This window comes from Diceros bicornis, chromosome 2, assembly GCF_020826845.1.
Source record: "Diceros bicornis minor isolate mBicDic1 chromosome 2, mDicBic1.mat.cur, whole genome shotgun sequence".
In the NCBI taxonomy this organism is placed as follows: Eukaryota; Metazoa; Chordata; class Mammalia; order Perissodactyla; family Rhinocerotidae; genus Diceros; species Diceros bicornis.
In genome coordinates, this window is record NC_080741.1 from 65,224,456 (window position 1) to 65,801,171 (window position 576,716).

The following is a 576,716-nucleotide window of genomic DNA, read 5'->3' on the forward strand; positions in this document are numbered from 1 at the left end:
TGTGAGGTAATAAAAATTCATTGTTGTTCTAAGTTTTGGGGTAGTTTGTTACTCAGCAATAGATAACCAATACAGATTTTGCTACCTGGAAATGGGGGACTGCTATAACAAACACCTAAACTGCAGGAGTGGCTTTGGCACCAGGTAGAAAATGAAAGACACAAGGACTTTGAGGGAGTCTTAGTGAAAGCCTACTGATAGAACCTTGGTGGCCTTTGAGGAGGCTGCCAGCAAGAGCTTATAGGAAACAGTGGTTGGCAGAATTCTAAGATGACTCTCAAGATTCCTGCCCCCTAATGTATATGTTTTGCATAATTGCTTGTCTTGGGTGTGAGTAGAACCTGTCAGTATGATGAGATATTACTGCCACAATTATGTTGCATTATACGGCAAAAGGGATTTTGCAGATGTAAAGTCCTAATCATTTGACTCATAGTTAACCAAAAGTTGAGATTATCCTGGGTGGGTGTGACCTAGTCATACAAGCCCTTAAAAGAGACAAACAACAGCGTAAGAGACTCTCCTGCTGGTCTCGAGGAAGTGAACTAGTATGTTTTGAGATGACCTGTGGAGGGTGCCACACGGCAAACAGGACCAATATTCTGCAGGCAGCATAGGGAAAGGTATTCTTGTAGAGGGAACAACATGGGTAAAATGAGGAGGCTTGAAAGTGTATAGTCTGTCTGTCTGAGATTAGTCCAGTCAGAGAGAAGAGTGACAGGAGACACCAGCTCAGAGGTGAGTACCGTGCTAAGGAGCTGGACTGTTTCACATTGCAGCAAAAGGGTGTCATTTAAAGTAGGGAAATGACATTATCATCATCTTTAGAAAGCATAGAGCCAGGAACTAAGTTAAGAACATGCATGCCCTATCTCACTTAATCTGTAATAGTACCAGATGAAGGAGTTACTATCATTATCCCCACTTTACAAGGGAGGAAACTCAATCTTAGACAAGTTATGCCCAAACCTAGTAGGTGATGGCTCAGAATTTGAAACCCTAAAGGTATTCTTCTAATCATCTCTAGGTCATGTCATCTAGAAGAGAATAAAGATTCTAGCAGTGGTATGAAAGATGGATTGAAGAAAGGCTATGCAAGGAGCCTGCTAAGGCTGTTGCAAGGGTTTTGAGGAAAGATGATACGGGCGCTGAGTAAAATTTCAAGCCTGGCTCTGCTAGCTTTCTGTAGCTTTGGGTTGGCTACTGAACCTCTAGGAGCATCGGGATCCTCTGTAAAATGATGGTAATGTACTTATCTCACAAGGTTGCTGTGAGGATTAAATTAGAAAATCTCTCTCAATCATCTAGCACCACGTCGTAGATGTAGTTGGCTCTCGACATATGGAAATTTAGAAGGCATTTGTTTAATAAATGTAAAGGCAGGTCTACGCCAAGAAACTTTTAAGTACTTATTAAAGTCGACTTCGAAGTGTGCACACTGATACTACAGCGAACAAGCCAAGCAAGTAAATAATTGAACACATAAATAATTTTAAGTGCAATAACTGCCAGTACGGAGAAGTGGAGGATGCTAATTTTTAGCTCGAGTAAGGAAACTCTTCAAGTGTTTTTCTATCTTTATTTAATAATTTTCTGATAATGAATCTGTTTTATAGAAATCCAGACAAAATTCGTACAGATAAAACCAAGAAATAAATCAAAAGGAAAAAACTGATAGGAAACCACAAGCCTCGCCCCCTGAAGCTAGCCCTGCCCCTCCACGGCCGCTCCCTCCACTAAAGTCACGCCTCCTTGGGCCTAACGGTTCTAGCTTCACCCAGCCCTCACTGCGGGGCTCCCTGCGCCTCGATCTCTGCAGAGGCTCATTTGCTCGCGAGAGTTCCTCCACATAGCCGAATCACAAGGCTGCTGCAGGAAACGGAGGCTGAGAAGAGTCGCGAGACTTCGCTCGACCACGCCCCCAGGCCCCGTCCATCTTTCCCGGCGCTTCTCCTGGCCCTGCTTCCCCGGTTGCACGTGTAGTTGTTGTGGTTCGACCGCAAGCGGCCGCGGAAGTGCAGGCACCACAAGACCCGCCTCCAAGATGGCGGCGCCCACGGCATGGGGCCGAGGTCTTTGTCTGCTCGGCCTCTAATTGTAGCCTTGACGCGGTCGGCCGGGCCATGGACCGGCTTGGGTTCACGGCCTCGCTGGTGGTGAGTGCGGGGTGGTGGGGTGGGCGCTCGGAGTGCCGCAGTCCGGCGCTGGAGCCCCTGGGAATTTCTCTGCACTAGCAGTTTCTTCCGGTTTTGCGCGCTGGATTGTCCTCGGGTCACCGGTCACCAGGTTTGGGAGGGAGCGCGAGCTCCTGAGTCGCCGCCGGGTCTCGTGTCAAGGCCATGTGTTTCCTACTTGGACACCAGAAGGAGTTGGGGTTTTGGAGGAGGGATACTTATTGTCTTCCGCACGATGGTTTACTTGAAGGAAAAAAAGCTTCAATTATTGTATAACCACTCTCTGGAGAACTTGGAAATTAAAGAAATATATGTAACAAAACAAAAAACGCTTGCTCAAATCTCCCAGAAGCCTCCTGTCCAAGACTGTGGTTGTCATTTTGCTGTATGTTTTGTTAGTCTCAGAAAATGACATATCCATTCATTCAGTATATAATGAATCTGCTTATTTTGCTTCCAACCATTTTTCTAGGCTTTGGGTATATTGATGAGCACAAATAGCTGCGCTAAGGAGCCAGTGAGACAGTAGTGCTTAATTCCTTATAAAACTACGAGAATCAACAGGTTTTAACATCAAAAACCAAACCAAACCAAACAAAAACAAAAAATCCTTTAATAAATATTTTGAGACCTCCCTTATGGCAGGTCTGGTACAAGATACTAGATAACAGCAGTGAACAAGACAGAGATTGGCTGCTAAGTTTTCAGTGTGGGAAAGTAGCAGAGGCAGACAATAAGAAAAAACTTTTAAAAAGCCTCTTAGGAGAAATGGAGGCCCAGAGGAATGTCTTCATTTAGTTATCAAATGTTCGTTGTTGCAGGTGTTGGAGATAACATGGTGAACGAGATACACCTGCCCACTTGGGTCAGGTGGTGGAGACAGACTAGTAAAATGACTGTTGAGTTAAATGACTTGAGGGCTAGTTTCAGAGTGTTATGTAAAGATGTGGAAGGCACACTTTGGCCAGACTTGTAGGATGATGGTTTTAAATCTCAATTTGTTGAGATTTGTATAAACTAGGTTTTAGAGAAGCAAATAAATAAGTTTTCACTTTCAAGGAGTTTTCCTGTCCGGCTGGTGAGACAGCAGTAGTAGTTTTGATAGTTAACATTGCTGTATCAGCAACTGGGGTAAGCTCTTTATTTACATCATCTCATTTAATTCTGACAAACAAGTGAAGTTTTATGCTAGTTTTCCAAATGAGGGAACTGAGGTACTGAGAGGTTAGATAACTTGTCCAAAGTCACACAATTGAGATCCATTTCATATGTGTAGCTGTTGGAGCTCAGATTGCAACCCAGGCGGTGTAACATGGGATTCCATGCCTTAACTGCTCCTTGATACTGTCTCTAAGTCAGCAACAGTAGCAGGTGGTAAAAATAGGTGTGTACCAGAGTTAGCAAAAGAACAGTGGTTTTAAAATGTATTCAAGTATGGTACACATGCAGAAAGGTATACTTTTTTTTTTCAATGTAGTTTCAGAGGGTAAAATTAGGATCAACGGGTAGAAGTTTCAAGGAAGTTCGATTTCATTCCCGCTACAGACAAATCATTTTATTAATTCAGCACACAGTTTATCTGCCACGGATTCTGCCTACCGGGCGCTGTGATATCCCTTGGAGATACAGTGGTGAACAAACCAAACCCATATGATAAATACTATGAAAGAAATGAACTGAGGTGGGCTAGAGATAGAATAATATTGGAGAACCTACTTTAGATGGAATGACCAAGGAATGCCCTGAGGAGGTGACATTTAAGCTAAGACCTAAAAGATAGGAAGGGGCAAGACATTTTGTTGAGCAGAGGGGAAAGTTCAGAGGGAGCAGCATGTGAGAAAACCCTCAGGTGGGAAGAGCTTAGAATGTGAAAGTGGTGGCTGAGGCCTAGTGGGTAAGGGTAGTGTGGCAGCAGATGATATGGGAGAGGTAGACAAAGCCGGCTGAGGGGAGTCTTTGTGGGCTGTGGAAAGGAATTTGGATTTTATTTGAAGCATAATGGAAGCCATTAGAAGGTTTTATTTTCAAAGTGGTCCAGAAATGGAGTGGCCATTTTTTGAGGTTGGGAGTGTCTTTGAGGCAGGCTGAGCACTCCTGAGGGAGTCCTGTTTTGCTTACTACTGTGTGACCAGTGCCTGACACTTTACAGGCACTCAACACTGAATGAATGAATGAATGAGAGGTAGGACTAGATGATTGCTGAAGTCTTGAAACTCAGATTCTAAGGATTAAATGAGATGATGTCAGTTATGTGCTATAAAGCCTGGCATGTAGCAGTCATTTAAAAGTTGCCTTGCAGGTGAAAGAACTTTGGAAGTGTGGGTGCTATGCAGTGTAGAAAACAGGCACTCCTCCCTTTGCCTGGTCGTGTGGAACTGTAAAAGTGAATGTGCCAGCAGAAATCATGCAAAGTGCTCTTAATAATTAATGAGAAAAATTGTGATTATTTCATGGCCCTTAAAAATTCTTGTTAAAATGTTAAAAACTCTCTTACTGTCAATTGTAAATGTATAGGGAAGTGAAAAAAAATAGTAAAACTAATATTTATTTAGTACATTGTAATTTAAAACATTAGAAACATTAAGAATTGCTTTGTAAAAAATGTATCAAAAGTAATTTGAACAGTACTACTTGTCTTCTAGTCATATAACTTACAATACAGAACAACTACTGTTTTTATGCCTTGGCAAACTTGCTTTCTAAGTTTGGATCAACTCCAGTTTTATCCTGTGTGCTTTAAATATTGTGTAGTAACTCTGAGAGTTCCATTACTGTGAAGATTTTTGCTGGCATAACTTCCTCCGGGACATCTTCATCCTTTTCGTTACAGTCGCTCTCCTCATTTATGTTGTTAAGTTTGCCTTCACTAATTTCCTCTGGCTGCCTGCCTACAGTCTCTCGAAGACAGCAGTGTCGATATTCCCACAGCCACCTGTTTCTTCTCTGACTCCATTTAGGTTTGATTTGAATTTCACTTTCAGTATTACCACTTTTAATTTATTTGCTGCATTTTCATCTTTATTGGCCAATTCTCTCTTTCAGTTAACCATTTTTGTAAAATGTGACTGTGGTAGCTGAAATTTGAACTGTGGTGTTGAAGGGCTTGTGTTATTTGTGATAGCTGAAATTCGTGTGCGTCAGTACCATTTTTTTCCTTTAGTAAGGTGGTTCTGAAGAAGTGTTTTCATAATACTCAGATTGTGTCTTCTCACTGGCTCTGCCCTTCTTCTGAGAGCCACTGGCAGAAGAGGACTTGAGGGGAATGGTATGGGTTATGCTGCCCGGGCTTTTTAGGTGGGATGAGGAAACAGAAGAAAAGAATGGAATATTGGACATACTTTTAATTTTTTTAATTGTGAATTTTTGTCGTACATTATTGTTTGTCAGTCACCATATAAATGCATCCCTTCACCCCATGTACCCACCCCCCACCCTCCTTGCCCCTGGTAACCACCAAATAGTTCTTTCTGTCCGTGTTGGTTTATCTTCCACATATGAGTGAAATCATGCAGTGTTTGTCTTTCTCTTTCTGGCTTATTTTGCTTAACATAATACCCTCCAGGTCGATCCATGTTGTTGCAAATAGGACGATTTTGTCTTTTTTTATGGCTGAATAGTATTCCGTTGTATATATAGACCACATCTTCTTTATGCAGTCATCAGTCGAGGGATGCTTGGGTTGCTTCCATGTCTTGGCTATAGTGACTAATGCTGCAATGAACTGGACATGCTTTTAAGGGAAGTTTTCAGTGTTCTTTGTCCCATGTCTTTCTTTTCTGGAAGGTAGCCTCATTGTCTTCAATCTGGAGTAAAGGGTAGTTAGTATCTGATGATGAAGCATTATCTCCAAATCTGTAAATAATTGGGAATTATGCTTCACATTCTCAAGGTTGCTTTTTATGACTTGATTCTTTTTCGCGTTTAAGTCAGAGTGGGCAGGTCTTCCTTTTGTGCTTGTTTTTTTGTTGAGCAGACAGTTACCTAGAGACAAGTATCTTCTGAATTTTGATCAGTCAGTGGAGCATGCAGGGCACCCTTGGAGATCACCAATCATCTAGGATCACAATTGAGAACCGTCGCTGTCATGGAGGCATTTCTCTTGCGTCTCAAGTACTGGGAGATGTGCCTACCTTACCTGTCTCATTTTTCTTTCGGTGTGAGAGGGACTCCTGAGAAAGTTTTATTATTTGATAAATTAGTTGTAAATGACTTGTTAGTGTGCTTTTGTTACCGCTTCCACATCAAATGCTATGTGTTCAAATCAAATATAAATTTTAAATATTTTATTTGTGACACAAACAGAATTTGGGTAATGTTAATGAAATGCCAAGTAGAGGAAAGGTAAAAGTTACACCCATAGTTTTTCCACCTCCACAAACCAGGTATCTTTTACCTGTTTAACCAGACATGTTTGTTAGCCTTCGCTTTGCTACTTGGGAAGAGTGCCTCAAAGATATGGTCCCTGCCCTCGTGGGGTTACAGTCAAGTAGGAGACAGACATTTAACAGAAAATAAAAATTAACTACTTAATTGCAAATGGTGATAAAGAGTAACCATTTACTGAGCACTTGAACATAAGCTTATGCAATTTTTTCATAGCTGAAGTCATAGTTACAATTTTGTATTCTGCTTTTTTTTTATATTCTGTTTTAAAAAAATTAACCCATAAATTCAAATCCAAGGGTCATAAAGAAATTTGAACACTAGTGTTTCTCAAGTTTTTGAAGTTGGTGCTGAATTGTTCCTGCCACACATTGCGTGATTTGGTTTTCTGTTGAGTGAGTCCATGGGTGACTTTTCTCCAGGGAGCAGAATTTGAGGAGAGGTTTTAATTCATTATTGCTAATAAAAGACTTGAATTTATAGATTTTACATATGAATTTATTAGTTAAGTGTAATATATGAATGTAACCTTAAGTTGTTGGTAAAGTACTCCTCAGTCCTTTGCTTGGTTTTTAGTATTGGCATGTCAGAAATATGGCACCAGCAAAATTTGAAGGATAGTCATAGTACCATAATACTAAAAATAATAGCTCATATTTATTGATAATTGATTAAGGGCAGGCATTTTGCTAAGCATATAACAGGCTCATTTAATTGTATTTAAATCTTATTTAATCTCACTCATTTCTCAAAAACTATGAAGTATAGGTACTATTATTTTCCCCGTTCATGCATGAAGAAGTATAGGCTTAGAGAGGTTGAATAGCTTTCTTGAAGAGACCTAGTTGAGATTGAAGCCAGATCTGTCTGTCTGATGCCAAACCTATGGTCTTAGGCAGTATTTAATCTGAAAGAATTTCTGGAGAAATGGCAGAATAGTCAAGTCAAATTCTAGAACTATTATTGCATTCTTCAGAATACCTCACTAAACAAAACTGAACCTACACAGTCTTTTCCATCAGGAGGTGATGATAAGCAGAGGATTTCTGGAGAAGTCACCCTGGATATCCCAGAGAACTGTCAGTGTAGCTGTGGAATGCTAAGAAGTATGGCAGCAGACAGATACCACTGGCTGTCAGTTGTCACAAGTGCTGTGGAAGACCACCACAGGGACAAGAACCAAAGAGTGATTTACTGCAGTTTTTCTTCTGAACATTTAATCTTTTTATAAAGTTTTGTTTGTCATCTCACATTTCCATTTGATTTGAACCAGTAAAGAGATGCTACATGTGAGGCACTTGGTTAGGTAGTGAGGAAGGTGAAGGTGACTGACCTCGCTTCTACTCTGGAGGATCTTAGTGTCAGACATGATGGTTTGTACTGAAAGTGAAATAGAAACAGAGTTATATGGAGGTGTCAAGGACGTAGCATTTAATTCTGACTGGGAGATTGGGAAGGGCTTTAAGAGGGATGTGGCATTTGGTCATGGCCTTAACAGTGAACAGGATTTTGGCAGACGTGTGTGTGTGTGTGTGTGTGTGTGTGTGTGTGTGTGTGGTGGCAGGAGGGCAGGTGGTCTGCTGGCTGTAGTAGGCAGGAGACATGCATAGGCAGGGCATTCCATGCTGAGAAAAACCTAAGCAGGAGCACAGAGATGAGAAATTTCAGGATGTGTTTAGGAAACAGAATAGTCAGATTGGATGAGACTCAAGGTCCGTGAGTGTGCGAAATGAAGCTAGCTTAGTTACCCTTTACTAAGTTCCTATTGTATACCAAATACAACCAGTCAATTAGGACTTTTTAGGGGAGGAGAAATATTAATTTTGAATAGCTTTACTTTTTTTTTTTTAATAATTTTATTTATTTATTTATTTTTTCCCCCAAAGCCCCAGTAGATAGTTGTATGTCATAGCTGCACATCCTTCTAGTTGCTGTATGTGGGACGCGGCCTCAGCATGGCCGGAGAAGCGGTGCGTTAGTGTGCGCCCGGGATCCGAACCCAGGCCGCCAGCAGCGGAGTGCGTGCACTTAACCGCTAAGCCACAGGGTCGGCCCAGAATAGCTTTACTTTTATATGTTTGTAATACTCATTACAAAACTTAATCCAAAAATTAACAGGATAGTAAAAATACACCCGGATCTCTTTCCACACAGGTAATAACTTCTAGCAATTTAGTGTATATGCTTCCAGAATTCTAATTATGCATATACAAATAGACACACATTTCTTTGAAGTGTGGGATTATACAGCATATATTGTTCTATAGTTTACTTGATTACTTTAAGAATATAACATATGTTTCTGTGCAAGTGAGTACACATTGACTTCATTCTTTTAAGGCTGTGTGGCAATCCATTATTCCAATACGACTTAATTTATCTAACAAGACCCCTAGGACAGACCTTTAGCTTATTCCAGGTTATTCTCAGGTTTTTTTTACTGTTACAAATAATGCTGTCACGAACATTCTTGTATATTTATGCACTTATTTCTGTGGAAGAAATATTTAGAAATAAAATAGCTGGATCATAGGGTTTTATAATTTAATTATAAATTATATACATAATTTTATAATTTTTGTTTTGCCAAATTGTCCTTCAGTAGATGATAATTTGTTTCCATTATTAGTGCCCATAACTATTCTTCATATTTTTAATCTTTTCTGAATAATTGGGAAAATGTTTTAATTTGATCATTAATGATGGGGAAACGTATTTTCATGTTTTTGTTGGCCTTTTATATTTTTCTTTTGGAAATTGCTTGGTCCTGTCTTTTGCAATTTTTTTTTTTTTGTGAGGAAGATTGGCCCTGAGCTAACATCTGTTGCCAATCTTCCTTTTTTTTCTTGAGGAAGATTCTAACATCTGTGCCAGTCTTCTTCCACTCTGTATATGGGACGCCACCACAGCATGGCTTGAGGAGCGGTGTGTAGGTCCGTGCCCAGGACCCGAACCCGTGAACCCCGGGCCACTGAAGCAGAACGGGCAAATTTAACCATTAAGCCACCAGGCCGGCCCCATGTCTTTTGCAATTTTTAAAAATTCCATGTACCTTTTTAAGGTTGATTTGTAGTACTTTCTAAAATATGGAAAGTATTATAGAAGTTATAATCTTCATTTAATCTTTATTATAATATTTATAACCTTTATTATAATCATTAATTCATGCATTCTTCAAATAGTTACTGAGTGTCTGCTTTGTACTGGTGCTGGGAACATATTGGTGAACAAAACAGGCGTGAATCTTACAGTCTAGCGGGACATACAGATATTGAACAAATGGTCAGATGCTCAACTGTAGAATTAAAATTGTGATCAGCATGTGGAAACAAGAGGATCTAAACCTAGACTGGGGTATTAGGGAGCAACCGTACAAAGTCCTAGAAATCAGGAGGATCAGATGAGTTAGAGGACCATAGCAATCAAGGTGTCAAGAAGGTGCTGAGCAAAGGGCAAATGGTGGGAATTGAGGGTGGAGGGTAGATGGGGTCCAAAAATTCCAGAGCTTTGTAGGCTGTACTGGGATTTTGTTTTCATTCTTAGGGCAGTTGGAAAGTTTGGAAGATTTATAGGCTGTAGAATAGCAAGATGAAATTGAAGTTTGCGTTTTACAAAGATGATTCTGCCATTAGTGTAGAGGGGGCAAGGAGTGCTGCAGGGAGAATGAATGGCGCGCACAGGAAGCAGAAACAGCGGTGCTGCAATGAGGGCTTTAAAGTCACTTGTGGCCACTTCCTTGTGGAGGAAACCAAGAATGTCAGGAGGGATGTTCCGTTGCTGAAGCCATGTTAATGTTTTGGCTGGTTCTTCTTGGCTGCTGTTTAGGCCAGTGACCTGTGATGATTTTGCTGAATTAAATTAGACAAGTGGTTTGGTTTTGTCCTGTAGTTGAGCAGCACTGATATTTTTCTGTTGTTGTGACAGCCTCCTTTTGAAAAATAAAAGTTTTATAGCGTGTAATCTTGGCCTTTTTCAACTCCCAGAGTAATTTCAAAGCACTCATTAGACACTTCCTCTCTACAGCCTGCCAGCACTCTGACATTTATTAACTTAAGCTAGAGATGAATGTTTTATCTATATGATTTCAAGGTCTCAGTAGATTATTGTGCTGGAGTAAGACTTGATGATTATCTGGGTTTTGTTCTGTTTCTTCTAATTTTGCCTAGTTTTTAACTTAGGATTTTCAGTGTAAGCTACCATAAATCTTGACAGTGATCATTTGCCTGATAACCTTTTTGATAAATGATCATAAATAAAACAAATTTCTCAGGCTAAAGAATAACAGAATTTGGTAGAATTCCTTAATTCAGCTGCTGTTGGCTTGTGTGTTTTGTGCATAATTATATACAAAACAATATTGATGTAAAATTATAAACATTACGTCGAGTTTTGTTTAAATCTTAAATATGTTCCCCTGTTGCTAAATATGTAAGTATTCTTATTCTTCTTCCTGTTCTCTATTAATTTTTTTTTTCAGTCTCATGAATTTAAAGGACATTTGAGTTATAGAAGTTTGAAATCCACAGAAGCAATCAGTAACTTTTGATTCATGTTTTACTAGATAAGTAGATGGAATCTGGTTGTTTTATTCTCAGAAGATAAGAATACTGATGAAAGAAGGAGTAGAGAATCAGTGCATACAAAGTAGCCGCGTAGATTAAAAGGGTAATTAACTTATTGATTAAAATTTAGCAGTAGATAGCAAGCATCTCTCTGAACTCTCTCCTAAGATTAAAGAGAAAATTAGAATGAAGCGCAGCATGTTTTTTTTTTTTTTTTTTTGTGAGGAGATCAGCCCTGAGCTAACATCCGCCAATCCTCCTCTTTTTTTTTTTTTGCTGAGGAAGACGGCCCTGGGCTAACATCTGTGCCTATCTTCCTCCACTTTATATGGGACGCCGCCACAGCATGGCTTACCAAGCAGTGCGTCTGTGCGCGCCCGGAATCCGAACCAGCGAACCCCGGGCCGCTGCAGCGGAGCGCGCGCACTTAACCGCTTGCGCCACCGGGCCGGCCCCTGCAGCATGTTTTTAAAGAATCCAGTCATATCAGACATTCTCATCAGGATTTTAGTTCTCCTTGTGTTTGAGAAAATGAAGAGGCAGGCAAGATATTTTATTTACATACTGAATTCTATAAAATCCTGTAAAAATAAGTGAGAAGAATGTTGAAAAGGATTGGCTTTTTTTTTACTTTCCTATATTACTTATGAACTTATTCCCGTGACTTAGGAAAGGCCACCTTTATATCTAGAAAGAAATCTCACGTTATTTTTCATTCTTTTACTGCCTCTTGTGATTCTCTACTGGCACGCCTCTGTGTTTCTTTGGTGACATCTTTTTTTGTGTGTGTGGGGAAGATGAGCCCTGAGCTAACATCCGTTACCAATCCTCCTCTTTTGGCTGAGGAAGACTGGCCCTGGGCTAACATCTGTGCCCATGCTCCTCTGTTTTATATGGGATGCTGCCACAGCATGGCCTGAGCAGCGATGTGTCGGTGCGCGCCCAGGATCTGAACCTCTCGAACCCCAGGCCACTGAAGTGGAGCACGTGCATTTAACTGCTGCACCACTGGGCCAGCCCCTGGTGACATCTTTTTAGGTCATTTGCAGAGTAGACCTTCATGGTCTTTGAGGTTCTGTCATGTCTTTCCAGCTGATCATATAGTATAGTGTTATTGCTTATGGTAATGTACCTTTCTAGTGTAAACTAATTTTTAATCATTTACCAATGCTAGTTAATTATTGGATTTCTCATCAGAGTAATTTCATTTTTCCAATGAACTCTTGCACTGGTTTTATGGTAAGTGGTGAGTAGAGAGTGATGGCTGGGTACTAAGCTTTGTACCACCTGAGCATTTTGTACACCCGAAGGATGGAAACAACTGATCATTTTGAACTTTGCCTATATGTTTGAATAATATTGGATCTTCTTTTTGTGTGTCATGGAATATATAGTTTTTTTTTTTTGTGAGGAAGACCAGCCCTGAGCTAACATCCGATGCCAATCCTCCTCTTTTTTGCTGAGGAAGACTGGCCCTGGGCTAACGTCTGTGCCCATCTTCCTCTACTTTATATGGGATGCCGCCACAGCATGGCTTAACAAGCGGTGCGTCACTGCGCGACCGGGATCCGAACCAGCGAACCACAGGCCACCGCAGCGGAGCGCGCGCACTTAACCGTTTGTGCCACCGGGCTGGCCCCAAGGAATATTTAGTTTTTGATGTATATTTTTACCTTTTGAATAAGGAATATATTCACGTAGTTCAAAATTCAAAAGATAGGAAAAGTGAACAATTCAATTTAGAAATTACTATGTAGAAACCAAAATGAGAGTTTCCTCTTTGTAATTTTTTCATCTTCTTATGGTAAACTGGTTTTGATTCACATCTTTAAATGATGCCTTTAGACCTTGCTTATTGATCTTTCTTTGATGCTGTTTTTGAGTTCATATTTTTATGAATTTCTTTTTGCTTTGGTTTAGGTATAACCAGTCTTAAAATATTCTACATATGCTCCACTGTAATCATGAAATGCAAACTTTAAGTGCAGCTTCTCCTAAGCAACATGGTGTCTCGGGATATGATGAGTTTAGGCCAGGTTTTAATGTCCTCTAGGAATTTTGCTCTCCCCCTCCCCCCATTTAGTCACTTAATTTAAAAATTATCACGGAATTTTCAAATATACACAAAGTAGAGAGAATATGATAGGAATCCTTAGGTGTGTGATTCTTAAAATACAGATCTAGATTCACAAGGATCATTACCTGTTTCAAAATGTAAGTCTCCAAAAAAGTAGTCTTACCGTGAATTCACTACTCATCAGTTAAAAAGATAAAAATATGACATCTGGTCTGATATGGAATGATCACCAAGATAAATTAAGTGAAAAAAGTAAGGTGCAGCACAATGCATATTGTTTACACCTTTTATTTTTATAGAGAAAGGAAAATAGAATACATATTTGTATTTGCTTGTATATGCCTAAAGTAACTTTGGAAGGATTCAATAAGAAACCAATAAAAGTCGTTACCTGAGTTATTAGGAGCTGAGAAAGAGACTTTGAACTCTCTACCTTTCTGAGTTTGTTTGCTTGTTTACTCTTTGGACCATGTGAAAGTATTAAAAATGAATTTAAAATTGATATAAAATACATTAAAAAATTTGTTTTAAAAGGGAAAATTTATTAAAAAATTTACAACTTGAAAATATAGCACAATAATGGTTATTTTCCCAGGAAATTCTCTAGATTTAGGTAGAAAGTCTTTTGACTATCCCAAATAGTCTGTAGACTGATAGTACAAGAAATATGCTTTAATGACTACCTTCTTCTTGTCCCTGCCTGCAAATGGCAGAGAGCTTATCTTATTGTAACCTTATTTTCCTTTTCTCCTGTTTTTTCTTTTTTAAAGGCTGGTGGGTTAGCAGGTGTCTCTGTTGACTTGATATTATTTCCTCTGGATACCATTAAAACCAGGCTGCAAAGTCCCCAAGGATTTAAAAAGGCTGGTGGTTTTCGTGGAATATATGCTGGTGTTCCTTCTACTGCTGTTGGATCCTTTCCTAATGGTAAAAATTGTATTGATATTCTCAGTGCTATAAAGCCAAGATAATGGGATTTATTTTCAGAATGATATTGGTGTTACCCCATATAGAATTCCTTATGTGTTGTAGATTATCTTTTTGGATTTGTTTTCTATTTGTTAACCCATTGTTTTTGAATCAGCTAGTGCTGTAGATCCCATTCCACTGTATTTTTAATAGAAAAAATATGAACAATTTTTTAAAAATGGTTTTTGTTGTTAAAATTCCTGGTTAGAATCCTTACAGTGTTATTCTGACATTGATTGTGATGCCTTAGAGCAGTGGTTCTCAACCTTGCCTGCACGCTGGAATCTCTTGGGAAGCTTTAAAAAATACTGATGCCGGTGTCACCTCCCAGAAGTTTAATTGGTCTGGGCTTTGCCTGAGTATCAGGGGGTTTTAGTAGCTTCCTAGGTGATTCCAGTGTGAAGCTGGATTTAGTAACTACTGCCTTGGAGATTCTTCTGGAGCAGATGAACCTAAGAGGCGTTAAGCTTTTCTGTCTTAACTAAATTTCTCTTAGATGATGCAACCAATTCCCGCTAACCTCCTTCTGGGTACTCTCCTTCCAGTGTCTTGCTTTTGTTTTGAGTTTGAAGTCACATTATGTGATTTATGGCCTCCTTATTCTATAATCAATATAATCTGTTTTATTTAATCTGCTTGTTGGTATACTTTTTTCAGATACTTATCTCGTTTTAATTATTTACTGATGCTTTGAGTGGCACTCAAAAGCAAACTAAGCAAACAGAAAACCACGACCACCACCAACACACACACACACGCGCGCGCGCGCACACACACACACACAATTACAGAACCTCTGCTCTAGGAGATTCTTTTTTTTTTTTGTGAGGAAGATCAGCCCTGAGCTAACATCCGTGCTAATCCTCTTTTTTTTTTTTGCTGAGGAAGACCGGCTCTGAGCAAACATCTATTGCCAATCCTCCTCCTTTTTTTTCCCTCCCCAAAGGCCCAGTAGATAGTTGTATGTCATATTTGCACATCCTTCTAGTTGCTGTATGTAGGACGCGGCCTCAGCATGGCTGGAGAAGCGGTGCGTTGGTGTGCGCCCGGGATCCGAACCTGGGCCACCAGCAGCAGAGTGCGTGCACTTAACCGCTAAGCCATGGGGCCGGCCCTCTAGGAGATTCTTAAATTCTTGGGTTTGATTTCTTTTTTCTCAGGATAATTCATGAGAAATTCTTTCATGTTAACTTGATATTTAAATGTCCATCTATGTCCATCCATGAGCACACTATTCACGTCAAGATTTGTAGAGCAAAGAGAAAAAAGAGTGTTTTTGTCTTTTTGTTTCTCTCTCTCCTCTTCCCCCTCTCCCAGCAGTCCTTAGAACAGCAGACTGTTTTGAGGTTATCCTTGAATTTTTGTCTTAATGCTTTTAGTAATTGATTATAGCAAGTTATTATTGAGCACCCACTCCATGCCCAGTATAGCTCTGTAGGTGGCAGAGGGACCGTTGTTTCTAAATTTGACCACATTGCAATTACCTGATAACCTGAAGCAATTAAAAGCGTACTGATGGCTGTGTCCCACTTCCAGAGACTGTGATTTAATGGGAGTGAATTGTGGCATGGGTGCCGGATGTTTAAAAAAAAAATCCCCAGGTGGTTTTAATGGGCAGACAAATTTGGGAACCTCTGAACTAGGGAATTGCAAAGGAATATGTTACTAGGTCCCTCTCTTTTGGTCATCAGTTTTTAGGGTGTCTCCCTCATCGTTCTAAAGATCTTTTTCTCTTACTTATTGCACATAGGAATTATTGTTGGTAGATGTAGTATTAGCGATGGTCTGTAGGGTACATGGTGCTCACAGGACTGTTTTAGGTTCTTGCCAGCAGGTGTTGACATACGGAATGTGGTTTCAGGCTTTTGTGTGTGTGAGAAAGTGGTGTTCTTGCCATGCTTTTCTTTTTTGCCATCCCCGGAACATCAGTGAATGGCAGATGCTGGATAAATAGTCAAAGTGCCAGGGTTTCAGAAATGGCCTTTTCGTTTTTCTACAAATTTTTTTTTTTTTTGAGGGAGAGCAGTCCTGAGCTAACATCCGTGCTAATCCTCCTCTTTTTGCTGAGGAAGACTGGCCCTGAGCTAACATCTATTGCCAATCCTCCTCCTTTTTTTTTTTTTTTTCCTTCCCCAAAGCCCCAGTAGGTAGTTGTATGCCATAGTTGCACATCCTTCTAGTTGCTGTATGTGAGACGCGGCCTCAGCATGGCCGGAGAAGCGATGTGTCGGTGCGTGCCTGGGATCCGAACCCGGGCCGCCAGTAGCGGAGCACGCGCACTTAACCACTAAGCCACCGGGCTGGCCCCTCTACAAATTTTTGATGAATTGAAATTTTCTGTTTTTTGGTGAATTGAAATTTTCTGTGTGGCACCTTATTTTTCTTTTGCTACCCGTTAAGGTTCTAGTCTAAGTACAGTACACCAGTGTAACCTTCAGTGGCTGAGACTTTTTTGAGAACATATTCTGCAGTGGTGAGGAGTTGGGGATGGAGGGGACCGAAGGTCAAAAGAGGAGACAAAAAGACTAGTATTCAGGATCTATTTAGAAGGGAATATAGAAAAACCATAGTTTTTGTTTGTTTTAAAGAGCTGAAAGAGACTGTAGGTATCCAAGTGCCCCACCTCACTTCTTTGTTGTCACTTGCCCAGAGCCTCACTTGGAATCTTATTGTGTCATCATTTCCAGTTAGCAGAGGCTTTCTTGGATGTCACCCAGGAGAGTGTTGGGACTTAACATTTTTAAAAGGCTTTGTCTATCACAAAAGTAGCCATCAAATCTGACCTAGTTGAGGTGGTTAACCGTGAAAACCTAGAAACTTTTAGCAATGTCTTCCTTCTCCCAGGAGGTAGGGGTGGGAGGGTGGAATGTGTAGCAGGCAGAACTTACAGCTGAATGCAGTTGGAGGTGTAGTGTACATTTAGTGAGTGGGCCAAAGTAGGAAAAGCCTAATTAAGAACCACAAGAGGGAATAGGGACCTATGTTAACTGTAAAATGGCTTACTTTGGTCATTACTCATCCAGGGACAATGTGCCTCCTCATTTGGCCTGGTGTTTGTTAGCCACTGAGGAGGGTTTACAAGCTTGTTCACTGTAACTGTGGAGAACTGATTTTCGCTATCAAGCTCTTTCCTGAGTGTTTTAGACTTTACTGTGACATGTTCAAATGTCCTTCAAAAGATGAATTTGCCATTTGTCTGTCTTTCATGCCTTATCTTTTATGTAAGTGATAAACGTCTTTTGATTAACAATACATGGCAAGTCTTAAAGTCCTCTTGTGCAGCAAGGTTAGTTCATGGTCATAGGAGTAGCTTTTTAAAGATTTTGACTTCCAGTCTTAAAAAGTTGGTTGTTTCTTTGATGGAAAGGTAAGTTGATGTAGTAAAAAGTAGCCATGGTTATTTTGAGTAATCAGCAATAAAACATTATGGAATAGACGTTTTATTTAGTTAAGGTGTATAGTTGCAATTTTATGCTGTCTGTAGATCAGTGTAGCTGATTGTTTTATGACTGTGTAAAGATATTTTGGATCACAGAAATTCATATCCTTTTCTAGAAAGCTTACTAAAAAGTGTTAAGTGACTTGTCAGTACAAAATGGTAAATGCTAGGTTAGCTGGTAGGGTTGGGCTCCGTCAGAGCAGAGATCATGTTTTCTGCATTTTTGTAAGTTTGGGCATATAACATGGGCTCAGTAAATTCTGCAAGAGCGAGGGGAGTAAAGAATACGTGTTTATCTATTATCTTTATCTGTTATCTTATGGTTTTATAGAGTCGTTTTTTTTGTGAAACATATTTCTTAACAATTTGAATATATATTTAAACTTTGTGAAAGACTGACTTGTTTTAAATTTCAGCTGCTGCCTTTTTTATCACCTATGAATATGTGAAATGGTTTTTATACACTGATTCATCTTATTTGATGCCTGTGAAGCATATGTTGGCTGCCTCTGCTGGAGAAATGGTAAGTAACAAGTTATGTATATAAAATACTTCAGAAATGCAAATAATGCGTGTATCTTTGGTACAGATATTACTTTATTTCATTTTTAAAAGAATTCTTTTTTAAATTATGAAAGTCATAAATCACAATAAATGTAAATGGATTAAACATAATAGTTGAAAGCTAGGGTCTAGATAGTATGAAAGAAAAATCCAGATATGTGCTATTTACAAAAGATATTCCTAAAACATAATTATACAGACAGAATAAAATTAAAGAGATGGAAGAAAATATCCATGTAAATTGTGATGGCTTTATGTTGTGTCAACATAATTGAGCTGGAACTCCAATTCCTAGAACTCCCTTTCCAGGATGGTTCCAGGTTAGGCTGGCTAGAAGAGAAATTTGCACAAGATTTGTAAGCCGAAAGTGAAGCAGCAGTTTATGCTTAGAAGGTTGGTGTAGGATCAGGCACTGTTGCAATTCATACTCCTCATCACTGATCTCTTGGCTTCAGGCAGCAGCCAGGTCTATAGCTTCTCTAGCTCCCACTGGATCTTCTTTTTCAGCTTCTCTAAATTTTGAGTTAGGTGTGTGGGCTCTGTGGTGAAGGGTGTCAGTTTATACTGCAGGTCACCCATGTCATTGAGATTGGTGAGAGATAGATGTGAGTTCTAGTTTGTCCTTACTCTTCACCATTTTACATCCATCTTTCCTTCCCATCTGCCCGCCCTCTGATTTCTGTCTCAACACTAGAGGGAGAAGCAACAGTTCTATGTAAACTACTTAAGCAGTTCCCTCAATTACTGTTCACATCCCTATAATAACTCCTTATTCTTATTATTCTTAGTGGTTCTACTTCTCTGGTCAACCCTAACTGATACAGAAATACTAACTGAAAGAGAGCTGATAGAGTAATGTTACTATCAAACAAAAAAGATTTAAAGCAAAAAACAAAGAGACCATTGTATAATATAAGTAACAGTTCTCCTGGTAGATGTAATAAATCTGAACCTGGACTAAGTAACATAGTCTCAAAATGTAAAGCAAAAAATTGCCAGAATTATAAGGAGAAATGAATTAAACTATAATCTTCATTGGAGATATTCACATCTATCTGTAAGTCTTAAGACAGGCATGCATAAACTTGTTAAGACCATAGAAGATTTGAACAATGCAGTGGCAACATTGGTCTAATAGATATGCACAGAGTTCCGCACCTAACTGTTAAAGATTATTCCTTTTTTTAAGCATACTTCGAAATGCTTATGTGCCAAAAGTCTACAAAGCAACTTTCAACAAATAGTGTAGAGACAATGTCAAATAGATCATTTGATGTCTGATTATAATGAGGTAAAATTGGAAAACAATGACAAAAAGATAGGCAGTCCATCCCTACCATATGTTTAAAAGATTCTCTCTCTCTTGTGAATAATTCATGAGCCAGAAATGAAATCATAACGGAAGTGATACAATTTTTGTAATTCAAAAATAATACAGGGATTTTTTTCCCCTAAACTAACACAGAGAAGAGTATAATACCAATAAAAGTTTCCCCTACTCTCCTCACCCACTTACCTTTTTCCCACTCCCTCCTACCTAATGCTAAGGGACAACCTCTATTAAAATTATTTTTGTGTATCCATCCAGAAATTGTCTATTCTTTACTATTGTTATTTTCAAGTCACATAGTCTGATACGTATGCAGTCTTAGTACGACCAGAACCTTGTTATGGACAGGGTACATTAACAGGAATGGACAACAAAGGAAGAGAGGGCTCTCAGTTTATAAGCCTTTTATCATTTTATCAAGTAATGTATACTTTTTTCTGTTTAGAAAAATAGTGGTATATATTTATGTTAGGAAATTTGAAAGGTGAATCAGCCTTTAAGAGATTTGCATAAAAAACAATTGTGATATATTGTGGTTTTGTTTTCTGTGCATTATTTTCCTTTAGAAAATTTAGATGAGAATCTGCAAACTGTTTTGTAATCTAATTTTCTTCACTTGAGAATATAGTGAATGGGGGTGATGAAAGGAGAGAGATCCTGACAGAAAAGTAAGAGTGAAAGCGACTTTAATAAGACAAGTAAAAAAAAAATTAACAGCATTATTGAGAAGTAATTCATATACTATAAAATTTACCTGTTTAAAGTGTACAACTCAGTGGTTTTTAGTATATTCACAGAGTTGTGCAACCAGCACCATAGTCAATTTTAGAACATTGTCATCACCTCAGAAAGAAAACCTCGTACCCATTAGCAGTCTCTCCCCACTTTCCCCAACCTTCCCACCCTAGGCAACCACTAGTCTACTTTTTGTCTCTCTAGATTTGCCTATTCTGGACATTTCATATAAATGAAATCCTACAATATATGTAGATGTTTGTGACTGGCTTCTTTTACTTAGCATAATATTTTCAAGGTTTCGTCCATGTTGTACCATGGGTCAGAACTTCATTCCTTTTAATTGTCAAAAAGTATTCTCTTTGTCCACTTATCACTTGATGGACATTTGGTTTGTTTTCACTTTTCGGCTGTTATGCATAAGGCTGCTGTGAACATTTGTGTACAAATTTTTGTGTTGATGTATGTTTTCAGTTCTCATGGAAGTAAACCTAGAAGTGGAATTATTGGTCATATGATCACTTTATGATTGAGCCTTTGAGGAACTGGCCAGACTGTTTCCCAAAGTGGCTGCACCATTTTACATTCCTACCATCAATGTATAAGGGTTCCAATTTCTGCATATCCTTGCCATCTCTTGGTATTATCTATCTTTTTAATTATAGCCAACAAATAGATGTTCAGTGGCATCTTATTGTGATTTTGATTTTTGTTTCCCTGATAACTAGTGATTTTGAGCATCTTTTCTTATGCTTATCAGTTATTTGCATATCTTTGGAGAAATGTCTATTCAGATCCTTTGCTCATTCTTTAATTGGGTTGTCCTTTTGTTATTGAATTGTAGGAGTTCTTTATATATTCTACATACAAGTCCCTTACTGGATGTATGATTTGCAAAATTTTTCCCCATTCATGCATTATCTTTTCACTTTCTCAATGGTTTCCTTTGAAGCATAAGTTTTTAGTTTTGGTGATGTCCAGTTTATCTGTTTTGTTTTACATTGCTTGTGCTTTGGTGTCATATCTAAGAACCTATTGCCTAATCTGAGATCATGAAGATTTATACCTATGTTTTCTTCTAAGAATTTTATAGTTTTAACTCTTAAATTTAGGTCTTTGATCCACTTTGAGTTAACTTTTGTATCTGGTTTGAGGTAGTGGTCTAAATTTATTCTTTACATGTGAATATCCAGTTGACCCAGCACCATTTGTTGAAAAAATTATTTTTTATCCATTGAATGGCCTTGGCACCCTTGTCAAAAACTAATTGACCATAAACATGAAGATTTATTTGTGGACTCTCAATTCTCTTCATTGATCTATATGTCTATCCTTATGCCAGTACCACACAGTCTTGATTACTACAGCTTTGTAGTACATTTTGAAATCAGAAGTACTAGTCTTCCAACTTTATTCTTCTCTGTCGAGATTGTTTTGCTTATTCTGGGTCACTTGCATTTGCATGTGAGTTTCAGAATTAGCTTGTCAATTTCTGGAAGAAACACAACTGAGATTTTGATAGGGATTGCATTGAATCTGCAAGTTAATTTGGAGAGTATTGCCATCTTAACAATATTAAATTTTCCAATTCATAAACATGGGCTAGCTTTCCATTTATTTAGGTCTTCTTTAATTTCATTCAAGAATGTTTTGTAGTTTGAGTATAAGTTTTGCACTTATTTTGTTAAATTTATTCCTAAGTAATTTATTCTTTTTGATGTTATTGTAAATGGAAATTTTTTTCTTAATTTCATTTTCAGTTCCTTGCTACTGTATAGAAATAAATTGATTTTTGTATATTAATCTTGTATCCTGCAACCTTGCCAAACTCATTAATTAATTAGTTCTAAAGTTGTTTAGTGGATTTCTTAGGATTTTCTAAATACAAGATCATATCATCTGCAAATAGAGATAGTATTACTTCTTTCTTTCCAATCTATATGTCTTTTCTTTTCTTGCCTAATTGCCCTGGCTAGAAGCTCTAGTATAATGTTGAATAGGAGTCAGGAGAGTAGACATCCTTATCTTGTTTCTGATCTTAGGAAGAAAGTATTCAGTGTGTCACTATTAAGTATGAAGCTAGCTGTGAGGTTTTCATAGATGTCCCTTTTCAAGTTGAAGAAGTTGCCTTCTATTCCTAGTTTGTTGAATGCATTTTTTTTTTTATGATAAAGGTTTGAATTTTGTCAGTGCTTTTTGTTTATCTATTGAGATAATCACATGGCTTTTGTTCTTTATTGATACAGTGTATTACATTAATTGATTTTCAAATGTTAAACCTTTCATTCGTGGGCTAAATCTCACTTGATCGTGGTATATAATACTATTTTGTTGAGGACTTTTGCTTCTTTATTCATAAGAGATACTGGTCTGCAGTTCACTTTTTTTGTGTCTTTTGCTGGTTTTGGTATCAAGGTAAAAGTGGCCTTGTAGAATCAGTTGGGAAGTGTTAAGATAATTTCTTTAAAAATTATTTTAAAGAAATGTAGTCAAATTAATTATTTCATTTTTGTTGATGAAAACATATCAGATTATAATATATCTGGAAAATCCAGGAGAAAGAGAATTATGGAGGAAATAGTCTCAGGTATAAATAAAAGCAAGTGTCTCTGTCTATCCTGTTCTTGTGATAATTTGAGTTGTTGAGGTTATAATGTTTGATTTGGAAAAAAGATGACCTCTGGTTTTCTTTGGTAATTTTGCATTTTATTTATTTATTTATTAATATATCTGGGATATATAAGTGCTTTTCCATTACTGTAAAATGAATTTCTTGATCTAAGAAATCTGTTATATGGTTCCTTAAAGAGAACGTTGAAAGAAATTAGCCTGAGAGACATTAAATTCACTGAAGTATTTTTTATAAAACTTCCTTTGACATTGTTTTAAAAATGATTTTGCAGAACCCAAGGTAACTCTGGATTTTAAAAAAAAATTGCCTTCATAATTTATGAGTTTATAAAAGTGATGGGCTAACAATATATTAATTTTTGAGTAGCGAAGAACATAAAGTAGTACTTCCTTTTATGAACCATAGAACCCCTTAGGAATATAGTGAAACCTATGGCTGTCTCTCCAGTAAAGTGAACATACAGGTATTTTGCATACAATTTCTGGGGATTTTTATTCTTTCCACCCATGGATTTTCATTCCCCTCCACTCTTACCCGAAGTAAGAACTCCAGTGCTTGAATTCTACGTGAAAATTAGCTTAAACTGCAATTTAAAAGCAATTTATACTTAATTAAAAAAAAATCTTTTAACCTATTATCCTAGGTTTAGATTGTTTTTTGTGATTATGTTCTGACATTAGAACATCATTACATGTACATGTTATTATTGAGTATTTTTGAGTATTATATTTGAGTATATAATATATTGAGTATTATATATTATTTTTGAGTGTATGTACTAAAGAATAACAAATCACGTGTGAGAGTTTCAAGTGTCTCACAGGTTGTGAAAATTCTCCCCTTCTGACAGTTCTTGCCTCTCTTTATTTTAGAATTGCATGTTGCTTTGATTAAATTTAAATATATTCTCATAATTCATTATTTGGTTTACATTTTCTAGTATGTTGCTGAGAGCAAGCGGCAAAAAGAACTTGGTCACTTATTTCATTTCACGTAGGGCCGTCTTGCTAGAAAGCTAGTTTGCCATGTGAAGGACAAGCTTTATTCAATTTATGAACTTTCTGTAGCTTAGACTTACCAAGAATATATAAAGTGATATAATTAAGTATGGCAAATGATAGCTGTTAGATGTGTTAATGATATATCTTTTTATTTGTAGAAAATCCTGCATGTTCTAATACTTTAATATCTGTAACTGACCTTTTAAAAATATTGGAGCCTTTTAAATTTTTTTTTGGTGAGGAAGATTTGCCCTGAGCTAACGTGTGCTAGCCTTCCTCTGTTTTGTATGTGGGTTGCCGCCACAGCCTGGCTGACGAGTGGTGTAGGTCCACGTCCAGGATCCGAACCTTTAAACCCCGGGCTGCCAAAGCAGAGTGTGCTGAACTTAATCGCTATGCCATGGGGTCAGCCCTGTTGGAGCCCTTTTAATGTAATATTCTGTGTGTGAGCTATTGGGCATATGAGGTGGTGTAGGTAGACTTTTAGTTAGGAAACAAGTATCTATGAGACTGGAAATATACATTTCTAGGATGTTCTTATCTTTATTGTGTCTCTTAGGATTGCCATGGTCCCTTAGGCTGTAAGGCATAATGTCAGATGCCTGTTTATAGTTTCTGTGATGCCTGGAGAACTTTAAGAGCACTGATCAGCAGCCAGTACATAGATTGGCTTCGCAGGGGAAACATCTCTTGATGTTGACTTTTAATTGATTTTAAATTCAGTTACAGTTTAATAAGCTCAAAAAATGGTCACATTTATGAAGTTTGTGAAAATGTTGGTTCTGATGCGTCATTTATCTTTGAATTTTCTTAAAAAGCTTCCCAAAGCCATTCAGTATCAGTTTTCTCAATAAATGCTTGAGAAATATACATACCACCTCCTAATTCAGTAACTTGTTTCAGTTTCATAGAGCATAAACTTTTGGTTTCAGATTCATACAGTGAGGTCGCTAAAGGTAAGAGAAAGAAAGGGGTGAATTTAGGAGAAACAAATTTTCATAGGTAAAATAAAAAGGAATAGAAAATAAAAACATTTATAGCTGTCAATGGTCAGAAAGGTATAGAGACCTAGAGAAAATAAGAAATAGTTTAGTGCAGTGATTGTTCTATATTTGCTTTGATAAAAGATTATGTTGCAAACAGATTCCTTAGAAACAATACCATATTTTGTTCCTATTGCATGTGTCCACAATTACTTTGTTGTAGCAACTATAAGTGTATGAAAGAAACCTGGAAACAAAAGAATACTGCCATTATAACCATTCCCTGTAGCAGCAGCTTGATTAAAACTTAATGATGAATCAATAAAACTATAATTACAACCTTCTACCTTACGTTTGTAATTTGGAATACAGTAAAATCGATCAAATAAGATTTAATATGTAACAACAGTAAGATGAGTCCCATTTGTGCCATTTTTATTAGGGAGTTTGCTGTACCAAATCTCTAAATCCCTACCTCAATTATTTTACAGCTCGGTTTTCATCAGACACAGAAAAAGCCCTGTGAGAAGTAGACTCTGTAATTAGATCAGAAGGTTTGGGGCAGGTTTACTTTAATACGACAGATGCTAGTAGTGATTTCTTTTGTTTAGGATTTAAGATTAGACTTTTCCTGGGTCTTACCTTACTTTTGGCCTTAGTTCATGTTGTTTTCAGAAATGAAAGAACATTGAAATTTCTTTGCAGCCAGAAGCAGCCACTGTGAATTTAACGTGTGCATGGGTGACGTGTGGATGTCCTTACACACATAGATGCTGATAGGTTATCCTTCTGCGTCCCATTCTAACTTGAGATTGAGAAAGTTAGGAAATAAGTTGTATCATGTTTTGTAAATGCTTTTCTGACAGCGTCTGACAGTACTTGTGCACACAGCATTGTGGCCCAGGGAGCACCTACTGGAGAATCAATTGCCTCAGCAGCTGGTTACAAATGAAGATTTTTGGAGATGGCACCGGGGACCCTGCATTTTAAATAAGATTCCTAGATGGCTGTGGTGCTCAGTGATATTTAAGCACCACTGATTTAGGATTATCAAAAATTTTAATTGATACCCCAGTAGTAAATATTTTTACTGAATTGACTTGGCAGTCCCATACATAAGAATATTTTAGTAGGTGCAAAACATAAGGAGTGCTTGCTACACGCTGATTAAAAGTGTGGCTGCTTTTGTCTTCCTCAGAATTACCTACTTTTAGACCTACTGAAAATCCTAGTTTAATAAACTGTTTAGTTTGGAGGGTGGCAGCATACTCAGACATATAGATTTGGATTTTGAATTTAGAGTGAGCGTTGCAGTCATCTCTGACGTTTTCTTTAAGGCCGATGTGGTTGAAGAGCCTTGAAAGTGAAGGCAACTTATGCTATGGTTCAGCTACTCCAGCAACTGCCAACGTCAGTGGGTCTACTTGGCACTGCAGTCCCCTCGGGGGTTTGGTAATTATCAGCATACGGGTTAAGCACATTAGTTTTATTCAGCTTCCCCACTGCATTGGCTACTTGGAGGGTTAGATGCGTTGATGCTGTCAGGGGTGTTTATAGGCTACAAAGCACGGTGCACATGTTACTTATCATTGTGTTTTCCCTAGTGGGGATTTAAGTTATTTTTGATTATGCTGTTACTATCATGTTTTAAAATGTATTTATAATGGTTTTCATGATGTTTACTGGCCTTTTCTAAGAAGAACCACTGAGCAAGATAATAGAAGGAAAGTTGACAACTTTTGAAATGTGTTTTATCTCTTGAAGTAATCATGATAGGTTTTGAAATATCCGTAAATGAATCCAGATTAACTCTTGTTTGCATTTGTGGTAGGATTTCACCAAACTCCTATGCAGTTGTATAGTTGAGTCCTGGAAGACAGCTTGAGTAGACAATGAGATGGCTGCCCCAGAAGTGCAGTATAGTTACTAAGTCAGAAGGAGGCTCACAGTAATGCTGCAGGTGAAAATGGCTTGTCTATATAGAGATGAATGGAGGTGGAAGTGTCCAGATATTGCTAGGAAATCTGTTGTACAATTAGAAGCTGAAACCAAACTGTCGGATACCTAACAACATGCAGACAAGCGCTTTTCTTTTTGATGCGTGTAAGCGCATGCCTATGCCAAGGGGGCCTTCTGCCTTGTTCTCCTATCTGCTTATTTTTCAGTGTGCCTGGGAACCTTTTTTCACTTCAGGACGTTAAGTACCTAAGGCAGAGAGACTTTTTAATTCCTTCTTAGGAAGCCTAAACTATAAGAATTACATGAAAAATTATCTCCAGTGTATAAAAAATAACCTGCTTTCCATTGCCATCCTTTAGACCCTTTCCTTTTTCTATCCTTTCCTTGCTGGGACCTCTTTGGTTCTTGTTATATGGGCTGCGTTTGTTCAGCTCCTCTTAGTTTCGTCTGCCGCTTTGGTTGTCGTTAACTGGCAGTGTGGATTTAGATCTTAAGTCTTTAATATGTTCTAGGCATTGAGCATAAAATGACAAGTTAAGATACTGCCTTGAAGAGACTTGCAGTCTAGAGGTGGAGATGGACATGTGAGTGTGTAAGTGCGTTCAAGTATTACAGGTATTTTAAGGAAAGTAAGTACAAGGTACAATGAGAGCCTGAAGGGAAGGAGTGGTCAGTATTGTCTGGATTGGAGCCGGTGGTTGGGTGTTGATTCAGGAAAGGCCTAATGGAATAACTAATCCTTGAGTTGCATTTTAGAATATGATTGTTAGGTGGGTGGGTGCAAGGAGGGCTGCGGAACTTATGAAGAGCCCTTGTTAGACACTTTCGAGTTCCAAATGGAGCCCAAGTGTGACTGGGTCATCATGAAATGAAGCCGGGCTGGAGGGTGCTCGAGGGCCATGCCTGCTGTGGTGAGGAGTTTGGCTGTTATCCTTTGAAGGGCTGAGCAGAAGAGCACCTTTGGTTGGTGTTTTAAGAACATCCTCTGGCAGTTGTGTGGAGGTAGATGTGGTGTGTGAATGGAGGGGATGAGACTGTTAGAGAAATCTCGAGGAGAGAGAGATGATTAGAGCCTCAATTAAGGCAGGGGCAGGGCGATGCAGAGGGAGAAGGTGAGTTCAAGAGAATCGGTGTAAAGATGGTAGTTCTTTTAAAAGCCCTTCCAGGAACATTCCTTCAGTGCATGTTTCATCGTAGATGCCTTTGTTAGTATGTTGTGTCTTTGTCTGTTGCGCACGTGTGTAAATTCTCCAACAGAGTCCACTGAGCTGAGTTCAGTAAGCACACCCTAGCTGTCCTGGCCATCTGATCCTGAGCTAATGTGCAGAAAGGGCAAGAGGAGGGAAAGAGAGGGTCAGGGCTTGGCATGACCCACGTGTGGTGATGATCCTGCTTGTAGTTCTTCATTTAAAGTACAAACATGAACGTGCTCAGAGATTTTCCGGGGAGGCTCTTGTAAAGGAACAGCTTTCTCCATTGTCCCTTCACCTTTTTTTTTTTTTTTTTTGTGATGAAGATTAGCCCTGAGCTAACATCTGATGCCAATCCTCCTCTTTTTGCTGAGGAAGATTAGCCCTGGGCTAACATCCGTGCCCATCTTCCTCTACTTTATATGGGACGCTGTCACAGCATGGCTTGACAAGCGGTGCGTCGGTGCGCACCTGGGATCCGAGCCTGTGAACCCCGGGCTGCCACAGCGGATTGTGCGCACTTAACCACTATGCCACCAGGCCGGCCCCACTCCACTTTCTTGATGACTTCCTGCTGGAACACATTTCAGATTGTTTTCTGTTTTGTGAACTTTTTTTTCTTTCCCTAATGTGGTATACAGCATTTGTTCAGATGGTATTGATTCATGATCTAGGGCAGTGTATTTCATTGATTATCTAATTTAGTTAGTGGGCAATAGGGAAGGAAGGCTCTGTGTTGGCTTTTTACTTAAGAACAGTATCAGTTTATGGAACACAATGAAGTTCAGCTTTTTAGAAACAATGAATACGATTTTCATATAGGATGATGAAGTTGAAGAAACCATTTCAAGCCATAAGAGTGTTATTTGGTCAGTTATTGCCACTACATTGTAAATGGAAAAACTGAATACATCTCTCCAAGGACCAAACTACTGAAGTTAAGATTAGCCACTTATGTGCGAGTCTGCACTTTGTCAGTGACAAACCTTTATGTTTTAAGATATTACTTTGTTAAGATTAGAGTTCTTGATAGTGTAATGAGTTAAATACCGCTGTCACAAATTTGCTTTGATTTGTAGTTTTATACTTTTAGATATTTGAGTGCCTGTTATATAGCTAGCACTGTGATTGGTGCTAAGAAACAGAATAAGAACTTTTGATCTCTGTCTTTGAGCATATAAATAAATTGGAAACGTTTATTAAATAACTGGAGAATATTTTGAGGACCTCTGTAAAGAAGCAGCTTATGGATTATGAGCTGTCAAGTTACACAGATCAGGGTTGGAATTGTGACTTTTCTGTGTATTTGCTCTGTCTGTAGGCCATTTATTTAACCTTACTGAGCTGCTGTTTTCCTTATCTTGAAAAATAGGGTTAATGCTACCCTACTCACAGTCCTTGTAAGGATTAAGTGCTTCAATACTTATAAAGTGCTCAGCCTAGCAGCTGATATATAAAGTGTCCAATAGATGTTGGTTCTAGTACCATGTCACAAAAATTGCTGTATGTAGCACATTTTTAGAATTTTATAGTTTTGGGAATCAGTTCAGAAGATGAAGAAATTCAAAGAAGTTTAGTGACTCACTCAAAGTTTCCCAGCTGCTATGGACAATAAAACACCATTGCAGAATGAATAGTTAGACAAACATTTCTCTGTGTACTTCGAGGAGCACCTTTGTCTTCTACTTTTTATGTAATATTTAAAAAATGGCAGAACTGATGCAGAACTGGAGATAAGAAGTGTTCTTCTTGGGTAGTAATTAAGAACTCAGATCACTCTTGGTTTCTTAAAATAAGAAAAGGTCAGAATTCTAAAATTTTCTGTTGGTTACAATGGTAGGCAAAATAATGGTCCCCAAAGCTGTCCTAGTCCCCGAAACCTGTGAATATGTTACCTAATGCGACAAAAGAGACTTTGCAGATATGATTAAGTTAAGGATTTTGAGATGGGAAGATTTTCTTGCATTATCCATCTGAGCCCAGTGTAATCACAAGGGTCCTTAGAAGAGGGAAGCAGGAGTGTCGGAGATTTTGAGATGCTATGCTGCTGGCTTGAAGATGGAAGAAGGGGCCAAAACCAAGGAATGCAGGTGGCTTCTAGAAACAAGGGAATAGATGCTCCCTTAGAGCCTTCAGAAGAAATGCTGCCTGGCTGACATCTTCGTTTTAGGTCAGTAAGACCCATTTTGGACTTCTGACCTCCAGATGTATAAGAGAATAAATTTGTGTTGTTTTAAACCACTAAGTATGTGGTAATTTGTTATAGCAGCCATAGGAAACGGATACAGTTACCATTACAGTCTCCTCCATTTTCAGATGTTATATTGGTAGAAATCTATAAACCTGTCCATGAGGCTTTTGTCACCAAATGTGAAATCATGGCTCATTTCTGTTTTGGAAAGGTATAAAAATGAAAAATCCATTTGAGGCTTACCTCTTGGGTTGTGTAGAATTCTGGGAACAGCTTTTAGATACAGGACCTAAAAGGTGATATAATTATTTTTGTTGAGAAGACTATTAACTTTCTGTCTAGAGTCTGGATTATCAAGGATATTAGTTTTGTCAAGCAAGAGAAGACTAATACCTACAAAAACTTAAAGATTTTCTTCTTATGCCTGTTGGCTATTTGTAGACATGGAAATAGTCTTATAAGGAAGAAAGGTGTGATGAACTTTTGCCCCAATATCAGTGAATAAAATATAAACCCTAAGGAGGGTACGTTAGGATTTCTAAATTGCTGTTTGGATTATTTTATCAACAGCTGTGATTCCATTTGTAACCAGAAGATGGCAGAATTGACACACAGATGAACTGTTCAGTTATAGGGGTTTGATTTTAAATGGTAGTGTAGAAAGATATGTTAGGTTTTCTTAATTTGGAAACCTTTCTAGAAAGAATTTTGGAAATTACACAGGGAATGTGGAGTGAAATACAAGTAACTAAACTGTGCATTTAAAAAATCTTCAGAGTGCCATGAGGTCTCTCTCTCTTTTACTAATTTGCCACATTGAGTTTACTCTGCAAAGTCTAAAGCAACTTTTGCTTTGAATGTGATTAAACTTTTATTGGCTTTATTCAACTCATTTACGTTTCCATTGAACTTATTATAGATTTGCCTGTTTAAACATCAAGCAGCAGCTAATAATTAAACCTTGAACCTTTAAGTTCGTTAGATGCGTGTAAGTATGATTTACTGTTGATGAAAAATAGTTCTGAAGATGATAATGAAAAGGTTTGGGTTTCACCCTTGCTTCTTAAGCCAATTAGCTCTCTGACCTTCAGTAACTTCTACCATCTCAGACTGATTTGTATATAAAATACTGACATAATTAGCTTCTAATATCAGAGGAATATTTACAGGTTGTTGATTAAGTTTCTTAGAGAAAAGTCTTAAATCAGGTAATTTTTGGTGAACCATGTTGAAATAGTTGGGTAAAAGATACAGTGTTAATGCAAGTTGCTATTGGTGATGCCCAGTGACTTTGAAGAGCATTTCAAGAGTGAAAAGATGGAAGTGAGACAGATGACGTGTGGAGGTATGGAGCTTGGCTGTGGCAACCAAAGAACCGGAGATGCTAAAATGCAGCATCTCTCTTTCTCTCTCTTTCCCTCTTTCTTTCTGCCTTCACTCATTTTACTGAATGTGAGGCCAAAGTTCACTGTAATTTTTTCCCTTTTACACACCTAGTCTTATGACTTGTAGTTTAGCATCTTGGTGTTTAATAAATACTAAAAGGAGACTTTCAGCTCTCCATTGCAAAAATAAGTAAAAAACATAACAGAAAAGTTTTTATTTATGTCAAAGAAAGAAAAATCTTGGTAGTAGCTTCATTATTATAATCCATTTTTAAAGTTCATCAGATTTTTGGTATGTTTAATTCTAATGAGGCCAGTATTGCATTTTAGTGTTGATAAAAGATGGGGACATGTATTTTCTTTATGGAAAACCTTAGTTGTCTTGTCTTTTGATAGAACTTTAACTTATAAAACATTGTTGGGTTTAATGAAAATGCCACCATTCCTGTGTCCTGGATTCATACTGAGCCCCAGATTTATGAGGAAAGAATACTCTAAAGAATGGATTTACCAAGAGACCCACAGATGACATTACCTTTATTTCCTTTCATAGAATCACAATACTGTAATGTGTTTTTGTTCTTGTGCAGTGAAATACTCTGTTGTAGCTCAAATTCAAATCTAAGAAAGATCAGAGTTAATAGAAAACCAAATGGAAGGCAGCGGAGTTACTGGAGGAAACAGACAGAGGCATTGCTTTGTGGCCTCTCTCTCATGCCAGAATTGCCACACCACGGAAGTCAGGAAGCCGTGCTGGGTGCTTTGTACTCCTTCTGTTAGTTAGATTGTTTTTCATCTGAGAACCTTTTCAAAGTTATTCTTCTGCTTCTATATTTTTGAGAAATAAAAACATAATGTAAGAACATGGAAGGTTATGAAGCATGAAGTTCCATAAATATTTATGCCAAGTCACAAAAGTAGACAATTCCTATTTTCTTGACATATTGGGGTCATATTTCACTCTTGACCTCTTGAATTGAAAAATACAAGGAGTTAGTATACCCTTTTCTTTCTTTTCTCTTTCCTTTTTTATTTATTTGTTTTCATTCCTTTAATGAGTTTTAGAATCTAGGAGTTGTCCTGTTAGGTTCATGCAAGTTTCAGTGGACTTTATTTTCTATCCTGGTTTATAAGTATGGGTTTAAAAGTTTACACTTATGAAAAATAACATAATTTATAGCCACTTTTAGGCCTTAGTGGTAAGCTGTTTAATCTGTTTGTGCGTGTATTATTGTTACTAAATTAAAAATAAATTGTTTTTTGTTAAGCTTACTAAGTAAGATTGTATCTAAAAGCATATTTTAAATTAGCCCTTTCATTTTATTTTCTCCCTCACTTAAAATCTTGGGTCCGTAACAAATATTTTTGCCCTTTTAAATTATGTTAAAGAAGCTTACAAAGTAATGTCCATGTTCCTTGTAGAGAATTTAGAAAATGCAGGCAGAGAAGGAGGAGAAACATCACCTGTAATCCCTGTCTATTTGTCCAGTCTTTATCTAACTGTACGTATGGGCAGTCTATTCAGTACAAAGAAAAAATATATGTGTTTAAAAAATTTTGGATAAGTTATTTCTGTGGAAATGATTGATTTTTGTCATTTCCTCTTGGGTAGTTTCATTTGCTTTCTACATAAAACAATACAAAAAAAATATAGTAGATACAATTTTGCTTGTCAGGTATACCTCAGTAAAGCTCAGGAGAAAATACAGGAGAGAGATCTTTCCCCCCAGTTGATTAGTAAGGTTGATGCATATTTTCTTCTTGCCTTCAAGGTGTTTAAGGTTTAGAGAAAGAGAAAATAACATATTTTAAGAACTATGTGTGGAATTTAATAAGTAAAAAAATGTCAGGTACGATAGTTTATTTTGGGAAATAAGAATAAGGAGGAAATAGTTTATTTGGAGAATAAAGAGGGAATCTTTTGAGGTTAAGAAGAGAAAGTATGATTGAGGAAAATTAAGAATTATGGAAATCAAGACATAAACAGATATAAAGATTTCTGGTCCAAGTCAAATAAGAAAAATTAGACCCAGGAAGGCTGAGGGAAAGCCGAGAATTCACTTGCAGAGCTGAGGCCACAGTCTAGGTCTGAAGACCCTCAGCCAAAACACTGCTCATTCCCTCTTGGACTTGAGCCCTGAAGGAAAGATCCAGTTCAGATGCAGGAAGCACCCTCCGCTGAGGGGCAGTATGGGCAAAGGGAGGTAGTCACAACAGTGTAAGCATGTGCTGGCGCTCCTGACTCTACCAGTTTTTGTAGCCTCTGGGATCTTCACATATTATCCCATTTCTATCTTAGATGGTCAACCTCTACCTTGCTGTTACCACTTTCCCTCATCCTGTTTGCAAATATTTACCATCCTAGATAAAACAAGACCAAGAACTATTCCTTGGCCCTATGGCCACCTTTAACTACTAACCCATGGCTCCTACCTTCTTAGCGAGCTTCCTGTGGTAGTAGTCTACACTTGTCCTCTCTATCTCTAAATCACTTTTGAATTCACTGTGGGTCTCCTGCCCCAGCCACTCCATTGCAACAATTCTGATGAACACTGTTAACTCTCATATGTGCACTGCTTGAGACTCTTGACCCTTTTGCTCTGCAAATCTCCATTTGAGACTTCTGACCCCCTTAAATATCAAGTAGGGTTCTTGGTTGCTTGCAGTCAAAATTGATCTTGGCTAACCTATGGGAAAAAAGATTATTTTTTGGCAGGTTGGCAGATATGTTTGGTTGCCTTCCCCTTAGACGATAGAATACTGATTTGGTTTGGGTGGCAGTGTCCCTAGCCCTTTGCTAGATCTGCTTATTCTTAGCCTCCTAACAACGGATGGTTATATCATACAATTCTGGCCAATATGAGCAAGTGGATACCTATGGGGAGGCATCTGAGAAAAAGAAGGAGGCCTGTTTTTCTTGCCTTGAACTCAGTTGTGTGACGAGGTGATGCTGGAGGATATAAGAGCCGTCTTTTACTCATGAGGCAGCAAGCCTAAGGATAAAAAGCCAATATACCAAGGCAAAAGGATAGCAAGAGCCTGGTTTGTGCTCCCTTTGTTGAGGTTCTGCACAAAATATTGAACTGCCTATCACCAAAAAACTTATTAGGTCACCTAATTAAATGTCATTTACTGTGTAAGCCACTAGTTGGTGTTTTGCTCTTTTATCCAAAAAAGCTGTTACTTCTGTAATTGACTCTGGACACTGTTTGATGGCTCTTGGGATACATGGAAGACTGGAGAATGAGGTGTGGGAAATAAATGGGAAGGGAAAGCATGGCAAGAACCACAGCCAGGCCTACACCTTAGGAACAGTGTGGTTAGGATGCCGTTGTCTATATATACCACATTTTCTTTATCCATTCATGTGTCGGTGGACACTGAGGTGGTTTCCATGTCTTGGCTACTGTAAATAATGCTGCATTGAACATGGGGGTGCAGATATCTCTTTGACATAATGATTTCATTTCCTTTGGATATATACCAAGAAGTGGAATTGCTGAATCACATGGTAGTTCTATTTTTAATTTTTTGAGGACCCTCTGTACTGTTTTCCATAGTGGTTGTATCAATTTACATCCCCACCGACAGTGCACAAGGGTTCCCTTTTCTCCACATCCTCACCAACACTTGTTATCTTATCTTTTTGATGAGATGACAGCCATAGTAAGAGATGGGGGGTGATTGACCAATTCTTTATTGTTCCAATTTCTGAAAGTAAGTAGGCTACTGAAGGCAGAGTCCTGGAAGTGTGAGTTTGAGGTGGCATACACCTCACCCTGGCTTATCACCAACGGTGATGTTAAAATCATTTGTTGACTCATCAGGAGTGAGTATGGACCAGTCAGGATCTGTGTCAACTTGAATACTGGAGCAGGGTCTGAGAGTGCCTGGAGTTACTCCTCAGTTGTTGCATGGTGGGAAGGTGTGGGGTTGGGAGCTGGTCGAGGCAGGGGGTGGTGAGATGGAAGGTTGGGGGTAACCAGCTGATGATCAGTCTTGCCTCTATCGATATGTGCATTACTTCCAGGAAAGCAAAGGCCCTTTTGGTTCATTCTTTCATCAAATGTTTGAATTGGTTGTCATGTGAACACCAGATACTGTTCTAGGTGTTGGGAGTTCAAAATGAATAAATGTGCTTCTTGCTGTTGAGGGATTTATACATAGATGTGTTTTGAACAATGTGGCAGGAGGTGGGAGGCTCTATATAGGACAACGAAGGAGAGGTTTTGGGCTGATAAAACAATGTATGTCCATTACGGGTCCAAGTGTTTTAGTTCATACAAAACAAACCTTTTGACATCTTGCACTAAGCCTGTACATTATGCCTTTTTTACTGTAATTTTTGCTTATTAAAAAACTTCAATTTTCATGGCAGTTACTTCTTTTTAGGATGTAATTAAATTTCTGTATTTTAGGTTGCCTGCCTGATTCGAGTTCCTACTGAAGTAGTTAAGCAGAGGGCACAAGTATCTGCTTCGTCAAGAACGTTTCATATTTTCTCTAACATCTTATATGAAGAGGTGAGATGTGTTTTTCAGTTCTCTTTGTTCTTTATTGAGAAAGATTTTATAGTGGCTAATATGAATGCTGTGGGTCTCATATCAGGAGTCTTAGAAGAAACCTTAAAGCTAAATTTAATGTCCAATTATAGGAACTTTTTATGCTAAGATTATCTTTGTCTTTCCTTTGTTTTTGAATTTTTATTTTCATTTTTATTTCTTTTTCAAATTTCTAAAAAATGCATATTAAGTGCCACTACTGTACATGTGTCTTACATTGTAATTGCCCTGTCGTTTTTTGGGAAATAGACGTGGAGTAAAGAGCAGATATGTGAAGTGAATTAAGATATTATATTAAAACATCACTACAGAATTTGAGAGCCTGTGGAAGATAACTGTAGTAATGGACTGATTTTAGTGACCGATGTCATAATGTTGATATCAAGATGTAATTCCTCTTTTCCTGGTCAGTTTTAAGCTGTGGGTCAGAAATCGTTCTTGCTGGCCATGTGATTAGGGACCATTGAGCTGCATTCCTTTACAGTCTTTACAGAAGTCTTTTTTTTTTTTTTTATGGAAGTCATTCACATGGAAATTTCAGTGAGTCTGGATTTTAGAAGAATTATTCTTAATGGTTCCTCTGTCACCTTGGTGAGGAGATAATGAGTATTTAATTGTATGAATGAGATCAATCCTGTAGAGGGTCCCTGTTGAATCATGTCTATGGTTAAATAGATACGGCTTGTCCAGAGGTATTTATCACTACTTGATTGAGAGATTATTAATGAATTTATGATGTCTTCTGATTGAAACTATGAAATATAATTCTGTTTTTATATGAAAGGGTAATCGGCATTCTGTATGCATTTGCTTTTGGAAATATATTGATTTAAAGCATCTGAAGTGTTCTTTTCAGGAGAAGAAATATTGACAGCAACTGAAGTTCTGTGTAGTCAGTTTTATTGTTAGAGATGTTCCCATTTTGAAGGAGCTGACCTGAGCTTTGTATATCTTAGGCCAGTTTAGAATCTTTAACCTCTTACGGAACTGTGGTTATAGTGAGCGTTTTAAACCTCAAACTTTAGCACAGGTGAATCTGTTTTGTTTGGAATGTCATTCAGGAATCGCTGCTGTTTTAACTTGCTGAGCCCTTGCCTTTTGTTTGTTTCAGGGCATCCAAGGATTGTATCGAGGCTACAAAAGCACGGTTTTAAGAGAGGTAACTCACTGAGTTTCCAATAATGAACTACAAAAGAATGATGTGCTTTGTCCAGTAAATTTATTTGGAGAAACTGCATTTAAAAAATTAAAAAGAGAGATTATGATCACTTTTTAAAGCACTCTGTTTAGTCTTGTCTTGGTTCCTGCATCTAGTGAATGGGTAGAATGGTTTTGCTGAAAGACCAATCCAGTGGTCAGAGTGGCCCATCCTATAGCTTCGCTGTTATTCTAGCGTGGCTAACTGTCTGTTATAGCTGAAATATTAAGAAATAACTACTAAGGGTAAGATATTAAGTTAATTACTGTAATACAGAGAATTAATGAAAAATTGGTAATGAAAGCAGCACTCTGAGACAAGTGTCTCAAAAGTCTGTATCATGCAGTTAGCTCTTGACTTTCTGATAACAAAGTATGATGAGCTGGACCGGCGTCCTGGCTCTCCAGGTGACCTGCAGTAAGCCGTTTCACCTCTCAGTGCCTTCTGATTCTAAATTCTGTGAGTCAATATGTGGTAAATTTTTTTTCTTTTTTTTTTTTGGTTGATAAAGCAAAAGTGATTTCAGTATATTACTGCAAGAAACATGTTTTAATCTTTGTCTCACATAGAAGAGGCTATTTTGAACTTCAAATTTGAGTTATAGATATGTGAGATATAAGAGAACTTTTTGATTTGGAACATAATTTTTTTTGAGTTTAAATCTTAAGTTTTTTTTCAACTTTATTGAGGTATAATTGGCAAATAAAATTATAAGGTGTTTAAGTGTAAAATGTGATGATTTGATATATGTATACACTGTAAAAAGGATTGGGACATAATTTTTTATTAAAGAAAATACAAATGATAATCTGCAGATGTCTGCTCCATGGCCCTTTTTTCTATTTGGAGTTCCTTGGATGCTAAAACATTTTCATTTATAAAAATGTTTTTAAATTAAAGAAATATTGTCCTAATTAGCAGAATATTGAAATTCTTTGAAATCCCTAATTTTACTCCCCGGTAGTTTTTAAAATTTATTTTGTTTCTTATTATAGATTACAACCTTTATGAAACACCACTGCTACTTGTTATTTAAAGCTTTGATTTCCGTGAGGTAACAACTTTTAGTGTAGTGTGGTATAGTTGGTATAGATCTTTGAAAAACTTCTTTTAAAGGCAAACGGAATGTTTCAAAATTAGTTATTTGTGTGAAGATGACTTCTGCCTTTCAAAAGTATCACTATATCTTCATTCTGTACCTATTTTCTGATTCACTAAACGTGTTATTTACTCTGATTTCACCTGGGTGCAGGAACAAGGGGGAGGCAATAAACCTTTTTTATTTTTCTGAGAGATACTGAATAAATGAATATATTTACGTGCCAGAGAATACTGGTTTTGCATACAAACAGATAAAATACATGGTTACAACTGCATTCTATTCTTTTAAAAATTTGTTTTGACATATGTCACACTAGTAATTAATTTCTAGGCTGCAATTCTTGCAAATAGTGTGACTCTAGTGAGATGACTTTGTTTACTCAAAATGGCAGTGCTTTGTTGGAAATTTAATTGGGGTCTTCTGCATTATGCGTATTCATAAAAGATCCTTCAGAACTGATTTTAGTTGAAATATTGCTTTTGTAGAGATTCTCTGATAGAATGAGAGACGAATTATTGCTGAGTGAAACATAGCTTCTTTTCAAAATGAGAAAAATTACAAGTGATATATTTGCTTTACACAAAATTTTTGCATTATAAATAGTTTCAATTCTTACATTATTTTGACACCAATATCAAATCTTTTTGCCAAGACCTTGTTTGATTGTTTCAATAAGAAAATACATTGAAGCCTTAGTGAGAATCACCAGGAAACTTATACATTTATTCTGTGTGCAGTTTTTTCTTTAGAAAAAATTCCCTAGCAGTAGCCCATTAGAATGAGATTGAAGTTTGAATCCGTGCATTATAAGATAGATTATGTGTGTTGTTTAGATTTTATGAGTGCTGTCACGTTTTTTTACTGCATTTGATGTTTGTGGAGATTGCATGCTAATCCCTAATGTTCTTCTAAATTATTTTAGTTACTGTGAATTTTAGACTGAGTCTAAGCAAGGTCAACAGATTATACTATTTACTTCATCCTTTCAGTATTCATTTTCTACGTGATTTTGGCCAAATTAGATGTGGCCGAGCATTGTGGTGCAGTGGTGTTATTACAGTAAGATGGAAATGGGGAACAAAATCACAGCTGCTTTCATAGCGTGGCTGATTTCAGAGAGTCCATTGTCCTGAAAGTTCTATGGAGAGCAGCCCCCAATCTTGGATGTGAATTAGGAGGACTTCTATAGAGGAAGAAAGCAGAGAAAGGCAAGTTGTTTCAAAAGAGGTAGGAATAAGTTAAGCTCAGCAAATACGTTTTATCCTCAAATTCTACTCAACCATCATTTTAAGAGTGCCTGCTGTGTGTTGAGTACCATGCAGAACATTTCTGCCCTAAAGGATTCATGTTCTGATGGGGAAACAAATATGGGAGTAGACACTTTACAGTTCAGTGTAATGGTGCTGTAATGATGTGTATATACAAGATGCAGCTGGGATTATAGAAGAAGCAGTGCTTGGGTGGTACTCAATTAGTATTTGTTGCATTAATAAAAATGAGTCTTGACTTAATTCTTGAAGGAGTGGCAATTAGAAGTAGTCAAAGAGAGCAGATGTAACAACATGAGCAAAGGCATAAGGGAGTAAAACGTGTGTACCTTGCTTACCTCAGCAAAATTGGGGTTTTCACGCTCATAGAAGAGGCAAGAGTGATTTCCCTCTACCTCAAGCCAAGTGAGGGCACTTCAGGAAAGCACTCAACCAAGTGGGATGTTTACCTGGATGAGAGATTGACCCTCTCACCCCAGCTGCATGTTTGCCAGGGGACTGGAGTGGAACACATGGGAGAAGCCCTTGGAAGAGCCTGACATGTGTCCCCTGGAGTTTGGAGGATAGATTATTGGCGTTTGACTCTTGTCTACACAAATATGAGGCGAGACACTGGTTGGAGTTGCCTCAATGGTAAGATGTTGCTGTTTTGGTAATGGAATAACTCCTGGCTTCTTTTTGGTAGTTAAGTGTAGCCACTAATGAGATTTGAGATAGGTTAGGATTATCTCCTCCTCTCCCCCCAGTTTTGCTACCAGGCTTCAATGAAAACAAGTCCCTCACCAAATTCTATTACACATGCAGTCAAAGTCAAACAGTCAAGCAGGCCAAAACACATCATTCAACCTGTTCTGTAAGTTCATTGAAGCCTCAATCTGTCCCTTTATTTATTTATTTATTTTTAATTTATTTTATTTTTTCCCCAAAGCCCCAGCAGATAGTTGTATGTCATAGCTGCACATCCTTCTAGTTGCTGTATGTGGGATGCGGCCTCAGCATGGCTGGACAAGCGATGCGTCGGTGCGCACCCGGGAACCGAACCCGGGCCGCCAGCAGCAGAGCGTGCGCACTTAACTGCTAAGCCACAGGGCCAGCCCTCAATCTGTCCCTTTAGGTGCAAAAATCACTACACTGATTGAAAAGTTCACTTGCACGTGGACACGGAAGCTTTCCAAACTTGGTTACCCTTATTGTGTATTTCAGGCAGTGAGAATTCCCCCAATGTAGTGGCTGGAAACAGGAACCTTTAGGAATCAGGCCTTAAGGATCATCCTTCAAAGTCTCTTTCCCAGCTCTGTTGTCTGCCTACTCAGTTCCTTTTGCCCCAAACTCTTCATTTGTATGTTTTTCCAGAGACGCTCTATCCTAGGTGTTCTGCATCTTGTTTTTTTTTTAACCAAAATATTTTAGAGATCATTTTCTATCACTTCATAAAGAGCACCCTCTCTTTTTTATGATTGCATAGTACTCTACGAATGAGCCATTGTTTATTTAACTAGATCCTCATTGGTGGACATTATAAATGTGCTGCAATAAATAATATTGTTCCTATGTCATTTTGTACATGGTTGAGGATGTTTCTAGGTTACATGCCAAAAAGTGGAATTAATTGGTTAGAGATGTATGGACATTTGTGATTTTGATACTTATCACCAAATTGCCCTTCATGGAAGTACCAGTTGACACTTTTGACAATGGTGTAGGAGCTCTCTGTTTTCCCCTGCCTCATGAATGGTGCTAGCAATCTAAGAGGTGATCTCACTGTAGTTTAACTACAGTGGGCCTATTAATGTATATTTGAGAACCATTTTATTCCTTTACTGTGAACTGATTATTTGAATTATGTTAAAATTATTGTGAGAATTAAACGAAGAGATCCATGTGAAATGCTTTCTACAGAGCCTGTCACATAGTATGTGTTCAAGAAATGTTAACTATGATTATTAGTATTCTTGGTAACTGAAAAGATTTTTGACAGGAAATGACATCTAAGGGTGAAATGCAATTCTGCCCCTTACCAGTTGTCTGCCTCTTGGCAAGTTACGTAACCTCTCTGAGCCCCAGTTTGCCCATCTGTGCTAGGAACGTTGCATAGACTGTTCTCCCTGAAATCCCACAGCATTCTTATGAAGGAGGAAGTACAGCATTATGGTCTGCTGGGAAACTCAGAAATGAAGAAATCTGCCTCTAGGTTGTTAGGTTCTCGAACAGGGATGCAACCTTGATCTCAGGTCTGCATTTAAATGTGTGAATGTCGTGTCATGATGATGAGTAACAATAGTTGTATTTGAACTAGAGGGCAGTTAACTGTTATTACTTGTAAAACTTCTCAGCTACAATCTGAGCATGTTTTATCTAAATGTCTTGTGGAGAGGAATTGTTTATTCAGTTAACAAATTGCAACCTGCAACTGATTTTATGTTCACTGGCTACTTCTGTAGGAAAAACAACATATTGGTTATAATAATGTAAAGTTACCCTAATTGATGGTAAGCTGATCAAAATTACTAATGTAAATGGGTTGGAAAATTTTTATGATTATTCTCTTTTGGGTCAGATTGATAATTTACTGGAATTTCCCAAATAAGATTACTCATTTAGAGGAAGGCTTTATTACTGAGCTTACAACACTTGAATGTTTTCCATTGAAAAATGTCTTGAAGTAGCTATCTCTAGAACTTGTATTACTTACTGTCCTTAAGCCTGTCTACTGTTTCCTGCTTTCATGATAGTAAAAAAAGAAAAAAAAAGTTAGTGCTATCTGATAAGAAAGAATATTTTCTCCTTGTATCAATCAGTGCTGCCTGTCTGTCTCTGTGTGTGTTTGTATGAAATTGTTTTCTTTGATTTACCTCTTCCTTTCGCTTTTGGTTTGTCTTTACATTTCATTGCTGTCTAGCTACATATAATTATGTCTTGTCTTCTGAAATAGCATGTAAGTTCCTCTTGAAAACAGCTGTTGGATTTTTACCTTTTCGTAGCATGCACAGGCTTTAGCATAATGCCTTCCACAAAGTCAGCACTCAGTAAATTTTTTTTATTCGTTTAAGTGTGATTATTTTTTGTTCAGATGCTACTAGACACCATGACCATTTCAGAATACTCAGGGAGCTCTAAGGGGACTTGGAATTATGCAGGGTGGTGCCTCAGCCTTTTGATACACTGCATTCTAAGGTCTTTGCATTAGATAGGTGATGAAATACCAATGAGTATCCAGTCACACGCTGAATAACGACGTTTAGGTCAACGATGGACCACATATACGAAGGTGGTTTCGTAAGATTAGTACCATATAGCCTAGATGTGTAGTAGGCTATAGCGTGTAGGTTTGTGTAAGTACACTCTGATGTTCACACAGTGACGAAATTGCTTAACAACGAATTTCTCAGAACTTATCCCTGTCGTTAAGTGATGCATGACTGTATAACTTTCTCAGATTTCAGTCTTCTTAAACCTTGAAAAAAAAAGTTATTGGAAGACTGGCTTAATTAGAAAAATAATAAGCTCTGTAATTAATTCCATTATTTTTCACATCTTAGTAATTCCCCTGAAAGGGAAAAAAGTGATTATAAATTTTTCCAAACTTTTATTGTGAAATTGTTTTTCCATTAAAATCAAATGCAAACATATTGAACCCTATTTTAATCCTCCATAATTCATTTTATTAACTATGACCAAATAGAACATCTGTTAAAATTCCATAATGTTAGCTTCATGGGAAAAGAAAAAAATCCGTTTGCTCTTGGAATTTGTCCATTGTTTTATTGTTCAGGCTTTCAGTAAATGTGTAATGAGACATTCTTATTAATGGGAATATTAAACAAATGAAAATGAAATGTCCCCTTTAATCACAGAGGTTTATGAAATGAGTCACTTAATTGCGTTTACATTATTAAACTTCGCCGTAGAGATGGTCTATGATGAATGAACAATATTCATTTAATTCATTCCTTAATTCAAGAACCTAAATTATTACTCCTCAAATATGGATTTTAGCCTATAGTTTTTCATCATCTCTTAAATAAACAAACATTTTTAGAAAGAATACTTTAGTGGAATTAATGTAGAAAAATTACTTCAGCCCTTTTGTGCATATTTTCTCATGTTTTGTTTACATGAAACCAGCTGCTATTTACTTTTCTCATTCTTTGGACGAATTTCATTTTCACTGTACAGTTTTGAAAAGGCTACATATGTCCATTGTTGCATGCTGGTCTTGTTATCCTGAAGGGACACCAGTTCTTGTGTATATGGTTTACTGGGATGTAAATGCAATAACGTGACTCTTCAGTATAAACACATAAGAAAGCTGTTGGAGAAAGGTGAGAATTGTCTCTTAATTCTTTATTTTAAACATTAACATCATAAACCATAATGTTGAAATAGGCTCTTTGTTATTCCTTTCATCCCATGTGAAATATCCTCTTCCTTTATCTTTGTGTGTCAGTTTTGGTTGCATCTAGGCTGCAAATAACAGAAAATCTGACTACAATGGCTGTACCAAATAAAGTGTTTTTTTTCCCTTCTGTAACAAGAAATCTGGAGATGATCTGTCTAAGGCTGGTGTATTGGTTAAATGAGGGCATCCAGGATCCAAGCTCTTTGTTTCTGCTCGGCTAACGTTAATGTGCTGGCTGTTTTACTCATGGTCACAAAATGGCTGCTGCACTTTTAGGCATCATGGCCATTTTACATATGAAGAAGGGGGAAGGGCAGGAGGCAGTACTAGTCTTATCTGTTACTCTGTTTAACTGGAAAACAAATTTTCTTGAGTCTGGTGTCTTAGTGCCTTCCTGAGTTGCATGGGGATTGAGAAATTGAGTATGTATGTAGCTTTTTAGTGTGGTCAGCGAAGGTGTGCCAGGAGGGACTTGGGACTATTGTTACTGAGTCACCCTACAGTGTTTGCCATAACCTGTCTGTGCAAGTCCTTTTAGCTCAAGTTCCATCCCTTCAGAAAGGAAACCATTACATGCACCTCTAGCTTCAGCCCATACTTGGGTACTCTGTTGTTAACATCCTTGAGCACTTGTCTGGACCACAATTTTTGGACATTTAATTCTACTTTGGAAACGGTAATATCTGTTCTTATTCTTTTTCTTCCACCTTTGTTCTTTTGGGGCACCATTGTGGAAGCTCTTCCTTAAAAATCATTTGGTGGTCTCTCGGTAATTATTATCTTGAAGGCATGAGTTTGCTTTAAAGTTACTTATTTGGGGCTGGCCCCGTGGCTTAGTGGTTAAGTGCGCGCGCTCCGCTGCTGGCGGCCCGGGATTCGGATCCCGGGCGCGCACCGAGGCACTGCTTCTCCGGCCATGCTGAGGCCGCATCCCACATACAGCAACTAGCAGGATGTGCAACTATGACATACGACTATCTACTGGGGCTTTGGGGGAAAAATAAATAAATAAAATTATAAAGTTACTTATTTGTTTATACAGTTTTGATTTTAAAGATCTCAGAATTCCTGTATTGATATATGTAGACACTTTGCTTAAAAAATAAGTAAATCACAATAGAAATAATAGCTAATGTTTACTAAATACTTACAAGGTTCCAGTCACTGTGCTAAGTTCTTTACATGCATTATTTCGTATAATCCTCACAGCAGCCCAAAACAGGATCCCTACTTTATGGAAACTGACGCTTAGTGAGGTTGTGGTTTGCCCAAAGTCTCACATCCAGTAAGGGAAAGAACCAAGGACTCCAGGCCCATGATCTTAACCTCTATGGGGAACTGTATTTTTGCATTTTATGTGCAGATAAATATTTTTTGGGAGGAAAATATATACTTAATAGCCCTTATATCTTTCTTCAGTCTTTAAACTTTTAAGTAGGCATTAGTGCCAGGAGTTTGGGGGAAACAGCAACTGGAAGTCTACATGACTTTAAAAGAAAAGGTAATAAGAAGATATAAACAGACATAGAGAATGTGCTTTGATAGAGATGTTCACGACGAACAGTGGCTTGTAAGTGCACATTATTCCACATATTTGCATGATTTGCTCTTCTCATGCAGATGTTACTTCACATACTCCTTCTCTGAGGGGTCTCCTGTGACCACTCTAGCTAAAATAGACCTGCCCCAACCCCGATGACTTACTTGTTACCCTAGCATGCACCATTATCTGAAATTATCTTAATTTCCTGTTTACAAACTTATTACCTGCCTCTTTTCCCCTACTAGAATATACACATTACTATGAGGTGGCTACTGTTTGTTTTGTTCCCTACTACTAATCCAACACCTAAAAGAATGCTTGACACACAGTGCACTCAGAAAATATCTAATGAACAAACCAATGACTTAATCATAGTTGCTTCCCAGAAGTACACTAGTTTTAAGTACTCCAGCAGATGCTCAGGGTAAGATGATTTGGCAAGAATTATGGAGTCCTCACTTAATTTGCAGGTAAGTTAGTGTTTTTTTTTGCCATTTAAACTTTCTGTACTTCCAATGAAGTTAATTTCTCCCTTGTCTTTTCGTATCATATTTCCTGGTATTCTTGTGCCTTCCACATATAAGCCCTTATTTTAATTTCATCATTTCTAGTTTTAAGGGTTGTTCCTATGAGTATTTTATATATGTAAAACACTTTTTGAAATGACATACGAAGATAATAACTCATTATTGAAGAAAATCCTTCATCAGATATATGCAAGTTATGTACAATGAACACTGTGTGGGTCCAAAGTTACTCTTGAGATTCTCAGTACTGTATACTATCTTATTGGACCATCTCATAAGCACCATCTTCTAAGAAGCGTTAAGAAAGAAACTATAGGGCCGGCCCCGTGGCTTAGCGGTTAAGTGCACGCGCGCTCCGCTACTGGTGGCCCAGGTTCAGATCCCGGGCACGCACCGATGTACCGCTTCTCCGGCCATGCTGAGGCTGCATCCCACATACAGCAACTAGAAGGATGTGCAACTATGACATACAGCTATCTACTGGGGCTTTGGGGGAAAAAAAGGAGGAGGATTGGCAATAGATGTTAGCTCAGAACCGGTCTTCCTCGGCGAAAAGAGGAGGATTAGCATGGATGCTAGCTCAGGGCTGATCTTCCTCACAAAAAAAAAAAAAAGAAAGAAAGAAACTATATGTATTAAAACCAAGTTAGAAGGAAAAATCTAGAATTTTTGTATATAATTCAAGTATTGTGATTGAAGGGAATCATTTAAAGGAACTACTATTGAAAATAATGATCTGAATTTGACTACCTACTTGCAGATTACCTTGGGATCATATAATGATAATAGTTAGAATTTGAATTCTGATCATGTACTTTATATTAATCTTTTTTTACAGCTCAGTAAGCTGAGGCTTGGAAAAGTTAGGTGATACTGGTAGTATGTGGCAGGACTAGAAGTGGAGGCCAAGCCTGTGTGATTCCAAAGCCTGTGCTTCTTGTTAAACCTCGCTTCCTGCTCATGTCTTGCAGATCAATTCACTGCTCATTCCTCTTGGAATTTTTGAGTAAATTTTAGGTAAATAAAATGGTAGCATATCTGTAAGACTTGAAACAAATCTGTTAACTTGAAGTGGAGCACATTTTCTGAGTGTTAGAGAATTCTAAAAGATAGAAATGGAACCATCTATATAGGCAGAACACAATGAGATGCTTCTAAATTAGGCATTAATATTGATTTCAACATCCTCCTTCATCCAGCTTTTGTTATGGTTGCTTAAAAATGCTTTGACTGATTTTAGACTCTGTCCTCTTTCTTCCCTGGGCTGAGAAACAGCACAATAGGTGGGACAAAGTGTATAATCTTTGGCATTGAAATGGTTTTGGTTCTTAGATAGGTGATTAGTATATAAATTATTGACTAGTGGAGAAGCAGAAATTGGTGAGAGAGAAGGATATTTCTTTTCCTTTTTGAAAATGCTCTGCTTTTTGTAATTGAACTTGTGGATGCAAAAAGTTGTGTTATAGAATAACACACTAGAGGGCACACAATGCCTATGTTTTAGATGGTGGTAGAAACTTCAGTATACGTGAACCTGACAGCTCTTGAGTTGATTGCGTGGCACCTTTAAAAATGGTTCAAATTAAAAAATGAAAATCCAAGCATAATAGTGTTTTCCAATCCAATGTTCCTGAATAAACAAATTTGTTTTACCTTTTGATACAAGTATGCACAGAAATTTATTTATTTGGATTCTAATTTTTTAAACTTTATCATAGAAAAATTAAAAAATACACAAAAAGATTAGTAAAATGAATCCCTGTGGGCCCATCAGTCAGCTTCAACAGTGATCAACTCTTGGCCAGTATTGTTTCATCTGTAACCAGACTCATTTTCCCCACAAAATAATATAATTATTTTGAAGCAATTATCAGATATTATCTTATTTCATGCAGAACTACTTCATCCTGCATCTCTGAAAGATAAGAACTGGCAAATAGATTTAACTTATTAAAAATGAATGTCACAGTCTCAAAGTATTTCCCCCAAGCTATTTATTAATTACAAGGAGAAAAATAGTAATTTCACTGTTGGAAACACTGGCAGACACTACCTCATTCAAGTGATCAAGGTTAACATCACTGGTAATAAAATGTATCGACATCGTACTCCCCCAGTATGACGCACCAGGAAGGACACCATATCACTTCTTTGGTCGTCTTGCCAAAAAATGTATAACCTCAATTTGATCGTGAGAAAACATCAGACAAACCCAAATTGAGAGACATTTTATAAAATTGTCAAAGTCATAAAAAATAAAGATGAAAGAACTATCACATATAGGAGGAGACTATGAGGACACAACAAGATAAATGCAGTGTGGGATTCTGAATTGGATGCTAGAACAGAAAAAGGATATTAGGAGGAAAAACTGGTGAAATTCAAATAAGGTCTATAATTTAGCTATTAGTGTTACAGCAATATGTATAGCTGGTTTTGATCATCGTATCTGGTTATTTAAGATGTTAACGTTAGGGAAGCTAGATGTAGGGTGTATGTGAACTCCCTGTACTATTTTAGTGACTTTAAAAAGTCTATAAATTATTAAAAAAATTAAAAGCTGAAAAAAAAAGCCAGATTTGGACATTGTATGAAATACTTATTTTAAAAATGATCTTCTAAAATAATGACAAACTTAAAACATAATTTTTTGTTATTTTCAATTTTTATCAAAGTAATATATACAGTTGGTAACAAGTCAAATAATATAGAAGAACTTAGGATGAAAAGCAGCAGTCTCCTGCCCTGTCCATTCCAGGCCTACTCACTAGAGATAACCTGTTTAACTGTTCCTATTGTTAGTTCTTCTTATTACATCCGTATTTCTGGATAATATATTTAAGCATCTGTTTCTTAATTTGTCAACTGTAGATACAATCTTTTGAGTCTTTGGAATGGAAGATGTGATTTAGTTCACATTGTGCACCTCCCCAGCCTTATTTCATTCTAGCATTCCCGTTATAGAAATTTCATTCCTGTGGTTGTTTTAGAAACTTTGTCATCTATCTGTGTCTTTATTTCTTATCCCACAAACTTGCAGCAGCTTATGACTTTCTCTTTATAAGATGTGGCTGTTGCTTCCTTTTGCCCCCTTACTTTCCTTAACTTTCAAATCCCACTCTCTGGAATGACTTCCTCTCAGCTGCCCTTTCATCCTAGATTGTCAAGATGGCTGAAAGTTTCATCCTGTCCTTCTCCACAATCACTTCTTCCATGATTTTTCTGGATTGACTCTAAAACTTGATTACCAGTGAACTAGTGTTTGTATTATTTGAGACTTCATGAATGATCACCAGGCCAAGTAGTGTGCTAGGGTTATATTTCCTTTTGTATTGGTCATGTGTTACCCTGAAAGAGATGTTTCAACATCAGAATCAAATAGACTGTCTTCTTGCACTCCATCAGTTGCTAAAATTTATCCCATATTTTAATTTGCTGAACTTTTGGGGCATGAACTTTCTTATGTTCTTGTCTTGGAGTTTCTAATTGCCTTTTTTTGGGTGCATTATTTGCCTATTTAAGTGTGACAACCTCAAAATCATATTTTTTTTTTGTACTGAGTTTCTTTTTCCCTTGGGAATCTTGGAATCTTCTGTCCTTTGTTCTAATCTGGAATGATCGTTCACTGTATCTGGACTTCTCACTGCCGTCCTGGGTTGGATTGGCTCTTTCCTGGAGGCCTTGGAGCATAGTGGTTTAGACCACAGTTTTTGCAGCCACACTGCATGGGTTCAACCACAGCTCTGCCTCTGAGGCCTTTGGTGCCTTACTGTCCTCATCTAATGAAGACGTTTTAAGGCATGGTAAGTATAAAGATATAGCTTATTTGTTTGAAGGCCTTTATTTTGTCTTGATTTCTTTGGTTAAGTAATTATCTTTCTCTAGTGCCTAATATAATTTTCAACGGTTCTTACTAACAACACTTGATGATAACCATTCGTAATGATTCTTTGGCCTCAAATGTGTTTCACTGATTTTTTTTTTTTTTTTTTGAAGTAGGAAGGAATTATGTTAATAAGTCTGAGAGAAGCGTTTTGATCTTATCAGTTTAGTGTGCATCCTAATTATATCTGGGAAATACGTGATTAAATTTGACTAGAGGAGTCTTTTAAACTGATACCAAGTTTTCTAATAAAGCTCCCCTATACCTTGATCCGCATGTAAGAGACTTCCCTATTGTTTATCTGTGAATTATTCCATACTTCTGTTTTGGGGAATGGATTGATGACCAAGTTAAAAACCACTTTGGGATGAAGTCTATTATTCTTCATAGAATAACTTAAGTATTTTTTTTGCCTGGTAGAAGATATCAGTAATATCTGTGTTTAGAGGAGACTGTGAACAACCAAGATCTTGTGCAAGTTATACTCTGCTGATTTATCTGTTGGTTCACACAATTGTTTATAGAAGTTCTTTCTTCATCCTTACAGACAGTTGAGTTTGAAAAAATTGGATGTTGTGTAGATAACACATCTCAACCATTAAGTTTTGGACTAGTTTTGATTAAGTGAAAATACCAGACAAAGGGTCTGGCACATAAATAACCTCTTGGTAAAGGGTAAGTTCTCATCACGTTATTTTTCTGTATTTGAAGGAGGAAGTAGATTGAATTTATCCAGCATCTGTTATATGCCAGACTAGGTACTTTTCATGTTTTTCATTTAATTTATACAGTAGTCCTACAAAGAATCATTATTGCCAACTGAGTACCCCCTATATATCTAGTCATGATTCCCAGCCAATCTAGGATGTTTGTCTATCTTGTAAACCATTTTATGAACTAACAGATATTTGCCTATTTAATACCAATGAGAAAACTGACACTCAGTGGTGTAACTTGATCTACATAAAATAACAATTAATAGAGGGCAGAGTTGGGCTCTGCGATCTTTGAACTCTTATGCTCTTTTCATAACAATGTCTGTATTTCCTTCTCTCTGTTGGGGGTATGAGTGAGTAGGTTTTAAAATGAATAGTAGCACCTTTTTATTTTCCCTTTCCAACTTTTTATTTTGAAAACTTACAACTTACAGAAAAGTAAAACATACTTTCTTTTTCCAAGATTTGCTGATTAACATTTTGCCTTATTTGCTTTATCCCTCTTTCTCTCTCTCTATTTTTCCTGAATCATTTTCAGTAGATAGCAGATACCCTGATACTTCATCATATGTCTTCTAAGAATGGAGTCGTGCGTCTCATAACTACAATACCATTATCATATCCTAGAAATTTAACATTGATACATTAAAATCGTATATTATCTAATATATGATCAGTTTTATAATTTTCCCTATTGTCTCAATGATAAAAGCTTAGTAACGTTTTTTTCCTCTCTCCAGTAAAGGATCAGACATTGCATTTGATTGTTAGGTTTCTCCAACCTTTTTTTTTTTTTTTTTATGACATTGACATTCTTGTAGAGTCCAGGGCATTTGTTCATTTGTCCCATCATCCAGATTGTCTGATTTCCTTGTGATTAGATTCAGCTTAAATTTTTTGTGTGTGTGCATGGATACTGCATGGATGATGTTGAGTGCTTCATGTTGCGTTATGCTAGGAGGCACATAATGTCCCATACTTGGTGAAGCAGGATTAATCATTTGATTTAGTAGGTGTTCTCTAGTTTTCTGTATTCCAAAGGTTCACTTGTCCTTTGTTATTAAGAAGTAATCTATGGGGTAATATTTTGAGACCATGTGATTATCCTGTTTCCCAATAATCTTTCACCCAGTAGTTTTAACATCTGTGGATACCTCTTGCCTTAAGCGTTTATGACATTGGTGATTGCAAAATGATGATTTTCCTAATACTGTCATTTTTCTCTAAAGTTATTAGCTGGCATTCTTCGGTAAAGAAGAGTTTTTGCTCCTCTACCACTCCTCCGCTCCAGCTCTTTTTTGTAGTATCCCTATGGACTCATGGATTTTTTTTTTTTTAACAGTTTCATTGAGATATAATTCGTGTACCATATAATTCACTCATTTAAAGTGACAATTCAGTAAGTTTTAGTATATTCACAGATATGTATAACATCCCCGCAGGCATGGATTTTTTTTTGTTCAATAATTATAACCCATTACGATTATTATTCTTTTTGGTGCTCAAAGTGTCCCAAATTTGTCTAGTGGGAGCCTCTTCAAGCTGGCTCCTCATTTCTTAGGACATTTTTCCCATTAGTCTTTGAGAACTTCGTTACTGGCATAACAAGCTGTCTTAGTTTTACTTTATACTTTCCCTGCCTCAGTCCTATAATCAGCCACCTCTCCGGAAGCCCTTGATTCCTGTTAGTGAAGAGTGGTATTTAGAAACCAAGATCTTGATTCTTAGGTGTATTATTAGGCTCTTTTATTGGACAGAAAAGTTTTTTTAAAAAAATTAAATACATTGTTTTTATTCCTCCTTCCCACTTCCCTATATTTATCTCAGATAAGAACAACAAATTACTTTTTATTTTATTTTTTAGGTTATCGTACTATAAAATTGGCTTCTTTTTGTTGTAAATTTTATACTACAAATTTTAACACGTGTAGATTTGTATAATCTACACATCATCACAATCAGAGTACAAAACCTTTACATAATCCTCAAAGCTCCCTTATGCTATCCCTTTGTAGTCAAATCTGTTTTCCTACTTCCAGCTCCTGGCAATGACTCATCTGTTTGTAGTTTTTTCTACAAACAGTAAAACCGTAAAACAAACAGAAGAATGGTAGTTTTTCTACTCATTATTGTAGTTTTCTCTTTTTGAGAGTGTCATTTAAATAGAATCATATATAGTATATAACCTTTTGAGACTAGTTTCTGTCACTCACCATAATGCCTTTGAGATTCATCCCACTGGTTGCATGTATCAGTAGTTTGTTCCTTTTAATTATTCCATTGTTTGGATATATCACAGTTTGTTTATCCATTCCTCAATTGAAGGACATTTGAATTCTTTCTGGTTTGGAGCCATTATGAAGATAATTGTTATAAATATTCACGTACAGGTTTTTGTATGAACATAAGTTTTCATTTCTCTAGAGTAGTCAGGAATGGGATTGCTGGGTCATGTGGTGAGTGTATGGTAACTTTATAGGAAACTGACAAACTCTTTTCTATAGTGGCTGTACAATTTTGTATTTCCACCAGCTCTGAATCCTTGTTAGCATTTGGTTTTGGCGGGATTTTTTATTTTAGCCATTCTGCTAGGTGTGTAATGATGTCCCATAGTGGTTTTTATTTTCATTTCCCTAATGGCTGATGATACTTTTCATGTGCTTATTTGCCATCCTTATGTGTTCTTTAGTGAAGTATCTTTTCAAGTCTTTTGCTCATTTTTTTTTGTGTGTGTGTGAGGAAGATTAGCCCTGAGCTAACATCTGTTGCCGGTCCTGTTTTTTGCTGAGGAAGATCGACCCTGAACTAACATCTGTGCCCATCTTCCTCTACTCTATATGTGGGACGCCTGCCACAGCATGGCTTGATAAGCAGTGCGTAGGTCTGTGCCCAGGATCTGAACCTGTGAACCCTGGGCTGCCGAAGCAGAGCATGTGAACTTAACCACTACGCCACTGCTTTTGCCCATTTTTTAGTTGGATTGTTTCTTTTTTTTTTTTTTGCTGAGGAGGATTCGTTCTGAGCTAACATCCGCTGCCAATCTTCCTCTTTTTTTGCCTGAGGAAGATGAGCCCTGAGCTAACATCTGTACCAATCTTAGTCTCTATTTTGTATGTGGGTCACCACCACAGCATGGCTGACAAGCAGTGTGGGTCCACGCCTGGGATCTGAAGCCACGAGCCCAGGCTGCTGAAGTGGAGTGCGTGGAACTTTAACAGCTGGGCCACGAGGCCCGCCCCCTGATTGTTTGTTTCTTAATGTAGTATTTTGAAAGTTCTTTGTATGTTTGGGATGCTAGTCCTCTGTCACTTATGTCATTTGCAGGTATTTTCTGATAATCTGTAGTTTGTATTTTCATTCTTTGGACAGTATTATTCATAAAATAAAATCTTTAAATTTTGGGAAAGTCCAATTTATCAATTTTTTCTTCTATGAATTGTACTTTGGGTATCATGTCTAAGAACTCTGCCTACCTCCAAGTCATTCAAGTTTTCTCCTACAAGTTTTTTTTTTTTTTTGTGAGGAGGATCAGCCCTGTGCTAACATCTGCCAATCCTCCTCTTTTTTTGCGGAGGAAGACTGACCCTGGGCTAACATCGATGCCCGTCTTCCTCCACTTTATATGGGACGCCGCCACAGCATGGCTTGCCAGGCAGTGCATCAGTGTGCGCCCGGAATCTGAACCGGCGAACCCTGGGCCGCTGCAGCAGAGCACGCACACTTAACCGCTCGCGCCACCGGGCCGGCCCCAAAGTTTTATAGTTTTATGTTTGACATTCACATCTTTGATCCATTTTGTGTTGATATTTTATTTAAGGGGAGAGGTTAGATTGAGGTTTGGTTTTTGCATTGGGATGTCCAGTTGTTCCAACATCATTTGTTGAAAAGACTATCGTTTCTCCATTGAAATGCTTTTGCACCTTTGTAAAAAGTCAGTTCATTTGTGTGGGTCTGGATCTGGAACAAATTTGTATTGGTTCCTTGCTATTTGCCAAGCAGTGTCTTTGTTTTTCTTTTCCTACTCGGGTATTTGTGTTTATGTTTTTGAACATCTCAGTCTTGAAAGATATGTTTTGATTTTCAAAGACATTTCACTTTCTTTCTTTCTTTCTTTTTTTTTTGATGAGGAAGATTGGCTCTGAGCTAACACCTGCTGCCAATCTTCCTCTTTTTGCTTGAGGAACAGTGGCCCTGAGCTAACATCTGTGCTCACTCTCCTCTACATTGTATGTGGGACACCTCCACAGCATGGCTTGGTGAGTGGTGTAGATCTGCCCCTGAGATCTGCACCTGCAAACCTGGGCTGCTGAAGCAGAGCGCGCTGAACTTCACCACCACACCACTTTGCTGGCCCCTGTTTCTTTTTTTTACCTGATAGGAAGTGCTGTCCAAAACAACCTCAAAACTTATGTGTCTTCCATCTTTTTTTTTCCTAAAACATGTTTTAAAAAAAAACCTGATAGGAAGGACTGACCAAAAACATTCCATAACTTATATATCTTTTACCTTTTGTTCCCCTTCCATTTTTCTAAGAATGACTTATTTTCCCTTGAATTACTGTACCTTTAATATGTATACATCAGTGGATTAGAAGCTCAAGCTCAGTTTTTAATCTAACTTTGATTCAGCATATAGTTAGTATTATTTCCTTATGTAGTTTGGGCCACTCATTTTTTAAAATTATTATTGCTATTACATTACCATGTAGTATAAATAATCTTGACATTCACTTACTTGAAGAAGGAAAACAGGCTATGTGTTTTATTCTATCCAAGCATGAGGCATCTTTGTTTTGAGGGTTATCCTCCTCTCAATATCCTATAAAACACAAAACCTGAAATGACTTACCAAGATCACTTGGCTAGTTTGTGGTGAAGATAAACCTAGAAACCAGATTATTTGACTCTTAATCTAGCACTGCCTTCCTAGAATAGAAAGTCTACAAACCACAGAATTAATGAAGCTTTTAATGCAAAAGACAGATTATGGGAAAGTTCTTTGTACTGTACAGCTCAAAAGAAGTTCACTGTGGTTGTGAGAAAAATATTATTACTGAGGTGGTGACCCAGTGGTTTTTAGCTCACCTACAAACATTTATGGAGTGAGTGCAGGGAACAGAGCTAGAGAGTTAGCAGTGTGTGGATAAGATAGAAGAGATCCAAGATCCTACTCTTAGAGAGCTTCTGTTACTTGTGTGTGGAAGGACATGTATATGCATTTGTAAAGCAGTTCATCAGTAGCTGAAAATCATAGTGAAAGTGCTAAAGTGCTGGCAAGTATAGGAATGAGTCATCAGTCAGCGAGTGAATCCTTATCTCTGGAAAAGTTGAATTTTGAGTAATCCTTTTACAAAACTTAGAAAAAAGAAGAAAACAGTAATGAAACTGATCTGTCAATATTGGGGAGCATTCTGAAAAAGTGTGCTAGCTGCTTTTTAAAGAATATTTTTTACGTCATACTTCCAATGGTACTAAAGGATTGAGCTTGGGTGACTTGCCTGTAATCACATGTGCTGAATGAACCCCTTTTGGGGTTGGGACCTTTGTTAATTCCTTTTTTTTTTTTTTAGTGCCTAACTCTTGCATCAAGTTAGAGGGGGAAAATAGAATTGCAAGCCAAGGTGGAATTTGCTTAGAAGGCTCTGTGTAATGTTCTCACGTAAATTACAAGAATGGGTCTTCTTAGTAAGAACATCACCATTATTAAATAGAAGAACTTTTAAAAAATCCATCTGGTACTAGACCAGAAAAAATCATGGTGATATTAGCCAATTAACACTCTCTGTATAATACTTAGTAATCTGTTTACTGTGGGTTTTTCATTGATTACTGCAAGTAAGTGTTAGGAAAATCTTTGTAGCAAATGTGTCCATGAGGCACAAATGTGTGAATAGTAAAGGCCTACACTTTGCTCCTGGCTCCTGTGTGTGGGATTTCACTTAAAAGATCTTGAATGAACTTACTCTTATTGCAATTTAAAAAATAAGGTGTTAACCTATTGCCAGGAACATTTTATTTTGATTCCTTACTTTGAAATAAAGTTAGATGTATGCTGAATCTCGTAAAAAAAAAAAAAAAAATTTGACTAGAATCAGAAAAAAATGTTGAATTCATTTCATGCAAATCAAAACTCAAAAATCATTTACAACCCATTTTATAGCTAGAGGGTATTAAATAAATGTTGCTCATCTTTTGGGGCTTTTTGAGGCATTTTTCAACGTATGTGACTTTGTCAACTTGGACCAGCCTTTGCATTTTCTCAAATTTGCTTGTGTGTGCATTTTTAAAACTATTTTTTTATATTCTGTTTCTTAAAATAAAGAATTGAAGCCATCAAAGTTGGTAAGCGTTAAGCCTGCTAATTAGTTCAACATACTGACCAATTCTCTGAATTATTAGTTCAAAGAAGTATGTGGACAGGGATGAAATTAGATTTGGGTATTTTTCACTCTAGTTGTTTAGGATACTCAGGGTTGCTTTGATCTGTAAATAACAGATGCGTTTTTGTGCATGGTTCAGGGTACATCAAACATGTCTAAAACTTTGTCTCAGATTTAGGACTCATCGTGCCTATCCTCAATTGGATATACACACTTGTTACTGTACAGAAGCTTTAGAAAAAGCTTTTTTGAGTTTGTGTTTGATAATTAAAGCTAGGGTATTTTATTTTTCCTAATATGTATGCACAGACGTGATTATTTTTTATATAAACTGCCGTAGTTACAAGACAATGCATAAAATTTGCTTTATCAATTGCTAAAATATATTCACTTATTCAGGTGTCAGTTTTAAGAGTAAAAAAGCTTCGGCAACTATGAAAGCGTGAAGAGCATGTGTTTTGCATGCACACACATATATAATTGCTTATACATATATATAATCACATACTTTTAGATATGTGGTAAAGATAAACATATTTGCTTTATTTTTATTATATAAATAATCTGTTTAATATTACCTAATAACTAGAATTAAAATCAAATCTAGTAGTCGACACAAAAACATTGTTTTTAATTTAAGCTTCACAATTTACTACCTCTTCTGGCTTTTATGTGGGAAAACTTGAATGTCATTGGGAATAATTTTTGTAAGGAATGGCATCAACTGAGGATGGGGGATAAGAACCGTGAGACCCTTGAATCTCCCTTTTCCACAGTCCCTAATCAGAAGGCTTGATCACAGGCCCTGCTGCAGCCCAGTGTAAGATGTAAGGAGGCCATGTGACAGGAGTCCAGGCAGTGTCCTCTACTGTGTAAGCCTCCTATTTAGCAATAATAGGAATAGTAAATAATAATGTCTTGCATTAATTAGAGAGTATTAAATCTTCTCTTTTGTTTAGTAAAGTCGTTTTTTCTTTTTGGTCATTAAATTACAACACATTCTGTTTTGTGGCTTTTCTTTATTAAAATATTACCGTAACAGTAGCTTCTTTACTACATCAGGCATTAGGATACCAAAGTTCTAGTTGTAATTATGTCACTTACTATCTTGTGCCTTTTGAAGTTGTTTAATCTCCCTGGGTGTTGGTTTTCTCATTTTTAAAATGGTTGATAAACTTGTGGGCCATCACGGACCACCGCCTGTTTTTGTAATACAGTTTTATTGGCACACAGCCACTCTCATTCACGTGTGTCTTGTCTCTGGCTGCCTTCACACTACAATGGCAGAGCTGAGTAGTTGTGACAGAGACTGTGGCCTGCAAAGCCTAAAATATTTATTTTCTGCTTCTTTACAACAAAAGTGTGCTGAATCTTGGGCTAGATCATCTGTAAGGCCTATCGTTTGCCTGTCTTAGATTTCCTTTGTGTCAACTTCTCTTTAATTTTAAAGATCAAAATTCTTTATTCTTCTTAAGGATATAGTATACCATAAACCACGTTTATGTTCATTTTTCCCCATTACCAACTTTGCTAATTATCAAGAGAAAGAAAATATTGACTAGACCATTGGTTCTCAAAGCGTGGTCCCTGGATCAACAGCAACAGCATTACCTGGGAGCTGTTTAGAAATATAAATTCTCAGGCTCTTTCCTGTACCTTCTGATTAGAAACCCTGGGGGTGGGACCCAGAGCCTGTGTTTTACAAGCCCCGCAGGTGAGTCTGATGCACACTGAAGTGTGAGAACCACTGGACTAGATGATACCAAGTTTAGTTAAAAGACTTTCTTGTTCTATTTTGAAATAAAGAAAAAACTTAAATTCTATAGCTGTTTGGTAAATCAGGAGAAAAATGAAGTGTTGGGTATTATCACAGAAACTGGAGAAATTAATATTTTTTCTTCTCTAGTAAAAACTTTTGTCATAAATTGTGTATAATTTTTTCATATGAGAAATTCCTGAAAGATACATCTATGTCACCTTCGGCATAATTTTTTTTCATGGACAAAAAGAAAAGTAAACGTTATGATTGATTTCTTCATGGGATTTTCTTTTTTGGGTGGGAGATTACTTTGTATTATTTTAAAACTAATGATTTGAAATAAACAGTTTTCAGAGTAAAATAATTTCATCAACAGTTACTTTGCTTATAAAGTAAATCCTTCAACAAAAGAGCATTTAGGGGATACAGTAGCCTGTCTGCTATGGCTGCCTTTCTTACACATTTTAAGTGAGATCAGTATTGAATTGACTTTTTCCTCAATGCTAAAAAGCACTAGAATGAGCACCAGTCAGACTACTCATTTCTGTTAGGAAGGATCCCAAACATAGTGCTTTGTATTAAATCTCAGAGAGAGGAGTAGCAAAATTATGCGTGTCAAGAAAGCATTACAGGAGGACATTGTTATTTGGAGAATTGCTTTCATCTTTGCCATATCTCACACCTGCTTCATTTGGCACAGACTGTTTCCATCTCATGAAAAATAGTCTTTCTCTTCCCCAAATCCCAAAGTATGTAGCTACAGCAGGGTAATAAGAGAAAACTTTTAACATATAAATTCACTTAAGGGTGGCCTTTTGAAAATTCAAGGTATATAAACTGAATTAACTAACTTCATTTTGTTGAAAAGGGACCCTTGGTTTTGTGTGTGTGTCTGTGTGTGTGTGTACACATAATACAACATGCACATTTATTATATACACACTTACACATGCAAATATACACTTCATTTAATGTGTGTGTGAATGTGTATAAACACATTTCCGTTTATGTATATATATTGAAAACAATGCATACAACAAACTTTCATATATATAATCCTCTAATACTGTTTTTTAAGGGCTTCTAAAATCTGTGTTAACCCTCAGTCACTAACAAAGTTCTATAGATCAAATTTATTATGCTGGTTGCTTGTACTTTTCTCCTTTTTTAAATGCACCAAAAAAGTAAGGTAATTCAAGGGGGTCATCGTGTGTGTGTGCATGTGTATACAGCCATCCTTTATTATAGAGTAAGAGTTAAATATCTTCAAATAATAATATGATAAATTCTGTAAAGTCTTCTTGAGATAAACAGGTTGGGATTTTTAAGTTATATATGTTTTTTTTTTTGTTTTTGATTAAACATCGTGGTTGTTTGAATGTCATATAACTCCTTGAGAAGCTTCCTCATGCCAGCAGTTTTTGGTAAAGGAAGTATTTATTTGCTGCAGTTTTTCAGGGGGTGGAATCAGACTTCTTTTTCGCATTTTATAGATGACACATTTGGCTATCCCTGGGCAAAATCCAGTTAAAAATAATAGTATTTAATACTTAATAAACTACCAGTCTTTTTGAACCATCTGGAACTTGATTTTCTTTGCACGCAGCGTCTGAGTTTCAGCTGTTAGCATTCCTTCTTTGCTCTGGGAAGGGTCAGTTGCTTTAAAGTCTTTGATGCTTGCTGTGTCAGCCCTTTTCCTATTTTCAAAATGCCCGTGTAAAAGGGCTTTTCATCCATTCACGCTGATAATTCTTTTGAACTTGAGGTTTGAACCAAACTAATCAAATTTAATTATAGCGCAAATCCCGTTACAGTGAACTCCGGTAGACTTCAAGGCTAAGGTATTTTTTTTGTTCGTTATACTGGAATTCAGCCACGACCAATATTGCTTGAAGTGCATGGGCTGTTGACTGCAGTTTGGGAGACCTTTTGTAATGCCCAGATTTTTTTTATATTGACATTGGTAATATGAATTGAACTGTATTCTTTTCTAAAGGCAATATTGAATTAGTCTCAAGTAAAATTTCTCTTTCTTTGCATATATTTCAGGTGATCTTTTCTTATTCATCTTTAATAATTTGTTTAAACAGTTAACATCTAGAAACTACTTTCTTAAAGAATCCTTTGGTTTTGTTGTTGCCAATGCTTGTTTTTTGTCTGTTTGTTTTGAAGATCCAAGACTGGGGATTTATTTATTTATTTATTTATTTAATTTATTTTATTTTTGTGAGGGAGATCAGCCCTGAGCTAACATCCATGCTAATCCTCCTCTTTTTGCTGAGGAAGACTGGCTCTGAGCTAACATCTATTGCCAGTCCTCCTCCTTTTTTTTTTTTTTTTCTTCCCCAAAGCCCCAGTAGATAGTTGTATGTCATAGTTGCACATCCTTCTAGTTGCTGTATGTGGGACACGGCCTCAGCATGGCCGGAGAAGTGGTGCATCGGTGTGCGCCCGGGATCCGAACCCAGGCCGCCTGTAGCGGAGCGTGTGCACTTAACTGCTAAGCCACTGGGCCGGCCCGTGGACTGGGGATTTAAATACATCCTCCTGGGAGTGCCGTCGTGATTTATGCTTATTTGCCTGGGATTCTGAGAGAGATTGTTTTTTTCCTTTTTACTAGATTAAGAAAAAAAGTTTGAACAGTGTTATTTGCTGGAGAGAAAGTAGGAAATATAAATGTTTTAGATTGCAGCATGTGTTAAAGGGAGGTGGACTAGTACTGATATTTTTAGTGCCTTCAAAATGATTGCTAACATGTCTATATTATATTTTAGCATCTTGTGAAATTCACTTGTTAATCTGTATTTATGCTTCTGTATGTGCAAAGTTCTTTTTCCTAACAGTTTAAATTTCTATTTTTAAGTTAGATTTTGTTTAGATTTCTAAGCAGATTTGGGAGTAATAACATTAAGTTCCTTTTCATCTCTAAATAAAGTCTATATATTTTTATAATATTGGACCAGTTTTTGATCTGCAAGAATAAAATGACAGAACTCATTCTTTCCTCGGAGCTTTTGATTCTGAAATGGAAAATAGGGTTCATGAGTTAGAGCAATTAGCAGAGCTCCTATTAAAGGTGAAAATTGATTTTTTGTTTAATTCAACTAAAAACTGCCAGTTTCCCTGAATTTATTATAGCAAGGGCTCTTGTTTTAAAATGAAGTAAAATGTAAGTTAGTTTACACACTAGCTGCTTTGAAGTATAGTTTTGCTTGCTAAGTTGTTATGGATTTCAAGAACATATGTTTAAAGGAATTTTAGTAATGATGATGCCTTGTGTAATGTCTGTGCAATTGCCATGTGTAGGACAAGTTCATGCCATAAATCTTTGGTGGATTTTAGGTTTGCCATAGTTCCTACTCTGGTCAGAGGGAATAGTCAATTGTTGTATGCATTTTGGCTTAGATGCAAGACAGTGTGACATCTACATCTGTTTGTCAGTATTCTTACATAAGCAGAAGCCCAAACTATCGTTAGGAAAGTACAACTTCAATTAACAAGAAGGACTGAATTTTGCTATGCCAACATAATTTCTAGAGAGCAGGAGGTTAACATTTTCATTTAGAAAAGATGTTTCCATTTCCATACATGTTTAGACAGAGTACACTGAGCATTGTTTTAGCTTTTTCTTAAGTGTTGCCATCAAGAACTTAGATTGATGAAATATATTTTATCTATAGGTACGGATGGTGAGAGATATGGGACTTGATACCTACAGACATAAACATGGGAATGATGATAGGTGGAGGTTAGTGTGTGAACTCTGAAGGTAGCCTGTCTGGGTTCAGATCCCAACTCCGGTACTTGCTAGTCCTGTGTCCTTAGGCAAGTTATTTAATCCACTTATCCCATTTTTTTCATCTGTATGATGAGGGTAATAATAATGCCTACTTCATAAGGCTGTTGGGAAGGTTACATATGCTTGTATGTATAAAGTGCCTAGAACAGTGCCTGAAATATAGTCCTATAGAAGTGTTTGTTATGATTTGTTGTTGTTTGAAAGATGTCATCATCATCATTGCTAGAGCCGCCCTGAAACTTAGTGGCCTCATCCAAGGACTTTATCATTTAGCTTCATCCTGAGTGTCCCTAGTTCTCCATCTGATATACTGAGCATACCCTGAATATACCCTGAATTCAGTCTATTTGGAGCCTCTTCCTTTGCCCTTATTATAATTTCCAAACCATAAATTTCAAAGAGGTGGTCCAAAATATTGGACCCATAAAGTGTTTTAAAACTGTAAGCCAACATGTTAAAATTGAGTGGTTTCAAACATAACTCCAGATATCCAAGTTTTCTTGGAAAATCAGAATATCCGGCAGTGTTAAGTCCACATTCCTGCAGGGCAGCAGTTGGCTTGAGCTGAGTGGCTGCTGCATCTTTAGACAGAAGCTGTGCTTTCCAGATCACCATAGTCTCTACCACTTCCCGTTGTTTCTGACACCTTCCTCACTTCAGCCATTTATGTGATTTCCTTGGGCTGTGTAACATTTGTTTGCTGTCAGTGGTTTAGATTAAGCAGTAGTTCTCAGCTGTGTACTATGCATACTCACGTTCCACTGGCCCTTCACTGGTAGGTGCCAAATTTTGATCGATGTATAAAACATACATTTTTAAAGTCAATTATACATAATAGTCTTTGGTTTTGTCTATCAGAAGGAATATTGAGCTGCGCAGATGGGCCTGTGCTATCAGAGCAGGATACAACTTGCTGAAAATAAGAGGTGAAAAATTTAGTCTGTGTTTAAGCTCAAGCCAAAGAAAAAGTGATTAAAGCCCAAGCCACAGAAAATTGGGATATGGAGAGCTTTGCCTTCTGAGTGTGTAAGAGAGCACAGTTGGGGTGAGTCACAGTGCTAGGTGTCACAGTGCTAAGGGGTCAACAAGGCTAAAGATCCCTTAACGCAAGCTTTCTCAACTTCAGCACTTTGAGCCTGACATTTTGAGCCTGATAATTCTGTGTTGTGGGGGCTGTCCTGTGCATTATAGGATGTTTAGCAGCAACCCTGGCGTCTACCCACTAGATGCCAGAAGCACCTACCTTCCTCTCCCAGTGGTGACAACCAATTCTGCCTTGGGAGGCAGAATTGTCCCTGGTTGAGAATCACTGCTTAAAGATATGGAAGCATTATTACAGTATAGTAATTATTATGCTCTAGTTACCATTGACATCTTTAGTGCTGCTTTTAGTCTTTGAATCTTTTTCCAATATCTGCTTTAAAATCTACTTTTCTGAAGCAAGCAGTATTTATTTTGTGGGCATTTTAATGCAGTAGTAAAGAGAGGACATACTCTTTCTCTCTCCCTCTCTACAGTCAAGCTCAACTACTAATATCTTTAAGGAGAGGCCACCTGACAGACTGCCGAGGGGCAGCTCAGTGTGCTGGAGATCTGGGCTTTCGTTGTTTCTTCGTCTGCTCATTAACCCTGTGAGCCTGGGCAAGTCAGCACCCTTTCTGCGCTTGTCTAGAAAATGAGTTGGTTGCATCAGATAATGATCAAGACGCCTTCTAGGTAAAATTGAGGGTGTGAGTCAGAAAATACTGTAAGATTTCTGAAACTTTAACAACTTATATATATAAGCTGTTATATATCTATATATATATCTATAGCTATTATCTATAGATATTATATCTATAGATATTATATCTATATCTATAGATATAATATCTATAGATAATATCTATATCTATAGATATATATATATCTATAGATAATATCTATATCTATAGATATATATATATCTGTAGATATTATATATATATCTATAGATAATATCTATATATAGATATTATAGATAATATCTATATATATTATATATTATTTTGGCTATTCTCTGGTCTGAGGTCAAACATTTAACAGTCAAGGTCATTTAATCATAGTATCCTACATTTTTCACCCTATTAAAATGAATAACCTCAATAAGGTGTCTTGAAATATCAGAATCATTTAGGGGAACATCTAGAGGTGCTTAGATGACTGTGTTAGTTTTCTATAGCTGTATGATGAATTTCTGCAAACTTAGTGGCTTAAAACAGCATATATTTATTATCCCACAGTTCTCTAGACCAGCAGTCTGGGCACAGTGTGGCTAGGTTCTCTGCTCAGGGTTTCACAAGACAGCAGTTGAGGTGTCAGCCAGAGCTGTGATCTCATCTGAGGCTTGGGGCCCTCTGTGAAGCTCACATGGCTGTTGGTGGATTTTTTTCCTTGTGGCTGTATTGATAATATTAGTATCAAGAAGATGATTTATGACATACATTATGATTTTTAGGATCAAAAAGACCTGGTAAACTCACCAACATTTTACTCCATAATGTTAAGAAACTTGAAAGATTTTGTCACCGAAAAGCACATTGTGATTTTTATAACAAAAGTGGTATCAGTTTTGGTAGAATCTTGGGATTTTTTTATTAAGCAACTAACAATTTTCTAGGAGCTAAAATTTTACACTTGCAGCTGTTAAGAACCATGGCTATTTCCTAATGATCTTCATCCCTCAGCCCCCAAATAATTCATAAGCTCATTAAGTTTCTTGGGTTCTCATGCCTTTCTTTGGTCTTCTCATGTATGTGAGAAGTTTGGAGAAGCAACGTCTAGATTTAGAGAATGGAGTTCTTTTCCATTATTAAGTGTATTGCTGTAACTTAAAGACATATGGGGACTTGTCTTTTTTCTCAAGTGGATCTGCATATTTTTCTTCTAAGACAATTCTCTGAGAGTACAGGCGTACCTTGTTTTATTGTGCTTCACTTTATTGCACTTCGCAGATACTGTTTCTTTTTTTACAAATTGAAGGTTTGTGGCAACTCTGTGTCGAGCAAGTCTATGGGCACCATTTTCCCAGCAGCATTTGCTCACTTTGTGTCTCTGTGTCACATTTGGTAATTGTCGCAATGTTTCAAGCTTTTTCTTTATAATTGTTATGGTGATCTGTGATCAGTGATCTTTGATGTTACTATTGTAATTGTTTTGGGGTGCCACAGCCTGCGCCCATATAAGATGATGAAGTTAATCGATGAATGTTGTGTGTATTCTTGACTGCCCCATCTACTGGCTGTTGCCCCATCTCTCCCTCTTGTCGGGCCTCCCTATTCCCTGAGACAACAATATTGAAATTAGACCAATTAATAACCCTACAGTGGCCTCTAAGTGTTTAAGTGAAAGAAAGAGTCACATACATCTCTCACTTTAAATCAAAAGCTAGAAATGATTAAGCTTATTGAGGAACGCATGTTGAAATCTGAGATAGGCTGAAGCTAGGCGCCAAACAGTTTAGCCAAGTTGTGAATGCAAAGGAAAAGTTCTTGAAGGAAATTGAAAGTGCTACTCCAGTGAACGCATGAATGATAAGAAAGCTAAATGGCCTTACTGCTGATATGGAGAAAGTTTTAGTGGTCTCAGTGGAAGATCAAACCAGCCACAACATTCTCTTAAGCCAAAGCCTAACCCAGAGCAAGGCCCTAACTCTCTTCAATTCTGTGAAGGGTGAGAGAGGTGACAAAGCTGCAGAAGAAAAGTTTGAAGCTAGCAGAGGTTGGTTCATGAGGTTTAAGGAAAGAAGCTGTCTCTATAGCATAAAAGTGCAAGGTGAAGTAGCAAGTGCTGATGTAGAACCTGCAGCAAATTATCTAGTAGATCTAGCTAAGATAATTAATGAAGGTGGCTACACTAAACATCAGATTTTGAACGTAGACGAAGCAGCCTTCTATTGAAAGAAGATGCCATCAAGGACTTGCATAGCTAGAGAGGAGAAGTCAATGCCTGGCTTCAAAGCTTCAAAGGACAGGCTGACTCTCTTGTTAGGGGCTAATGCAGCTGGTGATTTTAAGTTGAACCCAGTGCTCATTTACTGTTCTGAAAATCCTAGGACCCTTAAGAATTATGCTAAATCTACTCTGCCTATGCTCTATAAATGGAACAACAAAGCCTGATGACAAGCACATCTGTTTATAACATGGTTCACTGAATATTTTAAGCCCATTGTTGAAACCTACTGCTCAGAAAAAAGATTCCTTTCAAGATATTACTGCTCATTGACAATGCATCTGGTCACCCAAGGGCTTTAATTAAGATGTACAACAAGGGCCAGCCCTGGTGGCCTAATGGTTAAGTTCACACTCTGCTTCAGCAACCCAGGTTCGGTTCCCAGGTATGAATCTACACCACTTCTCTGTGGCTGTGCTGTGGTGGCAGCTCACATACAAAGAGGAAGATTGGCAGTGGATGTTAGCTCAGGGCAAATCTTCCTCAGCAAAAAAAAAGAAATACAGCAAGATGAATGTTGTTTTCTTGCCTGCTAACACAACATCCATTCTGCAGCCCATGGATCGAGGGGTCATTTCAACTTTCAAATCTTGCTGTTTAAGAAATACATTTCATAAGGCTATAGCTGCCATAGATAGTGATTCTTCTGATGGATCTGGGCAAATTAAATTGAAAACCTTCTGGAAAGGATTCACCATTCTAGATGCAATTAAGAACATTTGTGATTCATCAGAAGAGGTCAAAATATCAACATTAATAGGTGTTGGAAGCAGTTGATTCCAACCCTCATAGATGACTTGGAAGGGTTCAAGACTTTAGCAGAGGAAGTAACTGCAGATGTGGTGGAAATAGAATTAGAAGTGAAGTCTGAAGATGTTGAATTGCTGCCACTTAATGATAAAATTTTAATGGATGAGGAGGAGTTTCTTATGCATGAGCAAAGAAAGTGGTTTCTTGAGATGAAGTCTACTCCTGATAAGATGCTGTGAAGGTTATTGAAATGACAACAGAGAATTTAGAATATTACATACACTTAGTTGATAAAGCGGCAGCAGGGTTTGAGAAGATTGATTCCGTTTTTGAAAGAAGTTCTGTGGGTAAAAATGCTATCAAACAGTATTATGCTACAGAGAAATCATTCTCGATAGAAAGAGTGAATTGATGCGGCAAACGTCACTGTTGTCTTATTTTAAGAAATTGACACGGCCACTCTAACCTTCAGCAACCACCACCCTGATCAGTCAGCAGCCAACATTGAGGCAAGACCCTCCACCAGCAAAAAGATTATGACTCAGTGAAGGCTCAGATGATGGTTAGCATTTTTTAGCAATAAAGTATTTTTTAATGAAGGTATTTAGATATACTGTGATTGCACACTTAATAGACTACAGTATAGTGTAAAAATAATTTTTATATGCACTGGAAAACCAAAAGATTCGTGTGACTTGCTTTACTGTGGTATTCACTTTATTGCCGTGGTCTGGAACTGAGCCTGCAATCTCTCTGAGGTATGCCTGTAACATGATTGGATAACTTAATCAGTGGTGTAAAAACTGGAACTTCTGGTTAAAAGTTTTCCTTTTATTCCTTTTTCTTGCCTAATTGCTCTGGCCAAAACCTCCAGTACTATGTTGAACAGGAGTGGTGAGAGTGGGCAGCCCTGCCTCGTTCCTGTTCTCAGAGGAATGGCTTTCAGTCTTTCGCCATTGAGTATGATGTTGGCTGTGGGTTTGTCATAAATAGCCTTTATTATGTTGAGGTACTTTCCTTCTATTCCCATTTTGTTGAGAGTTTTTATCATAAGTGGATGTTGTATCTTGTCAAATGCCTTCTCTGCGTCTATTGAGATGATCATGTGGTTTTTATTCTTTGTTTTGTTGATGTGGTATATCACATTGATTGATTTGCAGATGTTGAACCATCCCTGCGTCCCTGGTATAAATTCCGCTTGATCATGGTGTATGATCTTTTTAATGTATTGTTGTATTCGGTTTGCAAATATTTTGTTGAGGATTTTTGCGTCAATGTTCATCAGCGATATTGGCCTGTAATTTTCTTTCTTTGTATTGTCTTTGTCTGGCTTTGGTATCAGGGTGATGTTGGCCTCGTAGAATGATTTAGGAAGTGTTCCATCTTCCTCTATTTTTTGGAATAGTTTGAGAAGGATGGGTATTAAATCTTCTTTGAATGTTTGGTAAAATTCACTGGAGAAGCCATCTGGTCCTGGACTTTTATGTTTGGGGAGGTTTTTGATTACTATTTCAATCTCTTTACTTGTTATTGGTCTATTCAGATTCTCCATTTCTTCTTGGTTCAGTTTTGGGAGGTTGTATGAGTCTAAGAATTTATCCATTTCTTCTAGATTGTCCAATTTGTTGGCATATAATTTCTCATACTATTCTCTTATAATCCTCTGTATTTCCGTGGTATCCATTGTAATTTCTCTTCTTTCATTTCTAATTTTATTTACTTGAGCCTTTTCTCTTTTTTTCTTAGTAAGCCTGGCTAAGGGTTTGTCGCTTTTGTTTATCTTCTTGAAGAACTAACTCTTTGTTTCATTAATCCTTTCTGCTGTTTTTTTGGTCTCAATTTCATTTATTTCTGCTCTGATTTTTATTTTTTCTCTCCTTCTGCTGGCTTTGGGCTTTGTTTGTTCTTCTTTTTCTAGTTCTGTTAGGTGTAATTTAAGGTTGCCCATTTGGGCTTTTTCTTGTTTGTTAAGGTGGGCTTGTGTCGCTATGAGTTTCCCTCTCAGGACCGCTTTTGCTGCATCCCATATGGTTTGATATGGCATATTATCATTTTCGTTTGTTTCCAGATAGTTTTTGATTTCTCCCTTAATTTCATCAATGATCCATTGGTTGTTCAGTAGCATGTTGTTTAATCTCCACATTTTTGTCACTTTCCCAGTTTTTTTTTCCTGGTTCATTTCCAGTTTCATAGCCTTATGGTCTGAAAAGATGATTGTTATGATTTCAATCTTCTTAAATTTATTGAGGCTTGCTTTGTTTCCCAACATATGGTCTATCCTAGAGAATGTTCCATGCGCGCTTGAGAAGAATGTGTAGTCAGCTGTTTTTGGATGGAGTGCTCTGTATATGTCTACTAAGTCCATCTCGTCCAGTTTTTCATTTAAATCTATTTCTTTATTGACTTTTTGTCTGGATGATCTATCCATTGATGTAAGTGGGGTGTTAAGATCCCCTACTATTATTGTGTTGTTGTTGATGTCTCCTTTTAGGTTTGTTAATATTTGCTTTATGTACATTGGTGCTCCTATGTTGGGTGCATATATATTTATAAGTGATATGTCTTCTTGGTGGAGTGTCCCTTTTATCATTATATATTTCCCTTCTTTGTCTTTCTTAACCTGTTTTATCTTGAAGTCTACTTTGTCTGATATGAGTATGGCAACACCTGCTTTCTTTTGTTTGTCATTAGCTTGGAGTATTGTCTTCTATCTTTTCACTCTGAGCCTGTGCTTGTCTTTAGTGCTAAGATGTGTTTCCTGAAGGCAGCATATTGTTGGGTCTTGCTTTTTAATCCATCCTGCCACTCTGTGTCTTTTGATTGGAGAGTTCAATCCATTTACATTTAGGGTAATTATTGATATATGAGGGCTTAATGTTGCTGTTTTGTCACTTATGTTCTGGTTCTTTTGCATTTCCTTTGTTTCTTGTCCCATTTGTTTCGGACTGCCAATTCAGTTTGGTTGTTCTGTCTTATGACTCTTCTAGTTTTCTCTTTGTTTATCATATGTGGTTTTGTTTTGATTATTTATTTAGTGGTTACCTTGAGGTTTGGGTAAAAAATCTTGTGTATGAGATAGTCCATTATCTGATGGCCTCCTATTTCCTTATACTAAGTCAATTCAATCACTTTCCTCTTCCCCTTCTAAGTTGTTCTTGGTATACCTTATTCTATGTTGTGTTGTGGCTGTGTGTTTACAGTGATGAGGTTAAATTTATTTTTGATGAGTTTCTTCCTTTGATCTTTGAATTTAGTATTTAAGTGGTTGCTAACCTATTCCGGTAAAGATCTACTATTTTTCTGAGTTTATCTACCTATTTTTCTCCTTGCTCCAAGCTTTGTAGTCCCTTTCTCTTCTTTTTTTCAGGCCTGAGGGCCTTCTTGAGTATTTCTTGTAGTGGGGGTCTCGTGGCCGTGAACTCCCTTAGCTTTTGTTTATCTGGGAGAGTTACTATTTCTCCATCATATTTGAAGGATATTTTTGCTGGATAGAGTATTCTTGGCTGAAAGTTTTTGTCTTTCAGTATTTTGAATATATCATTCCAGTCTCTCCTACCCTGTAAAGTTTCTGTTGAGCAATCCGCTGAGAGCCTGATGGGAGTTCCTTTGTATGTTATTTTTTGTTTTTGTCTAGCTGCCCTTAATGTTGTTTCTTTGTCATTGACCCTTGCTAGCCTTACCACTAGGTGTCGTGGAGAGGGCTTTTGTCTGTTAATATATTTTGGTGACCTGTTGGCTTCGCTTACTGGTATTTCCTGCTCCTTCCCCAGATTTGGGAAATTCTCAGCTATTATTTCCTTGAATAGGCTCTCTGTTCCTCTTTCCCTCTCCTCTCCCTCAGGAATACCTATAATTCTTATGTTACATTTTCTAATAGAGTCAGATATTTCTCAGAGTCTTTCTTCATCTCTTGTTAGTCTTAGTTCTCTCTCCTCTTCCATCTGGAGCATATCTGTATTCCTGTCCTCTAAAATGCTAATTCTTTCCTCCGTATTGTCAGCTCTGTTCTTTAAAGATTCCAGATTCTCCTTTATCTCCTCCATTGTGTTCTTCATTTCCATCAGCACTGATAGGTTTTTCTTTATGATTTCAATCTCTTTTGTGAAGAAACTCCTAATCTCGTTGAATTGTGTTGTCTCGTATTTCGTTGAGTGTTTTTATGATAGCTATTTTGAAATCTCTGTCATTTAGATTATGGATTTCTGTGTCTTTGGGGTTGATTTCTGGGTGCTTGTCATTTTGTTTCTGGTCTGGTGATTTCATATATCTTTGCATTGTGGTTCCTGTGTTGGTTTTGTTCTTCCTCATCCTGGAAATCTCTGGTTGCAATTTCCACCCGCCGCCACTGTGTGGTGGTAAAGGGCTGTGTAGTCTAAGCCCCCTGCGCTCTGCCCCGGTTTTTCTGCTGCGATCCGCAGTTTTTTTTTTTTTCGCTGTGATCCGCGGGTGGGGTCCTTTGATCTGGTCTGCCGTGGATCACTTTGTCTGGTCTGTTGTGGATGGCTGGGTCTGGTCTGTTGCGGATCGCTTGGTCTGGTCTGGTCTGGTCGGTTAAGCTGCGGGGTCCTGTTTGGGGGGAGGGGGGAGCTCTCTCTTTTGCCCTCTGGGTCCCTGACGTGGGGGGCTTCTCATTTCCCCCTCTTTATCCGCTCTCTGGGGTGCTCAGATGTTGATGGCAGCCCTGTGGCTCTTCTGAGTCCTCTGTGCGGGAGTTTCCCACTGGCTGAGAGAGCACGAAGAGCTATGGTTTCCTGCCGACGACCGCCCCTCCCCGCTCTCTGGGAGCCGCGGGGACCGGGATCGCTGATCTGATGGGGAGGGAGAGGAGTTCTCCTTACCTCTCCCCACTTCCTCCGGCCCAGCACATTCCACTCTCACATGTGTGGCAGTGTGGATCTTTCCCATCTAGCTTTTCACTGTCTGGGATTCCGTTGTTGGTCTGTGACTGTTCCTTTTGTTGTATCTGGTCGGGGGAAGAGTTCACGGGAAACCTGACTCCGCCATGACGCTGACGTCACTCTGGTTAAAAGTTTTAAGATGGTGTTAACAGACACCAAGTGTGTATGTTAAGAATACAAGGAATTTTAGATTCGTAAATTTGAGTGACCTTTACTCCCTCCCCGTGTGACTTATGCTAAACTTTCACTTAACACTGATATATTTTCTATATGCCAAAGGCTGTGGATACGAGAGTGCAGGCAGTCACAGCGTTACCTTCAAGGAGTGTACAGTTTTGAGGTAGGAAATCAAGTCAGCATCATTTAAAACAGGTTAGAGGTTGTAGAATCAAAGTTAGTGAAGTAGAAAGGTGTATCAGATGCACAGCTTATTACAAATTCCTGTATAGCAGGGGCCTCATTATATAAGTTGAGTGTAATACAATCTTTTTTTTAAAGTACCAATTGTATTGAAAGTTGAAGGGTGCTAGATTCAAGCAAGACCATATACAACTGGAAATTTATATTTTGGCTAAGCAAATAAAAATTATGGGCGAAGATATTCTGATATATGATGCATCCTGCTGATCTGTTTATCAAAACATTTCATGTGCTTTCACTAGGCAGTTTATTTTTCATATGTTTTCAGGAAAATGAAATTAGGTAATTTTTCTTGGAAATAAGACTGCTTATCTAGCATTCTTGTACCTTCTTGGTCTCTGATTAGTGAGCTACTTCTTGTAACTATTTCTGTCTTTAAAAGCTGATTTGAGTAATTTGGTTAAAACTGTTGCCTAGTCTCCCATAAGTGGGTTTTCTTTGTGAGCATACAAATACAGTAGACAAAAACAGGACCAATATGACATGTCTTTATAACTTAAAGGCTCAACTAAACTGAAATCAAAGTACTGATATCAGCAATTTAATCTCCATTGGGCTTTCATAAGAAATAATTAAGATTAAACCATTTCAACTTTTTTTTGATGGTAAAGTATATATAACAAAATTTGCCATTTTAACCATTTTTAAGTCTATAATTCAGTAGCATTAATTACATTCATAGTATTGTGCAGCCATTACCTTTATCTAGTTCCAAAACTTTTTCATCACTCCAAACATAATCTGTGTAACCATTAAGCAGTAACTCCCCATTACCCTCTCACCCCAACCCCGAGTAATCTCTAATCTACTTTCTGTCTCTGTGAATTTTCCTATTCTAGATATTACATATAAGTGAATTATAAAATACTTGTCCTTCTATGTCTGGCTTATTTCTCTTAGTACAATGTTTTCAGGGTTTATTGAACCATGTTGTAGTTTGTATCAGAATTTCATTCCTTTTTATGGCTGAATAATATTCCATTGTATGTATTTATCACATTTTGTTTACCCAGTCATCTATTGATGGGCACTTGGGTTGCTTCCATCTTTTGGCTATTGTGAATAGTGCTGTGTGTCTTAGTCCGTTTGGGTTGCCATAACAAAATACCACAGACTGGGTGGTTTATAAACAGCAGAGATTTAGTGCTCACAGTCTGGAGGCTGGAAATCCAAGATCAGGGTGCCAGCATGGTCACATGAGGGCCCTCTTCTGGGTCTCAGAATTCTCGTTGTATCCTCACCTTGCAGAAGGAGCTAGGGAGCTCTGTGAGGTCTCTTTTATAAGAGAACTAAGCCCAATCATTGGGTGTTAGAATTCCAACATGTGAATTTTGAGGGGACACAAACATTCAAACTAGAGCATGCAGTGAACATTGGTGTACAAGTATCTGTTTGAGTCCCCACTTTTCATTCTTTTGGGTGTATACCTAGGAGTGGAATTGCTGAGTCATATACTAATTCTATGTTTCCCTTTTTGTGTGTGTGTGAGAGGAGGATTAGCCCTGAGCTAACATCTGTTGCCAATCGTCCTCTTTTTGCTCAGGAATATTGGCCCTGAGCTAACATCTGTGCTCTTCTTCCTCTATTTTATGTGGGACGCCTGCCACAGCATGGTTTGATAAGCGTTGTGTAAGTCTGCACCCGGGATCTGAACCTGTGAACCCTGGGCCACCAAAGTGGAGTGCGCAAACTTAACCGCTATGCCACCAGGCCGGCCCCCTATGTTTAGCTTTTTGAGGAACCACCAAACTTTTCCACAGTGGCTGCACCATTTTACATTCCCACCAGCAGCATAAGAGGATTTGAGTTTCTCTCCAATAACTTGTCATTTTTCCTTTTTGATTATAGCCATCCTAGTAGCTGTCAATGGTATAAACCACTTGAATGTTTAAAAGTAAATTTAAGATAATTTGTTTGTGAAAGCTTTAGACTTTGCTTTAAAATGCCCTGAATTAAACAATTTTTAAAAATTGTTGTATTTTAAAATATTTTACATAAAAAAATTTGTTAGACCTTCTAATTATTTTATATGTTAACATTGGTCATTTTTATCCTAGTTGTCATGATCTTTAACGTGTGTATAAAGCCCACCTAAGATAGAAAAAAAAAATAAACTAATGAAATAGAAGCATTATTTGGGGCAAAAAGGAACTTATAAATTAATGCCAACTTGTATTCCAACCATGGGAAACTAATTGGAATTTTCCAAACAGGCCATGCACATCTGCTTATACCAGTGGTTCTCAAAGTGTGGTCCATGGACCAAGATCATCAGCATCACCTGGGAATTGGATTTAAATGCAAATTTTCAAGCCCCACCTAAATTAGAAATATGGAGATAGGGCCCAGAGTCTGTGTTTTACCAAGCCCTCCAGATGATTATGGTACATGCTAAAGTGTATACCATTCTCTCCATGTAGAGTCCTTTCCTTGTCCTTTATAGCATGGTAAGAGTCTGTGCATCTTGGCCCAGCTGCAGTGCTGCCCCTTCTAGGAAGGCTTCCCTCCCCAACCCCAGCCATCTCCCACTCTGGGCTCCCAGAGTGTTCTGCTGTGGAGTGCTCGTAGTTTGTTGGGAATCCCCTCTGGTTTGGGAAGCCCTTCAGGGTAGGGCTTTGCATCTCTTTCATTTCTTTGTCTATCATAATGCTTAACAAATTGTAGAGGTTCTTTAAAGGTTTGTGAATTTTTTTTTGTTTTTTTGGTGAGGAAGATTGGCCCTGAGCTAATATCTGTTGCCAATCTTCCTCTTTTTGGCTGAGGAAGATTGTCATTGAGCTAACATCTGTGGCCATCTTCCTCTATTTTATATATGGGACGCCGCCACAGCATGGCTTGATGAGCAGTGCATTGGTCCGCGCCCGGGATTTGAACCCGCGGACCCCGGGCCACCGAATCAGAGCGTGTGAACTTACCCACTATGCCACTGGGCTGGCCCCAGGTTTGTGAACTTGAATTGATTGCCCAATGGGTAGGGACAGGGCACATAAAGTAATTACAGGGAAGGAGGGAGGAAGCCAATTGGTATTTAACTTGTAGAGTAGCAGAAACCATGGCAAAAGGTGGTTTTAAACTTAAAAAAACTTTTTCTTGTGGGATTTTATTATACTTTCTTATTACTTAGCTTCCTGTCTACTTCATTGCTTTTTGCCTTATTTTAACAGTACTATGCTGTTTAGAATTCAGAATTATCAGAAGGAACTTGCCTTAGAATACTTACAAGTTTGTCTGAAAAGAACTTTGAAGATAGTTGTGTGGGGGGTGGATTCTGAGCTAATTCTATTTTTATCTTTAAGGTATAGCCAAGTGTCTTTCAAGGAAGGAGTCCTTTGTATTAATATAATTTTACTGTTCACCAGTTTGATACATGCTTTAGGCTTTTTAAAAAAAAGGTTGACCTTAAAACAAATAGATAGCCCGTTATTTCTCTAGCAAAAACGGGTTTATTCAAGATCAACAAGGAATTGCCTTGTAGGGTCTGCAACCATGGCAAGCCACGTGCAAGTCCCCAAGTAGCAGTGGAGGAGAAACTCTTATAGAGGAGAAGAGGATGTTGTGAGGCTATCCTAAACAAAGAGTTCGAGGTGTCGTGGCTTTTCATTGGCTGAGTTGTGACAGTCTCTCATTGGCTGAGCTTCTTGCCAGTCAAGAAGAGGAAGTCTTTCTTCTTCTGGTTGGGCTCTGCCATGGGCATAGGACATGAGAGTTCCCCCTTTTGGCTTCCTCGCTCCAATTTAGTGAGATTTCTCTGTATTAATTTCCGCAGATATGACATTTTTACCCTGAAAAATTTAAATATACTAGTTAAGGATATCTTTTAAAGTTTTGGCACACGTTATCTCATTAAACAAGTAATGGGATCCATGTTTTCCAATTTCTGGGATAAAAGTAAAAACTTGGTCTGTGGTTGTTACAGATTCAATCTCATTACAGCTGCAGTGGAGTTTTCTTATTAAGACAAACCTCTTTTCAACCACAGATACACTTTGTAGCTTAGGCTTCATAAAGCCTCATAACTGAGGTTGCGTTGGAGTTGAATATCTTGACTTTAACAGACTCCTAGGGCTCTATTTGTTTCCCACAGTTTTCTGCATGTTTGTCTCGAACCATAAAATGATTCAGTGCCAACATGTGGTTTTAATAACAAATAAGCATGGGCAAATGAATGTGGAATTAGCATTTGAAGTTTTATGCATATACCATGACTTTAACTTCTAAGTCAATTAATAGGTCAGCACTCAGTCAGTGTTAAATAATTTATCAGTTACTATGTGAAATTTTTATTCTATCCATCAGTTATTTGGAGTGTCTGTTGATGATTGAAAAATCACACGTTTGTTGATAAACAATTTCCTGCCAATTTTTCATAGTACATTTATAGTCAGGTTTTTTGATTCAATGGGAACAAATTTCCCCCAGAGCTCTTTTTTACCTTTTTGGGTTTTAGTTATTACGATTTGTATTGCATAAAAGTGACAATTCCAAAATTATTTCGGTATTATAAAACTCACTTCTTTACAAAAGCTCATATTAAATATGAGCCTTTTGAAAAGTAGAAATTTACTCTAGTAGCTGCTCAGAGCATTAGGATTAGGCATAAGTGGAGATTCCTTCACTTCTTTCTTCCCTCTCTGTGGTGGAACAAGCATGAGGCAGTCGTCTGTGTAAATGTATCTCTTCCCTCAGGTGGGTCTTGTGGTGAGGGGAAGGAAGGGGTGATGAGAGAAAGAGAGTTAATAGAGGCCACATGGAATTGAGTGTCTTGCCTTTAACAGGCTTTGACTAATTTAAAATCATGTTTTCCAATCAGCTTTACAACAATAAAAATTATATTCTAGTCTAATAATAAAGAAATAATGTATTATATCTAAAAAGATGTTTTCAGTTGTTCAAGTTCGTTATTAAGTCCAATTTGGTTTCTTTTGCTTTATATTTTGTCTCTTAGCTTTTTCTTTTTTAACTTTTGGAACTAATATTTTGTTTTTATATCATGATTTATCTTCTTCAAAGCACCTGTTCCTTTTAGATCAGTTTTATTGAGGTATAATTTATAATATATCTATTTTAAACATATAGTTCCATATGTTTTGACATATTCACACAACCTTGTGACCCCATCATCCCAAGTAAGATAGAGATAAAGGACAGGTGTCAGCAGACTTTTTGTGTAAAGGGCTAGATACTAAGTATTTTAGACTTTGTGGGCCATAAAATCTCTGTTGCAACTACTCAACTCCACCCTTATAGTGTAAAAGCAGTCATAGATAACACATAAATTAATGGGTCAGGCTGAATCCCAGTAAAACTTTATTTACCCAACAGGCAGCCAGTTTGCAGGCCATAGTTTGCCAATCCCCCATACAGAACATTTTTACCCTCCCCAGAAAAGTTCTTTTGTGTCTTTTGTAGTGAAATCTCCATCTTCAGCCCCAGCCCAACGCAACTGCTAATCTGCTACCTAGCACTTTAGATCTAGTTTGTGTTTTAAAGAACTTAAAATAAATGAAATCATACAGTATATATTCTTTAGTGTCTGGCTTCTTTTACTCAGCATAATGTTTTTTTAGTTCATCCATGTTGTTACATATATCAGTAATTCATTTTTTGTTGTTGTTGAGTGATATTCAGTTGTATAAATATACTACAATTTTTTTTGTCCATTCTCCTGTAGGTAGACATTTAGGCTGTCAGTCTTTGGCTATTATAAATAAAGCAACTGTAAGCATTCTTATGCAAGTCTTTGTGTGGATTTTTATTTTTACCTTCTTTTGGTCAAATATCTACAAGTGGAATAGATGGGCCATATGTGCGTATTTAACTTTTTAAGAAACTCCCAAACTGTTTTCAAAGTGATTGTACCATATTACACCAGCTATGTGAGAGTTCTGCTTGCTCCACATCCTTACCCACACTTGATATTGTCAGTCTTCTTACTTTTTAACTTTCCTGTTGCAATATGAATTTTTTTTTTTTTTCTTGCCTTACTGTACTGGCTAGACCCACCAATAAAATGTTAAATAGGGGCCGGCCCGGTGGCGCAAGTGGTTAAGTGCGCGCGCTCCGCTGCGGCGGCCCGGGGTTCGCTGGTTCAGATCCCGGGCGCGCACCGACGCACTGCTTGGCAAGCCATGCTGTGACGGCGTCCCATATAAAGTGGAGGAAGATAGGCACAGATGTTAGCCCAGGGCCGTCTTCCTCAGCAAAAAAAGAGGAGGATTGGCGGATGTTAGCTCAGGGCTGATCTCCTCACAAAAAAAAAAAACAAAAAACAAAACAAAAAAAATGTTAAATAGAAGTGGCAACAAATCCTTGCCATTTTCCCATTCTCAGGAGGAAAGTATGCAGTCTTTTGCCGATAAGTATGGTGTCAGCTGTATGCTTCTTATAGATGTTCTTTGTCAGATTGGAAAAGTTTCCTGCTATTCCTAGTTTCTTTATTATAATGGGTTTTTAATTTTTTCAAATACTTTTCCTATATCTATTGAGATGATCATATGGCTTTTCTTCTTTAATCTGTTAATGTGGCAAATTATATTGATTTTAGAATAATGAAATAACCTTGTATTCCTGGGATAAACCTCACTTGCTCTTGACGTAGTTATCATTTTTATATATTTCTGGATTCAACTTACTCTAATATTTTGTTAAGGATTTTTACATCTATGTTCATGAGGAATATTGATCTGTAGATTTTTCTTGGAATATCTTTGTTTGGTTTTGGTATCAGGGTAATGCAGGCCTCATAGAGTGTGTTAGGAATTATTCTCTTTCCTTTTATTTTCTAAGAGAGTTTGTATAAGATTAGTATTAATTCTTCCTTATTGTTTGGTAGAATTCAACAGTGAAACCATAAATTTTGATAAATTCAATATATTTGACAGATAAAGGGCTATTAAGATATTCCATTTTATCTTGTGTCAGTTTTGTTTTTGTGTCAGTTTTTCAAGGAATTTGTCCATTTCATTGAAGTTGTTTGCCTGTCTTTTTAATGTGATGTCCCCAATTCAATTCCCAATATTGGTAATTTCTGTCTTCTCTTTTTTCTTCTTGGTCAGTATAGCTAGAGTTTGTGAATTTATTGATCTATTCAAAGAACTAGTTTTTAAAAATTGATTTTATCTATCTTTGGTCTGTTTGCTATTTCACTGATTTCTGCTTTTATCTTGATTTCCTTTTTCCTACTACTTTGCAATTACTTTGCTATTCTCTTTCCAGCTTCTTAAGTTGGAAGCCTAGATCATTGATTTGTAGATTTTCCTTTTTGTTGTTGTTGTTGTTGTTTTTAATTGATGTTTTAGTAGTTTTTAACATTGTGAAATTTTGGGTTGTACATTTTTGTTTGTCCGTCACCATATATATGTCTCCCTTCACCCCCTGTGCCCACCCCCCACCCCCATTGTCCCTGGTAACCACAATATAGTTTTCTCTGTCCATGTGTTGGTTTATATTCTGCATATGAATGAGATCATACAGTGTTTGTCTTTCTCTTTCTGGCTTACTTCACTTAACATAATACCCTCCAGGCCCATCCATGTTGTTGCAAATGGGATGATTTTGTCTTTTTTTATGGCTGAGTAGTATTCCATTGTATATGTATACCACATTTTCTTGATCCAGTCGTCAGTTGAGGGACACTTAGGTTGCTTCCACTTCTTGGCTATAGTGAATAATGCTGCAATGAACATAGGGGTGCATAAGCCTCTTTGGATTGTTGATTTCAAGTTCGTTGGATAGATTCCCAGTAGTGGGATAGCTGGGCATCACTATTTTTAATTCTTTGAGGAATCTCCATACCGTTTTCCATAGAGGCTGCACCAGTTTGCATTCCCACTAGCTGTATATGAGGGTTCCTGTTTCTCCACATCCTCCCCAACATTTGTTGTTTTTTGTCTTGGTGATTATAACCATTCTAACGGGCGTGAGGTGATATCTTAGTGTTGTTTTGATTTGCATTTCCCTGATGATTAGTGATGTTGAACATCTTTTCATGTGCCTATTGACCATCTATATATCTTCTTTGGAGAAGTGTCTGTTCATTTCCTCTGCCCATTTTTGGATCGGGTTGTTTGTTTTTTTGTTGTTCAGTTGTGGGAGTTCTTTATATATTATGGAGATTAACCCCTTGTCAGATATATGTTTTGCAAATATTCTCTCCCAGCTGGTGGGTTGTCTGTTCATCTTGATTCTGATTTCGTTTGTCTTGTAGAAGCTCTTTAATCTGATAAAGTCCCATTTGTTTACTTTTTCTTTAGTTTCCCTAGTCTGGGTAGACATGTCATCTGAAAAGATTCCTTTATGACCACTGTCAAATGGTGTGTTGCCTATATGTTCTTCTATGAGTTTTATAGTTTCAGGTCTCACCTTCAGGTCTTTGATCCATTTTGAGTTAATTTTTGTGAGTTGTGATAGCAGATGGTCTACTTTCATTCTTTTGCATGTGGCTGTCCAGTTTTCCCAGCACCATTTATTGAAGAGACTTTCCTTTCTCCATTGTATGTTCTTAGCTCCTTTGTCGAAAATTAGCTGTCCATATATGTGTGGTTTTATTTCTGGGCTTTCAATTCTGTTCCATTTATCTGTGTGTCTGTTTTTGTACCAGTACCATGCTGTTTTGATTATGCTTGCTTTGTAGTATGTTTTAAAGTCAGGGATTGTGATGCCTCCTGCTTTGTTCTTTTTTCTTAGGATTGCTTTAGCTATTCGGCGTCTTTTGTTGCCCCATATGAATTTTAGTATTCTTTCTTCTATTTCCGTGAAGAATGTCATTGGGATTCTGATTGAGATTGCATTGAATCTGTAGATTGCTTTAGGTAATATAGACATTTTAACTATGTTTATTCTTCCAATCCATGTGCATGGGATGTCTTTCCATTTCTTTATGTCATCATTGATTTCTTTTAATAATGTCTTGTAGTTTTCATTGTATAGGTCTTTCACCTCCTTGGTAAGATTTATTCCTAGATATTTTATTCTTTTTGATGCAATTGTAAATGGTATTATCTTTTTGAGCTCTTTTTCTGTTAGTTTGTTATTAGCATACAGAAATGCAACTGATTTTTGTAGATTGATTTTTTACCCTGCGACTTTGCTGTAGTTGTTGATTATTTCTAATAGTTTTCCAACGGATTCTTTAGGGCTTTCTATATATAAAATCATGTCATCTGCCAATAGTGAGAGTTTCACTTCTTTGTTACCTATTTGGATTCCTTTTATTCCTTTTTCTTGCCTAATTGCTCTGTCCAAAACCTCCAGTACTATGTTGAATAAGAGTGGTGAGAGTGGGCAGCCCTGCCTCGTTCCTGTTCTCAGAGAAATGGCTTTCAGTCTTTACCTGTTGAGTATGATGTTGGCTGTGGGTTTGTCATAAATAGCCTTTATTATGTTGAGGTACTTTCGTTCTATTCCCATTTTGTTGAGAGTTTTTTTTTTTTTTATCATAAATGGATGTTGTATCTTGTCAGATGCCTTCTCTGCATCTATTGAGGTGACCATGTGGTTTTTATTCTTTGTTTTGTTGATGTGGTGTATCACGTTGATTGATTTGCAGATGTTGAACCATCCCTGCGTCCCTGGTATAAATCCCACTTGATCATGGTGTATGATCTTTTTAATGTATTGTTGTATTCAGTTTGCCAATATTTTGTTGAGGATTTTTGCATCTATGTTCATCAGCGATATTGGCCTGTAACTCTTTCCTTCTTTGTATTGTCTTTGTCTGGCTTTGGTATCGGGGTGATGTTGGCCTCATAGAATGATTTAGGAAGTATTCCATATTCCTCTATGTTTTTGAATAGTTTGAGAAGGATAGGTATTAAATCTTTGAATGTTTGGCAGAATTCACTGGAGAAGCCATCTGGTCCTGGACTTTTATTTTTGGGGAGGTTTTTGATTACTATTTCAATCTCTTTACTTGTGATTGCTCTATTCAGATTCTCTATTTCTTCTTGGTTCAGTTTTGGGAGGTTGTATGAGTCTAAGAATTTATCCATTTCTTCTAGATTGTCCAATTTGTTGGCATATAATTTCTCATAGTATTCTCTTATAATCCTCTGTATTTCCATGGTATCCATTGTAATTTCTCCTCTTTCATTTCTCATTTTATTTACTTGAGCCTTTTCTCTTTTTTTCTTAGTAAGCCTGGCTAAGAGTTTGTCAATTTTGTTTATCTCCTCAAAGAACCAACTCTTGTTTCATTAATCCTTTCTACTGTTATTTTTGGTCTCAATTTCATTTATTTCTGCTCTAATTTTTATTATTTCTCTCCTTCTGCTGACTTTGGGCTTTGTTCTTCTTTTTCTAGTTTTGTTAGGTGTAATTTGAGGTTGCTTATTTGGGCTTTTTCTTGTTTGTTAAGGTGGACTCGTATTGCTATGAGTTTCCCTCTCAGGACCGCTCTTGCTGCATCCCGTATGGTTTGGTATGGCATATTTTCATTTTCATTTGGTTCCAGATAGTTTTTTATTTCTCCGTTAATTTCATCAGTGATCCATTGGTTGTTCAGTAGCATGTTGTTTAATCTTTTTGTCACTTTCCCAGTTTTTTTTTCATGATTGATTTCCAGTTTCATAGCATTATGGTCTGAAAAGATGCTTGTTATGATGTCAGTCTTCTTAAATTTATCGAGGCTTGCTTTGTTTCCCAACATGTGGTCTATCCTTGAGAATGTTCCATGCACGCTTGAGAAGAATGTGTAGTCAGCTTTTTTTGGATGGAGTGCTCTGTATATGTCTACTAGGTCCATCTCCTCTAGTTTTTCATTTAAGTCTACTATTTCCTTGTTGACTTTTTGTCTGGATGATCTATCCATTGATGTAAGTGGAGTATTAAGATCCCCTACTATTTCCTCCTATTGGCCTCCCATTTCCTTATACTAAGTCAATTCACTTTCCTCTTTCCCTTCTAAGTCATTCTTGTTATACCTTATTCTATCTTGTGTTGTGGGTGTGTGTTTACAGTGATGAAGTTAAATTTATTTTTGGTGAATTCCTACCTTTGATCTTTGATTTTGGTATTTCAGTGGTTGCTAACCTATTCCAGTAAAGATCTACTATTTTTCTGAGTTTGTCTACCTATTTTTCTACTTGCTCCAAGCTTTGTATTCCCTTTCTCTTCTTTTTTTCCAGGCCTGAGGGCCTTCTCGAGTATTTCTTGTAGTGGGGGTCTCATGGCCATGAACTGCCTTAGCTTTTTTTTATCTGGGAAAGTTACTATTTCTCCATCATATTTGAAGGATATTTTTGCTGGATAGAGTATTCTTGGCTGAAAGTTTTTGTCTTTCAGTATTTTGAATATATCGTTCCAGTCTCTCCTAGCCTGTAAAGTTTCTGTTGAGAAATCCGCTGAGAGCCTGATGGGAGTTGCTTTGTATGTTATTTTTTGTTTTTGTCTAGCTGCCCTTAATATTGTTTCTTTGTCATTGACTTTGGTCAGCCTTACTAGTACATGTCATGGAGTGGACCTTTGCCTGTTGACGTATTTAGGTGATCTGTTGGCTTTGCTTACTGATATTTCCTGCTCGTTCCCCAGATTTGGGAAGTTCTCAGCTATTATTTCCTTGAATAGGCTCTCTGTTCCTCTTTCCCTTTCTGCTCCCTCAGAAATACCTATAATTCTTGTTACATTTCCTAATAGAGTCAGATATTTCTTGGAGACTTTCTTCATTTCTTTTTAGTTTTAGTTCTCTCTCCTCTTCCATCTGGAGCATATCTGTATTCCTATCCTCTATAATACCAATTCTTTCCTCCATATTGTCAGCTCTGTTCTTTAAAGATTCCAGATTCTCCTTTATCTCTTCCATTGTGTTCTTCATCCCCATCAGCACTGATTGGTTTTTCTTTATTATTTCAATCTCTTTTGTGAAGAAACTCCTAATCTCATTGAATTGTTTGTGTTGTCTCATATTTCGTTGAGTTTTTTTTATGATAGCTATTTTGAAATCGCTGTCGTTTAGGTTATGGATTTCTGTGTCTTCAGGGTTGGTTTCTGGGTGCTTGTCATTTTCCTTCTGGTCTGGTGATTTCATGTACCTTTGCATTGGCTTTGTTTTTCCTCATCCTGGAAATATCTGGTTGCAATTTCCACCCGCCGCCACTGTGTGGGGGTAAAGGGCTGTGTAGTTTGAACCTCCTGCGCTCTGCCCCGGCTGTTCGCTGCGATCTGCCGGTCGCTTGGTCTTGTCTGGTCAGCTGAGCTGCAGTGTCTGGCTTGCGGGGAGGGGTGCGGCTCTCTCTTTTGCCTGCTGGGTCCCTAGCGTGGGGGACTTCTTGTTCGCCCCTCGTTATCCGCTCTCCTGGGGTGGTTAGATGTTGATGGTACCCCGTAGCAGTTCTGAGTCCTCTGTGTGGGAGTTTCCCACTGGCTGAGAGAGCCCGAAGAGCTACGGTTTCCCCACAGAGTGCCGTCCCCCTCCACTGGAGGCGCGTGGACCGGGATCGCTGATCTGATGGGGAGGGAGAGGAGTTCTCCTTACCTCTCCCCACTTCCTCTGGGGGCCCAGCACGTTCCTCTCTCAGATGTGCAGCAGTGTGGATCTTTCTGATCTTGCTTTTCACTGTCTAGGATTCTGTTGTTGGTCTGTGACTGTTCTTTTTGTTATGTCTTATCAGGGGAATAATTTATGGGAAAGCTCACTCAGCCATGACGCTGACGTCACTCCTTCCTTTTTTTTTATGTAAGCATAAATTTTCCTCCAAGCACCAAATTAGCTGTATCTCCCAAACTCGAATATATTGTTTTCATTTTCATTCATTTCACAATATTTTCTGAAATACTCTTTCACTTAGAGTGTATAAAAGCCGCAAGGAGAGACAAGTCAGATAATATGTAAAATCATAGTTCTATTTCTTGCTTCATCATAGAGCTGAAATTGCAGAACAGTCAGGCAAACTGAATTACAAAGGGTCACAAACCCGTCCAAGAAGAGACAGGACAGGTGGACTGTTTCTCCTTTGGTAGACAGGAAGAGGTAGCAGAGGTAAGAGTGGATAAGAAGGAAATAACTGAAATCTTAACACATTCTTAAAGGCTCGGTGTCATCTATCCTGAGAGTTTAGAATTCCTGGAAGTCTCAGGCACCAGGAGAATCTGCACCCCTTCACTAGCTCATTTCCATGTTACTCTACCAGGTACTTATAAGAAGGATTTGGGGGCAGGGCAAGAGACCTGAGAGAGTCCCCTTCTGGCACAGAGTTGGAGGGTGGAGCAGGAGTATCCAGAAGAGCCCATGCTCTGGGCCCTGCATGAGTACAAGATGTTGATCTTGTCACTGGGGAACAGAGACAAAACTCACCCCATGCCAGAATCTTCACTGAGAATCAGCAGGAGTCACATGCAGGGGTAGGGGCAGGTAACCTTCTCCCCTCCCCCCAACCTCAGTCCCAAGCAGAGGTTGGCTCCTGCTGGTGGAGGAAGCATAGAAGTCCTACCTCAGTCTTGTAAATATACTAGGAAAATGCCGTCTGCCACTAGGAGAGGACCAGAAAATAAAACCCAAGTATCATACTTCTTCAGCTTGTTACTGGGGAGATGACTGATTCCATGTAGGAGATCTGGTGGACTTCTGGCTGGCTGTGACGCCGGGCCTTGTAGGACGTATTTACTTGGTACACTAACTCTTGCTTGAGAGTACTGTTCAGGGTTCACTTTGAAATGTTAGTGTTTCGAGATTTGCCTCTTGACATCCTTTGTTAATTTTGTGTTTGAGATGTACTTATTCTTGTGTGTACTTAGATTGTGAGGTACGTATTTAGCGTATCAGTATTTTATTGTGTACATTGTAAATATATGCCCAATTATGTCAGTTGCCTTTTACTTTTCTACAAGATTTTTATGTTCTGTACGGAAGTTTTACATTTTTATGTAGACAAATATATTATTTTCCCCTCCATCATTGTTTCTTCCTTTGCTTTTGTGAAAAGGCCTGTACTGATTTTTTCCTGAGGTATAATTTGCGTATTCTAAAGGGCACAGATCTTAAGTGTACAGCTCAGTGCATTGCACTTATGTATATATCCCTGTGACCAGCACCTAGATCAAGATACAAAACGTTTTCATCACCCAGAGGCTCCCTTGAGTCCCTTTCCATTTCATGTTCACAACCCCTCTCCCCCAGAGTTAACCACTATTTTGGCTTTCATCGTCGTAGATGTTTTATCTGTTCCTGGCCTTCATGTAAATAGACTCACACACTATGTGTTCTTTTGTGTCAGCCTTCTTTCACTTTGAGATTCAGCCATGTTGTTGTATGTATAATAGTTCTTTTGTTATTGTTTTCTTTTATAGTATTCCATTGTATCAGTATACCACAATTTGTATATTGGTCCTCATGTTGATGGGTATTTGGATTGTTGTTAGTTTTTGGCTATTATGAATAAAGCTGTTATGAACACTCTCGTAGATGATTTTTTGTGAGTTTAGACACTTGTTTCTCTTGGGCGTATACGTAGGGGTAGAATTGCCATGTCATAGGGAAAGATGTATATTTGGCTTCATAGATACTGCCACGCTTTTATCCAATTGATAACCAATATAAATTGGTTGAACCAGTTTATAACTCACAAAAAAGGCACGTAGTCATTATTCTTCTCTTGTTGGAGAGATCCTTTTCATTTTACATATTTTAAGCAAAAATTCTATTTTTGTTCATCTTCAAACTATAACATCCAGTGTGAGAAATATTATTTTATATAATAGAGTGACAAAACACTGCTCTATGGATTATGAGAGTAGGTCAGGGCTTTAGTAGTCCTACCATATCGCAATATTCTTAAAATGTTATTGTTTAGGGAAAGCAATTATTCTATTTCTAGGTCAGTACATTCCTTTAACAACTTCATTTCAGCTCATGTAAATTCTTTAGGTGGGGTAAAGGATGTTATCAAGTAAAATTTTGTTGTGGTTTCATTTAAGTGTCCTGACATAGAGGGCTTTTCGTGTATCTTATTTAGTTGATTATATTTAAATGAAAAAGAAAAAAGTAGTTTACCCTTTCTTAAAGGATGTGGGAGAGTAGCAGTCTGTTGTCTCTGAGTTCTTCTTTTACATGGAAATCTGGAAATCACATCCTTAATGTATTTGAGACCCTCAAGACTATTTGAGTCTTCTGCTGACCCCCTGTAAAGAAAGTTGTTCTTGTGCTCACATCATTTGTACTTCATAAGTGAAATGGTACGATTGGAGAGAATTGTTTAGACAATGGCATTGCCACAGGGAAAGGTTTTTCTGTTATCACTTGTAGAATAGTTGAAGTGCTTAGAATGTCTTCAAAATCGGATATCATAAATAGCATAGGATTCTCCAAAGATGAGAGCACTGTCTCTGTTAGTTACTAACATGGGGCGTTTTCCACACTGGCTTAGACTCTGTAAATAATTTAGCCCCACCAGGGGATCAATCCCCAGTCTCTCATGTTGTTCGGTGGCTTCTGTGCTTTTACTCCTGTATACGTAAAGACATTCTGTGTGGGAATTTCTCATTTTCCCCTTTCCTGCTCTTCGGCATGCTGGCACTGATTACTTGTCAAGTGAGGTGGCAAGAATAGCAAGAAGGAGCAAACTCTCCTATCACTGCTTCACTGTGCCCTCACATCCCCCTGGCTCGTAACACAGATGCTATGGTATGCCCTTGGTTCCTGACTACTAATGCAAACTTTGCTCTTTCTCTTCTGTTTTTAGTTGCCTTGGTTTCTGGCAAGAAATCCCACTACAATAGAGTAACATTATGTGGTCTTTTAACTTACCCACAGACCTAAAGAGCCTAACCTCGTGTGAAATGGGACTCCACTGGTCGGGTTCCAAAGGCAGGAGAGTCGTGGCTCTTTAGTGGGGCTGCAGGAAGAAGTACAGACTTGGGAAGACAGGAGGCAGTCGACTGTCTTTTCTACAGCTTTCTAAAGAACAGTGTGTATTTGGTTTTGATCTACAAATCATGGGTTTAGGGGCCGGCCCGGTGGCACAGCGGTTAAGTGCCTGCGCTCCACTTTGGCGGCCCGGGGTTCACAGGTTCGTATCCTGGGCGCCCACCCGTGCACTGCTTGTCAAGCCATACTGTGGCAGCGTCCCATATAACGTAGAGGAAGGTGGGCACGCATGTTAGCCCAGGACCAATCTTCCTTGGCACAAAAAGAGGAGGATTGGCATTGGATGTTAGCTCAGGGCTGATCTTCGTCACCAAAAAAAAAAAAAAAAAAATCATAGATTTAAATCCAGCACCACTATGTACCAGGCCCTACGCTAGTACATTCCACACATAGGAACTTGAATTACAGCAAACATATATCTACGAGCATATATTAAGGTTAAAGAGGTTTAATAATAAAACAAAATGAGATAAACCCCACAGGCAAGCAGACCACTTTAGAATACTGTTCCATCTTCCTTTCATCTAAGAATTTGATAGCTTCTTAAAGGCAGAATGGCTTGAATGCTCAAAGATCTGCATACTGCTTTATTCTTTTCTATGCTTTAGCTCAGTGGTTCTCAAACTTTAGTGTGTATAAGTTACTCTGTAGGGTTAGATATACAAAACCAGGTATCCTAAACTTTAAGCGCAAGTTAAGAGAAATTTATGGAAATTTTGGACTGACTTGAGTACTTTGTTTCTTCCTTTGCTGTGTACCACTACTCGACTTAATAGTTTGCTTTCCACCTCATTTTTTGTGCTAGAGGGTTGCCTTAACGCCCTGCTTTATTTTGTTCTCCTTTGGTGTTTCCACAATTCCAGTACAGTATTTCTCTCAGAACACTCACAGTTCTAGTTTGTGGGAGACTTAAGGGATATATTCAACAACAAAAAAAACATAAGCAGAATAAAAGACAAAAATTCTAAGGAAAGGTGAGATGATGTGCACTACCCTGTTTTTATATCAAGTCAAGTCCAGCTATGTGAGGTTTTAGAGATGGAAGGATGGATGGTTAGTTTGTTGATTCATTTACAAATGTACACTCAATCTTCCATGTACAAGGCATTGTGTGTAGGAACATTCATTAACATCCATTAACAAGATAAGTATGATCCCTGCCCTTTGCTCTTGCCTTGTTCACAGTCTGGTAGGTGAAATAGATACTCTTTAATTTGAGTATAACGAGTGTTTCAAAGGAGAAGCATCGGTACTGTGAGAATGTTCGAGTGGGACACTTGATCAATTAGTGGCATTTACCGGGAGGTAATGTTGTTGGGTCTGAGTTCCAAGGTATAAATAATAATTAACTAGGTGAAGAGGGGTCAGGGAAGGCTGAACAGTCAAGGCAGAGGAATCATGTATGAAGGTGACTGTCAGGGGGTAAGGCCAGTGTAGCTTAGAGCATGGAGGATGGTCATGTGGCTTGAAATGAGCCAGTTTATGCAGAGCCTTGAAGACCATGGAATGTTTTACTTTATTCTAAAAGCAATAGAAATTCATTGGAAGCTTTAAAAAGAAGGTGATCACGTTTGTTTTGTTTATTGGTCTGCTTTTTTCATGCTGCCTCTGGCTCTTGTGGAGAATGGATCATGTGGGGGGAATGAAAAGGAGGTTGGACAGAGATGAGTAAGGCAGTTGCAGTTGTTCAGGTGAAAATTAATGGTATCTTGGACTAGGGGTGCAATGGAAAGAAATAGACGGGTTGAAGAGATATTTAGGAGAGCAAATTGACAGCTTATGAAGAGGAAGGAGGTGCCAAGAACAACCCACAGGTCTCTGACACAATCATCTGGTTGTATATTGTCCACGTTCAACGAGATAGGGAACCCAGAAGAAGGATGGGCTTTGGAGGTTGGGGTGTTAGGCTATGAGGTAAATCATGGGGCATACCAAGTTTAAGTGAATTGCCTGTGGTCCAGTCAAGTGGATATACTGAGTGGACAGTTGAACATATGGATCAGGAGCTAGAGGTGCTGTCTGGGCTAGAGAGAGAAATTTCAGATAGATTTTTTTTTTTTTTGTGAGGAAGATCGGCCCTGAGCTAACATCTGCCAATCCTCCTCTTTTTGCTGAGGAAGATCGGCCGTAGGCTAACATCTATGTCCAATTTCCTCCACTTTTATATGGGACGCCGCCACAGCGCGGCTTGACAAGTGGTGTGTCGGTGCGCACCTGGGATCTGAACCGGTGACCCCGGGCCGCCGCAGTGGAGCGTGCGCACTTAACCGCTTGCGCCACCAGGCTGGCCCCTCAGGTAGATTTTTTAAGAAACCATCTGTTTGGGTTGGCCAGCAACTTTGTAAGTCCTATAATTTTTAATGGAATGTCCAATGTTACAGAAATTTGCAAATACCACAGATTATACTAATAAAACCTTTTCTCTCTTTTTTTTAAAATTAAATATATGACAGCAGCAGTGAGGGAAAGTGGAAAGACAAAAACCTTAAAATAAGGTCATCTGTAGAGCCATCTTTAGGGAAGCTACTATTCATTGACTATCTGCTGTCAGCCAGACATCATGCCCAACTCTTTATATCTCTAATCTTCTCAAGTTACTGTCTCTGTTTATGGATTAAATACTGAGGTTTAGGGACATTAAATGACTTACTCAAGGTCATTTGGCAAATCTGGATTCTGACAAGAGTCTCTTTGGCTTCATAGCTTTTGGTCTTTCCACTAACTGTGTTGCAATCCAGACAACAAACTAAAATAATAATCTACAGTCAACTTAAAATCTTTTTTTGAAGGATTTATGGTCTCACAGATACGTGGAATGTCCTCTATTTCAGTGGCACACCTCTTGAGTTCCCTGTCTGTCGTTTGTACCAGAGTTCTCTCAGGCAACAAAACTTAAAACCTTGGAACCTTAGAATGCTAAAACTCGAGTATGGGAAGGGGCTTGAGAAATCTTGGTGTCTAATAGCCTTACTTTGTAGATAAGGAAACAAAGACCTCAAGGTCAGAGATTCTGTTAATGGGAAAGGCAGACTGTAGCTCAAGCATCAAACTCCTAATCCCTCCTTTCACCAGTATATTTCACCAGTAAACAAAAATGTTTCTTATCTTTGACTTCTCTTTCAGGAATCACATTTAATTGCCAAAGCTCCATCAACTTTTCTTCTGCAACTCCTCTCATACCTGTTCCTATCTCCAATTCTTACTCCTTCTAGCCTAGTTCAGTCTCCCATCCCACATTCACTTTCACACTGTTGCAGTAACCTCCCAATTGGTCTTTTCCTACAGCACCGCTGTGCCTACGTCCCTATCCAGCTCACACTGACTGAATTCTCCTTAGAGCCTCCTGTTTTACATCAGAGCTCTTCAGACTGGTATTCATGGTGTCCTACGGTAGGACCCTGGTCTACATATTCCCCTTTGGTGTGCCCCACTAGTCCTCATCCTTCACGTGCTGCCTAACCTACATGAGTTGCTGATCCTCAATGGCTTTTCCTTATCTGTCCTTTTCTTATTTCTATAGTTCTATTTAAGTTATTTTGCAGAGACTGTTACTTCAGTGTTGTATTATCTGTAATTTATTGAAAAGTAGATATACTGTATATCTGAATACAGTATAAATATGTGTATATGTACAAGTTAACTCTCATAACACTGTGGGATGGTTAACTTATGAAATTTCTGACAGTAGTAGTTTGCATTTGAAGGACTCTGATCAAGAGTCCACATTACAGATGTAGTTAAGGCAAGGACTTCAGATATTACTATCTAAACCTGTTCTAGAGGATTCATTAATTGATGTAAAGAACATTTATTCTGTGTCTCACCACTTAAACGAGGATTCTGGTGCCTGAAGGTAGCCATTGGACATTTTTGCATTTGCCTTGGACTGAACTTACCAGACTGCCTAAAACAATGGCTAAGCTTTTAAATTAGGTTTCTTCAACCTTTTTTAAGTCACTGATTGCTAATTAATGTTGTTTGCCAATTCCATCTGAGACGTCTTTTCATTGTAAATATCATCTGATAAGGAGGTTGTTGGGAAAGAGACCTATAGCCTTTACCCCTTGCCTATGTCAGAGGCCTTGTTTTAATCATCCATGTATCCCCAGGATTTACCTTAGCACTGAACGCTTAATGGGCCTGCAGTAAATGTTCATAGTGTTAATGGAGATTAGAATTAAACTAAGACTTTTTTAATTTTCATATTGTGTTTTTCCTAAAAATTTTTTCCCTAAAAAACTTATACTTTTTAAAGGGCTTTTAGTTTTTTTTAGTTTGTTTTGTCATGACTGTCCTTTCTGTTCATTTCTTTCTCATATCATTTAATGATGGAAAGGCATAAAAATCCCAAAGTACAGGGTTTGGGGAACTTCCAGGTTGGTGAGCACATCCACGTACTGGGAGGGTGGTGCACCTCAACTCCTCTGGAACAGAAGCTCAAGACTCTTCCACACCTCGCCCTTGGTATCTCTTCTTCTTCTGGCTGTTCATCTGTGTAAACAAAAGTGTTTTTGAGCTGTTCTAGCAAATGATCAAAACCAAAGAGGGGGTCATGGAAAGCTCTAATTTGTAGCCAAGTTGGACAGAAATTGTAGGTAACCTGGGGACCTACTACTTGCGATTGGTGTTTGAAGTGAGAGGCAGTCTTGTAGGACTGAGCTATTATCCTGTGGGGTCTGCTTTAACTCCAGTTAGTGTCAGAATTGAACTGAATTGTAGGATACCCAGCTGGTGTCATAGAGAATTGCTTGGTGGGGGGAAAAATCCTCCCATATCTGGTGTCAGAAGTGTTGTGAGTGTGTTAGTAGTGTAAGAGTAAAGGAGAAACATAGGAGTGTTTTTCCTATACAGCAGGGAAGAACACTGATGCTCTAATCAGATGGGACAAGATGTCAGCCAGAATTTTTCAAAATTATTTAAATATTATGTATGTTGTTATATATGTGTGTGTATTGTTTTAAATGTTATATGCTATTTGAAATGCATGTGTTTTACATGCATATGCTACTTCTGTAGACAATGTGTCTTATGCTAAATTGTGCCTTGAGATATTAGCTAATGATGATAGTATATTGTATATGTAAGTGTATAAGTGATCCTCTAAATAGCTATACAGTGGATTTGTTATTGTTTTAATCGGCAGAGTACACAATCAAAGCTTGCAGACCACTGGTACATTCACACAAACTTCTACTTACTCAGTAAGTCCAATGAATATCTTGGATGATTCTCTTTATAAGTTTTTTTCAGCAAGCCTATCTCGAATATGAAGCTATCTTCTAAGAAAAACCTTTTGATATTGCAATCACCAAACTCACATGCAAGGAGTCAGATCCAAGATGTAACCACTGACCTATAGCAATTAATCCTTCAAGAATAGAACCCATCAGAAGACCCTCTTGGTCAAATTCTTTCTTGGGTAGATACACAAAACAAGAGAACCTGCTCTATGCCAGATGCTGTTCTAGGGGCTTTGATTCATTAAGACACCTCACCCGCACCCCACCCTTCTCCCAATCTTCCAGTCTGCTCCTGGCTTCAGGAGTTTCCAGTAAGTTGGCCTGGCACATAGGATGTGGTTTGTGAGAGAAAAAGAGTAGTCAAATTTAGTGAGAGAGTTTTTGTGCGAGTGTTTGTATCTCAGTCAATTTTTTAAATCTTAGATTTACTATATAATTTAGATATCGTTTAAATATATGGAATGTTTTAAGAGAAGAGCCTCATTTAAAATGCTTACTAATTATTGTTTCAGTTTTTATATCTGTAGACAATTCGGTGATATTTTATTATTCCATAACTTTAGTCTTATAAAGTTTTTCTTTCTGAGCACTATTATAAAAAGATTTTAAACGTTTAAGATATGTCTCTTTTTTCACTCATTTTATAACTGTGTAGGTTTAGCATATGTCCTAATTTTTAAATAGGAAACTACTTAATTAAAATATTACCATAGTTACAATATGAAATAGAATGATGAGATAATATACTTTCTCATTTTGAGATATTTTCCATGTGGCAATAAAATGATAATTCCCAGGCTTATGGGTTTCAATGTATTTGAAAGGCTTCATCTTTGTTATTTGAGAAGAGAAATATGTATATTTTTTTCTCCATTCGTGGTTGTGCTCCAAAATGCAAATAAAATTGTAGCAGTTCATGTAAACACCTTTCTCCTTTTATACAAGGATATTTTTTGTTAGCTTTATCAAGGGATAATTTATATACCATTATATTCACCTGTTTTAAGTGTACAATTCAATGATTTTTAGTATAATACAGAGTGGGAATTATACAACACAATCTAATTTTCATCACCCCAAAATTGTGCCCATTTATAATTACTCTGTAGGGATATTTTTGTTTTTTTAAAAAAACAACTTGAGTACTTGTTTGTTTTAATAAACTTTATTTTTTAGAACAGTTTTAAATTTACAGAATTATTGTCAAGATAGTGCAGTTACCATATACCCTGCACCCAGTTTCCCCTGTTATCAATATCTTATATCAGTATGATACATTTGTTACAATTAATGAACCAATATTGATACACTGTTATTAACTAAAGTCTATACTTGATTTAGATTTCCTTTGTTTTTACCTAATGTCTTTTCTCTTCTAGGATCCCATCCAGGATATCACATTACATTTTAGTGGTCATGTCTTTCTAGGCTCTTTTTGGTTGTGACAGTTTCTCAGACTTTCTTTGTTTTTGATGACCTTGACAGTTTCGGTCAACTCCTTCAAGGAGCCCTGGTTTTCCCTCCATCCCCTCCCTTCTTTTTCTCATTCTGTAGTATAAAAACATTTTTGGAATGCTTGTAATGTGCTCGCCATTTGTGGTAGGCACTGGGGCTCCAAGGTGACACAGGATAAATTCCATACTATTTTTCTGACATCTCAGGCTTTCTAAAATCCTGTCCTGGTGTATCTTTCTAGTTTTCCCCTTTTATTTTTAAATTTTATAATGTTTCTTTTTTTCACATATTCATATAGATAAATTTTAAATGCTTAAGGGTTATATCATACCTGCTGCGAGTTGGTTTTCTTTTTAATTTTTGCCCCTTTACCTCTTTGCGCAACTTCCCTTCCCCCATCTACCTCTCATAATCCATATTAATAATTTGACGTACATATGTATTTGTATGTGTGTATATCCTTTTATATTTGCTTCCATACTATCATTATCATATCCAAATACAATATTCGTTTTTTGCTTTATAAAGCTTTATGCTTTTGCCTACACTTACCAAGAGTGGGGAGAAAAGTATTAGGCAGGGAAGTTGGAAGATCTGTGGGATAAATTATATTATGATTCTCTGCTCTTTGCCTCTTTCCCTGTAAGAAGATTGATTATACTTCCCTGCCTGTTATTAAATGATTTGCAGTGCCTCCCTGTCCCATAGTCAGGCTTGGCGTTATGACTGTTCTGGTCAGTGCAGTGTATGGTGTATGTGGGAGTGACAGTGTTCTAGTTCTGAACAGAGCTTTAAGAGGTGTAACACGTTTCTATCAGACCTCTTGCTTCTGCCTTTTGCCTTGAAAATGGCATGTCTCAGATATGGTGTGTTCCTTCTGATTGGTTCTTAGAATGAGAAGACACATGGACCAAAAGCCACAGCCTGAGGACAGCCGTAGCCAACCTATAGCTGATATATGACGTGGGTGGGAGAAACAAGTTTGTTGCATGCCACTGAGATTTGAGGGTTGTCTTGGTACTGCAGCAAAGCTGACTGATAAAATCTGGTTTAATTTCTTGTTCCTCCTTTTATTAGCTAATTTTAATTTTTTCCATCATCTTTTAAAATCTGTATCAGACCCTAAAGTCTATTTCCTATTTCTCCTAATTAATCTCTTAATTGGCTGATATGCATAAACTAGTATTGTAATTATGGTCAAACACTAATTACCTGTGGTAGAGTGTTCACAAATTATATAATAGGACCCAACCTATGTAACAGAACTGAGGAAAAGGTAACCAGTAAATTGAGGTTAATGTCTTGTGGTAGTTTATTACACTCATTTATTTAATGCCCTAAACTCTACCCAAAATTATTCTTCTGGAAGCACGGCTTCTCTCTAATTGTTTTTTGTTAGTGTCTGTTGAATCGATTCTGACTCCTAGCAACCCTGTGTACAGCAGAGCGGAACCCTGCCCTGTCTTTTTGCGCCATCCTCTCACCTTCCGGCGCTCTATCAGATGATGCTCCGCTGCAATTCATAGGGTTTTCATGTCCAGTTTTTTCGGAAGTGGGTAGCCAGGTCCTTCTTCCTAGTCTGTCTTAGTCTAGAATCTCCGCCAAAACCTGTCCACCATGAGTGCCCCTGCTGGTGTTTGAAATACTGGTGGCATAGCTTTCAGCATCACAGCAACGTGCAGCCACCATGGTATGACAACCAACGGACCGGTAGTGTGGTTCCCTGACCGGGAAATGAATGGGGGCCACGGCAGTGAGAGCGCCAAATCTTAACCACTAGACCACTAGGGCTGGCTTGTCTAATTGTACAAAGTAGATTATAGTTCTCAACACCTGGGCCTTAATGCTGTTTTCCGTTGTCATAAATAAGAGATTCATTCATTCAAGTAGAGGTAAATAAGAGTTAATTGGAGAAGCATTTCTAGAGTGACTTTCCAAAGCTTCTATTTCCTTCAATATATAGAAGTATATATATACATATGTGTCTGACTTGTTGACTTTAACAAATATAACGAGGGGGATCTATTTTTGTGTTTTATCCCATTTGTATCTAACTGATATTCACTTTTCTTTTTCTTATTGTTCAGCTCTCAGAACATTGTTCTAACAAATATTTGTAAGATCAGTAGTTGATGAGTAGAAAGAGTATTCATTGGACCAAGAGCCAAAAGACCTCGTTTCTACCCTAATTCTGCCACCAGCCTTACTCGCTACTTTCTCTTCTTTCATTCCTTTGCCTTTCCTCCACTCATTCATGTAATAAATAGTTACTGAGCACTCTGTTATGCCAGACACTGGGATGTAATAAGAAGTAAAGCCAGACACTGCTACCTTCCTGCCTTCATCAAGCTTACTGGGGGCTTTTCTTCTGCTACCCCAGCCCTTTCTTCTTTCTTCTGACCATACTATACATTGGTCAGTGGCACATTACTGCTCTGCCTCCTTGGTGTCATTTTATGTCAAAGATATGAATAAAAGCATAAATAAAAATGATTTTACTACTACTAGATTATTTTGGGGTGGTCGGGTTGGTTTATTTTATTTTTATTTTTTAGAGTTTGGGAAACCATCAATTAGAATATCTTTATTACCAAAAAACAAATTGCTTCAGAAATAGGGAAAACCTTGATAAATAGCATGTTCCTTAGTTAACAAGGACAATTGGGAGAATAATCAGTAATCTACTTTCCATTGTAGGAATTCTTAAAGGGTTGGTTACTCATTTTCCCTCACTCCTCTTTTTTGCTTTGAATAAAGAGCTAAATGTGCTGGCTGGAAAGGAAGGAAGGAGTTGTAGGTGGGAAAGGCAACTGAACTATACATGCTCATGCCCTTCTCAGCTGCAGAAAAAACTCTGAAGAACAGCCTGATTATATTTTGTAAGGGATTAAAGTTGCATGCAAATTCCAACTGAAAACATCTGTTTCCTGACCCTGTGCCAGAGTTCTAACATCTTGACAGGAATTCTGGTTTTAAAATTTCTGAGTCTCAAGCACCTCCCTCAACTACTCTCTGGCTATTTTCATAGAAGACTTAAATCAACACTGCTTAACGTATTGGAAATGACTCTGTGAAGAACTGAAAATGAACTTCTTCATGTGCTTCTTATACACAAAAAGAAAATTTCAGGTTTCATTAGCAAGAATCATCCTGTTTGCTGACTGGTTATTATAAGGACTGTGGAGTGATCCACAGTTCATTAAAGAAGCCAGTGAAGATAAATGGATCACGAAGAAATTCATGTACGTGTGTGTGTGTGTGTATATTTATGAAAAAGTATATTTTTTTTAACTTTCCTGAATTAAATGGAAAACTTGAAAAAGTACTTCTAATTTTATTTCTTAAGAATCCCAACTAAGGAAAACAGTTCCTTTTTTTTTTAGGTAGGGCACAACTTGTATCTACCTGTGACCTCTGCTAAGTCAGATGTATGTTGGTAATTCTTGATACCATAATTCCACTGCACAAGTAGTGTTTACAGACCCCTGGAAGCAGAATTAAGTCTTAATGCAAGTATTGAACATTTGCTAGGAGTCAGTTAATGTTGAGTGGTGTGTTAGAATCACTCACTTGATATGGGAACGCCAGTGTGATTTTGTGATTTTCATTTTGATTGATTTGTTAATTAAACTTGATTCCTAAAAGAGAATTTCTTTGTGCTCTAATATTTCTGAATACTAACACTGGGCATTTTTAAGAATGATTATGCTGTGGAAGGGTTAATGTTGGGTCTTAGCCTTCCATGTTATTATTAGGTATGTTCAGAAATTATATATTTACAATCTGTGTGATTTATCTAGAATCTCCTACGTATTAGAAATGATTGATTAAACAATAAGTAATGTTTTATGACGAAAAAATTGGAAATAAACTATCAAGGTCTGAGAGTTAAATATTCTGAAATACTATGCAATGGTCAGAAATGACAGATCTATGTTAATCAACATGGAACTGTCTCTAAGATATTGTTTAGGGGAAAAAATCAAAATTTGGAACTATATACTAATGTTTAATTTAAAAAAACCCTGAAAATAAATATGTTGAGATAAATGATAAGAAATATCCCAAACTATTAATGTCAGTTAACTTTGGTTAGTTGGAGGTAGGGAACTCGCTTTGACCTTTAGTTCTAGGCTTCTGCATATGAATTTTAATAATGAGAATGTAGTCATGTTTTATTTGTACACTTATCTTTTATTAAGGAAAATTTAAAACATACAGAAGGTAAACAGAATAGTATAATGAACCCCAAAATACCCATCACCAAGCTTCAATAGTTATTAATACAGTCATGTCATTTGACGACAGGGATAAGTTCTGAGAAATGTGTCGTTAGGCGATGTCATCATTTTGCGAACATCATAGAGTGTACTTACATAAACCTAGATGGTATAGCCTACTACACACCTAGGCTATATGGGACCACTGTCATATATGCGATCCGTCATTGACCACAATGTCATCATGCGGCACATGACTGTTTTCTGTCATTTTTATTCATCTATATAGCTCTACCCACTCTTCACCCTGATTACTATTGTATTTTTTATGGTATATTTGTAGATAAAATTTGTATTCATTGAAATGCATGAATTAAGGATGTACACTTTTGAAGAATGGATACACTCATGTAATCCATACCCCCAATTCTGATATTGAATATTTCCATATCCCTAGAATTTTCTGTGATATCCCATCCCAGCCAGTCTGCCCACTCGGGTTAGTTGTGCCTTTTCTTGGAACTTTATATGAATAGAATCATACAGTATAAACTCTTTTTGTGTCTGACTTCTTTTGCTTGGCATAATGTTCGTGAGGATCATCAATGTTGTGTATCAGTAGTTCTTTCCATCTTAGTCCTAATATTCCATTGTATGAATATACCACAATTTGCATAGCCTTTCTCTTATTGATGAACATTAACTACTGTGATTCAAGTTGCTATGACATTCGTGTACAAGTCTTATTGTGGACATATATTGTCATTGCTCTTGTGTAAATACCTAGGAGTGGAATTTCTGGATCAGATAAAAATTTAGCCAACCCCTTTTGAAAGCGATTGTCCTAAGTTTCCACCAGAAAAATATAAAAGTTGTGGTTTTTCCACGTTTACCATTATTTGTTTTTTTCAGTCTGTTTTGTTTAAGCCATTTTAGTGGTTGTATAATGGCACCTCAATGTGTGCTTTTTAAAAAATAGCTTTTAGGGGCTGGCCTGGTGGCGCAAGCAGTTAAGTGCTTGCGCTCTGCTGCGGCGGCCCAGGGTTCGCTGGTTCGGATCCCAGGCGTGCACTGACGCACCGCTTGTCAAGCCATGCTGTGCCGGTGTCCCATATAAAAGTAGAGGAAGATGGGCATGGATGTTAGCCCAGGGCCGGTCTTCCTCAGCAAAAAGAAGAGGATTGTCAGATCTTAGCTCAGGGCCAATCTTCCTCACAAAAAAAATAAATAATAAATAAATAAATAAATAAAAGTAGTTTTTAAATTGTGGTTAAATAGATACAACATAAAATTTGCCATTTTAACCAATTTAACTGTACACTTCAGTATCATTCACAATGTAGTGGAACCATCACTATGTCTGCTCCCAAAACTTTTTCATTACCCCAAACAGAGACTCTGTACTCATTAAGCAATAACTCCCTACTCCACTCTCCCCCGATCCCCGGGTAACCTCTAATCTAGTTTCTGTCTCTATGAGTTTGCGTATTCTAGCTATTTCATATAAGATGAGTCATATAATATTGTTCTTTTGTGTCTGGCTTATTTAACCTAGCATGTTTTCAGGGTTGATCCATATTGTAGCCTACCTCAGAACTTTATTTCTTTTTATGGCTGATAATATTCCATTGTATGGGTATACCACATTTTGTTTATCCATTTGTTGATGGACGCTTGGGTTGTTGGGTTATTTTGAATAATACCACAATGAATACTGGTGTGCAAGTATCTGTTTGAGTCCCTGTTTTCAGTTATTTTGGCTATGTATCTAGGAGTGGAATTGCTGGGTTTTATGGTAATTCGATGTTTAACTTCTTGAGGAACCACCAGACTTTGTGTGTTTTAATTAACATTTCTCTGATGACTAACGAAGTTGAATATATTTTCATGTGTTTATATTAGTGATTTGGATATCTTTCTTTGTGAAGTGCTTTTTCAAGTCTTTTGTGGATTTTAAAAATGGGGTTATTATTTTTTCTTTCTTTTTATTATTGAGTTTTAAAAAGTTTATATATTCTGAATAGAAGTCCTTTGTCAGATATGTTTTGCAGATATTTTCTTCCAGTCTGTAGCTTGCCTTTTTATTAACAGTATCTTTTAAAGTTTTTTTAAAAATTTAAAATTGTGGTAAAATACACATAACATTTACTAGCTTAACCCCTTTTAAGTGTACAATTCAGTTGTATTAAGCATTTTCACATTGTTGTGCAACCAGTCTCCAAAACTTTTCTCGTCTTGCAAGACTGAAACTCTATACCCATTAAACAATAACTCCCCATTCCCTTCTTCTCCTGGCCCCCTGGCAGCTACCATTCTACTTTCTGTTTCTATGAAATTTACTACTCTAGATATCTCATGTAAGTGGAATCATACAGTATTTGTCTTTTGTTCTGACTTATTTCACTTGCCTTAATGTACTCAGGATTCATCCATTCTGTAGCATATCAGAATTTCCTTCTTATTAAGGCTGAATAATAATCCACTGTATGTATATACTGCATTTTATGTATCCATTCATCCATCAGTGGGCACTTGGATTGCTTCCACCTTTTGGCTATTGTGAATAATGCTACTATGAACATGAATGTATAAATATCTCTCTGAGATCTTGCTTTTAATTCTTTAGCATATATACCCAGAAGTGGAATTGCTCGATCATATGGTAATTGTATTTTTAATTTTTTGAGGAACCACTGTACTGTTTTGAAGTGGCTACACCATTTTACATTCCCACCACTAGAGTACAAGAATTCCAATTTCTCCACATCCTCGCCTGTACTTGTTATTTTCTGGGGTTTTTTGATAGTAGTTTCCTAATGGGTGATAGCTCATTGTGTTTTCTATTTGCATTTCCTTAATTGTTAGTAATGTTGAGCATCTTTTCATGTGCTTATTGGCTATTTGTCTTTTTTGAAGAAATGTCTGTTCACATCCTTCACTCATTTTAAAAATTGGGTTGCTTTCTTCTTGTTGAGTTGTAGGAGTTCTTTTTTTTTTTTTTTTAACATTATTTAACCCTATATATATATATATTTATTTATTGTAGTAGCATTGTTTTATAACATTGTATAAATTTCAGTTGTACATCATTATACTTCTATTTCTGCATAGATTACATCATGTTCACCACCCAAATACTAATTACAGTCCATCACCACAACATGTGTCTAATCCCTTTCTTGCCCCCACCCCCCGCCCGCCCCTGGCTTCCCAACTCTGGTAACCACCAATCCAATCTCTGTCTCTATGTGTTTGTTTGTTGTTGTTTTTATCTTCTACTTATGAGTGAGATCATACGGTATTTGACCTTCTCCCTCTGACTTATTTCACTTAGCATAATACCCTCAGTGTCCATCCGTGTTGTCACAAATGGCTGGATTTCATCGTTTCTTATGGCTGAGTAGTATTCCATTGTGTGTGTGTATATATATACGTATATGTATATATATACGTATACGTATACACACCACATCTTCTTGATCCAATCATCAGTCGATCCAACTTGGGTTGCTTCCATTTCTTGGCTGTAGTGAATAATGCTGCAATGAACATAGGGGTGCATAGGCCTCTTTGGATTGTTGACTTCAGGTTCATTGGATAGATTCCCAGTAGTGGGATAGCTGGGTCATAGGGTATTTCTAATTCTTTGAGGAATCTCCATACTGTTTTCCATAGAGGGTGCACCAGTTTGCATTGTCACCAGCAGTGATTGAGGGTTCCCATTTCTCCACAACCTCTCCAACATTTGTTATTTTTTGTCTTGGTGATTATAGCCGTTCTAATGGGTGTAACTTAATATACAGTGTAGTTTTCATTTGCATTTCCCTGATGATTAGTGATTGAACATCTTTTCATATACCTATTGGCCATCTTCTTTGGAGAAGTGTCTCTTCATTTCCTCTGCCCATTTTTTGATCAGGTTGTTTTTTTTTGTTGTTTAGATGTGTGAGTTCTTTATATGTTATGGAGATTAACCTCTTGTCGGATATATGATTTGCAAATATTTTCTCCCAGCTGGTGGGTTGTCTATTCCTTTTGATCCTGGTTTCATTTGCCTTGTAGAAGCTCTTTAATCTGATGAAGTCCCACTTGTTTCTTTTTTCTTTAGTTCCCCTTGTCCGAGTAGACATGGTATCCAAAAAGATTCCTTTATGACCAATGTCAAATAGTGTATTGCCTATATTTTCTTCTAGGAGTTTTATAGTTTCAGGTCTCACTTTCAGGTCTTTGATCCATTTTGAGTTAATTTTTGTGAATGGTGAAAGCAGATGGTCTGCTTTCATTCTTTTGCATGTGGCTGTCCAGTTTTCCCAGCACCCTTTATTGAAGAGACTTTCCTTTCTCCCTTGTATGTTCTTAGCTCCTTTGTTGAAGATTAGCTGTCCATAAATGTGTGGTTTTATTTCTGGGCTTTCAATTCTGTTCCATTTATCTGTGTGTCTGTTTTTGTACCAGTACCATGCTGTTTTGATTACTACTGCTTTGTAGTATGTTTTGAAGTCAGGGATTTTGATGCCTCCAGCTTTGTTCTTTTTTCTCAGGATTGCTTAAGCTATTCAGGATCTTTTGTTGCCCCATATGAATTTTAGTATTCTTTGTTCTATTTCTGTGAAGAATGTCCTTGGGATTCTGATTGGGATTGCATTGAATCTTAGATTGCTTTAGGTAATATAGACATTTTAACTATGTTTATTCTTCTAACCCATGTGCATGGGATATCTTTGCATTTCTTTATGTCATCATCGATTTCTTTCAGTAATGTCTTATGGTTTTCATTATATGGTCTTTCACCTCCTTGGTAAGATTTATTCCTAGATATTTTGTTCTTTTTGTTGCGATTGTAAATGGAATTATCTTTTTCAGTTCTCTTTCTGTTAGTTCGTTATTAGCATACAGAAATGTGACTGATTTTTGTAAGTTGGTTTTGTACCCTGCAACTTTGCTGTAGTTGTTGATTATTTCTCATAGTTTTCCAATGGATTCTTTAGGGTTTTCTATATATAAAATCATGTCATCTGCAAATAGTGAGAGTTTCACTTCTTCGTTGGCTGTTTGGATTCCTTTTATTCCTTTTTCTTGCCTTATTCCTCTGGCTGAAACTTCCCGTATTATGTTGAATAAGAGTGGCGAGTATGGGCACCCTTGTCTAGTTCCTGTTCTTGGAGGAATGGCTTTCAGACTTTTTCCATTGAGTGTGATGTTGGCTGTGGGATTGTCATATATGATCTTTATTATGTTGAGGTACTTTCCTTCTATACTCATTTTGTTAAGAGTTTTTATCATAAATGGATGTTGGATCTTGTCAAATGCCTTCTCTGCATCTATTGAGATGATCATATAGTTTTTATTCTTCGTTTTATTAATGTGGCATGTCACGTTGATTGATTTGCGGATGTTGAACCCTTCCTGCATCCCTGGTATAAATCCCACTTGTCATGGTGTATGATCTTTTTATTATATTGCTGTATTTGGTTTGCCAATATTGTGTTGAGGATTTTTGCATCTATGTTCATCAGTGATATTGGCCTGTAGTTTTCCTTCTTTGTATTGTCCTTGTCGGGCTTTGGTATCAGGGTGATGTTGGCCTCAAAGATGTGTTAGGAAGTGTTCCATCTTCCTCTTTTTTTTGGAATAGTTTGAGAAGGATAGCTATTAAATCTTCTTTGAATGTTTGGTAAAATTCTCTGGAGAAGCTGTCTGGTCCTGGACTTTTATTTTTTAGCATGTTTTTTATTATTGTTTCAATCTCTTTACTGGTGATTGGTCCAGTCAGATTCTCTATTTCTTCTTGGTTCAGTTTTGGGAGGTTATGTGAGTCTAAGAATTTATCCATTTCTTCTAGATTGTCCAATTTGTTGGCATATAGTCTTTCATAGTATTCTCTTATAATCCTTTGTATTTCTGTGGTATCTGTTGTAATTTCTGCTCTTTCATTTCTAATTTTATTTATTTGACCCTTTTCTCTTTTTTTCTTAGTGAGTCTGGCTAAGGGTTTGCCAATTTTCTTTATCTTCTCAAAGAACCAACTCTTTGTTTCATTGATCCTTTCTACTGTTTTTTTGGTTTCAATTTCATTTATTTCTGCTCTAATTTTTATTATTTCTCTCCTTCTACTGACTTTTGGCTTTGTTTGTTCTTCTTTTTCTAGCTCTGTTAGGCATACTTTGAGATTGCTTATTTGGGATCTTTCTTCTTTGTTAAGGTGGGCCTGTATTGCTATGAGTTTCCCTCTCAGGACCACTTTTGCTGCATCCCATATGAGTTGGTATGGCGTATTTTCATTTGTCTCCAGATATTTTTTTATTTCTCCTTTAATTTCATCAATGATCCATTGGTTGTTCAGTAGTATGTTGTGTAATCTCCACATCTTTGTCACTTTCCCAGTTATTTTCTTGTAGTTGATTTCTAGTTTCATAGCATTATGGTTGGAAAAGATGCTTCTTATAATTTCAATCTTCTTAAATTTGTAGAGGCTTGCCTTGTTTCCCAGCATATGATCTATCCTTGAGAATGTCCCATGCATACCTGAGAAGAATGTGTAGTCAGCTGCTTTTGGATGGAGTGCTCTGTATATGTCTGTTAAGTCCATCTCGTCTAGTTTTTCATTTAAGTACACCATTTCCTTATTGACTTTCTGTCTGGATGATCTATCCATTGATGTAAGTGGAGTATTAAGATCCCCTACTATTATTGTGTTGTTGTTAATATCTCCTTTTAGGTTTGTTAGTAGTTGCTTTATGTACTTCGGTGCTTCTATGTTGGGTGCATATATATTTATAATTGATATGTCTTCTTGGTGGAGTGTCCCTTTTATCATTATATATTGCCCCTCTTTGTCTCTCATTACCTGTTTTATCTTGAAGTCTACTTTGTCTGATATGAGTATGGCAACACCTACTTTCTTTTGTTTGCCATTATCTTGGAGTATTGTCTTCCATCCTTTCACTCTGAGCCTGTGTTTGTCTTGAGAGCTGAGATGTGTTTCCTGGAGGCAGCATATTGTTGGGTCTTGCTTTTTATTCCACCCTGCCACTCTGTGTCTTTTGATTGGAGAATTCAATCCATTTACACTTAGAGTGATTATTGATATATGAGGGCTTAATGTTGCTATTTTATTGCTTGTTTTCCAGTTCTTTTGCATTTCCTTTGTTTCTCGTCCCGTGTTTTTCAGACTACCAGTTCAGTTTGGTAGTTCTGTATAATGACTCTCTTAGTTTTCTCTTTATTTATCATATGTGATTCTGTTCTGATTATTTGTTTAGTGGTTACCTTGATGTTTGTATAAAAAATCTCGTGGATGAGATAGTCCATTATCTGATGACCTCTTATTTCCTTAGACTAAGTCGATTCGATCCCTTTCCTCTTCCTCTTCTAGGTTATTATTGTCGCAACTTATTCCATCTTGTGTTGTGCATGTGTGTTTAAAGTGATGAGGTTATATTTATTTTTGGTGTTTTCCTTCCTTTGATCTTTGATTTTGGTATTTAAGTGTTTGCTAACCTATTCCCATAGAGAGCTACTATTTTTCTGATTTTGACTACCTATTTTTCTCCTTGCTCGAAGCTTTGTATTCCCTTTCTTTTTTTTTTCGGACATGAGGGTCTTCTCAAGCATTTCTTATAGTGGGTGTCTCGTGGCCATGAACTCCCTTAGCTTTTGTTTATCTGGGAAAGTTATTATTTCTCCATCATATTTGAAGGATATTTTTGCTGTGTAGAGTATTTTTGGCTGAAAGTTTTTGTCTTTCAGAATTTTTAATATATCATTCCAGTCCCTCCTAGCCTGTAAAGTTTCTGTTGAGAAATCTGCTGAGAGCCTGATGGGAGTTCCTTTGTATGTTATTTTTTGTTTTTGTCTAGCTGCCCTTAATATTGTTTCTTTGTCATTGACTTTTGCCAGCTTTACTACTATATGCCTTGGAGAGGGCCTTTTCCTGTTGATATATTTAGGCAATCTATTGGCTTTGTTTACTGGTATTTCCAGCTCCTTCCCCAGATTTGGGAAGTTCTCAGCTATTATTTCCTTGAATAAGCTCTCTTTTCCTTTTTCCCTCTCTTCTCCCTCAGGAATACCTATAATTCTTCTGTTGCGTTTTCTAATTGAGTCAGATATTTCTCAGAGAATTTCTTCATTTCTTTTGAGTCTCAGTTCTCTCTCCTTCATCTGGAGGATATCTGCATTCCTATCCTCAATAATACTAATTCTTTCCTCCATGTTGTCAGCTCTGTTTTTTAAAGATTCCAGATTTTCCTTTATCTCCTCCATTGTGTTATTCATCTCCAACAATACTGATAGGTTTTTCTTTATGGTTTCAATCTCTTTTGTGAAGAAATTCCTGATATTGTTGAATTGTTTATCTGTGTTCTCTTGTAATTCATTGAACTTTTTTATGATAGCTATTTTGAATTCTCTCTCATTTAGGTTATAAATTTCTGTGCCTTCAGGGTTGATTTCTGGGTGCTTGTTATTTTCCTTCTGGTCTGGAGATTTAACATATTTTTGCATCGTGCCTGCTGAAGTTGCCTTCTTTCTCCTCATCCTAACAACATCTGGTTGCAGTTTCCACCTGCCACCACTGGGTGGGAGTCAAAGGCTGTGTATTCTGAGCCCACTGTGATCTGCTAGCGCTCTGGCTGACCGGTTGTGCTTGAGGGCCAGGTGTGTGTGGGGGAGGGGCTCTCTCTTTTGCTTGCCCAATCTGGGGGGCTTCTTGTTCTTCTCTTGCTATCTGCTCTCCTGGGGTGCTCAGATGTTGACTCTTTTACCCATTTTTAAATTGAGTTGTTAGTTTTTTTGTTGTTGAAATGTATGAGTTCTTTATATATTTTGGTGATTAACCCCTCATCAGATATATGATTTGCAACTATCTTCTCCCAGTTGTTAGGTTGTCTTTTCGTTTTGTTGATGGTTTCCTTTGCTGTGCAGAAGCTTTTTAGTTTGATGTAGTCCCATTTGTTTATTTTTTTCTGTTGTTTCTCTTGCCTGGTCAGACATGGTACTTGAAAAAATGTTGCTAAGACTGATGTCAAAGAGTGTGCTTCCTATGTTTTCTTTTAGAACTTTCATGGTTTCAGGTCTTACATTCAAGTCTTTAATCCATTTTGAGTTAATTTTTGTGTGTGGTGTAAGATAATGGTCTACTTTGATTTGTTTTTTTTTTGTTTTTTTTGTTTTTTTTGTTTTGCGTGTGGCTGTCCAGTTTTCCCAGCACCGTTTGTTTTCTCCATTGTACGTTCTTGGCTCCTTTGTGGAAAATTAGCTATCCATAGATGTGTGGGTTTATTTCGGGGCTCTTGATTCTATTCCATTGATCTGTGTGTCTGTTTTTGTGCCAGTACCATGCTGTTTTGGTTACTATAGCTTTGTAGTATATTTTGAAATCAGGGAGTGTGATCCCTCCAGCTTTGTTCTTTTTTCTTAGGATTGCTTTGGCTATTTGGGATCTTTTGTTGTTCCATGTAAATTTTAGGATTCTTTGTTCTATTTCTGTGAAAAATGTTTTTGGGACTTTGATAGGGATTGCATTGAATCTATAGAGTGCTTTAGGAAGTGTGGACATCTTAACTATGTTAATTCTTCCAATCCAAGAGCACGAGATATCTTTCTATTTCTTTGTGTCTTCTTTAATTTCTTTCAGCAATGTTTTATAATTTTCAGTGTACAGATCTTTCGCCTCTTTGGTTAAGTTTATTCCTAGGTATTTGTTATATTTGTTGCAATTGTAAATGGGATTGTATTCGTAATTTCTCTTTCTGCTGCTTCTTCATTAGTGTATAGAAATGCAACTGATTGTTGATTTTTGTATCCTGTGACTTTATCGTATTCATTTATTATTTCTAAAATTTTTTTGGTGGATTCTTTAGGATTTTCTATATATAAAATCATGTCATCTGCAAATAGTGACAGTTTCATTTCTTCCTTTCCAGTTTGGATCCGTTTTATTTCTTTTTCTTGCCTGATTGCTCTGGGTAGGACTTCCAATACTATTTTAAATAGGAGTGGTGAAAGTTGGCATCCTTGTCTGGTTCCTGTTCTTAGAGGGATAGTTTTCAGTTTTTCACCCTTGAGGATGATACTAACTGTGGGTTTATTATATATGGCCTTCATTATGTTGAGGTACTTTCCTTCTATACCCACTTTATTCAGAGTTTTTATCATAAATGGATGCTGTGTCTTCCTTAATTGTTAGTAATGTTGAGCATTGCTTCATATGCTTGTTTGCTATTTGTCTATCTTTTTTGAACAAATGTTATTTGAATCCTTCACTCATTTAAAAAATTGGGTTGTTTTCTTATTGTTGAGTTGTAGGAGTTCTTTATATATTCTGAATATTAACCCCTTATTAGATATGTTATTTGCACATATTTTCTCCTATTCTGTAGGTTGCCTTTTCAATCTCTTGATTTTGTCCTTTGGTGCACAGTTTTAAATTTTGATGTAGTCCCATTTGTCTGGTTTTGCTTTTGTTGCTGTGATTTGGTGTCCTATACGAGAAATCCTTGCCAAATCCAATGTCATGAAGATTTTCCCCTGTTTTATTCTGAGTTTTATGGTTTTAGGTCTTAACATTTAGATCTTCAATGTATTTTGACTTAATTTTTGTATATAGTGTAATGTAAGGTTCGAACTTCATTCCTTTGCATGTGAATATCCAGTTTTCCTAGCACCATTTGTTGAAGAGGTTGTCCTTTCACCGTTGAATGGTCTTGGCACTTTTGTCAAAGACCATTTGACCATATACGCAAGGGTTTATTTCTGGGCTCTTTATTCTGTTCCACTGGTCTATATAACTGTATTGATGCCACTACCACACTGTTTTGCTTACTCTAGCTTTGTAGTGAGTTTTGATACCTTTGAGAGCTAATGGATTTACTTGAGAATCAGACTGCTCACACTCATTTCCTTTTCTACGTTAGATTTTGATACTCTTATGTCCATTTGGTGCTTTCTTTGGAAAGATGCTTTAGGAATTTTAGTGTGTTTTATAAATGTGAGGAGTAATTCACTTCCAGTTTTTCCTACTTTTAGGAAGGTTAAATAAAGGAAATAAAGGAACAAAGGAAAGATTAATTTCTTTTATTAGGTATACAGTCTTTTCTCTATGTACAGTGCACATAAATGGATTGTAGTTGTTAAATTTAAAAATCAGGGGGCTGACCCGGTGGCATAGCAGTTAAGTTCGTGCATTCCACTTCGGCAGCCTGGCTTCGCCTGTGTGGATCCTGGGTGCGGACCTACTCACTGCTCATCAAGCCATGCTGAAGGGGCATCCCACATAGAAGAGCCACGACGCTACAACTATGATATACAACTATGTACTGGGACTTTGGGAAGAAGAAAGAAAAAGAGGAAGATTGGCAACATCTGTTGTGCCAGCGCAGGGCCAATCTTCCTCAAAAAAAAAAAAAAATTAAAAATCAGTACATATTTATAGTTAGAATTCTTTCCTGGCACGTCAAATGCTAGCAGACCAGATTTGAATGGTTCTTTTTTAATTTAAGAACCATAGTCTCTTTGGGGCAAAAGGTTTTTGGGCCTTCAACTTCATTTGTCCTTGGTTACCACTGGGGTGAATGGGAAAAGGCACAGAGTATTTAAGAGGAGAAGTGTCTTTATCTGTGTGACGCTAGAATGGAAAAGCCTAAATCAGGCACAAAATTTGGACACTGTTATGCAACGAGAAGGAGACTTCCCTGTGGGTCTCTTGTAGGATCCCTTGAAAATTGGAATGGGCCAGTCCTTGAACCAACCCCGATATCCACAGCAGGTCTACCAATTCCGTGCTGTTTTTCAAACCCCTTCTGATTTGAGGTCTTAGCAAACAAGTTTCTGTTTTTTTTTTGATCTTATTGCTAGAGAATTGTGGGTTGTTTTTGCCAAATATAAGAGCTTTCACAGCTTTTAAAATGTACTTTCTTATTCCTTAGGCTTCCTGGATCACTCATAGTAGTAATGTGTTCATTGCAGCTTTCAATCAAGTCTTATTTAAAAAAAAGAAAAATGTATTGTTATTCTGAGTTGATCTTTCCATTGAAAAGTAGAAATTTAAAGCTAAATGATACCTTAGAAATCATATCTTCATATTCCCAATATTCCCATGTATTTTAAATCACGTCGTTATTTGTTAAAGGACTATAAGGTTACAGGCATTTATTTTATGATCAGAGGGTTATAAGCATTGATTGGCTTCAAGGATGATTCTAGTCCAATACCTGGTGATAGTTAAAGCGTGCTCCTAATGTAAGTTTGTGCATTCTTTATTTCATTAGTAATGCCCAACACTTTCTTCCCCTGTTTACCACCCCCGTATTTTATTTTATCTACTTCACATGGAATCCTCACATGCACTCTTGTATAGAATTATTGCCATGTTTATTACTAGTGGAATCCATGTTGAATTGTAGCAGATTTTTTCCCCTCTACATCTGCCTCTTTGATGGTAGCTGGGTTTACTGCTGCTCACTTATTAGTGCCCTGGGTCTTAACAACCTTATACAAACAAAACATCTTAAATGGAGGCATTAAGAAGGTCACTACAGTGAGCCATTTTGTAACTTTTGGTGCAATAAAATGGGTATGTTGTGTTTTGGAATATAAGACCTCTGAGTGCAGCTATTCATTTTGTTCATCTATAAAACATTTTAGAATAACAGCTGACATCTGTTTGGGGTTTAAAATTCCACGTTTTGAAGAAACATCACTGTTATGTAACTCCAAACCAGACGTGGGGAGGGAGCTAGCTTTCTGACAGGCGCATGTTCTGTAGAAGTTGGGAGAAGTGTTTTTGTTAGCTCTGGAGCCATGTTTGCTGGCAGTACTTCTTTCACATGTGTTGAACACATTTTCATTGTTGTTTCTTCATGTTGTAAGTGACAAGACGCATTCAATATGATTTTGGCTTGAAGAATATTTGAAAAATTTTGACACATCAGGAATTTATCTTATGAGGGATATTTCACTACCAGAAACCAGAAATAAATTTAATTATTTAAGCATTTACAGCACAGTTAATTACCTTAGACTGTCAATTAATCTTGTTTTAGAAAGTAAAGTTGGGATTTACTGTTGGCTCAGTTTTTAAAATAAATACCCGATGGAATAGTTTGGCCTTTTCAAATGTGTGATTTTTAAATTACTTCTTTAAATTGAAGGAACAGTTTAATGAGTAACTTAATAGAGGAAAATGGGCAGAATGTTCATCTACAGAATTCAAAATCTGATATTATTTACTAAGTACCAAAAAAGTGTCAATAATATACAATTTTCTGCAGTTTTCTGGGTTATTTTAATCAAGAAGTGAAGAATGCTTGCATGGCCCGTTGCAGTAAGTTATGAGGCTTTTTTTTCATTTTATAAATGTGAAATATTTACATTCTTATTAAAATGTGATATATTTACATTTGAGAGGAGAGAGTACAAAGAAGAAAATTAAAAAATCATCTATAATCCCATTGCCTATTAGTCTTTTTGGGTATTTTATTACATATTATAAATTTTAAAAAATTTAGAGAAGCCTTTAGGAAACTTATACAGTCAGTTTTTTGGGTTTTGATAATTAATTTAATTGGAAATACAGCACTGTAGTTTCAGAATGGACAGTGTCAGATGCTTTCAGGTTTTGGTAACAAAAAAACTAAACTAAATTTATTCCTGTTGTGGAACTTTGACGTATGGGGTGGAGTGCTGCTTGTTTATGAAGATGACAGACTTCTCTGAGATTGTAGTTTGTCAGCCTAAACTAGTCTAATGACACTGATTTTTTTTTCTTAGTGCCATTTCCTTCCTGAATGTAAGACAGCTTTTCTTTCTGTGGTCACTGTCAAGCCCAGGGCCATCATTTCTTCCAGCGGAGTAAGACAGATGATGCTAGACTCTTAATTTCTGGTTAAGTACAAGTATTTTAGAAGTAACTTAATGCCCTTAATTCATGGGAAGATAAATACTCATTAATTCCTTCAAAATCATGATCTGTAACACACACACACACATACGTGCTTGCACATTTACACACTTCCATACCCATATGCATTTGTTAATATTCAAAGTCCACATTTACTTTTTTGCTCACACCTGAGCTGAATACATAATAACAAGACTAGGGCCATGGCCTGCTTGTGAGCAGCATCATCCCTAGGCCAGGGGGCAGTGCGTGGATATTACATAGGTTAGTGGGTGGAGTCCGCTGGAGTTCAAGTATTTTTGTTTTAGGAAATATGGAGGTGAGGTTCTATTTTAGAATTTTAGAAAGTTTCATTAAAAGCAGATAGATTATACTGTGGGTGAATTTGTATGCAGATAAATGCACTTAGATGTATTTTAGGTAGAGTAGCGATCAGACAGGGCTCTGGAGTCATATTGTCTCCTTCTTATTTGTCTTCTTATTTGTCTCCTGGGCTTCTTATTTCCTAACAGCATGTCTTTAGGCAAGTTGCACAGCTTCTCTGACCCTCTGTCACCTCATCTATAAAATGGGGGTGGTAATAATACCTGTCTTAAAGGGTTGTTTTGAGGATTCAGTGAAATAAAACAACTAACGGTAAATACTCATTTAAATATGTGTGGGGATTATCTTCACCACTCATACTTCGTTACTACAGATTACTCTACTCCCTGACTGTGCTGGGGAATAAATCAAGCTCTCAGGCCCACTTCTGCCCCTGTCCGCTTACAGCCCTCTACTCCTCCAGCATTGGTAAGGTGTTCCTTCCTTGAGGGCTGCTGATTTCCCACACCCATGCTCTGTCCCTCGGCTCCTGTTTCTCTGCTTACTCTTGTAAGTGGCTCTGTCTGTCTCTTCTCTCTCTCCTACCCTCGCTTTCCCTCCACCTGCCTTGCCCTCTCTACCCCTTCCATTCTTTCTCTCTCCCTTCCTTTCTCCTCCCCTTCTCTCCTCCTTCCTCTCTCTGTCCAGCCCCCTTCTTTGTCCTTTTTTTACCCCTCCTCTTTCCGCTCTCCCCTTTCTTCTTTCCTTCCCTTCCCTTCCTTTTCTCTCCCCTTTCCTGCTCCTTTCCCCTCCCTACTGTCTCTGCCTCCCTTACTCCTCCTTCTCCCTCTCTCTTCCCCTCCATCTTCTCTCTCCTCATCTCTATTTCTCTTCTAAACCCTAACACTTGGCCTGCTAAGGAGTAGACAGCGCTGGCTCTTAAGACGAAAATTGTCAAGTCTTTATTACCTGCGATGGGAAATATTTATTTTGTCCTTTCAGTAGCCAGAGCCTCTCCATATTGTGCTTCTCTTTCCATTTCAAAAAGGCTTCACAGCATCATTTTATGTCCCTTGGGCTTAAAAAGTTAGTAGAACTCTTGAGGCAGTTACAGTTTAACTCATTTTCTATAAACTATGTATACCATACCTATACATTGTTTAATGTTAGCTTTGTCTTATACATAAAGTTAAAATGAAATAATGTTTCTAAATAATTATAGGTTCATATGGTAATACTAGGCGAACTGATTTTTCCTGCATAATTTATTTAAATTTTTTTTTTTTCTCTTTTCAGATTCCTTTCTCATTGGTCCAGTTTCCATTATGGGAGTCCTTAAAAGTAAGTTTTCCAATCTTCACATAAAATTTCTCTCTAATTATCATAAATACCCAGTAGTTTCAATGTGGAATAGTAGAATATAATATTGACTAGCAGTTTAAAAACTCAAAATTATTAACAGTTGAAAATATTTTTTGCCTGTGGTTTATATGCCAATTCAGTCTTTTAAATGTGTTCGGGTGTCTGTGGTACTGGGAAATAAGCACAGCAGGCGGACCTGAAATCTTCAGAAGTCAAGGAGAAAACCTGCTTTGCTTTCTTCTGTATTGCAACTCTTTTTCCACTCAGTTGAATTTTATTTCACGTCACTCTGTGTGTGTGTGTGTGTATAGAGGTGAAGGAATTGTGTGTGTGTGTGTGTGTGTGTGTGTAGAGGTGAAGGAATAGCAATCAAGGTAAATGGAAAAGGAAAGAAAGCAAGGTCCTGAATATTTGTAGGCTTAGAAGACGGAGGTCTCCCCCACCGGTATCTAATGGTGGGCAGGACAGGAGAGAGGCATGGGGCGTGGGGCTCTGACTGTCCCTTCCATCTTTGCTGCTCACCTCAACTAGGCCCAGGAACCCCCAATGAGAAGGGGCAGAGTGTGGTGAGTTGTAAGTCAGCTTCGGGGAAGGTAACTCATATGTTTAGCAACAGTTAAACGAATTTTTAAAAACCTGTGTTGAAAACATGCAGAGACGGTTGTATTTGTTTTTATTTTCTAGTGCAATGATTTTGAAAATTGTGGGTCATGAAATGAATTGTGTGGGTGTTTGCCAGCATTTTAAAGACTATAATAAAATAGAAAATAGAGAACATCTTATGTGTTAAGCATGTCTTATTTTGTAAAACTGCAGTGTTGAGTGTACACACATATCTCTGTATTGGGTCGCGATGTAAGATGTTTTTCTCAGTGTAGATAATGATCGAAAGAATTTGAAAGCCCTTGTTCAGGTGAAAATGGTTTATGAATAACCAAACTGTAAAATGGCAAAATATTTAGGTAGACATTTGATAATACAAAAAATAAAAGAATTACTCCCATGATTGTATGGAAGTAGTAATCATAGAGTGCTCGTACAAAATGTTACTTGAAGAATAACAAAAATTATTTGGACTCTGAAAAATATTTTCCTGAGGTTATATACTAAGGATAATAAAATGAGACAAAACATTACTCTTAAAAGAAAGAAACTCTGGAATATTAAGTATTGAGAAATAGTTCTTATAAGTGATGTGATTTTAGGGAGTAGTACAGCTTATTTAACAGAGTTTTTTGGGTGTTTCATGGTTGTTGTTTTGTTTGTTTTTGTTTTTACCATTTTCTCTGTGGTGCATGGTGAAAATGGATTTCTCAGGCAGTGTTTCCAGGCATGATGTAACAGCTATCCAATGAGGAGGTCACATTCCATGAGCATAACAGCTCTCCTTTTTGTGTGTGACAAAAGAACAATGAAGCAACAGCTGTCCAGCAAACAAGACTCACTTTATTAGTGTCTCAATAACCAGCATTCACGCAGCTTCTGCATACTCTCTAACATCCTCACGCCTTATCTCTGCATAGGAATGTTTTGAGGCCCAAAGAGGGGAAGAAGCATGGGGTTTGTTTCTTTTCAATGTTAAGGACATTTGTAGTATTCTAGCTAGTTGAGAAATGTCTAGAATTTTTCAGAGTAATCTCAGATAACAATGTTAAGCTTTACCAGTTTTCTTTGAGCAAATGTTAAGATGCTATAGTTTTTTTTTAAAGTCGGCTTGCTTGAGCAATAATTTTCATACTGGGAAATTTACCCTTTATAAGTGTATATTTTTATGAGTTTTGACAAATGTTTATGACTACCACCATAACTAAAATATAGAATATTTGTAGTTTTCCCTTTTCCAGAATATTATGTAAATAGAATCGCACACTATATAGCATTTTAGGCCTGGCTGTTTTCACTTAATATGATGCTTTTGAGATTCATTCCTGTTTTTGTCTGTACCAGTAGTTTGTTTCTTTTTGTCACTGAGTAGTATTTCATTGTATGGATGTACTGCAATTTGTTTATCGATTCACTGGCTGATACATATTTGAGTTTCCAGTTTATGATGATTATGAATAAAGCTGCTATAAATATTTGCATATAGGTATTTGTATGGACATATGTTTTTGTTTTTCTTGGGTAAGTACCTAGGAGTAGGATTGCTGGGTCATAGAGAAGGTATAAGTTTAATTTTGTAAGAAACCGACAAAGTGTTTTCGAAAGTGGCTGTATGATTTTGCAACAATGTATGAGAGTTCCAGTTGCTCTACATCCATGTCATTACTTGTTATTATTAGATTTAAAAAAGAATTTTAGCCATTCTAGTAGTTGTGTACCGGTATCTCATTGTGGTTTCAATTTGCAGTTTTCTCATGGCTAAATAATATTGAGCATCTTTTCACATAATAGTGCTTTTTAATAAAAGTCATCCAAATGTGAAATCACAGTGTTTTGTAGAAACAGACAATTTTTGGCACTTCTGTTTTTGTTATGATTTTAACCATTGAAATTTGCTTTTGCAACCATAGATTGTATTATGTGGAAGGGTTTCTCTATTATGTTTATGTGGAAATACTACTCAGGAAAATTTTTCTTGACAAGGACTTTAGCAGATTACATGCATGTGCTACAAGGAGTGGGAGTCTGGAGGTAGGAGTGGCCACTATCATCTTAAACTTACTCTGCCTAAAATGCAGGGTAGTACCTTTCTCCTAAAATCACTTCCTCCTGCTGTATCCCCCAATTTCTGTTAATCATACAACTATTCTCCTGACCCCTTGGTCTCAAGCCCCAGGTTAAAATCTGATTCTCTCCTTTCTATTTCTCTGTATCACATGACTCACCAAGTTTGGTTGACTCTGACTTTTTGGAACCTGTGTCCTCATTTTTATCAGATTCTTGTTAACTTACGTCTGGACTAAGTTAATAGTTTTTCTACTTTCTCATCCATTCTACACATTGAATTTGTGTGATCTTCCTTAAATATCTCATTGAAGTTCTCAGAAATTAGTTTCTAAAACTCTAAAACATGAAGTTGTTGGCACTCAAGGATTCTGCGTCCTTGACTGGTTTTTCCAGCTCCCCTCCCCTTATACTCTTTTTTTTTAATCCTTTTGCTCCATCCAGAATAGACTCCTTACTGCCCCTGTTCTTTGGCTTCTTTCTGAAATGTGCTTCCACGGGTCCAAATACTATGCATCTTTCAAAGCCAGTTCAGTTTTTTTCTCCTGCTTGAAGTCTTCCAATCTGGGCCCTGAAGATTTATGCTTACTTACCAAACATTTGTCTATATTGTTGATTGGTATTTAGTCATGCACTATATTGTGTTTAAAACATCTTAGAACCAAGCCTTAGAGTATTTGAACAAGGCCTCAACCCCTTGCATTTACTGATAAGTGATGGATGCGGTTAGTACGCATGTATTGCCTGCCTACTCTGAGCTAGACATTGTTCCATTTCACAGCAATGCAAAGATGAATGAGATATGGCTAATGCCCTTGAGGGGCTTATAGTCTGTCAGAGAGCCACATACTCACGGATAACCTCAAGGTCATGTGTCTGTAATTGACGACTACTCAAAGTAAAGTGGGAGACAGTCCCCCTGACTCGACCTGTCTCTACACTACCTCATTTCTTATGTTTTTCTTTTTTGTAGTACATATACTCACAAAAATGATTTTAGATGAAAGAAGACTTGACACCATAAAGAAGAGGGAAAGTAAAAGGAGTAGATTATCATATCCAGAACCTCCAAGAAGATAATTTTCCTTTAAGATTTGAGTTTGGAACTTTTTGGCAGCCCAACAAGAAGAGAAACCTGGTAGATTCTGTGGTTCTTATTATCCAACAAAAGCCCCTTAATATTTCATCTTGTCCCTTAGCTTTGGGCACCATTTTTGTATGGATGACTTGCACATTTATAGTTCTGTAGTGGACCACCTCCTCTGAGTTACAGCCTCATCTAACCAACTTCCTAGTTGACATCCTCACTCAAGGTGTCTCAGATCAGAACAGAACTTTTGGTGTTTACTCCCCTTCTCCCTAACCTGTTCCTTCCCAGTTGTCCCCTTCTCAGTAAATAGCACAAGTATCTATTGCCTGCTAAAGTAGAAAGCTAAGAATTATTCCACAGTTTTTCTTTTCCCTCATCCCTCTTAATCCAGCCCATCGACAAGTCCGCTATTCTAAAGAAGCCTCTATCTTACCTCTTGCTTCAGTTGCCAGTTGGCCTCTCAAATGGTCTTGCTTTTCTAAAAAGCAATGGGTTTTTACTAAAACCCATCAGTGACATCTTTTTTTTTTTCTTTTTTCTCCCCAAAGCCCCCAGTACATAGTTGTATATCGTAGTTGTAGGTCCTTCTAATTCTTCTATGTAGGACGCTGCCTCGGCATGGCCTGATGAGCTGTGAGTAGGTCTGCACCCAGGATCCGAACCGGCGAACCTCGGCCCGCCAAAGCGGAACGCGCGACCTTAAGGAACGCGCGAACTTAACCGCTGTGCCACCGGGCCAGCCCCCCAATGACATCTCTTTGAAAGAAGAATAAAATCCACACCTTAAACTATAGCTGACAGGGCCCTATGTCATCTGGCTCCCTCCTACCTCACTGAACTTACCCCATACCACTCGCCCGCTATATTCCAGCCACACTAGATCCACTCACTGTGCTACAACCCTGCTGGCCCCACCTCTGTTCTTTTTGGACATGCCAAGCTGGTACTTACCCCAGGGTCTTTACATTTGTTGTGCCCTCTGCCAGAAATATTCTTTATTCATTCATTCTGCACATTGTTACTGAGTGCCTACCATGTGCTAGCTTTTTCTAGGGTCTGGGGATATAGTGATGAAGAGGACTGACAAAAATCCCTTCCCTCATCGAGCTTTCATTGTAGCTCTTTCCCTAGGCCTTTCTCACGTCCAACTCTTTCTTGTTCTCCAGGTCTTAGATCAGATGACACCTCAGAGAGGCTTTCCCTGTCCACCCCTCTTTCAAGTAGGGCCTTCCCTTCTTCCCTCCTCAGTAATTACAGCACCTGTTCATTTCCTTCCTTGCATTTTCATAATTGAGTTTATTTAGTTAGGCACTTATTATCGCCTGAATATTTACAAAAGACATCAGTTGTGTGTTGAGCAGATGCTATATGCCAGGCCCTGGGCTAAGCACTGTATATTCATTAGCATCTCATTCACATCACACACAACCCGGGGAGGTAGGCTTATTGTTATCCCCACTGAGACAAGGAGACCAGTGCTCAGAGAGGCTGTCTTTCATCTAGTAACCCAAGTTCTCGGTTTCCTATCCAGCAGGCTTTTACTATGTTAACATTGTTGGTGATAATTACCGGAGTAATAAAATCAATCATAATAACTAACATTTCTTAAAGTTACAGTGGCCAGGCACTATGATAACCACTTTCCATGGATTATCTCCTGTTAATCTTCATGACAATTCTGTGAGATAGGTGCTATTACGGTCTTCATTTTGTGGATGTGGAAACTGAAGAAGAGTTTGAGTGCCTTGCCCAAGGCTGCAGGGATATTAACTATTAAGTGGTACAGCCAGGATTTGAACCCAGGCAGACTGACTCCAGAGTTGATGTTCTTCATCATTTTACACACAACTTTGCACATAGCACACAATATCTTTAATAGTGTTTTTGCTGTTTCATATGCTCAAAAGCTGAGGTCATATTATGTCAAATCAGCTTGTTTAAGGCATTTCTGCGAATTGTGTTGATTCCCTAGCTTGATGACGTAAAGCTTAAGCACCTTGGCTACCATATTTCTTAGACCGACTCTCTCAAACATCCCTGGTTCTGCTGCACTGGGGCGGGGCTTAAACAGTGTTCACTTTAGGGGTCAGCTCTCAGTGACCGACCACAGGGGAGCATAGATAGTTTATGGTCATGAGTGGAGCCAGACCACAGTTTTCCATGTGTTTGTGTTTAACTTCTTACAGGACTTGGCTTATTGGAGAAGGAGATTTGTCTTCCGATTGTTTATGTTTATATTCTTTATAATTCTGCCTTTTACACAGCAGGTGTTTATAACTATTTACTAATTGTTGAAGGTTAGCATTCTTTCTTTTTCAAGTTCAATGCAAAGTTGGATAACTGTATACATTAACTTTTATTTATAATTAGTTTCTTTTAGAAGTATATTCACAGCTATAATATGCAGATTTACTCTTACTGAGCTTTAGGTAAACAATAAGCATATTTTGAAAGGATATGATAAAATTTCCTGTAAGTGTCAGATTTTTTCAGTTGTCTGAACATTCCACATCAGTGTACAGTGCAGTGCAGAGGATTGTCAAGAATGCTGTCAGGTCTAAAGAGTTTTGCTTCTAGTCAAAAGGTGTTACAAAGCTGCAAAGCAGTAACTAGAAGCAATACAGATGCAAAGTTTGAAGCAAAATGAAAATAAAATCAGTTTGGTTATGTATGACTATGACATTATGCTGAAAATTATGCTGATGATTTTCTAAGATGAAATCATAGCCTTGTAATAGAAATCAGGGGCTAGTGGATTATCATTTCAGTTATAGTATAATGTATAAAATAATTACTTAAGATTTTTAACTTACATTTTATAAATATTTTAAATAGCCGGTACTTTATAAAGACTATGTTTTTATTCAAGTTGAAGAGTAATAATAACTTGTTTATTGTTGTTGATTCTTATTTTAATAATAGTTAAAATGTGTATCACCACCCCACCCACAACACAATTCTCCCATACCTTTACTAATGTAAACAAAATAATAGTAATTTAGAGGATGCTCAGGGTCTCCTTGTTGTTAGTGCCATTGAGTTGATTCCAACTCCTAGCGACCCTGTGTACAGCAGAGCGGAACCCTGCCCAGTCTTTTTGAGCCATCCTCTCACCTTCCAGCACTCTATCAGACAATGCTCCACTGCCATTCATAGTGTTTTTCATGGCCAGTTTTTTTGGAAGTGGGTGGGCAGATCCTTCTTCGTAGTCTGTCTTAGTCTGGAAGTTCCACTGAAACCTGTTTACCATGGATGACCCTGCTGGTATTTGAAATCCTGGTGGCATAGCTTTTGGCAACACAATAACACACAGCTGCCACAGTATGAGAACCGACAGATGAGTGGTGTGGTTCCCTGCCTGGGAAATGAACCCTGGGCCATGGCGGAGAGAGCGCTGAATCTTAACTGCTAGATCACCAGGCCTGCCTCAGGTTCTCCCCATACACCATTTCATTAGATTGAGAGAACCTGGTATCTGCACAGACATGTTTGCTCAGAACGTAGATTCCTATAAAGGCATATTAAAGATTGAGAAGGAAATGATAACAGTAAAAATGTGTGTATGATTTTTACCACACTAAACTTGTACCCTAAGTTAAATATGTCTGTATGGAAGAAAACACCTGCACATAAGAGCGAAGTATTCATTGTATGTCCAGATCACCAGTGAAGTCAGGACCTAAGGTGCCAATTAGGATTTTAGCAAAAGCATGTTATAATGAAACAAGCATCTTTTAACAATTCAAAAACTACAAGAACATTTGAATTCTTCATTTGTATCCTGGAAAATATGGGACACTTCATGCAAAAAGAAAAGGATTAGAATTCTACAGTATCCTTTCGCTCAGTTTATAAAAGTAATGGGTAACATTTTCTTGTTTCTAGGGCTACTGAGGGAGAGAGAGAGAGATTCAGAATGTTTAGAAAATGCTTGTATTTTATAATTTGGCCAATTAAGATAAAGACAGATGGTGAAAAAGAGATGAAAAAGAAAACTAAGTAGGGAAGAAGGAGCGTCATGTATAGCAAAGGCCTGAGAGGATGAGGGGGCAGGGTGTGGCTTCTGAGCTCTGGATTCCTCTCCCAGCTCCACATTTAGACCTGGGTACCCAGCTGCCAGGCATCCTGCTGTGCGTGCAGTTCTGAAGCCAAAGTGATCACAACACCTCATCCGTTCCTTGCAGGTTCCATTACTTTGAACTGAAGGTAAGATGGAACCATGCCTCATGAGTCCCACAGCCTCGAGGGTAGTGGGTTGGGGTCTTTTGTCAGAAAACAATAAAAAAGCACACCAGGAGTCCTCTTTTGTCTTCTTTCCTTTGGGCATTTCTCGCCTACTTATGGGAGTTTGTGACTAAAATGAGATAAATATGATCATTCACATAAAAGATTCCTATGATGAATCATATTGAATTTTTTTTGGCTGAGACAAAGTATGAGAAAAGAGGGGAGTTTACCACACTTTAGTTTAATCAGATTATCAAACATAAATGTATATTAAAAAGAACTTTTAAAAAATGCATATAATGATTCCCAGTTCCTTCAGAGATATAAAACCCTGCCAGAATTTGATTTTAAGGGACCCATCTATAGATTTACATGTAACCTCCTTAAAAAATGGGAAAAAAGGAGTTGGCTTTGTTTTTATTTGTTCTTTAGACTTGCTCCCTGGTTATTTGTGAGCATTTTTGGTGTCTGTTTCATATGTTTGGTTTAAGTATGCATCGTGATAGTATTTGTGCTGCTCTTGTCTCGCTCTGTCTCGGCAGACATCACCAGTTGATTATAGCCCTTCTTCCAGCTGAACCTAAACAAAATCTTGGAACTGTCTTAGCACATCTCACCAGAAAGGCTTGTCCAGTTAAGTAAATGTTAATCCTTGAAGTGGAACCTATTGTCATTCTTGATTTATGTGGTTCTCTGCTGAGCCAGGAATGAAAATTTGGGATTATGATGTTGAACCAGTTCATGTTTTCCCCCATTCTTTACACAAGGGTAAAATTAATCGAACACTGCTTACACTGCAAGTATTCATATAGGTATGAAATATTTGCCTGCCGCCTTTGTATAAGGAACTGTGCAAGGCTCTGTGGGAATCCAGAGATGAAGGTAATGAGGTTCCTCTCCTGTAGAATCAAGGGTGAGATGAGAGAGCTTTTGAAGAGTGCTGTTGAGAATAGAGGCTGATCGTTGTATGTTTCCAGATAAATAGAACTTGTCAGTATAAGTCCATCAATTCTTTTATTTTAACCACTTTTGATAAAAATCTTTGTAAAAGATTGTTGCATAGTTAAACACAGCAAGCAAAGTGTGCCCTTGCAAATAGATGTATTAAAAATAATCACACCTTGTTGACTCACAATCATTTGTTTTATTGTAACTGTTACTCGGTGGCATATTTAGATATTGTTAACATGAGTGGGACCTTTTGTCCCTATCCAAAACTAATAAAAGACATTAAACCACAAATCCAGGAAGCTCAGAGAATCCCTAATCAGAATAAATACCCTCCAATAAAACGTAGCCACACATATCCAAAAATATTACTTTCCAAAAATATTACTTTCTAACTATAAAACCTAAATATTACTAAGCAAACTCAACATTTGAGTCCATCTTGCTTTGCTCAAGAATAATAAGCACAATTTCTTTTCCTATAATTACCAGCACAATCAATTGTTAAAGACTTTCTTACAATTTCCTGTTATTTTTACCACCTTACTTATCTGGAAGGCAAGTAAACCAACCAAAACACAGTTAAATCAAAAACAAGGTATGGATTAACCCACACAAGGTTGTTGCTATTCAGACATCTCAGAATAGTTTCAATCCAGCTGTCATTATAACCAAAATAAGCCTGTGTCCTGTAAATGAGCCCTAATTGTCAGTTAGGTGTATCCAATTTTAACTAGGGAAACTAGTTCTGTAGGAGAAATCCATTTTAGCCTTTTAGCCAATTGATTATATTGCTAGAATCACAGTATGCCAGAAGTGAAAGCTTAATTGTGGTTCCCAATTATATTTAATATTCTTTTCAGTTTAAAACTGTGCTTTGGAAATCTCTTTTTGAAGACATGTTAGTATATGAGTACTTCACAGAGAGATGGTTCATTAATTGAATAATAAAATTACAGCTGTTGCTTTGTTTTTTAAAGTATACATGCAAAAGCGACACACCAGCTTAATTAACTACAGTATGGAGAGCATCTGCATGAAATTGTCTGCTGTCTTTACTGTGTTATAAAATTCTGGTGGAAGACTGACAGCAGTGAGACCTACACAGAGGATTGTCTTTTCTGTTGTCTTAAATAAATAATCATCTGATGTTATTAATTTGGAATTGAGTAGATGATTCTGTACATGTACCTCTCCTTGTACCATAAAAAGCATGTGGTAAGAAAGCATGTGGTTTCATAATCTTGCAAAATTGGAAGCCACATAACTACTTTTAAGTACAAGAGCTGAAGAAGTACCAAATTACAAGTTTTCCTGCAGTGAAGCCAAAACATTTATTTTCAATTTGTTATTCATTCATAAGACAATAATGCACATTGGGTGGGTCTTTTGAAGTGAAAAACAAAACCTTGTCTTCATGTTATACTTTAATAGAAGACACCTGACCTAGGCTTGGACTCCTAGCCATTTCATAGTATTGCGCCTGGCAGTGGCTGTCTATCCTGTGAATGAACACTAGGGCTAATGGGGTAGGGCGAGGTAGGGAGCCAAGTTACTTCATATTGTTCCCCCTCTGATAGGCCTTGAGCAATGAGTGAAGAATCACTTGGGAAGATAGAAGAACCTGATTGTTTTTGTAGTGATACTACTAATATTTAGGATTCCTTATAATATGCTAATGATAATAGAAATATCATTAATTGAATAAAAAAGGCAGATGTTTAAAAATTGCACACCTTTCAACAATGTGAATGGTGAAATTCAATGAAGATCTGTATCTTAGTAATATTGTGCCTAATTTAATCCCCTGTTTTGATAATTGTACTATGGTTATATAAGATGTCAAGATGAGGGGAAGCTGGGTGAAGGAGATATGGGAACTCTCCTATTTTTGCAACTTTTCTGTAAGTCTAAAATTATTTCAAAATGAAATTTTCTATATAAGCCTTTGGAAATATTTCCAATTAACCTATGTTAAGGAAACTTTACTGAAGAAAACTGCAGAAGTGAAATTAAGAACATTTCTGACTGCCAGTCTCATTACTTAAACTTGAAATTTCACGTTAACATGAGATATAAACAAATGTACATGGATTCATCTGAAAATTTCATTTTTTATTTGAAAAGAAAAAGGAAATAGGACATTGAATTAGGATAAATAAGCAAACACCAGGGAAAGTATGGCTACCTGCTTTTTTTAATTCATATTTTGGTACACAACCTCTGCCATTTGAGTTGAGACTCTAACACTGTGGTTCTTTACATTTAGGCCCCCTTTCTGCCTCTCACCCCAAACTCCCTAGTCATTCATCTGCCTTTACAGGAATGATCATTACACCTCTGTGGCAATGGAAATACTTATTTAGATTGAGAAATTACGGCAATTTAAAATTTTTTGGTGTTCACACAGGTCCTTGAAACAAATCCTCTATTACAGACCCACATTATTTAAACATTTATTGACATCAAAATGTTTTCTTTAATAATTTGTATGTTATAATGTAGCTCTACTAGAAGTGGAACTGTTTATGGTAGTGAGGCATCTTGTAATGCTGCGTATATACCGTTCTGTCTGCAAGACACGTTCTGTCTACAAGGCTTTGGGGGGGGGCCTCACAACGAGCTTCAGCTGCCCTACATACTCTCTCTGTGACCTCAGGCAAGTTACTTAACATCCCTTAGCACCGCCCCACACCTGTGTTTGTAGATAATAATACATACTTTCAAAATTAAATGAGAAATGTGAAATCTGTAGCATGGAACAGGCTAGGTAGTTAGCAAGGTGGTGACTAATATTGTCAGTCGTAATCGTTCATACTGTTGCCTACACTATATTTTTATTCCGTTTTCCAATCGAATCCTGAATTATTTAAAAGTCATAAACAATAATATTTCCACTTCCTGTGAGTAACCTTTCCTGTCTTTCCAGACAATTTTTTGTTGATCACAGTCCTCTGGTCCCTCCACATACGTGAGCAAATATGTAATTTCAAATTACTTTCATAATTCCTATACAATACTTCTTACCAATCGGGTTCTTGTCATTGTTGTTGTTTAATGAATTTAAAGTTGCTCCCAAATGAATCATTTGTAAATAACACTCATCTTTTTAGCTTGGTCCCAATATTATTTTTCCAGAGTTTCTGTATTCAGACAATTGCTCATTAAAAAAAAATTACAAACTCATGTTATTTAAGCAAGTTGTTTTGGGCACTGATATAGTTTGTTCATTTACTTGGATATTTTAATATCATTCCAGTAAAAATTATGATCTGTATGTGGAAATAAAGTGTCTTATAAATACCATTCTATTTGCTCTCAAGACAACTATAACCTGTGGATCCAAATCCCAGTGTTTTTCTACTCTGTACCAGATCATCTCATTCAGATCCCAGTTCTGCTGCTAACTCTCTGTTTAAGCTTTGGTAAGTTACGTAACGTCTCTGAGCCTCAACTTTCTTGTCTATGAAGTGAGGATTAAATGGCACATGCCTTGGAAGATTGTGGTTAGGATTACATGAGTTAATATATGTAAAGTGTTTAGTGTCTGGTATGTAGTAAGTTCTGTATACATGTGTATTGTGGTTGCTGTTATAATCGTTATTTCTATCATACTCTGCGTTTGCCACTAAAGTTTCTCACTTGATTTTAACACTTTTGGTTCTCGAAATTTTTTTCTTTGTTTTAAGAGATTTATTAATGTCCTTTTCAAATTCAAAATGATTTCTTTATATGTTCTTAGACTAAATTATTCTGGCCAGGTGATAGTGAAAAGTTATGCTTATCTATGGAGATTCTATTTTTAAACTGTCTTCAGCCATCTGAGTCTATTTTGATTGTTTTTTTTTTTTTTTTTTCTCTTGGCAACCATTTTTTTTCCTCCCTAGATTACAGCAGGCACCTCTGTGAAACCTTCTCCATCACCTCCCTTCTCTCTGTTATAACCATCTTCTGCCCCCACTGTATCCTCCTTAAATATTAGACCTAGGGACTGTTGCTTTTTTTCATTGACTCTACAGTGCCTGACAGCTAGTAGATAGTCAGTAAATGTTGAGTTTATGAATTATATAGCATCTTTGATTTTTCCTCCTGTATGATATGCAATTCACATCTTATTCATTCTTTATTATTGCTTATAAACTCAGCATTATTATTTGAAGTCTGTCTGGAATAAACTTCTGCTCTTTGGAACACTTGAAGATATCAGTAGATTAACTGAAGATGACCTTTGGTCATCACCAAAAGTCTAGTTTGTGTTTTGCATTCCTTTTCTAAAAAGTCAGCAAGGTAAGTAATGGTGTTAAAACTGGCATTAGCTTGATACAATACACTTTTTGCCACCTTAAAAGTAAAAAAGATGTTCTACTGTTTTGTTTCTTATCTTGTCTCCAATGCTTATAAGAGCTCTGGAGAAGATAATACTTTCTACAAAAGCACACAGGTATATTTGTAAACATTAGAGCATTTACTGAAAATATACCAAATACTACACTTAATGGCAAGACTATTTTTAAAAACCTTTTTGTAATAAAACTTTTTTTAGCTTATTTACTTCCACAAGTAAGGTTACAAAAATCTGTTGATAGATGCACTCTTAGTCTGGTGAATTTAATAAATACATTTTATTTATTAGTTAGGTGAAGTAACTGTTCTCATTAGTTAGGTGAAAGGAAATATTGGAGTCCTGAGACACCGCACATTGTTATCTCTGTAATTTGTGGGGTAGTTTACGTAGTTATGTGTCTGACTTAAGAAAAGTTGTTAAAGTTGACAAAATAAACAGGGCCATATATGTCTTGATTTGCTGGCATCTTCTCCATTTCTGTAGCAACCCTCTCAATCTTCCAGCTATATTTTCAGTGGGAAAGTATTGAGAGTAGGAAATCAGCACTAACTTTGCTGGTCTTTCAGTTGTGGTGTATTTGATCATCCCTAAAAATATCATGTCACTATCAGTAGGTCATTATACTATTCTAACCATTTTAATTAATATATTCAAGAGACTTGTGTTGTAATATTTGTGGTCATTATTGCAGTGCATACTGTTATGCTAGAGGTCCTACCCAGTGCAGTAAGGCAAGAAAAAGAAGTAAAAGGCGGTAATTCAAATTGTAAAGGAAGAGGTAAAACTATCTTTATTCACAGATGATATAATCATTGATGTAGAAAATCTGATAGAATCTACCAGAGCTAGATAGAATCTACCAGAGCTATTAGAGCTACTAGATTCTCTAGGGCTCATAAATTTAGCAAGGTTGCAGGATACAAGATCAATTGTTATTTCTACATATTAGCAATGAACAATCAGAAACTGAAGTTAAAAAATAAGCAATACCATTTACAATAGCATCAAAACATATGAAATACTTAGGGATAGATCTGACAGTACACGTGCAAGACCTGTATACTGACAACTACAGAACACTGCTGAGAGAAATTAATGGAGGCCTAAGTAAATGGAGAGAGGTACCACAATTATTGGTTAGAAAACTCAATGTTGTTAACCCTCCATTCTCTCCAAAATGATCTACAGATTCAATTCAGATCCAAATCTCAGCAGGCTGTTTTGTGGAAACTGAAAAGCTGATTCTGAAATTCATATGGAAGTGCAAATAACCTAGAATAGTCAGAACAACTTTGAAAAAGAACAAAGTTGGAGAGCTAGCACTACCTGATCTCAAGATTTATTATAAAGCTATAGTAGTCAAGAAAGTATCGAATTGATATCCAGATCTAGAGATTAGAGCAGAATAGAGAGTCCAGAAATAGACCCACACATGTATGGACAGCTGATTTTTCACAAAAGTGAAAAGGCAGTTCATTAGAGAAAGAATACCCTTTTCCAATTGCTAGAACAATTAAATATCCATATGTGAAAACAAAATAAAACAAAAGAACTTCAATCCATACCTTGCAGCATATAAAAAAACTAACTCAAAATGGATGATAGATCTAAAGGTAAAACCTGAAGACATAAAAGTTCTAGGAGAAAACATAGGAGAAAAATCTTTGTGGCCTGAGTTAGGCAAAGATTTCTTAGATATGTCACCAAAAGCAAGATCCATGGACTCCATCAAAATTAAATACTTCTGATCTTTGATAGCCACTGTTAAGAGAATGAAAAGACAAGCCATAGACTAGGAGAAAATATTTGCAAATGACTAGTATCTAGAATATATAAAGAAGTTTCAAAACTCACTAGTTAAGAAAACAGACAACTCAATAAAAATGTGCAAAACATTTGAACATACACTTCACCAAAGAAGATACATGGATGGCAAAGAAGTACATGAAAAGAAGCTAAAAATCATTAGTAATTAGGGAAATACAAATTCAAACCACAATGAAATACTACCGCAAACCTATTAGAATTGTTAAAAATAAAAAATACTGACAATACCAAGTGTTGGGAAGGATGTGGAGAAACTAGAACTGCTGGGAATGTAAAATGGTAGCTACAACCACTTTGGAAAACAGTTCAGTAGTTTTTTAAAAAGTTAAACATATACCTACCCATGTGGTCCAGGTATTTCAATCCTAGGTGTTTTCTCAAGAGAAATGAACACGTGTGTCCATATAAAGACTTTTATAGAAATGTTCATAGCAGTTTTATTTGTAATAGCCAAAAATTGGAAAAATCTCAAATGTCCATCAACAAGTAAATACATAACTTTAATATATCTATACAATGGAATATCACTTACCAGTTAAAAAGTTGTGAACTATTGATATTCACAGTAACGTGGGTAAATCAAAAATTCTGAAGGAAAGAAGCCAAGTTAAAAAAAAAATTAATGTATGATTACATTTATGTAAAATTCTAGAAAAAGCAAAGTTATCTAGAGTGACAGATCAGACTCTTTAGGGGATGGTGAGGAAGGGCAGGAAAGAGGGATGACAGAGGGACACAAGAAACTTTTTGGGATGATGGATATGTTCACTATCTTAATCATGGTGATAAGTTCATGTGTATTTGTGTGTATATCAAAACTTAACAAGTTGCAGACTTTAAATATGTTATTAGATATCGCTTATACCTCAATAAAGCTAAAAAACATGAAGGAGTGCAGGCTGTGCTGTTAGAAAGCCTGGGTAAAAGGTGGATAATAACAGGACCCAGCTCTTAGGGTTGTTGTGAGGACTGTGGGGTTTCATGTACGTTCAGAGATGAGACCAAGGCCTGACTCATAGCACTGTTCACGATTTGATGTGACTGTATCATGTCTTCTACTAGATCATCAACTCTCAGCAAGCAAGGCACAGTGTCTCTGCCATCCTTTTGCTTGGTTTGAAACTCCGCATGAGTATCAGCTTATTACGTGGACAGTACAAAAAGTGTTTTGGCAAATTTTAAATTGATAAGTAACAGAATTAGCATCCTTCAAAAGTGCAACATGGATAAAGGTTGAAAAAAGAACTGAGGAATTGGGCGTATACCGATTTGCTCTGGACTAATTTGTAAATCATAGTATTTATGTTTAGAATTATATGGGAAATATTTAAAATGTTCCATTGCCTTAAAGATATCTTTATCTATCCACATACACACAAATGTGTGTGTGTGTGTGTGTATAGCATACATATTCCCTGAAAATTATTTCCTTTGAGCACTCTAATGTAGCTATCACTCTTCTTTCTTTGACTTATTTTAGAATGCAGTTAAGTCCTTGGGAAAATCACTTATGTCATCAGCGTGGAATGCCACCAAAATAGCTTCTCACTTAAGTTCCCATCCCCAGAGCTAACCCACAGGAGGTTCCGATAAATTCAAATATTTAATAACTTGTATTTTTCTTTCTCCTTAAACACAGGCCCTCTGGTCCTGGAGGCAGGATCGTGTGGTGGATTCTTGGCAGTCAGCAGTCTGTGGAGCTTTTGCAGGTGCAAAGGATTATATTATACTGGGAAAGACCAAAGAGGTGGAGAAAAATGTGAAAATATTAACTATACAAAAACAACATTCTTTAGAAATTCCAGATTGTTTAGATGAAGAGAGTTCCACAAGTTGTTTGAGAAAAGAAAGTGTCTTAGGGGAAAAAAGCCTGTTAAAAAGGTGTCTGCTTGAAAGACAACCAATTTGTTTTTGACAAATTTTTCTTTTTCTTTTTATCTTTATTAAAGCCTTCACTCAGGCCTTTGGATTATCTTAAAGATGATTTATAAAGTCCTCTGTGGGAAGAGACTTGCTGTGGGTGCAGGGCTAACCATGCAGCTGTCTGCCTTGAGCAGTGCTTGGGGGTTTAAGTGATCTCTGCAGCAGGCAATGATTCAGATTCGTGTGACATGTTTGACAGCACTGTAGATTAACTAGTGTCAGGAGAGCAGAGGCTGCTCCACAGCTTACTGAAGGCTGCCCTGCTCTGTGTGGAAAATATGGAGACCTAAACATCTGGGCATTTTCTAGACATTAAACCCAGAGGAAAGTGACACTGTGCGATATGGTGTTATCCATCACTAAGTCATATGAATTTTCCAGTGAGGTTTTGATGAGAACTCGGATGCTTTAAGGAATTTAATAAGTGATAGGTTTAACAGTCTAAGAGAGAAATACATTTTGTTGTTGCAAATAAAGGTAAATTAGAATTACAGTTGAAATAAATTGAAGTGGAGGTTTGCCAGGAAATTGTAAATGGCTAGTTTAGATGTGAAGCCAGTAAGTTGACAGATATGTAGGTTTAGGATGTCAACTTTATTAGAAAATCATTCTTTTCCAATTTGTTTAATGGTTGTTGGATTGGGTTTTTTGTTGTAGTCATTAGGAAAATAGAAAATATACATTTTATAGGATTCTTTATTAATAATTGGACCCATTTGACTAGTAGGATTGATCATCAAAAATAAGAATCTTGCCTCTAGACATGCAGCCTGCTCAGATTGATTATGATGGGTAATTGTTTCCACACGACGCATAGTCATTAGCTGTGTTAAATGAGTAGGTGGTCTTGATTCATTTTCCAGAGGTCAGGAGTCTTTACTCTCCAGTCCCTAAGAGAAATGTGAGTTTTTGTTGTCTCCCTCCTGGGCCCTGGGGACAAAATGAGCATTATGGAAATTTAGTCATCCTGGATAAAGGAGGCCACTTCTTAAAGTTAACAGTACCATAAAACTTCCATGTGTTGAAATAAGAAGCACATATATCTGATCCCATTCCTTAAGTAGCTCATTTAAAGATTTGCTTGCAAATGAATCATTTCTATTAAGGAAATTTGCATTTCCGAATAACGCTTTGTAATAGGCACTAAGCACTTAGATTAGTCAGAAGGGGGAAAGACAGAAACTTTTTATCAGACATCCTGTATGGTAGGATCCTTTGAGTTGAAGAGGCTCGCTTGAGGAGTACAGCAACACAGCACTGTGCTCCAGGGACAGCCGGGGAAGCTGGGATGTGGAGCAAGGAAGGGTTTTGCCCAGAGCCACACATCTAGTACAGGCGGAGCTGTCCGACTTACAAAGCTGTCAGGTCTCTGTTCTGCCCCCAACTAAGGACTGAGGCTTTGGGGCCTTCCTGAGCACCAGTTTCCTTACGTGTCACGTAGAAGCAACCCTCCCTACGCTAAGGGATTACTTCAGCATAGGTGAGATAATGTCTGCATTAGTACTTTGTAATCTATAAAACTGAACAGATGTAAGGAATTATTACTATTTAAATAAAAGCAACCAACACCCAGAAAATGAAAAGCTATTATCATCACAATTCATGTTCTCAATTGCATTGAATCATTTCATATTAATAAAGTTACTATACATAATCATCTCCTCTAATAGAGTATAGATTTAAAAACTCCTCTGATACAATCATCTTATTTTTTCAGCTGAGGTTCTGATAAGTGAAGGAGTTTGTCTAGCATCTGCAAAAAATCCATTGTCAGTAGATCCACGTATTTAGCAAAAGATAAAATAAATACATTTCTTGTTTCTATCCCTTTTGTTTTGAAACTTTGGTTGGTACAAATGTTGATCCTGAGGAACAAGTTTACTATTTTAAAACCTTTCTGAAAGATAAACTTCATTTGAAAATATTCCAATTTGTGAAAAAGTGATATTCTGTAAGAGTTTGTTGCAACATTGTGCATTACACAGTATAGAGAAATGAATAATGACTTGCCATCTTGGGCAGCCCCTTAAAGATCTGCCATGCTTACCCGCTGCACTTTCAGACTCTTGAGCCTTACGTGGCCATAAAGGCAGTGATAAAACTTGCCCTTAAATCAGAAATCAGATTTCTCGTCCCTGTGTGCTTTTCCAAGTTTAAACTGGTTTAAATCACCATAGATGAGCCTCTCTGTGTGCCATCCTCAGCACTCTTCTGCACTCATGCTTGTTTTATAAACTACTTGGCACAAATATCCAAAAATGTCCCTTGAGATTGGAGGTGTTGATGGCTTGTCATGATTAGAAATTCCCTTGGCTTCTGGTCAGGGGTTAAACTAGGAAAAAAAAAGGACTTTGCCAACTTCCTCACTTCAAGTTAACTTCTAAACATAAAACCGTAATTCAGTCTAAGTAATTATGACATTTGCTACTAGAGCGATATTTGCTATTCTAGTGTTCTTTGATCAGTTTCTTGGAACACCTACCACATTCTCTGAGAGAGAAGGAAAGAGACGGAGAGAGCTCTCTCTCTATGGCTTGAAATTCTAAAATAGGGTGAAGGATTATCTGGGTAACAAACGAGAAGGTCTGACACAATCTTGAAAACACATTTGTTGTTCGTTGTTGTGGTGGTTGTTGAAGCCCACCAACTCTGGACACTTGTTTGGAGACCATGAAGATATCTGCTCTTCTTGTTCCCAGGCTAGTCATGGGAGGGGAGAGCATGGAGGTGTAATGAATGACAGCACTGCCCACTGCTGCCCCCACCACATTCACCTCTGCTACTTGGAGATGACAGCTCCAGACCTGTTGTGGGAAAGGGGTCCCTTTGTCTGGAGAGGGTAAAGCATTTGTTCTTTAAGGACATGTGAGATGCAGTTTCATTGTAAAAGTCTAGTTTCCCCTGAATCTGGTCCTTGAAAGCAGTTAGCCTAACATTCAGTAAAAGCCTAACTCTAGTGGAGCCCATAGAAAATTGTTTCACATGTGATTTGAGCACTAAAGCAGCCTACAGCTGCTGTACCAAATAATTATTTCCTGTCTAATATGTTAGCATGTTCCTTGTATTTATTACCAGCGGTTTATAGTTCCCTCAAGTAAAATGTAGAAAATAACTACGTTTTAACTGAAAATACAGGTCCCCTGCCTGTCCCCATTATGACCAGTTATTCTATTACATGATCTTCACAAGTCCTTCCTGCAGCCTCATAAAAACATTGTGAGGTCCGTGAATCAAAGCAGTCTTTGATATTTGAAGACATTCTAATTGATTTATTAATAACTTTCATAACATAGAGTTTCCATCATGGTAGTAAAATTAGGACGTATTTAAGCATATGTGTTTTTGTCTTTAACTTTTCTTTATATTAATTCATGAAACAGAAATCTCTAAGAGAATATTGGCAGGCATCCACAGTAAAGGAATGGTGAACTTTTGCTAATGGCCAAAATAAGTTTGATTTACAGTATCCAAATTTATTAGAAGACAAATACTTTTCAATGTAGGTGAGTCATAAAAAACATGAGTGGTCAGACAGGGGACATATGATGTCCTTGTCAACTCTTAAGTCTTTTTAGTTGGTTTAAGGTGAACATTTTCAAATAGGAAAATAGTGTATGCACTTCTGAGTTTTTTACAATTTGACAAATTTTAATATCATGTATCAAAGTCATTATATATTGAAAGAGCACTACTTTTGGAGCCAAGATACATGTGACTTTGAGTCCCAGCTCCATAGTATCTGTGTGGCCCTGGGGAAGTTGTCTGTAAAATGGAATAGTAATACCTATGCAAATGAGCTAAAATAAAAATGAAAGTACCTAGTACAGTCCCCGAGTGCCAGGTAAAGTAAGTGAAAATATAATTAGCTCCCTTTTAGAGGACAAATTGAAATCTTCAGTTTGTAGAAACAATAGACACTTGTCCAGGGCACTGAGTAAGCATTTTTGAGTGCCTACTGTGTGTGCTGGGCTAGAAACATGAAGAAAATTGCACATTATCTCTGCCTATCCAGAAAAGAGCTAATTACTTTGAGCAGTAATGTGGACCAGGCAGCATTCTAGACGCTTTGCATAGACTCATTTAATTCCTGTGTCATATTGCTATCTGCATTTTACAGGTGAAAAAACAGGCCGCTAGAAGACCTAGCGGCCAAGAGCTCAGGTTCTAGAGTCAGACAGAAAAGTTCATGTCTCAGCTTTACACTAAGTGAAACCTTCTACGAGTTACTTAACCTCTCTGAGCTTGTTTCCCCACCAGTAGCATAGGGTAATAAGAGTATCTGTCTCAGAGGGTACTTTAACTAGAGAACAAGTAATTTACCTAAGGCCAGTCAACTAGTAGAGCAGGGATTTAAGCCTGGGTTTTTTTGATTTTTAAGAAGGGTTTTTTTAGGCCGGGCCCTGAGAACCCTTACAGCCAGTAAGGGAAACAACGCTGACTATAAGATTTGGGGTGGGAAGTTTGGGATAGTATAGGTTCCTTGCCCTTCCTTCCTTAGGATTTTTTTTTTTTTTTTTTAAATGGATGTGAAGCCTTCCTGGACCCCTTTCTATAATTAAAAGTATATTCACTCCTTTAGGGCAGAATATATGGTTAAAAAAAATCAGAAGAATAAAATTTCAGGACTGGGTCCACAAAATTTTAAAATAGGCAAAGTTTAGCAAGTCTCTGAATTTCAGGCAACTTTCAAATCTGGAGGAAAACATTTTGCATATTCATAACTCAAAAGTGTCTAGACCAAGGGACTCTAATGTTCATGTTATTGATACTGTTTAGCCCCAAAGTGTTTGTCATTCATGGGTAACCAAAAATAGAACATAAAAGCAGAAATGGGTACCTCTTTCAAAAAGTCAGCATCATAATAAATGTTACCAAATGGAGGAGGTTCAGTGTAATGATCTTATTTCAGCAACATATTTAGAAAGATATTTGGCAGAGATCAAATGACCTTCTTGTCCACACGCCACAAAACTTAGGGGGAGAGCAGTGCTATTTCTGGAGCATCTTCACGCACATCTGTTCCGTTCAGCCCTTATAAAACTGCCTCTCCTAGCTCATGAAAGCTGAATCTTTAGAAAGCCCTTTTGGGTTTATTTTTACTGTCTCCTTAGGGCCTCTTGGGGTTTAAAATATATCTTTGTATCATATTAACTAAAATATTGACACCATTTACTGTGCTTTCTGTTAAAAAAAAATAGTCCTCCAGTTCCTCTGTCTGTAGATATAGGCCCCTTTAAAATGTGTGGATTTAAAAAAAATCAGTTTGGTAGTCACGGTATTTAAATAAAGAGCACATGAGGGGCCGGCCCCATGGCTTAGCGTTTAAGTGCGCGCGCTCTGCTACTGGCGGCCCGGGTTTGGATCCCGGGCACGCACCGATGCACCGCTTCTCCGGCCATGCTGAGGCTGCGTCCCACATACAGCAGCTAGAAGGATGTGCAACTATGACATACAACTATCTACTGGGGCTTTGGGGAAAAAAAAAAAACGAGGAGGATTGGCAATAGATGTTAGCTCAGAGCCGGTCTTCCTCAGCAAAAAGAGGAGGATTAGCACGGATGTTAGCTCAGGGCTGATCTTCCTCACAAAAAAAAAATAAAGAGCACATGAGAGAGGAGGTAGGAAGCAAGCCGTAAGGAAGAAAGCCTGGTGAATCAAGACTGACTCTAACAAGATGCAGAAGGGAGCTTAGAGGTGCTGTTACTGTAACTGGCCTGTTATCAGAAGCCTGGAAATACAGAAAGCTTTACTCTTAATTTGAAGAATCTAGCCATTTATGCCAAAAGTTCCCCCAGTAATACACGTTTCTGTTTGCCCATTTTGCCTCAGAGCAGAAGTGATAGAAGCAATTTGGAGTCAGTTTAAAGAACGGTGGCCCACAGAAGGCATGGGCCCTCTGAGATTCATTGGGAGCAGTGTTTTTCTCATAGAGAGAGCGGGCATCTGACCATAGACACATAACCACGTACACACACGGGTTTGTTTGCTGCTTCACGAAAGAGCAAGATATATTGTGAGGGCTTGTTTTTTTTCACCTCAGTGTGTAAAGCATTATCTTGTCACCTCTTTTATATGCAGTTAGACATCACTACAAAAGCAGTGGAGCATGTGGATAAAGACTTGGTGTGTGTGTGTCCTGTTCTTGAATCAAGTGGACATGATAAAGAAATGATTTTGGCAGAATTATGAGGAATTATAAAATAGATACTGTAAAATACCATGTGATACAGTAAACAATACCTCACTTGTGTGTTGGGTATTTTTATTTGCACAGGTGGATTTGCAGCTGCAGTCACCACACCTCTGGATGTGGCAAAGACAAGAATCATGTTGGCAAAGGTAAGTGGTGAAATAATGTAATGTAGACACAATAGATGCTCGTATCTATCTATTAGCGCTAGGGCTTACATGTATATAAAGTGAATAAAAGTGGTATAACACTTCTCTGTAATTGCAGTCTTATGCTGCCTATTGAACCACTAATGAAACTGACATTGACCAAACAAAAGCCACAGTCATCACTGTGCCCAATGTCTGTATAGCATTTTACCTTTTCAAAATCATTTTCACCTACATTGTGTAAGCAAGTCGGGCCGGTAGGGCCTCTGCCTGATAATACTATTTTCAGATAATCTGTTTTTTCTGGGGATAGACCTGAGGCTCAGAGAGTTGAGTTGCTTCATGGCATGCAGGAAGTGAGCTAGAGGCTCTGAACTTAAGTCATGCTTAGCCTAAACTGGATGAATTAGGACAGTTGTCAGAATTGTGTAAAAAAATTTTGTTAAAAAGAAAAATTGTTTTAAAAAACACTAGACCAAGACTTCAGGGAATGCCATACATATAATATATCTGGACCAAAACAATAAAAAATAAAACATCATACCCTTGTGGAAAAGTGGAACAAATAAGGGCGGAATTTGATAGGGCCAAACCTAAGTATGTCAGTCATATTTTAAATTGAACATAGTACTCTTTAAGGTGTTTATTAGCAGGCTACCTAGGTAAGTTTCATAATTTATATTGATTATTCCCCATCCTTCTCGGATCAATTAATACTGCTTTTAGTCTTTTTCCTGTTAAATAGTGGTATGTGAATTATCTGGGTGATCTCTGCTCATAGTTTGATAACGAGAGAAATAACCTAGAAAAAACACTTTCTTGGGTGGCGTGGATTTCTGGGCTAGAGAATGGTCCTGATTCCTGAGAAACTCCCCAGTCTATCTGAAACTGTGTCCCAGATGAAGGTAGGAGGGAGCCATGCATCTGAGGATATCTGAGAGCCAGCTAGAGTTGGGGAGTTTCATAAGATAATGGCTTTGTCTTTTGTGTCTTTTCCTGCAGGCTGGTTCCAGCACGGCTAGTGGGAATGTCCTATCTGCCCTGCACGGGGTCTGGCAGACACAGGGGCTGTCAGGGTAAGGACAGGACGGGAATGCTCCACTGCCTCTTCCTCTTTTAGCCTCATGTTGGAAGAACACCTTTCCTTTCTTCTGCTTATGGGGTCTCTTTATTTATAGTGTACAAAACATTTTATTTGATGCTGCTTGTGTGAGATAATATTGCACAATCAAGTTGATGCAATATTCTAGCCAGGTGATTCTTAGCCAGTCCATCTTTTTTTTTTTTTTTTTGAGGAAGATCGCCCCTGAGCTAACATCTGCCAATCTTCCTCTTTTTGCTGAGGAAGACTGGCCCTGGGCTAACATCTGTGCCCATCTTCCTCTACTTTATATGGGACGCCGCCACAGCATGGCTTGACAAGTGGTGCGTCGGTGCGCACCCGGAATCCGAACCAGTGAACCCCCGGCCGCCACAGCGGAGTGCACGCACTTAACCGCTTGCGCCACTGGGTCAGCCCCAACCAGTCCATCTTAATGTTAGGTGACGTGTGTGGCACCTGCCAGATTCTAGGCTACAGCATTGATAAAACAGGCTTCCAGTTATGTAGTGCAGGAATGCAAGTGAGCAAGGGTAATGTTGTTAGAAGAAAGCATTTGTGGTTTGGGGTACTTTTTTTTTTTTTTAAGGAAATCTATTTTTTGTGTGTGTGTGTGAGGAAGATCAGCCCTGAGCTAACATCTGTGCTCATCTTCCTCTTTTTGCTGAGCAAGACCAGCTCTGAGCTAACATCTATTGCCAGTCCTCCTCCTTTTTTTCCCCCAAAGCCCCAGTAGATAGTTGTATGTCATAGTTGCACATCCTTCTAGTTGCTGTATGTGGGACGCGGCCTCAGCATGGCCGGAGAAGCAGTGCATCGGTGCGCGCCTGGGATCCGAACCCGGGCCGCCAGTAGCAGAGCGTGCGCACTCAACCACTAAGCCATGGGGCGGCCCTGCGGCAGGTCTTTATTTCAGCTCGTTGATAGTGTGGGGGACATGAAGCAGGTCGGTCAGGCTCTAGGTGAAGGCTTTTGCAGGAGAACAGCCCCATCGTCTATTCAGTTTCCAACTTTGAAAAGTAGGCAATGTTGGATGGTTTTGTTGAATGTGACAACTCTATGGATTGATGCTGGTTGCCTAAAGGACTAAGGATGTTGAGACAAGGACTAGGTTTAGCAGAAAGGAAGAATTGAGCATGGGAAGGGCAGGGTGGTGGCTTGCATGCCGTGAGTCAGCCCTTTATGGCTAACAGATTGTGAGGAAGTAAGAATCTGGTTGCTCATAGCTGAGGCACATTGATTTTTGAAGCCAGTTCCACATCGAACAAAGAAATGGTGTGAGAAAAAAATGAGCTCTAAAGGAGCTTATTTAGTAGCAGGTAAAAGATTCTTAGTGTTTCAAATAGTGACTGTGCCACACACACATGTTGTGTGCAATCGCCCTTTTAGATCATGAAGTCAAACTGCTGAATTTCACTGTCTTATTTGTTTCCATATAGTTCACATTAGATTCTATGGCAGCTATTGGTCAGACCTCTGCTTTTGACCTGAGCTCTGTGGAGTTGGTGTTGAGCTGGAGCCCGTGAGCCTTTCTTGAGAAAGTGGTGATGCATGGGGATGGCACCATTGGCAAAACCGTGGCCACCGAAAGCTTGTAGTGAAGCAGTTTCCTTGAGGAGGTGACTGAAGCTAAATCTCCCCTGTCCCAGTTGTGGTCTGTGCTTGACGTTACATAACTAGGCAGTGCCAGAATTATAGGCAGAGGAGGGGGTGTCATAAAAACGCCAAGGGCCTCTTTCTGTCCCCACTGTCCGCCCTGAAAAGGTAATTTGGATTTTTGCTTATCTTCTGGAAGCTTCTTAAGTCTTGGGCTCTCATTAGTATGCACACTGTGGTCCTTAGCAGAGTATTCCAGGCAGCCTAGCTTGTCACTTTAGAAATGACAGTGTTCATTAGCTTCCTGTTAATGTGATAAAAGATGACAAATAATTTGACAAAAGAAGTGTAACAAAAAGCAAACATAAAACTCCCTGCAAATGTGGATCCTTGGCATCCTCAGCCCTGAAGGTGCCTCAGTCTCCTTCCTTTGTCCAGTTTCCATGCACAGAGCCCTGCTGGCTCCTTTCGCCACCCCCGAACACACCTGCCCAGCTGCCTGAGTATTCGACTTGCCTAGCAGATAGTCTCCCCACCTTGCAGTGGAATGGTGCTGACCTCTCAGGGTAAATTAAAGTGGACACTTGGGTCTCTCTGTGTTGGTTCACACAGAGGAAGACCACGTTCTGGCACATATTTAGAATATATGCTGTAGGGCAAACTGGTTTCTCTGAAATAAAAATACCTCACGCTCCTTCAGTCCAATACTCAGAAAGCAGATGGGAAGCCTGCTTATCCTGCATTGCTCCTTCCTACTTTCCTTCTGTTAATCACCTGGCCTTGGTTTTTCTTGGCTGTGCCCTGTATGTAGTAACTGCTGCTGTCATGTGCACACTGCACCCCCTTTGTGCCCCCAGCCCTATGCCAAATGCTTTACGTTTATCTCATTTGATCTGTGGTCACTAGAACACAGCCCTGCTCTACTCAAAAGTCTTGGCCTCTGAGTTTGGTTGGGGCCCTCACTGTACAAATTACTCTCCTTTAAGGTTGTGATTATGTTAATAGATTCAATTGTCGTCTAGTGAAACCATAAACTGCTTCCATCTGCCTCTTGCCAGGAGCAGCTGAGCTCATTAGCAGCAAAAGCTGAACAAGACACTGGCTTTAGAAATCAGTCAGTCGGGGAGGGAGAGTTTTGTGGCAAATGTGGTCTTCCACAGCTCAGCTTCTGCTGACCTCCCTTCCAGCACCGTTCCCTTTGTAGGGCAGGGGCAGGGAGATTAATCTGTTTTTTAGGCCAGAAGGACACAGTGGCCTCAAAGCGGTAATTTATGAGTTTCCGTCCTCACCAGCCACCTCATGCAAAAACAATCTGCATGATGCTGAGTTGAACAACTTTTTTTCTTGCAAGTGTATTTTGGTTTTCTATAGAATTTTCATGGCTATTTCTAGACAAGAAAAAGAGGTTCTAATTTTGTGTAGTATTTTACTGAATGATTTAAATCCTTAGTTAGCTAACTGAAATAAGGGCCCCCTAAAACTACTCTGAAGTCTGTTTTCCGCAGAAGTGCTGAGTGCCACGTACATAGAGGCGGCAAGTTGACTTCTCCCAACAGTTACGTAGAAAGGAAGCAGGCAGGGTGCTGTGAATTAGGCTGCAGGCGTTTCCTTCCTGTCCAGTTTCTTGGCGAGCCACCATTTAGCTTGTCATGGAGGTTTTTCCTATACCCTAAAGGATACATACTCTACTGTTGGCATAACCTGACCACTTTCGGTTTTCTTCTCTAGACCTGATCTGAAGTCTTTTCACTAGTAAATCCACTAGTTCTGATTTTGTAATGTTGTTTTTCTGCTTACAAAAGTAATACTCTTGGTAAAAAGGTTCAGTTATTACAGAAGTATAGGCAGAGAATGTCTCCTGTAATCCTACCCTCCAGAGAAAATTTAGGACACATCGCTGCCATGTCTGTCAAACATGCAATCGTATTACACGTATGGCTTTGGGACCTCTCTTTTTTCAGAACCTGTTTTGTGTATGTTCTGTATTGGTACCTGTGGACTATGTCATTCTTATCAGTTGAGAGTCTCCCCCGTCTGGGTACACTGTACCAGAATTTATGGAACCAGAGGGGGATTCTCGGCAGTTTTTCTCTGATCAGCAGTGCCATGATGAACATCTTTGAACAATTACCTGTGCATAGCTGTGGGAGGGTTTTTAAAATATGAATCCCCAATTTCCATCCGCAGTAACATTGTTCCTTTACTTTGCATTTCTTTGATTATTCCATAGTTGCAGTTTTGATGGTGACTGGCCTCCTGTAGTGCTTGGGGATTGAACCCGTGAGGAGGTGCTGCTCCCTTCCCAGCCAGAGTCCATTCACCTTTCTTGTCCTTCATTAGAGGGGAAAGAAAAAAACAGGGAATCCATGGAGATTTGGTTCCTCGTCGTGGCATCACATTTGTGGGTCTCTAAGGACAAAGTGCAGCTGAGTCGTCCAAAAATCTCTAACACCCAGAGGCCACCTTAGACGTCCAGGGGGGCCATGCCCTGCAGCCTTCCCTAGGATTCAGCCCTTTGACTCCTTTATAAAAAGGTCAATTTCATCATCTCTAAAAGACAAAATGGTCTGAAACTCTGAAACAGAACTGTTGTGGGGACAGAGTGACTCCTTCCTGACTAATTACTTGACTTCATTGTAAGTGCGCACAAGTAAGCTGTTTGGTATTTAGGCATGTTAGCCAACAAACAGCTGGGCTTGAACTTCAACAAGTTACTTGGGAATGTAATTTAGTGCCATTCTAAAAGGAAAACACACATGTTTTAAGTGCTCTGTGGGGTTTAATGAGCATGGTGTATTGAGTTGAGCAAGCTGTGGGCGTTGGAATTTAACCTTTTTTACACACAATTTTTAAAAATCTTCCTGTTTTCCCCCCTAGATTGTTTGCAGGTGTTTTCCCTCGAATGGCAGCAATCAGCCTGGGAGGTTTCATCTTTCTTGGTACGTATGACCAAACTCACAGCTTGCTGCTGGAGCTTGGCAGAGAGAGCCCCTGAATCAGAGACGGTGCTGCGTCCACTTCTGTCAAGAAAGGGTACTGCTGTGAGAACTGTCTCCCTTCCGGTGAGCAGCTGTTTGGCCATCTGAACAGCAAAACTCAGTGCTGAAATCCAATTTTGCTAAGATTATGACATTGAGAATGCGTCTCCCATGCTATAGGCTGCTGGAATGACGTTGTCAGCCTCTGCCAGAAGGTTAAGAAACAAAGAGAAAATGACGTCCACAGCAGTCCTTGGAACAGTTTTCTCTAGAACCCCTTAATAAATGAACCCCTTAATAAATGAGTTTGGTAACGCTGAGTCCAGGCCCTGCAGCGCTTTCATTTGATCTGTATGTGATCTTTCATTTCCTGCCACCTGATAGTGGATTTGGCAGAGGCAGAGATGGTTATAATTTTAAAAAAGAAGGGCTAGACTGGGTAAAGGAAGGAGACTTAGGGAAAAAGTTGTGGATGTGGGTTTCTCCCCTGGGTTAATTCCCACTGTGTAAGCTTATAGCGTTGTTTAAAGAGCATGAACTACAGGTGCACAGCAAGCATTCTTGCTGGGTAACCAGGCTGCTGGTCTTAATTACCCTCAGATTTCACCTATAGAAACACACACAATTGTATGATATTAATTATTTTACAGAGAAGTTATTTTACAGAGAAGTGTCCAGCGGCCCTTGTGGCGTGTGAAAGCAAGCAAGCAGTTGCAGCTCAAGTGACTAGGTGGGCCCAGCTGGCCTCGGGGCAAGAGGGCACAGTGGGTCCTCTGAGGAAGCCGAGCCCTATTCCACTTTTCTCCGTTTCAGACCAAAAGGAAGGGCCTGGGCTGGCTTTGGAAAAACTGTTGTTTCATCATTCCTAATCAGTAAGGTCTGTTGCCCGGCGTTTTAAGCTCAACAGTGCAAATAGAAGGGATGAAATGGGACGGTCACCATTTCAGTCAGACCTTGACAAACAAGTTCCAGGTGTTTGTTAGAAAAATTCAGAGAAAAATCTCAGGAATCTAGTGGTGTCATGTCTTCCCTGAAGCAACGGTATATATAATTCTGCTTTGCCTAAAATTTTTTTCCTTTATGGGGGGGAAAAGGTAATTAAAGGCAGAATGACTGCATTTGTAAGGGAATCGAATCTCTGGAATTAAATGGGACAAAGCAATGCTGGTTAATGTCGGTAGGAGAATGACCCCAGCCACACACTGAACATTTTATAAATGAACCTTTATTAAAGACACTTCAATGCCATTTGTTAGACACTGCAATATTTTACATGTTTTTCAATGTACATTGTACCAAAGTTTCTATAAATAAATAACTGTACATAAAAGTAAAGTAATACTTCCTCTTTCACATTGCCTCTCAGAAGCAGCAAATTCACATATTTTGTGGAAGTAATCAGTTAACTGTTGAGAACAAAATTGTAAATGTGCTTACCTTTCAGAACAGTGATGACATCTGACAGTAAAATTTAACATAGGTGACTATTTTGTCAATACTTACCTTCAGCTTTTTGGCTAAAGGAACTTGCTTTCTGAGATTTTTAAGGACCTTGTATGGTTCAATGTAATTTTTCCTGAAATACACATTGGCACTCACAAGATGGTTCGCTACAGGTCTCAAAAGTGCAAGTACACCCAGGTCAAGGGCTAAGTCTTGTACAGTCCAAGCCTGGGTCCCTCTGTGAGGGAAGGACATGGACAGGCCTGCTCTGGATCCTCAGTAGAGATAAGCTAGCCCTGAAAAGTAAGGACTCAATCCTTTTTCTCCCCCAAGGCCAATGTAATAATAATATGGGCAGAACTAAAACATCACTATTGAAAAATCCACAGGTACCAACACCAGCAGCCTCTATCTGATTAGAAAGCCTCACATGACAATCGAATGATACCAACATGACCACATTTGCTCTTATCACAGAAGGAAGAAAGACAGTGCTTAGTTGTTCGGACCAATTGCTTGTGGTGGATTAACAACTGGCATTCTGCTTGTTAAAGAACTTAAACCTGTGAGAAACAAGTCATTCACTGCAAAGATACATGACATCTGCACCTCTAGGCTCCACAGGGAGGTTGGTCGCAAGAGCATCCACACATGAGCCATACTGATGTGAAGTTACTTCCAATGCGAACGACATCTCTGATTGTAAAGATCCTAGGGGGTCTGTCCTAGGAAGTGCAGTACAAATCCAAGGACTTTCCATCCTTCCCACCCACCAAAAACTCCTGGCAACAAATGTGGTTTTCATCGTCTATAAATGCCATCCATGCATTAAGGCACCAGAACTATACCCCCCGTCCAAAATTAAACAGCAACCTGATATGAAAAATAATAATGTCAAAATTGTATGATTTTTTTTGTTAACCATGCACTAAAGATTAAAATAGCCTCTGTAAAAGATATATATATGCAATCTCTGAAAACTCTTATGTACAATGGTATCAAATACTTTTCTGCCTTTTGTACGCAATAGCCTCTTGCATTTCTGTGCTTCAGCTGTAAGTCCTTTAAACTACTGATACTCCACATGGAAGTTAAAACTATGTACAAATCAGTGACGCTTGAACCCAAGCTTCCTCACAGCCTCTCGTACCTCTCCTTCCTGTAGAGATTGACACAAGAGCTGAGGTAGACAAAGCCTAGATTTTCGGTGCAAACAGCAGTGGCACACTCCGTTTCCCAGGGAGCTGTCCTGTCAGTGGTGTGGACTCAGGACTGGAGTCACATGGTTTGGGGAAGTGTCCGTTGGAAAGAAGCAAGTGCTGGCCCTCACGGGGGACGTCAGGAAAGCCCAAGGAGGCTTCTGTGAGCTCAGGACTGCCTGGAGTTAATGTAGAGGAAGGCTGGAGGTCTATGGAGTCTGGCTCACACAACCTTGATAAAGTCCAAGTGGAGGCCCCTATGAGAAAGGAGAGGGCGCGTGAGACCCTCCAGCCTGGCTGTTTATGTGCTCCCTGCACCCCCACCCACTGCTGGTGATTCCTCAGAAGACAGTGACAAGTTACCTTTCCCATCTGGAGGTGCCACTGGCTTTTTCTTCAAGGATGTCAGCATTCTATCATGGTTACTGGGGTAGAGGGCCCCCCTGCAGTTGGTGTGAGACCCATCAACGGTCCCACTGTTCAGATGATGTGGAGAATGTTCTTGGTCATTCCGAGGGAGCTCCTGGCTGCCTAGTGTACCAGGCTGCATACTGTCTCTGGACACAGGCTGAGAATAGAAGGCTTGTTCCTTGGAGTAACTGTCTGTGTCAGTGTTGCAGTCACTGCATACAGCCAGGCCACTGCGCTCTGCGGGATAGAGCCAGAGACGGATTAGAACCATTGCCATCCCCGAATAAGAACAGGCTGCTTAACTCCACTGCTGTAAGGCCAGAGCTTTGCTTACATCAACTCTGTAAAAATTCCCCTCTCCTTTAGGTACGTTCACAGAACAAGGACTGGGCAAACACCAAGCCATTAATCAAGAATGGGTCTTCCCTGTTTAGACGTTTCAGATTAATTTCTTAATCAGAGAATGTAGCCATACTACTGTGATCACAGAAGAAAAATCCCATTCGATCCCACATGAGTGAGGTACCATGCAGCGTCAAGAGTCTTCTGAACAATTAGAAATTTAGCCTCAGAATAGCCCGATGAAGAGGCACTTTTGTTTGGGTTTTATTTAAGTTGCTTATAAATCTAGAAAATTCAGGCTCAGGCTCACCACACCACAGGTTTATTTAAGAGACACCCTATTCTGGAATTAAAAGAGAGCCAGGCCAGAGCTTCCTGTTTATAGATTGAATACCAAATTCTGAGACAGTCTTACACCGATAATATGTCTCCCTCTTTCATTTAATGAGTAGGTCAACCCAAATTTTGATTTCAAGAACAAAATGCTTCTCCTGATGAAAGCATCTCATACCCATCTTCTGTGGACCAGGGATCCCATCAGCTTTCTCCATCACTTTCCACAGCTCCTTATTAGATCCAACGCAGAGCTTTGGCTGCCTGCACGTAATGCCATGAGCGTCCACCTCTGGAAAGAGGCTTCCATCTCTCGGACAGATACCTGCAATAGATTCTCATACAGTTAGAAACGCTGGGCGTAGCATTTTCACAGTAAGCCTTATGAGAAGGGGCAAAGCTACTAGAACAGAGTCATTCTTGAAAATGTCCTTTACCATGGTGGATTATTGGGCTAACCAAGAGGTCCAGCAAGGAACGTTTTCTAGTACTGCCTTCCCCACAGGCAGGGCTTTCAGCATTTGGAGGCATTTTAAGGAACAGTTCTTTGTAAGGGTAAACTTGCCCCAAGCAAGTACTCAGTCTCCCCCACTGAAGTAGCTCACCCTTGGGAGAGCTTTCTAGTATGACAGACTGGAACACAGAGCAGACCTGGGCACTTCCCCTATTCAAGGAATGGATTGGTTTCACAACCTGTCATGTCCTCTGCAGCTCTTATTTTAGGCAATCCTACCTTTTCCCGACTAGGAGACAGGAAGCCCAGTACAGTGTGGGGGATGGGGATTGTAAAACCCTACAGAACTTGCACAGGCTAGGTCCAGAAACACCCAACTGAAGGCCTGAGTCATGCAGCCTTCTACTTTACCAAAACATCCTTGATGTAAGGCCATGCACCTGCCCTGGGACAGGGCTGGAGGCCACCTCCAGCTCATGGGGACACAGTCGCATCAGGCATTGAGGCCTTACCGTTGCTCTCAATGTGCCCATTGGCCTGATGGCCACCCTCAGTCCTGACCACAGTTTCCTGTCGGTCAGAAAGGGTCCCCTGAGAAGAAAGGTAGCTTGGAACATCCGGTGGCACGATGGTTTCATCTGCAAGGAGAGAGGACAGTCAAACACCAGGGGTCCCAATACTTTGTAGTGAAAAGAAATGCAGACATATGTTCATGTCAGGCCCAGACACAGCAGCTGTCAACCGTGCAGAGACTGTGTGGAGTCTGTGCACTGGAGAAGCCCAGAACCTGCTTAGTCTTACTTTACACCCAGGTATAAAAAGTGTGGCAATCAGCTGTCTGAGTCCTGAGTCCACAAAAGATAGAGAACAATAATGGGAAGGGAGACAGAACTAACCAAAGCATGGCACTGTCAGGTCATTGCAGCAGCAAATCCACCATGTGGCCACAAAGCGTGTGCCAAGGATGCCTCAGAAAACTGCAGAGTTCATAATTTACCTATATTTGAGAGTATTCCCATTTAACGGTCAATTCCTACAAGTTAAAATGCTGCCAGTGAGACTACAGCTTCAGGTATCCAGAATGACTCCATATTCCCAAAGAGTCTAGAGTTCTGAATATAATGAAATTCTTTAAAAAGCCTCTGGACCTGGTTTCCTTCACAAATGTCACTGCTTTTCTCCTCCCCTGCAAATAAACTCAACCAACAGTGGCTAACCTGTGTTAGTGACACTGTATTCCTCACTCTTCTTCCTGGTTTGGTAGATGATGCACACCCAGACCAGGGACGTCAGGACAATACTGCATACCACGGCGATGGTGAAGATGCCCACAGTGGTCCCGTCCTTCCTGCAGCCAGGGGTGGGCAAGATGCTCAGCTGGCTGTGAGCTCGCTCTGTGCCCAGGGCGTTGGACATCTCACAAGTGTATCGGCCTGCGTCCTCTGCCACCACGTTCTGAACAACAAGCAGCTGGTTGCCGGGGGTGAAGTGGTGCCGCTCCGTGAGACTCAGAGGGTGGTCGCCCTTGAGCCAGGTGATGCGGGGTGGAGGGCTCCCGGTCGCTTTGCACTGGAGAGCCACCGTTTCTCCCACAGACACCACACGGTCTTCCAAGGGCACCACCAAGGACGGGGTTTCTGCAAGAAATCAATAGAGATCTTACAGTTACTCTGTGGGCCTCAGTTGCTGTGGATCTCCCTTGTCTTCTGGACAAAGGACAAGCCAACACATCAATGAAATGCCTTATGGGATCTTTTATCAGAACGGCAAGCTTTTCAGAAGACCTAACACAATAACTAAATCATTACCATTCTGGGGGGTGGCTTCAACAAGGAGAAGGAACTAACCTCTGGCCACAGAAGCCCCTACTGTTCCCCAAGTATCCTGTGATGGGCCTATGTCTCCATTCTTCACCAAGACCATACGTGTCCTGCCCAAATCAGAGGGCAGTTCTTATCTCGAGTGTTTTATGCCTAAAGAAGTGTTTTATGCCTTTGAAGATACTTTTAATTCACTGGCTTTTGTTTTTTTTTAAAGAGATGGAACCACTTGTTCAAGAAAATCTTAGAAAGCAGCCCAAAATTGTAAACAAAGTAGAAACAGCTCATCACACTCACCCACCCTAGGATCCACAGAATAGCCTCTAGGTAAGTATATTACGTAATATCATACATAACACACACACACACATACACGTATATATACTCAGTGTATCAATAGTCGAACCTAGGACAGTCAGGGTGGCGTTAGCTGAAATGGAGCCGGCCAAGTTCTGGGCAGTACAGCTATAAACTCCCATGTCATCTATTTTCACATCAGTGATGAAAAATACATCGTCATCTGGCATGACATGCATGCGTCGCTCACGAGCAGCGGGGAAATCTGTGCCTCCATCCTTCTGCCAGGCAATCTGGGGGTTAGGGTGGCCGGTGGCAGCACATTCAAGACGGGCCATGGTGCCAGTTCGGATGGCAATGTCGTGGGGCATTTTGGTGAACGATGGTAACACTGCAAAATATATACACATAAGGTCGAGTTTTTGTAAAGCTAGATGCAAAGGCTAGGGAAATCCTCTGACCAACAGACCTCCCCCACCATGTCTAGCTGTCAGTTCACCACCCCATCACCCTTCGTGCCAGTGTCTGCCTAGAACCACTACTGCCACCTTTGAATCAGGAGCAGTAGGCTTCCGAGGGGCGCCGAGCTTCTCCTTGCCACAGGTGGAACATTTCCATCAGTCTCTCTTGTTCTGCAACCCAGGGCTGGCTATAACCCTCTCAAATAAAAGGGTTTTATGAAACATTTCCCCTACTAGCCCTCATATGGTAATCAGTCTATACAGGGATACCCCATAAATGGTAGGGCCTGGTGCTTGCCTGCCTTAATTAACCACCAGGTAGAGCATGGGAAACAAAAATATCTGCTCCAGCAAGATGCAGTTACAGAGGGAAGGACGACATTCCTCCACCCTGGGGAAAGCAATGGGATGGCTCTTCCCTCGTGAAGAAACCTGTTTTGGAGAGGTGGCATGGGGGTCACATTACTGTACACACACAAGCTGAAAGCATTCACCTAGCTTCTTTAATCCTGAATATTCCAGGGAATATTGGTAATACAGTGGTAAGCATTCAGCCACGTGTCAGGCATCATTAAAATTCCCATCAAGGTTACTTTGATGAAGAATCTAACAGTTCACTGAGTTTGTGAGAAACAGTGAGGACTCCTTCAGAATAAGCCAAGAAAACCAGCCAAAGTGTAGTAAAAAATGTGTTTTTCTGTGGTCTGCAGGGGCTTAAAGAGCACAGCTTTTCCAGCACTTCTTAATTTGAAGTTTAATAATCAGAAAAATCTTGTTAGGTTACTGGGGTGGGGTGGTTAACTACTCAAGCTATTTACCTCTCTCCTTCTAAATTCACTACAACAAATAGAAGGCCTGAAGAAAGCCACCTCAAAAGGCTCTCAAGCTTGTTACTGAGTAAAAGATCCTGTCAAACATCCCCAGGACCATTCTGCTATCAGGGCAGCACTCACACCAGCCTTGCACTCCACAGCCTCAGAGAGGCAGGCGCCTGGCTGCCCCATCGCTGACTGACCTGGCCCCAAGGCTGTGCCATCTACTCAGAGGGCAGCAGCTTCCTCTAGGATCAAGATATGCTTGGAATCTGGATACCAGGCATCTTGGTTTATGGAAGATAATAAATGGATAAAAATACAAGGCTTGGGCCCACAATTTCAGTTAACATAATAAGTAGATTAAAAAAATCACCAAAAACAAAGAATCCACTGAGAAGAACCCTTCCATCTACAAAACTTGCTCTGGGGCCAACCCAGGCAGTGGAAGATATAATAAGGTCCCAATGAAGCTTGTGTGTCTCCCGTCTCAATCATAAATAACTATGATTAGTCTACACAGATAACTGAGAATGATCATGAGTGTGGCTTCATAAGAATCTTACGCCAGAATAAACAGATAGCACTTCCATACCATTCACAGTGAGCCTGGCCTTGTGTGAGTAGGTGGAGCCGAAGTGGTTGGTGATGACACATTGGTAGCGGCCCTCGTGCCCGAAAGTGACATGGCGGAGGTGCAGGATAGTGGTGTACTCCATCACCTCCCCGTCCTGTGCACGGACGTGGGCGAAGTTCTCCATGTCAGCGTTGGCCAGGACCTCGTTGTCCTTCTTCCAGGCAAAGGTCATAGGGGAGCTGCTGCTGCTGGCAGCTGAGCACGTGAACCGGATGTCCTTGCCCACCACAGCTATGGTTGTCTCTGGCTGGGTGATGATCTGTGGCTTTGGTAAGTCATCTGGGGAGAAGAGAGCCAAATGTAAGTCACCCAGGCTTTTAGGACAGGGACCAGCTGCTGTTCAAGCTAACAAGAAATCGAGTCAGACACTGAGCAGGGACCAGATCTTTCAGGGTCCCTGTGCATCCTCAGCTCCACCAAATACTATAAGGGGACTCATACCATGGATATCCGGCCTTATCCAATTGTAAGTCCATGAGCACTGATCACACCTCTGATTACACTCCTTAATTACAGAGAAATCCACCAGTACTCAGCAGTTTCCATGAGAAGACTACAATGGGCTTTACTTGCTTACTTTAACACAAAACACACTTAAAAAGTCAGGAAGCACCAGTCATGACTGCCCAGACCTTACCCACAAACTTGACTTCAAAAGAAGTGGGGTGTGTAGCACTTCTGGAATGTCAGAATAAGGACTTCTGAAAATCTGCTCCTCCAGTAAAGCAATGAAAACACTAGCAAAAATGGTCCTAATCAACTTTTTCAGAATTCTGGAAAATAACCAAAGGCTACCACAACCCATGGAGTGTTGATTCAAGAAAATACCTGAATCTCAGGAAGAAAAGTGAGCTTTGTGGCATTTTAACTTACCCTAAGTCCCATCTCTCTCTCTCTTCCCAGCCCTAAGGTATCCTTGAAACCCAACAGCCTAGCAACCACTGAGGGGGCAAAATGGCTTTGGAGTTCCTCCAAAAGCCCCATCCTTAGGGCTTGCATTTATTTGACCTGATAGTTTGCTCAGCAAGGGAAGCCCTCTCCCCAGGGTGTTTGAAAACAATCAGCAGCCACTGCTGAGATAGTAATATCAGTTGGGGCCAACAAAAGGCTGACCAAAACACTAAAAAGAAAAATCAGGTGAATGAAATGTCAAAAGGGGGCTTTGAAAAGGTCCAGTATACTCCTGAGGATCTAGAAGGCCCACATGCATGTGCAGGGCATGTGCGTACCAGGAAAGACCTGAGAGGGTCCTAATTTCATACTTGTGACCCACTCAGATGGAGGATCAGTGCAAACAGGAAGTGATGGCACACCCCAAAGACACAACAGAGACACTGGGCAAAGGATGGGAGACTTACTGGTTGAAGTGATTTAGGGCCTCTCTGTCCAGTCATTAGCTAACCACTAAGCTAACCAGGGAGGGAGTTCAGTGGTTGCATAGAACAGACTTAACAACTTTGTCCAGGGAAGTCACTAAACAAACAAACTGAACAAATAGAACAACAAACCCTGGGGTAAGACAGAGGGAGAATCTGATTTCTAGAGTAGCCATATTATTTTATTTTAAATGTTCAGTTTTCAACAAAAGCTACAAAACATGCAAAGAAAAAGGAAAAAAGCACCGAATAGAAACTGTCCTTGAGGAAGCCCAAATCTTGGACTTACTATTACTAAACACTTTAAATTGGCCTGATAAATATGTTCAAAGAACTAAAGGAAACCATGTTTGAGAAAATTAAAGGAAAGTATGTGAATACTTTCTTACCAAATAATAGCAATAAGGAGACAGAAATTGTAACAATGAACCACACAAATTTTGAAGTTTAAAAGTATAATAACTGAAATGAAAATTTACTAGAGGGGCTCAATAGCTAAACTGAACTGCCAGAAGAAAGAGTTAGTAAACTTGAAACAGGTCAATTGATATTATCCAGTCTAAGAAACATAAAGAAAAAAAAATGAAGAAAAATGAACAGAGCCATAGAGACCCATGGGGTAACATCAAGCATAACAACATGCAAATAATGGGAGTCCAAGAAGGATAAGAAAAAGGAACAGAAAGAGCATTTGAAGAAATAATGACCCCAAACTCCCCAAATTTGGTGAAAAAGATGCATCTACAAATCCAAGAAGCTCAATGAACTCCAAACAGAATAAACTCAAAAGAGCCACACCTAGGTGCATCATAGCCAAGCTGTCAAGGAAGCCAAAGTCGATGAATCTTGAAAGCAGCAAGAGAGCAGCAACTCATCACATACAAGGTATCTCAATAACAGTAACAGCTGTTTTTTCATCAGAAACCATGGAGGTCAGAAGGCAGTAGGAAGACATATTCAAAGTACTGAAAGAAAGAGACTGTCAACTAAGAATTCTATACCCAGCAAAAACTATCCTTTCAAAAATGAAGGAGAGGGGCCAGCCCCATAGCTTGGCGGTTAAGTGCACGTGCTCTGCTACTGGCCGCCCGGGTTCAGATCCCGGGCGCGCACCGACGCACCGCTTCTCTGGCCATGCTGAGGCCCTGTCCCACATACAGCAACTAGAAGGATGTGCAACTATGACGTACAACTATCTACTGGGGGGCTTTGGGGGAAAAAAAGGAGGAGGATTAGCATGGATGTTAGCTTAGGGCTGATCTTCCTCACAGGAAAAAAAAGGAGAAGTTAAAACATGCTCAGATTTAAAAACAAAAACAAAAAACCTGAGGCAATTAATTGCTACTAGACTTGCTTTACAAGAAATAGTAAAGGGAATCCTTCAGGCTACAAAAAAGGACATCATAACTCAAATCCACGCAAAGAAATAAAAAATACCATTAAAGGTAACTACATAGGTAAGTATGTAAACAGTATAAATATATTTTTGTTTGTAATTCTCTTCTACTATTTGATTTAAAAGGCAACTACATAAAGCAATAATTACAAAACTGTGTTGCTAGGCTTATGATGTATAAAGACGTAATTTGTATGGCAATAATAACACAAAAGAGAGAACAGAACTTAACAAAAGCAAAATTTTGCATACTATTGAAGTTAATTTCATTATTAATCTGAACTAGATTGTTTTAAGATGTTAATTATAATCCCCATGGCAACCACTAAGAAAATAACTACAAAAAATAGTAAAAGAAACAAGGGAATTAAAATGCTATACTAGAAGATATCGATTTAATATAAAACTAGTCAGTAATGGAGAAATACAGGAACAAAGATAAAACATAGGATATCAGTAATTACATTAAACATAAATGAATTAAACACTCCAATCAAAAGGCAAGGATTACCACAATGGATAAAAAACCATGACTCAGCTATATGCTGTCTGCAAGAGACACACTTTAGATTCAAAGTCACAAATAGGCAGTCACCAACAGTATTAAGTCTCTACTAATATCAGACAAAATAGACTTTAAGACAGAAGTTGCTACTAAATATAAAGAATAACGTTTTATAATGTTAAACAGTCAATTCATCAGGAAGACATAAAAATTATAAACATGTATGCACTTAACAGAGCTCCACAAAGCAAGAAGCAAAAACTGACAGACTTAAAGGGAGAAATAGAAAATGCAATAATAATCATTTGTAGCATTCAGTACTCCACTTTCAATAATGGATAGAACAGCTAAGCAGAAGATCAACAAGGAATCAGAAGACTTGAACAATACTATAAACCAAACAGACCTAACACATATCTATGGAACATTCCCCCCAACAACAACAGAATAAACATTCTTTTGAAGCGCACATGGATCATTCTCAGGATAGACGATATGTTAGGCCACAAAACAAATCTCAAATTTAAAAAGGACAGAAGTCAAACAAAGTATGTTCAGTGACAATGGAATGATGCTGGAAACCAACAGCAAAAGGAATATTGGGAAACTAATTTGTGGAAATTAAATACTGCACTTCTATAAGTCAAAAAAGAAATTACAAGGAAAATTAGAAAATACTTTGAGATGAATGAAAATGAAAACACAATGTACTTAAACCTAAAAGCTGCAGCTAAAACAGTGCTTATAGAGAGATTTATAGCCATAAATGCCTATAGGTCATTATTAAAGAAGATCTCAAATTAGTAATCCCACCTTCCTCTTCAAGAAATTAGAAGAACAAGCTATACCCAAAGCAAACAGCAGGAAGGAAATAATAAAGATTAGAGCAAAAATAAATGAAAGAAAATAGAAAAATAGCGAAAATCAATAAAAAACAAATGTTGGTTCTTGGAAAATATCAACAAAATTGAAAAACCTGTAGTTAAGACTTGGGCAGGGGGATAGAAGCAGAGAGAAGACGACTCAAAATACTAAAATGTGGAATGAAAGAAGAGACATTACTACCAACTTTACAGCAATAAACAGGAATACAAGGGAACACTATGAATAACTGTATGCCCACAAATTATATAACCTGTCTGAAATGCACAAATTCTGAGGAAAACAAACTACCAAAACTGACTCAAGAAGAAATAGACAATCTGAATAGATGCAACAAGTAAAGAGACTGAATTAATAACTTAAAAACTTCCCCCCAAAAAAGCCTAGGCCAAATTGGCCACTACAGGTGAATTCTACCAAACATTTAAAGAAGAATTATCACTAATTCTTCACAAACTTTTCCAAAAGAATAGATGAGGGAACATTTCCCAACTCCATTCTATGAGGCAAGTATTACCTGATAACAAACCAAAAAACATTACAAAAAAAGAAAACTACAGACCTCTATAAGTATAGATGCAAAAATCCTCAACAAATATACTAGCAAACTGAATCCCACAACATATAAAAAGGAATATACAGCATGAGCAAGTTGGATTTATCCCAGGAATGCCAGGTTGGTTTAACTTCCCAAAATCAGTATATTATACCATATCAATAAAATAAAGGAAAAAACCCCACATGATCACCTAACAGATACAGAGAAAACATTTGATGAAATCCAACACCCTTTCAGGATAAAAACATTCAGCAAATTAGAAATAGAACGGAAACTTCTCAACTTGATAAAGGTCATCTATGAAAAAACCCACAGCTAACATCATACTTAATGGTGAGAGACTGAATGTTTTCCCCCTAAAATCAGGAAAAAGACGCGGATTTCTGCCCTCACCACTTCTTTTCAACATTGTACTGGAGGTTCTAGCCTGCAGTACATATTCCCTAATAGGGAATTAGGCAAGAAAAATAAAAGCATCCAGATCGGAAAGGAAGAAGTAAAACTACCTTTTTACAAATGACATGATAACCATATATAAAGAAAATCCTGAGGAATTCACTGAAAAAGTATTAGAACTAATCAACAGTTTCAACATAGTTGCAGGATACAAAATCAACATATAAAATTCAACTGTATTTCTGTACACTTGCAATGAAAATTTTTAAATGAAAATAAGAACACCATTTAAAATAGCACCAAAAAGAGTAAAAAAATATAATAAATTTAATAAAAACAGTGTAAGATATGTGCACTAAAAACTACAAAACATCATTGAAAGAAATTAAAGAAGAGCTATAAAAAATAGACAATGTTCCATGTTCATGGATTGGGAGGACTTAAGATAGCAATACTCCCCAAATTCATCTAGAGTTGAATGCAATCCCTATTTCAAAATCCCAGTTGTCTTTATTGCAGAGATTGACAAGCTGATCCAAAAGTGTATAGGGAAAGGCAAAGGGAACCATAATAGTCACAACACTCTTCAAAAAGAAGAACAAAATTGGAAAACTATGTAAGAGCTAAAGTCCAAAACTCTTAGTAGAAAACATAGCTGTAAATTTTTGTGACCTTGTCTCAAGCATTAGTTTCTTAGATATGACATCCAAAGTACAAATGATGGGGGGGCCAGCCCAGTGGCATAGAAGTTTGTGCGCACCACTTCGGCAGCCCAGGGTTCACAGGTTTGGATCCCGGGTGCAGACCTACATACTGCTCATCAAGCCATACTGTGGTGGCGTCCCACATACAAAATAGAGAAAGATTGGCACAGATGTTAGCTCAGGGCTAACCAATGGTGAGCTCAGCTCACCAAAAAAAAAGTACAAATGATAAAAGAAAAAATAGAGAAATTGGACTTATCAAAATGTAAAATTTTTGTGCTTCAACTGTCAAAAAAATGAAAACACAACACAGTTTGAATTTTATGGTATATACATTATTTTTCTCTTTTTCAAAACAGCTTTATTGAAATACAATTCACCTACAATACAATTCACCTATTTAAACTGTACAATTCCATGGTTTTTAGTATATTCACAAACACGTACAACCATTATCAATCAATTTCTAAAATATTTTCATCACCTCAAAAAGAAACCCCATTCCTTTTAGCTGTCATCCCTTTTCCCTCCACCCCTCCCCAGCCCTAAGCAACCACTTATCTACTTTCCACATAGGTTTCCCTATTCTGGACATTTCATGTGAATGGAATCATATAATATATGGTCTTTTGTGACCGACTTCTTTCACTTAGCCTAATATTTCAAGGTTCATCTATGTTGTATGACTGATTCCTTTTTATGGCCTAACAACGTTTCACTGTTACGGCTATACCACATTTTGTTATCCATTCATCACTTGATGGGCATTTGGGTTATTTCTACTTTTTAGTTATGATGAGTAATGATGCTATGAATATTCATGTATAGGTTTTTATGTGGACATATATTTTCATTTCCCTTGGGTATATACCTACCAGTGGAACTGCTGGGTCATATCATAAGTCTATGTTTAATTGTCTGAGAGACTTCCAGACTGTTTTCCAAAGCAGCTACACCACTCTACATTCCCACCAGCAGTGTCGGGGAGTTCAGATTTCTCCCCATCATCACCAACACTTGTTACCTGAAGTTTGATTCTAGCTATCCTTTAGTGGGTGTGAAGGGGTTTATTTCACAAGTTTATAAAATGAGTGGGAGACTCCCACAGAGCTTGAACCTTTGAACCTTTGATCTTCTGCCAAGTGTTTTCATGATTTCTATTAACACTTGATGATTGTTTTAGTGGGGAGCCTGAGCTAAAATGTGGAGGTGGGGGTAAGAGATGTGAAATAAACAATTGCTGCAATCCAGAATGAGCCAGGGCCCAAGCCAGAGGCTGGGTGCATGTCAGAAGTCCTGCCTTGGCTCATCCAAAGGAAAAGATTTTATGCCCTATGGCAGGAAGGAGGGAGCAAGGGGCAGAAAACAATTTCAGAGAGCTCTGTAAACAATTTAATGGTCAAGGAGCAGGTACTTGATGAACAATGGATTGCACAGCCATTCTGTCTGGGGGAATGGCAGCTATATGCACCCTTATGTTCTACACAGAAGTTCCCATAAGATTGATCAGTAGGAAGAGCTCATTTGGGAGGGCAGCTACCATATTAATAGTGTTTTTAAGGCTTCTTGCTGGACTGGATCGGGAGAAAGGTAGGCAAGCTTGCTGTCAGTAGTGGTGGTGGGTGGATGTGTGGAAGGAGGGTACTTGTATCTTGACTTCAGCAGGCACACTGGCTATTGCTATGCCCAAAAAGTAGGACAGAGAAGTGGACGACAGAGGCCCCCGTACCCCTAGGGGAGCTCCTGGTTAGGCTCATCACAGCAGGGATCCCAAGGCTCAGGGCAGACGGGGTGGACGAAAGGCAAGAGGGACTCACACCTGCACAGCAGTTCCAGTCAGGCCTGGAAATCCCACCCTCACTCCTGCTTAGAGCATAAGCCAGGAACAACTCAAAACCCATCGCATTCTTTGACCACATCTTACTGACCATGAGGCTGCATGATTCCTATCTAAGCGTGTCCGTGTGCGTGTCTGTGTGTGCGCGTGTGCCTGTGTTCAGCTGTTCAGTATTTTCTGTGCTCTTTGCACCCAAACTTGGATCTCAACCATCCCCGGTCAAAAAGATGGCAAGAGCTACGGTCCAACAATCAGAAGGAAATAAGAATTTAAAGCTACAAGTGCAGATTTCAGTGGTTTGGAAACAGCAAGAGTGCAAGTCAACATCAAGGAATTATTTTTACTACAGCAACTGTTCTCCTGAGACTTGTTCTTCCTGTATTTAACCTTTCATTCTTGGGGTTGGAAAGAAACACACATTAAAACCCCAGCCTCATACACTGAGTAAATTTACAGCTAAACCCAGGCACCAGAGCCCTCTTGAAACACCACAATGATATTCCTGAAACTGATTATTCTGATTTGTAAGTGAACCAACTTGTGCTCCCTTCTGATTAAATGCATGTACTCTGAGAACCACATAATGAGACGACTGTACAGTAAATACTATGTGTGGTTTCAGTGGGAAATAAATTGCATCCAGCAGCTGATTGGTAACCATGGGTTGGGGTTTAACTCGGATCGCAGGAATCACTCCCATAATGAAGAGTTCCCCATGGCCTCTTTGCCCTTCATGAAAAAAAATCACAAGACAGCCTTACCACACACGAAACTCTCTGGCGGTACAGAGAAAATGCTCTGGCCCTTCAGTGACTCGGGGTGGGCACAGGTGGCTGTCACAAAGGTCTGCAGCATCCTGCTCAGTACCCACGGGGGCAGCCACTTCAGCTGGCAGTCGCACAGGAAGCTATCACTGCTGATGTGGCTGAAAGAAAAACAAAAGGAACGTTTGAGGAGGTGTGACCACAAAGAAGGGATATTCCCTCAGAATACAGAGCCATCAGTCACCTCCACTCAGCTTCTAGTGTTCATACCAGCAAGCTGCAATGGGAAATGATTTTTCTCACAGTTCCTCTCCAATGACCCAGAGTAGTACATATAGTTTACCTGGAGATTCTGATAAAACGCAGCTTCTAGCTTAGTAGGTTAGGGGTGGAACTGAAGAGTCTGCATTTCTGACAAGCTCTCAGGTGATGTTGACATCACTGGTCTAAGGACCACACCTGGAGTAGCAACAACATGGAGTTCACACATGTTCTCAGACGGACACTGCTCTCATGTGACCCGGGGACGCCAGTTGAGCTCTTCTGGCCTCTGACCATCCACCAGAGATGAGTAGCACTGTCCCCTTCTGCTTTTTCCCAGTCTCCTGGTAAGCTACTTGGAGCTTCCAAACTCAGTCTGAGACTTTGATCTAAATTCTGAAACAAGTTCTGGGAAGGGCTCTTTTTTTCTCTATGGCAGTTATTTTTTTTTTTTTTATTTGGCAAAGCTGCATGTTTTCTTACTTCCAAATGTTAGACTGGCCAACATGCTTCCCTCTTGTTTGTGTATTTATCTCTACACCAGCGCTGTTCAGGAGGCCAGCAGAATTCAGCCCGCTCCCTAAATAGTGCGTGTTAGTTAATTGCCACTGCCCAGGGAGCATGAGAATGCACAACTTTGGTTTTGTGAGGCTCCAATCAAAACAGAGAATATTTTCTTTTTCATTTCTCAGCAACTGAGGATCTGCTTTTTAAACAGAAATCAGATTCGCCATCTCAGCGGACATTCCTTCCTCAGGAGTCACTCGAAGATAAGTTAACCGAAGACTTTAGCTGCCCTGTTCCTGGAAGACCTCAAGGCCATGAACCAAAGAATGGAGGCCAGCCCTCAACAAGGATGAAGACCGAAAAACACATGAGCTTCCCTGTAATAAACTATCTATGGTACATGGTGACAAAAAGGGGGCGGCAACTATGCTTAGAAATTCCAAAAATGTCAGGTGTGCCAGTATTATAGCAATAGCCCCCTTCTCCAAGCACCATTTTCTTCAGACATCAACCAACCAACCAAAGGGATGGGTTTTTCGTTTTCTTCTATTTCACTCTGGCCTTCTAATGAGCAGAGAAACTGTCAACCTAGTCAACAGCAAGGAAGAATGAAATTGAAGCCAGAGAACCCTAAATGGCTGACTGAATTAAGTGAAATCTACTCCTCCCTACTGTTCCTCATTGTTCCCCAATTAGTCAGTCATATTAACTTATTAAAATCGTTTTGGGAGGTGCTTTCTCAAAGACTGAAATAATTGTCTCAAAGCCATTATAAATGGGATGCTTGTCCGTATTGGACCTTCCAGTCAGCATTCGGTTTTGTATTTTCATCTGATGGGCAGGTAGCTCTGTGCTTAGAGGTATCCAGAGGGCTGTTTTGACGAGGAGTTATTGTAGGTGGCAAAGGGCTCTCATGGCTAACCATGAGAAAATGGCCAATTCCTGCTCAGCATATGGGAAGCTTCCCCAGGCGGGCTGTTTCTGGTGGTTGGATAGGCTGCCACCAGGCGCTGGAAAACTCATCAGCCTAGGTGAAGAGTGGAAAGAACTCCCCCACTGTCAGAAGCACCTACAGCTTCCCTCAAGGGGGTATTGGCATGACTGCCCCTTTCTGTGTAGTCAGCAGAAAAGCCTGGGTACTGCACATGCAGGTCTAGAGGAAGATACTGGGCCATCACTGTGAGACTTTAGGCACTTATGTGGGTAAGAGTGACATATCTTATTTGAGCCACAGGAACAAACGGGGGAAAACAAATTTGACATTTATCCTTGATCAGAAATGTGTGTGGAAAGAGTTAAGCCTCATACCACACATTCAGTGTATTCGTTGGGCCTGCCTCACTTGAGAATCTCCTACCTCCTCCACCAAACAGAGGAGGCTAGACCTCAGAAGACAGTGGGTACTCGAGGTGGAGAGAAGGCTTTCCTAAAGGATGAGCTAGACCAACAGGACAGATGGAGAGGAAATGGAGCCCGACAGTGAGGACACTGACCCACTGACCTCCCCTCCACACACACACACGTTACTTTCAAGACAAAGCCTAGGCTGAAAGACTGGACAGGGGGATTGCCAGCAACTCCAAGGCTCTACAGATTCCCGCTACTCTTCCCTCACCAATTAAAAGTGCAGCCTTGTCAACTGCTAACAGGCATGGCCTTCCACGGCTCCTGCCTCTAGCCGTCGCAACGCTCTGCTGGCTTACATCGTGCATTTTCATGATTCCAACTCAAAGTGTGTTTCTAATCATCACTTGTGGAAATTTACCCAGAGGATGACTAAGTGCACAGTACAACCTGCCTTGATCCGATGGGGAAAGAAAAAGACCAAGTGGAATTAACCGTTTCTCCCATCAGACGACTGGGCCCAGGGCCAGCCACAGCTGGGTACATGCAGCGACTGATGGGAAACCCAGGCAGGGGGCCAAGGCTGAGCCTCCAGAACCAGGCAGAAGCATTTTGGGGAGGTCCAGGCACCTGGAAGGGTCCAGTTAGCCCCAACTAGAAAACTGTCTCAGAAACCTGAATTTTTAGAAGGAAGATTGCCTCTCCCTATCCTTCGCTCTTTCTTTGAAAATACCCTCTTCCCATTTAATCAGATCTCTTTTTACTTCCAACCTTATATTTGAAGTTTCAAAAGCAGAAACGTTGAAAGAAATGCACAGTGAACACTCATGTACTCACCACTTCTAAGAAAGAGCATCTACTTGACAGACTTGAATCTCACAGAAAAGTAAATGTCGTGAGGCAAGTGCCCAGACCGCTTCTCCTCCCTCACTGACCCAGAGGAGAGCCACTGGGGGCCTGCTTCCTGCTCTGGTGGGAAGGGGACTGCCCCTCTCTATTTCCCCATTCCCACCCTCACCCGACTCCATCTAGGGTCCACCAGGAGTGGCCTCAGGAATGAGGATGAGGTCAGGGTGCGGCCATCCTTTGGCATCTGCCATTTTGCCAGCACTTGTAAGAAACAAAAGCCACACCTTTAGGGAACTCATATTATGGCTGGGACTTATTGGCTGCAGAATCGGATCAACGTATAGGAAGAAAAGAAACTTGGGTGTTGCTACCTGAATCCCTAGACTAGCTCCTCCGCCACAAACTAGGACACAGGTAAGCTCTTCTAACCCTTGTCACCCAAGGGCCCACGGTGAAAGTCTACAGTGGCAGCAGCGCCACCTCTGAACTGCTACGGGGGTCTTGGAAACAGATGTGGGCTGGACACAGCTTCATTATCCCGTGGTTACCTCTGACCATCCCATGGACCTCTCTACCCTGCTCACAGACTACGAAGCTTTTTAAAGAAGCCCCTCTCCATATAGGCCCTCATTTTAAGCAAATCCAAAAGCTGAAAACTTGTCCTTGACATAATTAAAGGGATGATTATCCATTTTATGGAAGACAGCTTACTTCATATCATCTAGAACAACGGTTAGTAGACTACAGTCTGCAGGCCACTGCCTGTTTTTGTAAATAAGAATTTACTGGCACACAGCCACACTCGTTCCTTTATGTATTATTTATGGCTGCTTTCTGTTACAAGCGAGTTGAGTTGTCATGACAGAGACATTACGGCCTACCAAGTTGAAAATATTTATTATGTGGCCATTTAAGAAAAAGTGTGCTGACCCTTGATCCTGAATAAGCCCCCACAGGGCATTTGTTTTAAAAGACAACTTACACACAACTAAAAGCAATCATAGCTATTACATAAAGTGAAGCATAATGCAATTAAGGCGTTTCTTACTCTGAAATTCTCTACTCATGTTAATCAGGGCCACAGAATCCCAGGTACTTACAGCTCTTTAAGATTCTTCATCTTCACAAAGGCATCGAACTGGACAGATCTGATTGCGTTCTCTCCAAGGTTCCTGCAAAAGAACATTCTTTACTTATGCAAAGAAACTGCAGGTACCCAACTCAGCCACGTGTTTGAGCCTGGAGGTTCAGGGATTTTTCAGGACAGCCCTCATTTTGCCAATGAACCACAGGTACTAGCCAGACCCCCCTGTCCTGTCCTAATTCCACTGTGAGTGGCTATCATTTCACATCTGTTGACACAAGCACGTGGAATAACTTTGGAACCAAAGCCAGCCCTAAGGGCAGCATCAAAGCTAAGTCGAAGCTCGCTCAGCAAAAGTCAGGTAAACCTTTCCCTGAGAATCAAGGTCAAACTTGATTCAAAGACCAAATAAACTAGGAACCAAGTACTAGAGGAATGCACCCCCGATGGCTCCATCCTCTTCCTCCCAGGCTCTCAGAGGCGACCACAGCAGGAGGAAACCTCCCAGCTAAGCCCAGCATGGCCTCAACACTGTTAAGGTTGAGGTATCAGCCTGGGTCAGGATTAAGCACCTTCGTGGAAGTGACGAGGAGACCAGGGGCCTATGAATGAGCCGGTGCAGTAGCGAGGCAGGGCAGGAGGAGGGAGGAGGGTATTTATCCAAATACCAATTGCATTAACTGGGAGCTCACCAACCGGCCATATGTTCTGTAACTGTTCCTGGCATGGGCAGAATAAAGGCCAAAGTTGAAGCTGACTTATAATGAGAAGGAAGCAGCTGGCGTTTCCAAATAGGCTGTTTCTCGGTTTACAAAGATGCGATTAAATTGCTAGCAGACTTCCCCGGCAGCCGCATTTGGCAGGCCTGCGGGTCAGGGAAGGTCTGGCAAGATACTCACAGGTGCTCCAGGCCTTCCAGCCCCGAGAATGCTCTCTTAGCCACGGACTTGATCTTGTTTCCAAACAGAGTTCTGCAGTTTCCAAACATCCAGAAACAGGAGGGAAAAAAACCCAAAAAAAACAGGAGCAGGGGGAGAGACAAGGGAGGGTTGGGAGAAAGAGAACACACAATTAGGGTGGTGCTATCTGATAAGTCTGTCCGGTGACAGGCAGGGGGAAATCCGACCTGTGCTGAGATTACGGGTCTGTAGTATGCAGGCCTTCCCTCTTCTGAAATGAAATACTTTTATCTTTATTAGAAGTTAACAGTGATGACAGGCTGGAATTGCATGCGCCATCTCACCTAAAAAGGCCCCTTGCAACGTTAAGTGGAAACCACCTTGTCTCGCAGGGGCTGTCTCTCTCCAAGGACCACCCAAGGGTTGCGGGGTGAAGTTTAGTGATGGCCTCATGGGAGAGAGGACTGATCAGTGTTTCAGGGAGAGGGAGGAGTCAGAGAAGGCAACGAAAACCCTGGAACTAAAAACTACCACCCACTTCTGGAAACTGCATTCTGGGGATAAAGGTTCCCAAAGGGGGCAAGAAGAGGGCAGGAAAACAGGCGTCCATCGAGATGGCTCCCCAGCTCTTTGCACCTGAGGCGCACCCTGGCACAAGGATGCAGCCACAGTGCGCTGCACCCCCGCCCACGAGAAGGCTCCTCGGCCTGCAGGGCATGCCACAGTGCTTTGGCCTCTTAAGCAAGAGCCCAGGTTTTAAATGATGCCAATGGGGCCGAAGTTCATTAAGTCCCAGACAGACAGGTCTTCAAAGGTCAACCTCCAAGGCTGTCTAATGCTTGTACCCCTGGTCTGCCTACTCATGAGAAGGGGCTCCTGCTTCCAGGCAACTGCAATCACAACCTTAGCAGTAACTGTTAAGAGTTTTCTCAGCAACCAAAATCTGGCCCCCTGCAATACACATGGGAGAAGGGAATGCGTCTTCCGTGGTCTGTGTAATCCACAGGAAAGTCTGTGGGGGAGGACACCTAGAGCGTGCTAGACATTGGGAATGGAAAGAATCAAGATTCCAGTTTTCCCTCCTCATTATCAGATACTCTGATGAGAGCCCACCAAGGCAGTTCCTCTAACTCTTGTTGGCACAGGAAGCTGCCTGCCAGCAAACACCCATGGGGTAACGCTGACAGACATGTGGGCTCTTCAATTTAGTCCACCCAGGATCATCTATAGGGTTTGTTAAGAACGTGGGCTGCTGGGAGCCAATTCCTGGGAAGTCTCAGAATCGCCAGGTCTGGGTTACCAGGGCAGAAAGCCTTTGGAGAAAGCCAGTCTGCTTCTACCTCTCTCCAGGAGGGGGAATTCCTTGTCTAGGATCCCACCGAGAATCAGGGGAAAGCTCTCCACTACAGGCCAGCTCTACTTCAGACCTGCGTTAAGATCAGGACCCACAAGGGAAAACAGGAAGCAGCAGCCCCTTGCTGACAGGAGGCAGGAAAGGAAATGCGAGCCTTGAAGAAAATCAAAGATGGCAGGGCAGCCTGGGCATCACTCGCCACATGGGCCCTGAGCTTCCACCTAATTGCAAAGCACTCTTGGGGCCACCGAGGCAAGTCCCAGGAGGGGGCCTTCAGGAAGACAGGATCACCACGGAACAGACCAGCCAGCACCAGGAGCCACAGAGCAGGCGCCTTCTCAACCTGCTCCCCGGGCACCGCAAGCCCGAGAGGACACTTTTGGGGGCAACCACACCACAGAGGCTTCCTGGTCCCCCCACTTCATCAGGAACAGACCCCCACCCCTCTCAGGCCCTCATTTCAGCACAGTACCTCTGAGTTCAGCCTTCAGACAAAGCCAGCTCTGTCTCCTGCCCCCGGAGGGGGAAGAGGCACAAAGGCCAAAGACCTCTTTGCTGTCTCTCTCTTGGGGGCAGTCTGCAGGGATGAGAAAACGATCTCATCCTGAAAGAGTTTCCACAACTCTCTCAATCTGAAGCTTTTATTCTAAAACAAGTAAACCAAACACATGGAAACCTGGTGGCCACGTGGACTTGGGCTCCCTCCCACAGACAAGCCGAGCACATAACAGCACGTGGGGCTCTGAGGCCCAAGCAGTCCTCAGAGTGCCGCCAGCTTCCCACTCAGATGCCCCAGGCCGAGTCACCGCGGGCTCCAGGTCCGAGTAAAACGTATTGAACTGTTTAGTGAAATCACCCATAAATGAGATCCAGGAAAAAGCTGTGCTTTACTTCGTCCATGAAATATTAGTCACATTGACCTCTTTTACAATGAGGGCAGGCTGTTATTTCTAATGGTGACAATAGCAATAAAACAAATTCTCAAATTCTCAATTATGCAGGGGCTCATCATTCTGTTGGTGGATTAAAACAGGTTCTGGCATTCTCCCCTTGGACACCTGGGGCTGGGGGCTGGGGCTCAAGCTGCCAGACTGTGACGGTTCTAATGAAGGCTGCTGTGTGGAGAGAGGAGAGATGGACTATGGGCCAGGAGGATGTCGCTCTGTCCACACAACAGTGGGCAGCTCAGACTTGGCTGCACCTGATCCAGGGCTCCCACAGAAGGGACAGCGGGCCTCATCTCCCCAACGCCACCGGCTCGGAGCCGACAGCGACCCCAGGAAGTCATCTCTCAAGTCCTCTCAGCATCTCCTGGGCAGCCCAGCCAAGTGCTCTCGGAAGCCTCTCAGCTCTTGCTGAAACAGCCCTGCAGCCATGGGAGGAGGGCCAAGGGTGTCCTTGGGTGGACGGGAAGTGGCCGTGCATGTGCACCCTCCTCTCCCGTCCCCACCCCTTGACGATGAACAGCCCTCTGTGGGGCCCCTCACTCTGAAGATTTGGGGGGCAATCTTCCCCTGGCTGGAGGGGGCACCTCCCTGGGCCCACTCCACCTTGCAGGAATCGAGAGGCTTGGTCTCATAACCCAATTCTGCATATTGCCTCCCAACCCTCCCCTTCACACATGCACCCCTGTGTAATTCCACACCCCCCCCCCCCAGGAATGCCGTGGAGCGACCTGGAGCCGTGGGGCGGCCACTGCATCACCCGTCATACGCTAGCGACCAGCTGCTCCTCTCTGCCACTCATTTGTGCTCCAGAAACTCTCCCTTCCCTCCTCACGTGCTGTGACACTGTGCGGGTCCCCAGCAGGCGTTCCACACACATTATGAAAGGGGGGCTGTGGGTAGGTGAGTATAATCATCACGGGCAAACTAGCAAGAAAGGAACTCGCTCTGGTCTAGGAACGTTCTCGCCTTGCCAGGAAGCTCCAGTGTGAAGAAGTATCAAAAATGGCTGTGTTCAGCAGCTGGAAAAATTAAGGGCAGGCAACATCCACTCAATCTTCACAGGAGGAAGCCTTTTATGGCTATACTGCTCACTTGTTCCTTGCTCGGAAAACGTTTTAATTTAGGCCTGGCCTCCTGCATGGCGGGAAGGACCCCAGGTTCCTGAGTAACTGAGTGAAGGCCAGAGAGCATCTCCCTTCCCATTCTCAGGTAGATCCCTAACACCATCCCTCAAGGGCTTCAAAGGCAAACCCACACCAGGTCAAAGGGACTCAGGGCACTGACTGCAGCCCCACAGGATGAATGAGTTAATGACACGACATGAGAGCCCTTCTCTATGCCAACATGCTCCCCACTTCTAATGGATCCTAATAGACTTGCCACCAGGCCACACAAATGGGGCAGTGTGGTGTCATGGCCACGTCTCCCAGCCACACCGTGCAAGGGAGCTTCCAGGCAGTGCTCTGAGGAGGCCGAGTGGGGAGAAGATCAGAATAGCACTGGATCCTTCCTTCCTTCCTTCAACAAACCTCTACTCAACACCTTCCACACACAGTGGTTTTTATCCAGAGCTGTGCATCTGGATCCCGGGAGAGTATTTTAATGTGGAAGATTCCACACACCGTCACAGGCAGACAAAAGAGCGTCATGACCCCGAAGTGCCTGGCACACAGCTGCAACCACCATCCATTCGTGGCCATCCAACCTCATCTCCACCTCTACCTGCTTCCCGTTCCCCAGCCTGGCCGGCCGATGGGGGATCCAAATCACAGGCATCGTATCGTTTTCTCTGTTTATCCAAGAAGAAGAGGATTCTTTTTTTTCTTTTGCAATATAACCACGATACCAACCCACCTAAATAACTGCACATATTTAATTAGATTGAGGAATTATTTTATTGTCCCAACCTCCCTCAACTGTGTGCACCTCTCTGTTTTTTTGGAAGCATGTACAGAGCCTCCAGCCCCAGGATTCTGATCAGTGAGGCCGGGTGGGAGGAGGCTGGAAACTCTGTATTTTAACAAGTTCTCTGGAGTCTCAGGACCAGGTCAGTGTGGAGCCCACTGCTTTCAGGGAACCTGAAAGACTCCTTGATGCAAAGAACAACAAAAAATTTGGCTGTTTTCATGTCGGTCATGAATTAAGGGGGAGAGAAGATTCGACAGACCTCCAAACGCCAGGTCTTCAGCCCTAAAGAAACCAACACCCAGGGCAGTGATGAGACCGCTGGCCAGAGAGAAGCTGGGACGTTTCCCGCTCTCTTATTCAGATTTTTCTTCCCAAACAAAAGAAGATAAATGCGAGCCGCCTCTCCTCAGGCTGGGCCCAAAACAAAGGAGGCATGGGGGGAGCTACAGAAGCACCTTCCCGAGCTCGTGCTCCACAGAACTTCAAACGCTGAGATACTCACAGCTTGCTGAGGCTGTCGAGCCCTGTAAAAGCACCACTGGTGTCCTCTATTGTGCCCGAAATCTCGTTATGGTCCAGATCCCTGGGGAGAAGACAGAAAGAAAGCTCACCATCCAGTCTGAGTTCTCAACTCATTCTTCAGCATGAAGTGGGAGAACAGACTGACACCCAATCTGCCACCTTGAAGCTCAAAACATCTCAGTGTATCCTAGATGCCCAGCCACGACGTACAGTTAAGAAAAGCGTGACCACTGAACCACGGGAAGCCCAGTTCTGCACCCCCTGTGGTGTGGCCTTTCTCAGCCTTCTCACAAAGCTGACACATGCCTCAAACAAGCAGCTTCCCTAGCTCCGTTTGCTGCTCGCCAGTAGGCTAAGCCCAAGCCCCGGGGAGGGAGGGGGTGCAGACAGTACCGGGAAAGCCTGGTTTGTATTCTGCCCCCAAAGAGTGGACATCTGGCTGGGGGCACTGAGAATCAGACCAAAAGGTTCCTTAAGGTTCCCGTCTGTGGTCACACCAACCAGAGTCCCTTTCCCGGACTTGACTGAGAAACGAAAGGCATGTGGAGGAAAGGGATGGCGAAGAAAGAGGCTCTGGCACAGGGCCCTTCCAGGGACCACCTCCATGCTGGCAAGTGGGTTTGGAGCCCCGAGCCCCCATCTCCTCACGGGGCCTGCACAGGCGCTGACTCTGAGCCAGGGACGACATCTGGGTGCTGAGTCAGACTTGTGACCCACTTGCCAGGATGGGAGGATGAGGCCAACTTTTCAGGCCAGTCTCCTCCAACAATGCAAATCACAAGGCCGATGACTCAGCTTCCTCCCGCAGCTTCCAAGGGCAGGCCACAGTGCCAGGCGAGACATCCCACCTGGCAACCTGGCCCCCATCTGCCACTCGGTCAGCCCTCTCCAGCTTTCCCCAAGCATCTCGCTTCCTACACCTCCCTCTCCTGAGCCCTTGCAGATGTGGCCAGGAACAGACAAGGATGCTGCGCTTGGCTCCCATGAGGGCCTTCAGAAGGAATCGACATTGCCAGTAGGGAGGGGAGCTCTGACTGCAGAGTGAAATGCTTGCTCTGACCTTTATTTTATAGCAGGAAGCTCAAAGAGCCGAGATTCTGCTGCTGGAAGGGACTTCTCCTTTCAATGTGTTCCTCCCTATTATCTTCATACTGAAGAACTGGGGACCCAGGGCTGCAGCTTTGTGTGCCTGCCTCCCTGCTCCTAGCCCTGGCTGCCAAAGTTTTTCTCCTCCTTCTGGCACACTCAGTCTGAATGTTCCCAGCCTTGTTATTCAGGCCCTGCAACGGCTCCAAGGCTAACCTTGGCTTGAATAGCCTGGTGTCTGGCTCTTTCACACTCGCCAACAATGGCTCAGCATCAAAGCCCCCTTTGCCCTCTCCACAAGGTGCAAGTGCAGAGGCTTCCTCCCCGTGACACTGGGACCGCCCGTCTCTCTGCAGCGGGGCACGCCTGGGAAGGAGGTCTCGAACCCCCTACCACTGCTTGGTGGAAACCACACGCCCCTCTTTGGGGGCTTTATGCCGATAGTTGCCTGGAAGTTCTCTGACGGCAACATGTGAAAAATTTTAAGTTTCAGCAAAGCGTCTTGCAGCAACTTCTCCCAACCCCACCTAACTTAGAGGGAAATGACATTATTACCTCCATTTTGTTAAATGACTCCCACTGAGGCTCCAGCAAGGACAGAGGATTCCCTAATTACCCCTCTCTTGGACACAGGGTGTGCTGATGAAGTTCAATGCTAGCCCTGAGAGATGAGCCTCAGTATTCCTTTGGCTCAGATAAAAAACACTTGGGACTTAACAATGGAAGTCACAGCGGGAAGGCTCAGGATTGGAAAGACTGACCCCTCGGCTGCCGTCCTGGAGGCTGCGCCAGCACTCGGCCCGGGGAAGCTTTTCCCAACAAGTCCGCTAAGCGCACCGTGGGAATTACCACTCCAGTAACAACAACTTTTTTGAGTCATCATCACTCTATAGGCACCATCCTGGGGGGAATGAGAGAGATTTTTCTGCTCAGTCACTTTTTCAGTTGATCATACGAAAGTCTGAGACTCTGCTAAGAGGTCAGCTTTGGATCCAATTCTGACTCGAAGCCAGTGAGAAGGGAATTCAGCAAAGCAGTTGGTTGGCTCTGCTCTCCCAGCTGGGGACCCCTTCATTCTGTCAGCCTCACAGTGAAAGACGTACAAGACGCGCAGGTTTTTGAGTCCCCTGAAGGCGCCTTCCGCGATGTGGCTGATGGAATTGTGGCTGAGGCGCAGGACGCTCAAGCTACTCAGGTCGGCCAGGCTCTCCTCATCCAGCCGAGTGAGGTTGTTGAAGGACAGAATCCTGAGGAAGGGGAGGGGAAACCAACATCACCATCAGGTCACAGGGGGTTGCCCGACTCTCTCCTGAACACTGAGCCACGGTCAGCAGGGCCTCAGCGGGACAGGACACTCACAAAGCCACAAGAATCCCGAGGCCAAAAGTGGTCGTGCAGCTAGAAACCCATCAGGGCCCGACACCCCGAGAGTTTGACTCCTCTGGAATGCTCGTGGAGGTCATGGTGACCAGGAAGTCTATTTAACTGTGAGGACTGCACGAGGTCATACAGCACAAGGACCCTCAGGCTCCAACCTCTTCATGCTGGTGTCCATGGCTGGTCCCGCTTCAGGCTATGAAAGGCCTCTCACAACAGCGGCCTGAGACTCTGGACGGGACCCCAGCAGGTTCTGACAGTGAGCGAGGGAGCCCAGTTAGACTCCCGACATCGGCCAGCAGAGGGCACCACGAGCCACTGCCTGGAACAAGCCTGCCTCCCAGAATGTCACGCCTTACCTGGGCAGTACCCGAGGGCCTGGAGTCTCCGGTCTGGGCTTCCTTGCCCCCACCCAAGCCAGCCTCTTCACATGATCCCCCTACTGTAAGCAGGACAGGGAACATGCCCCCAAATCATACGCCTTCCCTGAGTGTCAGAATCAAACCTTCCTTCCTCCCAGCACGCCTCTGAACCTCTGACACAGCATGGCCCTGGGTTGGTTACTTGGCATATTAGTCATCTATCGTTGAAAAATCGGAAATTTGGGATGGGGCAGGAAGGAGGAAAATAAATTCGGAGAAGACCAATGCGTTTTTAAAGGCAGCAGGGAGTAACATTCTTTCCCTCCTGGAGAAATAAGTCATGGTGTCTGTCAGTCACAGAGACCTGGCAGGAGATCAAAATTACATCCTCACCTGCAATTAAAGAATTGAGCTTAAAGGAGGGGTGGGAAACACACTCTGGAAAGCAATCCTAAACCTGGCTCTGAGGTTATCCGGAGTCGGGCAAACTGCTAGGCTGCTGAAGGCACACTTCTGTGACCTTCTCTGCCCCTTCTAAAGGGCACAGAAGACAGCGCCCCATTGCCCACCTGCCAGAGAGGGGCACAGGAGTGTGCCCTTCACCACCGCCTCCACTCCAGGGGCTCACACCCGCTCCGGCGACTCAGAGGACTGCCCCTCCCCTTAGCAATCACACTGGCTCAGTCCTGGGGAACCAAGAAGACCTCTCTTGCTTCCCCACAGCTCTCAGGCCAGAACCACAGAAAACCATGGGTCCTGGGGGTTTCCTGAGTGGGGTCAGAGCCTGAGCAAAGAGCACGTCAGAAGCCCTCCAATACCAGGAGACAATACTGTGCAAGTGCACTGCCCTGGAGGATCAGGAAGCTAAATCCAAAGGGTTCATACTAACACACACGCACACACAAAACCCAAGGAAAGGGGCAGGACTACTGATTTTTGCATTAGATAAAGATGGATTCACTGAAATATAAACTCTAGGTCAGTGTATGGTGGGGGTCGGGGGAGAGGGGAGGAGAGGGAGAACATGGAAGAACAGATAAAAACACCGGCTGCAAGACTCAACGTTGAGTTTAAACGTCCCCTAAGCGAGCCTGGTGAGGTCAAGAGGGAGACAGGGGGGACAGAGGCTTGGCGCTCTTAACAATCGTTCACTCCAGTGGGTGAATCTTTCCCTACCGTCAAGCCTAGGCAAAAAGAAAACCCACAAAAATTCCTCTGAAAAAAAATAAAGAAACATACTGGACTAAACTAGAATTGAGAAACCTTGAGCATATTAAACAGAAATAACATGGTGAGGATCTACTTTCTTCCTCCAGAACAACCAATCTTCTGGACATGGGATAGAGACAAAGGGTCATGGATATGCCTCCTGAGTCCCTGGCAATGCTTTCATTATCCGTGACCCACCCTGATGTGGCAGGACAGCCCAGACCTAGCCCTTTACCACCCAGGAGAGAGTCTGTCACTACTGGTGTCAGCAACCGTGGGCACCGGCTCAGGAGACCCCAGCCTGGGAGCCCCGTCTGGGGACCTCTTTAAGGGAAGTGTAAGCACACGTCCACATCTGCACAGGAGCCTCACTACCAGGCCCCGGGCATGCACGGCGGGGAAAGAGGAGGAGGCAAACGCCCGGACAACGCGGCCAAGGGAAGGAAGGCGGAAACTACGAGGACATATAAATTCTCCCACTGTCAGTATGTTACCGTCTCTCGGGTTTGCTGTCCTTTCTGTGTTTTGAGCCCAAATAACCCCTTTTACTAAAGAAGTGCATGCTACTTGGTGTAGCCATTAATGTACAGTCGCTCTCAGAAGAGCTGCAAAGAGAACACTTCCACAGGCTGCCCCTCTACAACAGAGCACTCTATCTCGGGAACTTTCTCCAAGCCCAAGAGGGCCCTGGGGTAAAGGCTCCCTGCAGGGACCTAGGGCTACCGCTGCAGCCCCTGCTAATCTGAATGCAGAGAGGAGATCAGGAAGCAGCCAAGCTCAGATCACTGAGGTCTGCTGGGCCGCGGGGTCTGCCTGGCTGGGCTCTGTTTCCCTCCCCACCAGGCCACTGCCTCTGAGCTGTGGAAGGCGCCAGGCCTGCAGCTCCCCGGGCCCTGGAGTATTCACCGACAGGCAGGACACTTACAACTCGTGCAGCTTCTGGCAGAAGCTCCAGCCGTCGCGGGTGATGCGCGAGATGGAGTTGTTGCTGAGGTGGAGCTGGTGCAGGGCCGTGAGGCCGTAGAGCGAGCCGCTGTTCACTTCCACCAGGCTGTTGTACTCCAGGTGCCTGCAATGAGAGCCCACGCACGGTGAGGACGGCCTTTCCCCAACGTGCTCATTCACTCACTGATGGACAGCAGAGGAGCGGCTACTCTGCATCTGACACTGGTCGGCACAGAGGACCTAACAGCAGCGCGCGAGAGAACTGCGGGGTGTGCGTGTGCCCGTGCGTGTGTGCGCCTGTGGAGGAGGGGGGAGAAGACAGGCAAACCCACACGGATGATGTACCAGGCAGAGTGAGAGAGTTCAGAGGACAAGGGGACGCTTCCTAGAAGCGACCTTCTTAGCTGAGTACAAGTGAACCAGGCACATGAATGGGCAGACGAGTTCCAAGCAGAGGGCAAAGCCCATTAAAGGCAGAGAAAGAAGAGAGAGTAGAAGGGAGCTCTCATTATTATTCCCATCTTACAGGCGAGGAAACTGAGGCTGAGAGAAGCTAAGTAACTTGTCTCAGATGCCACAGCTTAGCAAGTATTGAGGGGCCAGAATTCAAAGCCAGGTCTGGCTAACCAAGCCTGGGCTCTGGACCACAGTGCCAAGAGACACGGCCTTAGCCCTGGGGTCAGACTACTTGGATTTAAATCCCAGTTTTGCCACTTTGCTGGTTGAATGAGCCTGAACATCTATAAAATAGAGATATCCAAGAAGGATCGACTCCATAGGGCTGTTGTGAGAAGGAAACAGCGCATGCCAGAACTTCAGCAGTTCTGAGAATTTAGCTCCCACCACGTTCATTAAGCGAGGACGTTATGACCCTGCTTCTCGACCCTGCACACCCTAGCCAAGGACGACTCCACCCCACAGCACTGGCCTCTTGGACAAACGCTGTTCCACGTTCAGTATCCCAAGGGCTTTGGGCAACCAGATTTTGCTTATATCTATCTTTCTGCCTCTGCTCAAAAGGTGAGAATGTAGTTTATAATAATTCCTAAGGCAACTCATAGCCCTCAATTTATAGGAATTCGTTCAACATAAAACCAAATGGTATGTGCTAACTCCATTTTCTTCTGAGAATTCTCTTTTAATCTCAGTCTACCTGGATTTCAAAGTCCAAAATGACAGTTTTAAGGATGTCAAGTAAGTGTTCTTGAACGCGTAAAAACAGAGGTACAGCCATCAAAGGTGGACAGGAGAGCGAGCAGCAGTGTCAGTGGCCTCATTTTACAGTGTGTGGGGGGAAGGGTGGTTATCAAGCGACTTTTTTTTTTTTTAATTTTTATTTATTTATTTTTCCCCCAAAGCCCCAGTAGATAGTTGTATGTCATAGCTGCACATCCTTCTAGTTGCTGTATGTGGGATGCGGCCTCAGCATGGCCGGAGAAGCAGTGTGTCGGTGCGCGCCTGGGATCCAAACCTGGGCCGCCAGCAGTGGAGCGCGCGCACCCAACCGCCAAGCCACGGGGCCGGCCCGAGAGACGCTTTTGATAATGAGAATGGCACAGAGTTGAGGGAACTGGATCTAGGGTTTTTGTTTCAGTTACAAAATAACCAATAAAGGATGTGAACATAGTGACAGAACTTGTAGAGACTGGGAGGGAGCAGGCAGTGGAGGGGGAGGGTGTCTTGAGCAAGTTCAATCCTTGACCATAAGGCAAGAAATCTCAAGTTAACAAACCAACACAGTGGTATAACTGCATTAACTTGGAAGTAACCACCAGCAAAACTAAAAGCAGAAAAAAACAAAGAGAAATGATGAGAAGGGACTGCCCCTTGGGAGTCGAACTGGGGGAAAGAGTGAATGGGGGTGGGGGTGGGGCAATGACTATTTGCTTTACTCTGACTTTACTCAACTATGAGGAATATGTTACTTTTGATTAAAAATAAACAAATTTAAATGTTTCAAAATTGAAGGTCAGTAACTGCCTTGCTGCCCTTTTCTGTAAGCTTTTTGGTGGTTGTTTGACGTTACTCTGGCAGGCGAGCAAGTTCTGCGATTGTGCACATCTGGCTGGAGAGAGTGCTCCCTTGATAAAAGTGGAACATCTGCACCGAGTGGCTTGATTAGCTCACAAAACATAAATAAATTTCTCAGGATGAACTATGCATTTTCAGCCCACCTGCACATCAAGGCAGACAGTCAACCCAAATCGCGGAGAGAGGGAACTTCCTGTAGCGAGTGGGAGAGGGGAGAGGATGTGGGAAGGGAGCCTGCTCCGAGGTCCCACTGTTCACTAAGGAAGTGGGGGTGGGGGTGGAAGGGGAGGAAAGAGAAAGAGAAGCCCGGAAAAATGGCTCCCTCTTCTATCTTCATCCACAAACTCACTTGACCGAATCCACGAAAACTTCCCCCAAGAGATGTTCCTAACCCGAGAGGAAAACACCCTTAGATTTGGCAAAGTCCCCAAAGGCACTGAGTTGGGCCCAGCTGAAGTCTCAAAGGGCAGGGGGCTGGGGCCAGCTGAAGTCCTAACAAGTCTTCAGGGCAGGGGCTGAATGAACAATGCATGTGTGATACAAACAGACCACTGGCGAGTCCTTGGAGCGGAGCAAAGCCAGGGCCCCACCCCGCGCCCAGCCCCAAACTCACAGCACGTGCATCTTGGACAGCCCCCAGAAGGCTCCGTCTGTCAGCTTGCTGATGTTGTTTCGCTGAAGCTTCAGCACCTCCAAACTGTCGAGCCCCTGGAACGTCAGGCCCTCGATCAGCCGAATCCGATTCCGATTGAGATCCCTAAAGAGATGCAGCCAGCGGGTTCAGAGTGTCACCTACGCACGCCCCACCTACAGCCATTCCCACGCAGTCCCAGCTGGGTTTCCGAGCCAGCAGGGAAGATCCCGGGGAAGAGGTCCAGCGAGGCGCGGAAGCACGGTGGAGGCCCACTGCGCGTCTCACGGCCACCCCTGCCCGCCATGCCGGCACCGACACTGACGGGCCACTGCTCATGAACGAGAGGAGGGCTCTGAATGAGTGAGTGCTCCTGCTTCCTCCCCGAATATCCATGACTCTGCGGTGAGGAGGTGGGTATGACTCAGGATGTGAACGTCTTAGGTGAGCTGTCTCTTAGCTCAGCAACAGAAATCCACACCAGATGTCTCAACCCAGGACAGATCTAACCGCTGGCTCTCAAATGGCAATGACACTTCCCACCGGAGGCGTTAACAGGATCTCTATTTCTGGAGAGAAGTTACCGCGTGTGGGGAGGGAGGGATCTAGACACACCACGAAGCACACACATTTGGCTTCTAGCCCCAGCATGATAAACCTCAGTTAACCAAAAGATTTCAGGAATGTGGGTGGGCTGGATCCCTCAGTTACACTGGGGGAAGGAGCAAGGGAGCACAGGGCTAACCAGAAAGCCCTTGGTTTTCCCCAAATACTTCTGCAGTGTCTCATGACCCTGCCCCCATGAAACTTCCTGAGCATCCAGAGACCTGCTCTAGGACTGAAGAAATGTCCTAGAGCGATGTGTGTGCACACGTGTGAACCCAGGCAGTGAGAGCACTGGGGCACACCCCATCCTGCTGCCAAATCTGGCCCTGAACAATTGTTTTGTTCTCTTTAAACCCAATCTCCACTATTGGCTTATTTTCCTGAGATACACTCTTCTGACACAAAGAGGACACAGAAAAACAAAAACCCAGGGAACAAACAACAGTCAGGTTCTGCTAAATAGAGGTTTCTTGAAGCCAAACCCTGTGCCCTTCTAGGATAGCACTCGGCTTTGGTCATCAAAAAACTAAACAGATAAATCCTTTCTTTAAAAAAAAAAAAAATACTAAATCAACTACCTTATAAGATTTAGGAGATGAAGACAATGACCCATCTCCCTCTTACACCTCTGGCTACACTAACTTCCTCTCAAACTGCTCAGGAAGCATTGGACACCATAATGTCCATGGTTCAGATTTTATGGGTACCTTTAAAGAAAACACAGAAGCCTCTAAGATAAATAAGGAACCCAACCCAGACAGCCCTATGCGTTACCCAGGATCAGCTAACCAGCAGGATTCCTCATTTCATTTGGAAAGTGCCAGCAAGGACAAGCATATATATCCTCAGTGGATCTTTTTCGCAGCAACCTGAGGCAGCCCACAGGCACCAGACTCAGCTTCTAATTTGCTTTTATTAGGTGTTGCTATAGGGCCATTAATGATAGTTTATGCAGAGCTTGACTGGGGGGGAGCAAGGAAGGGGTTGCATTTGGTACGAGGTCTGTGGGGAAATTTGGGCTCCATAAAGTTTGGCTAACCTTAATTAAAGTGCAGGTTTCTGTACTCACAGTTGTGTCAGCCTGGGTAACTTGAATGCTTTCACAGGAAGCTGGGTGATCCTGTTTTTGCTCAGGCGAAGCGTTAGCAGCGACCGTGACAGACCATCAAATGCTCCCGACTCCAGGGTGCCGATCCGGTTGCTTGCCAGGTTGCTGGAATGATTCAGGAGAGAAAACATAGCGGTCAGGAGGAGGCCATCCTCATTCTGTGACAGACACCAGACCTGGCCGAGTTGGGAAAATAAGCTAAAACACACCCAGAGGGACAGGTTTCCTTCCAATGAGCTATTTGGCATCCTGAGGCCGTGAAGGCCATCTTCACTCCCAGATGCAGGAGCCAGGGAAACGCCGGTGTCAGGACCGTCCACCTCAGGCCTTGCCAGGGCCTTGTTTCAGCCCAGAGCACACTGTGCTGGTGGCGGTGGGCCACCCCAGGAGGGTGGGAGAGAAAGTCAATTACTCCACCCCCAGCCACTCTCACACACTAGCCCGGCCACATGTCGGGGCCCCCTGTAGGATTCCTTCTTCAACACCCACTACCCAAGGGTCAGGGTTCAAGGTTGGTAAGAAGAGCCCTAAGCAGCAGAAAGTCAACTGCAAGGCTAGGTCAGAGTAGATTTCATAATTTCGGGAAACAGCATTTAATTCGGAAGTGGGTCTCATTGTATGACTTATGTAATAAATATGTAGAAATTGATTCATTTTAATAATTTTAAATGTGTCAAAGAAACACTGTAGTTAAAGAGACAGGCATGGAGTCCCTTCAGAAAACAAGCAATACTTCAATGGGACGTCCACTTTCGGGTTTATGTATGTAAAGGGCACCTCCCCTCAAAATGCACTACAGTAAACAGCTAAAATCTGTGCATTCTGTTGTGTGTAAATTATATCAAGTAATAAAAAGACAAAAAGCAGGGAAAAGTGAGGGACAATATGGTCTTCCTACGAAAAGTTTACCCCCAACACCTCTCCTGCTACCTTTCCCGGACAAATGCTGCTTTTTGTGGCTTAAGCCAAAAGGGAAAAGACCAGAGAGAATTTCCCACCACAGAGAGGGGAAGGGAACGAGGCATTTTGCGTCTCTCCATCAGGCAGTGGCCCAGGACAGGGCACATGAGGATTCTTTGCAAATGGGGCTGGACTGTTTGTTCTTAACACTCCAGATTAAAGAACAGTCTGTGTGATGAAGATATGCCGGCCAGTCTCGGCCAAAATAGCAAGTCCCTCCTGCTTTCATGCAGAGAGAGAAGGTCACTGCAACTCAGCAGTTGGTGGTTTCTTTGTCCCAAGCAAGGAAATGCCAGGTGGCAGCTGGACACCTTTCGAAAGCCCTCACTGGGGCCGATGCTGCGGCACTGGCTTAACAAAGGCCACGCCCTCCCACTTCCAATTCCGGTGCGTTGATGCAGCCTAAGAAAGAAATCACTCCTCTTCTTGGGGGTCTTAGAAAATCCATGTGCCAAGCCTTGGCCTCCCTGAACAGATAGGTCACAAGGACCCTTAAACCAGCCTCACAACCATCTCCAAAATTACTCAGGAACAGTAACAATGCAGGGAATGAAAACTCACATGTCATGTGAAAATGTCTCTTTAGCCTGGTTTTCAGTTTCTTCCCCAAAGCAACATTTTCCTACCAAAAGGCAGTGGGTTAAATGGGTTTTAACTGTTTTTCCTCCCATCTACGATCCATTGGGTATGAGATGAGGCATGAAAACGGGGAAAAAGTGAAAAAGACCTACAAAGAAATCTAGAAGGTTCTGAGAACCCACAGAATGGAGTAACTGTCTCTTCAATTAAACCAAATGACGTGTTTATAAATAGTGCCTGGTGCTAGAAAGATAAGACTGACAGGTGAAACCTCGGCAAAGAGGTCTCACTACCCCCGAATCTTTTCTCTATGCTTTACTGAGAGGCCGCCCAGCACATGGGAAAGCCAGCAGGCTTTGCAGCCGAGAGAGATCTGTACTTGAGGGCTAGAATCTCCTCACAAGTGGTGAATCTGTTAAGTTAATACTTAATCTCTCCCCACCTCAACCTCCTCATCCGTCTGTCAAGTCAGAATAATGCTGCTGGATCTGGAAATGCTCTATAAATGGGCAAATAGAAGACAACAGACGGGGGTCCCCTGCCCTCCGGCCTGCTGAGGGAAGCCAAAGGTGTGGCCCGCCCCCACCAACTCAGCCAGGCCAGAACCGAGAAGAGAAGGAAGCGTCCTCCAAGTGTAGACCTGGGTGCCGACAGCAGAGCCCAGGCACTTACAGCTCCTTTACGTGCAGCCCATGCGGGAAGCAGGCGCTCCGGATCTCTGTGATGTTGTTGGAGCTCAGATCCAGCACTTCCAAGGAGAGGTAAGCCTTCAGCTGACTCCCCTCCACACCGCGAATCTTATTGTGTTGCCTGAAACACAAGAAGGGAAGTGCCTTGAGCATGTCTTTTTGCAAAGAAACTATTATTTTCCCCGTGCTTTTTCTCCTAGCTATTTTGCCCTTTCAGAAAATTACAAATGCAGTGACAATCTTAAAATGACACGTCCCATTCTTCTTTCCATCAAGTTATTACCTGCTGGCTGGGTGCTAGTCAGAATAGTGAATTCTGTTAGCGACAGGTTTGCCCGACCACGTTCTAAGCGTCGGCTGCTCTGCCCAAGGACAACAACACGGGGTGGTATTTCAGACCGTGCAGAGAGCAGCGGGACCAGACCTCAGAACTCACTGATGCTCTTCCCATAAGGATGTGCCCGGTGCAACCAGCCAGCTCCTAACGTGGCTCTCATCTCGAATCTTCAGAACCTCGTCCACCCCATCACTTACAAGACTGCAGGCACCGGAGCCCAGAGTTCAGTTTAATCCAACTTAACGCATCATTACGCACCTCACATTTCACCCACACCTACCACGTACCAGGCATGGAGACAGGCACAAGGGATTTAAAAAAAAAAAAGAAAAAAAAGATGAGGAAGTCCTGACAACCTAACAAGGGAAACGAGAGCTTGGTGCTGAGTCTAACCGATTCTCCTGAGCCTCCTGACTCCATCCCCTTGGCACCTTTGTTCCTCAGTTTCCTCGTCTGGAAGATGGTGCCATGGCCCCTTATTTCACGGATATGGATGATCCAAACTGACACCACACTTAAGCATCTGGCACGCGAATGTAAGTGTTCCGAGTATTCACTCCCACTCCAAAAAAGGCATTTTACCATGAGGATTTATTTGTACCTTTAACCCTCTTTCTGAAAACCCACAGTCTAACCAACCATCCAATATTTATTGATCAGGAGAAAGACAACAAATGTAACCAAGGCTGGGGAACGGGCCGTCCCCTTGTGGGTTTGGTTCTGCCTGGCAGGTTCAAATCCCCACAGCCCTAATCCCAATATTCAGAGATTTGAGAACCTGCTGGGTGGTAGCGCTGGGCCTCTGGGTTCCAGGCACTCACTCGGGCCAGTTTCTGAGTAAACAGTGTCAGGGGCTCTGGCCAATCAAAGCATTCTTGAACACAACACAAGTAAGCCAGGCCTCGCTTACCAAGTGGCATCTCTTTTAAACAAACACTTGACCAAATCAGTTCCAACAGGCATAAACAAGGCCCTCTTTCCCAGAAGCTCTGGGGCTTCTCGCTGACTCCTTTGTTTTTTTTCACAACTCTCCCAGGCCCTGAACCCAAGAATCCATTTACAAGGGCACAACTCCACACGCAGCGAATCTCCCTAGAATGGAAGACCGCTTTTCCCTTCCCGTCCCCTCCCCGCCCCCCAAAGCTACTTCCTTTGAGTTCTTTATTAAGTTCTTAATAAAGATAGTCTCTCCAGTTTTCTGACTCCAAAAGCAAGAAAGGAAAAAAGAAAAGAAAAGAAAATCTTTATTATGTAAAGTATGGGAAAAAAAGAACAAGAAATAAAGGCCTCAGAGCTGAGCCTTCTCCAGGAACTCTGAATGCAGTGCCAGGGAGCCAGGAGAAGAGGGTCTAAAAGAAGAAGGGAGGGGTGCCATGGGCCCAAAGTTGCACAAAGAGGGACCGCGCACATTTGAAGGGGCGACAGGACAGCTGCGAGACCCCCACACTTCTCCCACCGCCCCGCGTCTGTCTCCTCTTGTCTTTCGTCTTGCACTTTTCTTCTTCTTTCTCGTCTGTCCGTTTATTCACTGAATCAAACACGTCTGGGCCCCCGCGCTGTGCCAGGCCCACTCTGTGATGAAGACAGGTTTCTTTCACATGCTGGAAAGAGTTCCCCATTTAGCAGAGGAGGCAGCCATGGAGATAAGCGACAACGGAGCGTGGGAGTGAGGGTTACAGAAGCAGGTTGGATGAAATGTGCGAGGAGCGAGAGGGTGCAGTGTTGAATTCTGCCGTGAAGAGGTCACTGGAGCCAGTTCCAAAGGGCAGGATGCTGATGCTGGGAGGAGACAGGCAGGGCAGAGGCTGGGAGTAGGTCACGGAGCCGGGAGGGCAGGTGGGACCACGTCAGGAAACGCCCCACAGGCCGAGCTCAGAAGTAGGGAGTCTGTGTCCCAGTGGGCCAGGTGAGAGATGGCAGCAATGGACAGACACAAGAATGAGAGAGGGGCCCACAGGATCTGGAGATGACAGCTGGGGGTGCATCGAATGGTGATCCTAAATTTTCTAGCTTGCAAACGTTAAGATAACCAGGTTAGTAGGCTACTGGCTACACCTTCCACCCTTGCCCACTTATGGCCTCTTCCCAACCCAGGAGCCAGAGAAATCCTGTTAAGACATCCCACAGAATGGGAGAAAATATTTGCAAATCATCTATCTGGTAAAGGGTTAATAGCCAGACTATACAAAGAACTCCTACAGCTCAACAACCAAAAACCCCAAACAACCTGATTAAAAAATGGGCAAACAACTTGAACAACTGCTTCTCCAAAGAAGATATACAAATGGCCAATAAACACATGAAAAGATGCTCAACATCACTATTCATTAGGGAAAAGCAATGAGATACCACCTGACCCCCATAGGATGGCCACTATTAAAAAAACCAGAAATAAGAAGTGTGGGTGAGGATGTGGAGAAACTGGAACCCTAGCGCAGCTGCTGAAGAAAATGGAATAAAACAGAATTACCATATGATCCAGCAACCCTACTTCTGGGATATATCCAAAAGAATTGAAAGCAGATCTCAAAGAGATATCTGTATACCCATGTTTATAGCAGCATTATTCACAACAGCCAAAAGGTGAGGCGACCCAAGTGTGCACCGATGGAAGGACGGATAAACACAACGTGGTGTACACGTACAACGGACTATTATTCAGCCTTAAAAAGGAAATTCTGACACATGCCGTAACACAGATGACTCTCGAGTACATTACACTAGGTGAAAAAGGCCAGACACAAAAAAGACAAATACTGTGTGATCCCACTTCCACGAGGTGTCGAGAGCAGTCAGATACATCAACAGCAAGTCGAGTGGTGGTTGCTGGGGCTGGCGGGAGGCAGGAACGGGGAGTTCATCAGTGGGTATGGAATTTTAGTTTTGCAAGATGGAAGCAGCTCTGGAGATGGGTTGCATGACACGAGTATATTGAACACTACTGAACTGTACACTTAAAAAATGATTAAGGGGCCGGCCCAGTGGCACAGAGGTTAAGTTTGCGCACTCTGCTTGGGCGGCCCGGGGTTCATAGGTTCGGGTCGCAGGTGCAGACCTACGCACCACTGGTCAAGCCATGCTGTGGCGGCGTCCCACATAGAAAATAGAGGAAGATGGGCACAGATGTTACTTCAGGGCTAATCTTCCTCAGCAAAAAGAGGAAGATGGGCAAGGGATGTTACTCAGGGCCAATCTTCCTCACACAGACACACACACAAAAAAGATTAAGATGGTAAATTTTATGTTATGTGTATTTTAACAAAATTTAAAAACAAAACAAAGCAAAAAAGTCAGTTCACAGGACTCCTTTGCCTAAAACTCAAACAGTGGCTCTCGTGTCTCACTTAAGACTAAGTCCTCACGGTGGCCTCCAAGGCCCAGGTGCTCTGCTGTACGCCCGCCCTACGGCCTCACTTCCTCCTCCTCCGCCTCGCACGCCCTGCTCAGGCCCTCAGACGTGCCCGCAGACTCCTGCTCAGGACCTGTGCACCCGCCTTTGCCACTGCTCGGAATGCTCTTCCCCCTGAGATCCCTACTTCCTTCCCGTCTTTATTCACATGTCGCCTTCTCAATGAGGCTTCCCTGGTCACACTCCCTAAAACCACAAGCTCCTTCTCTCTCAGACACACACACGCCCACACACACAACACACACACACACTTTCCACTCCCTGGCCTGCTTTATTTTTCTCAATAGCTCTAATTATCATCTAATATACCTAATATTTTGCTTATTTCTAGTTTAACATCTTCTCTCCCACCTGGCTGTGGCTCCATGAAGGCAGAGATGTTTGTCTGTTGTGTCCACTGCTGTGTCTCCAGCCAATGGAGCAGTGTGAGCCACATACAGGTGCTCGATAAATATTTTTGAATGAATCACAAAGAATAAATATAGGCTAAATTCAGAAGAACTGAAGCTGGACACAGATATGGGACTCACTAGCATTTAAGCAGAAGACCATTCAAGCAGATGAGTTCCATGAGGGAATGCAAAGTAAAGATGAGTCTGGCAAGTGCCTCGTGGCAGCACTGCCAGACACAAACGACTGAACCCACAGTGGCTCCAGAGGTCCCTGGAGCTCAAACACTGCTGTTCCCAACTGCTGAAGATGCACATGCCACCTTCTCCCCCAGGGCTGGTCTCTCTGCACTATAGCCCAGAGCCCTGATCAAACTCTTTCTGAACTCCTCGTGCTCAAGGAAGCTGACCACACAGCTCTGCTCTCCTGCAGAACTCCCCTCCCTTTTCTCACAGAGCAAGAATCCCACTGTGTTAGATGTCTCTGTGGAGCCTGGCAACTCCACCCAAGGCCAAGAGTTCTTCCTGGGCTGGAGTGTGGCACAACACTGAAGAAGAACATGCCATGAGCGTCACCCTACCTGAGTTCAAATCCAGGTTACACCACCTACAGGTGTGAACCTCCGAGGAGCCCCATCTGTAAAGTGGGGTGTGAAGTTCCTATGCCCCAGGGGCTGAAGTGACCTGACAGGTAGCACTTACTCAATTAAACGAGTTCCTATTTTTATTAGTCATGTTTGTATCCTCAGAGACAGGCTCAGGATCTAGTTTGTAGGAGATGCTCTGGAAAAAGAATGAATGAATAAAATCAATGACTGACTGTTTCTGTCTGTTCCTCTGCCACATTTCAATGCAAACAGGCATCCCTGACTCCTCTCTCAGGAACAAAGGGCTGACTCAGAGCTCTCACTCTTAGCTTCATGTGTGAAACAAGCCTGCTCCAGCTGGAGAGTGTCAAAGCCAGCCATGGGGAGACTGGGCTGTCTTGGGGAGCTGTGCTTCAAAGCAAATCCCAGACTGAAACTTCTGCAGGACCCAGGGTGGCTAGAGATCTCATGGAGCCACAACCAGCTGGATTACATTCCCCTTCTCACTCCCGCAGCAAGTGGGACTCAGGCCCACGCCCCTGACCCCAGGCCACCACACCCCACCCCGTCTCATCAAGGGTAGCCGGCCTGTCCAAGATAGCCCCTCCAGACGCCCATCCATCAAGGTTAGAGCAAGGAGGCAGTATTCAGGGGAAGCCCTCCTTCCTCCTCCTTGAGAGTAGACAGCTGTGAAGACCTGCGTGCTGCTCTCATTCAATCCAGTGTTCCACTTTCATGAAACTGTCCAAGTTTTGAATGCCACAGGCAACATGGGTGGTCATCACGTGACTCCTTTAACATAACTGCCCAGTTCCCAAGAAGGTCCACCCTCATCTTTCTAACCCCTGAGTCCTTGTCCAAGTTCTTTTTAACAACAGCTGACCAATTACTGAACACCTATACGGAGCAGGCCCTGGGTGAGGTCCCAGTCAAATCTCACAGCAATCTAATGAGGCGGATATGATTATCATCTCTACTTTATAGTTGAAGAAACTGAGGGTCAGAGATCTGCTGGAATTTGCCCGAGGCCACACAGCTGGGAAGTGAGAGGAGCCAGCAGGCAAACCCAGGGGAGCAGGACTATCCAGCCTACCCGAGAGGCTCTCTCAGCAGAACTTTAAGGGCACTACCCCAGATTCAATATGTAACCCTTCAGCAAAGCCTGGCTAGATCTGAATGCTAGCTGGCTATTTCCTGGTCAGCTCAGACTGGTCTGCATAATTGGCCTCCACCAGGCCCCGATTTTGTCCCAGCTTCCCAGAGTCCTGCGTGAGCAGCAAATTTGTAGAGGGCTTTGTGTGGCCCATCTCAGCCAATAAGGCAGATGAAGCTCAAGTTCTTACTCACGGCTATTCTGGATGGAAAGAAGAGAATGGTTCCTTTGAGATCATGTCTTTACAGACCTACATTTGAAGGAGAAACAACTACCTTTATTCTTAGGGAACAGAAAGCCGCAAAGGGTTGCCCTTAAGTTGACAACAGAGTGAGGAAGGGGAACCGGCCTCATCAAAGGAGCACACAGCCTTTATCTGCCACCAAACAAAGTTAGACAGATTCTGCAGTTCCGGGGACTGGGGGAAATGTGTGGCGGCCAGATCACGCGGCATTCGCCTCCATCCAATGTCGGCTTATCCCTCAGGCTGCCCTCTGGGGTGAGGAGAACTTAATACAGCCGAAGTCTATTAAACCAACACCTGTTAAAGGCTTCAAAAATAAAATCAGTCTTCAAAGGCGGAGAGCAGGCAAGATAAGCTCTCTTCACTTGGCTACATTTTCAGGGCTGATGCTAAATCAGACAGTAAAACAGATGGAGGCATTTGAAATCAACATTTAAAACTTATCATAAGTGATTGTTCCACTACGGTTCTGTGAAAGCCTGGTTTATAAGGTATTCCCGTTAGTGGTGGAAAAGATCTCATGTCACAGATAACCACCAGGAAGAAAGGGCGAGGAGATCAAAGGAAGCAGGGTCAAGGCAGGTCAAATGGATTACATCTGGACCCTGAAATTATGCACCTCTTGTCTACACCCTGGGCAGCAAACGTATTCTATAATGGGCCAGACAGTAAATATTTTAGGCTTTGTGAGTCATACTGTCTCTGTCACGGACTACTCAACTCTGATGTTGGAGTGTAAAAGCAGCCATAGACAGCAGGTAAACGAATGAATGTGGCTGTGTTCCAATAAAACTTTATTTACAAAAACAAACTGTGGGCCAGATTTGGCCCACTGCCTGTAGTTTGCTGACCGATGGTCTGTGTTATAGCAACCAGTTTGGGTTTCTACACAGCAGGGACCCAGATTCTAATTCTAGCTCTCATGCAGTTTTGTACCTGTGTGTAAATCACTCTTTGTATGTTTTAACCGGCTGCAAAATGGGGCTAAATGCCTCTCTACTGCAGAGAGAGAACCCTCCCATTCTCCTTCCAGTGCCCATGTTAGACATCACTAATCATAATCTTTCCCACTGACGTCTTTTCTACCTCTTCAGGAAGTGAAATGGAATATAAGTCTACGTCATTATGTTCTCAGAAAAGGATCCAGGTTACTTACTGGAACCAGTGGAGACAGGCGGGCAAACAGGGTAATCTTAGAGAGAACAGACATTCACATTGTATATCCTTACTCTTTTTAGTTCTTCCAATGAGGCAGCAACTCATCGAAGCTGGCCAACGCACCAGTCCTAACATCTAAACAGGCGTGCTCTTCGGCTCTTCCAGACAATTATGGTGACTCAGAAGTCCACACTGTCAACTCTTGGAGTGTTGACTCTCACTAGAAACAGCAAATCTTCCAAAATGTTACCTCAACATCAAACTTTTTAAAATGTGTTACTTAACAAATCAGCAAAATTCAAATTACAGCTCTTGCCTCATCTGAACCTCTGGCTAAGAAATAGTTTCACACAATCTAGCCCTGAAATGGGAAAACAACGTAATACACTTGCCACCACTCCCCACCCCCATTCCTCACAGTGATCCCAGAGGCGCAGCTAATCAAACTCCACACCCTGCAGCCTCTGAGCCCCTGCAGCACTTTGCACCTGGCCTGTCATCGTTCTGCCCAGGAATTCTTACTATGGCTCCGCACCTCAGCACCTGACCCCACTGCCCCACAGAGCAGGCACGCCAACGTCTGATCCAAATGGATGAAGGTGTGCACGCATCCTTAAGTGCCACTTGAGGCTTCAGTGTAATTTTACATCCCATATGTGGAATCCACATAAGGTGAGACTGCCTGTGACCCTGAGATTATTGATTTGGTGTAAATCTCAGCGCAGGGCAGAGTGGCCCTGAGGCCTACCTAAGGCGGTTGACTGTATTACCGCCAATGCCAAAAGTTGTTATTCATTTCGAGAACACAGATAAAGATAATGATTTCTCCTTTCTTGAAAAATACAGCACTACCAAACAGGCCATATGGTCAAATGCTGGCAGACGATCTGTTTGGTTGTAAATGTTTTTACTGAAATATCACGGGCATACTGAGAATTACATAAATTATAAGTTATAGCTCAATGCATTTTTACAAAATGTGTGCACCTGTGTAACCACCGCTCAGATCAAGACATAAAACACTTTCAGCACCCAGAAGTCCCCCCTCCCCTGTCACTTTCCTAGTCGTTATTCTTCTTAAAGGTAACCTCTCATTTCTACCGCCAATGACTGATTTTGCCTACTTTTGTGCTTCATGTACATAGAATCGTTCCGTATATACTCTTCTGTGTCTGGCTACTTTCACTCGACGTTTTGTTTATAACATCCATCCATGTTGTTGCATTACCAGTTCTTTGCTGTATAATATTTCTATCGAGGGAATATACAGCAATTTATTTTTCATTCTACTGTTGATGGACACTGAGTTATTTCCAGTTTGGGTTATTGCAAAAATCACAGCTATAAACACGGACATGTCTTTTGCACATATCTTTTGGTGCATATTTGCATGCATTTCTGGGAAGCGTCAGTGTCTAGGCGTGGCATTGCTACACAGTCATAAAGCATGCATATGACACTTAGCAGACTCTGGTAGTTTTCTTTTAAACCAAATTCCCTAGGGTTAAAATGAATCTGAAAAACCATTTGATCCAAGTGCCATGTTTCATGCTGCTTCATTCAACCACATTCTCAGATGACAACACCCTCATATGCACCCCTCCCCCACAAAAAGCATTAAGAATACAGCCTGGGGCCACAGAGCACGGCCAAGCTCAATCTGATCTCCTTCAGGTGTCACACAGAATTATTTTATTATAAGTGGGGGCCTCAGGAGCACAAAAAAGGAAATAAAAAATAATTCTTGGTCCCAAATTGGCAAGAAATAATGTGAATATACTCGATGCCAGGACCAATAACCATGCACAACTTGAAAATGAAGGAGGTTTTAAAAAGAACAAGTGAGTCCAGAAGAGCTTTCCTAAGCCAACTTGAAGAAAAGTTTCTCTTCTCAGAACAACAGTCGAAAGCATCACCCTCTCACTAGCCTGCTTTACATTCATCTTCTTAGAAATGAAAACCAAAACCATCTGTTTTATTGCATAAATTGATAATTTGCTCTAAGAAATTGGTGCCTAGTAAGAAACAGCTCAGCCTAGGTTATTTGCTGGACAGGAAATGAGAATCAGAATAAGCAGGTCTCTTTCTCTCTCCCTTGCTCACCCCCCCCCCCAGCAACCCCCACTGCTGGTGAATCACCAGTTCCCTGGGGAATTTTGGCAGATTCTCAGCCTGGCTGTAGATGACGTTCCAGATCTGTTTATTCAGGTGGAGCTTGGATAAAAAACAAGAGCAGCCCAGTGGCGGGATGAACAGCCTCTGCCAGGTGGGGTCAACCTCTCCGAAGGCAGGACTGGGCTGTGTCAACCAACCTCCTGACCCCTGCACTTCCTTTAGGCTCACTCTCCCCTTGGGGGCTTCAACGAACTGTTTAACTCCTTGCAAAGGGGACCTCATGTCCCATGCACATGGAGTGCATCACTCCAAGCACCTTAATGCAGCAGATCCTACTTGGTCCTCCCACCCATCGGCGTATACACATCAAGCTGGAAGCTCAAGATGTGGAATGAAGAAACCTAGACACAGCCAAGGGTCAGCTACCATGGTTCTGTGAAGTCTAGGTTGACTCAACCCATGAATGATGGCAAACTATCAGGATCCAATCCAAACTACTAGGGTTCTGCATTCCATTTTAAGATGCACAAACAAAAACAAAAACAAAACCTTCTAAGGAAATGTACACTGTTGAGTGAAAGAAGCTAATCAGAAAAGGCTACCCGCTGTAGGAGTCCAATATGAGATATTCTGGAAAAGGCAAAATTATGGGGACAGTAAAAAAGATCAGTAGTTGCCAGGGGTTTGGGGGGAGACAGGGATGAATACGTGGCACAGAGCACAAGAGATTTTTAGGGCAATGAAATTATTCTGTATGACACTGATGGTGAACACATGTCATTAAACATTTGTGGAAGCCCATAGAACGTACAATACAAAACAGTGAACCCTAAAGTAAACTACAGGTTTAGTTAACAATTATGTATCAATATTGGCCCATCAATTGTAACAAATGTATCACACTAATGCAACATGTTAATAACAGTGGAAACTGGAGGAGGGGGTATATGGGAAGTCTCTGTACTTTCTGCTCAATTTTTCTGTAAATCTAAAACTGCTCTGAAAGTCTATTAATTATAAACAGAACAAAACAAATCCTCCTCAAGTATTAAGCAGTCCTGGGGTCATTACATCATCAGAATGGACGCTGCACAAGGGCTGGGATTTTTCAGCCAATCTTCTTCACTGCTGTCCCCTGAGCACCTGGAGCCATGCTTGGAACATAAGAGGCGCTCCACAATATTTGTTGAATAAACCAGTGAATTACAACTTGAGCTTAGTCTCCTATGTTCACCACCACGAACCGGAACCAAGGAATGTTATTCAGAAGGAAACACGGAGGCAAGACCAACCATCCAATTAAAAAGTTTAAAAAAATAAATTAAAGGTGTAACGTAGAATTAACTTTTTTAGGTAGGAAAGCTGACATGTCTAATAAAAGAAAATGTCTAATAAAATGGATTTTTAGGTTGACTGTGCATTTCCCCTAATTTAACACCAAACACGGACATTCATTGATTAGCCAGGGCTGGCAAGGGTGAGACCCTCTACTTATCATGCAGGGCTAACAATCCCCCCCCACGCCCAGCAGCAGCGAGGGGCAGCTCCGGCCCTAACCGAGTTCTCCATGTTCACACACCCCTCCCGAATTCCCTCTTGGCCACGGCGGAAAAGGATCCTGAGGAATTCAACCACGGGAGTTCCCATCAGACACTGTTGACCCCAGGAAGCCTTACGAGCCACGTCTGGACTGCATGCCCCAGGGAGAAAGGCTGTGCCATTTTCACGCTGGCAGGGACTTCCAAGGGCTAGCCAATGCTTGGGAGTCAGTGACCACGGGGAGGAAACCTGTCCTGGCATCTGGGCAGGGCAGAGTGGCACCAAGTGGGGCCAGGAGATGGAAAGCCAGGAACAACGAGCCACTTCCACTCGAAATTCCCACGCACATATGGGCACCCATGGGTCAGAAAAGCCAAAAGTGTTTCTCTCTTCTGGTCAAGGCCAACACGGCTGTACAGCTCTTCCTCTTGGCGTTCTCTTCCCCCAGAGGAATTGAGACAACCCTGGTTTTCTTCTCCTTTTTTCCCCTTCCTCTGGCAACCTGCTACCCTGCACACAGGCGGTATTCCTCCCCACCACACTGGAGCCCTCAGGGATGAGGGGCCCTGCCTGGGAGTCTGCAGGGCACCAGGCTGTCAGGTTGCATAACATGGAACCACGAACCAGGCACCAGCGCGGGGCCCACGGGCGCTGCGGGGCTGAACTGGACTCACGGATTCTTTTCACTGCAATATTCAAGGTCCGTGTGTCTGTGCCTGTTCGGCTCGGCCCCTCGAGGGGAGCAGGGAGGAAAACCAGCTCGCCTAACAACAAGCTAGTAGCCCAGATTCTCCCAGACTCGAGGGGCTGAGCTACTGTTCCTGGCAAAGAAAGGTGGGCAATATGGGGAGATGGCAGTGATCAGGAACTCTTAAGGCCAGGCTCAACCCCTAGAAATTTTCACCCAGGGGTGTCTACACAGCCCCTCTTGGAGGATGTGAAGAAGCTGCAATGGGGTGTTCTCCTCAAATTGACGGCTCTACACCAAGTGGGTTAGGTGGGAAAGCCCCCTGCCCCCTGTCGTGTGACGTGACAGAGCTACTGTGTTGCACAGAGCAAGTTCTTTATGGAACTCCAAGTTCCATAAAGGCTGGTCAGCAGCTGGGGTGGGGCGACAGGAGGTCACCTAGACATCTAAGACCCACAGGCTTTGTCATCAATTACAGTGGTTTCTGCTCCTTGTAGACCTCACCAACCAGGACTTGAATAAATGGAACCACCAATGAGAAACAACACGGTGACCTTACTCCAAATTTCCAAATGAAATAAAACCTCCTCCTCCTGGCTGCCCTCCCATTTCAGCCTTGAGCACTGAGCGCCCGCAGAACTCACGCGCTCAGGAGACTGTCCACGGCACAACGCTAAAGCACAGGCCGGATGCAGAGGTGACCAGTTCACACGACTGCCGCTCTCTCAAAGGTGTCGGCAGAACAAAGGTAGGAAACACTATCATTCGTTGCTCTCTAACCCAGTATGCTGATGATGGAATTTTTCCCTTCCTCCTTTTTGCATATTATTTTAATGTGCTTATCAATTACATAAAGAAATTAAAATGATATTTCACAAAGCAGTTAAAGCGACCTTAGACACTGAACTTTGGGGCCTGACCCTTGTGTGTGGAAACGCCTGGCCTGCATGACAGTCCCGAGGCAGAGGGCCTTCCAGGGTGAGCACAGCCAAGGGGCCTTTCCTCCAGGGGTGCCAGCAGGGCGGGGCCCCAAAGCCACCACACAGCCCCTGCACTCATTCATCAGGGACCCGTTCATCCAGGCAGGGACGGCACGGGTTCCAGAGTCTTCTCTCGAACCCGTTGAATCCTGACATTCTCACGCACACAGCCTGCTCCAGGTGGCGAAAACTTCCAAGGGCCTTGTAGCTGGAGCCTGGAATGGAGCCCTGGAGGCCCCTGCACCCTCCAGAACTGGTTCCAATGCTAGAGTCGGCTGCCCGGGGTAGCAGAACCTCCCAGGAAGCTCCCCCTTGCCGCTCAGCCACCAAGGAGGCACAGCACACTCCCTTCTCAGCAGAAGCGGAGCAGGAGTAGCAGTAGCCGTAACAGCAGGAACAGTGGTCACAAATCTAACATTGTGCTCGTGCTTACCAGGAGCCAGGCTGGCTGAGCCCACTTAACCCTCACTACAACCCAAGAGGTGGATACTACTACCATCCCCATTTTACAGACGGGGATGCTGAGGCATAGACAGGCTAATGCAGCAGGAAGCAGTGCGGCTGGGGCTGGAGCCCAGACAGGATTTCAGATCCCACAACCCTACTTGGTACATGGAACTGCCTCATAACAGAAGCAGGCAGCAGAAGCCCCGGGGAAAAGAGCTTCTCTTGATGGGACCCTGTGTCTCCCACCTCTTCTTGCCATCCACCAGGGCCACCCCACGAATCTGCGAGCTGAACAGAGGCAGGATCTGACTCTGCAGATGATGCAGAAGGGGCAAATCCCGCCTTGGGCCACTGCACATGACACCGCTCCCCTTCCACATGCACACCTGGGCCTCCCAGGCCCGCAGCCTGCAGCATGTCAGCGCACAGTCGCTGCAGGGCCCAGCCAGACCTCCCCTATTTATATGTAAGATGACTGGTGTGTCCCTAAATAAGTGAGTGAGAGCGGCTCTATTTCCTCAGGTGGTAAGTATGACAGGATGGAAGTGGGCATTCTCCAAGGAGCAGCAACTTGTTCATCCATCGTTCTCCACCATGCTAGAGAAGGCACCTGCTAATCCGATTCAGAGAGGGTAAGGCCCTGGTCTGGGGTCACCCAGCTAAGCAGCACGCAAGCCCAGGTAACTGGTGACTCCAGGCTGTGCTGTTTTCTGGAGGAACAGAGGCACAAGAAGCTTCATCAGACGGCCTGTGGCTCAGAGGACAGAGATGGGACTGTGGGTGCTGGGGTGCCCCTGAAATTCCCTCGAGGGCCACAGAAGGAACTCTCCCCTCTGCCGGCCACTAGCACGTTCCCCGTGCTTCCCATGCCAGCTTCCTGGCAGCTCTGCAGTTCCAGCAGAGGAGGAAGCTGCTTCAGCACTTGGCTGCGGCCTCCAAGACAAGATCCTCCCCCTCTGGGGAGTGATACCACTGATGTGCCTTTAAAAATAAAACCAGGCCTGCTTCCTGTCCCATCTGGAAGACTTTTGATCTCCTGATCATATGCTTTAGGATATCTCTTACCACGCACTTTCCCAAGCCTTCAGAGTGGATCTGCATGCACTTTGGGAGGGGTAAGGATGTGGCTGGGTGGGATTAAGGAGCTGGCCCTTCAACGCAGTCCTTCTCATCCACCCTGAGCATGATAAGACCCGCTGCAACATCAAAGTGGCACCGTCCCCACACCCCTTCTCTCCACCCCAGAACCACAGCATCCCCTAGTCTTGTCTGTTCTGGGTCCCCACAGGAGCCAACACTTGCTCTTTTTCTTTCTGGAAATCACAAGCTTCGATTTTCTTCTTTGCTTCAGGTTTTAAAAAACATATCATCATAGACCTAAATGTAAAACACAACTACAGTCTCAGAAAAAACATAGGAGAAAATCTTCAGGCTCTAAAGCTAGCAAGGTTCTTCGACTTGACACTAAAAGCGCAATCCAAAAATGGGAAAATTAATACATTGGACTTCACCACAATTAAAAACATTTGCCTGGGAAAGAGCCTGTGAAGATGAAAAGATAAGCTACAGACGAGGAGAAAATATTTTCAAACCACACATCCAACAAAGAACTAGTATCTAGAGTATACAAAGAACTCTCAAAACTCAACAGCCAAACACCAAACAATCCCATTAGAAAATGGGCAAAAGACACGAACAGACATTTCTCCAAAAGAATACACAGATGGCTAATACGTACAGGAAAGATGGTCAACCTCAGCAACCATTAGGGAAATACTAATTAAAACCAAAATGAGATATCACTACATACCTATTAAAATGCTTAAAATAAAAAAATACTGACAACACCAGACGCCAGCCAGGATGCAAGAACCAGCTCACTCACACATTGCTGGTGGGGATGTAAGATGGTACAGCCACTCTGGAACAGCATAGCAGTTTCTTTAAAAACTAAACACACAACTACCATACAACGCAGCAATGAGACTACAGGGCATTTATCCCAGAGAAATAAACATTTATGTCTACACAAAAACTTGTGTATGACTGCTCATAGCAGCTTGATTCAGAACAGCCAAAATCTGGAAACACCCCAGATGTCCTTCAGCAGGTGAATGGTTAAATAACATGTGGTATATCCATGCCATGGAATACTATTCTGCAATAAAAAGGAATGAACCACTGATACACACAGCAACCTAGATGAATCTCCAAAGAATTATGCTGACTGAAAAAAACCCAATCCCAAAAGGTTACATGCTATATGACCCCATTTATATAACATTCTTTAAATGAAAAATTATATATATGGAGAACATATTAGAGATTGCCAAGGGTGTGGGAACAGGAAGGGAATGGGTACGGCTATAAAAGGCAACATGAGGGATCCCTGTGGGGATGGAAATGTTCTGCACCCTGACTGAATCAATGTCAATATCCTGGTTATGAAAAGTTTTACAAGATGTTATTAATGGAGAAAAGTGGGTTAAGGGTATATGAGGATCTTTCTACATTATTCTTTACAACTGCCTGTGAATCTACAATTATCTCAAAATAAAAAGTTTAATTAAAACAACAGTAAAACATGTCATGACATTCGTGGTGGAATCAAATAGAGGCCCTGGTGGAATTCATCTGGAATCTGACAGCCAACCTGCTCCCTCACTGGTCTCCAGCTTTTCCTTCAAACCAACAGAAGCTTACCCAGTATGACTCAGTTCTAAGAGTCAAGCACCAAATACTGCTGGCCTCTGGGATTTCTGAAATCTAGGGACAGGCAAGAGGTGTTTAATTACTTCCCACCGTTTAGGAAAGGACAGGGGCTTGGACTCCTGGTGAGAAAGGTGATAAAGATGACAGATGACCACTGGTCCCTGCCTGCCATATCAGGAGTTGTCGTTCGGTTCCGTGTCCTCTAGCTGAGCCCCAGCACAACTTGGCCAAGCTGGCAGCAGACACAGGTCAGGCTTGCACTGCCAGACATGAGATTCCCAAAGCGTCATCCCTGGAGCACTAGCCTCGGGAGGAGTTCCATGAAAAGGGTTCTGGAATGGCTGCATGGATCCTCCACCGGCTCTGGCAGACTTCCAAAGCAGGTCAGCAAAAGAAACGTGTTGATGGGGGCTTGAATCAAGATACCTTCCCATTTTGCTCGATTCTGCATTTGCTAAACTTAGAGGACCACAAGACCCTTTTTTCATGAAGCAATGTTAATATCTCACAGAACAACTGTTCTAGAGGGCTGATTTTATGAGGGAAACGCCACACTTCACCTGCTCATTACTAAAGGCTCTGACACGTCTTGTAGCAAAGGCGGCTGCTTACTTTTAACTGTGGGTTTTCTGAACTTTCCGATTATGGAAAAGTAGACAGGATGGGCTGGACACATGGAGGGATCTATAGTGATTGTCCATCTTCACTTTGGAGAAAGCCTTTCTCCAAACCATCGGCTGCCCCCTCACAGGGGAGCAGAGACCAGGAAAGCCCTTCTCCTGAAACACCTGTGCCAGGGTAAGTGCAATTTCATATCTAAGCCAACCGAGGCTTGGAAAGCTGCTGTTGGGGAGCAGCAGGATGAGGATTCAGACCTGGACAAGGGGACCCCAGGGCTCGCACGCCTCCCCTAGACCACAATGTCTCCCAGGGGGTAGTTTCCACTACGACTCTGTCTCCTGTAACATTTTGCCCAGGTTTTCAATAAATCAAGGAAAGGGGGGTGGTCTTATTTCTTGGCTGAGAAGAGCCACGCTGTCTAGCAACCCTTAACAGACCATTGCTGCTATTACCATTCCAAATCTGTCCCTTTACCTCGACAATAAATGCCTAAAACTATCCAATATCTGCCCTATACTCCAGAATCGCTTATTCTTGGATTGACCCATTCATTTAGTCCTTCATTTATTCATTCATTCAAACATGTATGGGATGCCTATTCCGTGCGGGTGCTGTAAGAAAAAGGTAAATTTGACTGCGGTATGGTGTCCTCCTACCCGGTCCCTCAGTGCCCGAAAAAGTGCATACTCCAGTCAAGGAGAAAGAGAGACACAGATGTGACGGGAGCACTGACAGATGGGGACACAATGCTGCGGGGGACGAGGTCAGGAGAGGGACAGCCATTCCAGACCAAGGTGACAACATGAACAGGCATGGAACCCAGAGACACGGTCTGTGTGGGCTTCCATCATGTGTGGTTTGGAGTACAGTTCCAGGTAGGAAGCAGAGAGGCCAGGAAGAAAGGGAACCAGGGGCTAACTCGGAAGGAGCTGAGACTTGATCTCACAGGTGACGGGGGAAGCCACGAAAGGGTCTTTCTTTTTTTTTTTTTTTTAACTTTTTTTTATTTATTTTTTTTTTCCCCCAAAGCCCCAGTAGATAGTTGCATGTCATAGCTGCACATCCTTCTAGTTGCTATATGTGGGATGCGGCCTCAGCATGGCTGGAGAAGCGGTGCGTCGGTGCGCACCCGGGATCCGAACCCGGGCCGCCAGCAGCAGAGCGCATGCACTTAACCGCTAAGCCACAGGGCTGGCCCGAAAGGGTCTTTCATTCATTTCTTCACCAAATACTGCAGGGCAACCAGGAGGCAGGCACCTCACTGGATGGTAGGTCTCAAGTAGGGAGTGATGAGGTCAGAGCTCTCTGGGGGTCATGTGGGGATGGAACAAGGAGAGGAAGAGAAGGGCCAAGTCTGGACGCCTTTGGAGCCGAGGACGTGAGGACCCTCTTTAGAGATGGGTTGCATGTCTCAGGTTTGGCAGTGGACAGGAGGAGCTGGCTAGGATGCTAACACCTGTACCATCTAAGCAGACTTCTCAACACGGGCACTCAGCAGGCCCACCAGACAGAACTTATAAGCATCTGAGCCTCCCACAGATGGTGGGTCACACAACAGCAGTTCTCAACTTGAGATGGACATCTGTTCCAAAGAACACACACGCCAGGCCCAACCCCAGATCTACAGGAGGGGAAGTAGTCATGTGTTTTCTTGACCCTGGTTAAGTGTGGCTGATATCGAACCAGGCCCCTTCCTTACAGATGAGGGAACAGAAGCCCCAAGAGTAGAGGTGACCTGTGAAAGATCCCATAGTGGGGTCTCTGGCAGAGGCAGAGCTGGAAACTGAGTGGCCAGACACTGGTTCCTCTCTGAACACTACTGACGCTGATGAGGTGGAGGCCTTGTGCACTCCAGGAAGGGATGCTCCCTCCCTGTTCCCAGGGTACCAGCACCCACCTCACGGCAGGCTGACTTGCATTCTGGGGTCAACAGGTAGGATGCACCTTGTTGGGTGATGTCTTGACAAGAGGACGGTGAGGGGAGCTTCTCCTGCCAGCAGAGAAGTCACTCGCACACCTTAAAATCCAGCTGGAGGTGGGCAAAGAATGGGCCAAGGTTCTCTAAAGGGCTAAAATGCCCACAAAGGAGCAGCCATATGAGAGGCAGGTGGGGCCCTCACCAATGTGCCTTCTCTTCCCAGAGAAGAGAAGGCCACCCAGGCAGGGAGAGGAGGAAGCCGGGCCTCACCCAGGAAACTGATCTGATGTCGTCCGCAATACACAGCAGCACGTTGTTCCCTGAACCCACTTCCCTGGACAACTGACTGAGTCTCTCAGGAGCCAGAGCTCTTTTTAGGGGAACGAGGGAAAGTGAAGACAGGCATTCGACTCTTACTTGGAACCACGTACTTGCCAGAGAATCACCCAATCAGGGCTCTTGTTAACACAGCCTAGAGAATGAGGGAAGAGGGTCAGGGGCCAGCCTGGCCCATAAGGAGCCCCAGGCGGTGAAGGGGTTTATCCCAGCAGTGGGCAGGGCCGGGAGACGGGGCGCCCCTGGAACGGCCGGTCCTCAATCCGACACCCAGAACCAAACAACAATTACGAGGCAGAAAAACTTCACTGTGCGCTGTTTTCCCATTTATAAAAAAGAATATACTTAATGTGGAGAAAACGTCACATTCTCAAAAAGTCCAAAGGGATTTGTTTTCCCATTTCCAAATTCTAGTTACTCTTTGTGACTTATCGAAGGGTCTAATTCCAAACACAACCCTCACGAAATCCCATCATGTAATCACCCATCTCAATGTTAGCACCAGAATTTTGCTATATTACAACACAGCTTTTGGGTGGGATCAGGGAGGACCTTCACTTTCTATAGCAGCTATTTACATACCATCCTTTTTTTGTTTTTTAAAGAAGAGCTAATGCTTACTTTTGGAATTTTAAAGAAAAAGGTTTTTAAAGAGCCTAAAGTAAGTTTTACTTATCATTTGACTATGAAGAGGGTTTTTCTTTTTTTCACCATCATAATGGGACTTCTCTGGTTTACAGGTAGAATGCAAGTGCGAGATGGGTGGCCAGCTTTCAGGGGAAAGAAATGACCCAGATTAGGCTGCAAATCCAGTCAAGTTCTGTGATCACCAAATGAGGTGGTGGAGTCTCATCAGGCCCAACAGCCTTCCCCACACACCACAAAGGCAAAAGCAGTTTCTCAGTCATTTTTAAGTGGCTAACTTCACAGTATCCTCCAATTAAATCAGTGCTGAAGGAGGCAGTAACCCTCTAACAAGAACCCGCAGAATCCTAAGTGCTAAACTGAAGGTCAGCCGTAGTATTTATTTCCCCTCTGCCTGGAGAGAAAAAGAAACAGAAAAGGAGGAGCGGAGAGCAAGAGGATAGGGAGCCTGGGTATTTTAGGTGACAGGTATGCGAGGGAAGAGGACAAAATCTCTCACAAGCAATCACCCAGCTTGTGGCTCATGAAAACTTCTGGCTGCACACTGACATGACCTGCAGAGCTTTAGAAAAACCCCAGTGCCTCTGCCCACCGCCCCTCCCCAGCAGCCTTCAGCTGTGGATTTAATTGGCCTGGGATGTGTGTTTTATAAAGCTCCCCAGGTCATTCTACTGTGCAACCAAGGAGGAGAGGAGGCTCTGCTTAACCTCCTCAGGAGGGTTCTGCTGCACCTACCCAGGTAGAGGAGCAGGCAGCGAGAAGAGGGGGCTACCAACCCTACGGCTACTCTCAACAGCCCCGTGACAGGGACCAATATCTGAGGCAGCTAAGGACCCCCCCCCCCACACACACACACAGATGGAGATTATCTACAGACTTCAACTGGCCCACAAGACAGCGAGCCGTAAGGGGTGCCTGCAAGTGAGGTCTGTCTTTAGGGGATGTCAGTAGCCTCTGCTCCACCTCTGGGCCTCTCCGCTCAGCATGGAGAACACCTAACCCCCTCGGAACACAGCAGCAAAGCAAGGCCAGCGGCACCCACACCCGGAGGGTGCTCAATAGAAAGTGGTCAGTGGTAAAGCAGTGTCTATTTACCACCGGGTGCACGTTCACTGGACACCACACACAGTACTGAGGACAGTGTATGTAGTATTTAGTGCAGCCTCACAGCCCGCTGTGTCTGCAAACCTCACTGTGTAAGTGAGCAAACTGAGGCCCAGGAGAACACAGCCCTGTGATGCAGGAACCAATGTCAGGTGAAGAGATCCATGCGCACCCACATTTTTCCTACAGCTACCCGGTCTTCACAAACTCATTTGCCAGCAGCCCTCCCCATATCCCTCCTCAAAGATAAACTATTTCTTAGGCCCCAGAGACTCTACAACCACACCAGCTGAGCAGAGACCAGGGGCCCCTAGAGAGGACCCCCCGAGAATGCCACATGGGTGCATCCTACACCCCTGCCCTCCTCCGAAGCACACATTTTCATCTGGCTGAATGAGCTGGGAAGAAAGCAGCACAAATTGGCACCTTTATCTCAGCTGTTTGGGTTTGAAAGGCATCCAGGAAGTGAGGAAACGGCGGAGGAATCCGCCTTGAAGTGATGTCTTGGAGGGCAGATAGCCGCCATCCGAGAAGCTGCTGGCACAACTGATCCACAAGTCCGGACTCTGCAGAGACCTGACAGCAAGACGGTTTTCCCTCACTGTGCCCTTAAAAGACGGATGACCGTAACCAGCTCAGAACAGCTAACCTGTGGGTGTGATCAGGAGGTGAGGGGAGGGTCAGCTTGATCTTCAGGGCAGAAGCACTTACTGGTCCTCTGTCTCAGTTAATGGAAACCACACCGCGGGCTGCCCAAAGTCAGTTCACCTGAGGGCAACGCTGCAGAGGCACCCACTCCACTGGAAGAGGTGCCTTTGCCTGGGGAAGAGGCTCTCGGCCGCACCCCAGAGCAACACCACAGCCCTTTGGCCACAGTCCCGAAGCTTCCCCTCAACACAATTTGATATGTCAGCACTTGAAATAACAAGACCCTTCCAGGCTCCCAGACTACGTACTTCCACGTACACAGTGAGCACAAACCCCAGAAGTGGAGAGAAATGAGATCACAACCCACCTTTGCCACTTCCTGTGTGACCTCAGGTGTTTCTTGCCCTCTCTGTGCCTCCGGTGCCTCATCTATAAAATGCACTTAACAATAGACCTTTTGTCTCCTGGGACTACAGAGGCGATTCCATGAGATGAGGCCTGAGAAGGTAGGGAGAGCAACGCCAGCCAACATTAGTGTACCCCACACACTGGCCAATGCAATTTTTCATCTCGAAAGCCTGAACCAAACGAGATGGCCAATGTTTTAACCACTTTTGAACTACAAAAAACGGCAACTGTGTATGCCTCAACTCAATACACTGAGTAAACTATTCTATCTTGAAACACCCTCGCCTTTGAACCAGCAGGGTGAATGGAACATTCCCTCCGTATCGCCCAACAATGACAGGCCTTATGAAAGGAAGGCCCGGCATAAATGCAAACACATTTCTTCCACTTGGGCTATAAAAGCTGAAAATGGCTCCCAGGTGTGAGCAGACACAATAGGCCCTGCCTTCCCTGCAAGGTCACCATGCGGGGCAAAGTCGAGCCAGCCATTTTTGGATTAGGTGCACACGCTCATGAGGCTTCCCCAGAGGTAGGTGGATTACAGAGGCCACCTGCAGGAAGTGGGCGAGGGGGAGGGGGAGGAGGAAATGGTCCCAGTTGGAAAGAGACTGTTGATATGGGCAGGGGCCAGCTCCTTTCACACAGGAGATTGTGCAACCGACAGGCTCCACTCCCTGGGCCAGTTCACAGAGCCCTGGAAGGTGTTGTGCACCCACTGCTGGAGCAGGGAGGTGCCTCCCTCCAAGAGCATCCCGGCTTCACCAGCATCCCTATCCCCACTGGTTCTCGGACTACATTTAAGGCTTACATGGTTGGCAGAAAAAATTTGGGTGGGGGGGCACACACACAACAAAAGCCAACTCTCAGCAACAGAACTTACGCTACCGAGTTCCCAAAGAGGGCAGTGACCTCCTTGAACGAGTTCCTATTCCACCGGCTCTCTCCCCTTCCTCAGCTCCCCAGACCCCACAGCTGGTGTTCGCTTCACCTTCTCAGCAAATGACTTACAGATGTGCGGCTCATCTGGCTGCCTCACCACCCCCACTCAGAGAAAGAAAAAAAAAAAAAAGGAAAGAAAGGAGAAGGAAAATGACAAGTCACGACTGTGGGTAATTTGGCAGGCTCGCGGCGGAGGCCACCACAGCGGCTCCTTTCCCAGCGAAGGGCTCATTTAGACTCTGGGCAGGAGGCAGTCTGCACTACAGAACCCCTGCGAAGCTTCCGGCACAGAGAGCTGCTTTCTTTGTAAATTGGGTGTTTAATCCTCTATTCTGAGGCTCGTTGGTGGTATCCCGCATCTGATGAGGCTGCGGTTCTAAGAACCAGGGGTCCCGCTCTGCCTCCCCACAGAAGCTTGCCGGCTCTTCATTCAGCCTGCCCGTTGACAAAGTAAAAACATGGGGAGGGGAGCAAACAGGCCTTAAAATGGAACTAGCCATGTCCTATTAGTACTCCTCCCAGTACCCACTGTGGTGGCCGAGCAGACAGGGTGCTCCATCTGACGCCTGTAACTTACGCTCACTTGTAGGGGGAGAGAAAGGAGGTCCACACAAGGGAAGCCTCAGCTACAATGTCACTTTGCCTGGGAACCTTCCCTGTCTTGCACTCCATCAGTGACAGCTGTGAGAAGCCCCTTAGACACTCCCCAGCCCTGCCTGTATTACACCTGTCTGTTTACCCGTCTTTCTCTGCAGCGAGACTGCCGGTTCCTCGAGGGCAGGAGCTCCGGTCCACGGGGCATGTGTGTTCACACTGGGCTTCACGCGGGGCACACGCCCACACAACTCACAGCGGCCTCAGCAGCCTTGCACATGAACCACTCTGGGCTTCCTCCGCTTTCCTTTCATCTCTTTTGCCCACTGACGGCCAGTGGCAGAAGGCCGGGAAAACAGGAGGTGAGTAACCAGGTCATAAACAACACAGGTGGGGGGCAGGTGTGGGCTCTGAGTTTTAACTCCCCCATTAGGGCACGGGAGGACTGCCCACTTTTCAGACCTTTTAACTTCCACCTGGAACAAAGCGGTACCATTCAAGTCTTAGGCGAGGGCAAAGATTTATCTGATAATAGTGACTGATAATCAGCAGGAAGGTAAGTGGCGCTAAAGTCGACTCCCTGCAGCGTCTCCTCCTGCCCAGGGAGGCAGGGCTGTAAGGAGAGCCGTTAATACCCACACATTGAGATAATAACAGGTCTCCTGCAGGCCTGGCTGTGCACGAAGGCTCCCTGCCTCTGTAGTAACTGGGGAAGGTCTGCTCACCAATAAACAGCAAATTAAGCAGAGACAAATTTATAACAGCTGCGGGCCTCAAACCGGCAGCCACAGCAGATCTGTTCCGCCCATGCTCACTCAGTGCCCACTGCCCCTGGCACTTTTCTCAGAAGTAAATGCCTTATCAGGGCTTTTGAGCCCCACTGTCCTAAACAAATGCCTCCTGCCACACCAGTGACATTGTCTAAACAATTTACTGCCTTCCAAAAGCCAAGCAGCTTGGTAAGGACTCCACACACGAGCACTGGGGCTCCCCCCATCCCTATATAAGCGCAGGCAGTGGTGCCAAAGAGGGGGTCCCCAGACCAGCAGCATCAGCATCACCTGGGAACTCGTGAGCAAAGCAAATCCTTTAGTCTCATCCTAGACCTGCCTGACTAGAAACCGGGGCTGGGGCCCAGCCATCTGGGTCTCAGCAAGCCTTCCAGGTGATTCTGACAGAGGGTCGAGTTGGAGAACCTCATAGGTGAACATCACAGGTGATGGGGAAGCCATGATCTCCCAGGTGAATGGGTGTGGCGTTCTATCCAGAGGAAAGATTCCATTCACACCAACAAAATCTGAGCAAGAACATGAGCACGTCTCTGAAGACGCAGAAGAGGAACTGCAGCCCCCATTTTATGTACATTCTCCTGTGGTGCTGTTTTCTGACTAGGAGCGTAGCTTCCCTTTAGAGTCTGGGAACCCAACTGGCCACTGGCTGCTCCAGGAACAAAGACATTCACTTAAAACTCGACGTAGGGCTTTTTAAACACAGCCTTGTCCACAGTTTCTTCCTGAAGTGTTTCAGTCCCTATTAATTCCACACTCTTGATAACAGTACATAAAAAGACTCAGAGCAAATAAGATACCAACTGCCTGGATAGGGTTTATTTTTACACCGACACCCACGTCAACTGGCCTTCCTTCACCAGCAAGGCTAACCTGGGTTCTGAGGTGGAGGAAGCCTCTCTGTAGCAGAATGGGGAGTCATCTGTCCATTTCCACATTTTCTCCCTATCAAACTTGATTAAGTCCACTCTTAACCTGATGATTCATGGATGTTCTAGCAAATCCCTCCACAGGAAGAACGGATGATCCTTTACCTTGGGGAGAACTGCCATGTCCACCTCACCTTGTATACAGACCTACAGTTGCCACAAGTCCAGCTACGTGTCAATACACGAAGAGCTTCACTGTCTGAGGTTACCATGCAACGTTTTGAGACCAACTCTTATTTCATACGTATGGGGATAAACATCTTGTGTAAAAAAAGATTTGAACATCAATTCTCTATTATGTCTACAAGTGATGACCTTCCTCCAGGTCATGCAATATCAAGAAAGTTTTAAGGCCAGCTAAGTGAGGCGAAAGGCAAGGGGCCACAACCAACTCCTTAGGGGGAGAATAAATCTGCCCTCCACACCCCCCAACACACACAGACACACACATAGGAATGCCAGCCAACTATTTATTACTCAGTGTAATTTCACCTGTGCTTCACACCTGATTATTAACAGCCTTAGCTCAGGTCCCGAGGCCCTGCCTAATTTTCCCAAGGTGAGTTCTGTGTCCCTTTCTCCCTGGTGTTCAGGCTGGGCCCTCTGAGGGACTAATTCCTCTCCCCAGCCCTGAGCAGCAGCAGCCAGATCATCACCGCCTCCCCTCCACACCTGCTCTTGAATAGAGCTTTAATGTGAATTGATCTTCCCATTAACGAGGCTGTAAAGAAGATTGATCTGGCCCCGCTTTTTTCTAGACGGTTTGCTAGGCACACCGAGAGTTAAGTATTGTTATTGATTTTACTTCCCCAGCAGACTCAGCCTGAGAAGAGGCTCCATCCTTCACGGCCTCCCCGGGCTCCCTCAACTCCACCCAGGGCTCCTTCCACTGAACTCGCTCTGACTGGGGTCACAGACAGGACACCAGCTTTCATTCCTTTCAGGTTTTATTCTCCGGAAGTTACGTTAAAGAGATGTTAACTATTCCATCCCGTTTACCTAATCAGTTTTTCTTCAGCTAAGAGGTCACAGCAAAATATATAACCGTGTGGTTAAATTGCGCTTTGATATTTTTATTTAAATTAGTCATAGTCTATGTCTCCAAGGTACACTTGCTAACATGAGAGAAACATTTGTTCCTCAAAAAAAAAATTAGTTTTCAGATTTGTGATTGCCAGGGGGCTAGGGGGAAGGGGATAGGGGATGTGACTGCTTAAGGGGTATGGGATGTTTTTGGGGGTGATGACAATGTTCTGGAATTAGACAGTGGTGATGGTTGCACAACACTGAGAATGTACTAAAAGCCACCGAACTGTACACTTTAAAATTCTTAAGAGTTTTATGTTAATTTTATCTCAATAAAAAAAAGTTTTCAAAAAACTTTTTTTCAAGATTAGAAGTAAAAGGTGTTTCAATGTGTTTTCCAACACAACCTAAACCTAAGAGATTTTAATAGTACTATTACAAAGCCACAAGGAATTGTGTGCAACTCATCTTTGCCCAACCTTCCCATCTGCTCTGGGCCAAAGGCATGGGGAGACTGAATGACAAGGCACGGGGAAGGGAGAGGGTCTAAAACCCTCCGACTGGAAAAGCAGTTATGTGGACAAAGCCAAGGGCCATATGGGAAACATGCTTCAGCCAATAAACAGGAGACTAAGCACTGCCCTCCTTTAAAACTGAAGTCAATTTCACAGCAAGCTTTTTCACTCCCAGGACTGAAAAAAATCCAACCATTTCCACTGTAACCAACCTCCTCAATGACAGAAGTGCAGTAACCCTACAGGAAAAGCGGAAATTTTTCCTCCCCAGAAATGTCACTTACGCATCACCCAAAATTACTGTTGCCGTGGGAATCGTAACTTGAGTTTCCTGGACTTCAAATTAAAAAAAAGAAATCTCAAACGTGAAAATCTATTGGTCGATTTTGCCCCCAATTAACAAAAGTCCGTTGCTTTTTCTGAGAACTATTTTATCAAATTAGCTCCCTCACTCCGACGCAATCCTATTAAAAGCTTTCTTTGAGTTTAATGGTTTCTTGTTATTAACAACAAATGGCTTTGGCATTATCCTCAGAACATTATGCAAATAAATCTGCTTTCTGACAAATACTTTAATTGAATTAGATTCTTTCAATCAGAAAATATTAACCAATTGAAACTTTACTGAATGACTCCAATTCCCAAAACGGTGGAAAACTGTTTTGAAGCCCCGATAGTAAAGCCAGATGTGAAACAGATCTTTTCCCACAAGCCCCTCCCAACTGTGACCCTCAGCAAAGGAGGGCCCTAGTGTCTGAGGGATCCGAGCACTGTCGTGAGAGCAAGGAGCCAGGAAACCAAACAGAGATGAAGAGCCAACTTCCAGAGGCAAAGAAAACCTAGAGGCAAAAGTCCGTAATTACAGGTGTCTGAGCTGAAAACCACAAACCCGCTACTTCTGCTGACAGAATAGAGCAGTAGTGGCTACAGGACAGTGGGGCAAGGACTTCTTTCGTGACAATATTGCCCGTGCTCTCAGTTTCCAGGTCACAGAAGGAATATGAAAGCTGCAAGGGTACTTTTACCATCTGTTTCACCCCTTCATTCGACAAATGAGACAAAGGCGATGTGTCCCAGGTCCCAACAGCATCAGAGACACAGCTGGCTATATGCCTGCTCCACCGTTTTCCGCGAGGCACCTGCCTATGAACTTGTCCTAAGAAAGCTGTCCTGGCTCCTCTAACTCAGAGGGCCTCAGTCATCTATTCCCTTTGCACATACTGATGCTTTTTCTCATCTTCCTCCTGCCCACAAAGGGGAGATGAGATGGGAATAAGAATTTGGAGACTAAGGACTATCAATGTGAACACTTATTGAGCTAACTGACCTACCACATTTTCAGACAACGTGTCAGAGGCTTCCCCCATGTGATGGCAGTGAATCCTCATGAGGTCACTCTGGGACGGCCTCTGGGCTCCAACTGCAGGGGCACAGAAGGCACCTACTAAATGTTCGTTCAACATGTGACACCTTTTAATTTTAAAGTTCTGGAAAGCCACAGACACATCAGCAAAACATGCTCTTCGAAGCCTGAACGATTGGACCACCACGTGGACGGAGATGCTAAGCACTTGGTCTTCGTAGGTCAGAGTGGGAAAGTAATGGTCATCACCGCCCACTCTGTTATCTTCTCCTCGGTCCTTTGCAGGATCCACTTGGGAAATACAGAAAAGCATGAAGGATGATAGCACAATTGTCTATAATCCTGCTATCCAGATGTCATGCTGCTAACCTAACTTTGTAAGCACTAAATTCAGGCAGCCGGTCTAAGATCAGGGAACAAAGGCCCCTCAGAGAAAAGGAAGATAAAGACCCTTCAGTTTCTGTAGTTTCAGAGAAATCATTGACCAAGTCAGATGGAGCCCAGCTTCAGGCCAAAGAAGTGGCTGCCAATGCTAACCTGCATTTTCCAAACTGAATCAAAACTGGGAGGAGTGTTTTTTTTTTTCCCTCTGCTTTACATATTTTAACGCTGTCTAATGGAATAGCAGGAACAAGGCCAACCAGCCCCACTGCTCCGGGCACTCGGGCCAAGGAACAGAAATGTATTTTTAGTCAGTAGAGCAAGGCGAGATTCAAAGTGCCACAGGCCCTCAGGGCAAGCTGGGGGTCCTGCCCGTCTCTGGCACCGAGTGGTTCCGAGTCACCTGCCACACTCCTGCACCCAGTGCGTGGGGGGAGATAAAGGAGCGATGCACAGGCATTTGTGTCCAGTCTCAGTTCCAACTCTCGACTTTGCAACTTACAGGAACTCAGGCAGCCTCGGTTTCCTGTCTCGTAACACAAAGATGTTCTCTGTGGCCCTGGCTACCCAACCAAAAGCAAGGGGAGGGAAAGCAGTGCTTCTCAAATGTGAATGAGCAGGCCAATGGCCAGGAGACCTTGTTAAAGCAGCTTCTGTTCCAGCAGGGCTGGGATGAGGCCTGAGGTTGTGCGTTTCTAACAAGGTCAGCACTGGTATGACACTGCTGGTCCATGAACCGTACTTTAAGTAGCAAGGTGTTCAAAGCATCTTCAAGTGCTTTGCTTTACGAACAGACAAGGGATTATCACATCCCTAATTAGCCTCAGGTAAAGCAAACTCATTTAATTTAGCTAGCAACATTAAACACCTTCCAGATGCTGGACACACAAGCCTGATGGGTACAAAAATCAGACCCTGCCTGTCCATGTTGGGACAAAGGGCCACAACCTCTGTTCAGCACTTCACAGGAACAAGGACTGACTCACAAATCCTGTGGCCCTAAAGGTGAGATCAGGCCAAGGCCCAGGGGGCCATGTGACAACTAGCCACCAGTCAGAAGCAGCAGCCACCATCTGTCAAACACCTCTGTGTCGGTGCATGATGTCAGGAGCTTCATATACATTCCACTTCTCTGGAACCTCAGCCTCACTTTTCCCCACGTGTAAAACAGGTCAAGAACACATTCCGTAAATGAGGAAAATGAGGTTCAGAGAGATGAAGTTGTCTGTCTGGGCCACAGAGCGGGGCCACAATTCTAAAGCCTTGCTCTCCCAACCCCACAACGCCTTCAAAAGGGTTAAGCTGAGACCGTGTTTCGCAAGGACGGAGCACCTCCTGAACACAGGGCCTGTTGCCAGCAAAAACCGGAGACCTGCAAGCTACACCACCAATCAATGGATGGCGCCTTCCCGCCAAGTCCCTCTGCTCAGCCTGCAGAGCCTCAGTGTCAAGAAAAGATACATACAGGTGAGCAAACGAGTTACAACACCAGCAAAATAAAAGTATGCAGCGCTGGAACGGAAACAGGAAATCCAGCATGAAGAGGGAGGTACTCTGCTGAGGAAGTTGCCAATAAAATCTGGTCGAGAAAATTGTTGGACTCACGACTGGTATATCTGGAAAGACCTCTGGGCGAGTTGCACCTCCACCTGACTGCTGAAGAAGTGGGGGTCACTCAGGGTGCTCAACTCTCCCGCAAAGGCTCCTAACAGCTCCAACGTTAACAGCCCCCATGGCTTCCTTCCTCTCTTTTTCATTTAAGTCCCTTTACACCCTTTTTCACTTCCAGTGTACCGTCTAACACTTGACCATGACATCAAATCCCTTACTTTTATGTTGATTTCAGGGGACTAGGGGTATTTTCTTTTTTAAAGCCATAAAAGTGAACTGAGTCACGTTACCAAATTCATTGGCACAAAGATGAGCTTACTGTCTTATAATTCACACACCTTCCTTTAAATCCAGTTTATTCACCCAAATTGCAGCTTAACCTCTAGGAGCAAAAAATTTAAATTTATTTACCTCTAGGCATTAAAAAGACGAACTTCCCCCTCAAATGAGAGATGAGGCAAAACTTCCAGGTTTTGATTCTACAAACCCCAAAAGAGCAAGCAAGGCATCTGTCATGATCATTAGGGCTACGTGAAGAAAGGCTGCTCTTCACCAGCAAGCACGGGAACACGAGTCTTCCTGCCACCCGATGTCAGTAAGATAATACCACGGCCTTACCACACTGCCCAAGATCCCCCAAACGGCACCACTTACAGAAAGAGAGAGACAATGTGAGATGAGGCAGCACCCAGCGATGGTATGGCTGTCAACTCATTGTTATTGAGGTACCTGTAAGAAGAAGAAATTAATCATTTAAATAATTTACATTCGTAGTTTGAAGTCATATACATACAAGGGAAATCAAAAACACAGGGTTGAGTTGGCCATGGTAAGATTATATTGTAATGCTGAATAAAAGATAAAGAATTTACAAGCGAGTTCTTAAAGGGAGAGAAGTCATGGGAGGTCACATAAACTAACCATTTTTCACACCTGTGATTTAGAAACAAACACTCAGGGGGTGTCTCCCATCTAGCCCAGAAATCAAGACTAACAAGGAACAGCGACCAAGGCCAAGATGCACGGTGCCAAACAAAAGCACCCCAAGACTATCAAGGGAGCGCTCTTTGTGGGCTGAAACAGTCAAAAAAGGATTTAGGGAGGAAAGCCCATCCCCTCCTGGTTGTTTTGAAGTGTCTGTGACAAGGTGATCTGTGAACCACAGCTCTGTCCTTGGCAAAGGGCAACTTGTTTGGACCCAGAGCCAGAGACTCATGCAGGCACGTTGAGTTCTGAAGGACCTGGAACACGTGGAGCAATTGTTCCAATGCCTCATCTGTGAAATAACAAGGGAGCTGGACTTGGAGACGCTCATCTATTTGAGATTCCAATTTCTTCGAATTCTGATGAAGCCTCCAGACACGTTTTCCAGGAATACATACATACGGACACACACTTTTGCATGTAGACTATTTTGAAAATCCTCTGCAGACCAGAGATGTTTTCCAAGCTCCCTTCCCGCTCGAACATTCTAAATCTGTATTTCCATAGTTCATCTCTCTTAATGGAAGGGGAAGCCCGCGAACCAAAACACAGCTTGCCTGGTCTGCCCCCAGAGGCTTTGCAATCTGGCCTCCTTACATGGACATGTATTTCCAAATCTGGGAAGAGAATCCAAAATCAGACTTGCGAAGTGAGCCCAACAGTCCTTAAGAAAGCCAAAACACAGTGATCAGGCTTTCTGCTGGGTGATGAGTTGGAAAGAAATTCTGAGATGCAGAATCAAGGGGATAAAGCTGAGTTATCTTATTCTCCTTTTTTTAAGAGTATGTCTTACATAGAGCATCTTGTTACTGTTTGAAGACAAGGCCACTGAAATGACAGCTGTATTCATACAAGTATACAGCTAGCATTTGCTTGAATAGAATAATCTGGTTGTGTGCCATCTTTTATAGAAAATGAATAGTAAAAAAAAGAGGAAAAGGCCTTGAGTTATCCCATTTGCTTTCTTCAGTGCCAAAGCCAGTTAGAGATGAAGCTTGGCAATTACTGGGCCGTGGGACACAGAATGTCTGTTTCAATAGCTTCATGACTGAAGCATCTGGCAGAGAGAAAGCAGATCCGTATCATGCGGCAATCCTCTCTCCACTTAAAGGGCCCTTGTTTGTGTGTTGAAATAGACAACTAATTACTTTAACAGTCTCTTATCTGTCTGCTCCCTAAATCAAATTGTTTCTGCTTCACCTTTTCCCTCTCCAAACCCGCTGTGATCCATTTCTCATGTGGGCACAGAGATACTAAAAACTCTCCATCAGTCTGAATCTCTACTAATAAATTTTCATAGTACCATCAAGGTACTTATTACTAGAAGAGACCTTCAGATCTTATCAGAGCAAGAAAATCTAAGGTCTAAGACCTGTTGCCAATAAGGCAGCTTGCTTAAGAACTCTTCATTTCTTAGAGATTTTTTCTAAAACACGGATGATGGTGGTAATAATAATAATAATAGCAGGAGCTAACTTTGTGAGGGCATACTGTGTGCCAGGCACAGCTCTGAGAGCTTTTCAGTGTATGAAGTCATCTTTAGACTCCTAGGAGGCAAGTCCCATGAACATTTCCCTTGTACCAATGAGAAACTGAATCACTGAGATGTTAAGTGATTTGACCAAGGTCCCCTGCAGTAAGTGGCAGTGGCCCAGAGAGTCTGAGTTCTTACCCATTACCCTCCATTTCTTTATAATACAGCATCAACTCCACATGTGCTATGTAAGTTCATCGTTACAACTCCGACTTAGGTACCAGGAACAACTACTGTTCCCTGCCTTATAGGTAAGCTCTCTAAATCAAGTTCCGGTTTAAGTCACTAGCCTAGGGCCACACAACCAGAGAGCTGCAGAGACCCAGGTAAACCCAAGTACGACTGCGAATCACAGGAGAGCCACAGGTGAAATCAAGGCCAGCGAGCTGGAAAGCTCACAACCCCTTAGGCAACGTGTAGTAGTGTTTCAGCTTGCGTAGGATCTGACTTGATTTTAAACCTGAAACAAATAGTATGGACTTCTCTGCAGGGGAACTTTTGCTGAATGAGCTTGGTCTCAGGCCAGCTCTGCTCCACACACGACAAACTGTACCACCCAATTTCACAGAAATAAATGAACAGGGAAAAGGGGCATCATAATAATATTTCAAATCTTGACAAAACTGCTGAAAGCAGAGTGTACAGGGGCAGTGGACCAGTGTTGAAGATAAACGGGGCATTTTACGCCTGGATCAGCAGCCCCGAGTCAACAGGGTGAGGCAGAAATCGCAGGCTCAGACCTCACAGTGCTGCCTGATTTATGACGAGGACAGTTGGAGCCCAAAGGAGAAGAAATGCATGGCCAGCTTACTTGTCGATCACGTCTACGTAAAAAGAACTGCTAGCTCAACGTAAGCCTGTTAGCTCCACCAGCATCGGCTATCTCTTGTTCACTGTCTCCTGTTGAAGCGAGAATACTGTCCTCAGAAGGCAATGGAGGCTGATCTCGCTGAGACACGACCAACTTGCCAGCCTGAAATAGAGACTGGTCAAAAATAGCACAGCCAGAGCTTGGAGAGAAAGGGCCCTCGGGAAGTTTAGCACAGTCTCCACGAATAAGGCAACTGTAGGAATGCAGGATAGTGTTTGATGAAATCTTCTGAATATCTAGGGTTGTGCAGTCTTCCACCCTTCACACTCCCCCCATACCTACTTCCATCCAAGGCGCTAACAATCCTTCTAAAATGTCTGGCTTCTATAACTGAACCTTTTCCTGGTGATTCAGGACCAAGAAGCGCCCCAGATGCATGAGATCGTGGACTGTGGCCCAAGCCTGGAGCTAAAAGAGGTGTGACTAAGGCAAGTGGGGCTGCATGGCCTGCCTGAGCCCAGGGAAGCACCTGGAGCTGGGCCTTCTGGGCCCTCAGCTCTCTCTCTCCCAAGCTTCCATTTGCTTGGCTTGGTTAAAGGAAGTTTTTACGTTTTGCAAGATGCAAAATGTTAAAAAAGACGTTTCAGAGTACTTTATTATTACTATCACAATCAAATTAGGCTTTAACAATGAAAAACACACCCAAAGAGTAATTTTGGGTTACAGCGCTTTTTTTTTTTTTTTGCTGTATTTATTTATTGAATAGTTGATATAAGTGCACAGCAAAAATTTCAAACCCTGTCAAAATAGAATACCAGGAATATACAGTGAAAAATAAAGCTTCCTTGCACGTCAGCCCTCTGGTCTGCCTCCAAGAGGAAGCTCCTGCTGCCAGCTACTAGCGAGGTACACATATTTTTCTTTAACACAGATGCTTGTGTATTATACAGACTGTTCTGTACCACAGTTTTTCCCTTAGTAATATATCTTGGAGATCTCTGTAATTCTTTTAACCAGCTGCAGAGTACTCCTCTGCTGGCATGAATGGTATGAATGAACCATAATTTATTTAGCCAGTCTGCTATTCGTAGACATTTTGGTTGCTTCCAAGCACGAGGAGAGCTGCAATTAATGATAAAGTTGGGCAGGGGGTTGGAACTTCTGCTGGTTTTGTTTCTTAAAAGGGAGAAAGTCGTCGATAGTAGGTAGGCACAAAGATTTTGGACTCAGAGCCATTTAATCAATAACTGTTATTGGTGTTTACATACTGGAAAATAAGGCATACGAAATAATTACTTTGGCAAGACTCTTTGATATATAGTTTCTATGCCAGATGGCCAGCTACAGTTATTTTACTATAATGATATAGGATATGGTTACTTTAAGTTAACAATGATAAACAATAATTAGGGCAAATGTTTACTATGTGCCAGGCTCTGTGTCAACCCTTTGAGGAAGATACTAAATTATCAACTCCACCTTAAAAGAAGAAACTGAGGCACAGTTACAGAGCAGCAGAGCAGGGATTATTAGGAGGAGATTTTACAGCTGGGGTTTTTAAATCAGAAGCCCTGGGTTCATTCAGCCCCAGTCCTACCCCTTATCCATTGAACGGCCTTCAGCATGTCTCAACCTTACTGTGCCTTAATTTCCTCTTCCAAAAAATGTAAATAGCACAAGTACCCACTTCATAGGGTTTTGGCAGGATCTAGCTGAAATAATTAAACCTAACAGCTTAGGATAGAGCCAGATATATAGTAAATGCTTAACAGGGGGTGGTAATTCACAGCCAAAAATCAGTACCTCAAAACGATCCCCCTTGGTTATTTCTCCCCTCCCTTAAACATACCACACTCGCATCAGGGAGCATAAACCTGATGCACAAAGAGGGTGAGCCATAAATACCCAAAGGCAGGGCACACGCAGGCTTCCTCGCCACCTTCAGGAACATTCTAGGTCAATGGCCCTGGAAAGCACACGGCAGCACCCACATTAAGCTTTCTTGGGCCAGGCAGCAGTAACGTGATCTGAGCGCAGTTTTTAGAGAGGATGGTATAAATAGCCCCTCTTATTAATAGATGAGCCTTGACGTCCAAGACCCCTGGCTGGAGGCCCTCCCTGGTGGGCTTTCCTCAGAGCTGTGGGCAATGAAGATCTTGTGGCTTGGCAGGAGCTGCACAAGTGTCCTCATGTCCTCTAGGGGCCTCCAACAGGCTCGCTTTCTCTCTCCAACCGGCCCACAATGTTCTGTGGTTCTGGGCCTCCAAAATAAAACCACCGCTGAAAAACCACCGCCCACTGCTTTGCCAGCCTGTGGTTCCCCTCTCGCCGAGGTTTCCAGACTCAGATGGTTGTGCAGGGTTGAGGAGAAATGACAGCTCCTGGGAAACCCTCAAGCCCAGTTCATTTAGAAGCAATTGTGTGTCAACTATGATTTTTTTCTTTTCTTCAACATCCTTCCCCATCTCCCCACCCGTCACTCCTGACAGCCTCTTTCTGCCTCCACAATGTATTGGAATCCCCTTAGAGAAAGGCCTGGATCTTTATCAGTGAGAAGTTCCACTGCTCTGGGCACCAGGGAATTTGTCTTGTCCATCCCACAGTGTGACACCAGGGACTGGAGGTGGTCACAGTGGTAAAAGGTTCAACCTATTGGCCCTCAAGGATTTGTTTCTTAATAATGCACCCAGCTTGGGGGGGCTGTGTGGTTCTGAAAGCAGCAGCATAGAGAAATAACCTTCAGTGAGCCCTCCCCGTGTGCAAGGCCCTGGACATTATTATAATACCAATAATATTTTATTATGTCCATGTAACAGAAGAGGGGAAAGAAGCGCTGAGGAGCTAAGTTACTTGTCCAGGGACACAGACCAGTAAGGGGCAGAATGAGAACTCAACTCACATCTGTTTGCTACAAAATGTGCGTTCTTCCCACAACACCATATTGTATCCATAGAATGCAATCTCTGTCTTTAGAACTCCCACACTCAGGAAGGTGGTGTTGCCACAGAGGGCATGGGACAAGAGTCAGTCGGGGGGGGTGGGGTGCAGGCCCAGTTCCACCACTTCCTAGCTGTGCAATTTCAGCCTCGTCTGAGAAAGGTGGAAGTGACAATAAGGAGTACAGTGCTTAGCACAATGGCTAGCTCTGGTCAACCTTCAGAAGTGCATTTGCAGGAGGAAGGAAAGAAGTCACACACAAAACAGAAAGAGCACAAGATGGGGTTAGGAGCCTCAGCCTGCCTATAAATGCAACAGGAGTTCAGAGGAGGGAGACAAGCCAAGCCGTGAGGAGAGAAATAGGGGTAGACTTGGAGGCCAGTGTGGGTTTGGACAAGGGGACTGGAGGAATAGGAGGAAATACTCTGTATCTAGAAAGACAAGACTGGTGCAGGAAGAGTTACGCAAGGAGAAAACACTGGATTTTCTGTCTTTTTAAATCTTCAGTTGGATGTTACAGGTTAAGATGAGGGATGTGGGAATTTAGGGCAGTGCAAATTCAGGGTTAAATGCACTGGTTTTGGAATGAAATGGATTTGAGTTCAACTCTCAGCTTTACCAACCACATAACACTGCACAGGTTTATTTAACCTCTCTGAGCTTCCGTGTCCTCCTCTGTCAAGTGGAGAAAATGATTGTAAAGAAAATAAGTTATATCTGAGAGTTGGCATGAGGATTAAATGAGGCAGTGTTCACCAAAGGTTTGGCACAGTGCTGCTATGATTGCTGTGGCTGTTACATGAGAAATTTAGTTTTAAGACTCATAACCAGTATCCCCAGTGAAGGACTGGCTAGGTCAGATGCTCTCAGTTCTAGATCTGGGTGGGGAATAAGTTCCAAAAAGTACCAAGTAGAAGAGGACTAAAGGCTGGAGGTCAAGAGCAAACCAAATGAAAACTGAAAGCCTGTCTGGGGAAAGAACAAATGGAAAAAGAGAGCAAGACAGAACAACACTGAAAATGCTCACGGGAGCATCTATCATGCCCCCAACTGATGGGGGGTTAATGATGGCCGGAACTATAACCTAACATGGCCCACAGGCCTTACAGGACCCAGGCCCTGGCCATATACCCCACTCCTCACGCACGTCAGGCACAGTGGCCCTCATTCCGTTCCTTCCTCGAGGCCCTGTATTATCTGCAGTCCTTTCTGCCCACATCACTCACATCTGCTCAGCTGTCACCTTCCTGACCACCCAGCTCCCTTATCAACCCTCCAAACTTACAAGAGAAAAAATCCTCCCATTATGCTGTTCTATTCCCCCCTGAACACTCATCACCAGTAAGACTCAGTGGTTTCCTGGTTCAGTGCACATCTTCCCCCAGCTTAATATCAGCTCTGTGAGAGGCGCGGTTTGTCTGCAGGGCTGGGATGGGTGAGGAGGGATTGTAACATTTAAGGGGCCACCAAAAACTCAAGAGCCGGGATGGAGAATAGTTTAACACAATACGTTTAAAATTTCAAAGTGAATGCAAACAAAGTCCATGATGAACAAAATATCCAAGTTTTCACATCAAGACAGGATCGGCAACAGCACCATGACACGCCATAGTGGAGCCCGAGGCAAAAGGGAAAATCAGTAACATTGATCCTGTCTTTACTTAAACTTTTTATATTTTGTTTGTCACGGATTTTTTTTGCATTCATTTTGATTTTTTTTAAATATTAACCTCACTTGCCTCACCCTAGTCCCAGCCCTGTTTGTCTTATTCACTTCTGTACCCCCAGCACCCAGAGCAGGGCCTGGAATGTAGTAGGTACGCAAGTAAACATTAAACAAAAGCTTGAATGATGCCAGAAGAAACACCCCAATTTTGATTTTGTCTAATTCTTAAGGAAATCACTAAGTTCTGAGACTTAACACACAGAAGTTGAATATTCTCATCTCACTATGTGCGTGGATCACTGGGTTAAGAACCCAACTGGGTCCCTGATAGACCCTCCTCTCAAAATTCATATGCTGAAGTCCTAACCCTCAGTTTCTCAGAATGTGACTGTATTTGTAGGTAGGGTACTTAAAGATATAATCAAGGTTAAATGAGGTCATATAGGTGGGGTCTAATCCAATATGACTGGTGTTCTTTTAAGAAGATGATGTCTTGAGACACAAAAGAGACATCGGGATGTGTGCGCAGGGAGGAAAGGCCATGTGGAAAGGCAGCAGGAGGGCAGCCATCTACAAGCCAAAGAGAGAGCCTCAGAGGAAACCAAACCCTGTCGGCACCTTGATCTTGGACTTCCAGCCTCCAGAACTGTGAGACAATAAACTTCTGTTAAGTCGCCCAGTCTATGGTATCTTATTACGGCAGCCCTAGCAAACTTACACAGGCACCCGCTTCAACCTCCCTTGCTCCCACCACTGGCCTGTTTCCTATGGGAGAATGAGGGTCTTAGACAAAGTATTTCCAAGGGTCCCTTCCAACTCTGATGTTCCTTTAACTTGGGAAGGTTAAACTTTTTTTAAGCAGACATGGAAATCATAAACGCCAATTTGGAGAATCTGGAGATGGTGGTAGGGAACACGAGTACTTTGCAAATTGCACCAGCTCATAAAATTAAATTTCCTTTAGATAAATCGTCAACAGTGGAATCAAAGAATAACAAACAAGGATTTTATCAGTTATGTATAGCTAAAATGCATAAAGAGCTTACCTAATAATGTCTAATAAAAATATCTAACAACAGAAGCACTGGGTGAATGAGTTATGGAATATCCATGTGTAGTAGTTTTATATACAAATTAAAATGGGATATTCAAAAATTTTTAATTTACATAATAAAGTATTCAAAAAATGTAAGGATAAGTAGAAAACAGATATAAAACCATAATATCCAGTTTGGTCCCAAAACCATATTTGTACAGGTATGTATTTTTCACTAAATGTTCACAATGGTTATGTCTGGGTGATAATACAGGTGATTTTAATTTGTCCTTACATATTTCTAGCTTCTAAATTTTCTGCACTGGATATGCATGACTTATAATGAAAGTTTCTCTAAAGTCTCTATGGAGCTAAAACTCCTGATAATCCTAACATCCATGTTAAAAGCAGAATTCTTTACATTTAAAAGAAGAAGAAAAGATTGAGGTCTGATTTAAGGGACACTGCAAGAGGCAGTAAGCGTAGAGTTCCAGAGGCAGGAATGCCTAGCTCTGTTTGGAGATGGGAAGGGAAAGGTAAGACTCTATTGTCCATTCTTCTATACCTTCGTTTCCTGGGAAACAGAAGAGGTGGGCTGGCCTCAAATGCCCATGCTGAGCAGGCTGATTTACCTCCCTGGGAATTGTGGGGAAGTACCAGCCCTGTGTGTTAACCCAGCTGGTCCACAAGGCGTCCCACACGGGAGGGGACTCTCCTACACACCACCATGTACCCGTGATTTCCAGTAACTCCATACCTACTGGACTGTAACACACCCATCGCTGACAGCCTAGGAAGAAGACAGCGGCTGCAGTGAAGGAGAGCTAAGTAAGCAGGATATTTGTCACCGCTAGCCAGTACGCAAATGTTCCTTCTGACAAGTTTAGACTGCTGATCCAGGGGAGTGAGCAAGCCTGCAATATGAGAGGGTCTTCCCAAGGAGCTCTCCACCCCCCGAACCCCCAAGATTTGGGGAAAAGCACTCACACTTCCTGTAGATTTGGCAAGTCCTCAAAACCAGCAGGGTCAATCTCAGAAAGTTTGTTGTAACTCAGGTTTCTGGTAAAGGGAGAGAAAAACAAGAAACGATTGAATCAATATCCGGCATTACACCCAAAATTCAGGAATCTTCTACTCCCCCCAAAAAACCCTAGCCCTCTCCCTCATAAATGCCATCTCAAGCATTATTTTAAGTAACCTTACTGATACTAAGATCTACAGATATACCTCCTCCCCACTTGCATCCACAAACAAGTCACTGTGAAAATCTCAAATCACTTAAGTTGGCTAAACCCAAATGGATTTCAATCAATACCATTTTGCCACTTAGCAACCTTGAAAGAAATTCTAAGGTAAGCCAGTCCTCTACCTACATTAGCGTATGCTGGTCCAAATACACTGCACCATATCAAGTCCAAGGCTATTATTATAAATGGCATTTTTTTAAATCAATGTTTTACTATAGCATCAAATAATATCAAGCAGTAGTAAAGGAAAAGAGGGGGCTGACCCTTCGTTGTCCACAAATCAGGGGTTCTCAATCAGGGGTGACATTTGGCAGTGTCTGGAGACATTTTTGGTCATCACAACTGCAGGTAAAGGGGGGGCTGCTACTGGCATCTGGTGGGTGGAGGCCAAGGATGCTGCTAAACATCCTACAATGCACGGACAGCCCTTAACAACAAAGAATGATTCAGTTCAAAAAGTCAATAGTAATATTCAGAGGTTGAGAAACTCTGGTCTAAAAAGAACTTAAGACTAAAAATTGCTCAGATGTATAGTCAAAGCTGAAGGGACTGTTTAAAAAAGTGAACACTGTCAGATCCTAATCATAAGGCTATACATGAACACGGCATTCCTACCGTCGATGAATAAATACTGGCAGTGATCATCACAGGAGAGAGGAGCCACAGTCACAGGAAAGCATGTGGGTGTTAACCAAAGGCGGTGAAAGCCTCACATGCGGGCAGCCTTCTCAGGATGATGGCATGTGTCACAACTATTCAGAATCACATCTCTCTCCCTTCTTCCCCCCAGCTATACCCTTCAAGGCAGGCAAGGAGCAGGCGGGGCAGTGTTTGGTCAGCTGAGCCTCTCAGATCACACCCTCAACCCAGACCAGCTTAATCTTTCAGGAACGGAATCCACAGAGATTGGGGTTCAAATAGGCCCTCACTCTTATTGCACTCTGCACCTTGCTCCCTGCCCCCAAAATACATCTAGTCCTGTGTATGCCGGAGAGGTTAACAATTTTGATCTCAGCTATTAATTCCACTGACGTTACTGTCAATTAATTATACTACAAATCATGAGTTTAAAGTCTGTCTCTTAAGTGGCACATAAGTGGCAACTATCTTTGAAACTTACTCCAGAGACATTCCAATCAATACTAACCTAGGGCCGATAGCCATTTCACTGTCAACTCAAGACATTCATCTAAATTAAAGTCAATCTACACTTGAAATTAATGGTACATCTGTGTTCAAGGCACAGCCTGAATTAAAAGCAATTTGTCCAGAGATTATGTTACTACAAAAACTGAAGGTGGTAATTTTTTAAACCACATATTGAAGTCAAGTGTGGGCTTGTCTGTGCTTGGGCTATTTACGATTGGGTACATCGAAATGAACAGGTTAGACTTGGAAAAGAAAACCCACAAATGGAGAGAATTCCCCCACATCAGAAAAAGGGCAGATGGAAATTGTCGTGTATTTTGAGCATATTACATGATAATGTGGAAAAGGGTGATGGAAATGTTGTTTCTGGGTCTACAGCTACTGTGAGTTTACAGTGACTGTAACATTTATATCCTCATAGGTAATGGGAGTTGTTGAGCTGGAGGAGACATCAGAGAAAGACTCAGAAACCACAAAGGCAAGAGGCTAGAAGGCAAGTACTTAACGTGCACGGTCACCCTGCCAGGTGTGGAATGAGGCCGACAGAGCAGTGCCTGCCCACCCATCCGAAGGTGCATTTGCTCCTGTCTCTACAAACAAGACCAGTGCAGACTAGTCTTCTCAGTTTGCAAGAGAAGCTCAAACTTGGAATTCTTGCATGAAATCTTTTCAATTCTTAAAAAGAAAAGTAACCCTGGATGGGCCAAACGAAACATACCTGCAGGCCACATCTGACCTGAGGACAACCAGTTTTCAACCTGATATCTAGGCCACTGACTCTTGAAGCTATTAGGTTCAAAGTGAATGACTTGTTTCTGGCTTACATATGCGGCTGGGGCGGGGGGGGGGGGGGGGGGGGGGTGCAGCTGGGGCTCACAGGATCCGGGTCTCAGGCAATTAACTGGTTGGTGGCTGCTTTTTGAACTTCTGGAATGAAACCACTTCCCTCTACTCCCACCCCACGAGGGTCCATAATCTTCAGTAACTCAGTATTAGGATGAAACCATTTTAAATCATGACACCCCTTAGTCCATCTTTCCCTTAGAATGTATTTAAATTTCAAAAACGTACAAATTCTGCTTTCTAGATAAGGTTACTTGAGAAAAGGGTCTCCATACGCTAGTTTTATCAAGAAGCCAGACAGTATCAGGACTTAACAGTGAGATTTCAGTAAGTAGCAATGGAGATGAAGATACTTGTAAGTGGAAATCTAAGCTCTTACTCGACCAGCCTGGATGTGGTGACTTTTCGACTGTCAATGAACTAGAAAAGCCATGTCTCAACAAACGAGTGTCAGCAGACCAGCTCTAAAGGGAAATTCTCCTCTCGGAGTGCCTATTAACAACACAGAGAGAAGACAGCAGCTGAAGCTCAGGTCTCTTGGAATGACTTCTACTTTTGGACACAGAGCTGCCTAGCTTTTAAGTCAGAGAAGTGGCTAGTCCTGAAACCTGAGACAAACTGTTGATCATTAATTGCTTTATCAGGAAATGGGGAAAATATTTAGTGTGTTCTCCCTGACAAATATAATCTGAAACAAAATCCTCAGAGACATTTCCTTGCTTGCTCATTTCAAGAAGACAAACTTCCAGCATAATTTTTTTATTGTGGTCAAATATACATAACATAAAATGTGCCATCTTAACCATTTTTAAGTGTACAGTTCAGTGAGATTAAGTATATTCACATTGTTGTACAACCATCACCAGCATCCATCTCTAGAACTTTTTCTTCTTCTGCAGCTGAAACTCTTGACACTCATTCAACACTAACTCCCCATCCTCCCCTCCCCCAATGCCTGGCAACCTCCACTCTACTTTCTGTCTCTATGAATTTGACTACTATAGACACTTCATATAAATGGAACCATACAGTATTTGTCCTTTTGTGTCTGGCTTATTTCACTTAGCATAATGTCCTCAAGGTTTGTCCATGCTGAAGCATGTGTCAGAATTTCCTTTTCCTTCTCATGGCTGAATAATACTCCACTGTACGGATATATATGCCACATTTTGTTTATCCCTTTAACAGATGATGGATATCTGTGTTGTCTCCATCTTTTGGCTATTGTGAATAATGCTGCTATGAACATTGGTTTATTATTTTTTTCCAGCACAATTTTTAAATAAAATTTGTTTTAATCCTTTGATTGCTATGCTTACTGACAACACTCATTTCTTTTTTTTTTTATTTTTTTTTTTAAATTTTATTTATTTATTTTTCCCCCCAAAGCCCCAGTAGATAGTTGTGTGTCATAGCTGCACATCCTTCTAGTTGCTGTATGTGGGACGCGGCCTCAGCATGGCCAGAGAAGCAGCGCGTCGGTGCGAGCCCGGGATCCGAACCCAGGTCGCCAGCAGTGGAGTGCGCTCACTTAACCACTAAGCCATGGGGCCAGCCCAACAACACTCATTTCTCAATGATCAAGGAAATATATTTACTCAGTCCAAGAACTGTGCAGAGAGGGAGGTGAATTCTCATCTCAGGCCCAAAGAACAATCAAAGGGTTAATGAGTGAAGAACCTTTAACGAGGCCTTTCTTTCAGGTGGCAGCTGACATGCACACAAATCTAAAGCATCTCACTTATTTCTACAAACACAATCGCCCCTTACCAGGCCCGACATCTGAATGTGTCTTCAGTTGAAGGTTTCAGATTCTCCTGTCAAAACAATTCATCTGTCAGCAGGACAGATGCTGTCAAAAGCATTTCTGCACCTTTCAGTAGCAAAGAGGAGAGGAAAGAAACCTCAGGGAATTTAGTTACTGCCAATTGCAGCTTTCATTAAACATTTTGTCAGCCATTGTCATAACACAATTTTTCCCTGTTCTTGCACAAAGGGTGCACAGAGCTTCGAACAACTGAGCCAGACCATAGATATTCTTTCAGCTAATCTGCTGAAAGATGACTGTCCAGCCCCCCATTTGCAGAACACACAAGAGGCACCTCTGCAGAGAACAGCTCAAGTTTTATCCAGGTTTTATTCGTGTCTGAAAAGCAAACTGTTGAACAGTGTATGACAACCATCTGCTCGCTGAGCATTTTTCCTGACAAAGCCCCCAACCCCAACCCCACAGAATTAGAAGAGCTAAGTCTTTAAATAGCTGAGAAATCCCCACTATTATGTAAACCTGTGCTGTCCAATTTGGTAGCACTAGCAATATGGCTATTGACATTTATATTTAAACTAATTAAGATTATATAAAACAGTTACTCGGCTGCACCAGCCATATTCCAAGTGTTCAACAGCCGCGTGTGGCTAGAGGCTATTGTACTACACAAAGCAGACGGAGGTCATTTCCATCATCACTGAAATTTCTATTAAACTGCGCTGTTTCTAAATCATGGATAATCAACAAACATTTAATGTGAAACGGCACCTACAGAAAAAACTTGGATTTTAAAAATAAATTTGAATTTCCCAGTAATTCAAGAGCTTTGTTGAAAATGTGGCGCGGTATGGACACCTGTATTAGCCCACATCCTTTTGGCACACAAAGTTCTTAACCATCCCATCAGAGGAAAGGGCCTTTGAAAACTCAGCTTACTAGGAGGACACTCAATAAAAAATGCCCTCTGAGTGTAATTCTATAGGCTTAATCGGTATTTACATAATCTGACCAGCATCTTCCTGGATTACAACCAGAACCACATATTACAAACTTGGCAAAGGCTATTCAAAGCTGGCAAACAATAATTCATTGACTCCTTGGAAGCTGAGGGATAAAAAGTTCCGTTTACTTTTGAGTAAGCTGTGGTGAGGAAATAACCCCACATCGTTAGACAACATAATTAGCACTTCACCCTAAAAACAAGCATTGCTCATAGACCACTGACAATACAGGCAAAACCTCTGGCCGGGAAGAGAGGCACAACGCATGGTCATATTTTTCAACATTAATAGGAATCGTAATTCAAAGTCGAAGGAACTGGTCCTAAATCTGTGACAGGCATCCCCTGGGGAATGAGGTTTTCCTATTCAGTTTGGTTTCTACGCCAGCCTATTTCCCATTACTCAACCGTGTGTGGACTCCTGAATGTCACAGGACTTTGCATATCTTAAGCTTTCAGATGTTTGCTAAACTGAATAATACAGTGGGAAAGAAAAGTGTGAAGCAATGCAATGACCCAACTCTTGAGCACTATTGGGGTGCCCAAGACTAGCCTGGGAACCTCGTGTTTCTCAGGAAACTGCGGACTCCAGCTGCACATCTCTTAACCTCAGAAACCGCACTGTTTGCCACCCATCAAAAAAGGAGTCACTTGCTTAAGACTAACTGGGAAAAAGTGATCCGTCCTTTCAAATTTCAAGGGGTGCGAGTGAGGAAGAACATACAACTTGTTAAAGTTATTTAATCCCTTAAGCTTTTAAGGCTGTTTCTGCTGCATTTTTACCATCGGAGGAATTACGTGTAGTACACATCAAGTTTCAATGAAATCACCACATCATGTTCCCTAGACCCACATTATAAGGTTGTATGAGAATAAATTTCTTTTTATATTTAGAATATCAAGATTTTTTTCTATTGCGATGCTTTCCCCTGATTAATAACCAAAGCCCACAACTGAACAGCCTGATCATACATATGAAAGGCTTATATTAAGGATGCTAAAATTGCATGTTAATCATTCCTCTGACATCTTCACCCAAGAAGGTCCACTCAGGAGAGGTTCTGTACTTGCTGCCATCTTTCTTTAGTAGGCTAAGCAGCCACATATTCCGTACCCTGAGGCTTGGAAAAATAAACTGCAAATAATCAAATGAATGCAAATCACTCGGATATCAATTCGATACATACAGTTCATTTTGTAAGCTTCTCGTCAGGTATATTTAAGAAAGTCAATAATGTGTCATAGTTATTTCAATTTTTGAAAATGTTACATAGATAATTCTCTATGCAAATGAGGCTTACAGCAACTCAAAAGAAGAGATAACACATACTAGCTACATAAGAACCCCAGAGTCACTGCCTTTTTTTACTCCTTAAAATCAGCTGTAGAAATCAGTGTGGGCCTCTGAGTTCTAATGCCTAAGACATCATTGGAGAGGAGTTACCCAGGCCTGCCTCCATAATCCCCTAGGTCTTCTATGTGCTTCTCTACCTTAATAGTTCACACATCTCACTCTGCTTGTGTTAATTTGAACACAGGTCTAAGTCTTTGTCCTCTAGCAGCCAACAGATGTCAAACTTGACAAATATTTATTGAGTGTTTATCTACAACGTCTACTGCACTGTGATAAATTCTGATACAAATTAGGATAAGATCTAGTCCCTGAGCTTAAGGAGTTTACAACCTACTGGTTAGATAAGACTCATGACCAAATAATTACAGCCGAAGGCTCTAACATGACAAGCATCTTGTGAACGGTAGACCAGGAGTTGCAAATTGGTGGTTCCTCGTCCAAAGCTGGGCTGTAGGGAAATTTGTTTCTGACTGAACAGGGTTTGGAGAAACCTAAAGTTTTCATCAAAAAAATAAAAGTTCCAGTTTCTCTTGAAAATAATCACTGGGCCAGCATTCCTGACAGGAGCAATCAGCTCAATGTACTTAGCAAGTACTCTAGTTGACCACAGACCTCACCACTCCTATTGTCTCACCCGGGACCTCTTTGCTCATTTGCAGTAGGCATCTGAGGTTATCATCTCTGACATGGGGACCACTGACTCCAGATGGCATTCAGAGTAGAGAAGGTCAATTGCGATGAGAAAGATTTATTAGAAGTTGCAAGGTCTTAGCTAAACCTGGAAGAAGAGTAGAAGAGCATGGTTTTTGAGGAAGAATACCAGGAATAAGGCCAGAAAGGCAAAAAAAAAAGTCATAGAGGGTAGGGAATTAAAAAAAAAAGAAAAAAGCCAAGAAGTCAGGACCTTCTAGAATGGAGACGGGGAAGACACAAACGGTTTTAGGGCAAAGTCGAGAAGAGTAGCCCTATATTGTCAGATCTGCAACCTACCAGGCAGTTAAGTCAAGGGTTATATAAACCTTAACAAATCCCAGTGCCAGGTCCCTCGTGAACGTTAATCTACAGGGCCATTAAAGTTGATTTCCACAGGAACAGAATATCTCCTTGTTCATCTACTTAAAGTTTTGACCAAACTGGTCAGGAGGCATACCATCACTGAAAGCCATCAGCATTTGTTCTCTCTATCATCCCCTAAAACAGGAGATTCTAGGATCTGTTCTTCCTACCAAAATCCTAGTTTGGCTAAAGAGAGACAAAGTAATTGGGTGTGATGTGGGTTTTTTTATGTAAGTAGTCTCATGCCTGGCTGTGGGGGTAGTACTGGGGGGAAGCCCACAAATTTCCCTTAATAGTCTCTCATTAAATATGGTACATGCATCATTAACTCCAAAAGATTAGTTAATTTAATTAAGAGGAGGCACTGCAGCTGCACCAGCTCTGCAGTTGCTGGGTACTTTACAAACGGAACTCGAGCTGCTGGCCACAGGCTGACCCTGCCACAAACCTGCCACAAAGGGACCACCACCCATGACCACCCCAGCAGGGAAGAGGTGCCTACAGCCACCATTTGGTTTTGCTATTAGAAAAGTGGCTTTGCAGTGACTTAGAAATGGGAAGGGAGGGGAGAGGGATCAGGAGTCTGTCTGGTCACCTATTCTCTACTTTATCATCTCCAAAAGGGGATCACAAATTTGCCCTTTCAGAGAGTCCGTAAGCTCTACAGGACTCTCCCAACTCATCACCTCCACAATTGGACCCTTTCACCCCTGTTGGGCACCATCCAGCACACAGCTTAATCTTTACCTCCTGAAAGCCCAGCCATTCTGTGGAACAGAGGGTGGCTGGTGCCTGAGAGCAGAAGCTCCTGCCCCATCAATCTCTTCTCCATCGTGGCCCTCACGTCCTGAGGCACCAGGCGCTCCAGTGAGAGCAGAAGGTTCATCAGTCATGACCCAGAGGGGGCAGGAAGTGCAGCAAGAACGCACGCTCACCTCTGGAGAGACGCTCAGAGGCTGGAGGTTCTCCCAGTGAAACGATGGAGGAGGATTCTCCTAAATGAAAACCACACTCTACTGAGACAGGACACGGAGACTTTTGCTTCTGTAGCAGCTAAAACAAGTCTGGCAAAAAGGGACAGGAAGTGAGGGACACAATCTAGAGGATAAATCTGGAATCTTCGGTTAGCCACGTGCTTTGTAAAGTCCACCAGTGCCCCTCTGGTCACGGATTACTGTTTTCCTTTCCCAATACCTCCACCTATACCACTCTGCCCTACAAATGTCCACTTTCAGGAGATCAGCTTCCTGTGGAACCACCACTGCAAAATATAGGGTGTTTATTAAAAGCATGATGCAGCTTTAAAATTCATTAACTTTGGGTTTACACATGAACGATGTAAACTAGCAACACCTTATGAACACTTCTTTGATTGAATGTGTCACCCAACAGAATTTATGGGAACGATGGCACAACCACCAACCATATCTGATAATGTGATCAATTTCCTTTTCCAACATTGAAATGATTCTCCACTTGACACAGTGATTTCACATACTCCATGCCCACACCTAAGGGCCCTGAGAGGAACGTCGCTATCGGAGAGGAAAATAACTATTTTAACACAGCCCCATAAAACGTACTCTTGGTCATAAGAACAGGCCAAATTCTAAGCCTGTCTTTCTGGCAGAAGGTACAAGAGAGGATTTCACTGGGATAAAGGGATGAGGAAATTCTATACCAGTGACTCGAGAGTCTTCAGAAATGAAACCTCCAATAACTTATTACTTGCCCTGAGTACAACAGACACTCATTAAAATATTAAAAACAAACAAAAACCCCCTTCCCTCCGACTTATTTTACGCAGTTCTAAACACTCTTATCTAGAGGTTTCCCAGAACTAGGAAAGGATCAAGGCATTTTGTGGCTTTTTATTTTATTTATTTTTTTGTGAGGAAAATCGGCCCTGAGCGAACATCTGCCAATCCTCCTCTTTTTGCTGAGGAAGACTGGCCCTGGGCTAACATCCATGCCCATCTTCCTCCACTTTATATGGGATGCCAGCACAGCATGGCTTGACAAGCGGTGCGTCGTGTGCGCCCGGGATCCGAACCAGTGAACCCCAGGCTGCCGCAGCGGGATGCGCGCACTTAACGGCTTGCGCCACCGGGCCGGCCCCTTTTTTGTGGCTTTTTAAACGCTCATTTCTGACACTTCACTCTCTAACATAATCCAATCAATGAAAATAATAGTATACAAACCTCATGTTACAGAAATGTATGCCAAAAGATAAAAAATAACGCTTGTGGTAACTCACCTCTGGACATATAATGATCAGGGTTTGTGGATGTTGTGAAAGAAAGTATCTACAAGGGCTATTTTAGGCAAATAGATTTTTGGGTTACAAAAGAGCAATATATAGTTAAGCTGCCTACTTGTCCCCCCCTTAAAGGGGAGGAAGAAGGAAATGAAAGTGTTTTTTTTTTTTTTAAGCAAACACATCTGTTCAAACAACAGCTTACCTTAGTGTTATCGGCATGTCTTTCCTCCCCCGCCCACAGACACAAAATTTTAAGGGACAAATGACACAAGTGGGTGTAACTAGCTTCCCAGACTGAAGCCACTCATAAGGAAAATCCTTTCTGGGAAGCCAGAAGTTCCTAGGGGTGCGCACTGGAGTCCCCTATCAGCTTCCACTGGAAATTATGTGCATCTTTTATTTTTCCAAGTGAAATCATACCTACCACTCACTAATGTCTCTGACGTCTCTTTGTGCCTGTGAGAAGCCCAAGCACCCAAAATCTATGAAGCTAATATACAAGCCCAGATTTACGCGTATTTACCATGATACTCTGTATTACAAATGGATGAAGTACAAGGGTCCTTCAAATATCATCAAACATTCTCAATACTATATTCTCTTCTAGGTTTCCAATATCATCTTCTAGGTTTCAAATATTCAAATATTATCTCCTAGATTTATTCTCCTTTCTTTTCCTGGCTACCTCAAAACTTAAAAATGAAGATTGCTCAAATGCAGAGAACAGATCCCTGGTGTGAAGTCAGCCAAATTCAAAAACTGAATTTACCCAAACTTTTCAAGAACACATCCGCTGTATTACAGGAAGGCACGCGAGCCTCTCCAGCTAAGTATTTTTTAAAGAAAACGCACCGTTTTAAAAGGTCAGCCTCCTGGCTAACAGTTAAGTCGCCGACTTTATTAGCTAGCTTATCGACTTGGGATCTTGTACTGTCAATTTTTCCATTGGGCTTTTTAAAGTTAATGTGTGTCATGAAATGTCTAGCTGAAGCCAAAAGGCAATGTTTTTCTGTCTACGATATTAAGACGTCATGAAACACTGTAAACTTAAAAGCCGGTCTACATCGCTTTCCCAGGGCTGTGGCGACTTCTCTGGCTCTGGCTGTTGAAATGGCTGCGAAGATACTAAGTCAAGGCGCAACAAACACACAGTATTTCAACATGCATTTTTTTACAGACTGTTTCTGCTATTAAAATATGGAACTTCCTTTTTACTGAAATTATAAGCACAAAGAATCAGATGATGCACGTGACCTCCATCCTTGAACATATTAAAATTTTATTATGTCAAATGGAAAACTGGCCGTGAAAATGACTGAGCCACAATATACTTTCATTTCTTTTTCTTTTTTTTTTCAATCATTCACCAAAGCCTCTAAAAAAGATGCCTCACTTCTTCCACATAGTCCACCCACGTTCACCAAGGCCCCGTGCATCCTAACACCAAGAGCTCCTCACACACACACACCCGCCTCTTGACAGTTTATAGTTCCAGGTCATTTACTCCTGAAGATGCCAAAGATGTGTCTTAAAGGTTAGATCCAAGCGGTAAATTCCATTTGCTAAACTAGATCTTAACCAAATAATGAATAATGGTACCTACAGAATGTGAGTCCATTTTTAAAATAAATCACCAGCAAAGGTGATTAAAAGCCCTACCAAAAATCAATCATAAGTGACTCCTTTTGGAGTCCCACGTACAGGCTGGAGAAACCTAAGAAACACCATGTGTACTTCTGGATACTCCATATCCCCTCTGTGTGCTAGGGAGAGACAAGAGCCATTCAATTCCCACCTCAGCAGGAAATCGAGGCCCATGGGTCACACCAAACCGAGACACCCATGAGATCAGCTGCATCAAGGCAGCTGCCCTCCGAACAGCTACAACTTCTTTGCTTAACACTTGTTACCTGATGAACACACGACCCCCCAGCTTCCACCATCACTCTTTTTTAAAGAGTATGTAATCAGATCTACGTTTGTTAAAGTCTCTGCTCAGCAGCTTGCGCTAGTCAACCTCTCCATCATGACTTGCCTCCAATGAGCATGCCAACGGGCAGGGGAGGGGAGTGGAATCTAGTGGGTGAGAGTTGACTTGCTCCTGCATACTCCACACAAACAAAATCAGCATCATAAGCCCTCTTCAGTTAGAGGGTAGTTCAGTTCTGCACCTCAAGATATAGAGGAGCAAACGCAGTATGGTTCAGGGTGAGGCATAGTCCGCTCCATAAGGCATTCAGCTGTGAGACCCAGCCTGTCCTCCAGCTAAGACTGGCCAGGCTGGCTTTCCTTTCTCCTCACTCCTCCACACTCAGTCCTGAAATACTGTCAAAGCAAATAAAAGGTGTTCCAATCCCAAGTCCAGTCCACATGGCCACACAAGCATGACTGTGCAAAACTGTCCCGGCCACTACATTTACTTGCAGCAAACTCAACCGTGATCGATAAGCCAAAGCAGGTTTGGATTCGGGAATGTTTAAGCTTGCACAAGCACAAAGAGAAAGCCACCCACTCTCCAACCCAAAGAGCCACTGCAGAAAGCACCTGCACAAACTCGTCAGGGTGGTTTATAAGGTGACAAGCGCCTCAGAAAAGATCTTTTATTCCTAGGGGCATGAAACAAATGGGAGGCCTGTCACACTGCTGGTGTCAATATTTATCTAAGGCCTAGGTATTCACGATGGTCTAAACCAGGCACTTTTTTGATTCACTCATTCACGTAATTTGCCACTACAAAGCCCCCAAACAGAGATTCATTTACAGCTTGAGTTTCTTTTCTTCCATTTCCATATGGGAGGCTGGCTGCAGGGCCCACGGTCTATGTCAGCAATAATCTCAGCAGCTTGAGAATAAAGCATTCAATGTATTTCAGAACTGCCAATATCAAATGGCACTGCACCTGAGGACAATAAAGAGATGGAGAAGGGAAACAAAGTGCCAGCTTTCTCTCTTCTCATGGCATGCATGTTTTCTGCACTGGAAATGAGCAAAGCTTAGACCTCGCAGTAAAGTAACTGAACCCCTAGAACCACACCCAGGCATTTTTAAGTGTGACTTACTCACACTGAAGGATTAATCCAGCAACCAAGACCCAAAGGCATGTGAAGCTCAAAGGAAGCCATGTGCTATGCAATAGCCCTGTTTGGTCAGCTCCAATTCTCCGAGGATCCCTTCTCCTTCACCCTTTTTGGAGTCTTCTTCCCTTAGCCTCCCTCACCCCCTAAATAAAGGCCTATAGATGATTTCCCTTCCCAGGTGAAAGTCAGGAAAGATAACTAGTCTTTCAATATTAGGAGGCCCTTGAGACCTCTGAAAATAGTTGTGCATTGTGGAAACCACGTTCACAAATGGATTCCTCCAAGTCTCTTTCCGTCACTCAAAGTCCTCAAGCCCCCTTTCTGCAATGGATGCTAACCTGCAGCTCCCTGGTCGGCTGTGTTGGCTCCTTCCAAGGAGACTCACTGTGGTGGCCTAGTGGGGTAGGCTGACTTCAGGTTTTCATGCCAAGGAGATGGAGGCACTAGAGAAAGATGGCTCTCTCTCCAGTGACAAATTAAAGAACCTGCCTCAAAGCCCTTTTGCCAAGTTGCTGGGAACTGAGATTAAAAAGATTCTAGCCAGCTTCCTATGATTCACTAAATCTACTTCGCTGATTCCACACACAGAGTTCTTCCCAACTAGATGGGTATACCTCACTAGGATTCTGGATACTCCATGAAGCCTGAGAAGGATCATCAAACTGATATCTGCCAACAAGCTGCAAATCACTTCAGTTGCTTCCTAAGCACAATTGCAATGGCAAGTGATGAGCTATGATATACGGTGCACGTGTGGTCTGTGAGGGGCCAACATTCCTGCCTCTGCTTTAAATATGCCTGTTGGGTGAAAGCAGGCAAGCACTGAGCCCAAAATGGTAGCAGCTGAGGGTGTGGTCGGTTTTATTTTTTCTTGCATAAAAATATACACAACACTTTAAGCGGCCAGTATTTCCTCACGCACACTGAAGTTAATAATTCACAAACCAACTGACATTCATCAAGGATCAGAAAATTTAAAGGTGGTTTGTGCAAACACTCCTGTTCTTGTTCTTATTTAACAGCTGGTTTATTTAACTGATGGCTTCTGTTGCCAGTAGGGGCAGGTAGCACTTCAAAATGTTATTTGTTAAGGCAGATACATACTACCTGGGTCTAAGCTTAGCCTCTGGGTTTCACATTATCCAAACTCGGGCAATTACTTTTCTCTCCGATGGAACAGTTAGACAATTCTAGTAAGGTGAAAATACAGGACAAAATCATGCTGGTTTGCTGATAAGACTTCATTGTAATCATGCTCTCTCATTTCTAATCTGGCCCCTCCAAATGGACAATTCCCAAGACTCCAATGCACAAAGGAGCAGCAGATATGGGTGGAACAGCACTCATCCCAGAGGCAAGCTGCCTGGATCTCAGATCAGACTGTCTCATCCACGTGAGGAAGACACACCTCTCCACTCAGTCGCCCCACAAAAAGGAGGGTCCGATGCCCTCTCCTCTCAGACCTTATTCTCTCCACCTCTCCTTTGATCTCAATTTCACCCTGTCTCTAAAATCATGTGTATGTGTGTCGAGGATGCAGTAAGAGGGAATCTAAGGAAGCCTTTTCTAGCCACTATCTGAGTGTCCCCAACCTGCCGCAGATAGAAGGGTGACCAGTTGGTGGTGGTGGTTGTTTTTTCAACCAAAGGAAATTAACCTTGGCGTATGGGTTATCTGCAAAGCCGTGGACTTACTACCAACACATGATCCACAGCCTGGGTTTATGAATCGGCAAGGCCACATGAATGTCCACAGGCCTTGTTAAAGAGGTTACACATTAACCACACAGGATCTCAAGGAAGATCTATCACCCCCACCACCTCCACACTTTTCATATCCCGCCTTGAAAGGGCTTTCTGGAAGTTGCCACCATGGAGTTTGAAGTAAACAGAGATGGGTCCACTTTTTGGTTTTTGTTTTTCATAAACAACTAATTTCAGTGGGTGCAGTTGCTCCTTCAAATACACTGAGTTAACTCCTTAGGGGCAGAAAATAACAGCAAACCCAAAAGGGCAAATGAGTGGGACAGCCAACCCATGGTTATTTCCACAGGTGTGGGTGGGCTGATGTCTCGGGGCCACGGGGAACGATGCCTGGGATAATACAACACAGCAGAAAAGCCACTGGTCACTCACATTGTTCTGGAAATTAACGAACACACAAATGCTTATGAAGCCCCTGCTATGTGCCAGGAATGGCGCTGGACTCCAGGACCACGCCACAGCAAGGTGGTCTCTACCCTCAAAGAGAGTACAATCAGGAGGGAAAGACAGGCGCTGAGCAAGCAACCAGAGATGTGTTCCAAAGGCCATCCTGGAACAACACAGTGGCCACCCTCGCCTGGGTGTTCTGGGAAAGCCCTCTGAGGAAATCTTTAACCTCAGACCAGAAAGATCGCAGAAGAGGCACAGCGGAGGGAGCACTGGCAATGGCCCTGAGGAAGGAAGAGGCGTGGCCGGCGAAGGAACTACCCAGTCCTGTATGGCGAGCTCAGAAAGCCCCCGGCATTAAGCGACTGCAGAGGAAGGTGGGAGGCAGGGGAACAGGGACTTGGAACCACAAAGACTTGTAGCTGAGCCTACGGGAGCCACTGTCTAGGGCAGTCGGTCTCACACTTAAACCTCCAAAGCAATGTCCCACTCAGAGCTATTTAAAATGCAGATTCTCAGGCCCTAACACCATAAATTCAAGACTCCAAAGTCAATGGAGGATTAGCAAACGCCTATTGGCTGCCTGGAGGTCTAACCAAGAGCCACCATGTAATTACTATTTCACTTGTTTAGAGAGATCAGCCTGCTGACCAGTCTACTTAAATCGGCAGATCGCAGGCCGGCCCCGTGGCTTAGTGGTTAAGTGCGCGCGCTCTGCTACTGGTGGCCCAGGTTCGGATCCCGGGCGCGCACCGACGCACCGCTTCTCCGGCCACGCTGAGGCCGCATCCCACATACAGCAACTAGAAGGATGTGCAACTATGACATACAACTATCTACTGGGGCTTCAGGGGCGGGGAGGGGGGAAGGAGGAGGATTGGCAATAGATGTTAGCTCAGGGCCGGTCTTCCTCAGCAAAAAGAGGAGGATTAGCATGGATGTTAGCTCAGGGCTGATCTTCCTCACACAAAAAAAAACACACACACACAAAAAAACGGCAGATCGCAAAGGTGGGCTGTCACTGTTTTTCCAAAGTGTACCTTTGCAGGCCTTCTCTCAAGCTCCCCACCACCACCTGGAATCCCTGCCTCTCTCTATCCACTAGGTTTATCTAGAATGAGACTAAAGAGTAGCAAATTAAAAGCAAAAAACAGAAGATCTGATCCTCTACACCCAAGCCCAAGGTTCTAAACGCTTGCAGGGTTTCAGTACTAACCCCGGAGTAACTCACGAGCCCCTCTCCCTCTGGTTTCTTGCTGTAAATGAAACCGTCGCAAGACTCTGGCTTCCTTTCCCATTAAAAGCCACCAGGGCCATAGTTTTCAATTAGCTGTGTCAGCCAACCACCCTGAAGCAGCCCAAGTTCAATATGTCCTCCCTCCCCCCAGCTTCCGGTCTCCACCATGCACTTCACACCTCCCTATTGTAAACCTGTCCAGAGCAATTACCCCGCCTGTGTTTGGACAGCCTCAGTACTGCATTTCTGTCTAATTTATAGCTGCAAAGCTCTGTCGGCAGGCGTGCCCTCGAGCAGAGGAAATGCGGAGAAAATGGTCCAACTTGGCTATAAATGCATATGCACAGCGAATTTCCTTAGGTTAGTGGAGGGCAAATGATTCAATTCTCCTAGTGGCGAGCCCCTCTGTGATGAGTTTCCACAAAGTATCTGAAATGTGGACTCACTGCAAGAGAACCATTGTCCTGTTCCGCCACATTTCCTCCTTCACCTGGGATTACAAAGAGTGGGGCAAGTAAACCAAACAAACCAGGCAAGTACTGTCCATTATATTTCTACCTGAAGATCTTAAAAGTCTTAAAAATCTTAAAAATAAAATTCTTCTCAACTAGGAAGATAAGTCAGACTAGCATCCCTTCCTGGGGAATACCCCAAACCGTTCAAAATTGTACAACCTGTCTCTTTTTTAAAATGTGATCTGCTTACAACTCAACAAGGAAAAGACAAATGACCCAATTTAAAAATGGGCAAAGAATCTGAATAGACATTTCTCCAAAGAAGATACACAAATAGTCAATAAGCACATGAAAAGATGCTCAGCATCACTAATTATTAGGGAAATGCAACTGAAAACCACAACGTGCTACCACCTCACACCCACTAGGATGGCCATCATTAAAAAGACAGACAATAACAAGTATTGGTGAGACTGTGGAGAAACGGGAACTTTATAGGCTGGTGGAAGTGCAAAATGGTGCACCCAGCCTCTGGAAAACACTCCAGCAGTTTCTCAAAAAGTTAAACATAGCCTCCATATGACCCAGCAATTCTACTCCTAGGCATCCACCCAAGAGAAACGAAAACATACATTCAACACAAAACTTGTACATCGGGGCCAGCCTGGTGGTGTAGTGGTTAAGTTTGCGCACTCCACTTCGGCAGCCTAGGGTTCGCAGGTTCGGATCCCGGGTGTGGACCTACACACTGCTCATCAAGCCATGCTGTGGCAATGTCCCACATACAACATAGAGGAAGATGGGCACAGATGTTAGCCCAGGGCCAATCTTCCTCAGCAAAAAGAGGAGGATTGGTAACAGATGTTAGCTCAGGGACAATCTTCCTCACCAAAGAAAAAAAAAAAAACTTGTACACCAATGTTCATAGCACAATTATGCATAATAGCTTTTTGAAGTGGAAACAACCCAACGTCCATCAACTGGTGAATGGATAAACAAAATGTGGTATATCCACAAAATGGACTATTAGCCACAAAAACGAAAGAATTGCTGATACATGCTACAACATGGAAGAACTCTGAAAACACTATGCTAAGAGAAGGAAGCCAGACACAAAAGGCCATGTATTCTATGATTCCATTTATATGAAATGTCCAGAACAGGCAAATCCATACAGACAGCAAGTAGATGTTGTCAGGGGATGGGAGGAAGGAAGAGTGGGGAGAGAATGCTAATGGGTACAGGGTTTCGTTCTGGGGTGATGAAAATGTTCTGGAATGAGTAGTGATGGTTCCACAACTCTGTGAATATACTAAAAACTGTGAATCATATCATTTAAAAGGATGACTTTTTGGGGCCGGCCCAGTGGCATAGTGGTTAAGTTCACGCACTCCGCTTCGGTGGCCCAGGGTTCACAGGTTCGGATCCCGGGCGCGGACCAACGCACGGCACCGCTTGTCAAGCCATGCTGCGGCGGCATCCCATATAAAGTAGAGGAAGATGAGCATGGATGTTAGCCCAGGACCAATCTTCCTCAGCAAAAAGAGGAGGATTGGCATCAGATGTTAGCTCAGGGCTAATCTTCCCCACAAAAAAAAAAAAAAGGATGACTTTTATGCTATTTGAATTATAGCTCAATAAAGCCGTTATTAAAAGAAAAAAACGTACTGCCTTAGCAGGCTCTCAAAATTCCAGGCTGAAAATGCCGCCCAGCTACTTCTGTACCACAAAAATGCAGAACTAACCTCTTCCTCTAAGTGCTAGTAGATAAATGAAGTGGGAAGCAAGCAAAATATCCACATTTCGGATGGTACACCCATGATCCCACTTTCAAAAATCCCTCCCACCCAATGAGCTTTCTTGCCACCTAAACGGTACTACACTCCATGCCACAGCTCTGCCCATGAATCCACCAGAAGTAGACAACCTCAGTTGGAGTTTATCCTCCCACAGAAAACAAATTCTCAGGATTTCAAAGGTCATTTTTTTTCTTCTTTTGAGTAATTATTTAATAAGGCTGTGGAAAGCAGGATGCCCAATGGCCAGTCATTCAAAAATTAAGAACAAGCCAGAAGGTAGGAGGAAATGTCACCACAATGGGGAGAAAAATAAATAAATTAGATTAAGATCTAACCCCTTTCTGTGTTCAGGGTGGGCGGATTTTAGAATAATAGCATGCTGGAAATGTCCCTCCAGAGGAAAAGTTGGGAGGGTGGGGTGGAGACTATACATTTCAGTTTTCCATTGAAATTTGCCGAAGCTGACTGAAATCAGATATAAATGGCCAACGCCCCCACCCGACCCCACCTACACACAGGTATGCTGGTGCCCCCTGGCCGAGAGCATGACCCTCTATGCCTCAGGTACCACATCACAGCACTGCCCTCGCCAGCAAAGATGTAGTTAACTGGAAAGTCCGAAAGTCTAATGGGGCCAGGACGCGAACCAACATCAAAGAGATTCCAGTTGCTCCCCTTGTGCAATAAACTTCTTTCACCCAACATCATTCACACTTGCAGAGTGCAAAGTTCACTCTGATATTGGTGGCTTTCTCACTTTGTAGCTTTTTTGGCAAGTGCCCCTTGGCCTAGTTGTTCATTAATATATAATCAGAACATTAAAAGCATTGTTTCGCCTTCTAGGGAGGCTGGGGCCAAGTGAATAAAGCCGACATTGTCCCTAGGGTGGGGGGAACCACCTTGCAACTGGCAGAGAATTCAAAGATGCACAGATCGGCGGGCCCATGTACACACACTCACACACAGAGTTAAGTATTTCACAAGACGTTTTTGATATTCCTACATGGCAAAGAGCTAAGATTAAAATGTTTATCTTACCACAGAAATTGACCTGGCATTTCTTTCCTTTAATCCTTTCAACACCAAATTACTCCCTACCTTTAAAACCTTTACAGGAAGTAGTGATATTTGTGGCAGGAAGGGACATCTTAAGGGCGACCAGATTGTCTATGGGAATGCTGGTTAGGGCACTACTTTTACTTTTCAAATCAGACATGCACAATGACAACTCACTTCGGGACCATGTTTACTTTGCTGGAAGCCACATTCTAAACACGGGCCCATTTGTAGAAGGGAAGCAGCTTACGATCCAACCTTGTTTATGCTCCAAGTAGGTTTGACAGAAAAACCACATCAATTTGTTTTAAAATAATTTCCACTTGCTGGAAGCTGTTCTTGAAGGGTTCTCTGCCACGCTAATCTGCTCTGATTCCTACCAGCTGTAGGTACCAGGCACACCAGCCAGATAGGGTGGCCTAGGCACAGGCGGGCTGGCTCTGCAGGGTTGTAGTGGTCTGGGGCTAACTTCTGGGGATCCGCAAAGCCACTGCAACATTCCCCTCCAGAACGCATAATCAACTTCCGGTTAAGAAGGACATAAAAACATTTCCTAGTTCAGAGTCAAAATTTGCGACACTCCCACACAAAACACAGTTCTCTATGCAATTACACCTTGTCGGGGGGGGGGGTGTCGTACTCTCAGAAACACAGCATCTCTAGCATTAGGGGTATGTATTTGAGTCCAAGCCCAAAGTTCACAGTTGAGGGCACTAAGATCATTTATTTGGCTAAATGAGCATCAGAAAAAGAAGGAAATTAAAAAAAGAAATGTCCGTGAGTAACACATGCAAAGATCTTCAGCCTCACCATCCAAAGAAATGCAGATTAAAATAATCCAATGCAATTTTCATGTATTAAACTGGTGTATGGTTACAGAAAAAAAAAGCATCTAATGTTTGTAAGGGTGTGGGGAAGATGGGCACAATTTCACATGTAAATTGGTGGCCTCTTAGAAGCAGCGGTGCCAAAAGTCCTAAGAATTTGCAAATCTAGAGCAATTTGGATTTACTAACTCACCCTAAGGAAATGAGAAATGTATAAACATATATGTATAAGGATGTTTACCACAGTTTAGAAAAAACCGAAATGCCCAATATCAGGGAAAGTTTAACCAAGACTTAAACTGTATTTTAGAAATGTTTAAAGTTGGAGAAAATATTCATGATGTTCAGTCTTATAAAAAAGCAGACACTATGTTTTACACCTGAAACTAATATAAGGTTATATGTCAATTATAACTCAATTAAAAATTTTTTTTAAAAAAGCAGAATTACCAATGAAGAGGAACCCTAATTTTGTTTAAAAAAACCCCTCAAAATAGCTATTTAACCATACACATTACTTGACATATATACACCAAAGTGATAGATAATATTTATCAATGGATAGAGATCAATTTTTTTTCTTTTGTAGTTTCTTCTTTATTCAATAAACATGTCTACCATGTGTCACCAGAAAATGAAAAGTAATTAAAATAAAGGCATGGTAACTATGTTAACAGGTCAACAGCACAAACCCCTTTAATGTAAAGTCACCCTCTTCAACTAGCACAGCTTACTAGGTACAAAAGGGCCTTCCTACAGACTCAGAGCCCAAGACCTCAATACCATTAAAATAAACGTTTGAGGCAGAGCTCACAGCCAGAAGACAGCTTTCCCACTGCCTCTTGTTAGCATCTCCGGTAGACTACCCACACCTGAGGTTCACGCTAAAAGGAGCCCGATTTAGAACTCTGTCTGCCCAAAGTCTCCTGCCGTGGAAGCTTCTATAAATCTAAGTTGCTAGTCTGGACTGAACCACCAAGGGCATGGTAACCTGCCCTTAGCGTTCTTACAATTCACTCTGGTCAAGGAGAGCAGCCTTTCGCTCATGCCAGCAAAGAGGGAGAAAAGTGACCTTGACTTGGTCCATCCTTTTTGTCAAAGTAGAGGTCTTAGCAAAGTAAGGAAGAGCCAGGCAACCCAAACCAACTGCCTGGCCAGGGCTCAGCATAAACTGAACAGAATAACCACAGGGGAAAGGTGTCTAGACAGCCTCAGTCTATGTAAGAAGCAACCCTCCCCTACCGTGTCAACTCTGAAAAAGCAGCCTCCAAACATCGCTCCACCAAAAGAGCAGATGAGAGACCATGGCGACAGTTGGAAACTGCACTGTGGGCTCCCTCGCCAAATGCAACACGGAGAGCTGGCGGGTCTGGCCCACCAGCCAAGGACAGCCACCCGGGATCCAGGAGGGAAGTGACACCCAGGGACCCCACGTAGGAGACAGGTCACATGCAGTGCTTACACTAAAGAGAGTTTAAGTAACAATACTTGGACACAGGATTTAAAAGCCACCTTCCCACAACAGAGGGACTAGAAAGACAGTCAATTCTTAATGTGGCACGTAAATTGCCTACCTGTCATCTTTCAACTTCCGTTCTACTTGCTGCTTTTTCCTTTTTTTTTTTTTTTTTTGGTGAGGAAGATTCGCCCTGAGCTAACATCTGTGCCAATCTTCCTCTATTTTGTATGTAGGATGCCTCCACAGCATGGCTGATCAGTGGAGGAGGTCTGTGCCCAGGATCCAAACCTGTGAACCCAGGCTGCCAAAGTGGAACGCATGGAACTTTAACCACTCAGCCACGTAGCCAGGCCCCTTCCTTTCCATTTTTCTAAGTTTCTCAACACTAATATTTGGTGGAGCTTGGAGGAAACTATCAAATAGATGAGGTGTATTTAGGAAATGTACAGAGAGATGAGCCTGTGGGAGGCCTAAATTATCCTAAGTGTCTAGGACAGGTATTTCTATAGGACTTACAGGACTACATAGACTGAATACCAATATCTCTACCTACATCAATATCTGGACTGAGCACCTCTTGTGTCCCAGGCTTTGTGCTAGATTCTGGGAATACAAGGCAGATCAGAAACAAAGCCAGGCCCTGCTTTCAGGGAGCTTGCAGACTAACGGGGGAGGGAGAAATTAATCCAATCACGACACGAAACTTCTGTATAAAGTACTGCAGAGTCCTCAAGGCAGGAATGTAACCCAGAGGGAAGGTCAGCAAGTGTTTCCAGGAGAAGAGACTTTGAAGGGGGATGAGTAGGAGTTTGCCAGACAACGAGGGAAGGACACTGCTGCAGACAGAGGGAACAGGATGTAAGGGACATGTGACTCAGGCAGTATTATAAGAGTCCGGAAAAAGTTCCACGTGGTGGCCAGGGTACAAGGAGCCAGGTAGGAAGGAATGATGACAGTGGAGAGGGAGCTAGACAGCCCGAGCTTTAGGCAGTGGGAGTTTAATGTTCCAATTTGCAACTCTGCAAAGACCCCTGTGGCTGGAAGGGGGGCAAAATATGTAAGTAAAAAGCTCTCTGCTCCTCCTCAAGTCCACATAACACAAAGAAACAGTACAGAAGAAAAGGTGAACATAAAATTTATCCTACAAAAAAACAATCACTGATGAATTCCACCGTTCTTCCTTCCATCTCTCTGCTCTGGTCCTTTTTTCAAATGAAGGGTTGGGGCGGTGGGTCAGTGGTGGTCACAGCAGTCTCCCAGAACCACATATAGCTCACAGGGCTGCACAAGGCATGCCAAGGATTTCAGGCGGAGTGTAAACTCCATCGGCAGGCTAAACTGTTTATATGTTCTGGAGTTAAAAATACACCACTCAGGTCAGCGTTAACACCAGGGCCTTATCACCAAGGCTGTTTGTAAGCTGGTTACACAAGGCCAGCCTATGACTCGCCCATCTTTTAAATGTGCCTGGATCTGCAAATCGTCTAACGATACATCAGTGAGATTATAATAAAGCCACCAAATATACATGCATTTGAGAAAAACACTTTCCAAACCCAAGGATACTTTATTGTTTATAAATAGTTTACTTTTTTTGATCCCCGAGCATGTAATATTCGCAGTTGCTCCAGAAACCAAAGAAACATGGAACGGGAACACAAACCACAACCTAACAGAAACAATAAACAACAGATGGCGAGACATATGCGCGTGCGACCACCCCCTTCACCAGAGGGGCACACCCAAAATGGATTCTGACACACAAGCTTACCAATGAAGAAGCAAGGCTCTTCAAGACACCACTTAGGGAGCACCGACTCTATGCCTAGAACTGTGTGCTAGGTGCTCAGGCCACCAAAGAGCTGAAGGACCAATCATTGGCCTTAAGGAAGTCACAGTCTTGAAAGGGAGGCAAGACAAACAGAAGCAAGCAGTCAGTACTAGCCTTACGGTATTCTTTCTAAGTACAATCAGGTAGAATCAGGTCCGAGTTCTAACTCGGGCAATTGCTAGACCCTGGGCAAGTTATTCAACCACTCTGGGCCTCACGCATGAGAGAGAGGTAATCGATTTCATAGTTAAGATGATAATTAAATTAACATGTGTCCTGCTGCACAAATGTCAGCTGCTATAGTTATAATAACAGCTAACCTTCCTCAAGCTCCTGCTACGTGTTAGGCCCTGTTCTAAAAATTACAAATTATTTCAATTTTGTCCCCAACATAAATTTAGTGAGGTGGGCACTACAATTATCCTCATATAACATAAGAGGAAACTGAGTCAGAGGGAAGCTAAGTAAATTGCCCAAGGTCACCCAGACAGCTGGGCTCCAGAGCCACCGCTCTCACCATTGTGCCACCTGACCCAACACAGCCGCTTCATCCCCACACAACCACACTTGTGGAAGGAAGTGAGGCTTTGTAGAGGACAAGGACACTGCATTATCTTCCCCAGCAGACCCTGAAACATCACACTGTTCTGGGCTTTTCACTGGTGAACACAGCTTGAACTTATTTGAAGAGGTCAAGACAAATGCTAAAATAAATTCAGACCCTCAAGTTACATTTGCCTTAACTAGTGATTCTGATTTAGTTGATGTTTATGAAAATTTTTAAAATCTCATCTGTCTCCAAACAAAGGGGAGGGGTACCAATAAATAAGTGTGGCTGTCATATTGCTTTCCATATATGGACATGTCTATTTTAGGTATCACAACCTCGTGTCCAATTATTCTGCCAATTTCACCTCAATGCTCTTTTTTTTTTTTAAACTCTGACTAGAATTTTCCAACTACACTGTAACTTTAAGCTTTTGTGTTTCTTCTACATTTAAAAAGAATGCCATTTCTCAATATATAACTCCCAGATGTAGAATTCACAGATGATTCATCTCGCAGAACAAGTGTTCGGAGACATCAGCTCCAAATAGAGGAAAAACTTGGAATTCCCTTCTCTCTCAAAGTAAGAACTCGTCTAGATCTGCTTTGCTCAACAAAGTTTGTTTTCAATTATATTTCCAAGTTCTTTTAACAATAACTGCATGGCGTCTGGCACCAACACATCTGATTCTTTGAAGTGGTTCTCAAGCAGAACGTAGAAAATAAGGAGAGAGGGGAAAGGAAGAGAGGACAATCCATAATTTTTGTTTTAGGTCAACTATTCTCTATTTGACATATAAAATCAGACAAACCACAAGCTATGACTTCTCACCGAAGGTCCACACTGCAAGGAGTACCACCAGTGATTGAAGAAAACTTCTGAACCTATCCCTTTACCCATCAGCTGGCTCTTGATGGGAAAACAAATCCTCAGCCCAAAAAAATATGGCCTTTTACTTCTCATATCTGAATTCCAAAAACACTTTTGTTAAGTCCTCCACACAGGTCAATTAGGAGTAATCACACTTTGGGAGCAAACCTCAGAACCTCTCTGAGAAACAATCAAAAGCAGGAGTCCTTTCTACCCAGAAAAAAAACGTACCAAGCCCCAAGAAGGAAAGTCCTAGGGTAATAAATAAGTAATTATCAAAGGATTCTTAGGTACATGCTTTCAATTCTAAGTAGAGAAAAAAGACGGATGTGTGAAAACTTATCTAATCAGATAGACTCTGAGAATCCTCTGGGACGAGACCAGATATAAACAAGAAATTCACCAGAACAGGTCAAGTGAGTAACAGAGAGAATATCTGACAGTGACAACAGAGGCTCGTGGAAGGGTGGGAGGATTATCTGGCCTATTTCGATCTCAGAAAGCACATGGAAAAAGGCCATCTTTAGGTCTTAAAGGGAAAATGTTTGGGGAAAAAAAGGTCTAGTTCTTTGGACTATTTCCTTTAGTCCTAAAGTAGTGCCTAATTCCTGTTAAAATTCCTGTTAAGAAGTTCCAAACCACTAATTGTGCCTCCAGCTTCACTGCATTTTAGCTGTATCCCCAAACAAGGTTCCAAATTCCCAAAATTTGTTCTAAAGAAAAAAAGAGAAAAAAACCCCAAAGATTCCATCTTATGAAAATTTATATGACAAAGAATGAGTGTAAGGAAGAGAAAAGCCCAAGAATTTCCACTGAAGACAATAACAAATTTCACGTGGAGCCAAGGTAGATACTCAGAAGACAGAAAATAAAAGCTTCTAGATTCTATATGATAAATAAAGTCTTTTAAGCAGTCCAATTATGACAGGGATCACAATTTTCAAGAACAGTGTTTGACCAAGAGGAACCAATGGAAACCCAGACAGATGGGTAGCTTTGCTATAAACCTGACCAAAAAAAAGAGCGAGAGAGAGACTTCGAAATTGGAGAAAGAAAGCCACTGGGTTGTACATATTAAGCTGTTGAGTTTCCACATTGAAGGGCACACACAAAAGATCTCCCTGGTAGAAGGATTGAAAGTTACTCTGATATCCGCCATGTTCCCTGCATGTAGTCAATGGCAAGCCAGCTCACAAAGGACAGACAAGGTGGTACGTAGCTGCCCTTTCTTTGGCGATTACTACTGAATGTTACAGATGGCCCATCCAGTCATTTAAGGCAGTTTATCAGCATCCCCTACAACTTCACTCACCCCAACTATGCACCGAAGGCCTGCCTGAGAGAGACGCTGCCTGCAGTAGCCCTAAGAAAGGCAGAGATAAGCAACTCTTTGGAAACATAGGCCTTTAATTTATTTGTCCTTTTTGATCTAAGTTCTTAAAAAGCTAAATCGAAGGCCTAAAGTAGGTCTGCACCAGCTTCCTTAGTTTTCTTTGGGCCAGAGGAGAAAAAGAGGCAAAAACACGAGAAAGTAATACTGTGGAGAATTCGCTCCCCTCAATAAAACCTAGAGGCCCACAGCAAGTTCCGTCATTGAGAGTCCCCCATACACCCATTTCCCTTTGCTGCTCAGGGGATCCATCTGAGGATTTCACTCAGAAGCACTGAACATGCAAAGATTACACTTAAGTAAGTATCCTAGACACACAGATCAACTTATTAATTCTTACCATCCAATCAGTAACAAGTTTATTTCCTCTTTGCTTCATTTAGGATAGAATCATAAACCTGAAAACAAGGAGTCTTAGAAGTCACACATTCCTTTACAGACAGGAAATTAAGTGATTAGCCCAAGGTCACCCTGCCAATCACTGGCAGACCTGGCACAAAACCCAAGGTCTCCTGATACCCAGCCATGGGCTATTTTCCCATCTTACCACATTCCTGCCTTTGTAGCTTTAAGAAAATTACTTTTTTCCTTTTAGGTCAATAGTTTTTATCCGTCTTTGGTCAAGAACCCCTTTAAGAAGCTCAGTGAAAATGGGGGCTCCTTTCTGCCCAGAAAGATGTACTGAGCTCCAAGATTTCACATATAATAAAGTTCCTTAGACCAACCCCCCAAATAATATTTGAGGTAAGCCAGTCTTTATTTTAGGACAGTCTGGAATTCAATATCATTTCTAAGTATTGTTTCAAATGAACTTGTGAAAGAATCCTAAAAATCTCCATAGAAGAGTTCCTGATTTTTCTCTTGGGCAAGGCACAGCCCTCGATGAGGCCAAACCACCCATGGCCAGGAGTCCTACACAGACACCAAATCTGAAAAAACATGCAGAGGAATTTGGGATGAGGCAGACCTTAATAGCTACAAAACACTGGAGTTTGCTTTCTGGATCTCCCCTCCTCCGAACTCGGGAAGGAAACCCCAACTCATTCGAGCTGCAGCTTCTGCATCCATCACTTCGTTGCATCAACAACCAACTTCCTGGAAGCAACGAGCTCTTCTGGCTGTTTATAAGTTGTGCAAGCACTGGAAGTTCGTGTGCCAGAAACCGACACCAGCCCAGGTGGAGGGAGGAAATCACAGACTCCAAAAAAAAATTTTTTTAATGAAAAATAAAACAAAAACTAAAATGTAAGCAAGATGCATGGCGCTGGACCAAGGTACCACACTGCTGAAATCAGATGAAAGAATGAAGTTCTCCCAATTTGCAAAACAGAAATTAAATTCATAGCCAGAATTTCTCAATGGTAAGTTTTTTCCCCCATAAATTTTTCTTAAACCCTCTGGCATGTGTTTCTCCTTTTCTAAACAGAGAATAATACACTGTAAGATGGTATCTAATCAAATATCATATATATTTAATTAAGTTAATATGTCCATGAGTTTAACCTGACCATGTTGGACAGTTTTTAAAACAAGTGAACACTCCATAATCTACATGGAATTAGATTTTCACAAATAGAATATGGAAATCATTCCATAAACTGTGATAAACTGAATAGAACTTGAGCTATAGCCAGCATGAAATCTATTCTAAAGGGGTCTCCTATCCAACAAAGTAACAGGCTGTGGAGAAATCAAACTATGGACTTCTACAAAACCAAACCAAACCACTCTGCAGCTAATTGGAGAAAAGCATTTTCAAATCTGTGAGGTTTAAATCGAGCACAGAGGGTTCCAGGAGCCTAGTTCTTTGCTTTCTGAGGATTTTTTTACAGGGTGCCTCTAACTCTATTTAAAGCAGCCTCAAGTAGCCACAGCTGGAGGGTCAGGCCTTACAAAGTAAACAATGGTTAACTCGATTCAGACTCATGACTTAACTACAACCAATGGCTAATTATCCCCCTCTATTAACCAACAATATCTGAAATATCACTTTTTAAATGACCCATTCGTAATCATGTTTGCTCACTAATAGATTCTAATTAACAATTAATAGCACAGTAGAAACCTCCCAATTAAGAGCTACACAGGGAGAGGGGAGAGTTCACCAGAATTGTATAGTTCTGGCAAAGGACTCTCCGACAAAAGAACCTTCTAAGCACCTCCCACAAGAGAAGGAAAAAACTGTATTCTGAGAACATATAAATTAAGCGTGCACACAGTATATGCTCAATAAACATTTTGTAAATATAGAGCTTACCAAAATTCCCTTTGGAAAACACACATAAAATAAATGTTGATTTTTTTCAGAAGTTGTTCAGATTCACATTTCTTAAAACCACTCTATACTGAATTGTATATGTGAATTATATCTCCAGAAAGCTGTTAATAAAACAAAACTATAAATTTACAGATGTAATGATATGCTTGGATTTGCTTCCAAAACCTATGGAAGAGAAGTGCACTGGGGCATAGATCAAACAAGAGGAGCCAGGAGTTGATAACAAAGCTGGGGGGCGGCACATAGAGTTCCTAACATTATTCTGTTCACTTGTGTAGATATTGGCTATCTCCATAATAAAAAAGTATGAAAAAACACTCTACACCAACAGAAGTGAATTACTTGATTTAAAGTACCTGGCTGCATATCTAATGTTCCCTTAATTAAAAAAAAAATTTTTTTTACTCAGACTTTTCAGATCTTCTCACAAGAAAAAGAAGCTGTATCTACGACAGCCTACTTTCCCATTAGTTGTAGCTGTCACTGCCTAGGCAGGGCCCACGCGCCCATTTCTTTTTATCCAGCTCAAAGTGCTTATGCTTGAGACACAGATGCTTTCTAACAAAGAGGGCTCCAACTACAAGATTTGCAACTAAAGCGAGATTCTCTCTCCCCCAGTTCAAAAGTGCTCACTCCTTCTCATTATATCTAACAGGCCATCATCAAGCAGGCAATCCAGCGAGAAAGAATTGATCAGTGCCATGTACGCTCTGACCAAGACAAGCAGCAAATTATTTGAACTGCAAATTACAAATTGGTGGAAGGAGCACAGGACAGGAAGTGGGAGGGGAGGGGACACTTGCTAAATGCTGCGTGAAGGAGTCTTAGAAGATGAAGTCGTGAGATTTTTTTTTTTATCAGCTAAAAAAACCCCTCCATTATTTCCGCTGTGTTTCTCAACGTCTAGGTAATTCTGCTTGCAGGATAGACCCTCACTCCTTTCATTCATTTTCTCCCTAATAGTATGAGACCTTGAGGGAAAAAAATACCTGCAGATCATAAAAGATTAGAGACCCGTGCACCACAAAAGTTTAAAGAATAATCAACGCAAAGTGCTTAAAAAGGGACAGGCCATGCTTTCTTTAAACTCTCTGAACACCACCTTTTGCCAAAACAAACTGAACAAGCAGCGATTGGAACCTGCATCCTGGTTCACAAGGAAACCAAATGTATTAGGACTTGCAGAGATGAACGGATTGGTTGTTCGCACAATGGGCTTTACCGGTTATGCTAGATTAAATAGTAATAAAGACGCAAACAATCGTAGCTGTTCATGTGGGCAAGGCTGTGAATCAGGGCCATTCACTGGAGAAGGGACACAGGTACAGGTGCAGCAGAAGCAACAGCAAACGGCTTTTCAAGTGGCATCCTTGACAGATTCCTCAAATGACCCCGTGCTCACCTCCCGTGTCCCCTACAAAGTTACTGTACTATCGCAAACAAACCAAAACAAAGGAAAAACGTCAGAGCTCTCCAGCTCATTGCATACAACCCAACAATCATCTCCCTCACACCTCCTCCTCCTTCAAATATTTCCAAAGAGAAGTGGGCACAGCGCAGGATTCAGCCGGCCCCACAGTCTGTAACCTAACCCCTGTTTGGAAGAGCGCACCTGCATTTTTCCAAGCTATTGACCGAGAGGCGCTGCTTGCATATTGGCAAGGCTCAGTTTCAATGAAACCCTGGGAAATAACAGGATAAAATGATTAGTTTGAGGGCCTCTCACTTCTCTGCCTCCTTCCCACACCCCACCTCCCAAAAGGATAATACTAAATAGACAGAAGTATTTGCACAACTGGAATACATTTATAAACCACCTCAATAATTTTTGCTAATTGTATAATGTGTATAATTTGTTGCAACTGTTCATAGCTTCCCGCCAGTTCATCTGAAATTCCCAGGGTCACATGAAGTGTCACTTGTTTTCCCTCTACATGTATCACCAAAAACTTGATGGGAGAAGGCTGCTTGGGTTGTGAGCCCCGCCACCTGCCCACTCCAAAAGAGGCTTCATAGGCTTTTCCCAGGAAGGCTTTGTCACCAGGAAATCTGACTTGGAGAGACTGGCCATGAGAGGATGCAAAATTTGAGCTACTGAGGTCTTAACCTGTGCTCCGGAATCATCAGCAAGTTGACTGATCACATTGAAGAACAGGGCTAAACACGTGGGTCATCTAACGTTGTCTTCACAGCAGCTGTAAGAGAGAATGTTATGATCCCTTTTTTAGAAATGAAGGAAAGAGGTTCGCTCCAAATCACACACATAGCTGTAGGGTGGTGGAGCCAGGAATGGACCCTAGAAATAATTTTCAATCTCTTCATCTCTATTCCCTAGTGAAGGGTGTGTGCTGGGGGGGCATCACCACAGAGGAGGCCGTCCGCATATTTAACAGAGTAAAAGTGAAGAGAGCTTCGCCCTCACCCACTCTCTTCCCCATCAATAACCCAACCCAAGACCTGGGGTATAGTTGGGCAGCGAATGTCCATTTAGATGACCAAGACAAGAACTGAAGGCAGGACACAGAAAGTATGAAACCCAAGGAAATAGAGAAACAGCTTCTTAAAACGTGGAGTGACTTTTATAAGCATATTGGGTTTATAGCTTGTGTCTCAGAAGATTATGCATAAAGTACTTGGATAAAAATCACAAATAAAGTATTAAATTATATAAAACATAATAGTATAGAAATACATAAAGCATAAAGCCTCTGGATGAGAAAATTTCATGAGCATCCCCCCTCAAAAAAAAAAAAAAACAGGATACAAACTGGCAACTTCCAATTAGATCACAAACTGAAAAATGAAAAAAGATTTTCATTTTTTTTTTGTACAATCTTGATTTATCTCTTCATTTTTTTTAATGACAACAACAGTCATGTATCAAGTTCTTTAGCAGAAAATTTCTCAGTCCCAGTCACCTAACTGGCCAATTAACTGGTCAGTATATACTGCTATTCTAACCTTTGCAGTTACATAAAAAAATATCTGCAGGTTCCAAAAGGGTAAACTATAGTGAAAATTTTTTTCATACTGGTCTTCCAAGTCCTACTTCTTTGCATGGGGAGATAAGAACAGATCTGAGCTTCTGATTTCCACACTTTAACTTGAAACAAAAGCAGAAGACAATCACATTACCGACACACAACATGAACTGAAGCCATGAGGCAGATGGAACGCACCCCATAGGCTCAATGTCATGCTTAAGTCATGAAAACACCACTAGCGGGCCCTGAATTTCCCACAGGCCAGGGAACATTAGGGATTTTTAGATATGTCCCCTCCTTGGCCTGGGAATTTTTCTCCCACCCCTCCTCCCTCCTGTCTCAAGACAATGCCTTCAGCCTTTGAAACTGCATCCATTGTAAACAGCTCTGAATATTAACACAGCCCCGAGTCCTGTTCGCTTTTAAAAGACCCCCAGGGTTTCAAATTGCAGCCGTTGAGGAGGGGAAAGGTCCCCAGTGAGTAAATGTCACCAAGCTCATTCAAAACGAGTTGAAAATTAGGCTTGCTCATGAAACTTAAAAGTCCTTCAACCTATGGGGTAAGTCAGAGGAATCCCTTTGAGTTTTAAACAAATGAGAAAAAGAAAAAAAAAGACACTGGTACAACCAACATCCTTTATTGCATATAGCAACTTTCAACTCAATGAATCCCTTGTCTAGATTTCTCTCTCCTGCGGATGTCACTTTTAAAATAACCCATAGGCTGTTTTAAACAACCTCCTTTGGCTAACAGACCTTCGGGGCTTGAGCAGGTGCACAAAACTGGGCCAGGTGCATTGTTAAGTCACACAAAACCCTAGTGGCTCTCGGCATTCCTGTCCATCCTGAAAGGGAGGATGCTGAAAAGACTTTGCACCAAGGAGACACCTCTGCAGAATGGGGGAGAGGCCCTTTCATTGTGAGCACAGTGTCTGAGGGAGAGAAAGGTCAGCCAGAGGTCATCCCAACGTGCTCAGGGAAGGCTGTGTGGGGAACGCAAGCAAAGGAATTAACACTGTAGGGAGAAAAACCTTCAGCCCGAGGAACAGAGCTGGAGCCCTCGGCTGGTGGGGCACCATCCACTAGGAACCAGCTCTCATTACACTGCACTGAATCATCTTCATCTTTTTGGAGATAAAGAATTACTCCCGCCAATATATTCAAAAGTCCAAAGTTTGTGAAATCTGGTGACCAAATGTAACTATGGAAAGAGATGAGCACGCTTCTTTTTAAAACGGTCTCTTGAAAAAGGGGGCAAGAACAGCTCTGACATATCCTAAAGGCCAGAAAGACACTGTGTGCCAACACAGTTCATTCATATTGTGCCCTGGTGGTCTCTGGGTACTTCCTAATTGCACAGTACTCAAAAATTAGATTTTATGGCCATAATTTCATTTCAGAGGGGTTTAAATAGTGTGCCTTTCTCTCAAGGCAACCAATTTTATTTGCCAGAGATTTGCCCCTACTCAAAAACGGTGTCAGAGAACTAGTAAGAGACAAGTGTTCCACCATGGAGGGGAAGTGAGGCCAGGCTGCTCACACTTGTTACATAGAAAAGGACTCTGAGTTCAACTCGGAAAGCTCCCTAAACCTTTGAAAGCACTTGCACCTTTCAGATTTTCTGCCTGCCATGACCCCGTGTTTAAGAGGCTCCCTATTCCAACAACCCTTTGCCCAGCCCCACAAATCGGAAGATGTTCAAGGTCTGCTCAATTCTTCTTAAGTGATATAGAGACACAAAGAGGAAAACAGGCAGAAGGGAAGACCCCAGGACAGTCCAGACAATAATCTACCTCAAAAAAAAAAAACCCACAAGAATCGCAGCTTAGGTTCTGGAAAATTTGGTCATCTGCACTTTAAATCTAATTTGCATAAACAGGATGGAAAGTATTTTCCAATCCCTTAATTCACAACACCTTGCACACCTGGGCCTTCCAGCACAGCTGTAAAATTTGAAAGACAAAGGCCTTCTTTGCTTCACAACTACAATGGCAACCAAGGCTTGTGTTTATTTCCTAATGTAATCATAAGCACCACTTACGTGCCCAAATCGACAAGGTTAGTCTTAAGCCACCCAGGGTTTGGTCCTGCATGCACATAAGAAGACATAACCAGAAAGAGACCCAAATCAATACATTCATCTTAATGTGGCTCAGGATAACCACACTTGGTGTCCTTCAGTCAACGTCCTTGCTTCTGAATGCCATGTCCCCCCACACTGAGACGGAAACTCAGGGTTTGTTCTTCCTCCAGGGCCTGCCTTCCTTCCTATCACAATCCCATTAGGCCATCATTTAGCTCCCAGAATGTGTAAACCAGCAACATTCTGTGCTCAACTTTATGCTGCAGATAAGAGTCTAACATAAGTTGTATTTAATAGTTCTTATGCAGCTTCCGAAGCCACGCTCTCAAAAATAATTTCAAAGAAAGCAAACATCTGAGTTCTAAGAAGTTCAACTTCTTCTAAGGTTCTGGGAAGTTGGAATAAGGTTTGGCAGTGCTTGGTGCTATTTATGAATGTGCTGGTTGGACTATGCCAATCTCACCTACGTAATGGGATGGCAGACTCAGTTATGGCGCGACTACTACAACTATAAGTTATTGTGCTGAATAAGTTACCCTCAGGCCCCAGGAATGAACATATTTTCCCCTCTACCAGCACCACTCCATTTCTTCTATTCAAACTGCACTTACATTCACTATTAAAAAGTTCTACCTTCCTTATGCTAGGCCTAGGAGCAACTCCAAAATTAGATGCATTGTTTGCAAAAGCAAAAAAAAAAAAAAAAAAAGTTCCATAAAGCCACAGGTCCCCATCTATCTCAAACCCACAGCCTGAAATTGTTTGAACTAACTGCAGTAAATCTAGTTCATGGGGTTATAAACTAGCTCAAAGCGTTTTCTAGACACAATGGATTGAGAGAGTGTAAACTTGATGAAACTACAAGATATTCTATTATACCATACACAGAGACTTTCTCCCCCAAAGTCTTGCCGAATCACAGCCAGAAATATAAACTGTATAAATATCCTAATGGAAAATTTGGAATAAGACTAATGACTTAAATAGAGAAATCTGAAGTCTAGAAAAAAAACACATTTGCTTGATTTTTCTTTAATCAGAAAAAAATAACTTCACAAATATTTTCCAAAGGATTCCCATTTTGTCCTGAACACCATATTGCCACATACTAAGCAGAAGTCACGCTATTCACATCTTAGAATCTAATCAGTTAACACCCTATAATCAGTAAAATCAAGTCTACTGAAGCTCAGAATACCCAGTTTGGAATTTATTGATCATCAAATGTGAGTAAAACAGAAAAGACTGCAATTTTAAAGGTATTTATGCCACGTGAAATGTCACACAGGCAACAGAAAGCCCAAAAAACGACCAGTAGTTTTGCTCCAAAAATTAAAGGGCAAGGCAAAGTGGATCTTGTGACCATAGGAAAGTGCAAATAAGAGGACACCCTGTCTTCTCCGGGAAGTCACCACTTGTGAACTAAGTGTCTTCCCCACAATGCCACTGACACATGGCATTGGTAGTCACTCTTGCAACAGGTGAACACTTAACGAAGTTATTCTGATACTGCCCACATGATTTTATTTTTTAAAAAACTACCTAAGAGTATGTAAAGGAAAAACCACAATACCCCAGATTGCCTCAAAAAAAAAAAAAAAATACTACCTAATGGCAACATTGGGCTCTATCTCTCACTACTTAACACAGCCACTGCCTGTGTTAAAACCCACACTATGACCACTGGTTTTCACGAAGCCAGTGAATTTCACAGAAGCAGCAGTGTGTTGAAGAGAAAACTGAACCCTAACTAACAGGTCCAGCTTCAGAACTCTGCAGTGCTCGATCACTAAGCAATGTTTAGTGTGGGCCAAGTTAAAGATCTGTGCCCCATTTTCAGAGGTACAGGATCTTCACATAAGAAAAGAATTAACTTCTCTTCTTTCCCCTCAAGGCAGCCAGATAGACACCCAGACCACATTTTCTTAGATCAAGCCACAGGTGTTGGTTAAAACTTGCGTCACCAGTTTTGTTTCTCGTTTTTAAACAGTGAATATCAGGCCTGAGGTTACCACTGTGTCTCTTCGATATTCTAGGAAAGATGTCCAATTACTTTCAACTGAAAAGCAGACTATTCAAGCCAGGCCTTTTCTGGAAGGTACTAACAGTTCTGCAGAGATGCTAATTATTGATAATTGGACAGGATTTTTGATTCACGGACCAGATTTTTTACAAGTAAAAAAAAGGGGAGGCTATTACATTCTACCATGTTTACAGAAATCTAATGTATTTTTTTCCTGCCAAACCTCCTGTAAGAAGTGTCCCACTAAGTCCTGATAGGCCAAACTCCTGACAGCACAGAAAACAGCCTCTTTGCAGTGAAACAAATCCTGCCTAAATCAACCAAGTCTCTGGCACCCGCTCCTGAAGTAACGCTACTCCAAAACTTAACTTGCACCATTTATAGAGGACAAATGCTAGAGGGTGCGCCCCACTCCGCTGGATCATCAAGCCCAAAGGGACTCCTAGGGAAAAGACAGGAAGGGTCTGGAACACAGTTCCCTGGACTGCCAACCAGGTGGAAAACGACAAACTCTCAGCAGTCACAGATCTCCAGGAACTCTCAAAGCCCCCTAACTCAGGGAGCCTCCAGGGAAGGCTGCCTTCTGCCCTGGCCAGAGCCAAGTCGGGCCACCATGGTCCTGGGAGATGAGGAGGCGGCTACACACAAACTCTCACTAATAAATAATGTAAATGGAAGACTGCAGCCAAGAGTCACCTTCATTCATTACCCACTGGAAGGCCAAGGAGCTCAGACACCAAAGAGTTGGGTTACAGAAGGGGAAAAAGAAACACATACCCGCAGACCCCCAGACAGACCTCCTCACACTCTCCCCTCCAGATGTTTCCCTCTCCACCCACACACACGCACAAAGACCCTCACCTCCAGACTCTTCACTCACATTCTCTCACCTCCAGACTCCCACTCACTACCTCCCACATCGCCCTCATGCCCCACGGCTCATTCACCTCCAGATGCGTCTGACCCACGCTCGCTCACCTCCAGAACCCCCCGAGACACACTCTTTTCTCTTCCAGGCCCTCACCACCCACGCTCATTCCCCTCCAGACCCTCACGACCCCCGCTCGCTCCCCTCCGGACCCCCATGAGGCACACTCTTTCCTCCTTCAGACTTCTCACGCCCGCCCTCTCCCCTCCGGACCCCCGTGCGCGATCTCACCACTACGACCCAAGCTAACAGTTTTCCAGCCCATACAACTTCACACACACACAACTCAACCCATACCCCCTTCCTGGGTAAGCACCCCCGCCGCCCCGTCCCCAAGTGACAGCGCCCCGGGCTCAGGGAAAGGGTGGCACTCACAGGGTCCGCGTCCAGGCGGGCAGGTCTCCGGGCAGTGCCGCTAACCCGCGCCCGCCGCAGTCCAGCGAGTCCCCAGCGCAAGCGCAGGCGGCGGAGCAGGGCGATCGCGGGCCGGCCGCGGCCGTCGCCGGCTCCAGCCGAAGCAGCAGCAGCCACAGGAGAAGGCACGGCGAGCGGCGCGGGGCCCCGAGTGCTCCCCGGACCGGCCGCGCCATCTTGTCTGGAGCGCGCTGCGAACTCCCGGCGCGGGGGCTGCGAGGTCCCGGACGACCGCAGGCGCAGGCGGGCCCGCGGGGGCTCCGCTCGGCTCTAGGCTCCGCGCCGGGGCATGGCCACCGGCACAAGTTCTCTCCGCCGCAGCGGCTCCGGCGCTCAGCGGGTCCCCGGTGCCCCGGCCGCTCCGCAGCGCCAGGAGGGGGCCGCGAGCCCCGCGCCCATCCGGGCCGACCCGACCGTGCTCGCTGCGAACCCCACGGATCCGGGCAAGGGGTGCTCAGCGGGCGCTCTCCGTGCTCCCGCCGCGCTCCTGGCCTGCTCCTGAGCCCCAGAGGTCGCCAAGTGCAGCCGCCGCCGCTGCAGGGCAGGCGCTCAGCCTCGCAGCCCGAGCTCTGCGCCCGAAGGCATCCTCCTCTCGGCTCGGAGCGCCCCGCTGCAGACCCCGGGCTGGACGGCGCGGTCGCCCTGCACTGCTCCGAGGGCCCCGTGTGCCTTGCTGTCCCAGAGCCGCAGGCAGAGCGCGCGCGCGCAGTTCCGGGCTCCGCACAGCACCTCCGCGCAGCGAGAGCCCCGCCGACCTCGCGGCCGAACAATCAGCCGCTCGCCGCTCTTCTCCCCGCGGCCCAGCCTGGGCCGGTCCCCGAGGCCCCGCCCCCGGCTGCTCGCCCTCACACACCCCCTGGACTCCGCGCCCCGCGGCCTCCCGCCGGCCCACGTTGGATGATTTGCAACAGCGCCCCGCCACGCCCCACGCCTGCTGCTCATTGGCTGCCGGAGCCCACGGCGGCCAGCCTGGAGGGCCATTGGAGCGCTCGCTGTGATCCCGCCCCTCCCGCCTCGCGGCCGCCCCGCCCGACTCTCTTTTCCCACCCAAGGTGTGAAGGGCGGGGACTGGGAGGAGAGGGAGAGAAGTCCTCCGACTCTTAAAGGGGCCGTGCTGGAGAAGGAGGGTGCGGGCTGGGGAGAGGCGTAAAGATATGCTCCCTGGGTCTAGGGGAGGAGAGAACGTTGCTTAAGAGGGTAACGCCCCCGCTTTGGAGCTGTCTGACCCCAAGATTTCTTCGCTTCTCCTCAGGCTGCAAACAGGGGCGGGGATTTAGAGCAAATCTGCACTCATTTTCCAGGTGCCCTCTGGGACTAAAGACAGATTTAAAAACTTCACGAATTACCTACTGATTGGAGTATCTTTAGTTATTTCATTAGGGGTGGCCGCCTTCCTCTTGGCACAATCTGGACCTGCCTTCTGTTCCTGACTGTTCTTGAACTCTTAAATCCAACAATATGTCCTTGATTACCAAAGTGAATGTGTACTGCAGAAACCACGTCTCAAGGGTGCACACACTCCCACCCCCCAACCCCACCGCCCTAGGTAGTAGAACGGTACTTAAAATGCTCCAGCCTTCGATAAAGGAATTGCTTTGTATGGTTGTTTAAATCAGAGCCGTTTAAAGCCAGTTTTCAAGGAGACATAGAGTACTTTTAAGAGACAGGAGAAAAGTAAAAATAGTTACAAACTTCTAATTTTGGCTCTTACATGTCCGAACATGGTAGCCATGTGTTATGACAGTGCATCTAAACAGTAAGGGCTGCGCGCGGACACACACGCGCGCGCACACACACAGTGAAAAAAGGAAAAGACTAGCACAGCAATATATAGCTGCCCCTCTGGGCGTTTTTGGTTTGCCAGTGTCTCATGTCCCTTCCGAAGAGTATGCAAGTTTCTAACATAACTGCACACATTGTCAGGAAAATTAAGCAAGTCGAGACTGTTGAAAAACATTTGCTCCAGCAAATGAAACTGACTTGTATTTATGGAAACGGAGGAGAGATGTTCCTTAGGAAGAAAAAGCAAAAAAAAAATTTTAAGGTTTTTTTTTTTTTTCCATTTTTGACACCTTCTAAGGGATTTGGTTTAATTGAGATGTTAAACTTTACCTCAGCCATAAGCGCACCCCTTTTCTTTAACCAAACTTGGGGTTGGGACTTGGTAGTCAAGTGGTTGCTGGTTTCCTTTCTTCTTATTCCCTCCTCCCCCTTCTTCTGATTCATTATGCTATCAGATAATGGTGCCTCATTTCTCTCTCTCTCTCCCATGATCCCAGCAGTGATGCCCAAAGCAATGCTCAAATATGTGTATAAATCCATCCAAATATGATCCCCAAGAAAGATTATCAGAAAAATGCTGCACCTGACCCATTCTACCCAGGGCTTTAACCAGCTTTTGTATTTCATTTCTAATCCACATAAACATGCACCTTCCATCTGGACAAGAAGGAATATATCTCTTTGTTGTGATGCCTTTTGGTAAAATAATAATAAGCAGAGAAATGGAATTTAAAGGACCCCAAAATTATGAAGTCCTCTATGTTATGTGTCTTCTATTTTTCAAGACGGAAGAATACAAAACAGTAATTTAATGCAGAATACCCATGAACATTTCCTTAAATGAAACTGTCAGATCCTCCTTGCCCCACCTACTCCCCAAAATAAAACAGCATATGCCTCAAAAAGAAATTGAACTCTTTGAACTTCTTGGGCTGCTGACCTAAAATTGTCTTTCAGGTTTGTTCCATTATTGGTATGGTAAAATGGATATTTATTATCGGAAGTTTTCCAAATGCTTGTGGGTGTACCTGTTCGATGCTCTTTGGGGACACGAGAGTTCTGGAGGATAGGAATTGAGAATCTGCAAGGTAAGGTGTGCCCACACATCTAAAGCATCCCCTGTGGTCTGGTTACCACGCAGCCAGAGAGGAGGATTCCAAAACCAAAGAACACTTGGGGGGACTGGGCGCCTGAGCCTTGGCAATTCCTCTCGTCTACAGCAGAGCATGAAGTCATGTCTGCTCCCCGTACCATGTATGGAAGTTTGCCCATATACTAGCAACCTGCTTGTGATTGAAAGGAGAGTGTGCGCTTGAGAGCAGTGATGTCGAGCTCAGGGGAGAATTCATCTGTGCCCACAGCCTAAGATCAGGGAGACCTGAACACCCACAACGGCAAGTTCCTAAGGGAGTCTATGTCCATGCTTCTAAAAGAGCAAATCCTGGGGCCAGCCCGTGGTGTAGTGGTTAAGTTCGTGTGCTCCGCTGCAGCGGCCCAGGGTCCACAGGCCCAGATCCCAGGTGCAGACCAAGGCACCGCTTGTCAAGCCATGCTGTGACGGTGTCCCATATAAAGTAGAGGAAGATGGGCACAGATGTAAGCCCGGGGCCAATCTTCCTCAGCAAAAAAAAGAGGAGGATTGGCAACAAATGTTAGCTCAGGGCTAATCTTCCTCACAAAAAAAAAGAAAAAGAAAAAAAAAAGAGCAAGTCGTGGTCCATTCAGCACAGAGCAACAGTTGATTTGGGCACCCTGGGTCCTCATTTTCCTCCACTGCCATTTTCACAATTTTAAATAGTTACTTATTCCTCGAAGAGGTCATCCAGGGATTTTAGATTTTTCAGCTCGTTTTAATCTACCAGAGACCAAACTCCAGGGCCAGCATGGAATCAAATCCCCAACGATAATCACTACAGATCTCTTTCAAATACAGAAGCCCTAGCAGCTAATCATCCGAAACACTCTGAAAGAGAGGAACCCCGCATTTAAATAGCCTGAAATCACCAAGTGGGGAGAGAAGCAAATGACAAAATAACAAGAAAGCAGGTTGATCACAGAGATTTCTATTTTTACACAAATTCCAGGGGACTGAATTGGGGCAGTTTGTTACAGTTCTAGGTGGTGATAATTGGTGATTTTATAGAACACTGAGATCCAGAGGTGCTTTCTTACTGCGAGAAGAGATTTCACATTATGTTCAGTACATTAAAAGAGCACCAGGAGAGCCTTCAGAAGACCTGGAGCCTAGCCAGGCCTCATTAGCCAGGAAACCTTTGCCCAGTCATTTATTTTCTTTAAACTTCAGTTTTCTCAAATAGAAAACAAGGATAATGGTACTTCTGACCTGAATGCTAATACGGTTAAAGAAGGATCCATTTTGATATAGGACGCAAGGGGCTTTATAAACTGTTTAGGGCTACATATATCTAAGGCTTATTTTTAAGATGTTATTGAATTTTAACTCTGAAAAAATTGAGAGTCCATATACATACTATAGATGGAAAATCTTTTTTTTTTTTTTTGTGAGGAAGATCAGCCCTGAGCTAACATCCATGCTAATCCTCCTCTTTTTGCTGAGGAAGACCGGCTCTGAGCTGACATCTATTGCCAATCCTCCTCCTTTTTTTTCCCCCAAAGCCCCAGTAGATAGTTGTATGTCATAGTTGCACATCCTTCTAGTTGCTGTATGTGGGACTCGGCCTCAGCATGGCCGGAGAAGCGGTGCGTCGGTGCGCGCCCGGGATCTGAACCCGGGCCGCCAGCAGCGGAACGCACGCACTCAACCGCTAGGCCACCGGGCCGGCCCTAGATGGAAAATCTTAGTAGGTGCTTTCAACATAAAGGGTTTTTTCCAGGAATGCCACAAAGGGTTAATAATTACCTATAAAACCCCTGAAGACTGGCAGGGTGATGACAGCTCTGCTTTGAGCCTGTCTTGTATCTCTCTTCCAAGGAAAATAAAGCCGTGTACTCATTAACTCCTTCCTCACAATAATCTTGTCAAGGAGATGGATTGGTAGAGAAGGTAAGAGAGGAAGCTAATGAGTCCGGGGATGGAATATAAGAAGAGACAATTTTGATATTTCTCTGTCCCCCATTGCAACGTTTCCCTTTGGTGGAGGTGAGACGTGTGCTTCGTTGTGCAATCTCTGACTATCGGAATGCTGGTTAATGCCCAGACAGTGCCAAGCTGTAGCTGCAGCATTTCTGCAGCAAGAATGGCTGTTGCCTGCGGCTCAGCTGCAACCCTGCACAAGTCTCTGCCCTCTTCTACAGAGCAGCATCAAACAGGGGCCAAAAAGCATTCAAGTCTACCTTCTAACACAAACTAGGACCTGCACACTTGTCTTCACCTTGTGAATTTGCAATTTTAACTGGTTCACTGAAGGGATAAAAGAAAATTTTATGTAAGCTAAGAACATTTCAAAACTCTGAGATTCTGGAGTGATGGTCAGTGTACGAGGCAGCCTCTTGGCTGCAGTGATGAAGGGATGGGCTAATTGCATCATCACCAGAGATTGTACCTCTCGCCCCCAATCCACTGCCTTTCCAATTGTTACTTGGAGCAGCATGTGAAAGAGGAGGGGGCGGGAAATCAAAGTTTATGCCTTACTGCCAGCAATTCAGAAGCAACACTTCAGTGTGTATAAAGAACAGCACATTTATCATAACTTATAATAATAATCTTCATGAAGTCATATACCTTCTATTTTTCAAAGCAATGTCTCATCTTAGCAACAGCTATCATTTACTGAGCACTTATTACGTGTCTGTCACTTGGCTGAGTGCTTTGTATACTTTTCTCATTGAGGTAAAGTTGAGAAGAATGCTCAAGGCCACACAAGCTAATCAGTGACAAGGCCAAGATTCCAAGCCGGCTCTGTGGACACCAAAGATCCATTATGACATGTGAGCCTTATAAACTCTGAACATGACAGTTGTTATTGTCCCCACTTTATAGATGCGAAAGCTGAGGTTAAATGATTGTGTCAAGGTCACACAGGGTCAAGAATAAATAAAACCTTAAATCGAAGTTCCATCTCAACCATTGTCACACATGTGACATGTGGCACAATCAGCGTATGTCTTATGAGATGTGTCAAGACTCTTGTTTCTCAAGGATGTTGTGAGAATGGACATAATTTCTTTCCCTTTCCATACTTTCCATACAAAGCTAATAGCTTTCCAGAATTTCCTCTATGATTAATAAGCTAAAAATTTTAATGATAAAGATATTGGCCTTTTTTCCCACCATACACAGCAGCATTGTTATTATAATAATGGTTAATAATTCCTGAGCATTTATGTGCTAGGCATTATTTCATGTTATGACTTAATTCCACTGACATCACACAAGAATTCTGTGAGGTAGGCACTGTAAAGATCATCATTTTATAGATGAAGAAACTGAAACTCTGGTCAACTGACTTACCCAAGCCACATCCTAGTTAGAGGATGAGTCAGGAACCCAAAACCTGTGCCAAAAGTTAACCCACCACAACTGCAGTTATTGCCCCGGCACTCTCTTATCACTCTATTTGAGTTATCTTTTGTGTTTATCTCTCCTTCTAGACTGGCAACTCATTAAGTTCAGCGCCTGAGTCTTAGCCCTATCTTGATATTCCTGTTGTCAAGCACAGTTTCAGGCACATGGTGGGGACAGAGGCAACATTTGCTGCTGAGTCTGCCCACTCTGCAGGGAGGGAAAGCTATCAGGTATCCACCCCCCCCCCATCTTATACAAACTTTCTTTTCAAATCCATGCACCAGCAGCATGAATGTCACCTGACGCTTGTCAGAAATGTGAATCTCAGCCCCCACCCCAGACCCAGTGGATCAGACTCTGCCTTTTAACGAGGTCCCTGGGTGATTCATTTGCACAATTAAAGATTAAGAAGCACCAGGTTACCATATGAACTCCACATACACACCCCTGTGACTGTCTCCCCCATCACTACCAAGAGGACATCACTGCCATGCTCTTTGCCCTGTCTGTATTTTGATGCGCTCGTGTATGTGTGTGTGGGTGTGTGTTTACATTTTCCATATTTCACAAGCCCTTAATAAAATAATTTCAAAAACATAGGCAAGCATGTGGTGGACATTATTGCCCCCTAACTGAAGAGCATTCAAAAGATCTGCTGCCCATAAGATTCTGGTAAAATCCTCTCGTGCCATTCACTGATCTTTTTCTTTGAGATGCCTTCAGACTAATAAGAAGCATTTGAGAATTTTACGGCCTGTTATATTTGTTTCCAAAAGAACAGTTGGGTTTTTGACACATTTTAGATTTATTGTGAACATATAGACAGATACATATTATCTGCTTTTCACTGTCATTCTTATCCATGAGCTACATTCTTTAGATAATCATTTAAATATTTTTATTTCCCTGGGGGAGTTCTGATACTCTTCTCGGATGTAGATGCTATAAATCAGTCTTTGTTTTGTCACCAGACACCTCCAGCCCCACCAAAAAACACTACCCTTTCTTATCTTAGATTGGTGTAGATTAATCGCCTGAAAAGATGGCCACCAATAATTTCTCCCATCAAGAGGTGTCCCCTAGGTCCCCTCCCTTCTTCATGTTTTTTTTTGTGTGTGTGTCTGTGAGGAAGATTAGCCCTGAGCTGACATCCATGCCAATCCTCCTCTTTTTGCTGAGGAAGACTGGCCCTGGGCTAACATCCATGCCCATCTTCCTCTACTTTATATGTGACGCCGCCACAGCACGGCTTGCCAAGCGGTGCGTCGGTGCGCGCCCGGGATCTGAACCTCTGACCTGCAGGCTGCGGCAGCTGAGTGCGCGCACTTAACCGCTGCGCCACCTGACCGGCCCCATGTCCCCTCCCTTCTTGAATCTGGGATGGCCTTGTCACTTGCTTTGACCAAAAGAATGCGGTGGAAGGGACCCCGTGCCAATTCTGAGCCTGGCAACTTTGACTTTCATCTTCTTCCTACCTGAGTGGCCATGTAAAGAAGTCCAGGCTCTCTCCTAGAAACAAAGGCCCTGGAGAATAAGAGACCATGAAGAGAGAGAGAGGCCTCATGAAAGAAAACTGGGCAGCTTAGCCAACAGCCAGTACCGCAACCCCAGAAACGAGAGTGAAGCCACCAGTACTGCAACCCCAGAAACGAGAGTGAAGCCATGTTGGACCTTTTAGCCCAGGGAGCCACCAGCTAAACACAACTGCCTGAATGAACCTCGCCAACACCATGCGAGCAGAGATAAGCCGTCCCCACTGACCTTGCCCAAATGCCTGACTCAAAATAAAAACAGACCTTATTTTAAGCTACTAAATTTGGGGGTGATTTGTTATGCAGTCATAGATAACTGAGACAACAAATGTGGTTAAGTGGACATGCAATAAAACGTGAGTAGAGTTGGGGGGGGAATAAAGTCTAATCAAATAAACCTGTCATTAGAAATGTCAAAAAAAATTAGTGTTATCAGTTGACCTTCCTGACATGTTTGTCATGGCCCTTGATTCAATGCAACATGCCAACTGGCTGATGCGGTTGAACAAAACTTCTTGGGTAATAAATATTCTGGTTCTTTGCAGGCCACAAAACAAGCTCCCTTCCTCCTCTCGTGGAAATAGGTATGAGAGAAATGCAGAGCATCTGCTTATTTAAAAAAAGTAGGTTCACCCATGTAGCTGCAGCAAGATAAAATAACTGATGGAAAGGATGTAATAATTGAAGTCCTATTATATTCTTCCTGAAAATATCAGATAAGGCTTAAAGTGTTTACCCTACTTTTCATAAGAGACAAATAGGTGAATCTCAAAAAATAGAATCCCGGCCATAAAATTGACATTGAGATATGGAGTTGGAGAGTGTGTGTCTGGTAGGGGGTGAGGGTGGTGGGATTGTATGTCTTGTGCACAGACTAGCTCACCTGCCCAGCAGCTGTTTGCCCACCTTTAAGGTCTGCAAGGCTTAGCTTACTGCTTCCTTATGCATCATCTTGTACACTTCTCCAGCTCTCATTTGTTAAGAGCCTTCGCGGTGCATGACGTGAGGGAGGGGCAGGGCAGTGCAGAGTGCAAAGCCAAAGTAGCTGAGTCCCTGCCATCAGATTGTTTACAATCTTATGGTTCTGTTGACTGCTAGATCCCAGCGTCTAGAAGAGTGCCTGACAAATGGCAAGTGTTCAATAAATAGTGCTGGATGAATAAATGATTGAATGAATGAATGGTTTTCTGTACCTGAACCTCATGTTTCTGTAAAAACCATAGGCAGGTCACAGGAAGCATCATAGAATCACAGACTATGAGAAGACAAATGGAGTGTGGTGATCATCTAGCACAGTGGATCAGGTCCCACTCCAAACCTGCTGGATCAGAAACTCTGGGATGGGGCCCAGCATTTCATGTTTTCACAACAGGAGATTTGCATGCATGATGAAGTTTGAGAACCACTCATCTAGTCTAAACTTCTCATTTTACAGATCCAGAGAAGGGATAAGATGGCCTCAAAGTCACACAGCTAGTTAGTAGCTGGAAGTACTACTAGGGTGACCAACCATCTAGATTTGCCCCAAACTGAGGGGTTTCCCAGGTCACACAACTTCCAGAGCTATCACAGGGAAAGTTCTGGGCAAATTGGGATAAGTTGGTCACTCTGATTAGAACCCTAGTTCCAAATTCGCACCTCGAACCCTTTGCCTGCTTACAGCTAATCTGTGTGAGCACCAGTTACGTGCCAGGGAATAACTCGAGTGCTTAAATGAATTAACTCATTTAATCCTCTCAACAGCACTAGGAAGTAGGAACTATTGTCATCTTCATTTTATAAAATAGAACACTGAGGAATGGAAAGGATAAGGAATTTTCCTAAGGTCACACAGCCAGGAAATTAGACTCTAGAACTCAAGCTCTTAACCATCCCTCTCATATACTTTCTTTTCATTAGACTGGATTCCCAGCTCCTCTTCTACTCTTTCTTTTTAAAAAATCTCATCCCTTTATCTTCACAACACTTTTCACACTTTGCAATTATTTTCACAATTTATCAGCTTGTTTTGCGCCTGGCTCTCTTTAATAATAGAAATGGAGCCTGAGGGCAGGGACAGCCACCCTACCTCACACAGCACCTGGTGTGGAGGGGGGCTCAGGACAGATATGTTGAGGCCATGTCATGGGTGTGAAAGTAGTAGGTTGATTGAATGACTAACTGAATGAGGTGGGCTTCCAAAAGAAAGAGAATCTAATATTAACCAAATACCTACTATGATTCAGCCACCATCCAGGTAAAAAGGTGAGCCAAACTTGGCTTTCAGGTGGGATTTATTTTGCCCGCTGTGTTTATTTTAAAAATTTGAATTTGACCCATGTTTAGGAGGTAGGCATTTGTTGACTGTCTTAATTCATAGTTCCTACCTGCCTACCCTGGTAGGCACGTGAGTTTGCGACTATGATCCCAGGCTTTTTCTAACATGAATTCGTTCATTCTTTACAACAAGCCTGTGCAGTAGGCATTCCCATCTACACTTTATAAATAAGAAAACTGAGGCATGGAAAGTATAGGTACCCTGGCCAAGGTTGCAAGCTCATAAGTTGGGGAATAAGACTCAACTCAAAGCTGACCCTTCTGTCTCCCTCCACCCCACCACCTCACCACTCCCTTAGCCACTAGGTTTCTTTAGGCATCATGAGAAGGCCATCTCATCTCAGATGAAGTATCTGTTTTACAAGAGTGAGGCTTCTACAAAGAGGAGTCTCCCCCTACATTCAATAGAATCAATCACAATGCTTTCCAGGGTCTCCTAGACGGTTCTTTCCCATGACTCAGACTCCCCGCCCCCCGAGGAGAACATGCTGTTCTGGGAGCTATGTGGAAGGAATAGTCAACGGTGTGAAGCCTTTTGGAAGGTCAAGGTGAGAACTAAGAACTGACCCTTGGATTTAGCAACATAGATTTCATTTGTGACCTTGACAAGAGCACTTTTGGTGAAGTAAAATAACAAAAGCATGATTAGAGTGTTAAAGAGAGAACTGAAGATAATAATTGGGCACAATGAGAATAGACAGCATTTTGAGGAGTTGTGCTATAAAGGGGAACTGAGAAATGGGGTGGTCACTGGAGAGAGAAATGGAGTCAAAAGAGTCTGTTTTGTTTTGTCTTATTTTGAGATGGGAAAAATAACATGATATTTGTAATGATGGAAATATTCTTGTAGAAAATGAGAAAAACCAATAATGTACTAAGGGAAGGGAAGAAATGTGGAAACAAAATATTGTTGAATAGGTAAGAGGGGATGGAGTCTATTGGCTAAGTGGTGAGGTTGGTCTTAGCTAGAACCACAGAAGCTTAAACAAGCTGGAAGGCAGATTATAGGGCATAGAAGCACGTAGCTATGGTGGTGGGAGTCTGTGGATGTTCTCTTCTCATGGTTTCTTTTTCTTAGTGAAATAGGAGGCAAGATCATTGAGAGAAAGAATAAGGGTGGAGGTGTCGGTGGTTTAAGGAGCCATGACAAGGTATGAAATAATCATCTATGAGAGTGGGAGCGAGGGAGATCCAGTAGGATTACCAGGAGCATAAATGTCCACTCGAGGCTAGACGGCGTGAACGAAAGTGAGAGCAATCAGCACGGCTGTGTGTTTCTCTTCAGTCAAACTCTTCTGCTCAGGTGCAGGTATGGTCAAGTACTGGACATAACAAGGACTGAGCTTTTGCCAGAAGGGCATTATGAAGCAATGAAGGGGTAAGGGTGCTTGAGGAGATATGCTAGGGAGTAATTATAACAAAAGGCCATGGAGTTTAAGGTAGGCAGCAAGGGACATGAAGACAGGAAGGAATGGGGGACAGTGACAAGGTAATGGGATCAACAGAATAGATTTCAGTGGAGTTGGAGAGTCATTGATGTCAGAAAGTTACAGGAAGTGAGCCGAGAGAATAAAGATGTGGTTGTAGAAAGGGAGGCTTGATCAGGGAGAGGCTGCTCCAGTTGGCAAAGACATGAGAGGTCAGGTATGACATGAGAGTGAGCAGCTGAGAGGGAGTGGATGCGGGTGGTCTGGCACTCAATAAATAGTTGAATGTTGAATGAAAGCAAAATCACTGGAGATGATCTGATCCAAGATCTGAGAGGCCAGGAGAGCAGAAAGATCATTTGTATGGTCATGAAAATTACCAACAATTATGAGTGACTGAGCCAGGAGCTAAAATATTCAGGGACCAGTAGATGACTGCCACAAGGATGGGGGCATGGATGGCAGAATCTAAAATCGTGAGATTCAGAGCTGTAGGCATTTGGGGAAGAAAGGAAGGCTAATAGTCTGGAAGTGGCCATGAGGATCAAGAAAAACATCTACTCCACCTCTTGGCCCAGAAATATAAGAGATGTGAGAGAAAAAAACAAAACGAACAGGCACCAGCCATTAACTTTCCCTGGAATTAAGATAAACAGATATTTGGCTAGACAGTCATCAATTTCAGGGGTCAACAAACTCTCAGTAAAGGACCAGATAGTAAATATTTTCATCTTTGTGGGTCATAGCGTTTTCATGGCAACTACTCTACTCTGCCATTGTAGCTCAAAAGTAGCCATAGACAATATGTAAATGAATATGTAACCTCATTCCAATAAAACTTTATTTACAGAAACGGGCTGCAGGCCAGATTAGGTCTACAGGTAGAAATCTGCTAACCCCTGGTCAATACTGCTGAAAAAAGCCCCACTAGGAGAAGGTCTAATAAACAAAAGTAGGACACGTTTATCTGAGGACTAAGGATTTAAAAAAAATTAAAATTTAGGATCCTGATTGCAAGTACAGTAGTCATGTATAGTTGTGCAGGTTGTACATTGCACAACCCCAGGGGGCACTATTCACATAGACTACAATGTCAATGACTACCCTAGAAGCTGTGCAGGGCATAATCTGGTTGGCCATATGTGTCAGTCCTAGATGCAAGAACAGTAACTGCAAGGATTTTGCTATCCATTTTACTATAATGAAGTAGTTGAGAGGCTATCCCTGCTATTTCTAGAAAAACAATAACTACTTTTATTGAGCCTCTGCTATGCATCATGCACAATACTTGGGGATATATAAATATTACCTTATAGAATTCTCCTAGTGACCCTGTAAGGTATATATATTTTCCTCATTTTACTTTGAGATTCAGAAAAGCTAAGCAATTTACCTAAAGTACCCGGCTAGTAAATATCTAAACCAAGGTTTACCTGACTTCCAAGTCTGTATTCCTCCTATTCCCCTCTCCTTTCATACTGGCTACAAGGTTCCTTAATGATGACCTAGTAAAACATGTATTAAGAAAATTTCTTCTGGAGACCTAATTAAAAATAATTACACACCTTAAAAGACACTAAAAATATGGCAGGCATTCCAACAAGGAAGACAGTTCCTATTATATCAATGTCTTTATGGATTTGGATTCTGTTCAGAAAAGCTCGGGCTCAAAAGGTAATTGCTGGCAGCATGCAAAATCCATCAACCCATAATTAACATATGACAATTATTCTAATTGCCTCAAACAACATTTCTATGTTTTTAATTGTAGAGCAATTTGCCAATCGCATCACTAATTGGCAATTCATATTTTAAACATGTAAAAGACAGTGAGTCTTTATTTCCTCTGAGGCAACTGAATGCGTTAATTCAATTTTTAAAATACATTTTCTTCTTTTCTCTGACCACAGGACCCACTTCAGATGGTTCTGATTGCAGTTTCTTCTGGCCAAAGTGTATTTTCTCTGGGTAACTTAATCTTGTTTTAGCACTTTTATACATTTTCCTAACAATTCACTTAGACCAGATCCTCATTTTTCTCTAGACACCCTGAGCAGGGCTCCTGTTGACTTCAAAGGGAAAATAGTGGGTGCAGGGAAAACCAGGAATCTGGTTCCTGGTTCAAAAATCCTCCACACACTATAAAAACTCATTGGTGTCTTCCTGTGTGTTAAGGGCCAATTAATATACGTGAGTGAAGCCTTTGTACAAAACCACCCTGGCAACTCGTGAACTTGCTGGAAAGCCCAGCAGCTAATGCAAAACAAAGTTTAGTGGACCTGGTTCCCACACAGACCCCCCATTTGCTCATAGGGAGGGAGTGAGGAGAATAAGAATTTGCCTCAAAAGGCAGAAAGGCAATAAAGACAGCCATTGACTCCTTCATTCTCTTTCTCTCTCCATTCCTTCAACACGTCTTTATAGCCCAACGTAGGCCAAACACTGGGCTAAGTATCAAAGATGAAAAAAGAATTCATCACTCAAACATAACCCCCCACCCCAACTTCAAGGGTCACTTTCCTCGGGCATGTTTGGGAAAGAGACCGTATGCCTTAACTCTGCAGTGAGGCAGCCTGACACAGCTCCTCTATGTTGCAGAATTTTCCCTCTGGGGCGCTGACTGTCACCTGGAGCTCCCGGGCTCAGGTGGATGCTGCTTCTCTGCGTGGGCATTTGTGACAGGGAGCTGGAGGGGTAAGATGCCTTGACCTTGTCCTTCTTTCCCCCACCAGAACCGTGACCACCACCACCGCCACCTCATCAAGTTCTACTAGGCTATGAGAATTTAGTGATGGCCTGGTGGTAACCGATAGAAATTGGAAGACAAAACTTTTAATAATGTCAAGCTCTTCATAACTGTTTACATGACTGCTCCCTAGGGGGAAGCACACAAACTTAACACCTTGACTTTAAAAGGGGGTTTTTAGTTCGCTGTTGTTTCTCAGACTTCTGGGCACCCTCTTCCTAAGACCATTTCTTTCTCCAAACACACCCCTTTGGTCTTGCCCTTGCACAGTGGGAGTTCAACTCTGACTGCATATTCCCTGAGGGCCTCTGCTTGGACCAATTTAATCCGAACCCCTGGACATGGAGCCTGGGCATCAGTATATAATTTTTGTCACCCCCAGGTGATTTTAATGTACAGCTGAGGTTGAGAACCACTGCCCTAAGATAGATCCTATCCCTTTACCGGGCCACAGGGCAGGGTGGGAGTGGGGGTGCAGGTCCCAAAGCTTGAAATTTTCAGTCTAGACCAGAGTTTGCAAACTGGAGGCCCACCCACAGGCTGGATCCGGCTAGCAGATGTGTTTTGTTTGGCCTGTATGGGGTTTAAAAAAAAATTGAATTACTTGCCAACGTTTATTAATGGGAATATATTGCATAAAAATCTAGATATCTGGTTTCTTTGGAAAATAGGAATATCTAGCCGTTCTCAGTCTGCATGCCTGTGTGACAACAACTGGCTAAAGAGGAGGAACAGCTAGCCCTTTAGGTGTAGCATGTGCTCTCTCGTTTACCACAGTCCTTGCCACTCTCTATTGCCTCACACCAGTCTCGCCTCACTCATTTACCTTCCTGGCCCCTGTGGTTCTGACTAATGGAAGAGGGGAGAAGGAAGAAGGCCTGTCTCGCTTTGTAATATCTTCCCTAGGAGGTGCAATACAAGGACTCTAGCTGTCATCCACAGGATAAAGGTTGTGATAAACACACCGATATTCCTGACTTCACAGAGAAGTAAGGAAGAGAATTCTTTTTCTATACTGTCTACAATGGGAAAGTACTTAATATTATTCTCACAGGGTGGGGTTGATTTGAGGCCCACCCCATCGTCATCTTACCTCCACATCCATTTCTTTGCTAATTTCAGATTTGGGCTTGCAAAGGAAGCCCACCCACGGGCTTTCTGCCTATTCAGTGATACTAGTTACTGTTTATCAGTGCCTTAGGCCAGGTCAGGCTCCCAGGCCAGATGGCCCCACACCTGTCTTCCTGGGGCAGTATTTCTCAACATGCGGGTCACACACCTTGTAGCAGATTCCCGTGCCCCACCCTGGCATTACTGAATCCATATCTCTGGGGGTGGGGCCAGATATTCACATTTGCTAAGTGACATTTTTGCTCAATAATAATAATAGCAACAGCTAATCGCAGCACTTACTTCACGCTTTATGTGTATGATCTCATTTAATCTTCCCACAAATCCTTGAGTTGGGTAGTAGAGGCCCCACTTTACAAACGCGGAAACTGCTGCAGAGAGAAGTTAAGTAGCTTGCTCAAGGTCACACAGTCAGTAAGTAGCAGAGCTGGGATTCTGGTCATCTGTTCTAGTTGGTAAACCACTGCTCTGAGCAAAAAGGAGGCAGGAGGAAGACTCATGAGTTCCCAGGCCCAGCCGGTCAAGGAAAAGCAGGTAGCATTTTGTCCATTACAGTGATAAAACATTGGCCTTGCTTTCAGGACCTTGAAACTCTTTGGGGTAGAGACTAGGCAAAAGCATATTGTCCATAACATACGATTATGATATGATTATGCATATGATTAAATGACAAAAATATCCTGTGTCCATAGGATCTGGTGTCTGCTTGTCTCTCAGATGTCTTCTTTCCCCCTTTGTTCCAGCCTTCCTTCTGTCCTCCTGGTCTTTGTACTGGGCCTTAGCATGTGTTGTTCCCTCTGTCTCAGTGCTCTTCCTTTAGATCAAGGGTCAGCACACTTTCTCCTTAACAGGCTAGGTAGGAAATATTTTAGGCTTTGGGGGCCATAAGATCTCTGTTGCAACTACTCAACTCTCTCATCGTAGCATGAAAGTGGCCACAGACAGTACGTAAGTGAATGGGCATGGCTTTGTTACAATAAACTTTCATGGACCTTGATATTTGAATTTAAAACTATTTTTAATAAGTGTCGCAAAATATTTTCTACTTTAGATTTTTTTTCAATCATTTAAAAATGTAAAACCCATTCTTAGCTGGCAGGCCACACAAAAACTGGTGTCAGGGGGATTTGGCGATGGGCCTCGTTTGCCAACCTCTGTCTTAGATCTTCTCATGGGGAGCTCTTTCTTTTGCCTAAGGCTTGGCTCAGCTCAGCTCCTTGCTTCTCCCAGAGGCCTTTCTGACTCCTCTAGCTAAAGTTGCCCCCTCCCTTCTCCTGCTCATCTCTTTCCCATCACCTTTTAAAATTACTCAATAATGCTTATTTTAAGATTTTCTTGTTTGTACATTAATTTATTTATGTCTTGTGGGTCTTCCTCAGCTCAAATACAAGTTCCGTGAGAGCAGGGAGCTCGTCTGTGTTGTTTTTTGCTGTTCTTCAGTGCCCAAACAGTAGATGGCATGTTGTAGGGGAGCACTTGGATAAATAATCAGGCACAGCTTTCCAGCGGCACAACTCACATTTCCTTAGATGGATCTTTTGCAAACCTTTCATCATGCTAAGCTCAGGGGCTACAGAGATAAAATATTACCCAGCCACTGCCCACAGGAGTTCTAAGTCATAGGAAACAAAAAAAAAACAATAACAACCTAATTTCTCTTATCTAGAATAGAATAAAGTTTCCTAAATACAAAGGACTTGAATGGGGTATGAATTAGGATGGCTACAACGGAATAACGCACATAATTCTCAGAGTTAGGCATACTTATTCAGAGAGGAAAATTTTCATCTTGGGCTAAACTAAGGGTGTCTACATTTCCTTATGAAAAGCTTAGACCATCAAGGCTCATTATTTTCTCTTATGTGAATAAATAAGACGCGAAAGCAGCTCTTAAAGGCTGTGCCTCGTCAGGGTGTGAAGAAAACTGACTCCTGACAAACTGGCACTAGCATCTACATGACAGAACAATCTCAGGCTGTTAAAACTTTTGTGAGCGGTGGCCGCTGGGCCCTGCGATCACAGGAGAAGCTTCTCCTAAGGCCCTCAGGGTCAGCCAAGCGGCACGGGTGAAGCAAACACTGTGACATTCATCTACTTGATGGAAGTTTTCCTTAAGCCACGTTGAAGAAAGCAGCAATCTTTCATCCCCACTGGGGACCTATGCGGAGGGCTTTTGCCCCCCAAGTTGCAGACGGAAGGTTGAATGAGAGCGGATCTCAGCATTTCAGGGTGTGCAGCCCTGAGAAGACTGCACACAGCTGATTCCCTGAATGGTCGCCAGGTCCCATGGGCTATTAGTCCCATGTGGACTTCACCACACCGAATTCTCAGGCTGAAGGGAGTTTTGAAAAAAAAAAAAAAAGTTAGCCACGGTTCTACCCTAGTGACGTGAAGCATGAGGCAGAGTGATGGATGCTGTGTCCTGTGTGAGTCTATTTCAGACAACGAAATCCCAAAGGGTCCTTGGGCACTAGGGCAAAAGCAGCATGTCTAAATGCAGGATTCCAAAGTTAAGATCTGCTGTCTCTCTGACAGAGAGCCCTGCTTTCTTCAAAGCGTTAACTATGTTTCATTCATCACATTCATTATAAGTCATTAAAATGATTCAAGGATCACTTTTTTGTTCCTCAGCTCCTGGAGCTTTAATTAAGCTTCTGTTGAGCACTTACTACAGACAAAGCAAAAGGCTGGTGGACGAAGGGAGTGGGAGGGAGTGGAAGACAAAGACAAGACAGGTGGGTCTCACCATGTTGGAGTTTCCAGTTGGCAAAAGGATGTATTTGTTGGACAACATATTTACATATTTACAAACTTGGAATTGGGGATTTTAAATTTTGAATTCCATCCTCACTGGAAAAGAATCAAGTAAGCTACTCTTACTGGCTACCAATGGCTCTTACTTACTGAGTCCATGATTTGTCTTTATCTCATTTAATTCCCATAGGCAACCACTGAAGTAGGTTGTCTTTTTGCCCCAATTTATAGACGAGGCAACCGAGGATCAGAGATGTTAAAGAAATGCTAGGTCATAGAGCTGGCAAATGGCTAAACTGGGGATGTAACTGGGTTCTGTCTGAAGTCCATATGCCGGACCACTAAGCCTCTTCTGATAGTGCCCTCCTGGGTTGGCCTACCCCCTAGGTAAGGATGAAGGTCTTTACTCACTGTGACTAGAAGGGCCTTCCTTGAAGCATCTTCTTCCCTAACTCTACCCTTCAGTCTTCTGAGAGCTGTGATTTTACCATTAGGGAGTCATTCCTTTGGGGGATATCTAGATCTCTTGGTAAATTGGGAATGCCCTCTCAGAGGAATAATGCATTTCACCTTTATCCTTTATCAACTGCTCATTGTCATATTGATAAAGGGAAGCCTGGAAAGGATGGTCCAGGAGGTAGGCCTAGTTTAAAGAGTGGGCCTCAGAGGACTCCCTCTTGAAGCTTACAGTTTTGGGTTCCTGGTACATCTGGCTGTAAGATAGGGGAGGGGAGTGTGAACTCCCTTCCCTACAAATGAGCTTCAGGCCACCACCAATACGCATTCTCCTCTTCTTCCTGGGCACCCCGCTGTGCTACATTTCCCTGCCTCCCTTAGAATAGGTGTAGTCTCACTGAGTTCAGGCCAGTGAACTGTGAGTAGAAGTGAAATGAGCCTAAGATGGAGAGGTCTGGGTGCCTAAGTAAGTTACTGCCAGGACACTTGCTCCCATCTCCCCATTGAACTATGACATGAGCAAGGAATAAATTTAGTGTATTAAACCACTGAACTCTGGGGACCGTTAGTTACAGCAGATAGCTTACACTACTACATGCCCTTGCTTTCCCTACTGTTTTGCCTCCTCAACCTGCCAAACCTTTGCTACTGTCCTCACAAGTCATATGGAAATAAATGGCTATTTATTTAGAGTTGGCTATAATAAGGTGGACTGGGTTGGATAATGTCCCCCCCAAATTTATGTCCTTCCCAGAACCTCAGAATATGATCTTATTTGGAAACAGGGTCATTGCAGATGTAATTAAGTTAAGATGAGGTCATACTGGAGTCGGGTGGGCCCTTAATCCAATATGTCTGGTGTCTTTATAAGAAGAGGGGAAGAGACACAGACAGAGGCACACAGGGAGAACACCATCTGATGATGGGGACACAGATGGGAGTGATGTACATACAAGCCAAGGAGCGCCAAGGATTACAGCAACATCAGCTAAGAGAAGGTGTGGAACAGATTCTCCCTTGGAGCTTTCAGAGGGAGCAGGCCCTGCCAACACCTCGATTTCAGACTTCTAGTCTCCAGAACTGTGAGAGAATAAATGTCTGTTGTTTTAAGCCACCACGCTTGTGGTAATTTGTTGTGGCAGCCCAATGAAACTAATCCACAAGGGAGTCAGCCACCATCACTTGCATTTGGCAAAGACTCAAAGGTTGTCAGGGGAGTGGGAAGCTTTATAGTGAGAAAAAGGGAAGGCTTCCGCTATGTTCTGATTGGAGGCTATTGGCATAGGGAAGCTGGGGGCTGGTTAACTAGAAGCAGGGCAGTTTGTGTGGTTTGAAAACGCATTTGGCTTTCTCTGGTTAGTCCTGAGCTGGGAGTGGGGTCCTAAAATAGAGACGTTGCCAGTCATTGACTGAGTCTTGACTGTTCTGGGCTGCTGACTGCAGAGGCTGTGGTTTGGCTTTGTAGGGTGGTTGCTGCAGAAGTTGTGGGTCAGAATTCTATTAACATGTATGGTCTTGCCATTGGCCACTTGTGTATTCAGTCTCTCATTTGAAACCCTTTCAGGCCAGCATCCTTTAAGAAGACATCACTGATCCCTACCCGTGCCCCCAGTGCATCTCCACCGATGTCCCTTATCCCTCTTTTCTCTTCCGAATCTTTCATCATTTTATGACTTTCTCTTTCTCCTTTCTCTCCTCCTCTTCCTCCTTTCTCTCCTTCCTCCTCCTTCTTCTTTTCCTTCACGCCTTTATTTTTTCTTTATTCCTGGAATGTAAGTTCTTTTTTTTTTTTTTATGAGGAAGATCAGCCCTGAGCTAACATCCATGCTAATCCTCCTCTTTTTTTTTTTCGCTGAGGAAGACCGGCTCTGAGCTAACATTTATTGCCAGTCCTCCTCCTTTCCCCAACCCCCTGCCAAAGCCCCAGTAGATAGTTGTATGTCACAGTTGCACATCCTTCTAGTTGCTGTATGTGGGACGCGGCCTCAACATGGGTGGAGAAGCGGTGCCTCGGTGCGCACCCGGATCCGAACCCAGGCTGCCAGCAGCGGAGCGTGCGCACCCAACCACTAAGCCACAGGGCCGGCCCCTGGAATGTAAGTCCTTGAGGGACAGTATCCTTACTAAGAAACCATAAAAAAATAATAAAAATGATAATAATAGCTAACATTTACTGAGTACTCACTAGGTGCCAGACATGTACATTGTCCATTGAATCCTTTCAACGACCCCATGAGTTAGACAGTATTAGCTCTGGTTTGTGGATGAGGAGAAACAAGCTCAGAGCGATTAGGCCATTGAAGCGCTCTTTTTCAAGTCCACGCTTTCTTATTCTAATAAATTTTATCTTTATGAAACAATAATTGCCTTACTACTATGATTACATTATTACTATTATTAATTTTTCTTAATTTCTGTAAAACCTTTTCAATGTTCTTCTTATAAAAAAGAAAGTGTTTTTCGCGATACAATAATGGTTAAAATTGGAAGGGATGCTGCTAACTGTATTTCAGAAGGAAAACTGTAAATTTAAACAAAAAGTTTTAATTTCTAAAAGCTAATACTATGTAACCTCGGAGCAGACAGCTGATAAAAACCGATTTAATGGCAAGCACTTTATTTGGTAATTACAGATTTAAATTTTGATTGAGTCAGCAAAACAAACTATAAAGCAGCATTGAAAATCAATGTGAAATAGGCTTCTGTGTGACTTGCCCACTCATAAGCTGGAGTTTGACAGAAAGCAGGTGCTTCATTGGAATCCAATTAGAAAGATCAGTTCAATACAACCCCAAATTGATTACCCATAATTCACATCATAACTACTATACGGTCAGGTCCACGGTCTGCCCTCTAAAGAACGTGGCATCTATTTTAGATGTGTACATTTTCAAAATCTTTTAGGTGGAGTTAAAAAAAGAATTCTAGCCCCCTCTGCCATCTTTTTTCACTCTATAGAATGTAAAATTAAATGGGGTTACCTTTGGCAAGAAGAATCTGCTCAACACATTTATTCATTAATACAACAAAAATTACTGAGTATCTATTATGGACAAAGTACTGTGCTGGGCACCATGGGAGCTATTAAATTAATCACACTCCAAACTCACAGTCTTGGAGGAAAGATCAGGCACATACCTAGGTACCTAGAAACTAATTTGTGTTATTTAAAAGATGTCATCAAATTCTTTGATAGTCTTCCCATAGAATAGTGGGGATCTCCTTCTCCTTCCCTTACATCTGGTCTGTGACTGCTTTGAGTGATAAAGTAAGGCAGAGGTGATGCTAGGCCAGGTCCAGGCCTGCATTTTACGGGACTGGCAGCTTCCATTTTGGTCTATTGGACCATTGCCATGTAAACATTCCCACTACCCCGAGGCCACCATACTGTGAGGAAGCCTAAGCTGCGCATGTGGAGAAAATCTGTGGAGAGTGAGCAAGCGAGATACCTGAGTCAACTGAGCTGAGGCTCCAGAAATCACAGAACAAAGATAAGCCACCTCTGCTGTGCCATGACCAAACATTTTACCCAGAGAATCATGAAATGTAATAATAATAAATCGTAGTTTTAAGCCACTAAGTTTTGGCATAGTTTGTCAGGTAGCAATAGATAACCAGAACACGCTTAGAGTCAGTACAAAGGGATAGATGCGAGCCACGAAAAATTAGAGGAAAAATTTATTTCTAGCCTTGATGGTGGGAGGAAACAGGGAAGGTTTCAAGGAAGTGGTGACATCTGAGTTGAGTTTGGAAGACTTTAGGTTTAGGAAATTCAGAGATGAGGGGATAGGACAGTCCAGGCAGAGAAAATAATGCAGTACAGAGATGAGAAATGGTATGATGTGTGTGGGGAAGACTGAGTGATCCATTTTGGCAGAAGAAAATGGGTTGCAAGAGAGAGTTGTGGTGATATGAATGAAAGAAAGGCTGGAACCAAACACCATCACCAAAGACCTTGAATGCCAGGGTGGGAAGTTAGATTCAAATAAGTGGACAAGGAGGGGCCATCCACTATTTTGAACAGAGAAGTGGTGTGGTTAACTCTGTGCCTTAGAGGAAGTTAATCCAGTGGGATTGTAAGTGGGAGTCAATGGAAGGAAGCAAGCCAGTTATGAACGTTGAACTGTTGCAGAGCTGGAGATTCGTCCTGACATCTCTTTGGGGTAGAAGTGGGGAACTAGAAGGACTGAACTGGCAGGCAGAATAACGGCCTCCAGCAATGCCCACATCCTAATCCCTCGACCCTGTAAATATGCTACCTTACGTGGCAAAAGGGACTTTGCAGAGGTGAATGATGGTAACGATTTTGAGATGGGAAGATTATCCTGCGTTATCCAGATTGGCCCAGTTTCATCACAGGCATCCTTAAAATGAAGAACTTTTCCCAGTCGTGGTCAGAGAGAGAGAGAGATGTGACCATGGAAGAGGGATCAGAGAGATGTGACATGACAATGACTTGACCTGGCACTGCTTTGAAGATAGAGGAAGGGGGCTAAGAGCCAAGAAATGCAGGCATCTTTAGAAGCTGGGGAGGACCCTCAGTTTACAGTCAGCAAAAAATCTGGAACCTTGGTGCCTGAAACTGCCAAGAACTGAATTTTGCTGACAATCTGAAAGAGCAAGGAAACAGATCCACAGCTCTGCTGACACCTTGATTTTAGCCTGGTGAGACTAGTGTCAGACTTCTGACTTCCAGAACTGTAAGATAATAAACTTGTGTTGTTTAACCTGCTAAGTCTGTGTCCGCTTGTCATGGCAATAGTAGAAAATGAGTATAGCTCTCAGTTAGTGAATGGTATTTACCGAGCACCACTGCACAGTGCATTAGAAAGCAGGAGTTGCCAGGCCTCTTGTGAGCGTCGTCTCCATTTAGGCCATGGGTCCTTTCTCATGCTACATGGGAACTTCGGCTTTTTGTCCTGGTATGGTCTCTATCCAGCTGGGTGACCTCGATCAAGTTACCTAACCTCTCTGAGCTTTAGTTTCCTCATCTGTTAAATGAGGGGACTGAGCAAGAACAGTGGCTCCAAATTTAATTTTTTTCGCTATGACATGCTTGATAGAGAATGTTCCCATCTGCCAGGCATCGATGGGAATAATCTCGGTTTGGGGAAATTTCAAGTGTTCTAGAGACAACATTCTTTCCTCTTGCCATCAAGAAATCATCTCAGAATGTAAGTGATGTTTTGTTAGGGATAACCTTATACTTACTCCAGTTTATTGAGCTTAGATGCAACGTTTGAAAATTTATGTATATGTGTCCTAGTATTTTACGAAGGAGGCACAGAATTTCACTAATATAATACATGACAAGAAATATATCACATATTGTAAATATCAGCACTGAATTATTATAATAATGTCACAATACTAATAGTAGTGGGAATGCTGGATTAGATGTTGGTGATGTTCTTCCCAGGATTGAAATTGAACAGTTTTAGGAATTGAAGAGAGGCCTGAATTAGTCGGGAGTGAACCACTTACAGCTGAGAAGGTGGAAAGAAAGTGAAGGGGCAAAAAAAGTTTTCTAAACTTTTAAATTAATCAGTCTCTCCCCTGCCCCACACCTCCTGACCAAACAAGCTGAACAAACGCTAAATATGGTAATATATTATTATATTTGCAATTCCTTCATTAGGAAATAACACACAAAGCTGCGTCCTAACTTGGCAGAGTGAGCAAGGGCCGAGGATCTCCTAGTAATTCTTGATGAGCTTCCTATTGAGTAAGAAAGAGCAAATAAAAGGGACCAAGGAAACGGATCAATATCGACAACAGGCCCGCCTGAGCTGCACTCTATTTAATGACCTGGGAGCTGTTTTGTGTTGAACATCTGTGCCAGGAATAGTTCTAAATCTAGACATTTCGATATTTTCAAGGCAGTTCAGTTCGAGTTAGGCATCCTGACACAAAGCATGTGAATTTCTAGAAAAAGAGACAATATGTTGTTGGGGAAGAGAAGCCTTTATATGGGGCAATGTAATAGTGGGACTAAGGTCGTGGGTCTGGGGTCAGGCACCCCTGTGCATACATCCCAGTTCTGCCACTCACCATGAGTCTGACACTGTGCAGGTTACTCAACCTCTCTCCACTTCAGGAGCCTCAACTGTAAAGTGAGGAGAATCGTAGTGCCTTCTTCACCTCCTGGGGGTTTAGACCAATGCTTGGTGGGGAGTAGGGACTCCTCTCAGCTCTCACTGTTGTTAATATGACCTCAGATACCTCAAGGAAAAACCTGCCAAGTGGACTAGATCCTTTCTTGACATGCATTATAATAATGGAATTCCTTGTCTTCTTCATAAAATATTAGGGCATTTCTCCATAAAATTTCACATCCTGCATCTATGCTCTTCATTACCTTTTTGGAATTCTCTATAGTTTGGTTTTCATGTCATTTTCTTCTTTAAATCCTGATTTTTGGAATGTTTGAAGGGAACCAGACTTTTTGAGGACAGGATTACACTGGGCACTCCTGGCTCAGTTCTCAGAGCACAGGATGTGTTAGTCACTGGAACCCTGAGGGTCCAGGTCGGAACACCTTCCTACCACTCCACAGGGACCTGAGGTAGAGGATGAAGAATACAGATAAATACGCCAAGGGAAGTGCTTTTGTTTTCAGCACATGACACTGGTAGTTCTAAATAGATGATTAGGCCAGGAGGTCCTTAGAATTTAACACAAGGAGTCCCTGGCAGGAGCGACTCAAAGGAGTTGTCTTGCTTTCTGTTGGAACCAGTGAAACTTGAATTGTGCAGAGGAGAAAACGCATTGGGATGGGGGGGTCAAGGGTGATGGGTTCTAACCCTTGCTTTGCCACAAATAGGTATATGACCTTGGGCCAGTCACTTGCCCTTTCTGGGCTTCAAATTTCTGCCTTGCAAAGTGAAGAAGTTGAACTGGATCAGCGCTTCCAATTCCGGCACAAACAAACACTGGTGGTGTGTACGGTTTAGGTAGTTTTGTTATGTATTTACTTGGAAAACATACTAAGCATATCAGACCCACCATTTCATGGATATCGCTGCTTAAAACAAGGCTAAAAATATTTAAGTTTAGAAGGAAGAAGCAAAAATAGATGATAACATTTTATATTAGACGCTGGTCTGATCTCCTAAGGTGTGTATCTCAGCCGGTGACCTTGACCGGTGTATATTAATCATGTTATTTTCTACATCTTATGATGCTTTGACATTTTGGGGCCTCACAAAGCCAGAGAGTGACTGCCCCCACCAGGGTTAGCTAATTCCTAGAGATAGTAAACAACGTGCCTGAGAGCACAGCTTTAACATGCAAACCCACCAAACCTGAGTCCAGACTCCTCCTTCATGTCTTTTTATCAGTCTCTTGCAGTTCCAGACAGTAACCCCTGCCCTAAATCACCCCATGGCCACGTACCGGACAACATAAGGACCACCCCTATAGCGCAGAGCCCACTGAAATTATTCAAACCATCCAATCCTAAACCTGATCAACTTGCCTACCCTGACTTGCCAATTCCTTCCCAAGAAAACTACAATAGAGGCTCTGGCCCATGCTTCCCCCTCACCCTCCGCCTCCTGACCCACCCTGGTGCTTCCCCCTATAGCCCTGCCCTGTGTGGCGTATCCCCTCCCTTTGAGAACTGTGGGGAAAAAACTATCTATTCAATGGCAATTGTCTCCTGATCTGTTGGCCTCGTCACACCTGAATAAAAACAAAATCTCAGCACATTTTAAGACATGGTGAAAGGACACCTTTGGTTTACTCTGACTGGTCTTGGAGAACTTTTACTTCATTGTCCTGCAGGCTAGTTCTCTCTCTGTTTTAAAAATTGTCCTGTTGCAGAAAGATTAGTTGCCAGAGGCTAGGGGCAGGAAAGAATGGAGAGTGACTGCTAGTGGGTACTGGGATTCTTTTTGGGGTGATGAATGTTGGGGAATTTGATAGTAGTGATGGTTGCACAACTTCATAAATATACTAAAAAACACTGAATTGTACACTTTAAAAGGTTGCTTTTATGGTATGTGAATTATAGCTCAATTTTTAAAAATCATCCTCTTGACCACATTTCCTCTTCTTCTAACTCCTATTAGTCCTGCAAGATTCAGTTCAGATGGAGAGTCCTCCCCCTAAATCCTGTGCATGCATTGCCTATAGTTACTATAGTTCTTCCTGCTGTGTTTTAAATACTGGTTTATATGGGGGAGAGGGATTAAGAAAAAGAAACACTCTGGGAGACCCTGCTCTACTGCATGTGGAACTCACCATTTAACACTCTCTCCCCTTCTCCTCCTCCCCCCTTGATCTGAGAAGTTCCTGGGCAGATCCTAGTTTTGACTTCACCAAAAAGAATCCCAAATGTGTGATGTTCTGCTCATGACTTTTCCCACAGTTTTCCCTGGGGCTTCTAAATCAAAAAAAGAAGAGAAGGGACTCTTTGTTTTCCAGTTGAAAGCACTGCTTTTCAAAGATTTGGGGACAGATGAGTTTGGCAGTCAAGTGAGATCCAAATCTTATCTTTTCTATTAATTTATACTGGAAAACATGACTTTTTCTTGTAAGAGTCTGTGACTTTGGGAAGAGCCCTAGTCCACGAATACGCATCTGAAGGGCCAGGCTTCAGGGTTAAGCAGTTTAAGCAGATGTTGACTCTTTAAAAGATTAACTGAGAGCTTTGATAGCTGGTTTCATCAGCTCGTTAATTGGTTCCTGGGGAGGGGAAACCAGCCATACTACTTTTACTTATCTGTCCCTATCTTGTCCACGTTAATTGTTTGTTATCTTTTTCCTTGAGAGAGTAGAGCAAACCCCCTCATGACAGAAACACTGATGAACGGTAATGGTGCCTCTAAGATAAGACAGGACTCGCCCAGCCTCCTTTACTCAGGTAAAGAAAGCAACAGCCAAATCAGTCTCCTTGAAGAGCACTTGTTAAGTGAAGGGAGGATTGTTTAGTAGTCACACGGCAGGTGAAGTTGAAGGAAGTGAAGGAACAGCCAGTGTTTACTTTTTCCCCCAAGCTAGGAAGATTCTAGCGCTTCTCAAACTGTAATGTGCACAGAAATCACCTGGACACCTAGTTAAAATGCACATTCCACTTCTGCAGATCTGGGTGGAGCTTGATAGTCTGCGTTTCTAACAAGCTTCTGGGTGAGGTTGATGCTGCTGGTCCAGGGACCGTACGTAGTGAGTAACAAGGAATATCTCTGATTTCCTAAGTACCTTTAAAGCATAGTTTCAAAGAAGTTTCTGAAAGTTGACATTTTGGGGTTCTTTTTTGCTGGTCCTAGTTAAACACTAACGATAGCAATAATAATTACAATAACAATGATGATGACATTTATGGAGGGCTTAGTATGTGCAGGGCAAGCCTAGCCTAACTATAACTGTTACCATCTTATAAAAGGACCACCTGGGGTTTAGAGACACTAAATAACTTGTCCAAGGTTTCATTGCTAGTAAGTGGCAGAGCAGAAACTCAAACACTATCTGGCTTTATAGGTGGGCTCTTATATATGACACTCTCTCATTTTCCATTGTCTTATTTTAGGTTCAGTGGGGCTGAACATGCCAAGTTTGACCTTTGCTTTCAAAAAGGAGCATTTTCCTTGTGCTACAGAACTAAGCCAATGGCACAAAGTTATCCACGAAATCTGATGGGTGGTACAGGCAGACAATGAGCAAAATCTCAGCTGATAATGACCGAAGACAGGCTGCACTGATAGCAAATGTTCTTCCCACTGACTTGTTTTTTTACTCTGCAAAGCAGACACTAGATGAAGAGGGTGTTATCACCATAACATGAAGATGATTCAAAATGGTGAGGAGGTAAGAAAAATGTATCTGCTACATATTTTTAAATCAAAATCATGTTTTCCTTGAACAAAAATGAAAAAGCTTGGATAGGACGCCAAAAGCACAATTGATAAGAATTGATAAATTGGACTTCATCCAAATGAAAAATTATATGCTTCAAATGGTACCACTAAGAAAGTGAACAGATGAGCCACATGCTGAAAGAAAATATCTGTAAGTCATCTATCTGATAAAGGACTTGTATCATTACAACTCAATAATAACCTAATTAAATAATGATCAAAAGATTTGAACAGACATTTCACCAAAGAAGATATACTGATGACCAACAGACACATGAAAAGATGTTAATATCATTAGGCATTAGGGAAATGCAAATTAAAACCACATAAAAAAGACAATAACAAGTGTTGGCAAGGATGTGGAGAAACTCCCATACATTGCCAGTAGGAATGTAAAATACCTCCATTACTTTGGAAAACAGTTTCAGCCATGCAAAGGATTTTATTTCGTTATTCTAATTTCCTTTTATATTGGAATGCCATTTTTGTGGTTTATTTCACATGCTGTTTCTTTTGATGTAAGAATTTTTTTACATCAAAAAAAATTTAAAAATAATTTTTTTTTAATTTTTAATTTTTTTTTTTGTGAGGAAGATCAGCCCTGAGCTAACATCCATGCCAATCCTCCTCTTTTTGCTGAGGACGACGGGCCCTGGGCTAACATCTGTACCTATCTTCCTTCACTTTATATGGGATGCCACCACAGCATGGCCTGACAAGCGGTGCGTCGGTGCGCGCCCGGGATCTGAACCCTGGCTGCCAGCAGCGGAATGCACGCACTTAACTGCTATGCCATGGCCCTCAAAAATATTTTAAATCCTTTAAAAAGTGAAATAGCTAAACTTAGATCTTTTTTTGTTGTTGCAACTTCTGTTAATCTTATTTATCGCAAGCAGCAGTTCATACCCAAAACTATGGGTAATTAAATTTAAAATTCAGGTTTTCTATGGCTGAGTAGTATTCCATTGTATATATATACCACATCTTCTTTATTGATTCATCCGTTGAGGGGAACTTGGGTTGCTTCTGCATCTTGGCTACTGTGAATAATGCTGCAATGAACACAGGGATGCATAAATCTCTTTGAATTATTGATTTCATGTTCTTTGGATAAATATCCATTAGTGGGATAGCTGGATCATATAGTATTTCTATTTTTAATTTTTTGAGAAATCTTCATAATGTTTTCCATAGTGGCTACACCAGTTGGCATTCCCACCAGCAGTGTATGAGGGTTCCCTTTTCTCCACATCCTCTCCAACATTTGTTATTTCTTGTCTTGTTAATTGTAGCCATTCTGATGGGTGTGAAGTGATATCTCACTGTGGTTTTGATTTGCATTTCCCTAACAATCAGTGATGTGAACTTCTTTTCATGTTCCTGTTAGCCATTTGTATATCTTCCTTGGAAAAATGTCTGTTCATTTCCTCTGCCCATTTTTGGATTGGGTTGTATTTTTTTTTGTAGTTGAGTTGTATGAGTTCTTTATATATGTTGGAACTTAACCCCTTGTCAGATATATGATGTGCAAATATTTTCTTCCAGTTGGTGGGTTGTCTTTTCGTTTCATTCATGGCTTTCTTTGTCTTGCAGAAGCTTTTTAGTCTGATGTAGTCCCATTTTTAAATTTTCTCCTTTGTTTCCCTTACCTGAGTAGACATGATATTTGAAAAGATACTGCTAAGACCGATGTCAAAGAGTGTACTGCCTATATTTTCTTCTAGTTTTATGGTTTCAGGTCTTACATAGAATAGAAGCCACTTTTAAATATCTCAACATTTTATATTTACTTTAATATCCTTTTAAATAAAAATGTATGCATATTTACATATGCTTGTGTTTATTAATATTCCTTACCTTTCTTCTTTCTTTCCTGTACCATTTTTATATAGGATGTGGTATGGTGGTTAACCTTGCAGTTGAGTCCAAAGGTTTCATAATATTGAGATGAGATCCAAAAGAATTAGAGGAATGATCACCATGCAGAAATGCTGGACTTTGAGCTGGATGTAGGAACTGAACAGACTTTGTGTTGCCTTCTCTGGGAAGGGAGTGAATATGTTTGTGGCTCTACGGGATTTGGTTGTATAATGTTAGCTGGAAATTTTTGTTTCAGATATAAGTATAGAAAGGCATGTTGACAGCTAAAGGAGAGAACTATAGCAGACACTGTTATTTGCCCAGCAGCTAACTCCCTTTCTAATTTGCGGGAATCGCCCATTTCGTGTGCTCCATCTGCTACTATGGAAGCCAGAGAGAGATGACAGGTTGTCCCTCTGTCTTCCCTCTGGATACCAGAGTGGGAGCAGGTGAGCCAGGAGCAGCCACTCAGCTCAGGGCTTTGAATCTTGATTGAGTATCACAAGAGGAACATTAATGTTCATTCATGGCAGCAGTCTGTTCCTGTTTTAGGGCTGTAGTCCTAATGCTGTTCCCTCCACCTGGCACGTTTTGCTCCACCTCTCCCCTGGTTCCTCCTTTACTTCTTTCAGGTCTCTTCTCAAATGTCACTTCCCTGACCACCTCATCTAAAATAGTGACCTCATCTGCCTGTCATTCTCCATTCTCTAACTCTATTTTTCTATATGGCACACATCACTGCCTAGAATTATATATTCATTTTTTTTTTTGGTGAGGAAGATCAGCCCCGAGCTAACATCCAATGCCAATCCTCTTTTTTTTTTTTTTGCTGAGGAAGATTGGCCCTGAGCTAACATCCGTGCCCATCTTCCTCTACTTTATATGGGACGCCGCCACAGCATGGCTTGACAAGCGGTGCATTGGCACGTACCCGGGATCTGAACCTGGGAACCCTGGGCCCCTGAAGCAGAGCACGCGCACTCAACCGCTTGTGCCACCGGGCTGGCCCTATATATTCATTTTTAAATGGCTTACTGTTTATACTTTTTTCTACTAAAATGTATTCTCCATGAGGATACAAACATTCTGTCTTGTTCCCCACTTTATCCCCAGGGCTCAGAACAGTGCCTAGCACAAGTAAATGCTCAATACACTTCTGTTAAGTGAATGAATAAATGAAAACTAGTCCAGTGCTTGGCAGGCCAATACAAACCTGTTAAGCTGAGCTGAATTAGTATCAGTTCTCTATCAGACTTACTTGGGGGAAAACTGAGTCTTGAGTGAGCGACACAAAGGTGGGCACGTGATTAGAGCTCACTCCAGGCAGCAGTTCGATTCCTGCGTTAAGTTATGAAGCTATTTATTTATGAAGTTACTATGTTATTATCTTATGAAGCATGAACATTTAGCCATATAGACTTTAATTTAGAACGGCATCTGCCTGCAGGCCCTGACACAGCATCTGTCAGCTTCCACTCAAATACTTATGAAAACCAAGAAAAAGATAGAAACCAGCCCTGATGGATGATCAAATGCATTATACCAGAGGAATTTACACCAACTGTAAGTCAAATGGTGTAGAATTAGGAAAACAACTCGTGGTTCTCATGAAACAGTGCAGCCTGCTTCCTCAAAAGAAAGTACGAAACACTTCCTTCACAATTAATTGACGAAGGTTAAAAGAGCAAAACCGAAATACACGCCTAAAGGAATTAATGAAATGAAAGGATGAGTAAGATTTTCCTAGCATATGCAAACAAAAAGAACACAGAGGTGGCACAGTTATTTTCTGACAATTTGGAATCTGAGAGAAAAGCATCAGTGGGACAAGAGAGGTAATATTATACTGATAAAAGTTAGAATCCATAGCAAAGATAGAACAGTCAATAACCTAAATGCATCATTTATCGCAGATCCAGAAAAGAGAAATGGATAGGAAACAATTGTGGGAGTTTTTAAAACATTCATCATATACTTTTACAAATCTGCTAGTTAAAAAATATAATAGATAGAGGAGAGAATTTGAACAATAAAGTTAATAAGTTTCAATATGTATACTTGTACACAGAAACTCTTAGGCATCCATTAATGTTTATAAAAATTGACTATGTGTTAGCACATTGAGAAAATAGCTTTCCCAATAGAAAATATAGAGGTTGAAAATCCTGAACATAGTGCAATAAAATTAGAAACGAATAACAAAAGTATAAGACAGAAATCTTAGAAATAAGTAAAAATACTTTCCTCCAAATCATTGAGGTAAGGAGAAATAAAAAGTATACATACAGACAATTTGGAAATTAATGAAAAGAGAATATTTTCAGAAAACCACCAAACTCAAACTCTGACCAAAATCATTGGCCTAAATGTTTTCATTGTTAAATAAGAAAGAATAAAAAGAAATGAGGTGAGTGTTCAACACAAAACCTTATCAAAATGACAAAACATACACATTGGAAACAGGAGAAAAAATAATAAATATTAGAGCAAAAAATGAATGGATTTGAAAAAGAATAACCATACAATTGATAAATAATTCTATGAACTTAAAAAAAGTTAAAATGACAAATCTTAGGAAATTTTCACCCAGAAAAGGAAAGAAAACACAATAAATGACATTTCAAATGGAAAAGAACAAGGGAAAAACAGATGCTCTTTTTTTTTTTTTTCCTTTTGTGAGGAAGATCAGCCCTGAGCTAACATCCATGCCAATCCTCCTCTTCTTGCTGAGGAAGACTGGCCCTGGGCTAACATCTGGGCCCATCTTCCTCCACTTTATGTGGGACGCCTCCACAGCATGGCCTGACAAGCGGTGTGTCAGTGTGCACCCGGGATCCGAACCTGGGCCGCCAGCAGCAGAGTGCACGCACTTAACCGCTACGCCCCGGGCTGGCCCCCAGGTGCCCTTTTTCTATTAATATGTTTGAGGATTTCAAAGAAATGAATGATTATCTGAGAGCATATAAAACTACCAATTAATTCTGGAGTAAAACTGAACTATTTATCTAAAAATTATTTCTAAAGTAGCTTCAGGGGCCAAGCAAATGAGGTTTTAAAACCTTCAAAATATAGATAATGCTTATGTTTATTACAGTAACTTTTTCAGAGTAAGATACGCTGGGGCTGCCATAACAAAATACTACAGGCTGGGTGGCTTAAACAATAGAAATTTATTTTCTCACAGTTCTGGAGGCTGGAAGTCCAAGATCAAGGTGTTGCAGGTTTGGTTTCTCTGGAGGCCTCTCTCCTTGGCTTGCAGATGGCTGCCTTCTCATTGTGTTTTCACGTGGCCTTTTCTCTGTGCACCATACTCCTAGTGTCTCTTCTTCTTCTTACGAAAACATCAGTCCTACCAGATTAGGGCCCCACCCTTATGACCTCCTTTAACCTTAGTTACCTCCCTAAAGGCTCTACCTCCAAATAGAGTCAGATTGGGGGTTAGAGTGTCAACCTATGAATTTTGGGGGACACAATTCAGTCTATAACAGACATAATTGTGGATGAAGAGAAACCTGAAATTTACAGTTATGTCTTACAGAGTACATATATATACCGTTATGTCATCAGTAGTAGTAATAATAAATATTCTTTAATACTTTGCAGTTTATAAAATTTGCTCACTTATATTATTTCTCAGATCACTTAAGTGCCACCTCATCATTGAGAACTTCTCTGAATAGCACCCCCATGTATCATGTGCTATATGTATATGTAATAGTACCCCTAGTCGTTCCCTCTAACCTGTTACCTGGCTTTATTTTCCTTTTTGATATCTATCATCATCTGCCATATTTATTTGTTCAGTTTTTTATTGCCTGCCTCCTCCACCAGAAAAGGCTATCTGAGAGCAGACAGTGCATCTGTTTTGTGCACAGCACCTAGAACAATACCTGGCCCCTAGTTGGTGATCAATAAATTGTTACGTGAAAGAGTGAGTTATCATGTGATCATCTCAATTAACCTTGTGTGGGTGCTGTTAATAGATAAGGGATCAGAAGCTCACATGGTCGTGGAGAGGGCTTCGGGTTTCCAGTCCTATGCTCTTTCTGGTATCAGATATCAGTCTTCACAACTCATGCTCTTGTCTTAGACGATTAGATAAACATTTTTTTAGGGGAAAACCTTCACTGAGATATAATTCACATACTATATAATTCTTCCATTTAAAGTGTACAATTCAATGGTTTTTAGTACATTCGCACAGTTGAGCAATCATTACCACAATCAATTTTAGAACATTTTTATCACCCTGAAAAGAAAGCCCATACCCTTTAGGTGGCCCGCCTCAATTCCTCCATCACCCCCAGCCAGCCCCAGGCAAGCATTAATCTATTTAAGTCCATACAGATTTGCCAATTAACGTTTTTTTAAAAAAATAAATATATATAACTTCTAAAATTGCTTGTTGGAATTATTTCTAGATAGTTCATGTTTTTGTTATTTTGAATGGAAATTTATTGTGCTAGAGCTGTGCTGTCCAATAGAGCATCCACTCACCACATGTGGCTTTTGAGGACTTGATATGTGGTTGGTCCTGTTTCTTTTTTCTTTGTTCAAAGTGGCTACTAGAACATTTAAAATTACATATATGATTCTTATTGTATTTCTGTTGGACAATGATGTTCTAGACGAGACAAATTTGTCAGATGAGTTTTAAGTACGTATTTCACTTTGTATTTTGTAGTGAAAATATTAAAAGCTCTTGGGGAGAATTGAGACTGTAAAGGTAAATTACAGTAAATTGGGAATTGTGCTGTAAGGGTAAAATACACACCACATTTTGAAAGGGTAGTACAAAGAATAAAGAACGTAAAATATCCCATTGACAATTTTTAATATTGATTACATATTGAAAAGATACTATATTGGGTCATATATCTGAATAAGATTTAAGGATAAAATATGTTATTAAAATTAACTTCATGTGTCTTTTTACTTTCAAGTGGCTACTAGAACATTTAGAATTACATGTGTGGCTCACATTATATTTTTATCGGACAGTGATGTTTGAGACGGTACATATTTATCCAATGAGTTTAAAATGTATATTTCACTTTGTATTTTGTAGTCAAAATATTAAAATCTCTCAGAAAGAAAAATACTTTGAAAAACAATAAAGGAAGATCCAGGACAGGAAAGGATTGAGGATATATCACAGAAGTCGCGTTTAGCTTGATGTTCAAAGGTATCACAACTATAGCAACTAGGCATCACCTGCCCTTACCTATTCTAGTCCGGACCATCACAATAACCTCCAGGGAGTCTTCCTGCTTCTGTTCTTGCCCTCCCCCAGAGAACAATCTCTACACCAGTCAGAGTGGTATTTCCACATCGAAAGGAAGGTATTTTACATCCCTTCCTTGCTCAGCAGCCATCCATGGCTTCCCAAGGCCTTACATGATATGGGTTTCCCCTTCCCCTGCCCTTATCTCCCTCTACCCTTGGCTTTACTCCCTCGGCTCTGGCCACTCTGTCCCTCCACTGTCCCTCCTTCTTCCTGGGATATTCTCTCGGCCTGGTTTTGTCAGGGCAGGCTCCTTCTTGTCTTCTGTATCTCAGCTTCCTTTGCAGTGGGTTTTCTGCGTGTCTCATGAAGACTGAAAACTGCGAAACCATCCTGCCCAAGTTTAAATCTAAGCTCTGCCACCTGGCAGCTGTGTGACTCTGGGAGAGTTTACTTCTCTGTTTCAGATTGTTCTTCTGTAAAAGGGGACAATAATGGTGTCCTCAGAAGATTAAGTTAGTTATTACGTGAAAAATGCTTAGCACAGTGTCTGGCACAGAGTAAGCACATATTCACTTCATCATCGTCACGACCACCACCATCATCACTGCTATCATTAAATGTTTGGCAACAGGTGTCAGGGAACTTACAAAATGGGTGTCACTATTGATCAAACAATTCACTTTAAGGAATTTATCCTAAGTAAACAATTGGACAAGGACATAAGGATTTGTGTATATCGTGGGGTTAAAACATTTTTTTCTAATTAAGAGTGAAAAATTTGAAATAGCCTACATGTTCAATAAATAGCAGTCACAATACAGCCATTAAAAATGACCTAGATCAGGAATTCTTAACCTTTTCTTGTTCCGTGGACCCCTTTGGCAGTCTGGAGAAACCTAATGGATCCCTTCTCAGGATAATGTTTTGAACTGTATAAAACAGAATACACAGAATTGCAGAGGAAACAGATTGCATGGAAGTAAAGTTATCAGAATATTAAAAAGATGATAATATATTAATAAATGCTATTCTTTATTTTAAAAGCATAAAATAAAAAGATCTAGTAGTAGGTCTAATAGTTATAATTTTGTAGTAGTGGTAAACATAAATACATCAAGATAGCTGTGACAAGCTCGAGACAAATTCACAGGCAGTGCTAACATGACTGTCATTTGTTGCCTATATCAATAATGGGAAGAAACGTTAAGTTTCAGTTACAATTTGGTGAAAATAAAAATGTAATCTTTTTCTCCACTCAAATTCATAAAACCTCAGCTTTAAAACCCATGATCTAGCTCATGGGTCCCCCAACTTGTTCTGTAAAGGGCCAGCTAATAAATATTTTAGGCTTGTGGGCCATAATTTCTTGGTCACAAGTGCTTAGTTCTGCCATTCTAGTGAGAAAGCAGCCGTAGACAAAAAGTAAATAAATGGGTGTGGCTGTGTTCCAATAAAACTTTATTTACTCAACCAGGCAGAAGGCCGGATTTGGTTGGTGGGCCACTGTTTGCTTTCCCAATCTAGCGTACTATTTTCTAACCCAGAAAAATGTTCCTGAACTGCTAAATGAGAAAAAGCAGGTTATAATTAATTATGCAGTGTTTCATTTTGGTGAAAAAGTGTCTCTCTATGTATGTCTCGGTGCATATGTATATAAATACACAAGTCTGGAAGGACCTACTAAAATGTCAACAGTGATTATTTCTGGGTGATGGGAATATGAACAATATATTTTTTCTTTATACTTTTCTATATTCTCTATTTTTCTTTCAATCACTATGCATTAATTTTACAATCAGAAAAACAAGAATTAAAACAAATCAACTGGAAGAGGGTTTAAAGTCCCAAATCATATGGAGCAGAAATTCCCCTTTGGATCCCCCAACCCCTCCTCCTAAGTCTTCAGGGAGAAGGAGCTCACTGGCTTCCTTTTACTCTCCTGAAACAAGTACAGGTACTGATATTCTGTTTTATGCAGTTCAAAACGTTATCCTGAGAAGGGATCCATTAGGCTTCTCCAGACTGCCAAAGGGGTCCACGGAGGAAGAAAAAGTTCATCTGTCTCCTGTAGGGTTCATCCCACTGATGTTGATTATAACCCTCTGGGAGTTAAATGACTCAAGTTTAGTCTCTTCACTGCAGTTCTCTGAGGATTAAAAGCAAAATCCATATAGAGTCCAGCATAGGACTGGCAACTGGAGATCCTCTGTAAATGTTGATTCTATCCTTCTTTCTGTCTCTATAAGCCAATGTTATCAACATTGGTATCAGCTACCCAATCTCTTGTCTGAAATCTTCTCACTTCCAGAATGGGGACCTCTAGCTCTTTTCCCAATTCCTCGCCTATATCAGACCCAAGAGTCACCTTCTCTGCTCCTCCCAAGCCCTCTGCTTTATTCCCTGCTGGCAGAGCCCTAATAGTGTCAGGTGTTCACTTGGTGATGTGTTTTGGGAAGGTGATCCTTCTCCATCTCCAGGGAGGATTGAGTGCTGATTAGTATAAATAGTGGTTTTTCAATTGGGGTCATTTTGCCCTGCAAGGGACATATGGCAATGTCTAAAGACATTTTTGACGATCATGACAAGGGAGGTGCTACTGGCTTCTAGTGGGTAGAGGGTAGGGATTCGTCTAAACTTTATATAATGTGTAAAACAGGTCTCACAACAAAGAATTATCTTGTTCAAAATGTCCAGAGTGCTGTAGTTGAGAAATCTTGGTCTAAATGAATCATGGTAATTCCATTTCCTTTGCCAGGTGGTGAAACTGTGACCAGTGAGTTAAGAGGATGCTTGGGAGAAAATAACTTTTATCCCTGATATAAACAATGCATGAGGAGACATTGCCCTTCCTTTGGGTCTTTGGACGTTCTCAGGGAAAGATGTGATGATTGGAGCTGCAGTAGCTTTGAATCGTTAATACAAAGAGGATGACAGAGACAAGATATGAAAGACACCTAGGTCCTCAGTGACTGCTGAGTCTTGGAAACAACTCTGAAACCTCCTTAATGTTCCTGACTTCTTATTAGTGTGATAATTTTGTTTTAAACCTTACTCAGTTCTTTTTCTGTTCCTGGTAGCCTAATGCACTCTAACGGATATACTCCTCTATATGGCTTGAACCCCATCGCCAGCACTTCCTGGTGGACAATTCTTTGCCCTGAAGAGAAGTCTTAAGATAAGATCATACCACATGCTGGGCAGCGTCTCTCCCTGCCCCTGAGACCAGGACCTGGTGGGAAGAACACTTCAGCAGTGCAGCCCTGGCTCCCTTTCCTGCCAGCCCCAACAGCATTTTCTGCACGCTCTCTTTCCTAGGCCGGATGCTGAGGTGTTATAATTGGCAGCTGTCTCTCTGATCATTTGGTAATGATTTCAGCAAACTGAAACCCAGAACGTAACAGCTAGCTTTCAAAGCCCAGAAACTTTGGTTCGGGGAAGACCTCAGGAACACCTGTACCCCTTCTTTCAAAAGGTCAAGACTGAGCTCTCAGCCCTGTGTTTGGAGACGGTGACTGGGGAGAGAGTCAGTAGGGTGAAGAAAGACTTTCTGACCATAGAATGCCCCTGTATTGTGATCCCTGGTTACCCTTACTCCTGGTGATTTTAGACAAATTTTTCACATGATTGTGACTGAGTATAAAGGTACTTTTGGTTACAATGTCAAACCCACTGAGTGTAGCTTAGGAGTCCTTATTGGGAGTTATTGGGTCCATTACTTGGAAGACAAGGAGAGGAGCTGGCCTCAGGAAGGGGTGTGTCCAGAGCCACGGGTGTTGACATCAGCTGTGTTGATCTGACTGCTCCGTGTTTCTCTCTCTCAGCTCTGCTTCTCTCTGAATGTCACCTCCTTATCTTTTAAAGCAGAAGAGTTTTCTCCTCATGGCACAGAACATGGCCAAAGATCTCTCTGGTTTTACAAAATTTTAGCTTAGTGACCCAAGAGTGTCTATCTGTCTGTCTCTCTCCTGCTTATTTATAAAAATCCTAGGGGAGAACTTTGATTGGTTTAATTGAATTACACCCCCACCTCATGGGCCAATCAGTAGTCAGGGAGGTGATGCATGAATCATGTGCTCACTTCTGTGTTTGGCAGAGATGATGTCTGTCACCCTTGGAAAGAGTGTGGGAAATGTGTACAGGGCAGACACAAGAAATAGAATGTGAATTTGTGAAAATGTGAAATTGTCAGCTGTCCATCATAGACAATAGATTTTTAAACATTAGTGCTAGAGTGGATATGCAGGGTCACCTCCTCTAGTCCTCCATTTTATAGACGTAGAAATGGAGACCTAAAAGAGTTAAGGAGCTTGCTCAAGGGCACACAGCTTTATCAACAGAGCTAAGACTAGAAAGTCAACTGACATGATTGAGCCCCTAATGGGTTCACGATGCTGTGCTGTGTACACTAGCAGGTCCCCCAAAATTAAATACAAGTTAATTCATAGGCTCTTCTGATAAAGATTTTGCACTGGAACAACAGTTATGACAATGAGCTGGGTACCTACTATGTGCCAGCCACTTCATATGTTTATCTTGAACCTTCACAATCACCCTGAGTGGTCGGTATTATTTTTCTCATTTTGCAGACAATGAAAATTGAAACCTGGAGAGGTTCAATGGCTCACCCAAGGCCACGCAGTAAGATGTGTGGAATGAAGCCCACTTCAGACCCTAGAGCTCACACTAATTCCACTACACCACACTGCCTCTCTTCCTAAGCATCCGAATTTACTAGACTAACCACGGGCTAGACCTAAAGTGGGGGCATTGAAGGGAAGATTTTGTCTTAATATTTTTGCCAAATGGATGATGCTTCTTGGTAGTGACTTTAAGAGCAAGTTAAAGAGGAAAGTTGAGGAACATAGCTCAGATAGAACAAAAAACTGCCCCCTGTAGTTGAGAAGGGAGGTTTGGGCAGGTTGAGGGGGGCGTGGCCTAAGGATGGAGATCTTGTTGGCTGCGAGATCAGACCCCCTGGGGAGGCATTCTGTTCTCCCCTCTGGGCTCCTCTCAGAATGCTAACCATCAACATCATGATGGTAAGAGCACATAGCTGTCCTCTCTTGTGTGGTTGCCAGTGTCAGTACTGTGCTCTTCATCCTAATGAGGATGAATAAACTAGAACTAACTTAGCTTACAGAATTTCCTTTAGTCCTCTCAAAACCAAGTGAGGTAGAGAATTTCAATGGGACCCAGACACTCAGCAAGGTGAGGACCTTTGCCCAAGGCAACAAACACCACTGGCAGTGTAAAGAGGCTCTTTTCCCATTATGTCTCTGGCCTCTCTCTGTCCCTCCCCACCTCATCCCTATTTGCCTGTTGTTGACTCTGTCTTTGCTCCAGCTGAGCCCCTGCTCAGAGGGACATCACTCCTTTTCTTCGCAGTCATCTGTCAAAGCTCAGATGAGATCCCGCATCTTTGGGGGAAACATGCCTGTGACCACTTTATTCCACAGAACTCATTTCCTCTGCTGATGTTTTTCTTAAAAAAAAAATTATTTGAATTTTATTATGAATATCTTATTACACATATCTTGATTTAACTTACCACTTAACATAAAAAAGTATATACACCATTCTAACATACTACTCAAAATAGCCCCCTAGGTTAGGAAACAGAAGGCCACCACTTGCCTATTAGGCAACTTTGTTCAATCCCTCTTGGAACCTCAATTTCCTCAGTCCCAAAATGGGCATGATCTTATCAAGCCCTCAATGACTTATAGGGTTCTTGTAACGATTAACTCAAATATTGTATGGGAAACTATTTATTGTAGTTCTCTATAGTAGGGACTGGGAAGCCAAATGCCCACAGGAGTCAGGCAGCTAATGTCAATGAGAGAAGGAGTCCTGAGTGAGGCAATAGGGATTGGTGGGGACTATGGCATCTGGAGACCACATGTCCCATCTAAAAGCGACAATTGTCACTCAGCTCCAGCCAATTGCTACCAAGTAGGAATGAGGAGCCAGTTTTGCCAGAGATTAATTTTCAAAGAGAAATCAGAAATACAGGCTTTTTATGACATAGATTTTCAAAGCATTTTTTATGTCGAACAAAACCCGGAGTCTTTCCTATACAGGTAGCCAATTTGTAGCTCTGCCCTATATATGTGTATATTATTCCAAATTAGAATAGACATCTGGATGGATCCCTGAGTCATTTTCTCTACAATGTTTTCTTCAACATGTGTTTTGTGAGTCTGTTTTGTTTTCTCAATAAGACTGTGGGGTTTTTGAGGGCAGTTCACATCTTCATTATTGAAGTACAATTCAAGCCTGATTAATCATCTTGGTAACTGAAACTTGCTTGTTTATCTATTCATATGGTTCTTAAATTTCAGCATCACCTGAGTTTCTTGTTAAAAATGCTGATTTGCCCCAGCAATTCTACTCTTAGGTATATGTCCAACAGAAATGTGGGCACATGTACTAGATATGTACACAAATGTGCACAGCAGCACTATTCATAATAGCTGCAAACCAAAATCTATTTAAGTGTCCATCATCAGTCTCAGAATAAAATTTTAAAAATTGTGGTATATTCACAATAAACATCTATAGGGCAATGAAAATGAATAAACTGCAACTCCATGCAGCGACATAGATGAATCTCACAAATAATAATGTTGAGCAAAAGAAGCCAGATACCAAAGAATATATAGTATATATAGTATATGTTCCCATTTATACAAATACAGGAATTGGCAAAACCTAATCTATGGGTTATAAGTCAAGATAATAGTAACTGTTGGAGGGAGGTAGTGACAAAGGGGAACATAGGGTACTTCTGGGGTCCTGGCAATATTGCTGGTTACAGGGGTGTGTGAAATTCATTGAGCTGGACACTTATTTGTACTTTTCTGTACGTTAACATCTCAATGAAAAGTTAAAATGCTAAGTCCAGGGCCCGTCCAAGACTGACAGAATCCTTCCCCGGGCACCAGCAATGCAGGCTGTTCGAGGACTCCCCCTTTCAGAGAGATGCCGTGCTTGAACAACCACATATTTCCTCCTCCAAGGGGTCTCTACAAGCACTCTTGGCTAGCCCACCCAGCACCTGCCTTTCCTACTTTCTCTTGTTATATATTCCCACATTTTACTAGAAGAAAAGAGTGACATAAAATTAAGAGACATTATGGCTACAATCAAATAGTGGCACTTAAGGCAATGGAGAGAGACAGCTCTGATAATGTGCCAGCTTATAAAATACGGCTAAATAAAATTAACTGTTTACGGGGTGACTAATACGCCATATCCCCAGGGGAAACAGTCAAGTGTTCACCGTTGCTGAATTTCATCTGGATCCTGGTGTCCCTGGGGAAGGAAAGCGGGGCGGAGGCCAAAAGGATCTGGGCTTCTCCTGGAAGGAACAAGGGGAGATTCTGTGACCCAGGTGGGGACAGGGAAAGACCAGCATTGTAGCCGTTTTGGGAGCTGCACTTCCAAGCCTTGTTTGATCAGTGTGAGAAGGGTGAAGCTGAGAGATTTATTCAGGTTCCATATATTTACATTTTGTGCTCCTGCATTTAAGAATCCAGAAATAAATTGAATGTCAAAGGGAATGAATCCTTTCATCAGCTACAGGAAGCACGAGATTGTATCTATCAGCTTCATCTTTGAATCCCCAGCACTTCCCACCATGCCTGGCACATAAGAATGCTCAATAAATTCATTCATTCATTCAACATCTATTTATTGAGTACCTACTCTAGGGTAGGTACCATTCTAAGTAATTGAGACAAAACAGACAGAAGTCCCTTGCCTCAAGGAGCTTATGTTCTAAGTGGAGGGAGATCAACAAATCAAGCAAATATATCGCATGTTCCGAAGTGATAAGTACTTTCGAGAAAAATAAATCAGAGAGAAAGAATAGGGGGTTGGAGGGTTGAGACGGGTTGCAATTTTACCTGCTTACTAAAAATTTGAGCAAAGACCCAAAGGAGATGAGGGAGTAAACCATGTGGATATGTAAGGGAAAAATCTTTCAGGCAGAGGGAGCAGCAAGTGCAAAGGCCCTGAGGCAGGAGTATGCCTTGTGTGTTTGAGGATGTCAGGGAGGCTGGAGTGGTTGGTAAGGAATGAGTGAGAGGAGGGTAATAAAAAGTGAGATCTGACAGGTGGTGGGCTTGTGGGTCACTCGCTGTGAGGACTTTGGCTTTAACTCTGAACGAGACAGGAGCCATTGGAAGGTTTTAGGTAGGGAAATAACATGATCAGACTAAATATTGATTGAACTATTAGATATGGCAACTTACACACTACAAACTACTTTAATGTACATTATTATACTTGATCTTCATAATCACCTTAAGAAGTAGGGAGAACAGGAATTATTAGCCACATATTCCAAGGATAACATCATAGAAATTAACAGCATAGGCTTTGGAGAAAAACAGATCTGGGTTTGAATCCTGACTCAGCCACATATGAGTCAGGACTTTGTTTGAGAGCCAGTCTCGGTTTCCCCATCTCTGCAACGGAGACAATAACGCTATTGGGAGAAAGATTGGATAAAATTACAAATTTAAGTGCCTCGTTTAGTGTCCAGTACACATTGTGTTCAATGAATGACATTTGTTGCTATTTTTGAGCTGGAAGGGGCTGTAGAGATCATCCAACTCTGAGGATCTCAGAGACAGTCTCCAGAGAGCTGCATCAGCATCTGCTGGGGTAAATATACAGATTCTTGGGCCAATACCAGACCCACTGAATCCCTAATTCTGTTGCTTTGGATTCAGTGATTAACAATTTAAAGTGAATGAATCAACAGAGCAGAAGAATATAGAGGTTAAGGCAGCTCCAAGTTACTTAACCTCTCCAAACCTCACTTTTTTCATCTTAAACAGAGAATAATAATAACATCTACCTCTGAGGGTGGTAGAGACACCGCCTGCAAAGCTCTGCCAGCCGTACCTGGAACGTACTAAACACTGCATCAACGTTAGCTACTAGGAAAGGTTCTTGGAATCCTTCTCAGATGGTTGTGCCAGTTGTTGGCAAGCCTGCCGGCTGATTTCTTGAAACTGCTCCTTATTCTTTAAGATTCCATACTGTCTTCCACAGGAAAGACTCATCATGTATGAACATCTATAACCTCATAACTGGAGGATAAGGTTACCGAAGAGCGTGCTGTAGAAGCCTTTTTATGTTCGCTCCCAGGATCCCATCCTCCCCACCAGCCGGGGATTAGTGACTTTGGCTATGGGAATTGCTGTCACAGCTAGAGCTTTTGACAATGTAGTAGTTGTCTTTGGGATCATACTTGTTTTTCTGGGGGTACTATTTCTGGAGATCTAAACACGTGCACCACATACTCATGCTTCCAGAGATCCTTGGGAGGAGCAAGAGAAGCAGCCGAGAACATTCACCTTATCCGGTATCAAGTTCCACGTCAAGAGCCTGAACTGTTGGCCGGGACCTGGTTATAATCTCATATTTAAGCTGAATAGCTCGAGGCCTCCACCTTTGTTTTACGCACCACTCTCCAACTTGAAATAAAATTCAAAAAAAAGAAGAAAGTTTCTTAAAATTACATCGTTTTGACTTAAACTAACTCACTATAAAAAACAAAATGCATTTGCATTACTTTATTGTTTCACTTAAAAAAATCTAAAATTTAGTTTAAAAGCAACTTCATATCCAAAAGATTATCTATGTACCAACCAAATTCATCCTGCAGGTTCCCCGGTGCCACAGGTACCACTTATTCAGAGAACCGATGGACAGAGGACGCTAGGGATATAAAGGCATAATTTTAGGATCACGTCTCTTGCTGGTGCAAGTATGTCGCCTGTTGCTTGGGGCTGAGAGGGGGTAGATGGAGAAAGGGGCTGGTTCCTTCCAAAAAGGCTGAAAATAGACGTGTTGGTGCCAAGCTCTGGAACATTTACACGAGACAGGAAACCTCATCGTGCATAGGACTACTTTTGCCCAGGGAGACCTGGCAGCCAATTAAAGTGGTTGCCAAGCTGTGGGGGCCTGGAGTCTACAAGAAAGAGCAGATCTGCAGAGTTTAAGATTTATGCTCTAGGACCGTAGGCGCGCCACTCCGAGTACACAATTCACGTGCATTCTTGGCTGGCTCCTCCGGGTCCTCTTGCTTTTCTCTCTGCCTTCTTGGGTTAAAGTATTACTCAGGTATTTATGAAAAGGGAGCATAAAATTTGGCTGATGCCCAGCATAGTTCAGGGCAATCAACTTGCACCAAGCCCTCAAATACACTAGAATACTGATTTCGTTATTAAATAAGTGAACCAAACAGAATTACTACCAGCAGCAACCATTTATCAAGCACCTACCTTATGCCAAGACTGTGCTAGAGACCTTTTACTGTTAGCTTATGCACAGTGACTCTGTAAAATGGGGTCACGTGCAACTTAACCACAGAGCTGGGTTCAAATCCCAGCATGCCTCATGCTGAAGCCCCAGGATGCAGATGTTAAGACGACAGACAGGGTTTTAAAGACAGAGAGGAGGACAGCAAGATTCTGAGGAAGGTTACTCTACCAGTGAGTATGTGGAAACCGAGAATTTAATGGTATCTGTCCTCGTATTGCTTTGACTGAGTCAAGAACGAATGTGAAACAGAACTGTGTGTAGTGCTAGACCAGCCATCTGGGTCCACACCTAACAGAGTGAAGGACTCGTTAATACTGGAAGACAAGGAGGCAGGTTTCTTGGAATTAGCTCCTCTGCCAGCCAGTGACACACCTGCAGTATGAACGTAGTGCTTAATATGTGTCAGATGCTATTCTAAGCATTCTTTTCATGGGATAACTCATTTAACCCCTGAGGACACCACTCTCATCCCCATTTTACAGATAAAGAAGCAGAGAAATAAACTTACCGGGGTCACACATCTACCAGGTGGCAGAGCTTGAATTTAAACTGGGACAGGATGGCTTCACAATTTTCAGTCTTTATGAGTCACTCTGAAGATCCACGATATAGTCATTCGTCATTCTTCAGAGGCGTGAATTGAAATTCACTCGCTATGAGGGGCTTAACACAAGAAGAAAGACACTGAGCTAGCGACTGAGCCCAGCTCATTGAGCAATATCTGAATCTCGGAAAAGTTTTACTGTTTTCTAGTTAACCTAACATGCACCTTTTATGGAAAATTATATGCCACAGTATATGTGATAATTATGATGCTTTTGACTACATGTAACAAAAATACCAACTAACAGTAGTTTTAAAGTAAAGGCAATTAATTTTCTCATATAACAAAACGTCTGGAGACAGGTGGCTCTAGGTTAGTACAGTGCCTCAGAGATCCTTAGCATGTTGGTGATATCTCAAGGGCTGCATCAGTTCCAAGCATCACATCTTCACACCCCAGCATTCCAAAAAGAAAAGAAGGAGGCAGGGGCAAAAAATATTTCCTCTTTGTAAGGAGGAAAATTATTTCCTAGAAGTTCACCCACTTCCTTCCTGTCACATTTCAGTGTCCAGAACTGTGTCACATGTCAACTCCTAGACCAACGTTTCTCAATCTCAGCCTTATCGCCATTTGGAGCCAGATAATTCGCTGTTGTGGGGACTGTCCTGGGCATTGCAGGATGCTTAGCAGCATCCTTGGCCTCTACCCACTAGATACCAGTAACGTATTTCCAGTCATGAGAACCCAAAAATGTCTCCAGAAATTGCCAATGTCCTATGGGTGTGTGTGTGTGTGTGTGTGTGTGTGTGTGGGTGTAAAATCACCCGGGGGTTGAGAACTGTTGTCCTAGATCAATGACTGGCAAAGAGAAATGAGACCAACACAACTGGCTTAGACCAATCATGGATCTCACCCCGAGGCTGTACACTCTGCTGCCTGCAAAGAGTTCAGTTTGAAGGAGGTGTAACAGCTATGTGTTTGGCCATCATTCTCCATGTTGCTTTTTTGTTGTTCAAAAACAGGCTGTTACTGGAAGTCCAGGGGGAGAATTGAGAAGGAGGTTTTCTCTCTTCTCACGTCCAAGAAAGCATTCACAGGGCCTGTCAGGAAGAACCAGGTTACAGAAATGGGAGTCTCAGTGATATCTAATCTGCAGCTTTGGCGGCCACAGGAAAACAATGGGTAGTCAAGACTGCCAGCCCTCGTTTTACTGAGGAAATCTACACTCAGCTCCCTTTCTTTGGGGGCATTCCCTTCTTTTCTCCCCCCTCCCCCCCGCTTTTATTAAAACGAAAAACAAAACGCCTATATTTGTCCAGGGATATTTGGTAAACAAGGACTTCAAGTGGAAAATTCCTGTATTTCTTCCTCAATGACACGCCTCAGACATTAAAAAATACATGCCGGTTAAAGTAGAATTGGCCATTTTATTCCTCATGTGAAAACAGTTATCCCGTTGTAAATATCGTTATTGGAGGGTGCAAGCTTTAAAAAAAAACAGCCAACTTGTATTGAGCATCACCTATGTTCTGGAAGCTCTGATAAATTGCAGGACACGATGAATGCTCTGAAGTAGGTGTCAGGACTCCATATTACAGAGGAAGAGGCACAGAATTCAGCGACTTGCCCAAGTTGCACAGCTAGTAAGAGAAGGGGCTAAGCTCTGGACTCAGAGAGCTTGAATCATCACCCTTTATTATTTTAAAGCCACTTTCAAAAATGAAGATTATGGTTGTATCAAGCCAATGTCAAAAAACCTAGTCTATTTTATGATTACACACACACATAAACACACACTCCCCAAACAAGAATCACCCTGAACTTTTCAGATTATTTGTTTGCAAACCGTTGGTAAATTCTGTCAAGTTGGTCACCCACGGTCATTTCAATCTCATGCTATTTTTAAATTGTCAATCAGTCTTACGTGGAAGGTAAGATTCAGAATTTTCTGCTAGAAAACAATGCTTGGATTTAAAGGGTTACAAGTGTGACCTCTCAGAGTTTTAAAGAACTAGTCTTCAGATCATGGTTTTCATCAAAGTCATTTTCTATGTTTTTGTAAACATGTTTAATAAGAAAAAATTTAAATAGCATAAACAATATGAAAGATTGCTCTAAATATGGAAACATGGGGGCGAATGTTATGTTTTAAAGGCTCTCACTTATGAAAACACTAATTAAAAAGCCTACACTGTGTATCTTAGGGAAGGGAGACACTTCTTTATTGCTTTCTAAAAAAAATTTTTTTTCACTATCCTTTAGCAGTAAGAATGAAAGAATATTGAGAATTCTCAAACGGGAACTCAAATTTTATTGTTAAAGGGAAAACTCAGAGTCAATATGAAATTACTTACATTAAGGGCTACAGACTCGAGTGAAGGCTGAAAACTAATTATAATAAAGAAAATTCTGCTAGTTTAATCCCCCCAAAACTCTGGAGGCATAAAAACTTAAGGAATTGATTAATTTTCTTTTGCTCAGATACTTTATAATGATTTAGCAAAACAAAGTTATAAATACTTCAGCGCTGAATAACATTAAATTGGGAGTAGATTTGAACCTATTCCCCAAAGCCAGCTTGCCTCAGAGAGTCAGCAAATCAGGATATGCTTCAGCGGAAACGTTTATCCTGAATTGATTGGAGCAGAGAAAACAAAATTGGATACATATATTTTTAAACTTCTGCTCCTCATCATGTGTTCAGTGCATTTTCCCCTCTCATTGCAATTTTTAAAAAATCTGATTCAAAATATTTAATTTGGAAACAAAGTTAATCAGATTTTGTAGAACTAAACAAAGAATGACCCTAAGGTGGGTGTACATGCACATACAGTCGATTCTCACTATTTGCGGTGGTTTTGTTCTACGAAGTCACAGTAAACACTGAATTAGGGAATAGTGAATCATTGCCCCGGGGGAAACACAGGGTTAGGTTCCTGCGAGCCTTTGGCCATAAAGTTTTGTTAACTGGTCAACACATAATCTTGTTTCATATGTGTTTCTGTTTAAAGACATCTTATTTAACATATATTGTTGATTCATAAAATTGAACTTGCAGCCAACAGCACTATAACTCATGTCTGAACGAAGCTTATCCAACACACATATTTTCCCTGGAAGGCACATCACAGCCTTTTTAGGCTTAGGAACATCAGCTAGCACTTCAGCACTGCGCTTGGGGGCCACTGTAAACAGCAAAATCACCAATGAAAAGCACAAAAATATGAAAAACATCGTGTTGAATAGACTTTGCAAAGGACACTTGTTTCGAGTGTGAGACCTGAAAGAAGGAGGCGGAGTGTCACTTCCCTTGACCTCAGCTGGAATGTGCACAATGGCAACTGAGTTTTTCACCGCCCTGCACGTGTCCGTGAATGATCGCAAAAATGATGCTAGTATTGAATTTGTGGTTACAGACAAACTGCCTAAGATATAGGGTCGACCTATACCTTAGAAACGACCGCCTTGTCCATGTTTAAGACACTTCTCAGGCTTCCAAGTTAGAGAGCTACTTGCTGGATGTGTGTACTTGGGCAAAGTAGGTCGCTGCTCTGTGTCTCAGTTTTCTCAACTGCAAAATGAAACTAATTTTGGAACACACCTCTTCGAGTTGCTGTGAGGATTAAATGAGATAATCCATGTAATGATTCGAAAGCACAAATCTTTCTTGGGACAACCAGACACGTGATAACTCCCAGTGAGATTTAACATGTGACACACACAACCAAATATGAAGTATTATTGCCAAAAATGGTGAATGCCAATCAAGCCCCAGAGCCAACCAAGGGAGAGAGAGGAACCAGCTCAACAGCTCCAGGCTTTGGAAGCAATTCCATAAATTCAGAAGGCAGGAACTGTTCTAGATTATGAGATGAAGGGGACATAAGAATCAAGTGCAATACAAGGATAAACCAATTGCAAAAAGACACTTTTCAGACAGGGACATTTGAATACTAACTGGATAATAAACGGTATTAAATAATTATTGCTAATTTATTAAGTGTGACAATGATATTGCAGTTTTGTAGGAAATGTCCTTATATTTTAGAGACTCATACAGAATTGTTGAAGGGTGAATGAAATGTCAGGGATTTGCTTTAAAATATTATGGAAAGAAAAAGAAAAAAAGGAAAGATTGGGGAAAAATGCTGCTAAATTGGTTGTTTGACCAAAATTAGTAGTAAATTCCTTCCAAGTGATTGCTGTCTCACGTACTTTTGGAGCAAAGAAGGGAGTTCAGCTCGATTTTTCTATGTTGTTATTACGTAAAGAGCAAACATTTAAGTTTCAGAGAGAGAGGAGGGAGAGAGAGAAAATAATAGCTCAGTCAGCAGAGATCTGAAACCTCTGGGGTCCCTGAGATCTTTGAAGTGATTTGTGAGTTCAAAACTCTTCACAACAATACTAAGGAGCTGACACAGGCTGAGACCTAAAAGCTGAGAAAGAGGGAGTGTCCCAGGCAGAAGGAACAGCATGTGCAAAGGCCCTGTGGAGCACCGAGCATATGGAAGTCTGACTCCAATTGGTTCTGTGTGATGGGAACGTGCAGTTCACAGCATGTACATCGGGAGCAATAGCTAATGGAACAGTTTGTGGGGGAGGATGCCTTTGCCTCACATTTGCTCATCGGCACAGGGTTGAAGCCTTGAGACTGGGCTCCAAAACTCTTGCAAAGAGGTGGGAACCTGTCAAGGTTTGGAAGGCCTGCCTTAAAGGTGTCAGATGCTGTGCCTTTTCTCTCTTGTTTTCCCATTTACCTAAAAATATTGTTCTTAAAGTTACGCATGTTTGGCAAAGTAATAGTAATCATCCCAGTCCACCCTACAAAGCCCTCGAGAGTTTACAAAGCTCTTCCTTACAAGCATTTCTGCATTTCGATCCAACTTACAGAGCAGGAAACTAAAGTTCTGAAACACCAAGTATCTTGACTAGAGTCACCCAGTTAATGAGTGGCCCAGCCAAGACTCGAAGCTCGGTCTCTGGCCACGTCATTAATAAATTAATCAGTTCATTCAAATGCTCCTTGGTTCCGTACGGTTCTGTTGTAGGCGAAGGCTGAGGCTGCAAGGTGAGTAAGACACGGTCCTTACCCTCACATATTCAAGCCCAGTAGTTCTCCACACGCACACAGTGGGAGATTACAGACCCTCGGAGGCCTGTGTTCCTGCACGACCCATCCCGGACTCTGTCTTCACAAATGGTTGCTAGGTTCTGCCAGATGGGTCTGATATTGCATATTAATAGTGAGAACGACTGGGGTGATAAGAAAGAATCGCCTCCTGGGCATCTCATAATAACCCATTCTTAGAATTACATACTTTAAATCACATGTTTCAGGCCTCCTGTCTTGCCCCTTTCTAACCAACATTTCATACAAGTGCACCTCCAGTTAACTAAAAAAGGGCCAGTTTACGCGTTGCCCCTCCACCTCGGAGCTGTCGACGGCTCCCTGCTTTCTAAGGCGGCAGTGGCAACTTGGTGGGTTCACAAGCCAAATCTAGCCCTCAGGTTAAATCATGCTCACTGGCACAGAATTGGGGCCCTTTCCCTTGTTGGTTCTTCACTGTGTTTTAAATTTGAATTAGTCACCAACATTTACAAATAGGGAGAGTGGTACATACGGATCTGGATCTTGGCTTCTCTTGAACAATGGGAAGATCTGGCCATACTAGTCCAGTATTCCCCCATGGTAACAATCAGCTGGAGTATTGACTGGCCTCTTTAGGTGACTTAAGTGCACTCCTATTTGCCACAGTCCCCACCATTCTCTATTGTCCCTGGGCCACTGCATTGATTCACATCACCTCCCTGGTCTTGGCATTTATGTACACAAATTCAGGCCCAAAGGATCAAAGACTGTTTCCTTAGTGCTATATCCATGGCTCTCCATGACCTGGCCTCAACTCACTTCTCCTGCCTCGACTCCATCCCATCTGAACTTTCTGCTCTGGCAATGAGGAGATGATTGGAATTTCCCAGAATACATCATGCTTTTGCTTCCTGGGAATGCCCTGTACCCTTTTCTCAGTTCTGTTAAACCATATTGATCCTCCAAGTCGCAGTTCAGATATCATCTCCTCTGGGAGGCCTTCTCTGATGCTGAAGGTTGGATAAGGATCTCTTTATGCTCCCCTGGCTGCTTGTGCCCCCTCTAACCTATGATATTGAAACGATCTGCCTGTCCAGTGCTCTCCCTGAGAAACTCCCTCACTCGCCCAGCTCCACCTTTGTCCCCCAGCACCTAGTGCAGTGCCACGCACACATAGGGGTGGCTGTCATGAGAAGTCAAAGACCCTGAGCCCAAATGCCTCCAGTGGAGAAGGCCTTGGGGTCTCAGACTGGGGAATTTCTTAAAGTCTAAATCCCCTTCTGCAGGTTTTCCTTCCTTTTCTCTACGTGGCCATTCCAAGAGCCCCTGGAAGAAAAAGATCACTAGTTTGGTTTTATGGGGTGCTTTGGGCTTTAGATAGGAGATCACTTTTAAACAATGGAGTCTTTCTGGCTTCGTGCCTTTGCACACAGGATGAGGTCGAGGTGGGAGTGTAGGTGAGTCATGGGGGTGGTTCTTGGCCCTGCTGCAGTGCAAGGCTGTGGAGCCCACTCCTCAGGAAAGGTGCTCTTGGCGACTTGGGGAGGGAACCAATTCAGAGATGCCAGCCGGAGGCTAGGATGGGTTAAAAATTATAATTGCTTATGGCAGCTATTAATAATCACTCATTATTTAGACATGAAGCAATTAATTCACCACTAGGAAGCAGAGGTACTTAGTGAGGAATTCACTACCTTGCCTAAGGCCATCATTCGAGTGAGGGCAGGGAACATGGTAATCTAATTCAGAGAGGCTCTATTGCGGGCCGACTCTAGGAAGCTCGCCTGGGCGATAGGATCTCACTGAGGATGCTCGCTCTTCATTACACTGCGGAACATCCTCAGAGGGCTCCAGGGAGAAACTGATAGATACCTATGCAGCGGGAAGAGGAGAGTTTTCCCTGGACGATAAGAGTTACATAGCTGATCCCGTTTCCCTTTCTGTGTGAATTGCTGGAAAGCTTAGGCAAATTTATGACCTGCCTGTTAAAGCCTTCATGATATTCATTCTTGGAATAAGCCTCACTCTTAGCTCCCTATTCTTATTTTTCTTTCTTTTGGTCCACCTACTTAAAAAAAATAACCTTCCCACCTTGTCCTTTGATGAAAGTAATATAAGTTCATTTTTAGAAAATGCAGAAAACACAGAAAAACAAACACAAAATTAGTGGCTGTTTCTAAATTTTCCCTTTTATAAAAAGAAATATTTTGATAAACACTGTTATAGCTGAATCTTTACATATATATTGATCTTTATTTCAGTCAAATCCTTAGAAGTTCTCATGGGCTTCTAATTTTCATCTTGCTTTAATGTATCCCGTTGAGCACTCTTACTTTCTGGAACAAGCTGAGATGTAATTAAAGAGAGAAAGTCAGACACGCCTAATCGCTTGTCCTCTTCTCAGCACAACCTTCCATCAGTCAACTGGGATTAACAGCGCCCTGCCTTCACGTTCAGTTTCTCTCTAAGGCCTCAAGATATAAAGAATAGGAGATGTTCTCTGCCCTCAAGGGGTTTAAATTCTGTTAAGGAAACAAATGTGCACAAAGTTACCAAATACAAGGTTGGAGAAAAGTCTCTATCAGCAGTGACAGAAGGTGCTATCTGAAAAGCGCCAAAGACAGCAACTCAAGAAGGCAGGTTCGGCAAATATTTACTGTGCCAATTGCGATGTGCAAACCTGGGGATACAATGGAGATTAAGACACAGTCTTTGCCCTCAAGGAGCTCAAGGTCTGAAGGAGGTGAAAGGGTAAAGGGGGAGGGGTCTCAGAGTAGTTAGGTCATTGCAAAACGACACAGCAAGTGTACTTAGAGACACACACAGAATCTTTTGGAAGCTTGGAGGCCAGGCTCTTAAAGGAGAAGAGGGGGCCAAAACAGGCTTCCAAGAGTTTAGCCTAAAAAATGCAGAGAAGAACAAAAAAAAGAGGGAAGAGTGTCTTAGTCACAGAAGGGCTTTTGCAGAGAGCAGTGGACTCAAACCTTTTGACTTTGACCCACACTTAAGAAATTCACTTAAAATTTTGATCTAGTATAGACACGTTTTTTGTATATGAGTGAAAGAAAAGTTGTGTATCAATTCTTTCTTTAATACAAGCAAAATACTTTTTCTTTTAATTCAGTAAAAAGAGTAGGGTTACAATCCATTAAATTGTTGGTATGACCCACTAGAGTACTTGTGTGCAGATTGACCGTTATGGGACTAACCTGAAGGAGGACTTAGTATTTGAAAGAACAAAAATTAAATGAGGTAGTGGCTCCGTTTTGTGTAAATCGCTCCCAGTCTTTTAGAGAGATCTGCGCTGTTCAGGATGGACCTCTACCAATGGCGGGACAGGGCAATGGAGTTCCTAAAAGCTACCTTGAGGAGATTCATACAAATGATTAGGTTCAACCCAAAGGGGTGACAATTCACAGAGGTGGGCTGGCTTTGGCACAGTGGGTGGTTGATGAACTGAACTCCCCAGCACCCAGCCATCTTGGCACTGTGGGCGTGCTTTGGTGAAAAACGGCTTGCGTGTGAGAGTGTAAATGGAAAAAAGCCGTAACGTTAAAGCCCAAAATGAGACTTCAGGGCACTTCAGTAGGCGCCTGGACCAGTCAGGACAACCCAGTACATAATAAACGCGCCAGCCACAAGCAGTGGTGCAGGACGAGTCTTCAACAGCGCCCCTGTGTGTTCATGAGAAGCAATGGCAGTAGTAAACTGATCGGCGTAGACGTTCCTCCGGCCTGTGGAAAAGGAGCAACCTCCTTCCGGCTAAGGAAGATTCTGGGGTTCTTTGTCTTATGTGGGGAGATGTCTCGAAAGAATGATATAGAATATCCTGCTATTAAGGCAGAGATTAACTAAAAAAAAAAAAAGATATGACCAGATTTGAACCCTGGGTTTGTACAGCAGGTTGCAGCACATGGAATTGCTACATTAGCCTAGGTCCATCTAACTGAGCCCATATTCTTGAGCCCTCCACCAGTGTTCTTTAAGTCTGGTCTCCGGACCAGGAGCATCAGCAACACCTGGGAACTTGTTAAAAATGCAAATTCTCACTCCCTCAAGACCTATGAATCAGAAGCTCTGGGGGTGGGGCAAGCCCTCCAGGGGATCCTGATCCACACTAAGGTCTGACAACTATAGCTTATTGGTTGTCCTGACTCCTCCCCTTTCTCATCTTTAATCATTCTACGCTGTGCCTTGGCTGGCCCCTGAAATTAAAATAATAGTGGAGACAAGTAAGTTCATTAAGAAGCTGGAAAGGAGAGCATTGAAGACTCTGCTGAAGAGCTGGGGCTTAGTTTGGTACCGAAAGCTGGCAGAATTTGACCAGGTAGAGCACAGACAGGAGGATAAGCTAGGTGGCAGAGGAGAGTGGTATTAGCAGAGGCGACAGGCTGGCAGCCAGTGTGGCTGTAGGGAAGGCCAACCTTTCCCTGTAGATGGGCAACAAGGCTGCAGAGGTAAATTAGGGTCAGGCTGAGGTGGGCCTGAATTCTAGAATTAGATGCTAATACTTTATCTAGTAGATAGTAAGGATGCATGGGAGGTTTTGAGCAAGGGAGTCCTAATAATGCGTTATTTTTTTTTTGGAAAAAAGCAACAATGCACATTTGTTAGCTTTCTCTGTCAGTCCCTGTGCTACAGTCTTCCGTGCACGCTCTCATTTCATCCTTCCGACAACCTCACGAGGCACTAGTGTAATCCTCACTTTACAGAAGAAGAAACTGAAGCTTGGAGAAGCTTACACAGCTAGCTAGTGAGACCTGGGCTCAAACTCAGGCAGCCCAGCTCCAGAACCCATGCTCTTAAACACGAGCACAGTGTTTCTCAAACTTTTCTAGACTAAGCCTCAGAGTTAGAAATATAAGTTACATCACGAGCCAGGGCACACATACAAAAGTGCTAGGAAACAATACTTAACTCTCATGGACTCTGATTTTGTTTTTTCTATTTTATTCTATGCTCTTTTATTTTATTCTTTTCAAGTTTTTAGTTATGGCTTGCTAAATTGATTTTCCATCCTACTAATGATTGGGTTACAACCTATAGTTTGGAAAACACTGCATGAGAACGTACTACTTTACAAAGAAAAACCCAACTGATGGGAAATAGCAAGAATGTAAGACAGGATAGATGGCATTTAAACACATAATTGTTGGGAGCAGGTGGAAAGTGTAATGGTCAGGCATTTGGAAGAGAGAGAGAGGTGAGAATGTGATGGTTCTAAACACCCTTAAAGACTTCCAAGGAGAGGAAGAAGACATAGTTCTAAGCCTTGAGAATAAATAGAATTGAGAAAAAAAAATCAGGGACAAACATATTTATGAAATACTCCAACAATCTCCAGGCCCTGAGGGATTGAAGTCAGAACTACTAAATCTCGGTATTATCTGTAAAATGGGGTAATAATTGTTCTTACCTGAAGAGGTTACGCTGAAGCTAGAAGGAAATAATACATGTGTCATGCTTTGCACTTAGTTACTGCTCACTAGACATATAATGAGAACCACAAATAATTTAAAATTTCCTACTAGCCACATTTAAAAAAGTAAAAACAGGTGAAATGAATTTTAATAATATATTTTATCCAACTCAATATATCTAAAATAATGTCAATATGCAATCCATATGAAAATTATTAATGAGATAGTTTACAGTATTTTTTTCACATTATATCTTTGAAATCCAGTGTATATATTTACACTTAGAGCACATCTCAGTTTTGATTAGCCTCATTTCAGGTGTTGAATGGCCACATGTGACTAGTTGCTGCCATAGTGGATGGTGTGGGCCTTACACATCAGAAGTGCTCCATAAGTATTATTATTGTTATAATTATCATCATTGTTATTCAGTGTTGAGTAACGAGATCAAAGATGGTTTTGCAGGAGGGGGTGGTTGTGTGGAGTAGAGCACAGGAACATCCTCTTTTCCCGCCTTCTGAATGCCTGCTTGCTGGGATTTCAGTGCAGCTGAGGCCTCAAGTCAGTTAAGTTTGCAGGTCCCAGAGTGTGGCCAGTCGGGGCCCTTGGCATGATGCACAGACTGTGCGAGTATCAAGGTTTATAATATGGCCATGTTTATACTTTTGTTTCTGGTATGAATTAATAATTTACTTATGATATTTAATAAAAACCAGACATCATCTCATCGGTGTTTAAACAAAAACAGTGCTATTTATCTTATTAATGCTGGTAAGGTCGTCTTCTGCTGTTGGGTTCAGAGGGTGATGGGTGGGGGTGGGCAGGCAGCCTGCAGGTACTTGTGCCAAATGCTTCTTGGGCCTCTGAGTGTTGGCTTTCTGTTCAGGTGGGTCCCTGGTGGGCCACTGTTGAAGGTGGGATAATGGAGTGGGGCTGTGGAATCAGGGCCTTAGCTGGGTGGGAGCAAGAATGCCAGGTGCATGCCCAGGAAAGCTAACACTAGTACACAGCTCGGAGTGAGGGCCTGGTAGGTTCTAAGCACTTTATAAGTAGGATCTCATCTGTTCCTTCCAACTCCACTATAAGGCACCTACTTTACAGAGGAGAAACCCGCAGCTCAAAGAAGTGAGACAACTTGCCCAGCTCCATAATGGTTGAGACTGGCCTGTCCCCAAGGGTGTCTCAGTCCGTGCTCTTGACCACTTTGCTATGCTGGAATGTCCTCTCCAGACCTCGCTCACCAGAGCCACGTTCTCCTTGGTGTGGTTTTCTCCTGATTTGCAAGCTGACTACTAAGTCTGGTCAAACTGTTCTTTGTGAACGAAAACTACTTTCACAAACGAAGTGAACAGGTCTGAGTGGGATAGTGGATCCGGGTTCCCAGCTTTCGGGGAGGAGGGGGTTGGAGATTGGGTTCCAGCCCCTCCTTATTCTGCGAGAGACCAGTGTCATCTCTGTGGGGAGAAGCGTGAGAGCAGGTGCCATTCATCCCATTTTCAGGATGTGGATGTCACATCACCTACCATGTTTCAGCCACGCTCTTCTCCCTTGACTTCTTAAATTTGCCACGCTCTTCCCTGTCTCAGGGGCTTTGAGCCAGCTCTCACTTCCCTGGTCTCAGCTGAGAATGTCCCCTCCTCAGAGTCACCTTTCCTGACCACCCCAGGTAAGAAGCTCCCTACCATGGCGCTCTGGGTGGTTCTGGCCATTTATCACATACCCATTTGTTGGTTTATTTGTGGACTGTCTGACTCCCCATAGAATGGAAACTCTATAAGGGCAGAGAACACGTCTGTTTGGCTTATTCATGAACTCCCTGTTCTTAGCACAGTGATTTTGAGCCCCAATAGCCCCAAATAGGCTCTCAGTAATATTTCTCACACAAATGAACAAATCAAGATGGAAATCCCTCAAAATTCGTGCTCACTGTGTGAACCTGGGCGAATTCCTTCCCTCTCCAGGTCTCAGTGATCTCATCTGCGAAATGGCCTTGAGATGACCCCTAAGCTTCCTCCCAGCCCTGAAATTCCACAGGTCTCTGATCTGACATTGGAAACTGCCGAGCCCCACCCCAGTCAGTTATTTCGCCTTTATCGCCGGAGTACTTCTTTAGAAAAGGGGGTGGAGATGTTCTGGTAGAACCTTAATTCCTTTTTGAGCATTTGGGCAATTTTCCAATTCTTGTAATTGTGTTGGAAACCAGCAAAGTTTTTAACTGAGTTATTGATTCTGGAGTTTCGAGTCTCTGCCGGTGAGACCAAACCCAGGAGCTGGCAGCTTGGTATTCTTTTCTTTTCTTCTTCTTCTTCTTCTTCTTTTTTTTTTTTTTTTTGTAATATTGTGAGATTACAGGCCAGTCCCTGAATCAACAATTCTTTCACTTTATTATAAAGTTGTATTTTTAAATTTTGCTTTTGACTTTAATTGCAGCCAGGCATGAAACAAGAGAATGAGGGTGCCGTTCCAGATGAGCGCACATTCAAAATCATTCAAACTCTGCTTGGAAGAGGAGAGGAATATTAATAATGAGAACAAACAGGCCTTTGGAACCAGGCTGCCCCTCCTCCCTTCTTTGTAAAATGGAATCCTTCTCCTAACAGAGTAAATGGAAAAATCACCAGAGCAAACAAACGGGGGACGTGCTAGCACAATTGGTTCTTTTGGTCTACGCAGACCCAAATAAAGTGACAACTGAACCGTGTACATGATAAAACCAGATAATTCAACATTCATTCATTCATTCTTTCATCCAACAAATGTTTATTAATCACCTATCCTATGCCAGACTTTGGGCTGGGTATGGGGAGAAAACAGTCAATGAGACCGATAAAATTTCTATCCTAACGTGATAATAGTATTCATGATAATAATAATAATTATTATTATTATTTATACTTATTATGTGCTTGGCATAGTATAAAGGCTTTAAATGAATTTTCTTATTTAGTTCTCACAATGTCTTTATGAAGCAGGCATTATTGTGAGTCCTCTTTTAGGGATGGGGAAACTGAGTCACAGAGGAATGAGATGAGTTGTTCAGGATCACCTGGATGGAAAGTGGAGCAGCAGGGATGCCTCCAGAGGCTGAGCTCTTAAGCAATGGTTTTCGAGTCTAGTGGAGCAAGTAGGCGAGTGAATAGGTGATTCTAAAATGGTTTGAGAGTGATAAGATAGGAGACACAGAAAAGGCTGGCTGGGGAGGCTGGGAAGGATTTGTGCAAGACGTGGTGTCTCAGCTGAGATCTGAAGGGTGAGACAGAGCAGCCAGGCAAAGACTGTGGGGCATTTGGGAGAGCCGAAAATATTTCAGATGAGAGAGAAGGGGAGGAGAGGGACAGGAGAGGAATGGGAGATGAGTCTGGCAGGGTGGACAGGATGCTACATCATGAAGGGTCTGGGAGGCCGGGTGGAAGACCTTTGTGTCCTGGCAGTGACGGGAAGGCCCTGACATAGCCCCATCAGATTCATATCTTGGAAAGGTCATGTCTAACTGCTCTGTGCACAGAATGGACCAGAGCGTTGGAGGTAGAGAGACAAATTAGGTCCAAGGAGTGGTGATGGTGCTCTGTCATGAGGCTGGGGACAATGATGCAAAAGAGTAGTGTAGTGGTTTGAGAGCATTAGGATGTAGAAATTACAGGATTTGGGGGTAATTCAAATCTTCACTCTTCAAATCAGGCAGGAGACTTACTTTAACTACTTTGGTTGCCTGTGGTAACTGATAACTCTCCACTCCACTTTGTGCTGTATAGACAGGGTTACACATGAGAAAACTAGGGAACCTTCGGCCCTGTGAGGTCATCTTTTCTCGAAGTCCCAAACAAAGTTGATGTGAAGAATATACCTACACTGTGTTACAAAAGGTCTTTGCCATTGTTCTTTACACTGTTTTCAAAGTCCCTCATATGAATTTCTCTGCCCATTTATAACTAGCATCTCGTGTTTTTCCTTTTAACTCATGGTTGAGAGTGATTTAGATCACCATGTTTTACTTTTACCTTGGCTATCAAGAAGTTTAGGGTGAATTTTTATACTCATCATGAATATATTAGCCTAGGGGCTTGACCTGTATTTTTTCCCTTCTTTAAATTTAATTTCTATCATTTTATACTTGTGTCTTTTTTATAGTCATAAGTGGCCTCCATTGCTGTTTAGAAGAAGTGGTGTATAAAATAATAAGTACGAATTGCCCGTCTGAGAGTGAGGTCACAAGGTCTAGCTTCTAAACCAACCCCCTCCTCCCCTGTCACAGGTCCTGAAATTCCACCTTTGGACCCACTCTTTTGTGTTAGGGCATCACCTTCACAAGACCCTTGAGAAGCACACATATATCGTTTTGGAGGGTAATTTTTTGCACTATTAGTAAGCCAGAGCAATTAGTTTATTGAACGTAATGTCTGCCACTTAGCTGGGTGTAGGACTTGGAAGAGATGGGAAATGGGACAGGGACGTTTTGGTGGAGACTTGGAGGTTAGGGACACTTTGGAGGCTGGAGCTTTGTGAAGAGTTCAGAGTGGGAGGCCATGGGAAGACTGACCAGGTCACCACAAGGGAGGACAAGAGTCATTGGCAGGAGAAGAAGTAGAAAGCCAGAAATCTGGTCTGAGGAAAGTGAGTGAGAGAGTGGTCATCCAAGCCTTGTTTTCTGCCGTTGCATTGACACAGGCCAACCAAGCCACTTTGACTGACTTGAACAGAAAATTTGAAATACCATGATTAGGTGACTGCCCACGTGGAATGATGTTTAGGTTTGGAAAGAGATTCCCGCTTTCTCTTGTCCAAATATCTTTACTGCGTTTCCACTGTTGGTGGTTCATTCATTGTATCAGGTCATTGCTACATGATCTAAATGAACATCCTAAAATGTGAATACCTGTGAGTGGTGTCATACAACAAGGATGAAATCATAGAAACATACGCCTTTGAGTTGGAAGGGATCTTGGAGATAATTGATGGCAATCCTGATGTATGTGATAGCTGGGGCAACTTAACCACAAGGAGGATAAACTAATCAGACCAAAGTCACAAACCCAGACAGTAACAAAACTGTGATTAGAATGCAGATCTCTGCCTCTAATAGAAGCTCTTTCCATATTACGTGATTAGAGGCCAGTTTATATCTGATTCCTTTCTAAAGTAACAGCTGAATAAAAGGGAATGAGATCCAGGGTGAGTAGGTTTTAATACGAAAAGAGATAAGAGAGATGGATGGTAATTATGTGGACTTGCTTATGGAGACCTGAACCATTTTTGGGAACACATGCTGTGTCTGAGAGAATTGTCCTTTATTCACCCCACATGATTCTAGTGGGACCATCAGTCAAAGAGCCTAAAGTCACCTCAACTCCTATACCCATGTGTATAGGAGAGGGCCCATGACTAAGCCTGGCCAATCATAGTTTTCCATGCCAATTTTATAGACACTGGTACAAGCAACGGGTGAGTTCCAGATCCAATCAGAGTCCCTCCATGAAATAGGGTGTATGGAAGTCTCATTTCCTCGGTAAAGACTATTTAGCCTGGAACTATAAGTAGCCATCTTTCTCATGGCATTTGAAAGAGACTGCCTGAGTATGATGCCAAAACAGAAAAAAGCAGAGCCCAAAACAAGAAAAATGAGCAAGAATGAGAAGAAGGTAGGGAGAGGAGGAGAGAAGGAGGGAGAAATAGATTGAGAGAGAGATTTAGAGATTGAGACAGAGAATACAAGCGAAAGCAAGCATCTGGAAGAAATAATTTGAGTAACTGGATCCAGCTACACCTGAAGCCAGCTGCACTCCAGGATTTTTCAGTTTATGGGAGCCAGTAAGTACATTTCTTTTTTCTGTTTAAACTAGTTCAAGTTGAGGTTCTCCTATTTAACTGTGAAGATCCTGTTTACAGTATAAGCTTTTTATATAAATTATCCCACTTGATTTTCTCAACTACCCTGTGAGATGGATATTATTATGATCACCATTTTACGAATGTGAAAATTGAGGCTCAGGGATGTTTAGTGTTTGGCCTAAGGTTATAGAGCTTTATGACAGCAGCCTGTGTTACTCTTTATAAGATCCTTTCTTTGTATCTGCGAAAATCTTGCTGTTTAAGGGTTTAGGCTGAGAGGCCTGGACACCAGCTTTGTCCTTTCGTGGCATGGTGAGGGGCTGGTTGTCTCTTTGCTGACTGTTCTTCCTAACCTGGTGTATTCACGCATCATTAGCTGCTAAGATAACGGTAAGTAGATGAGAAAACTACACTTGGCCACGTGAAGTGGATTATTTGAATGCTGAATCTGGGCACGGTATGCTCGCTCAGCAGTCAGAGGCAGGCTTGTCTCCAGCTCTGTGTGGGTGGACGCTGTGTCAGTCGCCCGGACGGCCACCACCTCCTCCAGTACCACAGCAAGCCTCGATGGGAAGCACGACTGTGAGCCAGTCTCCTTTGAGGTCAGCGTGTGGTGCAGCCGGAAGCCTGTGGTCAGCATGTGGCAACACAAATAATATGCTCCACCAGTGTGAGAAAGCCACAACACAGCACAGAGGAAACAGTTCACCAGAACTTTCTACCTCACGTCAGCTGGGTAAGATGGCCGCCACAGCTGGGATTTGAATTACGCCTCTGACTTCACCAAATACACACTCCCTGGAGAATCGTGTTAAAAGACAGGTGGGCTGTGACAAAGGAGAGCTCCTATAAACACAGGCTTACAGGGCCTGACTCTCCCTGTCTGGTTTATTTCCCCCAGCACCGGGGCTGGATGAGGACACACAGACACATCCTTTTACTTCTGGGGCTTCCATCCGCTCCCTCAGAGAAGACGCCAAGTTCTGCACCTCCCTCATGAAGACACCCAGTCATGTGGGGTGTGACTGGATTGTTTTTTTGGACCGGTTCCTCGGATAACTCGGTGCGTCCGCCTCAGTGTTTCTTCCATGTTCCTGTGGGCCATATGGTCCAGCGCTGCAGGAAGAAAAGTCTGGGAGTTACCGTTCCTCTGACTTGTGAGCACATTTCGCCTCTGATGTCTTTTTCCTGAATGTGTTTCAGCTTGACTCTTCTGATTCTTTCTCTCCCATCTGGTTTCTATCTGACCCAAGCAGCTGTTTTTTCCATTTAAAATAACACACTTACCTCTTTCTTCTTTACATGCCGTGTTTTCAGTTCTGAAGTGCTTTTTCATATGGACTGAAACAGATTGGTTTTTTTTCCTTCTTCTTCTTCAAGAAAAGAAATACCTGTAGTTTGGTTTAGGTATGTGCAAATTCTTTAAGCAGATCTACAGAACAATTGCAACGAATGTCTCTGCTCCTCTGGCTATGATGCCGTGTCACAAATCCACAATCACTGCGCTCTGTGCACAGAAAGACTTGAAGCCATGACTAATAGTAGCAAAGCACCGTCTGTGTAACATGGTCAGTTGTGTATCATAAATATTTATAAAGACCATAGGAACCTCTCTCATACTGCAAAGAGATGTGCCCAACAAGAGTTGAACAGTAAGTGTTGGACGTTTTTGGAAAATGAAGAATAGGTGAGTTTTATTCCAAATGACAAAATGTGGCCCCCCCCGTCCCCTAACCTCCTGAATTTTAAAGATAGCTGGGAAAGCAAAGCCCTGGAATTTTCTCTGCTGATTGAAGAGTGGGGCGGAACACTTTGCCATCAGCGACAGAAGAATTTATTCCCATTTTAAGTAATGTTTACACTATCCGGCCACACCATAGGGAAAGGAATACAGGGAGAATTTGAAAGAGTGAGGTTCAATATTCAGGACAGCGGCCGTTTAAACAAGAGGCAGGGGAGTAAAGTGCTGGGATCAGAGGGAGAATCGAAGCCTGAACTCCCCTATTTGTCAGCTCTGAGACCTCTTGGTGTCCCTAGATTTCCCTTCCTTCTCAGGGTCTTTGCACATGCTGTTCCCTCCATGTGCAACATTCTTCCCTCATTTTGCATGGTGGTTCCCTCAGGTCTCTGCTTCGACGTAACCTCCTCAGAGAGGCCTTCCCTGACCACCCCATCCATGCAGGCCTGGCCATTTGCCTTGTTTGTTTCCTTCATTGCCTGAAGCACCAGCTCTTGTTACGTCTTTGTTTTCTTGTTTGGCATCTGTTGCACTCTCTGTAGGTCTTCATAATGGTAGGAACTGTGGTCCTCCCTTCCCATTAAAAAAAAATTAATAGACTTTATTTTTTTGAGCAACTTTAGGTTTACAGAAAAATTGAGCGCAAAGTACAGAGAGCTCCCATATACTCCATCATGCCCCCTCTCCCCCAAATCTCCTATTATTAACATCTTGCCTTAGTGTGGTGCATTTGTTACAGTTGATGAGCCAAGGTCGATACATTATTAGTAACTAAAGTTCATAGTTTACACGAGGGTTCACTTTTGGTGTTAGACATTCTATGCGTTTGTTAAACGTTTAATGACATGTATCCACCATTGCAGCATCCTACAGAATAGTTTCACTGCCCTAAAAATCCCTGTGCTCCACCTATTCATCCCTTTTTCCCTCGAACACCTGGAAACCTCTGTTCTTTTTACTGTCTCCATAGGCTTGCCTTTTCCAGAATGTCATACGGTTGGAATCATACAGTATGGAGCCTTTTCAGACTGGCTTCTTTCACTTAGCAATTCTTTTCCCGCCTCATTTTTAATCACTGTATTCCAGAGTCCCTGATGTAGGAGGTGCCTAGTGAATGTTTATGAAATGAACAAATGAATGAGGCTAAAGTTGTCCTAATTTATAAAATGGGTCTACTTTATAGAGTTGTGAGGATACGCAAAGGTAACACACGGGAAGGGCTGGCCCAGAGTATGGCCCCTGGGAAGCCCTCCACAGTGGCAGTTGCTATTTTTCATATTCTAAGGACATAATACAGGTCTTGGTGATGCTGGTGTATGGATGGGGAGTTTTTAGGGGCTGATAGCGTGTTTATGAAGCTCAGACTTTTTTCAAAGCTCTAGTAGGTAAAACTACAATCGCTCCATCAGCCTCTCTCTCAGGACAGTCACCCCCTAAAATTACGGGGCCCTGGGAAACTCACAGTGAGCTGCTGAGAAGATGTCTCTGATCATTGTTTTCAGTGCAAAATATTTCCACTATTTGCAATTATTCTGAGAGATGCTTCTCTCAAAATGATTCTGGGGCTCTGTATTTGAAATGTTATTTCTTTTCTCCTACATGATGTTTAGCGACCCCAGCGTTTCTGGAAGAAAATCTTCACACCGTGTTTCCAGTTTCACTACCTTTTGCCGAGGAGTGGAAATTCTGATGGCTTTCCCAGTGGGAACTCGATGAGACTGGCTTGGTTGTCAAGTGTGGCCTGCGTGTGTCAAGTCTCTATATACTCAAGTCTCTATATACTCTTCAGTCTTCTGAAAATTCCAGGTTGCTGAAATAACTTCTGAAATGTGAAACATGAAAAGGATTTCACAAGAGCTCCTGTCCTCGGATTATTTAAAATACTTTTGGGATACGGAACATTTCTGTGGTCCTTTTTGGGCTAAGACAGAAGTTGTGTCTTCAGTTCCTATGTTTTGTCTGTCTAATGCCATACATCTGGATACTTGGCAATGGCCAGGTGATTTTCGCATGAGTGCTCTGGCATTTTCTGGAGTGTTAGAATCATTGTTTTATAAAAATAAAGCGCAACTTTTTAGATTTTTTACATGGCTTGGGCCAGAATTGGTTACAAAAATGCAAAGCCTTTGGCATTTTAATTGGAGAAAAAAAATTCACCTTTTTGCTCTGGAAAGAAGAAAGTGCTACATTCAAATTAACAGAGTGAAAATTTAAAAAAAAATCCTTCATAGAATAATCTTATAATCTTTATAGGCTATTAGTTCTAATAATTTAAAATCCCTGTTGTAGTTTTGCAACTTTAGACATCAATGGGATGTCTTCTTGGGACTTGGCCTGCTTGAAGGTCAGATGAAACTCAAAGGTGAGACCAACTGGCTGTGGGTCAGAGGAGGGGTTGTTAACACTATTGCTTGTAGGGATCATTTGGACACTGGGTACTCATTAAAAACGCAGATACCACCCCCCACCAAGATTGTCACTTAATTGCCTAGGGGATGAGATGAGGTCCAAAAGCCTTCATGCATATGGGACCCAGAAATTTACTGGATTAGTGTTGTTTAAACTAATATTTACAGAGCACTGTTCTAAGAGCTTTGCAGGTATTCACTTATTTAATCCTCACAACAACCCCAGGAGGTGGGTATCTTTATTATCCTCATTTCTTTGGGGAGGAAACTGAGGCAAAGGAGTTATGCAGCTCACCCAAGGTCACATGAACCCAGCTGGCTAGAGAAGAGCTGAGATTCAAACTCTGGCAGTCTGGTGCCCGAGTCCAAGCTTTTAGCCACTTTGTTACACTGCCTCTCATGGGTTATCATTGTTTCCTTACTTTGAATCAGGATGACAGATTTTCTTTTCACTTTTTGTCTGGATGAAAATTTGCATCTATCTGTGCAACTTGTTTGGCCATGTTGAATAGAGCAATCAGTTGATACTATCAAGATGACCAGGCATATAGACATAGGACCATTTAAAAAGAAATGGATATACCCATTAGGATGGCTAATAATAAGTGTAGGTGAGGATGTGGAGAAACTGGAACCCTGGTGCGTTGCTGGTGGGAATGTAGAATGATGTAGCCACTATGGAAAACAGTTTGGGAGTTCCTCAAAAAGTTAAGCATAGAAGTGCCACATGATTCAGCAAGTCCACTCCTAGGTATGTATCGCAAAGAACTGAAAGCAGGGATTTGAAAAGATTCTGGTACACGAATGTTCACAGCAGCATCATTCACAACAGCCAAGAGATGGAACAACCCAAATGTTTACCAATGGATGAATAGATAAACAAAATTTGGTGTATATATCCATGCAATGGAATATTATTCAGCACAAAAAGGAAAAGAAAATTCTGATACCTGCTACAACATGGATGAAACTTGAAAACATATAGTAAGTGATATAAGCTAGATACAAAAGGACAAATATTGTATGATTCCACTTACATAAGGTACCTAGGTAGGCAAATTCATAGAGACAATTTGAGTAGAACAAAGTAGAACAAAGGTTACCAGAAACTTGGTGGGGAATAGGATAAGGTGGAATTATTGTTTAATGGGCACAGAGTTTCTGTATGGGATGATGAAAAAGTTCTGGAAATGTAGATAGTGGTGATGGTTGCACACTTTGTGAATGTACTTAATGTTATTGAACTGTACACTTAAAAAAGATTAAAATGGTAAATTTTATGTTAGGTATATTTTACCACAATAAAAAAAATAAGAAAGAAAGAAATGAAAAAGGGAGACTACCAGCCAAATGAGAAGAGACAGTGAGGCAAAGGGACTTTGGATTTGATTCAGATTCTTATCTCAGTTCTTGGCATTTTATCCAGAAAATTGTCCTCGTTGTTATCCATTTCAGTGTGTACATAGACACAGCTGGGATAACTTTAAAGAGACATCACTGAAATCCATCAAATGTTTATCTTCCCATAAGGAATAAAAGTGTTAATGTTGAAAAACATTAAAACTATTTTAAAACATTAAACTTCTAACAAATCCTAAGCAATATAATACATTAAGATTAAGAAAGTCCCTCTGATTCTTGCAGGGGGGTTTACCACAGCATTGCTATGACTATGGTGGGTGTTGTAATGGCCCATTCACAAATACAGGCACCCCAGTTATTGGCTCATCACAGGCACGTGTTATTGGAAACAGAATATACAACCTTGACCTCCGAAATGATGGATCCTTGCCAACTCAACTGAAAGAGCAACTTGTAGACTGTATCCAGCTAAGGGCTGTGGTTTGAGCAAAGACAAACATTACATAAAGCAGAGTTTGTTGTTCAACCCTGCTGAGGATGAGTAAAGTTCAAAAGAGCTCAGTTCAACATGTGTAATCAGATATAGACACCAAAGAATTAATATGGACCAGGCAACAGAATGTTACTGTGCATGGGGACCGAATTCATTATGAGCCATGATGTTCAGAAGACAGACTTCATGACTCAGGAATGAAGGAGTGGCTTCTGGTTGATAAAGGGAATGATCACACTTGAGAAAGATCAAAATTACATCCTGGTCAGGCTACTGCGAGGGATAATAAAGCTTATGGTGAATTCTAGTAAGTGCTTTCAACCACATGGTAGATAGATAAACTCACAGTGTCTCTATTCTCTTATATAGGGCACTTATAGAGTCTTTTTCAACAATTCCATTGAAGGAGCAATGTGCTAATCTTTGAGTCAGTTTATGACTTCTTAATGCTAGTGTCAACATCTAGACAGCTAGTATCTGCCACATAACTGTGTTGATGAGAACAGCTAATCAGAACAATTTAGGAAACCCTTTCTCCTAAATAAAACTATATAGGTGTGAATTACTTTATTTGCTTAACTAAATGGACAAACCAAAAGTGCTATTTACTTTTGCTCCGTAGTTGTACCTGTGGTCTCTCTGTTCACGATATAGAGAAAGTGGAATAATATTCATTTCTCAAATCTCTCAGACTCGTCATCTCTCTCTAACCATCACCATAATCCAAGCCACCCTCAACTTTCACCTGGGCTACTGCAGTAGCCTCCTAGCTGGTCTCCCCAAGTCCAGGCTGGCTCCCCTCAATCCAGTCTCCAGTCCCCAACCTGAGAGATCTCTTCAAAATGGAGATCTCATCATTTCACTTCCCCGCTTAAAACTATCAAATGGTATCCCATTCATTGTTCTTATAAAGCTTTTTTTTATTGAAGTATAGTTGACAGACAATATTATGTTAGTTTCAGGTGTACATCATAGTGATTCGATATTTATATACATTACAAAATGATCACCATGATAAGTCTAGTAACCATCTGTCACCATATAAAGTTATTACAATATTATTGGCTATATTCCCCATGCTGTACATTACAACCCTGTGATATTTACTTTATGACCGAAAGTTTGTACCTCTTAATCCCCTTTACCTATTTTGCCCAACTCTCCACCCTGCCTCCCCTCTGGCAACCATGTTTGTTCTCTGTATCTATGAATCTGTTTCTATTTTATTTTGTTTGTTCATTTGTTTTGTTTTTTAGATTCACATATAAGTGAAATCATACGGTATTTGTCTTTCTCTGTCTGACTTATTGCACTTAGCATAATGCCCTCTAGGTCTATCCATGTTGTGGCAAATGGAGAGATTTCATTCTTTTTTTATGGCTGAGTAATGTTCCATTGTAGATATATACCACATTTTCTTTATCCATGTTCTTATAAAGCTTTAAAAAATTATTAGGTCCTGCTGGACTTAGTCCGTTCCTAGCATGTGAGGGCCCCTGGTATCGCCCTTGACCCTGTACCTCATCCCACCCCCCATCATGATTGCAACAGTCACGCCAGCTTTCTTTCAGTTCTCTGAACTCACCTAACACTTGCCAGCCTCAGAGCCTTTGCCAATGCTAGTCCCTCTTTCTGGAACACCTTGCCATTAGTTTTGACTTGGCCTCCTCTTACTTCACATCCCTATTGGTTTGTCACTTTCTCAGAGAGGCCTTTTGAGAGCACTCCATCCAAATCAGATCCTCTGTGTTCTCTCTTTCTCTCAGATCCCTTTCCTCTGTAGCACTTATTACAGTTGGTAACTATGTTTTTATCTGAGTGATTTTATACTTAATGTCAGCTGTCTACTGTACATAAGCATAAAAGGGACAATATGTATTTTATTTATTAATGCATCTTCAGAATCTGGCAGGTAGGTAATTTGGTACATAGCGGTTCCTCAATAAATACTTGTTGAATGAGAAATATTTAATCATAACGTGCCCACTGCAGTTAGAAGGAAAATGTAGGTGGAGACGTCTTATAAACAAACCACATGCATTCTTTAGGGCTCTGAGTGAGTTTTATTAGTGTCCAGATACCTTGTTAAATTCTAAAATCACGACAATGAGGAGAAATCTGATTAATCATTTAAGCTTCATTTATATTTAACGTGACTTTCCCAAACAGATGGGGAGCTATGCCAGCCTTGTAAATAGATTTATAAAATTTGCACAATAAAAATGCACACAAAGCAATTCCATCATTTCCCCCCTTTTCTGCTTTTATTCTTCTTCAACTCATCATGACCAAGAATCAGTCCAGTATTTGGCAACAGGAGGTGTGGAAATGAACTGAGGACATGAGCATCCCTCAGAGTTCCCATTAGACCCACATTCTCAGGAAAGCCAATGTAAGAAGTGTATGGAGGAAAGACAGAGGATAATAAATGTCTTTCCTAACCATTGCTTAATGTTTTTTAGATCCACCTTGAGCAGGGCAGCCAGAACTGTTTTAAAAAATGACCCACTTTATTCTTAAAGCTCTCCAAGAGAAAGAAATGCCACAATCTCCATAGGGATGAGGTAAAGATTAAATCAGGTAATCCACGGAAAGGATTTAGCAAAGTGGTCGTCATATAGCAAGTGCTCAATCACACTGTCGGCGAGGATTATTAGCATTCAGCAATGCTGGGAGAGCCTCTTTCAAATCCTCAGTCTTGGAACCTATACTGAGTATCTTAGAACTCTTGTGGCCAAAAAGTTTTTGATAAATCAAACCTAGATTCCCCTCCCTGTCATTCAACAGTCTTTGGTACACTTTAATATTTCCTCTACTTTTCTTAAAATATGAAATTAGAAAGTATTAAGTAACTATTTCATGATGACTATGTCTAAGAGAGTTGCAATGAATTGTAGGATCCTAGCAATTAGCCAAATAGCTCAGCCTAGATTTTCCCCTCCTTTCTATCCTCGCCCTCCTTGTTTGGGTAATTGCATCAATTCTACACTTCATTTTGCATATATCCCCAGAGTCTCAGCTGTGCAAAAAGGGATGTCCTTTAATGATTTCCTTTGAATGGCTTTCCATCGGAGGGAGGAAGAGGGCCCCTCTTGTTCAAATACAAAGGAACCATCCATCCACCAAGACCTTTCTTCTCTGTTAAGCATCTCTTGAATTTCAAAGGAGGACTTGGAATTTCTCAGGCCCAATCTTCAACTGCAGCTCCCAGAACTGCAGTTTATTTTCTTTATCCCTTTAAGACCAGAAAACACTAAAGCAATGAAATAACTGTTCGTATTTTTCTTGGGTTCAAAACAAGACCAGATTCCAACCTGCTAATGCTTACCAGTTCACAGTAACCAGGCAGTTTATGATAATCAGCTCAAGAATACACTTTCCTTCCAAACAAGGATATGGCTACTAGCAGCAACAGCTGTATTTTGCTAGTCAATCCTCATGTTAAAGATTTACAGTTTTAAATTCTGTCACTTGGTTTGCCAACTGTTCCTCTTCCTGGAGCTGCCCAGTTGTTGCTGAGGGGCCTTGAAGTGGTTTCCTAGCTATTTAGACTCCCCCCTGAATGACAATGCATCCTTAGAGTCTGACTGAAGAATGGAATGCCCTGTTTATATCCACAAGACTTCACTCGCTCTCCTTCTTTTAAACATATGCAGAGTCACCGCAGAAACTGGAACCAGATTAAAAGAAAGGCTGGCTTTTAAGGCGAGTTTGAAAAACGTAAAGCTGGGAGCCGGCTTCGCGCTCTCTCCCTCATCCCCTCTCCTCGCTATGTGATTCATTTGTTCTAATCCATCACCGATTCATCATGCTCGTCCGTCAGAACCTTCAAAGCAAACCCCACAGCTGCTTTTGCCATTTTTCAGTGGGAAATAAAAGAGAAAGGGGGGAAAGTAAGGAAAACACATCACTACGTCCTGGGATAATGGGTGTGAAAAAAGGGTGGAGGGTAAGCTTATCTAATGAAACCCAGAGCCTTCCTGGGATGTGAGTTCTTGAACAAAGGATTATAACTGAGAGCAGGACCAGCAGCCAGTCTGCAATAAAGCTGCGGGGATAAAGCCTGACAGAAACAAAAGGTGGAGTGGGAAACTAGAGGAATGCAGACAAAATGATATCCACGCTAGCGGCCTTTAATACCTACAAATATTCGTAGACATTTGTTCTCTGTGACCAGTCTCTCAGCTTTCAGCTGTGCAATATAGGCATTGGGGGTGGGAAGCAAACATTTGACCCCTGTGCCCTTCCTTGCAGGCTGGAAAATGACAGATCTGGTAATTCACAGGTCTCATTTTCATAAGGGGCCTCGCAAGTAGCCTGCCGTTTAAACACGGCCGGTGAGTGTCTCAATCTGGAATATGTGATGCAGCAAGTTTTGCTCTCAGATTTAAGGATCAAAAAGCAAGGGCTCTGACTCAGTGATTTCACTTCTAGGAATTCAGCCTATGTATTTACAATCCATGTGAAATGCTACATGGAGAAGTTAATCTCTTTGTGATAGCAGGAGGTAGAAACAGCCTAAATGTCCATCAGTAGTGGCATGATAGGTACTTAGTAAGAAGAACGAGGAGGGTAAGCAGACTGTGGGAATACTATGGAATGTATTCCACACTGTGGGAATACTCAGCAATAAAAAGGAGCAAACTACTGATATGTGCACTGACATGCGTGAATCTCAAAAACAAGAGAGGACCTACTGTATGATTCCACGGATAGGAAATTCTAGAACTGGCTAAGCTGTTTATGGTAGGAAAAGAACACTAGTTGCCTCTGAGGAGACACCAGTGGCAATTGACTGGTAAAAGGCCTGAGGGAAGTTTCTGGGGTGACGTTAATTTTCTGTATCTTGATAGGGGTTTGAGTTATACAAATGTATTCATTTGTCAAAACTCAGTGAACGTATACCTACGATTTGTGCCTTTGTCAAAACTCAGAATATTTACTTAAAATTTGTGCATTTTATTATATGTATAGTGTACCTAAGAAGAAAAAACTGTGCACAAATATTGAACTCTAGCTAATGATATACCTGCTGAAGTATTTAGGTGAAAGTGTATTGATGTCTTCAATTTACCTTGAAATGCATAAAAAAATATGGTTTGATGGATGGATAGCAGAATGGCAGATGGGTGGATATTAGATGAAGCAAGCACATTAAAATGTTAGTGGTAAAACTTGGCTGGTGAATGCTCACAGGTATTCACAGTAAAACTACTTAAACTGTGTTTTATTTTGAAATTGTTAAGACAGTGTTGGGGGAAAAAAGAATGAGGAAGCTTTTTATGTCCTCATATGGACTTATCTCCAGTTTTATTGTTGAGTGAAAAAAGTAGTAGTATTCGCAGTGTGCTACGAATTGTAGAAAAAAGAATGAATGCATATGGGTGTTTGTTACTATATACTATACTATATACTATATATTTGTGTGTATATAGGGAGACCCTAGAAACAGATTACCATAGTGGTAATCACCCTAGAAACACTTACCCTAGAAGAGGGAGGCAGGGATGAGATGGCATATTTTAAATCGTAAGATAAATCATTTTATACCTTTGGATTTTGTATATGTGAATGGATTAGCTATTCAAAGAAAAAAAAACAAGAACAAAGACATATGTCTGAGTCATCTCAAATATCTACAACTGATTCCCCATAAGTGGCTGACACTTGGAATTTATTTTCTTAACATCCATTCATTCACCTGAGAGTCACTAATCTCTGTGTGCCAGGCATTGTGCCAGACCCTGGGGATAGGATAAGGGACAAAAGCCAGAGGTGGTCCTCATTCTCATGGAACTGACTGACTGGTGGACCTAATTAAAGGCCAGGTACATGTCCTATGGTGACCTAACCTAGTCAGGGGTGGGGCAGGATAGGTTGTGGAGGGCATTCTGGTCAGGAAAAACAGTTTGTGCAAAAGTTCTGCAGTGGGAGGGACCACAGTGGTTCAGGATGCTGAAAGACGGCCAGGATGGAGGATCACAGAGCATACAGAGTGCTGAGGCAGGAGATGAGGCGATACCAGTGGGGACCAAACATTCAGGATATTGATCTTTATCCTGTTATTTAACATCATAACTTACTTTTTGAACATCCTTTGTATGTCAAGATACATGTTTTTTCTCTCTGTATTTGCAATTTTTTTTTTCATAAATTCCAAGAGGACACCGGAGCAGAACTTGTTACAGCTCTTCCCAGGTGAAATGCATCTCACTAAATCTCCTGGCATATCAGATGTTCACATCTCTTTGTCCTTTCCACCTCAGGACACACTGGCCTGACTTCCAAGGGCTAGGGCCTGCGTTTCTTCGCCTGAGGGCTTTCTCTGGTTGCTGAAGTCCTCTTTGCCCCATGAGGCAGGCAGATGGACATCCTTGAGGGTTAATGTCCCCGGAGAGCAGCCCTCAACCAATGACTGGTGAGAGTTGGGATATTCATACCCTACCTTGTCCACTTTGGCTCTCACAGGCCTTTCTCCCTTTCCTCAGTGGGAACTGTGGAGAGTTGGCTTTGACGAGTTCAGTTGCAGAATTTGGACTTGGTTAAGATACTAGGTCTTTTGACCTCCATGCTCGAGTCTCATCAGAGGAGCACCTATTGCTTGTGACATTTTCTTCTCAAGAACACAGCTAGTATTTCTTTGATCTTTCACCTCACTAAATATAATCATAGAAGATACACTCGTTTAAAAATTGTATTGGCCAATGGAATATTAGCCATAAAAAAAGATGAAATCTTGATATTTGCAACAACATGGATGGACCTTGAGGGTATTATGGTAAGTGAAAGACAATTACCTATGATTTCACTCCTATGTGGAAGATAAACAAACAAATACACACATAGATACAGAGAACAGCTTGGTGGTGACCAGATGGGAAGGGGGTAGGGTAAGGGAAAGGGGTAAAGGGGCACATATGTATGGTAATCGATGGAAACTAGACTTTTGGTGGTGAACACAATGCAGTCTATACAGAAGTCGAAATATGATGATGTACACTTGAAATGTATACAACATTATAAACCAATGTGACTTCAATAAAAAAAAATTTTTTAAAAATCTGTAGATAAAAAAACAACAACAAAGGAAAAAAATTGTATTGGCTTCCATTTTCTATCAAGATGTCTGAATAACTCCTAGCATATGGTCACTTTATACTCTCCTAAATGCACCAATACCAGTATTCTTGAGATTATCAAAAACCAAATCAACAGATGCCAAGTAGTCTGGTTGGAACAAAAATATTACTTCATTTGACTAAGTATTTCTGAAAAACTTTTACCTTTAAACCTTTAAACTAATGTACATGATCGGCACAGCTAATTCTCCATATCCTGTCTTTTGCATTCTTCACTTGTTACTTTTGAAAAATTAGTGGAATTTTTTGCAGAGATCAGATGTGAAAAAATCCATGACAAAGTGAAATTTTCTAGCCTGGATGCTGACTTTTTATTAAGGTGTCATTTCCCTTCCTTAAGAAGAATGAGGCTGTTTTAGGGTGGGTCTCTGTGAATAACTCAAACAAAAACCCTTTAGTTTGGGAAGTCCAAGTACCAAGATAATTTTCACGCTGGGATTACTTGTCCAGATGGTCAGAGTGCAGTTTTCTTGGCATGCTTGTAAGAACACAGGAATTTTCAGGGGAAACCAGAGAACGTAGTACGGAGGAGGAGAGGTGAGGGAGCGCGAGCTGTGGCCGAGAAGTCAGAAAAAAGTTTTGGATTCCACAAAATGGCACAGGCTGGCTGAATTGGAATCAGTCCTAGTTACATTTGGCAGTGGTATCTCTCTCCCTTCTCCAAGAGCACAGACTTCCCTCTTCCCAGTGGGAATTACCTGGCTCTCCTAACAGAGAATGGAGGAGGAAAGCACCAGAGGGAAACTCACAGTTCTGATGGAGATGGTAACTTCAGTGCAGCAGAGACCACCACTACCAGGGAATCTGTGATCAACTCCTGTGTGCCCGCCTGGGGCGCTGAGCTAGGTAGGGAAGGAGGCGTGTCAAGGGAGAGGTCATTTCCAAGAGCTGTGTCAGACCTGGAAACACGGCTTGGGCAAGTGACCCTCTTTGATAGCCTCAGCAGCCACTGTTTAAAAACAGGAATAAGACGTGGTCGCAGAACTCTGAGATGGCCCCCCAGATTCTCCTGGTGGACACACACTTCTCCCCGTTCTTCAGTCAACCACTATTCTAGGCAAGGCTGTGAATGAATTTTGCAGACGTAGTTAAGGTCCCAAGTTAGTTGACCTTAACATAGCATGTTGACCCAGGTGGACCTGACCTATTCACATCAGTCCTTTAAAAACAGAGCGGCAGAGATGGAAGTCAGAGGGACGTATTTCTGCTGACCTGGAAGAAAGCAAATGTCCATGTTTGTGAAATGCCTATGGAGGCCAGGTGGCAAGGAGCCGTGGGCGACCTGTAGGAGCTGAGAGTGGTTGCTGGCTGACAGCTAGCAGAAAAATGGGGACCTCAGTCCTACAACTGCAAGGAAATGAATTCTCTGACAACCAATGTGCTTTGAGGAGGACCCAAAGCTCCAGAGGAGAACTGCAGTCCTGGCTGACGTCTTGAGTTCAACCGTGTGAGACCCTGAACAGAGGATCTAGCCATGCCCATCTAGCCGTGCCCAGACATCTCACCCACAGAAATTGTGAGATAATAAATTTGTGTTGTTTTAAGCTGCTACCTTTGTGGTAGTTTGTTACTCGGCCATAGAACAGTGGTACATAAGACAACAGTTAGATTCATAGCCAGAGAGGCAGAGTGGCATGCTGATCAAGAGAACATGCTCGGTCTTCAAACTTTTCTGATTAAAATCCCGGCTCCACCACCTGCTGGCTGTGTGATTTTGAACAGATCACCTAACCTCTCCAAGTCTCAGTCTCCTCATGTGTAAATGAGATGAGAATAATGAATAAGATTAAAAGAATGTTATCAAGATGAAGTGAAATAATGTGTATCAAGTTCTAAACATGAGGCATGGCACTTAATGAATGCTCAAAAAGTACAAGTTATCACCAGCAACCATGCTTTGTGGAACATAGAGCATGTGTTGGGCACTACTGATCTTCACAGAAACCCTGTGAGACTGGAATTATTATACCCATTTTACAGATGGGGAAACTGAGACTCAGAGAGATTCAATAATTTGCCCAAGGTTATGCAACTAGTAAGCGGAGGAGCCAGGATTAAAATTTAGGGCTCTTTGCCCCTAAATCCCCTCTGCTGAACCTCTTAATATTTTAAGCTCTATTCACGGTGAATAGTCATAACTTTTCAGATTCTTCTTTGGAGGAGAACCAAGGTGACAAGTTGGGATTCTGGCCTGCCAAGTCTTTCAAAATGAAGCCAAAATAAGGGGCTGACCCGGTGGCATAGCAGTTAAGTTAGCACACTCCGCTTTGGTGGCCCTGGGATCGCAGGTTCAGATCCTGAGTGCGGACCTACGCACTACTCATCAAGCCACGCTGTGGCATACAAAAACAGAGGAATACATACAAAATAGAGGAAGATTGGCACAGATGTTAGCTCAGGAACAATCTTCCTTAAGCAAAAAGAGGAGGATTGGCAACAGATGTTAGCTCAGGGCCAATCTTCCTCAAAAAAAAAAAAAAAAAGAAGCCAACTGTGGTCTCTGATCCATGGGATGCTCTCCCCTGTGTCTCCCTGCCCCCATGTCTAGGTACCTCCTGCTTCCCTTCAGACCTCAGCTCAAGTATCACTTCCCCAAGAAGGCCTTCCCTGACCCCACAGTCCGGACTAGATCCACCTTGACACATTCTCATAAAGTCCCTCTCCTTTGTAACAGTTCTCACATTTTATCATTATGTGCTAGACCAGTGGTTCTCATCTGGGGGGCAATTTTGCCTCCCAGGGGACATTTGTCTATGTCTGGAGACACTTTTGGTTGTCACAACTGGAGGAGGGTACTTATAGCACGAATAGGTCAGGGATGCTGCCAAACATCCTAGAAGGCATGGGACAGCCCCCACAACAAAAATTATTTGGCCCCAAATGTCAATTGTGCTAAGGTTGAGAAACCCTGTGCTGTATCTACATATATCTTTAAAATAAAAATGAGATCACATTGTACATATACTTTTTGTCACTTGATTTTTGCAAGTTAAAAGTAATTTCTGAACATTTATTTATTCTTTTATCTAATATTACTAGTTTCCTTCTGGTGAGCTGGTACATCCAGGAGAGGAAAAATCATTTCAGGCCATCACATAGCTTTCTACAGCATCATTTTTTCGTGACTGCATGTCATTAACATCAAATGGCTGCACCATAATTCCAACCAATACTCTAGTGTTGGATATTCAGATCGCTTCGTCTCCTCTTTTTTCTTTTTGGCTATCATAAACATCACCATCATGAACACCTTTATGGCTTAACCTTTTCACATGTCTCTGATGACTTCTTGAGAATCAATTTGGCTCTCAGTGCTTTGGAAATAATTTTGTGTCACCGAATTTAACCAAGATCACACAGCCATTTCAAGTGAAAAATGCAAGTCTTTGCTTCCTCCTGATAACACTGATGGGAGAGCCAAGGTTGTAAGAGAAGCGAGGCAGGATAGCCAATTCTCACTCGAGACGTGGTTTTCACATTGTCGAAACCTGCTGGGGCAGGCCAGCCTTTGGCAGGGAGTAACTTTATAATCTCTTCTGCCAGAGGCTTCCAAAAATTCTCAACTTCTTTTTGAGTTCCCAGTGAAGATTCTTGACATTCACTGAGAGTTAAAGAAGAAAAAGACGTGCTCGTGGGCAAATTAAAACAGCAAATGCCAACTGGCTGGAAGTCATCCTTTCTGTGTGTGAAAGGTGGGGAGCTTAGTCAAAGCCCTAAGTAAACAGCTTACGGGAAAAAAGACACGGTGTTTTCTTTTCTGAGCACTGGAAATTCAGGAACAACTTGCGTCAGTTTTTGTAAACTTCACAAGAGTTTGGGTATCATAATATAATGATCTTACTCCCGGAACAGTCTCAGAACCAATTACCAGGTGCTCTTGCCTGAAAGGCAAAGATGGCCATGGAACCAGCCCAAACCAGGGTAGATTTGGGGGACTGGTGGGGAGAAAAATGGGGTTAGAATGAACATGTTGGAGACAACATGGTGTGTTTGTAAAGATACCAAAATCATTCCCACTCTCAACTCTGACAATTGCTTGACTCTGTGTTGACATTTTGAAGTTGCCTTCTCCAGGTGAGCACAAGACAAAGGGAGAAAGGATCTGTTCTGGTCAGACAAGGAACACACCTTGTACCTGTGGGAGGTGACTCCTGGCATCATGTTCTCAGGACATAAGGGGCTGGGATGCAGGAAGAAGCCACCCAGCCCAAAGGCATTTAAAATTGTGTGGTTTTCCTGGGCATAAAGCATAGGAAAGAATGCAGGGGAAGGGAGGAATGTTTTGTTCATAAAATATAAAGCTAAGCAAATAGTGCAGGTTGGAAAGGAATTGTAATGTTTTAATATTGTGCAAAAGAATAGATGATAAATCCATTTAGAATTGACAGGAGCAGCCGTGTGAATAATCCAAAAAGCATTGCTTCAAGTCCTGAGAATGAATAATGTGATGTCTTGCCCCAGCATATTTCTCTTTCTAAACATGTTGCTTATAATTTATTGTTAAAATGAATGAGCATTCCCGGAGTGGCTGGAGAAAGGTGACCTGTATGTTGGGCAGCACGAAGAGACCTCCCTGGGGTCAAAACGTTCCTGCAGATAATTTATAGAGGCATCAAAGAGAAATGACTGTTGTGTTATTGTCTAGGACTTTTTTGAATTAAAAACCCTTGAATCCACTATTGTCCATTAATATTTTTAGTGTGATTATTCCAGTGCCCTGCACCCTTTTAACCCCTCAGATTTCATTCTCTGACTAGAGGACATTCACTGTCTCTTGTCACCTGGTTTCATCATCTTATTTGATTACTACTAGATGAAATTGTCTTATTTAATTTTAATTTTTTTTTTTTTACTTAAACCAGAACATAGGCTGTGAGGTTCAAGAGCTCCTCTGTTCTCTTCATTGTAGTATTCTCTGCACCTAATACAGTACTTAGCACATAGTAGGTGCAGAGTAAATACTGCTGAATAAATCAATACATGTTCTCATCTGATGCACTTTCTAGGGAGCAAGTCAGGGCTCCCTGAAGACTCAACGCCAGCTGAGCTCCCTTGAATGATCTACTCTCACCTCTCCTTCTGTTTTTCCTCTTTAAAAATTAAGGTATAAATTACTAACAGTAAAATCCACTTTTCTTAGTGTACAGTTCTGCAAGTTTTGACAAGAACTACATTTTGTCATGTAACCACCACAATCAAGATATGGAATTGTTCCATCACCACCAAAATTCCCCGTGCTCCTTAATAGTTAACCCCTCCCTGCACCCCCCCATCCCTGGAAACCATTGATCTGATTTCTGCCCCTAGAGTAGCAAGCCTTTCCAATCTGGCTTTTTCACTCAGCATAATACATGTGAGATTCATTGAGTTGTACCATTAATTCATTTCTTTTGATTGCTGAGGAGTGTTCCATTGTGTTGATGGACCACAGTTTGTTTATCCATTCCCCACTTGATGGACATGTCCTCATCTCCTCTTTTTTTTTTTTTTTTTAAGATTTTATTTATTTATTTTTTCCCCCCAAAGCCCCAGTAGATAGTTGTATGTCATAGCTGCACATCCTTCCAGTTGCTGTATGTGGGACTCGGCCTCAGGATGGACGGAGAAGTGGTGCCTCGGTGCGCGCCCGGGATACGAACCCGGGCCGCCAGCATCGGAGCGCGCGCACTTAACCACCAAGCCACGGGGCCGGCCCCTCATCTCCTCTTATATGGAGAAGCTGTGTTCTCACAGTGGCCAAGAGCAGAGACTTTGGGGTCAGCTGGACATGGGATTGAATTCAAGCATTTAAATGACACTTCCTAGCTGTGTGACCTTTGGGCGAGTCAGCAAAGTATTATGACTCAGTTTCCTCAAGAAGAGCAGTGGAGATAATTTACATAAAGTATTCAGCACAAGGGCTGGCAGATAACAAGTGCACAATAAATGGTAGCTCCAATCATTTTGGGCAGCGTGGGAAGAGGTCCTGCTCAAACTTCCCTTCCTCTGATCATCTCACCAATTTTTAGCCATTCAGTCGTTATTTAACTGGTCTAAACTTCAGTTTCTTTAACTGAAAAAGGGGGTAATAATACCAACTTCGTAGAGTTGCTTTGCAGGCTAAGTGGGCTAAGACACACAACTATCTTGCATGGTGGTGCCTGGCCCAGAGGAGGTGCTCAATAAACGGCCAATAGAAAATGAGTGCTGAGAGCGCTTGGTTAACGTGACTCTTATACCATCTTTAGGGCCCGCATGGGTTAGGAGGAAGCAGTGATGTTTAGGCGGGAGAGGGGAACAGGCTCTGGAGTCAGACTGCCTGGGTTCAATTCTCTGCTCTGCCCCTTCCTAGCTGAGTGACAGTGGACAAAGTTACTTGACCTCTCTGTGTCTCAGTTTCCTAATCTGAAGCATGGGGATAATAATACCCACCTCCAGGGATGTTCTGGGGATTACCGGAGATAACGCATGTCAAGTGCTTAGAACAGTGCTAGCTCATAGAGTTTAGTCAGCTGTGAGGATGCTGCCGCTGGTTAGATACTGCATGGGTCCGACTCTCCTTGATCGCCTGATCTTTAGGCATCTCTATCTTATCACTGAATAGCACAGTCCAGGCACAATGTAGGGGTTCAATGCATGTTTGCTGAACTGAATCTGGATAGTGTATCTCCCTTTGGATCACACTGTGATCTCAAATTTTATTATATATACTGAAATGCAATACAAAGCAATTTTTCAAAGGATACATTTTGCCAAACTATCAGCGATGAGATTCAGAAAAGCAGTTGAGGATATACATTACCCTTATAAAAGGCCTTTTATTAGGATGATCATGTAAAATTTTTCATACTGGCAATTCTTTTGGAGAATATCATCCTTGATTCTTCTAAAAAGCTTTTCAACATTTTACATTTAGCGATGGCTTGGTAGCCTTTGGAAATCAGATTTGTCTGTTTTCTGGCTCCAGGACTGGCCTGCTGTGTGACTCCAGATAAAGCTATTGCCTTCTCTGTGCCATAGGTGCTCCATCAGCCACCTTTGTGCATTGTAGAGTTAAATCAACAATTCTTGTAAAGTTGCATGATATCCATAAAGGTTATGGGTGCGTGTTGGGGGTGAGGGAAGGCACTATGAAAGTTGCTATCATTTATTATAAAGAAGTGAGGGGGCTTAGGCATTATTTGGTCAGAAGATAAGCTTGTGTAGACTATACTACTCACGCATGTCGGGTTACTAAGCCCTCATTGAGGTCTATTTATTCATTCATTTATTTTACATTCATCAAGCACCTACTATGTTGCCGAGTTATCAATAAGACAGTGTGTCCCCCAGCAGGGACACATACCCCTGGGTGGGGCATGAGGCAGGTTTCGCATCACATTCTGCTGGCGACTGTGAAAGGTTAGGGGATGCTTAGGATCAAAACTGGTCCAATTGGAGGAACCCTCTAAACTTTGGTGGAAACTGCCAGAAAAGAGGCTCGCTGTTTCCTCCTAGACATGACATCGGAAGCAGCTGCTGGTGGCCATCCTGCCACCCCAGGGGAGACTGTCCAAGAAGGAAACCAATACAGAGGAAGCTGGCTCAGGAACAGAGAGAGAAATGAGGTCCTAGTGACAGAGTCTGAGGCCTAACTCCAAGTGTATCTGAAAGCCCTTTCCATCCATGTGTCTATTAATGACCTTTCCAATTTTGTAAGTCAATCAACCCCCACCACCTTTTTTGGGGGGTGAGGGGCTTATGCTGGTTTGTGTTGGGTTTTCTAGTAAGAGAAAGAGTCCTATTTAATATTATAACCACTTACTGGTTATGAGATCTTGGGGTTACTTAACTCTGAGCTTCAATTTCTCCACCTGTAAAATGGGGATAATAATCTATAATTGTGGTTTTATTGTGAGAATTAGAAATGATCCTGGTATATAGTAATACATGAAGAAACACAGCTTTCTCAAATGTCACTATGACTACTCTGATCCTCCTGTTTGAAATTTCTAGGTCTCAGCACTCTCTGTCTCGCTAAGCCTGCTTTATTTCTGTCACACCTATTTTCTGTCTGTGGCAAAGTGATTTATATAATTGTCCCAACTAACGGCCTCCCTGTATCTGTATCTTTTGCTCTGTGACTTTGTAGTCCCCCACCACTAAGTCAGGGCTCTGTCATGTGAGTTTCTTTGGTCAATGAGATATTAATAACTATGGTGCAAGCAGAGACTTGAAAAATGTGTGTGCCTGTCTGTTTTCCCTCTTGCAGGATTGGGCTGTTCACCTTTGCATGTCTGCCCAGCCATGAGAACACGTCTGGCCAGCCTGCTGGAGGCAGGTGAGAGACAGATGGGCCAGAATGGCCTGGGTTGTGCCAGCTGACCCCAGATGACCAATCCCTCAGCTGCAAGCCTGCCAGATGCCTCTCAATCCTGTGAGTGAGCCCAGCCGAGACCTGAAAAACCACCCAGGCTAAACTGCTGATCTGCAGAATTAGGAGCTAAATAATGGTTAGAGTTTAAAGCCACTGAGATTTGGGGTGGTTTCTTATGCAGCAGAAGCTACCTGATACACTAACATATCATCTAGTTTACTCATTTGCTATATGTACTCTCTCTCTCCCCTAAAATAGACTATGAGCCCCATGAGGGTATGGATTTTTATCTGTTTTGTTCAGGCCTCTGTCCTGCATCTAGAACAGAGCCTGGCAGACAATAGGTACTTGACAAATACTTGTTGAATGTTAAATGAATAATATATAAAGTACCCTGTGAAGTGTCACTTGAGTCGATGTTTAACAAATGATAGCTAGTATAAAACCAAGCCCTGGTGGTTTAGTGGTTAAGATTCTACACTCTCATCACCATGACCCAGGTTCGTTTCCTGGTCAGGGAACCACACCACCCATCTGAGGATTGTCATACTGTGGTGCCTGCGAGTTGCTGTGATGCTGAAAGCTATGTCACTGGTATTTCAAATACCAGCAGGTCACCCATGGTGGACAGGTTTCAGCGGAGCTTCTAGGCTAAGACAGACTAGAAAGAAAGACCTGGCTACCCACTTCCAAAAATATTGGCCGTGAAAACCCTGTGAATAGCAGCAGAGCATTGTCTGATACAGCGCCAGAAGGTGAGAGGATGGCACAAAAAGACCAGGCAGGGTTCTGCTCTGCTGTCCACAGGGTCGCTAGCAGTCAGAATTGACTTGACGGCACTAACAACAACAAACAAAAGAACTGTTATAATGATTATGTTAAATATTTTTATGCCAGAGCCAATATTTTTTATCAGAGTCTTCTGTTATTTTTCCCACTGACATGGTTCAAAAAAGGGAAAGAAGACACGTGACTTCTTTGGGTATACGATGGGGGATGAGGGTTGGCAATGTCAGATAACAAGTTTAATTCTTTTTCTTATCAAATTGACTTGAGACTGTGGGTGTTATGAAGACACAGCCTCAGGCTCTTCATTTGTTAGCTCTGTTTGTGCCACCCTAGCAGCTCCTGTGGGAGCAGCTGGGCTGATGTTCATGTGTGTGGGTGGAGCAAAAAAAAACAGCAACAAAAAAGAGAGTCCTGTTGCCAGGAGTCCAGAAGGTAGACTTCCAGCAGAGACAATTTTCTTTCAAAAAACAATCATCACATTGAAGTAATTAATTTGTTACTGGATTGTCTGTTTAATTTGTCTCTTCTCTACCAGGCTGTGAGCTCCAAGAAGGAAAGGATCACTTCTACTTTACTCATCATTATCCCTCACCATCCACCACAGTGCACGTGTTCAAATCTATTTGTTGAGGGAATGAATCATGACTTTGTTCGTTTTAAGAACACAAGCTCCTAGAACTGAAGGACTACGTCTTTCCACAAATATGGTGTGAACGTGGCACTAGGGTAGCACTTCACAAGTGGGCAATCAGTCTCATTTTGGGGCAAATAATAACAAGTAAATTTTATTGAGCCATTACTATGTGCCAGGCACCATTCCAAGCATGTAATTCATGAATTCACTGTGAAGGGAGGTGCTTTAATAAGCCCCATTTTAGAGATGAAGAATCAGAAACACAGTAAGCCTCCCTCAGAATACTGTGATGTACCTAGGGCAAGTCACACTCCCTCTGAATTTCTGTCTCTCCTTTGTAATTTAAGGGGATTGGTTTAGAGCAAAGTTTCGTCCTATGTGTTCTAAGGAGAACTATAAATCTGAGATGTTCTAGGGGAACAATAAAGACTTTTGTGGTGAGCACACCTGTGTGCCATTCCACTTCCCTTTGGCCTATCTTATTTCAGTACAGCTGTGTGGAAAGTTTCATGCATGTTGCCAGGGTTCCATGTCAAGTGTTTCCCTCAATGTCCCCTTGCTTTTCAGCCTCAGAGCTTTCCCCAAAGCTGTGGAGGGCTGCTCTGCCAGCATGCTGGTGCAATCTGGTAAGTGCAGGGCCCCTAACCCCTCTGGGGCAACTTTCAACCAATGGAGAATGAGCCCTAGTAGCTTTGACCTTTAGTGGGACAATTTTTTTTTTTTTTTTTTTTTTTTGTGAGGAGATCAGCCCTGAGCTAATATCCGCCAATCCTCCTCTTTTTTTTGCTGAGGAAGACGGCCCTGGGCTAACATCGGTGCCCATCTTCCTCCACTTTATATGGGACGCCGCCACAGCATGGCTTACCAAGCAGTGCGTCGGTGCGCGCCCGGGATCCGAACCAGCGAACCCCGGGCCGCCGCAGCGGAGCGCGCGCACTTAACCGCTTGCGCCACGGGGCCGGCCCCAGTGGGACAATTTTGAGGCACATTTTATATGTATGGTTCCTCAGAGGTTCTCCAGGAATATTGAGTTCTGATTGGTCACATCTGTAATCAGCTCACTAATGCACGTTTCCTGCCTTTTGCTCTTTCTCTGTCTCATTCTCCCCACTTCTTCATCTTTTTTTTTTTTTGCTTGAGGAAGATTTGCCCTGAGCTAACATCTGTGCCAATCTTCCTCTATTTTGTATGTGGGTCGCCACCACAGCATGGCTGCCAACGAGTGGTGCAGGTCTGTGCCTGGGAACGAAACCCAGGTTACTGAAGCAGTGTGTGCTGAACTGAACGACTTGGCCACGGGGCCAGCCCCCAACTCCTTCATTTTTAATCACTGGAATCAACTCCCTATACATACATGCATCAGGTGTCAGCTGTACCTGAATCCAAGTCTTTGTCTCTACTTTTGGGAGGATTTAAACTAAGACATATGGTCAATTAATTTGAGAAAATATTGCATGCTATATTCCTCTCTCAAACATTCGAAATGCACATTAACATACAGTCATGTGTCGCATAACAATGTTTCAGTCAACGATGGACTGCCTATAGGACGGTGGTCCTGTAAGATTAGTACCATATGGCCTAGGTATGTAGTAGGCTATACATCCAGGTTTGCGTCAGTATACTCTATGACGTTCACACAACCACGAAATTGCCTAATGATGCATTTCTTAGAATGTATCCTCATTGTTAATGGACGCACGACTGTATTCAAAGCTCTGGGAAGTCTTGCTGCAAAGTAACCCATTCACCTCTTTTTAACTCAGGGTTTCCCAAACTTATTTGCCCACAGAAATTTTTATCCTTAAGATCTTACAAGTTTTCCCGGAATAAGTGTTCCATGGAATGTGCTTTGAGAAATGCTTGTCAGTATAATCTCCAGGATCCTCTTCCTTACTGTATTCTTCAAGTTGGTGGGTGGATCCAGTGGCCTCAGCTGCCACTCCCTGGCAGGGAGCCAACAACCAAATAGAACTCAGTAGATGGGAAATTTTTCTCAGTGCCAGAGAGCAGAGCCTTCAGACAAGGCCTCTCCGGAAACCGTCTCTTCCCCTTTTTCTTATAAATGGGATGGTTAGGCTGCTGGTGGGGCCAGGAATGCTTGGCTGACTGGGCTGGGAATGCAGCTGTGGGCATCCTGAGAAAAGTCTCCACTTGCTGATGATGCAGGAGCCTGGACCAGATGAACAGGAAATGGGTGCCAACCAGCCTTCCCCCCTACACTGTTCTGTTAACAAGCAGCCATGGGAGAATTTAATTGGCATGGGTCCAGAGGGGATAATTATTTCCTACGGTAGTGCACAGAGGGGCACTCAGGAGACCCAGCGATTGTGGGGTCAGGAGGATGTGTGTGGAAGCCTGGAGCCTGGGGTTTGCAGCCTCCGAGTGGGGGCTGGCAGGTGGGAGTGAAGGGGGCTGATCAGCAGCTAATCCATCTTCCTTCGCCCCTCAAAGTCTTGCATTTAAGTAACAGCATTTGTGTTCTTGGATTTTGGGGGTCAAGTTAGATGTATCTGAGAGAACAAATTGAAAATTTTATCATCTTCTTGTTTAATAAAAATGAAACCCATGAAAATAATAACAAAAATAGTAATATCAATTTCTGAATTCTTTGTTGAAGGATGTACACACACAGGCTTTTATCAAATCCATTATATTCAGTGATTAGTCTACATCAGGGTTTCTCAATCTCAGCACTATTGATATTTTGGGCAGGATAATTCTCTCTTGTGGGGGCTGTCCTGTGCACTGTAGGATGTTAAGTAGCATCCCTGGCTTCTACTCACTAGATGCCAGTAGTAAGTTTCTCCTCCCAAATTGTGGCAACCAAAAATATTTCCAGACATTGTCAAATGTTCCTTGGGGGGCAAAATCAGTCACAGATGGGGGCTACTGGTCTATGTAAAAGGGGCAGAAGAATATAATGGCTAAAGCACGGGTTTCCAGCCAGGCTGTCTTTGTCCAAATTCTAGTTCTATCGTTTATTAGCTTTGTGACCTTAGGGACATTATTTAACCTCTCTGTGCCTCAGTTTCCTCTTCTGTATAATGGGGATAATACTACTACCTAACTGATGGGGTTATTGTGAAGATTAAATACGTTAATATATGTATGGAAATAAATACTTATAAAGTGTTTAGCACAGTCTGACACATAGAAATCTCTCAATAAATGTAAACTCTTATTATCATAATCATCATTATTTTGCTTTTTCCTCCTAGATTACACACTCTTTGAGTGCAGAGACCAAGCCTTTTTATTTTTTGGTTCATGATGTCTAGCCCAGGCACACAATAAAGATTAAATTCAGGAAGAAAGAAGGGAAGGTAGGAAGGAAGGAAAGGAGGAGCTTAGCAACGGAACTTCCAGCGTGAAGACATGAGAGAGGAAGATCAAGAACCTTCCCCAGACAGCTGGCCCATGCACCAGAGCCTGGGGCTGGAACTCTTACCGTTTCAGGCCAGACTCTCAGGTGGAAGAGGGGTCAGAGGGAAGATTCCACACAAAACATCAGGGGGTGTGTAAAGGGATCTAAATGCAAAACTTCAAAGTGGGTAAACAGATGCATGGGGACAGGCTTGAAACTTCTTAGGCTGGAGGATGCAAGTGGGCTCTGCATTAAGTAGAAGCGATTGCTATAGCCTGGAAGAAGCAAGAAGCAATGCAGGAATGTATGTTGTCTGCTTGTGCTTCAAGGACTGGAGTATGGCTAACAGCATATTGTTTACTCCTCGATTCACGAAACTCAGGAAGTTCATTCACGGACTTGAAGTAGAACTCCTTATATAGAAGTGTGGAACAATTCAGCAGAAGGGGACAAGGCTTCCACTGGCCACCAGAGCAGTGTCTACCTCTAAGTGCTAGGTCCAGGGGGGGATCTGAAACAGCACTCTCCAATCGAACTTTCTGCAATGACAGAAATGTTTTGTATCTGGGCTGTCCAATATGGTAGCCACTAGCCACATGTGGCCATTTAAATTAAATTTAATTTAAAATTCACTTCCTGGGTCACACTAGCCACACTTCAAGGGCTCCATAGCTACATACTCAAGCTCTCCAAGGACACAGTGAGAGATGGTGGGCTCACTGCTCTCAATGGACAGGAGTGAAGCATAAATCCCTATGCCTCTCTACCCATTTCCACCTGCCAGCTAGGCTAAACACTGTCCCGATCTGGACCATTCCCCTTTTCTGGGCCATGAGGAACCTGGTATGAGGGGAAAGAAAGAGAGACAGAGGCAACAGCAACAATGATGACAATGACTGTGTTCCTATTACTGCTGCAATCATTAACAACATTTATGGAGTACTCAGTAAGTGCCAAGCACTTTCCTAAGAATTTCACATGGACCAGTTCTCATTGGGTAGGTCTACTCGTTACCCCTGTTTCATAGATGCAGAAACTGAGGTACCGAGAGGTTACCCAGAATCAACAAACCAGTGTACCGTGGAGCTGTGTTGTTAAGTGGGTAGAAATGTACACTTTGGAATTCGGCAAACTTCACATGAGACTGACTGAATATTTTTTGGGAAGGGATCCATCAGAAAGTGTTCACATTGGCTACTTTTGTAAAGAAGGCCTGGGGCTGAGGTTGGGGGTGGAGGAGATTTTTTTACTTTCTCTGTATTTATGTCATTCTGTACCATTTAAAAAAAAATTGATCAGTACATGCATAGCTTTCAGTTAAGAAAAAATACATCAGGGCCGGCCCCGTGGCTTAGCGGTTAAGTGTGTGCGCTCTGCTACTGGCTGCCCGGGTTCGGATCCCGGGCGCGCACCGACGCACCGCTTCTCCGGCCATGCTGAGGCCGCGTCCTACCTACAGCAACTAGAAGGATGTGCAACTATGACATACAACTATCTACTGGGGCTTTGGGGGGGAAAAAAAGGAGGAGGATTGGCAATAGATGTTAGCTCAGAGCCGGTCTTCCTCAGCAAAAAGAGGAGGATTAGCACGGATGTTAGCTCAGGGCTGATCTTCCTCACAAAAAAAAGAAAAAAAAGAAAAAATATATCAGCAGGGCTTATCTCGTTGCTGGGGTTGTGGTGGTTTTAATTTTTATTATTTTCTATGTTGAAGCAGTCAACTTATTTAAAGATGGAGAGAGGTCGCTTTCTGCATGGGGGCCGCCGTGGGTAAAGGTCAGCGCTTCTGACTGCTTTGTGGGTTAGCATTTTCCTCTCTCCGATGATGGGACTCAAGGGGAACTCACAGCAGACAATCCCATTCATGCCACAGCAGGTTCTTGGGCTGTTGACCCTGGAAGTATGGTGACTAACTATCCTGGTTTGCGCAAGACCAAGGTGTTTCCTGGGACACGGGACTTTCAGTGCTAACTGGGAAAGTCCCAGGCAAACTGGGGCAAGTTGATGACCCTACTTGGAAGTGGGAAAAAGATGAGCCTTTTTGGGGACTTCAACCTACACAGCTCCTTCCAGGAAAGGACAGCGTCCCAGCAGGCCGCTGTTCAGGTGGATGAGGGAATTGCTAAACGAAGGATATGACTTATCTCCCTGGCATTGCTTGTTTTCTACTCAGAAGTTCAAAGACAGGGCGTCCTGAGGAAACACTACTAGTTCCAGGAGCAGCTACATTATTACTTCCGTGGGCCCGCATCATTTTTGCCTTTGCGGGCCCCTTCCTCCTTAAAAAAATATTAAAAATATTTAAGACTGCATTTGTAAAAAGAAAAATATAATTCAGGCTGGATTCATGACTATACAGCTATTATTACTACATTTGTTTTTCTACTGATTTTAAAGGAAATTAAAATTAAAACATTTTTATGAACCCTTAAAAATATTGTGGACCCCAGGCATTGTATCTACTGTGCCTAATAGGCAAGTTGGCCCTGGTTCCAGGGCTTTAAAGAGAGAATGGGAAAAGAGGAAAGTTTGGCAGCATCTTGATCAGGGGTTCCTAATCTGGATGAACTTGGATGGGAAAAAATGTGTGTTAATTTTCAACCACCTCTAACTGAAATTTAACATTTCCTTCCGTTACAACAGGCAACAAACCATACCCGAATGGCAGTACCCGCTACTCCGCCGCCAGGAGAAGTGACAGGTATTTCCAGATCATATTACAGTTGTGGCGAGTGTATTGAGATAGCGTTTTCCCTCATCACTTCTTCCAAATTAGGGTGGTTATTAGACTGGCTGCTAGATCATGTTGTTTATGTGTTACTAAAGAAGCTCACATATTATTATATCGCAACTTTTAAATTTAAACACTGTATCAATATAATTTTTTCTTTATAATCCAATGTATTTTGTGTTGTGCATTTCAAAACCTCATTCTGAGAAGTGGTCCTCAGGCTTCAGCAGATTGCCCAAATCCACAGCAAAGAAAAGGTGCAGAACCCTACACTGTTCTACAGGTGTTCTGTATGTAGCTCATGAATCTGGTCCTTGGCTTAGTTTCATGCCTCCAGTGGGGAAACTCTTACTCAGCCTTCCCCACCTGACAGAGAGTCCAGGACAGGGTTAAAGCCTGGCTGGTAGAAGATAAAGTCACACCCCAGGTGTGCAGCCTAATAAGGTGTTAATTGGGAACCAGCTGAGCTGGGAGAGGAAACCCAGACAGGTTGCATTCGTTTTTTTTTTCTTGTGGTTTGGTTGTTGATAGAACATCATCAATCCTCCTCCCAGGTGGAAACAGGCTGAATGCCTCCCTCTTCAATGCTTTTTTTGCAGAAAGTTCCAATTCTGTGGTCCTGGGGTAGACCCTGAATTTTAGTTTAATATGTCTCATTTATTTATTTGTTTTAAACCTTCACTGAGCCCTTCCTGTGTCCCATGCAATTTGCTAAGTGCTTTACATGCATTACCTCATTCAGGCCTCACAACAGCTCCATGGGGAAAGCACTCTTATTATTTCTATTTTTACATATGAGGCAATAGAGGGAGGCTCAAAGGACCAAGTGACTTGCCTGAATCCACACAGGCAGCAAGTGGTGGCTGGGATCTGAACTTGGTCTGACTCTTCCCAAAGTCCCTACCTTTTGAACTTTTGGGTTATTTGTTTTTTTGGTTTTACTCGATAGAACTTTCTTAATTTTTTTAAATCTTTTTTTTTTTTTTGTGAGGAAGATCAGCCCTGAGCTAACATCTGTGCTAATCCTCCTCTTTTTGCTGAGGAAGACGGGCTCTGAGCTAACATCTATTGCCAATCCTCTTCCTTTTTGTTTTTCCCCAAAGCCCCAGTATATAGTTGTATGTCATAGTTGCACATTCTTCTAGTTGTTGTACGTGGGACGCGGCCTCAGCATGGCGGGAGAAGCGGTGGTCGGTGCGCGCCCGGGATCTGAACCCGGGCCGCCAGTAGCGGAGCGCGAGCAGTTAACTGCTAAGCCACGGGGCCGGCCCAAGAACTTTCTTAATTTTAAGGATATGGCACACCACAGGCACGTTGGTCAGTAGGCAGTGAGCACAGAAGCAGCTTGTGAATTACAGGCCCAAGATAAGGTAGAAAGTGATGGGTGCCGGAAAGGGTTAAAGGGGCACCTATGTATGGTGACAGATAAAAATTAGACTATTGGTGTTGAGCACCATGCAGTCTATGCAGAAACTGATAAATAATAATGTACACCTGACATTGCACAATGTTATAAGCCATTATGACCTCAATAAAATAATTGCAAAAAAAAAAAAAGATAAAGTGGAATGTGACTACACAAACACAGTGGGGTTGGTCTTAGGATTTCAAGCCCCTTGGAGTGGAGGACGACCTGTGTCACACCCAAACCTTATTGCTCTATGATAATCACAGAGGCTGATACTGGACTGGCATTGTGTGTGTGTGTGTGTGTGTGTGTGTGTGTGCGTGTTATTGGAGTGCTGGGGCTCAGAGAGAAAGCTATTCTCTTATGTTGAGATAAAGATCATACAATTCCTACACACATCCTTGAATTTTTAATTAAAAAGCCAAGAGGAGTCAAAAGGTACAAATTTCCAGTTATAAAATAAATAAGTCCTGGGGATGTAATGTGCAGCATGGCGATTATAGTTAATAATACTGTATTGCATATTTGAAAGTTGCTAAGAGAGCAGATCTTAAAAGTTCTCATCACAAGAAAAAAAATTCTGTAACTCTGTATGGTGATGGATGTTAACTAGACTTACTGTGGTGATCATTTCACAATATGTACCAATACTGAATCTTTATGTTGTACATCTGAAGCTAATATAATGTTGTATGTCAATGATATCTCAATTAAAAAAAGAAAAAGTCAAGGGGGAAAAAGTCACCTGTCTGTTCTCTATAACTGCGTGGCCAAGTTCAAGTCTTCCACGGCTGGAACTTTGAGACGAGTGGCTGGTTTTTCTCTGGGACACTGTAGGCGGGGTGGGTTTGCCATCAGAGTTGCTCTGTCCTGTGTCTGGGGTCAGCTTTGCTCTGTCCTACCTTCAATCACCCAGAAACATCAATGTTCAGATGCAATGACTCTACAAGGCGTCCACCCTTTGTCACCATCTGTTTATATCCCAAAGAAAGATTTGACATTGCAAACCACTGAAATTTAGAATAAGTGGAGCAAGGAACAATCCATTCCTTGTTTTAAATCAAGTTGTCATAATCCAAAGGCAAGCTCCAACTTTAATAACAAACACCCAATGTTATGACATTTTACCTTTTCCAACTATTTATGTAGGCACAAATATTGTGTTTAAATTTTCAACTATACAGTTAACATAAAACAGTCCACTCACTTGAATATAGTGAAAATAAAGCTAGTTATGCCTATTTTGTTTCCCTTTTAGGCCTCACTCATTTAAACAATCATTCATTCAACAAATGTCTGCTGAGTGCTCAGTGTCAGACACCGTGTTTGGCACAGCATATCCTAAAATGAACCAGAAGCACTCCTTGTGCTCTGAGCACCGTAGGGAAGCAGTAAGAAAAAGGAGGGGGCCACTTTTACACTGATCTGTGCTTTTTCATCTCTAGCATCTCAAAAAAGAGATCAGAAATGGTTTGCATTTCCTTTGCATTCTCTACCAAGCCCTGTCCCCCAAATCAAGCTGTGATGGAGTCTAGAGGCTGTACATTTGGAGTATAGTTTTTCAGCAGTTTTACGAATTAAGGCTGTGAAACCCAGAAATGAAAGTGGTGCAAAAAACAGTATTTCACAGTCACCCAAAGAAAGATAAAATGTGTGATGCTCAGGACTTGGCATCCTGATGCTTCATCCCACACTCAGATGGCAAGTGGATTTTAACAAGGAGCGGGGTTTGTGGTTTGGGAAATACGGCATTTTTACTGCCTTGGGTCATATTTGAAATATTTGCAGGCGTTTAAAATAGCGTAATGTTATTTTTTCCCTTGTCTTCAAAACAAACCCAGCAAGCTTTTATAAGTCATAACAACAAGCATAAAATTGGGACATTGGAAAATCCATGGGCAGGGCTTTGGAAAATCCATTCTCCCTCAGGACGGGTGTCTGGATTTGGGTGCAGAGGACCATGAGCTTCTTGGGGGCTGACCTGACCTTGAATGACCTTGGGATCCTGAAGGAAGGGGGAAGGGCTCCAGGGGCAGCACAGCAGGGATCCCCCGCCCAGCCCTTCTTCAGTGCAGAGATAAAAGTATGCACAGAGGCTTTGGGACTTTCCTTCTAGCCAAGATGTTCTGTTTTTCACTCTAGAAATTTCTTTGAAAGAAAAAATAACAATAATCCAGAGACTCATATTTATTTAAGTGACCAATTCCCAAAACCCGTTGCCCTGGAATTCTGTCCCGTGAGCCACGCTGTCTGGAGCCTATTCCTGCCAAAGGGCCTCAGGTGGGGCAAACGTTAAAACAAAGAACTGAACTGGCCTCAGATGCAAGTGTACTTAGCTTTCTGTTTATTAGAACAATGAAGGGTAATCAGTTTTTGACCAGAAGGAAATATGTAAGTTAATACATACATATATATTAATATATAGTAAATGTATGCTTATTTAGTAAACACGTCAGTTAATATTTCTGAGCATCTAGTAGGCCATACCCCAATTAATCCTTATAACAATCCTATGAAATGTGTACTATTCTTATTCAATGTTATTGATGGAGAAAACTGATCAACAGGGAGGTTAAGTAACTTGCCCGAGGTCACACAGCTAGGCGGCAGCAGAGCCAGGATTTGGATCTAGGTAGCTGGCTGCGGGGAAGGAGTCTGAGCCTTATTCTATGTTGCCATTACTCGCCCCATGCTTGTTTGCTAAGCCTAAATTTTAAAAAATTCATATCTCAGGTACCTGAAATTCTGAAAACCTGATGGCAAAGGAAAGTGTTTGATGGCTTTCCTTTTGATTTTTGCTATTAAAAAAAAAAAGACACAAGTACAAGTCTTAGCTTATTTGGAAAACATAAGAAGAGCAAACAAATTGAGAGTGAATTAAACCAGGTTTTCCCTCTGTCAACCCTACCATATCCCCCTCCGAAGTGCAAAAGAAGAAAAGAAGGGAAAAAGCTCTTTAATTGTCCCCACTATTTGAGATCATCTTTTCAAACTTTTAAATTCCTGGTCTTAGGAATGTGAAGAGGAAGAAGAAAAAACAATGCAGAACTGCTTTCAAAGCCTGGTAGGAAGAAGCAGAACTGAGCAAGCTGTGAAGCGCTGGGGCCGCCGCGGGGCTGGAGGCTGTGCTGGCGTGTGGCAGAATCTCTCTGGAAGAAAGACATGGGGATGCTTTCAGCATCCTGGGGTAAAAGACTGGAGAAGAAAGGCGCCTCTCAATGAATGGTGCTCAAAATCGGCTGGAAAATAGGGGAAACGGGCCTTCTCAATGAAAAGCCAAAAAAGTGCCTTTTTTGTTGATTCCCTCACTGTGAAGTGCTGCTCCTCCCTCCCTCCCTGACCCCTTCCCCAGCTCATCTCATTGGGCTCAGAGAAAAGGGTTCTTGTTGTAATCCCATCTGCCGGCGGCTCAGCGACATTCTTTTATCTCTGCCCAGGGCCTGGAAGTTGGGCTGGGGCTTCAGCTGCCAGAAATTTTGGGTTTCACATTGAATATTCCCAAGATGGGCATCTGAGAAATGTCAGTTAACATCAAAATTGCCTTCTGTAACGAAGAGCCAGAAAGTTTTCCTTCCCCAGCAAGGTCGGGAAATAATTCTCTTTTCAAGCTCTTGCCAGTACAAACTCCAGTCCACACTTGGAAGATCTAGCTTAAAGGGACAGGGACCACTTTGGTTTTACACTAAAACAAACAAAGAAACAAAAAAAAGATCTAATTTTAAAATTAAATTAAAGATGGAACATTAGTCGTGTTTTCTTCTTAATAGTGCTTGGTGTAACAATATCGCACTGTAATAAATTCGTAGGAACAGGATTTGCGGCTCTGGTGAGAGAGAGCAATTTGGGGGAAAGTTAAAAAATCACCAACAGAGGACACCTTGTGTGGCTGGCAAGTAAAAAAGGTAATGGGGTGGGGATGGAGGTCAGAGGATAAAGGAGAGAAAGAAGAATCTCTTAGAGAAATGTCACTGATCTTTAGAAAGTTCTGAAACAAAAAGGGCAAAGCATTCCTTGAGGTAGTGGGTTGAGCCCTTAGTATTAGAATGCACAGAAGAAATTGGGAGAAAGTCTGATTTTTAACCCTGCAGGAAATCTCTGCTCAAGATGATAATTTCAAGCATTGGTACATTTATCCCAAAGACTGGATTCTTGCCATTTTGCAGAGGGAAATTCAGGTGCAGGGATGGGCAGAGCTGTCTCCGCTCTGCAGGAAGGGTGTCTGCATCGAACACTGGCGCCTCATTAGTTCCAGGTCTGAATAGGGAGCAAGGCATCCGAAGGCAATAAGGACCCGGCCCCGTCCCCCGGCAAACCCTGTTTGCCGCCCGCCTCCCTCCCCCTGTAGTCCTTTGTTGGATGGATTTTTATCTAGGGGCGCGTATGGGAGGTGGGAGGGCAGGGAGAGGAGGGGGATTACGAGATGGGGGCTGGGAGAGTTGGGGCGCTAGGAGGGTGGGTGCGCCTGTGTGAAGGAAACAAAAGGACGGCTTTGGCTGGTGCGGCCCTGCTAACTGCAAGCTGAGGGTGACCGCCTGGAGTTAAGCACAAAGACTCTGTTAGGTCGAGAAGCCCAGGCAGCCCTCTCTCTACCTCTATTCTCTCCTCCCTTTGTGGAGAATAAGCAGATACCTTCAGGTCAGCTTATTTTCCCTTTCAGCAAGAGCTCTAATTCCTGAAGCTAGTGAGGTCTTTCTAAAATAAAACTGAGGACCTCACACTCTAGCCAAAAATCCTGCTAAGGATGGCCCATCGGCATCGGGATATGATGTGATCCTCACCTCGGCTCAGATGTAGGGGGACTGTTTCAAGGATCATCCAAAGCAGGACGTTTCTGAAAGTGAAACTGAGCTCAGTGAAAATTATGCCAGGGCAACCGACACATGCAGGGGCTGTCCCAGGCCCATCAAGATGTGTAGTCACTAACCCACAGGCCCTGTGCCGTCTGGCCCCTGCCTACCTCCTCAGCCTCTTCTCATCTCCCTCTTCCCTCTGCTCCATCCACGCTGAATTCCTTTGTGTTCCATGTGGCCTGTCCCACTTCGGGGCCTGGTGCACTCTTGTCCATCTCAGCTGTCTAGTGTCTGTCTGTCTTTCCCTCAGATTCCCACTCTGTCCAGGGAAGTTCTCCACACTGAAGTAGGCCTCCTTGTTTTATGGTCTCAAGGACCAGGGGTGATAACCAAAATATATAATCACTGCTGGGTAATAGGAATGAATGAACAAATGGATAAATGAATGAATAATAATCTCCCTTTGTCACAGTCAGCTGGGGCTGCCATAACAAAATAGCTTACTGGGTGGTTTAGGCAATACAAATTTATTCTCTCACAGTTCTGGAGGCTGGAAGTCTGAGATCAGGGTGTCAGCACGGTTGGGCTCTGGTGAGGGCCCTCTTCCTGGCTTGCAGACAGCTGCCTTCTCACCGTGTCCTCATGTGGTGGAGAAAGCAAGAGCAAGCTCTCTGGTCTCTTCTTACGAGGGCACTAATCCCATTGGGGAGGAGCTCCACCCTCATGACCTCATCTAAACCTAATTCCCTCCCAAAGGCCCCATCTCCAAATACCCCACATTGGGGGTTAGGGCTTCAACATGTGAATTTCAAGGGGGACACAGTTCAGTCCATAGCACTCTCAATTCTTTACATAAATTAAACTACATATTGAATAAATCTGCTTAGTGAATGATATATTGCAGTGTAAATTGTTCATCAAATCATTCTAATAATTTCCAAATTACTTTGTTGTACTATTTATTTTGAAATAATTATAGGTTCATGGGAAATTGCAAAAATAACACAGAGAGGACCTGTGTTCCCTTCACCTAGTTTCCTCCAACGGTAACATTTTATGTAACTGTGGTACAATATCAAAACCAGGATGTTGATACTAGTACAATCCACAAATCTTGTTTGGATTTCACCAGTTTTACATGTACTTACATTTGTGTAGTGTGTGTGTAGCTCTATGCAATTATATCACATGTGTAGATTTGTGTAACCACCACCACAATCAGGATACGGCACTGTTCCATCACCACCTTGTGCTACTCTCTTATAGTGAGACTCAACCCGTCTCCTTGCCACCCTCACCCTGTCTCCAGCCCTGCAGGTACTGATATGTTTTCCATCTCTGTAATTTTGTCATTTCGAGACTGCAATATCAATGGAATCATATAGTATGTAATCTGTATTTTAAAATCACACAGCATGTGACCTAAATTTTAAAAATAGTTGGTGTGGTGTCTTCTTTGATGTGGCTGTCACTAGCTCAATGTGTCCCTTCTGGGTAATGATTTGACATAGGAATCTGTGTTGATGTTTTTCAACAACTTCTCCATGAAACCCATAGTTGTGAGTTACGTGGCATGCTTTGTTTAGGCTAGGGGTGCTCCCTAGGTGGAGCGTGTATGTGGATGCTAGAACTTCCCATGTGATTGGAGAACCCCTGCCTCAGGTGTTGACAATGGTGATAGCTCTGAAGTTCCTTGCCTTGCTACCTGCAAGGCATCCCATCCCCAGAGACAGCTGCCCTGAAGCAGCAGGTGAGCCCTCCAGGTCCTGTGCAGGCCCTGCCGATCTCTTGGTGACAGAAAAAACTTATAACGTTTGCCAGTCAGTACAGAAATATTTCAACATTTTAACAGTATGTATTTGTACTGGTATATGTGTATTAAATATCAGCCCTGCATATAATTTTCTTTTAAACACACATCACCTTTTCTTTTTTTTTTTTTTGTGAGGAAGTTCAGCCCTGAGCTAATATCCGATGCCAATCCTCCTCTTTTTGCTGAGGAAGATTGGCCCTGGGCTAACATCCATGCCCATCTTCCTCTACTTTACATGGGACACTGCCACAGCATGGCTAGATAAGCGGTGTGTAGGTGCGCGCCCGGGATCCGAACATCCAAACCCTCAGGCCGCAGCAGCAGAGTGCGAGCACTTAACCAGCCCACAGGTCACCTTTTCAATATCCTGTTCAATGTCTGTCCTCTAATCTCCTTAAAGTCAGGAGCCTTCTTATATTTGTCATCCACCAGCATCTAGCTCTGTGTCAGCACATAGTACGCAAGCAAAGCACTTCTGCTGAATGAATAAGTGGGAATCTGTTTTGTGGAGAGCTTGTTGAATCTAAACTGATTTCTCTTAAGAAGAGACTATTCATTTCTTTCCCAAAAGATGCTCTTCCCTCAAATTCCACTGGAATTCTTTTTTCTTTTTTAAATCAAGAAAGAGGGGAATGTGGCAGCAGCTGCTCGCCTAAATGGCCTAGTTATGATGTTCAAAATGTGTCCTGCCCTCCTGACTGTTTTGAAATAAGCACAGGAAATTACGTAAATTGGCAATAAGAGTCCGACAGTTGGGATCGGGGAGGTACGCATGTTTGCTTTTCCAATTTTCTGCTCCCCTACCAAGCGAACACATGGAGTTTTGACCTTCCATATGTTTTTAATGCGTGTCGGAGATAAGTGTTCCAACAAGTTGGAAGCAACAGGTTGAGTGCTTTCTCCCTTATTCCATCGGGAGCTGCTTCAAGCAGGCTCAAGATCCAAGGGAAAGACAAAACAACCTCCCACAGCACTAGGTCTTCTCAGAAAGTCCTGGACTGCTATCCTTGAGTCATTTGTTCTGGAAATCTTCCCTGACTTGCAGGGCTGGACCAAGTGAACTCCTTGCCCCAAGCACCCTGTGTTGACCTCTCATGGAACCGACCACTGTGCTGGAATTGACCATTTTCTGGTGTGTCACCCACACCAGATTGTAAACCCAAGGGAGACTAGGGCCATATTTGTCCTCTTTTCTACCTTGTCCCCAGTGTCTGGCTAAATATCTGACCCAGGGTAGGGGCTCAGTATGTATTTGTTAGAGGAATGAATGAATGACAAGAAGGGAAATGACTATTAACCAGAGTTTTACGACAGTCAAAAAGTCACCTGGACTTTTGGCACCCGTCGTGTGTTCTGGTTCTTATTGCAAGAATCACCAGAGACCGTTGTCGTTAATCCTATAATTCAGTGGTTCTTAACTTTGAGTGTGCATTAGAATCACCTGGAGGGTTTGTTAAACTACAGACTGATGGGCCCTATTCTCCGAGTTTCTGATTCTGTTTATCAGGGGTAGGCCTCGAGATCTGCATTTCTAACATGTTTCCAGGTGATGCTGATGTTCCTGCTCTGTGACCACAGTTTGAGGACCACTGAGACAATAAAGCGAGGAATTGTGCTGTGATTGCATTTCTTTTAACGTTTAGATTTGCATTGCAGGATTTTAAAAAATGGCAGTGTTACTGCTTATGACGTAAAGTCAGCATTATTAATTAAAGTGTGATTTAAAGAACTTAGGAATTGGTATCTTTGACCTTGTGATAAATAGATGGGCTTTTCATCAACATGGATTCCACATTTGAAAGGCATGTGGAAAAAAGATCACGCGCTTTGGAGCCAGTGAGACCCGACTTTGAATCTCACTTCACTGCTGACTGGCAAGGAGACCTTAGACAGGTTCCTTCCTCTCCTAGGGTCTCAGAATTTTCATCTGTAAGACAGGGATGAAAAAGAAAAGTCTTTTATAGGGATAGTAAAAGACACTTTTCACAGTTTCTAGAAGAAACAATAAAAAACAAAAAGTATCCCTTCCTAGTAAAATATTAATTGGATTATGAGACTAAAAATAGTGAATTTGTGTAGCAAGGGATATAGTGTTTTCTGAAGCTATTTGCTCCTAAATTTTAGGTAGCGAGGATTTTATTGGAAAATTTATCTCAGTTTATTTGGTTACTGAGCTTAGATAGTAAGAGCTTGGATAGAGAGGGTTATTTGCACAAGTAAAGTGACTTTTTACAGAGGCAATGCTCAATAAATGATAGATAGAATAGAAAAACGGAATGCACGAGAATAATGTCTGCATAAGAAAGGTAGATAAATCATATGGGGAAGATCTCGTTACCTGAGTATTTGTTATTAGAGGACCTGCAGGTAGCAAGTTGTGAATGGAGGCAGAGATCATGGTAACATGGAAAATAGTCACCAAGGACATGACTAGTCCAACATTAGCTCCTACTCAAATCCTTCCTTGCTTAGCATATATTTTGCTCATTAGGTCACAGTCTTAGTTGATTCCCCTCTCCTGCTGTCTATTGGATGCCCACCTAGCCAACAGGCAATCACAATGCAAATCTACTTGAAAGAGAACAGCAAATCTTACAAATGGCACGGGATTTCATAAAGTTGATGAAAAGATCTTAGAGAACAATTCCAGTCACATAGAAACAGAGACCTAGCAGAGTTAGATAAATTTACATCTGAAGAAGAGAACGTCTAGAGGATGAGGTTATAACAGTTTCACAAGTTAATTATTTGGCTATCAAAGGATTGTGAGAGACTGAGAAAAGTGATGAAGCCCTCAAATATTTTTGCACAACTGACTCTCTTTTTGATAAAACTGCTGAAGTCCAACAGGAAGGGATGATGTATTGTGTTAGGACACATTTTGTCAGAAATATTATGTTCAAAACCACATGATTCTTGCTTTTCCTAAGAATTAGCATACATTACATTTATGACCCAAATCAAGGGCTGGCCAACTATAGCCTGAGAGCCAAATCTGGCCTGCCACCTGATTTTGTAAATAGATCTCTACTGAAACACAACTATGCTTGTTCGTTTACTTATGGTCCATGGCTGCTTATACACTGCAGTTGAAGACTTGACTAGTTGTAACAGAGATTTCATTGCCCACAAGGCCAAAAATATTTACTCCCTGGCCCTTTACAGAAAAGTTTGCCAACTCTCGACCTAATTTATTTTAAAATAAACTTTTCTTCTTTATTTTTACTTTTATTTTGTGAAGATATAGTTCTAATAATGTTTTTCCCTCCATTATTTACACTGGCATTTTGATTTCCATTTTAAGTTGATTTTCTTCTAGGTGATGCCTGGCCCTCTCCCCCACCCCATATTGTCGTCAGCTGATGAGGCCTCCCTGTAATTCAGGACAAAACGTGACTGTTCATGGAGATGAATTATTGCTGGTTCCCAACGTAAGAGTGCAGGGAACCAGAATGATAGTGTTTGAATGCTGCTACTTCCTGGCTATGAGTATGGCAAACTTCTTAACCTCTCTGGGTCTCAGGTTCCTCCTCTGTCGAGTGGGGATAATGGCATTAACCTTGGCCAGTTAGTGAACTAAAACAAGATAGCGAAGGTCAGGTTCTTAGCCCAGTCGCCGGCGCACAGGACACAGATGCAATGGTAGCCGTTGTAATTTCTATTTGGTTTGGAATGGCAGTTTACATAGCCTGGATTCTGAGCTCTAAGTTCCTTCAGGCACTCCTTGAGTTGCTTGCTGGAAGGCCCTTCTCTAGCACCATGGTTTATAAAGCCCTACTAGGAGTGAAGCAAGTCCTGTACCAAACCAACCAGTCTGGTTTGAAAAAGTAAGAGATGAGTTAAGAATTTATCTTCCCTTTTAAAGGTGCTTCCCTTAGTCAGTTGGTGTCATAAATATCTGCAGCAGCAGCAGCAGTTAGGAAACTTTTCACAACAATTCGACTCCAGCAGGCAGATCCAGCCCAACACAGCTTGTGAATAAATATTCCCAGATGCTCTGACTTCAAGAGGGGCGGCATTTTGTCATCAGGAGATGTGGACAAATATGACAATGGTATGGCAGTGATCATAGTGAGGGTGGTAATCAGCAGGCCAGGGGAGAGCAAGATGATTTCCCGACTAGATCATGGTGAGGAACAATACTGGCTTTATTCCTCCAGACCTTGTCCTAGTTTGTAATATTCACAGGAACAATTCTTGTTAAGCTCCCCTGCTAGGCAGCTTCTAAATTAGCCCCCAACAATCCTGCCTCTTTGTATTCATACCACGTGTAATCCTCTGCCCTTGAATATACACTGGACCTAGTGACTTACTTCTAACCAATAGAAACAGCAAAGGTGATGGGACGTCACTTCTGTGATTAGTTTACAAACCTGTCTGACTTCTGTCTTGCTAACAGACTTACTCTCCACTGCTTTCTCAGCTTGTTCATTTTCATGAAACAAGCTGCCACTGGGAGAGACCTACATGTCAAGGAACTAAGGCTCCATCACCCTCAATGAACTGAATCCTGCCAACAACATGGAAGTGAGTATGGAAGTAGATCCTTCCTCAGTCAAGCCTTCAGATGAAACTCCAGTCCCGAATGACATCTTGATTCGGAGCGGCCCAGAAGCAAAGGACCCAACTAAGGCATGCCCGGATTCCTGACCCACACAAACTGTGAGATAATAAATGTAGGTTGTTTGGGGTTATGTGTTATGCAGCAACAGGTAACTAATACAGATTTCTTCCTTAAAGTTAAAAAGCAGATAAAAGGCCTACATTTCTGCTGAGGGTTGGTGATTAGTTAGATGGTCACTTATTTGGTTTTCTCTCAGCTTTTCTTCATCTAACACTGATCTGTATTTAAGGACAGCACACTGCTGATAGATAATCTACGTAGCACACACCTCTGATATTGCCCCTCCCCTCTTTGGAAACCTTTATTGGCTCCCACTGACTGAAGGAAAGAAGCTCAACTTTTCCATTTGGTGTAGAAGGCTCACTTGGATATCTATCTTTTACCAGCTGCTAGAACAATCTTCCTAAAACACCAATTAGCACATGTCATTCTCATGCTACCAACCAGATTAAATCTGTGTCCCTAATAATTAGTGATGCTGAATATCTTTTCATGTGCCTGTTAGCCATCTATATATCTTCTTTGGAAAAATGTCTATTCAGATCCTCTGCCCATTTTTTTTTTCCCTGAGGAAGATTTGCCCTGAGCTAACATCTGTGCCAATCCTCCTCTATTTTGTATGTGGGTCGCCGCCATAGCATGGCTGCTGATGAGTGGTATACGTCCACGCCCAGGAACCAAACCCAGGCTGCTGAAGTGGAGCACGCCAAACATAGCCACTAGGCCACCTGGCTGGCCCCTCTGCCCATTTTTTAATCGAGTTTGTTTTTTTGTTGTTGAGTTGTCTGAGTTCTTAATCTAGTTTGGATATTAACCCCTTATTGGATATAGGATTTGCAAGTATCTTCTCCCAATTTGTATATTGTCTTTTTGTGCTGTTGATCGTTTCTTTTGCTGTGCAGAAGCTTTTTAATTTGATCTAGTCACATTTGTTTATTTTTTCTTTTGTTTTCCTTGCCTGAGGAAACATATTAAAAAAGATACTACCAAGACTGATGTCAGAGAGCGTAATGCTTTAGAACTTTGATAGGGATTGCATTGAATCTGTAAAATGTACGGACATTTTAACTATGTTAATTCTTTCCATCCATGAGCATGGAATATTGTTGAATTTCTTTATATCTTCTTTGATTTCTTTCAACAGTGTTTTATAGTTTTCAGTGTACAGGTCTTTCACTTCCTTAGTTAAATTTATTCCTAGGTATTTTATTCTTTTTTTTGTGATTATAAATAGGATCGATTTCTTGATTTCTCTTTCTGCTATTTCTTTGTTAGTGATACCAAATCTTGATACTGATACCAAAACCAGACAAGGACAACACAAAAAAAAAGAAAATTACAGGCCAATATTGCTGATGAACATAGATGCAAAAATCTTCAAGAAAATATTAGCAAATCAAATACAACAATACATTAAAAGGATCATACACCATGATCAAGTGGTATTTATTCCAAGGATGCAAGGATGGCTCAACATCTGTAAATCAATCAACATGATACATCACCTTAACAAAATGAAGAATAAAAATCATATGATCATCTCAGTGGATGCAGAGAAAGCATTCGATAAGATTCAGTATCCATTATGATATGAAACTCAGAATAAAATGGATATTGAAGGAAAGTATCTCAATATGATAAAGGCTATATACGACAAACCCACAGCTAACATCAGACTTGATGAAAAGTGGAAAGCTATCTCTCTATAAACAGGAACAAGACAAGGATGCCCATTTTTGCCACCTTTATTCAACATCGTATTGGAAGTCCTAGCCAGAGCAATTAGGCAAGAAAAAGAAATACAAGGGATCAAAACTGGAAAGGAAGATGTAAAACTGTCACTATTTGCAGATGACATAATTCTATATATAGAAAACCCTAAAGAATCTACCAAAAAACTATTAGAAATAATAAACAAATACAGTAAAGTTGCAGGATACAAAATAAACATATAAAAATCAGTTACCTTTGTAATTTTCTAACATAGGAACATATTTACCCATTCAAACACTAAATAAAACAATTGCAATGAAGGAAGAAAAGGTAATATCTCAACTCCCCTTGCTGGGAAGCCTTCCTTGACTCTCTCACACTGAGTGATTGTGCGATGACTTGTCTGTATATCTGTCAACATCTGTAGTCTCTGAGGTCCTAGAAATTAGGAATCATTCCTTACTTACCCCTCATCCCTGTCCCCCACTGACTAGTGCAGTACCTGCTACTTCATAGGCCCTCAATAACTGAGGAATAAAAAAGCTGCACTTCCTCACCACTCCTCAGACTGAAATGGTAACTGCTTCTTCTGTGGGCTCTGGACTTTCCTGCCTGTGGGCTGTGGCCCCTACTGTTCCCTCCACCTGCATTTTCTTCTCCCCCATTATCTCCTTTTTGAAGTCTCCTCATGTTTCAAGACCCAGCTCAGATCTCACCTCAAGAAGTCATCTTTTCCTTCTCTGATTTCTTGTAGTACTTCTGAGGATTTTTATTATTTTTACCTTTATATCAGGGATTGGCAAACTACAGCCTGTGAGCCAAATCTGGCCCATTGCCCCTTTTGGTAAATGAAGATGCCCATTCTTCTACATATTGCTTCTAACTGCTTTCCCTTTACAGTGGCAGAGTTGAGTAATCCCAACAGGCCTAAAGGCCTGCAAAAAGCCCCCATATTTACTATCTAGCCCTTTATAGAATAAGCTTATTGACCTCTGATTTATATCAAAATTATATCCATCAACTATTCTGCTCATTAAGACAAAAACTTGGATAAAAACTCTGTGTAAGATCCAGCCAAACTCATTACCCTGGCAAAAAAGGCTGCCTATCTCTCCTCAGAAACTGCTGAGTACCACCCCAAGGAGCATCCTCCTATTCCCCGCACCCCTCGCATCCTTTTCTGCCTCAGGTTGCAATTTGCTGTTCTCCTCTGCCTGGAACTCTGCTGTCCCCTGGCTGGTTTCTTCTTGTTCTCCTAGTCACACCCGAAGGCGCCTACTTAGAGAGGCTCCCTGACTCCCTAGTCTAGTTAGGTACCACTGCTAGTCGCTGTTGCAACACCGTGTGCTCCTGCGTGGCAAATACTGCAAACTGTAACTATTTTTATTTATTTGTTGAATTGTCTCTCTCTCCTACTAGACTATGAGCTCCTTGAGGGCAGGGACCATAGTTATCTAGTTTCACACTGTATTTGCAGTGTTTCGAATGGCGTCTGTCACACACGGGCTAAGAACTGTAGGAAATACTATTTACTGACTGACTAAACAGATGAGTGAATGAATACATCTTTGTCTCCAACACAGTGACTACCTGAGTGTCTAATAGGCACTCAAAACTATTTGTGGAATGAATGAATAATGTAAGAGAGGACATTTAATCATGATAATACTGATAAATGAAAGTAATTCACTGCATGGTTCTCTCGACCCTTTAATATCATCAGCTCATGGAAAAGAATAGCTTCCTTCAGCTCCACTTAAATTATTCAGGATAAAGGAAAGGAAGTAGGCTCTCAAGGGACATGCTAGAATATCCTTCTCTAATTGTGTGTGTGTGTGAAAGAGAGAGAGAGCTGTATCAGCCTGTGGGTCTAACTCTAGGTCAAGCGGCTGTCCATGGACTGGGGGAACAGGAGAACAGGCTAGCTGTAAGGCATTCTGTGCAAACCTGCTGCCAATGGACCATGAAATGTGTTTTTTCTTCAAAACCAGTAGTTCAGAAGTTGGAATACTTACTTAACATGGTTTTTAAAGCAATACAGTTTTGGGTTATAAAATTGATGCATGCAAAGAATTTAAAAGCTAAAGAAAATGTAAATAAGAAAATAAAACTTACCCTTAATCCCACCATCATGGTTGTCTAGTTTTTTCTTACCTACATGTGTTTTAGAGTTATTCCCCTTCCCCATCCCCCTGCCATCTCTCTTTCTCTCTTTCTTTGTCTTTAACACATTTGGGATCCATTTAGCATTCTTTCTTGAACATTATCTCTTAACATTAAATGTGTTTTGAAAACAACATCTTAAAGAACTATACTCTAGTCCAGTGAATTTACCCCAACCCCTCCATCAATTGTTTTCTGTTTATTGCTACTATCATTCTACAACTAACTGATATACAGTTCTACAATGAACAAATTTGGTAACTTTGCATTTCCTTTAACTAGATTTATAGAAGTAGCATTATTGGCTAAAAAAGTATAGAATTTGAAAATGTTGTTTATAGGTATGGCTATATTAATTGTGTGGGAATGATATAGATCCATGGTCCTAACCCCATTCATATCTATTTTACTGCACCCTCACCATAGACTGTCATCAATATTATCGCATTGTTATCACACAATACTTTTATATTTAATTAGAAAGGATCAATTAAAATATGTTTATCATTTATATCTCTTTTTCTACAAATTTATTCTCCCTCTCCAGGTACTTCTTTTGGAGCTTAAATATTCTAAAATTCAATTAAACTTAAATAACTATTGATATCATCAATTACTTTTTAATAATTATTATTGATATCATCAATCACATTTTATACTTAAAAAGTAATTTTTAATTATAACCTATAGAGTCATTTGATGTAAATAATCACACTGGAATAAACCTCAAAAATAAAAAGGTTGTACATTAACAGCTTACTTACCCTTGGCTGATTTACTGATCCATTTAAACTCCTTGGAATATTGAATACCTGGACAGAAACAAAAGAATGGATTTGAGAGGCTTAAATCAAGATCAAAGATCACACTCTAAGACAGTGATCCTCAAGGTATGGTATAAGGACAAACTGCTACAAAGTCACCCGGTGGGGGCTGTGTTTGGGGTGTTTGGCTTTACCCCACACCCACCAAATCAGACTATCTTGTTGACAAGGTGCAGGGCCTGCATTTTAATAAGGATCTTGCAATTTCAGAATCACTGTTGCTTTTCCTCTCTTTGCTAACTCTGTTGTGCTTTACCCACAATCTAGTGGGCCTGACACCGTGTGCCTATTCTGAGTGAGATAGTCCTCATTCAAACAGAGCTGTGACAAGGGGGATTTGCCACAGGGCAAGTTTTTCCTCTTTAGACGTTGAGATCTTGACTATACTCAAGAGAGGCCATGTGTTCTAGGAATCTAGATATAATAAATACAACACCCAGAGAATGATTTTAATTTGAGACTCTTTGAAGATGATCTGGACTCCTTTTCTGCCAATGGCAAGGCCAATCTTTAACTTGGGGGTGAAGCAACACTGGGGATGGGGGGTAGGAGGAGGGTGTGATGGGTGAGTGGGGCTCATAGAGCAAGGTGGAGACAAATCTTGGACAGGAAGCAAAAGGTTTGCCATAGAAAATGGGAAGTAAAGCCCTAGAGAAATTCTGAGTAATTTATGCAGAGAGAAAGTGTCTCTCTTAGCAATAGTCTTCAAATGTTGTTGCTCATGTGGCCCCTAAAATATTTTTGAAAAATGGTTTATCCCTTATACTTTAAAATTGAGAGCTAAAATATTTCATTCTAAGGGTAAATAGTTGTGTACTTTCTAGCATACTTTAAATGTCGATGTTGTATAATAAAAAGGGTTTTATTCACTCTTTTAAATTCATCCAGGAGAACTAAATACCACATGGATTTGACACATTGCTCCTTTTCCTGTCTCCATTCCACTCCCTGCATGGAATTTACTAGAATGTGATATATTTTAATGCTTGAAAGGCTCTTTATTGATTACTCTCTCTCACTTTTCTGTATCAAGAGTCTGTACAAAGTAGAAATTTAATATCTTTAATATCTTCTGTGAATTTGATGTGCTCAATATTCAACAATTTCTTCTGCATTATCATTACAATTATTTTTATTTCTATTTCATTGGTCAAAAAAACAAATGTATTATAAATTTTGGCACATAATTATAAACTGTAAGAAGTAAAATTTTATTGGAAGTATATATCTTAAATGAGATGGATGGGGCTTTTTCCTCCTATTAACTTCTGAATACTTATTGTCCAAATGAGCTAGGGTTCAGTATGAATTTTATTCCCTTTTTTTCTCTTTTAATGATAATTGCAAGAACTGAAAAACTTTTTTCACATAAGTAGATGGGAAGGGAAAGAGTTTTGTTATAACAACATCGCTCATTTCTTTAAACTCTTCCAAGTTATTTGCCAAAAATCATATGGTGATCTATCATCAAAAATTATTTTTAATGATCTACCACTGACAACTCCATCAGTTCATTCTTCAATTGTGTTGAAAGCAAAGAATTGAAAAGGATTTGTAACCCAATCATTAGAATCATTCACATTCTCAACACTAACAGCTAGATTTTGAATCACTCCTTTGTTTAGAGTCCTGGGTTCTTTTTACTCTGGGGGAATGCACCACAGTAAGATTCAGGGTGGGTGAGAGGTGGGCTTTTCTTTTGTAAAAGGAGAAAAAGGCAGCTGTGAAAGAGGAAGTGGGAGAAGGGACCAGCTGGGGCCTACAGCACTACCCCAGGGGCATGCTTCACTTTGTGTTTATGGAGTCCTGCCAGAGGTGTCCCCTGGAGTTGTGCAGTTTGAGGCCCTGGGAGGAGAACCAGCATGCCACAGGCATGTTCTCAGACAGAGCAGTTTTAAAAGCATCTAGAGAGGAGCTGACAATCTGGAAATCATTCCTTTAAAATCATTCATGCCAAAGTAGCCCTTAAAAATCTTTGTGGCAGCTATCACAGTAATAACAGATATCAGGCAAGAATCATCAGCGGAGGCTAGAACTGACAGGGGGAAGTCTGATGAACAGGACAGTCAGAGTCTCAAAGTATCTCCCCACAAAACATGAATTAATTACTTGTTAATTACTAAATAGAAAATGCTTGTATGTTAACTTTACAGTGGAGAATTGGGCAAACACTATATATGGACAAATGTCAGATGAAACATGCAGAGATATGTGAGTGATTCTCAAAGAAGAGGGTATAGAGACGTTCCTTTGCAGACAGGTAATGAGATTTTTGTGTTTATGCAAAGAGAGAGTGGGTGAAGAAAAGTTGAGAAACACTGTTATAGATATTAGCAGGAAACCCCCAAATCTGAGATAGGCATAAAATAGAGACAAAAGGATAGGCCATGGCATCTGATGTTCATTTTTGGTATTTTTCATTGAGTAAAATGATGATAACTCTTGTTCAGTGTAGCCAAAGGAATAACCTCTGTCCTGGCCAGGATTAGATTCTTCTAGTGTGTCCAACCATAATATGATCTGATCTCATATGGGCTATTGCATGCTGTGATGTGCATTTCTCAATTCTTGGTCCTTACTCTGAAATATTTGTCTTTAAGGCTTTATCAATTGATTTCTGCTATAGGCTTTGCTTCTTTCCCATTGACTTGGCAAATAATGGCTATTGTTTTGCCATGTTGGAGTTCTGTTTCCAACTAGAGCCCCGTTTCTGTCCAGATCCTTGATCTAAATATTTCTGCCACAGCAATTACTTGGAATGGTTACTGTTTAAATAAGAGAAGGCAAATTGGTTTCATCTCACCAACTGATTTGTAATAGGCCTCTTGGAGTCCTCTGCTAGGTAGGGTTTTGAAGATCTTCCTAGGGCTCAGTGGGAAAGAGTCACATAATTGATCAGTAAGGTTGGCTATGGCCTTGGGAAGAAGGATGATAATATACTTGGTATGTGGGGTGAGCAGCCTCTACCATGGCCCTCAATGAACTCCCTCCTGGTATTCATCTCCTTGAGTGTGGGTGGGACCAAGTGACTTGCTTGGAACTGATAGACTACAGAAAAGAAGATGAACTGTCCCTTCTGTGATTAGGTTACAAAAGACTGTGACTTCCATCTTGCTGGCAGATGCTCTTTCTCTCTGTCTTGCTGGCTTTGTTGAAGCAAGCTGCCTTGTTGGAGAGGCTCATGTAACGAGGAACTGAGGGTGGCCTTCAGACAACAGCCAGCAAAGAACTGAGGCTCTCTGTCCATCAGTCCTTGAGGAACAGAGTCCTCCCTCAGATTAGACCCTAGTCCTGGCCAACATCTAGATTGCGTGTACATATATCCAAGACCATGAGGTACAGGATCCAGCTAAGCATGCTGGATTCCTGACTCACAGAAACTGTGTATTGTTTTAAGCTGGCAAGTTTTGAGGTAATTTGTTATGTAGCAATAGATAACTAGTTTACCATGTATTTGCCATTCTTAGTTTAATCACTTTATGCACGTTATTGTGTAAGAAAAATAGTGGGGTGCACCACACACTTGGCAAGCAGGAAGAAACTATAGCTGAATTTAAGGGAGGGGATATGTAAACTACCAAGATCAATCACAAGAACTCAAGACACAGCAACCAGAAGCCATTTAGTGTAAAGGCAAACAGTTCTGGAGAACTCAGTCAATTTGGGCGGAATTCCACCGTTTTGCCACTCAGTTCAGTATACTTTATACTTCTCTTGTTGTAGCACTTATATTAATTCAGCATGATTCCTTAATTATCTCTCTTTTCCACCAGAACATAGGTTTAATAAGGACAGGTTCTTTCTCTCTTTCATTCATTGTTTTATTGCCCACACCTGGCTTAGTGCACAGCACTTATTAGGCTTCGGTAAGTATTTATTGAATGAATAAATGTTTATGTTTCAGTGAATGTCAATAAGTCACAAAGTATTGCCACACATTTCAGAAAAATAAGGACCAGAAATGGTTATAATAAAGATTTTTCAGTGCAGAAAGGGAGCAAGTCTTAGTAACTGGCCAACTGACTCATTTAGGGCATCTAATTCCCTAATACTGTCAGTTAAATGGGACATTACTGTAATAAGTACCATTAATTATTCATTGCTAACACAGCGTTCAAGGTCAAATGGAATCTGATGGAAAATCTCTTCACTGTGGAAAAATCACTTGCTGATTGTTATCACAACTTTCACTGCAGCTGTATAGAGCTTATGTCCTCCCAGCAGGGACTACAGCCACTAAGTCCATTTTATGGGAAATAAGCCAATTTCATTTATCTGATTGCACGTTTCTCTGCTGTTAGGAATTTCCTTATTTTTGCAAAGGGTATTATTTTTGTTTTGAACCATTATAAAGAGAGAGAAGGAAATAAGTTATGGTAAGATAGAGGCAGAATAAATAAAAACTAGATTATCTGTGAAAAAGAAACACAGAAAGCAAGTATCACCAAACTTCTGAGATAAAGCCCTGAACTGCCAAGTATAAGTTAGCCAATATAAAATCCAGAACCTACACAAAGGGGGTGAGTTTAGTATTTACTTGGCTGGCAAAATGGCAAATGGTAGTGATGTTTTTATTCACGGAGAACCAGAAACGGCATTTAGGCTTCTTCTCCTGTTGTTCTGTGTTGAGAAGGATTCTGACGCCCAGTGGGGGAGCAACATAACTGATTAATGATGGCACAGGGTCTAGAGCAGGTGTATTTATCAGTGTATTTACAAGTCCTGGATTTCTCTAATGGGATAAAATTAATCAATTTCAGGGTGAATTGTGATTCAGTGAAATCCAATTATGATTTATTTTCCTTATTGCAATAGTATTACCAGACATGCTTCCAGATTCAAAGGACTTGGTTTTTTTTTTAAATCTCTGCGCTTCTAGCCTAGACTTGGTTTTTACTTACTTTCAACAGGTTATTTCAGGTGAGGGAAGAATTTCAAGCTCTGAAATGTTATCAGGTTTCCCATGAGTGAAAAACACAGCCCATAAAAAAATGAATCATTTTTCAAAGGTGACAGAATCCACTGATGCCTCTGGCTTGCGTGTTTGCATTTCACCATAAAGCAATAACTATGTGTCCACTGGTGATTTGCTTTAATCTTAAGATAAATAAAACCTGTTGGAGCAGAAACCGGGAATAGAATGGTCAAAGTGTAAACAGTATTGCTAGTACTTTGTTCTCACATTGCACACGATTTCCTTGGGATATCTAGCCCTTCAGTAACCTAAATTAGTGCACCAGGCCTTGAAAAAAATGTATATAAGACACAATGAGCTGAAAATACTTTACAACATGGTCATCAAACTCGTAATATGTAGATTGCATAAAGATACTGAATATTTTTAGACAACCTCAGCCTGTAAAACCCTTCTTCCTCACTCCCTTGTGAAACCTGAGGTGGCCTGACACCTTGAGGGTAAGACCACAGGATCCTTCCATTTGGCAACCCTAAGGATGCCTGGACTTAGTTTCCTCAAGTTTCTGCTAAATATGTCAGCTGTGTGCAGCCTCCTACCCCTTCCCCTCAAATATAAGGTGTGGAGTAAATACATTCTCCAAGGCCCTGCCTTTATCACTATGTACTAGTCCCCCAGCTTGCTGAACTTTCATGTATTCAGTCATTCACATATAAATCTAATAAAAATGTATTTAGAGCCTAGGAATGCTAGCTGTTGACGTGTTGAAGATACAATGGTAAAGAAGAGAACAGGGTTGCTACCCTCATGGACAATATACTCTAGTGAGGAAGACAGAAAATAAATAAGTAAACAAATATTGATAAATTGTGTGTTACAAAGGAAATAAATAAGAGACCAAGAAAAGGAAGAGGGAGGGATTTCCGTTTCTGGCCATATGGTGGACTAGATGTTTGCAGAAATCCCTCTCAGTAAAGTACAACTAAAATGCTAAATAAAATACTGAAGACATTAAAAAAAAAAAAATGCATCGCTGACTGGGCAGGAGAGTAGGGGATTTTCCGGAGACCGGAAATGACCAGAAAGCAAGAATCATCAGGGGAGATATAACTCTGGAGTTGGCATTTGCCTGGGGTAAATCTTTTCTCTGGCAGCCTAAATCCTGGGTTTTAATCAGCCACATGTGAGAGACAAGAGGCAGAGCATAAGATTGAGCAGAGGTTGTGTTGATGGACCTCCATGTGAAGCCAGGAGACAAAAGGGCAACAGTCTTAATGAGTGAGTTAAAGTATCAAACCAAACCCTGGCCAGGAAGGAGACACTGAGCATATAGTGCCTGCTTCAACCTTGGCTGTGGGTGAAGAAAAAAGATAACATAATACCTCAAGAATTCCTTATCATAAACTATGGTAAGAGAGATTGCAGTTTGGGGTTAGAATCCATGCAACCAACCAACCAACAACCTCAAACCAAAAAATGTAATTTTGGGTGGTTCTAAGGTGGCTGGCAGAAGGAAAGTCACAAATCGTCTGTGCAGAAACACAACCAGGTTTCAATCCAGCTCTGAAATAATATCTGGAAATAACATTCCCAATCAAAACCACTACAAACATTAGGAAACAAAGCCATCATGAATGTAAGGGAAACAAGACTACATATAAAATTCCCAAATTAGTCAAGAGGAAAAATGGAATTAGGAAAGTCCTGCCCAGTCTGAAATGGAATGCAGTCAACAGAAAGCTTAAAATAAGATTATAGAAATAAATCCAAATCTATGTAGTCACAATCAAATAAGTGAAAATAAACTAAACATTTCCTTTTTTTCTTCTTTTGTGAGGAAGATCAGCCCTGAGCTAACATCTGCCAATCCTCCGCTTTTTGCTTGAGGAAGATTGGCCCTGGGCTAACATCCATGCCCAGCTTCCTCCACTTTATATGGGACACTGCCACAGCATGGCTTGACAAGCGGTGTGTCGGGGCACACTGGGATCAGAACTGGCGAACCCTGGGCCGCTGCAGCGGAGTGTGCAAACTTAACCGCTTGCGCCACCTGGCCTGCGCCAAACTAAACATTTCAATGACAAATCAAAGATTATTATTTAAAAAAAAATCCAGTGATACAGAAAGATTGAAAATAAAAGGATGGACAAAATATAACAGGTATTTAATTTACTAATCTAAAGAAAGAGGGGTCACCTGTATTTCTAGAAACAATGCTCTAGAGATAATGAGGGTCACTATATTTTGATAAAAGTTTCAATTTATCAGAAAGATAGAAGAATTCTAAACTTATGTTTCCAATAATATAATTTCAAAATATCTAAAGCAAGAGTTTTAGGACCACAAAGAAAAATTAGCAAGTCCCCTACTATAGTGAGTAAAAACTTTATCAATAATTGACAAAGATAGATAAAGGAAATAAAAAATATAATAGATAAAGGAAATAAAAAAATAATAAGACTATAGAAGATTTAAACAACAGAATTAGCAGGAATAATCTAGTGGACACATATAGAATACTACTCCTAACAACTAGAATAAACCATTTTTTGTGTATATACATGCAACATATATAAAATTTGGCCATGTACTGTGGCATAAAGCAACTATCAACAAATTTCAAGCAATTAATATCATACTGACAATGGTATGCTGGTAAACTACTTCTGTTGGAAAAGAAAAAGCTCTGATTTGTAATGTTTCCAGATTTCTATGATATAAATATTCCCACTATAGCTGATTTCAAGCTATCAATTTATTAACACCAGGTTTGCTAATTTCCTGAATCTTTAACAATCACATCTTGTAAGTTAGCATAAGTTGGCTGAAGCACTCTCTGTCTACAAAAAATGAAGTCATATATTAAAACAAAGGTATAACTACCCCTCCATTCATTTAGATATTAAAAACTCACTTCTTGGGGGCTGGCCTTGTGGCCTAGTGGTTAAGTTTGGCACGTGCCGCTTCAGCAGCCCAGGTTCAGTTTCCAGGTGTGGACCAACACCACTTGTCAGCGGCCATGCTGTGACGGGGGCCCACATACAAAATAGAGGAAGATTGGCACAGATGTTAGCTCAGAGTGAATCTTCCTCAGCAAAAACACAAAACCCCCCCCCAAAACCCCACACTTCTCAATGGCTCATATGTCAAAGAAGAAATTATAATGGGCATTCAAACTGAGTGGTAATGAAAATACCGTGTTGTAAAACTTGTGGGATGCAACTAAAGTGTTCTTCAAGGGAAATTGTATCCTTAAATAATATTTAAAATATTTAAAATATTTAAAAATAGGAAAAATTGAAATTAAATTAGCTAAGGTGCAACTTTAACAAAACAACACAAACAAACAAACAAAACCAGAAAAAAGCCAAAGAAAGTAGAGTGAGGGACATAATAATGAAAAGGTAGACATTAATGAATGATAACTCAAATACACAATAGATATGGTCTCCACAGACAGATATTGGTTAGTTTATTTAAGTGATATAACTGGCAAATTTCCTACAAGATTAATCAAGTAAAAAGAAAATCCAAACAAAACAGTTAAAAGGCAAAAAAATGAGAGATGTATCAAAAAATGAAAATATGAGACTAGTATGAATAATTTTATGCCAATAAATTTAAAAAATTCAGGTGAAATGGATATAGTCTTAGAAAAGTATAAATTACACAAACAGATAAAAGAAACAGAAAATCTGAATGGTCCTATGTGTTAGTATCTATTGCTGCATAAGAAAACACCCTACCGCTCCGTGACTTAAAACAATAAATATTTATTATTGCTCAGAAGTCCATGAGTCAGCTAGATTGTTCCTCTGGTATTGGTTAGGCTTAATCATACGTCTTTGGTCAGCTGCAGGTTGGAGAGGTATCTGTATTGATTGAGGTTGGACTCTCCCTCACACATGTTTCAAGGGCAGCTGGCTGTGGGCTGGTCTAGTGTGGCCTCAGGTGAGACAACTGGACTGACCTCCACATGGTCTCTCATCCTCCAACAGGCTAGGCTGAGCTTGTTCATGTGGTAGTAGAGGTGTTCTGAGAGAGTGAGCAGAAGTGTGAAAGGCCTCTAGATGTCTGTGGTCAAAACCAGTACAGCGGAAGAACTGTATTCTATTGGCTAAGAAATTTGCAAGGCTAGCCCAGATTCAAAAGGTGAGGAAATAGATACTTTCTCTTTCATGAGAGGGCATATATATAAAGAAGAATGAAGGATTGTAGCCATTTTTGTGAACTATCACAACCTCAAATCATCAAAGATGTTGATTCAGCAGTTAAAAAGTCTTCTCACTAAGAAAACACTAGGCCCAGATGCTTTTATTGGCAAGTTCTACCAGATATTCAAGGGAGAGACAAATTCAATCACAAAGAATCTCTTCAAAAACAGAAAAAGACTACACCACAACTCATTTTTATGAGGCTAGTAAAACCCAGACACCAAAACTAGACAAAAACAGTATGAGAAAAGAAAAATAACACCCCAAATGCACTGAAGATCATAAACACAAAATTCTAGGCAAAATTAAGGAAATAAAATCTGTCATGTATAAAAAAAGAGAATGCATCATAACCAAAAGGATTTATTTCAGGAAAGCAAGGTTGGTTCAATCTTGGAAAATCTATTAATTCACTACATTAACAAAACATAGGGAATAAATTAAATTAACTCCTTCAGATGAAGAAAAAGCATCAAATAAAATTCAACGGGGGCCGGCCCCGTGGCTTAGCGGTTAAGTGCGTGCACTCCACTACTGGCGGCCCGGGTTTGGATCCCGGGCATGCACCGACACACCGCTTCTCCGGCCATGCTGAGGCGGCGTCCCACATACAGCAACTAGAAGGATGTGCAGCTATGACATACAACTATCTACTGGGGCTTTGAGGGGAAAATAAATAAATCTTTAAAAAAAAAAAATTCAACAAATTTTTCTGGTAAAACCTCATGGTAACTATTAAGACTAGAAGGACACTTTCTTAATTAAAAAACCCCAAGAGCATACACATAAACCTTTAACCAAACCTCAGATGCAATGTTGAAATGTTAAAAACATTTCCTTTAAAATCAGAATCAAGAAAAGAATAACCTTTATTTTATTCAACATTGCTCTGCAGGTCCTAGCTTATGCAATAAAACAAGAAAAGTCAATAAATGTATAAATGTTAGAAAGGAAGAAACCAAACTCCCATTATCTGCAGATGACACATCTGTATAAAAAGCAAACATGGAAAATGATCCACAAGTAAATAGATATAATATGAGAAGTTAGCAAGCTTGTGGAATATATCTATATATGATTAATGACATTTCTTTGCACTAGTTATAATCAGAAAATATAAGTAAGATTCTGTTTACAATAGCAAGATTATCTATCTATCTTAGAAACAAATGTAATAAAATATGGATAAGATCTGATAGAGAAAATTATAAATGAGAAGTATGTAATTGAATGACCCAAATAAATGTAGAGTTAATCCTTATTTATGGATAGAAAGATTCAATTGTTTAAAGATGTCAATTCTTCCCAAATTAATATGTAGGTATGATTCCAACAAAAATATCAAAATGGGTTTTTAAAAAAAAATTTTTTTTTTTTTAATTTTATTTATTTATTTATTTTCCCCCCCAAAGCCCCAGTAGATAGTTGTATGTCATAGCTGCACATCCTTCTAGTTGCTGTATGTGGGACACGGCGTCATCATGGCCGGAGAAGCGGTGCGTCAGTGTGCGCCTGGGATCCGAACCCGGGCCGGTGTGCACTTAACTGCTAAGCCACTGGGCCAGCCCAGTTTTTTGGTTTTTTTTTTGGTTTTTAGTTGAACTCGATAGGCTGTTTCAAAAATTTACATAGAAAAGCAAGAATTGGCCAGACACTCCTTAGGAAAAAAATTAGTAAGGGGGCCTTGCCACAACATATATTAAGACTAGACAGAGCAGTGCTGGCCCAGGGATTGGCTAACAGACTACAGAGACAAAAGGTCCATGTGGGACCAGTGGGGGAAAACTGGACAGTTCAATAATTAATGTTAGGACCCCTAGTTATCCGTATGGAAAAAAAAAGAAACTGAATCCCTACTTCACAACTTTCACCAAAGTCAATTCCAGATGTATCAAGGGCTTAAATGTGAAATGCAAAACTTTGAAATTTTTAGGAAGAAATACAAAAGTATGTCTCCATGACCTTGGAGGTAGGGAATGATTTTTTAAACAAGAAATAAAAAGCACAAACTATCAAGCAAAAGATCAATTTGACTCATTAAAATTAAAAATTTTGCTCACTGAATGATCCTATAAAGAAGGTGACAAGATAATACAAAAACTGGGAGAAGATATTTGCAGTACTCGGAATTGAGAAAGGATTAATATGTAATACATAAAGAAAACCAGAGACAACTCACTTTGATAAGTTAATCTCAGAAGCCCCCTGTGAGGCGGTGACATGAAAGCCGAGGTCACAGGATGAGAAGGAAGTGAAGGGAGGAAGGGCATTCCAGTGAGAGGAAAGACAAGTTCAAATGCTGGGAGGTGGAGAAAGGACACTAGTGTGGCTGGAAAATAGAGAAGGAGAGAGAGGAAGGAGAGCAGCTCGGAGAGGCAGGCCATGGCCAGAAGAAGCAGGATGGCATATGGAGGAGCCAACAAAGGGTTTAATGGCACACACTTGGCTGCCGTGTGAAGCGTGGACGAAGGGCTGAGACTACCTGTGGGCAGACCATGGCACCTCCAGAATCCAGGAGAACAGTTTTCATAGAATCTCAGCGATGCAGCCACAGGGTCTTGGTTAAGGGCATGAATTCTGGAGCCAGATTACCTGGTTTCCTAACCTAGCCCTGCTCCTTATAAGCTCTTTGGCCTTGGGTAAATTACTTAGGTTTTCTGTGCCTCAGTCTCCCAGTCTGTGAAAATGGGTAAATAATAGTGCTCACTAGGTATTCTTAATCTTTTCTACGCCTGGAATACTGGGGCAGACTGGTGAAGCCTATGGATCCCTTTTCAGAAAAAATATTTTTAAATGCATAAAATAAAATACATAGGATTCCAAAGGAAACCAAATATATCAAAATACAGTTATCAAAATATTTAAACAGATACAGTCTTATATATATATATATATGTACTTATTAAATAACAAGAGCTATTAAGGGATATAATAGCTACTATAATTTTGAAGTTGTAATGAGTGAAAATAATATTTCAAGACATCTATAACAACTGTAATGTGATACAAAAAACATCAACAATTTCTACAGTTGTAAAGTCACAGGTATGGCCAATTCTACAGTGTGGTTTGTAACCTACATTCATAATTGAAAGAAATGTCAAATTTCAGTTAGAGGTTATTGAAAATAAAGATATATATATTTATAAAATATGCATATTTTATTATATAAAAAGAATATATATATATCTTTTCCTCTCATCCAAGTTGAAGGACTCTGAATTCTAACCACTAACCCCTTGGGTGTCAGTGGGTCCTAGGATAAAAACCCCTTGTCTCAGTCAGCTCAAGTTGCTATAACATATTACCATAGACTGGGGAGCTTATAAACAACAGAAATTTATTTCTCACAGTCCTGGAGATTGAGTAGTCCAAGATCAAGGATGCAGCAGATTTGGCATCTGCTGAGGAACTGCTTCTGGGGTCTCTTTTATAAGGACACTAATCCTATTCACGAGGGCTCCATCCTCACGATCTAATCACCTTCTAGAGGCCCTACCTCCTAATACCATCACACTGGGGATTAGGTTTCAACAGACAAATTTTAGGAGCCACACAAACATTCCATCTATAGTACCCCTGTTCTCAGAAAAAGCATTTCTAATAACACCTGGCACAAAGAAACTTTAGTTTTTGTTGTTGTTCTAGTTATTGCCATTACTTTGAGAGGTGGCATGGGTAATAGTGAAGATTTTCTATCGTACCAGGGCAGACAGCTTTGCCACATACTAGCCCTGCGACCTGGGCAAGGCAGGTCTGAGCCTCATGCACCCATGGTGACTTTCCCGGAAACCTTGATAAGAGAGCTATAGAAGGGAAGGAGGGAAGCATAGGAAACCTCTTCAGGACAGGTCTGCCAGTTACCGCTTCAGCCTAATGATGATCATTATTCATAAACTACAACTGCTCACTCTCTGGATTTTATTGCTTGTTAAGAGCTGAATATAAGTCCTTAATTAGAGTCAGGAGTTGGATGCATAAGAAACAGACATGGAGAACATCTGAAATTTTGAACCTAAAACAAAACTCTTTAAACATTATTTCTGTAAGAATAAAGCTTTATAGACTCATTGGGGAAAAATCTTTTTTTTTTTTTAATTTTGAGCCTGTGAAGTTTGGTCTGAACACGATGGTTCCATCATTCAGTTTTCCTGCTTCCTTGCAAAAAGCAGCCCTCCTGGATTCCTTTCTGGATTCTCCCAGATATATGTATTTATACTCGCAACATTTAAAAATACTTGCATACTTGCTATTTTTACTATCTTGCTTCTTCCCAAAGGGCTTGCAGGGTAGGTACCTTTTGCTTGAGTGAGCCAGACAAGTTTATTTTGCTTGCAATCTACATTTCTCTGCTGCAGGACTTCTCAGAGCCTCTATACACTAATGCACATGGGGAACCCTTGGGACGGGAAAGAGAAGTCAGCATTTCTCAAACATGTGTGACCCACTTTCTATCTGTAGCATTTCTCATAGGGCTAGCGGGGAAATGCCGCCTTAGAGATACACTTTAAAAGAAGAAATGTTTTTGTTAGGGGTGTTTGCGGTCACCATACTTACAAGATACTCAAAGCAAAAGCAGGGCAAGTTGAGGGTGGGACAGGGCTGAATCTATGGTGGGGACAGAGCTGCCTTAGGAAGAACCTATGACTTTAAAAAGATCATTTTATTTGCCTTATTCATCTTGTGATTGTTATAAAGACTGAAATATCATTCCCAGGCAGCTTGCTCTCGCTTGTTCTGGGTTTGGAGCCATTTGCTAGGCCCCGGGTCTTCTCAAATAGCTCAGAACATCTTTCCCTTTTCTGAGGTCTGCTTCTAGGGCGGTACTGAACGGCCAGATATTAGCTCTTTCTTCTTCCTTCCCACATCTCTTCAGCCCTGCTCCGCCCCCCTCCCACAGAGGTGCTGTTTGCTGAGATTGTTTGTCTAAACCAGGTGGTCTCAAGGAAAAACTGGCTGGCCGGCCTTGTGGGACAGGGCATGTGGGTGTTAACGTGAGTCATGTGGAGCTGCAGAGCATCTGGGCTGTCAGCAACCCAAGGCTCTATCTCTGCCCAACATGAAAGGATGCGGCCGCAAAACATTTCCCAGATGGGGAGTTGGCCTGGTGGATTACACAGGAGATTAAAAGAATTATTTTTCGGTTTCCCTGAAGAGTAGGTGTAAACTTGCTTCTCACTTGCTAAAAGTAAAAAGTCAGTCAGTTATTTTTAGAGGCATCTCTTCATCTATATGACCAACGTGAACCAACCATCTAGAGCCGTGGGTCCCAGTCGAGGATGAGTTTGCCCCTCAGGGCACATTTGGCAATGTCTGGAGACATTTATGGTTGTCATGAATAGAGTGGGTGGTGGGTGGGTAATACTACTGGCATCTAGCTGGTGGAGGCCAGGGATGCTGCTGAACATCCTACAATGCACAGGACAGTCTCCTACAACAAAGAACTATCTGGCCCAAAATATTATTGTCAATAGTGCTGAGATTGAGGAACCCTGCTCCAGAGCTTGGTGGTTAATCACAAGGGCGCTCGAGTCAGAAAGACCAGGGTTCAAATCCTGGCTTTATTACCTACTGCCTATGTAGCCTAGGCAGATCACTTCACTTAATTCTTTCTTTTGTAAGAGGAAGCTACTAATACCTACCTCATAAAGTACTTACAGTACAATGCCCTTAATATGATAAGATTTTACTATCATTGCTCTGTAAAGGGTACAGAATTGGCCCCACGAAAGACAAGAAGTTGACAGATGTAGATAGAATTTCATGTGCCAGGAACTACCGCATCTGTAGCAGATGGTGGGGGACAGTCTGTAGAAGAGACAGAGCATAAAGATGTGGCCCTAAGTCTTGTAGCATCTAGAACTGTATTGTTCAATAGAATGTTCTGCAATGATGGAAATGTCCCATATCTGCACTGTCCAATATGATAGTTACTAGCTGCATGTGGCTACTGAGCACTTGAAATGTTGCTACTGCAACCAAAGAACTGAATTTTAAATTTTATTTAATTTTAATTACTTAAAATAAAGATGAGACACATGGCTAGTGCCTCCTGGATTGGACAGAGCAGGTTTAGAAGAGGAGATGAGATGGATGTACGCCAAATATTGACAATCTATGACACAGTGAGGGGAGGGGCAGTTGGGGCACAGGCATTGAGGGGAAGAAGGCGTCGCTTCTGACCAGGCACCTCATGGAAGAGACTCTGGGAAAGGTGAGCTTACAGGGTAGACAGGCTTGTGACAGCAGGAATTGGGGCCACTGAGGGGGAGAAAATTCCAGGCAGGGGAAGCATGTGGCCAAAGACCAAGGCAGAAAGGAGAAGAACTCATCATGTCTGTTCAGAGGAAGGTCAGGTCCCAAGACAAGAATACAGCACCTTCTGAATGCATCAAACGTGACACCCGGGGTCCGGCCCTGTGGCGTAGCGGTTAAGCACGCACACTCCACTGTTGGCGGCCCGGGGTTCAGATCCCGGGCACGCACCCAGGCACCGCTTGTCAGGCCATGCTGTGGCGGAGTCCCATATAAAGTGGAGGAAGGTGGGCATGGATGTTAGCCCAGGGCCAGTCTTCCTTAACAAAAAGAGGAGGATTGGCATGGATGTTAGCTCAGGGCTGATCTTCCTCACACACACACACACACACACAAAAAGTGACACCGGAATGTATAGCACCCCAAATAGGCAACATGAGAGGTAGTTATTTGACAGCACATCTTGCTTTAAGCCCAGGACACTCAAACACAAAATGGAAAGGAGTAACTCGAAAAATAAAGAAACGCCATGTTTTATGGGGCAAGTTCTTACTGAATCTACCAGACGGTGGTGAACGTGGGTGTTGAACTCAGGTCTGGGTGACTTCAAGTACAATGTTTTCCACTCTGCTCCATGGAGGCCCAGGTCTGTGTGGGCACAGAAGTTGTAGAACTAATATGAGAAGCTGAAGGGTGATGAAGACAAACTCTGACAATTTGAGAATTTGCCTCAGGCTGCTCTGGTTTCCAGACTCCAGTTAAGGAGGGGATGACATGGATGGGCAGAGGACAATTGGTACTATGAATCTCCCTGTCTCAATCCAATTTTACTGCAGACACCCAGACATCGCCTAAAGCTTTTCCTAGAAATCTCTCAAGTATCGTGACTCTACCAAGCCGGACTCATTTAGTAGCTGCTGGGGCTGGACGAAGAGCGCCAATTGCTTTGAGGATTTTACCAGCAGGGGAGGGGAAAAGAATCTTTGCATGTGGAACCTGAGGTTTGCAATGGAGTTTGCTGCTGGAGAAAGGAAAATATGCCAAGCTGTAGTGTTCACTAAAAACAAATACAGGACAATCAGTCAGGCAAAAATTTCTCATGACAAGAGGATACTATCTTGTGCAAAACAAAACTGTGTCAGTTTTGGTTACTGGCTAGAACCAAAATTTCTTATATAACTGGAAAACAACTATGGCTCCCCAACCCAGGTAGATTTTTAGAGTTGCATATCTTAAAATATCTGGCTCAATCAACAATGAAAAATTCTGATGAATAAAATGGAAACAAAAATTTCATAGCCTGTGGACTGCTTATTAATCTTGGAAGGAAAAAAACAACAGGAGATGTCTCAAAATAAATATTTGGATGTTAAAAAAAAGAGAGAGAGAGAATGAGATATAAACCTTGAAAATATCTTTGAAAACTGAACACCTTGCTGCTAAGAGCCATCCCATAGAACAGTTAAAATGATGTTAGAAAACCAGAAGCTCGATGGCGTTATCAATTTGTGGATAGCTTAATTCATCTGGTATTAATACAATAATTTCATAATTTAAAGGGAAATTTCAAAATAACTTCTAGATCTCCACTTGTTTAGGAGTTAAGGTTTGTAGAGTTTTACTCCTGCTAGAATCCAGAACGAGAACTCCAGATAACATTTTTCACCTCCCTGGTTCACAAAGCCCCAGTCCCTATGTCTGCTCAGACACTTTGGATTAAGTCAGATGTGTTTTCAAACTACTTGGCCTCTTAATTTTTAAACCCTTGTTTATTTTAAATAAAATTTAATCCATATGTTTCTGATTCATTTACACTTAACTCATCAAAATGCTGTTTAATAAAAAGCTCTTTGATGTTCAAACTGCCTTTGGAGCTATTTTTAATAAGATTTTTTTTTAAGCTTCCTTACTTAGAAACAGAAAGTTTCATTTCATTGCTATTTAACAACTCGGGGTCCAAAGGGTTGGGTTCAGTTCATCATTTAAATGAAATAATGTATGTAAAATGCTTCATAAATTCTAAAGCAATTGATGCCTGTTAGTGATTAGAGATGCTATTGTTGTTATTACGACCACGCAGAGGACATAAGGTTTGAGGTTTCTCCTTCTCACAGTTGGCTGGAGTAGATCATCTCGTGGCTCTCTCCTATTTACAACATTTTCTTATTCCATGACTTTCTCATTCTTAGCAACACATACAATTAACATGTCAAATGACTGGAAAAGTAATAAAGGAGTATGTCTGAGAGAGAGCCACCCACACGCATTGGATCCCTTTGGTCTTGCTTGGTCCCAGTGTGTGTAACACGTTGCTCTGCAGTGGGGTTCAGAGTCTGGTTGGCTTTTGTTGACTTAGGGGTCAGGGAATTCTCAGTGTATTGTTTGCACGAATTGATAGACTTTGATGGAAAAATGATTCACTAAAAAGGAAGTTTTGTAAGCAGGCACCTGGGGGCAGGAGGGAGATAACCAGTGCAAGGTGGGGTCTGTTCCCCAGTCCCGTGGATGCATTCTAAGCTTTGTGGAGCATTCCATGGGAAAGCTGCAGTTGTTTTCAAGGGGGGATCTGAGAGACATGGGCACATACAGTGTTGCTTAGGATCATATGGCAAAATGTGAGGCAGAGCATTCTCCCACTTCTGGGTGGAACATAGTCCTGCCTTGTCCTCATGGGAATCCTTATACATTGATGATAGTGTCTGGTGGGACAGGGGGGACAACGGTGGCTGAGATTCTATTGTCTGGTAAGAGATGGCAGAGAAGTTTTGGCAATACACAGCAGTTGCCTGTAGCAGCCTCTTCCAGTTAAAGTTGGCTTAAGTACATGTGAGCCTTCCCTGGGGTCCCTGGAATCACTTTGAGGGGTGTGTGTCTATCTGTCTCTCCCAGGGGTCTCTATGACCTCATTCCTAGCTAGAGTCTGATGAGGCCTGGGGCCATTCAGGTTACAATGTGAAAATAGCAAAACGGCCATTTTGCTTCTCCTGTCTTGACAATTGCCCAGGAGGTCTCAACCACTCTTAACAAAAGTGAATAGGAAAACTTCGTCTCCTGGAAGTTGACCCCGATCTTGTGTGTGAAGCATATACTTTCAGCTTTCGCATGCTCTCCCTATGGCTTGCCCTGTTGCACACCAGGCTGCCTTTAGGAATTTGGAACCAAACATGAAACTCTTTATCACACAATGGAGGGAACCTTGCTCTGCCCTTTCGCACATCAGTCTTTCCTGGTGAATGGCTCCCTAGCCTTGTGATTCTTGCCGTATGGAACAATTGGCCCCTTCAGTTAACTTGCCAGCAGTAATCAGTTTTTTCTTCTAGCCATAAATTTTAACCATTCTTTTCTGAGGGGGAAGAAATTAAAGTAACAAAGGGAGGTGGCTATAAAGAACAGAACTGTCAGAATAGCAAATGTTTGAGTAATTTGTTGGGTCCTTGGTTTAGGGTTGACTGACTTTAGCGCTAATTTTGGTTTGGAGTATTTCTTGGGACAAAGAAGCTCTATTTGAATCTACATCTCCAGTGAAGATTGTGACTACAAGTGTGGAAAAGCTTATAAGAGAGGTTTTATTATAATTCAATGACTTAACTGATTTCTTTTTTTGAGGAGGAGAACTCAGAGGGCTATCTCTTTTTCATGAAACAAACCAGATTTTTGACAACACCCATGAAACTTAGTCCATTATAGACATTGCCTGAGAAAGCCACCTGGTCCAGCTAAATTGTAATAACTGCTCTGAGCATCTAATTCCACCAGGTCTTGTTTGAAAAAGAGGAAAAAAATTCCCCAAATGACTAATGCTTTTAGGTCAGGCAGCAGTTTTTCATCCTCCTCAAAGCACCTGGTGTAACCTGCTTGCTTTCAGTTCTTCTGAGAGCCTGTGGATTTGAAAAAAAGAAAATAGGATCCCCTAAGTCCACAGGGCAAGGCAATCTGCTTTCATAACGAAAACACCAAGCGTTTCCGAACATGTGGCCGGCTAAGCACCCTCCGTCAGGGTCAGATTTATGTGTTTGCTCTGGAACCAAGATTTTTGTACACCAGGCACAATACCTTGGAGTATTTACAGTGTAAGCTATTTTCCTAAAGCAAACAGCCACACTGCCGGGCTCAGTAACCGCCACCGCCCCCCCCGCCCCGCCCCCAACACAGGAGCCAGAACCTTCTCGAGGAGCAGGTGTGCCTTCAGTAGGAGGAGGCCTTCCTTGGGCCTGAACGTCTGAACATTTCCCCCTTCCAGAGATGCAATCTGATGACTTCTGAGAGCCTTTGAAAAGGCAATTCTTTTCTTATTTTCCCCTTGATAAGAAAAAATAAAGAAGGGTCCAGTTAGTACAATCTAAAGGGAAGGGCTGGTGCCTTCAAGAGGAAGCTGTAGATAAAGTCTGAGCTGTTACAAAGGCACTTTATCTCCTTTTTCTTTTTCTTCTTCTTTTTTTAAAGAAATTATCCTCCCCCTTTTCTGGCAGGGAGGGTGGAGGCCTTGATCAGGAGCAGAAATTTGAAAGGGAAACAAAAGGCAGAACATTGAGCTGCTTTCCCGCCTGGAATCTCAACGGTTCTTTTTGCTTCTGAGAAGCTCCTAGCTGGCTTCTGTCAGTGGAGGTGCAAAATCATCCACATTCCTGCAGACAGGACTTTAAAAAATCGCCTAGAGGTGGAATGAGGGGATGGAGTGATTCATTTACCTATTCATGCCATAAATATCTATGAAGTGTCCACTTGGTATTGGGGCTGAGGTTACTGTTGTAATGGATTTGGACATCACCCTTGCAAGGGATCAAAGATGTCTCTTTCATTAGTCGACCTCAAGACCTTCACAATTTCAACCATTCCTTACCCCTTTTGGAGAACAGACACTGATGGGCAGCTGTTAAGTGGAAATGCTATGTGAGGACAGTTGCTATTTTTCTATTATGTTGAAAAATCTTAGTTTGAATTATGGGATCTAACATAAGCTGGTGTCGCGGGAGAAGCACAATTCAACAGCCAGGAGAGTTGAGTTCTCATTCTGGCTCTGCTAATAACTAACTGTGATGTCATCACATGTCAGACTTTCTTCCTCTGGGCCTCAGTTTCTCCACAGGTACAGTGAGGGGGGAAGGATTTTTCCTGCTTTATGATTCTACAATTTGTTAATAGTTTAAAAGCAGATATCCAGATAAAGCATGATGGATGGGCTGAAGTCTTGGCATGTGGTCTAGTCTAGAAGAGAAACAGGCAGAAAGGAGGGAGTCCTATGCACGTGGGTTAATGATGCCCACTAACGATACATCAGGATAACTGGGGACAATGGAGGGGTGCAGGAAAGGCCAAGGCTATGGAGTCAGGCTGCCTAGGTTTGAATTCTGGCTCTACCACTATGTAGCCAGAGACAAGTTATTTACCTTTTCCAAATCTCAGTGTTATCATCTGTAGAATGGGTTAATATTAGTACCTACCATAGAGAATTGTTGTGAGGATTAAGTCAGACTACCCATCCAGCACAGAGTGCCTGAAACACAGGCAGTTCTCTCATCAGGGATCCTCACAGTGTGACCTGGAGACCTCTGGGGAGTCTATCAGGGGGTGTGTGAGGTCGAAACTGCTTTCATGATCATACTAAGATATTATTTGCCCTTTCACTCTTATTCTCTCATGAGTGTATAGTGGAGTTTTCCAGAGGCTGCAGGACCTGGAATATTGTCACAGATTGAATGCAGAAGCAGTTATGAGAATCCAGCTGTCTTCTGTTAAGCCAGTCATTAAAAAACTGGCAAAATATAAAATAATGCTACTCGTCTCTCATTTTTTTTTTGAAAATACAGTTATTTTTCATAAAAATATGTATTTTTTTGTTAGCATGTAATGACCTTATTATTGCTATTTTAAATACAACAATAATTACTTAACACCTAGTTTGAATTTCTACTATGGCACATAGCAGTAGTTCTAACTCTAATGAACAAAAGCTATTTGGAGTTGTCAATAATTTTTAAGAGTGTGGTGTTAAAAATAAGAAAAATATATTCCTGCATTAGTTTCCTATGGCTACACAATTGCTGTAACAGATACCACAAACTTAGTGGCTTAAAAAACCCAAAAATTTATTATCTTAATGTTTGGAGGTCACAGGCTAAAATAGGTCTCCAGGACTGTGTTCTTTCTGGAGGCTCCAGGGGAAGATCTGCTTCCTTGCCCTTTCCAGCTTCTGAGGCTGCCTACACCCTTTTGATTGTGGCCTCCTTCCTCCATCTTCAAAGCCAGCAGTGCAGCCTTGTCAAATCCTTCCCTCCTTTTGGGGTCACATCGTCTTTTCTCTCTCTAATCTCCTGCCTTCCTCTTATAAGGACCCTTGTGGTTATACTGGGCTCATCCAGATAATCCAGAACAATCTCTCCTTCTCAAAATCCTTAACTTAATCACATCTGCCAAGTCCCTTTTGCAATGTAACATATTCACAGGTTCTGGAGATTAGGACATGGACGTCTTGGGGGCCATTACTCAGCCTGCCACAATTCCATTTTGAATTATCTACAAATTGGATTCTTAACATATAAACCAAACAAAAGTATTAAAATTTATAATAATAGTATATATCAAGTTGAACTCAGATATATCTTTTTTACTCATTTTGTCAACAAATATTCTTGAAGATCTATATGTAAGTCTTTGCCCAATTTTTCATTCATCATCTTAGGATCTCTCTCCTTAATGATGTCTTCTCTATCTCCCTTGGGAGGGTTCCCTTTTCTCAGTATCTACAGAGTTTGGCCAAGAGTAAGAACTTCATAATTGTTAGCTGACATTATTTCAATTACTGTTTCATGTCTCTCCCCTCTGCTAGCCTCTAAGCCACATTCCCTACACCATGTTTCACAAAACACTTGTCCCATAAAATTATACCACATAAAAACAGCTCCATGGTCAAAACATTTCAGGAAACACTACATATTTTATCCTCCTTTTTGGAGATTCATGCCGCACATTAGCATATTAAAGGCTCTGAGAAGTTCTGCAGCATGGAGGGGTGGTGGTGGGGTTAACTTAACACAGCATTTTTCACATTTATTTGCCCAAGGAGTCACTTTTTCCTATAAGATTGATTAATGTCTCATTGTCAGAAACACTGCTCTAAGCTCCTTGGGATAAGGACCAAATTGTGTCCTTGTTGGTATCTTTTTGGGCTGGCCTGCTCCTGGGATACTGTAGGTACTTGATAAATATATGTTGAATGAATGCATTGAACAGGAGGAAAACAAGATTGATAAGACAAGATCTCTTCCCTCTAGTTGCTAAAAATGAATAAGACAGATGCGTAAATAATTATTTTATAGTAGTAGGTAAATGAAAAAGTGATCTAACCCAGGATCGTTAATAAGAAGGAGAAAATCAAATCCAAATGCTGACAACCAACCTAAGAGTTAAACAGAACTGAGGCAGGTAATTCAAGCAGCCCTTTGAACTTTGTGGACTGCCCTGTCTCGAAAAGGACACAAGAAAATTAGATCTGTGCAGCACGGAGCAGAATAGAAAGAAATAGCTGTCTTTAGATAAAGAATGAAAATTATTATAGAAAAGATTAAGCTAGGATGAAAACCCCAAGTCAGATCTCTCTTGCGCCCTGAGTGATGGCTGAGAACCCGGTACTCACATCCAATTGTGCCTGTGAACTGCAGGCAGTCAGTTTGCGGAGTGAACCCGTAGCTCGCTGCCAAAGGCTAGGCATGAATTTTTCAATCCCAACCACCATCATTTATCAGAAATGAAGGTTGTCTTGACACGGGAAGCAGCGGTGGCCCCACTCTGAGATGGCGCCAAAGGCCAGGGCAGTCACTGGTTTGAACCAGCCATTCCAACAGCTGCTCCGCTGCCTTGGGGGGTTCCTCTGTTGGTTGACTCTGAGAGCTAATTCAACCAAGGTCAGGAAGGGGCAACAGGCAGTCCTTCCTATGTGCTCTGCTAAAGTCACTATGGGGGTTGGGGGAACAAAAGCAAGAAGAGAAGGAAGTTGGTATGGCTCAGCAGAAGGGGCAAAGGATCTGGGGGCCACCAGGAGGATTTGGGTTTGAATCTTGGCATCACTGATCATGTGCAAGTTATTTAACCTCTACAAGCTGGTGTCTTTAGTTGAGAAATTTGAATGTAACTTCTGTGTAGGGTTATTGTAAGTCCTAGAAATGTTTTATAAAATGCATGTAGTAGGCCCTCAATAAATAACAGTAAGATAGCATTTATAATAAATAATGTTTATTAATTAACATTATATATTATATATAACAATATATTATATTTTATGGTAATGTAATAAAATATAATACATTAAAATATAAATGATAAAATTATCATAAATAAATCATAAATAATTTATCAATGAACAATGGCAGCATAACATCTGTGAATTACTAATATTTATTCCCCCATCCCTCTCTTAGGATTTCTTTTTATCCCATAACCATGTTCTCCATTTGGGAAGTTGTCCATTCTGGGTTCATTGCCTCAGGGAGTAAATGGGCTAGCAGAAAAGCAGATAATAAAGAGGCTTTTCTGGATTTTGAGTTTCAAATGTCAGAAAACGAAGGAATAGAAAGAAAGATTCATGACATGGACTTGTGCTGCCCAATAGGGTAGCCACTAGGGCCTGAAATGTGGCTAGTTTGTGTGTGCTGTAAGCATACAATATACACTGGATTTCAAAGGCTTAGTACAAAAAAGGAATGTAAAACACTTCATTACTAATTTTAAAAATTGATTACATGTTGAAATGACAATATTTTATTGGATTAAATAAAATATATTATTAAAATTAATTTCACCTATTTTATTTCTTTTTTTAATGTTGCTACTAGAAAATTACATATGTGGCTCACAATCGTGGCTCACATCATATTTCTAATGAACCGCAGTGGCCAAGAAAAAGAAGGAATAGAAAAGATTCATGGTGCAGACAATAGATTCGGGAGAAAATATATTGAGTCAGAGCAAGGTTTTTTGCCCCTGAGACTAAGAAAACATTCCTGGCTGGGGTGAGGAGGGTCAAAGGCATGCCATGAGGGCTACGATGCAGGTTTATTCCTTTGACCTGCATGACCCCTAACTCTCTAGCATGAGACCTGGAGAAGGGATGGCACTGTCCCCATATAAGCTTTTAGGATCAAGAGGCAAGTGTCCCAAACTTGCCCAGGCAGAGTTCTGATGTGGCAGCAAGTTTCCAGAGAAGAGAAGACCATGTGGGTGTCTCAGCCAGCTGGGTCTTAGCAGCCTCATTAGGTTTACCACACTCCCTGAGAAAACTTCCCATGCACCCCAGAGTGTGTCTACAGGCACAGAAAGGCAAATGCTAGATCTGAAGAGGCTTCATGGGTGGGAACAGGGGCTGACACACAGTGAGCTGGATAGACAGCCTGCTGGGTTTGTAGCTTAGCAGAGATTCTCTTACCTGGCTGCTGCTCTCGTCTCCTAGCTGCTGAAGGTGTTTACTGCTGCCACCTCACACTTGCACTCTTCTAAGAGGACTGCCCTTCACTGACTGGAATCACTCCTTCCAGGGAAGCCTGGACGGTCATGGAGCCAGTACCCACAGCTTCTGCCAGAAGGAGAGGTGTCAACAGGGGAGCAGATGAACCTCCTTCCGTTGCCTTGGAACAGTATAATTCTCATCCTTAGACATTAGCAGCAACTCTGGGGAAAGATGCAAGATCCTAAACAGGAAGGGATTAAGTTTCTTCCATCTTTGTTGAAAGGGGACTTGAAATAGTAATTAAGTCAAGGTGTAGAAAAATAAAATTATATTCCTTGCATACCTGAATCATGAGATTCACTCTTTGTTGTAATGATTACTAAGGCACAGCAAACTAATATAAAGGTGGGTGAAGGTGTATGTGAGAGAAAAAAAGTACATCTGGTGACAGATATATATGATTTTCTCGTAAGCAAAAAAAAAACAAAGAATTATGTGATATTAGGTTGGTACGAGCTATTGTTAATGTTGGTGAGAAATATTTACACATTCCAGTGGTTACATGATGCAATTTCCAGGTGGATATTAAATGTCCTGTAACGAATCTGGAACGATGGTAGTGACACCATAAATATCTTGTTAACAGAGCTACAACCTCTAAAAAAAAAAAGCTGTTACTGACTTTATTCATGTGGTCACCATATTTTCTGAAGAATTTTACAAACATTTAGATTTGTTTAATTCAAGGGAAAAACAATCTGGACTAGAGGAAGTTGCCAATAGTTCAGGGGCTTATAATTCTTCATGTGTGTCATTTAATAAGAGTCCATGTAACAGGTTTTTCTGTTTATATTTGTTGGACTGATTAATTAAATCAATTCCAGTTTACATTTTTATCGCATCCTAACTTACGAAGTATCAAATAAGAACTTAAAAAACCCAAATTTAAAAACAAAAAAATGTCAAACTCTCAAGGTTGTATAAAAAATAATCACCATTTTGCCAAGTATTTGCCAGCACAAAATGTGCTCATAAGCTCTTCCTCCCATCCCCACTCCCCCAAACTCTCATGTTCATTCATTAGTTTCCCTTAATTTGACTTAGAACTCTCATGCAGTCTCCACCACGATGTCCTTAAACTTTCTGCATCAGATCCCTTTGGGTCATTCACTCATTCAATTCAAGGAATATTTTCTGAGTACCTGTCACATGCCAGGTGCTGTGTTAGGCACCAAGGATCCAATGGTGAACAAACCACGTCCCGCTTTCATGAAGCTAACCAGGAGCAAACTGTCATCAACTGGGCTGACAGAGGACATCAGGCCTCCATTTTGAACCTGGATTCTTCCTGGTGGCTTTTGTTCTATGTAATACTTGTAGCTAGTCATAGAAACATTGATTAAAGTCTGCTTCCCACTGGGCAGGGTACTTGGAGTTTTAAAACATGCTCATTATTTCAACCTTACAATAACCCAATTATTCCCATTTTACAGAGGAGGACAACTGACTCCAAGGCCACACAGCAGACCAGGATTGATCCTAACTTTTCTGTTTTATTGCTTTCCCCCATGAAATTAGTAAATGGATTCTGTGTATTTGCTGTCTTATTCCTTCTGGTTTTAGAACCCCTCTATCTCACGGTGGTAACTTTCACTCCTGCCCTGACATGCCCTTGCTCTTGACGTCACATTGGAAGGGAACTGATAGGAATCGTGACAGTATCTAATAGAGAGAGTTGGGTCTGCCACTGAAAATCTTTTAGGACTAAAGGTCTGCATCTCCAACAAAGGACTGTCAGGTGCTGCAGCAAAGGTTGCTAGCATTCCAATAGGTAAATCTGCACCTTCTCCTTAAGAATGGAATACTCATTCTTTAGCTGAGACCATGGCCTCGAAAAGAAAGATTACATTCCCAGTCTCCCTTGCAGCTAAGGTGACTATGACATTGAGTTTTGGACAATGGTATGCAAAGAGAGGGGTCTGCTTAACTTCCAGGAAGTGTCCTTAATGGAAAGTGGTCTGATCTTTTATGTCCTTTCTTATTGGCTGGAACACAGACGTGAAGGCTGGGGCTCAAGCAGTCAGGTTGGGTCGTGAAGTAGAAATAGTGTATTGACACTAGCAGAGCAGGAAGCTAGAAGAAGCCTGTGTCTGATGATCCAGGAGCACCTACCAGCCCTGGACAGCTTACCTTTGGACTTTGCTTATATAAAAGAGAATTAAACTTCCGTCTAGGTTTCTGTTTCCTTGGGTTTGTGTCACTAGCAGCTTAATCTAATCCCAAGGAAACAGGCACTATGACAGGCTGGTGGGGAAATGAAAATATACCCCAGTGACTTTCCAGGTATTCTTGAGTCAGGTGGTTACTGATTCTCCCTACTTATGATGTTTGTCCATACACTGTCCTTAAGCCAGAATGAAACTTGACAAGAAAACAGTTTATTAATGATCAGAATGCATTCTGGCAACTGTATTTCAGGTGGCAAAACCCCTGCTCCTGGAAAATCCTGAGAGACTCACCCTCCCCTCAGTCTTTCTACGCTCTTTCTACAGCTTTCCCCCCAGGAAGCAAGCCTATGTTCAGGACAGCAGCCATTGCCTCTATCACCTCAGCCCTTGGAGTCACTTCCTCAGCCCCGAGGACTTACAAACTACACTAATTGCCTCATACTCAAGATGACTTTGTAAAAAGAAGCCCAGAGGACAGAGAACAAAGAACAACAGGATCAAAAGTGAAATTTGGAAATATTGGTATAGAATGGATTGAAGTGGGGAAAATGTCAAAATGGGGGCCAGGAGAAAAATTAGGAAGGCATTGAAATAACCCAGGAGACAAGTGACAAGAGCTGGAGGGCAGTGCCAGCAAGAATGTAAAGGAAGCAACAGCTTAATTATAATTGTTGTGGGTGTGAGATTTTGTAGTGATTATTCATGGAGGAGAAAGAGTGGCCAATCACTAACGAAGTCAGAAGAAGAAGGCAGAAGAATGAGAGCTAGCAAAGGAAATGGAGAAGGTATAACCACAAGGTAGAAGCAAACCGAGGAGAGAGGGGCATCCTCTCCACCCGGGAGAGAAGAAGGTATATTTTTAAAGAGGGGGTGGTAAACAGAGGACTAAAGACACCAAGAAGGACAAGGAAGATAACGTATCTATGGGCTGTGGCAAGATGGCGGTCATTAGAAATTCTCTCCTCAGCAGATCTGGTAGACCGATGGGCATGGAAACCAGATTGCAGCTGACTGAGGAACTAAGCCTTTTCTCCATCCTAGAGTAATGGAAGGCATGAGGTGAAGGGTTGTTTCCATGGGATTACAGAAACTGCTGGGACACAGACATCAGATGAAGGCAATTCTTATAAGAAGCTTGGTTTGATAACATAGAAGACTTCCAGTTCATACTTATGTTGTCTTTGGCTCATGGAAATGGTACAAATACAAAAACTTCAGCATGTGACTGCCCTCAACTGTTTCAGACATCTTGACTACTGCCCAGTCAGTTGGGCCAAAATCAACTAAGAAATTATGTACATGGGCGTAATAACAACATACCAAATGTTTACTGTCCGCACCAAGAGATAGTAATGAAAAGTTCTCTTAATTATGTCCTGTTTATATTTCCACTATCATGGCTAATTACCTGTTTTAGTCAATGATATGCATCACTATTGCACATGTGTCTCAGCGTATCTTAAACATCTTACAATGCTTTCTCTATCTTCTGGGTGTCCTTACAAGCCAAGATTTTTAATAGAAAAGCAATAGATAAATGGAAGATGATGGGCAAATTATAGAAGCCTCTCTCTCCCTCTGCTCTTTCACTGAGAAACATGATCACAGGCTGGTCAAATTTTTGTGTCAGAAGGGATGAAATTATAAATATTATTTAGTGGAAGAGTTCTCATCCCAGGAGTTGGGAGAAGCTTTTTTGGTGGAATATGGGAATTTTTTTCTAGTTACAAGACAAAATTGGATATCACCATCCAATGCATTTCTGTGAAACTACTACAATTTTGTTCCTTAAAACTTTTCATATGTGGCCACTATGACAACAGAATGCCTAGAAAATTGTATTTCTCAGAAAAAAACAGTAGACTTTGGGTTTCTATCATGGTAAGTTCCAGGTTTTTGAAAGAGTGATTGGCGGTTTGTAAAATAATTAGGGAAATACCTGCATTTTACGAATGGGAGAGACTGAAGTCTAGATAGAAAACAAGGGACTGTCACAGAATTGTCAAGTGTGGATACGGCAAAGTTAGAACTGGAATTCCAATCTCCTTCTTCTTCTCACTGACCTCTACCCCATCTGGTCCATCCTGGAAAGGCAGGTGTGATAGTTACTTTTATGTGTCAACTTGACTGGGCTAAGGGATGCCTAAATAGCTGGTATTTATACATAAATTTATAAATAATACATTTCCGGGTGTGTCTGTGAGGGTGTCTTGGGGAGAGATTAGCATTTGAATCCAAAGAAGGAGTAAAGATGGCCCTCACCAATGCAGGTGAGCATCATCCAATCCACTGAGGGCCTGAATAGAACAAAAAGTGGAGGAAGGGTGAATTTGCTCTCTTTTTGCTTGAGCTGGGATGTTCATCTTCTGCCCTTGGACACTGGCACCCCTGGTTCTCAGGCCTTTGAACTCAGACTGAATTATACCACCTGATTTCCTGGTTCTCCATTGCAGGCAGCAGATTGTGGGACTTCTCAGCCTCCATAATTGTGTGAGCCAATACCTATTAAAAATTTCCTCTCATATGTATCTCTACATATTCTATTAGTTCTGTTTCTCTGGAGAACCCTGACTAATGCAGCAGGATAGCTCAGGCTCTGGGGTCACCAAGACATCACTTTGAAGCCTCGATCCACTCTATACCTCATTTGGAGAACGGGATCACAGTAGTTACCAGTGTTCTGGGATTGTTTTCGATGGTTAAATGAGGAAATATATGGGAAGTTCCCACCCAGTGCTTGGCACATGGTGATTACCCAACACACATCAGCTGCCTTTAACAACACAGACCCAGAGCTGTCTGTGGCTTTGCTGGGTTTGTCCCAATACCAGAAAAAGAGCCTAGAATTCCTGTGCACGGAAATGTGATTAGTTTTCACCAGATTGCGATCTGTTTGCTCTTCAGACACTCGATGCTGGTCAGTTTCAACTTAGACCCAATCATAGCCATATTCTAACATCAAAGGCAAGTGGGTAAAAACATACTCCCTTTTTTGTTGTTTTCCACATATGTGTATCTAATTAATCTGAATTAATGGGTTGGCTACTACCATATGGGATCCTGTGACTAACTGAGGCCAAACCTCTGAGGCTGCAGAGCAGAGCAATTGGGAGTACTGTGTTTCTATCCCGTTGTCTGAATATTCTGGGCAAATTACTCAACCTGTCTGTCTCTGTTTCCTCACCCACAAAATGGGGGTAAAAAAGGACCTACCTCTTGGGTTATGAGGATAAAATGAGATGCTGCACATAAAGTGCTTAGCCAAAGAGAGCCCATCGTAAGTCCTCAATGAGTGGGCCGTTAGTATTATTTCTATCTCCCCTGTCATCCCCATCATCTCATCGTGGAGCTTCATTCTAATCAGGAACAGGATATACAAAGGTCACCTGCAAGTTATAGCACTGTAGAGCTGTATCAACAGCATCAGGCAAGTGGAAAGAGGGCCCAGGCTTTCTCCTCTACTGCAGGCTGTGCATCTTGTGGCTAAGCAGGTGGGGGTAGGATGGAAAGAAAAGACCTGCATCTAGGGTTCTCTGGGCCACTGAGTTTATAGCCTTGGCTTTCTTACATAAACCAAGTTTCATGGGATTAGACCTTGAGGGAGACATGGTCTCTCCTGACTGTAATTCCTCAGTCTCTCTGCTCTCAACCTTTCCTTGACTGGTGCTAAGAGATTTCCTGTTGTCTGATGGCTTACGTGTAAAGATCTCCATTCTGATTCCGGGCGCCTATTCTGAAGATGATGAGGATGAGGAAAAGTCATATATGTAAAGCAACTCTTTCAACGTGCACTGTGGACACAGATCACAAGGTGAACTTGTTAAAATGCAGATGGCTAATTCTTACCCCCAAATCTCTGGATTCAGTCAGTCCTGCGCATCAATCTGCACCTTTTCTAAGCACCAACCCAGGTGATACGATGCAGGATCATCCCTGAACCTCATTGTAAGAAACACGGTTCTAACCTGTGCTCACATCAATATTCTGTTGCTTTGAAGCTTGTTGCTTAATTAAGAAAACATTGGCTCTGGTGTGCGGGGACTGCCCGTGTTCAATCCATGTTAGCGTACCACCCATCCTCCCACCGCCAAGCCATTTCCTGAGATAGGCTTCAACATCAAGAAACACTTTAAAGTCCACTTTTAAAAATCACTTTAACTTGTTAAACAAAAGGAGAAATAGAAAAAAACATAGTATTTGAGAAAAAGAGTACCATTTAAATTAAAAAATTTTAAAAATCATCATCTTAAGATGCCAAACTTACTGATTTGGTCAATTGAAGAAAATAAGGTATTCAAAACCCACTGGCCAATTTGGTGAAAATTCAATCTAGAATTGACTTGTACCACGTAAAACAAACTCCTGAAGGACAGAGGTAACCTGGTGTAAGGGAGAGAGCACAGATATTCCCATCAGCAGATTTTGGTTTGAATCCTGGCTCCATCAATCCAGCCATGTGACCTTAACCTCTGAGGCTTGGTTTCCCGGTGAGAATAAGGGTATGGTGAACATTAGCGATAATGTATATAACTTGCTTAGCCCAGTTATTAGTATTATTTATGATCATTGCTATTGTCATTTTTCTTCTCTTATCTTCAATAAAAAAGTTGGGGAACATGATGATATTATCTTATAACTTTGCTATGAGGATTATTAAATTAGATAATTAATAAGCTACACATGTAGTGCCTATGATGTACCAGGTACTGTTCTAAGCACATTACATGCGTTAACTCATTTAATCCTCACAAGAACTCTATGAGGTTCTCCCTATTTTACAGATCAGGAAACTGAGGATCAGAGAGATTAAGTACATTACTCAAAATCACACAGCTATAAGGGGTTAAGCTGGACTGTTGTATGTGAAGAGCTCAGCTCAGTACCTGGCACACAGTAGAGTCTTCATAACGGGCAGTATTCATGGTATTGTGTATAGAAAGGACCTTTCCTAAGGGGTTGCCTTGGGAGAATCAGAGTCACGGCCGGTTGGAAATTCCACACTGGTCAGCGTGTTAGTACTGATGTCATGAAGATGGGTTCAGTGTTGCCCTGGTTGACAAAAAGAAATCTCTCTGAGCTCTGAACTGCAAACAAGAGTGGACGTATATTTATTTAAATAGGAGTTGGGTCAAATTCATCCCATGTGGTCCCCAAATTAATGATACCTGTCTACAAAGAAACTGAATAACTGTTCTACTTAGATATTTTCCCTTTTAGTCCTGAGAGAACAATTATGCTGCAAAGAAGCAGTTCTTAAGATGGGCTGGGAAAGAAAATTCTCTCCGGTAAATTATATTTTGATGGGCCAGCATTAGACACAATAAAGGCAGTGATATTTAAGTTGATCAGGGACAGATGTTTAACATATTTTATGTAAGAACTGTAGACACAGTTAACTGCCAAAACAGATTGTTTCCTGAAATATTGGACAGATGGAACCTAGAAGATGTACTCCTGAGGAGTCTGAACTCCTCAAGAGTGACCCTAATTAAAAAAAATAATTAGTTTTCATCAAAGCACTTCAGTGATTTCCAATTCTTTTGTTTCTGTTCTTTGTTCGCTTTGTCATGGCTACAAAGGTATTTGGGATGTAAAATTTCTCTCCTCTCTCTGTGTGTATGTGTGTGTTACATATGTGTGAGTATTTCTGGTTTCAAAAGCATACTTTGTTTTATTTTCTTTCTATCATTCACTGTGAGAAAATCAAGTGTGCAGTACATATTGTTGGCGGTCTCCCCAGCATCTGGTCCCCTCCCCTCTTCCCAACAGTCCCTGATTTCCATTTGGGGATCTGGGGTTCCAGGGATGTTGAATCCATGCCCAGCTCCATATCTTGTCACTACTCTGCTGGAAAGACGCTGATTGCTCCCTTTCTTATTCAGAGGAAAAACCCAGTCTTTCCATTGGGCTGCATGGCTCAACACATTCTGGCCCTGTTACCCCAACCTCATCTCCTACAGCTTCCCCCACCCCCTCTCTGCTCTGACCCTCTTGCTCTTCCTCCAACATGCCATGCATGCTCCCACCTGTAGGCCTTCTTTAACTTTCTGATGTTAGGGAATATCCCACTGAATAAAACAAGTAAAGACCTTGACTGAGTTGAACAGTTTCCCCTAAACCCTTCATTTCTGCTCACAGAAAAAAAACCCCAATGAAATCAGATTAATTTTAAGCATTCACCATTAAATGTTTCAAGAAGAGTTTGCACCAACATTGTGCCCTGGTAAGAATTTAAGAGGATGTGTATGAAGTCTTTCTTCTTGTGTTCATAAAGAACAATGTGCAATTCAGTTGTGGAGAGAAGGCTTTGTTGAAAGCAATTGAAAGAGTTATTTACTGGGTGGAGTTTGGGTCTTGCTGCGTTTACATAGCATTGGCCATTCTGCTGATAGTCACTTAATGAAACTTAAAAATAAAAACATCTGGAAAGTGTGCCAACCAATGCCTGCTTCACCAGTTCAGCCTTCTGGCTTGCCTCAAGTAATTTTAATAAAGTATGTTAACTCTACTAGGGTCTTGAAAGAATTCGTGTCCTATAATCTGGCGTTCTCCATTGCTACAAGAGTTTTGGAAATAGGCCCATGAATTTAATGAAATACTTAAAATAATACTCCAGGAGACTTACATCTTGATAATTATGCAAGGAGTTGTACTTCAGGTATATTATATGTTTCTAACATGAAGCATTTTGAAGGAGCTATGGTTACCAGGTTCAAATTTAAATAGAGTTTTTAATTCGCAGATGATCCAAAATGAAATGCATGCAACTAACAGTAGGGAGGGATGGTGCTACCACTCTCTTGAGTTTGCCTTATAATAACTCTGTTTAATTTCCTGTTTTAAAGAAAGAACTTGAATGGAATTTCTTCTTAAGGGATTGTTTGGTTTAAACCTGATCCTCTCAAATGCTTTCCTAAATCCCTCCTTTGAGGATTTGGACTCCGGACTCACCTGAAGGTATCATTTCAGTTCTTGGATGAGAGACACACTCTTCATCATTCCAAAGCAATCCGAGAAAGTCCTTCTCTGCCACAAACGACACCAGCAAGTGTACAAAGCCCACTTTGTTCTGTGGGAAATGAAAATGATTTTTAACAGTGCATCCTTGGACTGACATAGGAAGAGCCTCCACCTGGACATTAATGCACGTCAGAATCATTAATGTTCATAACTACAGTCACCATTGCCAGTTACACACTTGGTGTTCAATGTATCTGAGTCTTGCTTCATTTAATAACACAATATCTGCTCTTGCTAGCACCCCTGATCTGAACTTTTTGCTATTCAACTCAGCTAGGAAAATTAGTAGTCAAACCAGGGTCTAACGTCAAGGCCTTCATACTTCTTTTGCCCTGGGTAGTAAATGGAGCAAAAGACCTCCCACCCCATCCACCCAAGCTCTTCCCACTTTCCAGTGGAAAGATAACTCAGCGGTAACAATGAAGAGTCAGTGTCCAAGCAAATTCATTGGGCTTATGTATATGTCGGCTTTAGCAATACAGGTGACAATGACTCATTTTGAACCATAACACAAAAGATATGTGCAAGTCGAGTTATTGGAAAGTTATAGGCTTGACATACTGCTCACATAAATAGGAATTTCTACACACTGTCAAGTTAAGCAGACAACCCCTACAAATTCAATTAATTGTTGTGAGGCTAAACCAAGAGTAATTTAAGATTGAAAAAAAAACACCACCAGGAGAAATTGAAAACTACAATCAAGTAAGAGAGCACGGTACTATGCATTCTACCCCCATAGCTCAGTGATTCTGTTGATCAGACGGTGCCTATGTGCACGGTAAGAGCTTCAGAGCTCTGTGAAAGCCTGCCCATCAAGCAGCTCTCTTAGTAGAATTCAGAATTAAAAGCCAGCAACATCTTCTAGTTCTAATTAATGAATATCAAGTTTTAGGAACTCTGAATAACTCATTTATTAGGTTACAATCAAAAAGCCCTTAATCATACATAAAAATAAAAGTCCATGGAACTACATATCATTCACCTAGAAGCCCAACCCCCTACCAAAACACACACTTAAAATAATTTAACTTTTTATTTTGAGATAATTGCAGATTCACATGATGTTGCAAGAAATAGTACAGAGAGATCCTGTGTACCCTTTACCTAGTTTGCCCCAAAGGTAATATCTTGTAAAACTATAGTACAACATCACAACCACAATATTTACACTGATACAATCAAGATACAGAACATTTGCATCAACACAATGTCCTTTTACAGCCATATCCACTTCTCTCCCACTCCACCCTCTCCTTAACCCTGGGCAACCGGTAATCTGGTCTCCATGTCTATAATTTTCTCTTCCCAAGAATGTTGAATCAATGGAAGGATACAGTATGTAACCTTTTGGAAACTGCCAGATTGTTTTCAAAAGTGACTGTACCATTTTACATTCTCACCAGAAATGTATGAGTGACCCAGGTTCTTCACATCCTCTCCAGCATTTGGTGTTGTCTCTATTTTTAATTTTAGCCACTGTGATAGGTATGTGGTGATATCTTATTGTGGTTTTTTTTTTTTTTTTTTTTTTTTTTTTTTTTGTGAGGAGATCAGCCCTGAGCTAACATCCGCCAATCCTCCTCTTTTTTTTTTTTTGCTGAGGAAGACGGCCCTGGGCTAACATCGGTGCCTATCTTCCTCCACTTTATATGGGACGCCGCCACAGCATGGCTTACCAAGCAGTACTTCGGTGCGCGCCCGGGATCCGAACCAGCGAACCCCGGGCCGCCGCAGCGGAGCGCGCGCACTTAACTGCTTGCGCCACCGGGCCTGCCCCCTTATTGTGGTTTTAATTTGCATTTTCCTAAAGGCTGATGAGGCTGGACATCTTTTCATGTGTTTGCTTGCCAGCAGTATATCCTCGTCAGGGAAAAATCTTTTTATGTCTTCTGCCCATTTTCTAATTGGCTTGTTTTTTTCCCACTGTTGAGTTGGAAAATTCTTTTATAGTCTAGATACTAGTCCTTTGTTGCATATGCGTTTTGCATATATTTTTTCTCAGTCTGTTGCTTGTCTTTTCATCCTCTTACAGGTTATTTTGCAGAGCAAAAGTTTTTAATTTTGATGAAGTCCAATTTTTCATTGTTTTCTTTTATGGATCATACTTTTGAGGTCAAGTTTATAAACTCTTTGTCTAGCCCTAGATCCCAAAGATTTTCTCTTATTTTTTTCATATTGTTTCATAGTTTTCCATTTTGTATTCAATTTTGTGATCCATTTTGAGTCTGTTTTTGTGTAAGGTGTGGGGTTTGGGTTGAGGTTCAGTTTTTTGCCTATGGATGTCCACTTCCTTCAGCACCATTTGTTGAAAAGGTTATCTTTCCTCCACTGAATTGTTTTTACATATTTGTCAAAATCAGTTGGCATATTTATTTTGGGATCTATTTCTGAGTTCTATATTTGGTTCCATTGATCTATGCATCTATTCCTCTGCCAATACCACACAGTCTTCATTACTGTAGTTATATAATAAGTTTTGAAACTGAGTAGACTGATTCCTCCCAACTATTCTTTGTCAAAATTATTTTGATTATTCTAGTTTCTTTGCCTTTCCAGCTAAATTTTTAGAATAATCTTGTCTATATCTACCAACAATGTGCTCAGATCTTGATAGGAATTGCATTAAACCTGTGTAAAATTTGGGGAGAATTGACATCTTTACTTTGTTGAGTCTTCCAGTCCATGAACACAGTATGTCTTTCTATTTATTCAGATCTTCTTTGATTTCTTTCATCAGCAGTTTGTACTTGTCAGCATACAAGTCCTGTACATACATTACACAATATTTTTATTTTTTGAGTGATTTTAAACAGTATTATATTTTTAATTTCAGTGTCTATGTGTTCATTGTTAGTATATAGAAATAAAATTAATTTTTGTATATTTATTTTGTATCCTGTGACCTTGATAAACTCACTTATTAGTTCTAGAAGTTTTTTGGTAGATTCTGAGACTTTCTATGTAGACAATTGTGTCATCTGCAAAGAGAGACAATTGTGTTTCTTCCTTTCTGATCTGTATTCCCTTTCTTTCCTTATCGCACTGGCTAGAACTACCAGCACCATGTGAATAAGAGTGATAAGAATGAGCATTCTTGCTTTGTTCCTGATCTTAGGGAGAATGGATTCAGTCTTTCACTATTAAGAATAATGTCAGCTGTAGGTTTTTTGTAGATGCTCTTTATTGAGTTGAGAAAGTTCCTGTATTCCTATTTCTCTGAGAGATTTTGTCATGATAGGTGTTGAATTTTGTCAATACCTTTCTGCACCAATTGCTATGTTCATGTGATTTTTCTTCTTTAGGCATTAATATTTCAGATTATAGTAATTGACTTTTGAAGACTGAACCAACCTTGCATCCTGGGAATAAACCCCACTTGGTTGTAGCGTATGTTTCTGGAAGTTTTTACATTACAAATCCAATTTCCTTAAATTTTATGGCTATTCAAATGATCTATTTCATATTGAGTGAGTTGTGGTAGTTTGTGCTTCTTGAGGTATTGGTCCATTTCATCGAAGTTGTCATATATGTGTGTGTAGAGTTGTGTGTAGTATTTCCTTATTGTTCTTTTGAGATTTGCAGAGTCTGTAGTAATGTCCCTTGTTTCATTCCTGTTATCGGTAGTTCATGTCAGAGAACTTTCCTTAGCCATTCTTTAAGTGACAAATTCTCTTTGTTTTCCTGAGAGAATTGTCTCATTGTCCTCTTTATTGCTGAATGGATATAGGATTCTGAGTTGACAGTTCTTTTCTTTCAGTACGTGAAAAATGTTGTTCCACTTTCTTCTTGCCTCCATGGCTTCTGATAAGAAACACACTGTCATTCAAACTGGTTTTCCCCCATCCGTGTCATTTCTCTCTCGCTGATTTCATGATTATTTCTTTATGTTTAGTTTTCAGAAGTTTGCCCATGATGTGTCTTGTGGATTTTAGGAGGTTTTTCTTGTTTGGAGTTTGCTTAGGTTCTTGGATCCGTAGGTTTCTTTGTTTTGCAAATTCGGGAAATTTTCAGCCATTAATTCTTCAAGTACTTTTTAACACTGTCCTTTTTCTCCTCTCCTTCTAGGACTTTGATGACACAAATGTTATAATTCCACAGGCTCCTGAGGCTCTGTTCATTTTTCTTTAGTTTATTTTCTCTCCATTGTTCAGATTGGGTAATTTCTATTATTATGTGTTCCAGTTCACTGATTCTTTCCTCTGTCCCCTTCATTCTGCTGTTAAGCCCATTCACTGAGTTTCAAAATTTTGATTAATGTATTTTTCAGTTCTAAAATTTCCATTTGATTCTTCTTTATATTTTTTATTTTTTTTCTGAGACTTTTTATTCTTTAAATTTGTTTTAATTTTGTTCATGATTGCTCATTGAAGCATTTTTATGATGGCTGCTTTAAACTCTTTATCAGATAATTCTAACATCAGGGCCATCTTCATGCTAATGTGTATTGATGGTCTTTTTCCATTGTTTGAGATCTCCTTGGTTCTTGACATGATGAGTGGTTTATGATAAAACATGGATATTTGGGTATTATGAGACTCTGGATTTTATTTAAACCTTCTGTTTTAACTGGCTTCCTCTGACACTATAATACCTCCCCTTCACCTGCCTCAAAGACTTTGAGGTTCATCCATGCTGTTGTGTATATCAATAGTTCATTTCTTTTTTTAATTACTAATATTTGATTATATGTATATACTACGGTTTATTTATCCATTCACTGTTGAAAGACACCTAGGTTGCTTCAAGGTTTTGGTGATTATGAATAGAGCTGCTATAAACATCAATATTCTGTAGTTTTCAGCATACAGATCCTATTCATGTTTTATCGTAAAATATCTATATTTGGAGCTATTGTAAATGGTATTGTTTTTTTAAAAAAATTTAGTTTACAATTTTGCATTGCCAGTACACAGTTTGATTTTCTTATGTTCTTATACCCTGCAACCTTGTCAAACTCACTTATTAGTTCCACAAAGTTTTGTATAGATTCCTTGGGTTTTTCTACATAGACAATTATGTCATCTGCAAATAAGGACAGTTTTATCTTTACCTTTCCAATGTGTATGCCTTTTTCCCTTTTATTGTCTTATTGTACTGGGTCAGACTTTTAGTTTGATGTTGAATAGGAGTGGTAAGAGTGGACATTCTTTTTTTTTAAATATATCATTAATTATTTTTGTACTGATTACATGTTGAAATGACAATATTTTGATATATTGGATTAAATACAATTATTAAAAGTAATTTCACCTGTTTCTTTTTAGTTTCCAATGTAGCTACTAGAAAACTTAAAATTACATAGGTGGTTCACATTATATTTCTATTGGACAGCACTGGTCTCATTGGAGAATGTGTGCTCAGCAGAAATTTATCCAAACCCCAAAAAGTTGGGGTGAAATATGCACACTAATGAAAATCAAACATGGATCTGAATAGATGAATTGTGACTAGATCTGTGTCTATTACCTCACAGAGCCCAAAACTGCAATGGGCTGTCTGTCTGTTAATCCCATCCTGACCCCTTTTCCTTCTGCCTCACTGACATGCGTTGGGGATGATGCTGACTGACTGCGAGGAGCAGGGAGAGTGGACATTCTTAACCTGTTCCTGATCTTAGAGGAAAAATTCAGCCTTTCACCATTAAGTATTATGTTGGCTGTAGGTTTTTTGTAGATGTCTTTATAATATTGAAAAAGTTCCTTTTTATTCCTACTTTTCAGATTGTTTTTATAATGTTGAACATTTTTGTATCAATTAAGACGATCATGTGGTTTTTCTCCTTTAGACTGCTAATATGGTAGATTACAGTGATTGATTTTCAAACATTAAACCAGTGTTGTATTCCTAGGATGACGTCCATTTAGTCATGGCATGTTACCGTTTTATACAGTGTTGGATTCGATTTGATAATAGTTTGTTGAGGATTTTTGCATTTATGTTCTTGATATTGTTCTGTAGTTTTCTATTTTTGGAATTGCCTATTTGGTTTTGGTATCAGGTTAATGCTGGTCTGATTAAATGAGAGAGAAAGAGCATTATTTTTATTTTCTGGAAGAGACTCTGTAGCATTGGTGTTATATCTTCTTCAAATGTTTGGTAGAATTTGCCAGTCAAACCACATGGGCCTGTTTTTTGCAAGCTGTTTTAAATATAAATTCAATCTATTTAATAGTTTTAGGAGTATTCATATAATGTATTTTATCTTGGGTGAGTTTGGTAGTTTGTGGTTTTCAAGGAATTGGTCCATTTCTTCTAAGTTGTTGAATTTACGCGTAGAGTTTTTTTGTAGCAGTCCCTTATTATCTTTTCAGTGTTTGTGGGGTCTGTAATGATATCCCCATCTCATTTCTGATATTGCTCATTTGTTCTCCTCCCTCTTTTTTTCTTTGTCAGTATTGCCAGCAAATTATCAATTTTATTGCCGTTTTGAAAGAACTGGCTTTTGGTTTTATTGATTTTCTTTATTATTTTTGTTTTGTTTCATTGATTACTGCTCTTATCTTTATCATTTCTTTCCTTTTGCTTGGCTTGGATTTGTTTTGCCCTTCTTTTTTCAGTTTCTTGTGGTAGAAACTTAGATAACTGATTTGAGACCTTTCTCCTTTCCTAATATAACTATTTAATCCAACATATTTCCCTCTAAGCACTGCTTTAACTGCATTTTGCAATTTGTTTTTATTTTTTTCAATTTTTTTCAGTTTGAAATATTTTCTGATTTCCCTTGAGACTTCCTTTTTGACCTATGGATTATTTAGACATGAGTTGTTCAACTTCCAAAAGTTTGGAAAATTTTTTTTTGCTATCTTTCTTTTATTGATTTCTAGTTTAATTTTATGGTCTGAGAACATACTTTATATTTCAGTTCTTTTAAATTTGTTAAGTTTTGATTTACAATTCAAGATATAGTCCATCTTGGTGAATGTTTCACGTATAGTTAAAAAAATATGTATTTTGATATAGCTTGTTGGAACATTCTATAAAAATCAATTAGATCCAGTTGGTTAATGGTGTTGTTGAGTTCTACTATATCCTTGCTGATTGTCTGTCTACTAGATCTGTCTGTTACCAAGAGAGATTTGTTGAAGATTTCAACTATAATTGTGAATTTACCTGTTTAGCTTCTAGTTCTGTCAGCGCCTTTTTCAGGAATTTTGAAACTATGTTATTAAGCACAAAACGTTTAAGATTATGTCTTCTTGGTCACTTGATTCTTTTATCAGTATGTAATATCCATCTTTATCCCTGATTTTGTATATGAAGTATATGTTATCTGATATTAATAACACCACTCCAGGTTTCTTTTGATTAATATTTTCATGGTATACCTTCTTCCACTATTTTACTTTTGTTTATTTTTTAAATAATTTTATTTATTTATGTATTTTTTCCCCCAAAGTCCCAGTAGATAGTTGTATGTCATAGCTGCATACCCTTCTAGTTGCTGTATGTGGGACACGGCCTCAGCATGGCCGGAGAAACGGTGCATCGGTGCGCGCCTGGGATCTGAACCCAGGCCGCCAGCAGCGGAGCGCACGCACATAACTGTTAAGCCACGAGGCCGGCTCTTAAGTTTGTTTTTTGTGAGGAAGATCAGCTCTGAGCTAACATCCATGCCAATCCTCCTCTTTTTTTGTTTTTTGTTTTTTTTTCTGAGGAAGAATGGCCCTAGGCTAACATCTGTGCCCATTTTCCTCCACTTTATACGGGACGCCACCACAGCATGGCCTGACAAGCGGTGCATCAGTGCGAGCCCGGGATCGAATCTGGGTCGCCAGCAGCAGAGCATGCGCACTTAACCACTACGCCACAGGGCCGGCCCCTGTTTTACTTTTAATCATTATATTTAAAGTGATTTTTTTGTAGATAACATATAGGGTCGTTTGAAAAAATCTATTGTGACAATCTCCATCTTTTAATTGGTGTTTTTAGACTATTTAAATATAATGTACTAATTGATGTGTTTGTATTTATTACTACAATTTTATTATTTGTTTCCTGTTTTTCTCTGTGTTTTTGTTCCTTCTTTTCCCTTTTTCTACCTTTTTTGGGTGATCGGAACATTTTTAGCATTCCATTTTAATTTCTCTCTTATGATTTTGACCGTCTCTCCTTATATAGATTTTAAGTGATTGCCCTATCAATTAAAGTATATACATACTTAAATGTCAGACAATCTATTTAGAAGTAATATTTTACCACTTTATGTGGAATGTAGAAATCTTACCACCATGTACATCTCATTACATTCTCCCCTTGTTATAGTTATGTTATATATCATATCTACCTACATTAAAAACCCCATGTACAATGTTGCAATTTTTGCTTTCAGTCATCAAATGTAGTCTAAAAAACTCAACTGAGAATTCTTTATATTTACCCAGATATTTACCATTTATTTTGTTTTTCCTTCAATCCTGATGTTCCAATTTTTCCTTCTGGTGAAGAACTTTCTTTGGCAATTCTTTTAGAGCAGATCTGCTGGCAATGGATTCTCTTAGTTTTACTTCACTGAGACTATTTTTATGTTACCTTCATTCCTGAAGGATTTTTTCACTGGGTCTAGAATTCTGGGTTGACAGCTCTTTACTTTTAGCACTTTAAAAATGTTGTGCTACTTTCTTCAGACTGAGAAACCTGCAGCCACTTGACTCATTGTTTGCTTCCAGATAACGTATTGTTTTTCTCTGGCTGCTTTCAAGAAATTTTTTGCTGTCTTTAATGCAGTAATTTTGTTATGTTTGGTCTTGAATTTCTTTGGGTTTATCTTGTTTGAGTCTTGCCAAGCTTCTTGAATTTGTAGATAAATGTCTTTTGCCAAACTTGGGAAGTTTTCAGCCATTGTTTCTTCAAATATTTATTCAGCACTGTACTCCTCCTTCTGTTCTCCTGGGACTCTGATGACATAAATGTTAGACCTTTTGTTAGTGGTCCATATATCCTTGAGGCTTTGTTCATTTTTTAAAAATATTTTTTCTTTCTTGTTCATATTAGATAATTCATATTGATCCATCTTCGAATTCTCTGACTCTTTCCTCTGTCATCTCCAATCTGCTATTTATCCCATACAATGAGTTTTTTATTTTGTTTATTACATGTTTCAGTTCTAAAATTTCTGTTTGGTTCTTCTTTCTATTTCTTTGTTGAGATATCCTATTTTTTTTACTTATTTCAAGTGTGGTTGTGATTGCTTGTTGGAGCATTGATATAATAGCTACTGTAAAGTCTGTCAGATAATTCCAATATCTGTGTCACTGTGGTATTGACATCTGTTGATTGCTTTTCCCACACAGTTTGAAGTTTCTCTCATTCTTTGTATGCCTAGTAATTTGGATTGAATTCTGAACATTTTGAAGACTATATTATAAAACTCTGTGTCTCATTTAAATCTGATGAAAATTCTTGATATTTTTGTTTTAACAGGCAATCAAACTGATTAGATTCAGACCACAAATTCCAACCTATGGGCACTGTTTCCAACATCATTTCAATTTTCAAAGCCTTTTCAGTGTTATTAGGATCTGTCTCACATGTGTGTCACTCACTGGTTAGTTTGGGACGTTGGCTGTGGTCTATCTGTTAGTTCAGTTCTCATAGTCTTTGGTTTGCTGATTAGAATCAGACTCATGCATATGTAGTTCAGGGTGAGGCCATGTATTCACAAATAACTTTATGGAGTTGCTTTCTTGAGTTCTTCTTCTGCAATTCCCCTGGTACTTCTCAGTTCCCTTGGGCTCCTCTTCCTGGTCCTCTGGCCTGATAGTTAGGGCTTTAGTTACCCTTTCTGTCCTGCATATCTGTGACTGCACCCAGGTCTGGACCCTAGCAGTAAAAGGATAGAGAAAGAATCAAATGCAATGAGGGGTTGCCCCACTCCCTTGGGATCACAGGTCGCCCTATTGGAAAGAAAGGTGCTCTTCCCTCAGAGTTTTGGCTCCTGCTAGCTGCAGTTGCTCTCTGTCACTGCCACTACAGGATTACTTGGAGGACAGGGTGGGAGAGAACTAAAAGAAGAAGAAGAAGAAAAAAAGATAAAACAGGGGATTTCTATACTGTTTCTGAGTCTTAGGAGCTCCGTTTACCCTCTTCTCAAGCCAGGACTAGAAGGCTTCTACTGGAGCCATGTCTGCACCCCACTCTTCTCTGTGGGGTTTTAGGCTGCATTGTGTTCAGGGATGCTGGAGGGAAAAAATCAGAAACTTACAACTATTTTGGTGGTACTTCAAATTCTGGTCTTCTTCCCCAATCCATCTGCTACTAATTATTTTTCAAAGTCCTCAAATGCTCTACGCATTGTGTCCATATTTTATAGTTGTGTTCAATGGGAGATACAGGGTGGAGTGTGCTTATTTCATCTTACCTGGAACAAGAACATTAAAATATACATTTTTTAATTCACTTAACACATCATAAAAAGCCTTACACTATACTTTGAGAAGCACCAGTCAAAAGCAAGGTGGCTCCATTTCCCAATTTTTCTAAGAAAAGAAAAAGTACATGTTTATCAGTCTTTGAGCCATGACAAGGTACCATTAATTAAAAACTTGTGACTTAAGGTCTTAAATTCTCTAAGCAATTTAAAAAAACCATCTACCTGGATGATATTACTTTAGCTCTTGGTTGAAATGTACTCAAGACAGTGATTAAAAACAGACTTTGGTTTTTATCCAAAGTTGAGAAAAGAAAAAGTAATCTAAAGTTTGCTTTGTTATCTTTTGCATCTCTACTTGGGAAGACATTGTCCATTTTGTTTAATGTTGTTTAAATAAAACATTCCTTTTTGAATTTCGTATAAAGAAAAGGTTCATCACTTCTTATGAACTTACATGCTTCTTATATGACTTAGGTTTTCTTTTTGTCCTGCCTTTCAGGAATATCAGAACCTCATATATTCTTTGTCCAATTACACTGGCTCTCCTTAGGTAGGTTTCCTGGAACAACTGTTTTTCCTCTATCATGTTACATAGATCTTACTATTTTATACTTATTTTATTGATAGAAACTAAGTCATAAATGAATAAGATGCAATGGTAGAGTTATTAGTTTCCTCTCTTCTTTTTCTTTGTCATTTCTTTTGTGCTTTTTATCACACTCTTTTAAAAAAAATACAGTGTTGAACTTGGGTGATGAGTACATAGGATTTTATAACATAATCATATCTATTTTGTATATTCTTAAATTCTCCATAATAAAAAAAATTAAAAAAAAATACAGAATGTGAATTCTTTTCAAGTTCACACAGAATGTTCACCAAGATAAACTATATTCAGTGACATAAAACAAATCTAAAGAAATTAAAAGAATTAAAATCATACAAACAATATTCTCTGATTGCAACCGAATTAAAAAGTAGAAATCAAATGAAAGATATCTGGCAAAGACTGAAGACACACATACACATGTTTAGGATCTAGCAATATAGTAACTGGTTAATATATCGTGATAATGTTGAGTTTACTCCAGAAATGTAAAATTTGGTTAATTTTAGAAAATCAATGAACATAATTAACTATATCAATTGAAAAGTCATATACTCATCTCAACATAGGCAAAAAAAAAAGTTTAGTAAAAAGAATTGAAAATTATCCTTAAATTAATAATATGTATTTATGAAAAGGTAAAGCAAACTTAATATTGAACAGTGAAATGTTGAAAGCATTTCCATTACAGTCTGTATCAAGCAAGAATGTCTTCTTTTACCTCGTCTACCCAACATTGCACTGGAGTTCCTAGCCAGCCCAATCCAGCAAACATAAAAATAGTATAAAAATTAGAAATGACTAAACAAAACTATTATTCTTGATAATATGATTATGTATGTTAAAAATCCAAATAAATCTGCAGCTAAATTACTGATATTGAAAACAGAGTTTAATAAGGCCAGTAGAAAGAAACATTATTATAAATTCATTAATTGCATTCTTTAAAAAGTTTTTTTTCCCAGTTTTTTTGAGATATGGTTGATATACAGCACTGTATGGGTTTGGGCATTACAGCAGAATGCTTGACTTCTGTACACTGTGACATTAACTGTATTCTAAATATCAGTGTGAAACAGAAAATTTTAAAAAGTTTTAAGCTATCATTTAAAATCACATCAAAACTATCCACGATTGAATAATAAATCTAACAAAAGATATTTGAGAACCCTGTGGCAAAACTAGTAAATGTATAAAAAAAGTTAAAAAGATAAGTGAAATTATTATAACAGTGTGGCATTGGTATAAGGATAAAAAGGTGAACATTGAAATAGAATACGTAGTCCTGAAACAGACCTAGCACTCTGAATTCTGACATCTATGTTGAAGATGTAATCATAAATTAGTGAGGATGATTTTTGACAAATAGATATCTGGCAATGGATTAGTTATTAGTGAAAAGAAAGTTTACTTCTCACTGGATACAAAACCTCAAAATCAATTCTAGGTACACCTAGGAGTTAAAGGGAAAAAAAAATAAACCATGACTATCTAAAAAATAAGTTATTATTGACTCTTTATTTGAGGAAGAACTTTTTAAGGTAAAAACAAAAGACAACAATCCGAAAGGTTAAAGATTTTGTCACATAAACACTTCACACTTTGTCTTTTGAAAATAAAAAAATATAATTAATAATTCAACAACAAACTAGAAATAATATTTGCCACAAATATCACTGGCAAAAGGTAAATATTCTATGTCAATGTTACACTAAATAAATGAATAAAATGAACAGCAAGACTTAAGCAGATAAACAGTCAAATATCTTGATAAGTTACAAAATAAATGGCTAATAAACATGTAAAAGAAATATACTCTTCTTTAATAAGCTATTTAAGAGAAATCAGAACTACTGGATATTATTATTTATCTACTAAATATAATAAACAGTTTTAGAGAGAATGTGGTCGAAGTCTTTTTTAATAATAAAGGTAAACATTTTATCAAATTATTTCATCAGGAGCATCAAAGCTTTAAAATACTGCACATAGGATTCAGTAAATTCACTTCTAGGAGTTTATTTCAAGGATATGATAATATCTAAATAAATTATATAATTATATATTATATACATGAATTATATATGTGAATATACATATGGAATTATGTGATAAAGCCTTTATACCAGCTATTATACAAACACTCCAACAAGCAATTGTAAACACATTTGACACAAATAAAAAATAGAACATCTCAGCATAGAAATAGAAAACATAAAGAAGAACCAAATAGAAACATACAAGCACACAAAGATGTTTGCTGCAGTCTTAGGAAGAAAAATTCTGGAAACAAAATAATTGCGCAAAGTTATAATAATGGTGCAGAAAATAATAGCATATCCATATAAGGAATATTTTATAGTCAATATGAAATGATGTTTAAAAAAGTATTATTTTTCTCCAGGGGCTGGGGGTATGGGAGGAATAGGTATAGAGTTTCTGTTTGGCATGATGAAAAATTTCTGGAAACAGTGGTGATGGTTATACAATATTGTGAATGTATTTATGCCACTGAATTGCACACTCAAAAATGACTAAAATGGTAAATTTTGTGTTATATATGTTTCACCACAATAAAAAAGAATTATTTTAAGATGTAGGAAAACACTTATAATAAAAACAAGATGCTATGTTAAAAAATATGTTTGTATACATATTATAGGGAGTCCATTGCTATTTTTTCTTCCTATTAGAGTGTACTGATTCACAACTGGTGATATATATCAGAATCATCAGAGGAGCTTAAAAAAAATCTAAAGATGCCCAAAGTCTATCAATCTCGTATTTACTGAATCATTATTTCCAAAGGAAGTCTTGTTTTTATTTTATTTTAAAATTATCTTTAAAAATTAATTATTTTAAAATTATTTTTTTTAAATAAAATCTACGAATGATTTTAATGCACGTCCCTGAGTCAGAACTGCTCTTTTAGGTTATAGGTAGTCTTTAATATAGAGACTAAGAGGAAACCATAATTACAGTATAATCCTAATTGTGTCAAAGGAAAAAGAAAATAGGCACGTAAACCAAAAAGTTATCAGCAGAAATCTTTGTAAGATGAGATAAAAGATGACTGATATTTCATTATTTACTTTTTGTGTGTGTTACTTCAAGTTTTCTAGGTAAGTATTAGGTATATAATCAGCAAAAAAATTTTATGAAAATTAGTAAGGAAATCAATGAATTTCTTCTGAGGAGAGGTTTCACATTTTAAAAACTAGAGATCACCCTAAATCCCAACTTCTACTACACTGAGTGTCCTCCTTGTCACTGCAGCCAAATGTGTTCCGTCTGTGTCCAGAGTCAGCTGAAAGTGACAAAGAGTATGTACCTTTGTTGGGGTCATAAATGACAGATGACCAGTTCTCTCCTTCTCCCTTTCCCTCTCTGCCCTTGCCCATTACAACCACTGAATCCCTGGGCTATTTGGGTTGCAATCTCATAATATTTAGGGTCAGGGATGCAGCTATACAGGTCCTCAGGGCTGCTTCTGTGGGCGTAGCTTCTTTCTTTTTATTTAACCCCTTGCTTACCTTAGGGGCTTGAAATAAATCAGGCAGAGCCTCAAAACATCAGGTCCAGAAACAGATGTTTTGGCCAAAACTTCTGCGTATGAAACACATTCTTTCCTCTTGCTCGCCATAAGATAGCATGGCCACCTCCATCAGATTTCCATCACATTAAATCTTTTTTCTTGGTGTAAATCACTTCTTTCAGATGAGTGTTAACCATTTCCCAACCTTCTAATGCAATCCGGTTTTCCATTATAATGTATCTTTGTAACATTTATGTTTACACTTAAAGTGATAAACTTCAAGCTTAATTTTCTCCTTTCCTATTAGGTGATAGAAACCCTAAGGCACAGACTGAGGGTTAACCTATGTGAACTGCCTAGCCCAGTGCCTGGATTATTGTAGGGCTTAGTAAATGTCAGTTCTCTTGTACTGGTTTCTGAAGTCATACACTGAACACAGAGCTGCTATAAGACGCAGGTGGGAAAAATGTCATTCAGGAAGAAAGATTTTTGGAAAGCAAGAAGACTTGGTAAGTTTGTGAGCACGTAGAGTTTATTAAGGTGGAACTTGAAGGGCAACAGGTTGGTCATGCTCTCTTCCAAAACACCTTCCAAATTTAGGAGCTGGAGAGTCAGTCATTTAGGAAAGGTTCCAAAGTCCAAACCAAATGATATTTTTGTGTCAGATATTTTCCATTTGTCTCTCCAGATCCACTCTCTCTACTTCTTTACCAAACTCTGTGCTCCTGTGAAGCTGATCTTCACGGCCTCCATCAATGGGCTCCCTTGTCCTCTGACTTTCTGTTGATTGCAGCCAATCATGGACCATGCCAAGAGATCTGAGAGTGAGATCACAACACTTATTTCCCTTCTTCTTCCCTTGTTTCTTCCTCAACCGTTTGGGTGTGTCTTTGTGCTGAAGGCCACGCCTCCTGTCAGGCAGCCCTCAAGTACAGTTAGAGCTCTCCTCTCCACTTCCAGAGAGGTTCTGATTCTGTCTCCTTGCCCCTTCAAGCTCGGGTTGATACATCCCCTGTGTAGCTAAGCACAGGGTTCTCTACCACCCCTTGGTTTCCCTTAACCCTACCCACATTTTAATGAACAACTCTGCACTTGTATTAAATTCTCCTCAACTGTCCCATGGGAGGGAGCCCTATGTGTCCTGTCAAGACTCCGAGCCATACTTCTCTTGATGTGAAGGAACTTTTTTCTCCATTATGCCTTCACTGAAGACTAAGCACGTGGTCTGCTAGCCAAACGGCAGTGATGGCTTCAAGATGAGGCCTCTTTATGGGATCTTGTGGGATGAGGAATGCTCCACAGAGAAAGAAAAGCATGTGAAGCCAGAGGGACACGTTGAAGTCAATCAACACTCACAAAAGGCAGGATGCCAGTGCTCATCCCCAGCCCTCAGTGATTTTTCTGATGTAAATAAGTGTAGCTTTAAAACTACTGGCCACTGACAGTTTCTATCCAAAGCTTACGCCAATATCCAATCAACTCAACATCCAACTTGAGAGTATAGCAGGCGGTTTGACTTAGGTAACCAGCACAGTGTGTGTGTCGACTATTTGTGGTGTGCCCTGTTACTCAGTCTACAAACCCACCACAGTTAACCTTCCCGACTCCCCACGCAGCAGATATTATTACCACTTTACAGGTGAGAAAAGCAAGCTTTGAGAGATCAGGCAAGTTGCCCAGCATATACAATGAGCAGTAGAACCAGCATCCAGACACAGGCCCAGGCTCTGAAGGTTTAGAGAGCGTCAGGAGAGAAACAGCTTTGGACATAAAAAGCCTTGTAGTTAAGGCCTGGCTTTCCTGTTCTGGTTGGGTGATTTGAGCACCTTACCTAACTTTTCTGAGCCTCACTTTCCTTATCCATAAAGAGGATAAAACAGTGTCTACATTACAGGTTAACTGTGACTATCAAAGAAATAACATGAAGGAAAGAATTTTTAAAACTCTTAAGGGCTGGTAAAAATATGACTCATTCCTTTGGTTGGCTTTTTCTAATTCCCCTCGACCTTGGAGGTAATGAATCTGATTCCGTTTTCCATTTCTATTTCCATGAGCGATTCCAAGACAGACTAGTGAGGTTTGACTTCTCAATAGTAATGGTAACAGTAATAACAGTACCAGTAAAAACAACAATAATTATGCTTCTAATCACAACTCACATTTATTGACCACTTCCCACATGTCAGGCACTTTACTAGGGTCATCTCATTTCATCCTCATACCCACTCTCTGAGTAGACAACATTGTCATTTTCTTGGATGAGAAAACCAAGGTGCAGAGAGTTTAAATCACTTGCCCCAAGTCACACTGTTGAAGTGACCTCTGCCTTTAGAGCTGTGGTCTCTAATATAGCTGTCATTAATCACATGTCACACAGCACTTGAAATGTAGCTGGTCTGAGATGGGACATAAAACGCACACTGGATTTTGAAGACCTCATATGAAAAAAGAATGAAAATATCTCATTAACAATAGTACATTGATTACATATTTTGGACATATTGGTTTCAAACATCTATTATTAAAATGAATTTCAACCGTTTCTTTTTACTTTTGAAAATATGTCTATTAAAAAATTGAGAATCGCTTCTATGGCTTGTGTTATCTGTCCACTGGGCAGCACTGGAGTAGAGGAGGAGCTCCAGGTACCTCACGAGCCTTGGCTGGGCCCATTTCTAAAGCCACGCCACCTACAGCAGTAACAAAGAAAAGCAGACCTTTGCTTTCAATAACATTTCCAGCGAGCAGGGTAGAGGAAGGAACAAAACCCATATTTGTGTGGCTTTGAGAAAGCCACAGCTTTGCAGGTTTATCTTCACCAAGAAATGGATCTGCTTTGTGGGGCTATGGCATGTGCTTCTCTAAATAGTCTGATGGTTGAATCCAGCCTGAAAGCAAACATTTCAAAGCCTCTGGCAGAAGCGGTTTAGAGAGAGGCTTCCAAGCCATCAGGCCAGCAGATGATGTTTACTTCTTGTGACATAATAGTCAAGTCAAATTTTATTTTATAGCAGTTACTTTCATGTCCCAAGAATAGAAAAATCCCTTCAGATGACCAAACACCCCTGCACAACCCAAATCTCATTAAATAAATCTGTGGCTTTGCCTCTTTTGCGGAAAACACTGATTCTTTTTTCCGGTCAAGACAGGTCCTTTAACCTCCCGAGATGCTTCTTGCATTAGCAGGAGGAGAGTGTGTGTGTGTGTGTGTGTGTGTGTGTGTGTGTGTGTGTGTGTTTCTTTAAACAGATTAATTATGGCCAGGTTCAAAGGTATGCCACCAAGTTCAGCAGGGTGATTTGGAGAGCCCAATGCCCTCCTGCAAATGGTTGGCAGGGAACAAAGACTGGTAGAAACAATAAGCAATGTTGCCTTGCACGAAGGGCTTTACTCTTTCCAAAGTCCTTCTGCATCCACGATTTCATGGCGCCACCCTCCCCGCTAATCTCGATGAGGGAGATGAGGAAATTGAGGCCAGGGAGGGTTCTAGCTCAGCAATGGGAGAAAGGATAAAATTTGGAATCAGCAGGCTTGCACTTAAATTTTTGCTCTGCTTTTCTAGCTGTGTGATCCTGGGCAAGCTACTGAACTTCTCTCAGCTTGCTTGACTTATTCGTAAAATGTAGCTAATATAGACTTGAAAGGCTATACACTATGTGATTTCATTTATATGACATTTTAGAAGAGACAAAACTACAGGGACAAAATAAAAGTGGTTTCCAGGGGTTAGGGCTGGGCAGGGGGAGGGTTTGACTACAAAAGTTTAGCACAAGGGAAAGTTTTGAGGTAACAGAACTGTTTTGTATCTTCATTGTGGTGGTTACACGACTTGGTGCATTTATGAAAACTCATAGACCTAACTATACAGGAAAAAGTGAATTTTACTGAATGTAAACTTAAAAATATTTATATGGTAAAAAAAAAAAAATAACTGGGCTAATAAAAATGCCTCTCTCACAGGGTTGTTGTGGCGTTTGAGTTTACCCAGTAAACAGTGGAGCGACAACTGAAACTACTTCTCTCTATTTCTAACGTGATCTTTCTAAGTTTGCAGCTGCTGAACAGAAGTATAAGAAATGGAACCAACTAAATTTCATTTCAACTCTTACAACTGGTAAAAAGGAAATAGGACAAAATCCAGGGCTTTAAATGGAAAGCTGATGTAGTGACAGTTGAAAACAGACAGGAGACGGGCAGCTTATCCATATGCGCTTGTATGCCGTGAATTTACCCACAGGAGAACCGGGAAACCTCTGTCCTGCCTGCTTGCCCATTTTATCTTCCACTGGAGCCCCCCTTCCCAGTCTGACCAACTCTCAACTTTCTCACCAAGTTTCACACAGATCTAGTTGTTTCTTGGTTATTTTGTTTCAGGCGCACTGCCAGCTGGCTTGATCTGCCTACTGCTACAGAAAACAAATCTCTCCTCCATTTCTCATGTGTTACCGGCCTAACAAATAAACTACTGTCTAAGTTTTACACTGATTCCTGCAAATGACCCAGCCCTTTCCACACGGAATACTTTCTGCAGGCTGGGATTTTTAAAAAGAAGAACTGTGATTGGCAGCAGTGCGGTCCTCTGAGTTGGCAAAGGGTATTTTTAGCTATTAGGTTTTTATTAATTACACTGGCTGCTGTTGGCCATTGCTCTCGGTTTCTTCTGTCTTGCTGAGGGGAGCTTGTGGCTTTGAAATATAATTAAATCTGTTTCCAGCTCTGGTTCTCAGAGATTTCATCGTCACGTCTTCATTTTTAGGATGCTCTGAATTTTAGATGTGTTTGTGGCAGGACACAAGGAGAGAAACGGTTTTCCTCCCTCCTCACAGCTTGTGTTCTCTTCTGCCTTTGCCTGGGAGATGTGCTGAAGCTTTGTAGCTTTCCCTCGCATCCCACTTCCTTTTAAGGTGATTATCCATGCACAAAATGTAGAGTTTTAAGGCTCAAGCATCCCTCCTTGTGAACCGGAGTTGGGGCTTTAGACATGTTCTGGTGACCTCAGAGGACAAAACTAGGAACTTAAAGGGAGCTGGGTTGTGGAAGCTTCTAATTAGAAGTGCACTCAAATGCCTTGAAAGGTGGTGATCTCCCTATCAACAAAGGCATTCAAGAGGAGACTGGACAACCACTTGCTGGGGATCCTGAGAGAAGTTTTATGCATCTCAGAGGGGCTGGTGCTTTCAAAGTTCCTCCAAGCCCAAGAGTCGCTGAGTCCAAATGACTGCTTAACTTGAAAAGTAAGATACTGATTCAGGGGGAGTGTGGAATCAATATTTCTAATGAATCAGAAATTAGTTAACATAGTACTGGGCTGGATAACTTCTGTCTGTCCCTCCAGCTCTACTTTTCAACCTTCTAGAGGCTTCTGTGTTCTGGGAGGCTTGACGGATATGAGTTACATCCATAGATGTCTGTGTCCTCTGGCTTCCAGGTGAGTCTAGCCACTAGGGACCGCAGGAAGGTGATGTGAGGGAGGGAGGAGAGTGAGGCTGGGGTTCTCTTCCCCAGCTCTCCTGCTATGGATTTCACACACAGTGGATGTATTCCTTGGACAAAGTTGTCTGTCTGCCTGTCTCTCCGTTCCACTTCCTCCTCCTGTCCTTGCAGGCCTAGTGACAGATCTCCTGTTACTACCCTGAGTTACTGCCCCATCCCCTGCCGTTTCTCTGCACCCTGCCCACCCCTTTGCAGACTGTCCCTCTGTTAGACTCTCCTTGAGTGATCTGTTTGAGTGGGCCATCTCTCTCTTGGCAAGACTGTGACCGACACAAATATTAAACACCTACACTGTGCAGGGGAGAAGATGACATAGTTCTCACCCTCAAGGGCTTTCCAGGGTAGATATGGAGATAAGATGAAGATCTGGGGGGAAAAATGGACACATTGTTGTGGTGGCTGTTGACTACGTGAGTTCTTGTAACCCTAGGAGACGAGAACTGTGCCTAGAGACATGAGCTAACAAGACCAAATTCAGCTAAAAATAAAACAAACCAACTCTACATGAATTCAATCAAACAAATTTTTTTTGGCTTTCTGACCGACCAGATTGACCGAACGTTCCTTCTGGACTAGTTGCTCTGGTGTGGTGTTCAGACATGGCCCCTGACAGCACCGGTGTGATGACAAGGTTAGCCCGGGAGGAACGACACACCAAGGGGACTGGTGGTTTCTGGCAGCCGCAGGGCGACCTGGGAGGGTAGGGATCGGAACACACATGTTGGGGCTGCATCCCAGGATAAGATAAGGATACCGCCCTGCGGGACCCCCACAGCTGCCCGATCACGAAGCGGAACGAGGCCAATCCCTTAAGAGGGAAGCACCTGCAGAACCGTTAATAGGAACAGGGAGTCAATGTCCCTTCAGGGAGGAGAGCAGGGGGAGGAAAACTGTCATCTTCTCACAAAGAGACACGGAAAGCAGCGCGAGAGGCTTCACACCTACACCCCACTTTACAGAATTGGGTCACATGCTTTGTATGTAGTTGGAGCCCACAAACGTGTGTGTGGATAGCTTTGATTTTTCTGTCAAGCTCTCTCAGTTTTCCTTAGGCTAAAACCTAACAAGTCAGGGGTTACGCCCCATTTGTTCACTTTATCTCCAGGCCTTAACGCAGTATCTGACACCTAGAAAGTGTTTAATAAGTAATTGCGGAATGAAGGTGGCATTGATATGCCTTCCTTCACCTATGAGGTCACACTCCTCTTACTAGGCCAACTGCACGATTCTGATGCCCCATTCCTCATTACAGCATTTCTAAGGAGTTCTACCTCTGGGGATAAGTCTGAGAATTCTGTGGGTGTTCATCGGCATAAGGGGTCATTCTTGACGACTCTCCTCTACAGAGAAAACCCTGGAAAATGTCATTAGTCTGCCCAGGAAGCTCATATTGTGCTACTGTGTTTGTCATCATTGCCACATAGTATGGCTTTTGAAAGCAAGAGGTCCAGAAATGTGGAGTAGTCTTGGACCATTAAAGAAAATTTTTTGGCTATCAAGGCACACGCCATTGTTGGCCCAGTAGCAGTCTCACTGGGTCTTAGAAATGGGGAAATGAAGCCTTTCTCTCCCTTAGTTACATCCATCGCATCCTGTTCTATCCAATCTAGAAGAACACCAGCCCCTTCTCTCCTAGTCACTTTCTAGCCCCTAACCTTGCAACCAAACTCAACTTTCTTCACAGCACTTGTGACTACTTGAAATCATATTTATTTATTATTTATTTTCTCTCTTTCTCTGGAAACTAAGCTCCATGAGGGCAGGGACACTGTATCCCAGCACCCAGAATGTGCTGGGCACATGGTAGGTACTCAACAAGCTTTATTGGATGAATGAATGGGTCACTTTATGGTACTATATGGTATTATATTGCGGTATGGGGCCCAGTATGTACAATTCTTTAGTATACAGCTCTTTTAATACACAGGCACTCACCCATTTGGATAAGGAGAGATTTCTAACTTCAGCCATATATTGTTTGGAAAACATGATCCTGGCTTTGAGGTGAATCAACAGCAAGTCTATCCCATCCCTTATGGTAAATTCTCCTTCAGATACCCCAGTCTCCTCTGATCTATCCCAGTCCATCAGAAATACTGTATAAGGTAGAGCCTCAGAAGGTAAGAGGTATCACCACTTTTTTCCTAAGATTCCCCTTGGTCCCTAAGTCAGAGATGACCGCTTGTCTCCCAAACTCATTTAGCTATCTTCCTGGGCACACAGGTGGACTACATATCTCATCCTCACATGCAGATAAGTGTGGCCCTATGACTGAGTCCTGCCCAGTGTAATGTGGGCAGAAGCGAGGTCTGTGGACAGCTTCTCTCTCTCTTCCTCTGTCTGTCTACTACACTCAGAAGATCTGGCAGGGGCCATAGGGGAAGGTGGACCCACAAGAGAGAAAGAGCCTGGGTCTCTGATGCAGTACCCCTTAAAATTAATCTTTATGTGAGTGAGAAATAAAATTATTGAGTTGAGCCACTGAGGTGTTTAGGTTTATCTGTTATGGCAGGTAGTTAGTTATGCTAATACAGTTCCTAACTAATACACAAAAATGGTCCTCCAGCCAGAAGTATTCTATGAGTTTTGCAGGCGAGACATGGGGGTATGCTAGCCTTTCTCAAACCACAACAAAGAGGCCTTACTTGCCTTATATCTGCTACCCCCAAAGGGTCACTCTGAGTTCTCCCCAAGAAAAGAAAGTGTGGCTGGATGTTTCCACCACTATAAAGCTTCTGGCAATGACCACATGGAAAAAATTTTTTTAAATTTCATCAAACTGGGACCTCACTGCAAGTGAATAAATGTACAAACTTTTAGTGCTGGAAGCACTTGCTGTGGGGCAAAACCATATGATATGTTGAAAAGCATTTTTAGATCATTTTGCATTCATTGGAGGGGGTTGATATAAATGAGATAAGACATAGTCTCTGTCTTCCAGCATCTTCCAGCATCTTCCAGTCTACTGGAGGTAATAGATACTTGAATAACAAACTACAATGCCTAATAGGACAAAATGGCAGCAAATTATCAGCAATGTAATCTGGGTATGTAAAGGAAGAGATAAACTTTGACCTTAAGAATGAGAAAGATTTCAACAGTGTTCCTAATGTTCTTAAGAAAAAGGGCAAAATTTCTTAACATGACTTACAAGGTCATATATGAATTGTCCCCACTCCCCAATACTTCTTTGGTCTTATCTCTTGCCACTCCATTAACAATATTCTATGCTCCAGCCATAGCCACCTATTTTTAGTTTTAAAACTTGCCATATTCTTTCCTCCAAGTTTTTGGACCCTCGTTTACTACCTCTCCTTCGATACCCTTTGTACCATTTAGCATGCTATTGGCTATAAGTAACAGATACTGAAATACAATAATATTATCACATAAGAAATCTGGAGATATACAGATATACGATTAGTTCTATGATATAATAATGTAAAGACTTGAATTCAATCTTTCTGCAATTCCCTTGGTGTTTGCCTCATGGTAACAAGATGGCTGCTGCAGCTCCAAACCATACCCTCTTATGAAACAACCAAAAACAGGGAGGGAAGATGACACTTCTCTGTGATGACCTTACTCTTCAAGGAAAATCCTTCCCAAAAGTCCTTTGATGGCTTTCCCTTATATCTGCCTGGCCAGAAGGGGCTCATATGTACATGCCCTAGCTTAAAATGGAGGCTGGAATGTGAGCGTCTGGCATTTACAGGGGAAGAGGCTCTGCAAGCATGGAAGAAATGCAAAGGGCATAACTGTTGGATAAGACAGCAACAGAGCCTCCCTCTGGACTTCCACAGCCCCTAGGTCCCTCTATGGTCCATCCTTACATTGTACATAATTGCTTACTTGACTGTATCCACTAGCCTATAATCTTTGTTAAAGAAAGACAATTGTACTGAATGAATGAAATAGAAACATAGTGTTATTATTACCAACACTTCTAATAACAAAACAACAAATTGAAATCATTTCAGTATGTAACTGTTTTTACAACTCTTTTTTTTTTTTTTTTTGCTGAACGATCATCTGTTGCCAATCTTCTTCTTTGTGCTTGAGGAAGATTCGCCCTGAGCTAACATCTGTGCCAGTCTTCCTCTATTTTGTATGTGGGTCACCGCCACAGCAAGGCCATTGATGAGTGGTGTAGGTCTGTGCCCAGGAACTGAACCCGGGCTGCCAAAGCGGAGTGCACCAAACTTAACCACTAGGCCACGGGGCTGGCCTCTTTACAACTCCTTACTGACCCTTGGCTCCCTGGTGAAATCCTAATGGGTAAAACCTCAACCTCAAGGGCTACCAATTATGAAAAAAACAAAACAAAGCACAGTTGTCAAGTCTATACCATGTGGTAAGATGAGGTGGGGATAGTGAAAGCAGAGAACTTGAGAGCTGGTGCTAGCAGAGAGAACTGAGCTGGCCTGGTGGAGACCAAACAGGAATACGTATCATTTGGGATTCACTTGGTTGCAAGAAACAGAAAATTCAAGTTAGTTTACACAATAAGGTACACTTATTCTCTCAATAACAAGCAGTCTCAGGGAAGGCAGCTCCAGAGTTTATTCTGCTTGGTTATCCATAGGTAGCTTCCCTCAGGGTTGCAAGTTGGCCACCATAGTTCCAAGTTCTATATCCATGGTGTCCACAGAGGAACACATTTTCCCCTATGCCTCTTTTTAAGGGAGAAGATACCTTTCCCAGAAGCCTCCCAGCAGATTTTTCTTTATTTTTCATTAGGTGGCACTGGGTTACATGTGCATCCATAAACCAATCGTTGGAATGGATAATGGGATGATCATGACTGAATTAAACCAAGTAAGATTTATCTTTGTTACATGTGGACACCCCAACAAAATTAGGGGCTCTTCAAGGAAAAAAAGCAGGAATTGGAATGGCTGTTGGACAAGCAACCAATGACATACTACCAATGGCTACCTTGGAACCAAGCAAATTTCAAGTTTGTGGAACGAGTAAGTCTTATAAGGCTGAGTCTCAAACCACACCTGGCACTGTAAAAACCCTTCAGATGAAAGAACAGCCTGGGTCACAATGTTTGTCAACTGGTTTCTTCTGCTTCAGGCTCATATAGAGATTCATATCATTACTTTAGAATTTCTAGGACATGAATACAGAATAATTTATTACACTCACACCCTGTGGGTTACTTCTTTGCACAGGGGCTAGTTTAGTCATTTCTAAACACCAGCAGTTATGTACTCTGAACTATTCCAGAAAAGGAAGACACTGGCCCTCACTTTTTACTCTTATGGTTTAAGTCTGGGCGCTGGCCTCCTACTTCACTGGTATTTGAGCAGCATCTCCATTTTTATCTCATCACTTAGAGGAAGACTTCCTTTCTCCAGATTTGAAACTTTCTTTGCTTGGTCCCAAACTGTGAGGTAACACTTTTATTAAAAATTTTTAAACTGAGAGATGGTTTTCCCATCAGGTGGGAGCAAAACAGTTTCAGAATGGGTCCTGGTCTAGCTGGTCTGGAGGGACAATTAGTGTTGTTTATCTTCCATTGCCCAAGGCATGGCTCAGCTCAGGCCAGGAACTCCTTCTAACCCAGAACTTTACCTGTGGACACTGAATTATTCTTCTGCCTGGTCATCTGGGTCCTTCTTATTGAATATTTTGAGATTTTAAGTTAGGGCTCAGCAAACTACAGTTTGTGAACCAAATCTGGCCTGTCACCTATTTTTGTAAATAAAGTTTTATTGGGACACAGCCACAGTCATTCAGTTACGTATCATCTACGGTTGCTTTCGAGTTACAATGGCAGAGTTGAGTAGTTGCAACAGAGACCCTATGGCCTGCAAAGCCTGAAATATTTGCTATTTGGCCCTTTTCAGAAAAGTTTGCTGACCTTTGTCCAAGAGGGAAAGAACAAGTGAGAAGCAAGTAGTCTATAAGCAAGATGGATGCCCAAACTCATATAAAGAAATGCTAAACAAAAACCACAGAGAAGTTAAAATGGATTCAGATGGTTTGGCCAAAAACCGGCCACCAGGGATCAAGGCGGGCCTAACCAGGGCTCTGTTCAGCCCCTGAGATATATGGGCCCTTCACAGGGAGCTGAAGCAGTGCCACGTCTCCCTGGGAAGAAGCATTACACTTCTCAAGTGTTTGTGTTCCCAAATGTGAAACCTGGAGGAGGTTTTCTAAACTGTCCAGTTTAACTGCTGCAGTCAGGGTGTTTTGCCACCTGACACACACATCCATCAGAGCTGTTCTCTGGAACTTCTGGACTGGCCATAAAACACTCAGCCACAGACCTCCTTGGTTTTCAAACAGGAGCCCGAGAAAGACCACAGCAGAAACCTGTTTATACAACTCAGGTTTTCTTAGTAACATAAGGCGGACGTCAGACAAGTCTTCATCACTAACTGTGAGAACCGATTTCTGCTAGAACCTCAGGCCGGCAGAGTTAGCTGCTTAGTGTTCTGGTTTCTTACCTTTTCTTAACCAAAAATAAAATAAAGTCATGGAAAATAATAATTATTAAGCACTCATTTTAGACACTGCATTAAGCACTTTTTGTACATTATCTCACTTAATCTTCCCAGCGGTACTGTGAAGAGGGTACTATTACTACAGCACCCCCTTTTTATAGATGAGGAAGGTGAGGCCCGGAACAGTGTTTCTCAAACCTGGAAAGCTTGTTAAAACTTAGACTCCTGGTTCCGACCCCTAGACATTCCTAGTCGGCCAGTCTGGGGTGGGGACTGAGATTCTGCATTTCTAGCAAATTCTAACAGGTGGTGCTGATGCCGGCTGAGAATTTAAGTGAACAACCAAGTCTCATGACCACTGTGGCAGGGCCAGTTCTCAAACCCAGGTTTGCAACCATGACCCTTTATCCATTCTTTTAATCATTTTTGATAAATTGCCTCCCAAGAGCTCCAAAAAGAAGTGAATGAAAGGTATTCAAACACACACTTAGAAAATCCTATAACAAATTCAACAGATGCTATTTGCCAAATGACCCAAGTCTTTCTCAGTTGAGGTCTTGCATTTTTGGCCATCTTGGGAAGAGATGTTTGGATACTACACAGCCATGTAGCCAAATAAATAATCTAATTGGCACATTACTTTGGCCTAGAAGAGTAGATTCTTCAAAATTATCAATTCTAAGAAGTCTTACCCAAATAACCTCACTCTCACGCCTTTTTTATCTACTTTCAGGACTTGAGAAAGAGGTTATCGCCACACGATTTTGCTCCAACAGTTTCAGCTCTATACATCATACCTTCTCTTCCCATATAGAATGGAAATTGCTAAAGGGATGATTTTGTCCTGTCTTGATATCCCAATGCTATACTGTGCCCGGGTACACAACATTCAACGTTCTATAGTGTGTAGAGCATCTGGACAGTATGGCATAGTGTTAAGAATGTGGGTTTTGCATTCAAATTTTGTATTCACGTACAAGCATGGCTACTCACCATGTGACTCTGCTCAAATTCCTAAACTGTCTGTTACCTTATCAATAAAACCGAGATCAAAGTACTCCCATAAGGTTGCCGTGAATATTAAATGTAAAGCTCTCAGCCGTGGCATATGGAGAGGCCTCAAAAATGCTAATTATAAATTATTATATATGTAACTCTATCATATAATTACATCCTTATATATAATTAAAATTATATAATTACACATTAATATTAATCAATATATTAATATTATTAATTATATTACTAATATACTAATATAACTAATTATGAATTATAATATATTAATAAACATATTATTAATTATATAATTATACATGATATATACTATATACACTTACATATAATTATGTGATTATAAATTATTATTTAAGCTCTAGAGAACGTGGTAACTGAATGTGTTTTTTAGTCTAGTGTTTTAGCTGGAGAAACGCACATTAGTCCTAGATGTGTGTGTTAAGATATGTTAGCTCCAGGCAGGGATGTAGTGAGGTTCCCTGCTCATTAGCCCTAATCTCTCTGCTCAGATTATTTTCTTTCTGGAATAACTTCAAGTCTCTCTTCTGCTATGCAACTTCCCAGACCACGGCCATACTCTCTTGTTTCTTTGAACACACTACCTGTTGGATAAATTGTACAGATTAATTTGTACTCTTTCCTATTTTTTCCTGTGTACAGTCTTGTCCCTCCAGTCAGAACATACTCTCCTTGAGAGCAATTATTCATGTCAGACTTGTTTTGTACCTGCCACACCAGTTGATAAATATTTGAATGTAAGCATGGAGAAATATAATAAACTTAAATGTAACTTTAACTTTAAACTTTAAACTTCTGAAAAGAAGCAGGGTCTAAATTGTGACGCAAAACATGTTAAGTCCTTGCAGAATAATCACTAGTCCTAGTTTACAAAATCATATTGCCTTCAAACCAGCGCAAGTACAGAGATTGCTTAGGCTGTGTAGCTCTGAACGGGTGAGAGAGAGAAATAGCAAGGCCATTCTATTCTACTGCCCACAGCAACACTACAATTCGGCCCATGCTGGAGACTGGTGGTATAAACATTTCTTAAAGCAGATCTTGAAAGGGGCTGCAACCCCAAACTCACCTCTCCTTTAACAAAGTTATTATGTTTTGACGTTAGCCCAGATTAAAATGTCACAGGAATTTAGCAGCTGAACTTTGCGTATCATAAAGATGGGTGTTAGGGACATGCTCGAGAAAGCACAATGAATTTTACAACTATCCTTAGACAAGGTTTTATATTTTAATCCTAACGCATGACTCTCTATCTAGAGAAATTTCAACTAACTTGAAATATTGGTGTTGAGACAGAAGACTGGACCACCTGGGGGCAATGATTATGTTCCTGGAAGAAAATCAACACTACGCCCTGGATCGATGTGGTGACATTGCTCTGATTCACTTGAATCAGGATCTGCTGACCCATCTTGACTTCTTTACCAATAGTCACGGGAGAGAGAAGTTCTACTTTACGTGGCAACCGACAAGTAGGGCAATGCTTCTCAAACTTTCATGTGCACACAAATCACATAGGGATATTGTTAAAATGTAGATTCTGACTCAGTAAGTCTGAGGGAACCTGCGATTCTGCATTTCTAATATCCCAGCTGATGCTGATTCTCTCCGTCCAAGGAGAGAATTGCTACTTTGAGTAGCAAGTAGGTACAGGATGGTGGACTAGTTAATGAATAGCTGCATAGACCAACCCGCCTCGGTGCAACAAATAGGCACATGCACTGTTCTAAAGTGGATGGAAAAAAGAACCTTCTAGAAATGAAGATCAGGGAAGGAATTCAGTGGACTTTACAACAAACATCCTATCCAACATCTCCTCTCAGAGATGTCAGATTCACTAGCTCAAAGAACACACTTTCCTTTTTAACCTGCAAAGCAATGACTCCTGAGAAGTTGCTAGTTAGAAGGATGGAAAATGAGTGTGATTACAGGTAGTCACAGATTCTAGAGTCAGACAGCCCAAGTCTGATTCTCAGCTGTGCCACTCATTTACTAGCTGTGACTTTCGGAAAGTCTCCTTCTCTTGCTATGCCTCGTTTCCACAGCTGGAAAGTAGGGATAATAATCTGAGGGCTGTTGTGAGGACTAAAGAAAGAACACATATAAAGCACTTCACTCTATGCGTGGCACATACTAGTCAAGAAATTGTAGTTTTTATTTTTTAATTGGGAAATCAATCAGTCAAGAATGATCGAGGACAGGCTTTGTGAACACTACTGAGGTTTTTCCAGGGAAAACAGAATGAGAAAGAGACAGAGGGGGGAGGAGGACAAGGAGACACAAGCACAGCTCTCAAGTAAATTCCAGAATATACCTGAAGAGGCAAACACATACACATGTGGGATGATTTAATATTTCCACAGTAACATGCCAAGATGCATCGAATGTAGAGTTATAGAGAACACATAAGCCATTTGGAGAAAGCCAATGTTTAAAATGATATCACTAGAGACAGGAAAACTGAAGGAGACCCTAGACAAAGTCAGGGCTCTATAAACTTTTTAAAAAATGTTTCACTCTTGAGCAGGATATTGACGAGAGCGGCTGTCATATGGAAACTATTTTTTAGAAACAGCTGGCAGGACTACTTTGGAGGATTGATTTTTTTCACACAGATTTAACACACAACAAAATACAAGGTGTGTCTGACATGCAGGCCTGGTCAGAGATTAGATCACTAAAGATAAACGACCATAATTCCCATATTATTTCTGATTATGGTTTGAATGGGGCCTTTTAGGTCACAAGCCGCCATTTGCAAAGAACCCAAAGAAATTTTTGTAAAGCTCTCTGTTTTGATATTTTTCTCATAAAGACAACTCTGCAAACAAAAAAAAAAGAAAAAGAAAAAGAAAAAGAAAAGCTTATTACTTTTATAAAATTCCTCCATTAGTTTATTTTGTGATTAAATGTGACCATTTTCCTGGTCCCACAGACCAGCCTGCCTGCAACACTGAGACAGACTTATGGCTCCTGAAGAAGATAGAAGTCTTTAGGGAACGAGCTCTGTAGATGTGACTATTCTGGTCGCTGTGTCTGAGCCTGTAGATATACATGATCATTCTTCCCTGGAGAAGATAGCATGGAAAGAAGCACACTTACAGTTGATTCTCAATTTGATTCCATTTACTAGATGGGACCATTGAAAGCTATTTCAAGTAAGTTTTTCAGATTAGTGGTTTAGAGTCATTGTTTTAGTTTTATTAAGGAAAACGGTAAATTTCTTCTTAAAAATAAAGCAATTATTTTCACTTTTTCTTTCACTTTCTGCTTAAAGTCCTCTCTTCAGCTTCCCTCCTTTCTTTTCCTTCTTTATTTGGCAATTGCCTATAGCCTCACTTAGTATTCAACAGGCATTCCAAACTTAGTTAAGCTCAACCAACACGTGTTGACTAAGGCTGCCGAATGGTGAACAGGCACAGATGACTGAGACGTGGTCTCTGCCCTCAAAGAGCTGATTTTTAAAAAGGTAGACTGTGGGCCCGCCCTGTGGCGTAGTGGTTAAGTTCCCACGCTCCACTTCTGTGGCCTGGGGTTCATGGGTTCCGATCCCAGGCATGGATCTATGCATGCTGTGGCAACCTCCCATATAAATTAGAGGAAGATGGGCACGGATACCAGCCCAGGGCCAATATTCCTCAGCAAAAAAGAGGAGGATCGGCAACAGATGTTACCTCAGGGCTTATCTTCCTCAAAAAATAATAAATAAAAAGGCAGACTGAGAATAGTTCAAGATGGTCATGTAGGAAGTCCCTGAACTCACCTCCTTCCACTGACACATTGAACCTACAGCTACATATGGGATAATTTCCTCATTAAAAAAACTAAAGTCTGGCTGAGTGACAACTACACATCAGGCAGATGAGAAGAAAACTACTTTGAAACAGGTAGGAGAGGCTGGGACACAATCCTACTGTACACCCCACTTGGCATGGCAACCCACAATTGGGAGGGACCTCAAAACTAGGAGATTATAAGGAGTGAAGGGTTTGAACTTTATATTGGGCACTCCAACTTTTAAGACCTGCATCTAAGAGATGAGCCCCCAAGACCTCTAATTTTGAAAACCAACAGGGCTCGCATCCCTAGACCCACAAGATTGTGTGATCTGAGAAATAGCTCTTAAAGGGCTTGTGCTCTTGGACTCACTCGCCCCAGGGCCCAGCTCAGAGGCAGCTGATCATGCTGACTTGAAGTGAAGGAGGCTTACCTGCTTATGTTAAAGCATCAGCTTAGGGACAGGCATCTAATTTAACACATATATCTAGGAGTCTGCTGGAACATTCTCTGTGGATGGAGTCTAGCAGGCGCCATCTTTGCACTCTCTCTTTGCTGTGCACCAGTATCTCCTGGAAGGGAGATTTATATCCATCTGTTGCCCCAGTTATTGCAGCTGCCCCTCAGGGGTGCCTCTTGATTGCCTGGTTCTGGAGGCCGGGGAGCTTGTGTTCCTTGTCCCATGGGACTACAACAATCGAAGTCACCGAGAAGGGGGCTTAAACCCCTGTGTGGTGTCCTAACCTTTGTGGCTGCTGCTGGGGGACACCTCCATATCGCCTGGTTCTGGCGGCCAGTAGGGCTTATGCTTGTGGGTCCCACAGGACTGTAACCAAGGGAGGAGTTCTTAAACAGCTACCACCCCCAGTGCACAGCAAGAGGCAACAGCCCCAGGGGCTCTTTCTGTGAAAGAGGGCTGTTAGCTAATTCTCATAGCTGCTGTAGCCTGAGGGGCAGGCTTCTAATTAAACACACATCTAGGGACTGACTGTAATCATTTCCAGAGACCTCTGAAGGCAGGCGTTATCTTCATGCTCTCCTGCCACGGTCCAGAGTGCCAGTGTCCCCTGGAGGGGAGCTTTACATATGTCTGGTGCCCTGCTTTATTGTAGCTGCTGCCCAGGGGACGCTCTCTGATCGCCTGACTCTGGTGGCCAGGGGGGCTTGCATTCCTGGTTCCCACAGGACTGTGGCAATCAGAGAGATGGTTCTTGGCAGGCTACCACCACCAGGGCATTGCGCAGCCCCCAGCCTTTCTGTGAAGGAGGCCTCTTTGCTTGTCCTGGAGCTTCAGCCTGAGGCGCGGGCTTCAGGTTTGGCAGACATCTAGCGGCCTACGGAGCTGCTCTCAAGAAACATAGGCTGTTAACGCCATCTTGGTGCTCTCCCCCTGCCTTGCTCCAGCTTGCCGGTATCTCCCAGAAAAAAGCTTATACACTCCTCTGGAGCCCTGATTTTGTGACTGCTGCCCAGGGAACACCTCCAGATTGCCTGGCTCTGGTGGCCAGTGAGCTTACTCTTGCAGTCGCACAGGACTGTATATATTTGAATACTTTAAAAGCTGCTGCCTGAGGGTCTGGCTTCCAATCAGCCTGAATCTAGGTGCTGAGATCCTCCCCTTTGGCACACTGACAGGTCTTGGCCCATACTTAACCACTGGGAGCTATTAAAAGTATAATAGGCTGCTTGGACAAGCACAAAGTTTTGAGAGACAACCAAGAGCTAGAGCAGGGTTGAACAAGGTTCATCTACACGAGGCCACTCCTTCAAGAGTAGGTTGTTTCATTTACTGTGTAGAAACCAACAGAGAATCAAGCAAAATAAAGAAACAAGGAATAAGTTCCAAAAGAAAGAATAAGATAAAACCTCAGGGAAAAAAAAAAAAGAATGTTAACAAAACAAAGATAAGTACTTTACCTGATAAAGAGTTCAAAGCAATGGTCATAAAGATGCTCACTTTAGAATGGATGAAAGGGTAAAAGAATGGATGAACACAGTGAGAATTTCACCAGAGATGGAAAATATAAGAAAGTACCAAACAGAAGTCACAGAGCTGAAGAATACAATAACTGAACTGAAAAATATACTAGAGTGGTTCAACAGCTGACTAGATGAAGCAGAAGAAAGGAACAGTGAACTCAAAGACAGGGTAGTGGAACTCACCCAATCAGAGCAACTAATAGAAAAAGAATGACAAAAAGTGAAGATAGCTAAGGGACTTATGGGACAACATTAAACAGAGTACCATTTGCATTATAGGGCTCCCAGAAGGTGAAGCGAGAGAGAAAGGGGCAGAAATATTATTTGAAGAAATAATGGCTGAAAACTTTCCTGACCTGGGGAAGGAAACAGACATCCAGATCCAGGAAGCCCAGGGAATTCCAAATAAGAGGAACCCAAAGAGACTTACATCAAGACACATTATAATTAAAATGCCAAAGTTGAAGACAAGGAGAGAATCTTAAAAGCAGCTAGAGAAAAACGTGTTACATATAAGGGAACCCCCATAACGCTATCAGCAGATTTTTCAGCAGAAACTTTGCAGGCCAGAAGGGAGTGGCACAATATATTCAAAGTGCTGAAAGAAAAAACTTCCAACCAAGAATACTCTACTCAGCAAAGTTATTATTCAGAATTGAAGGAGAGATAAAGAATTTTCCAAACAAGCAATAGGTAAAGGAGTTCATCACCACTAAACTGGCCTTACAAGAAATGTTAAAGGAAGTTCTTTAAGCTGAAAAGAAAGGGTGCTAATTAGTAACAATAAAACATATGAAAGAATAAATCTCACTGGAAAGAAAATTACAGGCTAATATCCTTGATGAACATAGATGCAAAAATCTTCAACAAAATATTAGCAAACTGAATTCAACAATATATTAAAAGGATCATATGCCATGATCAAGTGAGATTTATTCCAGGGATGCAAGGCTGGTTCCACATAGACAAATCACCTCAGCATGATACATCACTATTAATAAAATGAAGGATAAAAATCATATGATCATCTCAATAGACACAGAAAAAGCATTTGACAAAATTCAACATCTATTTATGATAAAAACTCTCAACAGAGCACGTACAGAGGGGACATACCTCAACGTAATAAAGGCCATATGTGACAAGCCCGCAGCCAACAACATACTCAATGGTGAAAAGCTGAAAGCTTTTCTTCTAAGATCAGGAACCAGACAAGGATTCTCATTCTCATCACTTTTATTCAACATAGTATTGGAAGTCTTAGCCAGAGTAAGTGGGAAGGAAAAAGAAACAAAAGGCATCCAAATTGGAAAAGAAGAAGTAAAGCTGTCATTATTTGCAGATGACAGGATATTATATATAGAAAACTCTAAAGACTCCAACAAAAAACTGTTAGAACTAATAAACAAATTCAATAATGTTGCAGGATACCAAATCAATACATAAAAGTCTGTTGTGTTTCTATACACTAATAACAAACTATCAAAAAGAGAAATTAAGAAAACAACCCCATTTACAATCGCATCACAAAGAGTAAAATACAGGGCCGGCATAGTGGTTAAGTTCACGTGCTCTGCTTCAGTGGCCCAGGGTTTGCAGATTTGGATCCTGGGCGTGGACCTATGCACCGCTTATCAAGCCATGCTCTGGCAGGCATCCCACATATAAAGTAGAGGAGGATGGGCAGGGATGTTAGGCCAGGGCCAATACTCCTCAGCAAAAAAGAGGAGGATTGGCAATAGATGTTAGCTCAGGGCTAATCTTCCTCACACACACAAAAAAGAGTAAAATACCTAGGAATAAATTTAACCAAGGAGGTGAAAGACTTGTATACTGAAAACTACAAGACATTAAGGAAAGAAATTGAAGCAGACACAAATAAATGGAAAGATATTCCATGCTCATGGGGTGGAAGAATTAGTATTGTTAAAATATCCATACTACCCAAAGCAATATACAGATTCAATGCAATCCCTATCAAAATTCCAAGGGCATTTTTCACAGAAATAGAACAAACAATCCTAAAATTGGTATGAAACTGCAAAAGACCCCGAATAGCCAAAGCAAACTTGAGAAAGAAGAACAAATCTGGAGGCATCATATTCCCTGATTTCAAACTCTATTACAAAGCCATAGTAATTAAAACAGTATGGTATTGGCATAAAAACAGACACAGATCAATGGAACAGAATAGAGAGCCCAGAAATAAACTCACACATATACAGTCCATTAATTTATGCCAAAGGAGCCAAAATATACAACGGGGAAAGGACAGAATCTTCAAAAAAATAGTGTTGGGAAAACTGGACAGCCACATGCAAAAGAATCAAAGTAGACCACTATTTTACACTATACACAAAAATTAACTCAAAATGGATCAAAGACTTGAAAGCAAGACCTGAAACCATAAACTCCTAGAATAAAACACAGGCATTATGCTCTGTGACATCAGTCTTAGTAATATCTTTTTGAATATGTCTCCTCAGGCAAAGGAAACAAAAGGAAAAATAAACAAATGAGACTACATCAAACGGAGAAGCTCCTGCATGGCAAAAGAAGTCATCGACAAAATGAAAAGACAACCTACCAATTGAGAGAAGATATTTGCAAATCATATATCTGATAAGGGGTTAATATCAAAAATATATAAAGAACTTATACAACTCAACAACAAAAAACAATCTGACGAAAAAATGGGCGGAAGATCTGAATAGACATTTTTCCAAAGAAAACATACAGATGGCCAACAGGTACATGACAAGGTGTTTAGCATCACTAATCATTAGGGAAATGCAAATTAGAACCACAATGAGATATCACGTCACAGCTGTTATAATGGCTATTATCAAAAAGACAGGAAATGACAAGTGTTGGCAAGGATGTGGAGAAAAGGGAACCCCTGTGTACTGTTGGTGGGAATGTAAATTGGTGCAGCCACTATGGAAAACAGTATGGAGCTTCCTCAAAAAATTAAAACCAGCACTACCATATGATCCAGCAATTCCTCCTCTAGGTATTTAACTGAAGAAAATGAAAAACTAACTTAAAAAGATATATGCACCCTCATGTTCACTGCAGCACTATTTATAATAGTCAAGCTATAGAAACAACCTAAGTGTCCACTGATGGATGAATGGATAAAGAAAATGTTATATATATCGGGGCTGGCAGGGTGGCGTAGCAGTTAAGTGTGCGCGCTCCAGTGCGGCCGCCCGGAGTTCGGATCCCGGGCACGCAACAACGCATTGCTTGTCAAGACATGCTGTGGAAGTATCCCATATAAAGTGGAGGAAGATGGGCACAGATGTTAGTCCAGGGCCAGTCTTGCTCAGCAAAAAGAGGAGGATTGGCAGATGTTAGCTCAGGGCTAATCTTCCTCACAAAAAAAAAAAAGAAAAGAAAATGTTATACACACACACACACACACACACACACACACACACACATAATGGAATACTACTCAGCCATAAAAAAGAATGAAATCTTTCCATTTACGACAACATAGTTGGCGTTCAAGGGCATTATGCTAAGTGAAATAAGTCAGCCAGAGAAAGACAAATACTGTATGATCTCTCTTTTATGTGGAATCTAAACAAACAAACAAGTAAACCAAACTCATAGATACAGAAAATAGATTTTTGAATGCCAGAGGTCGGAGGGTAGGGAGTGGAAGAAATGGGTGACGGGGGTCAAAAGGTTAAAAAAAATAATCTCATACATGTGAATCTTGCTTTATACAATAGGGTATATTCCTGGAAAAAAAAAAAAAAGCAGACACAAAAATAGGTCATTTCAAAACAATATAGTAACTACCAAGTTACCCAGGCTGTGATGGGAAGCACAGAGGATGCACCTGTCTTTAGAAGGATCAGGTTTAGTGGAAGAGATTAGTCCTCAACAAGGAGTAGCTTTAATTGCAAACTCCTTTATAGCTCTTACTCTTTGTGCCTTAGTCTCCTCATTTGTACAATGGTGATAATAATAATCATTGACCTTTAGGTTGTTGTGGGGATATATAAGTTAATAAAGGCATATAAATAATTTGACCAATGCCCAGCATATAGAGTTTAAATAATTGGCTGAACTGTACATTGAGTGAGTGGCAGAATTGGGGTTTGAACCACAGGGTGGGGGTCTTGAGTCTGTTCTCTGAATCACAATACTATCCTGTGAAGGTGGGGAGGGATGAGGAAGGGTACGTCAGGCAGAGGGAAGAGAGTAGCAAAGGCATGGAGGGGTGAAATAGCACAGATAATGCTGGAGACACCAAGAGTCCTGACTTACTAGAGTGTTAAGTCCAAGGCAGAGGGTGACGGGGGATGAGGCTAGAGCATTAGGAGGGACTGGGACAGAGAGAGACTCGCACACAGAGGGACTCATACCCATGCTGAGGAGCTTGACCTACATCATCTGGGCAGTGGGTTTCAAACAGGGAGCGCAGGAGGTGTGTGCAGGGGAATAGGCAGCTCTCTAGTTTTGAGAGATCACTCTTGCAGTGGTAAGAAGGATGAGGCTGTGGGCAGAAAAGCTGAGAATAGCATGACCTGTTAGACAGAAAGTGCAGGAGACTAAATAGGGGATAAATATACCGCACTGGAGCAGTGGAAGTGAGATGGAGAACAGGGGCAAGCTTTGAGAAATATGCAGGCTGACAGGCAGGGCTTCACAGCTGTTGTAGCAGCCTTGGAAATGGCCTCTGATGATGTCTGCCTGCTCATAGTCATGCTCTTGTGTAGTTTCCTCTCATGTTGTGCCAGAGGTGGTCAGTATGACCAATTGCATATGGTAGAAGAGGTGATAGGTCACTCCAGAGATTAGGTTACAAAAGACTGGGCCTTCCATCTTGAGCTCTTTCTTTGGATCACCTACTGTGGGGAAAACCAGCTGCCATGTTTTGAGCTGCCCTGTGGAGAGGCCCAAGTGGCAGGGGACTGAAGCCTCCAGCCAACAGCTGGCTAGGAACTGAGACCTGCCAACAACATGAGTGAGCTGGGAAGTGGATTCTCCAGTTCCAGTTGAGCCTTGAGATGCCTGCACCCCTGGGTGACAGCTTGACTGCATGAAAGAGTGAGCCAGAACCACTCTGCTAAGTCACGACTGGATGCCTGACCCTCAGAAATTGTGTGAGATAATAAATGGTTGTTTTTTATGCTGCTGAAGTTTTGGGGTAACATGTTATGTAGCAATAGTTAACTCATACAGTTACTTAAGGAATGGTAGAAAGCGAAAGACATCTGTGAGGGTGTCCAGGCTTGGGTGGCTGAGTGGGTAGTAGTATCAGTAACTCAACCAGGCCCAGGGCCTAATCTGAACTCACAGTCTTCCTCCTGATGGGCTCCTCCTCCTGACTTCCCCACCCTATTAATAGTACCACTGTTCTCCCACTGACCCAGGCTCATAACTGCAGAGCCACCAGCGCCTGCTATATAACTGCTATCAAGGCCTGTTGATACTATTTTCAAATGCTGTCCACTTCTGTCTCTATCATTTCCCTCCACGCCAACTGTACTTTCCTTCCTCATTACATTTCACCACATCTAAGCTGTAAAATGGCAAAAACTTCTTTACTTCATCTCCTTGCCCTTAGTTTCTCCTTGCTTTACACTGATAAAAGTTAATCTTCCTTGTCATCTACCACTGCCTTATCAAATAAAGTCCAAGCTCCTTAAGCTTGTGTTCAAATCTCCCCATTCTGTCCCTAATCTCTCAGCTCAGCCCTCTCTCCTCATCGTACCCCCATTTGCCCAGCATCTTATTCAAACTGCAACAACTGACCAAACCTTTGCTCCTATTGTTTCTGCCTCTTGCAATGTTCTCTCCTCCTTTGCGTTGGGCGTTAGTTCTCTGTCATGGCCCAGTTTGAAATTTACCTCTTTCATGAAAACTTTTTGTATCTAAATAACCAAATATGACTTGCCTTTCCTTTGAGGTCCTCATAGGACTTTTAGATCTCTTTGGTGGTACTTGTATTACTTCTGTATGTGTGTTCTTGCCTTTTCTCTCCTACTAGATTTTGAACTCTTCTAGGTTGGGGCTATTTCTCACTCATCTTTCCCCGGCACATGGAAGAGTGCTCAATAAATGTTTGATGAGCGGATGAATTTGCTTTCATGGCTGAGCCTCCCTAGACTGAGTCAGCTTACCTTGGTTTGCTATGCTGTTTCTTACCCTCCCTTTGGTCAAAATTTTATCGTCCAACTACATAAGTAAACTATATGAATAAAATAATCAAATGAATGCAGTTCTCTGTATTTGCATCAAACTCGGTGCCACAGTGATCTATATCAAATAAAAAATAAATAAAACCAGTTTAATATTTACAGGTCTAGAAAAATCAAATCTGTTGACACATGGGAAAAATAGTTTTTAGCAACCAAAAGCCACCATTTATAGACTGCTCCCTGTGTTCCTGGTGTATGTGGGTGCTATACAATTCTTATGAATTCTGTATTTAATTCTCAAAGAAACCTAAGATACAGGGACTATTGTCATTTTCATTTTAGGGATGGAGAACTCGAAGCTTAGAGAAGTTGAGTAACCTGCCTGAAGTTGCACAGCCAGAAAGAGGTGTAGCTGGAATTTGAACTAAGGGTCTATGCTCTTAAATGTACCACCATTTCTGTAGGGTGGCAATTAATTAGAAAATTTTTGGGGGGAGGGTTGCATGCTTCTGATTTATTTTTCAAAAGTATTTGTCCTAATCAGAGACGGGATCCATGACAGAAGAGGTGGGTTTATACCTCCTTGGGCTTGCTGGGTATGCAAGAAGACTCTTCCCAACAGCTGTGGTGTGCCATCTCTACGTGTCCACCTTGATGTGCTTTTCCCAACACAAACTCTCTCCTCCTTTTTACTTCTGTCTCTCATACAAACTTTCTCAGAGAACAACCCAGTTGATCACAAGCTTGGTGCAAGAGCGCATCTAGAAAGACCCAATGTTGGGACACTTCGAGTCATCTAATTTCCTCTTTCTCCGTTAGGAGGCCTGAATGTCAATATGGCAGAGGAGTTAAGGTGAGCAAGCTCTGGCCCCGTCTGTACCAACAGCAAGTCGTAACCTGTCACAGCCTCCAGTATTTGTAACTTTCTTAAGGAAATGATGATGCCTTTGTCATCACTGTACCTCCTAGCACAGTGCCTGGCAGAGAGCTCAGAAACTGTTGAACTGAACCTCAGAGCTCTAGGCCAGTGCTGTGCATTAGAACTTTCTGCAGAGATGGAAATGTTTATTATTTGTGCTGTCACAGGTGGCTCTTGAGCACTTGGAAGTTGGCTAGTGCAACTAAGGAACTGATTTTTAATTTTTATTTAATTTTAATTAATTTAAATTTAAGTAGCCACAATGGCTAGTGACTATGTATTGGGCAGCACATATCTTGACTATAAAATCAAGAAAATAATTTGCAATCTGTTTATCTTACAGGGTTGTGGTGAGGAATAAAGGAAAGCATGGAAATAAAAGGCAGTATCATGTGATGAAATCGGATGACCTGGTTTAAACATCAGCTCCACCCCTGCTATCTGTGATCTTCAGTAAGTTTACTTAACCCCACTGTCTCTTACAGAGTGGTCAAGTAGATTAAATAAAATAATAGATATAAACTGCTTAGCATATCACTTGACACATAGTAAACCCTGAACAAATGATCACTTTTTTAAAAAAATTGAGAGTGTTCTGGAAAGCACAGAGCTCTGTATAGGCGCAAGATATGATTATTAGCAGGAAATGACATGGCCTATGATTGCTCCTGTGAACTGTGCCTTCTCTGGAGAGGACATGGTTGTGTAGACCTCTTCCCCTTCCACAGCCTCCCTTAGTGGTCGTGTTTTAGACAGCTCACACATATCTGATGCTTCAGATGCATCCCTGAAAGACTTCTCAGCTCCTAGAACTAGCTTGCCTCCTCTGGGGTGATGAGTATGCTGTTCCTGTCTGTTTCTTAGGTCTCCTCCTGCCTCCTGACACTGGTTAGTTTTCCTTGGAGACTTTGCAGCGGAGATGGGCTTTGTCTGGACAAGCAGCGGCTGGCCTGGCTGCTGCAACAGCAAACATCCTCGATTGTGTTGGCTGCTAATCTCCTTTTCTGTTTATGCCCTTAGGAGCCGAGGCTCTAGGCGTGTAGCACGTGGCTTTGCGAGAGAAAAAGCAGATGTCCCGGGACTGTCATTGCCATGGGCACCAGCCATGTTTGTGGTGTTGTTATTGATATGGCCCGAGATGGCAGGAGCTTCAAGTTGTCAAGGACAGTCCACTGGCTCTAGTTCCTGAAGCTGCCACCAACATTTTACAGTTCCCTGCCAGCTACCAGCCCAGGAAAGTTCAAATCACACTTGAAAGAAGCACCTCCTTCTCCCCAGCCAGATGCTGGAGCAAGAGAGCTATTCACAGTGCCCAGGAATCTATCCCAGTTCTCATTGCTCTATGGTCCCAACTTCACCTGCTGACCATTCTGCAGATCTATTCTGTAGGAGGGAGGCTGAGGAAAAGGGGGACTGGCTCACAGACTGTGATTACTTCTTTAGTAAATAATTGCTGAGGGAGAGGCAATGACAAGTGCTGATGCTTGTAGAGTGAGCACGGAAGCCAATCACTTGGCATCTTATTATATATTGACTTGTTTGTTAATTGTCTGCCCCTGTCAATAGAATGTAAGCTCCGTGAGGGCATGAATTTTGTCTAGTTTCTTCATCACTGTATCCCCAACTCATGGCACACTGACACTTCTTAATAAATTTGTGTTGAGTAAATGAATGAAGGATTCTCTCCTTATTGATGAATCTTTTAAACAAAATGTATCCAGGAAGCCTTTGACTACAAATCTCCCTGCAAAAGAGCCAGAAATATTGATCTGGCAAACACATTAAGTCCTTGACTCAATGATGCTCAATAACTTCCTTCCTTCCCTCCCTCCCTCTTCTCCACCTTCTCTCCTTTCCTTTCTTTTCTTTTCCCTGCCTTCCTTCTCTCCCTCCTTCCTCCTTCCTCCCCTCTTTCCTTCCTTCACTGGCTCACTTTTTCATTCATCTAATACTCACTGAACACATGAGCAGCAAGACAGCCGGTAGTGTACACCGATAAGACACAGTCTTAAACACATTTGTCATTGCTCATCCAGTGTGTTTGAAAAAAGAGGGGCTTCTCTACTGCATGAAGGATGAAGGTTTATTGGTGCTTGGAGAATTTGTTGAAAGATGGGATTAAAACTAGAGATACAGGTTGAACTAGGCAGTTTACAGCAATGTCCTGAAAATCACCCAAGGGAAAAAAATGTAAAAAGGGAAGATATAATCTTACTATGCTATTTTTATGATAGGAATATTTCCTGGACTAAGTCACTGATTCAAAATACACAACACAAATCCATTCTACTGAAAAGCCAAACTAAATTCTCCTTGAACATGAAGAATATGATGTCAGCTGGTAATATAAGGAGTTTGGGATCTGGGGTGACCAAAATAGAGTATATTGCTCTAAAGCAGGAGTCAGCACACTATGGCCCATAGACCAAGTGTGACCCACAAGCTGTTTTTATAAATAAGTTTTATGAAGGTAGTCATGCTCATTTGTTTACGAATTGTCTCTGGGTGCATTCATACCACAAAAGCAGAGCTGAGTAGTTTCCACAGAGACTGTATGACCTGAAAAGCCAACAACATTTACTGTCTTTCCTTTTGCAGAAAAAGTTTGCTGATCCTTGGTCTAAAGGAAAGATGATCTAATGCCAAATGAGATCCTTGAAAAGAAAACACTCCTCGCGTTGAGCTTGGTACACTGATGTTTATACACCTGCTTTCCTTATCAGTGAAAAGCAGCCAACAGTTCATATCATTACATCATCAACCCCCAATATGTTACTGCTCTCTGTGACTCTCTCTGCCGTATGGCCACTAAGTTAATGATCTGAGATAATTTTCCATAAACGAAATTGTCGAATGATCAAAGTATTTTCACTCTCGGCTTCCTACTGCACTCTCCTTTTGCGCTCTGACGCCAGAGCTGTATAAAACAACCGTTCTGACTCATGTTTATCCTGAGGCTTGGCTTGGCCCACAGCAGCCTCCTAACTGAAGATTTCTTCACCTCTGCTTGTTTTGTGGTTACAGGTCTCAAAATGCCCATAAACTTGATTAAACTTGTCCCTTCTATGCCTTCTCATTTCGCATGCAGATTGTTTATGGTTTTATGTTACACAATTCTTGATTTCTCAATAAAGAGATCAGCAGGTGGTATGCCTTTTTGTTTTCAAAGTTACCTCCCTGTGTAAAAATTTGGAGCCAGGTGTCTCTCACTGAGTTCTTCAGACCTAAGTGTCCAGACCTCCTAGGCCTTCCTTAAAACCCAGCCCTGATTTTTAAAAATTTCAAATAAATATTTTCAAAGAAGGGCCAAAGATTTTGGTCATTGTCTCTTCTCTTACTGCAATGCAGAAACTGAAAAATGGGATCCTCCTTCACTGTTTTGGTGATAAAACCTTGCTAGAAAAATAATTTAAACAGCAGTTTCCAGATACTCATTTAATATAATCCTCACAATTCTATAGAGTTATTTTCACCCTTCTACAAATGAGTAGTCTGACACTCAGAGAGTTCCAGTAACTTACCCAAGGACACACAGCTATGGAGATGCAGAGGCAGGATTCAAACCCATGCTCTTTCCACTCTTCTGTTCTTCCTCCCAACAAAAGCATGGGCACGTGGACTACAGAGTTTTCTGTGATCAAAACCTAGAGAAACGGTTGATATCCTGTGGTCAGAAGTTTAGAGAATCTTATCATAAAGAAGTTGGTTTACATAATCTTAACCAGCGTGCAATGAACAATTATTGTGGTGTCATTTCAAATGAATATGGAGATGGTGGGTGGAATAGGGAAGACAGAATAAATTCAATTTGATTTTTACTAGAGAACCAATGCGAAGGAAGAAGCCAAATCTGGAGGACAAGGTGAGGTGTGGTCAAAGTCTGTTTTAACAACACAAATATTCTTTAGGTCATGGAGAGTGTGTTAAAATGTAATGGATCTCACCAAAAGGTCAGTGATAATTGCTCTACAATCTAAAGTCTCTCCCTTCCTTTGGCCCCTTGCCTTTCCCTTTTTTTCCCTTTCTTCTCTCATTCGTTCACACATTTATTGAGTGCTGACTAAAGGTCAGGCTTTATGTGAGATCTTGGGGATATAAGGATGATATGACATGTATCTTGCTCTCCAGAGTCTTAAGTTTAGGGCTTTCTTGTTGAAACCATTCTCCCCATCTCCCCACATGTGGGGATGGAGAATGCAGGGGATACCATTGAAGTAGGTTAATGATTTAGTGACAGTCCCTCAAGGCGTTTCTCTGACTGTACCTGTATACAAGTTTCCATTAATGGTGATGGATGTATGTGTGCGTATTTATGTCTCACTTAACGTAGTTTCATGTCGATTAATATTGATATACATAATTTTTAATAGCTACATGGTATTGCCGATATGAATGTGCCATAATATATCAAAGAAGTCTCTTGTTTGATAGTCATTAGGATTTTTTTTGCTCGTGCAAATAATGCGGCAGTGAACATTTCTGAATGTACATATTTTGCCTATTACGATCTTCTTTGAATCTGTGTATCTTTCCAGTCCATACTACATCTTGGGGGAGGTTATGAGTTACACATACTTAATACACACTGTGTGAGGTAGTTCTTCTTTATACAAAGTAAACTTTGAGGCAAAGAACCTTGAATAATTCTGACATTTTTATTAGAGAAAAAGAGGAAGATGGTCTGACTATGAGATCATATGTGTAATGCCTGTAGCTCAGGGCCTTGGACATAGTACGTGCTCAGTAAATAATAGCCACTAATAGTATCATTGTTGTCATTATTTCTTTTGTTTTGGTCCATGTTTCTTTGCTGAAAAAGATCTGAGCATAGCACAGGGTGGCCTGAATCCCAGAAGACGCGAAAAGAACCACATTTCTAGTCCTTAAAATGTCTGACTCTGGCTGAAATCAGTGTGAGTTTTAGAAACCCGAGATGCAGTTCATTCAACCATCCTCTTTAGACACATAGTGAAATGGCTGTAAAACAGCGACATGGAGACCACATACTCGTGGTGGCTATAATAATGGTCTCCATGTTTTATTTGCACTAGAGAAAACAGAGTATGTAGTATTAAATTTGATACTAGAGATATTAGAAATAACAGCAAAAAACCTTTGCCCTTGTGACTCCCTGACCCCCAATCAATTGCCAGTCTCACCAGTCATGGCACCTCCCACACGAAGTCTCTATCACCTCCTTCGTGAACACAGTGAGACTTTCTGAATCAAAATCTTGTATCGTCTCAAAGAAATTTAGTTATAAATAATAATTATGACTACCATTTATTAAGCATCTGTTGAGTGCCTGGCACTGTACTAGATCCTTTGCACATGAGTCAATCAACATTTATTGAGAGCCTACTAGGGGCCAAGCATTATTCTAGGTGCTAAAGATACAGCAGTGAACAAGATACCCAGATTCCTAGCTTTCTTAAAGCTTCCATTCTAATAAGAGGAGATAACCAACAAGTTCATAAACAAACAAACAAAGAGTCAGTGCTATGCAGAGAATTGAAACACGTAATGTGACAGAGAGTGACTGAGTAGTACCCCTGTCAGAGGGGGTATATTTAAGCTTAAACCTTAATAAAAGGAAGTTCCACTTGATTGGGGAGGTGGGGGTGGGTAGTGAAGCCTGGTATCTGAGAAGTACTGTAGATATTAAACCAATTTGCTATTTTTCCTGTTCAACTTGAGGGGTGACTCAGGGGTCTCAAGGATTTGTGAGCCTGTTTTGCAGTAGAGAGAGAATGCCTTCGGGGAGGTTGTGATCACCGGCTAGCCAGATGGCTGATCACCGATCACCGGTTGGAAGGCCGGCCCTCAGCAGCCATTGATGCCCAGAAGTGAGATTGCCCAGAGGCTTATCGGGAGTGACCCCTTTGCTTCCCTGAAGCCCCTCCTGCCAAGATCCTTAGCTCTATAAAACCCCGCTGCTTTCTGTTCTAGGGGAGGTGGATTTGAGCCAACCCAGGCTCCCACCTACTTGTTTTGGCCAATTTGAACAAAACTTTCTCATCTCCAAGCATCGATGTCTCAGTGTTTGGCTTGCTGGGCATCGGGCACACGAACTTGAGATTAAGAGGTTTGGTATCAGTAGAATTTAATCCTCATGATAACTCTATCAACCTTATTTCAAAGAAGAGGAAAATGAAGCTCAGAGAGGCTAGGTAACTCCTCTATGATAGGTTTGGGATTCAAATACTGCTCCCACGTCCATGAATCCCCCCTGTGTCAGGAATAATGATGGTTGGTCTGTTCACAAATGTCTCTCTCAAGAGATCACAATGAGCGTGACTGCCACAAGGTGGGAGGGAAATAGAGAAGACAGGCAACTTGGGAAACAGAATATGAGAGTTTATTGTTGCAGATGTGACTAGCCTGAGTGAAATATATTTGAAAAGGGAAAGTGAGCTGACTTTCTGGTGAGCATCCAAAGGGCTTGTCCAGTTAGAGAACAGGGGATGGCCAGAGTCCATGCAGGCAGGGCCAGGCCAACACCCCAGTGGCCAGCGTTTGAACCTGCCTCTCTGTTGGTTTGGCACCTTCCTTTTGCATCACTGGAGGTAACTACTTTGGGTTCCTGAACTTCACATTTAATATCAATCTCTTTAAGAGGAATAATCCCTAAGACGACCGACCGTCTTTTGGAAGTTTCATAATGTGCTTTCCTTAGCTCATTAGCTTACTGTCCGAAAGAGCAAAATATGAAAAAAAAATTCTCATTAGGCTTGAATTCTTACATATTCTGGACTCATTGGCCATCTCTTCTTCCAGGGATGTTTTTCTATTTTCTGCAAGCTTGTGACCAGGGATTTATGATCATCTTAGGCGATCTCCTTAAAGAAGAGACTTGTTTCATTATTCTTTGTGTCATCCATGTGTTTGTATCAACACATTCAAATTTGAGAATCTCTGGTTTGGGACGATGGTTCTCAACCTTGGAAACATGTTAGAGTCACTCAATGAGATTTTAAAAATCTTGGTGCCCAGGCCATATCCCAGTCCCATCAAATTAGGCTGGGGAGGTGGGGGCAAAATTCAAGCATCCATAATTTTTAAAGCTCCTTAGGTGATTCTAACGTGCAGTCAGGATGGATATGCACTGGTCTGGAGCTTCTCTCTGGCACAACTTGACATATGGTAAAATTCAATACAGGGAAGTCAGCCCTGAATTGCATCTATAGAAATACATTATTTCGGGCCAGCCCGTGGCTTAGCGGTTAAGTGCGTGTGCTCCGCTATTGGACGCCTGGGTTAGGATCCCAGGCGCGCACTGACACACCGCTTGTCTGGCCATGCTGAGGCCACGTCCCACATACAGCAACTAGAAGGATGTGCAACTATGACACACAACTATCTACTGGGGCTTTGGGGGGGAAAAAAAAAAAGGAGGAGGATTGGCAATAGATGTTAGCTCAGAGCCGGTCTTCCTCAGCAAAAAGAGAAGGATTAGCATGGATGTTAGCTCAGAGCTGATCTTCCTCACACACACAAAAAAATACGTTATTTCAAGTTCCCAAGAGCCACCCTGAGGCATTAGTCATACTTTGTCCTTTGATCAGAGAGGCATCTTTACCAAACAGGTAGAATTTATGCCTGTAGTTGTCTTTACAGCTATGTGAGCATAAGAATTACTTGGTGATCTTGGTATTCATTGACTCAGCAGGGCCAGAGTGAGGCCTGGGAAACTGTATTTTTAACATGCACCTAGGTGATTCTGATGCAATTTGCCCGTGGTTCAAGTTTCAGAAACAATGCCTTACACCAGTGCTTCTCAACTAGGGGTGATTTTTTTCACCTTCAAGGGATATTTGGTAATGTCTGGAGACAGTTTTGATTGTCACAACTGGTTTGTGTGTTTGTGTGTGTTACAGGGATCTAGTGAGTAGAGGCCAGGGATGCTGCTCAACATTTTACAATGCAAAGGACAGCCCTCACAACAAAGAATTATCTGGCCTAAAATGTCAATAGTGCCGAGGTTGAGAAACCCTGCCTTAGATTAATATCTCTTCTGAATCAAACTTCTTCTCTGCTGGCCTCAAAGAAAAGGCATCACCCTCTTTAGCACTTCCATAGCTCTTTCTTGTGTTAAAAATCATCTTTATGTGTATGGCTCATCTCCCTGAGAGAAGAAAACTTTCTTCAGGCCAGGATCCTTGCTTCATTCATTTGTGAGTCTGGCCTCATCCCTCTTCCAGGATACAGTCCTCGCTCCATGAATCTTTATGCCATTTCAAACAAAACGCATTTCAAGTACTCTTTGGGACCAACCACAAAATGGCTTTGTGACTGGTAACCATACCTAGTGTCTACTGGGAGAAGGAAAACCCAGGAGCCTAATTTTCAGTCTAAAAGTTTAATACTAATCCTCCAGGCTTCCTTAAAAAAATGGCTCTCCATGTATTTTTTTCAACATTCACCAAATATTATAGGTGCATCTGGACCTGCCTGGGGTGTCTGCAGGCGAGTTAGCTGTGTGAACGTGAGGACCACCCAAGGAGCTCCACCATCACATGAGGAACCTCATTGGCTGTGTCTTATATAGCATCTGGCTACCAGTTGGCACCTTTGAGCAAATGAACCCAGTTCCTAAGCCAACCCTGAATTCCAGGAAATACAAATCCAGCGAATAACCTCAACACAGATCTGCAAGGGAACTGAGCAAGGAAACAGTGCCCTCAATGGTTCTAAAAATAGCCAGGTAATTACCTTTGAAGATCTTTTAAGAAGATGCACTTAACTGCACAGAGTGAAGCAGCAAAGCGTTCCTTTGTTCAGAGGAGCTGTCTCTATGTAGCCACAGACTTTGGAGTATTGGAAACCCAATCAATATTTGGGTACTATGGAGTTACTATGCTACTGGGTTGACCATAGGTAAAAACAAGAAACTACACTTAGTGGGGCTGACCTGACCACGTTTTTTACTAAATTGATCATGTTGTTTTCCATTCCAATTTTAACACTTGGCATGAATATTGTGGTGAAATGCATTCACTACTTTTTCACTTTATGTCTTGGAGCAATCTATCAGCACCATCAATTCTTTAAATGCTACTTTAAAGATATTCCATCTCCAGCAAGATCTGTTGAATACAGAAATGAAATATATCACAGATTGGTTGCAAAGTTCAACCAATTCAGTACTTTTCCTCCTGTGGTTAATCATCCATGGAATACTTTGTTTGCTCTTTTTTCTTCTTCGTGTTTTAATTTTTGGTCTTGGCAATATCTGCTAAAATGACTTGGAGTTATGAAAAGCATGAAAATGTGTTTGTTTCAAATAGTTGGCTAGGTTTTTCATCAGCCGGAGGCCCAGCACAGGTGTGAATATTTGTTTATAATCCAAACGCAGCAAAGTAAACAGTCCCATCTTGCACCACCTTTTTTCTATACAATGCTTTGAATATTTTCTTTGTGATGGCCAGTGACTTTGTTTAACTTTAAAAGAGGCTGAATGGAAAGGAAGGGCTTGGAGACTCCTAACTGTTTGTACAAGGGCCTGAAGTGACTGACGGCTGAACTAAGCTGGGCGTAGAGCCCTGACATTTTGTCAGCTCCCCCGAGGAGTCAGATGTGATGTCCACGGCTCACCTGTCAAGTGCTGATAGAAAAACAACTCTGTCATACGTAGCCTGTAAGGCTGCATACATGACCCCTAACCCTGGAACCCCTTCCGGAGTTTTCCACTGGGTATCAAAATCCTTTCAAATATTTCCAGCTGGACATCTTCTTGAGCTGTAACAGCAGCTCAGCATTTTAGCACTGGTGGTCATTGCTGAGGGAATTCTCCCTCCCCTCTTTTCTTTCTCCCCCTTGGCAACGATCAGTTCTGAAATCTTATTGATAGCAAGAGAGACGGCCTGCCCTCATTGTTCAAAACTCAGCTTTTGCCTCCCAGTTGAATCCAAGAGTCCTCTGAAAAACAGAGTATTTTTGAGGCCACTCAGATTCCTGTCCTCATCTCAAAGTTCTGAAATGCTTGAAGGATCCTGCAAGATGATAAACTTTTCCATGCTATGAAGTTCGCTGTCTTCCAAGGGCTTGTTTCGGTTTCCTTTTTTGTACAAGATGCAACAACAAAGAGCAAGAAACCCAGACGCCCCAAACACCAAGGTCTGGTGTTAAAAAACCTAGTGCTGAATTCAAGACAATTTGCAAGTCTTTTGATCTTCATTTTCTACTAAAGTGATAAACACCACCAAAGATTATTTAAAAAAAGGAAAACGGGAGAAAACCCAACATCGGATATATCCAGGAGAAAAGAATTCATGCCTAAAGTAATAAATATCCTACAAATGGAAAGGTGACCCTTCAGTCAGCATAGCAAGAAAATAAGTCAGATGACTGAGTCCATTCAGAGTAATAATAAATGAGTTTCATGGAGGAAAACAAAATCACCTTAAAACTATGTCCGTTGAACTCCAACAGGGTTCTAGAAGTCCTTGGGTCAGTTACAGCATTTCTCAAGATAAACTAAAATGGCCTTGGACAGCGTGTCCACAAACAAAAAGATCTACAACAGTCTAGTTTAAGCCAGAATATTTCCACTGCTTCTTCCAGAGATGGTTCCTTTTTTCTCTGGTTTCCCAGATTGTCAGACTAAAAGACCCAAGCATTTGCTGAGCACATGGAAGCTCATGTTCATAGTTCCTCTACAGAAATTTCCATTGAAACGAGCTAAAAATAACCAAATGAAAGGAAAATCATGGACTGTGTCTTTAGACAGTATTAACATTATTTCCTTTGTTTTATGGATGAAGAAATTGAGATCCAGAGAAATGAGGTGGTTTTGCCTCCAGATTATAGAGCTAGAAAATGACAAACTCTCAACAAGGACTTGAATTTCCATCATTTCTTTGAAGCCTTGTGCTTAAAAGTCACTGCTTATTTCTAAAGCTAAATTTATACATTGGTATATCTTAGGGATATAACCCATTTCATAACCTGTGATATTTTAGAAACAAATCAGAGGCTCAATTACATTTCTGGGAAAAATAAACTCTGAAGGATCATTATTGTTCTCATGATTTTTTTTGAGCCATTCATAGTACTATCTCCTGAAGATGGGAATATTAACTCAGCTAGTCCAAATGCTTGAACTAGCTGTTCACGTCACTGTTCAGTCTGATACCTGGAGTGTGACTGTTCTAGGACTCCTGTGCACGGAATAAGCTTTGTGGTCTGTCTAGCTTCTTTGGCAAGTCAGATTAGCTCTTCCGTCCCCCCTGTTGGAGCCGAGTCTTACTTTTTAGGCATTTTTCTCACATTCCTTTTCAAGAGACTTGTGTACCATCAGCCTGAGGTGGCTCCAGCTTCCTCAGCCACCAAAGCCCTAGACAGATGAGCCTCATTCGCATCACGTGGCCCAGGCACCTGCTTGGACTGGGAAGTCAACCAGCTCTCTCGTATCAAAGCAGTGGTCCCCTACCTCGTTATTCACGATTTAGTCTCACAATCTGGGAAACTGGAGGTAGCAGGAGAAAGGATCAATCCCTCTGGAAGGAACAATAGAAATGTCATAGGTCAAATGAAATTTTTGTAGATCTCTTGGTTTGTGAATACTCTTTCTGAGACCATTTAGTTCATCCTGAGAAACACTGTTCAAGTTTTGACTGCAAAGGATGGCGTGGCTCTGCTATCTAGCTTCTCCGTACAACAGTAGCAGCGGCATCACTTGGGAGCTCATAAGGAATGCAGTATCTTGGACCCCAGATCCACTGAATTAGAATGTGAATTTTAGCAAGATCCCCAGGTGATTCATGTGCACATTAAAGTTTGACAAGCACCTGGGGCTGGAGAGATCCACAGGGGTCCCTCTTCAATTGTGCCTCCCTTATTCCTGGGATCCATGGTCACTGGCTGAAAGCTAAGCCCTTTCCAACCACCTCTTTTTCTTCTCCGCTTCCACCCAGCTCACCCCTTCCCTTCTCTTTCAGTTTCCTTGTCCTGCCTATCCACCACCAACTCCCTTCTACTTAACTCCTTAGAATCCTATTTGTTTGACCTGAAATATCGCTATATATTGTAGTCTTTTTCCTAGAAACCTCTCATGCCTTAATAGAAGTCTCTTTTTCAAGTAGAGGCCGCTCACTCTTCCTTACTTTCTATAACTCAGACAAAAAGTAAGAATCAGATTTCCCCTCGCTTATCATGGATGCTTCCAGATCACATTCATTCTAGAACTTAATCCAATTGGAAAACAATCCAATTTAAAGAAAATGGGAACAAGATACATTGAGGCAATCCACAGATCCGGAAACATGACTCTCACACAAAAAAATGAGAAGATGCTCAACTACACTACTCATTAGGGAAATAAATGCCAAAACCTTAGTAATTACCATTTCACACCCAATTAAGAAGTTGGACCATATCAAGTAGGGATGATAACATGAAGTAATGGAAACTTAGACTCTTGGATGGAGTATAAAGGTTTATGACCACATCGGAGAGCAATTTGGCGGTATCTAGTCAAGTTAAAAAAGCCCTTACTTCAGACCCAACAGTTTCATTGCTAGGTAAGTCCAGAGCAACTTTTATCCAGATGCGCAAGAAGATATGAACAAAAATGTTCACTGGAGCAGTGCTGGAAATGACAAAAATTGGAAACAACTTAATGTTCACCAAGAAGAAAAAGGATAAATAAATTGTATATTCATGTAGTGAAAAACTGTGCAGCAGTTGTATGTGAATGAACTCCATGTAAGTATATGTGTGTGTATGTATATAGATATACATATACTGATATTTATGTATCTCAACTTTGGATGATTCTCAAAATTTAATGTTGAATTAATAAAAGCAAATTATAGAAAAATATATAGTATATCATTTACATAAAGTTTAAAAACATGGGAAACAAAGCTTTGTTTAAGGACACGTGTATGTGTAGTAAAAATATAAAGCTTGGCAATGACAAGCATCATATTTAGGACAGTAGTTAGTTTGATGGGAGTAGGAAGGGGGATGAATCTATGAGAGATTTACACAGGGGCTGCAATAGTGTTGGTCTAGAGCTTCATTTCTTAAGCTGAGTGACAGATACAAGGATATTGATTATATTTTCTTTATACTCTTTTGGGTATATGAAATATTGATCAAAGTAAATTAAAAGAAAATAACGTTTCCCTTTAAGACTACACAAATCAGTCATGCCACCCTCTTCCCACTCTCATCACCATCATATATTGATGAACTCTCACCCAAACCCAGACAATTTTCCTCTCCATCCTTCCTACCATCAGCTGCATGATTTCAGCAGCCCAGTTGCTCAAACATCAAATGACCCCACAGTTCCTGGTCCTCCTGTGCTCCAGCAATCTTCAACACCACTTGCCCTCGTAACTCACAGGCTGCATTTTGGATCTTGTCACCCAGAACATTTCTGTCCAATACCCCCCTGATTCTCTCTTCTTCTACTTCTATGTTCCTGCCTAGCTAATCTTCACATTGACCTCCTGGTGGGCTCTATTTCCTTAACCCACTTTATTCCCCCAATTCTCTCCTGAGTTATTTTTTTTCTTAACCAACCTAAACCCAGAGCCAACCTCTTAGAGCTCTAGTCACACCCATATTGCCTAACTCCAGTCATCCATTTTCTCTAAACCTGGCCTAGGAAGCTGAATAACACTAACAGAAACCACATATCAGTCCTGACCTGCATCATTTCAAATCCATTTTCTCCAGAGCAGCTGGGCTCTAGGCTCTGATACCAATCCCTGGTGCTCGATTCACTGGGCAATGGCTCCCCTTGACCCAGAATGGTGAGTTAACTGTGTCCTGCAGAGCCCAGGTTCCAGGGCGGTACCTCAGGAGAAGCTTGGAGGAGAAGTCTTCTCAGGCAGGCTCAGGGTCCCCATCCTCCCTTCAATCAGAGAAGGTCTGCTTTAACCATGTTAAATATTGGTCTTCCAAATAAGATTTCATCTAATCAAAAAAAAAGGGGGGGAGGGAGGGTCTTACTCTTTAAACCTTTTGGTGGCTTTCCATTGCACTGGGTATAGAACACAAACCCCTCCACACGGAGTCTGTGGGTCGTGGCTCTGTCTCCTCTCTGACCTCATCCATTGCTACCCATCCCTGATTTCCCATGCTGCAGTCCCATTGCCCTTCTGCTCCCACCTCTAGGCCATGTGCTGTTCCACCTGCTGACATACCTGTTCCTTCGTTCTGTGCCTGACTCCTCATTTTCAAATTCTTCCTTAAATGTCACCTCCCCTGCTCTTCCCCATTATTCTCCATCAAGCTACTTTATTCATCTCCTTCATAGCACTTCTTGCCATTGTTATCCAGTTCTCTGTTCACTTCCTCATTTAGTGTCTGTTTCTCCCACTACTAGATTGTACCTCCCTTGCAGGGAGGCATGATGTCTGTTGTGTTTAACAATTAGCAGCAGGGCCAAAGGGTGGTTTCTGCCCCTCCTCAAATCCTCACAGCAGGACCTTCATGCCAAACCACCCCAAATAAATAAGTAATAAAAGGAGAAATAGCACCCTGGCTGTGTACATGTGGCTTTGTGAGAAGTACCCCAGTGCTCCCCTTCCCAGCCAGATGCTGCCCCTGGATCTTTGCCACAGAGAAATCTGGGAGGTGCTGGGATCAGCTCATCCCTAGTGGATTCTATTCATATGCAAAGGAGGCACTCAAGAAATATTTTGTGAATGAATCAATAAATCTTGGAAAGTTTGAACAGCACCAACCTAGTAAATAAAGTTCAGCTCCCCTAGATCAATATGAGCAAGAAAAGTAGTTGGAGGTCGGTACTCCCTCTCCTCTTCATCAGCCATCACGTATCCCTATTCGTCCATTCCAGGACCAAAGACAACGAAACAACCAACCAACCAACCCTGCCTTCCAATGCGTTTTGCCACATTGAATCTTTGGACACAATGAATCAGGACACTTACAGAGTTAAGTGTTGAAAGAGTTAACTAATTTTGGAACAAATTGGTTAATTACCTAAGTGTTTCAGGACACACCTCAAGAATCCTCAGTCCATCTTAAAATAAGTGGCAAGTCTTCCTAGAGGTTGGAACAGCTGTCGTTATTGCAGTATGCAATGGCACTACAGGACACAGAGCAGCAGCGGTTACTTCAAATACATGAGGCAGATGAGATATGATCAGTAGGTAAGAAAGGCAAACCCCAAATCGAAAAATCTCAATTATACCTCTGTGTATGCATGGGTTGTCGTGGCTACACCTTTGCTTGGCAAGTGTGCTCAAGCATATTTTCTTCCTGGGCTGCCTTTCCCCTGGCCTGTTATGATTGTCTGCAAGGCTTAGAACGAAACATGGTGAGATAGCAAACATGTGGTTTGTGTGGGTGTATTTGTCTTTCTGTGCAAAAAAGATTGAGTCCTTTAGAAGAAATACACAAGCAGGAGTTGGCTTCAGGCAAAAGCAGGGTAGTACTGTGTGGGTAAGGGAAGCGGTGGTGAAGGTGGGGGGCTTCAGGGTGCTCGGGCATGTGAGTTGGGCATCTGGGTGAGCACAGGGATTATACTGAAATGGAGTGAGGTGGAGGTTATTGTAGAAGGGCTGGTGAGCACGGTGATTATGTAGCTACCTTGTCTTAAATAACTCAGGAACCAGGTACTGTGCCCTTCACTTAGGTTGCTTATTTAATCCTTTCAGAAAAACTATGAGATAGGTACTCTTATGATTCCCTTTTTACATGTGAAGATACTGAGGCGCAGAGATGTTAAGTAATTTGCATGAGGTCACACAGTTGGTGCTTGATCCAGGGTTTTTTTGTTTTATTTTTGGTGTGGAAGAGTGGCCCTGAGCTAACATCTGTTGCCAGTCTTCCTCTTTTTGCTCAGGAAGATTGTCGCTGAGCTAACATCTGTTCCAATATTCCTCTATTTTGTATATGGGACGCTGCCACAGCATGGTTTAATGAGCGGTGTGTAAGCGTGTGCCTGGGATCTGAACCTGCGAACCCTGGGACACCAAAGTGGAGTGTGTGAACCTAACCACTACGCCACCAGGCCGGTCCAAGGAGCCAGGATTTTGATTGAGGATTGTCTACTTCCAAAGTTTGGGCTCATAACCACTGTTTCATGCTCTGCCTCCAGTTGGCAGGATAGTCTGGAGCCCAAGAGAGAGGTTAAATTTAGAGCTGTAATTACAGGGGGAAATTTCTCAGAAGATAACAAGGAAAGAGTCAGTCTCTGGCAGCTTCACTAAGGTATATCATAAAGGAGAGACCTGAGGAGCACTGAGACTTTGTATGGGAGAAAGCATGTTCTGTTGTTCCTTAACTTGGGGATAGAATAAAAGAAAAAAAACTGTAAATCTGTGGCTGAGGTGCGGGAAAGAAGGGAAAAAGATATAGGAAAACACTAAAAACAATAACCACTAAATTTACTGACCAGTTTACCAAATGCTTAGAATTGCCCATGCTGGGTTTTGGTTAAGACTTGCTTCTTGGGCAACTCCATGACCAGGGTGGGATGCTTAAGGGATGTATACATTTAATGATGGTTAGTGATATTTCAGAGCAGAAGGAAGGAGGTCAGCTGGTTATCCGTAAAAGAGGAGTCAGTAAACATTAACATACTGTGTAATTCATGCCTCACCATCACCCAATGCATTATAACCAATGCCATTTCTACCTCTTAGAGCTTTGCTACTCAGTGCAATCTGTGGACCATCAGCATCAACTGGGAGCATCACCGCAGATTCATTGAAATAGAACTTGCATTTTAATAGAATCCCCAAGTGATTCATATATGCAGTAATGCCTGAGAGGTACTGTCCTAGAATTTGCATTGTGCCGTTTTGGTAACTTGGTGAACTCCTATTCATCCTTCAAAGCCCAGCTCAGATATTACCTCTTTTTTAAAGCCTCCTTTAGCAATGCCTGACAGAGTTAATCACTCCTTGTCTGCTATTTCTCTGGATCTCCTACTTATCTCTATCCTGTGCTCATCACACTGTGTTGTTTACATGTCCTCGAGGAGAGCGGCATCTTTGTATTCTCTTCTTTGTATTCTAGTGTTAGTCGGCTGTGTCACTTCAACAAGGTAGGTTCTAAAAAGTATTCAATTATTCGATTTAGTTACTGTTTTGCAATTTAAGTCCTTCTTGGACAATAGTTTTTAAAATTTCCTGTGCATAACAATCACCTGGCAAGCTTGTTAAACTGGAGGACAGTGGACTCCACCGCCCTAGATTCTCATTCTGCATGTTTAGTTGGGCCCCAGGAATTTGCGTGTTTAAGTAGCAGCTCTAAGTATTTCTGATGCAGATGGTCAATGTAAAACTCTGGTTTAGAAATATTTCTAAATTGGAGTCCGGGATGTTGAGCTTCTGGTCTAGTGGGCTGGTCCTGCCCTGCTTATTGTACTGGTCTCTACATCCTCCAGATCCGAAAGTGACCAAATTCATCAGCGAGGGAGCCACCAAGTAGGTTTGGACTATGTTTCAGGAAGGATGTCTTTATAGAGAAATGAAAATGTGCTCAATTTCTGGCCATAACAGTCTGAATTATTCAATTCTGTTGGACAACTCCACTGTTGTAGAGGTCTCCCTCCTGACATTGACCCACTGGCTCTTAGGACCCATTCTAATATTCTGGCAGCACGTGAATATTTTCCACATATACAGCTCTGATTGTGTGAGTGCTGCTATGTGCCAAGCAGTACATGACATTTTATTTAATTCACACAACAACACTAGGAGGCAAGGGACACTACTGCCCTTTTAATGATAAGGAAACCGAGCCTTGATGATAAGGAAACCTCAGGGATGTTTCATAACTTAGTTGGCATCACACAGTTAGGAAAGCACTGAGCCAGAAGTCACTCTGATTTGTCTGATTCCAAAGCTGTTGCCTCCTTCTTGTTTCTCTGTCTCTCTGTTTCTTCAGCTACACTTTCCACACAAAATCCCCCAGGGGTTGGCACAGCTGGGGCTGGATAGAGCCCTCCACAACGTCCATTCACTGTACTCCTGTTCTAAGCCACATCCGTAACCATTGTTCTCTAGCTGTAGGGTGTGTCTGCACTACAGAATATCTGGAATCACAAAGAAGTGATTTCTTTCCCTTCCTAAGAGAATTTTTAACTAGTTCAACTTTTCCCTTAGCTGGTACTCTAGTCCACGTGTACCTTCATGGCTGGAGTAATAGACAGAGAGACATGTATTTTTGAGTTGCTATAACAACTGAATCAAATCACAACAGAGTGGACACAATAAATTTTTGCAGTTGATTGGGAAGACAATTAAGCAATTGGATTGGCAGAGCCGTAGCTAATTAAGTTAACTACAGAAAGTTCTCAGGGAACAAAGCAAAATTGTTTTTTCTTGGGGGGTGTTGTTATTCTTGGGGGTAGGAGGAAAGAAAGGGTTCAATACATTAAGGAATATCCATAAAATGAGATACTATGCCAAAGTTTTTCAGTGTCTACTATATATAGGGCACAAAGATGAACACAGTAGGCATAATTCCTGCCCTCATAGAATTTTTTGTATATTGGGTGAAGCAGAACAATGTATAAATACTATCAAGGAAAGTCATCCGAGATATGTTGTAAAAATGCAAAACGTAATTTGCAGAAGAGTATATAAAAAGAGAAAAATGTAAAAAAATAGTCTATATGTTCGTGTACAAATGAATTTGCCAGATGGTTATATACAAGGTTATCAATGGCAGCTATCTTCATGGACTAGTTTGGGTTAATGATGGGGGAATGGAGGGGAAAGGTGGACTTTATACATCTTTGTGGTAGGGACAGCCAACTACTTGCCTTCAAATCCCTTCTTCAGTTAAAAAACAAAACAGAACATTTCTCATATTCCTTGAGGCTCAGCGTAGCCATGTGAGTAAGTTCTGGGCAGGCTGTAAGTGGGGAGTCTTGTGGAGGACAGTTAGGAAGCCTCCTTAATAGGGAAGCGACTAGCCCCTTTTACCCGTGTACATTTCTGCTGGAATGTGGATTCATGTTGTGGCTCCAGCCATCTTGAAACATGAGGAGATCTGGAGGTTGGAAGCCACAGAGAACCTAGGATGAAAAAGCATGAGTCTTCTCCACACCAACCCACTACTGCTCTGCTGTCTACTAGGGGAACCACGAGCCACATGTGGATATTTTAATTTAAATTAGTTAAAATTACATAAAATAAATAATTCAGTTCCTCAGCTCCAGTAGCTACATTTCAGGTACTCAATAACTACCTGTGGCAGCTCATAGCCAGCGAACGAGACAACATAGATAATGGAATGTTTCTATCATTGCAGAAAGTTCTGGTGGATAGTGCTGCTCTACTGCTTGCTTACAGACTCTACAAAGGAGAATAAATCCCCATATATTTATGTCTTTGTTACTTGCTGCTGAATCAAACACATACTATACAAATTCTTTTTTTACAAGAACATCTATCAATTTTATGACATAAAGTGAACTTAGGTTTAAATACACAATTGAACATCAAACATGGATTAAAACAAATAAGGATAGACTAAAAAAATCTGGCTTGATTATCTTAAAAATAGAGGAATACTGTATCAAAAAATAGATTTTTAAAACCCTAGATGTATAAAAGATCTCGAAAATTATAAACCTTTAGATTTGTTTCCTTGTTCAAAAGCAAAAGACTGGGCACCCAAAGTTTATACAACCTTCACTTTGAATTGACACAGACCACACACCAGGTAAGCGTATACATTTCTATAGAGTTATTTTCTACACATTCAGCTACGGAGCATATTAAGAATGTTCTGGGAGATACAGTTAACATTCACGGGAGACACTTTTATAAGGATAAGATATGGTCTGGTGCTCTCTAGCTATTCATCAAACTCGCTGCTGTTTGCATTTTGAAAATATACAATGACATTACATTTTAAATACGCTGAACTATATTGTGCTGTCTTTGAACCTGCAGCAAAATTATGATAGCATTGTGTATTTTTAAAGATTAAATATTTCTCATATTTTTGTGCTACAGCAAGCAAACCAAAGGCTTTTAGCATTCCGAGTCATGTAGACGATTTCAACAAGGTTGTTTATTCTTTGTTCAACGTGTGCGGGATTGAGGGGAATCATTTCCATTCTTATAAGAAGATGCCACCCAGGTAATCTTTGGCAAATGAATGTCAATGCATATTTTGATCTTTCTGGAAAATGCAGCATATAAAACCGATCCACTGGGCTGAGGTGACCAAGGACAGATAAGCTAAGATTCTGTGGTGGATACTTGTAACAAAGCAGAAAATCCTTAAACTTTCAGCAGGGCACCAAATGTAGTAAGTTCCCAAGCCCCGCATCTGGTACTTTGTCAGCACAAACCAAGGACATTTGTCATTTTTTCCCCTCCCCTTTGTGTGTGTGTGTGTGTGTGTATTTTATGCTTCAAGTCATGATGATTTGCTCTATAGGCTGTTTCTGCACATTTTTATTTTCTAATTCCACTGAGAGTCTTAGAGGCTCGTTGAGATGAGAGTGGAAAGCTGGGCAAGCGTGTTCTTGGGCGGCAACTGGTGCTGTTACGAAATCCCGTTTTCATCACACTGGGAAGGGAAGTGGTTTCCACTGTGGGCTTTATATCACCACCCTCTACTTTTTACCTTTGCCTGAGAAACGAAGAGTAGAGATGGTTGAGGGGGACAATTTGGAGAGAGGACTCCAGGTTCTGCTCCTAATACTGACCTAACATTTCAGAGTGTTGTGTATCTCCTTCCATCTCCATCAGCAGAGGCGATTTTTAGTGCAAGTTTTAGGATCTTGGGTTACTGTCCACTCAACACAACACCACAACTGACATCCAGAAAATATTAAAGAGCAATTTAACTTTTTACTGAAGTCTCTTGAAATGTTGCACAAAAGGAACTACATTTCCAACCCATGGAAACTTTGTAAAGTCCTCTTTCCCCCTCTTTGTCCATTGTCTCTGGAGTGCAACCAACTCTAGCTGCCTCGCCCCAAACCCCCTACTCTTCCCAATCTCCCTTTAGCTTGGCTCCTCTCTGACTCCTGCCCCTCAACATTCTGGATCTGTTCTTTTCTTTCATAAGGGTCTTAGTCTTTCCTAATGTAAAGATTTCTAGATTTTCTGGTATCTGTCAATTCTCCGTTTGCTATTTACCAGCATTAACATGACTGAAGGTCCTAGAGGGTGAGCAGGCTAACCCAGAAGTCCCCTGGGAAGCAGTGGGAGGGGAAAGCCTGAGAAACTTGCGTGCTAAATTTTGACTTACCTGGATCTCTGCTACAAAACCTCTTAACAATCTTTTAACTCATCCCCCCTTCTTCCTACCTCCACACTCCCTTAACTTGAGCTGATCTGCAACTTTGAGAGTTTCTTTCCAACTACTCGTCCCCACCCTAACAATGACAGCTTGTTCCCACCCTCTCTCCCACCTGCCTCTGCTATGTGACCTTCAGTGAGTCACCTCTCATCCTAAATCCTTGGTTCCTTCAGTTGGAGATGAGGCACCTGTTCTAGAAGGTTTCTGAGGATGCTCTTATTCTGAGGTTATAAGATTCAGGTCATGCCTGCTCAGGAAAAACAGACGTGACTTGGTTAAAAGTGAGCATCCGGGCACGGGTTACTCTTTCTACTTTAAAGTATTTTTTAATGGCACAAGTAAAACATGAGTATTTTTTCCTACACAAAATGAAAACATCAGAGATAAGACTCAAATTGTTCCTTCCTCCAACCCCAACCCATACCACCTCAATTTTTGAGATGAAAGAAACCCACAAAAAAAGTACCGAGTTTGATCTGTACTTTTTCTGACAAATTTTCTGTTTTTATACACACATGTATAGCCAAAGAAACTGTATAAGATTGTTTTGTGAGTTTTTTTCTAAAATATACTTGCTGTTTCTACACATTTCAGTTTTCCAGTTCCACTGAATGTCTGAGAGACTTGTCAAAAGGAGAGTTGAAAGCTGGACAAGTGTGTTCTTGGTAGGCAATTGGTACTGTTGTGAGTACAAAAATAAAAATATAAACAGTATACTGTTTATGGTTTTGCATTTGCTTTTTGTTTCCCTTAATATCAGTTAATATCAATTGTTACTACAGAAGAACGTAGATCATTCTTTTTAACAGCTGCATAGTATTCCATGTAATAGTAATAATTATACTAGCTATGATTTGTGGATTGCTGACTATTTTTCCACAACCATTCTTAATTAATTCTCATGAACTCCATGAAATAGGCAGCCAATATTTGTTTCATTTTACAAACGAGAAATCTCAGAACCAATATGAAAATACCATGTCTTCTTTCACCTACTGCTAGGCATTTAGGATGTTTCCAATTGCCTGCTATAACAAACATGCTACCAAACTTCCTTGCCCAGGTGCAGGCAGGATGAGTCTGTGAAGGGGAACAGCAGAGTTAAGGCATGTACATTTTTAGGTTTAAGAGATCCTTCCGAACTGCCCTTGATGATCTTATCAAGAGAGGCTGTGAACACTGAGAAGGAAGAGGAGGGGATGTGAAATGGGGAGCGGGCTGGGGGATGGGCGAAGGGACACGCCAAACTCCAGCTCCATCCGCTTTTCAATTGTGCATAAGGACAATCCTGGGTTAAAGCAGGAATTTTCCACTATTTCTCCTAAGTCTCCTAAACCCCAAGGCATCTTTTCACTTCTGCTCTCTCTCCCCAGCCCCTAGGACCTTCCCTCCACCCAGCAGTGCATCTGGGCTCCAGCTGTGCCAGCTTTGTTAGGCTTTGGAAAGACGTCAAGCCCTTCAGTATTTACTTTATCCTGAGAACATTAAGGAAGGTAGACAGGCCTCCGTCCCTATGCACCATTTAAACAGATGTCAGACCATGGATGTGGGTTCATTTTTCATTCTTTAATCCACAGGTATGAATTAAACCATAACCTGCCTCGCCGACACCACGGCATCAATATTTTCTCAGACTGAAACATGGTCTCCCTGTTCTTAGCCACCATTTACAAATAAACTTAACATATGGGGTTTGTCTTATGGCAAAGCAATGCAATGTGTTTTTCTTGACATACGACTCAATTCAAACACTAGGCAGGACTTTGATATTTCAGAGGAGTTTGCAGTTGGAGGGAATATGCTTGCTACCTTCTCTGTTAAACAGGCTAATTCCTTGAGGCAAATTTCCTAGACCTGAGACATCACAAGTTTCTCATATAATTGGGTTCCTTAAATCACAACATGTGTCATACAGACCCTAGGGTTAGTGCTAAATACTGAATGAGATATCTTAAAATAGTCAAACTAATAGGTAAAATGCATACAAGTTGGGAACATCCATGATGATATTTGCACAGTTTTCTCAAAGACCCTACAATGCTTGACCAATCATTCAAACACACCCCAATGTCACCACACAAACGGAGGCAAAGGAAAGAGGACATTGGACACATAGTAAAAGCTTGCACATACTAGCAAACAATAACAAAAATAATAATAACTACCACTTACGAGGTGTTTATAATATTCCAGGCACAATGCTTAGGGCTTTGCCTACATGATCATATTCAATACAACAGTCCTCTGAGGTTGGTATTGTTATTATCTCCATTTTACAGATGAGGAAATCGGCATTTAGAAGGCACGGTATTTTGCCCAAACTTATCCAACTATTTAAGGATAGAACTGGGATCCAAATCCACTTCTATCTGATTCCAGAGCCTGGTCCCACTCTGCTAATATATAATGAAGGCTTATTATTATATGTCATCAGAGAAAGGAAGTTTTAAATCCCATCTCTCAAAATACAACTACAATACTGTGAATTTAACCCCTAAGCAACTTCTCAACTTTCTAACCTGTTCAGGTCTTCGTATTCTTACCTGGTGCACAGAAGTAGCCTCCTAGCTGCTCACTCCATATCCTAGTTTATTCTCCAAGACTACTTAAGTAATCTTTCAGGTGGAAAAAACATCATCATATGCTCATTTTCTCAAAAATCTTCAGTGGTTCTTCTATGTAGGTCCTGCAATGGCCTGGAGAGTGTTTTATGGACCATGAGTGCTCAGTGGACACCTACTGAACGACTAAACATTTTCCAACTATCTCCTTCCTTCTCCTGACACAGTTTCTGAAATTAGGTAACCGAGGTCACACCTATAGATCTGGGCAATGTTCAATACTAGAAAAGTGCTGTCTTTAGAGGCTGAAAGATTTAAGCTCTATCTTTATTAGCTCCATGACCAGGGTAAAGTCACCTTACCCCTGATTCTTTTTTGCGCATGTGTCCCTCTTACCTGGTCAGTATAAAGTCAGAGGTGGTGTACCACCTCAGGCACATAGGCTGAGGTACATAGGCTTCTAATATCACTATTAATAAACATTGTGAAAACATTTCATCTGTCACTTATACCTTAGTAAATCAACAGATCTGGACCATTTCCCCTGTGACAGTGAGACAGGAGCAGGGCATTTAGGGAAGAAAACTTTTTGTGGGCAGGAAGGAGGAAGAAGCCCTCTTGGAACATGGATCCCTGCCTGGTAGAGGGCTGGTGGTGACAACGCCCCTGTGATGGCCCTGGCATCTTGGGAGTATCTGTTGGGGGACAGAAGCTCCTAGAAGAGGAAAGAAGAATGCTTAACAAGCAAGTAGAAAGGGCCATAGATACACTTTATTGACTTCACCCTTTTGGTGCTTGGGGCCAGCTTGGGATCCAAATTGAGCTGTTGTGTGCCCAGGAGAAGGAGAAACACAATGAGGGAGATACAGTTACCTTGGCCTCTGGTGTAAGCTATCCTTGCCTAACGCAACTTGACCCTGAGGACTTTGGGGAAATTTTCAGGTACCTGTTTCTGAGAAACAAACCACCCCCAAGTGGCAATGATTCATTATTTCTCTCAGTTTGGTGGATTGGCAATCTAGGTGGTTCTTCTGCTTCTCGCCTGGGATCACTCGTGTAGCTGCAGATATCTAACAGCTTGACTGAGGCTAGAAGGTCCGAATGACCTCATTTACATGTGTGGCAGTTGGTGCCAGCTGTTGATGGGCAGGGTGCCTCAGCTCTCCACTACATGCCTCCCTTCCTCCAAGGCTAGATGGGGCTTCCGCACAGCGTGGAGGTTTCGGGGTTCCAAAAGGGCGAGAGCTGAAGCCACGAGGCCTCCTATGGCCCAGGTTTCAGTACTTGTGCAACATCACTTCTGCCACATTCTGTTGGTTAAAACAACTCACCAGGCTGGCACAGATTGTTGAGGGTGGAGCAATGGACCCCGCCTTTTGTTGGGAGGAGGGGGAATATCGTAGTATTACAGAGATGCATGGACAGGGAGGCATGATTAACATGGGGCCACTGTTGCAACAATCTGCAACAGGGGATATTCTTTCCCAAATCACTATTTTCAGAAAGTTCTGTTCCTATCAGCCTAAGGGTTTTACCTACAAATTATCGAGATATTCGGTTTTCTGGAATCAACAGAATAGTTAATGGCCATTAGTCAGTTACTGACCAAATAAGAGGCAAGGTCAAGCCAGAAACTTGCTACCAGAGCATTCTGGGTCTTTGAATTGGCTTCTCCTACATTCCTGCTCCTTCTCCTCACCGAAAAGGATGTGGTCCTGAAAAGCACCACAGCAGTATATGGTGTTGATTTAAGGCTTAAATAAGGAAAAAACACAATTATTTTGATACTTTAAGATAACTTTTATCATCTTTAGGAAGGGGATCTAATTCTAAGAGCTGTTCTGTAACCATACTATCAACTCCATGGGCTCAGTCTTAGAGCAGAATCACATTTCAAGATACCAAAAGTATAAGTCTTTCTAACCTTGAACGGGTTGGGTTCAGGTTTGAGATCTGCCACTTGTTATCAGATTTAGCAGGTCTGGGCTGGGCCTTGGGCATGAGTATTTGAAAGGCTCTTTAGGTGTTTCTGATGGAACTTCTGGTTAAGAGATAAAGGTTGAATGAATGGAGGTGGCTATGGTGGAGAGCATGGAAGATAAGAGACCTGAGATCTTGATCAGGTAGATCACTAACTAGGTGTGTGACCTTGACAAAGGCATTTTACCCTCTGGGACCCATTTCTCATCTTCCAAACAAGGCGGTTGGACCAAATCAGTGTTTCTTGAAGTGTGGTCCAGGACCACCTTGGATGTTTGTCAAAATGCAGATATCTGGACCCCAATTAACATTTAATGAATTGGAATCTCTCAAGGTGGGGACCCAGAGACCTACATTTTAAAAATGTACCCTAAACTTTTCCTACAATAAGGCAGTAAACATTTACAATTATTTCTAAGTATCAGATTCTATGATAAGCTTTTTTTTTTTTTTTCTGTGAGGAAGATCAGTCCTGAGCTAACATCCGATGCCAATCCTCCTCTTTTTGCCGAGGAAGATTGGCCCTGGGCTAACATCCATGCCCATCTTCTTTATGGGATGCCGCCACAGCATGGCTTGACAAGTGGTGCGTTGGTGTGCGCCCAGGATCTGAACCTGTGAATCCTGGGCCACTGAAGCGGAGCACGCGCACTAAACTGCTATGCCACCAGGCTGGCCCCAATGATAAGCTTTTTTTTTGTTGTCATAATACGTACAAATGACATAAGTGTTATTATTATTATAGCCATTTGACAGATGAAGAAACTGAGGCTCACACTGATTAAGTGACTTTCTCAAGGTCTCAGGGATGGTAAGTTTGGAGAGCCAGGTTCCAACCCAAGCAGTGTGGCTGCAGAACCCCAGCCCCTAAACATTGTACACTCTGCCTTTCTTTCGAATACTGATTTTTGAGAGCCTCTGCACTGTAATGATTTCTGAGGCTCTTGCCACCTTGCAAACTTTAAGACCAATTAAAGTTCTTCCAAACTATTTGCCTATACTATAAGCAGTATGGCTTCCTGAAAAGGTAATTTTGTGGGGAAGGAGGGGAAGAAAGAGTAGGATTCACTAAAATAAACATGAACAGTTTTTATTATTAAGTACCTTTCTCTAGGCCATCAAGGCTAATTCATTGCCATACTTCATTATAGAAACTAACTGAAAGGTTCTAAGTAAGTACTTTCAGTCAGAGGTTGCAGTTAATTTCAACCTCAATACTTATTAATGTTTCTGACTTAATGCTGATTGATCATGAAATTCCAAGAAGTCACATGGAGACTGGTTTGTAGTTTTATGCTCTCATCTTCTTTTCTAGATAGACTATTGCAAACAGCCTTCTTAGGGAGTCCAGGAGAGGCATTTGTTTTGATTTTCCTCATTAATGTTTTATCTGTTCAGGATAAATCATGGAGAATGCATACCAGGCTGAACATTTGCAAGCAGGATCCGTAAAATAAAGTCAAATTCAGAAATAATCTGGTTATATCAATTCATCATGTCTAGCATTACTGACAATATTCAGACAATGTAATTCCTATTACACCTGCTTTTAGAAAAAAAAAATCTAGTCAGTAACCCAAAATTAAATTAACATTTTTAGTGTATATAATTTGTAGTTCAGAATGAGCTGTAATTATCATTTAGGGAAAACCATATGGAAAGCATTACCAGCCTTCGCTAAGTCTTGGGTTTTAACAGTGATCCATGACTCAAAATGCTTTATCCAAACAGGTTGTAAATTTTGAGACAAGCAAGATGCATTTCAATCATTTTTATATTAATTCCAAATGAAGAATTCATTGTCTTTTCAAATTATAATAAATTGGAAAGCAATTTCCCACTAAACAAATCAAGGAAATTGAAAAATTACTTCTCTGGGAGCTGTTTTCTACATCCTATTTTTTTTTAGGCTTTTTTTTAAGACATGCTTTTATTATTCTTGATGTGTATACTAATAGACATCTGCATTGCTCAAACAATTTTCTTTCTTTTCTTTAAAGTGGAAGGTGAACTCTGAAAAATGTTTAATGTTCAATGTAATTTCATTCTGGGGGGAGTCTGGAGCCTGCAATGAGAGCTCACATTTAAGAACCTCAATTAATATTTAGAAAATTAGCTCCCGAAGCTACTGCCTTTCTCTCTCAGTGATGCGCTTTACTTCCCGGGGAATCACAGAACTGTCTGTGTCATGGTGAGGCCAAGGATTCACCTACACTGTGCCTTGTGGGCCCTCAAGCGTCCTTCAAATTCTTGGGATTGTTAAATTAATCTGAGATTTAAAATGATGAACATAATAATCCCGTTGAATAGAGAGGAAATGATAACAAATGAAGGACCTTATTGAAAACCAAAATGGGGAGAAAAAATCAAAGTCAAGACATAGTGTGTTGCCCAGAAGATAACCAAAAGCAAATAAAACACGTTTAAAAAATGATTGCTTTGCCCTTTGAAAATCTACCCCGTCTATGTAGAGACATGGGAACATTCTCTGATGAAAAGAGAAGAGGGGCATATCTGTGTGCTGATACTTCTTAACCAACCCAGCAAAACGTTTTGATTTACTCTGGAGATTGACTTGGTCTCTGTTTAGGTTATCTGCACCCAGGACTCTCTGTGCAAGGCCTATTTTCACGGCCATTGACACTATGGAAATTTCTGACTTGATTTCACAGGCTTTTGAAAATGAGTCAAGAGCTTTGCATCCTGCAGGTTGTGACTTCTCCAAAGAGACTGGTTGGCGAGCACCAGGACCAAAGCACCCTCGATTTGAAGAAGAGCATCCAGTGGGTCTCATGTGGTGGCAGGAGTTTATTGATCTTTTAAAAGTCTTTTCTGAAGGTGCCATGGGGTTTCTCTGAAGGGTGCCCTGTTGGCAGAATTTGGGCTTGAGTTGGTCGCTGGACATCGGGATATTTTAACTTGGTGGTTCCCAAGTTGGGACAAATCAAGTGACAGACATATGACATCAAGCCACCAGTTGAATGACTGTTGTCTCTCATGGAATTGTCCTGTTTCTGTAGCATGAAGGCAGTCTTATTTCACTTAATTTTTATACTCTGGAGCTGGGTGAAGGAGAGAGAAAACTTCTTTCTTATATAAAAACTATTACAAAAGAATAGTTTTTATATAGGAAATAAGTAACTGTCACCAAGGGAACAATTTTCCTCACTGTTTCATTATTCCAATCAATCTTCCCAATTTGTGTCAATACAAATACAAACATGGACTTCTTAGATTCAAATTTGAAAGTCACCAATATACTAAGGACAACTAAGTCCAAAGCCAAGTCACAGACTGTCTTGGAGATCAGCTGTAGAACAATGTTGGCTCCAAAGCTCTATTCCGGATGGGAACCAAAGAGGGTTGGCTTTAGCCAAGCATATATACGGCTTGATACTAGCAGACTCTTCCCAGTAAGCTTTTACATAGTTTGGATAAAGATCATGAGAAAGCTCTTTATAGATTTTTACCAAGGGCAGAGAAGAGGACATTCTTTTCTTTTTCTTTTCTTCCTCTCCTCTCCTTTCTCTCTTTTTCTTTCCATATATTCAACCTGGTTTAGACATAGTAAAAATTTAGAACCACTGGAAAAATGTTTAATATTTTCCTTGATGATTCTCAGAGTAGTGATCCACGGAGCTGTGAAAAAAAGTCCAAAGATTCCATCCCATTTTTTCTGTCTATATAAAGTGCTTACATCAGTGCCTATTACACAGCAAGTATTAAAAATGTTTGTTATTATGATGATTACTGTGAGAAATAAATGAGATGATGTATGTAAATCCTTCAGCAGAATGCCTGCCACATAATATGTGCTCAATAAATGGTATTGGATATAGACATAAATTATTATAAATTATATAGTAAAGTATATAAATATATATTGTTGTTATTATTATTATTGTCTTTGCTGGCCAACTTCTGTTTATCCCTTAAAACCTCAATTTGAGTTCAGCCTTCTCTGTCACCCTCAAATAGAATTAATTATTCTATCTTATATAGCACTTGGGTACTTATATATTATAGGTACTTATTATATTGTATTATAATGATTTGTCCCCTGGTATGTCCCCTTTGATAGGTCACGAGGTCCTTGAAGGCTAGGATTATGCTGTATTCAGCATCAGACTTCCTACAACCCACAGGGCAGTGTCTGGCCATGTGGTAGGTGCTCGACAGACATCTGTTAAATTGAACAAAAACATGAGACTAGAGACAAAGGGAATACTCCCCTCTTTATGCCCAAATGAAGATGGGAATGTAGAGAATGTTTTTCTTTGAAAAAAGAAATCTCAGAGGCTTACTTGAAAATAGGCTGAGCGCTTACAGAAATGAGTGCCAGAAGCAACATATAAGCAACTCAGGCCTGGTGGAGCCCAGCCTTAGTGCTAGAAGTATCCCAGCCTCCTTCTTTGACTCAGCAGCTGCAAAACAGATGGGAATGAATGTGGCTCAGTCACGCTGCCACTGGACTAGGGTAAGGGGCCAGGCTCCAAAAGGAAAAGAATGTTTTCTCCCATGTGTTCGTCTGAAAATAAGATTTTCTTTAATGGTCGCCGCCACTGGACCAACACAACATGATGTGAGTTTTGGTACTCAAGAGGCAGAAAGGAAGAGTCTATCAAGCGCTGAAATGATCCCACATACCCCTCACGGCAGTTGTGAGGCTGACATGTGAGCCATCTTGCCTAAAGATGTCCTTTCATCTTCCCCAAGGTCTTGCATTCTCTTCAACCCACAGGGTGACGTGATTGGGACAAATGCAGTCAGAGTGGCGGGAAGGATCTGAGCAGAGATTCCACCCCATTATGGGGCGGAATCTGCAGAAAAGTGCAACAGTTTGGCCCCAAACCACTGCCACACAAGCAAAACTCTGAGCAGCTGTGTGTGGTGCCCCCCACCTCCAGTGCCCCTCAGGCTGAGAGAATGTTCTCCGTCTTTACTGCCTGGCTGCAAGAAAATTCTCCAAGTTAGCTGGCTACTGTTACCCACATTATCATGAGCCCCGTTCCTGGTCCACAAAACAAAGGGCAACTTTCTTCTTTCTCTGATTAATGAACTAATGGATGCCTTCATTCAACATCAACCGGGGTGTGTTTCAGACATGGTGTGAGGTGAGGTGACATACAAAGTTGAGGAAAGGGTTGTCCTCAAGGAACTCCCAATTTGACAGGGATTGTAAACATGTGAGTACAACACAGTGTGGATAAGTCCCCAAAGAAAAATATGTTCAAATAATTATCGATGGGGCGTAAGAAGAGTAATCGTGTTTAACTTTCCCAGCGAATGAGGAAGATGAGGGTCTTTGGTTCACTGGGGCACCCTGGAGGAGATTAGTACCAAGTGTGGATTCTAGAAGAGGAATTTGGTATCAGAGATGCCATTTCTTTACAAACTGTTCAAACAGCTATCAATTTTATGATAGGTCTCAGGAAAAGAGCTTGTTTGCATTGAGCTTTTCCTCATAAAAGCGGGTGGGTGGTTTGCAGGATTTTAATGGCATTTGTCTAGCACCATCATAGTCTTAATTGCCTCCAGGTATTAGGCCCTCACACACATGGTTCCAATCCAGAAAATTTTTCTGTATGGTAACCATGTGCCTGAGCCTCCCATTCTTGCATAGTTCAGCAGAAAGCACATCTAAGCTTGATGTTCCATTTCCACACATTCTGGACAGCCATGTGTTCCGACCCCACGAAGGTGCTCCAGCCTCTTCTTTTCTTTGAGAAGCTAGAGGTCAGGGCAGAGGAAATTCAAGACAGTTGATAGGAACAATGTGTTGTCTTGACCTCCAAACACAAACCCTGCTAGCATCACAGGTGGAGAAGCGGGATAGAAAATGGTCCACGGACAGAAGGGTTTGGGGACCTAGTCTAACCTCCAGGCGGTCTCAGACTATAGCGGATTTGTGAAAACTGCAGATTCTTGTGTCCTCGAGAGGTTCTGATTTCTATCCTTCAGAGTCTTTCAACTGAAGCATCTTTCAGGACAAATACATCTATGAGCAATAAGGATCATCTTTTATGGAAACATATTGATGTATGATGATGTTACCATGTCTTTATTTTGTTTCTCTGTCTTATTAAAAACCTCTTCTCTTTACCAGGGCTATAGAGAGATGGATAGGAAGGACTAGGACAGCTGGAAAGACAGAGAGTGGAGAGACACAAATGTAATATATTATGTCGGGAACCTCATAAGCAGCTATATCTCAGGGAGTTTTTAAGAATAAAACTTAAAATGAGGACAATATAATTCTGACAATTAAAAATTAATAAAATTCATAGATAAAATGAAACTTTCTAGTTATAGTACAGGATTGGCAAATTTTTTTTGGCAGATAGGAAATATTTTTGGCTTTGTGACCCTATAGTCTGTCACAACTTTTCAACTGTGACATCATATCTCAAAAGCAGCCACAGACAATGCATAAATGAATGCACGTGACTGGATTTGGCCCTCTGACAGTGGTTTGTGAACCCATGCTAGCAGATAAAATAATAACTGCTATTTCAATAGTTCAATACATTTTTTGATTCAAAAGAAGAAGTTGTCTTGGGACACACTTCCATCATCTTTCCAACGTTAATAGGCCACAATTTTGGGTTAAGTCAGGAAATTTCATGTTTTCTCTCTGAGATGGGAAACTCTGGGGCATGATTCTCCCGTCTCGCTAGTTCCATAAATTTGGATCTCTTATGTCTTTAAAGAAAGGAGGCAACTTTGTGCTGCCAGAGAACAAGAGATCAATGGATTTCGTGCCTTCTCTTGGAAGCCCAGTGCAAAGTAAGGACGCTGTGGCCACGTGGATAGCCCTTTTCCAGAAACACAGCTAAGAACCTGGGGAAATTAGATATAATTTGCCCAGAGGATGCATGGTCTAGTTTCTTTCCCTGCAAGATTAGCTCATACTGTGGCTTTTCATTATCTCACTAGAAATCTTAACCTTCAAAGAACACTTGGTTTGTACATTTGTGCCCGTGTATGTCTCAGCTCAGTGAAATTGTGGGTCAGGCACCAAGTTACAGAACCTCATTTGCGAATAGATAGAATAAAAGATGGGAAAGTTGAGAGAACTTCTCCTTAGAGAATTCCAGAAAAATAGTGTCCCGAGCATATTCCACACCATCCAAGCACCATCTCTCTGGTCTATGCTTTTCCCTTAGCAGAGATGTGAAAATAGAATGACTTCGATGTCTGATAGGTTAAATGAAAATCACCACGTTGCAAAGAAAATCCCTAAAAAGCAAAAATGTTTCTAAGCTCTAGCCATTGGGCTATTTATTTAAAACAATATTAGATAAAGCAAAATTCCTGCACAAGAAAAGGATGTGACAAGGCCCTCTGAGGTCATTTCAATAGGATTTCTGGGCCCTGACAAGTTTAACGGGTCCCAGTGTATCGAGAGAGACATTTCAAAGAAGGATTTTATTTTAGTCACAGCAATGACTCACTGTGAGAACAAGTGGGACAATAGCAGCCCAAGAACCTGCCAGTTATCATAGCAAGGAAGGGACATTTGAGAAACGGAACCCTTTCATGATAATCTCAACAATGTAATCTGTCAATGTGTGTGAAACTCCACCTCAGAGGCTGTGTGCCAAGTTTAAGGGCTGCCCAGAGGATGTGCTGGCCCCAGAACTCTATAGGTCACACACTTTTATTTTGCCACCAGCTTTCTGCCTCTAAAGATGAGCTGGGAAACTTCTTGTCCAAATTACATTTTGAAAAACCTTACTTCAACTTCAGAAATAGCAGCAAATGTTCTGAAATCAACCTATATCATTGGAAAATATTGGAATATTGTACAGATCCTTCCACCAGCCCAATCCCTTTGTCCTATCAGCTGTTGAAATTTCTTTTCTCTATTCTTACAGCCTCATTCATTTTTTTCCAAGCAAAGTTTATTTATACTGACATGCTCAAAACATGAGTGTTTGGCATGATGTTTTTTTTTTTTTTTTTTTGCTGAGGAAGATTCGCCCTGAGCTAACATCTGTGCCCATCCTTCTCTATTTTTTGTATATGGGATGCCACACAAGTGGTGCGTAGGTCCGCGCTCGGGGTCTGAACCCGCGAACCCCGGGCCACTGAAGCAGAGCGCACGAACTTAACCACTACGCCACGGGGCCAGCCCCAGCTTGATGAATTTTTAACAAAGTGAAAACACAAAATTAGCCAGCACTAAGATAAAAAAAAATCATTAGAACTCCAGAAATCAGCCCTTGGGCGCCTCTGTGGCACCACCCACTCTTCTTACACAATAGATCGCAGTATATCAAGGTGCTCAACTAGGGAGATCCTCCCCCCCAGGGCATTTGGCAATGCTTGGAGACACTGTTGGCTGTCACAACTGGGGAGTGGGTGCTACTGGCATCTAGTGAGCCCCGGGATGCTGCTAAACATCGTAGGATGTTTACATCCTACGTCACAGCCCTGTACAACAAAGAATTACCTGGCCCCAAATGTCACTAACACCAAGGTTGAGAAACCTTGCTTTACAAATGGAATCATGCAGTATGTTTTCTTTTGTGTCTGGCTTCTTTCGTTCACCATGATTTCTGCGAAATTCCTCCATGCTGTTGCATGTGTCAGTAGTGTACTCATTCTCACTGCCGCAAGGCATTCCCTCACTCACTTTTTAAAAAGGTGCTGTTTTCAGACTTTAACTTGAACACATTTTTCAAAATATACTAGTCTTTTACAAAATTTCAAATCTTAATTCTATGCCTTTGCTTTAGGCACCACAAAAAAATTGAAGTGCTGGTTTATTGTGAACAAAAATGAATACATTGCTTGCTTGCTTCTTTGGCTGAATGATTGGTTCATTTGTTCTTTTGTTTTTTCATGCATTCAATAACCAATAAGCAGCCATTTCCTGCCAGGCTCTTGTAGTTGCTGGAGGGTGTAGAGATAAACAAGGAATTTACATTCTGGTGCTTTTCTTTGGGTGCCAACAGAAGCATACTCAGATTCTAGGACAGGGGTGGGGAGGTGTCACCCTTGGGAGTAGAGTGGGGCTGGGTTGGGGCTAGTAAATACGTAAAAAGGATGCTACCCTTTGTTACCTTCTCAACTTGTTGCCTAAATTTGTTTGCACACTGTTTCCTCCTACATCTTCTCATCATCATCTTACAAACCACCTTAAACTGCTAAAGGGGCAGCACTTTTGGAGTGTGTGCTTAGGGAGAAGGAACTACTTCCCACAAGATACTGCCCACCCCCTGGCTGCACACTTATGAGTCTGTACAAGGGATTTTACCTGATAGGCAAAATAATAAAGCCCATTTGTCCTTCAGTCACTAAATGGCTAGAGGCGGTTCCAAGTTAGCGTGTCCCCATATAAATTTTTCATGAGTTACTAAAGCAAATTGCATTACCGTGATGTCCTAGACCAGGGTTTCTTAACCTCAGCACTATTGATGTTTTGGGCCATTAAATTCTGTTGTGAGGGCTGTTCTGTGCACTGTCGGATGTTTAGCAGCATCCCTAGCCTCTTCCCACTAGATGTCAGTAATACCACCCACTCTCCCCAGTTGTGACAACCAAAAATGTCTCCAGACATTGCCAAATGTCCCCTGGGTGGGGGGAGCAAAATCATCCCGGTTGAGAACTACAATCCTAGTGTATAGGACACATTCCCTTACCAAGCAAAAATTTCCAGTATTCTTCTTAATAAATAGCCCAGCTTAATAAAATTATTGGGATTTGAATACCAGCAGAGGGAATAGCTTCGGTATTCATTCTGTTTAAGACACAAAGCAGATTTAGGAACTGGAATAAACATAATAACCAATGAAATTATCATTTGGAGATCAGACTCAAAACAGCTATGGCCTGGCTCCTTGCTTCTGTTTTCTTGCATAGGCCTTCAGAATGTTTAAAGGTCAGCTTTTGAAGATAAACCTTTCAATTCATAGCCTCTGTTTTGGCTTGGACACAGGTTTAGTCTGGGATGGCTGGAAGACTGATATCTGAGTACATTTCCTTTTTGCTTAACATTTTGGTAGATAGTGTTTCTATTATGCTTGAATAGTCCATCCCAGGACCATGGTTCTCAACATTGAGGTTACTGAGCATCATAACATTGGAGGAAAATCAGCTCCTGGTAGATAAGGAAGGAAATAGCTAAAATTTGTTGAACACTTACTATCTTCCTGGTGCTGTGCTAATCACTTTACATGCTGATCTTATTTAATCCTCACAGCAATCTAATGGGGTAAATATTATTATGTGCATTATTCCTAATGAGAGAAGGGAGGTTAAACAATTTGTCTAAGGCAAAATAGCTGGCATGTGGTTGAGCTGGGGTTTGAACCCAAGTGTGGTGGATTCAAGAAGGCTGCAGATTCTTTGCCACTCCTGCCTTTGAGAGGCAGGGTTGATTTCCCCTGAGCTGGAACCTTGGCAGGCTCTGTGACTAGTTTTGACCAACATGAATGAGGCAGGTCTTAAGAGATCTGCAGTTTCCACTTTCGCTTGTCTTGGAATATTCCCTCACATTCATGGCAGCAAGATGCCATGTAAGAAGTTAGATTATCTTAAGGCTTCCATACTGTGAGGAAGCCCAAGCTAACGTGGAGCGAGAGAGGCCATGAGGAGAAGTAGTGTGTTGCCAGAAATGTGAATGAAGACTTCTTGGACCTTCCAGTCCAACCTGGTTTCTAGCTGAATGAATGACCCCAGCTGACGCCATGTGGAGCAATAGCTTCATCCTGCCAAGCACTGTCTGCATTCCTCACCCACAGAATAGTGAGGAAATAAAACAGTTGCTGTTTTAAGCCATTATGTTCTGGGGTAGTTTGTGCACAGCAATGGATAAGTAAAACACTAGGTTGGCTGACCTCCAACATCTAGTAGTTTATAGGAAGACTAGAGGGTAGAGGTCAGGAGAATTGACTTCTACCACCACCTACCTATGAGGGGAACAGTCTGTGTTCTCTCTCCAGGTCTTCAGATTCCGTAGAAGGAGTTGGATTAAGTTCTGCTCCCAGTTTTAAGACTCTATGATTCTAAATGTGTATATACCTAAATCTATAGATTATGGAGCATTGTCAGCTCTTTAGGTTGATTTTTCTGATTCATCAAACTTTATTTCAAGGAATCTTGCAAAGCCTATATTTTTGACAACTTTCTTTAAAGCTTGCTTTTCTTGTGGATATCCCCAGAATCCAGAGATTCCATTAATACTCTAACACTGTGCAATCTCTAGCTAGACAATTAAAGCAGTATTTCTCAAACTGGGGAAAAGATGTTATATGAATACACTTAAATAATTAATAGTTATATATTTATTTTATGGTTACCTTTCACTTATGGCAAATGATACTGGCCTTCAATTTATGCTAATGATAGACTATTTAAGACAACTTTAAGTTAAAACAGTGACTTGATTAAAAAAATATGAAGTAAATAATAGTAACAGTGGTATGAAAACAGAGCTAAAATAACAAAGCTGTTAGATGAATGACCAAAGTTTGGCAAATACTTGATGAGACAAAGAAAGATAAAATGCCATTGCAACAGGCATCTTTCTGTTTCTTTCTTTTCTTTCTTTTGTGAGGAAGATTAGCCCTGAGCTAACATCTGTGCCCATCTTCCTCTACTTTATATAGGATACCACCACAGCATGGCTTGACAAGCATCGCGTCCGTCCGTGTCCGGGATCCGAACCTGCGAACCCTCGGCCGAAGCAGAGCACATGAACTTAACCGCTATGTTACTGGGCCAGCCCCTCTGTTGCTTTCTTTTTGACCTGGTTATTCACACCTGGGGCTGGCTGTTTTGGCTGATCACACAAGAGAACCGCTCTTGGTATACAAATCATTACTCACCATGGCATTAATACCTGCACTACTGAATTTGTCTCAAGACAAAATCCAAAGGAAGAAAATGTGGCATACAAGGACAAAAAAAAAAAAAAAGAGAGAGAGAGAGAGATTGTGGAATATTAGAAGTTCGACTTGGAAAGCAATGGATTTAGATAGGAGTGTTATGTTTCATTTGGAAAGCCTGAATAATAATTAATGTGACAGGTCTTGGCTGCAAGGATAGACGAAGACATGGAGAAGCGTTGAGCCAGAAGTCAACTAGCAGGCTCTGATGACATGTGGGCATGAGCGTGCTGCTGTCTAGGATTGGTGTGTAGACACCACTGCAAAATCTCACCTTCGTCACCAGTCTTGGGCAATCTTATCTTGGATACTACAATTGCTAACCTGCAACTGGATGGTGATTCACGCTTTTCGTATTTGTAGTAATATAAGCATAGAAATAAATCTGCAGATATACGCATCAAACCCTTCACAGTAGTTACCCCTAGGGGTAGGAATTGGTGGGACATTCACACAATGTTTGAATTTTTACAATGAACGTGTGTTACATGTCTAAAAAAAGTTAAATAACAAAGAAAAATTCAGGTGTGTATGTATGTGTATAAATACATAGACACACACACACGCACACACGCACACACACACCTCTATGGGTTCCGTTTCTTTGGAGAACCCTGACTAATACAACAACCAATTACTGTATGTAAAAAACAAACAAATGCTAAGTTCCTTATGGCATTTGTCCCCCACAACAGCATTCCAAGTTAGACAGGCTCAGCAACATTATTCGCTTTGCTGAGTGAGGAAAGCTGAGCATATAAGAGCCAAATGCTCTCCTCCCCCCGGCCCCGCACACAGCCAAAGAGGTTATTCATAATACAGTGGGGTAAGAATCCTCTTGCAGCCAATTCTTGCTCCTGCAGAACTCGTAACATGGTGCCACAGACACCTCACCTTTTGCTCATTAGTATCTAACTCCAGATTGCTCTGGCATCACCAATGTGTCATGAAATAGACCTCACACAGAATGCTCCCACACACACCACTGAGATCTTCCCACCGTTGATACACAGGCGTGACCCTTTCCTCTCCTTTTGCTTAGAACCTGATCCCTGGCGGTTCTTTGTGCAGTATCTACCAAGTTATACGCGACTCTCCGACAAGTTGACTGCTCATGAGTTGACCGGCCACGCCCTTAGGCCTCCAGCAAAGCTGGCTGCTTAAGGGAGAGAATGAGAATTCAGACAAATTTTGTGTTTTATACATGTAGACACACATATATAATTTCTCAATTGATTTACCTATAACATAGGAGAAGTGGGAAAATTATCTTTCAGCGTAAAGGCTTCTAAGGGTCTTAATTCCTAACTGCTACTGAACCTTCTTGCTTTGGAACACACAGTTTCCCTTTAGTAACGGGGCTGGTGCACAACAATCTATGTTGTGTAAAGAAACCACAAGCAGGTACTGTCCTCCTACACAGCCTGACACATCCCTCTGGTTTTCTGGAGCTCTTCGATCCAGCTCCATTTCCTTCCTCTATCCTTACCTTACCTCAAGGCCAAACAGAGTGTGGCTTGGAGCTCTGGTGACAGGGTAAGCAAGAACCACTGTTTCAGGTTGATGTAAGTTTTACTCTGGAGTTCAGCATCTACTCCAAGCCATTTGTCCTTCACTATTTTTCAGATCTGAAGGTCATTTCACAGGTTACCAACATGTTTGCACAAATGATTGTGTTTGAAATTTACAAGATAGTGGAGTCCAGGTAAAGACTATTTCCTGAAATACTTATTATGATCCTAAGATTCAAAGAGAAAAAGTGATTTAGACAAATGGCATAGCTAGGGAGTTGGCAGACTGCTGTTTGAATATTCTACATTGGAGGCTTTCTCTTTAACCCCACATTGTGTAGTTCATTCAATCAACAATGTTATTTTTTTTTAATTTTTAATTTTTGCTTTTATTTATTTATTTTTCCCCCAAAGCCCCAGTAGATAGTTGTATGTCATAGCTGCACATCCTTCTAGTTGCTGTATGTGGGATGCGGCCTCAGCATGGCCGGAGAAGCGGTGTGTTGGTGTGCGCCCGGGATCCGAACCGGGGCCGCCAGCAGCGGAGCTCGCACACTTAACTGCTAAGCCACGGGACGGGCCCAACAATGTTATTTTTAAAAACACCTCTTATGTGCGTAATACAGTGATGAACAAAACAGACACAGTTCCTGCTCTTAGGGAACTTATCTTCTGCTAGAGTCTCTTTCTGAAACAAGTTACATCAGCCATTCTCAAACAGGAGTGATTTTTCCTCCAGAAGACATTTGGAATGCCTGGAGACACTTTTGGTTGTCACAGCTGGGAAGGGGAGGTGCTACTGGCATCTAGAGGGTAGAGGCCAGAAATGTTGCTAAACATCCTACAATCCACAGGGCAACCCCCAACAAAGAATTATCCAGCCCAAAATGTCCATAGTGCTGTGGTTGAGAATGCCTAACACAGATCAACTGTTTTCTTCAATATATGTATAAAGAATAGAATTTAAAATTCTTTTTTTCTTTTTGAGGAAGATTTGCTCTGAGCTAACATCTGTTGCCAATCCTTCTCTTTTTGCTTGAGAAAGATTCATTCCGGGCTAACATCTGTGCCAATCCTTCTCTATTTTGTTTGTGGGTCGCTGCCACAGCATGGCTGACAAGTGGTGTAGGTCCGCATCCAGGACCCGAACCTGTGAGCCTGGGCCGCCGAAGCGGAGCGTACTGAACTCAACCACTACACCATGGGGCCAGCCCCTAAAATTCATTTTAAATAAGGAGCCCCAAATACACATGATGCAGTTTCTATCATGTAGAAACTGTTTGGTGAATTAGAACAGGAAGTTGAAAATATTTCTCCAAAAGAAAAATGTTGAAAATACTAATTCAGAAAATGTGAGGGAAGACTTGTCTAGCTACACACAATATTGATAAACTGCTATAATAACAGCAAGATGCTACATATGAATACTGTTTTCACGCTATCGAGCCTCTGAACTTCCCAATAATCCAATCACAAGGAAAATGAGAATCACACATTCAGATAACTAAAAATCATTGCATATTCTGGGAACTGATTTTTCCATTTAAAAGCCTAATTTTCTGCAAAAGCAAGAAATCCTTGCAGGTAAAAATGATGTCTTAGTAAGACAGTGGGATAGCTGATTCTAGAGTTTTCTTTTCCAAGCAAATAGAGAAAAGTGGAAGTGAGGTTATGGTCCTGGGCCTTGCACCTGTGACCCCCAGAGCTACCTGGTTGCCCAACGGTGGTGTTGATTACCAGGGATTGGTGGAACAGCTTTCTCAGGCCAACACAGATAAGAAGTGGCTGGTCTAATTGAGTTTCCTTTCTTTTTGACTGTAATGCACCAGGCTTTTTTCTTAAACACAAATTTTGAGATGCTTATCAACTCTTATGGAAAGCATGACTGGGAAATTAAATAATAATAAGCAAATTAGTAGCTTGGAATAAATTTTAACACTACATCTACACTCATAAACATGTGTGACCTTGGACAAGTTATTTCTCCTCTTTGGCCTTTAATCTGCTCGTATGTAAAATGAGAAGGGTGGATTAGAGATGGCTTGTGAAATCCTATGAATCACATGTTGACAGAATAAATTATGCTTATTGTGATTAACAAGGGTGATCCCTCCTCCTCCTCCTCCTCCTCCTCTAGCTCTTTCTATCTCTCTTCAGCTTGGTTTTAAAGACAAAGTTTTTAATAAAATGAACAGGATGCCATTTGTCTGTGGAAAAAGCAGACTGACAACACTAGGTTACATGAGCTCATATCTTTGGGTCAAGTGCTAAAATCCAAATCAACAAAAACATATGAAGAAAAAAGCTGGGAGTTCATAGAACAAGGCCAGAGGTTGTGCCCCTATCTGATTTTACTCTGCTCTGGGTCAAGGTTGCTCTTCATTATAAGGGAGACCTATTAAAATTGCACTGAGGGTGCTGTGCAACCCCCTTATCAGGACTAGAAGGCTCCTGAAGCCCCCTCTGAGTGAAGCCATGTTCATCCATCCAACAGGGGTAGAGGCTGCAGTTAAGCATGGAGGTATACTCAGGTTCTATCTGGAATCTTTATTTTCTCTTGGGTGTTGGTATTTTGTGCTCATGGCTGGGTTGATTCTGTCAATTTGTGAGTGTGTGTGTGTTTGGCATGGGCCTCAAATCAAAACCGGCAACTTCTGTTCATAGACTTCCAATCCGCAAGGTTTTTCTGGAGTCACTCAGTTTTGCATCCGAAGTTCTAGGGGGATTCTAAAAAATGACTACCAAATCCAAGAAGAGAGATGCTGTCATCGTTTCCCTGCTGAAGATGATTGCAGGCCCTTCTTGGGAGTTGGGCAATGTCTTTGCCAGTATCGACTTCCCCTGGTCCTGATGCTCTCCCACCAACTTGAGTGAAGCAGGGAACCTTGGGGAGACCCTTGATGCTCAAGGCTCTGGGTTTGTTGCCCCCCAGCTGCCTTCCAGAGCCTTGGTTCTCACATCTTCATTGCGGTCTGGGGAGTTCCCTGGAAAATTTTGCCAGCAGAACAAAGCTTATTGTTTGTCCAGACAGTGCTTCTATCAGTCTCTAAACCAAACCAACAAGGAAGCGATTTTCATTTTGGGAATTAACGAGGAAAACAGAGCTTTCTTCACCCAGGGCAGGAATAAAATAGGCAATTTATCATCCAGCAATAAGATCCAGATTAGTCAATGCCAGTTATTATTTTATGGCCCTTAAAGAACCAGGTCAAACAAACTCTATGCCCCCAAGTAACCCTGAAACCAGGTGGTTCCAGCTCTTTAGGCTCCTTTCCCAAAAATTTGTACAGCAGCTTCCTGGAGCTGGCTGGAAGGAGTTGAGACTGTTGGAATTTGGCCTGGATTTGTAAATCTTTAGCTAACAGGGGCCTCATTCAATGCTTCTTTTAAAAATTGGAAAGATAATGTGTGTTATTTTTAAACTACCCTGAGGTTTGCAACCTTTTTGATTCCTTAGTCTCCCTGTAGAAGACCTTTGTTTTTCTCACCATCTGCAGCACCTCTATAGGTGAGCTGTAGAATGCCCCATGGCTTCAGAAAAAAAACTGTCTCATTGTTTGAGTCTCTCATACTTGTCTTTCAACATGTTGATGTGCTCTGGCTACACTTCTGGAAGCCGGCAGCCTTAGGGAGGATTTTGTGACCAGTATTATGATTTTGCTGTGAGCTTTTGCCAGTCCTCCTCTGACTCCCGTCGAGTCAGTCTTGTTGGGTCTTGATGCTTATTCTCTTTTTGTTTACTCCACAGGGGATTTCGTCACAGAGCCTCAGGGGATGGACTGCACACAATTTTCTGTATATATGATGGGACTCAGTCTCAAAGTGTGTTCCAAGTATTGGGCAATCAACCTCCTCCCCAAATGGTACTTTTATTCTATTTTTTTGCCTGCTTTCCATGGCAAATTTTGCCTCCCTTACGTATAAAAGAAGTTTGTGTTGGATTTTTCTCGCCCTGAATTGAGAATGATGTAGTTTGAGGGCTGGAAAGTGACTTTCTGGGGAGGTTTCTTTCTCTCTGTCTCTCTCTCTCTCTTTCTTCAGGACATCCTTTGTGTTGGTTCCATCATGAAGAATCTAGTGTTGTGACCAGTTTGAGAGGGAACCACTATAATTTAATGATTGGACTCAAACATTACAGATTTGGTGGAGTGAGTATCATAGGCTGGCTCTTGAGTTAGATCCATTCAATCCAGGTATTCAGAAGAGCTGGTATCTTTTCCACTCAAGCTTTTCCAAAATGATAAAGGACAATTCTTCCAATCAGCAGATCAGAGCACTACAGATGGGGGTTTTCCTATTACTCAATGGAACAGAACAAGGAGGCCTTTTATCATTAATCAACACCAAGTGGACTTGGGGAAGTCCCAATTAGTATTTCCGGGCCCACAGATACCAGGTCTGGGCTAATTCCAAACCCCAAGTGGTCTTGGAGTAAGGTCGCTTCAGCCCATTTGAAATCCTTCCCAAGAACATGAAGACTGCCCCCAGGTGAGTCCAGTCTCCATTTCCTGAGCACATTGCAGTTATTAAGATTGATATGTAGACTTGGCTCACAGTCCTATTTCTCTTTTCTATCCTTATCATTCCTTTAGGAGAGATTCAGATCTTCTTATCTGGTTTTGGAAACTATGATGAGCTCAGGCTACCTCTGCATTTTAGTTCCAAAATACAATATATGAAAGTGAATTCACAGCACAAAAATTCTTAAAACATGTCAACAATTCCATGCAACGTTATTTCTCTGCTCTGAATTCTGCAATGGCTCCCTACTTCACTCAGGGTAAAAGCTACAGTCCTTACAGGGACTTCAAGGCTCAAGGCTCTTGGCCACACTATGCCTTCTGACCTTGTCTCCTATGACTTTCCCATCTTGCTCACTCCTTGCTGTTTCTTGAACATACCAGGCACGTGCCTGCTTTGGAGCCTGTGCTTTAGCTGTTCCCTCTGTCCCCAGATATCTACATGGCTCACTGCTCATCTCTTCTAAGGCTCTGCTAACATTTCACTTTCTCAAGGAGGCTCTCCCTGATTACCCTATTTAATCCTGCAATATGCCTTCCTGCCTCCTCAGGACTCCTGATTGCCATACTCTGCGTTACTTACGTTTTCCAAAGCACTTAGAGATACTGTGTAACAATTATTTTTACATTATTGTCTGCCCCACTAGAATGTAAGTTCCATAAGGGCAGTGATTTTTGTCTGCTTTGTTCAAGATAAATACCACATGCCTAGAATAGTGCCCTAGTACTGGGTACATAGAAGGCACTAAATAAATACATTTTTTTTTTTTTGTGAGGAAGATCAGCCCTGTGCTAACATCTGCCAATCCTCCTCTTTTTGCTGAGGAAGATTGGCCCTGGGCTAACATCCGTGCCCATCTCCCTCTACTTTATATGGGACGCCACCACAGCATGGCCTAGACACTTGGTGCGTCGGTTTGCACCTGGAATCCGAACCGGGGAACCCCGGGCCATTGCAGCGGAGCGCACGCACTTAACCACTTGTGCCACTGGGCCAGCCCCTAAATATTTTAATTTTTTACGTACTGTTTTTTTTTTAAGATTCAACATATAAGTGAGATCATACAGCATTTGTCTTTCTTTCTCTGACTTATTTCACTTAGCGTAATGCCCTCGAGGTCCGTCCGTGTTTTTGCAAACGGCAGGATTTCCCCTTTTTTTATGGCTGAATAGTATTCCATTGTATATATGGTCATGGGTCACTTAATGACAGGGATACTTTCTGAGAAATGAGTCACTAGGTGGTTTTGTCGTTGTAAGAACATCAAAGAGTCTACTTACACAATCCCAGGTATTATAGCCTACTACACACCTATGCCATATGGTACTAATCTTATGGGACCACCATCATATATGTGGTCCTTTGTTGAGTGAAATGTCATTCTGTGGCACATGACTGTATATACCACATCTTCTTTATCCATTCATCCATCCATAGACACTTAGATTAATTCCATGTCTTGGCTATTGTAAATAATGCTGCAATGAATCTGTGGGTGGACATATCTCTTCAACATAGTGATTTAGTTTCCTTTGGATATATACCCAGAAGTGGATTGCTAGATCATACGGTAGTTCTATTTTTAATGTCTTGAGGAAACTCCCTACTATTTTCCATAATGGTTCTACCAGTTACTTGGTTTTTTACTGATCGAGTTTCTTCAAGCTTTAGGTCTTTTACCTCAAAGCAACCTCTCTGCTCCTCCAGTGATAGGAAAATTCAGAGCTCCAGAGATTTTATATGGACATAGTTGCTTGGTTCAGGTTGGGACTATCCTGGTTAAAAAAAAAAAAAAAGAATAGAAAAGCAACAAGAAAAACCTTCAGCATTTGTCAAGAGAATAGTGACCAGTTCCAAAAACACATAGTAAATACTATTCTTAGTACTGTGCCAAATACTCGGACTAGAGAGATTCTTATAACTCAGATCATGTATTTCTCTGCTCAAAACCATCCAGTGGCTTTCCATCTTATCATTAAAGCCAAAGCCCTTACACTGACACATGTGGTAGTTTGCACTTTGTCAACTTGGTTAAGCAGTAACCACTTTTCCCAGAATTGTCTTCCCCTGAATGGTTCTGGATCAGAGTCGGCCAAAGAGGAATTTGTGCAAGATTTGGAAGGCAGAAATGCAACAATGGCCATTACTCTTGGAAGGTCTTTGCAGTCAATATGGTGAAAGACAAACACAGGTGTGTCCAGCAGGTTCCAGGTGTTTCTCACTCTCCTCTGCTCCATGTCTAGCTCTTTCTGGCTACTGACCAATAGCTGCCTCAGGCCCATCTCCAGATGCTTGTCTGTGGACACACAGATGTGGTGGCTATGCACAGGCTACGGCTTTCCGTAGACTCCTCCGCCAGCTCCTCTTCATGGTCCTCCCAGCAGCTTGAGGTGCCTGGCTTCTAGATCCCCCTTGCAAGCTCTGGCTTATTTACCTGTACCAGGGCTGGTCAGTGACTCGTCTCTGACATCCAATACCTCCTTCCTGATTGTTACCTCCCCAGTATCTGTCACAATTGTGAAAAGTCTTATTCCTATAATAAAGTCTTTATTCAAAAATATTCATAGTGGTTCTGCTTTCCTGATTGAACCTTGACTGATGCAATCTATAAGGCCCCATGAGGTAGGACCATACTTAGTGCTTCCTCTGCCTGGGATGTTCTTTCTGTAGATAGTCATAGGGTTCATTTCCTTTCTTGCATCAGATCACTGTTCAAATATCATCCTAGAGTGGCACTCCTGATACAAAATAGTAGCTCTTTCCCTTCCCCATGCTTGGCTATCTCTATCTCCCTTACTTTGTGTTATTTTTCTTTATAACTCTTATCACCCCTTGGCATATTATTTATTTACTTCCTACCTGCCCTCCCACAAGGGATTCTTACCTACAGTCAACCTGGGAGTCTAGAAGGTCCTTGGACAGGAAAATAATCATATCCTTATTTTTTTCTACCCTCTAACTGAAATTTAACATTTTCTTCAATCATGAGTACAGACAGCAAACTGCATGATTTAGCAGTGTCTGTGACTTGTTATCAACAAGAAATCACAGATTTGTTTCCTGTCATATTGCAGTTGTTGGCAATATCTTGAAATATCACTTATGCCCATCACTTTCAAATTATGGTAGTCATTAGGCTTGCAGCTAGATGACATGTGATTGAAGCCTCCTTGACTAGAGATGCTCACAAGACATAGCTGGTCAATTAAAGGGCAGTTCTATGCCTAGTTGTCATTCAGCCACCAAATGGTGAAACCATGGCTTCTTACGTTGGTGACCCAGACATCTCTTTGCTTTCTAGGATTTCCTACTGACAACGTTAATCAATACATAGAAAGAGTGAGTTGTTTCTATTGTTCGTTAAAATGTTGTAAGACTGGACAGTTAAAATGAGAATTCTTAATTCTCTATAAGGCTGCATAGCCTTTTACAACAAGGATAAGCGTGCAGTCTAGGAACAAAGACCAGATAAGTTCAAATACATATGGTGGTTGAGATAATCAGCAAAGTGTGTTACTTAAAGTAACTTACTGCTAACAGACTGTAGAATAATATGAGTCAAGCACGGTGTTGCAAGTTACTGAATTTCAATGCAATTGTTTTCCCTTGAATTCCGTGTGTCTTGTTTTATACATTTGAAACCACTATTTTGAGAAAGGATCCACAGACTTCACGAAACTGCCAGAAGTCCATGGCACAAGAGGAGGTTAAAATCCCTTACTAGAATATAAACTCCAAGAGGGTACAGACTTTTTCTCTTCTGCTCATTGCAATTGTTCATTTCTTTTGCTCAGGAATCTACCATTTCACAGGATTTGATTAATTCCAAGAATAACCTAAGGCCAGATAGGATTCTGTTATTTAAATCCTCTTCTCACCTTGGTATCCTCCTCCTTACTTTTCCCGAGGGCCACACTTCCCTTTATCGGTATAGGTGGCAGATTCATGAAAGGAAATACATCCGTTGGAAGTGAATGGAGACAACATTCCTGAAGATCGTGCCCACAGGTAAGGGCTTTTCAGAACACAATGCCAAACCTTCACTGCAGCCCTATTAAAAACAACTTAAAATATCCTAACAACAAGAAAGAAACCCAGTAATAACTCATACTTTGGGGATTTCCATGTTGCTTTCCTTGCCCCACTGAAAGAAACATGGCATTGTATTCAGAATTAGTATTTTCACTGTTTTAAGAAAACTGAATCAAACTACCTCCTCTCACGCAGGTCTCAAGAATTCCAAGATGATGGACTTTACTGAAAACATCTAGCACCAGAGGGAGGCTCTCAGGGCCCCCATTGCTCTACTATTTGGGTAAGAAACTTGTGAACAGTTCCCATATTAAGAGAAAAAGCCATAGGAAAAAATGTGGTTTTAAGCACTGTGGTTCATTTCAATGAATGCAGCCAGGATACACAAATCAATTCACACAGCTACAGCGGAACATAAGTGGCAACCCCATCACCACTCCATCTGTGTGCAAACTTCCTAATGCACTTCCACACCTGCTCCCTCCTTTGATCTTCCCAACATCCAGAAAAGATGGGCTGAGCAGTTCCTAACAGATCAAAAGGACCCATTTTCTTATGATGGGACAAAATGATGGGAAAGGGAATTTTCTAAAGAAAATTACACTAAATTTGATTAATATCTGATTGGTAGTGTTCTGACATCTGATTAATAGATTTCCTAAGGTCCATTAAAAAATCTATATTTTCTTATCAATATTTCAAGGGAAGAGAACTAACATTTACTGATTTTTTATTACTTCTAGGCAGAATGCTTGTTGCTTGACAAATATCAGCCCACTTGAATCTCCCCAACTTCCCTATGAGGTCAATATTAGGGGAACTGAAGCTCAGAGGGGATAGGTGGTTTGCCCAAGGTCACATTCTTTCCATCCATCATAACATGCTGCTCTAGAGCTCACAGAATCTCCCGGACTTCAGCCATTTCATGCTATCTTTATGATCCTATTATTTGCTTAATGTTGTTCTTTAAATTGGCTGGCTTAAAAGATTAAATACATTAATTTAAAAAGGAAACTTTGCATTGTTGCTGATAATCAATAAGTAGTACCACTTGCCATAGGTTGAGGACTATTGTAAAAATAAATGCGATGAAAACAGTACAATGTTAGCACATGTCAGCCAGTTCTGGTCTTTAGTAAAAGTTCTGAACCTGAGGCTGCCTCTGCTAACCAGGGAACTAGCAAGTGCTGGAAGGTATCAAAGCCATAATTAGTGCATTAGTTTGCTAGGGGTGCCATAATAGAATATCAAAGCATAATAGAATGTCAACACCAGAAATTTATTTTGTCATAGTTCTGGAGGCTAGATGTCCAAGATCAATGTGTTGGCAGGGTTGTCAGGCCTCCTTCTGAGGCCTATCTTGGCTTGTAGATGGCCATCTTCTTCCTGTGTCTTTACATGGTCTTCCCTCTTTCCTGTCTGTGTCCAAATCTCCTCTTGTTATAAGGACACCACTCATATTGGATTAGGACTCACCCTAATGACCTCATTTTAACTTAATTACCTCTTTAAAGACTCTATTTCCAAATTCAGTCACATTCTGAGGTACTAGGGGTTAGGACTGAAATTATGAATTTTGGGAGAACACAATTCAGCCTGTAACAATTAGTACCAAAATGCTACGTTCTCCCTGGGATAATCAAAAGGGCTGAAACAAAATCAAAAAAGGCACTACTCCCTCACCATGTGATTCAGTGTTATTTAATGCCATGACCCAGAACCAGCTAAACTCTTCTCCCGAAGCACGGGTGGTCTTCGTCCCATGCTTTGGAAAACATAATACAGTGTGCTCCATTGTAGATATCTTTGTCAGATGCTGTTGACAGATCCCCTTGGCCCATGTTGGACATCATCTAAAATTTTTGTACAGCTCCCTTGCATGCAGCTGGCTTCTGAACTCAGCCTGAGGGCTTTCTGTGGTCTACAGGGCCTACTTGGCTAGCTTGCAGAGTGCAAGGAGTTAATTTCCACAAGAACAACCCTTAAATAAGAAGTTGATGGATAAATACCCCTGTGTCCTTATACTTTGTAGGACCAATTTCAAGGGTTTTCTGCACAGTCCCTCAAAGAGGTTCCAATAAAATTGAGCCCCAGTTGCCCAGAGCAGCCACTTGCTCATAACACACCCTTGATGACCTTTCCTCCCTTCTCTGTCTCCTCTTCCACTCCCTCACTGTGCTGCCCCAAATAAACCACTTTCACCTAGATCCTTTTCTTAGGGTCTGTTTTTAGGGAATACAACCCAAGAGTATATCTTTGGTTTTTCATATAAAAATGAATAAATAAATAAATGAATAAGACAAAGCAAAGCTATCTATTTGCCATCATTTCTAGATAATCAAGCCCCATCCTAGATCCTATATCACTCTCTGTCTTAGAATAAGGAGGTGAAGGTAGATGTAGAAGCTGGCAGGGAGGTGGACTGGTCTCTTAGGAAGGTTTCAATAACCAAGAGTTTGCAGAGTCCTAACTCAAGCGTTGATCATCCTCTTGGATGAGTCAATCTCCCTTCTCACTCTGGAAAACGGAAATTTCATATTTAATATGGCCTTACTAACCACAGTAGGTATGCTAATTTTTTTTTCTTTCTAGTCTTTAGACAATTTGGAGGATAATTTGATTACATCTGATCTTTCTTTTGTAGATTGGACTGGTTGGGGGTGGATTTTCTGATGATAAATTTAAAAGAAACTCGTCTGCCAGGAAAGGGAGAATAACCTGATTGCTCGTTTTACTTAAAAGTGAAGAGCTTTGATGATGCTGTGTAGACTTGACTTCAGAGAACAATATGGACAGAATTCCCTGCATACCTTTACAACATTCTCAGCAGAAGTTGTGTACCAAATACTAGATCCACAAATTAGGCAACAAACCATATGAACTCACTGAAGCTTATGATTCCCATTAAGCTTTTAAAAAAAATATGTCAACAGAAAAGGATAGAGAATGATATATTGAGTGCCCACTTACCCACAGCATAACTTCATAAAATCTTAACAATTTGCTATAGCCTCCTTTTTCCTTTTAAAGGAATAAAACATCACAAATATGCCTGAGACTCCCTCATACTTCTCTCTATTCTTATTCCCTTCCTTCTCCAGATGGATTTTGTTTTTATCATTCCCAAGACTGTTTTAATATTTTTACTACACATGCAGTATCATAAACTACAGTATCGCTTTGCATGTTTTAAAACTCTCTATAAGTGGATCATTCTGTTTGCATCATTTTACAATATGATTTTTTTTACTCAATATCATATTTTAAAGATTTATCCATGTTTACATGTATGATTTAGCTCACTCATTTTAACTGCTGTAAAACATTCCATTGTATGAATAAACCACAATTTGTTTTTCCATTTTCCAGCTGATAAACATTTAGGTTGTTTCCAATGTTTTCATATAACAAACAATGCCTCTACAAATATTCCTGGACATGGTTCTTGGTGTATATGGGCAGAAGTTTCTCGTAAGATATATGCCTGGAAGTGGAAATGCTGGTTATATACGATGTGTGGCTTCAACTTTATTACATACTGCCAAATTGCTCTATAAAGACCAGTTTATCATCCCATCAGCATGTCTGAAATTTTTCTTTCCCCCACATTCTCACCCATCTTTGATATTAACAGATGAAATTTTTTTCCAATTTGAGGTCTGTGAATAGTATTTCGTTCTGGTTTTAATTTGCATTTTCCTATACGAGTGATGGGAACGGTTTATTTAGATATTAGCTAATCCTTTGTGGGTTTATATGCATTGTAAATATTTTCTCCCAGTGGGTAAGTTTCTTTGCACCTTGTTTTTCATGTCCTCAGATGAATGGAATTGTTGAATTTTAATGTAGTCCATTTTATCCATCTTTTTCTTCACAGTTAGTGCTTTCTGTGTATCATTTAGAAAATCCTTCCCTACCCTGGTTTTACCTACACAATTAGGTCTAAAATCCACCTGGAGTTGGAGTGGAGAAGAACTCTGATTTAATTTCTTCCCTTATGGATACTCAAATGTCCTAGCACCATTTATTGAAAAGACACTCCTTTCTCCACTGTTCCAGATAGCTACCTTTATTGTAAATTGAGTATGCACATATACATGAGGATATCTCTTGATTCTCTACTCTGTTTTGTTGGTCTATCCATCTATCCACGTACCAACTCCACAATATTTAAACTGTTATAGCTTTATAACGTGGATATGCGCCAATGCAAATATTTCCCTCCACATCCAACTTCATTCCTCATTAATAATTGCCTTGGCTTTTTATAGCTGTTTCCTCTTCTACATGAATTTTAGGACCAGCTTGGCCAGTTCCATGAAAAGTTCTGCCTATTAAAATGGTAATTAGAATTTTTGGAATTTATAGATTCAAAGGGATAATTAATATTTTTATGACATTGAGTCTTCCTATCCATAAACATATCCCCATTTATTTTGGTTTTCTTTTCAATGTTTCAACAAAATTTTATAATTGCCTTTATATGGGTGCTACATTTCTCAGGTTCTGCCTAAAGGAAGGATAAATAGACTCCACCTCTTTTTTGTGTGTGTGTGAGGAGGATCGGCCCTGAGCTGACATCTGCCAATCCTCCTCTTTTTGCTGAGGAAGACTGGCCCGGGGCTAACATACCTGCCCATCTTCCTCCACTTTATATGGGACGCCGCCACAGCATGACTTGACAAGCGGTGTGTCGGTGCGCGCCCGGGATCCGACCCGGCGAACCCCAGGCCGCCGCGGCGGAGTGCGCGCACTTAACCACTTGCGCCACTGGGCCAGCCCCTAGACTCCCCCTCTTATTGGGAAATGGCAAGGTTATGGAAGAGTATGTGGGACCAGAAATATTGGTATGGCTATTTTTGGAAAATACGCTTTGCCACAGTCTGCCCTCTGGTTACAGTAATTCAAATCCCTGTCATATGCCAAAAAGCCTACCCTCTCCCCTAGAGTCTAATCCCGTTCTGGCCTGAAGTTCAGGCTCACAGTCCAGGATCTTGCCATCTGGATCATGTTCACATGCAATTGAGGCTTCTCAAGTAAAGCTTCTAGAGATGGTTCCCATTGATCTTAAGACTTGCGAACTCAAGAAACAATTTGGCTGATACATACATACACACACACACACACACACACACACAATATAAAATGTGGAACAGGTATAGAGTAACTGCTACAGACTCTTTCCTTAAAAAAAGTGAGAAAATGGGAAACACACAGGAATCCATAACAATTTTTATGTCCGGTAGGGTGTATGTTACTGCTGATTTGATTATGGTTCAGCGCAACCACCTGGCCATCATTCGCAAAGGCTCTCGGTTATGCTCTGCAAATCCTCTTTCCTTTTCCACAAAAAGTGGCCCATTTTTCAGCTAAATGGTTTTCTCAATCAGCTGTCTGCATGGAAAATGTTGACTAAATTTTCCTTTTCTTCCTAGCTGATACGACTCTTTAAAAACCTTGTGGATTTCTTATGAATCAATTTATAACACATTCCTTTAGAGAAGAGCTATACCCACAAATCTTGTCAAAATAAGTCCTTCTGTACCTTAGGCTTGCTGTAACACTGCTGACAGACCACACTCTAGATTTTTAAGTCTTCTCTTAGTTAACAGAGAGGATCTCTGAAGCGCTCCCTTAAGATCTTCAGGGGGCCTTTTGTCTGAGCAAAACAGCTCTTGAGGCACTGCCTTAGGTATTGCTGAGGATTTAACAAAGGATCTTATGATTTCACCCTGAGTTGAATCTTTGCTCTGAAGTTCTTTCTTAATTTGAGAATATTGAAGAGGCTGGGAATTAGAAATAATTTTATTTTATTATTATTATTTTTTTGGTGAGGAAGATTGTCCCTGAGCTAACGTCTGTGCCCATCTTCCTCTATTTTGCATGTGGGTTGCTGCCACAGCATGGCTGGATGAGCAGTGTGTAAGTCGGTGCCTGGGATCTGAACCCACAAACCCCAGGCTGCTGAAGCGGAGCGCATGAACTTAACCACTACACCATTGGGCCAGCCCCAAAATAATTTTATTTTTAAACCCATCAAGTCCTGGCTCCTTTATATTTCCTCTATATTTTACTTGAAACATATATCATTCCTTTTTTTTAAAAGTCATCTCTCTTCTTTCTCATTTTATCATAGACAATGGGAAGAAGTCAGAAGACGCTTTTAATATTCTGCCGGAAATCTCCTTAGCTAGATCATGCCATTAATTAGATACATCTTCAATTTCCTGCATTACTGCAGGAATGGTATTGCTAAATTTTCTCCCACTACATAATAAGGATTTCCTTCCCCCCAGCTTCCAATAACATTTTCCTCACCTTCCTTTAAGCCCTCACTGATAGCTTCATCAAGAGTCATTCCACTTCCTTTCACGGTCTCCTCAAGATCCTTTAGGCTTTCACTAACACCCTCCTTAAAGTTTTTATGGTTTCTGCCCACTACCTTGTCCCAAAGCCATTCCCACATGTTTTATGTTTTTGTTGCATCTCACTTCTGGCACCAAAAATATGTTCTTAATTTCATGGCTGTATAACAAATTACTCCAAAAAATAGTGACACAAACAATCGTTTATTTTATTCATGAATCTGCAACGTGAGTATGTCTTGGCGGGAGTAATTTCTGCCTACTTCACTTGGCATCAGCTGGGGCTGCTTGAAGACTGTGGACTGGAATCACCTGATGGCTCACTCACTCCCATATTTGGTGATTGATGATTGGCTATTGGCTGAGACCTCAGCTGGGGCTGTTGAATGAAACACTTATATGTGGTCTGTTCATGTAGTTTTTGCTTCATTAGAAAATGGTGGTTTAGTTCCAAGGAGAGGGAAAACAGACTCTACCTGTTGATGGGCAGTGGCAAGTTTCTGGAAGATCATGTGGGACTGGCAATATTGGTGTGGCCACTTTTGGGAAACACGTTTTACTATAGTTACTATTTTATATAGGATTGTCAGGTAGGTTTCTATAAAGATAACATTTGAAGATATATCTATAAAAGTGAGGGAGCGAGTCATATTTATATTTGGGTAAGAGCAGTAGAAACAAGTGCAAAGGCCCTGGGGCAGATTGTGATTGATGTACTTGAACCAGTTTGGCTGAAGTCAGGTGGACAAAAGGAAGAGTAGTAGAGGTAAGTCCAGAGAAGTAGCTAGGGCCTAGAATGGTCTTGTAGGTCATTGTAAAGACTAGTTTTTACTCCAAGCCATGGGGAAGGGGGTGGTTAACAGAGGGGAGATATTATTGGACTTATGTTTTAAAAGGATCACTTATTGAGGCACAACGCCCAGGAGTTTATAGTGTATTTGCCATCACTGTGAAGATCAGCCACATGGGGATAAATAGGAATGGGGCTTATTGCTACACACCCAGAGTATTCAATTATATTTGAGCCAAGAAGATGAGTGATACACCCTAGGCTCTTATAAATGTCCTTCTAAAATCTGTATTAGGCATTAATAATAATATTTAGCACCTTCCCCAAGAAAGCATTTTCCGATTTTGAAAACTTATATATGTGTGGGTGGCAAGTGTGCTGGATGTCTCCCTCCTGCCCTCTAGATTCCCTACCCCTCTGTACTCCACTGTCTGCCCAGGAGCTGACCTCTATGGACTAGTTCAATATCCTCTTGGACCTCTGGCTTCTAGGTGGGTGTTGCCAATGGAAAGTTCCAGCAGATATAAGGGAGGGAGGAGAGTGAGATCAGGCTATTAATTCCCTCCAACCCCTCTTTGAGAGTCCCTCAACTATGTCTTGATGAAGATCACAGCTTCTCTCAAGGCAGCTGTTCTATGCTATTCTCTCTCCTTTCCAGTAACCTCTCTCTTCCCCTCAGGCTATGGTGGTGAGGACTTCACTCCTGCTAGTCTCATTTATCCACTATCCCCTGCAGTGCCCCACACCCACACCATTGTAAGTAGACTGTTTGCAAATAAAACCTCCTCAAATAATCTTATTTTGCATGTGCCATCTGTTCTTATTGGGATCCTGAGCCAGTACAGCAATATTTAATCTTTTAAAATTCACACTAGAGTATCTGTGTATTTATTTATTTATTTATTTATTTTGCTGAAGAAGATTCGCTCTGAGCTAACATCCACTGCCAGTCTTCCTCCATTTTGTGTGTGGGTCACCGCCACAGCATGGCTGATGAGTGGTGTAGGTCCACACCCAGGATCCGAACCCGTGAACCTGGGCTGCTGAAGTGGAGCATGCCAAACATAACCACTACTCCATGGGGCCGGCCCCCGTGTATTTAGTTTTTATCTACTTCTCTCCTCTATTTGTCCTTTCTTCCTCCCAGCCCTATGGCCTATGGGAGTATTGGAATGTGTGTAGAGACATATACAGAATATCAGGAGGCAGTTTATTGAGGAGTACAACTCTTTAACCCCGAATGTAACATGAAGAAATAGATGTGCACCTATAGGTGTCCATTTGGGCATTAAATTCTGTGTAAAAATGGCACTTGAATTTTCCTTAGGTTAGCAGGAGAGTGGTGACCTCTTACCTGTTACCACCTCGACTCCCCACTCCCCTCACCAAACCATGTAAACTCTATTGTCACCTATGGACATTTTACGAGGAAACTGAGCAGAGGGCAAAAAGAAGTGAGCCACGCTTATATCTGAGGAAAAACTCTAAAAACACATACAAAAGCTCTGGGTGGGGACAATTTTGCAGGCCATAGCTTTGTAAATCTTAAACATGCTGAATCTCTCTTGCAATCAAAGCTAACATTAGTAAATTTTTCTCACCTAGTCCTTAGGTCTTTACATTTTTCTCCTGGTTTTCTGATCCCCCCCCCCCATTTTCTTTGTCTTTTTCCAGAGAAGAGCATTACAGAGAGAATCAAATGGTCAAGATTTCTAGCACATGGCACATTTCTACTTTTTTTAAAGAAAATTATTGTACAGTATCTTTTGACCAAACAAACTCACTTGGACAAAGCCCATCACTGGTCTGAGAAACTCCTTAGTTGACAATTATTGAAGGACTGGCTACATCTTTCCTCAAAAAGACCAATTTAACATCTGGCTTAAAATGACATTTGGCTTGTAGGCTCTGAGGCAGCCTCTTCCTATTCCTCAACAAAAGATCTATGAAAACTAAGGGAAATGCAAAAACTTAAACAACAACAGAAAGTCTAATGGGAATAATTCTTCTGATGGAGTTGGACCAAGAAAAATGTAGGCAAGCTTTCCTCATGGCAAACTCAAGCTTGGTGATGTACCAGAGTGGGTCTGAACAGAGGTGGGGATGGAGAGTTGCTCAGAGCTTATTCTAGTCCTGCTGTAATAGTTAAGAGCAATGTTCCCCAGTTACTCTGGCCACATAACAAATTATCTCAAAACTTAGTGGTTTCAAACAAAGATAGTCATTTATCATCTCTTACAATTTTTGCAGGTCAGGAATTCAGACACGGCATAGTAAGTACAGCTTATTTCTGCTCTATGAGGTCTAGAACCTCAGAGGGAAAACTGGATGACCAGGGCTGAAATCAGCTAAAGGCCCATTCACTCATGTGTCTGGTAGTTGATGCTGGCTCTCGAGTGGGGGCTTCACAGTGGCTGTCAGCCAGAACACCACACAGCTTCTCCATGTGGCTTGGGCTTCCTTTTTACATGGTGGCTTGATTCTAAGGGGAAATGATCTGAGAGAGAAAGAGAGCTAGGCAAAAGTTGTATTGCCTTCTATAATCTGGCCTTGAATATCACACAATGTGACTTCTAGCACATTCTATTGGTCAAAAGAGTTACAAGGGTTCGCTCAGGTTCCAGGAGAGGAACACGGATCCCCACCGCTTGATGGAGAAGTATTACCATATGTTATAAGAAAACATGTGGGATGAGATATACATTGGTGTTGCCATCTTTGGAAAATACAACCTGCCAAGATGGGGGATACCAGGTTAGACGGCCTGGGTTAGAATTCATGCTGTGCTACATACTAATTGTAAGACCTTGGGATAGTAAATTACTTGACCTCTCTGTACTTCAGTTTCCTGGTAGGGTTGATGTGAAGATTCAATGCGTTACACGTCAAGCAATTAGAATAGTACTTGGCACATATTAAGCGCTAAAAAATGTTAGGTCTTATTACCTAATGCAGTAGGAGAAGGGTTCTGACTGTGCCATCCACTTCCACCTTCCCATTCTCTAGTAGGAAAGGAGAGTCTTTAGCATAATAACAAGTTAAGTTACACTGTGAGAGATGCTTGATACTGGCAAAAGGAAAAGGGAGTTATTAGTCTCAGACATTTTCTTTTCTTAAAGAATCTGAAACCCTCAGCCTGGTCCAGATCCCTTGGAGGTCTATAGGAAACTGCTGACTGCAGTGAAAATACAGTCAGCTACAGATAAGAGCTCCCAAGTTAGACGGTCTGGGTTAGAATTCATGCTCTGCCACTTACTAAGTGTATGATAGTAGCAGCTTGCAGGACAGAAGATGAAGCTGAGATCCCATGAGGAAGAGAGGAGAGGAGGTGAGGGAAAACAGAAAGAAGGAAGACTGCTCACATTTCTGAACCTGATTTTGTATGCCCCAAAAAGCAGCACAGTAAGACTCTGCGTTCATAAAACCCTACTAAAGAGATTGGGTTTTTATGGACCCAAGGTTGTACTTCCATGCTTTCTAGACATTATGGACATAGGGAAGTTTCCTATTCGTCTACCTCTCCGTCCAGAGGAAAAGGCACCAAAATATCAACACTAGTTTTCCTGGATGATGAGATTAAAAGTGATTACTGTTTTAGTTTTTAAAAAACTTTTCCAAATCTTCTATAATTTCATAATTAAAATAAATGTTAGGGAAAAAATGACCTTCTGATACATAGCAACTATGCTTCCATATCAACAATGCTTCCGAGTACCAATTACTAACACACTCTCATCAGCACTGCAATGAGAAGAAATGGACTAAACCAACCATAGGAGTTTTCTTTCCTCAAGAGAGTTTGCTGAGTTTCTCTTGAACCAAAATCTGCAGAATGCAGATTTTGCACCAAGATGGGGTGACTTAGAGAATGGTGAAGAGGTCAGCTTCATGGCCCAGCTGGAGTGTCCCTAGTGACTGACCTCCTCAGAGACCCAGAGCCCCTTGACATTCACCTGTTGACATTTGCTGAAGAACCCAATGAGTTTCCCAGGGACCCAGCTCCCTGTGACTTGAATATGGCTTCTGCGATTTCAGTAGAAACCACCGTAGCCCATAAAAAATACAGAGCTGAGGGAGGCTGTGTGAAAGATCGCAGAGCACAGCCAAGCTGCACCCCCACCCCTCCTCTCTATTGCTAACAGCACACCCAGAGGTCCTTAGGGAGGGGAAGTACAATAAGAAAACACCTGTGAATTCCTTGCAGAACTCCCCTGAGGGCTACATTCCACCCTTTCCTCTTTTATAAAAGATTCCATTTGCTCCATCTCTGACCCCAGGGCATGGACAAATGGATGGAGGCCTGGTGTGGCTTCTCTGCTCTTGGCTGTGTTCCCTGCATCAATTAATCACCGGACCCCAGCCTGACAGGCCCAGCTCTTTTGCTGCTGCTCATCTTCTGTCTGTTCCGGTGATTACTCTAAAGCCTTCCCCAGATGCAAGAATTTCTCATTTTTTTTTTTTCTTCCCCGCAGCTCCACCTCATGTGCTGGCTACTGCACAGAGAGGGGCCACGGTTCTCTCCCACACTGCTGACTGTGGTCAGGAAGGATACCTGAACATCTGAGTCCAGGCTCTGTTATCCACTGGCTTTGCCACCTTGGCAAGTCACTTGACTTGCCTAAGCTGCCTCTTCCTTGGAAAGAGGATAATAGTCACTACCTTTCATCTTCAAGGAGTCATTGTGATAATCTGATCAGAGATTCTTAACTTTTTTTCTTTTTTTGCCATAGATCCCTCTGGCAGTCCAGGAAGCCTATGATCCCTTCTCATGACTGTGTTTTTAAATGCATAAAATACATAGGATTGCAAACAAAACCAATCATACTGAAGTACAATTATTGAAGTATTAAAATCAATTGATATGGAAATAAATGTTTCCCTTAATGCATTAAATACCAAGATTTAGCAGTGGGTCTAGAGACTACCACGATTTAAACTAGTGACGAGCCTAAATGCTATGTTCAGATATTTATAACAGTAGTGATGTGATAAGAAAATATCTGTGATTTCATTTGGTGATCAAGTCACAGGTCCCTTTGGGACTGTGGTTTGTTGCTTGCATTCATAATTGAAGAAAATGTTAAATTTTAGTTAGAGTCTAGTAAAAAAAATTTTTACCATTCAAGTTCATAGTCCCCCTGACATCTACCCACATGTTCCTGGGGGTCCATGGATTTCAGATCAAGAAACTGATAAAAATAAATGAGATAATGTATGTGAAAATGCTTTGTAAACTGTGCGGTTTGATGCATTTGAAAGATGAAGAAAGATCCCCATCCCCCTCCCCCAGAAAAGAAAATCCCACCAGGGTCAAGTTTCCTTGAATCTTTGGATTTCTTCTATGTTGCTTTCCTTGATGGGGGGATAACCATCCTTACAACATGAGTCATTAATATCCATTTGAGGACTGAGGAATCACATCTCAGAGTTACTCCATCATATTCCTTATCCTTAGGTTAAGCAAGTATGTCTCTAGTGGTGGTTATTAACTCATCCACATTAGAATGACCTAGGCGAGGGAGAGGGTAGGCGGTGTACACGCTAAAGATAGAGTATCTCAGGCGCTGCCCCAGTCCTACTGAATCAGAGGTGGGCCCTGGTGATTTTCCTTCTTTCTTTCACTTCAAATGCATTCTAGATGATTCTAATGCACACTCAAGTCTGAGAACCTCTCAGTGAAGGGAGGTTGCATCTATTATCATTACTGAGAATCAGAGCTGTTGTCTGGGCAGCAGAGAGGACGGGCAGATGATCTTCTGGAAATTTCTCAGGTTCATTATTACCTGAGCCCACATCAAATAAACCAGAACCCATGCTCCAAGGGGGCCCTGTAATCTTCTCCTCAAATATCTACCCCAATTAGGATGGCTGGAAAATAAACATCTGCACTCAAAGTGGAATCCCAGTTCTATCATCAGCTTGGCACTGCTAGGACCCTTTCAAGAGTCAAAGGGAAAAAACTCTCACACATGGTAAGCAAAGCACCAACAGCCTGTGTCCAGCATCCTACTGCGGACATATGTTGTGGAGTATCAGGAGAGCAACGCCTCAAACCTGAGATTGCCAGATGTGGAGTGTTGGTTGGGGGAAAGCAAAGGGGCCCAAGGGTGGAAGGGAGGTGGACCTCACTATGAGAAGCCTCATTTCATTTTGACCACCCATTCCCAGACACAAAGAGCCCAATTCAGGGACTGCTACATGCCAGGCACTCGGGGCTTCCTGATGTTTTCCTGGTCTCAGAGGCGGGACTGACAGAGCAGAAAAGAAGAACATTGAAGGCAGTGCGGTTTCTAAGCAGTTGCTGCCTGGCTCATTCTGGGAAAATATTTCTTTCTCTACTCAAGAGCTTGATGGTGGAAAAAGAAGAGATTTTCTCCTCCCAGAAAATGATGGAGACAGAATGGGCATAAATGGTCTCCATCAGGAGGAACTGATGATTTGAGAAAATATTTTCCCCATGCAGTAAATATTGGGGAAATCAAATGTATATGGCTGGTAGAGGGGGACACACAAAAATGCTAGCAAGTATTTTCCTCAAATGCCCCTTTCTTGAAGATTTCAGCAAGATTCTGGGAATATTTGGTGCTTTCTCCATATGGCACAACCCAGTACTTTGAGGGGATGGTTACGGAACCATTTCAAAGCCCTCGCTGGTGAGCCATCTGCAGGCTTCTCCTCCAGCTGTCAGGGATTCTGAGCACCGGGAGACATAGCAACCAGTGCATATAGGAGCGTGGAGCTATGTGAGCAGAGCACTCTTGTCAGCATCTGATGCTGCACCAAACACCGGCCCCACTCTCCTCTCCCCACCCCAGCAGCCTTGTTCTGTTCCTTCCACGTTGAGACTGCCTGTTCTGCAAAGAGAGTCTAGGCAACTTTTTGTGGGGTGAGGGGGGCTCAGTTTCTCCCATTTCCCTTAAATCCATACAAGCCCAGGCTCCTTTCCCTCGTTCCTACTGAAGAACACATGCTAAACACTTGGTTCTCCCAAGTGGCCTCCTGCCTGCTTTTTGCGCATTTGGGGGAGAAATAGAGCCTAAATTAGGGGGCAGAAAACTTTGGTCTGTGGGCCAAATCCTGCTGCTGCCTATTTCTGTAAGAAAAGTTTTCGTGGCACACAGCCACGCCCATTACTTACGGGCCGCCTATGGCCGCTTTCTAGCTGTGAAGGCAGAGTTTAGCAGTGACGGAGACTTCATGGCCTGCAAAGGTGAACACATATCCTCATTGACCCTTTATAGAAAAAGGTTTCCAACCCCCCGTTTAAATAATGGAGACATGAGTCAGAGCAGCTGAAAAATAGGGGATTCAAAGAGTTAAAGGAAGAAAACTAAATTTCTGATCTTGAGAGCAGAAAAACAAGAGAAACAGCTTGTTGTTTGCAATACAATAAGTAATACATGCTGGATACTTTCCGTGTGTCTAACCACTGCGCCAAACACTTGACATACATTCTCTCTTCTTAACTCTACGAATAGGGTGCTATTATTATTATTCCCATTTTACAGTGGAGAAAACTGAGGCCCAGAGATGCTGAGTCACTTGCCCTGATCCTCCAGCTAGTAAGTGGTAGGGTGGGAATTGAAACCCAGGGGTGATTCCAGGGCCAACAGTCTTGACCATGAGGCCATCCTGCTGACCGGGTCCATGTCATAAGAGAGCACAGGAATGGCTACTTCCTCGGCTGCCCAGATCAACGGTGCCCAAAGCCTTAGTACTGGCTGGCAGCGGCAGCACTATGACAGGAAATTGGGATTCCTGAGGTCTTCAATGGGCCCTTGAAGCTGCACTTAAAATGCCCTGGTGGAGAGGACTTCCCTGTCTGGCTGGTCATAATTGCTTTCCTTGTCTTCATCACTAGATTTTAAGAAGAAGAAAACCAGATATTATCAGTCATATTGCTCTTTGCTATTTTGAAAATTTGTTAGGGGATGAGGTTGAAACATCGAAAAATTAAAGCCCAAATCAGCATAATAAATAAGACTATTTTTCCATAAATGTTTGTGCATGGCCTTTCATCTAAAAGTCTCAGATGACTTCACAAGCAGTTACTATTTACTGTTATATTACTCCCTCGGGGACTGTAATGGACTGTGGCTGTTTCGAGACTTGAAGAGTCCCTTTAAGTTCTGTAATTTTTTCCTGTTTCTTTCTGGCTCAAGCAAGCATTTCACCAATATTTGGGAAAGAAAAGGTTGTGCACTGATTTCTCCTTGTTTAGATTGGCATTCACCTAAATTAGTATTTCAGGCACAGCCTGGGTTCAAAAGACTGTTGTTTACGCTACTGGGCATAGTTAAAAGAAAGAAAAAAACAACCCTCAAGGGCAAAGTAAAAGTAAAATAGCACTTATTTCACAATGTTTTGTAAGGATTGATGAGCTCAGATACACACGACATTTAGCGCAGTGTTGGCTACAGGGATGATGGGTCCACGCTCAGCTTTTCTTTCACAAGGAAGTTGGACATTTTTGGACTCCATCCACCAATAATTACATGTCAGAATGACCATTAATGAACGCTGACTTGTTGCCAGCTCTGTTCGAGGAGCTGCATCAGTGGCCTCCACAGAGTAAAGGATGAAGAATGAAACTTCGGATTCATATTTCTGTTTAATCTCACCCTGGTAAATTATTCTTGGTATATGCTTTATAATGTACACAGTATGCCATTCAGTAATGCATGAATATGATTAATAAGAAAATGTTCAACAATTTTTTAATAAAGGATCGTGTGAACAAAACTCACCATTTTACATTCCTTATCTCAGCCTTTAACTAGCAATGGACTCTCGGGAGTCACAAACTGGAATGCCTCAGGGGCCAGTGACTAAGCAGAGAGCACACGCCCCAACGAAAGCAGGCAGCTGCCGCAGAGCTCCGACCACCCATTCTGGCCAAGTGTCACTATGGAAATGAGGACCCAGTTTGGCCCAATCTTTAGATTTTTACAACGGAAGCCGAAAAGTTAATTTTTATGTGAAATCTTACTATTTTTGTGTAAAATCTCACTATACTGAAATACAGGAAACTTTAAAAAGCAACACAGTGCTGGCCAAAAAACTCTACAGCTGTCGGCCAGATTTGGCCGACAGTCTGCAAACTCTACCCTGCAAACTCTACCCTGAATGTTATATCCAAAAATTTCCCTGGTTAAATAGATTTGCAAAATGAAATAGAAAGGATTCTCCTTAGACATTCTCAATGCAGGTCAGTATATTAAATGCTCTGAGAAGCAGTGCAAGAATGAAATTTGTTCAACTTTGTTTAAACCACTGGTCCCCCAAATCATCAGCCTGTGGACTCTCTTCACTCTGCAGAAGTGTGGTTGCTAAGAATATACACTGGGAAACACTGCACTGTCTCATTCAGTCCTGCCAATAACTGTACAAGGCAGGTATTGCTATTATTATTCCCATTTTATACATGGAAACAACTGAGGCTCTGAAAGGCTAAGAAAATTGTTCAGGATCAAACAGCAAGTGAGGGACAGACTCTGTCTCTGACTTTAAAGCTGAAAGTGTTTCCACTACATTTTATAACTAAAGCCCCCCAAAAAGAGCCTGTGGGTTTTGTTTTTCCTACTACTGGTACAATAACAATTTCAGGATTCAGGATCTGTTCTTCGGCAGGATTGTTTAAGAAAACCCATATCCTGCAGAAATATATCAAATGACACTGGTTCCATAAACCGCATAGGCGCAGAGGTCTCATTTTATAGCCACGTGCTCTGATTAATATCACCTCCCCTGGGGAGGCTTTGTGGATCGTCTCCCCCACGCCCTGCCCTGCCCTGGGTGTTCTGAAATGGCTCCTCTGGCCTTCCCCTCTCCCTCCTTCCCTGAACTCCATCACCTTTCTCCCCACCCTACACCAGCCGTGGTTCAGATGGCCTTGGTCAGCCCCCTCTGCAGACACTCAAGTGGGAGCCAGAGGGAGGGGTAGGTCAGGGCCTGGGACGAACAGGGAGGAGATCTGGGAGGTCCTGCTGTGTGGGGCGGGGGCCTGGAAACAGGCTGGCGTGGCTGGAGTGGGGTCAGGGCTGAGAAGGGGTGAGGGAGGCCCAAATTGCGGCTGGCCCCTCTCACACCATTTGGACACCAGATGCAGAATGAGGGCTGCCATTTGGACAGCCTTGAGCCAAACCCCACTCCCAAGAGTGAGGCATCCGTTCCTGCTATGTCTTAAATGTCCCTGCAGAGGATCCTTCCTCTCAAAAGGGGAACTCACCCCTCCCTTGGCAATCACTCCCAGGCTGAACTAACCAGCCTTGAACGGAGGAAAGTTCATACGCAGCTTGCACAGGAACTCTTCCTGCTGTGTTTCTTTTCAGTGTCTCTCCAGAGGCCCCAAAGGACGTGAGTCTTGCCCTCCACATATTAGCCTTTGATAAACTTGAGGGCAACAGAGCAGAGCTGTTAAGAGCATCAGACAGAACTGAGTTTGAGTCTCAGGGCATTACTAGCTGTGTGACCTTGGGCAAGTTACTTAACATTTCTGTACCTCAGTTTCTTCATCTGTAAAATGGGGTAAAAACACAGTATCTCCAAGAGAAATGAAAGCATACAGCCCTACAAAAACTTGCACATGAATACCCAGAGCAACGTTATTCATAATAGCCTCAAAGTAGAAACAACTAAATGTCTATCAATTGATGAATGGATAAACAAAATGTAGTATATGCATACAATAGAATATTATTCAGTCACAAAAAGGAAAGAAGTACTGGTACAGGCTCCAACATGGATGAACCTTGAAAACATTATGCTCAGTGAAAGAAGCCAGTCACAAAGACCACATACGGTATGATGCCATTTACATGATATGTCTAGAATAGGCAAATCTATAGAGACAGAAAGTAGATTAGTGGTTGCTTAAGGTTGGTGGGAGCGGGGAATGGAGAGTGACTGCTAATGGGTATGGAGTTTCCTTTTGGGGTGAAGAAAATGTTCTAAAATTGATTGTGGTTATGGTTGCAAACTCTGTGAATATACTAAAAACCACTGAATTATATACTTTAAATGAGTGAAATGTATGGGATGTGAATTATATCTCAATAAAACTGTAATTTTAAAAAAAGAAGAAAAAAACCTCTAGTACCTACATCATAGGGTTATTGTGAAAATTAAATAACATAATGCCTGTAAAGTGTTTAGCACAGTGGCTGGTAAGCAATCAATAAATACTACCTTCAATAATAATAACAGTTTCAATGATAATTAACATATGGTTATGTTTATATCATATACTATAGTATATAAAACAATAATTATGATACACAATGTTATATGTAACTCTATGTTAAATATAAATTATCATCAAAATAATTTTTATTTTCATCCTGTCTCCTCCTCCTCTTAAAACTTTCTGATTTTGGAATAGTCCTCCAATTTTTTAACATTAAAATTATTTTTGAACATTTTGAATATTATGTTACATAATATATATAACATAGTATCATAACTATAATATATCTATTACTATAAATTATATATAAGAAGATATATTTCATGCTACATGAAAGTATATAATACATTGTATTGTATATGATATATTATAATTATTATGAAATATTACATTATTAGTAGTAGTATTCACCCTGTGACTTTTCTTCCTCTTTAACCTTTCTGAATTTGGAATGGTTTCCCCAGTTCTTTAAACGTTTCCTGGCCCCTAATATATTTGGAAAGAAAATAGCTCTGAGTTTGGAGAAGTTGAATTACAATCATGACTCTAATTCAACTGCCTCGTATAGTTCCAGCCAGGAAACAGAAAAAATACCCCGTGGCGCGCTCCTCCAGCTGGGCGGCTCCAGAGTGCGGAGAACGCGGCCGGCGGGGGACCCGGTGACGGCGACCTGCCGGGGCTTGTGCGTCCCGGGGAAGGGCCCTTTGCTCCCAGCCGCCCTCCCGAATCCCCATCCTGCCTTCCGTAATGGGATCCTGGCGGCTGCGGGTCCCAGATTGCTGCGCTCTCTTCTCTGCGGATAGGTGTCCCCTTTTCCTTAAAATGACACACCAGAGCGCCTACTTCATCTGATAACAAAGACATCATTGAAGCTGGGTGTCCGCCTTCCGCGGCCAAGCAGGGGACAAGACAATGACCTCTCCAGGAGGTGTTTGCTGCCTGGCTTCCCCACCGAGAGCTCCGCTGCAAGGATTCGGTCGGTCATGGGTGAATGCAAGACTTCTGAGAAACTCCAGCTGCACCGAGTTGCTACAACTTCAGAACCGTTTCCCCAAGCCAGGGACGAAGCCTTTTGGAAGGAAGCAACGGCAGCACCTCCTCCCCGCTGGCTCCACAGCTCGAGACAGTCAGTGTGGTTTTCAGAAACAGAACTACAGGGGCTTCTTTCTGGAGAAATGTTAGCTGGACCTGACACTCCCCTGCCATCTCAGTTTCCCTTAAGCCCTGCTAATTAGAGACCCGACAAGGATGAGTTTTCATCCTCGATGGACAAACGTCTCTGTTCATTTGTCATAGCAGTTAATTTGGGTGAAGAAAAGAAACAATCTTATTCTGCAGATATCTTTGGGGTGCTTGGAGGTTGTGCCTGACGTGGTAACAACTTTCATATATATACGTTTTTAAAAGTGCTTTTGAGGGGAAAAAGGAATACATTTACGAAAGCTGTTTTTCAGAAAGACTGCTAGAAGCAAAGTCATTTAGAGGAAAAGGCTTAGGCAAATTGGGCTCCCAGAACATCCGGGCTGGGCTATGCGGCTACAGTGAGGGCCACGGGTAGCTCATGCTGCTTCTCTGTGTGGGTGAGGAAAAGGCCCACACGACCATGTCCCAGGGCCCAGGGCTGATGAGTGGATGGTGGGGCTATACTTAGTTCTCTACTTGCCCCCTTGGTTGGGCATCATTGAGCAAGACACAGTCTGCCCAGCCATTCACGGGAGCTCTGGCTATGGTTCACCCCAACTCCTCCTACTGCCCCACTTAATTCTAAAAACAGAGTCTCAGAGATATAAACTGACTTCATCCAAGGTCCCACAGCCAGACAGTCACAAGGCTTTTCAGGGTGAATAGAGTCCTAACGGTGCCCCTTGGACCCAACAAGGAGCAGTGGCTGCCAAATGCCTCTCAGATGGCAGCATCTATAGAGGTTCTGTAGCGTTTTTGTAAAATCCTTGAGTTCTCAGATAATGAGAAAAAATAGACCCTGGAGGGAAACATTTGAACACTCACGCGTGTTGTATAGTTTTGAAAAGAGGAGAAAGAAAAGGATTGGACAAAAATGGGGAAAAATTTAATGAAGATGAGTTTTCGAAAGAGTGAAGCGTTGCAAATATTGTGATACAGACATATAGTGAGTATGGGTCTATATATCTGGTGTTCCTGAAGCATCATATTTCTTGATATCAACTAAGCCAATCTAATTTTATTCTGAGCCCCTATCCTGCCATACTGGTAAGAATCTTAATCTCAGGTTTTTTGGGGATTCCTCACTCTTGATTCCTAGAGTCTAACTCTGTGCTAAGGGATGGTGTGGTGGGGGGACCTTCTGGCTGTTGGACCACAGAGGTGACTTTGGGGATACTATTGTCACTATCCACAGAGGCTGGTTGTGAAGCTTATGGCTGCTTCATCGTGAAGCTTGGGAAATAGGGCTCCTTTGTTGGGCTGGCTAATGTGCTCCACTGAGCCATTTTTCTCTGGGATTCTGCCATTTACTCAGGGCACTACCAGGAAGCTGAACCCTGGGCCTTGTTCCTGCTTGCCCCACAGGACTCTTTCCTTCATGTCTCTCCAAGCCCACTCTCAACCCCTACCCTCTTTGCCTCTGTCCTCAAAAGGATAGCCTCTGTCTGCTCTCTGCCTTGCCACAAAATTCTGCCTCAGAAGCCCAGAACCCACTATCTGCTTAAATGAGGGAAAGAGTAAAGGAAAAATATGTGTAGATAAAACAATTAATTAATATGTCAAACTACTCTCCAGCCCCACAAACAGAGGATTCTGCTCCTGGGTGAGACTCTGAAATTATTCATCCTAAACCCCTTATTTTGCAAAACAGGACACAGGGCTCAGACAGACAAATTTTTACCTGTTTTTTTGTGCTTTGATTTAGGTATAGAGGGTTTTCTTAGAGTAGGTTCACCTGTTTCCTAAAGAATTATTTTTTGTGAGACATATTATGCTGTTTGAGATCATTTTTCTCAATAATGTTGCCATAAAGAAGAATTTATGTCCTGTAGATACTGAGACATATCTCCTTGGGGGGTTGTTGTCTTTGGTGATTTCACCACCCACATGCCAGCATCTCTCAGTAGTAAGACCAACAACCCTATAAATCCCCATTCCCTGCCCTAGCTTGACATTTAATATCTGACTATTCTTCAATTAGTCACATTCAACTTATAAACTGGGTCAGCTGAATGGGAAATGTGGACTTGTTTGATGCAGGGAGTAGCAATCAGCTTACAAATTCTTAGGTGTGCACTTCCTTTGAAGCCAAGATGGACTCTAAGGCAGGGGCCACAATAGGCCTGAGAGATCAGGCGAATATCATTGCTTACCTCCAAAGAGACACTCAGAAAGCAGAGAATACTTGGAAGGTGGGAAGGATTCCATGACAGGGCTTCTGAAACCAAGGGAAGAGGGAGAGTGGTAAGAGATGGTACTAAGAACGATCTCATTGCTGCTTCTTCATGATTCTCCTGGTTCTTACAGCCAGAGCGTAAGAACCAGGGCAAATTCCAGGCAAGGAACTTATTATGTAGCTATGGATACTTCTAGTGGGCCCAATACAACTAGCTTTCTCCTAAGGGAGAATTTGATATAAAAATAATGGATGCCAACTTTTATTCAGCATTTTATTTGGTCAGGTGCTGGTAAAAGCCTTATTTTGTCAGCCCTCACAATCATCTTATGAAGTAGGCACTGTTGCTATACCCATTTTACAGATGAGGAAGCTAAGCCAGAGGAGTTATGTTACTTGCTTTAGGTCACAGAGCAGAGCCATTATTTGAACCCATGTCTCTCTGACTACCCAGGCAGCAGCCTTAACCATTATGCTAGATTACCTCCCACTGAATGTACTGAATCCCTCAGCATGAGATGGTATACCCACACATTATGCCTTCCAGGTTAGAGAAGATCCAGATGACAAATTGAGTTGATGATAGAGTCAATATGAATTTTATACTATGTGGCCTCCTTGGAGTTCAGACTCAACTACATGTGCCAATTTGCTTGGGGCACTGTGAAATAGCATTGCTCAACTCCACTTAAGAATTTAAGTCTTAAAAACACCTCCCAGGAATTCCTTTAATGACTTCCAACATCAACATATGAGATGATGTCCAGAAGAATGGAGGGAAAATTAAAATCTCTGTGGAGAATGGACACAATCATACAGATAATGTCTACCTGGCATGCATAAGGACATTGTGGCCACCCTGTATAAAAATAAACATAGGATGTGTGTGGGAATCCACACTCATAGACCCATCCTTCCATTCACTCATTCATTCATTGATCTAACAATTCTTTATTGAGCACATATCATATGTTCAACATCATGAAAGATAGCAGAGCATGGCAATTAAGAGTATGGACTCTGGAGCCAGCCCGCTTGGGTTAGAAATTCAGCTCTGCAACTTATTGTTGGCATGACCTTGGGCACATTACTTAACCATCTAGTATCTCAGTTTTCTCATCTGTAAAATAGGGATAACTCTCCCTATCCCTCTCAACTCCTAAATCATAGTGAGAATTAAATGAGTTAATGTTAAATGAGTTAATACATGTAAAGTGCTTAGAAGTTGCCATAGTCCATTGTAAGCACTATTTAAGTTTGTCCTATGATTAAATAATATTTACTCAGTTGCTGAGGTCAAATCCTAAGAGCATCCTTCATTTTCCTCTTTCTCTTATTCTCTCTGCCCCCCATACATAATCCATAAGCAAGTCCTTGGATCTCTACCTCCAAAGATATCTCCCAAATCCATCTACTTTTCTCAGTCTCCACTGCTATCTGGTCTGTGCCCCATCATCTCTTGCCCGGATCACTGCAATGGCCACGGTTTTGCCTCTTTATAACCTGTTCTCCAAGGTAATGAGAATGATCTTAGTGAAACATAGATCATCCCATTGTGCCTCTTAAAACCCTACCGGTGGTTTCTCTTTGTAAATGGAAGAAAATCCAAAGTTCTTACCACGTTCAAAGCGAGGTGTTGCCAGATAAAAAACAGAACTCCCAGTTAAATTTGAATTTCAGGATAAAAGAATAATTTTTCAGTATAAGTATGCCCCCAATATTGCATGGGACATACTTATACTAAAAATTATTCACTGCTTATGTTAAATTCCAATTTAACTGAACGTCGGGTATTTATTTATTTATTTAGCCAAATCGGGTGGCCCTGCTGAAGAGGGCTCTGAGATGGAGCTCTGTTCACCAGATCTCACTGTACTCTCCCAGCCCCACAGGCCTCTTTTCCGCATTCCTTCCTTCCTCCTGTCTTAAGGATTTATTCTTGCTCTTCCCTCTTCTTGGAATATTCTACTCCTAGGTTTGCCGTGGCTGTCTGCATCTTGTTATTCGGGTCTTCCCTCAAATGTCACCTCCTGAGAAAGACCTTACCTGACTGCTCAACCTTTATTAGGGGGTTGCGGGGGAAGGGTATTTCTTTTTTATTTCACTCAGGTTTACTGAGGTATAATTGATTGTCTTAGTGAGCTTGGGCTGCTATAACAAAATCTCACAGACTCGGTGGCTTACAAATGGGAGAAACTTACTTCTCACGGTTCTCGAGGCTGAAAAGTCCAAGACCAAGGTGCCAGCAGATTCCATGTCTGCTTCCTGGTTCCTGTCTTCTTGCTGTGTCCTCACATGGGGGAAGGGACAAGGGAGCTCTCTGGAGTCTCTTTTATAAGGGCACTGATCCCATTCATGAGGGCTCCACCCTCATAACCCAATTACTTCCCAAAGGTCCCACCTCCAAATACCATCACATTGGGGATTAGGTTTCAACACATGAATTTTGAGGGGGACACAAACATTCATTCTATGACATTGATATACAGTAAAATTCATCCTTTTTAGTGTACAATTCTATGAGTTTTGACAATGCATACTCTCATGTAACCATCAACATAATCAAGATATAGAACAGTTCCTTCACCTCCACAAAATTCTCTCCTGCTACCATCAGCCCCATTCTCAAATCGTGGCAACCACTGATCCATTGTTTGTCCCTCTAGTTTTTCCTTTTCTGGAATGTCATCATAATGGAATCATACAGAATATAGCCTTTTGAATCTGGCTTCATTCATTTAACATATGCATTTGAGATTCATCCATGTTGTTGCAGATGTAGTACTTAGTTCTTTTTTATTGCTAAATAGTATTTCATTGTCTGGATATACCACAGCTTGTTTTTTTTTGTTTTTGTTTTTTTTTTTTTGTGAGGAAGATCAGCCCTGAGCTAACATCCACGCTAATCCTCCTCTTTTTGCTGAGGGAGACTGGCTCTGAGCTAACATCTATTGCCAATTCTCCTCCTTTCTTTTTTGCCCCCCAAAGCCCTACTAGACAGTTGTATATCACAGTTGCACATCCTTCTAGTTGCTGTATGTAGGATGTGGCCTCAGCATGGCTGGAGAAGCGCTGCATCGGTGCGCGCCCGGGATCCGAACCCGGGCCGCCAGTAGTGGAGTGCGCGCACTTAACCACTAAGCCACGGGGCCGGCCCCCACCACAGCTTGTTTATCTGTTCACCAGTTGAAGAAAATTTGGGGTTATTTCCAATTTTATGAATAGAGCAAATGAATATAACAAAATTTTATTTGTATACAGGTTTTTGTGTGAGTCTATTTTTATTTCTCTAGGGTAAATACTTTGGAGTGGGATTACTGGATCATAAGGTTAGTGCGTGTTTAACTCAATAAGAAATTGCCAAAGTATTTTCCAAAGTGGTTGTGCCATTTTGCATCACCATCTGCAATATATGAGAGTTCCAGTTGTTCTGTATCCTCATCAGCAGTATTGTCAGTTTTTTTTGAAAAAGGCACTTTCACACCTGTGTGGTAGAATCCCTTTGTGGTTTTAATTTTCATTTCCCTAATGACTAATGGTGTTGAGCATCTTTTCATGCACTTATTTGCCATCTGTATCTCTTCTTTGTTGTAGAGTCTGTTCAAATCGTTTGCCCATTTTTAAACTGGGTCACTTGTTTTCTTATGATTGAGTTTTGAGAGATCTTTCTATATTCTGGATACGAGTCTTTTATCAGATACGTGTTTTGTAAATACTTTCTCCAGGTCTGTGGCTTTTCTTCCATTTTCTTAGCTGCTAACCTCTGAATCTTAGGTAACTTCTTCCCTGTAACTCTTCTCCTCTGTAACAGGACTGTTTTATTATCTCCACACCACTTACCACTTTCCAAAACGATCTTGTTTATTACGGGCCACCGCTCACTAGAATGCAAGCGCCACGGGGACAAGGACCTTGTCTGAGTCACCACTGTATTTTCAGGACTTGGATCTGTGCCTGGCATATAATGGGTACACAACGAATACTTGTTGAATAAATAGTAATAAATCCACTAACCCTTCCCAAGTGCTCATTAGGCTCTAGGCACTCTGCTAATTACCTCTCATGATTTACCTCATTTAACCTCAAAATAATGCTATGAGGTAGATTCTATTATTACCTCCATTTAATAAGGATGTGCTAAAAATAATAATAATAAAACAGGATATGCTGGTTATTAAGCTATTTTCACTCCAAATCGTCTATACTCTGCCATGCAATGCTGGGGCTGGGACTCTGCAAACCCCACTTCTGTTTTGCCAGCAGCTCTCTGTTAGGTCCACCAATGGGGGACGCTAGAGGGACCTGGAAGGATGGAAGAGGGAGAAGGGACTTAATCCTGCTGGTTTTGCCTGCTGTTGCTGTCAGCATCTCTCCAGCTTAGGTTTTAAACTTGGCAGAGTCCATTGGTTCCAGTAGCAGGAGTTGGTTCCAGGTTGTGGTTTTTTTCCAATACCTGAACCAGGTGCGTCGCACTCACTCTGAGATGGCAGCACCAGCAAGTGCTCCCTCCTCAAAAGACTTAGTTCCAGCGCTGTGGGGCCCCTCCCCCAGGCCTCTCAATTTTTCCTCCTCCCTTCCCTTCCTTCTCTCCCTCTTCCCCTTTCTCTCAAGAGTTTCTATAAGTTTTAATAACCCCGACTTCTTTGTTCCTCCAACACCGGAGGTGGTAGCAAGCTTCCTGCAGTTACTGCCTCTGTGATATTTTAGTGTCCCTTTTTGGTTTTCTCATACATGGTTAATAAACCTTTAAGTTAAATTCTTTCTGATAAAATAATTGGGATCTTGACTGATGCAGGAAACTAAGCACAGAGAATTAACGACCATCAGACTGACAGCCAAGCAGGAGTACGATGCTTACACAATTAGCTTCAATAAAAAAGGAAGACAGTTAGAAATGCCCCTAGAGAGGAACCAACAAAACGGAGACCAATTTGGCAGTATCTAGTACAATGTATTACAGTGCATTCCCAGAACTCAGGAACATATCGTATGATGTTGGCAACTCCCACTTAGAGCTGCAGAGGAACAATTCTTAGAAAAGTGATGTTGGATAGACAATTCAATAAAGGTTCTTTTCATCATTGCTTCAGATCCAACCCAAGTACTGCTTCCTCCACGAAACCTGCTGTGGCAGATACTCTCAGATGCTCCCCAGTACCACAAAGCTTGTTACTCCTAGCCAGTGTTCTATGACAGAGAGTGGAAAAGCCAGATCATACTTTCACAGTGTCCCTTGGGTGGGGACTGAGGAGACTTATGACCCAGGTCTGGCCAATGAATTATAAGGAGAAGTACCTGGAGGAGGCATCTGGGGAGAAATTTCTTCAGAAGTGCAGAGTGTCCCTCATTAAGAGTCCCTCTCTTTTCTATGCTGCCCTGGCTACCTCTTGCTTCCTGCCCTTGAATATGGTTGAGATGCTTCTTTGCATTTCTGAAGCATCTTAATTTTCTTACTAGACCTTAACCTATTCAGGCCAGGAACTCTAATTCATCTGGATATTCCATGTAACCTCTAGTAGAGTACCTGACACATATTAAGTGCTTACTAAATGCATATGCATGTTCTGTACCTCTAGATGTGGGTTATACCTACACCTTATATTCACTGTTTAGAATTTGTATTGTGAGAGGAATCTTAGTTAAAAGCATCAGCTCTGGATTCAGAGAGAGCTGGGTGCATATCTTGGCTCAACTCCCTGTTAGCTAGGTGGCCCTGCGTAAATCCTTACATCTCTACATTTCACCAGGCTCCAAGTCTCAATTCAAATATCACTTCCCACATGAAGCAATCTGTACTCTCTCCCAAATTTGGAAGTATTATTTTCCTCTTCTTAACTCATCACTCCCTTTTCTGAAATATAGAATTTTTTGTTAACTTTTTTTACATACATGTGATCATTCTATATACATATTTCTGCTACTTGATTTTTTTTCACTTAATGTGCCTTGAAGATCTTTTTAGTTCTATATATATTGATCTACCTTATCTGCATAGCATTTAATAGTACAGATTTATCAGAATTCATTTAATTATTCCATTATTAATGAACATTTGTTCTTTTTTCTTCCAATTTCTGCGCATTATATAAAATTCTACAAGTAATGTACATGCTTCTTTCTACCAATGTGCAAGTATTTCTCTAGGGTAGACACCAACATGTAGACTGACTAGGTAGATAGATAGACACATTTAGAAATTTAACAGATTATATCAAATGCCCTCTAATTAGGTAGTAACAATTAATAGAGGTTAAAAGCATTCAATTGCTCTTTCTTTGACATTACTTATCTTCTCAGATTCTGGAACAACAGCTGCAAAGGGCCTTTCAACTGGACGGAACAGCTTGTTGCCCTGCTTTGTTACCCATCACCCTCCATTCCCTGTCTGTGGTGCAACGTAGTAGATGAGGGGAAAGAACACAGGTTTCATAGGCCACCAAAGGCTGGCTCTGGCACATTCTGGCTATGTGACCACGAAAATGGTACCAGACTTCTTGGAGCTCTTGTTTCCTTATTTGTGAAATTGGATGAGAAGACTTCCAGGATACTGAGGTAGCAGGTAATATTTAACCAACCTCTTGCAACCTTCTTCTCTCTTCCTCCTCCTTCCTCTATCCTTTCCTGTCACTCTTCACTCCTCAAAGTCTATGGGAAAATTATTCTATTTATACTTAAAATCAGGACTGATGAAGTGAGTTTGAAATAAAGATGAGCATTGATCTTCTGTAGAGAATTTCATCCTCTGAGACTGTTTGCTTCTACAACATGGGCGGATGTGCAAAATTCGTCTCTGAATCAAGCCATCAATCTGAGCAAATCCCTACCCATTGTAAGTCCCTAATTAATAAGCGTTGAACAGATGAATCAATTCTACTTTAACTACAGCAGCTCCAGGATGAGACTCTTTTGGGGTCCTGGGATTTCCAAAACAATAAAAGCAAAACCAATCCCTGTTGACCATTTTGACAATATGATAATCGAAGTGTTACCACTTCCATCCAGGGATGCAAACTTCTCAGCAAAACAAAAGAAAATTTCTGACATCAGCACTAAGAAAGGGGGGAGTGAAGTTCAAAAGGCTCCAGTGCAATGCCAAGGAGGAAGAAGTGTGGTGAAAACATAATGCCATTTGTCAGAGAGGTCAGATTCAGGAATCAAACTGACTAGTGGATCTGCTGAAGAAAAGCAGACAGAGTCCTTCAGAAACACAAGAAGAATAGAATAATCTCAGTGTCAGGTGCCATCCTAAGACCAAGTAAAAGGTGTCTGGACAAAAAGATGACTTTACAGATCTTATAGCTCCACAGAAAACGCAACTGGTCCAGGGAAACGTTACATTTAGGCAGATGGAACGCACAGATTCTTCATGAAAAACACCATGACGTTGAGAAAAAATTCAACATTTCAACTAGGTGAAGACTGCTTGGGGAGAGGTTGAAAAATTTAGCATATTATGAAAAACCCCCTGCTGGCATTTTAATAACCTGCATATTGAAAATGATTATTTCCCCCAAAAGGGAAACTTTTTAGCATAGATTTAAAAACACCAAGGATAGGAAAACTTTTCTTATAAATAAACAAACAACCTCATAGTGTCAATTGGAATTGAGCTTACAGTTTGAGAAACAACTAAATTCAATTAAACATTTATTTTATTGAGTACTTCTAATAATAGTAACTATATTATAACAATGATATAAATATAAACATATATTATGTATATAACATATATACATAATATAAAATGAAGTATATAATAGATATGATATATAATATGAATATAACATGAAATAATAAGAAATAATATAATTTAATAATATACTAATAATAGCTAATACTTATGAAATGCTTTCTATGCTCCAGGCCCTGTTTTAAGCATTAAAACAGGGAGGGGCTTTTAAGTTTACACAAGGAAACTAAGACTTAGAAAGGTTTTAACTTGCCAAAGGAGAAGCTGGAATTTTAACCAAGGTTATGTGCCTCCAGAATCTACAGTTTCAATGGTCCTAGTATGTGAGGTTCTGTGCTAGGCATTATGATACATGCCAGAGATTAAGTTAACTCATCCTAAAAGATGTTACAGTCTTGCTGTAAGACTGGAAGACAGATACACACAGACACAAACAACTACAATACCAGGCAGAAGAGAGAATGTATCAAGCAGAAATTCTGGTGGCAAGCAACAGAAACTAACTGTCTGACTTAAGCAGTCAAGGAATTTACTGTAAGGATGTTGATAACATCACAGAATCACTGGAAAAACTAATAACTAGTAGTAGAAAATGGACAGAGACAAAGTGAGACTATATGAAAACGAGATGCACATCATGGAAACTTCCTTTAACCAGATAATAACTATGTTTAATATTCAAAGAAGAAAAAAAACTGAAAAACGAAAGGAAAGTCTTTCTTGGTTTGTTAAACACATGGTATCCAGTGTTAAACTCACTGAATATGGTTTTAAAGTTTCTTATCTGCCTAGTACGATTGAGAATAAAAAGGAATTGTAAGGGTCTGGTTGATTTTCACTTGAGGCTGGTAAGAGGTTATATTTGGGATGTCTTATTATCATAGAGCTGTCAAAGTTTTCTGGATTTTGGAAAGAGGCAAAGCAAAGGATAGGTGAAAGGGATCATCACGGTCCCCAAAAGAATTTAAGTCTAAGTCTCCCTGACTTTACTAAATATCTAACACATGCCTCCCAATATTGATAATGATAAATCATAGAACAAACCCATGATCTTTTTGAGACAATAAGTTTTTCTCTTCAGAGATTATTATGGCACTAGGACTGATGCTCGTGAAACTTTAGAAGACAGCCCAGGCAAAGTGATGACATCGGGTAAATGATTCTCTTCCTGACTTTGAGTCTCTGCCACCCTGACCATCATACATATTTTATGGACCTGCGAACAGCACCTTCCTCCTTTTTCAAAGAGTATAAAGATTAAATTCACTTCTCTTTCCTTGAGCGCACACAGATGGCTTATCTGCTCTGGGGTTTTGATTGTGTTTTCAAGTCCCTACTTGCAACCTCTCAGAGCATATCTAAAAATAATCAGCAAAGCTGCAAATCCAGATTTTCAGATCAGGAAATATTCTGATTTATGAACTGTACTAGTTGGGTGTAACTGACAAAGCCTCATCACTCATCACAGGCAATTCCTCCCTAGCTCACTTCTCTATCCCTGTGCACGGCTCAGAAACCCTGTTTAAGATGAGATTACAACAACACAGCCTCATTAACCTTGGCAGCCCGGCAGCTGGCACTGGCTTTTGGCCCCTGAGACCAGCCAGAGAGCCCCGATACCCAGCTGTATTGATTGACATGATGTTCTTCTGAATGCAAAGCTGCAGTCTGAACTGCTTTTGGTGAAATTCCATTCCAGGCAAACACCTGGATTCAATCCAGGATTGAATTGTTCAAATCTGGATTGGACGTGTGCAGACATTTGCCTATCTTTTGAGAATTATTCTTCAAATGTTGGAAGACATCAGGGTTTATGTAGCTCCAAATCCAAAATGAAAAATGAGATCTGGTGTATGTGCTATGAATGGAGAAGGCCTTACTACCTCTCAGACCTGTGGATCCCTAATCAGAATAATCGAGTTTCCTCCTTCCCTTTCTCTTTTGCTTACTTCACATTCTCTTTCCAAGTTTCCAAGTCAACGCTATAACCAACTCAAAATAACTTCCTGCTCCTGATAGGAAGAGAAAAAAATCCCTTTGCTCCTCCAGTGGTAAGAGAAGGAGATGAATCTACCAGGGAAAGAAAATTTTCTGGCTATACTTCCCTGACTCGAGAAAGAGCAGAACTAGGACACAGGTCTTCTGACTTTGAATCCATTGCATATGCTAGAGTTGCAAATCTTTGTCTATAGTGGCCAGCTGGATAATATAAAAAGTGAAGCAGGCCATATTTGTCTTATGCTACTTACTGCTCACCAGATATTCTATGTGCTCTCATATTTCCCAGGCTGGCTTGCAGTTAGGTTAGGGCCATGTGACTAGTTCTGGCCAATGGGCTGTGCGTGGAAGCTGTCGTATCACTTCCAGGTCAAAGTTGTAAACAGCTGGTGAGTCACCTCTATTTCCTTCTTCCTTGGCTGTAGTGACTTTGGAGGTCACATCTTCCATGCAAATGGAAGATGGCTCCTGATCTACATTCTCCAGTATGCAAAGTAGAACGAAATCTTTATTATTAAGCCACTGAAATTTTCAAGTTTTGTCCAGAATGACAGCTAATGTTAATTACCCAAATGCAGCATCTTAAGTTGTATATTTGAATACATACTTTGTTTATCAAATATATAGACATGTTCCTCACTGTCCCAATGAAATATCTTGTCTCCTATCTTTCTTAAAAAAACTTAATATTGGTAAACTATATATTGGATAAGGGGTTAATATCCAAAATATATAAAGAACTCATACAACTCAATAATAAAAAACAAACAGTCCCGGGGCCGGCTCGGTGGCACAAGTGGTTAAGTGCGCACTCAGCTGCGGCGGCCCAGGGTTCACTGGTTCAGATCCCAGGCACACGCCGACGCACCACTTGTCAAGCCATGCTGTGGCAGCATCCCATATAAAGTAGAGGAAGATGGGCATGGATGTTAGCCCAGGGCCAGTCTTCCTCAGCAAAAAAAAAAAAAGAGGAGGATTGGCAGATGTTAGCTCAGCGCTGATCTTCCTCATACACACAAAAAAAGTCCCATTAAAAAATGGGCAGAGGAACTAAACATTTTTCCAAAGACATCCAAATGGCCAACAAGTGCATGAAAAGATACTAAACATCACTAATCATCAGGGAAATGAAAATCAAAACCACAATGAGTTACCACCTCACATCTGTTAGAATGTCTGTCATTAAGAAGACGAGATAAGTATTGGCAAGGTTGGAGAAAAGGGAACCCTTGAACACTGTTGAGGGGAACATAAACTGGTACAGCTACTATGGAAAACAGTATGGAGTTTCCTCAAAAAATTAAAAATGGAACTACCAGATGACCTAGCAATTCCACTTTGGGGTATATATCCAAAGGAAATGAAAACAGGATATCGAAGAGATATTTCATTGTAGCATTATTCACAATAGGCAAGGTATGGAAACAATCTAAGTGTCTGTCAACAGATGAATGGATAAAGGAGATGTGGCATTTATATATGCGATGGAATATTATTCAGCCATGAGAAAGAAGGAAATCCTGCCATTTGCAATGACATGGATGGACCTTGAGGGCATTATGCTAAGTGAGATAAGTCAGGCAGAGAAAAAGAATGTTGTATGATATCACTTATAAAACCAGAGAATGGTGGTTGCCAGGGGCTTAGGGGTGGGGGAATTGGGGAGATGTTGTTTAATGGTACAAACTTGCAACCTGTAGATAAATGAGTCCTGGAAATCTAATGCCTAGCATAGTGATTATAGACAACAATACTTGTAAAGTATTATAAACTTCGAAGTTGCTAGGAGACTAGATCTTAATTATTCAGACCACAAAATAGAAGTGATAATTACATGACATGGTAGAGGTATTAGCTAATGCTACAGTGGTAATCATATTGCAACATATAAATGTATCAAATCAACATGTTGTAAACCTTAAACTTACACAATGTTATATATCAATTATCTCAGTTTAAAAAATTAAAAAAAAATAATGATAGTAGCTAATATTTATTTTACCACGATGTCCCTTTATTATCCCCAGTTTACACATGAGGAAAACTGAGGTACAGAGAAGCTAAGTAACTTGCCCAAGTTCACACAGCAAGTAGAAGTAGGATTGGTAGATTTAGCAAATAAAAATACATGGGACATACTTATACCAAAAATTATTCAGTATTTATCTGAAATACAGATTTAACTGGGTTTCTGTATTTTATCTGGCAACCCTAAATAGGAGGGGCTACCAGAACTTGAATCCAGACAGTCTGACTCCCGAGACCATGAGCTTAATCATATGCTATTCTACCTCTCAGTTTTACACTTTTATTAAAAATGTGGGTAAAAGAAGTATTTAATTTTCCTCTCAACTCTATTTTTGACACCAAACAGATATAAGTGGATTAAGCACAATGATAAATGGCCAATGTGTTGGAGCCACAACATCAGACACATCACAGGGAGTAGTGGGGACTATGGCAAGTTTGAGACTATATGCTCCATCTAAAGAAAGCAGTTTCTTTTTTTGTTTGTTTTTTTGTGTTTGTGTGTTAGGCACTATTTTATTTTATTAAAAAATTTTTTTTATTGCAGTAACATTGGTTTATAACATTATATAAATTTCAGGTGTACATCATTATATTTCGATTTCTGTATAGATTACATCATGTTCACCACCCAAAGACTAATTACAATCCATCACCAAAAGGAAAGCAGTTTCTAAAATAAGGGTTGTGGATTGTTGCCATGTGGGAGTACAGGCTTCTTCAAAAGGAAACCAGAAATCCAGAGTTTTTGGTGATATTTTCCTATGTTAAGATATTCATAACTCAATTGAAATAATTAAACACTGAATGGATCCACATAGTTGAAGCCAAACAGAACAGGTCTGTAGGCTGGAACAAACCTGTGGGTCACTAGGTGTGACCGCTACCTTCACAGGAAGATCTTCCTAAGCCATTGTTGCGTTAGGTTGCGTTTTTCCTATGGAGGAGCTGGTTTTAGGACTATAATCTAAAACTTGAAATCATTATTAGGTGTATATTTAATTTAACTCAATGGCTAGTCATTGAGCGTCTGCTGGGACAAGGCATTGTGCTAAGCACTACAGGGCTGCAGACATGAGCAAGTTACATGCCCATTTTCCTCGTAAATCCTAACAAGGCAAAAAAGTAGAACACCAGAGCAGACTGGGGTAAAGCCATTAAGACAGGAGACTTAGCATGAAGTGTATTTGAACAAAGGAGAGGCATCTGCTGAGTCAATTTGGAAAGAGTTCATTAAGAAGATGACACTTTTGAAAGACCATGGACCAGCAGGATTTCAGTCAACTTAAGGAGAGAGTTTAAAAGAAAGGAAATAACATAAAAGAGGCATAGACTTGAGAAAGTTTTCAGTTTGGCTGGAGCAGAAAATGCTTTTAGAAGCTGGGGCAAGATCAGGATGGAAAATTAGGTCGAGGACGAGGCTTAGGCAGATTAGAATCGAAGTCACACACTCTCATGATAGATCTTGACGCCTTATCTCAGCGCCATACTTTCTATAATCCAAAGCCCTCACTGTTACGTTCTCAATCTGTCCACATGGGGAGCGTGGCTTCTTTGTATCTGGGAAAACTGAGTCAGAGAGGTTAACTAGGTTTCTCAAGGTAACAAAGAAAATCAGAGAGAAAGGTAAGATCAACACACAGATCATCTAAGTTAGGGGCTGTCAAACTTTTTGTCGAGGGCCAGATAGCAAACACTTTCAGCCTTGTGGGTCATACTGTCTGTGTTGCAACTGCTGAACTCTGCCATCGCTGGGTGAAAGCAGCCACAGACAATATGTGAGCGAATGGACGGGGCTGTGTTCCAATAAAACTTTACTTACAAAAATAGCCAGCAGCCTAGATTTGGCCATGGCTGCAATTTGCTGACACCTGGTCTGAATTTTTTCATAATGCGGTTTCATAGGTGCTCTGGGAGTTTGTCTGCTTTGTTCGTGGCTGTATTCCCTGTGCCTGAACAGGGCCTGACATCTAACGAGGGCTTAGTATATGTTTGTTGACTGAAGAAAGTCACGTTCCCTGAAACTTAATATATACATCAACAACCTGATTTAGTACATTTGGCCTGGAAGTCAGCCTTCCTACTACCTTCCCCCTCCGGCCATATTCAATTACATCAAGTCCTATTGATATTACGTTTTAAATATCTTTCTCCACATCCATTGTCCTCACCATCATTTCTTGCCTGAACTATATCGGCAGACTCTTAGTTTCCACTCCTGTTGCCATCTAATTCAGCCTCAACATGGAAGCCCAATCGGAATAGCAGGCACACCCTACCTAAAAATCAATGGAATCCCACCTTACTTTGAATAAAAGCTGAACTGTTAGTCTGAAGAGTCTACTCACAATGCAGCGATCCCTGATGACTCTCTAATCTCACCTGTGACATCCCCTGTACTCATTAGCACTCCACTCACTGTACTCTCTTCTCAGTTGACACGGGGCTCTTTCCTGCCACAGGGCCTTTGCACAGTTTCCTCCTCTCCATTCCCCTTTCCTCCATTTGTCTAGTTCAAAGATCTTTCAGCATTCAGAGCTCAGCTTCCTGGCTCTCTAAACTAGGTCAGATACCCTGCCTGCTCTCTCACAACAACCTCACAGTCTTTATTACATTTGTAATCAAGTAATGAAGTATCTGGTTCATTGTCTAATGCCTGTCTTCTTGCTGTGTTTGCTCACCAATGTATATTTGAGTTCCTGGCACAGTGTCTTCCATGTAGTAGGTACTCATAAGTGCTCGTTGAATGAAGACATAACATCATGGAAGCAGTTTTGGAGAGGACCTTAGCAGTTTATCTAGTTGCATCTTCTGCCCAGTGCGATATTCTCAATGACTTAAGAGGATTTATAAGGTGCTGAGTTTGTCCCTTGGCTCCTGCAATCTAAAGCAGCCCTATTTTATTCATTCCATGCACTACTCTAACAGGTACGTTGGTGAGAAATGCTACTTACAATCCTCAAAAGTGTAATTATCAGGTATCACTCTTATGATGAGCAAAAGTTTTATAAAGTTATCTTAAACTTATATATTGCCTTTCCTTCCAAACACAATGATGCTTATTAAAAATTAATTATTTAATGTTTTGTTATGAAATATTTAAAGCATAAAACACAGAATAAAAAATAAAATTGTATTCACCACTCAAGCCTGGTGCTTTAAAAATATCTGGCTTTTTATTCACCCATAAGTAATAAAGGAGAAGAAGTTATAATACTCAATTCCACTTTACAGATCGATTAATGAGCAGAGAGAGTTTAGATGACTATTCTGTGGTGATGGAGTTAGAAAAAGAAAGGAACTGGGATTATATGCAGCACAACTCAAATACCCACAGTCTGGCTCATCTTGTATTTTCCCAGATTCTGTGATAGGCCAAGAGTAGCTCTAATTTTCTGTTTACAACACTGCTGAGAAGTGGTGGAAATTAAAGTCTACTTGAGGGCATAATATAAATTGACCTTGAATGGACAGCAACCTCTTCTCTTGAGACATCATCAAATAAAATGATTCTTTGGGAGAAGCCACTATGACCTCTGTCTCACAAATGGAAAACCTGGAACAGAAGCAAAGTGCACGGCTTTTTCTGGACGCTGATGTCAAGCCGGCATTTCAGGTAGGTGACATGTGGACCAGTTATACTTTGCTGCTTCCTTGGTGTTTAGTTGTATATAAAAGGAAAATTTCAATCCTAGATTTTAAATTTCAGATATTAACACCATCTGAAATGAACTAAGGACAAAGGGAATACTCTTCATTGGCGACCTATTCTCTCTGTAATCTTTTTTTCCTCATCACCAGGCTAGGGCCCATTTCTGAAATGCTAGTTAGGGTATCTTGCAAGCCTGTCTGAGGTGCTGAGAAGTCAAGACAACTTCTAAGAGTGTGAGAGAAACTTGTTGATAAGTGGTAAGTACAGCTATTTTGAACCACACAATTTCCCCCATTGGGGATGTATGAACTCTAGCTAAACCCACTAGTGCCACCTATTGGAAAAATGTATTTTAATAAAAATAAAGTTGCAGGCTTAAAGTCTGTAATACTGGAAAATGCCTCCCTAGATGGCAATTTCCCCTGCCAAAGAAAAACAAAGGTAAGGCAGCTCACTGAAGGAAACTTAGGGGAGCTCTAGGTATTTTGTTTTTGAAAAAAAAAAGGCTTTCATTTTTCAATTTGATAGCAAAGAAAATATTAAATAATAATGAGATACAAGACCAACAAACACCATAGTTCAGGAATGGCTTTTCTACTAGTTGTCACATGGCCACCCCGAACGGGGGCTGAGTCTCGTGGGGTGTAAGCATAGAGGACTGTTCTCATGGGCTGGGGTAGGGAGGCTTTGTTTTTTGAGCTCTGTTCTAGAAGGACCCAGAAATCTGGAGAAGAGGCAGCAATTACCACAGGAGACCTTATCCACCTTTTTACAGCAAGGGAAAAGTTCTCTTCTCTTTTCCTTCCCTCCTACTGACCAAGAACACAATTTATTAGGTTACGAATGATAAAACGTCCCTTCTCACCTTCCTCCTCACTCCCCCCTACCACCGAAGTACTTTGAACACAATTTTATGAAATCTGTACAAACATCTTCGAGGGGGAAAAACAGTACAAAGAAGACAAGCAATGTATAGGACAATATGCATATATGATCTGTTGGGTGTAAATTAAAAGAAGAAGAAGAGGGGAAGGAAAAGGAGGAAGGGGAAGAAAGAGGAGAAGAAAGAGAAGAAGAAATAGTAATTCTGGCAAATGGCATAAACATTTTCCTGAGAGGAATCAAAAACAAAACAACCAAAACAAAAATCTATTTATGCCAAGTTATGGTTAGCAAAAAGGGGCTGGGTGGGGGGAGGATTTTGCTTTCCAGTTTATGTTTCTGTACTTTAAAATTTTTCTACGAATGTCCTTATATTATTTTTGTAAATTAAAGAAAAAATGCCGCAGCAAAGCTAATCTATGCTGTGAGAAGTCCAGATCAAGATTGCCCTTGGACGGGTGTAGCGCCTAGAAGGAGCCAAGGCGACTTATGGGAGGTTAACGATGTTTTTTCTTGATCTGGGAGCTGGTACCAGTAACACAGGTATGTTCAGTTTGTGAAAATTCATCAAGCTGTATATTTCTGATCTGTCCACTTTCCTGCATGTGTGTTCAGCTGGAATACAAGTTTCAAAACTGATGCCAAGAGGAATTCTTGGGTAGTAAGATTCTAGACCATTTGTTTTCTATTTCCCTGTATTAAAAGAAACTAATAAATGTTATAAAATAAATGTATGAAAATAAACTCAATTTTGATATATTTCTTTCCAAATGTATGTTTCAAATACATCTGTTGATGCAACATTGTGGTAGATGGAGTTAGAAAAAACTCAGTACCACCTGTGCTGAAAGTTTCCTTCGCACGTGTAGGAGCTCTCCTCTGGGGAAGCATAGGAGACAGACTTGCCAGTTTAGTCTGGTCTCAGATATCCTGGCAGGGAGACACGGCAGGGCCCTCTACCCACATGCCCAGGCTTTCAATAATCAATGCAAAAGCTTCTTCTTTAATGAGAGACTGTTCAGCGACTAGCTGGCCCAGCATCTACTCTCTGAATCAGGCAACTCTTCTCTCCCTCCCTGGCAAGGGAACCTCAATCGCTCCCTGTCTGCAGGAATCTACCAGTTCAGATTACCTGTTTAGCAGCGAACATTTGATGGGCTTGCAGATATGCTGGCAGATAAGTTTTCAAATGACTCTGCCTGCCGTGCCCTTTATTTGGAAGAGCCACAGTATACCCCTGCAGCTGGCGAACAAGTGCCCCGTATTTCCTATCAGCTTCTGATAAAGGTGAGGAACACCGAAGACCCAGGTAGGGTTACAAGAGAACAGTGCGCTTCACAAACGTCACCCTACCACCTGTTTTTTTGCATTCATGGTATTATCAATTGTGCTAAATGTACAGGTCAGAACTTTAATCTTATTCCACTCAGATAGCAGATAAAGTCTGTGTGAAACCAGTAAGGGCTTTTTCTATCATCCCAAGAAAGGAGTATTAGGGCCTAAATGCTTTGCTTTTGTAATTTTCCACTACATTATCCTTTCCTTTTAAAAAACAACTGATTAAGTTCTCATATGTGCTCTTGTTGATGGCAACAGGCATTCCAAGGTGGATTTATAGATTTACTTATCTTAAAAGCTGAGGCAAGATAGGAAAAATATATCTAGAATTTAAAAATAATATGATCTATTTCCTGGCATGATTTCCTAATTTTCACTTGAAAACTATGTGGAAAATGGACTTTATTTCAATAATACAAAGAAGTAACAGTAGTCACTAGAACAATAGTAATGTTAGCAGTTGTCGTTTGTCCAACATCTACCAGCAGCTGCTTTAGTATGCATTAGGGCATTTAATTCCCACCACCCGCCATTCTTACTATGCCAGAGAGGAAATAAGTCCTGAGACATTTGATAATGTGCCCAATGTCACACACACAGGTGGTAGGTATGTAGCAGAGGTGGGATCTGACTTCAGATCTTTTTTACTCTGAATGCCTGCTTTCTTTCTTCATGTGTTACAGTGATGTATTGTTATTGCCCTTGCCACTCTTGGAAGATTTAGAGCCAAACAATTTGGGGCTCACATTTGGCTTATTAGGTACGTACTTGTGGGGACACATAGGAACTGACTATTTCACAACCGACTTTAGGAGGTTGACAACTTAAGAGACAAAATCTTTGAACTCTAGTTCAAGGAGTCTTTGTGGGTCTTTGTGACGGTACGTCATTCTAGATTCTCATTGGAAGAGAGAGACTGGAGAACGGGTTCTACCCAAATGGAGTCTGATGGTCTTTGTGGTGACGGTGGTGGGGTGATTTTCTAGAATATAGATCTATTGGCTAAGATTGGAAAAGCTGGTTCAGGCCATGTCAGAGATGCTTGGGAAACCATATGGTGAAGAATTCCTTTTTTAGAAGGTTTGGGAGGTGGGAGGTGGTGATGGTGGTGGGAGCCTACTTTATTTACTTCCTAAATATCCAATCTAAAAACACACAGTCCCAGCCAAACTATCTTCTCCCATGGACTAAATTTATACATACACAAGAGCCGGATATCTAAAGTGAATTAAAGTATATTAATCTAGAAATGGTGTATTTTTAGGGTTGTGGTTATTTTTGATAGAGGTTGGCTGAGATGCCAGCAAATGAAAAGGAGAAATGGGAAAACAAATACTCTTTCCATTTAATCAATTCTTGGGGAATGGGGCTTGTGTGTGTACATATTTTACAGTATTTTCATCTTCGCTTGGCTTGGCATCCAACTCAGCGGCAGTATGAACTTTAAGGTCAAGTGGTAATTTGGTTCCAGAAGTTGCCATAGGAATACTGCTGCCCACAGAACGATGACGGTTTTGAACAGTGGATTCCCCAATGCAAGAGGTCATATGAGGCAGACTTTACAAAGTTTACATAACAAAGAGCAATTCTGTTAACTAAGATGATTAATTCCCGTCAGTACACATCAAACAGAGCTGTTACAAAACATTATTGTCTGGGTTCACATTGCATAGTGAGGGTTTTTCACAAGTTCCATTTCCAATAACTCTTTTGACAAAGCCAGAACTTTTTTTTTTTGAGGGGGCGGTGGTGAGCAGACGTTAATTTCCAGAGGAATCCATGAATGGGGACTGAGTAGGCTGCCTTCTTAAATGTGAGATATGTCGCACTGATGTTGTGGCAGGAAAAAGACAACAGCCCTTCTGAGGAATGGAGGCCTTCCAGGGACCAGGGATTGATGAAAAATGTCCTGGCAGTATAATGCCTGGATTGTCCTTCCCCTCTGAGACAATGGGGTATTTAAAGGGCTCATAGCATCACAATTCTAACTTACTCCTTTAAGACATTTTCAAATTTTATGTTTCACAGCTGACAGTAAAAGTGAGCAGAAAAAGCCAGTTTTATGAACTCTCTTGCAACGAAGTAGACAGCCTTACTTTGAAGATGCTATTTGCGTGCAAATATAGCTATTCTTGAAAGCCTTAACAATTCAATGAGCCCGTTTTCTGCTTCTTAAAAAGTAGTGACAGGAAGATGGAAAAAGCACTGAACTCCCAAACTGAAAGGTCTGACTTTGAATGCTGATTCTGCCAGTTATCTGGGTGATCTTAAACATGACACCTAACCTTTCCTCATTTCTGAAGAATAATAACTCTCTCTGAGCCTACTTCTCAGGGTTGCTGTGAAAATCAAAAGCAATATTGTATGCAAAGATAGTTTATGACAAAGTATTTCAGAAATAGAAATGATCATTAGCACTAATATCCCTATATGGACAATTCTCTGCCTTAGAAGAAGATTTTGGGGAGGAGGGTTTCCACAGGGAGGTTAGGACATTTGCCTTTGATTATTCCCCTTCTTAGGCCATTGAATCTCTTCAGCTTCCTGGTCATTTGGTTAAATTATCTGCTCCAAAGTGACAGCAATAATAGCAATAATAGTGAATCTTAGGGTGGGGGGGCCCATAATCTCTAACTAGATCCTTAAATTATCCTCATCTTCCAGAGTGAGCACATCACACACTAATATGCTTTCTGTCTTCTTCCTCTTTGGCCAACTTAGCAAAAGCAAATTGTCAAGATCAATGTAACTTTCTACACAAAAATGAATTGCATTGGCCTTAGCATCAAGGACCTAAGACCTCAGTTGCAAAAGTAAAATTCTAAAGCTGGAAGAAAAATGCCATGCTAACATTTAAATCTGAAGTGTTCTTTAGATGACAGGATACAGAGGGCCAGTTATATGGCAACCAAAGCAAATGGCACATTAAATTTGGGTGTATATTCCATATATGTTGTATGAATTTACAGAGCTTTGTGGGGGAGAGAAGCAGACACAAAAGTGGAGGGGGTACTAACAGTTATGAGTTCTTCATGAACTGTTTTCTTTCTCTTTCTTTGGCCAGTCATCTTCAAGAATCAAGTGAAAACACCACACCAGACTCTAAACTTATTTCTGGCAGAAGTGCACCATCCTCACATAGACCATAAACGGGAAAATAGAGTTTTCTATTTAAGATTTCTAGGATGGATTATGGCAGATGCCTGAGAAAGGTTACAAAACTTGTTCAGTGTCTTTTCCCTAGCAGCAATGTTGGTCAGCATTGGAAAGGGAAATTGCCTCAAAGGCCTGAAAGGCAGATACTCCCCTTTCTAAGAAGGTTTGCAGGCATTTAAGGTGGTCTCCCTTAAATTACGCAAACACTCAGCAAACACTCCAATATGCAGGAAAGGGAGGATAAGAAAACATTTTGTTTGAGAAGCTTCCAGATCCCGAGGAGTGACTTGTGGGATGAAAGGTTGGTTTGGATTCTGAAAGGTAGTAGATGTTTGCACCCATACTGACCCAGCGTGGGAGGGCTAGCTTCCAACTTGGGTAATGGCTGAGCATGTGAAAGTGGAAGTTTTGCTGTGAACAGTCAGCTTTAGGACATGCCCCTATAACATCCAGACTAGGATTCCCCTGATACCGCCTCCTGGGGCTTGACTCACCAGGTCAGTGCTCCCCCTTGTGGTGACTTCTGGAGCTGCTATCAGACAGGAAGTGGGGGGTGGTGGCGGGGGTTGAGAACATATGGCCTGGAGACGAATACTGGTGCCTTCCAAACTGAAGAAGGGGGTGGTGGCATTCCAGTTGCATGCCTGTTCTAAATAGTACATACGGCCTTCTCTAACTTTTAGTTCTTTGAGATAACCTTACACTGGCTTCTTTGAAATTCTCTTGCTTTGAAATTCTTACCTGAGTTCTCCCCACTCATAAATATCTTTCATTTGTCACATCTCTTGCTTGGGGTAAGTGGAGTCAAGCACAGCCCCGCTGATTATGGCATGGTGTCTGCACCAGGTGTCACACCGCCTGAACAGCTTGACGTGTGTGTTCATGAAACCAAACTATAACCTCCCCAAACTCAACGTCTTTGTTTCTTTTAATGCCGTCTTAACTTACCAATGTGTTTTAAATGGTTCTTGAGTGTAGTTTAAAAGACTGTGGATTACAGCTATGCAAAGGGCACCTATCTCACGTTTATTTAACCACAGGAGCAGCTTCCTTTGAAAATGGAATCAGTTATCAAACATATCATTTGTGGACCAATTCCTCCAAGGACTCATTCTGTTTGACCTTAAGCTGTGTCTGCCAATATTCATAATAGGTGTTCTAAGCAGCACCAAGAACTTAGTCGATGAAAGATAAAGCATGTCTTTGGTCTGTGACCTTGATTACAACATGTTTTGATGTGATGATATGGATTTATCTTGACGGACATTTGTTTGACCTCTGCCCCAGATGCTGTTTCAAATCAGAAGAAAATCATTTACATGGGGGAAAACATCCCATGAGTTTAAGTCAACACATTGGGAACCCAGACTATAATAGGTTTTTTTGGACATCAAATAGTAACAAGTCCCATGTAGCAAACATGTAATTTCAGGGCCATTATGAATATATATTATATATTCATTTAAATCAAGCCAAAATTATTACTAAGCATCTACTATGTGAAGGAGAAATCTAAGAACCTTCGTAAACGTTGTTTCTTATTCCACACGCCACGGTTTTAGCAAGTTCCAATAAATATTTGTTTTCCATTCATTAAACATTGAAAGTTCTTTCAGCATGCCGTACAATCGCAGGTAACTATTTGCCCTTCTCCAGGTTTAACAAAATGTTTCAGACACAGACTATCAAAGAATGAGGACTATACAAATGCCTCTCTCTGATAGTGGGACTCAGTGGCGACTTTAGTGGCTCCAAGTCCAAGGAAAGTTTCCACTGCCTCCCCAGTGCCCTCCTTCCACATGACTGCAGGAACTTGGAGAAGCTCCAAAGACTGAGACCAAGGTGACTGTCCTTGCCCTTCCAGCACGAGTCTTTGGAGGGCCTTTGCGCCAGCATCATAGGGGCAGGGGCTTTATAACCCTCTACTCTCTATTATCCTCTAGGCCAATCCCTTTGTGTTACAGAAGAGGAAACTGAGGCCCAGAAAGAAGTGACTTGTGCAAGGTCACACTGTTAATATCTCACTGTGCCAGGACTGGAGCCCTAATCCCAGGACTCCCATTTCTATGCTCTTTTCTTTCCATTAATCTAAATCATCTTTCTCTCTCAGATTTCTGAATAAGCTGCATCCTCTCTCACCTCTGAGCTTTCGCATACAAGCTGTTTGCTCTATCTGCAATTCCACCATCTCCCTATGCTACTTTTGGACTCGCACCTTGGACAAGTGACTGACTTATTCTGAAGAGCTTAGCTAAAACATCACTTCTTCTGGGATGCCCTTCCTGACCCTCTGAGATGGAGTTAGGTGCCTTTTCTGTGTGTTCTCCTACCATCTGTCCTGAAGCCAATTCCAGCATTTCTCACCCTATAGAGTAATCAAGATCTCCAGCACACTGCAGGCTCAACGAGGACACGGACCGGTGTCCTGCCATGGTTGCATGTTAACACAATGCCTGGGGCCCACTAACTGTATTTAGAATAGATGAGTGAATGAATGAGCAAGTGTTCTCTCCTAACAGAGTGAGGGCTGAAGGATGGATGCTGGTGATGGGTGGGGACCCAGTTCAGACAGGTGGGGAAATGGTAGAAAAGGAGATGGCTCTGTGAAGTCTAGACCCCAACTGAGCCTTTATCTGCGGTTACTCTCCTTTGAACCTTAGGATGTCTACTCTCCAAATTCTAATGATTTGGAATTTCTAGAGTGGCTTGCAACAAAGCCAAGAGGAATTTAGGAAGGAAATGCCTAAGAGGACTCTGCACACGATTTCTCTCTGTGTCTGCTAGAGAACTCTTCTCAGAATGGGCCCATCAAGGGTCTTCTCTGAGGCTCCCCTAGGATTGGGTGGGAGTTGGGCCTTTTATCTACAGGTCTGCTTGGCTGATGCCTCCTTTTTTTTTCAATCCCGGCTGTCAAGGGTGGGTTCTTGTTCCAAACTGACTACCCGGGTGCAGCTGACATGGGAAAGGAGAGAGAAGGATATTCTTGTACTAACATAACCAAGGTGCCCATGGGGTTCCAAGGGCAGGCAGCTTAGAGTCTTAGCAGAAGCATGGACCTCCTAGGATGCCTCCTCTGGCGAGCTGGCCAGCACTGTAATCTCAAGCAGCTTTTCTGGCAGAATTCTAGCCTTCGGCTTGGAGAGTGGATGTTTGCTGCTGTGCCTAGAGCATGTGCCTTGTTCTGGAGATCAATGCCTCTAGGCTTTGCTATCTCCAGAGCAATAAGGCTCTTGCCCTGGTGGTGGACTTTTTAGCATTGGCTATTCCATACTCCATGATAGTCCTCCTCAAAGCCCAGAACCCAGCTTGAAATTTCGGGGCTAAGGCAGGATTCGCTGAAATAGGACTGTTACTTAGCACTATTGTTTTCAAAATAACACAATTGTTGCTCCCCTAAGTGACTTCCCACACTTCACTTCTAGCATCAGTTTCCTCATCTGTAAAAGAACAGATTTGAATGAAATCACCTTCAAAGTCCATCAAACTTCTACAATTCTTCAATTTTATGAGTCCCTAGTTCCTCTCTCAGAATATTTTCTCTAAAATGCTAGTTTCCCAATCTGTGTGGATATACCCAAGATGTTCCAAAGGAGTAGGTCCTGACAGCCCATACTTACTGGCTGTAGAGGTCTTATTACCCCACAGTCAACTTCTTGTTTTGCAATACAAACACCTCAACCTCTGGCCCTCACCTGAGCACACATAGGACCTGTAGCTCCCCTCAAAGTCTTCTCCACAAGTATTCGAGGGGACACTTTCACCCTTATGGTATCTAAGTAGCTTCAAGCACTAGTGCTTCCTCTCCTGAGCAGGGAGCTCTTGACAGGTGGTGGCTGTCCCGTCTCCAGGCCCTGTGAAGAGTCTGGCCGCCTCCTCAGGAAATCAGGCTCTCACTCTCTTTTGCCACAGAGTTCCCTGCTGAGAGCCATGCTAAGCCCTCCATGCATTAAAGTCGTGCAAGAACCAGGGGTAAGGAACAAAGAATAACTTTTTCTCACGTGTGATGCTCTGTGAGCATTAGGGAGGCCTCAAACAGGGATTCTCAGCTATTAATTTGACCCCAAATTTAGAGAAATAGCACTTTCAGCATTTTTTTACAGCCCCTCTTTCTAAGACCTGGATAAACACTCAGAAGGCTCCTCCAGGAATAGTCACTGGAGTAAAGGTCAGCATGCCCTCCCTGAAACCCTTTTGTCCCTCTGATGGCTAGGTTTGTTATTCAGTTTATGCCACTTTCCGATTTACTTTGAGATGAGTCCTCTTGGATGTAGCTAAAAAGCCCGATTCAAAGAAAATGTGGGGCTCTTTCCTGAGTTTGCCAGACCGGCCCACCAGATTCGCATCCCAACAGTGGACATGGTCATGACCTAGGCTCCAGAGAGAGCCCAGTTGCATAAAGACTTTGGAACTCTTGGCATCTCTGTGGTCATTTCTCCACTCTGGATTGTATTTCTTCTTTGTCCTGTTCTCCTGATAAATCCTTATTCTGCATAGTGGTTTTCCTTTAGTGACTGATAGACCAAGAACCGGTTTATTTGGCTACGGGCCTCAGTTGAGTGCCCACAAGCTGTATCCTACGGGTCTTTGGAGAAGATGTTGACATTGCCCCTGCCCTAGAGCAACAAGCTGAGTGTTTGGAATAAGGCCACAAGTTTCAGGAGGCTTGCCAGTCCTAGAATGAGGGTGAGGAAGGGAATAGGTATGATTTTGGTAGGTCAATCACAGAGACACTCTGCTCTAAGGAACCTGCAAGTGTGGTCATTATTGAGCTTTCTGCCTAATTCACCCTTGCAACAACTATTTATCAAGTGTCCACTATGAGCCTTATGGACTGCATTGTGTTCTAGACACCAGGGATGGTGGTGAATAAGATGTGCCGACAAAAACTGGAAACCCAATGGGGTGTGAGTGAGGTAAGTCTTGCTGCTGGACCTCAGAGCAGCTCAATCATTTAAGAAGGAATATTATTTCACATTTAAACGTTGAAAGACCACCGATGTGCAGTACCTCACCACTCAGCCATTCCAGAACTGCAAATATGGGGCCTTGGAAAGCATTGCCCTAGGCAATCACGTGTAACAGGGAGCACATTAGACAGAAATCTCTGATTGATGAGAGACATGAGATAACATCTTTTAGGAAAGGAGACTGGGAAATCACCTTTGTTGGGGATCCTTAAAGAGAGACTAGATATCAGCTGGAATCACCATATTGACGTCTTGTTCTGCTTACGCCAGGCTGTGTTGTTGATAAGCAGGGTATGGACTCTGAGCCTGCTTTCTGGCAGCAAGAATGAGGGTGTGCTTAAGTTTCCTGCCCCTGTTGTCCAATGGCTTGGCTTTGAGAAATGAGAGTGAAGGGTAAATTTATCCAACTGACAGGTCAGACATCAAATTTAACCCCACAGCACTGACATATCAATAGATAACTTCAGGATTGCTTATTGCAACCTCAGAGTGCGCCTACTCTGAGCAACTGCCCGAGAAGTGCTAGAAGTGACTTCAAGTAAGGGCAGAGGAGGGCTTGGGGACAAACAAGTTTGAAAAATACTTTGCTGATCAAAGTCAACCGAGTCTCTTTCCCACACTACTCCTCAGAGTCTTTAATGTAAAATGTGTACTTTTTGAAGCACTGGGGTTGGGGACAGGAGAGAGCCTGGAGCAATTTGCAAACATATTTGGAAAAATGGAACCCTTCCCTAGAGGCACATCACATGGGGCCAGTGTTCTTGGAAAATGCTTTGGAAAACACTGGCTTAGGACTATGTTGTCATCAGGCTTGAGCTATAATTTAGAGCAAAATTAAGGGTGAAATTTGCCTTTTTGTCTATTTACTGAGACTTGAATTTTAATTTGAAGAAACTTTTCTTTAGCACTTTAATATTTTTGAAACTGCCATGCTACCCGTTAGAGAACATATCTTAAGTAAAGCAAAAGGTATTAAAGAAAAAAAACAAATAAAATTAATAACAACGACAGTGCCCTGAGTTCCTTGTATTTCAAAAACACATGTTCTTATTAGGCTTAATAGGGGGTCACAAAAAAACCTTAATTTTTGGATGATGTAGTTGATTTTTTCTTTTTAGGAATATTTACCATTTGCATTGTGAAGAAATTTTTTTAAGTTAGCTAGACATAAAGATTTCTCTCCAAAAAAAAAAAAAGATCTCTCTCCATAGCCATCTGTCTTTATAGCTATTTATCCATCTATCTGTGTCTATCAATCAATGATGTTTGTAGAGTCCATAAGGTAAAGTACGTAACCCTAAAAAAGAATTAACGATAAAATATAAGCTTTGTGGAGACATGTAGAGACTTGAAATTGTTCAAAAAAAACTTTAAAAAGGAGGAATATACTGTACAAGTTGATCAATTAAAAATGTAAATATGGTTTTATGATATTTAAACCACACTTATTAATATATCATTAAATATAAAATAATATTTTATAAATATAAAATATTATTAAAAATTCAGTAGGACTGCAGCAATTCCAAAGCCGCCTGGAGCGCTGGCTAAAGATGTCATTTCCAGGGCCCCAGTGGCAGAGACTCTGATTCAGTGGGTCTGGGTGAGGCCTGGAAACCTGCATCTTTAACCAGCTCCCCAGGTAGTTCAGATGTAAGGACGAAACAATATGGGTACAGGAAATATCTAAGGCTTTAGATAGGATGCATGCAACTACACGAGAATTTAAAGTGGCCAATATCACTTTGAAAAAACATTTAAAAAATATGCTTGATTATAAAATGTTTCTAGGCGGCTTGGGTTTTTCCATAGGCATTACAGAATAAGCAGATGTGGTGGGACAAACAGTCTGACCATGTTTCTCTATTATTCTCCTTTGATGGCAGCTGATGTGTTTCTTGTGTCCCAAGTTTATCTGCTTGGGGAAGAAAAGAGATTGGTCAATATTTCCAATTTCAGGAACATTTTATGTCGGCTTCACGCGTTGAGTTTTATGATATGAGTTTATGATACTGTTACAAAGCATTTTCCTCTATAAACACAGTTAATAGGACAGATTAGATTGGCCCTTCTGACAGATTAGATAAGTTTTCGTTTTAGCCTTTGATGAAATGCAGCAAGAGCACGAGGGACGGAGTTTTTAAATGTCATCCTAATACAAGGTTCTGGGATTCGCCCCTAACTCTGCCAGCGGCCCTAAGGAAGTTAACGAGCTGCTGGGGCGGTACGAGCTATCAACAGCAGTAACTCTCGTGCACAAAGACAAGGAAAGAGCAGTCCCTTTTCTCCCAGAATAAGGATGGTCATTGCTGCCTTGTACGAAGGCATCACACCATCAACCAAAAAAGGAGATACTTGCATGATCTCTGAGATTATTCACCACCCAGAGTGAACCCTCGATTTCCTTAATTAAAAATAAATTATAAAAGCAACTTCTGCCTACCCAATCAGTTATATATCTTTGCTTTTCTCTCCACCTGATAATAATGTGAGAAGAAAGGTAGAGCAGGAGTCTAGAAGAGCTTAGTATACAGAAGGTGAAAAATAAAAAGATTTTAATGCCAATGCTCCCCACGGGAAATGAGTGAACATGCTGATGAGTGTCTCCATCTCAAGTCTCGTTCACACGGCCTGGCAAAATATTTTGAAAGCTTGATAAGTGAGGCAAGATTTGTGCTTTCCCAGCATTATTGTTTTCCTTCTCCAATAGTGTAATTTTTGTGGCAATTGTTCAAATAACCAATCTACATTGGAAATTACTTTTTTTCTCTTTTGCCTTAGGGAATTGCTATCTCAGATTATTTTGATCAACTCTTCAGCCAGCCATAGTCGCAGGACATGGAAACAACCACTTTGCAGATATTGTCTTAGGAAATCTAAGTCTGAACAAGCAGAAAAAATTCATTAAGAGTCTAAAGACATACTTAAATTTTCATAGACTGACTAGCTGTATTGTTTGAATGCTTTAATCATTGTTTTATATAGTCTTTCAATTGAAATTTTATTTTAAGATAAATGAAGATTCACATTTGGCTGTAAGCGATAATACAATAATACCAATTCTGTGTACACTTTATCCAATTTCCCTCAATGTTAACATTTTGCAAAACTCTAGTATAATACCACAACCAGGACATCGACGTAGATACAATCCACCAATCGCATTCAGATTTCTCCAGTTTCACTCGGACTCGTTTGTTTGTGTCTTCATGTGCGTATTTAGTTCTATACAATTTTATCACCTGCATAGGTTTGTGTCTCCACCATCACAGTCAAGATAAATGAACAGTTCCCTCACAACACGGATCCATCGAGTTGCCCTTTTATAACTACACTCACCTTCCTCCCATGGTTCCTAATCCCCCTGGAAACCACTAAAATATTCTGTTTTTAAAGCTTTGTCATTTCAGAAATTTGATATAAATGAACTCATCATTGTGTAATATTTCAGGATTGATTGTTTTCCACTTAGGATAACTCCACTTAGGAGAGTCATCCAAGTTGTTGCTGTATCAATAGTCTGTTTCTGTTTATTGCTGAGTAGCATTCCTTGGCATGTATGAGCCATAGGTTGTCTCACCATCCACCTGGTGAGGGACATCTGGGTTGTTTCCAGTTGGGGGCTATTACGAATCAAGTTGCCAAGAAAATTCACATACAGGTTTTTGTGTGAAGATAAGTGTCTTAGTTCATTGGGGCTGCCATAACGAAGGACCATACACAGGTGGCTTATAAACAACAGAAATTTATTTCTCAGTCGTGGAGGCTGGAGGTCAGAGATCAGGGTGCTAGCATAGTCAGGTTATGGCCGAGCCCTCATGACCTCATCTAATCCTAATTACCTCCTCAAGACCCTGCCTCCTAATACCATCACACCGCGGAGTAGGATTTCAGCATATGAATCTGGGGGGACACAAACATTCAGTACCTAACAATCTTTTCACTTCTGTGGGATAAATGCCTGAGAATTCAATTTCTGGGCCACATGGTAACTGTATGTTTAGTTATATAGGAAATTGCCAAATTGTTGACCAGAGTGAGTGGTACATTCCCACGAACAATGTGTGAGTGATCCAGTTTCTCCTCATGCTCCCCAGCATTTGGTGTTGTCACTATTTTTTATTTTAGCCATTCTGACAAGTGTGCAGTGATACCTCGTTGTGATTTTAGTTTGCATGTCTCTAATGGCTGATGATATTGAACATCTTTTCATGTTCTATCTGTACATCCTTTTTTGCGAAATGTCTGTTCTTGTCTTTACCCATTTTCCAATTGGTTTGTTTATTTTTTTACTGTTGAGTTTTGAGAGATCTTCATACATTCTAGACATTAGGCCTCTGTTAGATGTTCCCAGTCTGCGGCTTGTCTTTCTACCTGCTTTACATGGGCTTTCCCAGAGCAAAAGTTTGCCCTATATTTTAAAAGTGTCTTTTCTGAGGAATTTTTTTGTACTAATTAACATTTATTGCTGTTTAAAGTGCACTTTGCTTCCCTTTCTGATCTGTAACTATAGAATAGAGGGAATTTCTTTTTCAAGGGAGATTATTGGGGAAATAGTTTTAGAAGAGAATGAGAAATTATTTGGGGTGAATTTAACGTGCTGTCTCAGCTTTAGCAGAGCTAATAATGAATGTTCTTCTAATACAGAAAAGAAAATGGACATAACTTCAGCAGAGGAAAACATGCTAGTGTCCGAGACTTTAGGACGCTGGTGGATGTTGTCTGTATAAAGAGAAGAAAATGCATCACAGGAACAATACAAGTTCAAACGGGGTGTTTAGAGAGAGAAGAAATCTGGTAGCGGGCAAACAACTGGTAAAGGGCTGGTTACCTGGAAGCTAAAGAATCCAGAACCTCAGATTCATCACAGCCATTACTTGAAAAGGAAAACTGGTTCCAATGAAGCAGGAAAAGAACCCAGTCCCTGCTGAAGCATTTAAATTGCTCTGGGTTTGGGGGTGTATGTTTGCAGAGGGTTTAGTTAACCTATTCAAGTTTAGATTTCAATTTCCTGTCTCCTAATTTGAGTTCAAGATCGTTAAAAGATATCTTATTAGATTAAGGGCTGAAAAATATCAAATTTGTGATATAATATAATCCTTACCATGCACTCTATGAAAATGTAAACACATATATACTTACATACTGCATATATAGATGATTTTAATACTTCTGAGCTGCATTAATAATAGAAGTTACGTAAAACATGTGACAGTTATTCTAATATAATTTTCTCACTACTTAAAAGGCTGTTTAGAAGGGAGAGTCAGTCTTCTGGTCACCTGCTAGACCTCTCCATTCGCAGGCTGTTGAGAAGGGAGAGTCAGTCTTTTGGTCACCTGCTAGACCTTTCCATTCTTTCTCAATGTGAAGGCTGCCCTCTAGTGTCCTGTTCTTTTAAGAATTAGTAGACGAAATCTGGTTGTGAGCAGATATTTGGATACAAATTGCTTCAGAGATCAGCTCCACAAATATTTGTTACACACCTACCACATGCTGATCCCTGATGACGAAAATCTACCTCATTCTAGAACTGCTTCAAACAGTGCCAGTTATTTCGAATGACCTTTGTCAGATACACATTATCAGACTGAAAGACAATATTATGGAACTAAGAGTGTAAAACAAGGGCTGGTATATCATCAAGTCAAATCAAGATATAAGGAAAACCTGCACCATCCTGTTCATATATTTAAAACAGTTATTTCCTGAAATGTTTACTCTTACAAACCGTTCTATTCAGAGATTGGTTCCCACCAAAGATATAATTTCTAAAAGGCATCAAATATGTAATATATTGGGTGGCAGCTTTTCGTGAGAATGATCTAATGAGGCTTTTAAACCTCTTTTAGAGAAAATCTCATTCACAAAAGTAGAAAAAATGACATGCTAAATCTCCATATGCCCATTGCCCAGCTCAGGCCATTATAGATAGTCTGCCAACCCAATTTCACCTGTACCTCTCTCTTCTACACCAAACCCTTTCATTTCAAATGATATTTTAATCAGATTAATAAATTGTCATATTTTGAACATCAAAATCCCTCTTCTAGTGCTTAAAATCTTCTTTAAAGTAGTATCCAATTTGCTGAACTCTATTTGCCTAAGGTGAGAAAAACAAAGTTACAGCAGATATGAGGGCAGTACAAGTGAGGTGCTGTAAAGGTGATATAAAAGATAGCCTTTAGCTAACTATTAACTATGACTAAGGCAAAAATGATGTCATCAAAAGACAGATGGAGAGAAAGAAAGAGAGAGAGGCATCTGGAGAGATGGAGAGAGGGAAGAAGGAAGACAAAGGGGAGGGAATGACGGCAATCTTAAAGAATGAAAAGAAAAAGTCTTTCTTACAGCCACCTCCTCCAAGAAACCTTCCCTAGTGGTTGGAATTGACTACCTTTTCCTCAGCTTGCTTTTTATTATTCCATTCTGCTTCATTTTAAATAAAATTCTGCAGAGATCTGTTTTCCCCAGTAGTTATATGCTTGTTGAGGGCTAGAATTATGTCTTCCTCTCTGTACAGCAGTCCCCCTTATCCATGGGGGATATGTTCCAAGATGCCCAGTGGGTGCTGAAACTCTGGATAGTACTGACCCCTATCTATACTGTGTTTTCTCCTATACATCATACCTATAACACAGTTTAATTTATAAACTAGGCACAGTAAGAGATTAACAACAACAGCTTCTCTTTGGCAGATCTGAATTGCTAGCATCTTTCGTGCTTTGGAGCCATTATTAAGTCAAATTAGGGTTACCTGAACCCAAGCACTGCGATACCACGATAGTCGATCTGATAACTGAAACAGCTACTAAGGGACTAATGGGCGGGTAGCATGTACAGCAGGATACGCTGGACAAAGGGATGATTCACGCCCTGGGCAGGACAGCATGAGATTTCATCACACTTCTCGGAACAGTATGCAATTTAAAACTTATGAATTGTTTATTTCTGGAATTTTCCATTTAATAATTTCAGACCATGGTTGACCACGAGTAACTGAAACCATGGAAAGCAGAACCATGAATAAGGGGGGACTACTGTATTGTCTTCTCTTCCCTGGATAATTCCAATAGCCTTCTAAGAAGTCTCCCTGTGTCTATTTTGACCCTCACTGTTTCTCAGATAGCAGTCAGGGCGATCCTGCTAAAACTTGATTGGGTCACATCCCTCCTTTATTCAAAACCTATAAAGCCTTCCCATTTCACTCAGGGTGAAATTGAAGTCCTTACAATGGCCACAAGCATTCCAACTATCCTCTGCCATGGGGCTTTTGCACAGCCTGTTACTCCTGCCAGGAACATTCTTGCCACTTGCCTAATTCACTCACCCTTTTCTAGTTTTTGCTCAAATATTATCCTTCTCTCCCCTACTCTAGCACTTCTCACCTTCCCTTACTCTACTCATTTTTCTCCAAAGCAAGTTTCACCAAATGGTTCTGTCTGCCCATTGGAATGTCAGCTCCATGTACAGACTGTGTCTCCATTGCCCTACTTAGAGCTTGTCACATACTAGATACTTCAGAAGTATCTGTGGGATAAATATTGAATGAATCATGTCTCACATAGCGTGTTGTCTATAGTAGGCACAATTAATAAATGTTTGTTGAATGAACCAATGAATGAATTATGACCCAAACTTGTTCTGAAGAACCAAACTGCCAGAGAAGGCAGGGGAGATATACTCAAAAAGCGAGGCCAATTGAAAGTAAATTTTTGAACACAGAGCAAGGCAGCGGCTCTATTAACTTTGCAAAATTCAGCAGTGAACCTACTGTATGAGTTCTGAGAAATCAAGTGAAATGTTCTGCCTCGTTCTGTTTCAGTACCCACTTGTGATTCTGAAAGTTGCATTCTAAGAGTTTCCTTAAACATCTGGCTCTGGTACAAATCCTTTGAAAAAAGAAGTTGGCAACCCCCACCCACCCTAAAACTGGCATACCCAACATTGGGTGTTTCAAAGCAGGCTTCTCCCTTACTAGATGTTTTCTGTTTAATTGTTTCTTGTGTTAAGTGGCAACAGACACCCTTTGCAAAAAAAGTTTCATCCTGGTCACCCTGCAGCAATTTCTTTGGGAACAAAATAATAAGTGTAGAAATATCAAGGGGAAAGCACAAAGGCCCTTCTTAAGTGGGTGGTCAATATCACTTTAATTCTTCATTGTAATTCTCACAAACCCAAAGCCCTATGAACTATTCAATTACTATGGGGATTTCCTCTGGGCTCCTTGCCCCAGCTGGTCTCAGGATGTTCTTGGCAACAGGCAGCTTGGGTAATGTTCTCTGAACACCTGTCACCTGCTTCATACAATAATCTAAATAGAATGTGAATACAAAAGGCCTATTATCAATTATGCAATGATCAGTTTGGCTCAGTCTGCATGTCTGTGTGGCCTCCTTTAGAGCATGTTGAACATTCCCTTAGCAGGCACATCAAAACACCGGAGACAAGAAAGGGCATGAAGAGATGGTTCTAACTCTGAGGTTCAGTTAAGTGAGTTTGGGCATATGGAGGTGATCAGTGGGTGCAGGCAGATGTTTGTGTGATGCTAAAGGCAGGGGATCTGGGCAAAGGCTGTATTAGCCAAGCTCTGAAGTGTGTGTGTGTGTGTGTGTGTGTGTGTGTGCATTTAGTGAGCAGTGCGTTCTCCTCTGATGTTGTACCAAATAATATTCAAACCCTTGGTATCAGAACCCTGGCTTCTTGCCTTTCCCACCATCTTTACTTAATGCCTGGCATGTCCAGGTTAACCAGCTGTCCCCATGGCACAGGACTGAGGAGACACGACTTTCATGGGAAAAGTCCTGGGCAAACTGGTACAAGTTGGTCACCCTATGTCATAAGTGCTCAATATTAGTTTGCACGGAGTCTATTTTCAGCTCACCAGTATACATACAACTGACCTACGATTCCAAGAGGGAATAAAAACCAATATTAAAGATATTCAGAAAGCAAAACTAGAGAAGGGATAAATATGAAGCCAGTGGTGTGTCAAGGGGTGGGGAGCAGTGGCAGCAATTTTCCCAGGAGTGGACAACAATGGGCCACAAGATCTGTAGAGAATTTTAAAACAATAATAAAACTGACTAACAGTCAGTCTGCTTTTAATTACCAGCCTGCACCAGCAGTTCTAAAGAAAGTTAGGGATAAAATACTCCTCCTGGCTGGGGCAGATAAGTCACACAGCACGCTGCTCTTTGTAGGCCACTGTATGGAGCAGAGATGCTGTCCATTATCTGAAAATGTCTTTTTCATTGGGGGCATGCTATGGTTGTGCCAAGCCCTTTACGTGCTTTTCTTGTTTAATCCTCTCACCAATTTGTAAGGAAGGCACTGTTACTTTTCCCATTTTTTAGAAGGGGTACCAAGAATTACAGATTCTCCTGCTTAAGGCAGGAAGTGGACAATCTGAATCCCAGGCCTGTTGGAGGCCAAAGATAATGCTCTTAACCCTGGCCCTATGTTGCCTTTGCGTCCAGCTCCTACGTGAAGACCAGGCTGAAAGCTGACTCTATAAAATTCCACACCCAGATGGAGGGCAGAGAGGTGGCACTAGTGATTCAGACATAAGAGTTGCTTAACAAATATTTATTCAATAAGTGAGTGAATGACTGAATACACTGGGGGAGAACTCTGGTGGCTTCATAGAGTTACCAAGCAGGACAGAATGTCATTTTTCATCAGTTTGGGGTTGCCAGAGTCCTGAAGATTTAGAACATGGAAGACTGACTGTTCCTGGTCCCTGTCACTCTCCTCTTCGGGGTAGATGCTTACACCAATGGATACCCGGTGTTGGGGATGAGCTGAACCAGGAAACACTAAATCTTTGCAAGGTTCTTCATCTTAAGACTACCTTATTTCAGCTTATAAACCATGTAGAATGAGTCCCAGAACTGAGATAGCTTCTGAAGGTTTGATGTAGGCAACAAAGCCATCATGAATGGGGTTCTCAAAAAGTCCTACCTCCTGCAAATCTGACCTGACATTCAACAAGGCTGATGCTTCCTGCTGTGCCTTTGGATAGTCTAATTTGAATACTTTTCCATGATTTTGGGGGTGGGCTCTAAACTAGAGGTTGCATACTGATGTTCCATGGCCCACATCTGGCTAGTAAACAAGTTTTGTTTGGCCTGCAGCACTCCAAAAATTTTTTAAATCAGTTGATACTTCAAAGAATAGGGAGACTTTGTATGAAAACTTACATTTCTGGCTTCTCCTGAAACCCTGGAAAAGCTAGACATATACCTACCCAGCACATTGGCTGAGGCTGGTACTGGGTGACTCCTTTAGACAAGGCATCTGTCTGTAGTTCCCACAAGTCCCACTACACTCTCTCATTGACTCAACTCACTTCACTCATTTTTGTCACCTGCCTGCTCCCTGGATGCACTTAAGCTTGTGATCCTTGCTCTAGATTTGCACTGTCCAATACAGTAGCCACTAACCACATGTGGCTAAATTTGTATTTAAATTAATTAAAATTAAATGAGATTTAAAATTTTGCTCCTCACTTGCACTAGCCACACTTCAAGTACCCCTTAGTCACATGTGGTTAGTGGCTACCGTATTGGGCAGCAGAGATTAGAACATTCCCACCATCGCAGGGGGTCTGTTGGACAGCATTGCTCTAGGTATTAGCTATTTCAGAGTTATGGCTGGCACCACTTAACCACCCACCCAACAGATTTTACACCCTGAAAAACCTATTATGACAAGAATAGAAGGAGGAGGAGAAGGAGGAAGAGCAGAAACCATTTGTAGAGTACCTACTCTTTGTCAAGTACTATAACAAGGACATTCCATGAGTTGTCTCATTTAATTCTTTCAACAGTCCTAAGAGATAAGGGAGATTATCATTCCGAAAATGAAATAGAGGCTTAAAAGTTAATTGCAGAATGTTGCATCGTTAATATATGGTGGAGCCAGGATTTAAATCAAGGTCTGTTTGGTCCTGGAACTCATGCTCCTAATGATCATTCAATAATGCAGAGTCCACAAAAATGGATCCACATCTCCATTAGCAGTGAGCCCACTGGAAAGTCAGGGAGAAGGGATGCAGTGCCCTTGGTCCATTGAGATCTGGCTGAAGCCCGCGCACCAAATTAGTACCATTAGATAACTTATATTCTTGGCCAATCCTAATGCTCAGTTCAATTAAAAACTGGAAAATGTCCACTTAATGTTGACAATTATTTCTTTATTTCTGTAATAATTCCACTGCTGCTTCTCTTCCTTGATTTGAGAATTCATAGCTGCCAAGTATTAGCTAATTTTAAATATTGATAGCTACTACATCTACTTATCAAGAAGGGAATTTATTTTGACATTCAAATGAAAATGACATTTTTTTAAAGAGAGTTTACTACTACATATGTGTTCCATTCTTATTTAGAAGTGTCATTTTCACAAATTAGACCTTACTTAATAACATTATATGCCCAGAATGGAAAAAAAAAGATAAACACTTGAGCTTTTGCCTACTATGTGGTAACAGGCATTACAGATCACTTGGAAAGAGGTGAGATGTTAGACTAATTAATTTCATTATGGGTAAGAATTTTGATATTATTTTCATGTCTATGGGCAAAATAATTATCACGGTCCAGATGCACAAAGATGTTTTTGTTGCTTCTCTGTGTATGAGTTACAAATTCTCCCTCTGTTTTCCCTGCTCTAATTGTAACCTTTTACTATGTGATGCCTCTTTTTTCACCAGCATTGTTTTCCATTTTCATGCTTCCAAATTATGATTTTCCTTTAAAGAACGCAACACATATAAAATCACATCAAGACTTACCATTAGCTGAAGAAGAGTAAAAAAATTTTTAATCAGGTAGAATTATTTTTAAATGTAAAGCGGATATATTCATTTGGTTTAAGTTTTTCTGTGTTCTATATTTGAAAATTATTTTGTAGTTTTCTCAACTATAAACATTTATCAGAAATATTTTTATGACAGGATTACTTTGCCAGGGCTCATAATTATCATCAGCTTTGCTTGCCAATGAAGAATGCTTTCATCTGGCTGAATTTATACATGGGATGTGGGTCGGAGATTCTTTTTTGAGGGAGATTTTCATTTACAGCCTAGAGGCTGGAGGAAAATTTTTTTTAAAGTAGAAGAAGACTTGATTCATAACATTTCTCATTTCATTTAGAACCACACATGATGCTGGTTCTCCTAAAAATGCAGTGGCTGGCATTGGTCATATTTTCCATTTTTGACGGAGCTTTAAAATATCTCTGCTTTACTGCTCTGACTCACATTTACCAAACAAATCTCCTACCAGTTTAAGAAGAGTTTTCTTGGGAGGAAAATATATAAAAACTAGATGTCGACATTAAAATCTGAGAGGGAAATGATTTCTCACTGCAAATATATCTCACTTAGTAGTAAATGTTGAGGTAAAGAATTTATTTATTTACTCTTTCAATTAGCATTTGCCAAGTGCCCATGATGTGGCCCTCAGTGTGCTCTAAGCCAGTGCTTATCAAGTTTAATGTACATATGAATTACCTGGGGCATTGTTATAGTGCAGATTCTGGCTCAGTAGATCTTGTAGATTCTGGAAGCTCCCAGGTGAGGTCAATGCTGTTGGTCCAGAGATCACACACTGAGTAGCGAAGATCTCCGCATCAGAAACATAGATGAACAAAACACAGCCTTGCAATAGGCTCTTGAACAAATGCAAGAGAGATGACTAACTAAAGACTTATAAAAAGAGTGGGTGGGTTCTGCTTTTGGTAACGTTTGAGTACTTCTTATTTGACTAACATACCAAAGAGATAACAACAATAAACTCTGGACAAACCAAAGAAAACTACTATCTAAAAGCATGGGAGAACAACCAGAGGAAAGCAGATACTACAGGGGAGTTGATACTTGGCAAAAAAAGGGAAGGGCACTCGGTGAGCTTCCTCTTTCTTAGTGGCTTTTAGCCGGAAGGCAGTCCCTACTCTGCTATGTGCATCAACTCAAACTCAGAGAGAAAGCCCTGCTGTATAATAGCTTGAAAATCAGATGTCAGAGTTCAGGGTAAGTATGGCAGCTGGAAAGTGAAGGGAGATATCATAGAAAGGAGAGAGAGTCCCAGATTTTGTGTATAAATCTTGTCCCAATCTGTGGCTGACCCCCAAGTCACATATATTTGGGGAAGACTCCAAGCAATCCAGTTAAGGCTAAAAGAACTAAAAAGATTTCAGCTACTGCTCATGGCAGGGAAGAAAAAGTTTGCAGTTTGAGTTCAGTAAAGTTGACTTCCTGCTTACAAAATAGTTTTCAAAGGAACATAACAGAATCCAGAGTCTCTTTAATGTATCATTCTCAATTTCCAGGCTATAATCCAAATTTTCTTGTAATATGAAGAAATAGGAAAATATGACCCATATTCAACAGAAAAGAGTATCAACTAAGACCAAACCTGAGATTAACTGGGTACTGGAAATATCAGAGAAGGATTTTAAAGCATCTCTTACCTGTTCTTATATGTTCAGGACACAAAGGAAAATATGCTCATTATGATAAAAAAACAGGAAATCTCAGCAGCAAAATAAAAACTAATGGAAATTCTAGAATTGAAAAATATGTAGCTAAAATAGAAAATTCATTGGATGATCTTAACAGCAGATTGGAGATGACAGAAAAGTCAGCCAATGTGAAGATAGATCAATAGAAAGTATTCAATCCAAGGATTAAAAAATGAACAGACTCTCGAGGATCTGTCGGACAATAGCCAAAGAAATAACATACGTATAATTGGAATCCCAGAAGGAGAGGAGTGAGAGAATGAAGCAGGAAAAACATCTGAAGAAATAATGGCCCAACATTTCCTAAATTTGGTGAAAGACATAAGATACAGATTCATGAAGTCAGTGAGCTCCAAGAAAGATAAATACAAGACTACCACACCTAGGCACATCATAGACAAACTGCTAATCATAATGGGAGACAGTATTCCCAGTGTCTAAAAGTACAGACTCAGAATCAGAAAGGCTTGCCCTGAAGCCTGCCTCTGCTGCTTAATGTCCATCTGACCTCGGGCAGATGACTTTAAGTACTTAGCAGATTTTTGGCTCATAAAGTACTTAAGAAGTTAAAGATAGACCATTAGAAGGATTGGGAAGAGAGAATTGGAGTTTGGGATAAAAAAAAAAAGGTAGAAATCAGGGAAAGATTGGTTAACATATGCTTACTGCTAACTCTGTATCCAAAGACTGATCCAACATGCCCTTATTCACCAGGGTACTGGTAGGTTCTCTCTTGCCTAAATAGGCTTAAGTTATCCTATGGTCTCCTTAGGCCAGCCGAAGATCACCAAAGACAAGGGGCTCCATCAAAGCGAGATTATTTCACAATGTATGTTCTTTCCCAACAAGCATGACTTGAAACAATCATCTCTATTTGTAATGTAGCAAAGCAACAGTGGGATAATATTTCTGAAATAGTAATTGATGGTTTTTCCCTAGTCTTTCCTGCTTTGCCTTTGTCCTTGCCCTCCTTCATCAGTCAAGTTGGAGCAAGGCTATTCCAGGCTCATTGATGCAGGGAAGGGATATGTTCCCTGGAAGGCAGAGAAAAAGGAGATTCTTCCCAGGTTCTGAGATTTAAAAGCCTAGGTCTTGAGGGGAAGGGTAACAATTCAGGGCTTAGTCCACGTATTTGGGAGACTATATGATTATTTAAGAGCAAGATTTTTGTTTGTTTCTTTGTTTTCTGAGGAAGATTAGCCCTGAGCTAACATCTGTTGCCAATCCTCCTCTTTTTTGCTGAGGAAGACTGGCCCTGGGCTAACATCTGTGCCCATCTTCTGCTACTTTATATAGGACGCTGCCATAGCATGGCTTGACAAGCAGTGCATAGGTCCACGCCAGGGATCCGAACTTGCGAACCCCGGGCTGCCAAAGCAGAGCATGCAACTCAACCGTTATACCACTGGGCTGGCCCCGACAGCAAGACTTTTAAACTCTCAATCTATAAAATAATTTTTGAGCTGAAGAGAAAGGAAAACTTTGATGGGGAAATAATAGAATCTTGGAAATGGTACGTCTTAGCACTTCTTATCATCTCCATTGCTATCACCTTAAGTCTGAGTTATAATAACGTCGGCTTAGATTATTGCAATAGCTTCCCAACAGGTGTATCTGCTTCTACTCTTGCCCCCTCCAAGCTCCTTTCAGCAGACAAGACAAAATGATTCTTGTTGTAACCTATGCCTCTGCTCAAAACCCCGCAAAGTCTCCCGCTGGTGCTCACAGTCAAAGTCAAAAAGGCCTTAGCAAGGATTACAGGACTCTATACACACATACTGCTCCCTCACTGATCACACTCTTTTCCATTTACTCTAGCCTCCCTCTTGTTGCTTGAATATGTCAGGCATACTACTATCTTCAGCACATCAGAATACTCTTCTCCCAGTTATCTACATGGCTCATTCACTCACCTCCTTCAGGTTTTTATTCAAATATCACATCCTCAATAAGGCCTGTCCTGAGATTCTCCATCCCCAACCTATTGCTCTTACTCTCTTTTATTTGGTCTTTTTTGATTGTGCTTTTAGTATATAGATCATTTACTTATTCATTTTTTCTATTGTTTATTGTCTACCTCCTCTTTTAGAAAGACAGAAGAGATCTTTGTTTTGTTCACTGGTGTATCCAAAGTGCCTAGCACAGTGTCTGCCATTTGGAAAAAGCTCAATAAAAATGAATGCGTCTTGAACCTCTTCCTGTTCTTATCCAGGGGTGAGTCCTGGGGAGGGAAAACAGGACTGGCAGGTAGGATTGGGGGATGTATGAGTAGAAGGGATCCATGCCCCCCTTCCCAGCCAGGACGTTGTGTTGGCAGCATATTCTAGAGAAGAATGCGGTGTCTATGTAGGGAGTGTTGGATGTAGCTGCATGGGATTTCTGTGAATAATATCTGTGGGTCTGAGAAGGACTGAAGAGGCAGAGGGCTTTGGGAAGTATCTATAGAGTTTCCCGTATGTGGAGCAGGAGTAGCAAAATGACTGCCCTTTGTGGGCAGCAACAGCAGGGAGAATTGTAAGACCCGAAGGAAATTTCTAGATGAGACAAAGGGTAAATTTTATGTCTGTAAACTAAGTACAAGGGTAGATATCTCAGAGGATATAAGCATAAAAAGGTGACAACTGAAGATTATAGGCTACCCCAACCCCTTACCTTTACCAAGCCTTCGCAGACTTTTTCTATAAAGGATCGGATACCAAATAGTTTAGACTTTGCAGGCCACATGTACTCTCTGTTGCATATTCTTCTTCTTCTTTTTAAACAACTCTTTAAAAATATAAAAAACATTTTAAGCTTGCAGGACATACAAAAACAGGCAGCTCACAGGCTGCAGTTCACTGATCCCAGGGAAAGAGAAACATTCTTTATTGACACATGTAAGTGGAATAAAAGCTTAAAGCAGAAGTTGTTTGGGAAAAATAAATAAATTTACATTTCTTACACATTGAATTTATGGATTGAGGTTCAAATTACATAAAGTAGCTTCAGATTAAGCAAGATATTATCCTTTGGCTCAAATGATCAGGAAGAAGTATGGTCAGCTGCTTCTCTGGCTCCAAGATGGCCCAAGGGAGGAACTATGTTTTGTCTGAGGGTCCTTCCAGGCCTACCAGCCCATGGGAAAGTCTGGCAGCATTAAGGGTGTTCCAGTTATTAATTGCTGTGTAACAAATCACTCCAAAACATAGTGTCTCAAAACAACAACCATTTTATTACATTCCAGATTTTATGAGTCAGGAATTTGTGCATGGCTTGACAGGACGGTTCTTCTGCTCTCTATGGTACTGATTGGGGTCATTTGGTGGTATTGGCTAACAGATGGGCTGGTCTGGAGATCTGTGATGGCTTCACTTTGTGTGCCTGGAGCCTTGGCTGGAAGGCTGAGCCTAGCTGGGACAATGGCAAGGAATGCCTACACATGGCTTTTCCAGCAAGCAAGGGTAGTTGGACTTTTTCACGGTGACTTAGGGCTCCAAGAGTGAGTGTTCCAAGAGAGCTGATGTAGAGCAGCCAGTCTTTTCAGGCCTGGGGCGCCAAACTCTCACCAAATTCTATCGGTCAAAGTAGTCACAGAGCCTATGCATTTTCAAGGGAGAAGAGATTCCCTGCTCTCGAAGGGAGAATTATCAAACATTTGTGGCTATTATTAATCTATCATCAAGTGAAATTAGCAATATTTTATCAAGAATAAGATCATGGTGAGTACAGTTTCATGGAATGACATTTCCCTTCCCTAATGCTACCAAGGCATGGGAGGATGTTATGCTTACAAGAAACATACATTTTAATTTCGTAGTAGATAAGAAATCCAAATCTTTTGTTATTCTACACTTTACTGTAATTCTTAACAAGTGCCAGTGGGGTAAAAGCAAGCAGAATTGATTTGGATTCTGATAGAAGTTGGGAAGAAAAACGTAACGAAAAATAAAGAATCATGAAATAGGGTTATACAGGAAAAGAGGGCAGAACAAAATTTGTTTCAAAGAAGAAAGAAACTGAGATGTACCCAGAAAGAGAGGGAAAGTAGTGAACTCATTTTAGGGGAAAAAAGGAGCAGAGAGCAAGAGAGATAGAAAAATAATTTCAAAGTCAGTTGAGAGTGATGTCAGCATCATGGCTGACATGAGTTGTTTCCTTAGTCTCTCCCCTTTAAGTTATAAATAAATGGACACTCATTAACCAGCAGAGGATTCCCTGCACAGCACAACAGGACATCTGAGAGATCCATGCAGCTATACATCTGAAGGTAGGAGGACTGGATCCCCAGGAGGCAGTTTAACTAGGTGAGTGCACCCCTCCCTCTCTGCAGTGGCAGCTAGCCAGGTTGTGGATACTCACACAGCAGCCAGGTGTGACGTAAGAGGAGGCAGGGACAGCCTGCCCTGCACAAATGCTTTCAGAGTTGCAGCATAGCCCATGGGAGTGCCCACCATGCTCTGGCAACCCCGCTGGTTGGAACTCTTTACACCAAAGGGTGGTGCCTCAGCCCCCATGAAGATGCCCACCTGCTGAGCACAGCACAGGCAAGAAGGTGCCCTGCCTGCTCAGACGGCGCTCCTGCCCATGAAGCACAGCAGCCCACAGGACCCACCAAGTGGTGGCTCAGCTCCTGTGTAGGTGGCCCTCCTGCCTAGCATGCAGTAGCTCAGCTGCTCCCCTGCTGAGCACAAAGGCCCCACATATGGTGCCCGACTCACCCACCCAGTGCCAAGGCCCTGCCTACATGGGTACAACCTGCGGAGTGAGTGTGGCCAGTCCAGGAAAATGCAGAGTAGCCCTACCTGCACAACTTCCAGCAGTCAGGGCAGGATCAGAAAACACATCCGCTGCGCCCTCCCATTGGGGGCAGGCGGAATCTATGAACTGATACTACCACAAATGCACTAGTAAAGGATCAATTCATCAAACAACATGAAGAACTACAGTAACACTTCAGAGTAGAAGAAAAATGACACGTCTCCAGACACCAATCCTTAAGTCACAGAAATCAACAATCTAAATGGTAGAGAATCCAAAATAGTTGTCATAAAGAAACTCAATGAGTTATAAGAAAACTCAGAAAGATAGTTCAATGAATTCAGGAATAAAATTAATGAGCAGAAGGAATACTTCACTGAAGAGATCGAAACTTTAGAAAGAAACCAAACAGATATTCTGGATATGAAGAACACAATTAATGAGATAAAAAATAATCTAGAAACCACAAAAAATAGAGCTGATGTTATGTAGGTCAGAATTAGTGATTTAGAGGATAGAAATATAGAAATGCTTCAGGTAGAGGAGGAGAGAGAACCAAGATTTTTTTAAAAATGAAGAAATTCTTCAAGAAATATCTGACTCAATTAGGAAAAGCAATATAAGGATTATAGGTATTCCAGAGGGAGAAGAGAAGGAGAAAGGAGCAGAGAGCTTGTTCAAAGAAATAATAGCTGACAACTTCCCAAACCTGGGGAAGAAACTGCACTTACAAGTACGTGAAGCCAATAGAACTCCTAACAAGGTCAATGCAAAAAGACCTTCTCTAAGGCATATATTATTAAAACTGGAAAAGTCAATGACAAAGGAAAAATATTAAGGGCAGCAAGGCAGAAGAAAATAACCTACAAAGGAGCCCCTATCAGGCTTTCAGCAGATTTCTCAGTAGAAAACTTACAGGCTAGGAGAGAATGGAATGATATATTCAAAATACTGAAAGACAAAAACTTTCAGCCAAGAATACTCTATCCAGTGAAACTATCCTTCAAATACAATGGAGAAATAAAAGCTTTTCCAGATAAACAAAAGCTGAGGGAGTTCATTGCCACTAAACCTCCCTTACAAGAAATGATGAAGGAAGCCCTCCTACCTGAGACAAAAAGGCAAAGGTTTACAAATCTTTGAGCAAGGAGATACATAGACAGAGAAAATAAGAAAATTGCAGGTCTCTATCCAAATAGGTTAGCAAACAATTATAACAGAACAGATAAAGGCAAGCAAAGCATCAAAAATAACTGTCGACACTTCAATTTAGTCACAAACTCACAATATAAAAAAAGAAGAATTTGTGACAACAATGACTCAGAAGGGGAAGAGTAGAGGGATGGAACCTGCTTGGGCTAATGAAGATAAGATGCTATCAGAAAATGGACTATCTCATCTGCGAGACCTTTTATGCAAACCTCATGGAAACCACCAAATAAAAAATCAGAGCAGAGCCACAAATAATAGATAAAGAGAAAACCATCACAGAAAACTACCAAACTGAAATGGCAGTCAGAAATACAAGGGAAGAGAAACAACAAAAATATAGAACAACTGGAAAACAAGAGATAAAATGGCAGTATCAAGCCCTCACATACCAATAATCGTTCTAAATGTAAATGGATGGAATTCTCCAATCAAAAGACACAGAGTGGCTGGATGGATTAAAAAACAAGATCCAAGAATATGCTGCCTCCAGGAAACACATCTCAGCTCTAAAGACAAACACAGGCTCAGAGTGAAAGGATGGAAGATGATACTCAAAGCAAATGGCAAACAAAATAAAGCAGGTTTTGCCATAGTTGTATCAGACAAAGCAGACTTCAAGATAAAAAAGACAATGAGAGACAAAGAGGGGCAGTATATAATGATAAAAGGGACATTCTACTAAGAGGACATAACACTTATGAATATATATGCACCTAACACAGGAGCACCAAAGTAAAGCAACTACTAAAAGACCTGAAGGGAGAAGCTGACAGCAACACAATGCCAGTAGGGGACCTCAACACCCCACTTACATCAATGGATGGGTCATCCAGACAGAAAGTCAACAAGGAAACAGTGGCCTTAAATGAAACACTAGACCAGATGGACTTAGATGTATATGGAACATTCCATCCCAAAATAGCAGAATACATGTTCTTCTCCAGTGCAGATAGAACATTCTCAAAGATAGACCATATGTTGGGAAACAAGGCAAGGCTGAATAAATTTAAGAAGATTGAAATCATATCATGCATCTTTTCTGACCACGCTATCTGACCATGCTATGAGAATAGGAATCAACTTCAAGCAAAAAGCTGGGAAACCACAAATATGTGGAGACTAAACAACATGCTACTGAAAAACCTTTGGATCAATGAATAAATCAAAAGAGAAATCAAAAAATACCTGAAGAGAAATGAAAATGAAAATACAACATACCAACTCTTACAGGATGTAGCAAAAAGGGTTCTAAGAGGGAAATTTATAGCAACACATGCCCACCTCAACAAACAAGAAAAATCTCAAATAAGTAATCTTAAACTACACCTAACAGAACTAGAAAAAGAAGAACAAACAAAGCCCAGAGTCAGCAGGAGGAGAGAAATAATAAAAATTAGAGCAGAAATAAATGAAATGGAGACAAAAAAAAATAGTAGAAATGATCAATGAAAACAAGAGCTGGTTCTTTGAGAAGATAAACAAAATTGAGAAACCCTTAGCCAGACTCACTAAGAAAAAAAGACAGAAAACTCAAATAAATAAAATTAGAAATGAAAGGGGAGAAATCACAATGGATACCATAGAAATACAAAGGATTATGAGAGAATATAATGAAAAACTATATGCCAACAAATTGGATGACCTAGGAGAAATGGATAAATTCACAGACTTATGCAAACTCCCAAAACTGATCAAGAAGAAATAGAGAATCCGAATAGACCACTGAGTAAAGAAATTGAAACTGTAATCAAATACCTCCCAAAAAACAAAAGTCCTGGACCAGATGACTTCTCTGGAGAATTCTACCAAACACTGAAAGAAGAGTTAATACCTATCCTTCTCAAACTATTCCAAAAACTCAAAGAAGACTGAACACTTCTTAACTCATTCTATGAGGCCAACATCACCCTGAACCCAAAGCCAGACAAGGACAACACAAAGAAGGAAAATTACAGGCCAATATCACTGATGAACGTAGATGCAAAAGTCCTCAATAAAATATTGGCAAACTGAATACAGCAATACATTAAAAGGATCATACACCATGATCAAGTGGGATTTATACCAGGGACATAGGGATGGTTCAACATCCACAAATCAATCAATGTGATACACCACATTAACAAAATGAGGAATAAAAATCACATGATCATCTCAATAGACGTAGAGAAAGCATTAGACAAGATCCCAAATTCATTTACGATAAAAACTTTCCATAAAATGGGTAGGAGGAAAGTACCTCAACATAATAAAGGCCATATATGACAAACCCACAGCCAACATCATACTTAACAGTGAAAACCTGAAAGCCATCCCTCTGAGAACAGCAACAAGACAAGGGTGCCCACTCTCGCCACTCCTACCTAACATAGTACTGGAGGTTTTGGCTAGAGCAATTAGGCAAGAAAAAGAAATAAAGAGAATCCAAATAGGCAATGAAGAAGTGAAACTCTCAGCTGTTTGCAACTGATATAATTTTACAAGTAGAAAACCCTAACAAATCCATTGGAAAACTACTAGAAATAGTCAACAAATACAGCAAAGTTGCAGGGTACAAAATCAATTCACAAAAATCAGTTGCATTTCTATACACTAAAAATGAACTAGCAGAAAGAGAAGTCATAAATACAATCCCATTTACAATAGCAACAAGAAGAATATAATATCCAGGAATAAATTTAACCAAGAAGGTGAAAGACCGAACACTGAAAACTATAAGACATTATTGAAAGAAATTGAAGAAGACATAAAGAAATGGAAAGATATTCCATGCTCATGGATTGGAAGGATAAACATAGTTAAAATGTCCATATTACCTAAAGCAATCTACAGATTCAATGCAATCCTAATCAGAATCCCAATGACATTCTTCATGGAAATAGGACAAAGAATCCTAAAATTTATATGGAACAACAAAAGACCCCAAATAGCCAAAGCAATCATGAGAAAAAAGAACAAAGTTGGAGGCATCACACTCCCTGACTTCAAAATATACTACAAAGTTATAGTAATCAAAACAGCATGGTACTAGCACAAAAACAGACACACAGATCAATGGAACATAATTGAAAACCCAGAAATAAAACCACACATTTATGGACAGCTAGTCTTCAACAAAGGAGCCAAAAACACACAATGGAGAAAGGAAAGTCTCTTCAATAAATGGTGTTGGGAAAACTGGACAGCCACATGCGAAACAATGAAAGTAGACCATTATCTAACATCATACACAAAAATTAACTCAAAATGGATTAAAGACTTGAATGCAAGACCTGAAACCATAAAACACCTATAAGAAAATATAGGCAGTACACTCTTTGACGTTGGTCTTAGCAGCATCTTTTGCATACCATGTCTACTCAGGCAAAGGAAACAAAAGAAAAAATAAGCAAATGGGACTACATCAGACTAAAAAGCTTCTGCAAAGCAAAGGAAACCATGAACAAAACAAAAAGACAACCCACCAACTGGGAGAAAATATTTGCAAATCATATATCCGACAGGGGTTAATTTCCAAAATATATAAAGAACTCATACAACTCAACAACAAAAAAACAAACAACCTGATCCAAAAATAGGCAGAGGATATGAACAGACATTTTTCCAAGGAAGATCTACAGAGGGCCAACAGGCACACGAAAAGATGTTCAACGTCACTAATTATTAGGGAAATGCAAATCAAAGCTACAATGAGATAAATTGTCTTTCACCTGTCAAAATGGCTATAATTACTAAGACAAAAAATAACAAATGTTGGAGAGGATGTGGAGTAAAAGGAACCCTCATACACTGCTAGTGGGAATGCAAACTGGTGCAGCCACTATGGAAAATAGTATGGAGATTTTTCAAAAAATTAAAAATAAAAATACCATACAATCCAGCCATCTCACTACTGGGTATTTATCCAAAGAACACAAAATCAACAATTCAAAGAGATTTATGCATCCCTATGTTCATTGCAGCATTATTCACTATAGCCAAGATGTGGAAGCAACCCAAGTGCCCATCAATGGATGAATGGATAAAGAAGATGTGGTATACATATACAATGGAATACTACTCAGCTATAAAAAAGACAAAATTGTCCCATTTGCAACAACATGGATGAACCTTGAGGGTATGATGTTAAGTAAAATAAGCCAGACAGAGAAAGACAAACACCGTATGATTTCACTCACATGTGGAAGATAAGCAAACACATGGATACAGAGAACAGATTAGTGGTTACCAGATGGGAAGGGGGTGTGAGGGTGGGCAAAAGGGGTAAAGGGGTATATATGTATGGTGATGGATAAAAATTAGACTATTAGTGGTGAGCATGATGCAGTCTATACAGAAACTGATATATAGTAATGGCACTTGAAATTACACAGTATTATAAACTAATATGACCTCAATAAAATAATTGAAAAAGTCAGTTGAACACAGGAAAAGGAGAAATCAGGACAAATATGTGCTTGAAGCCAAAGAATTAAAGTAAGATTAAACTTTGATCTAAAGATTTCAACACAATTTAGAATTGTTTCTGAGGAATTCAGAGAGTATAGGAGAATAAATTACTGCAAAACATACAACTAAAATTTGAATAATGTTCCTTTCAGTATGACTTAGTAGGAAAAATGTTTGATTTTATAATAGTAGTTATTATTATTATTTATCTACACTTGAGAAGGAACAATGTAGAAGCACCTAGGTTTCCAATCCAATTTTGAAATATAAAAACAAAAGGATCAAACGCAAACAGCCCAACCCCCACCCAAAACACTCCACCAATATTTTGTGCTGTCTCCTATTTTAAAGTCTGTTCTCACAGACTTTCACTCACTGTGAAAAAATGAGAAAGATCTATTTTCTGTCTGCCTTGTAGCAAGAAAGCAGTTGCCACTGTATTTCCTTGCAGATGGAAGTGTTTTGTTCTCTGGTGCTCCTGAATATGCATTCGAGCCGTGAAGCCTGGGAAGGTTGTGACCAAAAGACTGTCCCTCTGAAATGGTGGCTAACAGAAACAGTAGGCCCAACACAATTAATCTAGGAGTGGCAGGGGTAGAGGAAGCAGCAGCTGGAACAACCCCAGAGAGGACAAACCATAAACAGACAGGCAGTGAGAAAGAACACACACGCTGTTTTCAGGAAAACTCCAAAAAGATGGCCCAAGTTGGGAGGATATATTTATTTCACGAACAACAATGCACCATCTGAAATAATCAGTGTACTTATTCCTTATGTGCCCTTTCTCACCCCAATTTTCTCCCTTCCCCCACTTCAGTCCCCTGATATTTTTCCTCAGATCAATATTCAGAGCTCAGTGTTTAGAAAACCTATAATGAGCTGGATTTTCACTTCAAATGTGGAGAGTTTTTTTTTTTCAAAGAAGGGGGAAAGCACTACTGTCTACTGCACTCCAAGCTTTGTAGCATAAAATCTGACATGTCAAAGGCAAGAGAAGAAAGAAAAGGCAGTGAATGCATGTGCCGAGGGAGGAGGAGACCAATGTCATAGCAACGGCATTGTGTCTTGGAAACAAAAGGAGGATTTGGAGAAACTTGAAGGCTCCCAAATAAATCTACACACAAGTAATTTACTAAGTGGCAAGCTGCAGCCCCCAAAGGGAATATAACTCCTAAAATTCCAGAGAGAATAAATTTCTCAGCTGCACTCTACCTTGGTCTCCAGCATTCCAGTTGGAGGTTGAACTGTGGTTAAATCTAGATGGAAACTCATCTATTGTGGTAGCAAAAACAGTTCAGTTTCATATGACTGATTTTGGGGGCAGATCCCTTGATGTGACAATGATGGCTTCTTTGAAAGACTCTCTCAGTTGTGAATCAGAGATGAATAAGTCAGGCAAATATAAGGCATGGCCCTACAAATACCGCTGATGTACTGATGGAAACTTCCTCATAAAAAATACTGTATTTTTATAGGCATCAACTGATTCCACGGCTCTGTAAAGAATATCCTTGTAGAATTTGCGTAGTGTATGCACTTGCATTTACAAAAGTTTATCGTTTAGAATAATTAAGCAGGGTTGGGGGAGGGAAGGATCTTTAGACTAACAGGAGAAAACATGATATGGGGCTTCAAAGAATCACAGAATGCTGGAGTTGGGAAGAAGGGATCTTAGAGATTATGTAGCTCAATCTAATTTTACTCAAAACCAGAGATGGTTAATGATTTTCCTAATGTCATATACCTAGTAAGTGTTGGAACCAAGACTTTAATATGGGTCTTCTGACTCCAAATCCACTACTTTTAGACTATCTAATTATTTTAGCCTAAAAAACTTCCGTGATATTGATTGCTTATGTTCTTGCATTAATCGGGATAAGTAACTGCAAGATTCTGTAATAGACCAACTCAGTGGCTCAGCAAACAAAATTCATGTGAAGTCAAGTACAGTCATGTGTCACTTAATGATGGGGATACGTTATGAGAAATGCGGTCATTAGGTGATTTCATCGTTGTGCAAACTTCACAGAGTGTACTTAGGCAAACCTTGATGGTATAGCCTACTACACACGTAGGCTCTGTGGTATAGCCCACTGATCCCAGGCTACAAACCTGTGCAGCATGTTACTGTACTGAATACTGTAGGCAATTATAACACAATGGTAAGTATTTGTGTATCTAAACATATAAAAGGTACAGTAAAAATATGGTATACAAGATAAAAAATGGTGCATGTATATAGGACACTTACCATGAATGAAGCTTGCAGGACTGGAATCTGCTCTGGGTCAGTAAGTGAGTGAGTGGTGAGTGAATGTGAAGCCCTAGAACATTACTGTACACTACTGTAGAGTTTATGAACACTGCACACTTAGGCTACACCAAATTTATTAAAAATATTTTTCTTTCTTCAACAATAAATTAATCTTAGCTTACTGTAACTTTTTTACTTTACAAACTTTAAAATTTTTAAAAACTTTTTGACTTGTAATAATACAGCTTAAAACACAAACACATTGTACAGCTGTACAAAAATATTTCCTTTATATCCTTATTCTATAAGTATTTTTTCTATTTTTAAAATTTTTTATCTTTTTTTACTTTCAAACTTTTTTGTTAAAAATTAAGACAAAAACACATGCACTAGCCTAGGCCTACAGAAAGTCAAGATCATCAATATTGCTGTCTTCCACCTCCACATCTTGTCCCACTGGAAGGTCTTCAGGGGCAATAACACACATGGAGCTGTCATCTCCTATGATAACAATAACTTCTTCTGGAATACCTCCTGAAGGACCTGCCTGAGGCTTTTCTTGAGGAGGTGTCACTCTTTCTAGAAATATGTCCATAATAGTTTGCTTGGTTTCTTTTTTTTTTTTTTGTCATAGATTTCCTTGTAAGCAGATAATGCACGATGAACGTTCTTCTCTACTAATGAAAACCTTTTGGTGTTGGGGTCAGTAAATCCAACATCGTAGTCAGGTCCACCCTTTTCTTTCATCATTACAAACAAACTTTTTGCTTTGGCTATGATCATTATGATGCTGAGAGAGACACATTTCTGTGTCTGGTCTTCAATTCAGGTCATTAGAAGTTTCTTCATGTCTGATACAGACCCTTCCCGAATTTTTGTTAGTCTCATTGCCTTCAATGAAGCAGATTGTTTAACAGCTTCCATCACTTTGTTCTTGTTCTTCAAGATCGTACTTATGGCGGGGTGGGACATGTCTGACTTGTGAGCAATAACCGTCACTGACTTTTCATCTTCGTAGCCCTTAATTAAGTTTCCAGGTCAATCACTTGACATGGCCTCTTACTGGCAACTTTAGCAGTGAATTTTGTATGCTTAGGAGCCATGATGAACAAAACAACATGAGATTGAATCAAGCACAAGAGAAAATGATGCCATCGAGAGACATCTAAACACAAGATGTATGAGACTGCTGCCAGTGTAACACAGCATATTTTTTTACAGTAAATATTTTTTTATAAATAGAAAGAATACACTGTAAAATAACAATAAAAATTATGGTATAGGAAATACATAAACCAGTAACATAATCATTTATTATCATTATCATGTATTATAGACTATACATAATTGTATGTGTTATACTTTTATGTGACTGGCAGCCCCCTAGGTTTGTTTCCACTAGCATCACCACAAATGTGTGAATAATATGTTGCACTACAATGTTATGATGGATACGATGTCATTAGGTGATAGGAATTTTTCAGTTCCATTATAATCTTATGGGACCACTGTTGTATATGCAATCCATCATTGACAAAACGTTGTTATGTGGCACATGACTGTACAGGTAACTGGGGCCTCTTCTGTTCCATGAACTAGAGAACCAGACTCCCTTTAATTTGAACCACTATCATATCAACAGGTGGCTTTAGATCACAACATCAGTGAAAAAGAGAATGTAGATCAGCACACTAATTCTTACATGCTTCAGCCTGGAAGTTTTATGTGTTATTTCCACTCACATTTCATTGGCTAGAATTAGTCATACGGCCCCATTTAAACCAAAGGGGTCTGGGAAGTATAATCCCCTCATGTACCCAGGAAGGAGATGAGAAATAGACATGGGTGAGCGCTTATCATCTCTTCCACACATGCATACACGGTTTTCAAGAAGCACACAGTAAAGAAATATTACTATAAGAAGTATGGAGGCATTCTAGGCGATTAGACGGTAAAAATAAGACAAATACTGTTGGATTCCCAAGGGGAAGGGGAGGGAAATCCCAACTCACCAGGTCTCGGGATGACGCGGGCCCACAGACACAGAAGACCGAACTTGATGCAAACGCAAGAGGTTTATTGAGCGGAGCTCCGGGTCGACTCGTGTCCCTCGCAGGAGACAGAGGGGTCGACTCCGAGCCTTAGGGGGCAAGTTCTTTTATAGGATTTGGGAGCATAAAGCGGGAAAAGGTTGGCGCGGTTTTACATGATTGGTTAATTCAAAACATTCAGACAGTTACATTTTATGGCGCGAATTGCTACGGCGCGAAACAGCTATCAAGGTGCACACACATGTCCCCACCTGGCCCCCCTCCACCCCGACCCTCCCAAACTTATCCCTCTGTAGCACTCCCTTGTTCTCAATTTTCTCTGAACAGTTTAGGGTGAGTCTTCCGCGAACAGAGTCAGTTGGGATCGATAGACTCTATTCATAGAAGACTCGCCCCAACTGCCCCTTAAGGTGTTAACATATTAAATTTTTAACATAATTTACATCCTTCAATACTCACTAAGAATTCCACTAAATTCTTACTGAAGCACGAAGGCCTGGCAAGAAATACTGATGGTTCATGAATTCATCTCTTTTAATGCAGTCATTCTAAATCCCCAAGTCAGGCCTCACAAACATTATGATCCAAAATATCGGCCACATGCTTTGTCTGTAAAATGCTACAGATCAGAACTCTAAATTGGAGCCCTCTTTCCAGGGCATTTTGTAGCTTTCAGTTGGTCTCATGTCAGGGGAGCTGTGCCTCCAATAAAATGGATACAAATATTTCTGAAGCTCATTGACGGCTGCTCCAAAGCCAGGCCAGAGCCCAGCCCTGGAGAGCATGTGCTTTGCTGGCACGTGGCATGTCCTGCTCACATGGTCTAGGGTGTGCCTGGAGAGTTTCTAATTCTAGAAAACCACCAAGTTTAGCCATGGGCTGTTCAAGCTCATCATCAGCTTCTTGTTTTCCTATTTGTAGTTTTTAAGACACAATATTTGCTGCCTCCTCACCCATTTTGTTGAAGGGAACACTGTAGTGGTGGTTAGTGGTGGTTTACCAGATGCTAGAACACTAGAATAACAGGAATTTAAATTTCCTGATAGAAATGCATTTTGAGTTGGTTGTGATATTGAAGACTTTCATTCACACTCACACACACACACACACACACACACACACACTATAGAGACTTTTTTAGAATGGAGCTTCTCAGTCTTTAATGTGCAAACACATTATATTGGATATTGGTTAAATGCAGATTCTGATCCAGAAGATCTGGGATGGGTCCTACAATTGTGTCGGTCCAACAAGCTCACAGGTGATGCCAATACTGCTGATTCCTCCAGTGGATCAGTCAAGCTATAGGTATCTCACACAGGCCCCCTGGGATTCTTTTCTCCAGGTTCATTGTATGCAGTCCCCAGGGGTTACCTGTTTTGCTGTTAAAGCCTCTGAAGGATTGCCCTTGGGCTATTGTTTATGTCCTCCCCTCTCCATTCTCTGCAATTGGTATCCAGTGGCTCACAGATACAGAGGAACAAAAGCCTAGCCTCCTTGCTGGAAGATGGGACAAACTCTGGAGGTGATATCTGCTTCGGAGCTTCTCAGCAGAGTGGGATCAGGCTGGAACTAGACTTCACCTGAAACCACATCCTTACCCTATTCTGCTTCTCTCTTCCTTAAAGGTTTCTTTGGAAAGCACTTCCATATAAAATCCCACCTTAGGCTCTGCTTACAGGAAACCTGCTTAAGACATTCGCAGGCCACACTTTGAGAAGCAGGTCCAGAGTGCTCTAGAATTAGCTGAAGTAGGGTGTAGTAGACTTGGGATCAAACAGATTGGGTTTTTAAAAATTTAACTGATACCTGCTCAACACAAGGTTGACATAAGGGAAGCCATACTGTAGAAAATAAATCATGTTGTAACTTTGAATGACCTCTGACTAACTCTGTGGATTTTATGGCCCCTGCCAGCTGCTATAAGTTGATAACTTTGTTCTTTTGACTTCCTTAGGAATGTAATGACCCCCAGGCAGAGAGTCTATGCTGATAGCCATCATCAATGACAACTGAAAGATCAGAGTAGAGGGCATTGCTCCAGCCTCTGATGCAGATCAAGTAAAACAAAAGACTGTCAGGAACTAAGACCAGATGGATGCCTCCAACCAGAGATCAGATGGATGCGCCCGCCCTGAGACTAGATGACTCCCCCACCCAGAGACCAGCCCTCTATATAACTGGCCTGTAGTCTTTGTTCTGTAAGATGGTTCTTTCAGACAGTAGTCGGCCATCTTCCCCCTTGCTAACAACCTATAATAAACTGTCCTTTTCTCTCTGCCACCATCTTGCCTCTTGATGATTGGCTTTTGTCTTGTGGCGAGCAGATCATGCCCTTTGTGCGGTAACATAACGAAGCATTTTTTAACTCTTACTCTAAGATAGGAGTTGTTATATGCTCTTTAGAAATATTAACTCACTGATTCTTCATGCAAACTCTCTGAAGTAGGAATGATAATCAGCTCCATTTCACAAATGAAGAAACCAAGAGACCAAGTAAAGCGAACAAGGTTATCCACCTGGAAAGTGGCAGAGCTGGGAACTGAATTCAGACACCCGGTTCCATAGTCTGTGCTTCCAACTGCTAAATGCCCACTTTCCCCTCCTGTAACTGTGGCCTGTACTTTTACGACCCCCCACAGCCTCATCTGTACAATAGGAATAATATCTACCTTTGGGATTATTCAAGGATTAAAGGAGATAATTATACAAAGTGCCCAGTACAGAGCTGAGCACATTTTAGGTGTGTTGTTGACTTCCTTAAACTAATCTCTTTAGTACTCACCTGGGATGTCGATGTCACCTTGCCAACCAAGACTCACATCACACTTTAAAGACTATTGCCCAGCCTGGTGTGGTGTATATGTTCTTTTGGTAAACAGCATCAGGTTTCAGGTCCATTTGCGTTTATATAGTTTGAACTTTTTGACCTTACTTGTCAAAAGCCCTACTAGATGAGGCTCATTGTGCTTAACTAGAGAAGATAAACAGGGCCCAAGTCAATTTCAGGCATGCTGAGATTTTGCTTTTCAGAAAGCTGATGGAAAATGCCTCTCATTCAGATTGAGGGAGATGACTCCTGAGGTACAATATGCAGACCCTAGAAACACGTCAGGGTCTTCTAGATGGACCAAAGCTTGACTCAAAATGATGTGTGGAACACTGCCTTGATGAAATGGTTACTTCCAAGTATACTAAGAGCTGAGCTCTTCCAGAAGTTTTGGAAAAGAAAGACTGACAGACCTAGTTAAGATGCTGGAATCGCCCGTTTGAATTAATTTACAACACATACCAAGAAGCAAGGAGACAGAGATGGGGGTTAACACACTTAGGATAGAGTTCAAGTGGGATAGAAGGATCAACCCTGGGATAGGTAAATGTTCATATGTCATGTTTCTCTCTGTGTTGCATCAGCCTTCCCCACTGGTCATGAGGACCAGAGCTGAGGTTTAAGCAAAGGGTCTGGCAGATTGAAGGTGCCCATAGCCAACACACACAATGAAGGACATCTAACATGGAAAAATTAGTTTATAAAAAAGATGTTGGCAAAAAAAGATGTTGGAAGATCTGAAAAATGACATGGTGAGACAACCCAGGGATTAGTAAAAGTGGAAGCATCTACTGTCCTTAGGGCTGAGGGACAAGGTGGGCAGGTACTTGTTATCAGAATCCAGGAACCACCCTAGCTGGAGGTGGGACCATGAAGGAGATGATTTCTGAAGCAGAGAGAGAGAGAGAGAGAAAGAAGCACCCTGACGTCTCCCTTTTCCTGTTTTCTCTCTTGACAGTGCCTGCCGTGGGCTAATGTAGTCAGAGGCCAGTTGGCAAGAGAGCCTGGAGAATGTAGAGGGCAGAAGCAGGTCCCTGCAATGCAGAGCAGAGCAGAGGACGAGTGGTGAATAGGGACTTGTGTGGTACCCCAGTTAAGTTACCTGGTAGTGACGAGGTAAGTCCTACTGAACGGGGAACCCATGGAAACTCTGGCTTCTCTAGCTCCCAACTTAAACGTGAGAACCACTAAGCTAATAAGTCAATGAATAGAGCTATTGATCTGTTATAATAATTATTATTTTAGAGCCAACCAAGTACTGCTTTATGTGTCAGATTAGACCCAATGACATCAAAGATTTTTATCATCCTGTGATTTACCTTCAAGATTCTATGAGTTGAAGAAAAATTTACCCTTGAAAGACTAAATGAGGTTTTAAAAGCCAATTCGTATATTCATCCATGGTGGATAATTTTAAAACTGAGATGCAATCACTATTTTGAGAAGAGATCATTCAAAGAAACTAAATACTAGTAGAAAGAAAAGGTCTTATTATATTTATTATTAAGAAAAGAATTCCAATTTTAGCTGCAAGTAGAATATTCTTGCATTTAATGATTATGTAGCAATTGGCTAAGGAGAGACAAGAGGATATTTTTATTTGTGATGAGAGTGGCTTTACTTAAATCAAACAAACCAAAAGGATAATAGTAATGATTCACTGAGTATTTCCTATGTATCAAAAGCTATGCTAATTGCTCTAGAGCAGAGTTTCTCCACACATACACTATTGACACTGTAATGAGGGCTGTCTGGTGCACTGTAAAATGTTTAGCATCATCCTTGGCCTCTATCCACTTGATGGACCCTTCCCCTAGTTGTGAATCAAATATGTCTCCAGACGTTACAAAATGTCCACCCTGGAGGGAAAACCGCCCCTGGTCGAGGACCACTGCTCTAGAGGCATTAACCTGTTCTTATGCCCAGGCCACAAATAAAGAAAATGAGGCTTACAGGGAGTAAATTATGTGCTCAACCTCATGCAGACAGTGAGTGGAGCAATCAGGATTCAAATCCATATCCAACTCTAAACGTGCTACTTAATCTCAACAGGGAGCTTTCTTCTCTTGTTTTACTCCTTCCTTCAGATTTTCTGAGAAGTATTGGAGGATGATTTTTTAATTTGGAGAAAAATATCAGGAAAAGCAGCAGTTATTTTTGGATTTGAATCTACAATGAGAGATTAACTGGATTTCTGATGGGATGGTGGTTTTATGCTGCTTAGTTCACAGAAATTTGGAATGTAAGAAGCGTCAGAGCTCATCTGTTCCCAAAAATGCTATTGTAGACATGCAAACCCTTAGAAACAGCATCTGACAGCACCTGGTTCATTTCAGGGGAAGAGAGGGACGTGCTGAAAAGCCTCTCTACTTTTGTGTGCTGTGATTCTGACTGAAGCTCCTTTCTCTCTAATGTTGTACCACTGCAGTCAATGATCAATTTCTACTTCATGTAGCCAAGGTCAGGTGTGTGGGAATAACAGGCTCTCTACCAACACCATGTAGGAATGATTTATTGCTTTTCCAGAAGAGGATTCTTGACATTTTGAAAATGTAATGTAGTGCAAGAGTAATTAAGCCAAAGGTAGACTGCTGAACAATTGATTAGCATTGTCAGAGAAACATGATTATCTTAGATGCTTCAAGACCTGATTTTTGCCAGCTATGAATTAAAGGTTAGTAATTAAATTTATGGGCCACGGCCACTGTCTCCAGGTGGCATTTCACATGGGAGTATTTGTGTTTTGAGAGGACAGGCAAATAAAGCAAACAGCAGTTGCCTCTTTACTAACAGCTTTTGGTTAAAATGTCTCTTCAGAGACAAAAGAAAAATAATATTGAGTCAATCTTATCTATAAATCAAGTTATTGCTTATTATATCCAATAATGTTTTTAACAAGCAAGTTCTAGCTACCTTTCAAATAACCAAATCAAAGAGAGAGAGGTAAGTTTAATAAAAGGTATTCATACCCATCAGACTAATCTACCAGTGTGAGGGAATATTTAGTTATGAGTCATCTCTTGTTTTCTCCATCAAGCCAGGCAGCTCCTTTCTGAAAACTGTCCCTTCCTCATTCCCATCCTTCCATCCACATACTTACAGAAGCAGATATATCACAAAACACGACTTCTCTCCTCTGGCCATATTGATGGGTCCAGGGGTAGATACATAACCCAAACTAAGGCAATCAGAATCCTTCCCTGGGGAATTTTTTTTCATTCAATGATTTTTAGTATATTCACAGAGTGTACAACCATCACCGTAATCAATTTTAGAACATTTTTATCATCCAGAAAGAAACCCCATGCCCATTAGGAGTCATTCCCCATTCTTCCTTTTCCTCCACATCCAGGCCTAGGCAATTGCTATTCTACTTTCTGTCTCTATAGATTTGCCTGTTCTGGACATTTCATAAAAATGTAACCATACAATATATGGTCTTTTGTGACTACTTTCTTTCACTTAGCATAATGTTTTTGACATTCATCCATGACATAGCTTATATCAGTATTTATTCATTTTTATGGCTGAATATCACCCCACTGTATGAATATACCATATCTTGTTTATCCATTCATCAGTTGATGGACATTTGGATTGTTTCCACTTTGGGGCTATTATGAATAATGCTGCCTGCTATGAACATTCGTGTATAAGTTTTTGTGTAAGTTTTGTTTTTATTTGTCTTGGGTATACACCTAAGGAGTAGAATTGGTGGGTCATATGTTTTGAGGAACTGTCCAACTGTTTTCCAAAGTGGCTACACCATTTTATACTCCCATCAGCAACGAATGAGGGTTCTAATTTATCCACTTCCTCACCAACACTTATTATTGTCCATCTTTTTTTATTTCAGCCATCCTAGCGGGTGTGAAGGAGTTTCTTATTATGGCATTGATTTGCATTTGCCTAGTAACTGATGATAGTGAACATCTTTTCATGTGCTTACTGGCCATTTGTATATCCTTTAGGGATAAATGTCTACTTAAATCTTTTCCCCATTTTTTGATTGGGTCTTTCTATTATTCGAGTTGGAAGAGTTATTTATATATTCTTAATAGAAGTCTCTTATCAGATATATAATTTGCAAATATTTTCTCTCATTCATTAGGCTGTCTTTTCACTTTCTTTCAGCAGCAAAGTTTAAGTTTTGATTTAGTCCAATTTATCTTTTTTTTTTTTTTTGAGGCAGGTTGGCCCTGAGCTAACATGTGTGCCAATCTTCCTCTATTTTGTATGTGGGATGCGGCCACAGCATGGCTTGAGGAGCAGTGGGTAGGTCCATGCTTGGGATCCAAACCCATGAACCCCAGGCTGCCTAAGCAGAGCATGCGAACATAACCACGCCACTGGGCTGGCCCCTATTTTTCCTTTTGTTGCTTGTGCTTTTAGTGTCTCATGAGGAAACCATTGCCTAACTCAAGATATACTCATATACTCATGTACTTTCTTCTAAGAGTTTCATAGTTTTAGCTCTTCCATTTAGGTCTATGATCCATTTTGAGTTAATTTTTGTGTTTGGTGTGTTGTAGGGGTCCAAATCCTTTGTTTTTTTTATTTGGGTGTCCCAGTACCATTTGTTGAAAAGACTACTTTTTTTCCATCAAATTATTTTGGCACCTATGTAGAAAGTCAACTGACTATAAACGTAAGGGTTTGTTTCTGGATTCTGAATTCTATTCCATTGATCTATATGTCTACCTTATTGATGCCAGTACCACATTTTCTTGATTATTGTAACTTTGTAGTAGGTTTTGAAATCAGGAAGTATAGTCCTCTGATTTTCTTCTCCTATTTCAAGATTGTTTTGGCTATACTGGGTCAGTTGCATTTCCCTATGAATTTTTTGACGAGCTCGTCAATTTCTGCAACAATGGTGTCTGGGATTTTGACAGGGATTCTGTTAAATCTGTAGATCCACTTTGGGACTATTGCCATCTTTACAAATACTAAGTCTTCAGATCTATGAAGATTTGGAGGAAGATGGGATGTCTTTCCATTTATTTAGCTCTTTTTAAACTACTTTCTGTAATACTTTGTAGTTTTCAGAGGACAAGTTTGTGCATCTTTTGTTAAATTTATTCCTAAGTATTTTATTCTTTTTCATGCTATTGTAAATTGCATCTTGGGGATTTAAAATAAGGATTAAGCAATCCTAGCCTCAGTTTGTCTAGTCTCTTTGGATGGCAGAAATGTAAATCTAGCTAATGTTGGTGACCATTTTTTGCTTTGTGGTAGAAATACAAAAAGCCATAACAAGCAGACACAGAAATGAGAGATGGAGAAGACTCCCAGGACTTCTTTTGGTTTTGGAGGCTCTGATTTTAGGTCAATTTTTAGGCCAGATGCATCTCTATCCTTTATGACAATCCTTTGCTTTTGCTTGAACTACTTCCAGTGTGATTTTGCTGTGCCCAACTAAAATTCCCAACTAACACACTATTAGCATGCAGAAAACAGAACTGCTCTTGTTGGTAGGAAAGAAATGGGTTGCTTCAGTGTCATTTCCATCTCTCAGCTCTCAGTTAATCACTCATTTTATCTCAAGTGAAATAAACAGCATAATATTTTAATGGTCATCATCTATCCCATGAAATTACCCATCCACATTAAGCTTTTTGGCACTCTTATCATGTTAAACTACCCAAATTATAATAGAAGTGCCTAAGCTATGAGAACTGGCACTAGATTTATAGAATCGAGCAGAGGGCTTAATGCATACCTCTGTTGGGCAGATAGTTCACCAAAATGTGATAGTTGTTGGAAATTAGCAACATAAAGTGAAACAGTTTTAGAAATCTTTTAGCAAAGTCACAAGCCTAAACCCCCTGCTGCTGTTTGGGTTCTAGACCAATAATTCTTAAACCTGCTTTTGATACATGCTTGTCACCAATTATCTCAAAGGATATTATGAAATTTTCAAAATACATCTAGGTTCAATTTAATCATTTTAATATACATTTATAATGTATAGATAATACTTTGGGAGTATGTCATGTAAGTCCTTCCTCCTGCCATTGTGAATCATATAACCAGAAAGATAGCATTCCAGCCAATGGATTTTATAAAAGTTCAAAAAAGCCCAGATCTGGGGCTGGCCTGGTGGCATAGTGCGCACTCCACTTTGGTGGCCTGGGGTTTGCAGGTTCGGATCCTGGGCAGAGACCTACACAGAGCTCATCAAGCCATGCTGTGGTGGTGTCCCACATACAAAATAGAGGGAGATTGGCAGAGATGTTAGCCCTTTAAACCACTAAACCATATCTTTGATATGGTAATCCAACTTCTATAAAATTATTCTAAGAAAATTATCAAAGATGTGCAGTGAGGATGTTCAATACTGCATTACCAATAATAGCATTAAATGTAAAGACAGACTAAAGGTACAATAGAGATTACATACATTGATTTTAGTCCATTCACACGATGGAATATTAAAGAGCCATTAAGAGTAATGTTTTAGGACTTTTAATGACATGGAAAAGTTTTCTCAATACAGTAGGTAGAAAAAGGTACTATTATATAATATTCCAATTTGGTAAAATAAATTTTATATGTGTCTATATTTATGCACAACAGAAAACCTAGAAGGCTAACAAATTATCTTTGAAAATACGAAGGTTATTTTATTCTTGTATTCTTTTGTACTTTCCATACAGCATTTATTATCATTCTCATAAGAAAAAGTGAATGTTATCCCATAAAATTTATTTTTAAAAAAGTAACAAATAACGTAGATGACAATGATCTCTTCAGGAGACAAAACAGTGTTTGATTCTACCTGAATTGAAGGAGACAGTGTCCTAGATCTGGCTCAGCTACTGAGTCCTCTCTACGGATGAGAGAAAGAACAAAAATCCTGTGTCCTTATGTGCCATTTCCTGTCTTAATAATACCTGTCCTATCTATTTTTCAAGGTTGTAAGAGGGAGCTAACTTAAGAAGCTACTTTGAGAAATATAACAAAAGTCTAAGATATGATTATTAATGATCATTTATAAAATAACAGGTAGTAATAAAAGTGTAACATTAATGCTTCCTTAGCAGACATGCAGCCTATTATAACTGCATAAGTTAATATCAGAACTTGTTTTATAACAGAAGGTAGATTTTTATGAGTGTTTTGGCAGAATAGCTTCTATTTTCCCAAGATTCTTAAGGTTACAAGAACTAAGAGACCTCGGTCTTCTTTTGTTCCCTTTGCTTCCTTTTAAAAGGAAGGGCAAGGTAAAGTGTGTACTAATTAGTACTATACTACTGCGAGAATTTAGTTATTTAATGTAGTACTTAAATATTTTATTAAAATATTAACCAGGATGTGGGAAAGCACAGAGGGTAACCCTAGGTATTCTGTTTTCTGCAATAACCCCAGCAGCACTTTCTGGCTTCTAGAAGTGCCCAATTTGTCACACTTAAAGTTCCAAGGCCAGTGTCTTCTCCAGCTTCCCAGGATTACTTTGGGCTCCACAACCCAGACCAAATACACAGAACTTCTACATCCACTGCTTTGGCCCTGAACCAGTGAGACAGGAGATATCAAAGAGCCTACAAATCCTTTCCTTGTGGTCCCTGTTGACAGATTAAGTTAAATCACTTCCAAAGGGGAGGAAACAATTTATTTTCTTTTTTTAGTAAAAATATATCATCATATCACATCATATATCATATCACATCATATCATATGTCATACCATGATATAATATCAAATCTCTTCCAATGAACCAACAGTCAAGAGTTCAGTGTGTGGCAGAGTCTGACCTCAGATCATCACATAATTTAATTCTCCCCACTACACCAAATTCATCAGAGTAATCAAGTTCCATAAACACAAAATATATATACAGCTAATAGTTAATAATAGTATACCAAGTGCTAAAAACCACTATGTTTTTTCATTTTGCAGATGAGAAAACTGAGGCCCAGGAAGACTTGCCCAAGGTCACACAACTTACAAGTTGCAGAGACAGAACTCAAATAAAGATTAACTTTATCTTCATGTGTGTTTCACACGACTCTTTACACAGATTTTGGGAAACGGACTGCCTGATACAGAAAGATATTTATTCCTATCTGAAGTATATAGGGTGATTACACCCTCCAGCTTGCCAACAGCACAAGGCCACATACACTTAATACATTATCTGAACCAAAAAGCTGTCTGAATGTCCACTTGTAAGTTTCAATTGGTGAGAAAATCAATATTTCATTAGGCTGTATGGAATTTGGCAATTATTCCAAGGGATATTGTGATGGTTACAGAAATAACATTAAAGGATGTTCCACAACAAGGGAAAAATATGATAATACCATATAGATT

At 41.2% G+C, this 576,716-nt stretch overlaps 2 protein-coding genes across 5 annotated transcripts; one reads left to right on the forward strand and one right to left on the reverse strand.

The window, feature by feature from the left end:
• The first annotated feature begins 1,965 nt into the window (after positions 1 to 1,965).
• SLC25A26 (solute carrier family 25 member 26) lies at positions 1,966 to 144,441 on the forward strand. Its single transcript, XM_058562576.1, has 10 exons — positions 1,966 to 2,156; positions 13,967 to 14,123; positions 18,021 to 18,127; positions 35,993 to 36,097; positions 37,248 to 37,295; positions 115,017 to 115,061; positions 131,826 to 131,895; positions 138,384 to 138,448; positions 139,451 to 139,524; positions 144,021 to 144,441. Exons 1-10 carry the CDS (start codon positions 2,124 to 2,126, stop codon positions 144,136 to 144,138), a joined length of 822 nt encoding a protein of 273 aa, XP_058418559.1. The 5' UTR covers positions 1,966 to 2,123; the 3' UTR covers positions 144,139 to 144,441.
• A 556-nt stretch (positions 144,442 to 144,997) lies between these two features.
• LRIG1 (leucine rich repeats and immunoglobulin like domains 1) lies at positions 144,998 to 259,391 on the reverse strand. Of its 4 annotated transcripts, XM_058562606.1 has the most exons (20): positions 258,606 to 258,620; positions 252,320 to 252,407; positions 221,547 to 221,618; positions 212,246 to 212,320; positions 181,991 to 182,128; positions 179,741 to 179,884; positions 178,048 to 178,191; positions 175,384 to 175,527; positions 172,614 to 172,757; positions 170,405 to 170,485; positions 165,694 to 165,765; positions 164,811 to 164,882; positions 160,747 to 160,910; positions 152,289 to 152,609; positions 150,530 to 150,811; positions 149,521 to 149,940; positions 148,816 to 148,941; positions 148,028 to 148,174; positions 147,127 to 147,411; positions 145,000 to 147,020 (listed from the first exon to the last, which is right to left on the reverse strand). In XM_058562606.1, exons 2-20 carry the CDS (start codon positions 252,334 to 252,336, stop codon positions 146,761 to 146,763), a joined length of 3,108 nt encoding a protein of 1,035 aa, XP_058418589.1. In that variant the 5' UTR covers positions 252,337 to 252,407; positions 258,606 to 258,620; the 3' UTR covers positions 145,000 to 146,760. The 4 variants fall into 4 exon arrangements, with proteins under 4 accessions (XP_058418580.1, XP_058418571.1, XP_058418589.1 ...); XM_058562588.1 differs by lacking the exon at positions 252,320 to 252,407 and having other exon boundaries at positions 144,999 to 147,020; positions 258,606 to 259,390; XM_058562614.1 differs by lacking the exons at positions 252,320 to 252,407; positions 258,606 to 258,620 and adding an exon at positions 251,825 to 251,840.
• Between the last annotated feature and the right edge of the window lie 317,325 nt (positions 259,392 to 576,716).

Excerpts from the sequence above, each read along its gene's own strand:
- LRIG1 (XM_058562588.1), bottom strand. The coding sequence starts at position 258,820 with ATGGCGCGGCCGGTCCGGGGAGCACTCGGGGCCCCGCGCCGCTCGCCG. Across the intron at positions 164,883-165,693 it reads CTGGAAGGCCTGGAGCACCT|GAACCTTGGAGAGAACGCAA; the intron begins GTGAGTATCTTG and ends GTTCTTTTGCAG. Across the intron at positions 149,941-150,529 it reads CGCCACCCTGACTGTCCTAG|AAACCCCGTCCTTGGTGGTG; the intron begins GTTCGACTATTG and ends GATTTCTTGCAG.
- SLC25A26 (XM_058562576.1), top strand. The coding sequence starts at position 2,124 with ATGGACCGGCTTGGGTTCACGGCCTCGCTGGTG. Across the intron at positions 36,098-37,247 it reads CTAACATCTTATATGAAGAG|GGCATCCAAGGATTGTATCG; the intron begins GTGAGATGTGTT and ends TGTTTGTTTCAG. Across the intron at positions 138,449-139,450 it reads CAAGAATCATGTTGGCAAAG|GCTGGTTCCAGCACGGCTAG; the intron begins GTAAGTGGTGAA and ends CTTTTCCTGCAG.